We start from the raw sequence: 576,716 nt of genomic DNA, 5'->3' as shown, positions 1-576,716 counted from the left end.
ATTTCTTTGATTTCATGTGATTTAGCGTTGTATACAATGTCAGAGGTGATATGTAGATAAAAATATATATATATATATACAAATATATATTTTTTGCTTTGCAATAAAGCTCAAAGCTATAACACGAATATTCATAAAATGTCATAATCTTTATTGTAATGTTCCCTTCTTAGTTGTAAAATGTCTGGATCCTATTTTCCTGTACACTAGAATCAATATTGTGTTCATGAATGAACGGTTATTATTTCTGATACTTTTCCACTTAAGTGATATTTTTGAGATGTGAGATAGACACCAGACTTGTCAAACATGAATTGGTTTACTTTTTCTTCCCCCCAAATACAGCCTGTTTGTGACTGGAGTCAAACAGTGAAATTGAAAGACAATTATTTGCAGTCCTGTTCTTTTAGGTTTGGTTTGTCTGATCTTAATGTCAAATTTGGTAGGAGATGGAGAGAGAGCAAAAAAAGAGGGGCAAATGGACCAATGAAGGAAAAATATGTTCATCTGTTTTCAATTGGGTGAAGAAGAGATTTGTTCTTTGAAGTAATTGAAATGTGGCATGGGGACCACACTCATCAGAATTAACTCCAGCTATTGAAAAGTAATTATGTCTAATGGCAGTCACTGACCCAGAGACACTAATCCAGGTCCTTTCTATTGGAATGGAGAGAGATAAAAAGTTCCCTAAGACAATTCATGCCATACTAAGACACTTGTCTAAGGCCTGTGGGATGGGTCTCCTTCAGGATGGCTGTCTCTCCCTATCTCTGTGGATGAAGCTGAGAAGATGAGCTCATGTTAGACACTTGAACATCATGGGCTAAAAGCAAGTTCAAGGACTTCCATCATCAGTGCACAAATATCATCCTGGCAAGTGAAAAATTTATCAATTTTTTGTCATGTGCATTTTGCAGAACCACATGGTACCTTGTGCTCTGTCAGTGGAGGAATAAGAAAACTCCTGGGAGAGTGAGCAGGACTTTGCCTACTTCTTCTATGCTTGTGTGGTGGAAAATGTCCTTGTACCCAGTGACCAGCCAGCAACACCATAATGACCAATATTTGGCACAGAAATGCTGGCTGAGTTCCGATGTGTGTGAAGGACTGTCAGTGAGGACTGTTGAGGTGGACAGGTGCTGTCATCTGTTTATTCCCAGTAAAGCCTTTCTGATACCTCAGAGCTTGATCCCTCTGCTAAAAATATGAGAGGACAAGACCTATATCTGCCCAGCGCAAACTTTCTTCAACCCCCATGCTACTCCATAGGCTGGAATTAGAATAAAAGCATCAAGCCCCAAATGCTTGATTGGGAAATCTTTCCATGGATCTCACATGTTGACTTTACTGGGAGCAGAATTAGGTGAATTCTCTCCAATTCCTTTCCACCAGACCACAGGGAAAGTAACATTTTCCCCCGCTGCTTTGTCAAACCAGGCAAGGAAGTATTAACGAGAAAGAATTGGACACAAATGGAATATGACATATTTTTGTAAAGTAAGGAGTGAAAGTACTACTGAACTCAAATCCAGCTATTCCATCAAGAAAAAAAGAAAGATGCAGGAAATGAAACTCAAATATAAGCAACTCTAAGGGGAGAAAATGCTATTGGGTTTCACCTAAAGCACAAGACAGGACTGCAAAACACACACTTAGGGTCAGTTTCATGAGACCCCTTCTGCATAGTCTTCGCTCTAAAATTGGCACAATTGTTCAGTACAAAGAGCATTTTTTTTTCCTCATTCTGATCTGGTGTCTGTACAAATCTGGCTTGGTCTTTGGTTGGTTTTTATTGTTTTTGTTGCCTGTTCCCGGCTATTTCTATTTTTATGGTGTAGTATTTCGTCTATATCGGAATGAAGTACAGATGTGTTCATGAAATTGTATAGCAGATGGAATTACAGGTTGGAGTTGATTTGAAAAAAAAACAAACCTAACAATGCGAAAAATATCTATATGAAAAGTATGCTTCCAAAGTGTGTGTTTGAATTTGAGCATTTTGTCATTCTACTGAGCTTTTTGAAAGGTTTATTTTCAAATAACGAGACTTTATGAAGGTTGAGGGGTTGGAGATACCAAAAAGCACAATTATCGTTAAACTGTTGTAATTTTATTGAGGTTCCATTATGTTATTTCATTCTTTGCCTATCTGAACATTATAATACCAAAATTTTGACGTGAAATATATAACCCTTTAGATGTGTTCATTAATCATCTTGCATTAGGCAAAAGGGAGAGATGCAGCTGGTCCATTCCTGCTCGGAAAATATGCAGAATTCCTGGCCATCTTTGTTCTTTATTTTCTTTAAAAATAGGGTTTAGTTTTTTACTTAGTGGTTATTCTCTCCAAGACCTTTTGTAATGTCGAAGAGGTCACCTTTTAACTAAGTGACAGAGACTATGCAGGAAATGGAAGAGACAGCTTGGTTTTTATCACGTTTGCAGTGAAATGTGGTTTGTGTAGGACTAGGTTGTGCAAATTGCTTGTGGATATGATTTGGTCATGTTAATAAATATTGATGAGGGGGCAGGTTTATTCTTGTTGTACTCCACAGCTGTGGGCATAGATGCTGGATGAAGCAAATGTCTGAAGTAGCATTAACAGTGTGCTCAGATGTTCAGAGAGCTGATGTGTTTTTTGATGAAATAGGAGAGTCTTAAGAGTTTCTTCTTCTTCATCTCTTTGTCTGAAAGGAGCCTAGATTTTCTCCTTTTATTCCCACAAGTATTTCCACTGATGCTAGTGAGATACCTTTGGTTTTGGCCATGGAAGCATTTTCTTGTCACATCTTCTAATTGCTTTGCTACTGTGATCATCTTGTGATGTTTTGCAAATGCTGACTTTGAGGTTTTATGTCCTTCCATAGCATCGGCTCTACTTTACTGAGGAGCTCTGTGTGTGTCTTCTATTGTGCAATAACTCTGTGGAGGAAAGAATGGCTCTTCTAGCTGCATGCTCACTGCTGTGCTATCTGCTCTTTTCAAAGTGATGAGACTGTTCATTTCTATAAAGGTCCCATTTATTTTGGCAGCTGTATCATGAGGAAAATTTTCCTCCTCAATTCTGTAAATGTAGGAGAGCTTTACCAGCTTCTGTGGAACTAACTCAACATTTATCCTGGCATAGAGTGTATTGGTGAGAAGGGTGTGCTATCTGAGTGGGAGTTGCGTCTCTGTTGACTGTTGCATGACAGATGGGTTATAGCAAGCGGATATAATAGCATTGGGAATGTCTTCTGCTGCCTCACTTAATAAAGAGAAGATTTGGGTAAAGGATTGAGACGGTTCTGGCAATGGAGCACTTAAAAAAACCAAGGCTGATTTGATTTGGATCAAGGATCTCCTAAGATTGTTTAGGCAGCAGAGCATTGACAAGACTGTTTTATTTTCTCTCAGTTATCTCCTGAGGTTTGAAGTCACTGTGCCCTGCACAGAGGCAAACTCAACTCATTCACTGCTCAGGTCAAGTCGAGATGGTTGGCAGCAGGTGAGGGAGATGCTTTTAAGGCACAGACTTGTGTCCAAGGTATGAAGGTGGAACCATGGTTTGGGGGCATCTGGGTCCCTCAGTTGCTGTATGGTTGGGCATTAGGACATGCCCAGGTTCATATGCTGAAGAGGACACCAGTGTATGCTGAAGAGGACACCAGTGTACCATCAGAAGACCCTGCAAAAGATATAAGAGCTTAAAATATATAGAAAAAGTGTTTCAATTTTACCCCATTGAAATCCTTCAGTGAAGTACGGACTCACTTGGCAAAGGGGGTTAAGGGCATAATGCCTGAGCTGGCAACTATGAAGCTTTGTTATGGCTATTCCACTGTCAGAAAAAAAGCGCTGGTTCAAACAAGTGATGGATCATCTTAAACCTGAAGAGAATTAGCCTGGAATCACCAAAATGGTGGTGCCATCCAGCCCACAGTCTTACCTGACTGTAACCATGACTAGATGTACAAGGAAGAGGTATAAGGATGGTAGACACTGACAGAATAATCTTTTCCCCTACTCAATGGGCCTGTCCCATCTCTGAGGCTGGTTTGAGTCTAAAACATGTACTTTGAGTTACTTTTCTGAAGTGATAATGGCATTAGTTGTAAGGACACTCAGCTCTTCTTGGTGCCAGTTCCTCTTTGGATCAGTAGCTCAACACCTATGACATCATTTGGCAGTGAATTTCTTACAGATCTGCCTGGGCACCAGGGAAGCATTGCACTGCTCAGCTGATTTCAGCCTTGAAGATGAACAACCGAAATACCTTGCCTTGGGGGTCTCATCTCATGGTCTAGTATGTTCTTTATATACCACTGAGACGCAAGATGAGGGGCTGAAAAACATTTGGATGTGCTCTGAAGATGTAAAAGCAGTAGAACTGATCAGAACGACAGATTATTATCCCATTCCTGTTGGGTTCCTTGTCTAAGTCTACACTAATAAATTAAACAGTACAGGACCTGGGCACAGGCACTGGCACTTGGTTGTCAATATTTTTCAATTATAAGCCAGGTCGTTGGCATGGTTTTGGCTAGGGATAGCTGGCATTGACCCAGACAATCCCCTACGTGAGTATTTAGCAGGTGATCTGGAGACAACAGGCACTTTGGTTGTGAGCACCCTGTCTTGGAGACTAAGGGACACTGTCAGAGGGAGAAAGAATGGGTCCTGGCAGTGTTTTGTTTGTTATAGATATAGTTTAGCATGCACATCACTAGCTGCTAGTTAAGTATCATGACAAACTGTGGTGTGATAGTCAAGAGGAGGTAATATTAGAGTAGACTTGCAGCCAAGTCCTTTCTTAATAAGAGAGACAGGGTTTGAGGGAGAGATCATATCTTTTACCAGAAATATATATTTTATTATTAAAAATACCTTCCCCTTTAAACCGTGCCTCCTTTATTACCTGAGACTATGCCACCCACTAAAATGTGACTAAGAGGTGTTTAGAAATGTCTTACAATGGATTTTGTCTCATCATTGTCATTATAGCATTAACAAACTTTTGGGCCCTTTTAATCCTTATGGCCTACACTGCTGTTTTATTCTAGGATACACACAAGAGCAAGAGATTTCAACTTTGCAAGGTGCCAAAGGTTTCTTATTAAATCCAAAAATACCATCCCTGCGTTCTGTGGGGGCTGAGGGGATCAGTATGTTCCAGGAAGAGCCCAGAATTATTTTGCTCCTTGCCTTCTCTTTGTTATCCTGCCAACAGAGCCTCCAGGACAGCATATGGCCTTGTTACACTTGTTTTTTTTAAGAAAAATTAAAGACTCCACAGTGCCGCATGAGTTTTAATGGTGTAAAATGTGCTGTGCATTTCCCTCCAACAAGCAAGATATTTGAGCAGAATTCAGTGGCGTCAGATCTGGCTACGTTTTCCTGCAATAATTCCTTGATTTTCAGGCTAGGGCAATGATTACTCCCCCCAAGTCCAAGACTGATTGAAAATGTAATTCTTTGCCTTCCTCCCAAAATACTTCCTCAGCTCCAATGTTCACTAGGATCTCAGCCTTGGGTTTTTTCGAAACTCATAGGCAAGAACACTGAAAGAATTTGCATCAAGTGAGCCCCGGGAAGATGTTTGACAAGGCAACCTGAGGTTGGGTTAAGAGTTCACAGGTCGAGTAAAGCCGATGGCTGCACACGTTTCTGTGTTTCTTGTATTCACTTGCTCCATCAGGTTATGTTTTCAGTTCATCAGATGCTTTTGCATTATCACCTTTTTTTTTTCTATAAATATGAAACTTCATTATTGGAGAAAAAATGCATTTCCCTCTTCTTATATAATGACACAAGCCACCCTGATCCCTATCAGCCAAATGAAGGTAATTCAGGCAGCAGAGATCACCCATAACAATTAATTGGAGCAGTGCAGTTACTTCCTAAGGAAAAGAAGTGTCTGGTCTACATGGTATTAAAATCTGGCATTAAAAATGATACCAAATGGCATCCATTAGCATCACCATTTCCAACCTGCTTGCTTTGTGATATAGATGATGTACCAGGTAACTGAAGAAACTATTCTCTGCCCACTTTTCACTTGATATCATCTGAAAAACTGCTTAAGCAATGATTACTGTCTAGATATTTTCGTGTTCCATGGCTACATCTATAGTTTATTTAACTACTTGTGGAGTTGCAGAAGCTGTGTCCTTCAAACTTGCAAGATATAGCAGCCCAGTGTGCGGTCAGATGTTCATTCCCTAACTGTGTTCAGGCTGTGTTATGGTAGGAACTTAGGTTGGTTGCTTTTGAAGGCACTAAGGAGGACACCATGAGAATATCCTGCCATTTCAGTTCTTCCAAAATTTGTCTTAGCAGCAATAACATGAGCATTTAGTACAGGGCTAATTTACTGTCCTTTATTAAGGTATCTTTCATCTCCATTACCATCACAATTGGTCACATTTGTGTACCTTGCATCGATACATGTGAGGCAAGATATTGGTACTCAGTCATTCTCCCAGGGTTATTTTATTTCTTCCCCTTGCTCTCTAGCAAGAATTCAAAAGGTCTCCCATAGATCTCCAGTAGGGATCCCTGAAATTTTAAGATTTTGACAGAGTCCCCAGTAGAAGTAGGATCTCCTCCATGCAAGTGATTCTTAGTCCCTGAACTTTGTTTGCCTCATAATATCCTGGCTGCTTTGAGAGGCAAAAGATGCAAAAATGACTTAACTTTGCAATCTAAAGTGAGGTTCATCTCACTTGACGTTAGGCATGTACAGTGTGGCTACCACATGTGAGTCCATTACTAAGTGGAGGCCCCTTTTAAAGCATTTAGAATGGACTATGTGCTTCTGGAATGCAATTCCTGTCATCAGAAAGCAGTTGCCTGCAATTTGTCAGACGAATCATGTCCTAGAAATATCTATGCCTGTCTTGATTTTAGAAGTCTAAGATACTAAATCAAAGACAAGAACCAGTCTCTGTTTGTTCAGATAATGAGCCATCCTATGTCTCAAGATCAAAATCAGTTTTTAAAGGGTACTCTGCAAGACTGCTTACTTGTCAAGGTGATCTTCTGTTTCTTACAGTCATTCTAGGTGTGGAAGGAAAGGAACTTGTCGTATTGAATGTTATGAGTCAAGTTGGTAACATAACAATTTCTATTTGTGCAAAACATCGAAATGGCCAATTTACACCTCATTTGTGCAGTAGTGCTTTCAAATAATCTAGTTTTTATCTTCTTCCCCCATTCAGGGTTTCAGTAGGGAATTATCGTCTGGTAAAACTCTAGAATCACTTTCAGTCTTTGTCTCCTATCTGGACTTGATCATAGTCAATTTTGCTTAGCTTGTGAATTGATGTAACCTTGCAGCACATGGTAGCACAGCTTTAAACAACTAAGACCAGCCTGCCGACACCCTCTGAAGGGGCACTGTAAGGTACTTCAGCACCTCTTCCTGATTTTTACTGCAACATAAATATGATTCAAAGGCTGCAATGTCTGCTACCTTACAGATGGAGAAGAAATCTTTCAGTGGACCCATCTCTCACACAAAACTGACATCTTTTTCTGGCAGGACGAATGGCATCATTTGCTCTCATCTTCCAGAGGCTTTAGTGGAATAACATCAAGGATCCAGTGCTGAGACATCCCTGAGTTCCATAAAGCACAGATCTTGATGATTTCTTTGTAGATATCTTACTAGAATCTGAATGCTGTGAACTTCTCCAGCAGTCAGCATCCTTGCATGACCCAATCAACAAAACACATTTGGTTCCCAAAGCCACTGGCTAAGACTGCTGTCAAAGGCTGCACAGAGGTCATCTAACTGGGACAACAAACTACAGGTGCATTTACATGGGAGGAACTGTTCTGGTAACTGCTGTGAAAAAGAACCTGTGATCCCTTGGCATGAAATGAAGAAACAAAAAGTTAAGATGGCTGTTGCTCCAAGATAAATTGATAAATTCAAGATGGAATAGAACAGCATCAGAGTGTCTTTACTTTAGAAAATCTAAAGCTCTGCACATTTTTAAGAGACTGCATAGAATAATATAGCTGGTAAAATTCACTTTATCTGTCTTAGATAACTAAAAGTTAACTTTCCAAACTCAAGCTAGTGCTGCTCAACTTTCTCTTTGATTCTTGAGAAATAATACTTCTCCTAGCAGAGATATCTAAAGTAGGAGAGATGAATCAGTCTCTGGAACTGCCTATTTCTTTCCAGCAACTACAAAAGGAGACAAGGGTGATTTTCTAACATGATGTGGAGATTACAGGCTATTTTCGCTAGTCATGTAGCAAATCCTTTTTTGTAAGAATGAGGAAACATTCCTGCTGCCCTTCTTCGATCCACAATTCATCAGAGAAGTTCAGACATTAATGTCCAAGGGGCAAAACCACTGTAGATGGTAGAGATATTTGTTGCTTCCTAGAATAACAAAGCCTACCCCTCTCAACTAGCCTCACAGTCTCGTTTCCCAAAGCTTTACAAGGTCTGGTTTCAAGCAACTTGGCTTGTTAGATTTTGTCCACTTCTTTTCTAGCCTGAGAGCTTGTGCTTTAAGTATCTGAGTGTTTTCTGGGTTGTCAATAAAGAAGATTTCATGGACATCCTGAATTTTTCAGGATAGGCTTATGGTTCACTGTCTAGTTGTTGCTTAGAGTGGAGAGGAGCTGTGCTTTTTCTGTTACAAGGATTTTTGCTGTTCTTGTTGGATTTATCTTTAAGTTGATTTTTGCTTTAGAATAATGACCGCAGCTAAATGTATGCCTCTTGCAGTGTGGCAGCACTCCTAGTGCATGCCTCCATACTCTGCTTTTCCACTGGCTCATCAAGCTTTGAGAGGAATGCCCCATTTAATGAAAGCACAGGGTAAGGAGAACTGTGATAAGAATGTGTCTTATTCTTGAACCTTTCCTTTTTAAAGGGATAAGCATTCTTCCTGATGAGGGATTTCGTAAAAGATCTTTATGAAGATTGATATGAGATCTTTATGATATTGATATGAGCTTCCACAGTGTTAGGTTGACTGCACCAGCAAAGTCAGGGTCTTCTCAAAAATAAGGTAGTTATTAAAAGTAAGGTAACTGGGGTGCAGTGGTGAGTTTGCGACATGGAGGAACTCCTCAGGCCAAGATCAAAGTGTGCTGTGAGAGAGATGTAGGTTCATACATGGAGGGGCTTTGCAATGAGGAGCTGAGGAGCAATGGTGAAGCTGACTGCAGTAGTCAATTCTGATGGGAGGATGTAGTGTCTGACAGAGCTAACGCACAGCCACTGAAGCAACCAAGGGCATCCCACTCTTTCCCTGGACTCAGGATGTTTCTTACAGTCTCACAAGTGTTCCAGAATCTAAAGGGAGGCAGAGATGGAAGACCTTTGAAAAAGCATGTGTCTTTATCTCACTTAAGCTTGTAATATTGATCTAAGATTCTCTAGCCTCTGGCTGGGACTTCTATTAGCTGAGGATTGCAGATGCTGTTTTCAATATGTAAGTTCTTTTCTTTTAGTATAAAATATTCCTTCTAAGTGATTCTGCCGCCTTCCCACTTGAGTATCCTGTTTACTTACCTAACCATTTGGAGTGGGGAAAGAAGTTGAAAGTGGGATTAATCCCACTTATCTTTCACTCTCTAGAGGTTAGAGTACCTGGTCTAATGTCTTTGCATCCACCTTCTCTACCGTCAGTGGAAGGAAGCAGGCACCTTTGGAGAGGAATTCATCCCACGTATCTCACAACACTTTTTTGGGTCTAACTTTCTGGTGAATAACTTGAACTCCGATGAACCTCATCCAATTTACCTGAGTAAAGTCAACTTCAGGAGGCAGAAATTGCAGAATCAAGCACTAAATAAACTCATGAAAATCTCTTGAAAGGACATTTCTCCTGTAAGCCTGTATTTTAGGTGGTTATCAAGTCAGCTGGATACCTCTTCTTGGAGCTGTGATTTAACCTACAGCCTTCCTGCCTATTTTATGATTGCCGTGTTTTCTTGTCTAGTTGGTTATAAAGTAAAATCAATGTGTTTGACTAAATTAGCAAGTTATCATCATGCTTCTACTATTTTAAAGCTTGTTTAGCTCAGAAAGGTCAAAGCTGGTCACAGCAAGCCTGTAACTCTAGCTAAATCTAAGCAGAGTTAAATATATTGAATTTTAATTAAAAAAAATAACTGCTCAGCCATGATCAGAACATACTCGAGTTCTATTTCTTTTTCTCATAAATCACGTGTTCTCCTTTCAGTCAGTGAATTCATAATGAGCCAGGAACTGTCAATTAACAAATAAGAGAGCTTACAGCAATGTTTGTATGTCAATAACTGCTGTCCTGGGTCTGGTGGACAGAAACACCATGTGGGAGGGAAAATTCAAGTTAATGGTTTTTCTGCCCTTCCTTCTTCCCGTGTGATATCAAAGATAAAGAATTGACCTTATCTGTGTCACGTAAAGATACTTCCAGACCCAGAGAGACTGCAGAAACCAAGCTGCACTCCAGAGACACTCCAGAGTTCCTAGCTCTGAAAGCAGCTCATGGATAATGACTTGGAATAGGTGCAGAGTTAATCTTGCAGGAGGCCATGTGTAGCTTTTCACAGCTTTTGGCTTTACTGGTTGTGGGTTAAAGCTTGGGCATTGTCCTTCTTGCTATAATTAATGTGAGTGGCTGGACACTCCAAACTTAAGCTGTCCTAATGCAGATGTCTAGTCTAGCACAACTGTCTAGGTCTCCACTATAGTCAACAGGAAAAGACTAGTACTTCTGGAAAAATGATCCATCTCTATTTGTGGATGCAGTGGCAATGGTAAGACGTTATTATCTACTCTGTGGAATTTCTGATGTGCTTCCTGCTCCTCTCTTGAAATCATTAGTCCTACTGTGGCCACACCTGATACGCGGAGATGAGCTTCTGTGGGCTAGAACATCTTGGCACTTAGATCTAGTACTATTTCACCATATTCTTTTTTGTTGTTCTTTATTTGGTGTACTGGCTTGTTCTCCTGGTAGTCAGGAATGGAGGGGCTTATCTCATTTCATCAGAAGACAATAGAAGAGGCTTCTCCACCTGAACTTGTTGTGTATACCCCTCCTATAGCCAACTGAGAAAAACAGGCGCTGTCAGCTGTGATTCATCACGTTTTGGCCACTTCTGTGATAGGGAGAAGAATCATAGTCTAGAAGTGTCTATTCTGCCTGTTGAATTTAAAGCAGACAGAGTTTACCATCAGTTTGTTGACTGCAAATGTTTGAACAGCATTGATTTGGTAGGATGGGTGTATCTAATCCTTAGACATCTCACATGACAGCCTTTGACTCTGACCTGCTGTGTCTGGTGCTTGGTGACCTCTGCCAGCAGTCCACGCTGGATGGTCCATCCACTCAGCGCTTCCCTGAGGGCTTAGTCTGTCCTGTTAACGCAAACAGAGAGGGGGAGACTGCTGTGTAAATAGTGCAGAGAAAAGCAAACTTTCTAGTAGGAATTCATTTCCAAAGGAGACCAGAGATGAAGGAGCAGTAGGGTCTCATACTATATCAAATTAAGTCATATGTCTGTCTAGGGCATGTGACAGGCTACGTGGAGAGATGTAAAAAGACAGGGAAGATATCTGTTAGCAATGTACCACGAGTAACAGGCAAGTAGCACAGTGATGTCTCCTTTCTGAGCACTGGGATGTTTTGTTGTACTCTCAGAGTAGACACAAATATAAAGTTGTGGGACCTCTGCTGCTCTCATCCAGCCCACAGAGAAAGGGCGGTCAGCTGCACTCATGTAATTCTGAATTGACTCAATTGAATTGTGGGGTCAAATTCAGCTTTGCCCATGGGATTTCCTGAATTGCCTCCTTTGGGGTATGTTCTATGTGCCTGCTTCCTTGGTTGTGAAGCTGGCTTTTTGGAGCAGGAGCTGAGCATCTCCCTTGAGTTAGTTACATGCAGTGTGTTATTGTCAGGGATATTTGCATCTCATCTTGATAATTTCAAAAAAGAAAGCGCCTCTTTGAATACATCTGTGTCTTGGAATCATGGGGCTGGTGTGGATGATCCTTCTTTAAGGAATCCATCTGTGCAAAAAGTAGATAGTTTATAATGTTCAATGCACAAACTCAAATCCAAGCTGTGGGAAGCTGAACACCAGTTTGCCTGACCAGAAAGTAGTGAGTGAGCAAGAAGCAGCAGTCTGATGACACAAAATCACCTTGTAAACTCCTGGAGCTCAGTGTGGTGGCAGAATGCCGTGACTCAAACACACAGTTGCATCCTTCATTGAATGGTTTTTACATTTCTTTAAATGTCGGGGTTTCGACAAAGTTTTCATGCTTTTTATTAAGGCAAAAGTATGTGCTTGTGAACTTGTGAAATTGATGTGTTATTTTGTATCTGTTTAAAGAAAAAAAAAAGTATTTAAAGCTAAAGAGCCGTTATTGTGCGGGGTTTTCTCTCAAACTGGTGCATACACTTTACATCAGGGACCTACTATACATAACAAAAGCAGTGATACAGTTACTGTAAAACCAGATACACAACTTTTACTGTAATAATAACTTTAAAAACCTTGCACTGTAATGGTTACTATTAAAAAAAAAAACAAAAAAAAACAAAAAAAAAGAAAAAAATCTCTTGTCAGAACTGATTTTGTATCTTTGATTATATCTGAAATTTTAGCATTTTTGTATACTTACCATGTCAAAGATAGCATCCTCCATGGTTAATTTCTGCATTCTGTTTCCTTTCTGTCTAAACAAACACATGCATTGCTACATGTTGATGGGCAGAGTATGGCCGTGGGAACCGAGTAGGTCACGCCCTAGCTCTTCCTCAGAGAGGTGTGCCTGAACAAGCCAAGTAGAAGAAAAAGCAAAGACCCCCAAACCATTTGGATGGTTTCAGGTCCCGTTCAGAGTTCCAGCTGCCCCAATTGTGTGACGTTTCTTTATTCTGGCGTTGTTCTGGCCACGTGGGCTATCCAGCTCCATCACACAGCAATGCATTGCGAGTAGGTAGGAAATCCAAACCAACGAGATAACTTTGCAATCACTACGTTTATTGGGTTTTTTCCTTCCCCTTTTTAACTCTTTTTTTTTTTTTTTTTAAATAGGATGTATTTGGAATCAGACAGCATGGTGTTGCAATTCTTCCTATTTTTAAATACTGATACATTCTGTGTGTAAAGTCTTGTTTCTTAGCTAAGAGAATCTTAAATGTGGAGCTGAGTTTGAACCATTTTTTTTCTTGTTGTACTGTGATTTGGGAATTATTTTGATATAATCCTTTAATTTGGTAGAAGATTTCCCACACCTTCTCCCTCCTTCCTACCATCATTTCATGTTTTTTACAAAACTGAAAAAAAATTAAACAAACAAAGGAACGAATAATCTTTTTTTCTCTCTTTAGGCTGTGTAATGTTGTGTTGTCCAGATTCTGTATAAAAATATGTATATGATGTATCTGATATTTGGCAGTGAACGGCTGCAACTTTAACCAATATAATTAACAAAGAAATGCATAATGTTGGTGTTTTAAAAAGTAAAAAAAAAAAACCTAGTTAAGATGTTTGTGTAAACTTGCATGGTTTAAAATGTACTTAGTGCATTGAGAAATGTTGTTAGGGTCCTAAGTGAAAGGCTGGTTTACTTTTTGATTCTAATGGTGATTGGTTTGTTGATCAGAATATCCCCTATACTGTATGTCTTAGTTTATTTAGCATATTGATTTCTTTCTTTCTCAAGATCTAGCATAGTGTATCTATCTATATGTAATACTGTTCCTTAAAACCAGGTTGTGGAAACTGCGTTTCATCCGGCAAAATGATGTTTTGCATCACAGTTGTGATTCAGTTGCGTTCTATTTAATTTGCTGTGAAGTCCACGTTTTACTTCCCTTTGGGATCTTTACTTGCTGTTGGGGAGATGCTAGAGTCCAGGCTGCGAGTTCCACTGGGATGAGGGGGACCCAAGTGTCTTGCTCCAGTTGGACACCAGGACATCAGCGTCAGGCCTGGCAGTCTCTGAGAAAGGAGAGGTATGAGGGCAGGATTTGGTCCCTCCTTAATGAACAAAGGCTGGGATTTTCCTTTTGGCAGCATGTGTTTTATCAGGATCACAGCAGGCATCCCCTGGGTTTCTCCCAGCTCTCTAATGGACAAATTTAGCTTTTAGTGGCAGCCATTGCTGAAATAACGGTGTACTATCAGTGGAGTTTGGATGACCAGCCCCTTGCCACCATGAGAAACACAATGAACTTTCAGCATTTGCAATAAGCTCCATGCTCCTTTCCAGAAGCACAAACCCACCACATTCAAGAGGAGCTCGCTCTGTGCTCTGCAGAGGTGAGTCTGGCCAATGGATGTGATGGGAGCTAGGACCAAACCTTGAAGCAAGAAGCACATGGGCAATGGTCACGATTGATTTTCACGTCTCCTGTCCCCACCAAACCTCTTACCAGTTTATCCGTTTTGCTTTTGCTGAACCAGTGGAATGAGGACGTTTCCAAGCCTCCAGCAGGAACTACACTAACACCATCAAAAGTCTCTGGCTTTAGTGACCATTAATGGCTCTTGGGACTGACCTCCATGCACTGGTTAATGAGGACACTTTCTTGTCTCTTAATGCCTGAAAAATCTCCAGTGGCCTTTCCCCAAAATAAGACAGTGCTAGACTTAGATACATAAAGGTATCCCATTTCTTAGTTTTCTTCATCCTAGAGGGTCTCAAAGGACTTTTCCAGCATAACATGATCTTGCTCGTGCAGCCTATGAAGTGCCAGAGCACAGTTACTAACTTGCAGCCACCTCTGGGGTGAACCTGTCTGACATCTGTCACCTCAACTCTATGCAACAGCCTAGTGCAAGAGGTGTAGATCGTAACTTTGGGGAACTTAGCAAAAGTATAACATGCACAAATCCCAGCTTATGCAACACTAAGACCAGAGAGGACAAGTTGATTCATTTAATCTTCCCTTTCTGGGTGGTTGCCCTCTTTTTTTCTGTCTATACACGATGTTGGGCATTGACATATCCAAGTAACCAAAACTTTTCCAGTTTGCTTTCATCAGCTTTTTCTTTCCTAAAACCTTTTAAAATATTCTTTTTGCACAGGAGAATAGGGAACAAGTCTGCCCCTCCTCTGCCCCCAAAATAAAACAACTCCATCTCTCTCTCTTTCCTTGCCTCTCTTCTTTATACAAAGCTATTGCCAAATGACCTTTCAATCTCCTCTGATCCCCACCACTTCTTTTAAACCACAGTTACACTCTGATTTTGCTGCTTAGTGTTCTAACTGGTTTTAATCTGGACAGAAATAAGCAGCCTGACATTAGGCACTGGCAGGAATCCTTGCTTGGCATGCAGATATATGCACTGTCCCATGGCCAAACATACCGCTTGATGGATGCTGGCTTGTGGCCTTGATGCTGACTACAAATCCTGTGATTTGTTGCAGGATTGGCTGTATCTCTGAAAAGCTGCTCATGGTGGTCGTCTCCCCAGCTTGGTAAGCTTTTTTCTTAGGTTGATCCAGAGTTTCTCCAGTAAAATGCCCAAACATTGGCTTTCTGATGACAGGAGGAGATCACCTGGCTGATGTTTCATAGCAGGATGCTCAGTGGATCTTTCTCTTTAAGAGGTATTCTGTCAATTCTGAGTCCTGAGTCTTTATATAGAAAAGCTCCTCCTGAAATCAAGGTTGGCTTTCAAAGGCTGTGAGACTAATTATTTCAGATCCCTCAAGGTTGCAGATACCAGATGGAGAACATCATATTCAGTCTCTTGCAAGAGCTTGTCCTAATAGTCACCATTTTTCTCCTACAAAGCTGGCCTTCTGTTTCTTCAACATATCTGGAAAAAGGAGCTCTGCCATGTTAGAGAAGGGTTTATTCCTTGATAGATGCAATCTGGAAGTATGATCATGTAGTGTCACCCAGCCTTTGGTCTATCTGCCTCTTAGTGGCCCCATTTACATTGAGGGGAACTGGCTTTTAGAGCAACATCCTGCAGAGAGTCAGCCTCTGATGGTCAATCCTCCTCCCCTATCCCAAGGCCAGCATGAAAATGTTTTAATTTGAGCAATTAACCATATATCTGATTTAAATTGTCAGAGTCCCACAGAAATATCTGGAGCTATTCTAACATGCAGCAGCCAAGGGCATGGCACAGCTCACTACCAGCTGCCAGAAAGTTGTTCATCTTCCACTTGCCTACTAAGCTTTGATTTGCTCAATGGGAGCATTTCTGGGCTTAGATAAAAATCCTCTTGAAAACATTACACCGGTTTACAAGCTGAGCACACTACTTGGCTCACCCTCTAACCTCACTCTCCCAAACAACCCATGAGAAGAGTCTCTCTAGACAGACTTTCCCCTTCCTGCCCTTAAGAAGAACAAGTCTCATGACCAGTTTTAATTTCCATCCTTGAAATCAAATAAAATAATAATAATAATTAAACCCCTCAGGCCCTAAACCCTGAAAATATTCAGCAAAGTCAAGGTGAGGCTGAGATTTTGCAGGCCAGCACTGTGGATTTGTGCAGGACTTTACATGACTGTTTTATTTCCAACGCAATAAAGAATAACCAACTCATTGTAGCAAATGTTGCACAAGGTGCTATCTCCCAAGACCTTCTGCATGGGACAGTCTGCCCTGCATTTTCTCTGCCTAGCAGCGCTTTGCAGAATATTGGAAGGGAAAATACGCCCTTTGACTCTGCCCCAGCAGGGGCAGATCTCAAATGGGGAAGATGGGGAAGACTGCTTGGCTTCATAGGTGTTTTCTTTCTTTTCCTTCCTTCCTTCCTTCCTTCCTTCCTTCCTTCCTTCCTTCCTTCCTTCCTTCCTTCCTTCCTTCCTTCCTTCCTTCCTTCCTTCCCTTTCTCTCTTTTATTCTCTCTCCCTCTTTTCTGTTTTCTGTCTTTCCTTCTTTTTTTCCTTCTCTTCTGTTTTTAATTTCATTTTATTTCTTTCTTTCCCGCTCTTTCAATATCTCATTCTTTATCTTTCTCTCTTTCCTTCTTTCCTTTCCTCTTTCTTCTGAGATGAGGAGGTAGAAGGTTCACTGGAAGCCACTGAATCTGTGAAAGGAAACCCCTTTGGTCTTGCCATTGTAGTTTCAAAGTTCAGTTGAGAGTGTTCCTGTGGAGAGTCCATGGATGTCCCTTTGGGGCTACCTTTTGGTTGTGCTTTTGTTTATGTTTCCCTCCTGACTTGGTTTCTTAACTTTCTTTCGTCGGTGTTATGCCCAGTGTCATTTTTGGACCTTAAAAAGCCAAACCCTGGACTTCAACCAGGAAAATGAATGTTGATACATTGTCCTAGGAGCTCGTTGTTCTGCCGCTCCCACCTTCCAGCAGCCATGTCTTCTTCTTCAGAGAGGAAATGCTTCTCAGAGAAAGAGACTGGCATCAAGGATCTGGGTTCTTTGTCTTAGCTTTTCCTCTCTCTTGCTCTCTACTTTGTCTATCCGTGCCTCAGTTCACCCACCCAGGTACAATAATATCTACCTCACAGGGGTGTTGTGAGGCTCTGTTGCTGACATCCTTATCTGGAAGGTGGGGCAGAAATGCCCTCCATTCATAAATTAGCTCATCAGCGTTCTCTGTACAAACTTAATAGAGACATCAATATTGGCAGGCCAACAGTGTTGAGTTTTATTCATTGTTTTCATCTGTTACCAAGATTTGGGCTATTTACAGCAACTCCCTGCAGGCAAAGCTGGATATGACATGTGGAGGTCAGATATGGGAAGCTCAGCTCTTATTCCTAAGAGAGCTGAAATTGCTGACACAGCCATGGACAAAGGTCTTTTTGCCCCACTGTCCCAAACCTCCAACAACCACCTAATCAATCTCTTTGCCACCATGAGCACTCAGTCATTGCAAGAAGGAGAATCATGGAAGTGCACATTTTGACTGCATATGAGATGCCAATGCTTTCTGTGACACAGTCCAGGCTATCCTACAGAACCACAGGAATATCCTGGGAAATGTTTGCTGGTTACTATTGGAAAGGATGTGTGGAAAAAATTATTAAACCACTTCTCTGCTTTGCTAGGAGTTCAGTGCCTTTATGCAGAGAGATAGACTCTCCTTGACCATACACACTTCAGTCTGAATTTGGGCTCTAGCAGACGGAATTTATGACATGAATCCCATCAGCTGGCACTGGAGGAGAGGTAAACCTTGTCAAATTCCTAGCCTACCCCATAGTCAGTGAAGGATGCTCTTTTATCCCAAGCTTCATCTTAACTATAATGAATGGTTAGCGGAATGAAAACCATTCTGTCCAAGTACAGGAATTTCTGTTGCTTCCTTCACGAAAGCCAGCAGTCTAAGGACGTCCATTGAAGTGTGCTTTTGAAAGTTGCAAGATGATTTTCATCCCTGGAGGTGTTCAAAAAACATGTAGATGTGGCACTCCTGGACATGGCTTAGTAGGCACGGTGGTGTTGGGCTGACAGTTGGGCTTGGTGATCATAGAGGTCTTTTCCAACCATAATGTTTCTATGATTCTATAATTAGATTATGTCACAAAATGGTTAAAAAAAATAGAGGAAAAAAGTGCAAATTATCCCCCCAGAGGTGGAAAGGAACCCAAAATAAACCCTTCTTATGCACCATGTGAATTTGGTTCAGGGAAAAGAGTAGGATGAATCATCTCTTTTCACTCACACTGGTACATGGAAATTCTTGGCGCAGCTTCAAGTGGGTCCCCCTGACTGGAAAACACCACTCAGAGAACTTGATTTGCCTTTGAAAACTTGAATCAGAAACTCAAAAATAAAGAAGGGGAGAGCGTTAGCTAAGGTGAATCAAGTCTTCTGCACAAGGGAGTTGGATAGGAAAGAACCGTTCCGTCCCTTAAGAATTTTTGTGAATTTGTTTTTCCAACCCACATGAAAACCTCAAGGCTAACAGCAAACATGAAACAAAAATATGCAAAACGATGGATATGCCAACAAAAACAGTTTGGATATCTTGGAGGGAGATTGTTTTGATCTTTCCCTGTTTCCATCCTTTTTTTTTTTTTTTTAAATAAATTACCCTGCATTTTGAAATGAAAAGCTGTTCTGAAATGAAAAAAAAAAAATGAAACTGTTAAAGAAGACATCCAAGAGCCTCAACTCAACTCCTTCATTGCCCCATGGCTGTGGTATTTTTCAACAGGAAAAGGCTTGAAGCTGGTGTTTTCCAAGAAGTCTTAATTGTGATGTACTGACCTACCTGGGGGTGGGAGAGAAAACAAATTTTCCAACCAGTACTTTTCACATCCCTTGAAACTCTAGCCCACGCACCCCAAACCTTACAGAGCCCTCTTTGCAATGGGATTGCCTTTGGTGTGGGAGTCCTGCGCCTGCAGCAACTTTCAGACCACTGCAAATAGCTTGTGCGATGAGATCTTCCCTTGCAGGATGGGAACAGCCAGGTACCCAAGAGGAGTTATTCTCCATCAGCCTGCAGAGCACCAAGGACAATAGCATAGGGAGCACCGCTTCAAGTCCTCCCTGCCCTTCAGCTGAGCCAGGATGGGGCTGTACGTCCTTTCCAAGTGATCAAGTCTTCTACCACCTTAAAGACAAACGAAGGAAAATCCACTCTGTTTTATGGAGTTCAATTTGCCAGCAGCAATACAATCTATAGGGCCAGTACCAGGCATTGAGAAATTTTATCTAGAGGTTGGAAGTAAGGTTCTCTGTGACACTATTTTTAATGTAACCATGTTTCTTTTCTCCTTTTGGGTGAAACTTGAAAAGTTCCTGGAATATCGAAATTTGGAAAAAGCCACTGTTATCCAACAGGAAAGTCCATGCTCAACAGCACCCTGTCCATTGCCCCAGAATGATAAGCACATGGTAGAGGTTAGAGGGACCACAACAGCTCATGGCTATGATGATGAAGAAACAAGAGCACTCTTGAGACTAAAGCACATGAACAAACCTGCTCCACGATCCTGATAAAAACTGCTGCCTAGGAGTGAATTCCCCACTGCCTCTTCTCAAAGGTCCCAAACCCACGTTCACACTCCCGCCTTCTCCCTTCCCGCTCTGCAATTTCTCGTCTAGACCTCACCCCTGTCTCCCAGGCCAGGTTTACACCAGTATGTTCTGCTTAGCGCAGCTCTTGCCTTCACCACCAATGAGAAAGAAGTCTCTGCAGAAGATCCCCATGTGCCAAGTGGTGATTTTCCCAGGAGCATGAATACCCCTGGGAGCTGCAGGGGAGCCTGAAATAACCTGTGTGAGCAAACAGGCTGTCTATGTTAGGTGTGTGCTGGCAGATCTTTGCAGGAAAAGCTGACCAGCTGGCTTATCATAGCAAAAGCTGTTTTGTTAGACCTGGCCAAAATGCCCAGAGATTTTGCATCAGATCTGGGCTTGTGTACTTGCCTCTTCCCTGTCCCTTTTGTACGCTTTGACTTCTGAGTTGTTTTTTTTTTTTTTTTTTGCACTGTCAGGAATTTTTTAAACCATGTTAATTGTTGTCAGCTGCATAATGTTTGTTAGGCCTCTCCACCAAGCTCTTTAAATGAACGTCAGTGGCTGTCTTCCCTTGGACAATAATGAATGTATATATCGTAAGTGCAGACTATACAGAAAAGTGGCTAAGTCAAGGATCAGAGGGTTTTGTAAAGCCTGTTTATTTTTTTAAATAAGTTTGAGCATTTATATTTTACCACCATTTACGTGGTTTTGGGGAACCCAGATTGTGTCAAGATCTCATGCCAAAACAAGCCAAAAGTTGTTTGATTTCAACCTTTTCTTCCATGAACCATATTTTAAACGATACTTTGTCATTTTAGATGTTTTATTGAAACATGTACTGATGAAAAAAAAACAAACAAAATGTCATCTTGACAAAAGATTTATACATGAATCAGAAAGTATTTATTTCAATTTTGTACCTTTCCATTTTAATACATTATAATGTATCGACTCAACTGAGATAATATAAACAGTTCATTTTAATAACATGTTTGCAGTGTGCTGTGTCTCTTTATTCTTTCCTTCCTACTCCACACTGGACACAGAGCCTATGAAACCAAAAGAAGACCTATGAAATATCACATCCCAGCAATCCTGAGTTTCTCTTAAACCAGAGTTAGTCTTTAGCAGGATCCAGGAAAAACAAATGAGCACTGGGTCAAACTACAGGATGAGGTAGCCTACGAGAGCAGACCTGGTGGGTAAGGAAGGTCCAGGGTCAGAGTAAACAACCACACAGTTGGAAACCTAATCATGTACTGTGTGTTCTCCCTGTGGAGTTCCTGGATAGGAGATGCCACAACCACACTGTCTCTCCCGTGTGCACCTCTGTAATGGATGCAGTTTGCATCTTTAGGCAATGGTGTGGTCCCTGCATTGAGACTCCTAGGAGAGCCTCCTCACACAGGACTGAGTGCCTGAAGCCTGTCCTGTCCCTGCTCATTCCCACACACTCAATCTGTAAGTGAGGATTGACTGTCTCCTCTACCAAACATCCAAATTCAACTCCTATTCCTGATTTTCTTCCTTCACCTCCTTTGTCACTTCCTGCTCCTCCACGCCCCAGCTCAGGATGGTGCATTAATCCACCATACACATGGAGGATTACCTCTCTGTTGCTGCTGATGGGCTGTGCTTTGGCTTCTCTGCTCCCATTTATTGGCTTCAGTTTTAGCCTCTTGTTGAGTCCCTCTCCCAAACCCCTGAAGAATCTAGTTTAGCCCAGCGAATGGGAACTGACCCTTTGATCCATCCCTTCATAGATAAAGCCCAAGTATGAAGCAGGCTATGAAAGATGTCCTACTTCAGACTGAGGTCTATTATGCAATGCGTAATCTTGCCTATGGGCACCAAGAATGTGCCTCTTGTGGGGAGAGAAACTTGCTTATGAGGTCTCAGTGTTGGAAGGCTGCAAAATCTGCTTGTGACCATGAGGTAGATGTTGACTACGTTTGGCTGTAAGGCACTGTCTGCCTGGGTCCATGATACCAAAGACTCTCAGACTCCAGAGCAGGGTGGTAACATCCAAGCCACCTATTCACAATGGTCTATTCTGATTCCTGAGCCGAATCTGAGGATTATTTGGGACATTTCCAGCTGACTCGGTCCAAAACTGTACTTAGGTATGTGCTCATAAACGTGTCCAGGAGTTCTTTAATTTGCTGCTATAGACATAACTGATGGAGGACATCATGCGCATTTGGTGGACTGCACAGCACACTAAAAATGAGAGAGGGTGGACACTCATTGCAGAGGCCCAGTAGGGTGCTGATCTCTGGTGACAGCTTCAGGGTATTATCAGGAAAAGCAGATCATATTCTCCATGACTGAAATACATAGCTGCTCCCCTCAAGAAACTGCTGTTTTCTTCACTCTGAATGAGGTTTTTAGAGAAATATGGGAATGTGAACCTGCAATTTCTCCACCTTCATATTTCAAAGCAGAATGAACACTAGGTACGGACAGATTCCAGGAAGGTTCCTCCTCAAACTTGCTCAGGCCACTAAAAATAAAAATGTTTTGTGGCACCTGTTCTGTTGTCTGAACCCTGGGAGGTGAAGGGGAAAGTGGACTTCTTGCACAGTGATATCACAAAATCATGACCTTCTCCAGAGGTATCCACTTCATTTAAGAAACAAATCTCATTCTGCCACATCTGACATAGTTGGCAGCAGACAGGAGTCCAGAGCTAGCCCTACACAGCTGTGAAGGTACAACATTTCATTGTATATGTGAGAATATCCAGTGCAAATAGAGGTGTCTCATACATAACAATAGCTGAAACCAAACATCCTTCTTCTTTCTGGATGCTCTGGGCAGGATCTGAATTTCAGGACACTGGCAAAGTTTGATTAGAGGGTAGATATATGAGATAGTGACTGAAGAAGGAAGGGAAAGGGGGTTGAGGTTGTGTGACCTCATTGCTACACCTAAAGGGACATTAGAGAAGACATCCTATGGGTTATCTGGAAGAAAATTAGGTGGGTGTGGGCACTCACTGCAAATAGCTGCCTTTATTCTGACCCAGCTTGTCCACTTTGAACTAAGTAATTCATATGTCTCTGCGAACCAGTTGAGGACATTCACTTTTTAGATTCCATCCACTCCTCCCCAGAGGATGGGGCAACCACCATCTGGAAAGAAGGCATGAGTTGAGGGGAACCCTGGAGTCCACTGTCATCATAACTCTAAGAGAGAAGTCTTCCAGATTGCTCTCCCAAAGCGGGATTGCCAGATGTGCTGGAGTCCTTTAGAGTCAGAGGAAATAGGTCACAGACGGAAAACCTATGTTCCAGGAAAAGCAAACCTCTTCTAAGGAGAGGCATACAGGGACACCATTTCTTCTAGGGTGGATGTAAGTCAGTTCAGCATATGCTGGCTATTGTGAGGCATCTTCCTCTGCTTCCCAGCAGGAAGGAGATGGGATGTTCAGCACAAGATGATTTATGTTGGAGAAGGCATCCATGACAAACTTTCACACCATTTTCCTAAGCTTGTGTGAAGGCCTTTCCCTTTCCAACTGCCATAACCTATACCCGTCTCACTGTGGCCTCATCTCCTTTCAGGGGCAGAAAGATACTTTTAGCTGAACAGAGAGGGACTATTCCTTTCTTACCCCAGGACTAGAGGGATGCTGGCCTGTGTGCTGCAGCATGGGTCTATGGTGAGGTCTGGAGACTATATCTGAAGACCACTCTCTGGGTCTTGGGTAACTGGCCCTGAGATGCAAAGGGGATCTCTCCTTACCCCTCCATGCTCTCAGCTTCTCAGATGTGTAAAAATGATGAGATCCCTGCACTTTTCCACATACAGTGAAAAGTTGGGCTCACAAGCATTGGCCAGATGCTTTAGCACTGTGGGCTTTGAGGCTGGAATGTGGAAGAGAAGGGAGAGAAGAGGAGTAGGGTACAGGGATGAGGCTGCAGAGATTCCGGGACAGTGGCAGAAGCTGGGGGAAGAAAAAAACATCCAGGACACATTCGAGGGTGCGAAGGAATGCAGAAATAAATTCCAAGGGAAGAAAGCCAAGGAGAGCAGAGCAGAGCATAAATCCTGGAAAGAGCGTCTTTCACCTAGCAGAGTGGGGAACATACAAGTGAAAAAATTGCTTTACAGAGATATCTTCCTAATGTGCATCCCATGACATCCTTCTGACAAAATAGGCTACATGTTCCCTTTCATCAATCTGCCAAGTTCCCTTTTAACACTTTCCTTAATACTTTTCCCTGGCTTGCTACTAACAAATAACTTCTGGAAAGGACAACTTCATCTCAGTCTACAACCTGACTGCTTTTCATGCTGTTCCTCATGTGCATGCAGAGTGGACTCCTCCCACGCTATAGCACAAGGTAGGTAGCAGTTGCCTCCACTTAGATCAGGTTTTCAATGTGAATTTCCTGGATGCTTACCCAGTCTTTGGTTCTGTAGGAAGGTTTGGAAGTAAATTCTTTCACAGAAGGCTAAGGCATGTAAGCCCATGGATCTATGGAGAGGGCAAACATGCCCATATCCAAACTGCATGTTAGGATTGGCTTACGACCTGTGCTAAGTCCTTAGTAGCACCCAGGGATGGTTGGGTCCAGTACTAATTCGTCTGTGTTGAAACCATGCAAATAAAAGCAGATTTACAGCAACCAGACTCCAGCATCTTTATCTTCACAGACTGTCAAGCCACAAAATCATTGTTTAATTGACAGTGTATTTACACAACACTTGGAACAACTGTGTCTTAGAGGATCTTAGTATGATAAGATAAACAATTTAGAAAACAAACCAGTAAGGAAAAAGTGAACAAATGAACTTCAGGCTGAAAAGGAGCATGAAGTGAGACATAAGGCACCAGGAAAAACTTCCTCCTGATGGGATAAGTCAACACTGGGTAGGTTATGTGGATGGCAGCTGAGCATTCAGAACTGGAGATGAAGAAAGTGCTAGGCATGCTTTGATAGGGCCTGTCCTGATCTCCAGCAGTGTCCACTTTCTAAGTTTTAGAGGTACACCTCACCAGATTAAAATGCGATTTTTCCAACTTCTTGCCTAAAACTTAACAAAATATCTGATCATGCATGCATGCGAATTTTACTTGTTTGTAGATCTCTCATCATAGAACAAGCTAGGACCTGAGTGTTGAGTTAAAGCACAAATTTTCTTTTCAATGAGTACTTCCTCTAGTGCTTTACAGAAAGCTAAGTAAACAACAGTATTTACAAGCACTATTAGTGCTGCCATTTGTGCAGGATGTGGCTTTGAATTCATCTGTGGAATAACTGTGCCATGATACATTCCCTGGCTCATTGATTCTACAATGAGAAAACAAATGAAAACTCCAGCACAGCTCCTGTTCTACAAGTAGCATGTGGAAATCAAGAAGTTAGCAGCATTATAAATGGAAACATCCTGAACAGCGTGGAGTACTGAGTGTTTCCTGGCTGTCTGGGAAGACTCAAGAATATGAGACCACTCAGTCATTTGTTTTATTGTTCCTGTTGTAGACCAGAGATGCTGTTGTAGCCCAGCTTTTCATCCCATCAAGGTACATAGCAGAGCACCTGTGAGCAGAGTGAGCAGAGTCATGGACCTGAGCAGCCAAATATGCTGTGAACCCCAACAGGTTTGTTGCCTTTGGCCACCACAAAAAGCACCATTAACCTGCACTCAGTGACATTTGTAAAGAAGAATGATCATGATAAATCAAATTGGAGGACAGGCTGAGAGTTGAGTTGGTTCAGCCTGGAGAAGAGAAGGATTCAGGGAGACATTAAAGCAGCCTTCAAGTACTTAAATAGGGCCTGTAGGAAAGATGGGAAGGGGCTCTTTATCAGGGACTGAAGTGATAGGATGAGGGGTAATGGTTTTAAAGTGAAAGAGGAAAGATCTAGAGTAGATATCACGAACAAATGTCTTCCTGTGAGGGTAGAGAGGCACTGGCCCTGGTTGCCCAGAGAAGCCACAGATGCCTCATCCCTGGAGGTGTTCAAGGCCTGGTTGGATGGAGCTTTGAGCAATGTGATCCAGCGGAAGGTGTCCCTTCCCATGGCGGGGGGGGGTGTGGGGGGCGTGGAACCAAATTATGTTTAAAGTCCCTTCCAATCCAAACCATTCTATAATTCTATGATTCTAAATTGCAGGTCTACCTAGCCTAGCACATGGCCTGAGACAGTGGCCGAAAGCTGCTGTATAGGAAAAAGTGAAAGATATAGCAAGTCTGCAGTGATCTTTATGTTTTGCATATCTCTTTGTCTGCTATAATCATGTCTTTAAGGATTTCCTGAACTGGAAGTAGCAGCTGGACCATCGTGTCTAATGGCACCTGGTGTACCTGCCCTACAGCAATGTGTCAGAACCTTTTTAACCCCTGTATCCCTCCACAGCATCCTGTGGCAATGAGTACCACAGTGAAGTATAGAATCTTTTCACAGAATCATTTAGGTTGAAAAAGACCTTTAAGAGCATCAAGTCCAACTGTAAAAGCAGTTGTGATATGTGAATGGTGGCAAATAGTAGGCTGCAAACAGAAAAGCCGGTAGAGATCTTGATTCAGGGAACCACAGTGGTACCTATGTATCATCGTATATCAGAACAGTGAGGCTGGATCTAACTTCCCAATGCAGAGGAGCACTTGGTTTATTCAGACTCACTTTGCCAAGTGTCCCTGGGAATCTGAGCCTGGAGGTGTATTCCTACACTTTCAGGAGAAGGACTCCATCTGGAGAAAAGGCACTGCCACTTCTTTGCTTTGGTTGGTGGGGATAACTCACACATTTCCTTTTCCCTCTGATCTGCCCAACCAGGCTGCATATGTTGGGACCAATCCTTGGGACATCAATAAATAGTGGTATGGAGTTGCCTGTCCCTCTTGCTGCTCCAGGGCCAGCTCATGGCTGCTGTGGTGCTCAGCTTGTCCATGATAAAGCCCAATAGTAGCAGATGCAAGACCAGGAGCAAGATCAGCAGACCTCAGTATTTCATCACTCCTACTGTACACTGGTCCAAAACAACGTGTCTGCATCCACATTGCTCTTTGGAACAATTCCTGACCTTTGCTCATTCCTGGATGCTGGTTGGGAAGATCAGTGCTGATTTTTTTATTTTGAGCCAAAGACAGGCCAAAGATCATGCTGACATTGACCAGCAGGGACAACAGATTAGAGTAGTAGCATTGATGTAGTTAGTAAGTATAAATGATGTAGAAGGAAATATCCTACACACATCCTTTGCTTTGCCCAGTCCAGAAGGTTGCCTTTGTGTAGACAGTCCTGTGGTCCAGGATTATGGACTAGGTTATGGATATTTATCCATACCTTATTTATCCATACCTTCTGAACCAGGTTTAAAATTAGAGTTGTCTCTGGTAACGTGGACACTGCTGTAACCTGAGTTTTATGGATGTCTGTTTAGCTGGACTCTCAGATGCTTCTTTAACACATGACTTCTACTGAAGCTGGATTTCATGTACCAGCACAGGCTCTGAGCACTTCAGAGGCTGTTATTGTCACTTCCCATCCTGTTTTCCCTGCATTTTCCATTCATTGATGAATGTTTTACCATGGGCTTTATGGGGGAATCCCATTTTTCCAGTCTGTGGAAAAAGAAAACATAGAAAGATGGCATGTGAATCAGAGCAGTGTCCACCAGCCCAAGGCAGCTTCTGGCATTCCCCAGTCAATGTCAGTGGTGAGATCACAGGACAAAGTTGCAAGTGTAGATGAGAGAAAGTAAAGCCGATGTGCAATTAAAGAGCTAATGAGCCTGTGTTGGCTATTTTTAGTGCTCTTTTATTTTCCAGTGGTTGCTCAAACAGCCCCGAAATGACAGTACTGGGTCAGCCTTGAAAGTGCAGCTACACTTTGAAAAGCGAGCAATGTCCTTGTGGGTTTTCCTCTTTTATTTCTGTTCAAAAGCCCTAAATCTAATTTGCTGTGTTTACAAAGATGAACCCTGCTGAGACTGTGAGCAATGCTGGTTCTAAAATCTTCAGAAGTAACCTCCATCCTGCCACGAGAACTTCCCAGACAACCAAGGCTAATGAATAAAACGAGCTATAAACTGGATGCATTAAAACAGTTTAAAAATTGTCGCAGATCGATTTGCATTTTTTCACTGCTGACCCCTGTTTGCTGCTGTTGGATTTTGACTTGTCCTCAGCATATAATTCCTTATGAATTATGTATCAAACAGACTCTACTGAGCCTAGCATTTTCTCCTGCTCATGGAAAGTGATGAACTTTCCTTGCAACCATTTGCAAACCCCAAAGTATTTGACATCTGGGGCAGGAATGCTTTTTTTAATTCATAGAATCATAGAATGGTTTGGGTTGGAAAGGATCTTAGAGACTATCCAGTTCCAGCCCACCTGCCACGGGCAGGGACACCTCCCACTGGATCAGGTTGCTCAAAGCCTCATCCAATCTGGCCTTGAATACCTCCAGGGATGGGGCATTCACAGCGTCTCTGGGCAACCTGGGCCAGGGCCTCACCACCCTCACAGGAAAACATTTCTTCCTAATATGTAATCTAAATCTCCTCTCTTTCAGCTTAAATTCCTTACCCCCCATCCTATCACTGCACTCCCTTATGAATACTTTTTTGGGGTCCTGTGCCATTGGTATTGCTTATGTGCTGTTCACCTACTCCTTTTCTTGCTTCCTGACCGCAGAAGTGATCCTCATACCTACAAAAGTATCATTTGCTTCTTATCTCATGTGTATCTTGAACCTGACTGGCAAGAAATGTGTTGTGTAAATAAAATTTGCTCTCTATCTGCTTCTCAGAAAATGAACACAATAATGGCAGAAGGGAATTAATTTTGAGATCCAAATGAGCATTTGCAGGAAATCCTTTCTGTTTCCTATCCCATCTCATTTTGAACAAAGCAAGTGAATGTTTCATAGGATTAAATGGAACACTTTAATTTGCAGAAGAGTAAACTGCACTTTACAGAAGAGTAAATAGCACGGGATTGGTTTTGTGGTTAAGATGTTGCATCGGACCTGAGGAAAGATACGTTCTTATGAATCAAATCCCAAACTGATAAAGTTATAGACTATAAAGTTATAGACTGGAGGAAATCACCTAGCTGCTCTCTCCATCCTGTCACCAGGTCTAACAGTCCATCTGTGACAAGTTTGACCACCAAAAAGGACAATTCCAACTCCCCTTAGTCAGTCCCAGGTGTTCTGGTACTCAGCTTATTCTCCAACATGCTAATGTACGTTGATTTCTCTTTGTCCAGATGGCAGTGGACAAGGAAACCAGTTGCTTGCCCTCATCCCTAGCAGTCTATGCTTGAGTACCTGTGTGCTTTTCACTTCTGGACCAAACATGTCCAGTTCCTCCAAGCTCTTCCTCAGACTCTTTCCTAATCATCTAGTTGTGTCAATTCCTCTTCTCTGTGTTCCATAACTGGCCCTTCCCTGGTTTCCTTAAGTGCAGTGGCCAGATATAGGCATGGCATTACAGCTGTGGCTTTTCCATTTGTAAGACAGGAGCAATTATCCCCTTTCATCACAGACAATGCAGTCCACAAAGAAACTGGTCCTTTTGAACCAGCATTTTACTACAGGTTCTCATCTCATCAGTTAGGTTTTAGCTCTGCTCTCTCCTCCTTTTTTTTTATTTCCCCAACACTATCAGTGCCTTCTAGTAATTTCCAGTTTCCCTACATGGATCTACCTGGAGGCTGGAGCACCTCCCATAGGAGGACAGGCTGAGAGAGTTGGGGTTGCTCTGCCTAATGAAGAGAAGGCTCTGGGAAGACCTTCAAGTACTTAAAGGGGGCCTACAGGAAAGATGGGCAGGGGCTCTTTATCAGGGATTGCAGGGACAGAATGAAGGGGAACAGTTCTAAGCTGAAAGAGGGGAGATTCATACTAGATATTAGGAAGAAATTCTTCACTATGAGGGTGATGAGGCGCTGGCCTAAATTGCCCAGAGAAGTCACATATACCCCATCTCTGGAGGTGTTGAAGGCCAGGTTGGATGGGGCTTTGAACAACCTGATGCAGTGGAAGGTGACCCTGCCCATAGCAGGGGGTTGGAACTGGGTGATCTTCAAGGTCCCTTCCAACTCAAATCATTCTATGATTTCCCTGGTTTAAGTCTTATCCTACTTCTTTCTATCTCATCTTTTTCAGGCTATTCATCCATGCCAGATGGGTTGAGTTTAGATCCTGCCTTCCACACCACTTGCAGTCCTTCTGCAGACAGTACATCAACAGATGGTCTGTCCCATACCAGGTCCTTCACAGAGTACCAATTAAACACATTGTGTACTCATGCTATGGGGAAGCTGTCTGGAACATAAGTCTGCACGTGGGATGGTGCTGAAAGTCTCCTCAAAGACAATTTTTTCCCCTAGGAATGCTCAACGTGGGTCTCTTTGTATTGTGGAAAGGCCAAGAGCAAATCCCATGTGTGAGCTTGGCTTGATCAGCACCAAGCTGGGGCTGCTGTGGAGGCTGCTGGGTTACCCAAGCCCTTGGGCACAGGAGGCTATCAGCCAGCAGGTTCTGACACCTCCATCTCACTCTGGAACCTTGTCACATGTCTGGGGCTTCAGACCAGATTCATCCCATCATGGAGCCAAGGAACCATGAGGCACTCCAGTCCTCTGCCATCTGTGGATGACTCACAAAGTTCCCCATATCCTCAACATCTAGGTGTGCGCCGTTCATCTGTGGCTCTTGGATGCACAGAAAATCTTGCTCCCTTAGTCACCAAAGCCAGCTTTCTGGTCAGAGACAAAAACTAAGTTGGTTTGTTAAGAATTATTCCCAGCAAGTCTTGTAGGTGGTTTTTCATCACTCTGTTGTCCTCCAGTGGCCAAATATTGAACGAATTACATAAGAAATTCTGCAGTGTTTTCCTGGGGACTGGATTCAAGGTAACTGTCACAGTTTAGCACTGGCCTGGACAATTTCAGCAGCTAAAACAGAGCAGTTGGACTCCCAATTCCCTTCCTCCCCACCTCCAGAGAAAGGGGAAATGAAAGGAAAAGACTTGTGAGTTAGAAACTAAAACTAGAAGAGCTTTAATGAAATGATTATAACAATAATGAAGAAAACACTGTTAATAAGAAAATAATAAAATATGTAAATATACAAAATGCATCCCTACCCCTCAGTGACTACACATCAGGACAAATGTTGCAGAGCAAGAACTGTGATAAAGGTGAGTGGCAGTAGGGAGCTCGGCTTAGGAACTGGATTCAGAAATGCATGGATCCGGGGTCATGGGCAAACAGACAGACAAGATTCTCACTGGACATCGGCCATAGATAACAGGGTGAGACCCTTGAGATCTCTCAGTTTTATACCGAGCATGACATATATGGGATGGAATGCTCTGTTGGTCAGTTTGGGGTCACCTGTGCTCTCCATCCGTCTCTGCAGGTGCAACCCTTTTTCTATGGCATTCCACCAGCTTAAGGATGGCTTTAGTTACTATAGGAACAATTATAAGCAATAGCCTTTCTGTATACCAACGCCCCATGCTATCACTTCCAGAGAGAAACACTGTCTGAAACACATGCACTTAACTTTCAGAAAATGAAGTTACTTAAGACAAGACTTCGCTGAAGTTAGGAAACTGATTCTACATCAGCTCAAACCAGAACCGTAACTCATCCATGACTCTCTGACTCCACCATTGTTTTCTTTCTCCCACAATAATGACTAGCGATTCAAAGACTGTTTCACGACATTTCTCAAAATTTCCAGGCTGAGTTCTACCCAAGTCGCAAACCTCCAATTAGACACATCAGCCTCTCTTCCTACCTTTGAACCTGCACTGTTAAATTGCACTGAATATTCACTCAGGATTTGGGGGAATACTGAAACAAGAAACACACAAATCCTTCGGTCTCCTGACACTGTTTCTTATAGGCTTCTTAGCATCCCACCTACGTTACAAGCTAGCCCAGAGTGGCTTGTTCTCCTCTTACCTCTCCAGCACTCTATTTATAAAGCCTCTGTTTGCTGACAGTTGCACCCTTTCCTGCTGATTTTATCTGTAACTGATGGTTTCTGAGGGTGCATCTGTGCAAACTCTCTTGACCAGTTTGTAGATCTTGCAGTCCCCTCATCGATCTCATCTTCTAGGTGAGATCAGGTTAGGTGACCTGAACCCAGCCTGAGACTGCCTCTCTCCCCATCAGCTCAGGTCAGCCTGGCCCTTAATGGTTTCTGAACCTGCCTCCCTTTATCTCTTTTAAATCAACCTGCCCAAGGCCCTTTGCATCCCTCACTTGCTGTCCATGTCCTTGGGATCCTCACCTTCACCCCACCCATGGATTATACCCTGGATTGCCCTTGAGGCCTACTGGCTCTGACTTTTTGCTTTCCTGACCTTCTTTGGACTGGTCCAGTTGGGACCCTCTGGTGCCTGGCCTTACGCTGGCATGACTGCAGCTCAGAGCTATGCTTCCAGCCCATGTTCAGCACTGCCCAGCTAGGAAATTCGACCCCAAAATATCAGTCATGACAATAAAAACCCACCAAAAAAAATCCATCCTGTGCCCATCAACATGAGACTAATTCCTCAATAGCACCCAACTCTTTAGCACTCCTTTATAAAATAAATAAAAATGCACTGTGCTCATGGAATAGAAGGAAAATCATCTGGATTTCTGTCTGCTGCCTCCTTTGTCCACGCTCCCTCCAGCGTCTCCCACCAGGCACTGCACACGGCTGCTGAGCATTTCGCTGGCAGCACTTCTAGGAACATCACCTCCTTGCCTGGAGCCCATTTCTGCTCCTCCCCTGTCCCAGTAGCTGTTCTTTGAACCCCGCATCTCCTGGCTGCAGGCACTCATTGTGACATCTTTTTGCTCCACGGGTCAGACGTTGTTAATCTCTTGCTCTCTGCCTGGCACTTGATGGGCATCTTCTCTCCTCCACTAATACAGCCTTACAACAGAGCTCGCCTCTAATCCGTGTGTTCTCTCAAATCATCATCCTAAATCAAACCTGTCTTTTCATTTTAAGGTCTCCAGGCAGTCCTTGTCCCTAGTGCTTCCATCACACCTCTCCCAGGACTCACTCAATAAGCATTTCCACTCTGCCCTCAGGCCATTATCACACAACAGAGTCTGATTTGCCTCACAAATGACCTGTTGCACAGCCAGGACTCACATCCTATTTCTTTACTTGCTTTACTCTTCCTATTTTCCCACTTCTCTTTTCCTGGCTGCCTCTCCTCTCCTTTGTAACATCTCCATTGTTGATGGGGCATTTGAATGGGATACAGAGAGGGAAAAATGGGTGTGTTGACTAATGCTGCTTCTCCATTTGAACAATGGAGCAATGCATTCAGATCTAAACATCTCCTTCTGGCATCTCGTGTTAGGTAACCTGAACCCCACCTGAGAGCGCTGGTCTCCCCACATCTGCTGCAAGAGGGTTATAACATGCTCATGGATCTGATCCCACAGCGAGCAAGTGACTGGTGTAGAGCTCTCTGTGGTGTTAGCCCCTCACTGGTTCTCTTGGCTGCCCTTCTGCAGCTGCCTGTTAGATGGGAAACCTAATTCTCCCTTCCACAGGTATCCTCTGGTAGAATGGGGCCAGCAAGGTGGGTATCAGGCTTGCAACCCTCCTCCATTCATCTGCTGTTTCAGTTTCTCTGTACTGTTGGCTTTGTTCATCCCAGCTGGATCATTCCCTAAGACCTGGACACTTCAACCTGTGAGTGGCATCAAAGGAATTTCCCAAAGCCTGTGGGAACTCTGGAGCTGAAGCTGACAACACAGTGCAGCAGCAGCCACTACACAATTGATAATGATGTGTCAGGAGGAAAATACCCTGGTCAAATCTCTGAGCCCTAAATGATCTTTGCAGTGCTGGCTGTTGGGAAACACCTCTTTTCAAGTAAGACCCTTGGGAGGAATCACTGAAGAAGTCTGAACGTAATGCCCACCAGGCATCTTTATCATTTTATTTTTTGAAGAAGAGCTACACTTCAACCATTCCAAGCACACTGGAAATAGGATTTTAGGATTTTTTTTTTTTTTGAGGGCTATAATAATCCATATCAGCTGTTCTTTCTCTTGGAAGAAAATATATATAAACACACACATATATATACACATATTTTTTCTTTCCTGTGACACCAGCTTTTACTTAGGTCTCTAACTACTAAATAAAATCATTGCTTCCGGATGGAACCTTCCCCTTTTGTGACTGTTACCTAATTTCACTGCCTCTGTGCATATTCATGTACTTAAATGTTTCTAGGATCAGCACCTTAGACTACTAAACTGCAAGAGTTTTGTCTATATCCATGTAGATTAATTTGGACCTTGATCACAAGCTTACTCTAAAGCGAAGAGTCAGCAGGTATGATCTCATTTGTGTTTTGAGCCACGATTCTTTGCAAGCAGGGAAGTAAGACAGATTTGGAAGTAGAAGTGCTCTGATGCAGTCAAATATCAAGTTTCAAAAACAAACAAGAAAAAAATTTCAACCTCAAAGTATCCTTTAACAGAAATTATTTTCAATCTTCCACCGTCAGTGATGTCTTTATAGCATCTGACAACTGAAATGTGTGCAATGCTGCTACCTATTGGAGTGATTAAATATTACACTCAGTTCTCAGCTGGAAGACATACACCTCTCCAGAAACAAAAATGGAAGCAGAATTTGGCTGGTGTGAAATGGCACATGCAAGTGACCATTCCAACATTTAATGCATGGATGACACTACAATTTAATTGATTGAGAGACCTAGAGACCTCAAAGGGATAATTCATAAAAATGGCTATTACTGCCAGGTGGAGTACTTTGTTCAGGAAACACAGGTAGAAGGATGATGGAGGGGAGGGTACATCAATTTTTATTTCAAATCCAGTTGACGGTAAAGAGTGGCCACTGCTGATAATCCCTGAGTGGGATCCTAGTGTGTGACCTGAGAGCACCAGAAAGTAGATGGGGTGTCAGCTTGGTAAGTCACATCATCACAAAACTTTTGGTGACATGAAATCTCATCTGGCCTCTCTTCCCTTAGGAAGAGAGCAGGGCTGATGGGATTCAACTACAGCTATGCACAGAACCAGTTGGATATGGAAAATCCCTCTGGGTTAAAAGAAAGGTGGGCACCTTGAATTCCAGTTACTGGCCTGCTTTACAGAATCATAGAATCATTAATATTGGAAAAGACCTCTAAGATCATCACGTCCAACCATCAGCCCAACACCATCGTGCCTACTAAACCATCTCCCAAAGTGCCATGCCAACATGTTTTTTGAACACCTCCAGGGATGGTGACTCCACCAATTCCCTGGGCACTTCCAATATTTCACCACTCTTTCAGTAAAGAAAATTTATCCTAATGTCTAAACCAAACCTCCTCCGAGCAACTTGAGGCCATTTCCTCTTGTCCTAGTCACTTGTTACTTGGGAGAAGAGACCAACACACACCCACCTCCCTACAACCCCCTTTCAGAAATGTAGACAGTGTTCTCCAGGCTATCCACATTACAAAAGGTGAGTCGTACCCTGTTAAAGACCATCCCAGGAGGTCTCTGCTGTGTATGGATTTTCATAGAATCATAGAATGGTTTGAGTTGGAAGTGACCTCAAAGATCACCCAGTTCCAGCCCCACTGACAAAGGCAGGGACACCTCCCGCTGGATCGGGTTACTCAAAGCCTCATCCAACCTGGCCTTGAACACCTCCAGGGATGGGGCAGCCATGACTTTTCTGGGAAACCTGTGCCAGTGCCTCACCACCTGCACAGGAAAACATCTCTTCCTAATATCTCATCTAAATCTCCCCTCTTCCAGCTTAAAACCATTCCCCCTCATCCTATTCCTGCACCCCTTGATAATGAGACCCCCCGCCCCAGCTTTCCTGTAGGCAATTTTGTTAGGACAGGAAAAAAAACAGAATGAAGGCTCTTCTAAGGTTGATTCTGATCTCCAGGGACTTACTCTTGGAGAAAAAAGTTAAGTGAAAGCTTGAACGCTGCCATATACCTGGATATTTCCAGGTCCAAATGATAGCGCCTCTTCCTAAGGCAGGACAGCAGGGAAGTGAAAAAAAATAAAAAAAGATAGATTTCAGGAGACCTGAGTAAGCTCAGAGCATGGCCAGGCAGTCTCTTAGATGGATTATCAGTTAACAATAGTCATTCCTTAACCTAACACTAATAAGCACATCAGTGCCTGACACCCAGCTGGAAGACAGGACACAAGAAGTTAAGGCAAGGCCAACTTAGGCAAAGCCCAAACAGACATCAGGGTAAGCATGAGACAAATGAACAAATTCAAGGCACTGAATGAGATACAGCCTGCAGCTGCAAAGCTTTATGCAGCACAGCAGGCATAAAAGAAAGACAAAATGCAAGGCTGATCCGCTATACAGCAGAGGGGTTGGTGTGTGTTGGGAGGGGGTGATTCATCCATTCAGTCTTCACTAAAAGGATTAGATGCAATCAAGTGGCTAACACAATTAACCAGAGAGGCAAAGGGAAAAGATCTCTCCCTAGGTAGCAAAGGATTGGAAAGTATTTACATGTTTTCATGTCAGTCAAGTTAGATGAATGTGACTTGGGAGTACACAGAGAACTGGCAAGAACACACACCATGAGGATTTCTGGTGACTGGATGGGGGATAAGAAGACTGCAAAGGACCAGCTTGGTAACATAGAATCATCACATCACTAAGGTTGGAAAAAACCTCTAAGATGATCAAGTCCAACCGTCAACTCAACACCACTGTGCCTAATAAACCATGTCACAAAGTGCCATGTCTACATGTTTTTTGAACACCTCCACGGGTGGTGACTCCACCAGTTCCCAGGGCAGAGGCTTCCAGCGCTTAACAACACTTTCAGGGAACAATTTTTTTCGTAATATCCAATCTGCACCTGCCCTGGTGCAACTTGAGGCAATTTCCTCTTGTCCTAACGCTTGTTACTTGGGAGAAAAGTACAACACCTGCCTCACTACAGCCTCCTTTCAGGGAGCTATAGAAAGCAATGAGGTCTCCCCTCAGCCTCCTCTTCTCCAGACTGAACAGACTCAGGTCCTTCAGCCGCTCCCATAACCCCTGTGCTCCAGACCCTTCTCCAGCTCTGTTGCCCTTCTCTGGATGCTCTCCCACCCCACAATGTCTTTCTTGTACTGAGGCGAACAGAACTGAACACAGGATTCAACGTGCAGTCTCACCAGTGCCAAGTACAGGGGTATGATTGTTCCCTGTTCCTGCTCGCCACACCTTTTCTGATCCACGCCAGGATGCTGTTGGCCTTCTTGACCACCTGGCCATAATGCTGGCTCACGTTCAGCTGGCATTCAACCAGCACCCCCAGGTTCTTTTCTGACCTTCTTTAAAGGAGGAACTGGGGCAGTCAGAGCAGCCAAATTAATAAGAACTGAATAAAAACCAAGAAAAAAAAAATCAACAAACTATATCTAAGTTCATAGTTTGCCAAGAACAAGCTGTATCATATAAATCTAAATTTGCTGACTGACAGAATGGGCCTTACAAAACAAAACAAATGGTTATAATTTCTGTTTTCTTAGTCTGTAAGTCTTCAGAATCTGTCTTGCACTGCGTTCTCACAAGCAAATAGAGAAATGAAATCTAAATCAAAAAGCCACGAATCAAAGCCATTTGAAAAGGTGAACTGGGAGACCTGTAACCTGTTTGTCACCCAAATGGAAGGGTGGATTGTCAAGAGTTGTGGGCAATCTGTTCTGACCCTGGCAGGACTCAGTGCTCCATTAATACATTGGCTTCTATCAGAAACAGTGTGACCAGCAGGTCCAGGGAGGTTATTTTGTCCCTGTACTCGGCACTGGTGAGACTGCAACCCAAATACTGTGTTCAGTTCCGGGCCCCTCACTACAAGAAGGATGTTGAGGCTCTGGAGTGTGTCCAGAGGAGAGCAACGAAGCTGGTGAGGGGGCTGGAGAACAAGTCTATGAGAAGCGGCTGAAGGAACTCGGGTGAAGAGGAGGAGAAGAGGAGGCTGAGGGGAGACCTTATTGCTCTCTACAACTACCTGAAAGGAGGTTGTAGGGAAGAGGGTGTTGGCCTATTTTCCCAAGTGACAGGGGACAGGACAAGGGGGAATGGCCTCAAGTTCCGCCAGGGGAGGTTCAGGCTGGACATCAGAAAAAAAAATTCTTCACAGAAAGGGTCATCGGGCACTGTTAAGAGGCTGCGCAGGGAGGTGGTTGAGTCACGATCCCTGGAGGTATTTAACAGACGGGTAGATGAGATGCTCAGGAACGTGGCTTAGTGGCAGACCGGAATGGTTGGACTCGATGATCCAAGAGGTCTTTTCCAACCTGGTGATTCTATGATTAATGACCTGACCTAATCCCCTCCCAGGATTCAGACTGCCCATATCCCGTTATTCTCAACCACACCCCCTGAGGCCAACGCAAGTACTGCTCATCCCATTCCCCTGCTCATCCCATGCCCTCACTCCTTCTGCCCCCGCCAGAGCCGCACAACATCAGACTCCTCCTGCGGACTCCACTCCAGCCACCGAGCGCCCCGAGCTCCGCCCGCGGGGACGGGTCAGCGCCCCAAGGCGGAATGGGCCAGCTCAGGCTCTTCGGCTGCTCACGAAACTGCCTGAGAAATATCCGGCGAAAAACGACGGCGAATAGCGACATACAATCCACACTGTACGTTTTGTATATTTAGTAGAATTTTAGCGCGTTTAAGCACTCTGTTTCTACTAGGGTGGCCGCTTCGCTCGCCTAATTTAAATCTTTTTAATCAGGCATCTTCTCGCCCTCCTATTTCTGCGCCCGGAGTGAGCAAAGGCCCCCACGGGGCGGGGGCGCGGCGCTACTTTCGCGCCGCGGGAGGCGGGAGGCCCCCGAGATGGCGATGCTGGCGGAGCGTGAGTGCCATTCCCTGCGAGCGGGGACCGCGCCGGCAGCGCCGCGGTGATCGGGCAGGGGACGTTCCTCTGGGAGGCGGTCGAGCCGCTGCCCTAGCCTCCCCCACTACCCTCGGTGCCCTTCCCGCCGCCCTGGGGCTCGGGTTTGCGGGGCTCCGTCGCTTCCCGGCGCGAGGGGATGAGTGCGAGGTCGGCGGGGAGGTCTCTGTGGCGCTTTTGGGGCCGAAATTTCTCTTTAGCCGCGATGTTGCTCTGTATTGATGTGTTAGAGAGCGGATTCCCCGATCCCTGCAGGACTCGGCGGAGCCGCGCGTGTGGAGGCATCGGGCTTCAGGCCGTGCTCAGGGCGAGCATTTAAGGCCTGCATTTAGGCCTGAGCATGACCCAACAAGATCCTGGCTTGGATCAGCAACGGTGTGGCCAACAGAAGTAGGAAGGGGATCGTCCCCCTGTACACAGTGCTGGTGGGGCCGCAGCTCGAATCCTGTGTTCATTTTTGGGCCTCTCAGCATAACGAAGGCATTGAGGGGCTGAAGTGTGTCCAGAGAAGGGGAACAGAGCTGAGGAGGGGGCTGGAGCTGTTTAGTCTGAAGGAGGCTGAGGGGAGACCTTATCACTCTCTACAACTCCCTGGGAGGAGGTTGTGGTGAGGTGGGTGCTGGTCTCTTTTCCCAAGTAACAGGCATTGCAATGAGAGGAAATGACCTCAAGGTGCAGCAGGGGAGGTTTAGGTTGCATATTATGGAAAAAGACCTTCACCAAAAGAATTGTCAGGCACTGGAACAGGCTGCCCAGAGCCACATTTCAGTCACTGTCCCTGGAAGTATTTAAAAGATGTGTAGATGGGGTGCTTAGGGACATCGTTTAGTGGTATACTTGGCAGTGTCCCGAGCAATTCTGTGATTCTGTGGTTGAGCTTAGCTCAGCCTTTGGTCTGTATAGGGAATTTCAAAGATCAGCTGATTTCTGGTTTGGGAGAAGTGAGAGTGCAGGTGCTTCAGATAAGGTAGATAAATCCACTGAACTCACAGGAGAATGCCAGGCGAGGCCATAGGGACATCTTTTTGCCTTTGTGTGAGGGTGTTGCCAAGTAAATAATATTTGGACGTTTTATGAGATGCAGCTAGATAGTTTTGTTCAACCTTTTCCCAATATTGGCAACTTCTAGTACTTAAAGGGGGCCCACAGGAACGCTGAGGATGGGCTCTTAAACAGGGACTGCAGGGATATGGTAATCTGGAACAGTTTTAAGCTGGAAGAGGGGAGATTTAGGTGAGATCTCAGAAAGAAATGTTTTCCTGTGGGTGTGGTGAGGCACTGGCCCAGGTTGCCTGGAGAAGTGATGGCTGCCCCATCCCTGGAGGTGTTAAGGCCAGTTTGGATGAAGCTTTGAGCAACCTGATCCAGTGTAAGGTGTCCCTGCCCATGACAGGGGAGTTGGAACTGGATGGGCTTTAAGATCCCTTCCAACCCAAATCATTGTGCGACTCTGTAATTCAAACTGAGCTCCTCTCTTACCTCAGAGGTGGTGACTGAGGACTTGGACTCCCCATATTTAAAATAGCTGATTTAAACATTGGGTGAATGTCCTGGCTGACAACTCTTTCTCAGGTAAAGCTCCTCAGGTCTGGAAATAGAACTGTCTCAGAGCTGGCCAAAACAGGAACTAAAACTTTCCTGTCTTGTTTGCAAAGTTAAAGATGTGTTCCTGCCAAGCAGCCTTTTCTAGTAAATGTACAACTCTATTTGAGTAGAGTCATAGAATCATAAAATTATTTGGGTTGGAAGGGACCTTAAAGGTCATCTAGTTCCAACTCCCTGTCATGGGCAGGGACACATCCCACTAGATCAGGCTGCCCAAGCCTGGCCTTGAACACCTCCAGGGATGGGGCATCTACAGCTTCCCTGGGCAACCCCTTCCAAGTGCCTCACCACTCTCCTAGTGAAGAAATTCTGACTTATGTTTAGTTTAAATCTGGCCCTCTCCAGTTTAAACCCATTGCCCTTAGTTCTATCACTGCAAGACTTCATAAACAGTCCCTCCCCAGCTTTCTTGTGGGCTCCCTTCAGGTACTGGAAAGTTGCTATAAGATCTCCTTGGAGCCTTCTCTTTTCCAGGCAGAACAAACCCAACTCTCTCAGGCTAAACTCTCTAACCTGGCTTTGAACACCTCCATGGATGGGGCAGCCACCACTTTTCTGGGCAACCTGTGCCTGTGCCTCCCCACTCTCATTGTGAAGAATTTCCTCCTAACGTCTGATCTAAATCTTCCCCTTTCCAATTTTAAAGCCTGAGTAGAAAGGCCAAACTTTTTAACTGTACCTTTGTATGTAATGGGATTAATACACTTCTGTCTGAGTATGGTTACTGGTTTGGAGAAGCTTTCCAGACATTTTTAACGTGCGAGCGCAAGGTCTAGTGAATTTATTTGCTTGACTGAAGGAAAGATGGACTTAAGTATAATGACAGATTAGGAAATGTGGTTTCCAGTGGAAGATACAGGTGTGAATGGAGGAAAAGAAAATTGCGTTTATATATGTAATTTTCTGATTATTTTAGATATAAGCTTTTGTTGGTACTATGTTTCAGAATTTGTTAACGATCTCAGTTTGACGCTTCATGTTTCAGTATGTGATGCTACGTTAGGTTCCCTTTGGAATGTAGGGAATTCTGAAATCAATTGCCTTAAAAAACAAATATAGTTGCGAAGAGCAACCTTTGCAGAGCTATGTGCCTTTGTTCATTGCCTTCTGCAGTTATAATTGTGAAGCTGTTACAAGCATGCAGTTTTGTTTGCAATTCCAGATCAATTTCTGATGCTTTTATTAATATTCATCCTGAGGAAGAGTTGGGGGAGTTGGTTTTACTGCAGCTGTGAAAGCACACGTGTTTCAAGGACTTAAAATAAGCAGCGAGTGCGAACTGTAACACCAGAAATTCCATCTTTTTTTTTTTGTTTTTCACTGCGAGGGTGGCCAAACACTGGAACAAATTGTTTGGAGAGGTTGTGGAGTATTGGTCTGTGGAGGTATTCAGAGCCAGACTGGACATGGCCCTAGGCGACCTGCATGGATAGGGGGTTGAAGCAGATGATCTGGAGAGATTCTTCCAGCTTTTGTGATGCTGTGGACTGAACTGAGAAAGGACAAACTGAGAAAGGACAAACAATTCTGTGCTTGTTTAGTGTGAATGTAAAAAATGTATCAATTGTAGAAATGACCAAATAGTTGGCTTTTATTTTTCACTTATTTTTAACTCTTTTTAACTTTTAATAAACTTTAACTGTCTTTCTTACTGGTGCATATTAGGAAAAAAACCATATGTTAGTGATCGGTTTCAGAGCTTGTATCAAATATAAAATCTTGTTTGTATTTTTTCGTGTTCATTGGAGAATTTAAACATGTTTATCATTACATGTGTTATCACTGCATGTGGGCACAGGGTAGAGATTTGGGTGGAACCGATAAGGAACTTTTAGAAATGCTGTTGAACTTGTGCTGCAGGCACAGACTTAGTGTGGGTAAAATGGTTCAGCAAGCAATCTTTTACACAGATTGAAGGCTGACTGAGGAAGTATCTGAAGGAATGTTGCTTTTCTCCACTGGATGGTGCTGCTTGCCCACAGTTTCCTTACTATCACTACCATCGGTTTATGAGAGCAGCCCTGAAGATTGCTTTTAACTTCTGAGCTGAATTTTTTAGCTGGATGGTAGAGTATTGTTTCCTTTCTCATTCTTAAGACATTGGTGAGCAAATATTTCTGATGAATAGTTGACTAAACAGTCTTTTCTGTTCTTTGTTTGGAGAGGAGAGATGATTTCATGGTTTGGATGTGGCTTGAAGTTGTTCCCAGCTTTCTAAAACACTTTCCTAAAGGTGTAAGCAAGTTGCTTTATTTTCATGCATCTAGCTTACCATATTTGAAAATAAGAATGCATTAACCTGGCAGAAACCTGAGGATTAATCCCACGGTGGTGGTTAAATACTTTGACTGAAAGAGCTGGGAAAGGGGAGGTCTCTTAAAATTTCAAACTTGAGAAGTTTCTGTATTAGGTGCCCTTGCATTTTGTCACCAGGGGTCTCCTGGGAGTAAAACATCTTGGAGCTTCTCTGCAGAGATATTAAGGAAAATTAATAGAAATGAACTTCTAAAGTGGATTGATTGAACTACATCAAACAACTCCAGTTGGACGTTAATTTAAATTCACATATTCAGTTGGCATGGATTTCCTCTAGTCTGTAGACAAGAGACAAGCCGTGGCTTTACAATTGGAAGAACTATGTTGAATTTAATTTCTTGGTGTTTGCAAAGTCACCAGCTGGGGAACTGGTTACAGAGAGCATCACAGAATAGGGGTGTGCTTAAAATGTTAGGATTGGAGTTAGAAGAAGGCATTGGACAGTTCAGTTGTGGTGGCATGAGGGGAAGTAGGTGTTAATTGAGAGATTTTTAAACAAAAGGACAAATAAAGAAATGCAATTGAAAAGGAGGGGTACCACTCATCTGAGCAGCATGACCTCTATTAAATTACTTGTTTTTATTGGCATTTTTGTTGTTTGTTTCACTGTTGGCTACTGACATAAGTGACAGCCAGGATGTTTCCTGGTTTATAGGACTTAGCTTTTCTTGCCAGCTTGATAGCTTTTTAATTCATTCACCTCACAAGCCACTGGAAATTTGGATTTTTTTGCATCTTGGATGAGGGAAGATGGCAAAGCATATTAATTGTGCCAAACTCCTTGTCAGTGCTTCAAAGATTGCAGTAAATGGGTGAAGTGAGCCATGTCACTGGGGAAGCCTAATATGCTTGGGCATGCATTTAAAATTGTCGTCCACAGTGGTGCTTCCCCACCTTCTGCTAGCGGCACAGGTAGGGCTGGTAGGAGATGCTTCTCTCAAGGCTGCCTGCTGGAAATGAGTTGTTGTTTTCCTAGAGAGAAGCGAGCCAAGTGAGCCCTTGTCAGTTCCTCTCACAGTACTCAGTCATTTAACCTACTGTAAAATCTTTTTTTTTATGGATTGTTTTGGATTTTATGGAATTCTTTATCAAACTATTATTTTTTATGGGGCTGCCACGCAGCACCTATTTTGAGCTTCAAAGCTTTGGAAGTATGCTAAAAAAAGCCACCATCATGCATACTGACAGCATTGGTTCTTCTTTAAGAATAAAACAAAACTGGGCAAAAAATGAATCAAATTTTCCGCCCCTCTGGCCCAAATCCTAAGCGCTGCGTTAGGGAAAGATGACTTCCTGATTATGTTGAAAGTTCCTCAGTGGACTTGGCGTCTCCCTGACTTCGCATGGCCTTGGGTTAAGTGGTTGGTTTTGATCCACAGTTTCCTATCGTGTTTAATGAAGTTTTGTAATCTTCCTGTCTCTCGTTCTTTGTTTGTCTTGTTTATTTAGGTTGTCTTCCTGCATGGTTTAGGTGCACGCTTAAAGCGACTGGTTAACAGTGCTAGCGTTTTTTCCTTGATTTCAATGAAGCTGTTCCTGATGGTAGAGGCCAGCGCACGCATGTGTGCAGGGGGACTGTAGTTTCTGTATTGATGTCCGTAGGACAAAGGAACCTTGATTCTTGTCTGGATCTCCTACCACCTGCAGTAATTTCCGCTGACTACGGTATCTGAATAAACCGTTCTGTGGCAAATCCAAAAGCTGAAATCCCACTGTTTTTTCTCCTGTGATTTAGTTTCTCTGGTGACTTGTTTGAATTTTGGCTGGGCTTTAGTTATGAAGCAAATATGAAAACTTCTCTGTTCTGGTTAAAAGGAAAACTGGCCAGTGAATGTTGTCCAGAACTGGGAAACCCAGGACTGAAGTCTCATCCCCTATAGATTTCACGTTGAAGCCAGATGTAAAACAAAAGTGGAATAAGTATGGAATTTAGGTCTGTACACCTAAGTGATAGTCCTTAAAGCCTTCCCTGAATTGCAGCACATCCTTTGGGAGGACAATTTCTGTAGGAATTTTACTTTGGCGTTCTTCAGATTAATAATAATAATTATTACTGGACTTTTTTTTGCAACATAAGGTTTAGTGAAATTAAACCTGGAGAATGTGTTTGCTCTGGCACAGGTTCTGGGGTATTTTTGCAATGTAGAGCTTTTCTTGAACTGATAAAATACTGAAAACACTGTGGAAATGTAAATAGAACCTGTTTGAATTTTTCCTCCCTGCTGTAGCCCGTAGAAAGCAGAAGTGGTCTGTGGATCCGCGAAATAGTGCTTGGAGTAAAGATGATTCTAAATTTGGCCAGAAGATGCTGGAAAAGATGGGCTGGTCCAAAGGAAAGGTACGATCTAAAGGAGAGTTGTCTAGCTGGAACGTGGAAGACTGCGAGGGGGCTCTTGTTCTCGGTGTTTAAAACAGCCATCTTCTTCAATATGATTTATTCTCTGAAATGCACAAAGAATTTGAGCAATGTTAGATTTCTACATTTTGTTACACAAGTACTTGCTTGCATCTGTCTTGCTTTCCAGCTGTTCTCCTCTCTCTTTGACAAGGTGGTGTTTTCAGTTAAGAGCAGGGATTGGCACTTTAAAGCAGGTAGTGGTTAGACAAATTGCCTTTATAGAATCATAGAATGGTTTGGGTTGGATGGGACCTCTACAGGTCATCCAGCACACCCTGCCTGCAGGAGCAGGGACATCTTTAAACAGATCAGATTGCTCAGAGCCCCATCCAACCTGACCTGAATGTTTCTAGGGATGGGGCCTCCACTACCTTCCTGGACAACCTACGCCAGTGTTTCACCAGTGTTTATGCCTTCAGTTGTCTCTCTGGCTTTTGGTACTGCGTAAAGCAACTCCAAGGCCTGTTTTAATCTTTCACTTGTTTTTAAAGGTTACTTCCGATCTGTTTCCGAAATGGCCAAAATGCAGTGTTTTGTGAGCTGTGTTCCTTCCCAGCCTGTACCTCTCGGGTGAGGTGATCACGAATAATCTCTAGGTCAGTGCAGAGAGCTGCAGACTGCTCAGATGCCTCTTAAAAGCAATGTAACTTTCACAAAGGTGCCTCAGAAAAGCTGAGATTTGGGCCTTCATGTCAGTGTCTTTAATGAATGAAGGCATGCCACTTCCCACAATATCTATGTAATGCTTCTCCTTGATTTCCTCTCCTAGCCTTTTTTCCAAAGAGGAATAAAACTAGGACCATTCTCAAGTGTGGATGCATTAAAACTTAGAAAAATAAGCCTACTCTTGGATTTCTCAATGTAGCCTGCCATTACCTGAGTTGACTGGCAGCACAGATAAATCTGGTTTCTAACTGCCTCTAATTTCATGAACAAGCAGTACTACTTGATTGAAAGACTGCTCAAGTGAAGGAACTGGCATTGGCTTCACTGGGCTTTAGACCAGATTGTTAGAAGTATGGAGCTTTAGTACTGTCTTTTTTTGTGAATTTTATGCATTAATGTTTTATGTGTCCAAGGTTAAAATAGAGGTGTAAACCAGAGTAGAAAAAATGCTGTTAAATGTTCTGATTGAATTTTAGGCAGCCAGTTTCTCTGACCATAGGTAACACCTTTGCCATTATGAACACTCTGTCAGGGTGTGAAAACAGGACCTTATGTAATTTTATATCAGTCATCCCCCTCCTCATCTTTGCAACAATGTTTCCTATTTGAGTTATGGGGTCTTCCTTTGCAAGAGTTATGGCTGTACCAGAAGGATTTATGTCTCCATTCCACTACAAACTCGGACAAATGGAACCTTAGCTTGATGAAATTAATGGGGAAAAGCCCATCTGTGCAGTGAAATTAAGCTGCTTACACTAGTCCTGTTATTAGTTGTGTTGGAATTGGGTCATGGCAGGCTGTGTAGCCAAGTGTCCTGCTGGGTTCCATACTTTTTGGTTAGCAGAAGTTTCAAGGTAAATTTTCCACCCCACTGACCAAATAAACTCTAGTGGATTCACAATAGCAACAGCATTTTTCAAAAGTGCCTAGGATCTATCCACAGGGGTTGTGTCCTCTGCTCCACCACATACATGTTCATTATAGCCATACCCTTCAAGGATCATTTGCTGCTAGTGACAGAGAATGTAAAAAAACCAGATAGATCCAGGAATACAGCTTTAAACCAAATGGTTTGTCTCTTTTCCCCTCCCCGAGTTGTACAGTGAAGGAAGATAATGTTGGGCCTAAAGATTGTTTCCCAGATTTGAATGATTATGGATTTTACATAGACAAACACAATATTTATTCTCTCCAGTATCTTCATCAAGTTGAGTAGAATGAGATGTAAGAAGTCCTTAGTGTCTTGCTAGCTCCAGCCTGATCTCCCCCATCCTCTGCTTCCCTCCCATATAACTTCATTCTTTATAGTACATTCCATGTGGCATCAGTCTTACAGCTGTCACGCAGCTGCCTTCCCAACAACGGAGGTATTTTTGGTGAGAAGCATGTTCTTTTTATGTAGTGTCTTGTTTTAAAACTGTAAACACTTCGGACTTGCCTAGGAATGTGAACTGGCTTCCTGGTTAATCACTCAACTACTTAATTTTGTTGCTGTTTTAGTATTTGTAATACTTTGCTGGAGGGTTAAGTAGTAAATTAAAAAAAATTAATATCTCGTGTGCTAATGCCTGTGAATGAATTCAGTTACAGGCAAGTAAATAAATAGCAAGTTGTGGTTTCTTGCTGTATGTCATTGCAAACTGTCTTAGAGTACAAAAGCTGTAGCTTACTTATTGCTGTAAACCCCTTACATTTTTACTATTAAATCCTTATTAGGGTCTTGGGGCTCAGGAGCAAGGAAACACGGAACATATCAAGGTTCAGGTGAAAAACAACATGCTGGGGTTAGGAGCGACCATCAAGCATGAGGTGAGCTCTAGACCCAGATAAGAAAATGGTTCCCATTTCAGCTAAGGCACGACCCATGTGATGGTTGTTAGTGAAATCCATTGTCCCATCTGGAGGCAATATGCATCTATGTGGACATCTCTGCAGAAACTCTTGACCTGGAGTTTAGTTCTGCTTTGTTGAGTGTTTTAGGAGCAAGCACCTGCTTCAAAAGGTTACAGTGAATTCTAGGAGCAGGCTGTTCACAGATTTTTACCAAAATACTTTTTCTCCCTGTGTGTTCTGCCCAGCTTAGCTCTATACCTTCTGTCCCTCTTCATGATACAGTCACCTTTCTGACTGGAGTTCAAATACATAGGCAAAAAAAAATGTGATCCTAAAGGCACTTGTCTCATATCAACATTTTAAATAACTTTGCCAGAAAAAAAAAATCATACTAGTATTTTCTGTCTGTTTTTGTAAACATCTTGTGCAGACACTTAGAGCCAACAGCAGGTCAGCTGTTTAAGGACTTAGAAACACAACCCGTATCATTCCTACACTTTGTGGTGGTTGTAGTGAGCTGTTGTTAGCATTGCCAGCTGTGGAGCTTCTGAGGGTCTCTCCTGCCAACAAGGATTGAGTATATGTAATTAAGCTACTTCTTAGAGTGCAGAGCCTTAGTATCTGTCTTAGCAAAGCTTCTGTTAGTTCTGAGAACTTTTGCCTTGCACTTATGTGGGTAATATTTACAGGACAACTGGATTGCTCATCAGGATGACTTCAACCAGCTTCTGGCTGAACTGAATGATTGCCATGGACAGGGTGAAACAGGTAGGTTCATGCTTTGCTCAGTCAGATGTTGGAACCTTAGCAGAGTTTCCATTCTTTGTTTTAAAAGGCCAGTTGAGGCCCTGTCCTTTGGACTGCTGATAGCCTCCATGCCGAGGCTGACAACTCCCCCTTCTTCCCCCAAATCAGTAGAAGCTGAAGAAACATGTTGCCATCAATGACCACACTCGAGTTTTTCTGCCTAGATGTGTGGACATTAGTGGGTTGGATTTGCTCTTGGTCAGGCCTCTCGTAAAGGCTTTTGTTAGGGAAAGCAAACATAAAATTTTGAACTTGTTCCTTTTATTCAGGTCCACGATATAGAGGACCTTTGCTGGGATGTTCTGTAGCAGTGCTTGTTTCTTTATAAAGCAACCAGAGCCTGTATGAAGGTTGACAACACAATCACTCACCATTGCAATGCATTTGCCTTGTTTTTGCTAATGAACTGTCACACCTGGCTTCCATACTCTGGTGGTTTCTTAAATACGTACTTTTCCTGTCCTGAGACTGCTGCTACTTGGCTTTTGCCCTCTATCTCGGGAAAGGGATAGAATGTACGGAGCTGTTGTTGAAGAGTAGCCACGAACAGGTTGAAAGCTGGTAGGTAAAAATAAAACATGGAAGAACCAACGGGAACCCTGTGGTTGGTGTACACTACAGGCCACCCATTCAAGGAGAGACAACTGATGAAGACTTCTTCCTCCAGCTACAGGAGGCTTTGCGCACGCAAGCTCTCAGGGACTTCAACCACCCAGATATATGCTGGAGAAGTAGCACGGCAAGCTGTAAGCAATCCAGGAGACTCCTGGAGTGCATCAAAGATAATTTCTTAGTCCGGCTGATAGACACTCCCACCCAAGGAGAAGCAATGCTGGACCTTATGGTCACCAATACAAGTGAACTCAACAGTGACATTAGGATCGGTGGCAGCCTAGGCTGCAGTGATCGTGCACTGGTGGAGTTCAAAGTCCAGAGGGATATGGGACACGTGGGGAGTATAGTCAGGACAATAAATTTCAGGAAAGCAGACTTCCAGCTCTTCAAGGAATTACTAGGTAGGACCCCCTGGGACGTGGTTGTCCGAGACAAGGGAGCGGAACAGAGCTGGAAAATATTTAAGGAAGCTTTCCACAAGGCCCAAGAGCGCTTGGTCCCCGTATGTAGAAAATCAGGCAGGGAAGGGAAGAGACCAGCATGGCTGAGTCAAGACCTGCTGGTTAGACTAAAAAAGTAGAAGGAACTGCACAGGCAGTGCAAGCAGGGATGGGGAACCTGGGATGTGTGTATAGAGATGCTGCCTGGTTCTGTAGGGGTGAAGTCAGGAAGGCCGAGGCGCAGCTGGAGCTGGACTTGGTGAGGGAACTAAAGACCAACAAGAAGGGCTTTTACAGGTATGTCAATCAAAAGAGGAAGATCAAAGAGTGTACCCTCACTGATGACTGGAAATGGGGATCATGTATCAACAGATGCAGAGAAGGCTGAGGTACTTAACAATTTTTTTGCCTCAGTCTTCACTGATAACTGCTCTCTTCATCCCTCCTGGGTCATGGGACAGCAAGGTGGTGACTAGATGCCCATCTACAGTAGAAGAGGATCAGGTTTGCGAACACCTGAGGAACCTGAACATATATAAGTCCATGAGACCTGATGAGATGCATCCCAGAGTCCTGAGGGATTGGCAGATGTGGTTGCCAAGCCATTCTCCATGATATTTGAAAAGTCATGTGAGTCAGGAGAAGTCCCTGTTGGCTGGAAGAAGGGTAAAGTTGTGCCCATTTTTAAAATGGTGGAAAAGATGACTCTGAGAGCTACCGACCTGTCAGCCTCACCTCTGTGCCTGGGAAGATCATGGAACAGATCCTCCTAGAAGCTGTGCTAAAGCACATGGAGGACGGGGGGGTGATTAATGGCAGCCAGCACAGCTTCACCAGGAGCAAGTCCTGTCTGACCAACTTGGTGACTTTCTATTATGGGGTAACCCATCATAACTGCAGCAGTAGATACAGGTAAACCGATGGGTGTGATCTATCTAGACTTCTGTAAAGCCTTTGACACAGTCCCTCACAACATCCTTCTCTCTAAATTGAAGAGATACGGATTTGGTGAGTGGACGGTAAGGTGGATAAGAAACTGGTTGGATGGTCATATTGAAAGAGTAGTGGTCAATGGCTCGAAGTCCAGGTGGAGATCCATGACAAATGGTGTCCCTCAGGGGTCCGTACTGCGACCAGTGCTGTTCAGTATCTTTATCAATGACACTGACAGCGAGATGGGGTGCACCCTTATCAAGTTTGTGAATGACACCAAGCTAGGTGGTGTAGTTGCCACACTGGAAGGGCGGATGTCATCCAGAGGGACCTGGACAGGCTGGAGAAGTGGGCCTCTGAGAACCTCATGAAGTTCAACAAGGCCAAGCGTAAGGTCCTGCACCTGCGTCGGGGCAATCCCCGCTTTCAGTACACGATTGCGGATGATATGCTTGAGAGCAGCCCTGCAGAGAAGGACTTGGGGGTGCTGGTCGATGAGAAGCTCGCCATGAGCCAGCAGTGTGTGCGTGCAGCCCAGAAGGCCAACCGTATCCTGGGCTGCATCAAAAGAAGTGTGGCCAGCAGGTTGAGGGGAGTGATTCTGCCCCTCTATTCCTCTCTTTGTGAGACCTCCTTTGGAATAGTGTGTCCAGTTCTGGATTCCTCAACATAAGAAGGATATGGAACTGTTGGAACAGGTCCAGAGGAGGGCTATAAAGATGATCGGGGGGCTGGAGCACCTTCCCTACGAGGACAGGCTGAGAGAGTTGGGCTTGTTGAGCCTGGAGAAGAGAAGGCTCAGAGGAGATCTTATAGTGACCTTCCAGTACCTGCAGGGGATACAAGAAAGCTGGAGAGGGGCTATTCATAAAGGCTCATGGGGACAGGAGCAGGGGGAATGGGTATAAACTGAAGAGGGGCAGATTTAGACTAGACATTAGGAAGAATTTCTTCACTATGAGAGTGGTGAGACAATGGAACAGGTTGCCCAGGGAGGTTACGGATGCCCCATCCGTGGAGGTGTTCAACAGCAGTTTGGATGGGGCCTTGGGCAGCCTGATCTAGTGGGGCGTGTCCCTGCCCATGGCAGGGGAGTTGTAACTAGATGATCTTTAAGGTCCCTTCCAACCCTAACTATTCTATGATTGTATAGCTAAACAACTCTGTGGAGTGTTGTTCAAGGCTAGTGTTTGAACACGGCAATCTGTCCGCATGGTGCTAGTGGCAGAGTTGCCAGCTTAGTGAACTTAGCAGCTTTCATTCATTCATTTATTCTTAACATCTGAGCACTGAAGGTTTTCTAGGAGAGGAAAAGGAGGAAAATCAAGAAGGATCAAATTTGGTTTATAATCTTAAAAAACTAGGATTAAAATTCTGAGCCTGATGCAGTTTAATTCCTGTGTAAGTTGTCCTTGTGCATTGGAGCCCTAATCATGGTGTGCGCTAGGTGTAGTAGCTGAAGTCCTCAAGAGGTAGAATAGCATATAGTAGGGAAATTCCAAAAGTTCCTTTCTACTTTTGTAACTAAATCCTGCCCAAGTTTCAACTTGAGCCATGGGAAGATCAGCTAGGTGTAACTGGTGGGAAACCTGCAAGCTGATGAGCAGAGAGCTGAAATGACTTGCCCAAGGACAGAGTGAGTCAGCACAGAGGCAGGCTTATTTAGTGAGGCTGTCTTGTTTCCTAAATCTGTGCGGTATTCCCTGGGTCATCTGCACTGATGCAAAGTGGCCCCTGAAAACCGCATTTCTCCTGTTGTACTCATTTTTACTTGATCTTTTTAGGGGCTGGGACAAGAGTTTTCAGTGACTGAGGACAAATTTGGATGCATGTTGAAAACTCTCAGTCAGAATCATATTTGGTGGTTTGCAGACTGCAAGCCTTGCTCCAAAACTTGGTTTTGGCACTTGTATTTTGGCACTTGGTTAAGCTGGCAAAACTCTTCCTGCAGCTGTGCTACAGGATCAAGTGTTGCATTATTTGCCATAATCCAGTTTCAAATTGCATTAGAAGTTGGCAGGAAAACTTCAGTGTTCTTAAACAACTGGTCTAGTTGCCAGAGTTGGAGGAGTGCAGTTAAAGATCCAGAAGGAAGGGTCTTGTAGTGGTTTGTATGCCAACATTCGGCTACTCTTGATCTACATAAGGTTTTTGTTTTCTAGATGAGCACCTAGTGAGGAATTTTGATTCCTGGCTCTTTTGCTGGGATGCTAAGTGACGATGACTGTGTCCCTTTCCCGTTCATAAAACAGGGCAATGGCACGCTGGCTGTCTCTGTAATGCGCTTTGGAATATTCATCTGTATACAAATCTGTGTGGATTTGCTACAGAAATGACACGTGGCTTTATTGTTATGATTAAGTAGCTTTTAAAAAGCACATTAATATTCCTGCAGTGCTTACTCCATTTGTTAGAGGATTACTAGTCACTAGAAGACAGAGATGTACGTACCTGTCCATTGCAAGTGCCTGCATGTTTCAATAGTGAATTTCTCCTTGAAGGCACAAGGTGGTGCTGCTGCCCCTTTTGCTGTAAGAATAAAGTGGAAGAGGAAGCCCTGTGGAAATTCTTTGCTGTGTAATGTTTGCTTCTGTACAAGTGGATTGGCCTCGTCTTTGTTAAGGATATTTAGATGTGGTTCTTAGTTTCCCCATTGACCATTTTTATTGAGGATTTTCAAGTTGACTGCAGACTGTCTAAAACTGGGTTTGTTAGTCCTTCCTCTACTAATTAGGGCTTAGTTGGTAAATGGAAGAGTAGATCTGTGCTTTCTGGTAGCCAGCTCTCCCACTCCAGGCTGTGGACTTCAATTTTAGGTCAATGACTCTATCATCAGCTGTCACTACCTATCAAGAAGAGAAGTGCTGTAATTCCAGTTTCGGAAAAGCTTGGTCTGCAGAGCTTTCAGGGGTGGGATCATCTGAAAAAGGTGACTCAACTTAGCCCTCAGGGTATGCGTTCATTTCCCTACCCATCCCAGTTGCCACTGAGAGGAAAAAAAATCATCTCACCAGAGTAGCCTTTTCTAGGGTTACAGAGTGGAGAATCCTGTGGTGCCTATTTCTTGTCCGAACAGGACTAATAGTTATTAACCAGGCAGCAAGTTGCCTCTCCTGAGAACTTCTTATAATTCACAAGAATTTCTTATACTCTGTGGATGCAAAGAGTACATCTGTACCAGTAAAAGAACCTGCCACAGCACAGGAACTTGATATCTCTGCTGTGGAGCGGTTAGACTAATGTAGTTTTGACCTGTACAAGCTAGCATTCCTCCAAACAGCTACTGAGTGAATTTGGGACTCAGCCAACCCCAGGGCCATTCCCAGTGGACAGTTTGGATGTAGTCCCTCTTCTGGAAGCTAGGAAAATTAAATAGTATGGATGTACCTATTTGTTCTAGCTGGCCTTAGGGACAGAGAAATTCTGCCACTGTTTAATTTCCTTACACAGATTTATCAGGCTGTGTCCAGATAGAGGCACTTTGTGTAGTGTTAGAAGTGAGAAGCCTGTTTGTGGGATTGTTTTTTCCCTGTTTCTTTCTACCCAGTCATGTTTGGTATTTTATTTTATACTATTTATAACATCTTTCTCAGACTTTGGCATCAGACATATTTTGTAACAAACAGCACAATAAACCATAATCTATTATTCTTTTCTTAGCATAGAAATGATGTTAAATTAAACTTTGCCATTGACTTGGAGTACCTGTATCTGTCTTTTCAAATTACATTAGATTGGAAATGGGAAGGGAATGTGGCAAAAAAAATCAAGCAGTAACATGTCTGGCCAAAATTTACCATGCTTCCTTCAGTAATCAGTTGTGATACATTGTTGAGACTTGGTGTTGAGAGAGAAAGTCGAATACACTGACCTTTGAATTTGGTGGTTTGAGTGCCTGTAAAAAAGTTGTAATCTGTTTGGCGTTTTCTTAGAGTCTGCAGTGAATAATCAGAAGGCAACATTCAGTCTTGAAGAAAAATCCAAATTGTCCAAGAAACGTGTCCATTATATGAAGTTTGCAAAAGGTAAGAGGAATTTTGTTGTTTCATAAGCTCTAGCCAAGATTAGAAAAAAAATCCTGTGTGTCAAGGTGATCTCTTGCCTTCTGTGATCTAAATTTGGCAAGTAAAATCTGAGGTTAGAAATACCCCCTGCAGCAACTTACTTAAAGCTATAATACACTGCCTCTCTTTATTTTGGGCAATTTCAGATGGCTTTAGGCTGATGTTGTTGAATAAAATTTGTGTGAAGGAACTGAAGAAGCTGAATAAAGAAACAGTGAATATTCTAAGTGATCTGTGTGTGGGCAGGGAGTGGAAGGGGGAGGCAGAGGCAGAGGTGATAACAGAGTTACTTGGGCATCTGGGCTGCGCTGTCCTCCACAATCTCCAGTAACCCCTGCTCAGAGATCATGTGGATAAGATCAGTGATCAGATTAAACCTGAATGCAGGCGGAGGAAAGCCCTCTTACATCTATCAGGTGCTTTATTGGATAAATCAGGACAGTGGTTGGTGGCCACAAAAACTGTATCAGGAACTCATGGAGTTAGTAATTTGTTCCTTTCTTAGAATGATGACACTATTTCAGCCATCCCTGGGTTTTGGCTCTTGACCCCTTTGATCCCTTCCTCTCTTTCTCTGTTGTTTGCATTCCCCTTTCACACACCCATGTGCATATGCTGTCTGGTTTTGTGTTTCATTGTATGGATGGTATTGGTTTCCACAAATAGCTGATTTATCATACTTAAAGCGCTGTGTAATGTTTTCTGATAACGAATGGCTCCGCTCAAACAGAAGTAATTGATGTCTGATTTGAGACCAATTTCTCGTATTGGGGATTTTTGTTTTTTGATTAAATAATTCAGCCTAGAAAGCAAACGTGTTAACATGACCCTGCCACTTCACGACATTAAACAATTAAATTTGTTCAGGGCTTGCCAAACACAGAGGCCATGGCCTGTTTGAGGTAGTAGCAAAGAGGATTTATTTTTATTTCGATTTAATCTTTTATGAAACACACAGAAAAGAAGAAGTATCTTTTGAACATATGAAATATGGAACAAAGCTTCCATCTTAACAATATCCCTTATTTGTTTGACAGCAGTGTTTCTATAAGGCAGGCCCCTGTTTGTTTGTACCCTCTGTAGTCTAAAACAGAGAAATTGTCCTTTTTCAGGGAAGGAGGAAAAGTTATTTGAGAAAGGCTGATGTTGTGGTGGCCCTTGTTGTTGGAGTCCGATCCTGCTTCCTTTCAGACTAAACAAGACGAGCTCACACAAAAGCAGGAGAAGGGAGCAGCAACGATAGAAAATGCGGCTTCCGTTTCTGGTGCTATTTTGTAGCCTCACTGCTGGAGAAATGTAGGAACCACACATTGCCTTAGCAGCCACACTTGGGTCTGGGAGCCACACAGCAGGCAGATGGGAATAATGGTCCTTCTGGAACTCGAAGAAGTCATTGCTTCACTCTTGAAATTGTTTTAAGTTGGAATAATCCAGTGTGGTGCAGAGGTGGAGGTTTTGCTGTTTAGAAGCAATTTCATGTGTAAAAGAAAAGCCCACACTGAGTAAAGATTGTTTGGGGTTTTTTTTAATTTTATTTTTTTCTATATAGAGGAGCTATAACTCCCTACCACTATCAGAGGTGAACTCTTAATGAGAATCCCAAGATATGCACCTTCTCCTTGAACTTTTCTTGTCTGTAGGGTGTTACAATTCTTCTTTCCCTCTAGCGTAGTACAGACTGCTTTCCTCATCTTGCTACAACAATTGCGGTGTCAGATGGGAGAAAACAAGCTGTTACATTTCCTTGTGGGCATCCTCCAGCAGGCTGTGATTCTCTCCTCCCAGGCCTTTCCCTCTACACACACACATTTCCTCCTCTATGTGGGAGCTATGGTCAGTTGTGATTTAGTCCTTTAGTGTTTTTCTCCTGATTTTCTTTTTTTCACCTCAAAACCCAATTTCTTTACCTCCGTGGGTCAGAATTTGTGCTTCCAAAATATACCTGTTACCAGCAGATGTGAAGATTGTAGCCTTTTTTTTTCCTCCCTTTAATCCTTTCAGGTAAGGATCTCTCTTTGCGCAGTGAAGATGATCTGTCCTGCATCTTTGGGAAGCGACAGAAAAGCATGAAGACAGAGGTAAACATGAGACTTCACCTTTCTCTTGTTTCCTTGCATAATTTCCCCTGTGACCAAACCATACTTAAATGTCTTCTACCGAAATCACCACGTGTACATCAAGAGCAAGGAGTCTTCCGCCTGTGAAATTACTGTTGTTTTTGTGACAAGGTTGCAAGTGGATGATTGTGCTGTGAATCTGTGATGTTACTACTTTGGAATTAGGAAACTTCATTTTTTTAAACTTTTGTACTTGTTAGGTAATGTACATCACAATATAGATACATTTTGCTTGATTTTGGATATTTATGGATCTCTCAAATAGAATTTGACATTCAGTAGCAGCTGGCCAATCTCGGCAAACACCTGTATTTTCACAAGAATTGGGAAAGGCTGAGCAGCTGCAAAGTTGTGCTCATCTTTGAACAAAGGATTCATAGAATTATAGAATGGTTTGAATTGGAAGGGAACTTAAAGCTTATCCAGTGACAACCCCCCTGCCATGGGCAGGGACAACTCCCACTGGATCAGGTTGCCCAAAGCCCCATCCAGCCTGGTCTTGAACACCTCCAGGGATGGAGCAGCCACCACTGCTCTGGACAGCCTGTGCCAGTGCCTCACCACCCTCAAGATGGCTTGGATACTCAGAATTACAATACTTAATGAGAAGACTTTTTCCCAGCTTTGTGTAATGACATCAAGGTTTGTAGTAGCATTTATTTTATTTCATTTTATTTATGTATCCATTAGCATTTTACACTTGCAGTGAGTAGACTTGCTATATTAGTATATGAAATATCAGATGTACACTGCAACATGACTAAGTTATTCAGAAAAATTCTTTGGAAATGATAACATCTGGGAAAGCACAAATGAATAGGTACCAAGAATTGCCCTGTCAGTTCAGAGGTCTCTGAAGTCTCTTGTAGTTAGATGGAAAGATGGAGCCTGAAATTGAGGGGAAGTTTCTGAGATACCCTGTTTGTATTTGATATTTTGCTCCTTGTGCACTACTGTTGAAAATTGATCTGTAATGTCACTGTAGGCTACTGTGAACTGTGGGAGGAGAGCAATAGTGGGAGAAATGTGCTAAGAAATCCTGAGTAGTACTGAAAGTAATGTAAGGTTTCTAGTTAGGTGGAATGACAAGGGAGCTTGTGAGGAACAAATAGCAGTCCACTTGGAATTCATCACTGGAAAAAAATTTACTATAAAATAACGAATACTTCAGTGTGGTGTCTTGAATTGAGCAGTCTGAAGCATTTGGTCTTGCCATTATCTTCTAGTGTTTAGTCTGGAGAAGAGGAGGCGGAGGGGACACCTCATCATGCTCTACAGCTCCCTGGAAGGAGATTGTGACGAGGCAGGTGTTGGTCTCTTCTCCCAAGGAACAAGCAACAGGACGAGAGGAAATAGCTTCAGGTTGTGCCAGAGAAGGTTTAGACTGGATACGAGGAAAAATTTCTTTACTGAAAGAGTGATGAAGCAGTGGAACAGGCTGCTCGGGGAAGCAGTGGAGTCATCATCCCTGGAGGTGTTCAAAGAGTGTGTAGATGTGGCATTTTGTGACATGTTTTAGTAGGCACAGTGGTATTGGGCTGATGGTTGGACTAGATGGTCTTAAAGGTCTTTTCCAACCATAATGATTCTATATATAACCATATGGTGTTATAATTTCAGTAAATGTACTGTAGGTTTTAAAGTTATTGGTAGGACAGAGAAAAAATTGAAGTGTTTTTTTTTAAGTATTGTTCTCTAAACTGCAAAGATACAGTTAATTAAACTAGGAGGTTAGAAGAAATTTGAATAAGTTAAAAACTGTCCTGTCTTGTCTGCCACTGAGAAAAACTGTGAACCTTTGTTACAAGTCACGTGGTTTGGCTTGAAAGGTAAGTTTCGGAGGAGGCCATCAACCATAACAGAACCCATCTGCACTTATTACTGTCCTGAAATAAGAATTTGGGGACTTCTATTACATGAGACCTGTTAGAGGTCTCAAATGCTGTATGTAAGCTTGCACCTTCAGAACCACCTTGTCTGACACTCCTGATCATCTCAATAAGCCATGGATCTACTTTTTAGCTTCCTTGTTGTCAGATCAATTTAAAGCAAGACAAACTGGGATTTAATGCAAATCAGCAGTGCTGTGGTTAAGGGAGTAGAGTGTACCCACCCAGGAATTGTTGGTCTTGTTTTCTCTGCATATCCTGTGTCTTTCAAAACTAAAGTTTCGAAAATGCTGTTACTTTTTCTGGGACTTAGTCCTGCAGAGCATTTATGGCTGCGTGTGAAGGGTATGTAAGTTTCTGGATGCTTTTGATAATTCTCTGTCTGATGTACTGCTTTGCTGATGGCTACACTGCAGATTTACTTTTTTCCGCTCACTGAACACTAAGCTCATGGTTCAAGGTGCTGGCAAAAACTCACTGACTGTTCCCTTTCAAGCACCTAGGTTTCCACATGCAAATTGATGCAGGAGGTAATGTAATTTGGAGCTGCATTGTTGTCTTCTGGCTACTGTCTGCTGTGAAACACCCACAGGGAGAGAAAGTTAGATGCAGCACAACTGCTTTTTTTTTTTTTTTTCCCCTCCTGTTTTTCCATGAATCGGAGATCTGTGGAGTTTGCACAGAACAAAAACGCGTTGCTCAGGCCCTCTAGCTCTGAGCAATTCCATTTCATTGCACCCGTGAACTCTCATGATCCCTTTCTATCATGTTACAGAGCCTGGTCCTTAAGGTGACAAAAATGCAACTGCTCTGTGAGGATTTGCAGGGCTGTTCTCTGTGTGTGTTTGCATTCTGTTCTGAAATCCCTGTGCTCTGTGCATTTCCACGATGTGGCAGAGAGCACACTACAGGAGCAGGAAAGTGCTGTCATTCTCCTGGAAATGAGTTGTTCGTATCTGTCACCCTGTAGAGATAATGTAGAAAGAGCCCTGGTGTCCATCAGGGCCCTGGGGTATGCCTTCAGGCTCCAGTTCCTTTTAATTGCAGCTCCTACAACTGTTAGTTACAGTTGTATGCTACTGCCCCTGTTTGAAGTAGGTGAGAACAGCATCCCTGCTTCTTTAGGTGCCAGAACAGCTACCACCAATTATGATGATTGCAGGTTCCCAGCTGTGGTTGCAGCTGTGACGATATATGAAAGTGGCTGTTATATATTAATCATCTAGCTTGAAATCCTATCTTTCAGGTTATTTCATAGACTCAGGATGGTCTGGGTTGGAAGGGACCTTAGAGCCCATCAAGTTCAGACCCCCTGACATGTGCAGGGACACCTTCCACTGGATCATGTTGCTCGAAGACCCATCTGACTTGGCCATGAACATCTCCAGGCAACTGCAGCTTATCTGGGCAACCTGTACTAGGTTCACCACCCTCACTGGAGAAAATTTCTTCCTACTGTCTCTAATCTAAATCTCACCTCTTCCTGCTTAAAACCATTATCCTTTGCCCTGTCACTACATTCTCTGATAAAGACCCCCTCCGCAGCTTTCTTGTAGGCCCCCTTTGAGTACTGGAAGGCTGCTCTAAGGTCTCCCTGGAGCCTTCTCTTCTGTGTAGGCTGAACTCCCTCAACCTGTCCTCATAGCTCGAATCTCTCAGCCTATCCTCCTGCTTTCAGAGGTACAAGATCCCTCCTCTTTTTTCAGAGGTACAGTTTGAGCAGCATTCGGTACGGATTTGATTTGGACTGAATGCCCCATCCTCACCTTGCAATGGAGTTGCCATTCTACTCTTGATCTTTTGACAAAGATATTCAGCATAATTCTGTTTTCCGTATTTCTAGTTGTTTCCATCCAGGATCAGAACCATCTTGGGTATAACTTGGTGGAAGGATGCTTTCGTGGAATCACAGAATTACTGAGATTGGAGGAGACCTCTGGAAGTCTATAGATCAACCATCCTGCTCAGAGCAAGGTCATTTATGGCAAGTTCCTCAGCACCTTGTCCAACTGAGTTTTGACTGTGTTCTTTCCTTAAAGCCTCCAAGTTAAGCCTGTGACAAAATTCAGTGGATGGATGAAAGAGAGGGAGGAACAGAATGTGGGAACGTTTCAGAACAAAATCCTTATGCTGTGGTTGAACTGAATTGGGTGGTCTTTTGCAGTTCTCTAGGCGTCAGAGACATGGTGTAGGTTGAAGGATTTATGCCATTGATGACATTATGGCCAGGTTTTTCATCTGAGTGAGTTGTGGAGCTTCTCTTATTCCTAAGAGCTGTTGTACTCAAGGCCTCTTAGCTTTTCTGTTTCTGCATATAGCCTAACGTGAAGTAGATACTGGCAGGGGTATTACAGTGATACTACTCGGCCCCCTTGTACTAGGTTTGGCTAGTAATACCAAACTGTTCTTAAAGATTAGGAAAAGTGAGGGGAAAAGCAAAACTCAGGGAACTCCATCTGTGCTTACAGTCAAATGGAATCTAGTGGAAGGGCTTAAGGCTAAGTGAATGGTCTCTGGACCGGCAAGATAATCTGGGCTCTTCTGAAGTGCTTGTCAAAAATGTGTCACCTCTGAACTGCCGCTGTGATAAATGGTGTCTCAACAAATTAGGTATGTCACAGAGACACTGTTCCAATTAGTTGTGTTCAGTCTTCATTTTGTGATCTTGACCTGTGGAGTAGTCTTTCGCGGAAGGTGTTTTTGTGCTAGCTTAGTCTGAGCTGTCTTAACTGTGGATCTCAGACTCCCCTTTTAACTATCTCAGTAGCCTAGGACTGATCTGGCTAATGGATCTTATTTCACATTGACAGTACTCCAGTAAGTGGGGATGTTGAAATTTGGATTATCTCCCTTATCAAAGGAAGAGGGAGTTGGCTAGAGGATTGTAAAGATTGCAAAAGAGTGGAATTGCAAAGGATATGGAAGGAAATGCTGCTTGCCCCTAAGGGTCAAAAGGAGTTTCTTGAGAAGTAAGAAGATGGAGACAGTAGTTTAAGTTGTTGTTTTGATGATTCTGGGATATGTGTTACTAATCACAGGCACTTGCAACCTTTAATTCTCCTGAATGTTAAACATAACGGTCCTTCATAATTATTTTTGATAAATCATGTGTCCAACTAAAACCTCCTTAATAAACTACACGGGGACCTTTGTTTAAAAAAAATACAAATAAAAAAAAAAAACACAGGGGGAAGAAAACAATGGCTGGGCTTCATATTGGACCTAAATTGAAAACGTCTGCAGTTTTTCCCAGGGAGAGTAAGTAATCGAAAATATTGAATTGTAATTATGATGCTCTCTGGAGACCTGCAGTGAAGACCTGTTTTGCAGGGTAAGAGCTGTCACACTTTTTTTTGCCCCCTCTGATTTTCTTACTTAGGAACAGTGGGAGCTGGGGAGACAGAAAAACAAATTCCGTTAGTTCCTATCTGGTTGAACTTCCTGGAACCCCCACTATTTTTTTTTTTGCTTCTCAGAGTTTCCTTCCTCCATCCAGCTGTGTTTCCTGATGAAGCCTTATCACTGGAGAAAATGCTCCTGAGTGAGCCTGAGGATTTGGGAATGAGTTACAGACAATCCGAACTTCATTGCTGAACAACATGATTCTGGCACTGATTTCGCTTTGGGGGTTGGGGAAGCAGTTCTGAGTTCCTGGTGCATTTGTAATAACTGTTTGAGATGCATAGAAAACTGAATATTTTGCGTCCATCTGACTTCCATGTCTCAGGCCATTTGATGAGTAATATGCTTCCTCCAAATTTTTGTAACTTGGATGTAAACCTGTGTAAGTTCCCTTAAAGCACCTAATCCAAGTAGCCTGAAAGTCTCAAGTTTGCAGTGATTTCTTCCGTGTTAGTCATTAGAAATGTAACTATCCACTCTGTTGCTTTTTCGCTGTTATTTTTTTAAATCAGGAAATTGTCTTCTGACACATTTTGCAGAACTTCCTCAACTAACTTACATTTCCCAGCACTTATCAGAAAAGCATGTTGGCTAATCTTAAGGGACATAACTGAAAATCCATTAAAGTCTGTCTCTGCCATGGGCTCACTGAAGCTGTGAGTAAACTGATGTCATTGCCTTCACCTCAACTTTCTCTCTGCAAAATACCAATCATGATATTGATGTTCATGTGTTTCATAATTTACTTTTAAGTAACTTGCATGTTTATTCTGGTCTTTGTATTTTTCAGCTGTGACAGAAGTGTCTGTTGTAGAGGTAATGTGTAAATTAATTTTCTGTTCATTTTTTCAGCATTGTTGGGGAACAAAAACTGCTAAAGAGAAAAATTAGTTAAAAATTAACTTAGGTTTTTCACTGTTGTGCTTTGGAGACTGCAGTTAGCATACTGTTTTTAGGACTGAAAAGCAGAGCAGAAAAAGGACATCAAAAGCCTGGAGAGAGTCCAAAAGGATTTAGTAAAATGGGCGACAGGGTTAGAGGGCATGTCCTAGAAGGAGAGAGTGGAGGAACTGGATATGTTCATCTCAGAAAAGAGGCAGAAAAAGTTGACCTCTCTGCCTATAAATATCTGGGTGTCAGGGGGAGGGAGGAACAGAGGAAGGGAAGGGATAGTAATCAGGGTAGGCAAAAGCCAAGAATGGTACTGGGGGTGAGAACTTCAATTAGAAAAAGGAAGACACAACCTTACTTTTCGGCAGGCTTCCTTGCAGTGATGTCATCAGGGCAGTGGAAGAGTCTCCTAAGGGAAATCCCAGCTCTTTAGTAAATTATGCCAAGAAAAAAATGAATTTAATGCTTTGAGACCCATTGGAATGGGCAAAGGTGAATTATTTAATTAAAGCATCTCCCAATAAGTCGTTTTGTGAGGGGCTTCAGTCGTGAAGCTTGATTTCCTGTGGTTGTGTTATGCTTGGATTTTGTGTGACTAAAGGAGATGAGCTCATGCTAAAATCCCTGTCCATGTGCATACTGATCTGTTGGCCTTCTCTGTTCAGATGCCTGTTTTCATGAATTATTTGAGAGTCTTAATAACTTTGAAGTCTCAGGACTTCTATTAGATTGGGTTAAAAAGTCATTGGAGAGAAAGATGTGCATGATGTACACGAATGCCTGGGCAGAATGATTGTGGAAACTTTGCTTCCATAAGAAATCAGAATAAAAATGTAATTGCTGTCAGTATGTTCCAGAGAAAGACAGTAGGAAAACACTGAGATAGTGTCTTAACATATTTCCTTCTTTTTTTTATTACACACTTACTATTGTCTCTGACAGTTGCATTTTTAGAGACACTGAGTATCTTGTGCCTAGGTATTGTAATTATTCCCAGGCTACAGAGTTTGTCAGATTTGTGATTAAAATGTAGAACTGCGTAGTGCTATGATTTGACCATTTCAGCACAGAAGTACGTAATGTGTTTTGTGTCTTTGGGAGGAGTGAATGTAGTGTTTTACCAAGAATCAAGGAAAGTGAAAACATAGGTAACAGAAGATGGAATCCCACCCAATTTTATTGATGGAAAATCTAGACGTCTTCTTCAGACTCAAAAACCTGGAGAGGGTCCAAAAAGAGGATTTAATATAACAGGTGACAGGGTTAGAGCCTCTAGTTCACTGCTACTTTGACCAGCATGGCTCACTGTGGATTTTTAGATGCATGATCTAGGGAATCGTAGATTGGTTTGGATTGGAAGAGACTTTAAAGATAATCCAGTTCTAAGCACCCTGCCATGGGCAGCGACATCTTCCACCGGATCAGGTTGTTCAAAGCCTCATCCATCCTCCAGGGACGGGGTATCCATGACTTCTCTGGGCAGCCTGTGCTGGTGCCTCACCACACTCAGCTTACAGCAGCTTAATTCTTGACCAAAAGGAGCTCGCTGTGTTCTGCAGCATCAGTATTAGTGGATATCAACAAGTTTGTGTTCATCTATTTTGTTTGGGTTTTTCTCTGATCATTTGAGTTAGATGTAGTAAAGTTAGCATTAGCAGGGGCTATTTACTGTGTCTGTAATACTGCAGTTACTTCTTTGGCCTTCCTGATTTTGCTCTGCTGCATACCATGGAGACCATGGACTCTTAAGAGAGACTGAGAGGTATCATTTCCTTGGGGAAAAAAAAAAAAAAAAAAAAAAAGAAGAGAAGAAAGCCCCCAAACCACATTCCACCAGCAGTTAGCTGTAGAATGCCCTTGCCCATACTTGAGGGATAACCAGAACAGATTGGTGAGACAAACTCACAAGGACAACAGTGTGGCAATAATAGCTGGAGGGCAAAATGCATAATCGGCGTACATGAGTGTTACACATAAAGAAAATCTTCTGGCAGCTGGACTAGCATAGCATCAGGACTAGCATTTAGGACAAGAGGAAATGGCCTCAAGTTGCACCAGGGGAAGTTCAGATTAGATAGCAGGAAAAAATTCATCACTGAAGGGGTTATCAGGCACTGGAACTGGCTGGCCAGGGATGTAGTTGAGTCAGATAGACAAGGTGCTAGGGGTTATAGTTTAGTAGTGGACAGGTACGGTTGGACTTGATGACCTCAAAGGTCTTTTCCAATCAAGTGATTCTATGATTCTATGTGGATCTAAAACTCTGTTGCTCTGAGCTGGTAACTTGTAACACTGTATATAGGAAGTCAAAAAAACAATGAATTGGGCTCAAGGTGTTAATTTGGGCCATGTTTTTAATATTTCTCCATGCAGATCAGATTGTTCAAGGACCACAGGTAAAAATCACTTTACCCAGCATGGTGTCCTACTAGTACTTTTGATAAAAGGAAAAGAGCAAATTATTGATGTTTTGGTACCTGTTCTATAAGCACCTTGTTTATCAATCGAGGATAAATTATTACTGTTGAGTTAGCAGCAGGGAGAAGAAGAGACATCTCTTGATATGGGAGAAATCGTGCTTTTTCTTCTCTCTCCATTGGAGAAGAGCCTTGCTCCATCGTTAGTTCCTTGAGGGGGTTGTTAGGAAAAGAAACATAACTGGGGGCAGCTCTTTTGATTTATCTTCTCTCCTTCCCTTTTGGTCACTTCGGCAGGCTTAAAGAGCCGAGTTGGCTTTAATGTGTTACCATTAGAGACCATGCATTAGCTGGAATAACCCATCATGCCTCACAGTGAAAAATATCCCTTGATTGGCTAATTAATCAGTCAAAGAGGAATGACATGGCCCTCTGCTTGAGGGACTCTGCTGCACAGGTAAACAGGTCATTGATAAATGGTTTACCCGCAAATTCATACATCAAGAAAACTTAGTCATTTTTTAACTGCACTTTGTGTGAAAGCTGCATTGCATTTTTGGTGTGGTTTTGCTGCCTTTGCGTTTTGCATTTTGGGAGTTTTAGGTTGTGAAAGTTTTCAAGAGGAAAAGCCCAAACAGAACTTTGTTACAGTTTTAGTTCTGTTTTCTGAATTGAACAGGAAAACTCTTGGGAGTTTTTTTACACCCAAAGAGGGAGAGAAAGATCATTGTCAGGGCTTTGTCTTGAGATTGTGTGGGTCTCTGATCAGAAAGGCACATAGCTTTTTGCCACTTAAATATACTGAGCCTGTTCAGTGGGTTGTATTCAGTCCTCAGGCACTGTATGAACGAAGCTAGGACAGGCTGAGAGAGTTGGACTTGATCAGCCTGGAGAAAAGAAGACTCTAGGGAGACCTTAGAACAGCCTTCCAGTACTGAAAGGGGGACTACAGGAGAGCTGGGAAGGGGCTTTCTATGAGGGACTGCAAGGATTGGATGGAGGGAGGAACGATTTTAAGCTTAAAGAGGGGAGATTTAGATTAGGTAGTGGTGGAAGAAATTTTTTCTTGTAACTTGTGTAAGTATGATGAGGCACTGGCCCAGGTTGCCCAGAGAAGTCCCGGATACCCCATCCCTGGAGGTGTTCAAGCCTGGGTTAGATGGGTCTTCGAGCAGCCTGATCCAGTGGGAGGTGTCCCTGCCCATGGCAGGGGAGTTGGAACTGGATGGGCTTTAAGGTCCTTTCCAACCCAAAACATTCTGTGATTCTATGGTTCTATCCAAAATGGGTCTGAGAAAATAGCTGGGGAAAATATATGAAGATGCACTGCTGTGTTCATTAAAGAGTTCATCTTGCTTAATTCACTTAATAATGGCTTTTGGCATACTTGGGCTGGATCTTGTCATCTGTATGCTGTGTAACAACTTATACTGAAATGATGGTTTTCCGGTGGGATTCTTCACTGAGAGGAAAAAAAAAAAGGAAAAAAAAAATAGCAATCCGGCTTTACATGAAATTGCATTAAAATGTGATCCAGAACCACTTCTCTATGTGGGGTGTATAAATAGGGTTAAAGCAGTGTAACCATCTAAGGAACTGTAAAACAATGATGTTTGGCATAGCTGGTTGCACAAAACAAATCCTAATTGTGGGTTTTTTCTTTTCTTTTTTTTTTTTTAACTGTGTGGGTGCTGTGAGAAAGTCATATTACAGTACCTAAGAATATGGGCTTTGGTGCTAGAGGATGAAGTTAACCTCGTTTTTGTCATGTGTAGTCCTTTCCTTCCAGAAAGCCCTTGTCATGGGCCTCTGCTTTTATAGGACGGCTTTGTTGTGTTTGTCCTTTTAAAAATATTTGCCTGATCAAAGAGCTTTCTTTAAAAAAAAAAAGAAGAAATTCCACTGCAGTAGTTCAAAACAAGGAAAAGTACATTTTTTGATCCTATCATAACAGGATTTGTATATGGAAGTGTGAACTAAGCAGGTGGCTTCCTGTTGATTTTAAAGCCAGGTGGGCAAGTTCTTGACAACAAGTTGATCTCACAGGCTGCTACCTGCCCTGCTTTCCGTGGTGCCCAAGTATGCTGTGTGCTCCTTCTGTCAGCTGGGGTAGCACAGGACCAGGATGATGGTCCTTTGCACAAAGCACCTCTGTGCGTGAGAAGTAGGGATGATGTGAGCTGGCATTTGGGAATTGGTACCTTGTGGGAATAATACTGCTGTGGGAATGAGTGGAACATAGCAGTGTGTTTTCTCTCTCAGAAATCAGGGAATAGAGTACATTTTATTACCCTCTGAGAAGGCTGCTGGATCGACTCTAACGGCCCGCAGGACTGGATGTTCATAGCACAGTCTTATTTTTGCTGACTTTTAGTTATGAAAGGGTGTGTAACCTTTCTTCAAGGTTGTGTTCTGATTTTGGTTTGTCAAACTGATTATGAAACTGCTGGTTGCTTCAGGTGGTTTAAGCAAACCAGAAGTTGGAAGAAAAGAAATGATTCAGCTTGGAAGTGCTTCAAATCAAAGAAACAAGCTTTTCCACTTCCAGTGCAGTATTTTGAGATCTCTATGGAATTGTTCTTTCTTAAACTTGAGCAGTTGATTTTTTTCCTCTCCTATCAGGAAAATTATCCAGTGCTGGAGTGTAACTTACTGGTACACTTCCCCATCAGGGTAACCCTGAGAGTAGATGAGGTGATTCCTCCTCTCTCTGGCCTCACTTTAGCTACCTGACATGTTTGAGAAGTTTGTCAATTTGAAGTTCATTTGAGCTCATATGAGGTTTTTTTAGTTTAGTAAGACAAGGTGAAGAAATCCATTGTCTGTGTTTTTCCTCTACATCTACAACCTCGCTCTGCCACCTATCACCAATGTCTGTGTTTCCTTTAAACTGCATGTATCCCTCAGTTAAGATACGGACAAGAGTATGGTGGAGAAAATGATCATGCATGGAATAGTAGGTACCTTCCTTTAGCATTGTCTTTAAAATGATATGTCAGTTGCCCGCGTCTTGATGATCATAGAATCATAAAATGGCTTGAGTTGGAAGGGAACTTAAATCCCATCCAGTTCCAACTCCCCTGCCATGGGCAGGGACACCTTCCACTGGATCACGTTGCTCAAAGTCTCATCCAACCTGGCCTTGAACACCTCCAGGGATGGGGCATCCATGACTTCACTGGGCAATCTGGGCCAGTGCCTCTCCACCCTCACAGGAAAAAAAATCTTCCTACTATCTAATCTAAATCTTCCCTCTTTCACCTTAAAACCATTACCCCTTGTCCTGTCTCTGCACTCCCTGCTAAAGAGCTCCTCCCCAGCTTTCCTGTAGCCCCCCTTTCAGTACTGGAAGGCTGCTATAAGGTCTCCATGAAGCCTTCTTTTCTTTAGACTAAACAACCCCAACTCCGACAGCCTGTCCTTGTGTGGGAGGTGCTCCAGCCCTCAGATCATCTTCATGGTCCTCATCTGATGATGGCTTGGGAAAACACTTCAGATGTAATGTTAAGGATCAGTATTGTCCAGTTTTCATTGCTGAACCGCGTCCCACGTTGTTTGTTTTTGACGGAGAGAGCAAGGAGGCAAGGGTCTAACAGCTAAGTAAAAGGGAATGGATGGGAGCTCAAGCAAACCTGAGTTTTGCTGAGTTGGAAAGCCTTTGGTTACTGTACTGAAGAGATTCTGGATTTTCTGTGTGGCGTCTGAACTCTTCCCTGCACTGGATTAAGGGATGTGATGTCTGTTGTGCGTAGATTCTTCTTTCTCTCCTTGGGGAAAATTGGTTGTGTGTTGAAGAGTTCTGATTTGGCATCCTCAGTAATATGAACCCAGTGGGTATTAGTGAAAACAAGTTGAAGTGTGCTCTGGCTGTGGAGGAGAAGGTGGTGCTGTTTATGATAACTAGTTTCTGTGGAAGTTTGTTGCACAGTCTGCAGTGGACCTCCAGAAGGCTTTGCATGGATGAGTTTTAACCATGACTTCTCTGGGTAACCTGTTCCAGTGCCTCAACACCCTCATTTCCCTCAGGATCCAGGTTCACCAAGGCTGTTTCGGTCACCAGCTTTTCACATACCTCGTCTGAGTTTAAACACTAATACTCTTGTTGCATGGTCCTTACACTGAACTTTAAGCTCCTATGAAAAGGACAAGCCCAGGGTTGATTTGTCTAGGGCTAGTAGACTGGAGAGTGAGAAGTGGCTACCCGCAGGATTGGAGATTTCTAATAATATTGTTCATTCTTATTATTTCTGTTTTGCTGGGATTTATTTTAAACCTGCTCTGTTCTCACCATGAGCTGCTTTCTTCTGAGTGCTGGCATATGTTGACAGCAGCAGAATTGAGCCCAGCTCAGGCTAACTAGGTCCTATGTCATCTGTGTTAGAGGCTGTTTTTTAACAAATGAAGAGAAGATCAAAAATATTATCTGCCCTAAAATCCTGTTTTTCAGAATATTGGAGAATTTAAATGTCACTCGGTACTTCAATACTTGAAAGGAAATTGTTTATTCTCAATACTTTTATACAAAGAAATTTCTGTAAGTGTGGAAATAGAAGAAAATTATTGTAGAACAGTGAGTAAGTCAAAGGCTAATGCTAATTAGGAAGTGCTTTCTGGTTCACACAAAACATGATCAATTTTCTTTGAAAAATTCCTAAAAAAAAAATTATTTTCATTTCAAATAGTCAACTCCTATGTTTTGCAATGAATATTTGCTGTTGGAGAAATAGGAATTACTACAAATTTCTTGTTGCAGTCAAGTGCAAGCCTGCAGGTGCGCTTTTTGTTATTATTCCCTAAACCACTGTATCTCATGATGGATTAAAAACCTTAGATGTGGAAAATATCATCCATTTGTAGTTAGTTATTATTTCAGGTAACTCTTTGTGTATATCTAGAATCTTAGAATGGTTTGGGTTGGAAGTGATCTTAAAGATCATCTAGTTCCAACCACCCTACCATCATCAGGGACACCTGCTGGTGAGGTTGCTCAAAGCCTCATCCCGCTTGGCATTTATTTGTTTGATGTATCATTAATGTGAATGTGGTTCTTATATTTTTTTTCAGAAAAAGGAGAACAGTGTTAGTAATTAAGCAGGAGATTTTTTGTCGATCCTCACCACTTCTCATCCACGGCCTTAACTGCATTCAAAATACACCTTGGTCTGTACCAAACACTCCAAGGTATCTGGAACGCTTCTTAGGTTTAGCTGTTCTTCAGTAAAATGGCTATCATGTACACTATAGCAGTACATGTGTAATTTCTCTGCAACTACTGTGTATTAAAACACTGAGAAATTTGGTATGATAAATGTCATAGCAAGCAGCAAAGACAACTTCTTGAATTATGTTTTGATGCAAAACATAACGGGTTACTAACTCTGCATGCCCCTCCTGTCACATTCAAACAGAAAACATTTCCTCCAACAAGTCTCAAATTATTATAGAGCTTGAAATCTTTATTTACTTGCTTGGCACAGCTCATCCCAGTGTCAGGTCCTTGAGCAGTCAGTAACCAACACATCCCAGTGGGTTATTAAGTTTAAATATCTTCCTTCTCTGTGTTCTCAATCTGTCCAGTAGTGGCGTCAGTTCAAAACTCAAATTGTTTCATGAAGACCACCATAATAGTTTGCTTATATAAAGCTTTTGGTGTTACTCAGCTTGAATCTGGGGCAGTGATATAATGAAGCACATGACCATCGGGTTATCCAGTTCTCAAGTTTGCTTCTACCTATAAAAATGTTTCTCCTCAACTGAAGAATGAATGTTTTGTGGGGAGCGCCTGACTGTTGGCCGAAGTGACCTAATTTCAGCATCTTAATATCTGACTATACAAATGCTGAAAGCTTAGGCATTCATTTACATTTCATCTTAAAACCAGTGAGAATGTTGGGCCAAACTTTGAGGTGATGAGAGAAAATTGTGTAATCTTACACGTCAGCAAGGGACTGGAAGAGGAAGATTTTTGTTGTGACTTGCACAGTAAGAAGTTAGAAGGTACAATGTCCCTATTTTAATGTACACCTTGTTAAGTCGTCTTTTGATCGCTGCTTTTAAGCTCCTTTCTCCCGGCCCCTTTGTATTTGAATATGTGCTTTGTCTATAGAGGATATCACCCTCTACAGTGGATCCCAGGAATGTGGTTCAGGTGAGGCACAGCAAGCCTGCAGTCAGGATTCTTCGGTTTGCTTGTCCTGCTCATGTGTTATGTAGCCTTGGGTTGAGTTACTTCTCTGCACCCCAGTTTCACAATCACTAAATCTGGGAGTGATTTGCAGACCCCATGTAGGTGGTATTAGCCTAATTTGTGTTAAATGTCCCATGCAGGGACAGGAGTTGGACTCAATGATCCTTTGGGTCCTTTCCAACTCTGGACTTTGTATGGTTCTAAATGTGTGGTTCTTTACAAAGTGCATTAAAATATTTAGATGATAAGTGAGAATGTTTGAGTGCGAAGTGTGTCGTACATGTTCAGTTTCTCCTGGTGGTTATCTCTGGAGAACTAGAAGAACTGTTTGAAGTGTACTGTATGTGCTTACCTGTTTACCTTTTGAACTTTACAGCCACAGTGCATGTAAAAGCTATATTGTAGGTTTAGGACATTGTAAGTTAATTAAACTTTCAGAGATTCGTGAAGCATGACTGTCCCTGTTTTTTTCTGAAATCCCAGCAAAAGCCAGGCTGTTTACATAAAATCTGAATGGGAGGGGGTTGCATGCTCCAGAGCACCAAGTTACGTACACAACTGAATGTCAGAGTATGTAACCCCACAGACTTGTGAATCTTGGAAAGCTGAGGTCAAGCAAGAAGTGAAGAAACTATCTACCTGCAGGAGTGTTTGTTTAAATGGTTGCTCCTGGTCAAGTGAAGTAGCAGCCTTTGTTTTGACAGCTAGTACTTAATGTATCATTTGGGCTGCTGATTCTCTGACATGCATTCATTACAGCAGACCTCCTCTGACGACTGCTTACCAACTAGAGCACTGCAGGGTTGGAAGGGTTTTTTTCCTCTTTAATAAGCGAAGTGTTTCTCAGTTACCACATGGCAAAGGAATGCTGTGTGTAGCAACTCCAGTGGATCCCGTCCAAAGGCACAAAATATGGCCTGTTCCTTTTTCCTCCATTGTTGTAGGGAAATGGGTGTCTCCAAGAGACACCCATCAGTACAGCCCTTGCTCTTCAGCAGCAAAAGTCTGAGTGTTCTGGTTTTAACGCTTGATACTAGAAAACAGAAATTTGTCACTCCTGGCAACTGACTTTACAAAAACACTGATAACAATAAAGGGCTTCATGCCCAGTCCTGGCTTGTGCTTGCTTTCTGGGAATCTTCCAAGGTAGTGGCGATGCTGCCCCTCTGCTTTAACCCACAGAGCTGTCCCTGGATGACAGAACTCACAGTGTGGTTTGGAGAACCTGTCTGGTCCCAGATGCCTTCTGTACCTTAAAGTCTGGCACCTCTTTGGGCTTGATAATATCTAAAGCCTTGCAGGGCTATTGCAGATTCTGTTCAAATCACAGAATTAAATTTCATTTAGTCTTGAAGCTATTTTCTTTCTTGTAAGATTTAGTGAAATAAACTGTTCTCTGCCTGATCACAGAAGAGCTTGAGTAAATTTATGGGGATGTAAGATGTTTCTATTCCCAGGAACCTGCTCTACTTCAGTCAGCTTTAGCCACTAGTGCAGTGTGGCTTTTTGGCTCTACATCACAGCAAGGTGACTTTGCTCTAGATTGATTTGATTGCACTAGATTGAAGTACAGGCAGATGTTCTTCAGTGCTAGTTTTGTTATATAGGGTTGACTGTAACCCTCAGCAAAGAGATGAGGCAATGAAGCTGCTGAAGGGTCTGGAGAACAAGTCTTATGAGGAGCAGCTGAGAGAACTGGGATTGTTTAGCCTGGAGAAGGCTGAGAGGAGACCTTATCACTCTCTATAACTACCTGAAAAGAGGTTGTAGCGAAGTGGGTGTTTCTTCTTCCAAGTAACAAGGGATAGGGCAGGATGAGATGACCTCAAGTTATGCTAGGGGAGGTTGAGATGGGGTATTGGGAAAAATTTCTTCAATGAAAGAGTCGTCAGCATTGGAACAAGCTGTCCAGGGAAGTGCTGGAGTCTCCTTCCCTGAAGGGACTTTGCACTTTAGGGCATAGGTTAGTAGGCACAGTGGTATTGGCCGGGCTGGATGAGGCTTTGGGCAACCTGATCTAGTGATAGGTGTCCCTGCCTAGAGGTCCTTTCCAACCTTAATGATTCTATGAGATGTGTGGAGCTGAGTTTGCTGGCATCTTCAACAGCAGGATTTGCCAGCATTGTCCCTCTGAAAGCCCTTGAGCTAGCACTGAGCCCAGACCATTGTGGGGCAGAGTCGAAAAATACAGGTGGTGTTCCTGAAAGAGAGAGCATAGGAACATGGCAGGGATGGCTAAAGGGATGGGAACTGATAGTGCCCTCGGAGAAACTTACAAGGTTAACAATGAGGAAAAATTATCTCGAGTTGAAGTCAGGCAAGGTATTATTAGAATTTTGTCATGATATCTGTAAAATTTTTTTGTTCTTGATTTTCCTCTTTAAAAAAATTTTTTTATAATGGTTAAAAGGTTTGAACTGAAAGCTGCAAAACTGTTTTGTCCTAGTTAGCAACCAATTTTTCTGGAACCTGTATTGTCAGGCTGGTAGGAGAGTTCTTTCTTCCTCAGTCTGAAGTCCTTGAAAGAAAACATGAGATTGCTCTCAAGGGAGAATCTCAGGGTTTAATACCACTTAAGGGCCCTGACACACAATCATGTTCAGGGTGTCATGCAAGAGGTACCCGCTTATCTTTCTTGTTTTGTCCTTCAGGATATCTTGTTGCTGTGGAGATTTGCTGATAATGAAGGAGTCAAGACAGTATTCTCCAATTGTTTCAGAGTTAAGTTAGATGCCTAAAGTAGAGGGAGATTGATCCTTGCTGAGAGGTTAAATATAGAGATGTAACATGTAAGAAGCAGGAGAAGAGAAGTGAAGGGCCATTTAATCCACTTAAAGTGTGACCCATGCATTTGAGGGTGACCTCTCTCCATTGAATATGATTTTGTCCTCCAGATTTAACACTTCCACTAAGTATAAATATTTGGAATTGTTTGAGGTTTGGGTACAAAGCTCTTCATTTATATGCATATATTGCAAATGTATAAAAGCTTTATATTATTTTCCTTTCCATATGGGTTCTTAGGGAAGGCATTACATTTGGGACAGTTGCTATCTTGCAGATTTGGTACTACTAAAATGGTTCAATACACAGAATGCTTATAAGACCTTGAAGAACCTTGGAAGGGACCAAGTGTATACAAATTATTCTGTATATGAATGCCACTTCCTAACTTTACCATTGTAAAAATATCTTTGTCGCCCTCTTTCTGAATTACTTTCCTTAATCAAGGACCTGCCTTGGGTCGGGGCAATCCTAAGGACAATTACAAGCTGGGCAGAGAATGGATTGAAAGGAGCTGTGAAGAGAAGGACATGGGGGTCCTGGTGGGTGAGAAGCTCAGCATGAGCTGGCAATGGAAAGCCAACAGTATCCTGGGCTGCATCAAAAGAAGCATAAATAGCAGGACGAGGGAGGTAGTTTTCCCCCTCTGCTCTGCTCTCGTGAGACCTCACCTGAAGTTCTACATTCAGTTCTGGAGTCCTCAGCACAAGTAAGGACATAGATATGTTATAGGAAGTCCAGAGGAGGCCATTAAGATGATCTGAGGGCTGGAGCAGCTCCCGTACAAGGATGGGCTGAGAGAGTTGGGGTTGTTCAGTCTGGAGAAGAGAACGCTTTCAGGAGACCTTCTAGCAGCCTTCCAGTACTTAAAGGGGGCCTACTGGAAAGCTAGGGAGGGGCTCTTTATCAGAAAGTGCATTAGCAGGACGAGGGGAAACGATTTTAAGCTGGAAGATGAGAGATTTAGATTAGATATTAGAAAGAACTGTTTTCCTCTGAGGGCGGTGAGGCACTGGCGCAGGTCACCCAGAGAAGTAGTGGTTACTCCATTCCTGGAGGTGTTCAAGGCCAGTTTGGATGAGGCTTTGAACAATGTGATCCAGTGGGAGGTGTCCCTGCCCATGGCAGGGGGATTAGAACTGTGTGATCTTTAAAGTCCTTTCCAGCCCAAACCATTCTATGATTAATAAACTTTTGCAAATAAAAATGCCTCTATGTAGGAGAAGGAAGCAGAAAGTGTTCTTAAGGCAATAGCTGTATATGTCCAGTAATTTATAGGCACCTTTTCCCCAGTGTAGCTGGCTTTTATTTAGGAGGGCATATTATTCACTTTTCTCTAAGATTTGGGAAAGCAGGACATGCTACTTATTTGAAAATCATACCCAGCTCCTTTATCATTGCCAGTCACAGTCAGCAACGCTACATTCCCTGCTTGACACAAAGCAGGAGGTTTGCCCTGAATAAATATAGTAGATAAATGGTCTTTCTGTTCCTGAGAAGAATTTGGGCCACTGCTCAAAGTTGGTGCCAGAAGTACAGTAGCAGAGTGGCATGGTTAAAGTTAATTGCACTCAGTTTTTAGTTAAGAGTCTAACTAGCTTGTCAGCTTTGAATTTATATTTTCACAGTTCACTAGGGAGTGATAATAGGGAGGCTTTGATGTAGCTTGCTGGTTTTTGCTTTGTACCAAATGCTCCAAAGTTTATTTACCAAACTTTTTATTGGTGGGTGGGCATGAATAACAGCTTAAAGCCAGCCAGAAGAATCATGATCTAACCGCACCAAGGGGCAGTGAGGGCATTGTAGCTACATGGTTGGCATGTTAAGGAATATTTGCATGGAGCACCAATGCTGAGCTCTCTACCAAACAGCTCATCAGAGATTTCTTAATTAGGTGTTACTGGAAACTTGCTGAAACAGTGAAGCTGTGGATGCACTAAGCACTATCTAATTAACTCTTTAATATCTTTGTAATATATTTGCTACTTCTCTAAACTCAGGGAAACTGAGGCATGCTGTTTTAATTGCCCAGGCTTCCCAAGGCTGTCCTGAAAGGCAAGTGTTGGAGAGACTACAGGTATGAGACTGATTCAGAGCTCATAATGTGGAACTGTGGCTTCTAAACCAAGAAAAGCCTCTCTAAAGCAATTGTTTTGAAAGACAGGGGTTCTAGCTTTAACTGCAACCAAAGTATCCTTTAAGTATAATGTTTTAGAATTGCTAGTGAGAAAGGTTTGTGATGTAGAGAGCTGAATACTTTATTCTCCTGCTTTACATGTTTTACCTGGTGGTGTGCGTGTAAACTGCTGAGCTGTGGTTTTCTTGCAACTGTAGCCAGTTGTGTTTTCTCGAAGGGGTGGATTCCATTTCCAGGACCTTCTTGTGATAAAGACCTTTGGCAGAAGTTTCCATCTAACAGCAGCTAGTGTTTCCCTGCTGCAGTAGGTAGTAACTGCCACAAATCTCCCCCGGGAAGGGGTAGATTCCTCTACACTGGACGCTTTTAAGGCTCAGCTTGACAAGGTATCTGGGCCATCTCATTTAAACTATGTATTACCTGAAAGATTGGACCAGATGATCCCTGAGGTTCTTTCCAACCTAGCATTCTGTGATTCTGTGAACACTTTGTATTGGAAATCATCTCTAAAATGCTTGTCTGATACTAAGGAAAACTATGGAGTATCAAGTCAACAACCTTCAACACTCTTTTGTGGGCCACCATTCCTTGGAAATCTGTTAATTGAGCTGCTGTTTTCACTGCAGGTGGTTTTGCAAAGCCAGTTGGCTGCAGTCAGACGTGGAGATAAACTTCTGCCTTTGTACCCGCGGTTACACAAGCATAGATTACCTCGGCCAGAGTCACAGGAATGTGGTCTGATCTTGTTCTGGCTAACCCCAGTGAAAATGGAGATGTGTGTTGCCAAAACTATTGGAGCATCCAGTTGCTCCAAGGAGTCTTAACAGGCTACAGACAGGTTTTAACCATCTGACTGGGAAGTGACTTCCTATTTTGTAAGCCCTGCAACACAGATTTCAGCAGCTGTCTGGATGGTTCGGTAGCAACGTCATTGCCTGCAGGAAGACCTGGCTTCGTTTGAAAGAGAAGTTGAGTTTTGTGAGTTCTGAAGCGGAAACCATAAGACTAAAAGTTTCATTGTCTTCAGAAGATTCTCGAAGGGGCATTTGACAAAAAGAATGCACAACAATAAGGCAGATGATGGAACATTTACTTGTAAAACCATTACTCCTTTAACATAACGTGTAGGATGGCTTCCTAAATTTCATTGCGGACTGAAATATTATGTTGACATTTAACAGAGTGCTCTGACCTTTCTATTTATAGAATCGCTAAGGTTGGAAAAGACATCTAGATTGCCATGTCCAACTGTCAGCCCAGCACCACCGCGCGTACTAAACCATGTCCTGAAATACCATATCTACACGTTTTTTGAACACCTCCAGGCATGGTTACTCCAGCACTTCCCTGGGCAGCCTGTTCTAATGCTTCACCACCCTTTCAGTAATGAAATTTTTCTTGATATCCAATATAAACTTCCACTGGTGCAACTGGAGGCCATTTCCTCTTGTCCTGTCATTTGGGAGAAGGGAACAATACCTGCCTCACTTCAGCCTCCTTTCAGGTAGTTGTAGGGGGTGATAAGGTCAGCCTTCTCTTCGGCAGACTACCCAGCCCCAGGTCCCTCAGCCACTCCCATAACCCCTGTGCCCCAGCCCCTCCCTCAGCTTTGTGGCCCTTCTCTGGACATGCTCCAGCACCTCTTCCATCTTTCTGGGAATGAGGGGCCCAAAACTGAACATAGGATTCAAGGTGTGACCTCACCAGTGCCAAGTCCAGAAGGACTGATCCCTTCCCTACTCCTGCTGGCCAATGTTAAGCCACTGTCGACAAACACTTCTCACTTGAAATAAGTGATCTTCATGGTGGAAAGAGTCAAACAATCTAATGTAAATTAGTTTTTAGTAAAGCAGGTGTTTGAGTTTTGATTGTGCTCAAAACTCAAAATTGCTTCACAATTACTGCCTGGTTTCATAGGCACTGAATATGAAAATTATTTGCTTGAGGGAGAGGGTGTTTCTCTTGGTTTTTCAGAAAGGTTCTGAAAGAAGATCTTCTGATGTCTTTGAAAAGTTTACATGTGCTTCGTTGGACTGTTTTGGCAATACACGAATTAAAAAAACATCACATTTTGGCGGGGGGGTCCCTGTGTAGCATGCATGCGGATGTTTAAGCTGTCAACTGAATTTCATGCTTGTATTTATGTAAGGTTGGGATTGCATGTTCCCACAGAGTCTGGGCTGCTGAGCATGGATGTGAGTTGACTATGTCCATAGTCTCTGTGGGTTGAAGTGGATTGGACTGTGTCTCCTAGAAGACTTTGTAGAATGTCCTTTTACAGTTAGGAGCCTAACGTTTATCTCATTCTTTTTTCTGCTCTATTCAATACAATTTCTCAATGCAGGATACGTAATAGAATCATAGAATGGTTTGAGTCGGAAGGGACCATAAAGGTCATCTAATCCCAACACTTCCAGGGATGGGGCATCTACAGCTTCCCTGGGCAACCTGTTCTAGTGCCTCACCAGCCTCATTGTGAAGATTTTTCTCCTTATGTGTAGTCTGAATCTGCCCCTCTCCAATTTAAAGCCATTCCCCCTAGTCATATCACTACATGTCTTTGTAAAAAGTCCCTCCTCATCTTTCTTGTAGCCCCCTTCAGGTACTGGAAGGCTGCTATAAGGTCTTCTTGGAGCTTTCTCTTCTCCGGGCTGAACATTCCCACTCTTTTCAGCCTGTCCTCATATGGGAGGTGCTCCAGCCCTCTGATCATCCTTGTAGCCCTTCTCTGCACCTGTTCCAACAGTTCTATATCGTTCTTACATTGTGGATTCCAGAACTGGACAGAGTACTCCAGGTGAGGTCCCACAAGAGCAGAATAGAGGGGCAGAATCACCTCTCTCAACCTGCTGGCCACGCTTCTTTTGATGCATCTCAGTATACGGTTGACCTTCTGGGCCATGAGCACGCATTGCTGGCTCATGTCAAGCTTCTCATCAATCAGCACCCCTAAGTCCTTCTTCGCAGGGCTGCTCTCAATCATGTCGTCCCCCATCCTGTATTGAACCCGGGGATTGCCCTGATCCAGATGTCGGACCTTGCACTTGGCCTTTCTGAACCTCATGACATTCACATAGACGCATTTCTCCCGCTGGTCTGGGTCCCTCTGGATGACATCCCAGCCTTCTGGTGTGACAAATGCACCACTCAGCAAACTTGAGCGTGCACTCAATCTTGCTATCTATATTGTTGATGAAGGTATTAAACAGCACTGGTCCCAGTATGGACCCCTAGAGGATATCATAGTGAACTGAGTTCAATCACTGACTTGCATAAGTACTGATAAACTGGAGATGCTGAATCTGATATTGATTCGATAACTCGGCTCACTCCAGTTCTACAGTAAGACTATTTAGACAATCATAATTATTAATTATATAATTATGTACTGTTTATTTCCCTGGTAATAGCATTCACTTCATGAAGAACTATTCAGTATTTTGTTTTCATCTCAGGTGTGGTGTTGGTCTTTACCTACTATATACAATTCAAATGCTGCTCACAAGACAGAATTATGAATATTCTTGCTGGTTTTCTACATTGTTTGTACAGAAATATTTACATCCTTTCTTTTTAACTTCTCCTCTATGGTCTGGGGAAGAGTTCAGGTACTTGTAGAGGACAGTTAGTTGTATCCTGGAGAAGGATTAGTCAAAATCTGGAGGAGTCTGCTAATTAAGAAGTATTCCCCCTCACATGTTCCAGTCCTCATAGTGTTGCTGTGAGATGCAGAAGATACAATCCCAACCTTTTGATGGGCCACGGAGCTCAAAAACTGTTTTTTATTAGTAAACTTAAAAGACTGGGATACCAGCTTACATACTACCCTCTAATTCTCCATGCTGTTAAACTGGAAGCACAGTCCCTTGCCAAACGATGGTTGCATAAAATGCCCTGGCCTGATTTAGGGAACCAGCATGTATCAGGATCTCTTCAGAAGAAGTAATTTGGATAAGTTTGTAAGGTGCAGTAGGGGTGTCAGACATTTGCATTTGATGCTTGCAGCTTGAGATACCTGTGACCTTAGCTTTATTTTGTTTTCAGATTACTTCACGTAAGAGAGTTGCATGTATCCACAGTACTGCTAGTGTTGACTTAAAGTCATGGAACGGCTTGGGTTGGAAGGGACTCTCCAGTTCCAACCCGCTGCCATGGGGCACAGACACCTCCCACTGGATCAGGTTGCTCAAAGCCCTATCCAGCCTGGCCTTGAACACCTCTATGGGTGGGGCTTCTACAACTTCTCTGGGCCAATGCCTCACCGACCTCACAGTAAAGAATTTCTTCCTAATATCTAATCCAGGTTTCCCCTTTTTCAGCTTAAAATTGTTCCTACATCTAAAGCTGAAAGGTGTTAGAGTTTCACTATTAGTTTCTGGCAAGAATAACTGAAGTATTAAAGAAGAGAGAGTTTTTGATCTGAGCCTTGCTGCTTTGTTCTTCATTTGTTATACATAGAAATGTTTTTTCATCTGTCCATATATTCCTGGATTAAAGAAATACACATTATTTCAGGTGATACTCTTCATGACTGCACAGTGGGAAGTTATTGTTTTATTAGAGAGGCAATTATGCCTCAGGGAAATATGCTGGTCGAATCACCTTTCATTTAGGAGTCTATTCCACATCCAACATGTCTGATATCAAACAGACAAATCTGGATTTTTTTTCCTCTTTGATTTAATTTTTGATACATTGACACTTCTGCCTTTTTTGGGTTACAGCTTCTTATATGGGTACAGTCAGCTCGCTCACAATGGAAGGTGATATAAATACCTGGGTGGAAACTCATCCTCTGAAGTTGCTCTATTAATCCATGCCATCAGGGATGCTTCTTATATATGTCACCTTGTGAACGGTGCAAGTGAGAAAATGGAGCATGAGAGCAGTCACTTCAAATAGTGTTTTCTGTAAAAGTACTGGGTGATATTTTTGGATGCCTTTGGCTATTAATTCTTCATATGTGTTGTCCTTGTGTATAAATGTACACGCCTGGTGCTTGCCCACCACCACATCTCTTACTGTATTTGCCTGGAAGTTATAGTGAACACAAATATACAGACAGTCAATGTCTTGCTAACATGGTTTATTAATTAGGTCTAATTCATTGCACTCATTGGGAATTCCCTCTGAACACTTCAAAGCGCTCAATGCAGATATTTGCTTGCTAGCATGTGCTTCCCAGTGTGATAGTTACTGTCATGTGGCTAGAAGACTTCTTGAATCTGCAAAGTACCTCATTTGTGATGAATAAAGCTACACAGATACCGGAGTGTTTAGACACCGATAGCTGGTTGAGAACTGTGTTAATTGCTGTGTTACACAGGGGAAGGCAGTGCTTCTCAAGCTCTTAATCAAAGAACCATGGCCCCTCTGAGAGAAACATCCTGCAGATTCTCTTACCTCCAAGTGTTTGGCAGCTAGGGGGGAGAGAGGTACCAAAGTAGTTTATATTGAAGTAAGCAAAACCATATTATCTTACAAAACCCTCATTTTACTGTTTCAGTTAGCTTTTTAATTAGGTACTGACTGCTGTGGGGAATTGGTTCTTGCTTGTGTCTGCCGGCATGCAGCAACTCGTCCCTGTCAGCTGAGTTGAACGGATTGCAGTGAGAGGGGTTACAGTCAGCCAATGGCCCACCTTCTAGCATCTCACAAGCCAGCATGCTAACAGTTTGGTTACAGAGCAAGTAAGGAGTCAAGCTTTTATTTTTATTCTGTTTTCATGAAAGATCTTTTAGAAGACTAAAAAGGATTATTGTATGAAAGGCAAGACTGGTTGGGAAGGCAGCAGCTTCTTTGGTACAGCTGGATTGCAGAGGGGAAGTGTGTGTGTGTATGTACGTGCACAGAGTTAGGAGTCTCTTTATACTCCAATTTACATGGTTGCAACTAAAACCTTTTTCCAGTTTCCTACCTTCCTCACAAGTCAAATGTTCCAATGGTTTCTGACTTTTCCATTTGATGTAAGATGTGTCATATTTGTAGTGTAGCAATAAAATATAGTTTAGGCCTCTCTGAAATACCTTGAAGTGTCCGTGCTTGTGTATGCAGAAACCGCTTACGCTTTGTTACTGTGGATTATTTTAAGAGTAACAGAAGAAGGAGTATTTACAGGTTACATAAAAAAGTTTTGTCCTAAGATGCAAAAGCATCAGTAGCATGTTAATGCTTTTGTATTATGAGGCACTTCTCCATCATGTCACATTCCTGTGACTTACATTATACTTTCATCCTCAGCATTTCAGACTCTACAGTATGAACTCTGTTTTGGGGGTGGGTTAAGGCAGAGAAGGAAAGCTTTGTGTTTCTTGGAGAGCTGTTATAGTTAATTCTGAAGAGCCAGAAGCTGCTCAGGTTTTCTTCCCTTCAGAGCTCTTCAGATACGTGTTATCACACATTAACTTATCTTGATTAATTCTGCCAAAGATATGGAAGCCCTTCCCTTGAGTTCTTGTGAAAATGAGAGGGACGTACTATCTTGCCATCATCCTCTCTTGGCGTCTGAGTGTCTGTCTACTGGCATTACTTTAAGCCAGGGGAAATTGCTTGACATCACTTAAATTTCTGAATATCTAGACAGCAGGAGTTTGGCACTCTGAGGGCAAATTGTGAAGCCAATTTTATCCATTCGATGGTATAGATCATGTTGACACACATTCTTTATTGCTTTTATATAATTCTCAAGGTAGACTTCCCTAGGTGAAGCAGCAGCAATTTCAAGGCATGCTGCTAACAGGACCTGCTTTCTGCTCCCTCCACCCCTTCTTTTTATTTCACAGAGATGGGCAGATGCCACACTCTATCTCAATGCACACTGTTTCTGAGCATAACTTAGTGATTATGGCTACTGTAAGAGAAGAGATCTGGATGTTTTTCAGAGTCCAAGGTAAATCCTCCATAATGTAGGCAAATTAACCTGCACTGTATAGAAAGTCATACAATTTCAACCATGATTTCAGTACACTGGTATCACATCTAGGTAGTAGGTCTCGAACTATATAAACTGTATGTCTTTAAGACAGGTAATTAAAATGTGTGTGTCACTTCGGGCTCATTTTATTTGATGGAAACCTCTGTTTTAAAATAATAAAAATGAAATAGCCTAGTTTCTGCTAGGGAAACTTTCTTTTGAATTCAGCATAATTTTTATTTCAATTTTTTCAGAAAATCTTTCTCAGATGTGTTTCAGATGTGACTTTTCCTTTGATCAAGAAAGAAGTTGCCAGTTAGACTATTGAAATCTGCAAAAGGCCCTCTACTGCTTTTCCAAAGGAGACCAAGAAAAAATTGGGTTTAGGAAGTTCATTCCAAGTTTTGTTTCTTCAGACACCAGCTCAAAGCCCAGCTTTGCCAAACAGTTTCACCCTGCAGTGGCTCTTGTCTGTCCAGGTTTTTTTTATTTGCTTTTCATTTTTGTTGTTCTTTGACAAGACTATCTTAGCAGTGTCAAAAAGAACCTCACTTAACCAAAACAGCAGCAGTTAACAGTATCCAGTCTGTGGTCAGTCTTTTCCTCCTGAGACCTGCATAAGTTTATTTTGCCATTCTTGAGAGGTGGCTGCTTTTACAGTCAGCTCTGCCTTTGATATTACAGCTAAGTAAAGCTGCTAAATTTGTCCTGACTGTGTTTGCTTTTTGAGGATTTTCTGAACAAGTAGTTCAGTTCTTCCTTTCCTGTTCTGTCTGATATCTAGGGATAAACACACCCGGACACATGCATATACACACAGAGGCTGTTTTATCCAGAATGCTGTGCATAATGCAGTTTCATATCATTAAGAGTTTTAAAACATGTTTGATGCCATCGCCATCGTTCTTCTCTTGCCCAAGGATCATTTCAACCTCTGAACTTGTGAGTGCGCGGGCAAAATCTGTATGTGAAATGTTTTTGCCTCATGAAGGCTTTGAGATTTGATTGAGGGGACAAGTTCCTCTGCTAAACATCTCCTTACTGTATTCCTGAAGTGAGCTAAAATAGTTAGGATGCATAGAATGTATTAAAAAAAGTCTAGCAATGTTTTGTCTCTGGTAAACATTTTAACCAAATAATTATTTTCATTTTATGTACAACCCTTTTCCGTATTTTCACATTGCAGGGAATTCAGGCAAGTAAATTTTTCTTTACTGTAGTAGAACTTTTAAGAGTAATGGCAGAGTGATTTAGAGAAATGCTAATATATCAATATCTTCTTTTGAAAACTTCACTGAATAGCAGTAAGTGTAACAAACTAAGTTTTGGTGTTCTGTGGGTGTAGGGAAGTATTTTTATCACTTTAATGAAGATACTGAGTCAGGTTGAAGGGTAAACACATTCATTTTAAAAGCAAAATTTCAGAAGCTTCTTTGTTTAACTGACGTGAAAGTCCTGCTTAGACTAAAGAACCAACACATAGATGATGACTTCAATGGTTTGTGTTCATTCTGGATCTCCAGATGTTCTTCTGTATAGATATGTAGGTAGGTCACCTGGGAAGTTAGGTGCTTTTTAGAAAGAAATTGGACCATTCTTCTAAACTTTATCCAAAATGCTTTGTCTTAGAAGAAATTATTAGCAGAAGTTAGTCTAGAAGTCGGGAGTCTTGAACTCCCAACAGCTTCCTTGTGGCTCCTTTCAGTGATACCTTGCACATCAATGAACTTCCCCCACTTGAATTTAAGGGGAGTTTGGGAAGCACTACGGTGTCTTCCACGAGACTAAAAAGAAACCTTTAACTTTTTAAAATTCCTTTACTGGAACAACATGCTACTGTGATGTTGAATCCCTCTTACGTGTGGATGAGAATGTCTTAACAAGAAGTAACACCAGTTTTATACAGGGTAGAAACTGAAGTACCCATAAATTAAATCGTATGTGGGCAGGTGATGGAAAGATGGGAGGAGATAAACCAAGGTCCTTGAGGAGGTTCTGTCTAGCCTGTCCTCTGCACACTAAGAAGCTGAGATGGGAGGATAGAAATAAAGTAAAGAGAAGGAGGGAGCGGCAGAAAGAGATTAAAAAGCAAAGGAAAGTATGGAAGAGAAATGTTATTATAGCAGCATAATTTCTGCATGCAAGATATGTCCTTTTGCCAGCTAATTGGTTTTATTTGCAAGGGGAATATTTCTGGTTTTATGTAGTAAAACTGCTATTTACCTAATGAGATATCTTTTAAAAGTTATTGTGGGCATGTCAGAGGAGATCAGTTAATACCGAGGATACAGAAGATTTTAGGTAGTTTTCAGTGCTCCTGAAAATCCTAACATGGATTTTTTTCTCAAACTTCAACCTTTTGTATTACAGTTATGAGAAATACTTTAGTCTTTTTTTTTTCTGTTGTCTTTTTTTTTTTACCTTTTGCTTAAGCAAGTTTAGTTTTTACTGCCAGTCTTGGTGGTGTCTGCGCTGGAGAGTAGCAGGAAAAGCTGATAAGGGCATAGGACAGAAATCTTTGTGCTTATCTCACTGCAACACATGGAGCTGAGAGTGCATCCTTTTCCTGTCCTAGGACAGGAGACGTAAACTGACCATCTCCTGACAGCAGTGACTTCAAACAGAGCCTCTAACGTCTAAAGGGTATGAATCTTCTCTCAACTTCAGAGGCCAGCTAGGTGAAAGTGGGTCACTGGCTGTTTAGAAAGCTGGTTTTGTTCCAGCAAAAAAAAAATAAAACAGCCACATTTCTGATAACTGCTGGGTCAATAGACATCTCTGTAGACATCGCAGTGTTTTGTGTGGTGGGTTTTTTTGCAAAGGGCATAATTCAGCATGACTCTTAATTATGTGTTTAGACTTCTACTAGAAGATTAATTACATTTAAAAAAAAAAAGATTTAACTGTATTTTCTTAGAGAGTTTTATAAAAATCAGCGTTGTGCTATCAGATTTGGAACAAAGGTCAGACCAAAATTGTCCTCAAAGAAGGGGTTATTTAGACAGTGAGTGTTTTTATAGATGGTCATCAGAGGTTTTCTTTTATGTATTGTCTTTATGTGACCTAGAAATGAAGGGTCTAAGTCAAAGGGAATGTGAATTGGAGCAAAGAGAACCTTCCACCAGGACTACCTGAGCCTTGGTGTGACTGGACCTCAGGATCTTAGGCAAGATCTTTGCTGTGACTTTAGGTTAGCAACCAATTCTTGGAAAAATACAAACACAGTTATGAATTGTTGACACCAGCTCATTTCAGGTACACTGAATAGTTAGATTTCATTTCTAATTTTCACCTTTAAGATAGACACAAGAAGTCCGAACTTGCAGCTGTCCTTCTGGCCACATGTGGAAATGTATCTCAGTGGCAGAACCCGAGGAATAGAAATCCAGGAACAAAACCAGGAATCCCACATCAAACTTTGGTGGTATACAGTTTGGGGCAAACTGCCTCACTGCTTTCTGTCCCTAGTGGTAGAACAGCACAAGAACTGCATGGTAAATGCCAAGTTCAACACAGAAGAGCACAGTGGGAAAGAGACTTTGGAAGTGCACAGTATTTCTCTTCTAATTAACTGCCTGCCTGGCAACTTAGTATTTTATATAGTGACTGTGATCTGAAGTCTACCTTCAGGAAAGTGTGGCGCCAGGTCTTTAATTACCCAAAAGTCCTGGGACTAAAGCAGTTTGCCTAGGTTTGACAGCAGTGCAGAAGGGTGCCACATCAGCTGAGGGTGCAGCCTTATTATTATTTGAACATTTATTTATTGCTGTGAATTGGCATGCCATGCTAACATGAGTCTCCTCATATGTTTCATACGTTAACTTTGAGGCCTCACCAAGGCTGAAGAAATAGGTATGATCTCATCCTTTCCCTTTGTTTCAGGATGCAGAACGGCTCCTCTGGATTGATTGATTTTTTTAGCAGTCACTCTTGGTAAATGTGAGAGCTGTATGACTTATTAGCATTAAATCTCAAAGCTTTTCAGCTCTAGTCTGGAATTTGAGGTTTGCTCCAGTCCTTAATCTCAGCTTGTGGCCATGTAACTTTTATAAGGGCTGGCTTAACTAGAAAACCAGCAAACTTTTCTCTCTTCTCTCCTTACAGTCAGGTATGTTTCTGCCCCAGCAAACCTCAAATAACTTCCTAAATGCAGCCCAGGTAGTACAGAGCAGCTCTAGGACCCTTCAGCAGAAGGATGAATGGGATCCCTAGAGTCATATGATTAATCTCATTATAATCTCGACTTTCTAGTTCTCTTCCAGTCCCTATGAATCAGACGCAAATTGCACCCTGCAGAGTTGGCTAATCTGTCATCTCTAGCAACTGTCAGCTACCTATCCAGACCATCTCTTCTAGAATTTGAAAAAATCATCTTGGAACTTCACGTTATCTTTCTCACATGATTATCAGCTCTCCAGGATTAGTGTTACTTTCGGCTTTACTTTAAAGATAAAAACACAACTGCTAGTGAAAGCTGCAAAATATTTTCCTGAAGTTCTGTGAAGCTTGAGACTAGATTAAATTCCTCGAGACTAAGGTTTTTTCTTCTGCTTTCACACTAGTGATGGACTAGAGGCATAAATTTTGACAGTTTTGGATGCAACCTCCGAATATAGGGATGCCGGGGCTGGCCATCTGAGAAGCAGAACAGCTTGAGCTGGGAGTTCAGCTCCAGGCTTATACCCACATCCCCTTTCCTTTTAAGACAGGAAAACTGGAAAGTAGTCTGAGCACTGGGTGTGGAGATGGCAGTCTGCAAGGGAATGTACCGCACCTTGTGCACAGCTCACCCTTCCCCTAGACTTTGCAAAATTAGATCAGCTTCCTCTTTCTGAAGCAGTTCTACCTTTTGCAGTAGCACAGAGAGACATTGTGTCTGGCTCGATGGTGTTCTATGAACTGGGGCATAAAATGCAGAGCCAGAAATTTGGATGGTGATTCTACCCACCCTTTGTTACTTGTACCTTTATTACTTGTATTTCTTTACAAATTTCCCTTATTCGCAATAGTTTGGTCCTGTTTAGATCTAACACTGATAAAGCATTTTAATGCTTTTCCCTAGGAGGGATATTGCTTTGAGTTTTGAACTGGTCAATAACTCTTGTGTAAAGAAACTTTGCCATTTGCTTTCAAGTCTAAAGAAAAATTCAAGTAGCTGTTGGTTCAGCAATAGTAGCTGTCCTCTCATGAGGAGCCTGACCTGCAACTGTAATTTATCACCCATCTTTCACCTCATTTGGCCACTGTCTGGAAGGACACGTTACCAATTTTCAGTAAGTCCTGTTGCATATTGCACAGCTCTGGAAGTCTGTCACTCATCTTACAAACTACCCAGGCTTCAGCAATGTGGTAGGAACCATTCTTACGTGAGTCTCATCAGCTTTTCCGTGCCCCAGGACATTTGGGAAGCTAACCCCACCACCTTCCACCCGCCTGCCAGAGATTTCATGAGTGTCGGTAAATTCCTTAGTTACTTGAGAAGCCGTTGCTATAGAAAATGTCCTTTTATGCATGTTTGTACTGGCTTGTCTAAATGAGTGTCAATACCAGCATATGAGTGGGCAAAAAAAACCTGTCAGTATCTGCCTTCCAGTGTTAACATTGGCAGCAGCTTCTTGTAACTGTGGCAGGGAAGTAGCTCTGGTGGCCAAATTCTTTCAAAATTCAGATATTACCTGTCTGAATATTTAACTCTTTCATGATGTCTCTAAACCTCACCCTTTTCTGATATCAAGTTGCTGTCCACCAGAACTTCTCTGGACAAGATGGAAAGAGATCTGGAACCATTTTTGAGTCGCAGGATGCAGTTATTAATTCCTCTCGTCTGTGTTTCTATGCATTAGGTTTCTTTTTGTAGGAGGTAATTTAGGAAAGGAGCTTGAGGGCCCATCAAATCCGTCACCTTTTCTCTTAAGAGGGATCAACTCTGCTTGCATGAATCTTGACAGATGTGTTTTAGAAAACCACTAAGTGGGTGCCTCTCTTACATGAATTCCACAAACTCTGCAGTCTGCTATGTGCTTAACTAAACGTGGGAAGGCTTTTTCAACTCTTAAAACTCCATCTCTCTTGCTACTGTTTAAGGTTATTATTTATTTACCATGGAGAACAGAACACGGAGATAGTACTACTGTTCTTTTCTGACCTTTGACATTGAGGTTGCTCTAGGAATTGTAAACCCCAAATCATAGATTTCTGCTTGTATCCTTGGGTAGAGTTTTAATCGCTTCTGATGTGCCAGACAGAGATGTGGCTGGCATATTTTCATTTTTTTTCAATCATGAGTCTAAATCACTATCTTTCTACTTATGGCAAGTACAACCTGGCCAGACCTTTGTCTGAATCAGGGGAACGTTCAGATTTTCATTCTGTAGTATGGCATCTTAACCATTACTGTGATCTTAAACCAACTGATTTTTGCAGTGTCTGGCCTTCCTTGTGAACATATTTTAGGGAGTTGAACAATATTAAATAGCTTTTCCAGTCTAGAAACTGTGTTTGGGAAGTTGGAATGCTGTATTCAGTAGGGCAGGTTGAAAGGGGAGCTTGTTGGGGCTTTAGGTTTAAGTTCTGTCTTGAGTTACTGCATATACCTTTGCAAATATGGTTTGGTACTCTCTCCCTCCTGGGTCCTGGTGACCAGTTATCCATTGAGAGAGTTGGGGTTTTTCAGCGTAGAGAAGGATCTGGGGAAGCCTTAGAGCAGTCTTCCAGTACTTAAAGGAGGCCTACAAGAAAGTTTGGATGGGCTCCTCTTCGGGGAGTGCGGAGATAGGACAAGGGGGAAGGGTTTTAGACTGAAATAGGGGACATGTAGATCAAATGTTAGGAAGGAATGTTTTCCTCTGAGGGTGGTGAAGAAATCTGTGAACCACTGGCACAGGTTGCCCAGGGAAGTGGTGGCTGCCCCATCCCTGGAGATGTTCAAGGCCAGATTGGATGCGGCTTTGAGCAACCTGGTTGAGTTCTCTCTGCCCATGGCAGGGGTGTTGGAACTGCATGACCTTTAAGGTCTGTTCTGACCCAAACCATTCTGTGATTCTGTGTTTAAGAGGGTCCTGGGTAAGCATTGCAGCTTGCAGAGGACTCCCCTGCTGTTAATACTGTTATTAATTTAAAGATAGCTTGAGTGAATGTACAGGAAAAGTGTAACAAGAAATCCCAGAGCGGCATACTATGGTGAACTCCTCCTGAACCAAAGCAGAGAGATAAATCAAAGTTTGTGCTTTTTAACTACTACATCCATGCAGCATTCATGGGCAAGACTATTAGAGAAAAGAGAGTATGGTGTCTCTCCAGAGAGTTGAATCTGGCCTAGTGACTCCAGGCATAGCAGGGTATACAAATCATTCTATTTCATTGCTTTGTTTTAATGTTGATTTGTTTGTAGTCTGCCCAAGATACTAATTGCTGTTTTACAAGTATAAAGACAAAGGTGTCTGCCCTGAAGAACTCACTAACGAAAAACACTACTGTACAGTGTTAATGCACAGTCAAATTTTCTTCCTAATGAACCAATCGCTTTGATAAAATCTCTACCTCCTGGTGAATTCTCTGCTTTGATTTTCCCCTCGACTCCCATCTTCTTTTACACCTCACTTTGTATTCTTTTTTGCTCTGCTTTAAATTTCGGGGGTAGTTTGTGCTTTAATCAAGATTTTACCGAGTAGCTCCTTGAAAGGAAGTGAATCACCTCTTTCATTAGGAGGAAACAAAAGTTGGTTTGATGTTGCAACTATATTTAAGCTGAGAAATTGGAAGACCCCAGCCTGACACAGGGTTTTAAGAGGAATGGTGGTGGGACATTAGCTTTTAATCCCTTCAACACAGTGCAGTTGATAACAGGTTGTAACATGGATGTTAGTGCCTCCATTTGCAATGCTCATATCCAGAATAATAATTGAACAATTCCTCCTCCTTAGTGATGTATTGGCTTCTTACCACCTATGACTTAGCATGGATTCTTGTTTTCTTCAAGAGGTGTTGATTGCTGCAAAAATAGTCATGTTAATGGTTTGTGTCTGCACCTTACCCTCACCGCTTCACCAATTTGTATGTTATTGCCCCTTTTCCAGTGGTGATTTCCACTGCAGCAGAGGTAGTGGAACAGACTCCGTGACTGCTTTTCATCTGCTTCAACACAAAGTCAGCTGGTTACTCTAAAATGTCTATAGTGGTGTATTATGCTGTCATTACTGCTTTCCTATTTCTTATTGAGCCTCACTTCCATCTTAAATCGACACCTACCTTTTAGCATGTTCTCGTGAAGGAGATATGTCAGAGAAACTGGTTTAAAGGTAGTACGAATGTGCATTAATGGTAAGCACTGCTGGCACACTTTATTGTTAGGGACTTTGTGCTTCCTTAATTAGCGTTACATGGATTTTCTTCTTAACCTGTATCTGTGTGCTGCTTTTAAAGTTGTCCAACTACTAATGTACACCACATTGTAGACATGTAGAGCTGTCACTAGCAGGCTGGATGGACTGCTGAAATATGTCCTAATTCTTATATTATATAGTATTTGGTTATCTTTCACCTAAGTGGATCACTTTATCAACACTGAATTTCTTCTGCTGTCATTTAACTACGTAGAGCACTACCTCATGTTAGCCTGATTTCCAGGTCAATTAATCATAGAATCATAGAATGGTTTGGGTTGGAAAGGATTTTAAAGCTCACCTAGTTCCAACCCCCCTGCCATGGGCAGGGGCACCTTCTTCTAGAAGCAAATATGATTATTCCATTTGTCTATTCCATCCTGTCTCACTGATTTCAACCACTTTACATAGGCAGACAGCAACCTCACAAATAATAAGTTCCTACTCTTTTTGAAAATAAATGGTCGCATAAAGAGGAAAGACAAATTGTTTTCTGAGCTAGGCTCAACTGTATTATTAGACATCAGAGAATCCACAGAGGAAAGTCGTTATGAATACCATAACCACAGGAACAGCTTCTATCAGAACTTGCACTTCATTAGATATGTGGTCATCCAGCCACAAGATGCAAAGCCACAGGAAGCCAAGTTGCTTTGCTTAGAGTTACTACAATCATCCTTTTTTAAATGAAAACTGTAGCTCAGATCTTGGAGTAGCCATGACCTTCATCTGGGCTTGGAATGACTTTAACATCTCTGCAGCTCCACTCCCCTGCTTTTCTTATGGCGTGAAGTGTGGGGTAGTGAAGGGAAGAAATAAAACTGAGCTGGCATTGCTGAGTCACTGCCACGTTTTGGTTGATTTGGTGGTGAAGCTCTGCTCAGGATCAGGGGAACACCCAGCTTTTGCAGGGAGCAGACAGGGTTAGCAGACAGCTCACCTGGAGTAGCAATATTGACTGAAAGGAGGTAAAGCAAAAGTAGAAAGCAGCTTTTAAGGGTGTGTTGTTAGAGTTTGAATTGGGGGTAAACAAAATCTTTTAAAACTCCTGTGCTCTTGCTAAATGCTAGGCCACTCAGGACTGCCGGGCAAGGGTCTTTTTTCCTTTTCTCTCTACACCCTTTTCATGCTCAACATAAAGCAAGGGTTTCCATGCTGCCTGGCATTTGGTTTCTCTCTGTTTCAGTATACTTAGGTCATCCAGGTGAACTGCTCCAAGCCTTCCACTAAGGATTTGAGACTCCGACCAACACTACTTCCCTCTCAACAGAACAGCTTCCCATTATGCAGCTGAGGGACTAGAGAGAGGAGTGGTGGCTTACTCTGCTTGCCTCTGCTTACCTGTAGACAGCAGAGTTTTAAGAGCAAATGAGACATTGGGAACAAATTAGTCTTTTCTTTAATCTGACATTTCCTCCCAAGTCTTCTCTTCATTTTTCTGCTTATTCTTGGAGCAGTTTGCTGTTAATCTGTGATAAGCATCCCATTCCCACTCCTTTTTTGAAGCTCCTGTGCCAGGAGACATTCTGGCTTGGAACATGCACGCTGCCTGTGGGATTGCCTGCCTGGCAATTATTTGTATTATTTTATACCCACTCATAGCTTTAAGCTGCAAGTCCCTTGAGGCACAGGTTATGTGTTTTGTGTGGTTCACTGGGCAACCACAGAGCACTTCACTCCCCTTAGGGCATTACTTAAAGTGTTAATAATAAAATCCTAGGAAATTTATTTGGGATTACAGACAAGGGGATTTTCTCATTGTCATTTTTTTACATTACTGCTAAATCTTTATGGAGTACAATAAAGCTGGTACTTCGCATAACGAAAGACATGTGTGTCTTTAAAACTCACCCAGGTCAAAATTACAGAAGCAAAAATAAATAAATCACAAAAATAAATAAATAAATGGAAGATAAGGAGGGAGGGAAGCAGCCAAGAAGGGTGTGAAATGAATGCTATGGTTTGCAAGGTGCAGAAGTCGAAGGGAAGCAAGAAAAGCAGAGCAGAAACACAAAGGTCAGCTATGGAAAACAAGCCAAAGGAAATGAAGTCTGAGGAGGGCGTTGAAGGTGGAGAGTGAGGCTTTTTACTCCCAGGGAAGGAAAGCAATGTAAATGCAAGAGCTGTCTGGATCGATATAGATGTGAAACACAAATAAACGAAGTGTTTTCATCTTTAGTGCTGGATTGCCTCTGAGCAAAAAGCTAAAATAAAAGCTGGACTGTGAGGGTACAAACTGTCTCAACATCATATAGTTCTCTATCAGGTTTAAAGCATGAGACCTATCTTCTTTACTTGGATAGTTAAGATTTTCTTTGACATTGAAGGAGGCCTTGGTAATGTAGGTACTGTGCATGCTGGTCTCAGCTATTCTCACCTCAAATGGCTTGCTTGCATAGGTTAAAACAGATTAGTTGTTTTGCAGGTTGATAGAGCCAAAGTTCTGATGAAGATTGCAGATTTCACAAACTGACCATGAGAAGCCAGCCTTTTTGTTACAGGTCACAAGCATAATGCTCTGTCTTGCTGAGGCTACGAGGCTGCATAGGTTATGCTGGCACTTGAAGTCTCCAGGGGGTACTCATGAAGAAGTGCTAACTGCTTAATGACTAGTTTTCCACCAGCCTTGTGGCTGAAGTAGTTTACTCACTGTCATGTTCTCAGTAGGGACCACCTTAATTTGGTGTTTCTAGACAAGATCGGCTATTGCTGGATCTAAATTCAGTGCAGTGTTTCATAGAATTATAGAATCATGGAATGCTTTGGGTTGAAAGGGACATTTACATGTCATCCATTCCATTGCCCCTGCAGTAGCTGGGTCATCTTTAACTAGATCAGGTTGCTCAGAGCCCTATCTGACTGGACCTTGAATGTTTCCAGGGATGGGTCCTCTACTACTGCCCTGGGCAACCTGTGCCAGAGGGTTTCAGAGTACAATCACCATTACTAATATACTCAAGGATGAGAAATATGGACATGTAATCACATACTTTCTCCCTCATCTTTCCTAAACATTATTCCTCCTCTGTGCATCCCAAGTGTCATCTTTCTTCATCCCAATAACCACTGCAAGCGGATCCTTTCTCTTTTTCTTCCCTTCTTTCATCCTTCTTTATGCTTTGTTAGCTCCCCCAGGGCCCCATGAATTGGGAAATCTATTTCAGGCTTATTAGAAACCTTTGTCTAATTGCTATGGCACCTAATAGCCAGAGTTAGTTTTCGGTACCAGGGGGATAGAGACAGCATTGAAGGGATGCCCAGGAATCTTTACAGTTTCTAGCAAGTGTGCAAGAGGCTGAAATACCTGTCGTACAGTAGGAAGCGTCAGGAATGGGAAATACTTTTGTTTTCTGCTGAAATAAGAGGGAGTTTTTAGGCTTTCACTGTTAGGACAGCATTAATTGCTGCCATTCTGCACTAGCTGTAGTGGAGTGTGGGGATGAATACCCAAGAACAGAGGTTCTGTTTTTGTCTCCTCCTCAAGCAGTTTTTCGGTACTAAATGATGTCACTTAGAAAGTTTGTGTTGCATCTTGCTCACAGATACAGTCATCTTGTCTTCCCTTCCTTTGATACTCTTGTTGCCAAAGTTAATTTAGAACCAAATAATAAGCCTTTCACCTCAAATTCTGAGATTTATTAACTGTAGTATTCTGTGTAAATACTTTCTACTGGTAATATTAAAGAACGTGGAAAAATATCGAAACCTGCAAATGCAAATAAAGTCAGAACGTCTTATGTCTCCTTTAAAGCATAGCATTTACCTCTGCTTCTGTGCTGCTTGGACTATAATACGTGCCTCCAGGAACTTGGAAGCTAACACTGCAAGTGAGTACAGAACAATACAAGTCTCTGCAGAAATGTTGCTCTGATAACTTTGCCTTTTTGGCCTACATTTCTCAGTGGTTATTATTTGTTAATTATGTTATATAGTGCTCACATGTGGGCTAATTGCTTCCCCAGAGAGCTTACAATAAAATGATGGACAGAACAAGGGCAGGATGTTGCACATATCACATAGAAAAAGGGTAAGGTAGGACATGGGCAATATTAACCATAGTTAAACACTTAACGCCTGTGTTTGAGTAGCATTGTGAAGCATACTGTAGAAGAGTTGCATTGGGTTTTGAGGGGAGAGAATGGGTGCTAATTTTAATTGATCTGCTGAGTTGATTTATTAAAATAGATGTGCCAGGAAGCTCCAAAACTAAAGGCAGAAATGAAGAAAGAAATGTATAAAAGAAGGCTGCAGGGAAATTGTACCTGGCTCGGTTATAGTTGCAGGGCTGGACTGTGTGAATTCTTGAAAACAAGAGTGAGATCCCTATGAACTGTGTGTACACTGCATGAGTGATATTCCTTGAAAAATAAAAACCTTTCCTCAACCAAACTCTTTTCTTCAGACCCTTCTAGATGGGAGAGAAGAAAAAAATGTACATACACATCCACTCAGTTGTATTTCAGATTTCTCATTCTTACTGTTTGTCTTGTTTTTCTACATCTATCTTTTACTCTGCACGCTTTCAGGCAGGAGGGCTCTGCTGATGTTTGTGCTGCTCTAAATTGTAGTGTTCTGATTCATTTTCCTGTGCTGCAAATACTTCTTCACACCTGCTTGGAGAAAAGGAACCAAGTCATGATGAAAGCACACTTAAATAAGTGAATAAAAAGTGACACGAGGTATTTCTCAGCAGCTCCTCGGCTACTGCTTGTGCTGAAAAACAGGAAATGTCTGTACGCTTGCAGAGAGATCTGACTTGATTTTCATACACGGATCAGCTCTCTAGCATGTTACCCTTTCAGAGCAAAGAAACGGAAAAGTTTCAATATGTATTTTCCTTTTGAGAAGCATTTTCTAAGGGGAAGAGGAAAGGAGTGAAGGTTTGGCCATTTCAATTACCTGCTTCAAATGCTTCTAGAAGCACTTTATTTATACACAGATGTGCTTTTCTACATTTATTATTAGGAAAGAAATAGAAGTGAAGCTTTACATAGGCAGGTGTTATTTTCAGATTTCAGTGTACATGTAGTTTCCTCTGCCAGAAGCCAAGCTGTGCTGCTGACTGCACTTGCTCTTAGAATTGCTACTAGAACTGCTTTCTGTCTTTTGTGTACTTCCACTGATTTATTGCATCTTTTTTCTCAGTGTTTTATCTCAGCATGTTAAATCTTCAGAGCTCTTGCTGCTCCTTGAATCCTGCATTCGGTTTTGGGACCCTCACTTTACAAAAAAGACATTGACATGCTGGAGTGCATCCAGAGAAGGGCAACAGAGCTGGTGAAGGATCTGGAGCACGAGTCATAAGAGCTCTTGAGTAGCTGAGAGACCTGATGTTGTTTAGTCTAGAGAAGAGGAGGCTGGAAGTGAGACCTCATTGCTCTCTACAACTACCTGAAAGAAGGTTGTGGTGAGGTAGTTGTTGGCTTATTCTCCCACGTCACAAGTGATAGGATGAGGAAACAGCCTCAATTTTCACCAGGGAAGGTTTAGACTGGATATTAGGAAATATTACTTCACCAAAGGGTTGTTAAGCACTGGAAGAGGCTGTGCAGGGCACTGATGGAGTCACCATCCCTGGAGATTTGTAAAAGTTGTGTGGATGTGGTGCTTAGGGACATGATTTAGTGGTGGACCTGGCAGTGTTAGGGATTGAGCTCAATGATAAAGGTAATTTCCAATCCAAACTATTCTGTGCTGTTACCTTTGCTTGTATTCATAATTTGGCTGGCCGAGCCCACTTGTTACTTCTCAAATAGTCCACTCGGTTTCTTCTTTATCTGTGAGGTATAGGAAGAAATCCTGAACTCAAGATTCAAGGAGGGTTTGGTCTTCTGAATCCTAATTTGAAAAGAATAACAGCAGCTGCCTATTCCACACGCATTACAAAGAGATAATGAAAAATGCCCAGGGAATGACATGACAGTAGTATAACACTATGTGAAGAAGACTTGGAGTGCTTCTGAATGTGCCTTACTGTACTACTGTCATGTGAAGAATACCTACGCTACTGGGATGGCTGTCCTGGGCATTTGAAGGCGTTGATGTTTAGAGTGTGGATACAAGACACAAAGACCATTCTGCAGTGATTTAATTATAGTCCTGCCCGTTCCTTTAAAATAGTATCTTTGAGAGTCCCTTGATGATTCATTTCATGTAAGTATATCACAAAACAGACAAAAATTGTGATGCGTCTGTTACGTGTCACAGCCATATAGCATTGTCGGGTGGGTGGAACACCAAGTTTATTTCAGTACTTGCATAGTGCCTTGTACACCTGTGGTTCCTCTTTGAAGGATCTCAAAGCACTTTACAAACACTTAATGAAACTCTTAGCTCTGCTGGGAGTTTCATACAGTTGATAAGGCATTTTTTTGCACTTTGATAGCCTGTGCCAGAGCTGGAGGGGGTAACTTCTTCTCCAGGGTTTCCCACCAGCTCTGTTTTGTAGCTGGGAAGAGAACTTGGGAAACGTGACCTTCCCAGTCCTGTGCTTGCTTTGCCGGACCATACTTCCTCTGTTATTCAAGGTAAGAACAGAATGGTTAGAATTGATTTAGGTGCTTCTGGGAAGATGAAGTCACTATGTTTGGATCTCTGTATCATGCCAGTAGAGAGATCCTAGGGGAAATCTCTTCCTTTAGTTTTCTTTACATTCAGTCTAACACACAGATGTAATTTGCAAGGAAATGCGAAGGAAGAGACGTTTTGCTGGCCTCAGCAGTGTAGCTAGAGTGAAATGAGATGTCACAAGGATATCTCAATGTCTGTCTTTCAAGATATGAAAAGGATATTTGTTCTCTCCAGAGCTCTGAGATTTTTAACTCTTTCCCTATATGCCTTCAATCTTCTGCAACTCCTGTATGTTATCTCACTGCGTGTATTCTCCCTTAGGCTTTCACAGGCTGCCTTTTGCTCATGGATTTAACTGGCTGCTTTTGTTGGCTAAAACTTTAATAAATGCTTTTTTTTTTTCCTCAACAGTGTAAGAACAGTAGGAGGAAGTTTATGTGCTCTGTGCAATGCAGTATCAGGGTTCCCAAGCTGACTTTAGAAATACAGGTGTTGTCACTGCTAGCATTGTAACTTCTAGTGCTGTAGGACTGACCAGGATCTGATAATGACAGCTGGAATGAATCCCCATGACTATCGTTGTAATCAAGTCTCTGGCCAAAATTTAATCCCTTGCACTTTTGCAACCCTGTTGCTTCCTGCTCCGCTGTTGTTTTCAGGCTGAAGACAAAACCCGGCTAAGTATTACAGCTTGTTGTACAGCTCCCGTTTCACTAATGGAAATAGGCTGGGATCCAGTATATTGTACAACACTAAAAATGTATTGTTTATATGAGAAGCAAATGGCATTTTGGATACCTAGAGATTCCATTCAGCAAGTGAGATGCTGGCTTTCTATTTTAGCAGTGTGAATTACAAGAATAAATGAAAATGCTAAAATAGGCCACTTGTTGAGGGATGAGCTTTTGGCAAAAACATAAAATAGAATTACTAGACAGCCTGGGAGAATTTGAATGCAGTTTTATATTAACACATCACCATGGAATTTAAAACTAAAATAAAAGCAAAGTCAGCAGATGTAGTACAGTAAATGTACTTGAAAACCAAGTACCTCTAGATTTACAGAATAGAATAAAACAGGTTCTGTTATGTGGTAATCACAGGATAGAATCATAGAATAGAGTCATAGAATCATTAAAGTTAGAAAAGAGCTCGAAGATCATCAAGTACAACCATCAGCCCAACACCAGCCTGCTTACCAAACCATGTCCCAAAGTGCTATGTCCACCTGGTTTTTGAACGCTTCCAGGGATGGAGACTCCACCACTGCCCTGGGCAGCCTGTTTCAATGCTTCACCACTCTTTTGGGAAAGGAATTTTTCCTAATATCCAGTTTAACTTGAGACCATTTCCTCTCGTCCTATCACTTGTTATTTGGGAAAAAAAGACCAACACCCACCTCACTGCAACCTCCTTTCAGGTAATAAAACCTCCTCAACAGTGTATAGTGCCACATCAGAACAGGTATCCAGAAAGATTGTGGGCCTTCCATTCTTGGAGCTTTCCATGACTCTACTACAAGAAGCTGACCTGGTCTAGTATTGGCAGTAGTCCTGCTCCAGGCCAGAGGCTCGCCTAAAGACCTTCAGAGGTCACTTCCATTAAAGGATTCTGTGCATAACCCCAGAATTATTCTGGAGTCTACTAATTATTCAGAGGTCTACTACAATAAAATTCCTTGGCATTTCTAATTGCAAGAAGAGCAGTCTGACTGCTCTTTCCTTTGTAGTTGCATTAGTTAGTATACTTCCTCACCTCTCTCCTTGTCCTTGCTGATCAAGAGATAGAGCTGATAGTTCATGTGGAGTATAGTAGTAAATATCCAACTACAAGAGAGCAGCTGATTTTTCTGTGCATTCTAGCACAGAATTTATTTTAATGGAGATAAACAGGAAAGTGCTTCTCTATAGTGTTTGGAATTTGTGCTTTTAAAAAGTGCTATCATGTCATACAGCCTGGGCAGGTATTAGACATTCAGGATTTTCATTCCATTTCCCAGAATGGGATTCTTTGCTATATTGGCTCTCAGAATAAATAGTAGTACAATTAAAACTTGCCATGGTTGTGTGAGGTATCCTGGTGATTAGAACACCACGGTTAACAAAAGACGGAAATTGCGGGTGACCTGAATTTTTAGCATTTCTTCTTTCCAAATTTTGTGTTTCTGCCTTTCAACTCTTTCATTAGAACCCTTTCTTATTGCCCAAAGGTCAAATTATAGCTCTGTGTAAGTTTTTAAAACATTATGGGGCTGGAAGATGTTTCTAGCGTCCACATCTTCTATTTTCCATTCCAAGCAAGGATTAACTCTACCTAAGTACTACTAGTACTTAAAGGAGGCCTCCATGAAAGCTGGGGAGGGGTTCTTTATCAGGGAGCGCAGGGGTAGGATGCGAGGGAACACTTTTAAGCTGAAAGAGGGGAGATTTAGATTAGATAGTAGGAAGAAATGTTTTCCTGTGAGGGTGGTGAGGCACTGGCCCAGGTTGCCCAGAGGAGTTATGGCTGCCCCATCCCTGGAGGTGTTCAAGGCCAGGCTAGATGGGCTTTGAGCAACTGATCCAGTGGGAGGTGTCCCTGCCCATGGCAAAGGAGGTTGGAACTGGATGAGTTTTAAGGTCCCATCCAACCCAAATACTTCTATGATTCTAATGCTTTCCTGGTAGTTGTCTGAGTTGCCTTCAGCAGTTGAGACTCCCAGTGGTTGTGGAGGCTTCACATATATACTGATAGATTTGTCCTGCTAGCGAAGTTTCATGTTGTAGTTTACATCTGCTTGTCCTCTGCCTGGAAAGCACAGGAAAAATTGTTCCCTTTCCACTTTGCAGCCCTTTCTGTACTAGAAGTCTGTTATCATTAGCTCTTCTTATGAAGAAGAGCTTCTTCACAGCTTCACAGCTTCTTCTTCTTCACAGCTCCCAGGTCTGCAGTGTACCAATCATAATCAGGTAAATTGAAAACTTAAGAGCCTTCTGGGTAACTGTTCTGATGCCAGGATTGACTTCAGAACTGATGGCCTTATTTATGCATGTATTTATTTTAATCCTGCTTAAACTCATCATACTGCAAGTCTTTGTTCACTCTTGCCTGTTTTATCCCAATCCAAATGTTTATGCTCATATTTAACTTTAAGTTGTCAGCTCCTTAGAGCAAGACTCTGTCATCCTTAATGTGTACAAAGCCCCAGAGTGACTTTTCGTGAATAATCTGCTGTGCTTCTCTCCATCACAGCTAGACCTGGGTAAGAAAGATAGAGGGATGCCCTCACTTCTTGCCGGGCAAGTTTTGTGCACTGCATGGGGGTCAGACCAACACACCTCTGTGTAAGGATCTGAAGTAGCAGAGTCAGAACTGGATTATATTAATCTTATTGTAATAGTTTCTCAACAAGAAAGTAGCTAATCGCTCTGCTTCAGTCAGGCTGCAGAAAAGGGGTTGTTGCATTTTAAAGCTATGAATGATCGTGTGATTGCCTTGTAACACAGGCTAGAGGTTTAGCCTCTACTTACTTTTTCTAGCATATTTTCTGTAATTTAAGTGGGAATCTAGTGAAAATACAGTTTATTCTTCCTTGATGCTCATACCTTTTGTGTTTCCTTTTGTGCAATTTTTGTGAATTTAAGCTAACAAAGTTGCTTGTGAATTTGTCCTCCCTCATTTGCAAATGAGGAAGTAAAGGCATGTGAAATTACTTAGGTAACTGTAGTTCGCATGTGGCAGATATGTGACTGTACAGTAGATATTTTATTCCTCTATTCTAAACTTTAAGTGCTAAGAAAGAAACACTTGTAGTCTGAACAGGAGGGAGAAATCACTGCATTAATCCAGCCTGCTTCAGCTGCTTGTGTACTGGCACCCTTCATCCTTGTTGATGCATTGAATATCACTTTTCATCCCAGAGTAACATGCAGATGCAGTTTTTCTTTTGGGATTTTAACGCTAAAACCTAAGGTCTTAAATCTCCAAAGATGGGTTTCAAACACATTGGCTTTCATGAAGTATCTAAATACTTTCCACTCTGGGCTTCTACTGTTGTCCAACTGTTCTCATAATGCGATGTAAATTGTTTGTATAGTTGACCATAATCCTTTATTTTTTTTCTTCACTAAACTGTGGCTGAAAGGTACTCTGAGAGTATGATGCCTTAGAGACGCAATCCCGATCCTTCAAGGAATCAAGGGAACCGGGATTTCATTCTGTAAGTTTAGTGTGCTAACGTAATGATTAAATCAGCATTGTGTGTCTCCAGTGAAGAAAGCAAGCAGAAGCAAACCTGCTAGTACTTAGAGTACTTTCTGTGCTTCAAATTATTTTCCATACATTTAACTAATTACATAAACAGATGATATTTACAGGAGATTTCTGGCTATAATTGACCTTCATCCTTTCCTGTGCATTTCCCAGCCTCTCCTTGAAATTTCTATTGTTTCCTCTTACTCATTCCACGTTTAACACCTTGTTTCAAGCAGTCCTTTTCTCTTGCTTGGGACCATCCTACCAATTCCCTGGAGGCCAGTATTCCCATGTCCTTTTAACTTCATCTTCTCAGACTGATTTTGTTGGCAATTTTGGAACTCATGGTGTGGACGAACATATATATGCTTCAAAGCCCAGTCTTCAGGCCTCCCACCAGTTAGGGCATGATTGCTCTTTTCCTTTTCCATCATTTCTTTGGAGAAGGAGTGTTTCTTTCTGTCTTTTATATTGTGTAATAAATTGCTTTTCAGAAGTTGCAGCAGCACAGTACACATTGAAGTATATATATCTTATTTGTCTTGGCAACTTTTATATCTGTGTGTTGGGGCAAGCAGGGGAGGAATTGCATAAACTGTGAGACTCCTGTTGAGAGGTTAGAGAGAACCCATGTTTAGAGTTCAGCAGTGTTCCCATGGCTACTAGGACAGGTACATCACAGGAAGGGGAACACTTCTGGCATTTAACAGCCCTTCCAGGTGATTTATGGTTTTGCATAAACTTTCGCTAAACTGAGAGGTTTTCTAGGATTGGCACCTCTTTGCTTGTCACCATGCCCTGTTAGTTCTGTGTTCAGTGGTCCGTGGTTATTAAAATTCTTATCGATAAAGGAGTTTCGGAGCAAGGTTCTTATTTTCTGGGATCATGCATACCTTGTGAACTCCTCAGCTTAACCAAAGAAACATTTTTTTTATGCCTAATGTATTTTATAAAAGAAATGTATGGAGTTCAAGTAATATTTGCCTTCAATTACAGTAATTAAGTTGTCAGGACTCGAAGTCACCAAGGGAATGACAGAATCCTTTCCTGGTTGGCCAAGGGGTAATTGGTGTTCTGGTCACAAGTACATTTTACATATTGGGGTGGGGAGGGAAACTGTTCTGGTTGGCATCTGTGGCAGAAAGCCTGGGAGACTAATTTTGCAATACAAGGTGTCAAAATCCTGCTGTGAAGAGAAGGAAAAAGGAAAAGAAAGGGACCTGCTTAACTCTGCTTTAGCAGGGCATCTCTTTTTTGTTTGAACTAACACTGTTTCCTTGGCTTGGGAGGTGTATCTTATTAAAACAACAGCGACCACAAACATTGCTCAGTCCATTTATTTTGTGGATTCTGTCTTGTGAACCTTCTGAACCTTCTGCTGCAGCTTCCCTTTCAGATGCAACCTATGTATATAGATGTGTGTAGATAGATGCTTTTTTTCCCTCATGTTTGACATAGAATCATTTAACCATAGAATCATTAAGGTTGGAAAAGACCTCCAAGATCATCAAGTCTGGCACTACCATGCCTACTAAACCATGTCCTGAAAGTGCCTTATCTACATATTTTTTGAACACCTCCAAGGATGATGACTCCACCACTACCCTGGGCAGCCTCTTTCAGTGCTTCACCACTCTTTCAGTAAAGAAATTTTTCTTAATATCCAGTCTAAACCTTTCCTGGTGCAACTTGAGACCGTTTCCTCTTCTCATATCACTTGTTATTTGGGAGAAGAGAGCAATACCCACCTTGCTACAACCTCCTTTTAGGTAGTTGTAGAGAGCAATGAGATCTCCCCTCAGCCTCCTCTTCTCTAGGATAAACATCCCAGTTCCCTCAGACATCAATTTACAGACTTCTTTGCCAGAAGTCAAATAGGTTCAGTGACTTTGTAAACTAGTCTGAAGGTACACTACAAGGTATTCCTACAAGAAAAGTACCTAATTTTTCTAAGTGCCCACACAAACATTTTGGAATCTCAAGTGTAGTGTTACTTTCGTTCCACTGGAATAGCTCTCCTGAAAGTTGATGTATGAGGAAATCAGTACTGGTAATGCATCACTAATGACACAGATTTTTGCATTCCTGCTCATGTGGGTAAAGGTTATGGATGCATGAGGACTCAGACCTGCAAAATCTTACTCACAAACCCTAATAAACCCCATTTCAGCTAGCTGGTTTAATGATGCCCTGAAGAAAGCCAGATCGCTTATCAACACGATCATGCAATAACTGTAAAGTTGAGATAATTGGTTTTGTATCTCCCAGTTTGCTACTGGCCTTCACCCTGTGTATGTCTGGGCAGTGGAAGTGGGTGTGAAATATTGCTGCTCTGATTTGGTTGTGGTTTAGAGTCACTCCAGTTCACATATAAGATGTGCAGGTAGAGGGGATGCTCTGATCTGTGCATTTATGAATGGAAAAACAGTGAAGTATCTCTGTCATATTCACCCCATTTGACTGTAATAGATGTGGGTTACTTCCCATTCAGTGTTGGTAAGGATGCTATCCAGTTCTTACCTGCTCAGCTTGCAAAGTGGTGCATGTGCTTGAGGGGATTGGGGGTGTGCTTGGTTGTGTGTGGTTCCTACAAGGATTTAAAAAGGACAACAATTTTACATTTGGGAAATTTCCAAGAGTGATTCTTCCCCTCTGCTCTGCTCTTGTGAGACTCCACCTGGAGTACTGTGTCCAGTTCTGGAATCCCCAACTTAAGAACAATGTGGAACTGTTTGAATGGGTCCAGAGGAAGACACAAAGATGATCAGAGGGCTAAAAGCACCTCTGCTATAAGGACAGGCTGAGAGAGTTGGGCTTGTTCGGGAGAAGAGACGGCACCAGGGAGACCTTATAGCGGTCTTCCGTTACCTGAAGGGAGCTACAAGAAAGCTGAGGAGGGGCTTTTTACAAAGGCCTGCCACTATAGGACAAGGGGGAATGGCTTTAAATTGGAAGGGGGAAGATTTAGATTAGACATTAGGAAGAAATTCTTCATGATGAGGGTGGTGAGGCCCTGGCCCACAGGGAAGTCATAGATGCCCCATCCCTGGAAGTCTTCAAGGCCAGCTTGGATGGGGCCTTGAGCAGCCTGGTCTAGTCAGATGTCCCTGCCCATGGCAAGGAGGCTGGAACTGAGTGATATTTAAGGTCCCTTCCAACCCAAACCATTCTATGATTTGTGACTTTTGCCAAGCAAAACGGTGTGCCACAAAAGGGTTATTTTTGAGTGTTTCAGTATCCATGTAAGCAAGTCTGAATTTCAGCTGCTTTTTCAGCTTGTTTTGTAAGTCACAGATAATTTAACAAGTTATGTATTTTCATCTTCCTGCATTTGTTGCTTTTTCAGAGTCAATTCTCTTCATACCATACATAACATCCATCTCCAGAGCCATCCTTTGCTTTTTGTTTTATATTTACTTTCCAAGTACTAGACTCTTTTTATAGATATTCACCTGTATCTGGAGTTCAGCAGCTATTCATTTTGTGTATGCAGAAGCCTTGTAAGATCTAACCTGTGATGTTGTTTTTGCTGTCTGACAACATATGATCAAATGGAGCATGTTTAAATAACAACATCTAGGACACAATGACAGTAAACCAGCTATGAAACAAACATTTCTAAAGATCAGATAAGATGGAAGAGTTGCATCGATGCTGGATTGCTCTGTATATCATAGGTTCTTGCAGTTGGCTGTAGAGGTATTCCGGGCATGGGATTTCCTTTATGCCACAGGCTAATAGATCATACTGCATTATTTTTCATGTTGGTTTATATCTTGTAGAGACATGCGCCTTTGCAAATTAAGTGTAATACACCTGGTATGATGGTATTATACATAATCTGTGTGAGTTGCATGGGAGTAGATAAACAGTAAGAAATTCAAAGCCACAGAGAATTGTCTTGTTCTGTATTTTCTTGCTGCTTTCTATACTGTCACCTCTTCTCCCTGAACCTACACTGCCTTTTGCTTTAAGGAAGCTGCCTCTCACTTCTGCCTAAGTCTCTACTTTTACCATTAATTTTCAAAACACCATATTTTTTTTAAATATTTTTCTTATTAGTGTGCAGAAAAAAAAGAATGTTATATTTAAGGCTATTATTTCTAACTCTCACTTTTACTTCTCTTTGTTCCCCTGCAGGAGGATATTGCTGATCCCAGGACTCAGGAAGAGAAGAAAAGGAACCACTGTCTATCTGAGCCCGCAGACGGTTACAATACAGTGAAGAGTGTTCTCACAGTACACGAATATTTTGCCAAGCGCATGGCAAAGCTGAAGGGATCCCAGAATGAAATGGAAACAAAGGTAGGCAATTCCTGCCCAACAGCTGATGAAGTTTTGGAGCCTCCAGAAGAACTGAAAACCAAAGTCAAAAAGAAAAAGAAGAAGCAGAAGAGAGGTGAGGCAGAGACAGAGCATTCTAAGAAACCAAAAGCGAAACAATCTAAGATAGGTAGCCTGAACGGAGAGGAATTGGATGCTCCATTAAGTAAATGTCACTCGGAAAAAAAGAAAAGGAAACAAAAAGAGCAAAACAAAGGAGAAAGCATTATTTGTGATGAAAATATGGGAAATGGAGAAATTTATATGGGAACATCTGATGAGGAAGATCTCAGCATAAAGGACTCTGAAGCAAAGCAAAAGAAAAAACATAAGAAGAAACAGAAAATGAAAAAATGGGAGACAGATGAGTGCATTGAAGAAGTACAGAGAAAGAAAAAGAAGCATTGCAAGCACATTTAACCATTTAAGAGTCAAGCTGGGACTTCAAAGTGCCTTGAACTTGAGTGTGTTAGAGGAGAAGTCTGGGTAAACATACAAGCCAGACATCATGTTGTAGTCTAGTCTTGAGCACACTGCTCTACCTCCAACTGCAACCACAGACTGTGTTTTAATATAGCTCTTTCAAAGGAGAATGTGGTGACAAGGCAGCTTCAGGGCCCTGCTGAAAAGGTCTCCATGTGTAGGAACAAGGCTTGTATATCTGCAAAACAAGACATGATACAAACCAATTTGCCTCTTCCAATATGGCAGGCAGTTTACCTTTGTACCTTTGCAAGAGCTGTGTTTTAACACAGCAGACCCTGTGCTGCCTCCACCTCAAATTCACTCTGGTGCAACTCCATTCAAGTCAGATAACAGCAAGTGAAATCAGGCCTGGCTTTAACTGCTGTAGTTCAGACTGTGAAAGTCAGTGAGTTACTGTCTGCTACCACACTGCTTGTTTTTTTTCTAAATCCAGGAAGAAAAAAAGTCACCCTACCAGTGCCTTTATTATTAAAGCCACTGTGGTTTTCACTTCTGATATCCCAGCTCTGCTTCTGCAAACAGAAGGGGGTTTGCAAAGCTGTATGTATTTTTCCATTGGCTTTTGCAGTTGTGTCTAATGTGTTCATTGATCTCCTTTTATATATACTGTGATTGTTGTATCTTCGCAAAATACTTAGTGTAATTAAAAGTTTACAACGGAGTGTCAGTACTAAAGAATGAAATAAAAACAACTCCCTTTGTTTCCTAGGCAGTAGTTGACTACTGTCAAGTGATTGTAGCTTTGCAACAAAGCTAAAGGAGTTGTGCGTTTATTAACTATATTTAAATCTTTGGTTCCTAGGCAACACTCAACGGTACCTTCAATGATGCATCTGGAATTCAAAAAGTTGTCCCAGCTTAGAGCTTGTTTCTATTTGTAAACCTGGAAATAAGTAGTGCTGAAACTCAGTACTACCACTAGCAGTTTTGTATGAAAGCCTAAACATTCAGGATTAATTTTGGCAATGTGCTCTGCTAAGTGCTGTCAGAATAGATGGATAAACTTGGAAGTAAAGTGGTGGAATGGGAAGAAGCGTTCACCGTGCTTGAATCTGGTTCCAATACTGCTTTGCCCACAGCAGATGGATGTCACAACCCTGAAAGCCAGACAGTTATCATGTCATAATCTAGAGTAGCTGACCAGAATTCTAATCCATTAGCTGTTCATTTGACTTTGGGCCTGGCTGCCTTTCATCAGTGTACATCTAAAAGATCCCATTGGCCTGCTGTACTGAATAAAATGGGTACTTTGTTTTTCATCGTCTTAGCTCAGTTGAGTGGCTTAACGTGGTTTGAAAAACACTACCAAGATGCAAATGTTAATATGAAAAAATTTCCTTAAGCAGCCTCGTCCAGCAGAAAAAATTCAGTCTGCAGCGCACAGTCCATATGGCTTTGGATGTTTTAGTTGCAGCTGAACTCTTCATTTTTAAGATATTGTAGTTTGCAATGCACCTTTCTTGCCCTCAGAACATGCTCATTCATTGCAGCAAAATTACTGTAGTTTTACTTATTGTAAGGGAGAACAAGATGCCTTTCTTTGTGTTTCATGCTGGCATGCAAGTGGTTTTTAACCCTTGTAGCATTTGCATTTCTGTGCTATACAATTCTTAGCCATTACAATGCTGCTATGGCTGGGCTTGTTGCCTGGCTTCCTTAAGTGAAATACCACCTAATCCCATGAGGTTGCTATAGAGTTGCGAATAAGCTTCTTGCTTGGGGTGAAAAAAATCATCTTTTCAATGGAAGCAAAATATTTTTTCGTGTTATATTTGAAGCATCCTAAGTTTTGTGGGTGCCTTCCAAAGCAGCCTTTGTAATTTACCAAAGTCTGGATTTTTGTTTGTTGGCAGACCCCAAAAGTCTGACTATTTCCAGTGATTTTTCTTTTTAAGTCTTAAGCTGCTAAACTTTACAGTCTCTCTGGGATTTTAGTTTAAAAAGGTGGAAGTCAAGGAATAAGGTTTCCTTCTCCAAATACTGCTGGGCTTGTTTGTTTGTTCTCTGTATTAACCTTCCATGAGTTTCTATGTGCTAATTCTTACGAGTGTTTGGCCAGATTCCAGTTGTAGTTATAGAAAGAAGAAAACCAGGAATAAATCTTATTTATGGTGTTACTACACTTAAGTACAATAAACCTAAGATTTAAATCTGAATCAAATTGAAATATTGGCTACAAATAGAAGATTCTCAAATTCATGCAAGAAGTGGGAATTTCACTTTATACCAGGAAGTGTGGGATTTTAATGTGCCTTAAGCTCAAAGAGAAACAGCAGGTGCAGAATAGGGGTTCTAGAAAAAAAAAAAATTCACAACAGACTGATAGTTGAAACAAGCAATTCCCTTCGCTGCTCTACTCTATGTGTGTCCATGTTTGGCCAACTTTGCATTACTTAACAAAAAGATTTTCTACTACTTTAGCAAAAAAGATGATTAAAACAACAGGAACATGTCTCAAAGTAATAACTTATATTTGTTGTTTATAGTGGGTTGTGAGTCCAGTTTTAACCAAAGTCTGGTTTGGCAAGAAGGTCTTCTTTCGAAAGCATAAAATAAAGAATTACATCATTAACCAAACAGTGAAATTAGCAGAATATAATCACAAAGAAATTGCTTGGTTTCATTTATGTGGAAATAAGACTTTCAAACTGCAGGATCTTTTGTTATCATAGAATTATTGAATGGTTTGAGTTGGAAGGGGTCTTAAACATCATTGAGTTCCAACCCCCTGGAACGCCAGGGGACGCCTTCCACTGGATCAAGCTGCTCAAAGCCTCATCCAGCCTGGCTTGAACATCCCCAGGGATGGCTTATCCACAACTTCTCTGGGCAACCTGGGCCAGGGCCTCACCACTCTCACAGGAAAACATTTCTTCCTCATGTCTAAGCTAAATCTCCCTTTCAGCTAAAAACCATTACCCCTTGTCCTGTCCCTACACACCATGATAAAAAAGCCCCTTCCCAGTTTTCCTGTAGCCCCACTTTAAGTACTGGAAAGCTGCTGTAAGGTCTCCCTAGAGACATCTTCTGTAGACTGAACAAGCCCAACTCTCAGCCTGTCACCCACAACATAGATATTAAAATGTTTTCAGTTTTGGTAGTCCCAGGTCACCAGTGACAGAAGAGAATTTTCCTGTTCGCACTGGGAGCCCGATGCTGGTGATGGTTTCTTGTTACTTCCATTCTTTGTGGGTATAGTGGTGTTATTTGCTTTGAACCTTGAAATTAATTTGCTGGTGCAAAAGCCGCTACATGCCAAGCTATGTGATTTGCAATTGCAATTGGTGAACAGCAATATACATGCTTGACTTTTGTGCTTGTAATTACCTGCAAGCTCAAATCTGAAATTAGAGACCATGTAATAGTGGTCTGTTACCAGCAATGGACCAAAATCTGCATGAGCTTTGTGGGCTTCAGCTGTTTTCATCTTGCTGTGTCCAGCTGTAGAGCCTTTCTTGGAGCCAAGGAGGGGAGATCGCACTGGTGCATGCTTTGTAACAGCCTGAATTTGCAGAACCAGCATGGTTCCTTCAATTTCTGTCCGAGACCTACTAGCTCTACTACTATACACACAACTGGTGTAAAGCAGGAGGAGTAACAACCATGGTTAATTTAAAGATGGGGGTTTCTGGTCAATGGTAAGTTGAACATGAGACAATATTGTGTCCTGGCAGCTAAGAGGGCCAGCTGTGTCCTGGGGTGCATCAAGCACAGTGTTGCCTGCTGGTCAAGGGAGGGGATTGTCCCACTGTACTCCACACTGGTGTGGCCGCTCTTTGAGTACTGGGTGCAGTTTTGAGCACCACAGTATAAAAAGGATATAAAGCTACTGGAGAGTGTCTAGAGGAGGGGCACAAAGTTGATGAAGAGTTTAGAGTGGAAGTTGTATGAGAAGCGGCTGAGGTCACTTGGTCTGTTCAGCCTGGAGAAGCAGAGACTGAGGGGAGAATTTGTCACAGTCTACAGCTTCCTCATGAGGGGAGGGGCAGGCACTGATTTCTTCTCTCTGGTGACCAGTGATAGGACCTGAGGGGATGGCAGGAAGATGTGCCAGAGGAGGGTTAGGTTGGATGTTAAAAAAAGGCTTTTCACCCAGAGCATGGTGGAGCACCTGGAACAGCTCCCCAGGGAAGTAGTCATGGCCCCGAGCCTGACAACATTCCAGAAGCATTTGGCGAACACCCTCAGACACATGTTGTGGATTTGGGGGTTGTCCTATGCAGGGATACGAGTTGGACTCTTATGATCCTTGTGGGTCCTTTCCAACTCAAGTCATTCTATGGTTCTATGAATGCATAGATCATAGAATGGAACAGAATCATAGAACGGTTTGGGTTGGAAGGGACCTCAAAGCCCATCCAAATGCCCCTGTCGTGGGCTGGGACACCTTCCAATGGATCAGGTTGCTCGAAGCATCATCCAACCTGTCCTTGAACACCTCCAGGAAAAGGGCATGTGTGACTTCTCTGGGCAACCTGTGCCAGTGCCTCACCACCCTCACAGGAAAAACTTTCTTCCCAACATCTAATCTAAGTCTACCCTCATGATAGATGCATAATACTCTTTTAAGTAGAGGTTTCAAGACAAATCCGTTAAGATTTCCGTACTACCTGTGCTTACGTCTATGTGAATGTCAGTCCCTTAATATCTGAGTTGCAGCTGCTTTGTGAAATTGAAGAAATGCATCTGGGTACAGTTCAGCATTGTATTCAATTAATGCAGTTTTCCTTTAAGTGAAAGGTAGTTCTGGTGCTGACTTTCAGATAATCAGGTCTTGGCAAAGAAAATTAGCTGAATGCACCAGTGTAATTAACAGATTTTCTCCTGTTTAAACATACAAGAGTGAAGTTCTTGAAGCATCCATCTTCAAAAGGCAGAATTTACGTCATGAAACCTCCAACCATGCCAGCGCTGAGTGGAGGAAGGAAGCTCCAAGAAGAGAGGAAAACCACACAAAGTCTATTGGAAACATTGCCTAGCATTGCGCCTATCTTAAAACAAGATCTTATAATAGTGTGTCGTCAAATAGTGTGAGGATTGCAAGCAACCAAAGCAGCCCTTTGCTGAATTCCTGCTTGTTCCTGGGCACTATGAGTCTTATGGTGCGAAGGGTTATAAATCTCATCCATGTAGCGTAAGTGAGCGAGGATCTGAGCTCAATGAGTGCTTGGACAATAACCAAGGCTCCATACCTAACCCATGCAGGGCTAAGCAAACTTCCTTGGATAAGCAAACTTTTAGTGATGTGGGACTGGTCAATATAGTAAATGTAAAAAACTTTAGTGGTGACAGAAGTGAGACAATTGTTGCAATTGAAACTCAATTTCTCAGCAAGTCAGAACTAAAATTCTGGTTTGGAGTGACTGAAAGATTTTTATTTTCTTATCTTAATCCATTTTAGGGAATTTCAATGTGCAGAGGGACTGGGATTAGTGTAGACTGTATTGGGACAATTCCGCTTGTCCCTCTTAACCTAAAGGGACAGAAATGTTGGGGTTTTTTTGTAACTGCTAAAGCTGCATTTTAAAAATAGTAAGAGCAGAAATACTCAGCATGGTGACTGTGCATGCTGAAAAATTGAGCATCTTTTCTTTTTGTCTGCATTTTTCCCTACCTGGTGTATAAAGTGAAGACTCTGGTTTCTCCCCTTAGCAAATAAATGGTCCCAGTAGTGGTCCCTGGGGAAAAGCTAGTGCAGCCAGGAAGGACGGGTGGTGGGCAGGGTTCTTTCTGCTGTCCTGTTGGCAAAGCAGCTGGGAACTGCAGCGCTGGGAGCCAGCGCTTCTGCTGGGAGCCCCCAGCTGTCTCTGCAAAAGCTGCCCTTGGGAGACGAGTTCCATCAATAATTAAGGAACATGTGAATATTGAGCTAATTTAGGATTTGCACTTTCTCACACATTTTAATGTCTCCAAAGGGGTGGAGTGGGGATGTTACTTGGTGAAAATAGACCAAGTAAAATGCCAGATGTCGGATCCACGCCAAAAGGGGATGTTTTTAAAGAGTGAGGATGGTCTTGCCTATATGGGATTCAATTATGGATTTTCTGTGTGACCCATGGGAGTTGCTGCCACTGTTCCCCATCCGTGAAAACGGGGAGAACAAAGCTTTCTTCCACCCTTTGTCTGCTTGGTCTATTTTAGCTTGTAGCTTTTAGCTGTAATTTCCCTGCTCTCCAAGCCCTGTGAGAGCTCTGCTTCTTCCTGTGCCCCAGATACAGGTAAGCATTGCACCAAAATCGGGAAGGTAAGCATAAAAAGTAAAGATGAGCTTTTCCAGACTGCTGCTAATTGCCCCGATATGGTCACAATTAAATGGTGGCATTTTCACATGGCCCCAGCTGCCTTTATGTAATGCAGAGCTTCCTACAGGACAGGTTTAACCAGCATTTTAGGTAGGGTGCAGAATGAAACCCATCTTACTAATGCAATCAGAATGCTAAAGGAAAGGGGGAGGAAAGAAAGTGTTTATTATTGTTTGCACTCCAAATGCGGGGTGGGGGCCCTAGGAAGGTGCTGTCTTCCAGCGTGGGAGAAAATCCAAATGGGAAATATCTTGGAGTACTTTTGGGCTGCAACCGCACGGGAGTCTCATGGGGGTTTCTGAAAAGCCACTTGTGTTTGCCCCTGCAAAACCTGTGGGAGAGCAGGTGGTGTTACCCCCACGATCCGGAGGGAACAGTGAAGACCAGGAAAAGCCAGCGAGTTGCTCCAAGAGCCTTCAGGCAGAAGGTGGGTGCAGGTCCCGTTCCTGCTCAGCGCTTTATCCTTACCCAGGCTTTTCCTTCTGTCCTGCAAACCACACCTTGGAAACACAGTGCAGGATGGAGGCACAGCCCCGTGTCACATAAAAGGGCTGGAGTGGAATTCAGCAGCTGCTTTTCCCTTGAGGGGATATATTGTGCTGCTACTAAAAACTTCTGGTTTCTGGGGCCTCGGGTATAAGAGCTGGTATTTTAATAATAACGATAATATCCAGGCCCTGCGCATCCTGAGGGCTGAAAAATAGCAGAGTGGTGTAACATCACGTTCAAAATAAAACCTTTTAACTTAGGGCAGTCTCTTCATCAGTGCACTTCAACCCCTATGAAAAGGAAATAAAAAAGGATGTTACTTTAAATTCCCAACCTCTACATAGACTGCTGCCTGCAAAATGCACCCAGGAGGCCCGTTCAGAGCAGGATGGAGGGACTGGCATCCTCTTGTCCTGCCCCATCCCGGCACTTCAAGGCATGAGACGGAACTTGCGGAGAGAGACGGACCCCACTGTGTAAAGCCTGGGACAGCATGGGCCATCCCCGGGAGCGTGCACAGCTCCAAAACACAGATGAAAGGCAGTTGCTATGTGCTCGCCTGCGCGTCTGTGCATCTAAAGGGTTTATAAATCTGTCCTGAGACCAGGAAATCTCCTGCGCCTTTTAGATTTAAGAGAAGTTGCCTTCCTGTCGTATTCCCAGATAACACAGCTCTGATCAAGCCCACTTGTAAATAGCTTAATAGATTTAATCAGTTCCTTTGGAAAATGTTGTTGCTTCCGCAGGGTTTTAATTTGGTCCCAGGGAAAAGCTCAGAAAGCGCAGTTGCTGCTCCTGCTGCAAGCAAAGTTGGCAGCTTCCACCTATCTGGACCCCTAAATCGCTGTAAGTGATGAGAAACCAGAACTACACCAGTGCAAAGCAGGGGGAGAGACCAGGAAACCCAGGCGGATCCTGAACCCGCATAGCTTACATTTACATACCACGCTCTACATCACTTGTAATCTGACAAGAGTCAATAGGAACACCCAAGCACGTGGTAAATCACTGCCTACCTGCACAAACACCCCAACTTGGGATCTGCGCTGGGTTTTTCCCCTCTGTGCTTGGATTAGACGGGATAGCAGTGGCCGACCCGAGGAAATGCCTTTCCATCTTGCGCTCCAGCTCCACGGCTTTCTGGTAGGGCAGAGAGGAAATCCACAATCAGTCAAAGCCAAGCTGCTGCAGCCCTGCAGCCCATGTCAGGGGGTCAGAATCATAAAGGAATCGAGCAACTAAATATATTCCTCTGGTCAAGTTAAGGAGATGAGATGGGCAATGGGGTTCGAATAGGGACTTTTGATCACGTCGTCTTCCTGGAGATCCTCTATCCAAGCTGGGAGAATGCTTCTCGGGACTTTCCTGCCCCCATGAACACCAGTCTGGGTTTGGTGGGAAATATTATTGTGTGACAATGGTGCTTCCATAACAGCCAGCCTGGCGTAGCTTTGCAGGATGGGGCAGCACTCCACAAAATGCAGCAGCAAGCAAAAGGCATCAGACCAGTCCTTTGCCTCCTGGTGTTCCAGGGATGGGCAGTGGGGACCAAGTGGGGATGTTGCAGCCTCTCTGGGCTGTGTCCAACCTCATCCCTGTCCCTCGCGGCCCCTGCAAAGCTCCTTTAGAAGCCTAGACAGGCTGGACAAGCACCCACCAGCAGGTTCATTGCATCCCAGTTTCCCTCCCATACAAGGTGACCTGAAAATTTGGGGTAATTGGGTGAAAACACACATGGGGTGGCAAAGCACAGAGGTTAACGCAAGGGGGTTGGAGGAAGGGGTACTTGCCTGAAGGATACGTGCCTTGATTTCCCCTTAGGAACAGGCACACCGCAGCTTGCCAAAACCTGGGGCTAGGGGGGACCATACCTTGTGTTACACTTGATGATCTTGGAGGTCTTTTGTCTTTTCCAGACTTAATGATTCTATGATTTTCATAGAATCATAGAATCACTAGGTTGGAAAAGACCTCCTAGATCATTTTGCACCCTGATACGGACTTTCTTTCTGGAGCTATTTTCCTTTTCTTTCCAGACCATCCCAAAAAATACCAGTGCCCTCCTCCTTTCTCCCTGCCTTGAACTTAGGGGGCTGTGAGGAGTGCAGGGCAGCCAGAGACTGTGCAGGGGTGTCAGGGTCATTTGCAGCTCCCTCCTCGCTCCCTTTCAGCGGGCAGAATAATAAATAAATAATAATAATAAAATGGGAAAGGGGCGGGAAGCAGAAGGGAGGGGTTGAGGGGTGCTGCCCCCCTTCTTCTCCTCCCCAGGGGGTGCCGGGCAGAGGGTGGGGAGAAGTTTTCTCCGCGCACCATCCTGGCCGGGGCTCAGGAGTTTGCAAACAAGGAGGAGCAGCGAGTACCTTCGGTGTCATTGGAGGAGGCTTTTTCCAAGGAGCTGATAAATACAGGGGAGGCCGGGCAGGAGGCTGGGACTGCGCGGGGACCCCGAGGGCAGCGCAGAGGCTGGAGGGGGGCGGGCTGGGGGGGCGATGGCTGCGATGCTGAGCACCTACCCCTGGCCGGAGAGGTTGGAGGGGGACACGGCCGAGGGGCTGCAGCCGGGGCCACCCCCGCGTTGTCCTCCGGGGGAGAAAAGCTCCGAGAGCCGCATCCGCCGGCCCATGAACGCGTTCATGGTGTGGGCGAAGGATGAGAGGAAGCGTCTGGCCGTGCAAAACCCCGACCTGCACAACGCGGAGCTCAGCAAGATGCTAGGTGAGGAGCGGAGGGGTACGGGGGGTTTGGGGGTGCGACTCGGGGAGAGGCGGCTGAGCATCCACCCGGGCGTCTCTAGGGGTGCAAACTGTGCGGTGTGTGCACCCACCCGGGCATCCCATGGGATGCAAACCCCGTCCAGATTCAGCGATTCAGCATCCCAGGGTGGGCACCCATGCACCTGCCCGGCCATCCCTAGGGGTGCAAAACCTGTCTGGAACCAATAACCCAGGGTGGGCACCCATGCACTACCCAGGCATCCCCTGGGGAGCAAACACTGTACAGACGTAGTATCCCAGGGTGGGCACCCATGTACCAACCCAGGCATCCCATAGGGTGCAGACTCTGTCCGCATTCAGTATCCCAGGGTAGGTGCACATGCACCAACCCAGGAATCCCATGAGGTGCAAACCCTGCCTGAATGGGGACCAATGCACCCTCCTTGCCCCCCGCAGTTTGCAAGCCCTGCCTGGGTCTGGCACAGGCACCCTGGCATGTGTGCACTCTCCCAGCCACCACAGGCAGGTCCATCAGGCAGGGGGTGGGCACTCATGCACCCCCATGGCCATGCTGCAGACTGCAAAGCCTTCCTGGGTCCAACACCCTGGGGCAACATCCACTGGGCTGCCTTGTGGGGTGGAGAGACTGAGGGGGTCCCGCATCCCAGAGAGCAGGCACCCATGCACCCACCCCAGGACCCCACGGGGTGCAAACCCGAGCAGTGACCCACAGTCTGGGTGCACGCACCCACCCAGCCACCCTTCAGCATGCAAAGTCTGATGGTATCCCATACCCCAGTGCACAGGCATCCAAGTGTGCAGCCTGCCAAGGTGCAAACTCCCAGGCTGCTAGTGCCAGGGATCCCCACATGCAACGCAAGGAGGGGCCATGAAATTTCCATGCCCTCTCTTTGCTGTTTCACTTTGTCCCAAAACTTGCTAGCCTACCCCAACACTGTATGGCCAAGTGGTGGAGAGGGTGGTGGTTGTGCTTCTACTTTTGCTTTTGGGGATTCACAACCCATTTTGAATACAAGTTTGTTTCCCACTCCCCATCCACTATTTCCCCTGTCTCCCAATCCCTATTTTTTTTGTGTGAAACCAAAAAGGCAAACAGAAGTAACCCAAACAGCCTGAGAAAGAGCTGCCCAAATTGCAACACAGATTTGGTGTCCAGCCTCTTACCCAAAGTTAGTGTTTCTCTGGACAGTTTTGTGGTGTTTTCTTTGGTGGTTTGGGTTTTCTCCTTGCTGTTTGCCATGCAGCATCTCAGGGTCATTTCTACTGTCTCTTTGGCAATGGGAAGGCATCAAACACTTTGATCCCTGTTCTTATTTCTCCCTCTACCCTGAGGAACAACCTGGGGTAACCTTACCGTGGAATACAATCCCCCAGGCTCGGGCATTTCTTCTTTGTCCTCTGTCCTGGGGTCATTTTGTCTACCTCACACAGGGAGCCACAAGGTCCTGGTGCGCTGGTTTCTCTACACTTCGGTGCAAGTCCCAGCAGGGCAGAGGCTGGGACATGTCCAGGGGTGCCATGTCCTGACCCTCTGCTCAGCCAGGCATGGCCTTGGGCACCCTTGCTCAGCAGCGAGGTTCTTCATCCCAAGGAGGCATTGCAAGATCAGGCCACGGAGCTAGAGGAGTTTATTTGTCCCAATTTGTTTCCAATGGGGCTCAGCTAACCCTCTACGGGGACTTGTGATGGGGGCAGAGTTGATGGACCTACAGTGGCTTCAATTCTCCCCTTCCTCACTCTCTCACTGCCATCTCATTCTCCTGCAGGGTCTGCAGGCTGCACCTTCCGTGTGTGCCAGCTTGGATATTGGGAGCACCTTGGGTTTTGTGCTTGCAGACTTTGGGTTGCAGCTCCCTGTACCCCCTGATGCAGTTGCTGCAGGTGCTAAAGGCAGTGTCGTTCTCCATTTCAGGCAAGTCCTGGAAGGCTCTGAGCCTCTCACAGAAGCGACCCTATGTGGAGGAGGCTGAGCGGCTACGGGTGAAGCACATGCAAGATTATCCCAACTACAAATACCGGCCCCGGAGGAAGAAGCAGGTCAAGAGGATCTGCAAGCGGGTAGATCCTGGTTTTTTGCTGGGCAGCCTGACACGGGACCAAAACACGGTGCCAGAGAAGCGGACCTGTAGCCGGGCCCGTGGAGAGAAAGAGGGGCCAGGTGAGTACCCATCTCACCCAGGCCTGCCATCCATCCGGGGATACCGGGAGGGCCCGGGCAGTGGCACCAGCAGCAGCACCAGCGTGGACACTTACCCCTATGGGCTGCCCACTCCCCCGGAGATGTCTCCACTGGATGCCATAGACGCTGAGCAGAGCTTCTTCTCCTCGCCCTGCCCTGATGAGCACCACTGCTCCCACCTCACTGGAGCCACCTACTCCCCGGAGTATGCGGGCAGCTCCCTCTCATGCAGCCACCACCCTCTCAGCCCCATGCCGCAGTCGGCCACCTGCATGATTCCCCCAGCCTCCAGCTGCCCTCCCCTTCCTCCTCCTCCCAGCTACTACGCGCCTGCCTTCCCCTCCCTGCACCCCTCCAACCTCCATGCCCATCTGGGCCAACTCTCCCCACCACCCGACCACCATAGCTTTGATACCTTGGACCAGCTAAGCCAAGCTGAGCTCCTGGAGGAGATGGACCGCAATGAGTTCGACCAGTATCTCAACAACCCCAACCACAGCGACCACCACAGCAGGGTCTTGGTCAATGGACATGCCCCAGCAGCTGGCAGCTCCCACGCCTCTGAGACCAGCCTCATCTCCGTCCTTGCTGATGCCACGGCCACCTACTACAATAACTACAGCGTCTCCTAGACCCCCAGCCAGGGCCACCTGTACTGGCTGAGGAAGGACCTGGCACAGTATTACGAGGCGTTGCTCCCTGGGGACATCGCTCACCACCCTTCAGGGTGACCGATTCCGAACCATGAGGGACATGGAGTCTCCTCCGTGGTATAGGTAAAGGATTTCGGTCGTCACTTTGCTACTGGTGCAGAGCCTCGGGTGCCCTGTTCTGAACGAGGTCATGGGGGATATTTCCCAATGCCAAAGCCCTTTGGCCAAGTCCCTCTCCCAAAGCAGAGATGCTCCTGGGAGCATGGGAAGACTGCCCCCTGAATTTGGGGCACCCCCAGCTCTACTTTGGAGTCAAGAGGGCAGCAGCATCCCGCAAATGGCAGGTCTGAAGTCCTGGCAGGGGCAAAACCCCTGCAAGGGGAAAAGGCAAGGGTTGGAAAGAAAGGGAAGGTTTTGGTAAAAGGTCACACAGTCTGCAGGCGTGCTTTTCTCTGCTCTCAGTTCCTGGTGTCCGCATTGCCGTAGCTGCCCTGACCTGCCTAACTGCTCCAGTATGGTTTAAACTCCCTCATTCTCCTGCCTCTAAACCGTGAGTTATGGGCTTCATCCCTCAGGAGACTCTAAAGAAGAGGACAGGACACCAGGGATGCTGCTGGGATGGCCCTGGGGATGCACAGGATGGGGGTGGGTGCAGGGGGGGCAAGCCAGCCCGGAAGGCACTCAGCCTAGGCATGTCAGAGAAGGGTAAGATTAGGGCTTGGGAAGGCAGGATCCGGCCAGTATCCACCCCCTCCCATAGCTTCCCCTTGGCCTCCTAGCAAAAGCATTCCCGAAGGGAGGCTTTGGGAGAGAGAGCTGCCCTCTCTGCCAGGCTGGGAACCATCCTGGGAGGAGCACTCGGGCAAAGAGGTGATAATGTAGCAGACGTTTTTTATCAAACATCCTTTGAAGGCAAAGACATCACTTTTTGAGCCACAGTGCCCAATGCCTCTTCTAACTCTGGCGTATTATTGCTTGTAATAAAGCTGTACATTGATTTATTCTTTCCATTATTTCTCCCCTTGGATTTTGTATTGCTCGAGTTCTCTTCCTTTTCATAAAGATGAAGCTTTATTTTAAATCAGTTATATGACATGATTAATCTTAGTGTTTACTGTATGGCACTTGGTAATGATTAGTTAGTATTGTGGCTATGATTTTCTGGTTTCAGTTCCAAACATGTATTAATAATAATTGCAAATAATACTTAACAACTCCCCCCTCCTCCAGCTTCACAGGTTTTTAAGCTAATACATTCCATCTTTTTTTGTGTGTGACTCTATGCATTTTGAATGAGTGTAGATATGAGTTTGCATAAAATATTTAATTTAAATAAATATGTTTTTATACAATGATTGTTTTATGGTTTAAATTGCTGTAGCTATTGACAAAGTTTTCAAAACAGAAACATTTCCTGTGCGAGCGCTATTTTTTTAAATTTTTGTTGGGGTTTTTTGGTATTTTCAGGCAAACTTTTCTATTTCCATTTTTTAAAAAATAAAAAAAGATCTGTGTTTATCTTTACAGATTGTAGACTGCTTTCTAACAAACCAACTCAAGGCATGATGTGTGCATACCTTCACTTTTCATGGTGTATCTTAGAGGCAGCAAATCACTGTGATGGCCTTGATCCCTCTTCCACCATCTCATGAATGTGACCTTTTAATGCCAGGTTCCCTGTAGGTTAAACAGCGAAGACAAAGTTTTGCTGTTGGTGTGTTAATAAGCACAATTGATATTGAATCATAGAATGTTCTGAGTTGGAAGGGACCCACAAATATCATTATGTCCAGCTCCTGTCCCTGCAAAGGACAATCCCAAAATTCACACCATGTGTCTGAGGACGTTGTTCAAATGCTTCTTGAATATTGTCAGGATTGGGGCCATGACTGCTTCCCCAGGGAGAGCATTCCAGTGCTCCACCATGCTCTGGGTGAAGAGCCTTTACTTAATATCTGACCAACCCCCACCCCCGGCACATCTTCCTGCCATTTCTTTGTGTTACCTATTTATGGAATTAGTGCCAGTGTCTGAAGCATGGGTTTCATTCACATTAAGGCCGTCTTTCACAGTTCATGCTGATGCACCATTTAAGATGCTCCACGGTGTGATGACCACCTCAAGGGTCCTTGGTGCAAATGCAGATTGAGCCAATGAAGCTTCAGAAATGTCACGTGCGTCAAATTTGAGAAGCTACATGATGGATGATCTTGTTGGTGGATGCTGAGTGGTGGCCTTTAGGTATTGCTAGCAGCAAGCAAAGATTAGTCCTTCTTGCAGTCTGTGGACTAACACCACAGCCTACTCCTGTCAGACATTAAAACTGGCTGTGTCCCTGTGGTTCTTGAGGTTGAGCCATGCACATCTCTCAGAGCAATGTCCTCTCAGCGAGTGTCGTCTTGCTTGGCCCCAAAAAGAGGAGGAGCGAGTTTCCTAATGCACTTCAGTGGCTCATCTGTGTGTGTTTGCTGGAAAGGGTCTCCAGAGGTCGTGCAACAAAACGCAACTCAGCCGAGCTGGGTTGGCTTGTCTCCCATAAATGATTTATATCTGACTCAGGGAGTCATGGACGCAGAAGGTGAGAGACAGTGTGAGTATTTGAGGAGGCACAAATATGCCCTTCCTTCGTGCTCCACTTGTGGCTCCCCTGGAGACAGCCCTCCCATCACATGTACCAATCTCTTCCTGTGCCCATTTCTTAGGCATCCAAACCCACTCCTGACCATGTGCAAATGGTTTCCCCGTTATGGGAAGTGAAACAGATACCTCTTGGTGTTCTGCTGGCACCATGGACTGTGGTGGCTGTTGCACTAGCACAGCACAAAGGCAGGACCTTTGAGGCAGTGCTGAGATGGCCAGTGCAGTAGCCCAGCTGGGGCAGCGTTGCTCTTCCAAGAGGATTTGTCAACCAATGCAAGGTGGCTGGAGGGAGGGAGATGCCAGGAGCCTATTTGGCCTCTCTGCCCAGCAACGCTGACTCCTGTGAGACCATGCCAGGAGCAGGACTAGGGCTGAAGAAGCCCTGCTCCTTCTGTCTCTTGCTCTGCCCATGTCTCTTGCTCTTGGTGCCCCAGGCTCAAGGCATGCTCATAGCGGGTGACAGCTCCCTTCCAAACAGGCTCTCATTAGAGGGGCACCCACCACAGGGCGGTCTGCAAATGTCACTTTCTGCCAAGTCTGCTGCAGAAAGGCACAACAAATTTTTAACTGCCTTAGTAAGGAAGCAGAGAACTCAGCTGTCCTGGCCCCACAACAGGACCAGCTCTGGTTATTGCCACCAGCATGACTGATTTGTGCTGTTGCATCCATCCCCCCCCAGTAGGACACGCTCGCTGGGACACTGGCTGCTCTCAACAATGATGGGATCACCTGCAACACCCTATGAGCCTTTTCATTCCTTCCCTTCTCACAGACACAGTCACGTTTGGGATTGTTGGAGACAGACCACACCAAGACCTCCTGGCAGTACGTGTGATGGTGACCAGAGGCTGGTTTCCCCAGGAAAAGGAGTTTCTCCCTATATCCCAGTCCCTAGCAGCCCACCAGGCTAGGATGCATGGAGACTCCCATGAGACAAACCTGTCCCCACTTGCTCAACCTGGAGCCGCGTGAGGAGAGGTGGGAGCATGTCCCCATGCTCTTTGCACGTCAGGAACAGCTACAGGCCCCAACCGGGAGCTGGGCCCCCCCGAGGGCGTTGGGAGCTGCAGCCAAGTCGAGGTGCGGCTCCCTGGGAGCCAGGACTCGCCAGCCGGATCTGGGCACACGCCCAGTGCCGGGAGCAGCCAACTTCCACCTCCAAGGACACTGGCAGCTGAGAAGAAATTTGGGAGCGCAGCCATCCTACACCTTCTCTAGTGGGATGGAAAATGCAATGCTATAGGTTGCCCCCCACCTATAGCAGCAGCATGGTTATGGGATGCAGGGCATTACTGCACAATCAGCCAGAAAACAAGTGGCATACAGAGGTGGGAAGGAGAATTTTTTGCTGGGCAAGTGGACATCCCTACAGAGGACGGATGGCCTGGTGTGGTTTATGGATGCTGGGAACCCTAAGGAAGATCAGATCAGGGTTGCAGGAAGGGATAAAATGACCTTACACCACATTTGGGCTCCCCCTCAGGGGTGTCAGCTTCAGCCAGGGCAAGAGCCTCTCCTTGCCAGGAGGTGACGAGAGTCTGAGTCCTCTGCCCTGGTGTCCGGTGGCCCCAGCCAGCCCTTGTCCCCCATGGCTGTGTGGGTCATCGTGCTAAGTATCAGGAACAGGGATGAGGTCACCTTCCCGGATAGGGCTGCGATTCAGGCTGGCCAGGAGCTGCAACGTGTGTCATGCCATGGCCCTTCCACGATGGGTGATTTCCTTTGCCTCCCTTGAGCAGGTGGTGGCTCTTCTCCATCCTTGCAACACTGGCCATGTCTACCTGTCCCAGTGCCCCCAGGCAGGAGTGGACCCTGATGACAGACAGCCTGGTGGCTGCTCCATGCCTCAGTTTCCCTGTTTGTAAAACAGAGGTAATACTTCCTTCTTCCCATCATTTTTCAGTCCACCAGACTTAGAAGGGGATCTTATTAATGATCTCAGTAAGACTGTGAACAGGAGCGAGTGCTTGTGCTGCCCTTATTGCAAGGGGTCTCTACCCCATGCAAGTGCTCTGATTGCTGAAAATAGCTGTGAGATGATTATTTTCCCACCATCATTCTCAAAGCAGAAGGCATGGGAGGGAAGTAGAGGCAGAAAAGGAGGTGAGGCAACTTAAACTGAGACCACCCTACTAATCAGAGGCAGAGCCTAGGGGAGACCCTCAACACTACCAGCTGCCACAAACCCTCTTTTGCTTCCATCAACCTCTTTCTGCTCATGAGCAAGCACCTTCCAGTTCCATCTTTCTTTGCTGCCATCTCACCCTGACTCCAAACCCCTCAAATGCCATGGGAAGCCATGGCTTCTCCTGCAGGCAGGAGGACAGGATCAGTCCCTCTCTCCTGTCCCTCCAGAGGAGGGAATGAGACAAGCTGCTGAGTGGTTTCCTGCCCAGCACTGCCAATGGGAGCTGCTTGGGGTGCCTGGAGCAGGGGAGGATGTATCCGGAGCTGAGTGTTTCCTGGCAGATAAGGCCAGCCCCTCCTTCCGGATGTTATGAGTCCAGGTCCTACCTCCACGTTTCAAGCAAAGGGGCCGAGGAAAGGCTTGGATGTTTATGTCAAAGAAAAATAACTTCTCCCTCTGTGTATAATCCTCCAGCTCCCTCAGGGCTACGTGCCGGAGAGTAAATGCTGGGAATAGGAAAACAGGCGTGAGGGCATTGAGATGGGTGATAGAGGAGAAGTGTTTGGACCCAGGGCAGGAGGGCTGTGGGTAGTCTGGGCAGGCTGGGGTGTCTCCCTCCCTGCTGGGGCTGGGATTGTAGGGTGCCAGGGCAAAGGCAGAGGGAGCTGGGGAGAAGAGCCCCGGGCTGGATAGTGGAGGCTTGACCCTGTGTGCTTAGGCTCAGCATCAAGCCAGAAGCACCTTCCTGGCAACCCTCTTGGCTGAATCCAGTATGCCACCTCTGGTGCCCACCTGGAGGAGATCCAGCCCCCAGTCAAGACCTGCTCAGAAGAGCCACTTCAAGGCAGGAGCTAAGACCACTCACATCAGCCTCTGTGGGTGAAGATCCAGGGCTGGCTCCAACCCATTCTGCATCCAGGGATTTAGAGATCTTGAAAGAGGGAGGAGGGTGGAAGAATTGGGTCTAACAGCCCAGCAGCATACAGCTGGCCAGGCAGGAGAGAAAGTTGTGCAGTGGTGTGGAAGGAATAAGGTAAATGTTGGTCTTCTCCCATGGACAGATTTCTATCTTCTTGCAATAAATCAGAAAAACCCAGTTCTGGACGCTCCTCTTTTATACGCAGCTTGGGTGCTCCTGCAGCTTTCCTGGGACCATCCACAGTCTCAAGCCGGAACCTCCACAATCTCTGAAGGCAACTACATCTTCAGGGATATCTCAGGACATGGGAAGGGACAGGGAAAGACCTGCACTAGGCTCACACTAGCTAAGAGACCAGGATCCCCAGCCCTCAACAGCAACTGTCCATACTGTGAAATTATCACAGAATAGAATTGTTTGGGTTAGAATAAAACTCTTAAGATCATAAAGTCCAGCTGTAAACCATTATCCCTGTGCCCAGCATAGCGGTGCCCTGGCCAACAAGTCTTCCTCCAGCTCTGTAGCAGGGGTAGTGAGGGACATCCCCAGGGTGTGGCCACCTGATTTGAATGTGGCCAGACCAACCCGGGGACTTCAGGTCAGGGCCAAACAGGTGAGTCTGGGCACTACTAGAGAGTCTACAGACATTTTTGTTCTGCCAGCATTGAGCAACTTCTGACTGAGAGCTTTGTCTTTGGCACCAACAGGGAAAAGTCTGATAACAGACAAAATCTGGCAATCTCCTGTCCAGGTTGGTTAAGGAGAGTTGAGCTGCTTCCTCACCCTTTTTTACTCCCATGTCAATGCAATAGGGACTGCTGAGAAACAGAGAGAAGACTGGAAGACATCCTGAGAAGAAGGGAAAGAGGGGGAAGCCTCGTACCTTCCTTCTCCTCAGAGCTTGAGGAGCCCGTGAGGGTCCCAAACTGCAGCTGAAGTGCATCTAAGGAGCTTAGCTGCATGGAGGGAGAGTTTGGGGTTAAAAAGGCTCATGCTTGAGATCTGACCCTTGTCCTCCTTCCAGATCTCCCAGTTCTCTCAGCACCCTGCGCGCCCCCCCACTAACACTGCCAGCCAGCCGGGACGCACCCCGCCTCAGCAAGCCCAAGATGTTGTGCTTTCCCTTTGATTTCCAGGAGCTCCTGCTTGGCCCCCAGAGCTTCATGGCAAACAAAACATCAGAAACACAGGCTGGCTGTGCAGGAAGGAAACTTGCTCACGTGGAGGCTGAGTCATGATCCCACTGCTCCCTCCCAGCATCCTAAGGTGTGGGCAGCATCAGATACCAAGGAATAGCAGGTCACACTCCCCTCTGACCAGCTAGGGCACCAAAAATCCTTCTCCACCACCACCACACTGCCTCTCCTACCCATTTTCTTTTTTTAAGAAGCAAAACACTAGGTGTTTCTTTTTTTTGTGCGTGTATGTTTGGGGTTTTTTTTGGTTGGTTGCTTTTTTTTTGGTTTTTGGGTTTTTTTGGGTTTTTTTGTGGTTTTTTTGGGGGGTGTTTTTTGGGCTTTTTTGGTTTGTTTGTTTTTTTTTTTCCCTGCATTTACTTGTCTGGCAAGTGAAGAGTCTCTATTCTGCCCTTTTGGGCCTACTCCAAAATCCAGGGAAGATGCTGAAAACTCCAGTTTAATACAAGCTTCTCGATGCTCCTGACCTCAGACCTACTATTTGGTTTCTATTGTCAGGACCAGACTTCTTATCTTGAGCATAAATATTATCACCACTCAAATCCATCTGGAGTAGCAAAGGCCTGAGGTCTAATTTGTCTCTGAACCTAGAAGGACAATAAGTTCTGATCTGGAGGGACTGGTAAGTCCAGCTCCACTCCTCTGATCTACAGGAGAAATAAGATGTATGTATATGTAAGCGTATGTGTATGTATAAATGTCTATGAACATGTACATGTACATGTACATATATATACGTACACAAATAAGAGATATGACACAGATGTATACCGTAGAATCATAGAATGATTTGAGTTGGAAAGGACCATCCAGTTCTGGATTACCAGAATCATCCAGTTCCAACCCCCTGCCATGGGCAGGGACACCTCCCACTGGATCAGGTCGATCAAAGACCCATCCAAACCGGCCTTGAACACCTCCAGGTATGGGACATCCACCACTTCTCCAGGCAACCAGTACCAGTGCCTCACCACCCTAATAAAAAAAAATTTCTTCGTGAACCTGACCTAAATGTCCCCTTTTTCAGCTTAAAATGGTTCCCCCTCATCTTATCCCTGCTCTCTCTGACAAAGACCCTCTCCCCAGCTTTCCTGTAGCCCCTTTCAGTAGTGGAAGGCTGCTTTAAGGTCTCCCCAGATCCTTCTCTTGTTTAGGTTAAACCAGCCAAACTCTCTCAGCCTGTCCCCATATGGGAGGTGCTCCAATCCTTGGATCATCTTTGTGGCCTCCTCCAGATTCACTCCAACAGATCCATGTTCTTCCTGTACTTGGGGGTTTCAGAGCTGGATGCAGGACTCCAGGTTAGATTTCACCAGAGCACAGCAGAGGGCCAGAATCCCCCCCCTTGCCCTGCTGGTGGCATTTCTTTTGATGCAGCCAAGGATATGGATGGCGTTCTGGGCTGCAAGCACACATTGACAGCTCATGTCAAGCTTCTCATCCAACAGGACCCCCGAGTCCTTCTCTTATGGGCTATTCTCAATCCATCCTCCACATGTATGTACATACAGGCTACTTCTGGCCAGACCTAAGGCTGATGCAGCCCATGATGGATATTGTTTCTCACCAAGTAAGGAAAACATGCTGGAAGATGAGCATAATGATGAGGGAAATGGAGCAATCCACCCTAGCACCTCTCCCTCTTCAGACGATCTGCAGCTCAGAACTTTGCAAGCTTTCGATCTTGAGTTGCCTTCAGTGTGATTTTCTTCCATACATTTGCTCGGTTGTGAGTTTAAAATTTTATTACCCTTCACAACCCCACTCAATGTGAAGAACCACCTCCTGCAATTGCTTTGAACCCGTCAGGGGTTTTTTACATCATATTTCTCCAGTTGTGTTATTCCATATTTACTCTCTCTGGGCCACGTGTGATTTTGTAACCATATACCATATCCCACCCCTGGTAGCCATTTCTTCCCTGGTGTGGAGACCTCTAGTGTTCCTCTCTGAGTATCAGTCTACCTTGGGAGTGCTGAGACTTGATTTGCTTATTATTCACACCAGGAATATTTGTTAAGCATTCAGGGCAAGTGCTGGAGATGGACGCTTATGTGTTGTAGAGTTTCAACAGCTTTAAACTATCATTATGTGGGGGGAGACTGGGTGGAGGAGACACCAAGGGATGCTAGGTGGGTGTGGGAGTGGTGGCATGCACTGTGAGCAGTGAGTGGGAGGCTGGGATTGGGACCCAATTTAGGAGAGATGGGAGACAAAGGAGTTGGGGTGCTGGGGACAAGATTGGACAGTGAAAGAGGCTGGATAAGGCAGCCAAGGAAGGAGGAGGGTGTGTGTTCCCGGTCTGGCAAGGAAGGGTAGGGCTGGGAAGAACATAACATGATCGAAAGGACAAAAGTTGGAGGAGGAACCAGAAATTGAAGGAGAAAAGGACCAGACTGGTGGAAGGAATCTTCTGGAGTGGAGACTTGACTGGAAAAGAGAGAGGAGTGGCATTAGGACCAGAGAATGGCCTAATTCCCATCATCGGGTGGGGATGACAGACCTTAGAGTAGGGACAAGGGCTGTTAATAGAAAACTGACAAGACAGGGACCAATAGCCCAAGATGGAGAAGAAATTATTTGGCTGCCTGTGAGTGGCGGAGCATAGAGGTCAGAATAGACATGTCTTAGAGAAAGCAGTGTCCCTTGGTCTCCTTTTCCATAGCTATCAGCACAGATAAGTGAAAGCCTCAGCTGAGTGCACATCCCACATGTCCTCTTCAGAGCAGGCCTGGGAGTGGTGACAGCCTCCTACTATGTCCTGGTGACTCATGTGGATGCATCTATGCAGGAAAATAAACAGGTCAGCTCTGAGCCCAACTGGTCCATCCTTCCTACTAAATCCTTTTTTAAGCCTACAAAAAACTGGGGGGAGTTGGATTTTTTTAATATTTTTTTAAGTGTTTTTCCACATTTAAGCCTACTGTGAATGGATTGTGGTCTTCACTCACCTTGAATTTTACCTGGGCATTTGTTGCACCAGTGCCACCTGACCCAGGTCAAAATCACACTAGGGAGTATGCTGCAAATAATTTGAGGGTCATTGCAGAAGCATGTGTGCCCCTGGTCCTGGTGCTATTCAATTAAGGAGAATAAACGCAGACCAAGACCTTTGGGTAATGCTGGACTGTGGGATTTTGATGAACTTGTATGTTGAGCTCTTACAACCTTGAAAGACATTCCCACTTCTCTCCCAGTGCACAGGAAGATGAAAGAAGTCTTGCAGTTGCAGAGTTAAGTGCTCCTGGATTAGGAAATGCCAGGCTGGAGCACGTTTGTGCAATCTCTGTGCTCCTTCCAGGTGCCAGACATTGCAGAAGCTCTGGAGTTGCAGGAGATGCCTTGATGTGATCGTGCAGCGAAAGGTACCCGTTGCATGATCCTTTGGCAGAATTGTACGTGAACTTCCCCCTCCTCCCGCCTTGGACTTCTGCCTCTTTGAGCTCACAGGCAGATTTGGATGCGTCTATTCAACTTTTAACATTTAACTGAGCCTGCCAAGTCCCTCCGCAGTGATTGCACAGATCTGGACAAGTCTGATCAGTGATTTAAGGTGGGATTTACTTCCCAAACATGCCCAGCTGCCTCCATTGAGATCCTAGGGTATAAGGGCTCCTGACTGGAACACCACAGCAGAGGCATCATTGAAATGGCTGAAACTACATCACAGTCTTTTGGTAATGAGAAGGTGCTGGATTCACGTTATCCAGCTTTGGGCCTTATTTTCTACTTTGTCTATATGCACTGCTGCAAAAGCAGAGGATTTGAGTAGGGACGCACAAACTAAGCCATTTCCTTAGACCCCAGTGAAGCAAGGTGTTAGAGAGACGGAGGAGTATCCTGTCAATCTGAGTTCAGCAACTCAGATCTTAAGACTCTGGTGTGTGGTAGCCTGGAGAAAAGGAGGATCAGAGGAGATCTTACCCCTCTTCACAACTACCTGAAAGGAGGCTGTATTGAAGTGGGTGTTGGTCTCTTCTCCCAGGTAACAAGCAACAGGACAAGAAGAAATGGCCTCAAGTTGTGCCAGGTGAGATTTAGATTGGATATTAGGAAAAATTTCTTCACCAAAAGGGTTGTCAAACACTGGACCAAGGTGTCTAGGGAAACAGTGGAGTTGTTGTGCCTGGAGGGATTTAAAAAAACTGTGAATGTGGTGCTTAGGAATATGGTTTAGTGATGGGCTTGGCAGTGTTAATGGTCGGACTTAAAGGTCTTAAAGGTCTTTTCCAAACTAAATGATTCTATATTTTTATGACAGAGTTCCACACAGCCTTAACTGCCCACAGAGTGCAGAATTTGTATTGTCTGCTGAAAAGAGAAGCAGGAATGAATGAGCCTTGCTGAAAAAAAAAAAAATTAAGAACAAAAACCCCAAAACCCATTTGTTGCTTCCAGTCACATGGTATTGATGCATTGACAGCTTGGTTTTGTAAAACTAGGTGAATGGTGTTACAAAGTGCCAAGAAATAATGCTACTATCTCAGTGGCCTCCAGATTTTCAACGGCACATTACATGATCGTTTGACACATGCAAATATAGCTTTCTGTTTTGTCCTCGTTGCAGCTAAATTTCAAGAGCTCATGCCATGCTTTGCATTAACATTTGCATTCCTTAGACACTTTCCCAGCACAGCTCCAGTTCTCTTACATGGAGGAGGTAAAGAATCTTGCCTTGAGGGTTGATCTACAATAGAGTCTACAGTAATGTGCACAGAAGGACCTCGTGGGGCTTCAGAGCAGCAACACATTTCATTACAGTTTGGCCCTCTTGAGACGTGTCAAAATGCCCACGTCCTGGTCATAGCTGAGAGTCAAGAGGAGACAAAGCTCACTCAATTCTGACTTTTCCATGTCCGGTGCAACACCAGACCCTGACTAGATTATGCCCAGAGCCTTCTGATGGAGCAAGGATTAAGAAGTCCTTTGTGAACCCTTAACACTCAAACCTTCAAATATGCACAGTTGTATTTCCAGGAGCCTGTCTTGATCATGAATGATACAGGTGAGCCCCAGAACTGACCATGACTGTCCCTTTCACACCTCTGAAGGAGACACTGCCTGGTCCTCCTCCTATATCTGTTGATTATAACCCTGACATGATTGAGTACACAGCAAGACTCTATTTCTAAACTAGGATCTCTAGGGTTGCCTTGAAATAGATGGCTTCAAGTCTAATGTTTTCTTCTGGAGTCTCAACTCTGGAATCACAAAGGCAGTCTGGATCTCAGCCTGGACAATCTTATGTATGGATTCTACTTTGCCACTGAACTCATCTTTCATGAATCCTCCAATCTCTAAATGAGCAAACAGAAATGCAGGGAGGTTGGATTTTCTCTTTTTGGGGTTCCTTCTAGCTGACAAACTGACATAGGCCCAAGAAAGTCTTTTCTGGTAACTGTCTTTAAATTTATATGTGGGGAGAGCCTGAGATCTGGGTGTGCTCAGATTGCTTTCAGCTATCTAATGAGGGGGCTGTAGATAAGACAGAAGTCTGCTGTGAGAGATGTGCAGAAAAAGGATAAAATGCAATAAACACAAATTGCAGTAAGTGAAATTCTGGAAGTAGTTAAGCCTGGAAACAAGGTCTCAGAGTGAGAATGAGATCTGGACATACTGAAAGTTCAACTCATCAAGTTACCTCTTCTACCTATAATTCTCCTTTGTAACCCTTGTAACTCTGTTCACTCCCAGCATGTGGGACTTACTTTCCTAGATGCCTACAGAGGAGCATTCCTTTCAAAAAGGGATCCTTTCCATAAGGGATCTTGTGTGGTAACATACTCTGGTGAATGCACAGTGTCCCAGTCCCTTTGGGACCCTGTTCAGCAAGTGTGGTTGATACTTGAATCCAGTGTGGTGCAGCAGCTTCTCACAGAAATATTGAGGTTATAAGAGATGTCCTATATGGGGTCTACAACAGATCTTATCTGAGACAGAAGCTTAGCTTTGAGGCAGAAGGAGGTGGGACTGTCCTGAGGTTGAATGGCCCTCTCCAAACCAGAATTACATTATGAAACAGCCTTTCCCTAGTGGCAGAGGAGGGCTTGAGCAGGCTTTTCCCTTGAAACAGAAGCCACATCTTCACTATCAATAAAATAGTGCCTTGCTCTGGTTGGTGGGTACCTGTGCACCAAGGTCCAGTGGAGGATCCATGGAGGTTCCCGCTCAACACCAAACTCTCCCAGGACCTGCCATGCCAGAGCTCCCTCCAATCCTGGCTCCTGCCAGGAAAACCACAACTCAGACCACCACCATCACCTGGCCTACCTTCCATTCCGCAACCTCTTGATAAGTCCCAGAAGTGACTTAGAGGGAGTTTCTTCAATGTACAGGACTCATGTAAAAGACTTGCTGTAGGTAAATGACCCATTAGAGCTTCCTGGTTGTTTTTCCCTGCTATTTTCCTGAGTTCAAAAGGTGATTTAGGATGACATGCTCTGCTCTACATGAACTTGCCAGCTATTGCCAGAAGCATGATGAGACGCCCCTTCATTGTACATTAATTCCACTAGGCATACAGCCCAACAATCAAAGTGCCTCATTAAAGTTTAATTAAATTTCCAAGTGATTTGCTCCTGGGCTGAGAACCTGTAATGCAAGCCGAGGCAGGTCTGCATGTGTATGTATGTGTGTGTGTGTATGTCCGGGCTTTCTTTTTTTTTATTATTTGAACATGTGTGGGTTTTTTTTTTTTTTTTGTCTTGTCCCCCTAAGCATTATCAACACTTCATGGCTGGGGTATAAAATAAAACCATAAGTGGCCATCCAGTCTGGACTTTCTGCACCCTCCACTCCTGCTGAGGGTGCTGTTCTCCCGGAAAATTAGCAGGATTTTGGACTGAAGTTCCCTTGAGGGGTATGGAGAGGCAGTGCAGTGATCAGGAATTAGAAGTCACCCTCAAATAGATTAGTTGTCACTACCAAACCTTGGCAAAAAAAAACAGGGACAAAGGAATTCCAAACTCAGCATCTTTGGATGGCAAAAAAACCCAGATATTTTTACATTAAATATAGGCCCCATATCCCATTCTCACCCTTAGTCTTACAGGTAAAAAATGAAGAAATAGAAAGGTCATAGAGTGAATTGGTGGCAGAGGGCTTGAGCCATCTCCAACTCCTTTAGTCTTCCCCAAGTCCTGCATCAGTAGCATCTCTCAGTGCAGGGCAATTTTACTGCTATATCCAGCTTCTTCTCTGAGTCTTCTAGTGCTGTGTATATTTTCTCCAGATGGTGTCATCTACCCTCACTGTCTTTTCCAGAAGTAGCTCATAGCTGTAGGTTTGTGTCTTGGTGTCCAGCAGCGTAGCAATGTTCTAATGGTGTTTTTCAACCTCTACATCTATGCCATCGTACAGTGGGAGGTACACAGACCTCCAGGCTGGTGCAGCTCTGTCACCACAGCTCTCTTGTGCCATAGCAAGAATTGTTAGAGTTGGAAATGTTTGAACTACGTGCTGAGAAAGTCATCACACAAGACACTCATCTTGAGTAGTCTCAGCTTCAGCTCACAGGCTGAGACTTCTTCCTAGAAGACTTGGAGGGTTTGGGAAATGGTTAAACTTGGAAAGCTATTCTGACGGCTCCTGAGGATTGGATTCAGCTCAGTGAAGATAAAAGAGTCCTTCCAAGTTTGATCCTCCTGCTTTGAATTCTTCCCAGCTTTCCAGAGGGGGTCATCTCTTTCCATGAAGTCCATTCAGACACTAGTCAGCTACAATCCTTTAGAAACCTTAGCTATGTGACCAAAATTGTGTGAAAGCAGGCCTATATGAGCCTGCAACAGTCCTGCAGTTATCAACACACACTATTATGGTATACTGTTTCTGAATAAAGTAAAATATGCAGCTATTAACATCAACTGATGTTCATGAAACTGGAAAATGTAACTTAACCCCCTCTTCCCCATTGTTGTTATTATTATTATTGTTCTTATTATTACGACTGGCTGAGAGAGTTGGGCTTGTTTAGCCTAGAGAAGAGAAGGCTCCAGGGAGACCCTCCAGCAGCCTTCCAGTATTTAAAGGGGGAGCTACAGGAAAGCTGGGAGGGGCTTTTTATTAGGGAGTGCAGGAATGGGATGAGGGGGAAGAGTTTTAAGCTGAAAGGGGGGAGATTTAGATGAGGTATTAGAAAGAAATTTTATTCAGTGAGAGTGGTGAGGCACTGGCACAGGTTGCCCAGAGAAGCCATGGATGCCCCATCCCTGAAGATGTTTAAGGCCAGGATGAATGAGGCTTTGAGGAACTTGATCCAGTGGAATGTGTCCCTACCCATGGCAGGGGGTTTGGAACTGGATGGGCTTTAAGATCCCTTCCAACACAAATTCTATTCTATGATTCTATTATTATGATTCCATGATTTTATGATTCTTATTCTACAATTCTTTAATTATTATTATTTCCTGCAATTCCTACATGACATAGAGTGAGATGGGAGGCTGCTGTTTCCAAAGAACTATAAAACCAGTCCTCATCTGAGTATTTTCCAGCATAACCTAGTACCCTCCACCTAGAGGATTTTGATAAGTAAAGCAGATGGACAAAGATTTTGGTAGGACAACATTCACCGAAGAACCCTTCTGCTCCTTTATTCTGTGGTACGAAGACGCACTTGAGTCACTAATCTCAGAGAAAGAAAAACAGTCTGTGATGAACCTGAATAGTTGCCTATAACAAAACTCACCAGGACCAGTGCCCTTGCTCTGCCTTGGTGGTGTGGTTTAGTGAAGTCCATCCACCTAAACTCTCTCTAGAGCAAGGTGGCTGCATCGAAACAACCTGTCAATAATCGTTCTTGGACTATGCTAACTTCTGATTTACAGCTGGGGATCATCTTGTAGAATCATAGAATCATAGAATCATAAAATGACCGGAGTTGGAAGAGACCCACAAGGATCATTGGGTCCAACTCCTGTCCCTTGGGCCCTATCAGTGGTCAGCAGAGAGAAGAGATCAGCACCTGCTCCTTCTCCCTCCCTTGTGCAGAAGCAGTAAATTGCAATGCGATCTCCCCTCAGTCTCCACTTCTCCAGGCTGAACAGACCAGGTGACTTTAGCTGCTTCTCATAAGGCTTCCCCTCCAAAACCTTCACCAACTTTATGGCTCTCTGGGTCTGAGACAGCAGACTCAGGCCAAAACCAAGCCAAGGACTATGTTAGCAGCAGAGCAAATGACTGAGCTCTGATGGCCAGTCCATATCGAGATATATCCAGGTCGTCTCTGTTATTTCCTGCAAGTGGGAAGTTAATCTCCAGATTAAAATTCCCTGAAGACAAAAGAAGGAGCCAAGACAGAGGCCTTGTTCAAGGGACTGCAAAAACATCAACAGACATGGACTTCGCAGATCCCTGCACAGTGATCATACACTATAGCTGCAAAAGGGGAAATTTTCCTGTATTTTTCCTTGGACTGGGGTGGATGGATAGCAAACAAAAGCAAATAATGGAACACTTACTCATACAGAAAGAAGCATGAGCAAAAAATCCAGTCAGCTCCTTGAAACTTCAAGTGAGGTGGGGATTTCCACGTATTGCATTTCCAGATCTAAAGATATGAGTACAGCTGGTCAAACATTTTCCATTGATGATTTCCTTGCAGAAAACATCCTTCTAAGGAGAAAAAAGAAGAAACTTAAAGAAAATGGTAGGTTTAGCTTAGTTTCCCTTAAACACACTTCAAAAGAAAATGGATTTTATGCTACTTTTTCATTCTTTAATGACCCTCAGGCATAAAGGAAAAACAAAAGTGATGACTGACCAGTCACAATGAGATTGTTTAATTTTTTTAAAGGCACGGCACAGATATTTTAAAAAATACTATTTTTCATAGCAGCACCCAAGCTCCCTGAACATCATCTATAGAAAATTAACTCATTGTTTTTTTTCAGGCACCCTACTTATTTCTTTCCATTAGCTGCAATTAACAGTTTCTTGGTCAAGTTAGGCTCTATTAGCATCATCAACTCTAACAGTTTGAAGGCCTATTTAATTTTGCTAGATTAAAGTGGGTATAATGAAAATATAAAATGCCCAAACCTGAGCCTTTCTAGTTTAGAAAAAACCTCAGCATTTAAAAAAATAGAAGAAGTCTGAAGTGCTATGGAAATGTGACCTCTGCAATCAGACTATTTATCTGCGTTTATTGCCCCTTTCTCCTTTATTTGTAAGTCTTTTGGCCGGTCTCAATCTAATCTGAGGGCATGGAAGAAGTCTCAGATATGTGAAACTCAGAAAATTTTCATAGAATCGTGGAATCATTAAGATTTGAAAAGACTTCTAACAACATCATGATTCTATGATTCTACCTATGTTTGAAGGGTGAAGGGAAAGAGGGATCTGCTTCCTAACCCTACAGTTTGCGTTATATTAATGGCAGACAGTAATTATGAATGAAGTGAGTCAAGACTCTGCAATTCCAGTCTTGCTCCTGCCACTAAATCACTGATTGCCCTTTGCCAAGTCTCCTAATCTCAGTGAGCTCTGGCTAACCTGTCTGCAATACTGGAATGGTAATTCCTCTCTTAAGGGAACTGGGAATATCCGTTATTATCTGCAGAATCCTAAAAAGCTGGTGAACACGTGCTGTTATTTGTTTCCTCCAAGATGACATTAATGAATTGGAGAGAGATTGGTGTCTTTTGGGAGAAATGCCTGTAGTAGTGGGCTGAGTGTTGAGAAGTAAAATTGTAAGCATGAAAATATTTGGCTAGGAAGGAAGATCCACAGTAACACATGGCAAAAGCACAGCCAAGCCTATTGGGGAACTGAGGTGAAGTAGTGTTGAATAAACTGATGTGGTTATTAAGTACAGCGTTCCCTTGATGCTTTTTGATGGGAAATATTCGACAGAGCTCAATTACTTAAGAATGTAGGAGCCTGATGCCCATTGATTTTACCTGGAGGCACATCTCCTGATCTCCTCAGCTTTCTTCAGGCTGAATGTCCAAAACCTAGTCATGTTATGGAACTGTTGTTGGAGGGGTGAGACCAGGAATTAACTGTGTACGCCTTATCCTGCCTAGGCATGAAAATCTTTCAGGGATCCTGTGGGATGAACAAAAATACATTACTATATGCAAAGTTCCTGATTACCACACCAACCTTTTGCAAATATAGGTTCATATTTAAAAATGGAGTCTACATCCTCTGTGCAATTATACAGGAAAAACCATGAAATATTTAAGTCCTCCAATCCCACAGCTTTCAACATATTTCTCAATAGGACAAGAAGAAGATGAAATGATGTTATCAACAGCCCAGTGGCACACAAGTGCCAGCTGGTCTTGGGAACAGTAGCTATTTGAGATGCACAGTGCAATACAATCCTGTGCAACACCAGGGCTGCAGGGCTTAGCACTGAAATACACACAACACCTGGGGAAACAAGACGAGAAAGAATTCATCACCACTGCCTATTATCATCATTACTATTAATATTATTTCTGCAGAACATGAGCTGGCAAGGTGTGCTTGCAGCCCAGAAAGCCACCCATATCCTGCGCTGTATCTTAAGCGTGGCCAGCAGGAGGAGAGAGGGTATTCTCCCCCTCTGCTCTGCTCTTGTGAGACCTCACCTGGAGCCTGGCATTCAGCCCTGCATTCTCGATCCCTCAGCACAGAAAGGACATGTATCTGTTAGAGCAAGTCCAGAGGAGGCCACAAAGATGATCAGAAGGCTGGAGCACCTCCCCTAGGAGGATGGGCTGAGATGGGCTTGATCAGCCTGGAGAAGAGAAGGCTCCAGGGAGATCTTATAATAGCTTTCCAGTACTTAAAGAGGGCCTAACAGAAAGTTGGGGAGGGCCTCTTTATCAAGGAGTGCAGGAATAGGATGAGGCATAATGGTTTTAAGATGAAAGAGGGGAAATTTAGATTAGATATTAGAAAGATTTATTTTTTCCTGTGAGGGGAGGTCCCGGCCCAGGTTGTCCAGAGGAGTGGTGGCTGCCCCATCCCTGTAGGTGTTCAAGGCCAGGTTGGATGAGGTTTCGAGGAACCTGATCCTGTGGAAGGTATCCATACCCATGGTAGGAGGTTTGGAACTGGATGGACTTTAGTGTCCCTTCCAACCTAAACCTTTCTATGATCTGTTGCTCCCCAGGTTAGGGTAGGGCGAGAGGGAGAGCACAGTTTGCTCCTGACTCCACACCTCCACATCTTCCTTTAAACCTTCAGTTAAAATGTGCTTCATCTCAGAGACATATAACCCTAACTTTTCGTTTCAGAAAGACGAGAAAGAAATAAGCAAAGGTCAGGGAATGAACCGGAAAGCGTATGTATCCACTAATTCAGCAGTTGCTTTTCCATGTCCTTTCAGCAAGACCTTGGCCGCTGTCAAGCTTAGACCTTTATGTGCTTTAGCTGGCTTTGCTTTTCTAGTCCGTCCCGCTGGAAATGTCTTGCAACAGGGCAAGGCAGGATGAGCCTTTCTCAATACTAAGTAATTTAGGGTGGCTTAAAATTACAATTTAATCAAAGCCACACACTGTGGTTACAGCCATTATTCTCAGAGTTACTCTTAAAAAAACCCTTCTAGTCAGGGATAATTCTTAGGCTCACAGAGGCGATATGAGTGAAAGTCTTCTTCATCTTGCACCTCCCAGTGTCTCATAGTTCCTTATGTTCCATATCTTCCCCTCTCTGTCTCGGCAACTCACATCTCAGATTTCCTTGTTCTTTGGGCTTGTGGGGACTATGTAAGACCGCAAGCTGTCTCGGGACTTACTTTCAAGTCTTAGTACTTCTGCTGTGGAGAGAGTTGGGAGAAAATATAGTAATAGAGTGAGCCTAGAAGGCAGTTTATGAAATACCAAAACCCAATGTAACTCCAAATATTTGTCAGTAATTCACAAAGTCCTCAAAGCTGTGTTTTCCATCCTTGCTTCTTCAACTGAACTGAGATTTGTTTTTATTTCCTTCTCCACTCTTCCTCTTGAAGAAAAAAGATAGTTGTAGAAGTACAGTCTGGCTCCTCCTGACTACTTTGGACTGTCATTAACATTCCCTGCATTATTTATTGGGCCGATTATGAATGATCATGAGCATAGATCCCTCCCCTCTGAAAGCCGAGAAAAGCTGCAACTTCATCAGAATCCTCTATGGCCCTTCCTGACCCTGCTGACTGCAAAGTGAAGTTTAATTTCTTAGTAATGTTTGATTAAAATTTAATGTATTTGTTAAGAAGCAGTAGTGTTCTGAAAAGATTTTTATTTAAAAGACAATGCTTGAAAATTGGTCTTCTAATCTCGTGTAGCACTGGGAAAATAATGAATGGAATAATTTTTATAAGGAAAGTAGACATTGTAAGATCTGTGGGGCAAGAAGTACAGGAAGTTTGGTGGTGGATGTTTGTTTCATGATCAAAGTTGTATTGTTTACAAAACAAATAAGGAGTTAACCATTATTAAACAATCCTTAATCATAAAGGTCAGCAAGGAACAAAGACCCCGTTCGAATTATAAAGCCTTTCCTAAATTCTGCCTAAATCTAGCAGTCTGGGTGCAATCATACAGTAAAGTCCAGCTACCTTTCTGGCTGTGCTTCTGTGGCGGGTTGGCCCTGTCTGGACACCAGGTGCACTGGTCTATCACTCCCCTTCTCAGCAAGACAGGGGAGAGAAAATATAATGAAGTGCTCATAGATTGAGATAAGGACAAGGAAAGATCATTCACCCATTACTGCCATGAGCAAAGCAGACTCAACTTGGGGAAATAATTTTGACTTTATTACAAACCAAATCAGAGTAATAAATGAGAAATAAACCCAAATCTTAAAACATCTTCCCATCTCTCCCTCCTTCTCAGGCTAAAATTTACTCCTGATTTTCTTTACCTCCTCCTCAGTGGAACTGGGTAATGGGGCATGGGGGTTGTGGTCAGTTCATCACACATTTCCTCTGCTGCTCCTTCCTCGTCAGGGGGAGGAATCCTCACTCTCTTCACCTGCTCCAGTATGGGGTCCCTCCCATGTGAGACAGTCTCCACAAAATTCTCCAATGTGGATCCTTCCCATGGGCTGCAGTTCTTCATGAACTGCTCCAGCATGGATTCCTTCTAGAAGGTGCAGCCCTTCAGGAGCACAATGCAGGTCCCTCCTGGGGTAACAGGTCCCACCAGATAACCTGCTTTAGTGTGGGCATCTCTCCATGTGTCCACAGGTCCTGCCAGAATCTTGCTCCAGCACAGGCTTCTCATGGTGTCACAGTCACCTTTGGGCATCCACTTGCTCTGGTGTGAGGTCCTTCATAGGCTGCAGGTAGATACCTGCTCCACTATTAACTTCCATGGGCTACAGGGACAGCCTGCCTCACCATGGGCCCCGGGGGAATCCATGTTTCAGTGCCCAGAGCACATCCACTCCCTCCTTTTTCACTGACCTTGGTGTCTGCAGAGTTGCTTCTCTTATTTATCCTCACTCCTTTCTCCTGCCTGCGGTTGCACAGTTTTTTATTCCAAAGGCTCTACCACCATCACTGGTGGGCTCAGCCTTGGCCAGCAGTGGGTGCATCTTGGAGCCAGCTGGCATTGGCTGTATCAGACATGGAGGAAACTTCTAGCAGCTTCTCACAGAAGTCCCCCAGCTACCAAAACCCTGCCGTGAAAACCCAATACAACATCTCTTTTCCTCCTTCCTTCCTCTCAAATTCCACTCTTCAACAATTTCATCAGACTGAGATCTGATCCCATATCGAATGTGCTGAATGGATAAAACCTGCAGTAGAAACAAGCTGTCTGTGAGATTAACGCACCTCTGAAATCAACATTATGCAAATGGGACCCACCCTAATTTGTGTGAACAGGCTCTGCATTATCTTATGATTAAAGTGCTCTGGAAGCACCAAAATACCTAATCTCTCAGGCTTCCCTGTGCAGGGTCTAATCCAGGATGGACTGGAACATTTGCTTCAGCTCTACTGTGAACCTTCAGTATGATGCTTAGGGCCCAGCAGGGAAGAGGGTCCAAGTGCTATTCAGGCACAGGCACTGTGTCTGTGTGGAGTTATGCATTAGTGGCATCTTAATTTTGTTTCACAGGTACCCTCAAAGTCCCAGTGGGCAAACAGGTTTATTCCAGCATCAATACCAAAGCTTGTTATCTCTCTTTAGCCATGGACCATCTCCAAAACATGAGTGAGATGGGAAGCCAACCAGCATATCATGCAAAACAACAGGCTGCTATAGTACCATTCCCTTTTCTCTTCCATCCAGTGCAAGAGATAGGCAGATAACTGTTTTTTTCGTGCAACTGATAATGAATATTTCCTGCTGAACTGTGTCAATGTGGCTTTGCTGCTGTTTTCTGTCATTACTTGCTCCATTCTTCTCTTTTCCAATGGAGTAATGGAGGAGAAAGGGATCATTCTTACCTCTCTCCTACCTTAAATCTTTTTCTTGCCTTATATGCATTAATTCAGGTAAGAAAGAATCTCAAAATACCAAGGAGATGTATGTAAAAACACCCCAAGAGGAGAATAATACTTATTACACCTTCAGGAGTGTAAGAGAGTGTAATAGAACAGCATAATAGTATAACAGGACACCTCTTCTCCTTTGTATGGAAGTATCTGTTATGCATCAGACACATCCAGAATACTATGTCTGGTTTTGGGCTTCCTAGTTTTGTGGTTTTCCACAAGGAGGAGATTGACAAACAGCAGAGAGTCAGGCAGAAGTTCCCCAACATGGTTAGGGAGGCTGAAGGAACTGGGTTTGTTCAGCCATAAGCAGAGATATGTAAGGGGGATCTTATTGCTGTCTTCAACTGCTTAATGGGTTAGAGAAGGTAGTGTCAGGTTCTCCTCAGATGTTCACAGTGGAAAAGAGACAATGGGCTTTGATTGCAAGAATGGAAATCCTAGTTAGACATTAGAGGGTGGAGGGTGGGGGGGTGAATCCACCATGAAGACAATAAAAATTGGAGGAGGTGCCCAGACATGTTGGGAGACCTCCATCCTTGGAGATACTTGAAACATTGATGAGTACGACCATGAGCAACGTGTTGTAACTTTGAAATTGAATCTAACTTCAGACTCACCCTACTTTGAAGGGGGGGTTGGTTGGACCTCCTGAGGTCCCTTAAAAACTGTGTCACTCTGTGTTTCTGTGAAGAGCCCAGAACAAGGCCCCAGCTGCAGATATTCTTCCCAACACTGGATGTAAGGTAAACTTTAAGGAAGTTCACACCAAGTTCCACAGCCAAAGGTGACTGCCCATCACTGCTCGGAGCTGTGCTGAGTACACATTGGTCACACCCAGCGGTGTGAAGTGACTCTGTTATCTCATACACGAACAAGGAAAGTATTAATTCTAATTTATTTCTTGCCAGCAAGTGGATGCGAGAAAGAAACAGACTGTCTGATGATGTTTATAAATGGCCATAACAATGCAAATACTTCAAAGCACTAAAGTACTGAAGTGGTTTTGCCCTCTGAAACTACTAAGACAAAGCAAACTCAGGTTCTTGCAGGGTAAAGCCCTCAAGATACCAATATTTATATCAAACAAAACCACAAGCAACAGAGAGAACACAAAGAAGCTTATTGAAACATCTGTAAATCAAACAGTGCCTTGTCCATTTTCTGGGCCTTGGCTCACCTGAATCCATTTGGCCATGTCCATACCACCAAAGTCAGCCTTCAAAACAGAGCGGTCCTGTGCTAACTCCTGAACTGTGCCTGGGAAATATTTGTGAAAGCAGTGCAAGTTTATGCTAAGACCCTGCCAGGTAGCTGGCATTAATTTTAATAGCAGACAAAGTTGCCAGTGACTTCAGTCTGAAAATCCATCTGCATAGAGTCATAAAATCTTAGAATCACAGAATGGTTTGTGTTGGAAAGGACCATCCAGTTCCAACCCTGCAGACTTGGGCAGGGACATCTCCCAGTGGATCCAGTGTCTCAAGGCCCCATCCAACCTGGCCTTGAATATCTCCAGGGATGGGGCATCTGTGACTTCTCTGGGCAACCTGTGCCAGTGCCTCACCACTCTCACTGTAAACAATTTCTCTCTAATATCTCATCTGAATCTCCTCTCTTTCACCTTAAAACTTATCCCTCTCAAGCTGTTCCTGCACTCCCTGGTAAAGAGCCTCTCCCTGGCTTTCCTGTGGGCTCCCTTCACGTATTGGAAGGCTGCCATAAGGTCTCCACAGAACTGTCTCTTCTCTAGGCTACACAAGACTGACACGCTCAGTCACTCTTCATTGCTGATTCACTCCTTTTACTTACCAGTGCATTCCTGGTGCATAGAAAATGTCCCATTAAGAATCTTCACACCTGTCATTAAAGAGTTGATGGGGCCACGTCAGAGAGGAGTCAGAGCTGGGCAAGGCAATAATATGCCTACAGCAGAAGGGGTAGAGGATTAACAAATTGAGGTAGTGATTTGGGAAAAAGAGAAGTCAAAAGCCTGTGCTTGTTCACTGGAAAAAAAAAACCACCTGCACTGGGGTTTGCAGCACTGGCATAGACAGGTTTCTGCACAACTCCCTCCAGCAGAGCCAGTTTTTCATTCCTGGCCTGACTGTCATATCCAACATGACTGTAATACTCAGCAGCAAGTAAGGAGCCTAATTCTGGATTCATTTAAATCATGTAAAGCCATAGTATCTCATTCAAATATAATCTGATTACTCTAGATTAATACTACTGTGATAAAAAATCTGTATCTAGACCTAATGCCCAAGTACATATGTAAGACCAAAGCAGTGTGAGATACAAGTAAAATCAGTAACAATCTTTTTCTACCATGCAAAGAACAGAAGTATTTTTTATTTGACTTTTCACTCCTGCCGTGGTGTAAGTATACTTTGAAAAGCTTGGGACAAAGACAGCACAAGAAAAATGTCCTGAGACCAGGGCCCACAGTCACAATGCCTGAGCTAAACAGCAGTCCCTTACAGCAGTCTTACAGAGGAGAAAATTCTCCCTTGCTACCTCCCCCCCCATATTTTGAGCAACTAAATTATTATGATGAAGAAAGTTATTTGCTGCAGCGAACTACAGGTACACATGGACATGAGCACCATATAGCCCTTTCCTGGCAAGGGCAGTGGCCAGGACCCCTTCCTACCTCCTGGCCTCTGCAGAGCATAGGGATGTTTACTCGCTGCATTTAGATCGCTGATTGGCAGGGGATGGATGGATGGATGTTGTCATCTTCATTACAAAACAGGGAAGCTCTTCAACAGCTCACTGGGAGGTAGGGTGAGGGCATGATTTCATACCAATCACAACGGTATGAATACGCCAGCAACCCTACTAGACTTGTTCAGCCAGGCTATGCTCCTAAACATTTTGCCCAAAGCATATCATAGCATGACTGCTCCTGGTGACCCCGGCAACCACAGCTCTAACAAACCCTTCCCTCCTGGGCTTTTCCAGCGTGGGTCACCCCTCAGTCCACCATGGACTTTCCTGCCTGCATTTATACACAATGCAAATTCTACTCCATCTCTGAAACAACATCAACCTGCTATGGCTTGGATTTTTAACTAATCATCTCACGCTCTTTATGTAAACCCTCTGTAGAAGCATCTTTTCCTTCCCATTGGCAGAGAAGACCCAAAAATTGCGACATGCCTTAATTATACAACCTGGGAAAGCCTTAAGTGTATATGGGATGAACCTGGAGATGACCAGGCTGCAGAGTTTCCAAGGGAAAAGAAAGTGAGTCAAACTTGTCATTGAAGGTGGAAAACAAAATGAGATGGAGGAAAAAAGAGAAAGGATCTGGGAAGAGCAGAGCAGAAGTTTGGTGAAGTAGCTAACAGGGTAGATTTTGTATCCCAAAAGGACATATGGTGTCTTGAAGTGTTGCTTTGTTGGGGAATTTTAAGACATTTCCACCTCCAAAGCAGTCAGGACATTCTCCATCATGAAAAGGTTCATTTGCCCAAGGGCTGCCTGGTGTATTCAAGTCCTATGTTCTCTGGTTAACCACAACTGCTGAGCAGATGAGCCAAAGCAAGAGTTCATGTGCCAGTTTCAGAACATGTGGTAGAGCATTCAGATTTTGTGGCACAGTCAGTGAAGCACTGGAGATTTTGGGTTCCTACTCAGCAACCATCATCAGTTTTTGGAGCTCAAAGTGTACAAAGTGGCTCCTGGCTAGAGTGAAAGAGATCTTCCCATGTGCTGATATGACTGGGGCCAAATCTTCAGTTTCAGATTGAGAGAACGATGCACCATTCCTCAGAGTGGAACCTGCAGAAGCTTTCCATATACATCCTCCCACTATCTCCACCTCTTCTGTGAGGCCTGAATTCTTCCCAGCAAAGATCTTCCTTAAGGAATATCTCCATTTACTCTGTAAATGCCCATGGATCAGCTGGATGATTGGCTAATGCAGCTGAAATTGTGGAAAAAAACTAGCCATGAAAGGTGTGCTTTACAGAAAATACTTTTGGACTGAAGGCAAGACCTCACAGTGGAAGTGTCATGGTATGACTATAGGAATCAGTCAAAACTGCTCTCAAAACAGCTGATTCCTGCTGGAAGTTTACATCATCTAAGGAGAAAAGATATCAAGCTTGTTGCTGACATATGGCTGCATTTTAGTGTAGCTGCAGAAGATGAATAGTTGTGGAAAGGAACAAAGACCAGGCAAAAATGGACCAGGTGTTTAAAGTGTGGTCATGTGGTGGGTGGGAGATTGCAGTACTAATCAAGTCTCTAATGCTCTTAGAGCTAATACACTAATGCCTTAGCATATGAGGCAGTTCTCTCTTATACAGATTTTTAGCACAAGTAGATTAGTAGAAAACGCCTATCATCTCTTGCCCTTGTGTTCTGCATTGCGCTCATCATTCTCTGTATCGTACAGTCTGTTACAAGAGACAGCACCTTGGAGGGTGAAAAAAACCAGTCCTGAAAACCATTGCCATTACTCACTGCAGGTGAAACTGCTGTAAGGCCAGAGACCCATCACCTCAGCCCAACAAGGTTTGTGGTACTTCAGCTGCCTCCTAACAGCAACCTTAGATCCTAATCTCAGACTCCATTGTACAGAGAGAGCTTGGTATGGGCATCGGTGTTTGGCCGAGGCAACGATATCACCCTGTGCATCTGCAAGTAGGCTCTGCCCAGTTGTGTCACAGAACGAAGATTTGAACCTGTGAAGATATGTCAGAGGCTGCCCTCCAACTGAGATAAGATAAGATAAGCACAGCAAAGTCTGGCAAATCTCCAGCTCTCCTTTTGGTTCACCCAGAAGAGCTGCTGCTGATGCAGGGTCCTGCTCAGACCTCCCTCTGTGGTTACAGACCCATGGGAAGCCTTGGGTTGGTCACAGCCATCTCTTATCTCTGCAACGGACCAAAGCAAGACAATCTCACCGTTCTGTCAGTCAAATGCCTCCAAAATGATCAGCATTTTGAGATTTGTGGTTTTAGCCTTCCCGCTATGGACTTTTACAGGTCTAGTCTTTATGGTGCTGCTGAGCAGTGGAAGACAGTATGGCCATTCTCTGTGGCCTGCCTCAGAAAAGCCAGCTAGCTGGGCTCAGGAAGGTGCTTCCCACCTTAGGACTATCAACACTTTTGTAATGAACTTCATAGAATCACAGAATCATAGAATGGTTTGGGTTGGAAGGGACCTTAAGGCCCATCCAGTTCCACCCTTCTGCCATAGCCAGGGACAACTTTCAATGGATCAGCTTGCTTGAAGCCCCATCCAACCTGGCCTTGAACGCCTCCAGGGATGGGGCATTTACTGCTTCTCTGGGTAACCTGTGCCAGTGCCTCACCACCCTTACAGGAAAACATTTCTTCCTAATATCTAATTTAAATCTCCCCTCTTTCAGCTTAAAACTGTCCCCCCTTGTCCTATCCTGGCATTCCTTGATAAAGGGCCCCTCTCCAGCTTTCCTACGGACCCTTTTAATCAATGTGCTTCCCTTTACTTGTGTCCTTTCAACAATTTAATTTCTTCTTTCTCTATCCTGAATTAATAACATTAAACCCTTCAGATGCTGAAGGCTAAATTCCTCCATCACCCCCAACAGTGCAAATCCAGAGCCATTTTATGAAAGTATGCAGAGGGGAAAGAGGGATCTGTGGCATCTAGGACAGAGGTCTGCCTTCAGTTATATTTCTTAAGTTTCTAGACTCTTTTCATACAGTCTTGATAACACCTCAACTTCGTAGTCCTCCTTAAAGTTGGTCACTTATAGTTGGGATCATCTGAGCAAGCCTATCCTTCGGTACAGCCTGCTAAAATTATGCAATGTTGATGTATTGCTGTACACACGTGGACTGCAATGAGCATTATTAGTTCTCGGAATTATTTTGGTAAAGAACAGTAAATGATACTGAGACAAACAGGGAGGTCTATGCTCATTCTCTTCTGCTCTGCAGGCTGGGCAGCACAATTACCTCTTGATGAATACCTCTGGGAGGCTGGGACCAAGATCTGTTCACTGTATGTAAAATAATGCTATATACAGAAAGTGAGGCCCTTTTAGCAGAAGACAACCTAGGAGGAAGCTAAACACTTCCTGGAAACAAGGTACTGGCTTACATTCCTTTTTGAACAGGGAATAAGTGATTTGCCCAAACTAAGCCCAATTGTACTATACGCAATTTTTCTGAGTGAGACCTAACACCCCTGGTAATTTCAGCTGCTAAACATAAAATCTTTAAATAATGGATTAGAAACAGGTGCTAAGAATATCCAAACACAAGGAGGGTTTTACAGGATCCAAAGTGCTTGGATTCTCCCTGTCTTTCAGCCAGAAAATTTCTTCTGTCTTCTGCTAAGTGTCTGATTGTGGGGCAAGTGGTGTTTGTTAATGGAGGAGTGGGACTAGAAAAGGGGACCCCTGGATTTTCTGCAGGACTTGCTGCTGTGTCATGTTCAGTACACTATTTCATCTGCCTTTCTCTGACTTTCAGCACCTGCTTCATCACAAGAGAGGGAGGAGAGGCAGATGCTGATCTCTACTCTCTGGTGACCAAATGATAGGACCCGAGGGAACAGCAGGAAGATGTGCCAGGGGAGGTTTAGGTTGGATATGGAGTAAAAGTTCTTCACCCAGAGTATGGTGGAGCACTGGAATAGCTCCCCAGGGAAGAAGACATGGCACCAAGCCTGACAATATTCAAGAAGAGTTTGGACAGCACTCTCAGACACAGTGTGAATGCTGGGGTTGTCTTGTGCAGGGACAGCAGCTGAACTCAATGATCCTTGTGGATCCCTTCCAACATGGGACATTCTATGATTCTATGAATCTCTATAAAGATGAGCATCACTGTTTTTTCTTGGGCTCAAGAACTTATAGGACTTATTACTTAGGAGGAGATAGGGTCAGGACAGGCCCTGTGGTGTGAGCATGATACCTAGAGCATGATTCTAATTTATTATAAAGGCTTGAGTCTGGATGAATAGCTATCCACCCTGGGTGCTTTCTCTGCCCTGTAGACTTGACTGCAGCTCAGCCCTGAATCAGACAAATGTTTCCAGCAGGAGTTTTCTCAAACCTAACATTTTTACTAAAATGTCTCCTCCCCAACCTCCGTATTCTCCTTTAACACTTAATAGCAAAAATTCTCAGCCATTTCTAGAGATGATTTTCATTAATGCCTTGAAGTTGCATGGAGATTAATAGATAAAACAGACCAGGGAGGCTGCCCAAATGCAATTAATGATAATAAACAATTAATTATTAAGACAATATTGAGGAGAGAAGTGCTGGGAATCTCACTCTGACCAACTCAATGTGTAATCTTCTTTTGGAAAAAAACTCAGTCAACAACTGCAGCATAAGGTCAAGCTGATCATGTGCAGCTTTAACTGATGAAACCATTGCACAGGGTAAAGCTGGAGAGATTCTCCTCGTTCCCATATTAACAGCAATCAATCCCTTGAGAGATTTAACATGACACCTGCCTGCAGTTACAGCCTGCAACATGTGGAGTCCTCACACATGTCTGAAGTGAGCCCTGTTTTCAGCTACAGTTTGAACATCACTTCAGGTGTGATTTAAATTTCAGATGGGACAGGATGAGGAAGGAGGAGGGAGCACAATACACAAAAAGAAAATCATTTTACACCACTGTTCTTGTGTCCTTAAGAGTATTGTTTTGGGCAAATCATGCAGAATTAGATTCTGCTCTAGTTACAACTGTTGAATAATACATCGCAAATAGCCTCTGGTCTGTCATCAGTGTGGCAATAGTCATTTGCAAGGGTAATTCAGAGCTGGCTGAGGTCTCTCCCTGTCTCCCTTTGTGCAGAGGGAACAGAAGCACCCGAAGGTAGGTAGCAATTGCTAGGACTACTTATTTACAGCCACAGCTCATCTAGGGTGAGAATGAGATGCATTGTATAATCTCAGATGTTAAACTGTTTATGCTTATACTATGTTTTGTGTATGATGATGTTTCTCCTAGATGAGATATAGTCAACAGAGCCTGGAAAATAATTCAGCTTATTTTGAAGTGGAGGGCTCAGAGATGTCTGTCTTCCCCTGGGTGAAATTCCAAAATTTGCAGGTGTATTCCCTAATGTTTTCCTCCACAAAAGAAAAAAAGTGCACCAACATCCAAGGGGGACAACATAATTTCTCGCCTGAGAACAAATCTAACTTATTTCGCAGCACAGAGTATCTTTTGGCTATCTTGTAAGAGAACATTGAACCCCTCTTTGAGATGAGTGAGTCCAGAGGAGAGCCACAAAGATAATCAGAGAGCTAGAACACCTCCCATACAAGGACAGGCTGAGAGAGTTGGGGTTGTACAGCCTAGAGAAAAGAAGGCTCTGGGGAGGACTTACAGCAGACTTCCAGTACTTAAAAGGGGCTACAGGAAAGCTGGGGAGGGGTTCTTGATCAGGGAAGTGCAGGATAGGACGAGGAGGAATGGTTTTAAGCTGAAAGAAGGGAAAGGTAAGTTAGCTATTAGGAAGAAATATTATCCTGTGAGGATGGTGAAGCACTGGCACAGGTTGCCCAGAGAAGTCATAGATGCCCCATCCCTGGAGATGTTTAAAACCATGTTGGATGGGACTTCGAGCAACCTGATCCAGTGAAAGGTGTCCCTGCACGTAGCATAGGGGGTGGAATTGGATGGGCTTTAAGGACTCTTCTATGATTCTGTGTCTATGATTTGCTGGCTACCACACTGCTGGGCTGAAGCTGGTCAGCATTGAAGGTGAGGTGGGAAGGCACCTGACCTTGCTGAAAGAGTACTTCATGCTCAAAAGGCAGACATGGGCATCACCAAAGCTTTTATTGGTGAAAGATAATGGAAACCATATTTGTAAATAGGATTCCCAGCCTCAATATATGCTGGGATGATCATTAACAGGGACTGCTGAGCACACCAGCTTTGCTGACTAGGCAATGTTTTTTCTATTAGAAAACATGAGTTTTTGGCCAGAAACATGGTCTGCAGTGAAGGTATTGCACTAGGCATTAGGATGTTTGCCCAGAGAGGTTGTGGATGCCCTATCTCTGGAGGTGTTCAAGACGAGGTTGGATGAGGCTTTGAGAAACTTGATCCAGTCAAAGGTGTCCCTGCCCATGCCAGGAGGGTTGGAACTGGATGATCTTTGAGGTCCTTTCCAACCCAAAGCATTCAATGATCTGCATCTGGCCTGTGCGTGGAATAAATACCAGAATTTGAAGATGCCTCTTTTCCCACTGGAGGAATATTATTTCCCCTTGTCTCTCCAGGCCTGTAATTTTTGTCATTCCTTTAGCATTTATAGATGCCGATTCTCATGGTGGAGCAGATGAAACTGTGTCCTGGATTCTAGGTTTTCCTTTTTGCCATTCATGAGGGTTCTTTTCAGGATGAGTGGGATCTTTTCAATCATTTAATCTAATTTATTTGCTGCGCATCACAGTCTGGAGACTTTAAACATGATCTTTGTGATCAGAAAAGGCAAGAGAGCCTTTGCCAGCAGGAGCCAGCTTACCCCCTGCATTCAAGCTCATGAAGCAAATACATGTGTACGGAGGAGAAGGAGGCATGGGGTCAGGGCTATCAAGCAGCAGAGACCACGATGCACAGTGATGCAAATTTCTCAGGCATCAGATCTGTATGACGAACAAGAAAAAAACATCTTTAAAACCTCATTACTTAATTATCATCACCACAGATGGTGCCCAGACGTAAGCTCCTTTCTGCTGTTCTTAATCCCATTCTAACCGACAACCCTAGGCAGAAGAGTCCATTTGTTTTTTTACCAGGAGAAGTGGTTGAGCACAGGAGTACGTGGTGGAAAAGAAAGCTGCAAGAAGGGGAGAGATGTAAAGCTTTAGGAAGTGACCTGGGGGCCTGTGCCCCTGTGTAGTCAGTAAGTGAGTATAAGTGTTCTACCTTTCATTTTTAGGGCTGAGAAACGTCAGCTAGAGAGATTTCTCTGCCTGGGTTTTGATCTCCACTGTGAGTGCTCAGGGGAGGTCTGGCCTGGAATGGATTATTGATTTGAGCAAAGCTATGTACCTGGATTACCTTCACTGTGGTGAGTTGAATCTGCCTCTTTCTATACGTGTGTGAATTAATACAGGGAAAAGGAGCAATAAAGGAGATACTGGAGCGATGAAGAGCAGGCAGCAGCAGAACATCTAATGTTAGTATTGACTGCCTTTTCTCAGTAGCTCTGTTGTCCTTCTTTCATGCATCTTAGTTTCTTACTAGGAAAGTGAGATGTGATTGATGTTCACATAGGAGAAATAGGTGCTCATGATAAGTACGTGTTATACTTCAGGGAGAAGGATGCTGATGTGATCAAGCCATAGCTGGTGGCTGTATTTTGCTCTCTTAAGCAATGCAGATGTTATTCCTCGAAGATTTCCAAAGACTGTTCTTGTGTTTTCCTGGGAGGCTTAGCAGTGGGCTCAGGGTCCATCCTTATTGAGGCATTTCCCAAGAAAGTAGGTCTCTTTCCTGACTAGAGCTGGATTCCACCTGTCCTGATATGATTCTCCGCAGCCTCTTAAAGTCTCTGGCGCTATTCAGGGACAGCAGGAGATTGCATGGATCAAGCCCATTAGAAGATACACACTTCTGTGCATGCAAAGGGTACTGCTGCCTGATTTAAGTAGTGCTGCCCAGGCACGGAGCCAGGCTGGTCACAAGCTTGTTCCAACATGAGTCCCTGATGGGAGAGATTGTGACTTTCACCACAAACCCAATTGGAATCTAAACCAGAATTTCCACTCTGATTTTCTCTGTACGTTCTTAATAGCTCACAAGGCCGCCTTTTTTTTTCTTTTTTCCTATCTTTTTTTTTTCTTTTCCAGTTGTTGGTAACCCTTCAGTCTCCCTAAGTACAAGTTAAAAGGGAGCCTTGTGTTTTCTGGCTAATACAAACCTCAGATCATTAACAGTTGACAGTTCTTCAGTGAATTGCTATTTAAAAAATTAATTAATTTCTTGGGCTGAAGAGAGGTTCATAGAGTTGAAATCTTAAGGGTCATTTAGATCATCACATTGGACCCTTTGAATAGTATGGGGCACGGCACTTCATCTTGTAGCTCCTGGCCTTTCATTTATGGTCTTTATATATTGCATTAGGAAACTTATAATGTTAGGACTGCATCTCTGTAGGGGCTGAATTAGCACAGAAGGGAAGAAGAATACTGATAGAAATTTACCAGAGGTCATAGATCAGCAGGCCAACCTACATGGTTTCAACTGTCTGTTATGGAAAAATATTACCTGGTGGCTATACTACTGATCTGGGAATTTCTGCATCTCTATGACTCTTCTTGTAGGCTGAGGACCAAGATTTATATTTGCTTTTGAACATCTGAAACTACAGTAGATTCTTGGCCTGTCTGTTCTCACTGTGAATTACTTGTTATGATGGTGATTGATTGGTATTTATCTTCTACGTTTTCTACTCCCCCAGATTACTCCCTACAGCAATTGAGGGGACAAGATGATGTTTCCCTCTCTTGCTTTTTTGTTCAGTTGGTTGGGTTTTTTTTTTTACCTGCTTCACTGGATCTCCCTTCGCTCTCTTTTGGAGGTTTAATATTTTTTTCCTCATATCTTTAATTGGTTTCTTGTAATCATGGCTGTCTTCTTATTTTGCCTTGGAGAAACATGAATCATTGGCCATTAGGTGAGTTTTATTGCTATCAATTATATTTACTACTAATTTGTGCCCATTAATGTAAAAGAGCAACAAACTAGAGTCAAGTGTAATATGTCTCTTATACAGCTGAGGTGGTTTAAATATAATTGAAAATCAGGTTTGAGAGATAAAGGACAGATGTCTTCATGTCTTCCCTTTACAATGCAATTTCCCCTCCCCCCCCAAAGTCTACTGTCTCTTAAAAAAAGAAAACAACGGGGTTTCTTTGAAGTTTAGTTTTAAATAACCTTTGAGAAGGGGCTTCCCTTCTCATTTGAGATTATTCCAATCTAAAGAACCTCACTTGCCCTTTTCTCAGTTTTATCCCATCTCACCTATTTATACCCTCTTGCTCTACATTAAGCGGTTCTGCTGTGCACGTGGAGAAAATTAACGCCTTAATATTTTAACCACGTACAGAATGAAAAACACAAGAGAAAATCAAGACCAAGGTGCAGCTAGTGCCAAAAATGTTGTTTCAGAAAGCACTTGATACATCTATTTGTGTAGTGCCTCCACTCATCAGCTGTCCCTCAGCCTAACTTATGTTCTGGCCTGCAGCATGAAGTTATTTCTCATTGTTCACTTACAAGGGTGAGAGTTCTTAACAAAGGGGATCCTACTTCTCCCTTGGCTCTCAGCTCCCTCTTGCCTGCCAGCCCTTTTATTTTCCCTTGGGCATTAGTTGGCTAAGCAATGTATACTCAGTGATTTCAATATTTTTATTCTCCTTCTGTCATCCAACCAACCCTCAATCATTTTGTTGCTTTTTTCCAAAACCTCTCAGAATTGTTGGCATTCTGTAGGCTTGTGGCAATCCAACATTACCCTCAGTCTTCCTCCTCCTGCAGAGTGTGGAAGTTAAGTTTGTTGCCTGAATTTCTTAGGTGTTACCACTGGTGCGGGTGCCCTGGATTGTGTGAAAGGAGTCCTGTGTGTACTTAAAGGCTTAGTGGGAGAAGCGGGCTACTGAGATGACAATTTACATCCTTCCATGATTATTTTGGAGCAGCTTACTCAGAAACAATGCACTTTTGTCAGAAATTGGCTTTATCTCTTTCTCTTCACTTTAATGAAGTAGTGTAAATCACTGAATTGGGTCCAAGGAGACAAAAGTTGCGCTTCTAGCATTGTCCTAGTGGAACTGGGTGAGTCACTTGATCTGTTAGTACCTGAATTTCCCCTTTTAGCATCTGCCTCTTCTCTCTGCTGCTCTGGGAACTGTGACTGTCACATAGGTTTGTTTCTATTCAACTATGAGATGGAGGGAGAGCCTAAGCACTGCAGGCTTCCCGAGCTGCCTCCTTTCTACCCACCGTCTGTGCTGTCTGCTGGGCTTCAGCTGTAGCTTGGCATACACAACATGCTTGGAAAAAGCCAGGCTTGGATATCTGGTGATGGCATACACAGGACCACCTGAATGTTTCCCAGCAAAGAGAGGTTGGCTCGTGTTACAGCATCCAGAGAGCAGAGGTGACCTTCTTGTGCATGCATGCCTGATGACAGTATGGTGACGGGCAAGTCTGTCCCTGACAGCAAGCCTGGGCCTGTGATGTCTGACAGTGTGGATGTTCTAACACGTGCGTTTCCCATCAGCCATCTCAGCAGTAGCCTCGGAGCACTGCTGGAATCCAAAGGAGCAATGAATCTGTAGAAATGATAGCTGCTTACTCAACAGACACAATGCTCATGCCAGAGCCACATTGTGTCAGCCTTACTCCTTAAACAAACGTGTTTTTCAACTTACTTAGCCTAGCGTTTCATCTCTACTCCTTAAACAAATGTGTTTTTAGACTTAGTTAGCCTTGTGTAGTCAGTAAAGCTGTGAGAGTGAGAAGTGGATTCTTTGCTACCTTATGGAGACATACATACAGGTGCCGGTTAACCTCCAGTGTCGTACTGGGTTGCACTGAGAGTGATAAAAGAGAAGAGAAGAGCATTCCTCTTGAAGCCCAGAAAGCAATAAGGCTATGACAGGTAATAAAAATAACCTGCAGAGTTGTAAATTCAGAATATTTCAACTAGAGTTACTAGGAATAAGCTAATTTACAGTAACTTCTGGTACTAGAAGTGCACATAAGAATAATGAGATATATCCTAAACATGAGGCAACTGACAGCCACTACAGTTGGTTCCATAAATTACAAGTGTGCTTGAAATTTTTTTGTGCTACTTGAGGGAACATTCACTTTTGCATCAAAGTTTATTTGGAATTATCCCACACAAACTGCTCAGAGGTTTCTTTTGCTCAGTGGCTTGGTTTCTTCATATTTGCATTCTTTTAGCATTAGCTGACCAGGCTTAGTCACCTGATGTCATCCTTGTTGCTTAACCGCACAAGCCAATCTCATGTCACTGAGATTTGGCCATGAGGTCTTGCAGGGAGGTAGTTCTGACTTGCCCTCCGTGAACACCTCAGCAAGCCCATACGCATGTTTGGCAGATGCCCTTGCCATTAAAGTTCAGGTAAAGTGAACAGTGAAGTCAGAAAAACGTGGCACTTGACCAACACATGGGAAAAAAACCAGCCTAAATAATCCTAGGTGTTTCTTGCAGTACTTTTCCAGACCTATTCCTGTTTTGTTGGGGATTCATTTCCCCATTTCGACATGCTATCACTTTAAGCTTCCTCAAAGGCACGCAAAGCCTCTTAATAAATAATCTTGCTATTTCTTATCGCATCTGCCTTTGAGTGAGAGACAGGACAAATGGGACAGTATTCACATCTGAATCCAGGTCAGGATCAGATGCAGGCTGGGAACTGGTGGTGATGAAGAGCTAAGTGATGACTGTGATGTTATATAAGCTTTGCATTAACTCCTACATGTTTTAGAAGATCTGTCTTTTTAGGATGGGTATCAAGCCAGGGAACAGAGGTGCACAGCAGCAAGGGGCATTCCATCTCTCCCCACACTTTCACATGTCACAGTTTACCATAGTATCTGAACGCTTTCTGCTCCATGAATTGTGAAGTGTCAGCTGAATTGGCCAACTCCGGTAATCTTCAGGAGAGGCAGGAGCAAGAAAAGAGAAGGTGAAGATGCTCAGAGCTGCTGAGGGTGGTAAAGGTAAATGTGAAAATATGGGAAAACAGGGAAAACACTAGATTGCAGAAGTGAAGAATTTTACAGGCAGGATTATCAGTAGACCTTGCATAGTGTTGTGAAAGCTGTTGAAGTTTATAAAGGTTGAGATAGCTAACTCAGAGACATATAGGTCTTTTAGCACGAAGGGATGGCAGGAGATTTTTTGAGAGATTACAGTCAAGAATCTAGGATTTGGCAACAACCCAGACACAAGTGTTTGGTGTGAAGGAGATGTAGGCGTTGAACACGACATGGAGATTGTGAGTTTGAGTGTTATATGAGCACAGGTTGTTTGCAGCAAGGAGGGCTGGGGAAGCGAAGTGTTTGTGGTGAAAGATAAGGAGGTGTTCTTTTAACCGTGATAAAAGTGTTGTCAGACCCACATCTAGAAGAGTTCAGAGGAAGGATAGGAGAAACTTACCAGTGGAACCTTTGGCCTGCTACCATGAATGTGGAGAATGATGTTGCAGGCTGACATCACAGAGAGCATCATGTCAACAGGAGAGAGAATTTGTATGAGAAAGAAGTACCAGGGAATTTGGGGAAGGTGTGGAGGGAAGGCAGCAGAAAATGGCCAGTCTCTTGCAAAGCAGACTGAGGCTAATGAAGGTGGTGTCCATTACTGTGGAAGAGAAGTGGATCTCAACTGCAGCTAAAGTAGAGGAGGGGCGGTAGTTGACTTTTTTATCTGTTTAATGTCAGGTTCAAGTGTTGAGTCTTTAAAAGGACCAAAACCATTCTGTTCATGAGGTTTCAAATGTTTCAATGTGAAATTTCTATTTCTTTTTTAACATTCAACTACTTTGAAAGAGTAAAAAGAAAATTAAGGTGAAACAAAATTTTTCATTGGATTTAAAATAGCTTTTTTACCTTATCATATCTCAAAAACATCAAAGGAATGCTATTTGAAGGGTCAGTCTACAAGGAAACGTGACACACTCTTTTAGCTCCCTCTGCCCAATATTTCAGGTTTCCATTGTGGTAATTATTTTCTATCCAATTAAAAATAAAAAGTACTTTTAAAAAATGTTCTTTGAAGGGTCATCCAGGGAGATTCCCCTACTTCCCCCTTCTTTGTTAGCAGTTAAAGTATTAATTTCTGTTAATTTAGAGCCAGGGCACAAGGAGTGGTATGCATGTGATGAAACAACCTTATTGTCACCATCTGTGTCCATCACCTTGATCTGTATTTCAAGACGTTGGAAAGAAAGAAAGAATAGTTCCAAGATAGAGTTAGCTGTAGCCTAAAAGATGCTATATCTCTCTGGTGAGTCTGAAGAAAGACTAGAGTAACAGTCTCAAGTAGAGACAGTACAGACATTCACATTGAGCCTGAAATATTCTGCCCAACTGTCATACGTTTGTCCCACGGTGCCCAGGCGTTGGCTGATCCTTGTCCCTGCTCCCTGGTTGCACGTGATCTCTCCAACCTTGTTTGGAGTCGAACGCATGCGGAGTCCCCTGACTATGGTACACTGCCACACCACTCTGTTCTTCCAGAAAGGGCCCAAAACATCTAGGAAAGACCGTATGTGTAGGAAATACCCACTACTGTTATGCAGTCGATCAGGGAAAACATTGTTGCTTGTGCTCCTGCACAGTGCCCCAAAGGAGCAGGTGTTCAGCAAACACTAATCCCAAGAGATCTTGTGAGCTCCAGTGAGTCCTGAGGTTCAATGGATGGGGAAAAGAAAGAACAGTTCATTGTGTTCAAAGTAACAAGCAAAAACCACAAGTTTAAACTTCAGAAATCACCAAATTTGGACTTTGGCCAGCATACCAGTATTACTAATCCTACTCTTGATGAGAGGTCAAAGTTCTGCTGACATGAATTAAAATCAAGAATAAGGAAAACTGGAAAGGATGTAAATCTTGGGGGTAGAGCAAATGTAGCAGAAAAAGCAGGACATTAATAAATTAAAAAGGAGGGCAATTCTTCAAAACTGGCCAAGTTATTGAATACCTTAAAAAAAAATCTTCTGAAGAAGAAAACTAGAGAAAAGCAGTTTGGATAGGATTTAAAGTGAGGGAAGAAGTCACTATAAAAAAAAGGTAAAGAATTAGTAGAGGAATCCTTGAAAATATTGCAAAGCTCACAGATTGACTTTGCTGATCACTTTCACACGTTTTACATTAAGAATGAATAGAGAAATCCACTGCATGACTCTCTAAAGGCAACTGTTGCTAAATGAGATGAATAAAGGAGAAAGTCAGAGATTATATATGCCTGATTTTTTTTTCCCCCTACTACTCAAAGCCAAAAAGAGATAGTCATTGCAGGTGAGACATTGTGTCTTCCAATATAGCGGAAGAAATGTTAAGGCAGAAATAAATAAACAGCTATACAGCGTAGAATTGTAGAGGGAAGGCCAAATAGACACATGATGACAGAAAATCTTCACTGCTTCTGACTTTATATTGTGTGTACTTGGCTTGAAAAAATATTTCAAATGGTTTTAGAAGACACAATGTTGGGTGATTAAAAGCTGTCCACAGATTCAGTAATCAACATATTGATAAAGTGAGAAAGAAGAGTATAGCTGTTGAAATATAGGAGTATCTATATTTAATATATTTTAATATTAATTAATATTAATATTTTATAGACTTTAAAATAGTTTTAAGAGTGCAAAATCTACTTTAATGGAACTCACAAATGATAATAATTTGGATGGAACTGCAGGCATCAGAAATGGACCTAGGATTGTTAGAAAAATGAAATCCATACTGGAAAAAAGTATATGTCACATACCAAAGATTTAATAATCTCAAGAACATATTTTGTTGGAAATGTGAAACTGGAAAATGATGGTGATATATTGGAAATTAACTTGTGCCTTACGGTGGATGAAAATACTAGGATGCAAGTCATTGTTTTGTTGCACATGTGGATAGCCCAACATTGAATTCAGGAAGCGTGTGCAGTGTCTGTATATTTGCAGAGTTAGGTGCTGTCTTTAGGAAGAAGGGTTGGAGTAGGTTAGAATGGAAATTGGAAAAGCAAGCTTCCAACACCTGCAGTTGCAGGAAACTACAGTGAGTTTCTTCTACTGACACACTGCCTTTAGCTGCCGTGTCCAGATTTAGTTGTGGACTGAAACATCTTCAAAGCTCATAGTGGCTTTCTTGGTTAATTTCTCAGTAGTTGGCTCCTGGGTGTCACGGTTTTTGGCTTGCGTTGCCTCAGGTCCTGTTTTTCGGGCATATTCCTAGTTCTTCAGCTGCTTGCTCCAGTCAGCTGTTTTGCTTTTCTGGATGCTCACACAATCAGTTTTGTTCAGCCTCTTTCTTCATAGAATTATAGAATCATTAAGGTTGGAAAAGACACCTAAGATCATCAAGCCCAACTGTCAGCCCAACACCACCATGCCTACTAAACCATGTCCCAAATTACCACATCTAGACTGTTTTTGAACCCCTCCAGGGATGGGGACTCCACTACTGCCTGGGGCAGCCTTTGCCAGGGTTTCACCACTCTTTCAGTAAAGAAATTTTTCCCAATATCCAATCTAAATCTCCTCTGGCAAAACTTGACTCCATTTCCTTTCATCCTATCACTAGTTTCTCGGGAGAAGATACCAACACCCACCTTGCTACAACCTCCTTTCAGGTAGTTGTAGAGGACAATAAGGTCAAAAGGCTCATCCCCCTTTACAGACAGGAAAATGAAGAAGTAAAACTTGGGTCCTTTAAAAGAATGTGTGCATACAAGTTAACTGGCCTAGGAAATCTCAACTGCTCCTCTATAAAGCCTCTTCTGTACCTGAGCTTCTACATCCTTCTTGGAGATGAAAACAGACCTGGAGTGAGAGACGGGAGGTGGAGGAGCCACTTTGTGTGACTGTGATCACATAATCAAGAGACATGCATACCAGACAGTCTTTATGAGAAGACAAAAGGACTGTTAACACCCTGCTCAACCCACGCTTAATTCTTGCAATACATATATGTGTTTGTGATCTTGTTCCTTTCATGTAATTAGTTGTGTCAGTTCTAGGTTTGAGTTTGGCAATCTGCTCCAATCTTGTCATGTTGTCTCCTCCATCTGGTGTGATAAATAGCACATCTGTTTATCAGTTTCCTGGCATAAACATGCAGATCAACTTGAACAAAAAACTTTGAGCTCACCTCAAAAGAAAATGCAAAGTTGTTTTCCCCAGTATAGCCATAAATGTCAGCAAAGGTCAGTGAGGGTTACCTAAAACCCTGGATCTTTAGAACAGCAATATTCTTAGGAAATGCCTGGTTTTGGCACTAGAAATACCCTTTAAAACAAAGCATTACCCTCATCTTCTGGGGATATTTCTGAGCTGTTGCTGGAGTTGAACTGAATGCAGTCTGAAACATCCAGATACAACAAGCTCCAACAGCAACAGTCACAGAGAGGTGTAATCGGAGTTGTTACGTTGATTGATCACAGCCAAGTGTGAATATGTGAACTGGCCTCTGGTTTCTTAAGACCTTGGTTTCACTCTAGGGAAGACAAATCCTACATTTCTTTAGCAAAAGAAAACCAATCCTCTGTGTTAAGGCTTCTCTGCTACCTTCAGTGGAAGAATGCTTTAATTTCACAGTGGGTTGTGACTAATGGCATCCCAGGGGAGCTGTCGCAGTACAACTGTATGAAGAATCTCGGAGAACTTATTGATGTGAGACAACAGGATATGTAGGCGAAAGAATAACCAATGGGCACCATCATGTCCCTGTCTCTTTCTATTCACCAGGACAACCTAGCAGATGCTCCATGTGTCATCCATCATCTTGTTTTATTATGTTGTACTCATGTACGACTATCCTTATGTCTGCTCCAAAGCAGAAAGCAAATCTCATAACTCAGAAGTTTGAACAAAATGTTAGTATAGAGCTGAGGATCCAGCCTTGATAAATTCTGTCTGGTCTGTGGTCACGATCTTGTCACCAGATCTTTATGGCTCAGTCCCTACACTCTAAACTGCTACTGATCCCGTGATCTTTGGTCTTCAGCTTCATAAATGCTCCTGTTATTTGCATGGTGAGGATGACTCTTGGCAAGGTAATAACGTTTGTCAACTGTATTTTATCTCATATTGAAGGGATTGAAGTTCATATTTAAAGTCCATGAAGAAGATGGGTGTAGCAGGTGTGTAGACATTGTCTATAGAATAAATGTTTTTAAAAGTAAGGAACTTTGAAAGAAACCTATTATTTAGCAATTCCATAGGATTTTATTTCTTTGCATCTGTGCTTGATTGCTGAAAACTAATTAGATAATGCATCTAGAATAGGAGGGAAATTTGCTGTAAGTGAATCTGATCACTGAGACTAATTCTTATGCTCCAGAAAGCTGGGCTTCTTGCTTACCTAGGTTAAGTGCAATGTAATCCTTTGCATGGAAGGCTATAGCTGGAAATACAACTTGAACTGCTGTGCTTTAAAGATTGACTTGTTTCAAACTGATATGCACTGAAATAAAGAAAAAAGAGTACATTCTTTCAAAAAAAAAAAAAAACAAACCAAATCAAGGCCAAACAACTCACCAAAGCCCTCCCAAAACCCCAGACCAACAATAAAAAACCTCTACTAAGATCTACCTCGCATTTATAAATGAATTCTTCATTTTCTTAGAGAAAAATCCAGTAATCACAAAAGGAATAGCTACTAATATTAAAGTAATTGGAAGTGGAGTATTCTGTCACATCATGGAAAAAACCTCTAATGATGAAACAGTTTAGGTTGTTACAAAGGATGGATCACGTTAAACTGGCACTTAGGTGGATCTTAATTAGCACATGAGCCTGAGCCAAGGCAAGTGCAGACAACCTTTGGAGAAGCTGCCTTAACTTTGTTAAATCACAGAATAAATGAGGCTGGATGGGACTTCGGAGAGTCTCTAGTCCAATCACACACTTACAGCCAGGCCAAATAGATCAGGGTGCCCAGCTGAGTTGTTAACATCTCCAGGGGTGTTTTTTTCTCCACATCTTAGGTTCCAGTCTTTGATCACCATCATGAAGAATTTTTTCTTATGCATATATGGCATTTTTCATGCTGCCAGTTCCATCCGCCACATCTTAGTGCTTTACTTTCACCTCTGGGAAGCATTTGGCTCTCTATATACTATACCTGTTCCATGTCCTAGGTACTTATTGTCCTAGACAATTATATGCACGCCTCCAAGTCTCTTATCCAGGTTCAATAGTTCTAGCATTGTCATCCTCCCCCTGCACATAGTGTGCTCCTGTTTTGTCCTGTCATCTTGGTGGCCTTTGCTGGACTCGCTCCAGTACGTCAGTATCTTTCTGGTACTATGGAGTGCAACCCTGGACACAATGTATAGATGTGCTCTCAAAAGAGCCAAGCAGAAGGGATTTATGACTTCTCTTGGCCTACTTAGGGCACTTTTGCTAATACATTGCAGTATGTGAATGGCATTCTTTGCCATGAGGGTTCACTGTAGATTCCTGTTCAACTTCTTGTCCACAAGGACCCCTACATCTATTTCTGCAAAGCTGCTGACTGTCAGACTGTATTGCTGCGTGGAGACTTACTGTCCCTTACACATGGTTGGTGTTTTCTTCTCTTGGAGATATTTTCAGCTAATTTCTCCAGACTTTCAAGGTGCTTCCAAATGATTGTCCTGCCCTGCAGCTTCTGAACTGCTCACAGCAGTTTGGTGTTCTCTCTGGTTATCTCTTCCCATAAAAGTAATTGTAGCTTCCATTTTTACCAAGTCATTTCTTCCACACAGAAATAGGCCAACATTAACATTTGGTATGGAACTGGTTAAAAAAATCATGAACAAGATTTTCATTTGAATTTTTTTCCCAGAAAAGGTGGGAGTTTCTGGCAAGAAAGATAAATCAATGTTTGGTAAGATCTAACTATGTTTCTAGGAAAAGGCTCATTACAAATTGCTCTGTGCCCTTAAATGTTAAAGTGATCTTATTAACAAGGAGTGTTTCTGGTCTAACTGAGCCAAAATATTGAATGGAAAATGACATTAGTCATTAGTCTCAAAAGTTGAGATTTTTGATTCATAAAAAGAGAAAAGCATTGAATTTGAAGGCAACAAATCTATTTTCCTGCTCTTTGTCACCCAAGATTTTGTCAGAGTTGGTATTAAACTCAAGCAAAACCACCTCTTGGTAGGGACTTCTCTGGGCAACCTGCGCCAGCTCCTCACCACCCTCCCTCTAATCTAAATCTCTCTGCTTTCAGCTAAAATCAGTTCCCCCTTGTCCTATCTCTGCATTCCCTGATAAAGAGCTCCTTCTCAGCTTTCCTGTAGTCCCTTTTTAAGTACTAGAAGGTTGCTCTAAGGTCTCCCTGGAGCCTTTTCTCTAGGCTGAACAAGCCCTATTCTCTCAGCATGTCCTTGTATGGGAAATGTTCCCGCCCTCTTTTATTTGCAAAAAGGAATTATGAGAGAAAGCATGAAGGCTCACATAGCTGAATTACAATAAACAAGCTATTTCCCATTATTTGTCATTCACAGGTTCCTTGCCTGTTCAAATTTCATGTCCAAATCTCAGTGATCCAATTGTTAAGCATTTTGATATCTGTCATGAGTTTGAAAATACTTGGGTTAGGACTCACCAGACTTTCCTGTTAAGATAGTGTTTCACTGAAAAATTGTTATGAATTTCACTCATCTATGCCCTGACTAAGTGACCATCAGCCAGCTGAGAACTAACAACTTCTACATATATTCTTAGGAGCTACCATAATCTTTACTGTAGTTCCATTGATTTCCTTGCAGTTACCCAAAAGTCAAATCTGATTCCAAAGTATTGTTGATGAGAGGGTAGATTGATGAAATGATGGGTGGGGTGGCTTAGGAAAGTTTTCCAGATCCCTGAATGCCTTTATGCAAGAGCAAAATATTACCTTTTTGGCCTTAAATGCATTTTCACTTATACAGGTGTGATTTGAGAGAAGTATGACTGAGCCAGATTTATACCTGAGTTACATGGGCGCAAGCAAGAGAAGGATTGGGCAAACTAAAACCCTTTTCCAGCAGCTTAGGAAGCTTTTCTTTCTATCTTTAGCAACACAGTCCTGATTAACCCTCCAAGCTGTGGTCAGTCATTTTGAGGACAGTTTGATTGACAGCATGTAACCTGCTAACGCTCTCCATGCGTTGTCTAATACATTAGATCCTGGAGGTGGTTGACGGACTGTGTTGGGTTTTTTAAATTATTTTGTTGATTTATTTATAATCTCTTGGATATTCTATAAGAAAAAGTCATCTTGGCAAGATGCATGAAGTATTTCAATGTAAGTACAAAAATATGCATTGAGACTCCTCTCTTATGGATCTATAAAAAGATGTATTTGGGCAAGATGACCATTTTTGTTGCCTTGCCAGATGTGTAGTAGAATCCTTTAGGGATTTTCAAATGGATAGTACAAAACTTCTCCCTGTGAGAAGTGTTTATATTTCAAGCAAAGCTTTTGTGGAAGGCTCTTCCTTCATGTTATATACTGCTTCATAAGAGCAGATATGACAGTCTGCCTAGGCTTGGGTGGAAAACTGACTCTATCACCCTTAAATTAAGGGACAAATTTCCTTTATATTCGTGGTCCCTTAACAGTCTTGTGAAACTATTCCCTAAAAAAAAATTAGTATTGGGAGAATGTGTTATGATTTGTCTCTTATTTTAATATTTTGTACTTCTTTCAATATGATTTAACAGCTTGAGAAAAAAGTAGAAAAAAGTGCTTCGGAAGCAATTAGGCTTCTGTGAGTGCAACCAGTATACTGTGGACCACCATCGGTACAGGGATTACAGTTTGGATAATGGGTTTGTTTAGAAATCATGCTGCTAGTGTTTGAAAGTTCTAAGGTGGGATTCATAGAGAACATGTTAAAAATGCCTTTCTTAAAGCTGTTGAAAAATAGAGAAATGAGATATTTTTCTCCTGGAATATAGTGTGAGGGATTGACCTTAAGTGGGAAATGAATAAGTCAATAATTGTTTGGTGAAATATGTACATGGAAATAATAAATCATCCTGAAATCTTTGTCAGTGTGCATGGATATAAAAAAGCAGAGATCTGTCAAAATAATAATCTTTCAAATTGTGCCTAATGTTTTTTCTCACCTAGCCAACATTGAACTTCCATTTATTGCAGGAGTGAATGTGCTGTAGTAAAATGTGCATAAATATTTCGCTTGAGAGTAGAGTAGTAAGAAAACAATGGGTTTGTTCTGAAAGGTGGAGAAAATCAGCATTTATGGAATTTTGAATGCAATCAATGTCAAAATTACTACTAATTACAGTGGTCACCAAACTGCTCATCCAAAGAATAATTTGTCAGTTGCGTGAATATTTTCTTGAAATTAGAACTTTATTCAGCTGTTGCAAGAAGTGTAACCAGGAGCAAACTGAAGGAAACATGTCATTAGAAATGCTTTTTTTTTGTTTTTTTTTAACTCATTTGTTGAACAATAAAAAATGTTTCTTGTCGGGTATTTTTTAAAGTTGCCATAGAAAACTGTCAACTAAGAGCATCCTTTGGAAAGTAATTTTGATGTAGTTGCTTGTAGCCAAACCACCTTCTGCAAGCCACAAGCCAAGCCACTGCATTTCTTTCTAAAATTCAAATGGTTTGCTGCCTATCTGTGTGCAGTGACTTCTGATCAGAAGATGACATCTCTAAATGCTGTTTTGAGGGTCTCCATTTAAGTTTGAGCGATTAATTCAAAGTGAACTGTGGAATCACTCTTCCTATTCATGAAACAGATATTTGTTGTACTCATTGCAGCCAGTATTTCAGCGGTAGTAATTAGTGTAACTTAAATTTTTTTTAATGTCAAAACCAAAATACCTTCTTTTTTTTGGAGTAGCAATTTCATTCCATATGGGATCTGAAGGAGATGGATCTGTTAGAGCAAGTCCAGAGGAGGCCACGAAAATGATCTGAGGGTTGGAGCATGTCCTTTAAGGGGACAGGCTAAGAGAGTCAGAGTTCTTCAGCCTAGAGAAGAGAAGGCTCCAGGGAGACTTTATAGGATGAGGGGGAACTGATTATAAGCTGGAAGAGGGGAGATTCAGATTAGATATTAGGAAGAAAAATTTTCCTGTGAGGGTGGTGAGTCACTGGCAGAGGTTGCCCAAAGAATTCGTGGATGCCCCACCCTTGAAGGTGTTCAAGACGAGGTTGGATGAGGTTTTGAGCAACCTTATCCAGTGGAAGGTGTCTTTGCCTATAGCAGGGGCATTGGAACTGAATGATCTTTAAGGTCCCTTCTGACCCAAAGCATTCTATGATTCTCTGAATTTTTTAGTGATTGACTTCTAAGACAATACATTTGATAATGGCAAACAAAAATGTAGAGTCTAGACTTTTTTCCGCTTGTCTTCACCATGGGAAGGACATTACAAAAACTTGTTTTCCAGAAGATGGTGTTGTACAGCCAGACTTAAACACCAAAGTCATCTTAGCATTAAAAGTGAAGTACATCAGCTGCTCTGACACAAACTGGGTGGATCATTCTCTCTGTGTTTTTAGCAGTCTCTTTAGCAGAACCAGATTTTGTAGTTCTGTTTCACGTCCTGAGATATTTCTTACCGTTTTCCGTTTAAATGACTGCCACTGATTTTCATCCGGACCTTACCTTAGCACACTATGGCATGACAATCTGCAGCTGTTCTGAAACCAGGCTACTCTGCTCCTCAGTACACTCAGGACTTGTTGCATACTGCAATGTGCCATTGCTACATGAACAAATTCAGTTTTGCTTTGTTTTTATTATATGCCAGTTCATGGGGTTGCAGGGTTACATGAGAATCTCAGTGTTTTGCTTGTAAACACATAACCAAAATAATCACTGGCTCTGATAGTTTCACAGAAAACCTCAAAAATATAAGCAAGGAAGACGCAAAACTCAAAAGGGAAACAATACACAAATATCAGTTTTTGTGGGTTTTGCTTGGGGTCTGACTCATAATTTTTGAGCTTTAGAGGCGACCAACACTGACTGAATTATCATTGGCCTCTGCAGGACTAGGATGATTTAACTGTGAGGAGCAGGGTTATGGCTACTCTTCCTGTTGCGTTTCCTTGTAACTTCTTGAGCCAGTGAGTTCACAACTCCATGTTGCATTTAATCAAGCACAGATGGCAAAACTCTTCAAAGGAACACAAACTTTGCTCCCATGCTGGTCAGGCACTGATTCTCCATGACTCTAACAAACCCTACTCTTTTTTTACTTTTCCTGTAGTTACCTTTAAGCAAGAGGGATGACTCAGGTGCCTGCAGACTACCTGTCAACCACCAGCTCCTTCAACTATGAGCAGCCCTTTCCCTCCGTGGCTCGGACAAGCACTGTCACCAAGGTACCCCCAGCCAAAAAAATAACCTTCTTCAAGAGTGGAGATCCTCAATTTGCAGGAGTCAAGATGGCCATCAACCACCGAAGCTTCAAGAGCTTCAATGCACTCATGGATGACCTTTCTCATCGGGTCCCACTGCCATTTGGGGTACGGACCATCACCACCCCACGAGGAATACATTGCATCAGTGAGCTGGACCAGCTGGAGGATGGGGGATGCTACCTTTGCTCTGACAAGAAATACGTCAAGCCTATTAGCATTACTTCTGCAGGACACAGACCAGGCCCTCCACAGAATGGCCGTCCCTCAAGTACCTTGAGAAGAGCAGCTCAGGAGGGCAAGCTTGGAGATTATTCCTCACCTTTCACCCATCACGGCCCCAGAATACCGAAGAAAATCACTCTAGTTAAGAATGGAGAAATTGGGTTTCGACGCTCAATTATCTTGAACCGCAGAAATGCCAGGAGTTTCAAAACACTCCTGGATGAGATTTCAGAGATCCTGCAATTCCCAGTGAAGAAGCTCTACACTGTTGATGGGAAGAAGGCAAGTATCTCTGGTACCTGTTGCTGGTCAGCTATTTTAACAAGTGTTATCACATCAGTGTTTGCCTTCCCTGTGGAAAGAAATAGACACTTTAAGCAGCTGCTTTCCAAATTTCTGTCTAAATGACTATGGATACCTGAGCTGGATTCGTTTCAGATTCAGCTACCTGAATGGCAGTGTCTAAATGTTTCTTTAAGAGAGATAAGCCGCTAAGCTCCCATATAGCTCTTGAGAAAAAGCTGAAAGACCGTTGTATTTGGGGCTGGCCCAAGATAGGCTTCTAGAAGTCTCCAGAATCAGTTAGGTTCCTTTTTCTCCAGGTTCCATCAATTTATTTGCAAGGTGACATTTGCTGTGTACCACAGCTGCAACAATACGACTAAATTAAAAAGTTTTAGAGTGGTATCTCATCCCTCCCTTCTCCATTCTGCTAAACTCCTAACACCTTCCCTGGTTTGGTCTTGAACCAGAGTGACAGCATCCCAACAGTTTAGATTTAGGGTCTAGGACCACTCACCACAGGTTGTTTTGATGTGGTCAGCTTGCGTTTGAGGCTGCTTCAGTTGACCTTCATTCTGAAGAATAGGATCCAGCACTGCTTGCTTTACTGCTACTAATGTAGCCAACATGAATGATGAAAAAGCCCCAACTAATCTAACCCTGCTACCAAGATATGTTATAATTTATGGATAAGTATTTTATTTTGTCACTAATTTCTCCAGCTTTCAAGACTTGGCTCCAGTTCAGTCCCCATGGAGTAAATAATCTCAAGTTGTGGTAGAAACTCATTCTTCACTTCTTCCATTCTTGAGATTTTTTGCCTATTTCTCTAAAGAGATGGTTTTCCTCCTACTTAGTGCAGTGATTACTTGTGATTCTTAAATGAGTTTCCCACAACTTTTGTTCCAGTCATTATAAAGCCTTACCTCTACTGTTGTTATGAACACCAATATTTTAGCTGGGATATACAATAAATACACTCTCAGCAAACACAATATCTTCACTATTACTCAACCTTCATCTTTCTTTCCATGGAAAGATATGCAGCTGTTGTTCACATTTGCAGCTCTGCAGCGGTGATCATCCTGCCTAAGGATCTCTACTCTCCCAGAGACTGAACTCATCCCAATGTGACAAGACCGAGCAAGACACAGCTAGAATGACATGGATACTAACTGACCAGAAGTGATCACTGTGGAATATTTGTAGCTGATGGGACCTACTAAGTTTTGCATGCTAATATCTTTGCTGACAGTTTAAGTGATAAGCTACGTCGCTTGTTTTGCATCTCCACTCCCAATTCAGCCTTTCTTTCAGGAAATGGTTCAACCCAAGCTGCACACAAACATCACTTGAAAAGATATTGATGAGCTTTATCACAGCTAGTTTCTCTTTTCTGGCATGCCACAGAGTTCAAGATTATCCTTTATGTAGCAATAATGATATCTTCCAGAATAAAAAACAGGGTTCTTTTTTTGGATATGAAAACTTTCATTACCTTCTTGTCAACAGACAGTCCATCTTCCCAACCTTATTCATTTAAGGTATTCATTTAATTTGCACTCCTTTTATTCTTGTGTAGAATATCACAGTGATAAGTGTGGGAATCTGGGGGTCTAACCTGATCAATGTTATCAGCTTACGCAAATCTAGGAAACATGATTATTAATAATTTTCTGGGAAATATTTTGAAGTCATTTTTGGGGCATTCTTAATTTCAATCACTTACCTCTTCCTTTTTAACTAGTCATTACTGCTCATTCAATGGTCATTCCTATCACGATTTCCTGGAACTGTTACCCTAATCTTTGGTGCAAAGCACTTAAACCACAAAAAAGTCAGTCTGTCTAAGTTTTCCCAATCTTTTCCTTTTATAAGGATTCTCTAAATAATTTCTGCTCTTCTAAAACCAGAAAAAACTTCTAAGCTCTAATTTTTCTTACTGTACATCTTCAGGAACTCTGTTCCCTGTACACAACTGGTTGTGTCCCGGAGTTTTCACTAGATGTTTATGGTTTCCTTGAGGACTGAAAATAGTGAATTTGTAGCACAGTTTGGGGTATTTCCTAAAAAAAACCCCTTCCACTAGTGTCTAAGTTTAATTTTGAATGTACCTCTTGCCTTTATATTTAGATTTGCATTTTTTTTGCTAGGGACAATGAAATCAAGCCTTCATTTTTCCATGACTATTCAAGGGTGTCTGGATGATTCATATTTCTTGGTTTCCTTGTTTCTTTATTATTTTCATTGAATAATAATTCTCTTTTAATAATTTTGATAATTTCTTTTATCACATGTCTATGTCAAGCCTTATTAGAGGCCATTCTTTCCTGGAAAGAAGGCTGGTTGGTGGGTGTGGGGGAAGCGGAGATAGTAACTTTTGTCATTTATTCCCAAGATTTGACAGATTAGCTGAATAACAGTAAGATTCATTCCCAAATAATACATCTGGACTACTAAGGTTTTACCTGAAAGGAAGGAATACAAGTGATTTTGTTAAGTCAACTGAATATTTTACCCATTTTTCTTGTTCATGGAACAAAGTCAGAAGGTGGTCATGTGCAGCTATGCAGGACCCTAATACAGATGAAGTTCATTGTGAGGCGGTGTTGTAACATCATGATCCATTGGAGGCCAGCAGAGCTCTTGTTTTTGTGGTCACCCTTTGCCGTTGTTTTACCTTCTCTTGCTCCCAGTTGTCTGCTTATTTTTGTCTCACATATTTTAAAAATTGTACTTCATGAATTTCCAACAGAAGGTCAGTCTATTCCCAGGTAGTTTCGTCTGTATCCCACATTATGGGGCATTCACTGCTCTTGGACCAGAGAGCCTTTCTGTGTTATGAATGCAGAATTAGCCTATAACAATTATACAAAACTCAGGTCAGTGGAAACACTGATTGAAAGATCTCGATACCAATGTTTAGCATAAACCCTGAGTGATTTGACTGTTATTTACAAGTTTGAGTTTTCATCCTCACACCTGAAGCCCTGAATGAGGTTAAATCAGTAGTTCTACTCTTAAGCTTCAAGCAGACTGTCTACTAGGAAGGAGGAGTTATTCCTGTTGAAGTGACTTGGTATTTCAGTACTCAGGCAGGCTTAAGTACCGATTTCAGCAGTACCACAAGTCTCTCTTGCCAAACTAACCATGATTTTCTGTTGTCAGTTTCTGAAACAGAACAATGATTTGAAGATTATGGAACTGGAGAGAAATTTAACTTGATTTTAGCATAGAAAAATCAGTTAAATATTCAGCAAGTAAAAAGTGTTACTTTCCAGGCAGCTAACTGAAAGTAGCGACCAAGTAGAGAAATTCATTATTTAGGTTAACATTAACTTGTCATTAACTTGCCAGTGAAATTCTTTGTGCAAATTTATGCAATAAGAGATAGACCAGCCTGGATTTAATTTGTCTAAATCTGATCAGCTTATTAGGCATTTATGATGGGCTGTCATTTTGCCTGTTGGAGGTGATCGTCCCTCTTTATTGACTACAGAAGACTGAAAGACCAAGACTAGTCATCCGAAATTAGGCCAAGGTGTTCATACGCTTGTTTTAAAGTACTAGAGATATTTAAACACTAGCAAATATAAGACATGGAACTCTACATCTGAAGATCACTTAACTGATGAGAAAATGACAGCTTACCTGGTTTTAACTAGGGACATCGGTTCTACACTGAAAAATAACCAGGTATACTACTAAGAGCAGATATCTCAATAAAAATGTCCCATCTTTGGAGGTGTTGGATGAGGCTATGAGCGACCTGATCCAGTGGGAGGTGTCCCTGCCCATGGCAGGGTGGCTGGAACTGGATGATCTTTTAGATCACTTCCAACACAAACCATTCTATGATTCTGTTAAAAAAAGGTAGAGTAAAAATTTGTAGGTATTCTCCATCAGACTGACTTTCATCTTTGTCCTACGAAGATCTTATACAACACAGTGGATTTTTCTTTCTCCAGAATCTAACCCAGGATAAAGTACACCTATTGCACCTGCCTCTGGAGAGGGAAGAATGCCTTTAGGGGTAAAGAGGTAGATGAAGATCCTAGAAAGGCCAGAAATCCTCACAGACAACCTGTAAGAAATGACATGTAGGATTATGTGACAGCAACTACACAGCAACAGAGGATTTCCCTTACAAATGGCAATTATCCAGAGTCCACCAGCTGAACAGTCATTAAGACTTTAAGTCACAGGAACCCAACAAAATGACTGCTGTCCTGATTTCTGCACTTACTCTTGAATCATTAAGCCTTCTTTTTACTGACTGTCTTAAATTAAAACAAAACCCCCCAAATTCTTCCTTAAAGTCCAATCCTCCTCCTTGTATGGCATTTGAAACCACACTGTGTTATGGCAAATAGTCTACATAGTTTATGGCTACTGCTGGTAATTACTATGAGCTTCTGAAATGGGATTTATCAACCATCAGAAGAGTTTTCCAAGGGATGTGGCTAGTTTTATGTTTGTTGGAGTCAGGCCAAGACTTAGATGGGATTTTTTGCCTAGGCACACTCAAGGGTAACCGTAAGTTGTTATATTTAATGAGTGAATCTGATCCAGTCTATCATGTACAAAAGCAGAGTAGATGACCAGAAAGACTCTCTTTTGCCTTAGACTCTACTAGTGAGAATGTTGTAGAACGAGCACTGTATGCAACCAGATTTCCTTGAGGGATCAGGAAATTTCTGTGCAAGTTAATCAGGGGAGCAATCGTGAGTTAAGGAATGCCTCTTCAGGAATGCCTCCTGCAGAGTGCAAAGGATTAGTTATTAGAAACTCCTTGGGGTGAGCACCTTCATTTTTCTTCTATATTTGTGTACACTTCGGAATGAGACACAGTAGATGCTGTGGCAAGACTAACCATTGTGGGTCAAATCAAGACGTCTTTGGCAGTGGCCAGTTCTAACAGTTGTGAAGAAACATAGAAAGGCACATATGAAGAGATTCATTTTCCAGTGTATCTTGCTAGTCTCCAGCAACCTGTAGACTAAGATCTTCCTCAGCCAGAAGCAGTACCATGGGCTACAGTTATTCTAGTAGACTGAATAGAATCAAGGCACATTCATAGTATCACAGAATCACAGAATTGTTTGGGTTGGAAGGGATGTTAAAGCCTGTCCAGTTCCAACCCACTGTGATGGGCAGGGACACCTCCCACTTACTCAAAGCCTCATCCAGCCTGGCCTTAAACACCTCCATAGATGGAGCATTCACAACTTCTCTGGGCAAGCTGTGCCAGTACCTCATCACTCTCACAGGAAAACATTTGTTCCTAATATCTAATCTAAAGCTCCCCTCATTCAGCCTAAAACCATCCTGTCCTGGTAAGGCTCCTGCTTTCCTGTCAGCCCACTTTAAGTACTGGAAGGCTGCTGTAAGATCTCCCCTCAGTCTTCTCTTCTTCAGGGTGAAAATCCCAACTCAGCCTGTCATCGTATGGGAAGTGCTCCAGCGCTCGGATCATCTTTGTGGCCCACCTCTGGACTTGCTCAGACAGATCCAAGTCCTTCCTCTGCTGGGGGTTCCAGAAGTGAATGTAGTACCCCAGGGGAGGTCTCACAAGAGTGGAGTGGAGTGAATCACCTCCCTTGACCCGTTGGTCATGACTTTTTTTAACGCTGCTCAGTATGCAGATTTCTTTCTGGACTGCAAGTGCACATAAAATCATAGAATCATAGAACGGTTTGAGCTGGAAGGGACCTTAAAGAGCATCTAATTCCCACCCCCTGCCATGGGCAGGGACACCTCCCACTAGAATGGTGGCTCATGTTGAGATTCTCATCCACCAGCACCCACCATTCTCTGGCCCCAGTACCCAATGGCACTATCATACATACCTATAATATGTAGCCTCCAAAATAGGGTCCAGTTCCCACAGTCTCCAAAATCACATGGCCGCATTGAAGGCTACCTTTTAGTAAAGATCCCTGGGATGTGCTGGCTCACACATCTCCCCAGGATTTTTTTTGGAGAGCGTCAGATGATCCTGGCTTTAAATACACCAAAGATGATCCTAACAATTTAACAGTGCAGGCAACTCTGTTGTAGTTTTCTGCATCCAGAGTTGTTTAATTTAGTAGTAAAGGCAGAACTTTTATTTTTAGTTGTTATCAGTAAAGGTATAGTCCCAACCATCATCACTAAACCGTCCTTGATAATAATGAGTGCATTTACTGTGACCTTAGGGTACAAGGCCAGGAAACAGGCTTGTCTGACATATTTCCTGACTCAGATTTATAAATCCATATAACCATTTCTAGGACATCTGTAGCCTGCCTGCAGGCATCCTTTAGGCCACTCATGTTTGGGCTGTCCACCAAGATCATCTGTCTTAATGACAGGTGTCATCAAGACTCTAATGGAACCATAAGCTGGAAATGGCATGCATAGAAGCAAATTAGCTGATTTAAAATATGGTGTATACAATAAGAGGAAAAAAGTGATAATTTCCCTCCTTGGGATGCCTAATTTTTCTGGTTCCATGTTGACATAGTCACTGTGACACTTGGTTTTCTGCTGTGTTCAGGTATGAATAATTGCAAGCAATTTAAGTCTCTTGTGTGGTGCAAACTGTTGTTACCAGGTGAGCTGCAACACTTTCCACCCACCATGTGTGTGACTCATAGGCTAAAAACAAACCACAGATTCCAGGTTCAATATTCTCTGATTCCATGCCAAAACCACAATGACTCCAATGAGATTTACACAAATGAAGAAAAACTTCTGTAAACCTCAGCAAAACTTTCCATGAACCTGATCCATAAGAAGACTCATATCCAGGTGTGTTTTATGAACTTTTGAAATGCCCTGAGATCATTTGGCACAGCGCCTTACAAATGTAGTTAAATGGACCCTGTATGCTAGCCACTTTCTTATCTAACATACACCAAATCTAATACTTTCTTATCTAACATACACCAAATGCAAACGATTCCCTTAGCCTGAGGAGGTTTTGTTCTTTCAATAATAATGTAGCAAAATGTAATTGCTTTCTAATTTTTTTGAATTTAATTCAGGGCAAAGACATTTCCAATATTTTATTGAGTATATACAATAACATTTGTGAACATGATGCTTCTATTTATCCGTTTATCTAGAATAAAAAGAATAGCAGACTTCCACCCTCTCCTGGAAAAAATGTGAATTTTCTTTAACAGAAATTATGGTTTCTGCAAAGAATTTTTGCAGGAAAAACTGGTTTATTTCATAGGGAAATCTGGTTTTCCAAATGCAAATTTTGGAGATTTTACCAATAACAGGAGAGGAAAAGATAGCATGTTTTGCATTTTTGTCAGTTTGCTTCTTCCTTTTGGGTTTTGAAGAGAGATTTCAAAGGATTCCACTGCAACTCTTAGCAAGGTGTTCAGGAGAGGTGCTTTTACCATGTAGAAATAAGCAACTCTCCAGCTTTCATGTTTGTACTACAGACTTTGCAAATTGAGAGTGAAATCCTAAACACAATAACAAGAAAACTCTTCAATTAAACCAGGTTTTACAGAAAAATGTATTTCTCTTTATGTCCTGAGCCACAATGCACAAATGTTTAGGCCAAGAGACACGTGGGATAGTAAAACTATGGAACAATGCCACAAGGATCTTTGAACTTGATCAGGAAGCAACAGGGTTTGCATACTCAGTACAGCTAGTTGGAGCACATCTATGTCATGCTTCCCTCTTTCCCCTGCAGTTTCCAGCTAGAGTAACTTTTCACCCATGATGTAGATATTTAGCATGGGAAGGACATGGACCTGTTGGAACGAGTCTAAAGGAGGCCACAAAGATGATCCAGGGGCTGGAGCACCGACCATCCAAGGACAACCTGGGAGAGTTGGGTTTGTTCTGCTTGAAGAAGAGAAGGTTGCGGGGAGTCCATAAATCAGCCTTCCAGTACTGGAAAGGGGCCTCCAGGAAAGATGGAGAGGGGCTCTTTGTCAGGGAGTGCAGGGATAGGACGAGGGGGAATGTTTTCAAGCTGAAAGAGGGGAGCTTTAGATTAGATCTTAGGAACAAATATTTTCCTGAGAGAATGGTGAGACACTGATACAGGTTGTCCAGAGAAATAGTGGATGCCCTATCCATGGAGGTTCATGGCCAAGCTGGATGAGGCTTGAGCAACCTGATTCATTGGAAGGTGTCCCTGGCCATGGCAAGGGTGTTGGAACTGGATGATCTTTACAGTCTCTTTCAAACCCAACCATTCTGTAATTCTATGATTCCCCATATAAAGAGAATAACTTTCAAGAACTTCTGATCACAAGGAATAGCTTGAACTTGTGAACTGCATCCTTCCCACTGACTCAGTCACCACAAACTAATCACAAGAACCAAATGCTTACTATTTTTCAAGGCTTGTCAGTTTTTAAGCTAATCCTGCCCTCAGAGAGGATAAGGGCAGGCTCTTGTTGTGGGGGGGATGTTAGCCAGACTCGTAATTTTCAAATGCCGATGTTGGACGGACCAGGTTTAATGAGCGAGGTGCCAAAGGAGCAGGTGATGGACTTTGATTTCAGTGAGGAACTGGTGAGTGTTAAAAGGTGCAAAATACCCGCAGCAAAAAACTTCCTAAGAAATGCCTTCCTCTCTTCTATGTCAAAATTTGCACTCTTAATGGCAGTTTTCTGTTTTCTCTGGCTAATTCAGAACTAGAAGAGTGTCAGACCTCATTTTGAGCTGACAGGGGGAGTTGGTAGGGAAAAGGCCATCGAAAGCTTACATATGAAGTCAGTGTGATGTGAGCACCTCCCCAACTCAATACAGCTCTCAGTGGAAGTCCTCAGGAAGCCTCCCATAGTCTTCATCAGGAACCAGCTCATATTCCAGAAAGGCATTAACTATGGCACCCTTCATATGATCCTAGCAGCCTGTTTTCCAATCTGAAGGAGGCTGTAAGCCAGTTTTCCTCCCCCTTTTGTACACTTCATCTGTTTCTCAAAACCTTTTCTGCTTTCTTCATGCTTTTTTCCCCCCAGTCTTTCCTCTTCCTTCCCCTTTTTCCTTGGAGTGTTTCTCTTCTCTTGCTACCCAGTTGATTTCCAGTGACCACTGAACTTCATCCAGACTGTTTCTAGGGCTACATTCAGAACGTTCTCTTCATGCTGGTGCAAAGTGTCACACATGGGGAACAGGCATCTGCGAATACTCTAGGAAAGTATTACTAGGATATACTCTAGGAAAGTATTACTAGGAAAGTATTATTAGTATTACTGCGAATACTCTAGGAAAGTAGCAGTGCAATAGCTAAACATCATCTTTGCCTGTGGTTGACTGAGACAGTAGTGCAGTAAGCTATTCCTCTTATCTTTCACATATTTTGCTTGGCTGTTTGGATGCTTCATAGCTTGGTTTCCAGATTACAACTCCCAAAGCTATTATTTTTCATGCAGCTCTACACAGTGGCCACATCAGAAAACTAGGCGGCTCATGTCTGTAGACATCTAGAAGATGATGATGTTTTTAGAAGTGTTGGTATGACAAATCATCTTTTATTGATGCATTTCAGCATCTGAAGCAATGAACTGTCCAATATTCCCATGGCATAAGCATTACAAAAACATAGCGGTATGTAATTTATATTTAGTGGGTTACCTGCTACTGCGGGAGCCTAGGACACTGGCATCTGTCCTGCTTTCTGTGTGTGGGTTTGGGGACCTGAAGTTTGATGTGATGTGTAAGAGACTGTGTGAGTTGTGTATTTTGGGACAGGGAGGAAAGTTGTATACTCTTTTCTGGACTGGTCATTTGGGTGCTACAATGCAGAGGGTTAGATCCACTTCCATGCAATAGTTCCCTACTTTAAGCCCAATATTAACTCTTGCTCTGCATTCCTTCTAATGTGACGGGAGAACCTTCTGGTTTCTCGTCAAATACACACCCATGCCATGTCCACGAGCCTCTCCACAGTTGAAAATATGGGTGTTCCACTGTGGTAGGGCGTAGGCAAATTTGCCCATGCTGATGTTAGAGAAAGTGAGATCAAGTAACTCATTTTCTTACACCTGCCACCTTCTTTTTTTCTACTAATTTGCTAATATGTATGTGAGCAGGTAGTGGCAACACCCCGTGATTCAACTCCTGACCAACAGATTAGCATAGCTTTAAAAACAACACTCCCCAGAATAACCACTCTCTAATTCCTCTGGTGCAAATTTGGGGAAGGGCAAATGGGTTCTTTACATGAATAAGATACAAAATTTTTTGTTGGTAAACTGAGATTCCCCCAATTCAGAGCCTGGATCCCCCTGGACTGAATGTAGTACGACTACAAAACAAAAGGGCTGTTTGTGCTCCAAAGAGTTGTAAATATGATTGAAAGATAAAAGGGAATAGATGAAAGAGCAATGAGTCAGCATGACAGGCAGTCAGTTAGCCTTTTCTTGAACACATCTGTTACAAGCTTTTCCTGCTTCTCTCTTGCACCTCTGCACTTCTTTAGGAGGTGGATTAGCTTATGGACTAGTGATCTCAACCATGTCTTCCTTTCTCTCCCTGACTCTCAAATGTCTTTCGTTGGCTGGTAGCCAGCAGAGGAAAAACAAAGGGTATCTCCTGATATTTTACCTTCATCAGAAACTGGGATCTATATTTAGCATCTGAGGTGAGTAAGATTTAGGAAGGTTCATTCTTCTCTGGGAAAACCCAGAGGAGTGTTCTACATAACAAGCAACAGTATTCCTTATTTTAGAGGCAGGATCTTTGTCTTCTGTTTAGGTGTGGATGACAGTTGATTATTAATTGTGTTACAGTAGCACCTAGAGGTCCCTGGTGAGACCACACTTTGTGCTAGGTATTGAAAAGCAACAATCTACGCTTCAATGGATAGCACCCAAACTGACAAAAAAGACATAGGTCAGAAGAGAGGGTGTCCTTTCATTTCCACCCCACACCTGGTGAGCCTTACAGTAATCTCTATGAAACATTTTTATTAGAAAGAACATTAAGCATTTTTTGAACCACTCCATACATGATGTGTCCTATTGTGACTGGGAGCCACCGAAGCAGGCAAGTAAACAAAAGTTTTACTGCTTTAAAAAAATCACAATTTCTTCATCAAAATTACAAAGACCTCAGTGAAACATAAAGGCATAGCTGACGTTTCCTTGGAAAAGTCGGTGCATAAAGGTTTAAAGCACAGTAAACTGTCATTTTTTTCACAAGGCGGCACCCGATCTTGAAAACACCACTGTTCTTTGTGGGCCAGAAGATGGTTGATACAGACAAAAATAATTCAACAGAGGCAAGTATTGGCAAGGTGTTTCCTGCTTTATGGTCCAGAATTTCACTCAAGCTTCCATAATTCTTTTGGCTCCTGACCCTGGGTATGAAGAGGTCAGTAAGTTTCTCTCCATTGACTACAGTGGGATTTGGATCAGGTCTAACAGTAAGATTGAGAATTTATTTTTCAGGGATTGTGCAATAAAGCATTAATGGCAGTCTACCTCAGCACACTGAGTGCAAACTAATGATTACTCCCTGTATATTTTGGTTGGTGGATTTTGTCTCTGAATTTCTAGTGCTTTAACTGTGAGAAACCCTTCCCATGAGTTCATATAACAGGGTAATTACATTGAGAAAGCTCAAAGGAGCACTTGAATGGGGCCAGAGCAATCCAAATGAACTGTTTCCTAACCCACCAAAGATCCTTATTGTATGCTGCTCATTTTATTCCATTTTATTATTGACTGCTCACTTATCATAGGTTATAATGCTTTTGAAGTTACCAGGTTTTGGGATTCAGATTGCAAATGAAGATAGTTTTCTGTCTCTATGTGAACATGGTAGCTGTTTCAGGTGATAGTCAGGTGAGACACAGTCTTGTACACTGTTGACTATCCTTATACACATCTTAGATACCCTAGAACACCTCAAATTGCTCTAGGTATATACATATAGACAACTACAATGAAATAATTTACTTTCTCTCTATTAAGTGAAAGAGGCAAGTATGTCTGATGGGAGATTTACCACCTGTAACAGGTGGCTTTCCTGAGGTAGAATGACTTGTCCCCCAGAAATATTGACTGTCCTCTACCAATATGCAAGAAGCCTAGATTGTGAAAAACTTGATTTACAATCAAGTGTGATGAGTTAGTGGAGAAACAATAGGGCAGAGCATTCCCTTTACTGTTCGGTCACAAGTTCTTCAGGTGATCACTGGTTTCTAAGTGTTCATGGTCAGTTGCCTTTGGGGTTTGTGGCTACATTGGACTAGGATGTGATACTGTTTTGTAATACAGTATACTGGCATTAGTACTCAAGAATCTTGCTGTGGCAGCCTGAGGGAAGTTGGGAATCTGTTTACCAGAAGGATTTCCTCGCAGACTACTGCTCAGAAGAGATAATGATGACTCTCAGCAATCAAAGAAAAAAATCTGAGCTGACCAACCAGTAACCATCATTTTATTTCACTGGGGCATTTTCAGATCTAACACCCACCTTAAAAGAAAGCACCAAATATCTAAGCTATTGTTGCTGCTTTAGAATGAAATACATCCCATCCTACTGGCATTTATTTTTCTTCACTGATTGTGACAGCTAAGGCAGATAACATCACCTGCATTGGCAGTCAGGCAAAGTCCCTGCTGACTGGAAAAATGGTAATATTGCACCCATTTTTAAGAAGAGTAGAAAGGAGGACCCTGGGAATTGCTGACCTGTCAGCCACACCTTTGTGCTGGGGAAGATAAGGAACAGATCCTCCTAGAAGCCATACTAAGGTACTTGGAAGACAGGGAGCTGATTCACGACAGCCAGCACAGCTTCACCAAGGGCAAGTCCAGCCAAATGAACCTAGTGGCCTTGTATGGTTGAGTGACTACAGCAGTGGACAAGGAAAGAGCTATAGATATCATCTATCTGGACTTCTGTAAGGCCTTTGACGTGGTTCCCCACAACATCCTTCTCTCTAAATTGGCACGTATGGTTTTGATGGTTAGACTGTTCAGTGGATCAGGAACTGGTTGGATGGTTGCATTCAGAAAATAGTGGTCAACAGCTCCGTGTCCCAGTAGACATCCATGAGAAGTCCTGTCCCTCAGGGATTTGTATAGGGACCAATACTGTTTAACATCTTCATCAATGACATAGACAGTAGGATCAAGTGCATCCTCAGAAAGTTTTCAGATGATGCCAAGCTAAGTGGTGCAGTTGATGTTCCCGAGAAACAAGATGCCATCCAGAGGAATCTGGACAATGCATGAACCGCATGAGGTTCAACAAGGCCGAGTACAAAGTTCTGCACCTAGTCAGGTCAACCTCTGGTATCAATACGGACTGGAGGATGAAGGGATGGAGAGCAGACCTACTGAGGACTTGGGGGTACTGGATGAAAACCTGGGTGTGAGCCAACAATGTGCTCTTGCAGCCCAGAAAACCAGCTGTATCCTGGACTGCATCAAAAGAATTGTGACCAAGAGGTTGAAGAACACAACTCAGTCTCTCTACTCTACTCTGGTGAAACCTCAGCTGGAGCCCTGCATCCAGTTCTGAAGTCCTCAGCACAGGAAGGACATGGACCTGTTGGAGTGGGTCCAGAGGAGGCCATGAAAATGAGGGGTGGAACACCTCTGCTATGAGGACAAGCTGAGAGAATTGTGGTTGTTCAGCCTGGAAAAGAGAAGGCTCCAGGCAGACCTTACAGCAGCCTTTCAGTACTTAAAGGACAATTATAAGAAAGATGGTGGGGGTACTTTCTAGCAGGATCTGTAGCAATAGGACAAGAGATTTAAAGAGATTAAGCTTGCAGGATATTAGGAAGAAAACTGTCATAGAATCATAGAATTATTTGGAAGGGATATTTAAAGCCCATCCAGTTCCACCCCCACCCCCCCCCCGCCATAGGCAAGGGCGCCTTCCACTGGATCAGGTTGTTCAAAGCTTCATCCAACCTGGTCTTGAACACCTCCAGCAATGGGGCATTCACAACTATGTTATGTATAAACACTTCTAAACAGTTGATGATGTCAGAAATACTACATAACAAACCCTTTAGTTTAAGTCACATAACACAGGTGTATTCCATAAGAAAGGATTTGGTTTGTACAGTATATATAAATTCAATAACTCAGCTAGCTCCACTCTCTCGATTCCTGAAGCTGTCATTGACACTACCTATTTTCTGAATACACAACACGGCTGTGATGAGTGTGAATGAAGTATCTATATACAGACACAGTACCATGTGAGGAAATGTCCTGGGCAAAAAACAGCTTTCACTACAAAAAATGTCCTTTGCAAGACAGATTTTTTCCTAAACTGCATTTTACATTAAGATCAGGAAGGATTTCATATCTATTTTTCTTTCTTCTTTCCCACTTTCTTTTTTTCTTTTTCTCCTTTTATACTGCTACTTTTTTTCTACCTGTATGAGGACACAGTGAACGATATCACTAAAGGAATGAAAAAAAAAAAGGAAAAAAGAACAGGAAAATAAAGAAGGAAAAGAAACATACAGGTGGAAAAAACCCTACTTAAAATATTGTTATTTATTAAATTATAGGTTTTCTATAAGCTTTTCGAGTGAGCTTGAAAGATGTTTCCTTTAGAAATACATGGACTAAATGTGGATTTATTGACAAATGACAAGGAGTTGACGCAGATAGACAGAGATTTGTGGGTTATTTTCTGTTTCTATTTCATGGTGCTCGTCACATAGGCTCAGAAGTTTCGTTGTTTCACACGCAGTGGTGCTTGATGTGAGCTTTAGACAGCAGAGCCTCACTTACTGGGGGGGTTGGGAAGATACAGCACCAAACCCGATGGGCCTCATGTTCCAGATGTTGTCATAGTGCGAACAATAAATAAAATACAATGGGAAGATGAATGGATTTTAGTGCCTTCCCACTAAGAAGTCGATAGTCTATGCTTTACTCTGAGAAAAATTATCACAGGTGTTTAACTGGATCTTGAGTATGATTTTGTCTGTCTCTCTTATTCTTTCACCCTCCACATTTTTGCCCTCCTCTTATTTGCACAACATTCAGCACCATTATCTTAGTACCTCTCAAAGTCCTATTGGTACAAACTAATCTCAGAAAAGCCCAGAGGCATTTCACAGACTAAGGGCTTGGGCTCTGAAGGGGGCCTGATTCTTCATTCCTTTGCTGTAGCAATACTCAGAGAATGAGGTCCTCTCTTCATGCTCAGTTATGCCAGGCACGTGTGACAACTGCAGAACTGTCATCACAGCTCCTGTGAGATTTGTTCTCTTCCATACAAATTGCTAGATAAAGGGCTGATGATTAAGTGGCACAGTGAGGTCATGATGCACCTTATGGGTGAGACAGTGCTCAGCCCACCACAAGCAATAGCTAATATCTTGGTAGCCCATTTTATGGTAACTTCTCATTGGTAAGTACTTACATGCTCTAAAGATATCCTTCTGATATAGCAGCCTGAGGAAGGAGAAACCTCCTAGCTGGATTGTGGAGAGCTCCGACAGCGCAAAGCTGCCAGATGTTGGCCTCTCTAAAGACGTCTTAGACAGCAAGAAAGCCCTTCCATTCCTTTAGAAGACAGCAAGCACTAACATCAGTGTCACAAATAAGGGACTGCAGAAGCAAGATGTAAGAGGGATCAAGGCTTTGTCTAGCCAGTGCTCATCACAAGACTCATTCCTGCTCCTTTAATTCCTAGGTAAATGATGCATTTGAGTAAAATCATAGAATCATAGAATCATTAAGGTTGGAAAAGACCTCTAAGATCATCCAGTCCACCTGTCAGCCCAACACCACTATGCCTATTAAACCACATCATGAAGAGCCGTGGCTGCATGTTTTCTGAACCCTTCCAGGGATGGGGACTCCACCTCTGCCCTGGGCAGCCTCTGCCAGTGCTTCACCACTCTTTTGGGAAAGAAGTATTTCCTAATGCCCTATCTAAACCTCCCGTGTCACAACTTGAGGCTGTTTGCCTCATGTTACTTGGGAGAAAAGACCATCACCCACCTCACTACAACTTCCTTTCAGGTAGTTGGAGAGGGTGATAAGGTCTCCCCTCAGCTTCCTTTTCTCTATACTAAACAGCCCCAGTTTCCCAGAAGAAGTTACATTCTTCCACGTCTAACTCTGCTCTGTGTTACTTGCTGCAGCTGACGTAAAGGACTAGGTATGTAATCCAGAAACACACCATGTGATGAAGATGAAGAAGCAGTGTGCAAGCCTCGGTTCTTGTGGATGAACAGCGTCCTTCACAGACACTTCCTATACGGAGGGACAATGTCGCACATTGTCTAGCATTGAGGCAATACTTGAGGCAATATTTGAGACAGCATATCAAGTGATATTAGGGGAAAAACAGTTCTTGACCCTGCCTGAGCAGAAAAAAGAAGAGAACAAATGATCAGTCTGGAATGAAGCATTTAACAGCTAATAATTGCTGTCCCATACAGGAATTAGAAGAATTAGAGTATAATTATCTGTAAGAGAAACTGAAAAGCCTTCAATTGCTTCTCCTTCCTCACTACCACGTTGATTATGCTTAAATCTTTCCCAGAGAATGTAAGAACTTGTAATAAATGACATATCTCCCCCCTTAGGCAATCTCTCCCACCCCTTCCCTATCATCGGAGATCTGATTAAAACATAGCAGGGCTTCTCTTTCGATAGTAGAATACTACAACAGATCTTGCCAACAGGCTCTGGTACGTTTGCTGGAATGATGTTTATGTTATTTTAGGTGACAACTAAATGTCAGTGGATTCTGGGCCTGAAAAGGTCTAGCTCTGCTCTATCAGCTTATGGTGATTCACTTGCTTGTCTCTTTCTAGATCGACAGTATGCAGGCTCTGCTTCACTGTCCCAGCATGCTGGTGTGTGTTGGCCGGGAGCCATTTAAACCTGTATTGATGGAGAATTCGAGGAAACACTCAGTGGAGAAGTTGCCTGACCTGGCTCCCCGTTCCAACGGCAACAATGTCAATGGAAACAATGAAAGTAAGAAAAACTTATAGGCATATTGCACAGTCATCTCCAGGCCTGTGTCCCAAAACATGGAGATTACAGGCATCTATTGTGCAGCCTCAATGTGTAGATTTCATGTGGAAAATGTACTTCCCTCTTTCTGCCTCCCAGGCCTTTCCATCCTCCCCTTCTTTTTCCCTGGTTTCCTTCTAGGATTTCCTCCCTTCACCCTCCAGTCTTTCTTTTACATGTTCCTTGTGTCTGGCTGACTTCCCTTCCACTTTTATATCTCTGTATCTCCTTTTCCTTCCAGGACTCCCTCCTTTCCTGTGTCTGCTTCTGAGACTCCCTAAACCCTTGAGATTTCCCACGAATTCTCTATTCCTTTCTCTGTCTGTCATATAATGCCCGCACTTCTGCATTTGCCTACATCAGAGGATGGCCTGCTTTTGTCCTGCAGGTTACAGCTGCAGCGTAGCCTGCTGGGAACAAAGCACCTTTTTATGGAGGGGTTATGTTCAGGAAGGAGTATAGTATGGGTTATTCAGGATGATATTTCTTAGGCATTTTATCAGGAGTTATTTAAGGTCACAGGTAATTAAACCAGACATTTTTGGTAGACTGTGAAGAGAAACTTACCATTTTCAGAGGGCAATTCATATCACTTATAGCAGGGATTTGTTTTAGGATGAAATCATGTATGCTTTGGCAGTGCACCTCCTTCTCTCCACTGTCAATACCAAGACCCAGGAAAGATTCACTCGTGTGTAGACAACTAGTTGTAGAAATATAAGGACACTCGTTGCCTGACACACCAAAAAGGGGAGGGAGCAGTGGGAATAAACTGAAGCTTTTTGTCCATTGAAAGAAACTGAGCAAACGTGTCCATTCAGCTACATAGGGATGATTACATAGAAGCTTTTTCATGTGTTATTGATCTTGGTTCATGTGCTCTGTGTTCAATACTTCTTCCTAAAATGCCCTCCATTCAGCTGCATGTGCATTTGCTTACAGAGGCATGTGGTTTTCTACATATATCAAAGTAAACTTTGAACTAACGTATGTAGTGTGAACAAGATAGATTCATATCTTGCAAGACAGCATGATAGCAATGTACTCCATTTGAAATGAAGGGTCTAGGACATCAAGAAATCTATGCAGATCACTCCATTGGGCCACAGATATGCACTTTGGATTACAATTCATATAATTTCCTTTCTGTCACTGATTTCCTGTATAACTGCCAACATTGCTCTCTGTAACAATCACCAGCTTAGAATTCATTTTGTGTCTATCGTTTAACAAGCTTTATAATTCTTCATGGTGGTACATCCCTGCAGCGACTGAATGCTGCTGTGCTCTACATGGCCACATGTGTGTTTCCTGGCATGCAAGTCCAGAAGTAGATGATGCACACTAAATGTGTGACCCTTGACCTCTGCCTGAGGAAGAAGGTTACTTTTCCATGTGTATTCCCTTGACTGAATAAGAAGAATGAAAACATGTACAGTTAAATAAAACTATGTATTTGCAATGTGATAAAATACTGAAAAGTTAAGAGAAAGTTGCTTTGTGTATATGTATTTATTGTTCTTCCTCCCTTGCACATAATACAACAGAAAAAGTGTGTTACAATTTCAATTAAAAAAGTAACAAAGTTAAGGTATAGGAGATTTTAACATGGACTATTCATACAAAACAACATTTATGGCCCTAAGTTGAAGCTAAATTTTCAAATTATGCCAACTGACACAGGCTAAGCTTTAAAGTAATACTATCAGTACTCATTAGTTTGAGGGCTTGATCTATATATATTGTGTCAACTTTATATGAGTTAACATTTCTTTCCATCTTTCTTTTCTTTTTTAATTTCAAACTCCAGTGGACTTTGGACTGAAAGCCAGAAAAAGTGTTATCCATCCACGGTCAGCATCAAGCAATAGGTCAATGAGATTTTCTTTATCGTCAGAAAAGTCTTATCCTAATGGTCTTGCTGCCTCTCCAGACAACGGTGCACCTTTCTCAAACAGTTGTTCACATCCAAAACCTGGGGACCTGGTCCATTCCTTGGTCAATGATGACATAGAAAAACGAGTACACGTGAACAAGGATGGTAGCTTGTCTGTTGAGATGAAGGTCCGCTTCCGCCTGCTAAATGATGAGACTTTGCAGTGGTCCACCCAGATAAAAAAGTCCAATCTGATGAACCAGATGCCTTGTGAAGAGTTAGGCATAGAGGAGGACAGTGGAGTAGACCCCATACAGAAAATGAACCCAGAAGCCAGCTCAGAGGCAGATGAGTCATTATATCCTGGTGACATTGATTCTTACATGTCAAAACTTGAGGAATCAGAATGTGATGAGGCTCATTGCCATAGCTGTGGCAAGAAACATCAGGACTATGACATCTGGAAGAATCCCATGCACACCTCCCAGAGGGAAGAGCCCAGTGTACGAAGCACCTGGCACGCACGGTCATCATGCTCCAGCACATCTTCCCGGAGGAGAGTAGTCCACAAAAAAATCGCTTCTGTGGATAGCCTCCACACCACATCCAGTGAAGAATATTCTGAGCACATTGTGCAAGAGTCCTCATCCTACTCAGAAACTGTAGAGAACAGAGTGTCATATAGATCTGTTAAAAAGTGTAGGTGTCGAAGTGATTTATCTACAGGTGCTTCCAATGGAGAAGACCAGCAAGAATACACTCGGACAAGCACGAGCCACAGTAAGAGACCTTCATCCTTGGGTTTAATGTCACATTCAAGCTGTGAAAACAACCTGGATACTCAAGATGTCCCTGAAGACCATGAGGCCAGCAAAACCAATTCACAAAATGAACAAGAAAATTGTTTTGAAGTTTCCTCTGTGAAGTGCTTAAAGGATGATGTGGAAGAGCAGGAAAGCAGCAGAGTTGGGAGTGTCATGTCAAGGTCCTCTCTGCAGTCCAGAGAGAGCAAGAAGAATCGATGTGAGGAAACAAGTAGTGGGGGTAGAAGCATGTCCTCCTGCAGCCTCCAGAAGGCAAATCAAGAAGATGACACTAGGTGCCTCACTCCTGCCGACAGTGTGCACAGTAAGTCTAGTAACTGTACCACACCAAAAGCAAGGAGTGAACAGGATGACCACTCTGATGACAATGCAGTTGTCTCCTCCTTCTCCAGTGAGTCATGCCCTAAAAAAGAGGTTGAAGAGGTTGAAGGAGAACAAGAAGAAAATGAAATAAATGAAGTCAGCTCAGTGTCAGCAAAAACAAAGCCCAGCCAATCAATTAGAGGTGAGAGCAGTGAAGGTGAACGATGCTCTACACAAGGAACTTCCCATTCCAGAGCTAGTGGCAGGAATAGCAAGAGAAGTGACAGTGATGAGATCATTCTGTGCAATGCCTCTTGCTCTTCCAGAGGATCCAAAAAGAGCAAGCACAGCCATGTTCATTTGGATGCAAAGTCTGAAATGTCTGTGTCTTCACTTGAATCCACTCCAAATAAAAAGAAGAATTCCCTACATGCAGATGATCTGAGGTCGTGCAGCAGGGCATCTAATTACTCCAAAAGCTCATGTGAAATCAAGAAAAAATCTGTTGGAGACCCCATGTCTCATAATTCAGGATCTTTTCAATCAAACATTTCATCTACTAGTGAAGCAGAGGCAATTGCAGGTTTTACTGAGGAGAAAAGCTTGAAAAGTACCACCAATGGCTACAGTGAATCTTCAAAAGGCTCAAAGAAGAGAAGTCACAGAGAAGAAAATAGCAAGCCATCATCTCTCTGCTCAAGTGTTTCAAGCCCTAATGGAAAAGCTGGAGAAGGTCATTCCAAGATTAATTCAGAGACCCCTTCTTCAAGACAAGGAAGTGTGAGTGAAAGCATATGTTCAAAAGCTGAGACTGGGATTAGGAATGGAAAGCCTTCAAGCGTCTCTTCAAGAGTCTCTTCAAAGTCTGAAATAAAAGATAAACACTTGTTGACCCAGATATCTCAGGAAAGCAATGATCAGTGTTCACAATCAAATATATCTCAGTCTTCAAAATCAAGGCGGATTAAAGCTAGAAATCTTCATGTGAAGACATCAAACTCTAGCCAAGCATCATTGCCTGACACTTTGTCAGTACCCAGCATGCATTGCCCTGCCCCTCCAAAAGGGAAGCCAAAGAGCAGAAAAATACATACAACCATGTTGAAAAATTCCTCCATTAGCAGCATGGGTTCTGAATCAGTGTTGACCACAGGAAAAGAGGCAAAAGAAATCATAGATTCCTCCAAAGCAACTTCTTATGGGTCTAAATCAGCTGCAACCGAAGTAAATGATAAGAAGAATAAAGAGATTTGTGACGTTTGCAATACAAATGTGGAGGAAGAGTTAGAAGGCACAGGCACACAGGAAGAAGGGAGTGATTTGATGCCATCTACTCTACCAAATACATCTCCAGAAGAAGTTGTGCAAGAATGGCTAAGTAAAATCCCTTCAGAAACATTGCTTATGAAATACGAAATGGAGGATGATGCAGAAGAGGAATGTGCAGAGGCCACCACAGAGGTATCACACTGTACAAATGCTGAGGAAATCTCAGAGGATGAAAAAGCTGAGCAAAAGAATGTGGAGGAGGTTGAAAATGAGGCAAAGGACGAAGTAGGAAAAGAAACAGCAGAAGACGCTTCTGTCAATGAAGAGATTGAAGAATGTATGAATCAGGAACAAACTTGTGAGACTGTGTCTGAAGCTGGCAAGGCTGACCAGGCAAAATGCAGCCAGTCAGTTACATCCAGCCAAAACAACAACAGAAGAGACCTGCCGACCTCTGTCCAGACTTCTGTCCAGATCATGAAGGCCTTGCTTAGTTCGAAACATGAAACAAAATTTGACCGATCAAACAGTTTGCCTGAAGTATCCCCTACTATGGGGAGAAAATTAAGTAACTCTGCCAACATTTTGATAACTTGTCTTGCCAGTCTCCAGCTCCTTGATGAAGCGTCAGAAGATCCCTCAGATAAATCAAACCGTTTGAATAAGCCAAGGTATATGGAGCTGCTAAATATTTTTCAAGCCCTGTGGTTTGGCTGCACAGCTGAAAAAAGTGGTCCAATTTTAGGTCAAGAGACAAGTGAGAAGGTAAATCCAGCCTCTGGGTTTAAAGCCCCAAAGTCTATAGATTACGACTTCACTCCCATGTCCTCCTCTGGGGTTGATGTTAGCAGTGGTTCTGGTGGCTCAGGAGAAGAGAGTGCAGCTGGTGCCAGGGACTGCACTTTAGCGGCACAGAAAACTGCTGAATTCAAATCAGCTGGACAAGTGCGAAATGTAGACGCTGGCACTGAACTGACTGAAGATCAGGAGAAAATTAAAGAGGAAGAGCAGTCATCCCGACCTTCGACAGCCTGCTCAAAATCAAAAGGTGAAGAAAATGTGCAGCCTACTAGGGAGGAATCTCTAATTCAGGAGGCAGAAGGGGATGAGAAGGAACAGTGCAGTAACTGTGAAAATGGTCAGGAGGAAGGGGAAAAAAATGAAAATGAAGAAGACAGCAAACTAACTGAAAATGGAGATCAAGAAGAAGCTGAAGCTGTAAACAATGAACTCACAAAAGAAGATATTAATGAGAAAGCTGATCAGAGAGCCACTACCGATGCTACAAGTGTCAATGATGCCGATTGTGGGACAGAACTGAAAGGTGATTTGGAAGAGCAACTTGAAAAACAGTCATCAAATGACCCAAAGCCCAGCGCCAATGTGGCCACTAGTGTGGGTACATCCCTTGTCCAGACAAACTCAGTGGATCCAGATCCAGTCTGGGTCCTGAGACTCCTCAAGAAAATCGAGAAAGAGTTCATGACTCACTATGTCAGTGCCATGAATGAGTTCAAAGTGAGATGGAACCTGCAGAATAATCAGCAGATGGATGAAATGATACTGGAGCTGAAGGAGGAAGTGAGCAAAAGGATACAAAGAAGCATAGAGAAGGAGCTTAGGAAGATCAAAACTAGAGCAGGGAAGAAGATTCCAAGACCTCCAGATGAACCATTGAAGCGTGAGTCAACCCTCCAAACCGAGCAGAGGAGACGGCGATTGCAGACTATGCGTAAAAAGTCACTCTTCAGTGACAAGAATGGAACTCAGAGCAGGCTAGAGGACACAACAGACTTATCGTTTGACATGGAGGAAGATACGGCATTTAGTGCAGCTTTTGAGGCCAGTATCAGTAAACAAACAAGTGAGGAGGAATACTGCCCATGTGACTCTTGTGTGAGGAAAAAAATAGCTTCCAAGCCCACAAGAAACCCAGTGGTGGCCACAAATGCCCCAGTCATGAAAGCATTTGATTTACAGCAAATCCTGAGGTTGAAGAAAAATGATGAAGAAGCCTGTGTCTCAGAAGCAGCCCAGGACATCGAAACAATTGCCAGCAGTTCTGTGAAAGAAGCAGGAGAAAATGGCAATTCAAATGAGAATGATGAGGGTGAACTCCAGCCAAGTGAAACAGAAATGGAAGGCAATGAAGAAAAGGAGCCAGAAGTAAATGAAGTGGGCAGCTCAGTGTTGAATGAAGATGGAGAAGGATGTGAACTATCAGAGAGTCAAAATCATGACATGGAGGATGAAGTTAAAGACGAAGAAGCTGAAGAAGTGGGGGAAGATACGCAAGAGAGACAAGAGGAAGAAGAAGCAAAAGAGGAGGAAGAAGAGAAAGAGGAAGAAGAAATTATGAAGGCAGGAGAAGAGGAGGAAACAAAAGAGGAATCAGAGGGAGAAACAGAAGAGAAAAATGATGAGGAAGTAGAAGAAGAAACAAAGGAGGAAGAGGAAGAAGAGAAAGAGGAAGAAGAAATTATGAAGGCAGGAGAAGAGGAGGAAACAAAAGAGGAATCAGAGGGAGAAACAGAAGAGAAAGATGATGAGGAAGTAAAACAGGAAGCAGAAGAAGAAACAAAGGAGGAAGAGGAAGTAAAAGAGGAGGAAGAGAAGGAGGAGGAGGAAGAAACAAATGAGGGGGAGGAGGGAGAAACAAAAGAGGAGGAGGAAGAAGCTGATGAGAAGGAGGAAGATGCAAAAGAGGAGGAAGAGGAAGAAACAAAAGAGGAAGAGGAAGAGGAAGAGGAAGAGGAAGAAGTAACAAAGGAGGGTGAAGAAGCTAAAGAAGATGAGGAAGAAACAAAAGAGGAGGAGCAGGAAATAGAAGAAAAGGAAGAAAATCCAGAAGAGGAGGAGAAAGAAGTGGAGGAAGGGGAGGAGGAAGCAAACAAGGAAGAGGAAGAACAAGAAGAAGAAAGTCAAAATGAAGAGCAGGAAGCTGAAGAGAAATCTGTAGCTGCAGATGAAGCTGACAATGAAGCTGAAGAAGCAGAGGAGCCAGACGATGAGGACGTTGAGGCTGATGACGAAGAAGAGACATCTGAATGCAGAGGAGATGCTGATGGCTGTGAAACTGACAACAATCCTGAAGGAGATGCTGCAGAAGGAAGTGGAGAAGCTGAGCAGGATGAAGATGATGCAGTGGAAGATGCAAATCCAGAGTCAGAACAGGAGGCATGTTCAGCTGAGGAGGAAAACAACGGTGAAGGAGATGAAAAAAATGCTGAGAAAAATGAGGAATCTATCTGTGACAACCCTGACAAAGCACATGAAAAACATGAAACTCTGAACAAAGCAGCCGCCTTTTCTTGTTACTCTTCTGTGGGAAACTTCTCACAGGAATCCCAGAAGGGATCTGAAGATGAAGATGATGAGGAATGCAAAGATGACAATAACCCCACAAGTAACCACATCGATGAAGAGGGTCAAAATGATGAGAGTAGCAAACCCTCACAGATGTATCCTGACAGTGAGGAAGAAGATGACAAAGGTTCTTCATTCACTGATCCTTTGGGAGATGAGGACCAGGCAGATGCTGCAGATGCAAATGCAGATCCAAAGGAGGCTGAACACACTGATGAAGTCCAGGCTTCTAAAAAGAAAGAAAACTCTGATGAGATTGACCAGGATGACCTGGACTTCTAGAACTGCTTATGAAAAACTGCTTTTTCTTTTCTTTCTTCTTTTCTTTTTTTTTTTTTTAAAGTATATTTTCATTACATATTACAGTTTCTTCAGTGAGTCGAGCCATCATAATTGGCTTTTCTTCTGAGTTAAGTGTGGTAAACTTGATCTTGAATGCTGTGAGTAACATTGCAATTACCTGCCCTCATTTCTAGAGGGCCAGTAAACCCGTTAAAATTTAGTGGTTTCTATAGAAAAGTGGTACAAGGAAAGGGGAGGCTGTTGTAATTGTGATATTTTCTTGTTCTCACTCTTTAAGCTATTCTATTTGCTGCTTGAGTGATCTGTGGCTCTGCTGGGCATCGTCTCTGAATGACTTCAGGATGCCTTTTGTCTGTTGCATGCCATTTTCCTGGAAAGATTGCCAATCCATAGAAACATGAAAAAATCTGGATTCATTGCCAAAGTCTGGTCAGAGCCCACAGAGATGTATATTCATTTTCCCCATACCCTACCCTACGCCACACTCTTTGTACTCAGAAAAGGGGTCTGAAATATCAGTCTTTTCCCAAATGTGATGGGTTGAACTTGGCTGCAAGTCAGGTGCCCACCAAGGTGGTCTATCATTCCTCTCCTCAGCAGAACAGGGAGGGGAGAATATAAGATGGAATAAACCTTGTTGGACAAGATAAATGCAGTTTAATAAAGCAAAACATAGGAAAACAAAAGCTTTCTTCTCTATTTGCCATCAGCAGCTGATGTCCATCCGTTTCTGTGGAAGTACGGCGTCAATACATGTAGAGGTAGCTTCAGTAGGCAAAAATTGTAATAACAAATACCCACCCCTTCTTTCTCCTAGCTTTTATTGCTGAGCAGACACTGTATGATGCTATCAACACCTTTCTAGTTATCAGTACAAAGGACAACGCCATGAGGGTACTACGGGGAAAATTAACACTATCTCAGCCAGACCCAATGCAATCTCCACTCATTATTCCGTAGCATTTGCATACTCAGGTCCTACATAATTTAATACATATATATCTCTATATCTAACAACAATGTTGTATTTCATTCTCATTATTGTTTGGGGTTTTTTTAACAACACTTACAACTTAAAGCAACTTTAGACCCAACATACAGATTTATACGTTCTCATTAACTACTATCCCCTGTCCTTTAACAGATAGATATTACTCTCTCAGTCCATGGGCTTCCTCCACTCCTCCACATGTTTGTAAGAACAGGCTATGACTTGGACCCCATCTGTCAGGGTGGATGTTCAGGACAGGATTTTTGATTTTTGATTGTTGCGCACCAGCACCAGCTTGGTTCGGGTCATCCATTCTTGCACTCCATCTGATTGCTTGTGAAACTCACTCTTGAACGGTTCAGGTCTTTCCTGTTATATTACTTCCTACAACATACAAATCACATCACATATTATTTTTTCTGCTGAAGTTTGAATTTCCTTGAGGCACACATTGGGTCTCCCGATCCTTCTGCATTACCCACAGGGTACCTCCCAGTGCTTCAGAGAAGACAAACTCACAAATATGTTTGCCTTTTCCCATGGAAGAAGGAATCCACACTGCCTTCCCTAGCCCCCTGTGTGCACAATGGGGCCCTTCTCTCTTCCCACAGTATGTAGGGAGTTTGTTTGTGTAGGACCAGGACAGTTAGCAGATCCTCTGGTGCTAGCCAGCCAAATGGTTTCTATTAAATTTGTACCTCAATGCTACCATGCCCCATTGCTCAAAGCTCTTGACATGGTCTTTAACAGTCCATTATATTTCTTAGTCTTTCAGGGGCTTGTGAATGATAGGAGGTGTGAAATATCCACCCAATTCCATGTTCCTTTGCCCAGGAGCTTACGAGGTTATTTTGGAAATAGGTTCCATTTTTTGATTCAGTTCCTCCCGGGGCACCACGTCACCACAAAATCTGCCTTTCGAGGCCTAAGTTGGTGTTTCGGGTACTGATATGGTTTACAGGATGTCTCTAGTGAAGCAGTTCATGCTTTCACCATGGTGAGTACACAGCACTTGCCTTGGCGTGTTTGTGGCAGTGGTCCGCTACAGTCAATTTGCCAGGCCTCACCATATCAAAAATTCAGCCACCACATTCTATTCCAGGTAGCATTTACTAATGTTGCTTACTTGATTGCAGCACATTTCAAATTTGTGAGTGACCTGATAGCATCCATGGTCAGGCCCACCACTTGATCATGAGCCCACAATCGTTTAGGTTATTGTCACCATTATCATTTAGTTTGGAGAAGACCTTTAAGATCATTGAGTCCAACTGCAAACCTTACGCCATCAAGTCCACCACTAAGCCATGTGCCTAAGCACCACATCTACACGTCTTTTAAATACCTCCAGGGATGGAGACTCCACCACTTCCCTGGTTGACTGGGGAAGTTCCACTAGACTGGAGGCTGGCTAATGTTGGGCCCATCTACAAGAAGGGTTGCAGGGAGGATCCAGGGAACTACAGGCCTGTCAGTCTGAGCTCAGTGCCAGGGAAAGTCATGGAACAGGTAATCTTGAGTGCTATCATGAAGCACATGCAAGAGAACCGGGTGATCAGGCCCAGTCAACATGGGTTTACAAAAGGCATATCTTGCCAAACTAACCTGATCGCCTTCTGTGACAAAATGACTCGACTACTGGATGGGGGAAAGGCTGTGAATGTAGTCTTCTTGGACTTCGGTAAAGCCTTTGGCACAGTTTCTCACACCATCCTGCTTCAGAAACTGTCAGCCTCTGGCCTGGATGGGCGCACACACTCCTGGGTTGAAAACTGGTTGATGGCCGGGCCCGGAGAGTGGTGGTAAATGGAGTTAACTCCAGCTGGAGGCCAGTCACAAGTGGGGTTCCCCAGGGCTCAGTACTGGGTCCAGCCCTGTTCAATGTCTTTATCAATGACCTGGATGAAGGCATTGAGTGCACCCTCAGCAAGTTTGCGGATGACACTAAGCTGGGTGGAAGTGTGGATCTGATGGAGGGTAGGGGGCTCTGCAAAGAGATCTTAACAGGCTGGACTGCTGGGCTGAGGCCAATGGCATGGGGTTCAGCAAGGCCAAATGCCGGGTCCTGCACTTGGGGCACAACAACCCTATGCAGTGCTACAGACTGGGGGAAGAGTGGCTGGAGAGCTGTACAGAGGAGAAGGACCTGGGGGTAATGGTTGACAGCTGGTGAATATGAGCCAGCAGTGTGCCCAGGTGGCCAAGAAGGCCAATGGCATCTTGGCTTGTATCAGAAATGGTGTGACCAGCAGGTCCAGGGAGGTGATTCTCCCTCTGTACTCGGCACTGGTGAGACCGCACCTTGAGTACTGTGTTCAGTTCTGGGCCCCTCACCACAAGAAGGATGTTGAGGCTCTGGAGCATGTCCAGAGAAGAGCAACGAAGCTGTGAGGGAGCTGGAGAACAAGTCTTACTCTCTACAACTACCTGAAAGGAGGTTGTGGAGAGGAGGGAGCTGGACTCTTCTCCCAAGTGACTGAGGACAGGACAAGAAGGAATGGCCTGAAGCTCCGCCAGGGGAGGTTCAGGCTGGATATCAGAAAAATAGTCTTCACAAAAAGAGTCATTGGGCACTGGAACAGGCTGCCCAGGGAGGTGGTCAAGTCATCTTCCCTGGAGGTGTTTAAGGAACGGATTGATGAAGTGCTTAGGGACATGGTTTAAGGGAGTGTTAGGAATGGTTGGACTCGATGATCCAGTGGGTCCTTTCCAACCTGGTGATTCTATGATTCTATGATTCCCTGGGCAGCTTCTTCCAATGCTTGACAACCCTTTCAGTGAAGTAATTTTTCCTAATATCCAGTCTAAACCTACCCTGATGCAACTTGCAACCATTTCTTCTTGTCCTATTTCTTGCTACTTGGGAGAAGAGATCAGCATCAAACTCACCACAAGTTCCTTTCAGGGAGCTCCCCTCAGCCTCCTCTTCTCCAGACTTGCACAGCCCAAATTACTTTAGCTGCTCCTCATAATCCCTTGTGCTCCAGACCTTCTACAGCTTTGTTGCCCTTCTCTGGACACACTCTAGCACCTCAACACCCTTCTTGTACTGAGGGACACAAAACTGAACACAGGATTCAAGGCACAGCCTCACCAGCACCCAGTACATGATCCCTCTCCTGCTCCTGCTGGCCACACCATGTATGATCCAAGTCAGGATGCTGTTGGCCTTCTTGGCCACCTGCACACACTGCTGGCTCATATTCAGCTGGCTATCAACTAGCACCCCCAGGTCCTTTTGTGCCAGGCAGCTTACCAGCCACATTTCCCCAAGCCTGGAGCATTGCATGGGGTTGTTGTGACCCAATGCTGAGCCTTGTTGCACCCCATCCAATTGGCCTTGGCCCATCAATCCAGCCTGTCCAAATCCCTCTGCAGGGCCTTCCTTCCCTCAAGCAGATCAACACTCCCACACAACTTGGCATCATCTGCAAACTTACTGAAGTAGCACTCAATCCCCTTCCCCAGATCATTGATGAAAATATTAAATAAGACTGTTCCTAACACTGAGTCCTAGGGAACGCCACTTGTGATGGCTGCCAACTGGATTTAACTCCGTTCACCACAACTTTTTGGGCCTGATCCTCCAGTCAGTGTCAAGAAGACGGGGACAAACTCTTTTCAGTGGTTCCCAACAACAGGAAAAGGGGCAATGGATACAAACGAGTACAAGGTCCACCTTCCTGTTCAAAAAATCTTCTTTGCTGCAAGGGAGACAGAGGACTGGAACAGGCTGCTCAGGGAGGTTGTGGAGTCTCGTTCTCTGGGGACAATCAGACCTCACCTGGAAACATTCCTGTGCAACCTTCTCCAGGTGAATCTGCTTCAGCAGGAGAGTTGGACTACATGATCTTGGAGGTCCCTTCCAATATAAAACTCCCTCGACGCAACTTAAGGCCATTTCCTCTCACCTTATCACTTCTTATTAGGGAGACGTTCCTAAACTCTCAGTCAACTTGTCGATTTCCAGAGATAAAATTTATTTCACTCCAATTAAGAATTGGGTTGAACTTCAGATGTTCATATTTACTTTTAGGTGCTGAGAAATGGGAACCTATGTGGAGTAGTCAGTGGAGAGCAAGATCTCAGCTGAGCTGCCCTCACAAAGGCTTACAGTGTTATTTGAGGTCCTCTAGGGAGTCCAAGACAATGACACCATCCTCAAGACACAGAAGAAAGATATGGGCCTTCCTGAAAAAAAGGGCAACCTCATCTGTTAGCCTCATGTGGACATCTTGGGTTTCCTAGACATCTCAGGTGGGACTAGGTCTCTTTCTAGATGCAACCCAGTTGAACCCTGAACCTACCTCAAAGTTTGATATCTTGTCTCATCTGCCAGTCTCAGTTCCATGTTTTCTTTATAGACATCTCCAAACCTGAGATTACTAGCTTTCAAACAGGTTTGGATCTATGTAGTTGTTTAAACATGAAAGTTTAGTGCCAGCTGAGAGAGCCTAAGAACTACACTATCACACCCCAGTGTTGCTCTGAAGTGGTCACGCCAGTGTATATCTCAGATCTCTTGTAGGTCCAGAGTCATATCACAAGTTCCTTGTAAATGCCAGGGCTGCGACAGGCCATTTTAAACTGCATTAGTCATGTCTGTGAAAAACCCAATTCATAGAATCCACACCTAAAATTGTGTAAATGAATCCTGTCTCAAAAAAATGAAGTACGAAGTTAAAATTAAATGTGAAAAGTAAATGTCAATACTCACTTTGTTTAGATGTATGGGAAAAAAATTATTCTCCTCTGACACTCCTCTGACTTATCTTTTTTTTCTGTGGTCTCAGTGTTGCACTAAAAGTCTAATTCCCATATCTAGAGTACATGATGAACATTAACCCTGCTCCAAGTCCTATAGTATCTGTACCATTAAAACTCTTTAAGGTGTTATTTGAAGGTTCAAGCAGAAACTGTTGTGTTCAGCTCTGGACTTTGCACATAGGTGAACGTTGCTTGTACAAGCTAGATTTTATTGCAAATGCATTCAAGCACCCACAATTCACAACAGACTTGATATTCCTACCGAATCCTTCTTGTTTAGACTTTTGCTTGTGGGTTAAAATAGCACCCACACAGCAATCCCTCTAGCATTCACTGTCTGGGTCAGAAAGAAACAATGCTTCTGCAGGGCAGATTAGTGATGTTCCATGACATCAGTATTCTGACTCTGTATTGAATCTTTCCAAACTTTCCACAGGCAGTCCAAAAACACTTTATAAGGTGTCCAGAGTCAGAAATATGAAAAATACAGTTATATCCATTGATTTATAATTCAGGGAAAGTCATCAAGGAGAAAGTTGCTGCTGAACTGAACTTGTACCTCTAACTCTAGGCATATGCATCAGATGTTAGGTCCTGGGTTCTCCAGGTAACGTGAAGAGACAAGGTCTCATTGCAATTATTCAAAATGTGACACAGGACTGTGGTCTGGAGGAGTGAAGCCCATGTAGTATCCTAATCCAAGCACTTTGAGCAAATGTTTGAATTCTACCAGTGAACTACCCCTGCAACTCGGAAGTTGGACAGGTACCACCAGGCTGCCCAACCCAGCCTAGGGACATTCAGTGAAGGTTGATGCACCTTGGTTCACTGAAGCCTGCAAGGGAGGTATTCCAGATGCCAAGGTAATGATGTTTGCTGCTCATAAAACCCTGTTATTCAGTGCCTGTTAGTCCCTGCAGGAGAACAGCTGGCTCAGCATGGCTGCTCAGTGGCCCTGCAGTGTGTTTCTCGCCATGTTGGCAGTGACTGACAGGTACGGAGTCATGCGTAGAATCATTTTCATTTCACAGGGAGCAGAGTGAAATGTCTTCTTTCTGAAGCATTGATTCTTGCAGGATTCAGAAATGCATGGAGCTGGGTAGTCATAGCCCTGATCTTGGCGTCACGGCAAGATCACACCAATGTATATCTCAGATATACACTGGAAGTGAAAAGCATTGACTTTAAATATTTCTGGTGAAGATGTCACCTTCTGAGCCCACCATCCAGACTCCCATTATAACCAGCAGGGAGAGAGAGGCAAAGAAGTGCTGTAGCCAACTATTTTAGGAGGAGATGAATTACATTCTCAGCAGGTCTGTTTCTGCTGAGTGCACAGGGAATCTAGACAAGTTGCTCAGATGGAGATGCCTCATACGGGAATGTTTGATCCCAGCATAACTATCCAAAAAGCATCTTACAATGCTTTCAGTGGTGATCTCCAGACTCTGCCAAGCAACAACTCAAGTCAGTCATCTCATGGAATTTTTTATAAGTGTTTGTTGGCTCTAAGATCATCCTTCACTGCTATTGCTAAAAAAATGCTGCTGCAACTTCATAGGTTGGTGGAAGGGCAAACATTTCCCAGAATTTCTCCTCCAGTTGTCGACTTTGCTTATTTTAAAGCTGCTTTTGCATAGTCAACATCACGCACCATGCGTGTTTAGTCAGTAAGTTGCACTTGCACTACTTGGACTACCAGTAAGGAGAAATCAAATAAAACAAAAAAAAAAAAAAGCAATCATCAAACCATGAAAACCATGACACCTATCTCACTCATGTCTCTATTCGTCACCTTCTGTGTTTGGACAGTGACTCAGGTGTGCGCACATCCTTGTCAAGGCACTGGGGCCTCTGCAGCCATACAGACTGCTCACAAAAAGTCTGATTCAGAGGGGCTCAGAGAAGTCACAGTGTCGATCCAGGAGACAGATGTTGCTGTTGCCTCTACTCTACTATCATCAGCCATTTCTGAGAAATACAACCAGAGAAAATATTGTATTTTCCGTATTTTAAAAGAAGTCTGAGACCAGCAGGGTGAGGGAGACAATTTTACCCCTCCATTCCACTCTTGCAAGACCTCACCTGGAGTGCTGCTTTCTGTTCTAGAGTCCTCAGCACAGGAAGGACTTGAATATTTTAGAGTAAGTCCAGAGAGGATCATGAAGATAATCAGAGGGCTTGAGCACCTCCCATGTGAGGACAGGCTGAGGGAGTTGGGGTTGTTCAGTCTGGAGAAGAGAAGGGTCTGGGGAGACCTTAGAGCAGCCTTCCAGTAATGAAAGGGGCTCCAGGAAAGCTGGGGAGGGGCTCTGTGTCAGGGAGTGCAGAGACAGTATGAGGGTGAACAGTTTTAAGGTGAAAAAAAGGAAGATCTAGAGGATATATTAGGAAGAAATGTTTTCCTGAGAAGGTGGGGAGGCACTGGCACAGGTTGCCCAGAGAAGCTTCAGATGCCCCATCCCTGGAGGTGTTCAAGGCCAGGTTGGATGGGGCTCTGAGCAACCTGATCCGGTAGGAAGTGTCCTTGCCCTAGCAGGGAGGTTGGAACTGGATGATCTTTAAGGTCCCTTCCAACCCACACCATTCTATGATTCTATGAAGAAGGTATGTCTTTCCTCCATCAGTCTCCCCCAGGATCACCCAGAGCATCCGTGAACAAAGCATGCAGCTGTAAAGAATCGCTCACAATTACTTCTCCCGCACTTGCACTGCTTCCAAAGTTTACATTTCCCCTTGGTTGGAATGACTCACATGCGTGTTTGGTCTTGCAGCTTCCCTCTCCCCCTTACAGCGCGGGAACACGTTACCAGCCAGCTCCAGAGCTGTCACATTTTTACTGGCTGGAAAGATAATGCTTGTCACCACTTGGAGGGGATTACAGCTGCTGTCTTTCAGCAGAACTGAGGAGGGTGAAGAGGCAAAGTGAGACCTGCACAGCTGTACAGCGTGTTTGAGTGTACATAGCTGTATGGCATGTTTGGCTGTGCATCTCTCTCTTTTGGGTGGTTTTTTTTTTTACAAGTCAGAGAAATTGATCCTGATGTATGTTGGTTTTGGTTTTTTGTTTGTTCATTAAATAGGAAATGTTCAGCGGAAGATGATGAAGAGCATAGTGAAAACAAAAGGGTAAAACACTGAAATAAAAGAAATGAGCTTTCTAAAGCTGAAGTCTTTGAATACGAAGCAGACACTCCTCCCACTTCTGAAGAGCAAAACCCCTCCTTTTCTGGTGGGTCCTTGCTGACCAAGCACCATATTTACCTCCACTTGAATCCCAGCTACCTTACAGAAAGGCATCATTAGTTGTTATTTCTGGACTTCAGACTCCTTCAGTAGGCTTTGTTCTGGAGGGCAGGGAGATTTTCCAAGCAGGCTGTGCATATGCCCTACAATGTCCCCGTTTTCTTTAATTAGAAGGTGGAGAACTTACACTGCAGGGCTTAGTGGTTCCTTGATAAGTGGCAGGGATAAGTGCTTCTCCTAACACAGGGTTAGGAATGAGATGGGAAAACTCAAACCCATGCACACATCAGGCTCCTAAATCAGACATTCAGGAGCTGCATTATTTTGCTCCAGAAGTGTAACATTACTTTCCTGCAGCAAGATTGACCTTGGTGGTATGTCCATCAGTCCCATTAATCCTCTAGAGAGGTACGTCCTCTTGGATGCAGAAGGAGTGAACTGTGGTTAGGACATGAGACAAGGACTACACAATAATGATTTAAACCATTGCAATGAGTATTTCATAAGACCATACATTCCATCTTTTGCAGTAGTTAGTCTCTACAATTTCTCCTCCTCCAAGGTGGATACCTTGAGTACATGAAGCATTAACCACTGGGGAAAGGTAGCTAAGGTCTGCAACAAACACAGGCTATCTGGGGCTGTGGGGTCGGTCTCTGCCTCTTCTGTTGAAGCTGTCACACTCAGAAAGACATGCAGGATGTACTCAGCAGAGAAAGGGGTTCAGGTTCTGGGCTTCTGAATAGTGAATTATCCAGTCTTTTATATCCCAGGAAACTTCCAGACACAAAAACATCTTCTGAGCTGTGACCACCCAACATAGCCTTGGGAAGCAACTCAACTAGGGATTCCCTAATTGTTTCAGTCCCTGTTATTTTGGTACAGACTGCTAAGTGTAAACACACCCTCCATATGCCAGGGAAAGGGAGGGATTATTTAGGGAGGAGTTCCTGATATCCATACCTTGTGTCTGAGACGGAAGGAGTGGTATTTTCTGTGATCCTCTAGAACATGTGCGGGCTGGAGATGTTTATTTTCTCTTGCCCCTAAGCCATAGACCCCATCACTGTGTCAGGCCGAAGGAGTGATCCATGTAACCCTGCAGTCACTTCTAATTTTAACTCCATGATTTCTAAGCTGAGTATCAGGGTTCCTGCAGCTCCAACAGGAAGCAACCCTGGTGACCTTTCTAATTTCAGAAGCATGATGCCTGCTTATCCCTGCAATCCACAGGAAAACACGTACCTAAGAACAACCTGCACAACCTCCTCCAGTTTGTATTGCATTGAATGGCATTTTGCATTTGCTGCAACTGAGATGAAACAGCCCTATTCAGAGAAGGGTATATTTATTCTAAGCCTTGTAGTGTGAAAGTGGGGTTGAACCATGAAGGCTGAAAGGGCAGGCTGTGGCAGGCTCGTGTTTCTTTTTCCTCAGTGAAAAGGCTGGCTCCTCCTTGACCTATTGCAGAGTCCCAGCCAGCAAATGTAACATGTATTAACCTCTCAGCTCTTGCATAAAGGATGATGCTTGGGGTTCTTTTACAGTCTTAAAAGAGCTGAGCAAGGCTTTTTCAGTCCGATGACAGAGAGGGAGTAGGCGTAGGAGCAAGGTCATGACAGTGCTTCCTAAGGAGATGGAAAAGCTTCACCGTGGTGGATAATTAGTCTGTTACAATGCAGAAATTCTCTCCCTTCACAGATCCCCAGTCTGGAATTTCTCCATAGTCTCAGGTGGCAGAACTGCCCCAGGACAATGACTAGTTTGTCTCCTGTTTCGGTATTCCTTATCCCTTTTACCAAGATACAGAACAGACTCACTCTAGGGTTCTTGCTATAGAACCTAGAGGAGTAACAGTTTTAAGCAGAAAAATGGAGATTTAGATTAGGTATTAGGAAAAAAATTCTTTACTGTAAGGTTGATGAGACACTAGGCCAGGTTGCACAGCGAAGTCATGGCTGCCCCATCCCTGAAGGTGTTCAAGACCAGGCTGGATGGGCTTTGAGCAACCTGATCCAGAGGGAGGTGTCCCTGCCCATGGCAGGGGATTATAACTGGATGGGCTGCAAGGTCTCTTCCAACTCAAATGATGCTATGATTCTATAGTTATTCACACTGCAAATGCTATCTTGAATCAGTGGTTCTCCTGTCCATGACAGCAACATCAACCGCACAAGGTTATTCTGATGTTTAGCTTCAACAATTACATGGGTATTTTCCTGGAATATGCAAAAAACTCTTTTTTTGTAAACTAGAAAGTTTTAAGAATAGTTTGCTGGTTGCTAAACCTTCAAATTTCTGTATTTATCTTTTAAGCAACATCCTTTTCTCAGGTCTTTCAGAGCAGAAACTTTACTGAAGTGCAAGGGACTGGTCCTGATATCAAGGGCGTTGCTGGTCAGGAGAACTCACTCTTATTGAAGAGTTGCCTTCAGGAATAGGCAAGGGGTGCAGCCAGGTCTGGGTCTCACTTGTTTGTTTGTCCTGTGCTGCAGTCAATTCCTTGCACTCCTGTGCGTCAGACACAAGATTCACCAAACTTCTATGTCAGCACAACAGAGGGCAGTCACTGCCCAGCGCTGCAATCCTTACACGGTTTCATGAACCCAGCTGTACTGAAGAAGGGCACCCAATCTGGCTGCTGTCTCACCCTTTGGTCTCCACAATGCTCACTGACCCCATGCACCAACCATGGTGTGGACTGAAGAGTGTCTTCTCTCTTCCCTCTTCTCTATGGTGTCATTAGGCATACAAGGTTGATATGGGTTGCTAAATCTCAAAGCCAGTGAGATGATGGAGCAGACAAAAGAACAGAGATTCCACAATAACTTCTATAATGGTTTGAAGAAAAAGAACTTTCCTGTTAGTACAAGCATCCCTGTGCTTCTGAAAAACCCAGCTTATACTATATGGCAGAAGCCTTGATCTCTTCCCTTGTCTCCCACCTTGTCTCAAACTTAACTTTGAAAGCAACCCTAACATGCTGTATTTTGCTTGGCCTCCTAAGAAACCTGAAGAGTAAAAGCAGGACCCTAAGGAGTTCTCTGGGGACGGAGCCACAAAGCTTTCCCCCTAAAGTGATGAAAGGTTCATTTAGATTTGGCACCATATTGCACACCTGAGAATCCCATCCCAAGAAGACAGCTCTACAGCAGAGAAGTAATATATTGGAAGTTACTCATGAAGCATCTTAATTTTCTGAGCCACAGCCCTGACAATGCATTTAATAAATATGGGAACTACAGGGATGAGATCAAGTCAGCAAGGACAGCAATTCCTCACGATATCAGTCCACAACAGCAACATAGGCAAGGAGGTAAGGAGACTGCAGGGAAGAAAATGACCTGCTGTGTGAGATCTTTATTATCTCCCACGGCTGCTGCCTACGCTGAACAAGTATTTAGTTACATCAGATGTCTTCTGGAGCTGTCAGCCAGTCACAGCCAGGTACCTCATCTAATCTCATCAAGTTTCACCTTCCTGTGACATCCCTTGAGCAAGGAAAGAGGATTGTGCATCTCTGGCCGCACCCTGGATTCACATCACGTGTGGGAGTGCTGTTACCGGAGAGGAAGGGCAGAAGATGGGAAAAAGCTGAGCTTCCCTAACGCCCCCTTTCACTCACTTTCCTGTTGCTCCTCCCTATCTCTTCCTTTCTGGTGATCCTGGCAGACACTGTCCCTTTTCCAACAAGATGACAGGAATCCAAAGTCACACTTGGGTTAGTACTGGTCCCTGCCAGGGAGTCAGGGAGGGCATCAAGGGAAGCTGTGAGATCCCATGTCTCTCACCCACTTAGGAAAAGAGGAGGAACAAAACACCCTTCCTCATACAGGGTATTGGATACACGAGCATGTACAGATGTCTTAGGGTTTCTTTACTTAACCAGAGTGGTTCAAACTCTTGTGCTGTTTGTTTTTGCTGGAACAGACCAATTTGCAGAAAATGAAAGGGATGGGTTTGGATTAGTGTCACTAATAATCAAGAGTTAGAATTGAAGCCTATACTAATTACATCTGCAGTTGATAAAACGGTAACACATTTTACAGTGTCTTGACCCTCAGGATCTTAAGAGACAAATCCATAACACAGGTCTCATAGAATGATAGAACGTTTTGGGTTGGAAGGGACCTTTACAGGTCATCCAGCCCAACCTCCCCGTAGAAGAAGGGATGTTTTTAACCAGATCAGGTTGCTCAGAACCCCGTCCAGCCTAACCTTGAATATTTCTTGGGTCAGTGTTTCACCACCCTCATTGTAAAACCTTCCTTCTTTATCTCCAGTCTAGTAGTTTGTTATTGTTCTATGTGGATCAGCTGTAGAGAGACAAAGACCCACTTCCCTCTAGTATGGATTTTACAGACCTGCAGAGGAACTTTGAAACAACTATACTGACTTTCCAGGCAAAGACATGTAGGAGTGCTTAAACCACAGCTCTTCCCTTAAAATTCACAGCTGTCTAGCTAACTCTGCAGTACCTTTCTGTCTATTGATCATGCACAGTCATCCATACCCTAGTCACACTGAGAAACACAGTGTCAACAAGTTGGTATTTCTCCAGTTGTCATGCTCATTGATCTCAATCTGCTCAGTTTTCTCAGAACAGGCTATGCCACACACAGTCAGCAAAAATAGACATAGAAATTCTTTTTCATGTTCCACTAAATTTTTTCAGTCAGGAGCATCAGTAGGGAACTAAAATCTTGAGTGGTCTCAAGATCTCCCGTGTGGAAGCTTCTTCAATTTGCATAACATATCAATGGGGAGAACAGGGATTTTCAGGGCAATGCACTTACTGCTAAGCTGTGCAATCATTGCTATGTACTGGTTGGGTAACTGTAGTGGAAGTGAAACAGAGAACTGTATCAGAGTACATCTGAATTAGTGTCCTTTCCTATAACATGGGAAACACGAGTTTAAGCTTGATGTGGAGTTTTTTGAACAAGGGTCTCCTGAAAGTTAGGGGAGAGGTTCTAACCACTAAACAGGCAAGAGGTTACTTCTGCCTGCTGCTGCAATATGGGCAAGGAACAGGTTGGCATCTTCTGAATACACCCACTGGATCAATCCCCAGATCTAAGCAGGTAAGTACATGCTCAGCTGGTGAATCCCAACGAGGTTTAGAGGTGAGTAAGCACCTCACTGATCATCACTGTTGAGACTAAGGCAGCTCCAAACATGTCCAGTAACAGAGAAATTCATATGCTGTGAGGACTGGACTGATGAGAACAAAGAGCATCTAGTGCATCCCGGGATAGGAGGCTGCAAACTGGGTGTTTGGAGGATCACAAATGAAATGCATAAAAAGTAAGTCCAAAGGCAGAAGGTGGATTCATAAATGGCAATATATTAAAAAAAAGTGATTCATAAATGGCAGTATACTGAAACAAGTAAATACGGTAAAAAAAAAAAGGATAATACTTAGGTATGAACTGCACAGATTTAAATTTACTCAAAATTTTTATGTAAGTAATGATTTCAGCCATGTATGTGCTTTCAACCATTGTGAGGCCAAAACTTCCCTAGATTTCATACTGATGAATCAACATGAGAAATATTGATTGAGGCACCCAAATCTTTAGCCTTCCTTATCCCTGATGACTACTACTTTCTCCTTTGACTTACACTATGGTGAGTTCAGGAGTGGGTGGGCTAGCGCTGCATCAGCAATGTAGCTTGAATAATGGAGTGAAAATTGTCTTATGGAAACTGGCGAGGTTTGAAAAGTGTTTCCAGAGAGGATACTTTCATTTGGGCATGAAAAATTCACCACCCAAGACCTGGGCTTGTTAAATGCTGTTAGAAGCAAGTGGAACAGGCAACGGATGTGATCTCTGCTTGAAGCTTTTTGATATCATAGAAGCATAGAATCATAGAATGGCTTGAGTTGAAAGAGACCTTAAAGCCCATTCCAACACCTTGCCATGGGCAGGGACACCTTCCACTGAAGAAGGTTGTTTGTAGCTGCATCCAACCCGGCCTTGAACACCTCCAGCCATGACTTCCCTGGGCAACCTGTGCCAGTGTCTCACCATCCTCACAGTAAAAAATTTCTTCCTAATGTCTAATCTAAAGCTCCCTTCTTTCAGCTTAAAACCATTACCACTTGTCCTAACCCTGCACTCTCTGAACCCTCATAAACTCCCTGTACTTTCCCATTCAAACACGGAAGAAAGTTACTCCACAACAGTAAGATGAGGCATATGGAGGCTTAGGGAAACATTTTGGTGGTACTATTCTTGGCACTCCCAAAGATATCCCTATATGATTTTTTTATGATCTCCAGTACAAGGTCTTCCTAGCACATAGCTCTGTCTTTTGGAAATTAACTGTTCTACAGATTTGCAAGACTATAAAACCCTAAGAAAGATGGATAGCACAGAGCCCTTGTTAAGCTCAGGGAATCCAGAATGCCTGTTTTTTTGAAAAGTCAGACCACTAATTCTCTTCATCTTGCTTAGTAGAACTAAGCAGAACTCAAAGTTTTGCAGTGGAAGTGCTAGCTTTTCTTCCTGCACATTTTCCTTGTTACTGTGAATAGACATCAAGTAGAATATGCTAGATGTTAGCTCAGTGGAATCTATAGTTGTAAGCTCATTACGTACCTTGAGACAAGTGTCATGCTGAGTATCACTGGTGGCTTTCCACAGAAAATAAAGGGAGTATCTTAAATAACAAGCCTTTCCCTGGCTTGGTAGTTGTACAGCCACATTCAGAAACATGTAGGAACCTAAGACCCACAGAAGGACTTCGGACCCTACACATTTTTCTGAACATAGGAATTGCAATATTTCATAGGATCATTTCAGTGGGAAAAGATCTTTGAGATCATAAAGCCCAACAGTAAAACTAAATCTGCCAACTCCACCACTAAACCATGTCCCTAAATGCCACATGTACATGTCTTTCAAAGGCCTCCAAGGATGGGAACTCCTCTGTCTCCCTGGGAAACCTGTTCCAAAATTTTTATTACTTTCTCAGATGGCCACAGAAAGTACTACATCAAATTCTCAAGAGTCCCATGGTGTTGAATGGACTGGACTTTCCTGTGGCAATGAAAGACTGAAGAGGTAGATATAAGGGCCACTATAAAGGCAACTGAATTCTTATATGAAACCTGAGAATGCCTCCCAGTTTGGGGAGTACTACATGCAAGGTTGGTTGCTGCTGAACTCAAACTTAATCATACCTTATTGGAGACATACACAGTCACACTGCTGGAATCAACCATCTGCATGTGCACACAGTAAGGAAAGAACAAAACAATCCTCCTCCTTACCAGCTGGAAGGATATGTGTCACCTCGGTACTATACAAATCCCTGCAGTTTAGATCCTTTGAGACTGCAGCAACATTTAATCATTGCTTTGCACCCACAAATGTGTGCACCCCATCCATATCACTTACATCCTGGGCTCTTGCTTAATGCCAAAAGCTGTAATAGCATGTATCAGAGCTTAATTTGTTTGACTTAACTTGGTGCTACATATACAAATCACAACTGTCATTACGGACATGATGCAGAACAGACTTTCTCCTGATACAGAATGGGTTTTGATTTCAGAAGTGTCTGAGAAGTCCACACATGATTGATAGATAGGATGCAAGACCTATATCTATAGTCAAAGGAGATTTAGTCAGTGTGTACAGCAGTCAGTGTGTAGAGCTCGATCTAAAGCAAACAATGACAATTCCTTTCCTGAATATTTGTCCAAATTCCATTGACTGGATCACATTTGATGATTTCAGTTGGGTAGGTCAGATACCAAAGAACATCTCGAGCTCCAGTAGACACTTATGCATGGGCAACAGATTGAGCCACCACTTCTCACTGTCTGTATCAGGTGTTTAAGTAGCCAGTTCATATGGGGGACACCTGCAGATGCCATAAATTCAGGTACCCATGAGCTGAAGATATCTGTAAAACAAGATGAGGTGAATCCTGCCCTAAGCACTGAGGAGTCAGTTACTCACATGATGAGAAGTTTTACCTTTACTGTGCCAGTGTATCCTAGAGCACTGGCAGAGAACTGTATTATGCCATGAACAGAGTAATAGTTGCAGTGACTCCCAGATCTATGAAGAAAAAAAAATATCCAAACACAGAAAATGAACGTTGGCCTTTGGGTTGAGTTCCCCACAGTTTTTCCCTTTTTCAGAAAAAAAAATTATTCATTTTGATCTGGCACCTAGAGGTGCACCTCTCAGGTGGAGGAATCCAGTACAAGACCACCTTGCCTCCACGTCTGCAGTTCCTTCCTCCTCTGTGAGATCTATGTCACCATTCTCCCCTCGGTGCCCCCAAGGAGGTAAGATATAACCCCATATGGTAAGATAGAAGATCAATTAGGAAGCTGGACTATGGTGTCACTGAAGAAATCCCTGTTATCCAATCCATTGCATTTATTAATGGCAATATGCAGATATACTAGTTATGATAACCTGAAGAGTTCACCTACACTAAGCACCAACAGGATCTTATGGCAGCCTTCAAGTATTTAGAGGGGGCCTACAGGAAAGCTGGGGAAGGGGTCTTTATCAGGGAGTGCAGGAACAGGACAAGGAGGGACAGTTTTAAGCTGAAATAGGGGAGATTTGGATGAGATATTAGGAAGAACTTTTTTTTGTGTGAGGATGGTGAGACGCTGGCGCAAGTTGCCAAGGGAAGTCGTGGATGCCCCATCCCTAGAGGTGATCAAGACCAGGTTGGATGGGGCTTTGAGCAACCTGATATAGTGGAAGGTGTCCCTGTCTATGGCAGGGGGGTTGGAACTGGATGATCTTTAAGGTCTTTCCCAAGCCAACCCGATCTATAATACTATGAAGTAAAGTATAATGATAAGTTGTATCCCAACCCTTCAGAAACGGACTCACTGAGAGACAGACTGAGATAGTGATACAGGCTAAGTGGATTAAACCAAAAGCAAAAAAAGAGACTGTGACAAGACAGAAAAAAAATTGCATAAAACAAAATGTTCACTGTTGCAGACAGCAGCATAAATAAATCATATGTGCCAGAAATAACTGTTACTACCATATGATTATCCAGTTCCGCTCCCTGCCTTGAAAGGCATTTTCTGCCAGTCTTCTTGTCTGTGCAAGTTTTAAATCTCCTGAGCAACTGGGTTTAAACAGTGGCATATGTGTTTTCTTGTGTTATTCATACCTGTGTTCAGTGAACTGCAGAAACAAATGCAGATGGACAAAGCACAGAAATATGATAGCAGGGAAGATGGGAAGAAAGAGCAGTGCAAAGGGAGGGAGAAATGTACACAGAAATGAAAAAAGGCAGCTGGGAATAGCTGGGGATCAGCTGTAAGAGGAAGGTTTCAGTTTGATATATGGTACCAGAGACATTATTAATGATTTGCTAGTTTTTACCTTTAAAAACTTTGGGTGGATTATTTATTATGTCACCACAGTGCTCATATGATCTATGAAAGGGGCAATAATATGTATCTGTTCCTGGCCTCTCAGTTTCACTGTGGTTTTACAGCCTTTAATTAAGATTTAATTCTGCACTCCCAAACCAGAGAAAGAGTATGTTATAATTGAAGCAAAAGGCAAAGAAGAAAAATACTTTCTCCTTACTTAAGATATCTGATATGCCTTTCTAATACGAATGATCAGCTCTGCTGATAGTCAACACAGCATTTTCACATGCTGAAGGATTTCTTTTCTTTGAAAATAATGAATAATCCAAGAAAACCCAATTGGATAAGAAAACCTGTGGACCCCTAACTTTAGCGTCCTTTAGCGTTGAAGTCAACTAGTAAAGCAATGTTTAGATGGTTGCTGAGCAGGGATCTCTGCAATAGGTGATTTTTCTGCATTTGGGGGAAATTGTCTGTGATTTGGACATGGACTCATTGTTTGGGGCTGGGAAAAAACAGGAGGAGGTATCATAGAATCATACGATACTTTGGGTTGGAATGTACCCTCAGATAAGAACACCTCCCACTGCATCAGGTTCCTCAAAATCTCATCCAACCTGGCCTTGAACACCTCCAGGGAGGGGGCATCCATGACTTCTCTAGGCAACCCTGGCCAATGCCTCACAGGAAAAATTGTCTTCCTAGTATCCATTTCAATTGTCCCCTCTCTCAGTTTAAAACTGTTCCCACTTGTCCTATCCCTGCACTTCCTGATAAAGCGACTTTCCCAAACATCCCCTTTCCATACTCCAGAGAGTCAATATCCATTGACTCCTGACAGTCAATACTGGAAGGATCTGTGCTTGGTTTTGGCCATGAGTCAGTCCCCACTGGGTAAACAATGGTCTTTGAGATGCCTAAATTCCTTTTGAGTCCCAGACTTCTGTCCCCTGATAGAAAGACTCTGTACTCACACTGGGGACCACACACATCTTCTCTTGAGAAAGCCAAAGGGATTGTGCTGCCCATGGCATAACCTGAGAGTCAACACAAAAATAGAGGAAAGACAGGAAAGGTTATGGATAGCAAAAGATGGTGAGTTGTCAGAGAAGGACAACTCGGCACTGGCACACCTAAGGGAGAGCTGCTGTTGACGAAGGCCAGTGCAGAGCAGGTAAGCATGGAATGCTTCTCCAAAAGCTTTGGGATGGAGTGTGGCTGGATCACAGCAGCTCTGGCTAGCACTGGATCTGAGGCGATTTTTTGAAGCTGTCTGATTGAGAAACACAGATTTTCTGTCTCCCTTGTAAGCTGGGAGAAAGAAAATACCCCATGGTTCTCATCATCCACTGAGAAATCCTGTAAATACTGCAGTAGGAGAAACTTACCCTTTGGGCAGGAGAAGGTTTAGAATTTGCAGGTCAAATGTAACCACAGTGCTGAGGAAATTGAGACCTCAGCTGTTGTATTATTTTGTTACTTTTCTCCTCCATGAGCAGAGCATCTATTCCTGGTGTTTTGGCATCAAACAATAATAAAACAATCAGAATAAATATTCTGAATAGTGGGAAAATGCACTTTTAACCTGTTCTGTAAGCACACCTTCTGGTCTGATTCTTCCTCCCTTCAATGCTTTGCTGTGTGCCTTTCTTTGTCAATAGTTTTAATGCACGAGTGCGGATGTGAACGTTCATTCAATACCTAGTGCAGCTGCAAGGGGCCTGTTTCTGCCTAGGAGAATCCAGGCCCCTTAATTCTAGCTGCTTTGCATTTGGATGGGCTAAGAGATAGGTGCTGGTGGTGTTAGGAGGTGCATTATCTGGAGATTGCTTCGTGGTGATGATGGCAAGATTCTAATAGAGGTAGAAGATCACTGTTCTCTGATCTGAGTTTCTACATCTACTTCTCAGAACATGGGTTGTGCTAATTTTTCCTGCACCTGTGGATGAGATCGGCAGATCCTCGCCCTGTACAAACACAGCATGAGGCTATGAAGAAAGAGGAAAAGAGACAGCCCATAGCAAGTGTCCAGAACTCATCCAAGTTGATCGTTTAGCAGAAGAGTGGAGCTGCAGACAACAAATGGTGAGGAATAAAGCCCAGGACAGAGCTGACATGAGCTGTGGCATGAATAGACCCACTGGGAGATGGTGACAGACAAAGGGAAAAATCAGCACATGATATTATTATTTATATTTTCATATGTTGTCTTTACATATTATATTATTATTTCACATGGAAGGGGCGTTGGAACTGGGTGATTTTTAAGGTCTCTTTCAACCCAAACCATTCTATGATTCCATGATTCTATGATTCTGTGATTATGTATTAATGATGCACACAGCAAACTTCATCTTGGGGGAAAACAGAAAGCAACCAGCACTGCAAAACAGGAATGGTCATGTTTTACCAAAGAGTAACAACAACTGGATGAGGGATCATTTATTACAGGGTCTGACTAGAGGTCCTTCTAGCCCTTGTTATGTGTCTGCAATGTTTTGCCATTTTTTAGGAAGAGCATATAAGAAGTGTGCATCATACAGGACACTTAGCGGTAAACCCATCTGGAACCAAGCTAGAACTCATGGTCTTGCTGAGCTATTGCTGTAACTTTGTATTTAACCCCTAGCAGCTATAAGTATCTTTCAACAATAATGCAAGATGTTTGATATTCCTTCCATTAGACTGCAAGGAGGCACTAAGGAATCATGGATGCAATTTCTTTCCCAAACCAACCCCAGACAGAACTCAATACCTGTCCTCCAAGTTGAACAGCCACCATTTTCCATCCCATCTATAAGCTAAGCCTGATATCAACACAAACCCCAGCATCTTCCAGGAAAACAAAACAAAACAAAAAAAAGGGATATTTAGAAAATCTAGCTGACCTCAAGCAAAGCAAAATCTCACCAGGTACCCTGGTGGAAAGACTTTAACATCAACCTCAGCTGATGTTAAAACAAATGGACAAATAAGGCCTTGTCCCAGTTTGCTTTAAAACAAATGTTTGCCATTTAATCATGTATCAGTTATTAAAACTCCTCAGAGAAAATAAACCAGGAGCTGCCTGAATTCAGTTCAGTTGCTCTCTTTGGACCATTTACCCAAGTCAAGAGACTGTGAGGCTCATTTTTCAGTTTCAATCAGTGTTGTCTTGCTGGGGATGATATAATGCTCTCCATAACCTCTCTGTCCTGGAAGAAGCCATGATCAGTCAATACTCCGTCAGGGTGACAGCTCCCAAATCCCATTGCAAGCTGTGATGGATTGTTTTGGTGTGAGATTTCATATATCTGCTGCTTTCAGAGGAGAGCTGACACAAATAATTGGTGTCACTTTTGCTGGGTCAGTGCCAAATGCTGACAAAACAATTCCTAATCAGAAGTGCCAGTGATCTGCACTGGGTTTTACACCCTGGATAACAGGAAGATGTCATCATGCAGTGAGCTTGAGGGGCCTCATCTTTCTGGGACACAGTGGCCTTCTGGGCAGTACAGGAGCTTGGCGTCCTGAGGAGGGTTGGTGGCACAGCCAGCTTGGCAAGACCTGTGTCTGGACCTGGAAACCTATCTTAAGGGTCACCCTGAGCCCTGGAGAGCTCAGAAGCCCAGAAGAAAGGTTCTCAGATCCTTATCCTTCTGTAAAACAACCTTAATACTCTGCTGAAACACCTGTAGGATGCTGCCATATAACAACATCCAGAGTGGTGACAAGTTCCTTGCATGCATGGATGGGTGCTAGATGGTGCTATATCACCATATACAGTTTCAAGTCTAAAAATCCGACTATTTCTGAAGTCATTCAGGAGTGAAGAGGGTCTAGTGACTTTCTCAATATCATAAAGTGAATCTGAAACCAGGGCATGACCCTGTATCTCCTACATCCCAGGATTCCTTTTCCCACAAAATTCCTCCTTCACCAAACTTCCCACTGCTTTGTTGCAGTTACCTTACCCCATTAGCCTTTCACTGAGAGCCATTAGGGGCAGCAGGATGGAACCCCAACCTTAGCTCTGCCCCCAGTGTTACCAAAACATAACAGGGGTATGTAGCAACAACCGGTGAAGATGATCCATCCTGACATAGAATCGTAGAATGGTTTGGGTTGGAAGGGACTATTAAGATCATCCAGTTCCAAACTCCTGCCATGAATAAGGACACCTTCCACTGGATCAAGTTGCTCACAGCCTCATCCACCCTGGTCTTGAACACCTCCAGGAATGGGGCATCCATGACTCTCTGGGCAACCTGTGCCAGTGCCTTCCCACCACCACAGGAAAATATTTCTTCCTCAGATCTCATCTAAATCTCCTCTCTTTCAGCTCAAAACTCTTCCACCTTGTCCTATCCCTGCACTCCTCCATAAAGAGCCCCTCCTCAGCTTTCCTGTAGGTCTCCTATTAGTACTGGAAGGCTGGTAGAAAATCTCCCTGGAGAGACTGTCTGTTCTCCAAGCTGACCAAGCCAAATTCTCTCAGCCCATCCACAGGTGGGAGGCGCTCCATCCCTTGGATCTTCTTCATGTTCCTCCTCTGGACTCATTTCAACAGATCCATGTCCTACCTGTGCTGAGAACTCCAGCAATGAACGCAGTACTTCAGGTGAGGTCTCAAAAGAGCAGAGCGAAAGGGGAGGACCACTTCCCTCAATCCGCTGGGTCAACATAAACATCTGGGATAAATCAAATATAACTCAACTAAGCCAGTGGGAGGAATGATACTGCAATACAGAACGGGTTTCACTGAAAGATTTCAGGCTATAAGAGAGATTTACCTACAAATGACACCCATGTTTCTATACTTAAGAAACTGGACTTGGTGACACATGAATAGAGGGAGGGTATTTTACATGTCTCCAGGGCTTTCAAAGGCTGGTTAATTGTCCTTCTCCTCTCCCACTTTTCCTTTGCTGCATTGTTAGTGTTATCAACAATTCCCATGCGTTATCCCACCATGCAGGAAAATAATTCAACACCTGGCACTGGACTTGTATCCTGTCTGCAGGGGCGGCAAGACGAACAATTAAGTCTGCATCTACCGTATGGCACGGCACACGGCGTGCAGGGAAGGAAACCTGGGGCAACTGCACAATTGACGGGGAAGCATCATCTGTGCTTGAAGGAATAGTTGGAGCAAGAGTTGTCTGTTCGCAGATTTGCTGTTCCAACTCTGTACTGGGGGTAGGAGACGTGTGTGCATTGAACGCCCTCTGCTGACTACATGACAAATTCATCATATTTCTTTTTAATGCTATAATTCAAGGCCAGACCCAATGTCTCAGAGTCTTAACAGGTCTGTTCTTACACAAGCATGAAATAATAAAATTGAGACTATCGCCTTCTTAAAACTTCTTTTCAGTGACAGTTTTTTCCCTGCTCCATTCTAGCATTTGTTCTTCCTCCCACAGTTTAACACCATGTTCAGTTGACTTCAAGTACCTGCATCCCAGCAGTACAGATACAGCCATCAGCTCTGTACTTCTCAGGAGAAGGAAAGTGGAAGTGTGAGGTCCTGACCACTGTTGGCGTGATGTGTCACAGAGTTTCATAGAATCATGGAAGAGGTGGAGTTGGGAGGGACTTTAAAGATCATCCACTTCCAACCTCCCTGCCATGGGCAGGGACACCGTCCACTGTATCAAGTTGCTCAAAGCCTCATTCAACCTGGCCTGGAACACCTCCAGGGATGGGACAGCCACCACTTCTCTGGGCAACCTGGGCCAGGGCCTCACCACCCTCACAATAAAATATTTCTTTCTAATGTCTAATCTAAATCTCTCTTCTTTCAGGTTAAACCTGTTCCCTCTCATCCTATCGCTGCACTCCCTGTTAAAGGATCCCTTCCCAGCTTTCCTGTAGACATTTTAAATACTGGGAGGCTACTCTAAGGTCTCCCTGGAGCCTTCTCTTCTCCAGGCTGAACAATCCAAACTCACTCAGCCAGTCCTCATATGGGAGGTACTCCAGGTTTCTGATCATCTTCGTGTCCCTCCTCTGGACTCACTCCAACAGGTCCATGTCCTTACTGTGCTGGGGGCTCTAGAACTGGACACAGGGTTCCAGGTGAGGTTTCTGAACCTCTGAAGAGTCTGGTCCAGCTTTGGCTCCTGCGACCATTAGTTCCCCCATCAGTGGACAGCACAGCTAAAGTTGAGGAAGTAGAGCTGACCTCTCAGACTGAATCTTCTTCCAAAAATTCTCAAAATCCAAACAAATCTATTCTTTCCAAGTACAGATATGGCAATTTCCTCCTTCAAGAATTGCCATTTTCTGCTCCAAGGCAGAATATATCTTTCTTCCTGCAGAAGAGCAGTGAGAAGGAAGCAGCATCACAGGCTGATGCTCTGTAAGGGAGTGACCAGCTGGTTTCTCACATAATTTTGAATTAGAAAGCAAGTGTAGTGACTTGCGCAACTTTTCTGCCAACATCTCCTGCACAGGGCTGGCAGCCTCATAAGGTCACCTGGTCACTGGAGAGAGGGCAAATTCTCTCTACAAGGTATTGTGCTTTGTGCAAAGGCTCAGAATTACTTGTCTTAATAATGTCACTTATGCTACAGAGAAGAAGGAGGTTTTATCCACGCTGAAATATAAGTATTTTGATCCCAAGTGATATATGCAGATACAGAAAGCACACTGCATTGCTAGCAAGATTCTTTAATTTGCAGAGACTTTTAAGAAATCCCTTTGCTAGTTCCATATCTTCTGCTCTCTGGCTGTGCCATGGTCCAGGCAGCAATCTGAGGGAGCATGTGTTCATAAAAGACAGCCTTGAAGGTGTTATGAGAAGTCACATGTCTTGGGGACTGAATTCTGAAGACCTGGAGTGAGAAACTGTGGCCAGACTGTGCTCTGACCAACTTTCAGAAGAAGATTTACCCTGTTTCAACACCATGATATCTGGCGTCTGAAAAGAAGACGCTTGGGAAACACACTCCATGTCCAAAGTTTAGATGCCTAGTTTGTGTCCCTCTGAGCTTTTCTCTCTTGTAAAAAGCCTTTATTGTCACCTCTGACCATCAATTAAAGCAGACAGAGGGATTATGGAAGGCTCAGGTTCAAGCACCTCGTCCTAGAGGTGCTTCAGACCAACATCTCTTAACTGTGCTAAGATATAGTATACCTTAGAGCGAGTCAGGCTGTGGGCAGAGGTATGTTAGTTCACACACAGTGCTTGCATGGTTTTTGGACCATTCAGAGTGACTATCTCTCGGAGGGTACTTGTGTACGAGCTTCATTACTGTGTTACTCCAAATAACAGTTTAGACACCTATGAGGGACAATGGTTTTAAGCTGAAAGTAAGGAGATTTAGATTAGATATTAGGAAGAAATAATTTCCTGTGAGTGTGGTGAGGCACTGAGAAGTCATGGATGCTCCATCCCTGGAGATGTTCAAGGGCAGGTTGGATGAGGCTTTGAGCAACCTGATTTAGTGTAAGGTGTCTCTGCCCATGGCAGGGGATTGGAACTGGATGATCTTTAAGGACCTTTCCAACTCAAACCACTCTATGATGTTTCTATGGTTGTGGACAAAGATGCTTAGGACTTCCTCTCACTCAAATTTCAATATCTTGTGCCCAAACTGACCAACAGAAATATGTCTGCCCTTGCAAAGGATATCCCCTGGATTGTATCTTGAAGAAGCTCACATGGGTTACTCATACCTCCCAGACTCAATCCTTCTGATTTTGATGTTCAGGAAAGTCAGGAGATATTTGAGTCATTTGTTTTCCAGGTAAGGAGAGGCAGACACAGTTTTCCAGTATGAAGTCAGAATCAGCCATCCTCTCCCTGCAGTAGTCAGGAGAAGCCGGACACCTGACTTCAACTCACAGGGATGAAGGCATTTAAAAACTGGGTCCCACAAGGCTTGGTGTTGCAATGACTGACCAGCTCTTGTGCTGCTCTCTCCCATGTCTCACCTGCACTTTAACATGGCACCTCTCCAGGCTCCCAAGCACTGATGAAAGTATCAAGATTTAGTTTTAGCATTGGGAAATATTTTCATCTTGACAAAACAACGGCCATATTTCCTGTATCTTTGCACAAAAGAAATAACAGGCATATGTGTATCAAGTGTATTTATCTATACAGGATTTTGCCTTACAAGGAACAATAGAAACTTGAATCCGTGCAGGCACCCAACCACAGCAGGGTGTTTAGTTGGGTTTTTTTTTTCAAGTTGTTTTGGAAAATATTGTGCATGCGGGAGTTCCTTAACACAGCAAGACAGCAGGCAACTTCCTGTTATGAAAACAGCCAACAATCTGACATTCAGCAATCTGACATTCCCCGCACCCAACGTGATAAACAGGGCCGATAAAGATCTGCCACAATAGGTACAATAGCACCCCCCCCCCCCCATAAAGGAATAGGACGTGGAAAGGGACTCAGTACACAAATATCCCAAGCGATCTCTTCCAGCTTCTTTTATACAGTAGATAATCTCATCCTGCTTTCCATATTTTCCCAACATTGATTCACTTCCCCTCAGGCAGGGGTCAAAGTAGGAGCGGGTGTTTGATACCACTTTCTCGCAGGTCTTTGTACTTCAGAGGCAACGCTCAGTTGAGTTCTGAAAACTGTTTACTGGGTTTCCCTTCCTCCTGCCATTTATGATCCATACATTTAAATGCCACAGCTGCTGAACTCATCTAACTTGTCCCCAAATTCACCTCCTTGATCTGAATTAAATTCCAGAAGCAAAGCAGAAAATAGTGGGAACCTCTTCCCCCTTCCTTGACCTTGTAATGGATGCTGGTGCTGCCTCCTTTCCTCCCTGACTCCACACAGCACCCACCACAGTGGGACTTTCAGCCTCTCTGTTGAGGCTGCAAGAGGAATATCACATAATATTATTTATTTCCCACCATCACCCTTCCAACAAATAAGCGCAGGATGCAGGCTTCTTTCTCATTTGCAAAGTGACTGCAAAATAAAAGAGGGTCATCTCCTTCAATGGTGCTCAGCTCTTCCATTTTATAAGGTCTCCAGACTTTTCCAGCCCATCCACAAATGCTGACGAGCTTCAGCGGAGTGTCTCCCAGCTTTTCTCCTTGGGCTGCGCTTCCTTTTCTGCATCCTATATGAAAGTAGCACAGACTCAGCTACTGTGTACTAAGAGCCTTTTGGGTAGCTCCCAGACAGCAGAGGCAGGAGGGAGAGAGCCTAATCTTCATCTTTTAGCTCTCAAAGAAATTACAAGCTCTCCCTATCTGACAGAAGTCTTTGTGGAGATGAGGATATTCTCGGTAGCATGGAAAATTTTGAAGCGCTCCTTGGAGTCATGACTCAGTCCCTTTAGCCCTTGCCTCTGCAGCTTGCTCACAAAGAAGCTTCCTTTGAAGCTTCCTTTGAAACTAGCATCCCTATCTCAGCAGCACAGCTCAAAACACTCTCTAGGAGGAGATGTGGAGGATGGACTTTTTTCCATGCAAACTGGGCACAGGAAGTTTGCCTCCCACATGCAATGCTCAACCAGAAGTAGCGTTTACAATACCAGAGGTAGCATTTACTATTTGTTATAACATAACATTTATTGCTTTTGAAAGGATTTGAGTTCTTTCAGACATTGTTTGGTAGAACAACATATCTCAGGCTGGACTTTATGGTGGCTGGGACATGCAAGGCAAACAGTTTTGATCAAGGCCATCAACAGCATCAAGGGAAGAGCTTGTCTAGAGCCCCCAGACAGCTGAGGAGTGCCAATGAGATAGGAATGTGCAGCCTGCAACTCCCATGAGCTGCAGTGCCTGTGCCCTGTCTCCTAAGGGAAGCAAGACCCATTGTTTTATGTGGAAGTGCACACCCTACCCTCCAAATAATAGCTTTGCAACCACACACTTGTTCCGCAGGTAGCTTTTGTGCCATGAGGGCATTGAAGCACCTTTGGCACTTTGTTTCTAGGCCACAGTCTCAGGAGCTGTGCTCTGTTATTAGGGCACCTTTCCCCGACGCTCATACCATGCTGCTTTGCCTGGGCTGAAAATAAAACCCTGTTGCAGGAGGGATGCTGGGCATGTGGTCAGGCTAAGACATGAATGAAAAGATATGTGTGTCTCAGCAACTTTTGGCAGAAAGTTGTACAAAGCTCTGTGCTTCTCGGTGCCATCTGTTTCACTCTTTACCCTTTCTGGTTTAGAAATAATATTATATTGCAGTAAGCCTGTCTGGTGGCAAAATTAATATTTCCCTTCTTTTAGTTTCCCCATACCCAGAGTCCCAACGTCATTGATATATAAGGGATGTAAAAATGGACCAGAAACAGAGGAACCACTTAGAAAGTTGCACAGCAGATCCGCATGGTCACATTTTTACTTTTTGATTAGTATGAAGGTGGGATGGAGGGGAGCTGTGTCGGTGGGTGGGATTCAGCTCCAGATTAGAGGAAAGACTCAGTTACTTTAACATAATATTTTAAATCTTACTTGGGTCTGATATCTAAACTGGAGGTCCCACTACCGCTGTTCCAGAGATGTGTACCTCTCCTTTAAGCATCTGTTCTATGCACATCCCTGGAGTACCTCTGACAGATCTCAGGGCCTGTCATTAGGCAACTGAAGTCATATCAATTTAGGTGTCTGCATGTGACATGAAAATTAGGATTCAGTTATTTACACAGAAGTGCTTAGAGCCATATGACATCTCTCAGGGTGTCCAAACCATCTCCAAGGGTCTAGCAGTCATCACAAGTGGCAGTAGACATCGACATGTGGAGAACTGAATCAGGTCCCATGTATGATAATCCTGAGACAAAGAGCTGAAGAAGCAAAGTACGAGATATGCATTTACTCACTACAAAATGAATCACATACTGGCTATTACATCTTCCTGACCAAGAGCTCAAGCCATCAAACAGATGTAAAGCAGGAGAATGTGTGTGAAGCAACTATGCTTCACAGAGGACTTTTTTTGCAGGATGTGTTTTGAGCCCACTATTTCAGGCTCCTCGCCAGGTGGGATAGGTGGGGATTGCCTCACTGTCAAGGCTAGCCAGGATGGTGGTGACTCTGGACATATCCAGAAAGAGAAAACAAGCAGCAGAGGAATCATCTTGGATAAATTTTGAGTGCCTCAAGCACTAAGTGAGGGGAGACTGCTTCTTTTGACTGGTGCATCTAGGGAAGGAAATGGAGTCAGACTGGACTGAAAAACTATTGGAGTATCTTTCCTCTTGGAGCAGAATTATTCCTAGCCACAACTCTCCTAGTTTTTACTTCTCCCACTCTGGCAGATGTGACTGCTAGCTTGGTTCTAGCTCAATGGGCAGGTACTAGGTTTTTCACTTGCACGCATGGCCCTAGTTCTTGTCTGCACCATTCCATCTGAGGAACAAAGACAGGTGCTGGTTAAACACAGGTGCAGGATCTGCTGGCTCCAGCAACATCCTACATCAACACTGATGTTTCTGGACAACAAGTTCAGAGATGGAGAAAACCCAAAAGGGCTGAAGTAGATATCCTTTCTGACAGTGTTGTGTGGCAAGAAGACAAGACGTTTAGAGGGTAAGCCATGAAGGACCCTGACCTCCTATGCTGCAAAGAGAAATGGGATTTATCAGCTGCCCAAGTTCAGGTTGCCCACAAATAGAAATATTAATGCAAGGCACCAGGTCAGAAACAACCCACACTTCAACCTCTTCCTCAGCCTCTCAGCCTGGCCAGCAAAGATACAAGTTACACACTGGCTTTAGTTCTTACCTTTCGTCTTGCTTTGTAAAAAAGTGTAGCTATCTTGTGGTAGAAGTAATACAGCTTGTCAATATAGAAAATGAGCTGTATATTCAACAATGTTAACTATTTATGTTGCAAAATATTAGGTGACATATGGAAGTAGTCTTACCACCTAATAAGATCAAACAAGAACACTCAGAAAACCATTCTAAAAGCCAAAGAAAGAAAAAGAGAAAGAGAAAAATCAACCCCATCTGAACAGAGAAGTTCCTGTTGTGCCAGCATCTTGCAGAAAGGACTCTCAGGGCTTTGTGTGTTGCACCTTCCAACTAGCTGAATCTGCTGTCAGCGAGGGCAGAAGCCACGTCGTACCTCATGTCAGAGTGACTCAGTGTCTGACACCACTTGGAAATCAGAAGGACCAACAGCTGGACCCTGGGGCAGCACCTTCAAAAATCCTTAGCTAACACCCTGTGAGGGAAGAAATATAAAGAGCATCAAGGGCACTGTAAAAAAGCAATGGCAATCTGGGAACCAGAGTGTGTTCTCTTTGCATAGAAATGTTATCTCTGTGGTAACACATTCATTAAAAACAGGCTGATGCTCATTAAAAATGGGCTGCGTCTCTACTAACTAGTGCCAGGACTTGCTGCTTGGCCATTCCTCTGCAGCGGATGCCATCTAATCTTTTAGACAAGGGTCTCACACAAGATGCCCAGCAGATCGCTGGCCTGTGCTCATTCCCGAGCCATTCCTGGGGTCAGTGTCACTGGTCTGGGCCAAAACGATGTCAAGAAATGCTCAAACAATTTAGTAGTGTGATTGAAGGAATTCCTGTCTGGGGTAATTTACTGGTATGATGCAGCCTTTGAGTCCTCTGTGACCTCATCTGGTCACGGTTTCTGATTTATGCCACCGTTAATTGCTGCAATTTGCTATTTCCGCTGCAGTGGCAACAAGGATCTTCAGGCTGAAGAAGAAATAGTCACGCTGGTTACTGCTTAAAAGCAGAGCAGGCTCTGTCCTCTCTTAAAAAGGGCTCCCAATTAAAATATAATCTGTGAGAAGGAGAACCAGCACCCAGAGGGGCAAGGGAAGGTGGCAGCAATGACAAGCTATGGTCAGGGCTGTGACCTCCTGATGGTGTGGAGGCAGAGGGATGGACAAGGGCATTTAAAACCAAGAAGGAGATTTTTAAGGACAGATCAGAAGGAGAATGAGAAAAGGCTTTGTTTGCATTCACTGAAAGCTCCTTGCACTTACGCAGTACAAGATATTTGTTACACAGAGGGCCCAGTGCTGCCTCTTAGGTACCCACCCCAGTGCAGAAGGGTGGAAAACCTTCCCAGGCTACAGAGAAATCAGGTCACATCCCTTTTGCACAGGTGCAAAATGACCTGCTAAAGCAAATGTGTTAGTTCACAAGTGGCTCATGCGTTGAACTTGGATTGTTTGCAAACCCTTTAGCTTTTATGTACTTTGTACCTGCAAGATGTTAAGCTGAGCAGCTGTGTTTGGTAAGCAAACTCTTCACGGTCTCCTGGGTACCTCATCACTGGCTCAAACAGTCCCAGGATCAAACCCAAAAGGAGATCTTTACACAGCCTTTAGCAGTTGAATGGAGTTTTATCCTTCCTCGTGCTGTGCAGCTACAGCACATAAGCAATGGGACAACTGTCATTGGCTTCTGCATGCATCAGCGTGGTTAATGCATCATTAATAGAAGTCCTTCTAACACTTTGCTGGTTTAGGAGGACTTGCATTAATATCTTCCATTCGTTCCCTGTAGCCGAGCTCCACCAAGAACCTCACTTACCTCCTTTTGCTCCTTGTTCCTTGAGAGGCACTTTTTGTTAACACAGTACAGGCAGGATCTGCCTTTGTGCCCTGTCCAAGAAAATGAGGGAAAAATAACCCTAAACAATTGCAAAGCTTTCATTTGAAAAATTAATCCACAAGGGAGTAAGGTTAAAAATAAAGTTTTTTGGCCAGTGCCTTTATAAGCTCCAGCTATATTCTCTGGAATATAATTCATAAGCACAATATGTTTTTTTGTTGTGAATGAGTGTGAAGTACCAGAAAAGGAAAGAGGAAACCCCTAATGTAGTCCTGAATAGACCTGTGAAAAAGGATAATAAAACTTGTCCTGGATTTCCTTTAGCAGCAGGTGCTTCCTTTAGAGTTTCTATTCATTCAGACTTTGGACAGGCACAGCCTGCCAATTTTTTTTTTTTAATTATTATTTTTTTTTGTAAACGAGGAGTTCAGTTGATCTGAGCAAAGGTGAATTCGTCTCCTTGACCACTGTCAAGCTCATGGTCCCACAGGGTGAACAGTAAAGCTTCTCAAAGTTTTTATGGTGGACCCACTTCTGGGTCTTACATGTAGAACGATGCTACCTCACCACTCAGACTGGAAAGCTTCCCTGAGCATCCAAGACTTTAAGGCCTTTAATTTTTATTTTAAATAGACCACCCTTCCTTCTTGGTTAACCACTGCTGAGACACCCACTCTTGCCCATCCACAAATTTCCAGCAAGATGCTACCTGCAGCTGGGGAAATGCAGCTACTCAACTTCACAAGGCAGAGTTCATCTTCATAGAAAGAGTGAGCAATATTAAGTGTTAATTGATGTCTACTGATTAGCCAGAGAGTTGAATTGCTGTGTGTCCCTTCAGGATGTGGTTTGGTAGGCATGGTAGTGTTGGGCTGACGGTTGGACCTGATGATCTTAGAGGTCTTTACCAACCTTAATGATTCTATGATTCTATAACTCTGTGCTGTCGAGGGGGTCAAAGACACCCTTCAACTCTTGAGAGGTCTCCAGATGACAGCAGAAGCAGCCAGCTTCTCCTGGTAAAACATGGCCTGCCTTCCCTCACAAGCCCTTTACTCATCCAAAGACAGTGTTGCCAAACCCCACCAACCCTCTCTACCCCCATTCCGAGATTTTATTGAACAACACAACTGCAATGTATTATATTCCTTCTGGCCAGCCATTAACATCTTCCGCCTCCTATGCTGACTCCTGTAAACCTTTGTTATTCCAATCTCTGCCATGCACTACACACATCTCCCACACTTCTTGCTCAGACTGCATCAGCCTTTCTTAGAAGTCCTCTCTGTTATCCACCACTTCAAGTTCAAATTCATCATCCTTGCCTTCAGAGCCCTGCAAGACGGTGCCCCTTTCCTGCTCATTCTTCCTTCTTCCTTCCTTACATACAAGTGGTAAATGCCCTCTCTGAGCACAAAGCCGCTGACAATGTCATTTTTGAGGGAAGAAGGCGACAAGTCTAGGAAACAACCACCAGCCTCTGCAGGCCTCTCATGTACAATTTGGACAGTGGTGTTGGCTTCAGTAAGAGCTAAGCAAAAAATATGTTTATTTGTCCCATTGTTTTGTGGGAATATTAAACACATAGCATGGAACGAAGCGAATCCCTGGGCAAATGCAGTCACCAACAGGTGTTCAATGCCATTGTTACCACTGCTGGTATAAATCTGTGCCAGGTTTGGAGTGTTAAATATAGACAACTGGATAAGCAGTTAATGTTGTCTTCAGTAGAACTGAGTTGAAACAGGCAATAATAATGTATTTGTTAAAGCTACCTAATAATCAGCACTTCAGGTGTTTTTTTGTATTCTCCCACCCATTAAGAGTTGTGATCTATTTGGTACCTCACATATGTATCAACTGTTTTTGTAATTTAGAATCATAGAATCTTAGAATGGTCTGCGTTGGAAGCGACATTAAAGCCTATCCAGATCAAATCCCCTTCCATTGGACTAAGGATTCTCAAATCTTCATTCAGCCTTGCCTTGAACACCTCCAGGGATGGGGCATTCACACCTTCCCTGGGCAACCTGTGCCAGTGCCTCACCACCCTCACAGGAAAATATTTGTTTCTAATATCTCATCTAAATCTCCTCTCTTTCAGCTTAAAACTGTTGTATCTCATCCTATCCCCACAATTCCTGATAAAGAGCCTCTTCCCAGGTTTCTTGTAGGTTCTCTATAAGCACCTCAAGGCTACTCCCAGAGCCTTCTCTTTTCCAGGCTGAACAAGTCCAACTCTCAGCCAGTCCTCATATAGGAGGTGCTCCAGCCTTTGGATCATCTTCACGGCCTCCTTTGGACTCAGTTGAACAGATCCATTTTTTTCCTGTGCTGGAGACTCCAGAACCAAACCCTGGACTCAGGTAAGGTCTCGTGAGAGCAGTGTAGAGAGACAGAATCCCCTCCCTGAAACTGCTGGTCACAATTCTGATACAGCCCAGGATTTAATCTCCTTGAAGACTGCTTTCTTACTGTGTTTATACGTTGTCCCTCACAGTCTTGATAGAAATGAGAAGGAAATTATAGTAGAAACAGTAGTACAGAGCAAGATACATCATGGAAATTATGTTTGGAATCAACCCTTGCTCACCTCTAAGCAAGACTTGTGATCCAGGTCCTAAATGAGTTCACAGATACTTTTCCTCCAAGACACATTGCGTCATGTCCCAGTCCAGCCTTCTCACCCCAGCTCAACACTCACTTCCCCAGACCATAAGCCTCCCTCCATCCTTTCCTATCCCTGTGCCAGCCACTATCTCCAGAGAAGGACTCCAAACCTACCTGCTGCCCTTACCCTCCCTTTGTCTCCTGTCCATCTCTGCCCATCCATCTCCCAAACAGTGTCAAGTCTCTGTTCACGGCTGCTTTGAACCTCAGCAAACACCACACATCAGCCACAACATGATGATGTGCCATACACAGGTCTTATCACCACAAGGGTCATCATTTGAGGTGGCTTCAATCCTTGCTAAATAGCAGAAAAGCCATCCTACAACTTTACTGAAACACCTCATACAGCACAGTTGGTCATGGATAAGGTTGTAGAATGATCTAGTCAGGTTGGACCTCCCAAACCCAGCATCCTTCACTTAACATGGATTGCTAAAGGCCATTCCTGCATGAAAAAAAACATGTCTTTTTAGGTCATTTATTCCCAGGGTTCAACAAAGGTTTGTTTCCTACAGCCCAACCTTGTTATAGATATGATTCACACGATGATATTTCAATCACTTCCTTTGGGAGACGCTTTCCAACAATGAGGATTTCTTGGCTGTAGATGAATTCCCAGGGACTCAGCTGAAGTTTTCCTTCACCCTTGCAATGCATCCCCTCAAACAGCTTCAAACTGGGAGCTACCCTACCTTCTTGTTACCCTGTTGAGGGGCCATAGATTACCCCAAGGGCAGGTGCCAAGCACATGGAAAATCTGTGCTGCAAATCTAAAAAAAAATCAGACCTAGAATGACCTTATTATGGTTCAAGGGAAACATGTAGCATGTTTTGTCCTTTTTATTATTTTCTAGCTCAGGGGTATTTTTTTGGTACTGATATAACCAGAGTGAGACCAGGAAAGTCCTGGTGACAAGACAGGATTGTCCCATTGCCTAACTTTTCTGTATATGCACCAAAGTCTGTACAGGAAGACTTCTGCTTTTCAGTCCTCTGCTGTTTGATAGGATGAAACTTTGACATGTTGAAGTTCAAGACAGTGGTGCTGGCTGCAGCTGAACTACGCTGTAGTACAGCATGAACTTAGAAATGATACCCTGCTAAATGTCTCCCTTTTTTTCCCTTCCTGCCAAGGAGCTATGCAGACCATACACGGAGGCCTCAAAACTCTTCCTTTGCTTCTGAAAATGAGCAGTTTCATCAAAACATTAATCTTTTGGTCCTGGACCGACAGGTCTCCATTCCATCAGAGCAGAGCTGAACACACAGACAGATCTGCTCCTGGAAAGAAGAGACAAAGCTGCTACAGGCAGCTTGGTGACCTAAATTGGATGTCTTTATGGAGGGGATCTCTCAACACTGATTGCAATGAACCTGCCAACGTTTTAGCAGGTGAAATCAGAAGTTTCTATAGTGTGTGCAAGCAGATGTGTGAGAGAGAGAGGAAGGGAGGCATTTGCCTGAAAGACATATTTATGTTATGCAGGTTATGATTGAAGCAGAAAAATTTATTGTAGCTGTCTGGGTTTTCTTGCAGTACATTTACCCAATGGTTTGGCCCACAGTTTTCCACCCTCTCACAGTTCAGTCTTTCACAGTTTGTATTCTCTTTGACAGATAATTTTCTGTCCCAGGAAATGGTCAAACATTAGAACAGGCTGCCCTGGAGGTGTTAAAAAAAATGCGTAGCAGTGGCACTTCAGGACATGGTTTAGTACGCACGAAGGGTTTGGACTGACAGTTGAACTGGATGGTCTTAGAGGTCTTTTACAAATTTAATGATTCTATGATTTTAAGAAATATGGGAGAAGAAACTGCTTCTCCCAGCAAGAAATTGTGGAAGGGACCCAGCAGACAAACAGAACTTAAAATAAAGCCACATTGGTGGTGTTGTGACTGCTGAACGGCAAAAAACCAAGCTTTGTATTCCAATTATTTGTTATTACATATTGCTTGAGCATCTCTGAAAATAGCCTTCTTCCCCTGAGAGAGAGCAACTCATTCCTTTTTATTATTTTTATTATTATCACCGAGCTCAAGACACCATTGTGAAAGCCTTGTGGCATTAAATAAATTGTAAAAGATAAGTTGTCTTCTATTGTACTAAGTGATGAAGAAATATCATGAGACAACCCCCGATGTTGCAAATCTACAATTTCAGTGAAGTGAGTAGTTGAATACTGAGAACAAACAAATAGGAAACTGAGGCACAGGAAATGAAGGTGCATTGCCCTTGTGTTTTTTCAGTGGTTTTGTGTAGGAAAACAAGGTTCTTCCAATATTTTGGATGGCTTGAGGTCATATAGAGGAATTTTATGGTGGATTGAAGAGAGCAAAAGCTGAGCCAGCGTTCCCAGTGCTTAAATCCAGCTATGCATCCAAGTTGTTGAGACACGGAGAACAAAAATGCATGTGTTAGGAGAGTTACTGCTAATTTCTCTCTGTTTAGACCAAAGCATGAAATGAAGTCTTCTATGTGCCTTGTGCACACTGCGATCTACCTTCCTGCATCCCACCACCCCATGTAGACCTGAAGACATTGCAAGGCACTGGAGGGAACCCCAAGGGTAGGGGCAGCTTCTGGTGAACAGCTGTGATGCAAGGTATTTCCACATTTGGGGCAGAAACCCACAGACAGGACCCATAAGTGTCAACCCAGCATGTGTAGGTGGCATGGGAGACTAGTAGGATGGATATGCCAGATGGGGACACATCCCCAGGCAGGTGGATGGTTGGCTCAGCACCTATTTAATGCCATCTGCCTTCAGAGAGCTCAGTTTTTCCAAAAGGATCCTTACTTTATGTCTCATCCCACACATGCTACAAACCTATCATCACCCACAACACACAACCATCCATTCTCCAGGAATAAACATATAACAATATATAGAAAACCCCTATAACTCTGGTAGTTTCTCCCAGTGCAGGTAGAGGCTTATGGAGCCCCTGGACCCCATCCCAGGCTTGATCCTTCTACACAGATCCTTGCACAATCTGTAGCCTTCCTGTTGTGCACACATACTGAGCTATTTCTCCATTGGCTGTACCAAGAACAGCAAAGCCTGTGAAAAGAGGAAGCTGACCACAGGCTTTTGGGATCTGCTCCCCATGGACCAAGAAAGGGGATGCAAATCCATTATTGTTGGATCAGGTTTGGTTTATTCTCTCTCTCTCTGAATCAAGAGCCCATGATGAGGCAGTGTTGCTGCAGGCATGAGAAAGCGGGGCCATCCGTGCAGATGTTGCCTGGAGAAGACGAGGTTCCCACACCAAGTAGGAAGTGGGGCCTCACGGAGCAGGGACGTGGACATCGGAAGTGGCAGAAGGGCTGGACACCCGTGGCTGCCGATCCGGGGATGATGAGAGAGGAGAAGCGAAGGGGGGGGGGGACCCAGCTTGCAGGGAGGGCATCTATTCTTAGAGAATAAGAGGGGCCCTGGCGGGAGGCATTTATTGTAAGACTTTGTTTACACCCCAAGCAGAATGAATCAAATGACCTTGTTTATTGTCGGTCTCCTGAATGGACGACAGAAGGAGAGGGAGGAGGGAGGAGGGGGGTATATTATTGTTAATTCTGCCATTCACAACTTCTTCTTTTTTTTTTTTTTTCCCACCATGTATTGTTGCCAAGATAAAAGAATAAAAGGTGAAAATCTATTCCTTCCTTTCTCCATCTCCGCAGTATTCTCCAAATCCCCAGACAGGCATCTGTTGGGATGAAAGTGCCAAACCAAGGAGCCGTATACGAGATGCAAGGCCTGATCCTGGTTATGCTGATCCCTCACCTTGCCAGATTTGTTTTCCATGGTGGGGTGAGGGAGCTGAAGTCTGCCTTCCCAGGGCTCAGAGTGCACCTCCCCAGGGAGGACACAAGGACACCAACCAGTCTTTTACTACCACCACTGGATGGATCCCCCTTTGCCCTGGATCAAGGTAGCAGCTTGGCCGCACACCTCGCATGCAGGGTCATTATCCACAGGAAATAAAAACATCCAGGCAAAGATCACTTATGTGCCTGCAGTTCTTGGGAGCTGAACTGAAGCCCTCTTTGAAGGACCTGGCTTTTTAGTTAAGCTCCTGCTCTTGATGCCAGCTGCATGGAGGTATTTCAGTGCAAGTCCCAGTTATGGTTTGGTTTGACTTTTAATTGGCCCCTGATGATCCCCATTGCTGCCCGATAACTTCATAGCCAAGCATCAAGCAGTTTTATGGGCATTTTACTTTACAGAGCTATGAAGGTCCCTGCTTGAGGGGACCTGCATGAAGTGGTCTTTTTGGTTAGAGCTACAACTCTAACAGATAATGACATAGGTTTATGTTGGTTTCAAAATGAGTTTCTCCTCCTTGTCACCCCTAATAAAGTCCAGAATGGAGGAAAAGATTGCAATGCTTCCTAAGCTCTGCAGCCCCTCCAGGGGCACTGCTCTCTGTCCCTTGGGGTGTCCTTGGCTCCACAGGGAATCCACCTCTTCTGCTGGTACTGGCGTGGGTGATGCCCTCTATCCCTTTACCACACTTCTCTTTACCTTCAGTTCAAGGCACTTTGATTGCTTAAGGATCATATTTTCATTTATTAATGGGTTTTGAATTTCATTAACACAATGTCAGAGACTCTTATCTGAGACAAGTCAAAACCTTATTCAGGCTTCTTCTCCTCTCCCTCTCTCAGGTTAGATACTAAAATTTTAGCTAAGAATCAATTTTTACCCCAAAACCAGTCTGTTTTCTGATAGATAAATCAGCCAGACTGTGCAAACAATTCCATAATGACCCCATCACCTCTCTGTCTCATGCTGTACCATGGAATCACAGAACCATATAATGGTTTGAGTTGGAAGGGACCTTAAAGATCATACAGTTCCAAACCCCCTGCCATGGGCAGGAGCACCTTCCACTGGATCAGGTTGCTTGTAGCTTTGTCCAACCTGGCCTGGCCTTGAACACCTCCAGTGATGGGGCAGCCATGACTTCTCTGGGCAACCTGTGCCAGTGCCTCAACTACCTCACAGGAAAACATTTCTTCCCAAAATCTCAGTCTCCTCTCTTTCAGCTTAAAACCATTCCCCCTTGTCCTAACCGTCTACTCCCTGATAAAGAGCCCCTCCCCAGCTTTACTGTAGGACTCCTTTAAGTACTGGAAGGACTTATGCAACTTATCAACTATGCATCCAAATAATCCAGAAATATTTAGACACTGCAGCTCATTCTTATTTCACTCAGGCTTATACTAAATGACTGGTCACCAAAAAGCACTTGAACCTGTCTAGCTAAGAGGACAGACAGTTGCAGTATGGCATAAGGTTTGCAGTACAGCTTTGAGCTGGGTAATGCCACACCATGCTATAAGATCTGCAGGTTTGGATAAGGCTGAATATTTATCAATTGATCTATGTGTAGGAAACAAAACCAAAACCAAAAGAGGGAATTTCTGCCATCTAGAGGTCATACTTTTAAATTACAATCAAGACTGAAAAAGCTAAACCGTAATTTCAAGGCTTTATTATATGCCTGTAAATGTATATGTGTATATATATGTGTATATACTATATATATACAAACACTTTTTTTTTCAAATAGAAAGCTTTAGAAGGTAAAAAGATAAACAACCCCATTTTCTCAATGAATTTGCAGAAAGACAATAAATTTAATTTTATTTACTGCAATATCTCAGTATTTTATGTGTTAGAAAGGTTCTGGATAAAGCACATACCAGAACTAAGTTTTCCTTACAGGGAGAAAAGTTTTTAGGCAAAGCTATAGAAAAAAAAAAAAAGGGAGGGGCAAAGGAGGGCTGCAACAGAGTTTTTCTTCTAAACTGCAGTTTAGTCAGCAGCATCATTAGCATCAAAGTTGGGTTTTTTTTATTCTTAACAATCACAGCTAAGCCCAGTCTTTAAAATAATTCAACTTCTGTTTAAATAGCAAAGCAGTAGCTGGATATTTCAAGTGTGCCACACTCATCATTGCTCAGGCATTATGGTGCCGTTTTAAAAATCTTAATAAACTAATAACAGAATAATGGTTTATTTGTTTATTATTTTTTGCACTGTGCTACACAGACAGACAATTTATATGATAAGCAGAGTTTCTATGACCTGAAATTCCCTTAAAGTGTAGGTTTAAAATCCCCAGGGGAATTTAGCCTGAGATCACCTCTTGCCTGAGAGGCCATGCAGAAGGGTGTCTGCATGCTTTTTGTGGCCACTTGCAGAGGAGAAACTGCCCCATCTGCCAGATAAGCCAAGAATTGAGCCCTGTCTCATGGAAAATGCACACGGATCCAGGCAGGGTTGGTTTGGTTGTGATCCAAGGGGAAGGCAAGGCAAGGCAAGGCAAAGATTGTATGCAGTAATTTCTCATGGTACAATGCAAGTCTGGGCTTCCTACAACTCTCTTTGGGGTCCGGTTTGGTTTCATGAGCAGATGTCTTTGCTCCCCCTTCACTGCTGCAGCTATCTTAGGATTTTCCAAATATCTTTTGAAATTGTATTAGGAATATGTCAATCTCTTGCCATTTTATCCTTGCAAATAGTCATTTATATGAAGCAGAACAGCTCCCACAGAGACTCCCACTACCAAACAGCCTACACAATAGTGTTCCAGATTATAACTGGGGTGGAAGGTGATGTTCTTCTCACCAGACTGTAGTAGGTGAAAAAAAAGGGCTAGGGCTTTGCAGCATTGTCCTTGGCTAATTGACAGTGGGTTTTTACCTGTAAAAGCCCTAGTCTAACTACCAAGCACAACAGAAAAAAATTCTCAGGCTTTCTGACATGCTCCCTTTTCCACCTGTTTCTAATCGGGATTTCTCCTGCTGGTATCATCACAGGCTCATTATGCAGCAAGGTGAAAACCTATTTACCTTTATTAAAGAATAGTTCTGTGGTTCTCCACAACATCACAGTGGGATGGTATCCTTCCCTTTTCTTTATCGTATAGTTAGCCTATAATTTTGCAGTGATTGCTTTGAAATCCTGGCAGCCAAGCAGGAATGTAGGTGGTATTGAAAAGTTTGTGATGGAATCCCTTCCCATAACGGCAGGCAGCGGGTTGGTCAAGGCCCTCTTCAGCAGTGACTCAATGTGCCTCTAAACACGGTGGGAAAAACAAAACACCAAACTATATTTTCTAAGCCCATTTGAGGGTTTGAATAATGGCTTCATGATGCAAGTAAGCCTGCCAGGCTGGTAGGAGGATGTTTGGGATGGCTGTAGAGCAGGAATCATTGGCAGAAGAGCTGGGAAAGAAGCAGGGGTTGGAGGAGGGAGCGATGTACAAGCTATAGAGCTGCACAAGTAAATCAAAAAGGATTCAGTGTGTACAGGAATCCTGGACCTGCTGGCCATGCTTTTGATGCAGCCCAGGATGTTGTTGGCTTTCTGGGCTGCAAGAACACATTGCTGGCCCATGTTGAGCTTCTCATCAATCAGCATTCCCAAGTCCTCCTCCGCATGGCTGCTTACATCATGCCCCAACCTCTATTAAAACCAAGGATTGCTCTAATCTAGGTGTACGACCTTGCACTTGGCCTTGTTGAACCTCATGAGGTTCACACAGACCCACTTCTCCAGCTTGTCCGGGTTCCTCTGGATAACATCCCATGCTTCTGGTGTGACAACTGCTCCACTCAGCTTGGTGTCATCTGTAAACTTGCTAAGGGTGTACTATATCTCGCTGTCTATACCATCAATGAAAATATTAAACAGCACTGGTCCCAGTATGGACCCCCGAGGGACACCACTTGTCACAGATCTCCATCTGGACATGGAGCTGATAAACACTGTTCTCTGGATGCAACCATTCAACCAATTCCTTATTCACCAAACAGTCCACTCATCAAATGCATAACTTTCCAATTCAGAAAGAAGGATGTTGTGGGGGACCATGTCAAATGGTTCGCAGAAGTCCATATAGATTACACACACTGCTTTTGCCATGTCCACTGATGTAGTCACCCCATCACAGGAAGCCACTACGTTGGTCAGGTAGGACTTGCCCTTGGTGAAGCCATGCTGGCTGTCTCAAAACACCTCCCTTTTGTCCATGTACTTTAGCATAACTTCTAGGAGGATCTGTTCTGATCTTTTACTGTTCTTTGTTGGCTGTTAATCCAGTATCAGAAGGAAGCAGATCTTGGCCAGGACCTTCACACACTGAGTATGAGTGAAGGACCTTCACACACTGAGGGATGAAGTTAGCTTTCTTCGTACTAGCCCATATGGCGTTACGTCTTAGATTTGTGACCAGAACAGTATCAATAACACAGCGGTATTTAGTCGTTGCTGAGCAGTGTTTGCACAAGACTTTCTCTGTTTCTCATGCTGCCCCACCAGCGAGTAGGCTTGGGATGCACAAGTAGGTGGGGAGGAACACAGGTAGAACAGCTGCCCCCAGCTGACCATGGGTATATTCCATGCCATGTGTCATTAAGCTCAGCAATAAAATCTTGGGGAAAGAAGGAAGGATAATTGGAGTTATGAAATTTGTCTTCCCAAATATCTTTAAGCATCACTTTTATCTTGAGTCTCTAGCCAATAAGTTGAAAAACATGGCAAATTACTAGTGCATCTTGAAGTAAAGGAATATGTAGACCCATGATTCTGTTAAGACCAAGGTTGCTCCCAAAATTTTTGCTTGAGGTGACCTTCTTCAGTGGAAACTCTCACTTTCCTATCTTTTACCCAAATTCTTATGCATTCCAGACTAAACCAATGCTTTTCACTTCAGTGGTGAGAAAATTCCTTCCTATGTATGTCCAAGGCAGAAGCCCATTCAAATTACCTGCCATTGTATTCAAAGGAAAAAGGACAACGAGCAAAGCTTTCTTCTCCCAATAGCTCTCCAAAGGATTTTCAGGTGGCTCACAACCTATTGTCTCAGTTTTCAAGAGTTACTGCTCTTCATATACAGCCCTACACAGCTCTTCTAGGGTCTCAAAGGGTTGCTGCAGAATTTATGCTCCTCTGTCTGCATTCAGTGCCTAAGCCATTGTATCATCCTTTCCCCTCCAATTTCCCTAATGTGGAAGTACATGGGTTAGCTCTGGAGTTGCTGACAGTGTGATTAATGTCTGCAGAATTAGTGTTAAGACATAAATTCAAAAGCCTTGAGGAAGAGGAACTTTTTACTTTCCAGTGATGTCCTGAAGCCCATCCTTCATAACAGAGGATCCAAATGCAGTGCTCTTCTCTGCAATGACACCCTAAATCATTTAGTGATCTGAGCTGTGGGAACAAAGTGAATTGTGTATTAAAGAGCTCTTGAAGCAGTGAGTCATGATGAGACATGGAGAAAGCAACCAGTTGTGAATACAAAAAATATTAACAAGCACAAGGCACGTCTCAGAAAAGGATATGGAAGGCAGATACTTTGAACATAGATAATTGAAAATATGCAGTCAGAGGATGTTTCATGATGCTGCAGGATGTTGTAAGCTCAGTTGCTGCCAGCTGGTTGATTTTGCAAGCCCTAATAACCAGCAGGAGTGGTGCACACCAATGTCAGAACAGCAAAGAAGTATGGTCTGCCCAGAGGTGGCCAGGCTGCTGCTCTTAAAATACATGGGCAGTACAAGCATGACTCAGAAAAGCTGCTCATGATCAGCAGTGTGGGCTGTCACAGGACTGCCAGAGAAGCCAAAACCATAAGGGTTTCTCTGGTAATGAAAAGCTCGAAGAGTAAAAATGGCATCAGTGAGAAATCCTTTGAGCAGAATATGCATTTCTTCGAGGTCAGCAAGCACAACCACTATGCAAAGGGTGGGCACTGCTCAACACAGATCCATCATGCTTGAGATTTTCCCCACTGCAGGGAAAGGTGTGGTTGTACTTCTGTGGTGCGTTAGGGGTGTCAGCAGTTTGGCTAGGCATGTCAAGGGCTGCCAGCCTCCATTCTGTATTCATCCTGAAGCCAGGTTCTCCTCCATAACACAATCCACCTACTTAAAGCATTTCTTCAGCCTAACACAAGAAGCGGTCAGTAGTTATTCAACAAATCAAGTAGTTCAATACTGTCAGTAGTGTTTTCTGTTCCAGAGCTACACTCACTTCAGTTAACAACAGTGATTAATCACTACTGCCATTGGTGCATCCTAAGAAATGTCCCTGGCTTTTAATTGTTCTTACAGAAGGATAAACTGAGCCCTTAGCGTGAAAAACAGCTTGTCCAGCAAGCCACTCGGAAAGTCAAAGGGAAATGTGGGAATGGGTGCTGGTCCTCTGCAGCATTCCATCTCCAGCTCTAATCTGCTTTACTATCAACAAAAGACACAATTAAAGAGCTGACTAATGTTTTTTACCACATCCACGGGTGCTTTTTCACTCATTACCTGCTAGGCACCAAAAAATATGAGAGAGAAATAAACCCTCTGACATCTTGATTGCATTGAAGTCAGGCAGCTAAAGACACATACAAAAAGTCAGAACACTCTATGCATTGCATATGAAATAACAAATGGATGCCAATGGTCATGGTCACAGCCACATGTACCATCTGCCTTCTCCTCAGAGGGACAGAGAAGTGACCAGGATACTAAATGGAGAAAGAGAAGGCAACTCTATGCTTTTCATAATGCTTACCCCTGAAAGTAAGCACAGGCTGGAAACAGAGAAAATGGGAAATCTCAGTCCCTCTAAAATGATACCACTAGGAACTGCTTTGTCCTCAGATCCTCCATGTCACATCCTTGAAGGAGGAGCTTGGGGAGAGAGGTCTGGGATCATCATGCTGAATAAAGTTTCTATAACACTAATTATCCGTGACTTTGGGTCTATGGTCTTTCAATCTTTCTTCTCTGAGGTGGAGCCACATAACTCTCCTACTAACCTGGAGCCCTCTCAACTTCTCAACTGCATCCAGTTCTTGCTGCCAAAGTTGCACAAACGCCATCATCTTCAAACTTTCTATCTCTTTGCACAAGCTTGCATGCAAAAACTCTTGCTGTGACAGGAGAAGGAGTCATGGTTTTAAAATAAGAGAGAGTAGATTTAGATTGAATATAAGGAAGAATTTTTTTACAGGTTGTCTGGTACAGGTTGCCCAGGGAAGTAGTGGAGGCTCCATCTATGGTAATAGTCAAGGTCAGTTGAATGGGGCTCTGAGCAACAAGATCTGGTTAAAAATGTCCCTGCTTCTGCAGGGGGTGAGGGGGTGGATTGGATGACCTTTAAAGGTCCTTTCTGACCCAAAGCATTCTATCCAGCTGGGATGGGGCAGGCAGAGAAACAGACACATATATACAGAGCCCTTAATTTCTGCAGAACTAAGCCAAAATTATTTTGGTATATTAGCTTTTAAATTGCTGCCTTCATTGCTCATGAGAGGTGCTTTTGTTCCTATCTCCTTAGCAAAACATGTGAGAGAGGCCTGACTACCCTACCTCTTCTATGCCTCCTTGAGTACACTTATTTTCATATTTTTATATTTTTGTCCTCTGAATCTCCTTATGGAACCCATTGGTTCCTAAGCATTTACATAGCCTAATTGTCTTCTCGTATTTGCTGCAACAGCTGCAATGCTGAGAACAAAATCTGTATTTTGGTGCACTGCTTTACATCACCATGCTCCCAAGTCTCTTGTTTTATGCTGGCCAGCTTTGCTCACCGAGCAAAGGATATTCCAAGAGACACATTTCTTTTGTCAAGATTGCTTAATACTCTCTGTTGGGATGACTGGATATGAAGAAGAGGTATCTGGAAAGAGAGAAGGAAGTGAGCTACAAATTAAGATAAAAATTCAACATCCCAAGCTATAGCCTGAAGCACAAAAGTTGAAGTAGTTCCATTTGGAAACTTTTCACTTAGATGATCTAGCCCCACAAATACAGAATACAATACATAAGAAGAGTAGAACACCAGTGTTATAAAGAAAATTGATTGAAAGCATAATGACAAAGCTGATAAATTCATGTGACTCCAATACATTCCCATCAAATCCATAATTGAGAGTGATGGGCTGTCTCAAAACATAAATACCTTCGCAACAAAATACAACATCAGCAGGTTTTCGTAGAATCACAGAATGGTTAAGGTTGGAAGGGACGTTAAAGCCCACCCAGTTCCAACCCCCTGCCATGGGCAGGGACACCATCCACTGGATCAGGTTGCTCATAGCCTTATCCAGCCTGGCCTTGGACACCTCCAGGGATGGGACAGCCATGACTTCTCTGGACAACCTGGGCCAGGGCCTCACCACCTCACAGGTGAACTTTTCTTCCTATGATCTAACCTAAACCTCCCCTCTTTCAGCTTAAAACCATTCCCCCTCATCCTACCCCTGAGCTCCCTGATAAAGAGCCGCTCCCCAGCTTGCCTTCAGACCCCCTTGAAGTACAGGACGGCTGCTAGAAGGTCTCCCCAGAGCCTTTTCTGGGCTAAACAAGCCCTACTTTCTTAGCCTGGCCTCATATGGGAGGAGCTCCAGCCCCTAAATTATCTTTGTGGCCTTCTCTGGACTCGCTCCAACAGATCCATGTCCTTTCTTTTATCAGACACACAGTATTGAAATATTAAACATCTTATTTCTCACCCGAATTGCAGAACAGTGTGGCAAAACCAAAATCACTTTGATGAATTCTCTTTGCCCTTTTTGTTACTCTGCAGCTACATAGCTGGGCTCAATTTCCAGAACTGATGTTTCCATATAGCGCTTTCATTATCTCAGTTTACAAGTAGGGAAACTGAGGCACAAGGCACAAACTTTCTTTCCCCAAGGCCATTGAGTAAATGAGCAACAGAATGGATTAAAACCCATAGCAGCAGTGCTCTGCTGTAACCACTTTGTAGCATCACTTTCATTCAACACAGACCATTATCACTTTGCAAATGCTACTGATGGAAAAGACCTACTGGGTTCGTTTTCAGTTCCCTGTAAGTGCAGACTTTTTCCATGCCATGTGCTGTAGACCAGAGTACTTTATACAATCCCTACATTAAAATAATTCAAGCAGGAGGACACCTCTCATTTCCTTTGGGGGAAAAAATTCTGTAGCTGAATAAATAGTAGCATTAGGAAATATTTCCTGATGTCCAGCCCCTGCCACAGCTTCTAGAATCTGTTGATATATTATTAATAGAAAGGAAAATAAATATAGCTATTAATGCCAGCAGACACTCTCTACTACTAATAGCTCCTAAAGTAATATATTCCCCTTGTTTTTAGCTTTTATTAGTCTTTTTTCAAAGGGTTACAAGACCCTTATGCATCCATTAGCCAGTCAGCCATGTGAAATTAATGTGGAGCAATTTTCACGAGCATTACTCAGAACTAATAATAATTAAGCATTATTTTCTGCTCAGATAACACAGAAAATAAAGTCTGACTTTTATGCCAAGATGGGTTTACATTAGCTTAAGGTAGATGAATAAATTTTCATTTACAAGGCTTCTCCACCAGCTAGCCAGAAAATACCAAGGTAATTAAAACCAATTTGTGAGGTTCTGTCCCATTGTACATTCGCTGAGTTTTGACATTGCTGCAAATTACAGGTGCTTTTATGCTGTTCCAAAGGTGGAACATGAAGGAGATCTTGCTATTTGCTTCCTTCCACATCACTTCCAAGGAAAACAACCTTCTTGTGAAGACAAGAAAGCATTTTGCAATGCACTTTGATGCTGGAGAAGCAAAGAAGGACCATGCATTGCATGAAAAAAACAGATCAGTCCCGGCTCAGGCTGGGATATGGATCTCTGAGCAAGGCACAGAGCAGGCCTTAAAGGCAGAGGAAAAAAAGTACGATTTGCTTTTGATTTACCATTTACTTGCAAGGGCTTTGTTTTGGCTAATTACCAAGCCAAGAGATTTCTATAGAGAGCATATTATGGATAGCTTAGAAACAGTTCTCTTCAGCTAGCCAGATTTTTCTCTATTGCCTTTAACAACAAAACCCCAGCATTTGCAACCCAGGATAATAGTTACATGATGCCACACCTTCTGACACCGGCCAAAAGATTTCTTGCCCATTTTCTAGCTTAAGGAGATAGTGACTTTAACATGTATTCATGTCTCAGCAGCTTGACATATCACCTGGGCAGCCGCTGTTGTACCTATGAATGCTCTTAGCTTGGGCCAGCTGCAAGGTAGAAGATACATTAGTCCAGCTAATAATTAGCTAATAATTAGCTGTGAGATACCTTAACCCAAGGGTATCCTAACAACAGCTAAGGTAATATGCAACTAAACAAGCTAGACCTTTCTTAGAGTTTCAGCTTTTCAAGGAAAGCAACTGCTTCAGATGCCACTTCTTGACTTTGCATCTTCGCTTACCAAATAACTGGGTCTGTTGTGACCCACCAGTGTGGAAAATCTGTGATTTTCAGAGTATTATGGCCTCTCTTTTCTCTGTCCTGAATCTCTCATTTCATCTCTTTGTCCTCTCCATCATTGCCCTGTCATCTCACAGTGGCATCTCATTTTGGCATCCATGTCCACACCAGTGAGATGGAGTAGGTTGACCTGAGACATGACTATATGGGTCAGCAGCAGAAAAGAAATGAGACAGTAGTTCTGACTTTATGTTGTCTTGAAAAATATTCTCTAGAGTAATCTAATTACTATTAAAGAGATAAATAAAATAAGACAATAGTAAAAAAACCACCGGCTGTGTCTCAGCCCTAGAAGAAACCCAATTGGCTTTTGAAACATTATCCACACCTTCAAAGAAGAAAGGTTTCCCCTTAATTTCTGTCTCATTTTCAATCCAGTCACAGTAGCTCTAAACAGACATCGTGATCCCATGGTCTGGCTTTTCTGCACAATCTTGTCCCCAGATGATGAAGCCAACCTGAAACTACTTCATGGTATTCCACTAGCTGCAAACCAGAGGTCCCCCATTGTCCGCCTACAGGATAAAGAAAATGTTGTAGCAGGATCAAATCTCAGTTCTCTCAAAGCATCTGCATCCCACAGGATGACTGGGAAATCCAAACTCCATCCCAAATCTGTGAGCATTTGAGGAAGTAAGGAAATTTTGGACTCAAAATTTCACAGTTCAGCCCTCAGATCCTCGTGGGATGAACAGATAGAGAAGGTCAGAGGAGGAGATCAGTTACAAGCACAATGCCCTGTCCTTCTCAGCCTTTTTACCACATGTTCCTGTGTCCCAAGGAGGATACCTGAATCCTGTCACTGACAGACAACATCCAAGACTGAAAAGGGACATCTGCTATGACTGTTCATTCAGTCCTTGACTACCGTGCAAAACCGGGGCACATAGTTGCTGGATAACTGCCACTGTTAATTTTAGGAGCAGTAACTGGACAAAAGATGAACATTAATCCTGACAAATCCTTCTTGTAATCACACTAATTGCACTGAAAACTTCCCTCCTGCTGCAAGGACAGCCTTCACTCACCCAGTGCACGCAAGCCTTCAAATGCCCATTGCAGCCACCCTGCAAAGAGAAGTATCCCTCTTTTAAAGTTGGCTGCTGTAGCTTTAACACTGAGAGCATGTACAGTTGTCTCTACAACCTCTGTGTACAATTTCTGAACACAGCCTGAGGGAGAAATCAGTATAAAATCCAGATACAACACTTTTCTGATGTTTATGAACAGCTTAAGTGCTGTGCAGCCTCATCTCTAAATAAAAGTTTCCTTCCAGAGTGGGTTTGGATCTTTTTTCTATCCTATCTCCAGCATGTCATGTGGCAAATAAGAAATTCAATACAAACCCATTTCCTGAGACAGCCAGCTTTCCTGGGAAATGCTGTCCTTCCCTTTTTGTATGTTACTTTGGGAAATGTCTCTGTCATTAATGCATGAACCCCCTTCCGCCAGCAGCTACCCTGAGCTAACGCACATTAATTAATGAGTAAGGAAGTGGCTTTAGTCCCCTGTGCAAATCATCAGCACTCACTAAAGTTTATGGCAGAATTCCCACTCACTTTATTAGATGGAGGGGCCAGATCCATAAAATGTTTATCTTTTATCTATTTTTCTTCTTGATTCAACATGCATAGAGGAGGGAATAATTAAGATAAATACAGAGTAAATGTTGCTTCAGCGTTCATAGAATCATAGAGTCACTTAGGTTGGAAAAGATCTTTAAGATCATCAAGTCCTACTGTAAATTCAATACTGTTTGCACTGCCACAGTGTTACTGTAGCCTCGCGTCTGCATCTCAGTCAGTGCTGCTGGACTCTCTTCAGACTCAGGATCTGAAGACATTTCCCAACCGTTTTTCAACCAAGGATTCAAGTGAATCACACAAGTGACCTTCCAGTGACCTTGGATCCATGTGTTATCAGTGTCCTTGGCGATGGCATCCTGTTTGAATGAATGAACATCTCAGCTGTAGGCACAATTAAATTACTGGGACTTTTACTGCTAATTCCCTCAGGGCAGGAAGAGGCCAAACATATTATCCTGGTAGCGAAAGGCGCTTCAAGCCTCCTACACAAAGAAAATAAATGAAGTTGAGAGAGTGGGAGCTGTTCGCAAGGCAGTGACGCAGTCATAGCTGACGATCGATCCCTCATCGGTGATATGTCGGGATGCATCATGCTGGCATTTCCCAGTAACAGGAGTTTTTTCACACTAGCCGAGCCCCTGCACACCATCAAGGCAGATTGGTTTCAGAGTGTCCGGTTTGGAGGCTCTTCGCACTTACAAACAACCTTTCACCCGCTGCACTTAAATACCAGTTAATTCCTAATAGCTTGTGACTGTCCTTGAGGGAAAAAGTCTTATTGTATTTGATAGCTGAGAAAATCACAGCAGAAAACGGATGTGATTTGCACAAGGCAATGGCAGAACCAGGAATCCCTTTTAAAACTATGCATCACGTGATTTTCCTTTCAAACCATATCTGCTTTTCCCTGTTTGCCTTTAACCATGGTTCATTTTGTTCTCTGCCCAGTTGGTGAGGAAAGGGAGAGCTGTCTGCAGGGCTTGGGGGACTGTAAGCTGCAAAAAGTGATTTAAAACCTAGGCAGAGAGTGAGTTAGTGCTGTGGAAACCTGGGCAGCAGCTGCAAATCCATTTCTCTAATCACAAACCCCGAGACCTAAATCCTGCTTCAGATCACTTTCCACAGGGACTGAATTTGTCTGCTTCATGGATGCGACTTCTAACATGCTGTTTCTCCTAACTTCAGCTATTTAACTTGATAATTTTATCACAAAGTGGGCTAAATCATGCTCTCCATGTGATAATCTCACTCACATAATTATATCAGTAGCCCAGATGAATCAGTAGCCTGTTTTTTACAGGGCTAAAGATACGAAAAAATAACTCAGTTCTTGAACACTTTTAAATATCCCTGTATCCACCTTAAGCTCTCAAAAACATTAGCCCAAGGATTTCCATCCTTGTGTAGGAGAGGGTGGGGGAGGAGTGAGGTTTTGAGAGCTGGTACAATTATCTCAGCTCTGTGATGTTTCCAGTAGCAATAATTTAATGAATGTGCGGGTTAATGACTCTGAAGATCCAAGAATTTATTAAATGCTACTTTCAGCTTCCTATGTCCTGGTGGTGAAATACTCCTGGTCAGAAACACACACAAGACAGCTGTTCCTGATTTTCTGTCTCACTGTCAAGTTTTTGGACAGAAAAAACTCTAAAAATAGCATCTTGGCTTCTGCCGTGTGTTTCTTTGCAGCTGGAGGGCAAGTGAAAAGCAACTACATCAAATGAGATCTGGTGCTGAACTCACGCCCAGAGTTAACAACTGTATGTTAATCCTCCCATTAGGAGAGGTGAGAGCAATGATATATTTACTGGTATATAGTTTTGTGTTATATAAAAACTAACAAGGGGCTTTGTTCACTGAAGCTGATCAAAAGCTTCATCCTTTTCAGCATAGCCAAATCCTTTTGTTGAACGCGAGGAGCCTTTCTGCTGACCTTATTGGACTTTGAATAAAGGGTGTAACTGTCTTCGTTTTGTATTTGTATTTGTATCTGTAACATGGTAATTGATCAGAACAAACATGTTCAGCTACATAAATCTTCTTGGGTGGGAGAAGCTCTAGGGAAGGGAGAACAATCCATCTGACACTCATTAGGTGGATATACAACCCTGGCAAGTTACTGCAGATTTCATTTTAATGTTGGTAAGGTCTGTGTAAATTGGAGACGATCAGCACATGAATAACAACACTTGCCATTAGAGCTGCTCTGGCTGCAGGAAGGAAGGCCTTTGCAAAGAGATTATTTCTTCAGTTATTTCACTGTGAACCAGCTGTCTTTAGAGAAAGGTGGAAGAAAGGGCGCTACGGCCATTTTTAGCATGCAACTATCAAAAATGAATGAGGTAACATAGGGTACTTGGACTCCTTTCACTGGACCACTTTAAGATCTCAGGTGAGAGCTTTCAGCTACTTTGTCACTCAATCCCCTTGCTGACAAACAGGAGAATAAAATCAGCCTTCTCCATCCGCATAGGTGTCAGCAGGGTCCATTTAGTAACTATGGTTGCATAGACTTAAAGGTGGCTATAACGCATTCGGCCAAAGACCCATGTGGCCCAGACCCATGTCTCTGACAGTCATCTGTAGCAAGTACTCAGGGAAGCAGAATGAGAAACAGGGCAAGTACTTACAGAGTTTATTTACATCACAGTGGTTAATAGCCTTAGAGAGATCTTCATCCAGGAAGTTATCTAATTGCTTTTTGAATCCATTTATCCCTTAGGATAAATACCCACAACATCCTGATCAGAGACTTCCATAGCTTAATCATCCATTGAAGAAAAAAATCGTCCTTCTCTTTAAGTCTGCTGCCCGATATGGCCATCTGACACCCCCTCTTTCATAATGTTTTGAACAGTGAGGACAACAAGCCAGCTCTTGACTGTCCTCTCCTTGCTGTTCCTTACTTTAGGAGTCTATGTCTAATTCCCACCAGACATCTCTTTTACAATATTCAGAGTCCTGCTCTGTTATTTCCCTTCCTGCCAGAAGCCATTCCATGTCCCTGTTCATCCTTCCTACTTTGCTCTTCACCTTCTCTAGAACTACTACCTTCTTTCTCATGTGGGGTGGATGGGAATAGCACAAGTACACAAGATGTAGGTTCCCAAGAATGGTGTCCTGGCATAATACACATTTGCTCTGCTACCTGTTCCTTTCCTAATAATTCATAATGCTTTTGTTACCTTTTTGACCTCCACAGATCCTTGTGCTGATGTTTATGAAGGAGTATCCACAGTTATTCCAAGTTCTTCTTACATGGTAATAGTTAATATAGAGCCTATTATCACACGCGCACAGCTGAAGTAGGTTCTTCCTGTATTCATTACTTTTTCTTTATCAACGATGAATTGCATTTGCTGTTTAACTTTCAGTCACTCAAAATAATGAGATCCTACTGCACCTCTGCACAGCTAGTTTTAATTCTGACCACTCTGAATAATGCTGGGCATTGGCCAACTCGGTCATTTCAGCATTCATTCTCCTTGAGCATCACAATTCCTTGCACAGATGCCAACACAACTCCCTTTGTGAGCCCTTTCTCTGCTCAAATTCTTCCTCTATGTTGCCTCCCTTTCAAACCAAAGCCCTTCTACTTCATGCCAGTTCGGTTTCTTCATGAGCCTCTGGTAGAAATCCTATTAGAATAGTTTTAGAAATCTCAGCACACTGTATCAGCTGGATCATCCTCTGCTAGTCAACTCCTTCAAAGAATTTAAATTTGCTCGTGAGTCATGACTTTCCCTTAAAGCTGTGTTGACTCACTGTAATTGAATGAGAAGCTGCTCCTCTGAGTCATCACACCCATTCCCACACTCCAAGTGCAAGCACACAGTAGTCTTTTGCGTTCAGCTGGATCCAGAGATGTGCTGCTCCCCACAGCTCCACTCACCAGGCACAGGTAGTAATGCTGGACCCACTTGCCGCAAACCAAATCACTTCTGTTTGAGGCACCAAGAGCTACGACCCAGAGGAAGAAAGCAGGAGACATGCAACATCATCAGCATTCCAGGTCCTTGCAATAGGAGGAATGTTTTTGACAGATTAAAGAATTAAGCCACCACAGCCTGAATGTATTCACTTGTCTGCCCATATCATAAAATGACAAAATGATGAAAGCCCTATTAAACCATGGGACACAGGAAAGATGTTATGATTCTTATGAGCTGCACATCAAAGTACTCCTCAGAAGTCAATTTAAGAGACTGTAAATGCAGAAATGCCTTTCTACTGCTTTGTTCTGGGGCATCCCAGGATACCTTCCTATTTAAACCAATAAGATCCCTTAGGGAAAAAACCCATTTACCGCGTTAGCAATAGTTCAGCGATGGAGAATCCATCACAAGGATGAAGAGTGGATCACTTACTTAGGTATTATGATAAGGTAAAATAGTAATTTTGTATAGTTGGTAAGAACGCTGAACTGAAATGTATTTAGCTTCCACTTCTGGCCACCAGGAGACCTTTGTCTGATAGGCAGAAGGGCCTATAACCTCAGCCGCTACAGATTGCAATCACATCATCTACCCACCTCTGTTCAGATATTTTGAACAGTCTGAGGACTTGCTCAGACTTCGCTGGTTTGTGACCTTTTCCTTGATAAATTTTACTTCACAGATCTTCCTTCACAGTTTGGAAGCCACATTAGCACAAGTAAAAGGATGCAAGAACTTGTAAAAGGATGCAAGAGCTTTTGTCATTTCTGCACATTTTTAGCACTCATATACAGATGAAGTGAGAGTGCGAGGTGTGGGTTTATCTCCAGACTGATCACTTCTCCTAGGTGTTTCCAGCGCAAGTGGCAGGCCCCCACTGCAGTCACATTACTGGCACTGGGGCATGGTTTGAGGTGGGGGTGGTGGGATGCCAGGGGGATATTCTGGGGTATCTAAAATGGCACTGGAGACTTGGATCATAGAATCCTAGAATGGCTTGGGTTAGAAGACACCTTAAAGATCACTTTGTTCCAAACTCCTGCCATGGGCAGGGACACTTCCCGCTGGATCAGGTTGCTCAAAGCCCCATCCAACCTGGCCTTGAACACCTCCAAGAATAGGGCAGCCACCACTTCTCTGGGCAGCCTGGGCCAGGGCCTCCCCATCCTCATAGGAAAAAAATTCTTCCTAATATCTCATCCAAATCTCCTCTCTTTCAGCTTAAAACCATCTTCCTTGTCTTTTCCCTGCACTCCTTGATAAAGGCCCCTCTCCAGCTTTCCTATAAGCTCTCTTTAAGTCCTAGAAGGCTGCTCTAAGGTCTCCCTGGAGCCTTCTCTTTTCTAGGCTGAACAACCCCAACTCGGTCAGCCTGTCCTTGTGTGGAAGGTGCTTAGCTCTCTTTGTGGCCTCCTCTGGACTCACTCTAACAAGTTATGTTAGATGTAGGCAACTATTGGATCTCAGAGCCATGTATCTCCCTGTGACCCAAACACCTTGGACTTGCTATTAGTTAATGGGGAGCAATTAGCATTCATGCATGGATTTATCTAAATTTAAAATATATGGTTAAAACGTTCTCAATGAATCACACGTCAGAATTACTTTTCTCCATTGATAGAAAGATTACTCAGTAGATGTAGATGGCTACAGGAGAGACATTTGTATCTGACCAGATAAGTCCTATCCAGGGCTGTACAACTACTGTTATCACTACAGCTATGAGAGGTGAGAGCCCTGAGCATCCCAGATGCTGTAAAGGGCATTTGCCCTTTCCAAACCACTGACAGTATATGTGGGCAGGACATATTACAGGTGAAGGAAAGAGGTCCTTCACAAAACTAAAGAAATTAAACCCCAGAGCCCTAGGTGCCTCCTAGCATAATTTCAGACATTTATAAGAGATGGCCAATGTCACCTCCTGCTACAAGCAAGAGAAGGGGATAAACTGTTCAGCCTGTGACTCAGATCAGCCTTGAAGTGGGGGACGGTGTAAGGCACAGTGAAGCTGAGCTAGAATCATCGCACTCCTTGTTTATGGCCATGCAATGATTCCTTGCCCTGAAAGTCAGGCCAGGAACTGGGCCCCCCTTCATCTGCTGCTGACCTGAACTGTACATGAACTGTGACTTCCAGCTGAACACACTCTGTCCTAATCACCACAGCACTGAGCTACCCCCACAGACCTCCTTTGCAGAAACTCTCCGAAATATAATTGGACCATTTACTGAATATTGTCTGGACAGGCAAGACACTGAAGAGGCATTAGCTTTGTGAGTCCCTTATACTCTAATTATCGTTCAAGTTACCATTGCATCAGAGCCTAACAAAAGATGCTTAAGAAAGCAAGGAATTAGACATCAATTGTGGTTCATGGGGTCATGGAAGAAATGTAGCACAGAAAAAAATAACAAGTAGGCCATCTCTAGTGTCTGTTCTTTAGCACTTGTACCCCATGAACATCCATTAATGCTAATGTTTATGACTAAATAGAACTATAAGTCAATTACAGATCCTGTTAGTGTTAATTCACAGTTAATCTATATATTTGTCTGCAGAACCTCTAGGGAATTGGTACACAATAGATTTTTCTTTTTAAACGAATGGATTTTTTCTTTTAAAGGACAAATACTCGGGAGCTCTGCTGTTCAATTGAGTTATTGTAGGAATATGGTCAGTGATCCACAAATTAGGCATCTGGTATGTGTAAAACAGTAGCTGGTAAAAAGTCTGAGCCTTTCTCCTCATGTCCACATGAGTGGGCATACACATGGTGGTATTAAGGCAGAGGTCAGCAGAATAAAACACGTATATGATGCACTTGTTCTAGTTACTCATAGGAAACAGCTTGCTGCAACAAGGAAAACAGCACACAAAAAGTACACAGTGCAAAGACCTAGGATGCAATTCTTTGGAACCAGATAAGTATCACAAGGACTTACATCCTTAGGTCTAGAAGAAACTTGCCCAACTTAGCCTGGCTTTGGACATGAACAAATGTATTCTGATTGTCAGCAGAGCTCAGTAAAAGCTAATGTAAGGATTTTATCTACTTCAAGTCCAGAGAGATCATGCATTTGGGCAATGCATGGCTTCCAGGTTTACTGTGACCACATCTACACCAGGAAGTTCAGCATCTTCAGGGCTTGCTCACTGACCGGTGGTCTCTGCCTTGCCTGGGCTGCTATTTTCATCTGGCCTCCAAATTGGGGTGCCAGGATCCAAAATAATCCTGCCCCATCCCTGGAAATGTTCAAGGCCAGGTTACGTGGGACTCTGAGTGACCTGTTGTGGCTGAAGATGTCCCTGCTCACTGCAAGGAGGCTGGATTAGATGAACTTTGAAGGTCCCTTCCAGCCCCAACAATTCTATGATTCTATTGTGATGGCTCCTGACCCATGCAAAAGTTTGAGCTGTGTCTGAAAGTCATTCAGGAGACAGCTGGCTGGCATAGACAAAAACTGTGCCCAGGGCTGCTCTACCTTCTTGACAATGCTGACTTTGTAGAGGATTTAGGTATTTGGAGAGGATTTAGGTATTTTGAAATCTGGCCTCACACTCATTTGACACAAACCTCATAATCTTTATAGACAAGCATAGCTCTACAGATTGCACTGTCTATAGTTTTCCTTGTGATTTGCCCATGGAAAGTCAATTAGGTGGTCCATGCTGCAGAGCCAACATCAGATTCAGACCTGGCCTCCTCGTTCATTGCCAAGCAGCCTACTATGGGCAAGCAACCAGATTTCTGAACCAGCTTAGCAAGGCCAAAATGTGCCCTACCCAGATTCAATCTAGGCTTCCCAAAAAGCCATCCATCGGCAAAATGCTTTCCCTGCAGTAAATTAGCAGTTTCTGATGAAAAGTCATGTCACCTTTTTCTCTTCTGAAGAACTAGAAGAACCTAGGGTATGGTTTTGTCATGGTTTACTCTCACTATGGTTTACTCTCATTTAGTTTGCAAGACACTTCTGCCTGGTCAAGCTTCCACTAAAAGTGGGCAGTTGCTGGGTTATGAGTATTATTACACATGCAATTGATCTGTACTTCCACTGCTTGGAAAGCTCACATTTCTAGTTCATTTCTCAGATGACTCTCACATTATTGTATATCAAAACAGCACCCTCATCAGCTTTCTGAATACAGGAGATTCATTTTTGCTGGGTACAAGTGCTCTTGCTGTTTCACCAACATAATTCAGCTGCAGAATTTAAGGCTGAGCTGGGAAGTGCATTCTTTAATCATGTTAATGTTATCCTGTGGCAGTTTTCTTCTTAAAAATTTTGATTGAATTTAATGGGGGTGAAAGTCACTAGACGAATGGTTTCAGAAGCAGATGTTTTCTGGCTAATCAAGAAACGATTTTGCAAAGCAAGCTTCTCCTCTGCTGCCCAGCTACAGGCCCAGCTTTCAACAGCTTTGCAGTTCATGAGCCCTGTCCCCACTCTCTTTGCCTAGAGGGCATCTTTCTCTGTCCTGGTGTTGGTTTAGCACTCTCAATGAATGATTCTTATGAGATGAAGCTGTGCATGCATGTGTCTGTTCATCCGTCCCCTACAAACATATGCACATGTGTAATAAAATCCTCGCTCAGTAGAGGACAGAGACCTTAGTCCTGAAGTGGAGACTACAGGGAAAGTTCAGCCCCTACCAGGCACTCAGGGCAGAGGTTGGAGGTTGGGTGCTATGAAAACAAATGTGGATTTTGGCTTCCAGATGTTGTTTGATGTCAGGACAGTGGTCCTGCAGGTGGAGTATGTTCTGAGGGCACAAGTTCTCATAGAATCATAGAATCATTAAGGTTGGAAAAGACCTATAAGATCATCCAGTCCAACTGTCAGCCCAATACCACCGTGCCTACTAAATCATGTCCCAATGTGTCATGGCTACACATTTTTTAATGCCTTCGGGGATGGGGACCTCACCACTTCCCTGGTCAGCCTGTACCATGATTCACCACTATTCCAGTAAAGAATTTTTTTCTAATACCCAATCTAAACTGCCCCTGGTGCAACTTGAGGCAATTTCCTCTCATCCTTGCGAGGTCTTCCAATATCTGAGTGAGATTTTCCAGTCTCTGAGTATCTGTCAACTCTCACCCTTAGCAGTTCTTGATTTCAACTGCTGCTTGCACTGTGTTATTTAGCTTTAAAAGTCATCATCCTACCTCACTATCTCATTGTAATAAGATGCGTTTTAGTGCAGGCACACAGAGACCACCCTGCTGTATTATCCAAGGACATTTAGACTGAGCCAAGAACTCACCAAGAAAGGCTTCTAAATTAAAGATCCCTGGACTCTATTTCTCACCCAGTTCTTTTGCTTTGACTCTCCTGGACAAACCTTCCTGTCTCCCTTCAGTATTTAACCTGGCAATAGAGGAGCATGGCCCACCCCAGGGCTGAGGGGACACCAGGCAGGAGAATGATGCTGTCCATGCCATGACGAGCCCTTTCCACAGGGATGTGAGACTGCTCCATCACCTCCACCACTGCACAGCTTGGCCACAGCAGACACAGGGGGGTTAAATTGCTATGAGATAACAGTCCAAATTCCTCTCCCCAGCACCACCCAAAACTGTCTCCTATCCAAGGGGACTTGTTGGGAACTGCCCTTCCCCTTACACTTCTTTTAGCTAGCAGTTTCCCTTGCAGAGCACCTGCCTGTAGAGGGAGGGAGTCAGTGTGGGGAGAGCATGTGGAGAAGCTCATTCACTCAGCGAGGTGTTTTTTTTCCAGTACCATCACTGCTTTCTGACCCCAAGAGTCCTGCATCCCTGCTGCCTGGATCGACAGGCCTTTGCAGGCAGCTATTTGGCCCCTAGCATCCTGCCTTGACCCTGGAGAGAAGCTCTAGCAACCCCAGGAAGCCATTGGAAGGACTGATATTCATCCCTGAAGCAAAGAAACGTCTCCTCCAATGCCTTTTTGCCCCATAGACAGCATGGCCATCCAGTAGTTTGTTCACTTTACCTGGCAGGGCCCTTTTTGTCCTCTCTCCAGCTCAGCACACAGCACGTTCTCATCCTTGTCTAGCTGTGGCATCTGCACCAAGCACTGTTGTCTGCTGATGAGCTTCATCTGTGCTTTCTGCAGTACATGGGATGCTGGCACTGCAACTGTCAATCAGCAAGTCAGAAGAGAACAATTAACAAACCCACAGTGCAAACTTGTAGGGGTGAAACTACAGCCCTTGAGACTGCTTTCAGCTGAATTTTTAAAGCATCTCAGGGCAAGATGGTCTCAAGGCACAACCATATGATCTTGGGGACATGGAGGCTTACCAGTGCTCTCCAAACACTAGCAAAGGTTTATGCTTTTGATTTTATGTCAGCCTAGAAGGTAGGCAGGTAGGTAAAGAGGGGTGAGGTATCAAGAGGCAAAGCTGAAATCCTGGGGAATGGAGGCTTGCTAAACAGAATTTTTAAAAAATCACTTATTTATATTTTTTTTTTGTACATCTGGAAGACTCCCAAAGGAACAATTTATCCTGTTGGTCTTGGTGATGACCCGAGACAAGCTTCACTGCACTTGTTTGTTTCTCACTCATGTTTCTGCAGAACTCAGTTTCAGGAACTCTTCATGGGGTCCTGTGAGAGCCCTACAGAGGAAAGTCTACTGAGCTTTCTGCAGAACAGATGCTCTTGTTATCCTCATGCACTCTTTTGGGTCTATGAGGCCATGCCTCACCCAGAGGACCAGCAGCATCTTCCACAAAGTGCCTCTCAGGGTGACATTACTGCTTTATTCTTCCCTTGAGATAGAAAAACAGCAAGCAACAAAAAGACTGAAAATATTCAGGGCTACTTGGAACACACTCTAATTTCACCCACAGTTCTCTCTAAAGTGAACCTGAATCTGAAGGATAAAGCTGACTTTTGGAAGATGTTGCTGCTGGAGAGGAGATCTACAGATTTCCAGAAACTCACTCTACCCATATCTCATTGAGTTAAATCCCCCCTGCACCTTCAGGAAAGCTGAACTTCAACGTAAGATCTAAAAGATAGAAAGTTATCAGGTTCTCTTTCCCAGCTGAAATGGGGCCACTTTGCGGAAGTGCCCACAGACTGAAAGGCTTTAATGGCAGCATCTCCGAGGAGGTGGCTTCAATGGAGGTCTAACTGACTATAGTTGAAAGTAAGTCAGACCAGTGCTGCCTGAAGTGCCAGTTGAGAGGTGTCCACCAAAGGCTGACAGAGAAGAGAAATGACCTATTTTCCCCCGCTGAGGAACGCTGCCTTATTCTTTTTGGTATGGCCCACATCACACCATTGCACATCCCTCTCACCAAACTCAACATTTCCTTCTGAAAAGACCCCTAGAGGTGTTCAGTGTTGAATGAGGCTTTGAGCAACTTGATTGAGTGGGAGGTGTCCCACTTGGAACTCGGTGGGCTTTGAGGTCCCTTCCAACCCAAACAATTCCATGATTCTATGATTCTATAATTCTATGAAACATCTGCCAGACCGAAGGAGTGTGTTGTGACTGAGTGCATTCGCCTCCCAGTGTGGTGCAATTTGGAGAGCAGAGGCAATGCCAACTGAGCCCACAGCAGCATGAGACTGATCCCTGGAGCCACAACATGTTTTTTTGCAAAGACACTAGCTAAAGAGAAATCCTGCCAAGCTGCAGAGTGACTCTGCAGCAGCTCCCTGGTTTTGTTTCTATGAGTACGTTACCTTGGTGAAATGGGAGAGTTTCACAACTATAACAGTGTTGTGTTGTGTATTACTGTTACATGAAGCTACTGAAGCCTAAGAAGGAAAATGCATACTTTCAGAGAGGAAACAGTAACCCTACAGAGGAGAATAGCAAGGATTAAGTGAGACACTTGCTTACTACATCCTAGGAAGGATTGTTAAAGCCTCAAGGCACTGCCCTGTCCATGTCATCCTGATTACCTCCTTCCAATAATGAAAACACTCATTAGCCATTTAGTGACATTTATTCAGGATAGACTCTTTGGGTCACAATCATTGCTAGAACTACTTTCATTAGGGCTTAAATGAAAGCAATTAGCAATAGCAGTCTGCTGGTCTACATGAGTGAAGAAGAGGGGTAGTCAGTACCATTGAATCAACCTGGGTCAGGGAGGCAATAAGGGAAAGACTACCCTAGACTACTGTTTCCGTTATTCCAAACCACTTTAGACTTCACCTAACTTGCCCATCAGAGTGGAGCTTGTCTTACACCATGTGCCAAAAAAGGAAAGTGAAATGTGGGCCCTAAGATTCCAGCTTGAACATACATGCTCAGAGTACCAGGGACCTTTCTCTGGGGGTCAGTAGGTAATGTGCAGGGCAAGGTTGGTCTTGCACTGAACAGAGAACTGGTGGATGTGCAGAGACTGTGAGGGCCTGGATGTGTTCATCAGGCTAGTGGGGAGTGGAAGTCAGTGTGGGTAAGCCCTCCTGGGAAAGAACATCTACTTTAAATGGTTAAAGCCAGCCTCCATTAGAAAATACATCTCCCAACAGCATCTCACCTGTACGTGTAGTTCCCCAACCAGCAACCCAGCAGTTTTGCCATGTATCAATGTCATATATGAAGGGCAAGCAGATGGGGATTTTCTCATTGCTGAACTTGATGGGAGAACTGAGCAGGACCAGAGTGATATCATTTTGTATGCTCATTCTGTCAAAGTTTTTGTGAAGGATCAAGCTGTCCAGCTTATATTCTTCCATCGGGAGGCTGAGGTCAGTTTCCCCCCACTACAACAGTTAGATCTGGTGGCCTTACAAACAAAACAGAAGCAGTATAGACATAAACAAACATGGAGGCTTTGTGTTACAAAGGTTGGTGCCTCATCTCACTGAGTAGGGTACGGCTCAGCAAATTGTAGAGATAGGTTAGCTATAAAGATTGCAGAAATCTACCCTCACCTCTAGGTAACGTTAATTTTGCAGAGGTAGAACTGAATGCAATCAAGTTATAAATAGCTCAGTTGCTAACAAAGAGAGTGGGCTGGGTCTTCAAGACTGCTGTGCCCTGGACTGGCTGCTCTGGACCATGCTGCCCCCAGCCAGCTGCTGCACGTTATGATGCTGCAGCACGTTATGATGCTGCAGCTTATTTCTCACTGAGTAGTCTCAGCTCTTGGACTTACTGAATTTTGGTGGGGGCTTACAGAGGGCTGGGCTATGCCCCTGGGCATTGCCTGGGGTTGATTTATCCAGAAACTGCTGTTTTATAATCAGACTCTCCTTGAGGTAAACGTGTCTGTTATATGAAACTAAAGGTAATTTGGGGGTTGAAGTAAGCTGGAATGGACTACATCTCTTTTTACAAGATACTGCAACATATGTAGACATACAAGAAATGCTTGGGGCCACCAAAACAGAATCATGACCATTCACACAAGGCTGCTTAGACCATCCTTCAAAACACTCCCCTCTTAATCTCCTGGTTATGCAGATTTCTACACATTCCTATTGCCATAATAAACCTCTAATAAAAAATGGGCCTCACTTCCCTTAATGAGACAATTCCTTTTTTTCAGGGCTTGCTTTCTGGCTCTGTCACATATGTGTTGCGCTTGAGTCCAAGGACACACATCTCCTACACCCACAAGAAGCAATGTTATGAACATTGTGTCCTTGCTTCTCGCAAAAACTCACGCTTCTTCAAAGCAATGGGCTGCAGTTAAAATCCACAATGCACTGATTATGGTGCCTCCGCAGATATGGTTCCCGTTGCTCTGGATGCTCACATGCCATGGGAACTCCCCAGTCTTGGCATACCTCCCCGCAGTGATCCTTTAGCTATGATAGGGATACGGCAGCAGTGAAATTCCTGTCCATATCTTGGTCTGACTTTCACAGGGTATTGTAATATTGGACTTCATGAGTAGACTGCCATCAAGCCTATCAAACTTGGAGTTAATTTTCTCTTCTTCGTTTAGACTATGTCTATTTTCTCAGAAGAAAGAGGTAGCTCTCTGTCAGGGTAGGTATCAAACAGTGTCAAATGAAAGTATAGTATCAAAGATGTTGAGTCAGCCAATCCCTTCTTCCCTGTGGGTAAGTGTGGCTTAGAAAACCAAATCCAGCCTGAAAAAACCTAATCCACGACACAGAATCGTTATCATTTCACCTCTACAGTCTCACTCTGATACTCTTTGTACTTTCAGCAGCAGCAGCGAGACCACCCTACAGTAACTCCATAATTAATTTTGTGGGAGCATAATATTTTGGTGAGGGTCAATTTTAGCATCAGCAGACCCATCTATGCTGATTTCTAAACCGACACATTATTTCCATCAGGACAAGACTTAAAAAAGCCTTGGCCAGCTTCAGACCTGAGGTTGACTATATTAAGGACAGAATAGTGCTTTCTCCAAAGGCTTTCCAGTAGGTGTTGAAACAATAAACATGGAGTAGGAGGGGAGGGAGGGGAAAGGACAGAAAGGAACCAAGCAACTTTCCATGAGCACCTAAATGATTCAGCATATGAAATATTTTGCCTTGTACATTGGAGCAAATCAGGAGTTACCTGACTGAAATCCGAATTACACAAAAGTTAAAACCGCATAGGAAGAAAGTCAGATAATATTTTCCTCTTTTCTTTGCTTTTCTGTCACCTCATGGAAAAGAGATGAAAGTGCTGGTTTCTTTGGCAGTGAACACTGGAACAATTCAGCAGCATAACACTTTAATTACAGGTGATCAGTTACCACAGCAACTGGAAACCTTGAGGCTGATGTGGGCACATTTTTGGGCATCTCCAGAAAGAGCCTAGCATGGCAATCCTGCCAAGAAGATCCTCTCAAGTTTGCCCTAGGTATAAATCTGCTAAAGTAACAAGTTTCCTCTGGCTTTTAACAGTGGAATGAACCTACCATCAGCTAAAGAGCGAGGGAAGACAGGGAGGTAATTTCTCTGGTATAGTCTGTCTTTGGATAAAGACCTCAGCATGGATTTACAAGCCAGAAGACTCACTTTCTTTTGCACATTTTCAGTTCCTCCAAGATTAAATAGGATCTGGTCTGCAAAGTAGCTACAGGAGATGTTCATGGAACTGTTTTGGGCCTTTCTGAGCCTGAAACTTGATCTGCTGAGACGGAAATCACACCAAGTGAAGATATGGAGAGAAGCAGCATGGAGAACTATTCAAAAGGAAACGCTGTGCATGTGTGTCTCTGGGTGCCAACCATCCCGCGTTCAGAAATGGCTTTAATGTTCTGCTGCCCAAAACCCTCACATCAAGGCAGGCTCCTACAAGCTTTCCCTGAAGAACAGCAAACTTGCTTGTTTACGCATCTGAAAGAAGACACATCAATGACACATGTTTTTCAAACTTAGTAGTTAAGACAGCTTCCAAAATAAGAAACACATGAGATGCTCAAGCTCACATCTCCCACTGCTTTGGGAACTGCAAGGAGCAAGTCGAATGAATGGGACAAACCCATCCCCATCTCTTCTACTGAAGCTCTTTGTCCTAGTAGGATAACACATAGCATATACATAAACCATAGGATCCTGTATCCATATAGCGTAATTCCTACACCCCCTATGCTCTTTGGGTGTAGCTTTTAGTCTTTACTCTGAGATCCCCATATTAAAATTACAGATTATTTTACATCTTGCTGGCTGTTCTGCTGTTTTGATTGCGCACGCACTGGGGCAGGGACTGCCCGACACTACATTTGCACAGCACCTGCCATAATGAGCTCTGGTCTTGATGGGGGCTCTACAAGCTATTGAAGTAGAATCATAGAATCACTACGGTTGGAAAAGACCTTTAAGATCATAAAGTCCAACCGTCAGCCCAACACCACTGTGCCTACTAAGCCATGAGCCAGAGAAGTGCCACATCTACGTGTTTTTTGAACACCTCTGAGGAAGGAGACTCCATCACTGCCCTGGGCAGTCTCTTCCAATGCTTGACAACCTTTTTGGTAAGGAAGTTTTTCCTAATATCCAACCTAAACCTGCCCTGGCACAACTTTAGGCCATTTCCTCTCATGCTATCACTTCTCACTTTGGAGACCAGCACCTATTTGCCAGTCACAAGTGGGGTTCCTCAGGGCTTGGTACTGGGTCCGGCCCTGTTCAATGTCTTTATCAATGACCTGGATGAAGGCATTGAGTGCACCCTTAGCAAGTTTGCGGATGACACTAAGCTGGGTGGAAGTGTGGATCTGCTGGAGGGTAGGGAGGCTCTGCAAAGGGATCTGAACAGGCTGGACCGCTGGGCCGAGACCAATGGCATGAGGTTCAACAAGGCCAAGTGCCGAGTCCTGCACTTGGGGCACAACAACCCTATGCAGTGCTACAGACTGGGGGAAGAGTGGCTGGAGAGCTGCATGGAAGAGAAGGACCTGGGGGTAATGGTTGACAGCCAACTGAACATGAGCCAGCAGTGTGCCCAGGTGGCCAAGAAGGCCAATAGCATCTTGGCTTGTATCAGAAACGGTGTGACCAGCAGGTTCAGGGAGGTTATTCTCCCTCTGTACTTGGCACTGGTGAAACCGCACCTTGAGTCCTGTGTTCAGTTCTGGGCCCCTCACCACAAGAAGGATGTTGAGGCTCTGGAGCGTATCCAGAGAAGAGCAACGAAGCTGGTGAGGGGGCTGGAGAACAAGTCTTACGAGGAGCGGCTGAGAGAGCTGGGGTTGTTTAGCCTGGAGAAGAGGAGGCTGAGGGGAGACCTTATTACTCTCTACAACTACCTGAAAGGAGGTTGTGGAGAGGAGGGAGCTGGCCTCTTCTCCCAAGTGACTGAGGACAGGACAAGGGGGAATGGCCTGAAGCTCCACCAGGGGAGGTTCAGGCTGGATATCAGAAAAAAATTCTTCACAGAAAGAGTCATCGGGCACTGGAACAGGCTGCCCAGGGAGGTGGTCGAGTCACCTTCCCTGGAGGTGTTTAAGGAACGGGTTGATGAAGTGCTTAGGGACATGGTTTAAGGGGGTGTTAGGAATGGTTGGACTCGATGATCCAGTGGGTCCTTTCCAACCTGGTGATTCTATGATTCTATCTCACTACAACCTCCTTTCACGGAGCTGTAGATGATGATGAGGTTTCCACTCAGCCTCCTCTTCTCCATACTAAACAGCCGCTACTTACACAACTTGTTCTCCAGATCCTCCACCAGCATGGTTCCCCTTCTCTGGACATGCTCCAGACCCTCAATGTCTTTTCTTGTGGTGAGGGGCCCAAAATTGAACACAGGATTCAAGGTGTGATCTCACCAGAGCCGAGCAGAGGGGCATAATCACTTCACTGGAGCCACGCCATAGAGATAATAAATCATAGGAATAATTGCGTTACAGTGAGGCCAATATGAACTCTAATCCTCTGTACTGTTATGCAGGACAATGCAGATTTAAAAGCCTTGGTGTTTAATTAACAGGTTGCAGCTTTTTATAATATTTGATACTTTCTTTAAATCTACCTGGATATATACTTAGAGGCATAGAACACATCACAGACAACAATTTTCTTTTCTGTGTTTTTTTTTTTTGTAATTTATTTTTACTGCAGGAAACAAGATTGATTTCTTTTTGTGCTTATACACATTTTGGAACTGTCAAAAAAGAAGTATCACATCACAATTTATACTTTTTGGTACTAAAAGTGTTTCAGAAAATAGGCACTATAGGTGATATTACATGCTGCTGTGGAAGTGGAATTGTAAGAGAATTACTGATTTTAGAAATTCACCATTCTCAAAGACGTCAAATTACAGGGTTGTGATAGTTCAGATGAACCCAACCACGGCTCCAGCTCATAACACAAGCAAATTCAATAACCCAAGAAAATAAACACGTCTGTAGGCATTAGCTATGCAAAGCAGCAGGTGCAACAACCTCCTAATTCTTCTCTTTAATAGAATTTCAAGCCCAACTTTTCAAAGTTACTTTTTTCAGATTACAAGATTGCAAGGAAACTCAGCAAGCTGCACAGAGCAAGAAGCTGCATTGGCCAACAGGTGCAATTTCCGCCTTTACTTTGGCTTCTAACGTAGGTGGATGGGAAACTGCTCAGATTATGGAAAACTATCCCAAAAGACTTTGAAATCTTTATGCACCGATGCTGGGGGCATTCTTTAACACTTATTGGGGTTGTTGGCCTTTTTATCAAACCACTCTCTAAAACAAAGTGGAGGAGGTCGAGTAAGCGCAGGCTATTTCTTGATCCCAATAGGGCAGGAAAGCCCTGTTCCTCCGAGGCCACAGTATCCACCAGGGTTCTTACTGAGGTACTGCTGATGATAATCTTCGGCGTAATAAAACTCTGGAGCCTCTCGGATTTCTGTTGTGATGGGACCAAAACCGCCCTCTGTCAATACCTGTCAAGAAACACAATGGAAAGCCATTAGTGGTTTGCTAGTCTCTTCATTGATGAATGAGATTAGGTTTTCTCTCAGCAGGAGACACAGACTTCTCTCAGTGCTTGGACCATAGCTACTGCATATCCCTGAAAGTCCTTTATCCTTGCTCTCCATTATTTTGTTAGGAGACCCTGTGGGCATCAAATTAGGCAGTGAGGAGAAGAGGTAGGGCACCCTAATGTTTTAATGGTTTGTTTGTTTAATTTGCTATAACCACAGATTTCTTCTCTTCTCTTCTCTTCTCTTCTCTTCTCTTCTCTTCTCTTCTCTTCTCTTCTCTTCTCTTCTCTTCTCTTCTCTTCTCTTCTCTTCTCTTCTCTTCTCTTCTCTTCGTTAACCACACCAGACATGGATGTGGTGCCATCAATGAAAGTGAAAAAAAAACCTGAAAGGAGCAGAGCACACTTTGATCAAGCCTGGACAGCTGCCTTGCAGTGTCCAAGAACTTACCCTGGCAGATGCCTCAGCTTTGAATTGTGATAACCACCCCAAAGTCCTTATGCCAAGAACAAATTCTGGGTGAAGTTTTAGCCCCACTGATGTCATTGAGAAATAAGAGCATTAGGGATTTTTCAGAGTTGCTGTGATTCCATTTTTCAAAAAGATCAGTTCTATCATGACCAGAAATGTATTTTTAAGGCGAATTATAGCTCATTTCTGAAAGATTTGCCAGTAAGTGGACCATGAACAATAATCACTTGGCAGGAAAAGAAGAAGGAATGTGGGTGGGGATTTTAAATTAGACTTTAATTTCTTTCTGATATCCCCTAACTGAGTTTGAAACTCCTGAAAGGTTTCTGGCAGAGGGTATTTCTTTATAACGTGAATTGCCATAGCATTTTTCTTACTCAGTTTTTCTTTTCTAAGGAAACTGGTAAGCACCAACATTTTGCAGTCAATTCTCATCTCAGTGGGTACACAACTTGTGCTCATTGAAGTCTGTGATAACCTAATAAGCACTTTAATTGGTGTCAGACTGCTATTGCAAAGTGTACTTGCAAAGTAGTGGACATAGAATTATACTTCTATCAGCCAGACCTGACAATAGGATCAGCTGTAAGAACAAAGGGTCAGAATGTTCTCTCATCATACTAATAAGTAAAGCAAATGAAAGGAAATCATTGCACAGAACCACAAAAACAGAGCTGGTAGACCTGTTGTAAGTCATGAAGTCCAGTTCCTCTCAGGGTGATACAACAAACGATAGCTGCCTTACTCCCAGCAAATACTTGTTTAATCGTTCCTGAAAGATCATAGAATTATAGAATGGTTTGGGTTGGAAGGGACCTTAAAGCTCATCCAGTTCCAACCCCCTGCCATAGCCAGGGACACCTTCCACTGGATCAGGGTACTCAGTCTTATCCAACCTGGTCTTGATCATCTTCAGGGATGATCTTTGGAGATGGAGATCCTCCAGTTTCCTCAAGGAACTTATGACATATTTACCATCCTGCTAGAGTGTTTCTCCTAAAACCTAACCCAGTTCAGCCTGATACTTTTATTTAAAGCCAATGTTGTGGTTGTACTCATCATGGATGTGGAAAGGAAATCATTCTCATCCTAGGAAATAGTCTTCCACATACTTGATGGCTGGGCAGAGAGAAAGGACACATAATGGAAATAATGCTTCCTACAGCATTAGCTAACACTTAAATAATGGGTGACTATTTTAGATCAAAAAGTCTCAAAATACCCAACAATAGGTTTTCCTAGATTGTGCCTCAGCAGAGCTACATACTGACCCCAGCCTGACATCAGTTGTTGGACTTTGCAGAGCATTAGTCTGATATATTCTGGTAATTTCAGAATAGATTTTGCTGTACTCAGTTTTCTGTCAGGAATGAAGTAATAATATTGATACAAAATCCGTGACTAACATGTTTGGGGAGCCCCTGGGTTCCCAATCCTATATCAAAATTCTCAGAGCAGGTTAAGAAGAAGTTGACTAGTTAATTCATTGTATTTGAACACGGCAGGGTAACAAACCCAAGTTCACAGGAATCTGGCCTTGCTTCCCTGTGTAAAATCACCAGCGTTTTTCATCTTTGGGGCAGGCTTTGTCCCAAAGGAATTGGATTATTTACCCATCAAATGTGTGAGCAAAGAAGATAAATGTGAAGGTATTTATCACAACACACTGGCAACAACTACCACAGAGGTATCAACAGACCTGCTTTTAGAAAGCAGTATTCTACTAACTTCCTAACCATCCTAGCAAAGAAAATCACTTTTAAAATTATCTCTACTCCAGAAAGGTGGCACAAACTCTGTCATCATGGGCATTAGTCATTTACTTGCTGCTGTAAATGCATGTAAAATTGGCTTCCCCCTCCTTAACTGAGTCATGAGGATGCAGCTGGAGGGATAGATATTTTTCTACTGTGCAAACTAGTATTTGTTACAGACTTTTACCTGGGACTTTTCCATCATTGGCCTAATTTAGTCAGTTAGAAAATCCATTCTGTTCAATAACATACCACAAGAGGGCATAAACATCATTTATCCCTTTTGGAATTACTAACGGTCTATTAAAACACTGCATGCTGAATAAAGCAGAAGCCCAAGACAACTCATTATATTGCACTTTGGTCATTAGCAAAAGATACCAGCACTGTTGTCAGAAGCAGCAGGAACCCCAGGCTCCAACACTCTGCCAAACACTACCTTGAATGTTTTGATTTTAAAGAGGAAAATATTTGCCTCGCACTGACTGTGTTGATGCAGAGATAAAAACATCACTGGGAAAGATGATGAAGATCATGATGTGCTGGCTCCAGCAGGTGTAAATCAGCCCACTCTTGATTGATTTCCTGCCGCCGAGGCAGATATAACTTGTTGATAATCCTGTTCTAGCAGACTTCTTACTCCGGGCTGTCTCAAAATTCCTGACCCATCCAATGTGACCTTCTGTAACAGGACACCGCATTTTCATTCCTTCAGTAGCAGGGTCAATTTAAATCACAGCTTACCTGTGATGCCAGTAATTTCCAATTTAAGTTCTTTCCTTCCAGCCAGAAAGCCAACCATATCCTGGGCTGTATCCAAGGAAGTGTGACCAGCAGGGCAAAGGAGGAGATTCTGCGCCTCTGCTCTGCTCTCATGAGACCTCACCTGGAGCCCTGCATCTAGCTCCAGAGTACTTAGCACTGGAAGGACATGGACCTGTTAGAAAGAGTCCAGAGGAGGCCACAAAGATGATCCAAGGCCTGAAGCTCCACCAGGGGAGGTTCAGGCTGGATATCAGAAAAAAATTTTTCACGGAACGAGTCATCAGGCACTGGAACAGGCTGCCCAGAGAGATGGGTGAGTCACCTTCCCTGGAGGTGTTTGAGGAACAGGTGGATGAAGTGCTTAGGGGCATGGTTTAGGGAGTGTTAGGAATGGTTGGTCTCGATGACCTGGAAAAAAAGGTCTTTTCCAACCTGGTGATTCTATGATTCAAGGGCTGGAGCACTTCCCGTAGGAAGACAGGCTGAAAGAGTTGGGCTTGTTCAGTCTGGAGAAGAGAAGGCTCTGGGGAGACCTTATAGCGACCTTCCTGTACATACAGGGGGCCTACAGAAAAGCTGGTGAGGGGCTTTTTTATCAGGAAGGGTAGGGATAGGATGAGGCAGAATAGTTTTAAGCTTAAAGACTAGATATTTAGATCATATCTAGGAAGCAATTTTTTCCTGTGATGGTGGTGAGGCACTGGCGCAGATTGCCCATAGAAGTTGTGGATGCCTCATTACTGGGGAAGTGTTCAAGACCAGGTTGGATGGGGCTTTGAGCAACCTGATCGAGTGCAATGTGTCTCTGCCTATGGCAGGGGGTTGGATGATCTTTAAGGTCCATTCCAACCCAAACCATCCTATGATTCAATGATTCTACGACCACCATTCGGTTGCACTCTTCATTTCAGTGATTTGCTCTGAACCTCTTCTGCTGTGGCTGTTCAAGTTGAGACAGAGCCTCAAAATCCTAAACATGACTTAGTGTGTGACTCAGCTGTGAAGAGAGACATGAGGAGTCATGCAGTTTCTGCTATGGTATTACCCGAGTCAAGTCCTTCACGAACAGCTCATGCTTTGCAGATTCTTTATATCTGGAACTGATTCCTTAAATGCTCGGCTATCTCAGGGAAAATATATTAGTGAATTGGTGAACTGGAGCAAGTATTTTGGATGCAGATTTTCTTTTATATTTGGACTTGTGCAGCGTATACAAGCAAGAAGCAATATTCCTCCCAGTGGCACCAAATCCGGAGGTGGGCTGTAAGGCACTGTCTAGAGAACCCACTTGCACTGTGGCTATCTGGCCATAAAACAGACAGTGCCATACACATGAACACTGCATGTGTTAGGACCAGCAACTGGCATAAACATCACTGTCAGAAAAGATGTGATTTTGGATACGCAGGCTTGGAATTAGAATGGATTGCAACAAATCAAATCCTATTTTTTTTTCCACCATACTGGTTGGATATCCAGCTGCTACTAAACCAAATGCTACCAGTCCCATCTCTGGTGTAATAAGGGGATCCCACGGCATGCAGATGCAGTTAGAAAGATTGTAAGGGATGTCCTAGTCATTTAGAGAGACTTATATCTTGCAGATGTTCTCACTTTTTAACTTGAAGGCCACGAACTGGGTTACTGGGAAACAGCAGAACCTACGTTTTGGACACAACAACCTCATGCTCCAGGGTTGGGGAAGTATGTCTAGAAAGCTGCCCAACAGAAAAAGAACTGGGGGTGCTGGTTGACAGCAGTGCGCCCAGTTGGTCAAGATGACCAAAAGCATATTGGCCTGTATCAAAAATGGTATGGCAAGCAGGAGTAGGGAAGGGATCGTACCTCTGGATTCATTGCCGGTGAGGCTGTACATCGAAACCTGGGTTCAGTTTTGGGTCCCTCAGTACATGAAAAACATTGAGGTTCTGGAGCACATTCAAAGGAGGGCAATGGAGCTGGGGAAGGGGCTGGAGAACAATTCTTATAAGGAGCAACTGAGGGAACTGGAGCTGGTTAGCCTGGAGAAGAGAAAGCTGAAGGGAGATCTTATTGCTCTCTACAATTACCTGAAAGGAGGTTGTAGTGAGGTGGGTGTTGGTCTTTTCTCACAAGTAGCAAGTGATAGGATGAGGGGAAATGGCCTCAAGCTACAGCAGGGGAGGTTTAGGCTGGGTATTAGGAGAAAATTATCTACTAAAAGGGTGGTGAAGCATTGGAAGAGGCTGCCCAGGGCAGTGGTGGAATCACCATCCCTGGAGGTATTAAAAAAAAGTGTAGTTGTGGCCCTTTGGGACATGGTTTTGTAGGCATGGTGGTGATGGGCTGATGGTTGGATTGGATGATCTTAGAGGTCTTTTCCAATGTGAATTATTCTACGATTTTGTTATTCTATGATTCCATGAAATTGGTTTGTTCCACTGATAGCAACTCAGTTTGGTTATGCTAGGTGATATGAAATGCTGTCCTCGACAGGGGAGATTATACAGTAGACTACCAAGGAATAAACCTAACCAGTGTGACCACAGAAGGCTGCTCTTCACTTACTTCCAAGCAACCATATTTAGCACACTCTACTTCTGTGCTTTAGTTTGCCACCACCCTCCCAATTGACAGGAATTGCTGCTTCAGCTTTTTGTAGCTGGCTCATTATATTGAGCCAAAGTATGTCAAAATATTTAATCATTTGACATTACAGCACGGCAGTAACACATTCAAGGTGTTTGGCTTCTTTTTAATATTCAGATGGAAGTAGCTAATACTTGTAAAGTGCTTTTAGAATTTGGAATGAACTTTGCCAGAAAAGCACAATTCCCCTGTACCTCCAAATGCTTGAAGGAACAGACTGGAAGCCACTAACACTTTGATACGTTGTGCTGAAAATGCACGGTTCATGGAAGTTTATAAATTTGACCAAACAAAAAAGCTTTAAAATTGATGAAACTGATTAATTTTCTGAGCAGAGGCATTAGTAAAGCAGTGGAATATTAATTAATTTCAAACATTTTGTGGCTTTTAATAAAAATAGCATCATCCTATGCTTGATTCAACATGTACTTTAAAAGCCAGCTTACAGCTCATACTCTGGCTGCTGGAATGTCCAGTTTGCCTTGTGTCTCAGCAAGTTACATGAGGCTACTTTATTTCTAACAGCCTCTTTAAAATCACTGATGTTATTGCAGAGAATCTTGATGCCTGTGACAGCTACAGCTTGTGCTTCTGTATCATCATTCATCCTCAATATAAAACTGTAAGGCAAGTAATCTCACAATGCTGAGTGCCTATTTAAAACCTCTAGGGCTACTCCTTTATTATACTGACTATTCAAAATTTAATAGCATTGGCAGCAACACTGAAACTCAGCTCTGTTTCCAAAAGCATTAAGAGTTCAAGGAGCTGCACTGTTTCAGGAGAGGGCCTGACTGCATGGACTTGATCCTCTGTAGGATGGGAGTATGTGTACCTCCTAGATGCATGATTACTGGGACATTTTCAACTGGAAAACAGATTAACTGACTCTGTCAAGTTTGTGGATTAGTTGCTGGTAGGTTTGGGAGCAGAAATTCAGCAATACATGCTCACTTGTATTGAGGACAAGCTATTCCCTACTTCGGTCCAGAAGAACTAACATAATGAGTAGCATGAGCCCTCAATAATGTGCAATTAATCATAGAATGGTTTCAATTGTTAGCAATCTTAAAGCCCATTCAGTTCCCTCCTGCCATGGGCAGGGACACCTTCCTCTGGATAAGGGTGCTCAAAGCCTCATCCAGCCTGGCCTTGAACACTTCCCAGAGAATGGGACAGCCACGATTTCTCTGGGCAACCTGTGCCAGTGCCTTACCACCCTCACAGGAAAACATTTCTCACTAAGGTCTAATCTAATTCTCCCCTCTTTCAGCTTAAAACCATTACCCCTCATCCTATCACTACACTCTCTGACAAAAAAATATTTTAACTTCTCTTTCATTGGCTAGGTCTCTTTTTCCTGCAAGACAGCCTGCTCCACAGCATATCATCTCAATGATATGTTATTTTAAATTGTTTCAGTTGTGCTGCCTTCAGTTACCTGGAAGAATCTCACTGGTAAACACTCAACTGTTATTCTAGAGAATATTGAAACTCAATTTGCTGTGCTAAGTCCAGTCTTTCTATTACACTTACTGATGCCTGCTTTTCCAATCTAGTTGATGCCTGTGGCATCTACAGAGCCCTGGAAATGGCTCAAGTCATGTCTAGCTGATAAAATCTGGATTCACATCAATGCAGGTGACATCCTTTTGGAAATCACGTGTTTATCCACAGCGAACCAGATGGGAAGAAGGATCCTGCCAAAGAAAATGTGGGAGCAGTGGCTGGCAAGTGCTGAAGTCTACCACACAGGGCAGTGGCATGGACTGGGACCAGCTATCCATTCCTCTTTCCATTTATTATTATGGATTGAATGGTATTGATATATTTGATAGTTGCTGCAAGAATTGATTAACTAATGTTTTGCACAGGACTTTGGAGTTCTACACAATTAGCTAATGCTTGCACAGGATCTTGAAGCAGAGTGCTGTATAATTTCTAAGTATTATTAATAATCTTGGAGGGAAGCTGTCTAGTCTCAGAACTCACTTTGCAGTGTCTCTTGCAAATTGGGCAAGATCGAAACCAGAAATGATTGAATTATGTTGGTATAAACTCTGCATCCTGCAGAACTTTAGTGTGAGCATATGAACCTAAGAGAAGGAATGGTGAAACCCATTGACTGTACAGCTTTCTTTGGTCTTTACTGTTCCACAAAAAAAAGCTACTATGTGACTACATTATAAATCTGAAGACATAAACATCCTATTGGGACTACACAGAATGTGGTCAAAGAGGAGAAATGCTGTTACATGAGCCTGCTGGAATTGTTCCTACAAGTGTATTCTTTCAGTGCAGCACAGGGACAATGCAGATAAGAAGGAAATACAATAGAAACTTAAATGATCTCGATGCCAAGTCTAAGCTGGAGAATCGTGATTCTCATCTGTAAAACTGCAAAACCGATTTTGTCAGAGCTTTTGCCCATTGACAAAACTCCCCCACACAACAGAATACATCATCTGAACTCTGTAAACTGAACCTTGCCAGAGATACAGCTTCATGAGCCTTAGGGGAAAGCTGTGTGTATATATAGAGTCTGTTACGCTGGTTTGAAGATGTGCTTTCTCTGAAATGCTTTTCTCTTAAATAGTTAGCTTGAAGGAGGCTGTTTGGTCACTCATTCCTGCCAGAAGGGGAAGAATTGCTGGGCTCAGATATAAATCAGACCTGCCAAGGTAAATCACAGTTGGCCGATAGCCTGGCTATTAACATATCTGAGGCCCCAAGTGACTGTGCTCAGAGGGTCTAGGAAGGATCAGGAGTGCAGTTAGTCTGTTATTTCCTACTGTTTTACATCTGAGCGTGCTTCCTCGTTGCCCACAACAATGAACTATGCCAGCTGAAATGGCAGATTTATACAGACAGACTCCATTGCACCTTCTAGCAATGGGGAAAAATGAACATTGTATTAAATTGTATTAAATGAAACTGACAGTGGAATAAAATCTGCAAATCTATTTTTTTCCTGACGGATAGTGATCCTATGAACATGCATAGAAAGGAAGTTGTATGCTGCTCTTCATCATATCAATCTAATTCCAGATTCAAAACTTTTGCTCCAGATACTGACTGGTATAACAGGATCAACTTGACCCACAGTCTTTACAATCTTGACCTTCAGAACAGAGCTTCCTGAACACCTATCCTGTCTTCTCCTGAGGGAAGAAAGATGAAAGTGGAGAATGACACCAGGGGGCATTTAGGAGGTATAGGAAGATAACATTAGCAAAGATAAAAGACATCTCGCTCAACTAGCATCTGGGAACTAATTAGGTGTTGAAGGAGCCATTGAGAGAGATGGAAATTCTGTTTGTCTAGCCAATTTTAACGTAGCCAAACAGCCTTTTACTGCACATCCTGCATGGATAATTTATGATGGCTAAGAAAATATATGCCCTGTTCTGACTTCCAGTGATCTAAAGCTAAAATCTATTCTGTGGTTTGAGACAGCAGACTTTTCTTTGATAATCACTCATGCATTACTCTCATATTCCTGAAATGAAGAATGGCCAGGTCCAAACTGAGGTGAGGCCGCTGATAACACCCCATGCAGAATCCCCCAAGCCACTGAAGACCAGAACTGCTGTCTCCACATGGTGCAGTCCTGAATGATGCTGAGAAGCTAATTCAGGTCCAAAACCAGTGTAATGGTAAGATCAGGCAAATCCATGCTGCCTGTGAGCAGAAGAAAACACTTCATCCGTAAATACTGTATTGACAAGACTTTAACACTCCCATTAGGTCAGTTATCTCTGAATGACACTTCGTTGCAAAGTACAGGCTAACATATTTTTCACGTATTTAAGGTATAGAGCTCAGTTCAGCTCTAGTATTACACTGCCATCATTTTACTTTTCTAACTGGAGTCAACATACCAAGTATTTCTTCCACGATATATAAGCACGACAGTTTCTCAGGAAAACATATGAATTTTTAAGAGGAATAAAAAATTTATCTTTTGTTAAACTCATCCTGAAAAATCCAGAAATTACTTCTGTTGCGAATGGAGGGTAACACTTTCAGGCAGAGATCAAGCACTAATATTTGCTTCTGAAATCATAAGATTTCAGGCATACAGGCATATCTGAAAGAAGATCCTTACAATGGAAATTGTTGGGCAAAGTGTCATCTCTGCCACTTATTTTGCCTCTAACAAAAAGCTCTGTTTTTCTTTTCAACCTCTCGTGACCATTAGTGTGTAATTCTAAGCCACCTCACACTCAAAAAGCTGAGAAATTATTTGCATTGTGCTGTCCACCCTCTTTAGAAGATAGAGTTGTTTATGGTGAAAGCCCAGAGACTACTTTTTAGAGCAGCAGGACTATCAACTGGCTTGCCTCAAACTGTCCTGGTGACTTCTAGCAAAGCAAGCGTTCCCAATCTCTCTTTCTGCTTCTGTTTCTCATTCTTTAAAAAGGCAATAATGCTACTCATCTTTTTTTTTTTTTTTTTTCATTCCAGCTCTGCAGGGCACAAGCCATTTCTTACAATGAGCGTATCTGCACCACTTAGTGCAATGAGGATCGTCACCAAAGTTTCAGGCTCCAGTTGCTATAGTTATCACAAATATTAAATAAGTTATTATACTGCATGCCTCACAGCTCCTAGGTCAGCTGACACCACAGGGGAAACTCAAGCTGTAATGAGATCAAGGGGATTTTGTTGATACTCTTCATTCAAATAAGTTTCACACAGCCACAGGATATTCTAGAGTGGAGAATGACTTACCTTGAATGGCTACCACTAGACTCACCTACTAAACTAGCTGCTGTTATCACTAAAGTATTTGCAGTCTATATTGCTGGATTCTTACATAATGAAAGATCTCAGAGGGATCTAACATGGGCCTAACACTCCTAGTAATTTGCAGCAAAACTATTTGTCATGCTATACATTAAATGTTCTACCCAAACAGAATCACTGAATCATGGAATAGTTTAGGTTGGAAAAGACCTCTACGATTATCGGGTCCAACTGTAAACCTGACACTGCCAAGTCCACCAGTAAACCATGCCCCTAAGCCCCACATCTACATGTGCTTTAAATATTTTCAAGGATGGTGACTCCACCACTTCCCTGGGCAGCCTGTTACAATGTTTGATAACCCTCTTGGTAAGGAATTTTTTCCTAACATCCAATCTAAACCTCCCCTGCCACAACTTGAGGCTATTTCTTCTCATCCTATCTCTTGTTACTAGGGAAAAGAGACCAACACTCACCTTACTACAACTTCCTTTCAGGTAGTTGTAGAGAGCAATGACATGGCCTCTCAGCCTCCTCTTCTCCAGAGTAAACAGTCTCAGTTCTCTCAGCTGCTCCCCAGAACTCCTGCACTCCAGCCCCTTCACCGGTTCTGTTCCCCTTCTCTGGATGTGCTCCAGCCTCTCAAGGTCTTTCTTGGAGTGAGGGGCCCAAAACGGAACAAAGTATTTGATGGATAGGCTCATGAGATATATCTTGTGCTCAAACACAGCTAAAGGCAATGGGATGACAAAGGATTTAACTTCTCCCTGGGAAAGGAAAGAATCAACAATGTGCTTCTCTGGTTTTCCTGAAAAGCAGGATTTCAGCTAGGACAAGACTGTGTGCAACACAGCATGGTAAAATGTCTAAAGCTTCCTGGGTAGTCTGTCCTCATCTTTCCTGTGGAGACAAGCACAGAATGGGACAAGAAGAGCAAAGAGCCTTGGCCAGCTTCCCCGGGCATCAGCAAATAGAGAGGGGATGGATCCAGCGTGAGATTGATGTAGACACCATTAATGCTCTGAAAAAGTCAGGAGGGACTTCTCAGTGGTAGATCTCAAGGATCAGTGCAGTTAAAATTCGGTGGCATTTCCAGTGAAAATCTCCACTCTGGTTTGAAATGGAAACTTTACCCTATGGCGCTAAAACATGTGTTGTCAGGCAACTGCTGTATTTCCAGCCTGGCTCTTTCTTACGTTTGTTTCTGGCCATCGGAGTTCAGTGGAATATTTTCTGAATTCTTATCCATGTAATAGGATTACAGATAGGTCGACGACTTTAAAGCAATTTGGATCCTTCAGGATGACAAATTGTTTCTGTTATTGAATATATGCATAATTACTACTAAAATTATATTTGAAATAGTTACTGGGGAATACAATTTTAGCCAATACCAAGGACTGAAAAGTCAAGAGAAAATGAACAAAGCACATTTTAATCAGATGATAAGTAGTATTCCAGCTACTATAAATAGAAAAGCCTGGAAGAATGCATTCGACAAGCAGAAGAAAGTGTGAGGAGGGTAAAATTCCACAGTGTTTTGGCTTTGGACTTCAGAAGGTAGTGAGTATGTGATAGTGTGAAATACAAAGAAGCCTTTGTTGTTTACATCTGAAGTTTAGAAGTGGCACAGTGTGAATAAACAAAGGATGTTCCATGAAATACTGCAGCAGTGATGTACTCACTTCATTTGAGTTCCAGAAACAGCATGTAAATAGAGGCATTGCCTTCTTGTTTAAAAAGAGAAGGAGGTAAACTTTAAAGCTTGCCTTCCAGAAAATCTCATTCACCCAGATCTTTAGGTTTTTGACAGGTTTTTAAGTGGTAGAAAACTCTTAAGTTTAATAAGAATAAGATCTGCATCATTTAGCATTTGCTTTCAGGTTGGTTTTCTTCCTGCTAACAATAATAGTACATATGCTTTAGGAAAGCTGAATTAGCTATTTATTACCTTTTCTGGAAAAAAAAGGTTTGTTCTGAAGTACTGGGATAATATCAAGCAATTTATTTGTTGTGCAGACATGAATAAACCCTACTGCTATGATAGTTCCATGATTTTTTGCAGGAGGATGCATTATGATGCAATGGATAAAGATAGAATCTACAGATACATAAGCCACAGATTGCTACATATTCAGAATTATATTTCATGTTGAGTAGTTGCATCAAACAGGATTCCAGTTAGTTACCAGCATCTGTACATACCTTTCAATGGAAAGATCCCCTATACTTGACAAATCATTGATCAAATTTAATCTTAATTCAAAATATTCCACCCTATTCTTATAGTACAGATAGAGAGCAACTTCTTATGAAATTAAAAAATAAAAACCTTTATGAATTTGTTGTGTGTAAGATCTACACTGGTACCAGCAGATGAAATCACCATTTGAATAAGCATGGACAATCCTGAGAATTTCCATACAGATGAGTTTGGGTTTGCTTATTTGACGCAGACACCAAAAGATCTCATAGCAGAAGGCAGGGTAATGCTGTCAGCTATATACTTCATTTGTATTACAGTGCACTCTCTGTAAGCAAGACAGCTTGAGGTACTAGAGATATGCTCAGGAGGTTGGCAGTTCTGATAAAAGACTGATGGGAACCCCCATCCCACTGGAATGGCATCTAAAGGCCAGAAGATGCCTCTCCAGAACATCACAAATGTCACCGTGAGACTTGTGCACCAGGGAACAGCGTTAAGCTCCAAGGAGTCAACCCACATCCCATGAGAGATAAAATTGATATAGACTAAAGGGAAATGGACACAGCCAGGGTCAACCACGAGCTGGGGATCTAAATCCAGTGCCACTCATTGCATCACCCTGCTAGGACCACAGCTAAACAAACGTTCTTCCGAAATCAACTCCACAAAAACTACCTAAGAAGATTAAACTGCTTGTGAGTTACTAGCACAGTTACATATTACAAAGTAAAATACAATTAATCCATCTTCTCTAATAGTTATCAATCTACAGACAGGCAAGATGCCTGAGAGAGATGGGCTTGTTTAGCCTAGAGAAGAGAAGGCTCTGGGGAGACTTTAGAGCAGCTTTCCAGTACTTAAAGGGGGCCTACAAGTAAGATGGGGAGGGGCTCTTGGTCAGGGAGTGCAGGGATAGGCTGAGCGGGAATGGTTTTAAGCTGAAAGAGGGGAGATTGAGATGAGATCTTAGGAAGAAATTTTTTCCTGTGAGAGTGGTGAGGCCCTGGCACAGGTTGGCCAGAGAAGTTGTGGCTGCCCCATTCCTGGAGGTGTTCAAGGCCAGGTTGGATGGGGCTTTTGAGCAACCTGATCCAGTGGATGGTGTCCCTGCCCATGATAGGTGTTTGGAACTGGATGATCTTTAAGGTGCCTTCCAGCCCAAACCATCCCACGATTCTGGGATTCTAACATCTACAAAACCATCAATAGTTGCCTCTACAGAATCACAGAATGTCCTGATTTGGAAGGGACCTAGAAGGACCATAGAGTCTATGTCCTGTTCATGCACAGGGCAACCCCAACATTCACACCATGATTCTACAGTACAGACACTTTGCTGAGGCTTTTGATATAGACCGTGGAAATCAGAATTTGTTTTCATAACAAGCTGGTTCACCAAAGACAACTTAAAAACATTCGAGTTATTCTTCAAGCTTTAATATCCACTTGTGTGTGAGCGCCCTCGAAAGCGGATGGCTTCTGCTTAAAAGCCCAGAGACTGAAAGCACAACGATACTACTGAAATCTGCAAATACGTGGTGAAGAAGTCAAACTTTGGATGCTAACCAGAAAACTAGAAATGTGGCTTGTGCCCTTTGCAAAGCAGGTTCACTTCAGCAGCCCAAGCTCTGTGCATATTTATCCAACACAATTACTTTCCTCCTATGATTTTGAAAGCCAGTCACTTTTGCCTGCAGCAAAACTGTTTTACCAGAAGAGGGGGAAAAGTACATTTGGCCAGAACATCAGCTGCAAACCCAGCACAGTTATTTCTTTCATGCCCTCTGGCAGCTGCCAAAAACGCTGAGAGTACAGCAGAATGCAGGGAGGGGTGAAAATAAAAAATCCTTCGTAAGGAAACAGGGCGAATCCTGCAGTTCCAGTTCACATGCTACCCCTGAATGAGCTTCTCCTGTGTAGCTCTGATTGAACTGCTTCTAAGCACAACAGAGAGTAATGTATTACAAGGGATGTAGCAGGCTACCTTTTAACTCCACTTACCTTTAATTGGCGATAGATTTCTTTCACAAGCTACAGTGCTTTTTTCACAAGCTACAGTGATTTCTTATTAAAGTGATGCACTTCAGATTCACAGAAAATGACTAGTGAAGGAGACCTCCAGAGCTTCTTTAGCTTATCCACCTGCCCCAAGCTTTACTTACTCCTTCCTGGAAGAGTTTAGATATAAACTGCTCTCAATTTTGTGATTAGCAATCCCTACTGCAAACCATTCCCACTGGACAGGCTTGGATGTTTGAATGAGATTCACAAATTAACAAGTTAATTTGTCAGTAAGCTTAGAGAATGCAAGACCATCTTGGACTTCAGGGTCAAATTCCACTTGTTGTATAAGCCTTCCAGCATCGATGAAATGGATTTATGTGGCTGGAAAGCAGATTTGAATTTGGCCATTAGTAAAACAAAATACCTAACTGATTGTGGCTGGAGGGGAAGCAAAGAAAATGCAAGGAATGCACTTTACATTTCAGAGAGAACCTGGCATTTGCAGCACGTCATCTTCCTGCCAGCTACAGAACAGCAGTGATTTGGCAGAGGTTTGATAGCCAGATGTCATCCTCATCTGGCTGTCTTGGCTCAGGCTGTTTGTTTGAAATGAACAGCAAAACAGAGTGAGTTGGGGTCTTCCTGGTGCTACTTGAATGACAAGAAATAGAAGGAGAAAGGTCTTTTGGGCAATGCATTTAGTCCTCTGAATCTGACGTTACTTTGCATAATTTTGTCAAATTTACAGCCCTCACCAGGCAAAATATGGGAGGTGGAATTGGAGTTAACAGGCCAAGAACAAAACGGGTTATAAGGATTTGTTTGACAGCTGTCTCTCTTGTGGTGAGGAATACAGAACAAATGATCTCCCTGCTTACTTCCCCAAGGCAGCTTTGAACGCATTTCAGTACTCGGAGTCCTGGGTACCTTTCCTGGTGATAAAATGCTGCAGTTATATTTCTTTGTTCAAATGTATTGCTAAGTCTCTCCTCCACTGTAAATTTTCAGGTGGTTGTTTTATTTAAGGAGAGAGATTCTGTAATTCTATTATATTACCCTAAACGCTGGCAAGGAGAATAACATCAGGGCCATCCCCATCTAAAATCTGCTGGCCTTCTAGTTCATTGTTTTTTAAGCTAGTACAAGCTATTAAAGATGCACTGACAAATATGGAGGTATGCAGTCTAACATTACATATCCCTTTCTACTACATGGTCCTTTAGATGCAGCAGAAGAGTTGAACTAATGGGCAAATGTTTGCCAGGGTTTTGATGTGGCAGCTAAGTCACAAATGCCTTTAGACTCAGGATAGAGAAGAGAGAAATACATCCCATTCTCTCTAAGACTCCACATGCCTGACCTTATATCAGAGGAGAATTACATTTTAAACTGAAAGCCTGATAGCACGCCTGTATGTTTGTATACACATCAATATGTGTGATAAGAAGGCTGCTTTGTGGCAAAACCTGCCAACAAATCCATTTTTTCGTCGCCATCTGCTAGGAAGAGAGCAAGCACCTGTTAGGAGCAGCTGCTTGAATGCAGAATGTAGGTAAGAGAAAAATCAGTTTCATTTTGGAGTTGGCCTGCTGCAGGTAGCACATGGCTCTCACCAACAAGGATGCCAAGCGGTCCTTTTTAAGCTTGTCCTAATTAGGAGGTGGCTAGCATTATGAACGCTCAAAACTGTTCATTTAGGTTATTACAGTAAGTAGAGAGAAACAATGGGGGTCCCCTCGCTACGCCTCAAAACACCTCTCCAGCCTCCTTTGGGGTCTCTGACCTTTCCTCTGCCTCTTCCACTTTTTTGAAGCAAGAGCATAGGAAAGCTAACAGACCATTTGGAGATGTCACACATGGCTCTGTGCCTCTCTTGGCATGGCAGGTTGCAGTAGGACATGTTGCTCTGAGGAATCACAGTGTTAGCAACATCCCTCTACTCCTTCCTTTGGAGAACAACTGCTTCCTTTTTGCTGCCTTTTTACATCCACCTCAGTGTGGGTCCTTTGAGGGTGTTACACAAAGCAAAAGAAGGGGCTCGGTCCAAGCGATTGCTGTGATAAAGTCTACAGGCACCGGCAGATGCCAACCCTGCCAGGCTGTCATTTCTCCAGGGGTCCTACTATCTAGGCACTTGAAGTGGGCAGGAGAAATGTATTAAAGGATTTCCCATACTTTTCTGAGTGATATATCCAAGATCAGAAGTCAGTGTGGCTTTTCCCACTATGCCTAACACCACAGATAGTCTCAAATCTGCTGCCCTTAATCCATTTTTATGGTATCTATGTTTCCACTGAAAGAATAAGGTCATCCAGTTAATTCTCTCCAATCTTTCAAGCGTAGACTGTTTCTGTCTCATTTGCTCCAGCTGGTGAATATAGGACCACGAAGATAATCCAAAGGCTGGATCACCTTTCCTATGAGGACAGGCTGAGAGAGTCAGGGCTGCTCAGCCTGAAGAAGAGAAGGCTCCAGGGAGACCTTATAGCAGCCTTCCAGTACTTAAAGCAGGCCTATAGGAAAGCTGGGGAGGGGCTCTATATCAGGGAACACACAGACAAGACGAGGGGGAAGTGTTTTGTCCCTGCATAAGTCAACCCCAACATTCACACTCTGTGTCTGATGGTGTTGTCCAAATGCTTAAGGAATGTTGTCAGGCTTGGTGCCCTGATTGCTTCCCTTGGAAACTGTTCCAGGGCTCCACCACCCCCTGGGTTTAGAACTTATCCCTAATATTCAACCTAAACTTCCTCTGGCACATCTTCCTGTTATACCCTTGGGTCCTATCACTGGTCGACAGAGAGAAGAGATCGATGCTTGTTCCTTCTCCTCCCTTGTGAGGAAGCTGTGGGTTGTAATGAGGTCTCCCCGCATTTTCCTCTTCACCAGGCTGAACAGACACTGTCTTGAGAAACAAGGAATATTCCCAAAGTGGTTTTGAGGCTCCAGGCTCTGCAGTCTGCATTACAGTTCAGCTGGATCAAATTCTGGTCAAAAAACTCCTGATTCTATATGGAAAGACACCTATCCAGCTTGGGCTACAGAAACCAGAGCAAGCACGTGAGGCTGACAGAGAAATAACATTTCTTCTCCTTATAAAGGAGTAAATTTGATCTTGATGTAATGAAACACATAAAATCACACAGAGCCATCCCACAGAGTCACTTCTCAGTGCAAAGCCACACTTTAAATTGTGTGTTTTAGAACAAATACATTCGGTCAAGCAGGATTTTTTGCTTAATGCAGATTTATATCTGTAAGCACGAGTGTAAACATATAGTTTCATGCCTCCTGGGATATGCCTAATAGGCTCTGAATTCACTCTGGCTCATTTCTTTGTAAAGCGTTGGCTGTACAGTGGGAGAATTGAATAGCGTCTTTCACTGATGGATGTTTTTTCATTTTGAATTTAAATGTACAAACTGAGATCGCGGGTTATTATTGCCATGAGAAACAACAGAAAATGCAAGAGTCATAGATTAAGGAGCCGGTGACACAAAAACATTCAAGGACAGAATGAGCTAATTAACTTTACCCTCTGGCCTCTAAATTAGTCATATATTTACTTAAGTGCTTCTGCTCACCACTAGCTGAAGGGCAGCAATGCAGGAGCATGCAGAGTGGGTAGTTCCCGCTGTCCTAGCTCCTTCCAGCCAACAAAGCCCATGTGGCAGTGAAGTACACCTCCTTATGCTTTATATGCTGTGATTCATTGCTGGGTCTGGGCTGTCAGAGAGGAGACAGTGATGTTGAAAAGCTTGGTGCTAGCTTAGCTATAGATGTAGAAGAGAGTGGGAAGAAGCCATTAGAAAGATGGGTGCTGAGCTCAGCGATACGGTTTGTGAAAGCAGAAATCAAAGGTGTCTGTGCCCAGTCATGAGAGTAACACACCAGACTAAGCTGTCCTCTAGCTAGAGCTAAAGAAATAACTAAATCCATCCTTGAGAGCAGCCCAGGTGCCAGTGGAGCTCTACTACACAGCAAACCTGCTTGGGGCACCCCGAAATATTAAAATATTAACTTTCTCCACATTTTTACCACTCACATGCACCCAGATGAAGAACCATCAAGTCAAGGAACAGCTCAGTCTTCGAAACAATCTGGTGTAAAGCCTTAACTTCCCTCCCTTTTCAAAAAAATTCCAGTGACTGAAAGGGGAAAAAAGAGAAAAAAAAATAAAAAAAAAAAGCCTTGTTCATGCTGTTACAGTTTAGGAACTGCTGGCATCCCTGTCTCCAAAAGGAAAGGGAGCAGAGAGCTGACTGCTCAGCAGCTGAGAACGTGTGTTCTGGAAGCAGCACGTCTGAGCAGATGGTGAAATGATTACTGCCAGTAAATGTTAAAGTCCTTTCCCCGCTTCCCCCCTCCTTATTTTAAAAAAAATACTTGAATTCTGAACAACAGAGAAAAATAATTACAAAGAATACATGAAAGCAGCTTGATTTCTTTTTCCTCTTTCAAAGCCTGTGTGTCTTGTTCCTTTCTAATACCTAACATTGCAAAAGTGGATGTTGACTGGGCTTGCTGGATTAAAATCTAGCAACAAGCACTTTGTTCTGCTGAGTTTAACACTGCCGTTGTTTTTAAAGCCATGTGTTCACCATGAAATAAGGAAGTGCAGGATCATGAGCTGTGTATGAGACCTTAAACATGACATACAGGTAACACGGGAAACACTGTAGCTGTGTATTTTGTAGCCTATATGTCAGCCTTTAGCTTCTGTGCTGGTTTGTGGTGTCATAGCATCTGGGCTAAGCAACAAGAATTATGCTTGGGCTGTGCCTCCCTCTCATATCATCAGGTGGGTTTGATTTCCCCCTGAACTCTTTCTCACCCCCGTATCCCTCACCAGCCCCTATCCAATCTCTGCAGGCTGCAGATTCAGGTACCAAGGATTCCTCCTGTCACACTCTTGATCCCAGCTCCCTCTCCAAGGTGTCCGAGCCATCTCAAACAATAGAATCATAGAATGGTTTGGGTCATAAAGGACCTTAAAGCTCACTCAGTTCCAATCTACCCCCCGCCCCCCACTGGATCAGGTTAATCAAAGCCTCACCGAACCCGGCCTTGAATACCTCCAGGGAAGAGGCATTCATGACTTCTCTGGGCAACGATAAGCTAATCTCATTAGCTCTCTTGTTTCCCTCTCTCTGACCCAACTTATTTTTCTCTTTTCCCCCTTAAAATTGGATTTATTTCACTTTTACCTTCTATTTGCATTTCATTGCACTGGCTGCCACTGTTTTAAAACCCCAGGAGAACTCACCTCCCAAGTTCTGAAGAGCAATCATCAGCTGTGAAGGTAAGGAGAGTCCCTGTCACTCAGGTGGCGGTGGAAGTCAAGCTGCGACAACAAGGCTTGCACAGTCAGAGCAGTACGGCATTTAACCTGCAGTGTTTTTTGAAGGCTTCAGCTGTTAAATGCTGTGACATCTTTCCCAAATGTGTGGGATTTTTTAAAACAATGCCTGTAAATTACGAAAGCCTAGGGAAATTTCCACTGGAAGATGGAAAAATAAGCAGAACATGCACAAAAGACACTCCCTTACCAAATTTCAGAGCTCAGCTCTGCAGCAGGAAGATACCAGGGCTCTTCATAGATGAGCTGGGAGAAATATTTTAGTATTGAAAACAACATGTTTTTCTCCAGCTTCCTTCTCTGAACATTTTTGGCTGGATGTTTAAAAATATCAGTCTGAGGAGGCATAAAACTGGCATGGAAACTTTCACCCCCCAAATTAATGTTTGCTAAAGTATCAATCAATGAAGGAAAAGACTTCTGAGAGGAACTGTCAAACATCTCTAAAACAGGGAGCATCCAGCTTCACCAGCAAGAATGAGGTTGGAATGATCTACTTCTCTTTTATCCATTCACTAGTTTAGCAGTCAACTTCTGTTAGCATGTAAATGTTTTTTTAATGTCTCTCTGAGGAGTGAGTAAAAGGTGACTGGTGGAGGGATGGCTCCATGCAACTCCGCCACAAGAGATGTAGAAGCAGCTATATACTCAGGACCACTGCATAACCTGAACTTAGGAACATGATCCACTGCACAGTCAAAGTCAACAGATAATTACCTCCAGACAGTAATTCAGTTTTTCCAATATTTGCCTTGCCATACAGAGGTGCCAATACTACTCAGCTGACTATAGAAGATCCCATCATTTTGATATGGCACTGGAACAGGTTGTCCAGAAAAGTTGTGGATGCTCCATCCCTGGAGGTGTTCAAGGCCAGGTTGGATGGGGATTTGAGCAACCCGATCTAGTGGGAGGTGTTCCTGTCCACAGCAGAGGGGTTGGAACTGGATGATATTTCAGGTCCCTTGTGACCAAAACCATTCTATGATATTCTATGATATGTTAGGTTCCTCAGTTAAGTGCCAAAAATTCTGATGGTGATTCCAGATCAAAGCAAATCAAATTTGAAATTAGAAGGCTGAGAAGTTCATTGGTTACTTATTTGTGACTGTATAGGAAAATGAATGGCGAAAATCTGCTAAATTCTCAAAGATCAAACAAATGGATTAAGAGTAACCCTGAAGAGAAAGACTTGGGGGTTCTGGTGGATGAAAAGCTCAACACGAGCCAGCAATGTGTGCTTGCAGCTCAGAAAGCCAATTGTATCCTGGGCTGCATCCAAAGAAGTATGACCAGCAGGGCAAGGGAGGGGGTTCTCCCCCTCTACTCTGTTCTCGTGAGACCTCACCTGAAGTACCACATTCAGTTCTGGAGTCCTCAGCACAGGAAGGACATAGATCTGTTAGAGTGAGTCCAGAGGAGACCACAAAGATGATTAGAGGGCTGGAGCACCACCCATATGATGATGGGCTGAGAGAGTTGGGCTTTTTCAGCCTGAAGAAGAGAAAGGTTTGGGGAAACCTTAAAGCAGCATTCCAGTATGTAAAGGAGGTCTACAAGAAAGCTGAAGAGTGGGTCTTTATTAGGGAGTGCAGGGATAGGATGTGGGGGAATGATTTTAAGCTGAAAGAGGGCAGATTTAGATTAGATCCTATGAAGAACTATTTTCCTGTGAGGGTGGTGAGACATGGGAACAGGTTTCCCAGGGAATTCATAGATCCCCCATCCCTGGAGGTGTTCAAGGTCAGGTTGGATGGGACTTTGAGCAACCTGATCTAGTGGAAGGTGTCTGCCCATGACAGGGGTGTTGGAACGGGATGATCTTTAAGGTCCCTTCCAACCCAAACCATTCTACAGCTACTATTATTATTATTATTATCCATGAAACTCTCACCTTTCAAAGTCAGGCATGATTTTTCACGGTGAAACCTAATAGTAGTTAAACAATAAGATTTTAATTTCACTTATAATAATTTTGAGGCTTTGCAGGGATATTTTCAATTAAAATCACACCTCTTATCCCTTGACAGTTTCCAGGAAAGTAGAGAGAGAAGTAATTGAAATGTTGCATCTTCATTCAAAGACTGCACCACTTACCAAACAAAACCAAAATGAAGGATGCCAAGAAAGTCAGCAGTAGATGACTGCATGAATACTTCTCTCCTTGAGAAGCACTTGTATCAAGGACATGCACCACCACTAATGACAACAGCGGTATTTGTCTTTGCATTTTAACTGTATTCAGAGCCCACTACTTCAAATGCTTGCTTAAATAGTAATAGCATAAATGGAGTCAGACAGACACTGGTCCTTGTAGTTAGGCGATACGAGCTTCTGAGTTCAAAGGCTAAGCATTTTAGCTGTTTTTTAATAAGGGATAGTATTACAAAGTATTACATTGAAAAGCAAATACTCCTATACAAAAGAATACCCTGTTCCCACAGACCATGAATCTGCCTTTCTCTTTCTTCTGTAGTGTACCACTGTGGTTTGAAGAAAAACACTTGTGACACTTGTAGGATAACACTTTGTGCTAAGTTATTAGGGAACAGGATAGGTTGGGGTTGTTTTGGGCTTTTTTTTTTTTTGTTATTTCAGCTAACTGAGGATATTTAGATTTAGAATTGACAATGCAAAACCAGATAACATGGGAATACTTTAAATGCATATCTGAAATACCCGAGCATTTGTTGGTTGATCAATAAAATAGAAATCAATAGCATCTGAGGAAAGTCTGTCGAGCAACCTGATCCAGCGGAAGATGTCCCTGCCCATGGCAGGCGGTTGGAACTGGATGGGCTTTAAGGTCCCTTCTGAGCCAAACCCTTCTACAATTATATAATCCTAAGTGTGCAAGGGATTTAATTCTATTTGAAAACTACACACTTTCAAGGTGATTTCCACATTCACCAGGAGCAGCAAAGAATTTGCCAGGCCCAGAAGCAGCTCTGAATATCTGTTTTGTTATCCTGTCTTAAAGCACACCTGCTGTAAGCCTGTCTATTAAATGCATTTGCCTTCAACTACTGAAGGTTTCTCAGTATATTCTCCTGACTTGGTGAAAGGCAAATACCCCACAGTTCTTTCTTTATAGGGTTTATAAAGTGATATCGTGTTCATCAAAAACAAGGCCTAGCTGTACTCTATAACCTCTGTATAACCCCAAAGGTTTTATATTGTTTTCATGATTCCCCCAAGTGCATTCAGAAGCCATGTAAAGTAAATGAGCCTGCCATGGCTCTTTACAAGCACATGCTGTCTCATGCCTGTTTCATAGGATTACAAAGCAAGGATTACAGATCTTATAAAAAAAAAATCACCCCCAAAATGTTCCTGTCAAACCCTTCATGGTAAAAATTAATCCAACAAAGTCAACACAGATTTATGAGTCTGCACATGAGAAGCTGGGGCAGGCACCTTCTATGCCTGCACCTCCATTTGTCCACTGGTAAAGCAGATGTCACAATATCTCTACCTACTGAAGAGATGCTAAATTGTGTAATGTGAGAACTCTTGGATTGACCCTGGCTGGATGTCAGGTGCCCACCAAAACCACTCTATGACTCCCCTTCTCAGCAGGACAGAGGAAAGAATATATAATGAAAGGCTCATGGGTTGAGATAAAGACAGGGAGATCACTCACCAATTACTGTCATAGGCAAAGCAGATTCAACTTGGGGAAATTAGTTTGATTTATTACCAATCAAATCAAACTAGGTAATAAGAAATAAACCCAAATCTTAAAAACACCCCGACTCTCTCCTCTTCCCCGACTCAGCTTCACTCCTAATTTCTCTACATCCTCCCTGACGGTCGTGCAGGGGGCGGGGAATGGTGGTTGCAGTCAGTTCATCTCATGTTGTATCTGTCACTCTTTCCTCCTCATGGGAAGAACTCCTAACACTTCCCCTGTTCCAGTGTGGGGTCCCTCCCATGGGAGACAGTCCTCCACAAACTTATCCAAGTCCTTCCTACAGGCTGCGGTTATACATTCCACAGGGTGCAGCCCTACAGGAATAGACTGCTCTAGCATGGGTCCCCCTTGGGGTCATGAGTAGTGCCAGCAAACCTGCTCCAGCACGGGCTCCTCTCTCTCCACATCTCCACAGCTGTTGCCAGGAGCCTTCTTCAGCATGGGCTTCCCATGGGGTAAGGGCCTCCTTCAGGCATCCATCTACTCCTACATGAGTAGCCTAACTGCTGCAGGTAACTGCTGCTCCTTCTTCACTGACCTTGATGTCTGCAGAGCTGTTTCCTCCTCATATATTCTCAGTCATCTCTCCTGGCTGCTGTTTCAGCTTTTCCTCCCCTCCCCTATCCCCTTCCTAAATGTGTTATCCCAGAGGTGCTACCACCATCAGTGATGGGCTCAGACTTGGCTAGCTTCCAGTCCATCTTGGAGGCAGCTGGGATTGGCTGTACTGGACATGGGGGAAGCTTCTAGCAGCTTCTTACAGAAGCCACCCTGCAGCACCCCTGATACCAAAACATTGCCATGCAAACCAATCACGAGTACACTGCTTGACCTCACAAGTGCCTCAGCATCATGTGATCTGGTGAAGAGTTTCAGGTGATGACCCTTTTTTATGGGAAAAAGTGATGATTCTCATGCCAACTTTCCACTTCCCTTCCCTTTAGTTAGAATGCATCTCATCTCCCATCATGACAGAAAACCCAGAAAGGCTGAAGCTGAGAGAGCTGTGCATTACAGAAAGGATAATCCTGTTACCTCTGCAGCTACAACTCCTAAGCAGCAGCTCCTGGGAACTTAAGGAGATATTTTAACTTCCAGTAGAGCTTTGCTCTTCACCTTTATCTAGTTTAGTGTTTCTGAAGTGCTTTGACAACCTAGGGCAAAAAGAACAAGATGAAGCATAGACTAATTTCGCATTGGCCTATTGTATCCGGCCTTTTAATGAGTATAATTTATAGAATTCCACTAACATAAATGCATTCCAATCATCCCTGCCCCCCAAAAAAGGAATCAATTGAGGGAAAATGGTCCATGACAGGAAAGAAAGAGAGATCGATTAAATATTTAAAGTGTTACTGTAAATGAACAAGATGCACAAGCCAGGTCAGTAATGAGTTTCCCTGTAAGCCACTGGGAACTTACATTAATGCTGCACTTGACTCCTGCAGGTCTCTCCCATGTGCCAGCAAAACTCTCGCAAGTTGCCAAGCAGACGTCCTATAAAGTGGTGTGTTAGGTGACGTGTGTGTATGTATGTGTGCAAGATGGAAATAGACTTAACTGCTTCTGCACTTCCAGTGCAGTAAAATAGAAGAACACAAAATCAGAAATTAGTTTCCTTTTGATCTGGGACTGACTTCTAGCAACAAGGTGACTGAGTTCCCATAAAAGGTTAAAGAAATCCCACAAAACATAGAATCATATGGTTTTGGTTGAAAGAGACCTTAAAGATTGCAACCCCCCTGCGATGGGCGGGGACACTTGCTCAAAGCCCCATCCAACCTGTCCTTCAACATGTCCAGGATGGTGCATCCACAGTTTCCCTGGGAAACCTCTTCCAGTGCCTCACCACCCTCTCAGCAAAACATTTCTTCCTAATCCCTCATCTCAATCTCCCCTCTTCAGCTTAAAACTCCCTTTCAGTACTGGAAGTCTGCTCTAAGGACTCCCCAGATCCTTCTCTTGTCCAGGACGAACAAGCCCAACATAGAATAAATGAGTTATGTAGGTTAAGACTCCTTACTATTTGGAAAGAAGAGATGCTGGAATTAACATTCATTTCACTATATTTTTCCAAACAAATTCATTATATCGTGTGTGTAAACTGTGTCCAGCCACAGAGGAAAGGTCACAATAAACACAAAATGCCCACCTTGTTACAGGTGACTAACATAGTGGCCTTGGCTACTGTGATGTTTATGCCTAATTCAGGCTACCAAGCTGAAGAAACTAACAAATATAGGAGAGGTGGTCCTTGAGACCTTAAATATTCAGCATACATAAGCAGACTAACATATTTGATACATTGTTAAAATACATCACTTTAAGCAATATTAGCATCCACGGGAATTTCCAAGAATGGACAGAGTTAATAGCAGTTCTTAATTCTCTGGAACATTTCAGCTGAACAGCCCTGTTGTGACTTCTAATACTAGAAATTCTTAAGTATTTCATCTCATGCCAGATGGGAAACTATTTGTGATAAAAGTAAAGATGCTAATTAGTACAAAGACTCTGGCTAAAAGACAGATGACAGAAAAGCACTGGAGGAAGATTAAAACTAGAGTTCCTCAAGGAATATTCTTAGTGCTAATCCTGTCTCATATGTTCATTCACTGCTTTGACACAGAACAATAGAAATGAGTTGACAAAATCATAGAATCATAGAACGGTTTGGGTTGGAAGGGACAGTAAAGATCACCCAGTTCAAAGCTGGATCCCTTGTTCAATGCCCCATCCAACCTGGCCTTGAATACCTCCAAGGATGGGGCAGCCACCACTTCTCTGGGCAAAATATGCATATGCCAAGAGCCACCATGGTATCACATGTTTTGCACAGGCTTTTGCAGATCATCCTACTGTTCTACAACACAAGCAGTCACATCTCCAGCTTCCTGATGGAAATTTGCCAAATCTGTTCTCATCTCTGACCACTCTTATAGCTCCACTCTACATCCCACCAGCTGATCTTTGTTTTTGTTGCAGGATGTCACCCAGAACTATGTGCAACAAAACAGCTACAGCTTTGTTAGAGCTGAATAAAGAAGGTTTACCACGTACAGCATGTAGGCTAGCTTCATAAGTATACATCCTGGGATGTTTTTGCATATTTTTCCAAGAACACAGCATTGTTGGATCCCATTCTCATACCTACACTAAATCTATTCCTATAAAATAGTTTCTTCGCCTTGCCGTTTTCCACTTCAAATACATCCAGTTAAATTCGCTTGCCTAATCCAGAGCCCTGTGCCACTCCATGCCACGCACCTTTCTAGTTTAACACAGAATAAATGTCAAAACTATTGTTAACTTCTCTGACTGCAGGTTTTCAGCATATTTCATATAGATGCTGCAGTAGTTTTATGTAGACCTGTTGGCTTAGCTTGCTTACAGAAATGTCATGAGGGGCAGTCAGTCTTAGAGCTTTCTAGCACAAGGATATATCACACCTACTACTTCTTTTCTGTCCAGAAGGCTTTTTTATCCTGTCACGGAAGGAAATTAGATTAGTTTGATGTCATTTATTCTTGACAAGTCATGTTCCCTGTGACTTTGCTCCTTGTTATATTCTGGGTGCTTCCAAGGGCTTTGTTTATTTGTGCCAGTATATTTCTAGGAACTAACTTAGAGTGGTTGGTCTCCTCATTGTCACGTCCTCCTTTTCCATTTAGTACTAAGACCAAATCTACCTTTTTCCAGTCTCCCAGTACCTCACCTGTGTCCTGCAAGTTCCAGCTACTTGTAACTGCTAACAGCTCTGAGATCAATACAGAGAACTGGAATATCATAGAAAAACAACCAACTGATCTTGAAGGGTGGAGCACTTGGAAATGGATTAAAATGAAAGTCTTCAAATTCAGACATGAAAAGCAAGATCTTTGGCTATTAAGAAAAACACCAAGATTTTTGGCTATTTTAAAAAAAGAAAGCTAAGGAGAGAACCCCCTTTTTCTGTACCATTTGATATGATGACCATGAAATTATTACTGCCCCATTTGCTATCAGCCACATCTTCTCTAAGGAAACTAAGCACCTTTCCTTTCTAATTTTCTAATTAGTTAACATTAAAAGTTACACTAAAAGACTATTGTTCTCAACCTATACTTACCCTGAAGCATACTGTGTCTACCCAAAAAAATCCCATTAGCTCCTGAAAGACTGTTTTATCCAATTATATCCACACAGCTAATAAAACATAACATGGCTACAGCCATACTAGTAAATTAAACCATGCCAGGGCATGGGCAGAGGAACTCAATCATCAGTACTGTTAAGCTTTTATAGCAGCCCATGGCATGCGTTTAGCCCAGACTGACTAATACTCTTTCCTACGCTTTCCAAGCACAGTTTCAGAGAGTGTGGGCCAGGGATCATTCGCAAAGGCAGTTTGCAAGTGGCCATCCTGTTTCCAAGAGTAAAGGACTTTAATAGTATAAATGCAGACCTATGGCAGGGCAGTTGGAACTGGATGATCTTTAAGGTCCCTTCTGACTCAAACCATTCTATGATTGCATGAATGAAGCCAGACTGCCCTTCAAGCTTTGCTCAGCTGACACAATGCACCTACTAATAAGACAAGCGCAATCCAAGGGTGCAACATTTCAATCTCTAGGAGAGTGAGGCAGGTTAATAATTTTCTCCCATGACAAGGTATACCACAGCAGTCTGCTAGTGTGATGGTCTAGAGCATTTCCTACATGGGTTACTCACATTACGCAACTTTTACAAAGCATAATTTCAAAAGCTATCTTAATCCATTCCACATTAGCACTGTTGTGTTTTGTTTTTTTCTTTCCATTCGTACATTAACAAGCAGCTTAAAACATTATTCCATTAATTTATCAGTGCTGACGACATGAGCTTGGGTAAGCATTCTAAAGTAATTTTTCATTTTGATAACACTTTGGCTTTGGTATTTACATCCATCTTCTACCATTAAATGATATTTGCAGCTAAGCCCTTCAAAATTATGTGATTTCTACCTCCATGGTAACTATAAGTCTTATGAGCTGATGATCTTCACTGTTAATGGGTGCTGATGAACCACAATCTGCATGGCACGTTGCTGACTTGCCAAGACTTTGGAATAAAACTGGCTAACAAATTGGCTTTTTTTGGCAATCCAGTTGGACCTATTGAAGGATTTCATGGACATGGATCTGTTACAGTGAGTCCAGAAGAGGGCTACAAAGATGCTCAGAGGGCTGGAGCACTTCCCATACAAAGACAGGCTGAGAGAGTTGGGCTTGTTCAGCCTGGACAAGAGAAGGCTCTGGGGAGACCTTCTAACAGCCTTCCAGTACTGAAAGGGGGCTACAGGAAAGATGAGGAGGGGCTCTTTATCAGGGAGTGCAGGGACAGGATGAGGGGGAACAGTTTTAAGCTGAAAGAAAGGAGATTTAGATTAGATATTAGGAAAAAATGTGTTCCTGTGAGGCTGGTGAGGCACTGCCACAGGCTGACTGGAGAAGTGGCTGCCTTATGCCTGGAAGTGTTGAAGGTCAGGTTGGATGGGGCTTTGAGCAAGCTGATCCAGTCGGACATGTCCCTGCCCATGGCAGGAGAGTTGGAACTAGATGATCTTTAAAGTCCCTTCCAACCCAAACCATTCTACGACTCTACGACCTCTTATCCACAGTGTTCTGACACTGACCCTCTCCTCCTGCTCTTTGGCAGCGGAATGGTTACTCCATGCTAGGTCACTTTGTCCTATCTTGTTGCCTACTCATTGCTCCATTCAAATATTTGTGCTGTCTCAGGAAATCTGCAGCCTTACTTTTGCTTCAGCTATCAACATGACATAGAGCACCCCACCATATATTTGGACATGTTAGTTGAAGTGCCAACACTGATGAAAAGCTTACTCAAACTCCTCATGTAAGTACATCTTTAACCCTCTGCGGTTTCAGCTTCCCAAATTGTCTATGATAGGCTTTATTGTGTTGTGATTTTGTAGTCATTGGCATAAAGAATTAACCCAACAGGCATTGACTGACAGCTTTCTTCTAGAAAAATTGTACCATCTGGCAAAGAGAAATTGCCATACCGTGTTATCCTAGTCCTCTAAAGTGCTGTTGTACTCCATCCAAGGCCAATGAGCACCAGCAGATGTGGACATAGTTTGTGAGAGAATCTGAACACAGATGTGTCTAAACTGATCATGAAGAAATGTAGACTGTAAATCTAAAAAAAACCCAAAGCAATAAAATCTTTAACTCTCAGATAAATTAAGTAAGGAAATAGCCTCCCAATGGGAATAACTGAGAGAAAAACCTCTCTAGACGTTAAATGGGACTCAATTAATTTATGAGAAGGATTTGTTGAGATAGTTGTCCAGAATAACAAGGCACCAGATTAGAAGACCTACAAAATCCTTTCCAGGCCCAAGTTTCTATTGTCTTTTAACTATGTGCTCAGAAAATGCACATTTCTGTGAGGAAACTGTGTTTTCCTGTGGCTTTGACATGCATACAGGACTCTTTTTTCCCCCATCTGCAGCAGTTCAGAGAGTTATTTAATGTGTTAAATGCTGCTAAACTATGTCACCTATGGCATTTTTCTGCTTTCCAGTAGATGAAAAGGCTTCTGTTCAATAAGAAAACTGCAATATGTGCTGCATGAAATGCCAGTTGGGGGTGAAAGAAGAGAATGTAGTGATGGCAGATACTTGATTTAGCTCTGCATCAATAAAACATCTAGATTTATAAGAGAGAATGTGATGGAAAACGTCTTAATGGAACTACATTTGTAAGAACACCTTGCTCCACTCACCTGTAATTACTTCAACGATGCTCTGCTCTATTCCTTATGACACCAGCAAATTTAATGTGGCAGTCTCAGTAATTCTTATTTAGCCACTAGCAAGTTCCTGTATCAGATACATGCACAAGCCCATCAACATAATACTGTTTCCTTGAGCATAAACTTCATGAAATATCACAGTATTCTGTGAATGCATAAGATGTTTCTGAATTTATGTGTTAAAAAAATGGCATTTAACATCTATAAGTGATGTTTATGGTGCCGGATAGTGTGCATTCTTACAAAGAATTAAGAGCTAAATCTTGAATTCAGACTTTGGTCTCACCCATTCACAGCTGTCACTGAAATCAGTGTGGCCAATAATGTTTTCAGGCAAACTTCCATTAGATTCATTTTGAAAATAAGACCTGTAAGGTTTGGCCCAGCAACCATTTTGGTACAATAAAAGCTTGTCAAGATCTGAGTGAGGTCTTCCATATCTGTCCCTATTAATTAGGTCAAATTTTCAAAATCTGTACTCATACTTCTGTATTTTTTTCTCATTCACACAGTCATACTGAAGCAAAATGGGTTACATTCAGCTGGGTTTTTTTTTTACTGTTCATATGTGTGCTTTTAATCAATAGCAACTATTATCAGGTCAACTGAATTGACTCTGAACCCTGTCAGTCAATGTGGATCAAATGACAGATAATAAATTGTTGCCTTTTGATAAACCCTTCCTTTGCCTGTACCCAGGGAAAGAATGTTTCTCTTAACCATAGTGTATTACCAAAAGTGCTTTTTAAACTTACAGCTTATAAAACCTAATTCAGCCTTGATATCATAAAACCATAAAATCATAGAGTGGTTTGAGCTGGAAGAGAACTTAAAGATCATTCAGTTCCAATGCCCTGCCATGGACACCTCCCACTGGATCAGGTTGCTCAAAGCCCCATCCAGCCTGGTCTTGAACACCTCCAGGGATGGGGCAACCACCACTTCTCTGGGTGACCTGGGCCAGGGCCTCACCGTATTTCATTTAAATCTCCCCTTCTTCAGCTTAAAACTCTTCCCCCTTGTCCTATCTCTGCACTCCCTGAGAAAAACCCCCTCCTCAGCTTTCCTGGAGCCCCTTTCAGTACTGGAAAGCTGCTCTGAAGTCTCCTCAGAGCCTTCTCTTGTCCAGGCTGAACAAGTCCAATTGTCTCAGCTTTAATCTCATATGAGAGGGGCTCCATCCCTGGGATCATCTTCGAGGGCTCCTCTGAACTTGCCCCAGCAGATTCATATCCTTCCTGTGCTGAGGACTCCACAACTGAATGCAGGGCTCCAGGTGACGTCTCACAAGAGCAGAGTAGAGGGAATCACCTCCCTCAGCCTGGAGGGTATCCTTAGAGATTAGTGATGCATCATATGAGACACCAGGTTACTTTAAAATAAACGTCCTTAAAGCAAGCTGAGGTGCTAACATTAGCTGAACAAAGTTGCATATGCTGCTGTAACGTACAGTCCGGCTCAGACCTGTCCCCATCACTCTTGTTCACATATTCCTAATTTCCTCAGGTCAGTGCTTTTTCTCCTCTTACCTTTTGGTCAACTCAAAAAGGGAATTTTTGTATCAGTGGAAAACTAACCCACAAAAGAGTACTAAATATACCACCAGTTTAGTTCTCTGAAGTGGCTCAGCACAATCTCACATGAGTGCTGGTGAAAAAGAAGGGGTGGAAGGGGAGAGCAGAAGACTGGAGAAGTCAGCATTGCTGCTTCTAATAGCTGACGGTTGTGCGAGTTTCTGAACTGAGATGTGCAACTGCACCTGAAGTATCTGTTCCTCCTCCTCTCTTCGCTGCAGCTCAGACGTGGGGCCTTTGATGTTAGCGGAGTTATTTTGGTGCTAACTAGGCACGAATGGAAAACAAGCTGTGGTGTCCTACATAGCAGTCTTGTGACAGAGGCAGTGATAGTACTGAAGAGTCCTGACTCAGAGCCTCAACATTTCACATTCACAGAGATTTCTTCTCCAAGGTTTACATCATATGACAGCTTCTTGGCCTTATTCCTTTGATACCTGGCAATCAGTTTTTCCAGCTGCTGCAGCTACCCTTTTTATTGAAATTATAAATATAGCAGAAGACAATATCCAGGATTCTACCACTTACCAGAAAATAAACATGGCTTTATATAAGAATCTGTCAGTCTGACCTCAGTGCCGGGGAAAGTCATGGAACAGGTAATCTTGAGTGCTATCATGAAGCACATAGAAGAGAACGAGGTCATCAGGCCCAGTCAACATGGGTTTACAAAAGGCAGATCTTGCCAAACTAACCTGATCACTTTCTATGACAAAATGACTCGACTACTAGATGGGGGAAAGGCTGTGAATGTAGTCTTCTTGGACGTCAGTAAAGCCTTTGACACAGTTTCTCACAGCACTCTGCATCAGAAACTGTCAGCCTCTGGCCTGGACAGGCGCACACTCTCCTGGGTTGAAAACTGGTTGGATGGCCGGGCCCAGAGAGTGGTGGTAAATGGAGTTAACTCCAGCTGGAGGCCAGTCACAAGTGCAGTTCCTCAGGGCTCGGTACTGGGTCCATCTCTGTTCAATGTCTTTATCAATGACCTGGATGAAGGCATTGAGTGCACCCTCAGCAAGTTTGCGGATGACACTAAGCTGGGTGGAAGTGTGGATCTGCTGGAGGGTAGGGAGGCTCTGCAAAGGGATCTGAACAGGCTGGACCGCTGGGCCGAGACCAATGGCATGAGGTTCAACAAGGCCAAACGCCAGGTCCTGCACTTGGGGCACAACAACCCTATGCAGTGCTACAGACTGGGGGAAGAGTGGCTGGAGAGTTGTACAGAGGAGAAGGACCTGGGGGTAATGGTTGACAGCTGATGAATATGAGCCAGCAGCGTGCCCAGGTGGCCAAGAAGGCCAATGGCATCTTGGCTTGTATCAGAAACGATGTGACCAGCAGGTCCAGGGAAGTGATTCTCCCTCTGTACTCAGCACTGGTGAGACCGCACCTTGAGTACTGTGTTCAGTTCTGGGACCCTCACCACAAGAAGGATGTTGAGGCTCTGGAGCATGTCCAGAGAAGAGCAATGAAGCTGGTGAGGGGGCTGGAGAACAAGTCTTATGAGGAGCAGCTGAGAGAGCTGGGGTTGTTTAGCCTGGAGAAGAGGAGGCTGAGGGGAGACCTTATTACTCTCTACAACATTCTATGATTCTATGAATTATTACTTTGTTCTTACTGTATTTTAACAAAATGAAGTTACTGACAGTAGGGTGTTTTACTTTGTTCTCACTGTAGGGGTTTTGAATGTTCGTGGTGCAAAGTAAGCCTAAAGTCTTCCTTTCTCCTCTACTGGCCACAGTCACACCCAAGCAGGGCTCAGGGTAAATGTTCCTCCTCCACTTTGGCCAAGCTTCCCTATGGCATCTAAATCTCTCCTTATTCCATGTTGTCAGCCACCATGGGCTCTTGTAAATCCTGCTGCGGAGTGGTACCAGGCTCCAGGTCCTCAGAGTGTGGACGTTAGCCATCTTTAGCAGAAGCCTTGGACCTTGCATGTCCCAGAATATGCAGTAAGAAACCATAGCATGGCCCTGAACGGCTGCAATTTGCTAACGGGCACTTATGCTGAGGGCTTATGAGTTGAGTACTTGGCCTGGGCAAGAGCCCTCCAACTCAACCTGGTCAACTAGGTGAGTCCTCAACACCTGTTCCACTGTGCCTGAAAAGTGCTTAGGTGAATAGGATCTATGCAGAAGAGTCCTTATGCCTTCTTAACACTGCTCCAAATCTCCAAGAGAAGACCTCTTTTCTGCCAGAAAGCAGGTGCTCCATTTCTCAGAGCTTCCCTTCCTCTCCAAGATGTGGCAAAAGGATGTGTACTGAAGGAGTAGGATATGCAACTCAATTTAAATAGAATGGTGATAACCCAAATATCACAATCTTCCAGGGCCTGGAGCTCATTCTTTTCCTCCTAATGCCTTTGGGAAATGATGGACTGGCAGCTTGGGCATCCAGGCTCCCTTCCTAATGTGAAGATATCATCTCATAGGCTGCACCTTTAATCCTTTGTTTAGTTTTGGGTCCTTCACTACAAGAAAGAGATTGAGTTGCTGGAGAATGTGCAAAGAAGGACACCGGAGCTGAGGAAGGGCCTGGAGCACAAATCTTATGAGAAGCAGCAGAGGGAACTGGGGTTGTTTAGTCTGGAGAAGATGAGGCTGAGGGGAGACTTTATTGTTCTCTACAACTACCTAAAAGGAGGTTGCAGCAAGGCAGGTGTTGCTTTTTTCTCCCAGGTAACAACTGATAGGATGAGAGGAAATGGCCTCAAGATGTGCCAGGGCAGGTTTAGTTTGGACATTAGGAAAAATTGCTTTACCAAAAGGATTTTCAAGCATTGGAAGAGACTGTCCAGGGAAGTGGTGGAGTCATCATCTCTGGAAGTATTTAAGAGCCATGCAGATCTGGTGCTCAGGTTAGGTTTAATGGTGAACTTGGCAGGGTTAGATTAACTGTTAGACTCAGTGATCTTATAGGTCTTTTCCAACTTAAATGATTTTATGATTTTATGATCTCTTGCTCCAGTCACTTTATATCCAAACTTGCCTATTGCCTGGCTTTCTCCGATCACACCAAAGGAGGCTGACCCAAGCTTTTTCCCACCCAGTCATGTTCAGGCTGAGGGAAGGACACATCTTTCCTCCTGCCACATGAACCAGAACTCTAGAAAAGTTGCAAAAAAAATCCATATCCTCTAAAAGAGTTATCAAAATGTCAGTAAATGAGATGTGGCCACCAAAGTGACAGTGATGGACATTAGGTGAGGATGCGGCCTAGAGGGGTGCCATCAGGGCAATGGGCTGGGTGACCCTTTGGTCAGACGCAATACATCTGGTCCTGTGTTTCTAGGCACTTTGTACAATTCACAGCCTTCCACAACAACAGATTGGGTGAATTAAAATTTGCCACACGATGATGGAAAGCCATTTGCAATTCGTTGCCTACAGGACAGACCTGATTCTAATCTGATTCTTGCTTTTTTAGGTCTGCATCTATAAACACAATTATTGCAGGTTTGCATAGGTAGAAAGTATCAGGGCCCATGAAAATGCCTTGTATATCCATTAAAACCTATTTGTGCACATTCCAGTCTTCTCTCCACACCTATCCAGACATTTTATTGATCTGATAAGAATACTTATTATGGAGAGTGGTCTAAGGAGACAGATGTAAATACATTTTGCGGGTATGTGGCTTTGTACAAACTTCAATACAATAAATGCAGTAGCCTTATGTCTCCTAAGGGTCCCCCAAAATCATATAATCATAGAATGGTTGGCATTGGAGAAGGAACTTAAAGACCATCCAGTTCCAATCCACCTGCCATGGGCAGGAACACCTTCTTCTGCATCAGTTTGCTCAAAGCCTCATTCAACCTGGCCTTGAACACCTCCAGGGACTGAGTATCTGTGACTTCTCTGGGCAACATGTTCCAGTGCATCATCTCATATTTTGCCTACTGTCAAGAACTTCCGTCTCTTGGTCAGTCCTGCTTGGTAACAAAGGGTTGGTACTCTGATAGGATCTTCATGGTTGCCTGGTACACAAAAAGAGGTCTGGTGGTGACTGGAGGTGAAGAAAAAGCCCCGATGCTCTGAGAGCACGAGGATGAGGGCATGCTTTACTCATTAAATAAAAGGAACAGAGCTTCCAACATAGCTCATGGTACCCAACTCTCCCATGTTTCAGCAGAGAGTTGCTCACGCAGCTCTCCCCACAGCACAGAAAATAACTCACACCCTCAAACGCAACTTTACAAGTCTGCCAGCAAGCACAGGGTAACGGCCACCACGAGCGACAGCCCTGCCATTATGTGGAGCAACACCTCAGTACTCCACCTCTGCCAAGTGCTGTGCATTGATTTCAGATTTTATTATTTAATGCGGATCTTCCATCTGCAAGGCTGTGCACACTTGTGACTTTTACACCTGAGGTGCTGGAGATGGAAGATGGTAGCACAGCCGGCAAGGCAGATTAAAGAGCAAGCTGGAGACACTCCACTTAGGATGTCTGCTGTGAATTCACTTTTTTCTTTTATAAAGTTATAAGAGGAAACATTTGCAGTGTGTCTCAGTGACAATTCTGGGAATAATCCCCAATGAGCCTCTTCCCACTGCTTCTTAAAAAGCCACTACCTACCCTTATGTTTAGAAATCTGTTTCTAAGAAGCTTTTGTAAGATAAGTTTTATATTAATGGAGCTCCAGCATCCCCAGCAGCAAAGTTATTAGTACATTCCAGGTTGCTTCCCCAGGCTATGTTTGCCTTCCCAGTCCTAACCAGTTGCTCCATGCAATCGCATGTTGCAAAGCAGCAAAACAGCCTTGGCCTCTTTTTGTTTCCAAACAGAACTCTTTCATATTTAGTTCATGTCTGCCAAAAAGCAGCATGTACTCTGATACTGGATAGAATAACGCACGGCCCAATTTACTAATGCGATATTATAAATCCGAATTATAAATGTCGACCACAGTTGATGTCACTTCAATTCAAATCATGCAGATATCATCAAAACAATCATACTCCGTGAAATAATTCAATATCCTCAAGTAGCAGGAAAGGGACTATTTGCTTATAAGATGCACCTCTCTTTTATTTTAATATAAGATTCAATATGCACAGTTAAGCACTCAAAAGTCAGGAAATGAGGAATGCAAGGCTCATAGAGCTTTAACTCTGCCTCCTTGAGGGTATTAATTATGTTGTCATCTTTTATCAGATCATTGCATACTGTTTCTTAAATAATCTTTTTCCACAACCTTTCACACATCTACACATTCCTGAACAGCCTGGGATGGCTTTGCTGGAGACCACAGCAAACTGTAATGTTGAGAGGACAGGCTGAGGGCTCACAGAATCATAGAATGCTTTGGATTGGAAGGGATCTTTACAGGTCATCTGGTCCAACGTCCCTGCAGGAACAGGGACATCTTCAACCAGACCAGACTGCTCAGAGCCCCGTTCAACCTGATGTTGAATGTTTCCAGGGATAGGACACCCACTACCTCCCTTGGCAACCTGTGCCAGTGTTTCACAACTCTCACTGTAAAAAAAAAAAAATCTTCCTTATATCCAATTTAAATCTACCCTCCCTTAGTTTAAAACCACTGCTCCCTCCCTGTCCTGTCACAAAAGGCCTTGCTAAAAAGTCTGTCCCCATATTTCTTGTAGCCCCCTTTAAGTACTGGAAGGCTGCTATTAAGTTTTCCCAGAGTCTCCTCCAGGATCAACAACCCCAACTGTCTCAGCCTGTCGTCATAGGTGGGGCTCTCCAGCCCTTAGATCATTTTCATGGCCTTCTCTGAACACACTCCAACAGCTCCACGTCCTTCCTTTCAATTCTGTCTTTGACTTCCATGGCTTCTCAGAGTTAAAACAAAAATATGTAACTTAAAATATCACTTGCATGTCACTTTTGTTTATCCCGAGATCAAAGTAGCACTCCTTGTGCTGCAATCTGTTAATGTTTGATCTTAACATTTCAGATGTTGTGTGATTCTGAGAGCTGCAGTCCCTCTGCTCACACCCTGAGAAGGATGCACTCAGAAACCGGACAGCAATTTGAGTAGCATTCCTGGATAGAATCATAGAAACATTAAGGTTGGAAAAGATCCCTAAGATCATCAAGTCCAATTGTAAGTCAAACACCAGTGCTGCTATTGTAGAGCAGAAAGCTTCGAAGGTATTACTCCCTTTTTGTTCATGAATCTCCCTGTGTGTTGGGGAATGGATTGAATGTAGGATTATTTATTATTTAGGCATATTTAAAGAAAAGTAATTTTCAGGTTTCTCTCAAAACATTCAAAGTAGTCATCAGTTATCTCAGCATCACACACATGTAAAAACATATTTATGACCTTCGGCTGATCTTCCACTGTTATATCAGTAGGACAACATAGTAAATATAGTTCATTTAAGTTACTGGACCCTTTAAAATCTCTTCTCTGCAATATTTTAGGGATTGCTCTGCAATTTCTTTTTACTGCTGTGCTGTACAACTCCCAGTGAGAGGCAAAACGACTTATTTAGGTTGACCTTTTTCTTTTAGAATTAATATGACTGAAGACAGGCCTCCAAGTATATTCAGGCTGCATCTAAATTGCCCTGCGATAACATCCTCAGTAACATCTGTGCAACCACACTCCGCAGACATCCGCCCAGAGACAATTTTAGGGTGCCTGTAAGAGTGCAGTAGAAACTTAGTCATCCCCTGCCCTGGGGACAAGGGCTCCAGTGCCTAAAGGCATCCCACAGATAATTCACCTAGACCAAACTCTTACGCGGACCCTGCCTAAAACGTCCAGGTTATACCTAGACTAGCCAACCATAGTTGGCTATGGAAAATCCCAGGAATTCCTCTAGCGCCTTTAGCTGCTCGTAACTGAGTCCATAGATTATAGATGTGATAGTCTGCACAACCAGGACACTTAAGTCTTTAAAAGCTACCTCCAGAGAAAATGAAAATGTCACACAGGGTAGCTCAGTCTTGGGGAGGCCTTACTTGCTGCTGGCAGTACACTGATCTGATGAGACTTCCATCGGCTAACAGATCACAAACACAGTCAGGTTCATCACAATAAGCTGTCTCTCTTCCCCGGGAGAGACATCCATAAATAAACAGACCCTCAATCACCCTCACAGACTGTCTATTAACCGGATCTTCACCAGTTCTCCACTTCTCTGTGGCTCTGCTCCAAAACTGATCCTGTACTCAATCAAGGAGCTTTCCAGTTCCCCAAGTATCGCTAGCAAAGCAGAATGTCAAGAATAAATAGCCCACTAGGGACCATTCTACATGTTATCCTATATATCCTACGCATCCTACCCACGACACCCAAATATGATGTTCTCAGTAAGCACGTCCAGCAGAATCACTTGCAGCATGAAGCTAGGCTGGAAGCACCCTTGCTGATCCATCTCAGCAGGATAACAAAGCTTCCTCCTGCTATGGTAAGTCTGCTTACTTTTGACCTCTGTTGAGACTCCTGTTGCCTTTTTTCACTTTCTCACTCTTCACATGAAGCAATTTGGCAAAGCATGCAGAGACAAGGTCAGGGTGGATGTGAAGGAGTCACAGCTGATGTCCCTGATTCTCTAGGACAATACCTGGAGTTGAGGGTTACACCTAAGCATACAGAAAACCCAGGTGTGGAAATAGCGTACAACAGAGCTGTTGAGTTCTGCTGCAGGATTTTGTAGTGATATATCACATCAGCATATGGGCTTTATCTGTGGCGCAACATGGACAAGACTGAGGACTTCTGAATTCAGTCTTCAGGTCATTCAGTACAAATGCAGAGGTTTCCCTAACACCATCCCACTGGCAATCCATGGGGATACTTGAAAAAAGCAGTGTAGATCTTGCCTTAAAGTCACTGCTCACTGCTGCTTGGTCAAATAAGAGCCAGCTCTCATACAGGAGAAACAGATTTTCACTTTCTGGAACAAAGATGATGAAGAATCTGAACCCACAGATAAGGCAACCTTTAGAGAACAGCAATTATAAGTAAGCACTTTGCTGTTTGCTAATAGCACATACTCATAATGAACCTCACTCTACGAGATTAATAAGCCAGAGGCATGTGTCTGTCAGACTCAGTACTAAGTAACAGAGAAAGCACTTAGCTAGTCAAGAAAGAAAGGTAGGGCACGAAAGCTTTACAGTTTGGTAATAGTGTATATATAGTAAGAAGGGTTAGCAAGCAATAAGCAAAGAACAAAGGCGAGGAAGGTGAAGGCAGAGAAAGATATGCCAGCCAACAACAACAACAACAACAACAAAAAAGTGTTTTAAAGTGTGGAGAAGAAGGAAAGGAAAATATAGTCCAGTCCTTGTACCACATTACTTTAAATAAATGGTCCAGATTTCTACCAGTAAACAAAATCATCCTGGAGGCCAGCTAGTCCAGCTAAAAGACATAAACATCCAGACCTAGCTTTAGGCCAAAACCACAACAAGGAAATCCGAAAACAATTTCACAGCATGGAAGATCTTCGGACACTGTGCAAGCTCAGGTATAGAGTAAGCCACAAAGTCCATCAGGGTAAGGCACATCAGATGAAGGAGGAACAGCACAGAGGGAAATGGTATCTGTACGCTGTGTGCCTCACTACATGGCAGAGTTCTTTTCTCTTAGCTAATCATAGAATCATAGAATGGTTTGGGTGGGAAGGGACCTTAAAGATCATCCAGTTCCAACACCATGGTCAGGGACACCTTCCACTGGATCAGGTTACTCAAGGCCCCATCCAACCTAGCCTTGACAACTTCCAGGGAGAGGGCATCCACAACTTCCCTGAGCAACCTGTTCCAGTGCCTCGCCACCCTCATTGTGAAGAATTTCTTCCTAATGTCTAATCTTTATCTTCCTCCTTCCACTCTAAAGCCATTCCTCCTCATCCTGTCACTACAGGCTCTTGTGAAAAGCCCCCCTCCAGCTTTCCTGTAGCCCCTTCAGGTACTGGAAGCTGCTCTGAGTTCTCCCTGGAGCCTTCTCTTCTCCAGGCAGAACAACCTCAACTCACAGCCTGAGCTTATAGCACACTACTGTAAAGTTACTTTTAGGATGAAGTAATATTTCATTTTATGCTGGTACAAATTCCTTCAGACTGTGAAATATTACTTGGGAACATTTCATCCTTATCTACAGTTTCCATACAGATGTGGAAAGAATTGTATATTTTGCACATAAGGATGGGTACAGAAAGGACTCTCTTCAGGAAGGGCACATAACTTACAGTCCTGGAAAATTAAATATTAATAATTCTACCTCCTTTTTGTTTCACAGCGACTTCTGAAGACCTGATCCCATCCCACTGACTTCCATAGGAGCTGAACTGCTCCCTGCAGAGCATCTCTATGGGAGTGGCAAAATTAATCCCTCTCTTATTTTTTTTCTCTTCTGGTTGTCTCATCATCGAATATTTAAAGAATGTACCACACAGAGAAAACAGTAGCTTCCCACCCTCATGCTGAACTTTGAGGTGTCATTAAGAATTATACACAGTCTTTTCTTCCATGTGGGCCCCAAACCCCAACATAAAGCTACAATTTATATTTTGTAAAATATAAATGAGGAGGACTGTTTGCACAGTTGTAGGAATAGCTGACAGCATCTGGCAACCAGGTGAGGTCAGAAGCAGTTAGATGCTCAAAATATCACTCCCCACAAAAGACAGCTGCACAGCCTATGCAGATTTTTTGCTCCCTAAGGGGTGGGTAGGATGCCATTACATATAAGGTGACTTGTCATATGGCTGATTTTAAATAAGTGTAGATATGTGCATAAGATTAACTGCATTACAGCAAGCTTTCAGGGAGTTTCAAGTCACCATGACAACCCTGTTTTTATATGCAAGAGGATTTTATATATATAGCAGCATGGATGTGCAAGGCTCGTGTCAGGATAATGAGGGCTGATGGATCTCTGCCCCGAGGAACTTGCAAACTGAACCAGGCATCACAGAGCACAGTGTGTACATAAGGGGCAGTTAGGAGGGTGCAAAACAAGGGTGCAAACCAAAATATTTTCTCCAACGATTTAAAAACCTTAGCCAGATGAAACAACAACAGGCAGATGTGATTTCTTAGCTTTTACCAGGAAAAAAAACCCCTCTCTTCCTCCAAATAATGCTGATCAATGACATTTGTGTCTCACAAACCCCAAATAAGCAGCTGAGTCTTGCACTGTGTTCTGGAGATTGTTTATTCCCCTTGAGAGCAAGATTTGGGTGGAGTGCATTGCCTGTAGCTTTCTTCCAAGGAACACACAGATGGGAAGCACCACTGGCCTCCGCTCTAGGTATGCAGCACAGATAAAAAGAGGTTATCTTCCAGGCAGGGAAATCCCAGGCCATTTCAATAATTTATATAGGAGCTCAGCTGAATGCATCTGATACGAAATTGTCACCGTCTGTTGAACAAACTGTGTTGAACTGTTGAACAAAGGGATATTTTCGCATCTGGCATTACACGGCAGAGGCTCCACACGAGCATCTGTGCAAAGCTGGAATTTGTAATTGTGTTTCATAGCAAGCATTTCTCCTGCTATTTCACTGCTCAAAGTATGTCTATTACCCAGCCGAATGCTATTCTTGTTAATACCAAGTGTAAAGGTAATCTAATTTTTTTTTTCCTGCAAAGATTATTACAGGAAAGCTTCTTTTGTCAGCGAAATCAAAGTCCCTGTGCTCACCAGTTCCTGTAGTTCATAAAATGCACCTGAGACTGCTCTGTGGCCCAGAGGCTAAATGTTATGACACAGATCGCATCCATCCTATTAACCACTCTTAAGCTCTAAAGATGGGTTTCCATGTGCATATTGCAACCTGGGAATGGTTCTTGGCCTGTGTTAAGTTTGCATACTGTGGCTAGGAATTGCCCAGGCTCCTGCCAGCTGGGGTGAGCTCCATGTATGCCATAGATGTGCAAACTAGTGACCAGCATGAACAAAGGAGTTTCTGCACCTGCAAACGTTGTACAGTATGACTGAATACAAAAGAAGAGGATCAGGCTGTACTTTTTGCACTAATTTACACTGGTCTTATTTTACATTTCTCATGCACAACCAATTTCTGAATATTATAATTAATAATATCTTTATTCCTCTGATGTCTTTTCTGGGTGCTGTTTTTTCCACTGATGTGTTAAACTGCTGAAACATTGTTTTTGCAGTAGGAAAACTGGGAGCAAAACTAGTTTAAAACTTAGCTATTTCTTTTATTTGCAATCATGGATCTGTTTTACTTCTCATTTCTATGTACATCTCAGTATCCGGCAGTTTGCCTACTCATCTGCCATGTGAGGAGCTGCAATTCAGAGAACAACTCCAGTTTAAGATGGCTGCTTGCATAGGAAGGAAACACATACTATGTCCTACCCTCACACTTGACCTTTCTGTGTCCCTTTCCTTTCACATGAAAGCAAAGTCCTTTGCCCTCAAAGGATGCAGTTGCTCTTTATTTGTGCACAGATGAAGGATCTATGAAAGGAATGTGCTCTAGCTTTGCAAGAAGTCATTTTTTCGGCTGAAAGGAAAAAGAGGAAAATCTAAGACTTCTTTTATTTACAGACTTACTCGTCTTAACATCTTGGGAACATTTGTGCATTTTTTCCCCTCAGAATACCCTGACCACAAATATGGAGACAACATCTGCATTAAAAAAAGTGTGACCAACGGGTTGAGGGAAGTGATCCTCCCCCTCTACTCTGCCCTCATGAGATTTTACCTTGATTACTGTGTTCAGTTCTGGCTCAGAAAAGCCATGGATACTCCACCCCTGGAGGTGTTCAAGGCCAGGCTGGAGGGGTTTCAAGGCCAGGCTGGAGGTGTTCAAGGCCAGGCTGGAGTGACCTGATCCAGTAGAAGGTGTCCCTGATCCAGTGGAATTTGTCCAGGTTGGACGTGGATGAGCTTTAAAGTTCTTTTCAACCCAAAATATCCTATTATTCTGATCAGAGTCTGCCTTGACTTTCTGTGGCTGCTGTAAAACCCGAGACTACAAAACGTTCTATATTTGCGGTCAGGTCTGCCCAACCCTTGGACATGATAGCACACAAAGTACTAAACTTAATATATTTTACTGCACGGCAGGCGCAGGTTGAAAAGGCAGAGCGATTCAAACTGCATATCCAATGTTGCAACATGGAAATGGCTCCTGAGAGACAGAGAAACTCTTCAAAATAGCTTCTTGATTCATTAGGAACAACAGCAAGGTTGACACATCCCCCACATTTCATCCCACCCATGGATTCATTACAGACGCAAGAGAGATGCAGTCTCTGAAGAACCAAATTCCTTCCCCCACCTTTCTTCCCCACAAAGCTTCTTGCTGTATTTTATCTGTAACTTCAGCAACAGCTTGAATTACTGTGTAACTTGACAAGGTGATTTATCATAGCTTGTTGCATTTTTCTCAGAACGTCCCAAGCAGATGATATTATGATAAAAAGAGGGAAAAGAATAAGATGTAGGTATTGTACATGACAAAAGCTCATTATTAGGGCATCACAAAAATGAAAAAGATGGTTTGGGGCAGATAATGACATCCAGTGCTGAAGTTACATTAAAAAAAAAAAAAAAAAAAAAAAAGAGAGAGAGAGAGAGAGAAAACCAGGCAACTGAATAAGCAGAATATTAAAATAGAACTGGGAAAGACCTCTATCCCATCCTTCCACCTGAAGGCAGGCTCAGCTCTACCTATGTCAGTCCCGATAGATATTTGTAAGTGATCGTCCACAGTAATAATAACGCACGGCGCTAAGTAATCATTTGCAGAAACATCAGTAGAATTATGAAAAGCCACACACTGTGCCATAACTGCTGATTAAACTAAATTTAAGAAGGAAGAAATGGCTTGCCATATTGCAAAGGAATAAAACCCCCCTGGTGATACAGAAAGAGCTGACTACATGCATTCAGGGGGCTTGGGGAGGGGGACTAGGAAAGAAGGTATTTGCTTTCTCTCCAAAAGTATCTCTGCGTTGAAATATTATTCTCTTCTGAGCTTGCTTGGAGACAGCACATGCTCATTACATCAGTTTGCAGCAGTACTTAGAGATAACAATACTGAAGATGAAAATGTTTTTTTCTGTTTTACACATCCATCTAGAAGAGCCTCAGAATACCAGAGAGAAAGACAAGAATTCTGAAAATGTCTTTAGAATCCCAGAAGTGAGGAGGGCAAGGTGGATTTGAGCTTAAATTTCAATGGGTTGGCTTATTTATTTCAGGCATTAGCGTGAAAGCAAGTTTCAGCTTCATCTGTTAGATCAGACACAGAATACAATGGTCTTCACTTTATGACCCTGACAGATAGCTTGAATCCATCTTTTATGAAAGGCTAGGAAATTATAGAGCTACAAGTGAAGAAGCACTTTAAAATCTGTGAAGCAGAAGAGTGGGTAGGTGACCTACAGGCTTCTTCTAGTGTTTATTGCAGTGATCAGTAGGAAGAGAAAAATAACTCTTTTCTTGAGCCAGTGGTGAGTCACAATAAAAGAAAACAAACCCACCACCCTATAGCCTATCTAAAACCCACAATGCTTGAAGATTAAGGTAGTCCTGTGTCAGGGTAAACATATCACCTGAATTCAGCTTCAACCCTCAATGGTGTCCACATAGCACCACAGCAAGATGATCGCAGAGCTACTGGTATGACATATTTGAGACTGCTTCATAAGCCACATCCTCCATTTCATCATACCAATTCCACGTTGGCATCATCCATTGATGCCAACGCAGCTCTGCAAAATGAAGAAAGAGGGCAGAGAAACATCTAATCCATGGCTAGTAGTATCTCCTGTAGGTTAGGGTTGGCCTGCCCTGGTATGCCAGAGTGGAGCTAGCAAATACAAGGGAAGACAAATGTGACATCTCTTTCTTATTGAAAGCATCTAGAACATATTTTTCTAAATGAGCAGGACATGATAGGAGATCAATTAAAGCAAAAGCAACCTCTTTGATATTTGCACTGGGTACTCAGTATTAATCAGCTCTATCATTCATTTTCAGTTATGTATCTTGCTTTCTGTTTTTATCACTTGACTAGACCCACATTCCAATGTTATCTCTGACCTGCCAGTTCTTGTTTGGCAATAATCCAAAGGTTGGCTGACCTATTTCTGCACCTGCAGGCAGCTGTTTGACAACATCAATGTTTCTTTTCCATCCCTTGCTGCAGGTATTAAGTCACAAACACTTCCTCAGAGTTGTCAGTGGTTCTTCAGGCAGTTCTACTGCAAAGAAACCACACTTGTGTGATTCAAGTTAGCAATGAGCTGCAGTATGCTCATCTGGTGAATGCCTCCCATCCTAGCCACTACAAAAAGACATGTTAATACTCTGTAATAGGTACTTAGGAACACAGAAGTGTAGATAGGAGATGGGTTTTGCCCTACATTGAGCAAATACTTTCATTCAAGAGTTGGGCTATTACAAAATATGTTTTTTTTCCCCTCTTGCATTTTATATACCTGTCCCTAAGCTCTCCTGGAGGGTTGCTATAAGGAATAAAGGTCGGGTCTGTGGCCTAAAGATCAACTCTAATGGTCCGGTTTAAGTAAATACAACTAAATATGCCAAAATGGGTGCCCACATCCAATCTTCAATTTGGTACCTGGCATGTGCTACTCTCAGACCACACTGGGAATGGCATAGCTAATGTGGCCAAAACTGTGTCAAAGGCTTTACTAGAAAACTTGAGCCAGGATCTGAGGCCACATCTGAGCCTATGCCTGTCTGTACATAGTTTACTAATACAGATGTAGCTTATTAGGCTACATCTAAAGCATATTAAAATGCCATAGGCATAATATATAACATAATTACAGCCTCCTTCTTCAATTAAACCCTTTGTCTTTGTCTAGTAAGGCAGAATCCAGTCAAATCTCAGTATAATGCAGAGAAATGCATCTGAAAACAGGTAATAGAATTCTTGCGCAAATGTAGGCCTTGTGAATTTGATTTCTTTCCCCTACACTTTTCTATTTGTATAGTATTCACCTCCAAGCTATGCCAGTCAAGATTGCTTAGTCGAGCCAAGGCAATGTGCTAGGTGTTAGACACAGGCTGCACTCCCTGGCTGAGATGCTCTACTTTTGTCTTTCTCCGTTCTTATTTTCTTTTGGATCCTCATTACAACAAAGACATTGAGGGGCTGGAGCATGTTCAGGGGAGGGCAATGAAGCTGCAGAAGGGTTGGGAGCATGAGTCTTAGGAGGAGTGGCTCAGGGAACTGGGATTGTCTAGCCTGGAGAAGAGGAGACTAAGGGGCAATCATAAAGTACTCTGCAACTACCTTAAAGGAGGTTGTAGTGAGGTGGGCGCTGGTCTGTTCAACCAAGTCACAGGTGACAGGGTGGGAAGAAATGGCCTCAAGTTGTGGCAGGGGAGGTTTAGATTGGACATTAGAAAAAAATTCTTTACTGAAAGAGTGGTGAAGCATTGGAACAGGCTGCCCAGGGAAGTGGTGGAGTCACCGTCCCTGGAGGTGTTCAAAAAACATGTAGATGTGGTGGTTCAGGACATGGTCTATTAGGCATGTTTATATTGTGTTGATGGTTGGACTTGATGACTTTAGAGGTATTTTTCAACCTTAACGATTCTATGATGCTAGGATTCTTTAACTCTAAAGGAGATGTGCAACTAAAATAATCCTATACCTTTCATATAGAAAACATCATGTTGTTGACTGCAGGATACTGGGCACTCTCTGAGGCTTATGTCCTCAGGCCTTTCTTCACTTTCATTTGATTTTTTTATGATTTGGTACCTTATCACTGTTAATAGAAATGGAATCAAAATCTCTTAATTATGGAATGTGCCTGAATTAAAATACCGTGAACAAAACCAGTTTAGGAAAAGCCAGAGGGAACTGTGTCCTTTAATCAGCTGGTTTATTAATAATGTAATAAATTCTCTCCAAGTACTCTCAGAGCTCGTGACTCTCTGATGGAACATTTTGCTAGAGTGGTGCGAAAGGAGCTTGTGCTCAGTCAGCCAAATTATGCTTGGGGCACTAGTGGGACTGCTTCGGAAAAACATTTAAAACTAGTATTTGTGTTACCTTTGTGTTGGAGATATTTAAGCCAAACATAAATAAATTATTGCAAAACTTATGTGAAATGAAACCATAAAATAAATCCACCATGCGAGCTAGATTTTTCTTTTGGTCCACTTTCAGATGCAGCACACTTTCAGAGATGTTCACGAAGCACTTCTGAGTTGCCCTAATTAAAGATTAGGATGTGGCCATCTGTAAAGCTATTTTGTCAAGACCACAAAATGGGGAATGGAAAAGAAAAGAAAAAGCTTGAAGGAAGCACTTGCCTGAAAGTGCTACATATACACCTGTTAAAGAAAGGTTTTCTATAGCAATCATCCACAAACGGGTTTAGAGCAATATCATCCCTGCACATAAATGCTAGAATTCATTATATTTTCTTGGGGAAAATGGACTTCGTCTGAAAATAAAAATTTCAGTGTCAAAGCTGCATTTTATGGAAATATTCTAGCTTTCCTAAGAAATCACTAATTTTAAACCCCACTTTAGGGTTCTTCTAGTCTCCTGCATGTATCAGAATAATGTTCATCTTTGTCTAGCTCTTTTGCCCCTCCTTTTTCCTCCGATATCATCAAAAGTAAAACAAAGGAAATAAAAGATGGCAATGAAATAATGGAAAAATATCAAAGAGCTACATCCTTTTTTATTGTCTTATAGGGCAAAATGAGAAAAAAAAAAGGTAAAGACATGGTGAAATCTAATTTCTCAAAGAGATTTTAATGAATATTTTAATGGAAAGATTAGAAATTCCATTTTATTTCTGGAAAAACATGACTTTAAAACACCAACATTTTCATAACTTCTTCCTTTCCACCTCCCTCCCCCAGAATAGATCAACTAAGAACACACAGATCAAAAAGGTTTGGTTTTTTTTTTACAGAATATACTATATATATGCAAAACATACATATGTCTGTATTTGTGTGTGTTTATACATAAACACATACTGAACATTTCTGACCACCTCTGATTATTTATGATCTTCTTGCTATGAATTTTTTCTTTCTGTTGTTAAATTAATTTATTTTAATTCAAGAATTTAATGGTCTTGAGGAAAGCGTGGAAGATAGCAGGTGCCCCAGTTTTTCAAGGAAAGCATGGTGCAAACCATCTCTAGGAAGCAAGGGTTGAAGCAGAGTTTCCTGAACAACACCACATAATTAATTCAAATTAAAAAGAAACACAGCAATTGCCTGTCAAAAAATCTTTCTTTACAACAAGTGGAGTCTTCTGATCGGGTTTCTGATATGCCCTAATCAGTATCTTTGTACTGTAAACCCAAGACTTAGCCATGGCATACAACTTATCTTGACAAACTACTTAAAAATAGGGGAAACTGAGACAAGATCTTAGGAATAAATGTTTTCCTGTGCAGGTGGTGAGGCCTTGGCCCAGGTTTCCTAGAGTACTCGTGGCTGCCTCATCCCTAGTGGTGTTCAAGGCCAGGTTGGATGGGGCTTTGGGCAGCCTGATCCAGTGAGATGAGGCCAAGACAAACTGCTCTATGATTCTAGGAAACATCCCTTAAATAAGACCTTTTTCATGTTTAAAAATTTAAGATTAATGGTAAAATTACCACTCCTTTCATCTGTCCTTTTCTGTAAGCTGGAAACAATGAGTTTCAAACCCCTTGGTTTACATCCACTGTATGTGTCTCGATAGTTGAACTAGATGATCATTGTAGGTCCCTTCCAACTGAGAAGATTCTGCTCTATTCTATTCTATTCTATTCTATTCTAAATAATTTCCATTCTTTTAATTTCCAAATGTCTTAAAATCACATGCAAATACAATATCCTTTATCTGTTTCTACTCAATACATGACTCATGCCATGTCTGTTAACTCTGTGTCAGATATAACATAGCAGCTCGTTATAGCAAACCATTTTTTTTTAGATTCTGACCATTTTCCAAGAGTTTGTCCCTGTAACCTGTAACCTTCTTCATAGAATCATAGAGTGGTTTGAGTTGGAAGAGAGTCCATCCAGTTTCAACCCCCCTGCCATGGGTAGGGACATCTTCCACCGGATGAGGTAGCTCAAAGCCCCATCCAATCTGGCCTTGAATAAAGCCTTTTCTTTAATATAGCATCATCCAATACCTGTACAATCTTTGCCTCAGCAAACTTTACATGACATCAACTCTATTTTTGTAGAGGTCAAGCTCTGTCAGGTACAAACAGCACAAAACCTCTCGGAACCACGGTGGCTGAAAGCCAAAGTGGAATTTAGTCCACAGCCCTTGTTTTCCATACAACAGCCAAAAATTTACTGAACTCCACCCTTCCCACAGACAGCATCTTAATGTGGGATGCAGACTCTGGGAGCATGCATTTCTCAGAGACAGATAAGGTAATGGCTTTTCTTCGTCTTCAAAACATTCCTTCCTGCACATAGCAGAAACGCTGTCCACAGTGAAAAAGTCAAGCAAGTTTGCATCAGGCATGAATGAATATTCTAAATATTATAAATAATTCCCATTCTTTTAATTTTAATTTAATAACGTAGGGAAAATTCTACCATTGGCTCCCAGGAAACATTTGCTTTGGAAAAATGAATTTTGTCTGAAAATGAAAAGTTCAGTGGCAAAGCTGCATTTTACTGAGATAGTCTAGCTTTCCTAAGAAATTACTGATTTTAAACTCTACTTTGGAGCTCTTCTAGTCTCCTGTATGCATCAGAATAATGTTTCCCTCTGTCTAGCTCTTTTTATCATAGAATCATAAAATGATTTGGGTTGGAAGGGACCTTAAAAATCATGTTGTTCTAACCTCCCTGCCATAGGCAGGGACACCTCCCACTAGACCAGGCTGCTCAAGACCCCATCCAACCTGGCCTCGAACACTTTCAGGAAGGGGGCATTTTTTCCTTATTTCTTTCCTCCCCTACCACCAAAACTATTATCAAAGAAATAAAAGATGGCAAAACAGAAATAACAGTACAGACAGGTAAAGATGCTTTCACTGCGAAATAGTGAGGAGTGGAAAAAGAATTGCACTGAACTGTTCAGAAAGCAATATGTATCCCCACCTGCCTCATTCCTTTTTACAGACCCCTCTCTGCCTGGTTTCCTCCTGTACTCAGGAGGCACAAGGAGCAGAAGACCTCCCAGGGCTCCCTATCCATACCACCTTCCTCCTAATCACATACACCACTCTCCTGCTCCAGGAGCTGCTTTGCAGCAGGGAGGTTTCAAGCACTCCCAACTGATGGATGGTTACAGCTCTGTGGACAAGGCATGGATTCAGCCCAGGTGCAAAGGGTTTGCTCAAGTTATTGACTCATGCCAAAGACAGATGCAGTAGCACACATCATCTCTTCTGTGCCTATTTCAGGTTTGTCTTCTGCTTTTGTCCTTCAATGATCCTTTCTCAATCATTTTAATGAATGTTTCTACTGACTGCTTCTCAGTAACATCACTGCTCCCATGCCTAAATCCAGCCTTAGTAGCTTGCTTTGTCGAAGTGTTATCTATTTTAGTCTTACAAATTGCCAATATCAAGATCTCACGGATCTTGACACGCTTTTCTTTTTTTTCTTTTTCAGAAAATGGAAGAATCCATTTATATCAGGATAAACTGATCTTCCTAACAATTACATCCTTTGCAGCACTTTCTTAAAAAATGACATAATTCAGATGATAACACAGTCTGAAAGTCTTCCATGCATTAAGTTGGGAACAACATCAAGCACAGTACATGGTTGCTCATTATGCCTTTTTCATAGAATCACAGAATGGTTTGAGCTCGAAGGGATCTTAAAGCCCACCCAGTTTTGACCCTCCTGCCATGGGCAAGGACACCTCCCACCGGATCAGGTTGCTCAAAGCCCCATCCAACCTGGCCTTGAATAAAGCCTTTTCTTTACTAAAGCATATTGTTTCAATTCATCCCCCTACCATTCCTGTGTTTCTTTGGTTTCCTATAAATAAATAGTACAGGGATTATGGACAATAATATTTATAACTCGAATATTTTTGTTTGTAAATTTTTTTGAGCTTTAAAAGCTCGAAGTTATTTTCAGAACTGGAAAAAAAAAAAGATGTCTGCTCTTCTGTTGGCGTTCCCACCCCTAAAGGCGAAAAATACTGTGAAAATACACTCAAGTTCACATTTTTTTCCCTAGAAATGGTTCCTTAAAAGAGAGACTTTAAGGATATTAGGAGTCAAAAAAGGATTTATAAAATTTTCCACAAACCTTAAATAGTTGCATTTCCACAGTCTGAGCCCACCCAGAAAGTCCAGAGCAAGTGACTCACCCCAAGAAGAGTAACTTTTGCCAGCTGCTAATTCTTATAGCATCTTTTTCCTTTTCTGTAAGGCTGCGTGGTGTCTAAAAATTCCTATGGTATCCTACAAACAACACTTTGAGGTGGCTAAACTTCATATGAGGCACAAAGGTGAAACTACATGATTTTCCAGTAAAAGCATTTGCTGATAAATGCAAATCGCAGAGCATGATCTAGTTCTTCATCCTTGATTTTCTAACAGGTGACTGTTTCAAATGTTTCTGTGAGAGCTTAAGAGCATTGAATAGTTGGAATTCAATTCTGAAGAAATGCCTCAGTAACCTTGGACAAGTGGAAACAGTTTCTTGCTTCTACTCAAACACAGTTGTCAGGTGAAAGGATTAGCAAAGGACTGAGCTTCTCTGTACGAATGAGGAAAGATGTGAAACTTTAACAACTAGAAAAATGAAAAGTGTGTGTTAAGGCACCTCAGATAGCTCTAAACTCTCTAGTTTGCCTATGAGTAGCACGCTGAATGGGCAGGCATGAAGCTCAACCTGGGTAATTTTCCCTGTTCAGAACCATTCAGGTATTGATATGTTCCACTAGTTTTTCTGGCCTGCAGCAGTGACGTATCTACCAGCTCGAACCTTAACACCCTCAAGTCCTTACTGAAGGTATTTTCTTGAGTTTTGTTAGTAGTTTTATCATAAACTATCTTTTGTGAGACCTTTTGGAGAAAAGGCAATGAAGGAAATTCACTGAATACCTCTAGTAATGGATCTCTTTGTTACGCTGTGTTCCCACCATCTGTTTCTTGATAATACTTCTTACATCTCATCCTATAAGTGGGTTTGGAGACAGGATGATCTTGCTCTTGCATGTCAGTGTAACACTTTGCATAAGTGAGTTTTTGGCTTGTAGTGGCTAGTAAAAAGCAAGTATATAAATAAGGCAGAAAGAAAGCTCCCAAAACAGCATCTGGGTCCTTGCCCAGTACTGAGCAAACCAAGGCACATGCAGTGAGATTCAAGCTGCTTCAGGTCCCTACTTAGATTTTATAACACCTAAAATGCAGGTGCCTGGCATTACTTCAGAGTACTTCAATTAAGCACTCTGCAGATAATGCAGAGACTCAAGCTGCCATCCATACTGGCAAATAAAATGTGCCAGATCCCGTTTTCTGCCCCTGAGGCCCAACTAACACAGCACAGCTACATTTTATTACTTCCCAAACACACTGGTTGCATCCAAAGTGCCAACTGGGAATATCTCTTTGTCTCTCCAAGCTTTCTAACCATGCCTAGTTACTATCCAGGACAGTTTCTTTTGCACCAGAAGTGGCCAACAGCACCAGGAACCCTTATAACATTTAATAGTATGAAGACTCTTTCCCATGCATGTGCCCATGCCATGGCTCTGCTTGCCTCTTCAATAAAATGAACTAACTTAGCCCCGAGCACTCTGAAAGACTTATTTATAGTTAGCACATTTGAAATTCCAGGCACAAAGATGGGTCAATCCACTTGATTTGAAGCTTAAACATCTGAATGAAGGGTTCACGCTACTGGTGTCCAACCCAGCTTCAGAATATGAAGTGGTCTCCTGAGGCCAAACGTTTAACTGAGAAGAGCTCAGCCTTTCAAAAATCAATGAAAAATAAAGGATTTTCTAGAGCAGCTGTTGGGTTCTGGCAGAAGAAAGACCTAGTGTGCATTTTCTGTAAAATAAAAAACAAACAGGATACCAAAATAGTAGGTGGAATCTATTTTAGTAGAAATAATCTAAAACATAGACATGTAGTTTTAGCTAAGTCTTACGGCTCAAGAGAAAGGTGGGAAAAATTGTCATTGAGATATGCTGACTCACGATCTATACCGGAACTATAGAATCATAGATTTGTTAAGAGGTTGGAAAAGACCTCTAAGATCACCCACTCAAACCATCAACAAAACATCATCATCGTGTCTACCAAATGATGTCCCAAAACATCATCACTACATGTTTTTTGAACACCTCCAAGGACAGTGACTCCACCACTTCCCTGGGCAGCCTGTTCCAATGCTTCACCACTCTTTTAGTATAGAAACTTTTCCTAATATCCAGTCTAAAACTTCTCCCAGCACAACTTGAGACTTCTCTCATCCTATCATTTGTGACTTAGGAGAATGCATTGAATTGTTCCCTGGAAGCACTCTTTCACCTGATAATGGAGTCAGACTACATGACAAGTTTAGGTTAAGGCCATTACAGCTAAAGCAAGGTAAGAACAATCTCCCTCTGAGTGCTTAAGTAATCAAACTTATATGCTTCTGGCCCTAAACATACACTGCATCTGAGTTTACAGATCCTGGAGAAGATGCTGCTGGAAAGAAGCATGGCTGGATATTTAGCATGGTTTAAGCTAAAAGATAACCAGCCTGATTTTTACTCAGTGCCTTGGGCCTAAGTGCAGACTCATGATGATTACATTTTAAAGAATTAAATTAGTATATTATTATTACTAAAATATATTGCTTAAAATACAACTTCCCACAGTCCTGGAAGATCACAGAATCATAGAATGGTTTGGGTTGGAAGGGACCTTAAAGATCATCTAGTTCCAAGCCCCCTGCCATGGGCAGGGACTTCTATTAAACTGAATGCTGGAATATGCACTTATTTTTCCCTTAACTAGGAATCAAATGGGTTGGAAATTCATCTTGTGGGTAGATATTTAAACACATTTGTCTGTAGTCTGTGTCCCACACCTTCCATTACTAAAGGCAACTAACCTAATTGGGCTTGTCACTTTAAGTGCATCCACACCATCCAATACTTCTTCAGCAACAGAGCTATTTGCAGCATGTTGCCTAAAAGAAACCATCATACTAAAACATTTTTTAGGGCTTGAGAGATTTTAGAAGCATTTGGAAGGTTCGCAGGAGGAGAAAGTAAACTTAAAGTCTGTTGGTCTGTTTACTGCTTTTCATAACAGGTCACAGGTTGGACATGTTGAAGGACTATTCTAAGTAGAAATACACCGGCCGCTATTACGTTTTAGATCACAGGAACAGAGGGACTGCGATCAGTCAATCAGATTCTTCTTTTACTCACTGTTAGAAGCCAATACCACCTCTGAGACCTTCATCACAGGTATACAGTGGTGGGTGTTGCTTGAGTTCAGAACACCCATCAACTGCCTGACAAAATCACTAAAACCATAGAATTCTAGAATCATGGAATGGTTTGGGTTGGAAGCGACTTTAGAGCCCACCCAGTTCCAACCTCCCTGCCATGGACAGGGACGCCTCCCACTGGATCCAGTTGCTCAAAGCCCCATCTAATCTGGCCTTGAACACCTTCAGGGATGGGGCAGCCACAACTTCTCTGGGCACCCTGGGCCAGGGCCTCACCACCCTCAGAGGAAAACATTTCTTCCTAATACCTCATCTAAATCTCTCCTCTTTGAGCTTAAAATCATTGCCCTCATCCTATACCTGCACTTTGTGATAAAAAGCCTTTCCTTTGTATCCTAAAATCTTGTGATTAGAAGTGTTTAATATCAAACAGCAGAATGTTCTTCTCATTTTTAGTAAATGTATTATTTTTCGTCTTAGTGACTGGGAATAAGGAGTAAGGCAAATTAGATCTCCACAAAGTTAATAATCCACTACAATTGACTCATTGATCTACAAATCTCAAAAACCAAACACCCCAAAAGAAGACCTAAGACCAGAGTACTCCAAGAACTTGTTAATACTTAGTGTAAAGTGTTTGAAAACAGAGAAACTGAGCACCAAGGAGTATTTGACTCAAGAAAATGTCAGAGAGTACCATGTTCTGGATAGATTTAGATGAGATATGAGGAAGAAATTGTTTACTGTGAGTGTGGTGAGGTACTGGCATAGGTTGCACAGCAAAGTTGTGGCTGCCCCATCCCTGGAGGTACTCAAGGCCAGGTTGGATGGGCTTTGAGCAACCTGATCCAGTGCGAGGTGTCCCTGCTTACAGCACAGGGCATTGGAACTGGATGGGCTTTAAGGTCCCTTCCAGCCCAAAACATTCTACAATTCTATAACTCTATGCGTAGAAATCAGTCCCCATTCTTCCTACTCCACCCCACCAGCTACCCCAAAAACTGCTTCCATGCATTTGTAAGGTTAAAATGATTGCATTTGTAAGGTTAAAATTATCAGCCTTATCATCTCACCCAAATCAGGTAAACAGAAAATTTGCAACTTTACCTTTCCAACTTTCCCCTCCTTCCCCACACCACTCCTTTTGGAGGCACATTTGGTACTTGTTTTTAATCCTGGCTGATTTTCAGTTTGCAAAACCTGATGCACAGAGTTACTTGATATTCTGAAGGCGTTATTTTAAGATGAAACAATGTAAATTCTGATTCGGATGGCAGATGGCTGGCAGTTCACTGTTTGGCAAACCAACTGGTATGGTATGTTAGAAAGTCGGAGCAGCAGGTAGTACAGCTCAATTTGAAACGACCACAGATGCTCGGAGAGGCGCGGGGGAAGGGCGCAAGCTGGTCAGGAAATTAAGAACAGTAGTCAGAGCTTGCAGGGGAAAAAAATGGAAAAAAAAATAAAAAATGACAGTAATTAGCTGAAAGTTTTCTTCTCCCAATCAGCACTTTTTGGACACAAGTTATCAGAGATGAGAGCAGGTCCACTGCGATTCATGAGAATGCATTGCTTGGCCATTGAGGGCTCATTTCTGAACCATGCCCATACGGCATGAAAGCCTTTGAACCACTCACATCACATGTGAGCAGACTGCATTTATACAAGTCTTGTGCTGCTCTTTACAGAGGGATGAACTTCATTCGTGTTGTCCAGGCTGGCCTGGTGCTTGCACTCTTGTTGCATCCTGGTAGTGCATCCATCTCCATTCCCATCAGCTTCCTGCACAGGTATCTGCTCTCCCATAGACATCGACATCTGCTCCACTGCTAGAGGGGAGTGTTCATCACCCACTGTCAGTCTTTCCCAAACTGGTAAATACGTGGGATGAACTGCCCTTTGGAGGAGCCCAGATTTCTGCACTCCTGCAGATGTCTGGTTTGGGAGCTTACATGAGATGTCTCACTTTGTGGTGGCTAAAAGTAGCTATGCTGGATCCCACCCCAAAGGATGGGAGCTCTAAAACAGAACTTTATTCAAACTGTGGACCCTAAGTTTACAACTCCACAACTCGCTATCCCGGCGCTGAAGGACAGCTGGCACTCTGGCTGTGTCCATATTCTCCTATGCTCCAGAACTGGGTAGAAGCATCCAAACTGCCTTTTGGGAATGGTCTCTGGCAGGTGCCAGCTCCCAAACTGTGCTTGAGAAGTGTCTGAAAAGTTCATCAGGGCCAAAACTGTGCCAGGACTACCCAAACAAGAAGAATGGCAGCAGTGTGGTGCCTGGGCCTGTGCCCTGGCAAAGTTTATCAGCACAAATATAGCCACAGGCTGCATCCCCATAAGCCCCTCCAGATACCTGCAAATGCATATCCATAGCACCATGTTTCAAGCCTGAGAGGTGGATGACTACAAATTCTATCCTTGCAGCAAAAACACCAAAGCCCTCCAAAGAAGGATGTGGCTCCTCTCATTGCAAGACCAGTTGGGTAGATTGAGGCTACACACACTGCATAGAGCAGATGATAATCAAGCTGTAACACAGAGCTACCCTCTCCTGCCAAAACACCTGCAGGGTCAGTTTGCTGTCCACCATTAGTCTTGACCTAACTTCAATCTTCCCACAAACAAACAATACAAACTGGTTTTGAACACACACTTAGATTCTTGCCATCCTGCATTATGATGGAAGAACAGTTCATTGCAGTGTACTACATGAATTAGCTGATCAAATAGTGGAATAAGAACCAGGTTTTCATATGCGATCAGTTCCAGTTCTGATGCTTTCTCCAGGTATTTTTTTACCATGATAATCTTTTTACCACAGAATGGTTTGGATTGTAAGGGACCTTTAAGATGATTCAGTTCCACCAGCCCTGCTATGTGCAGGGACATCTCCCACTGGATCAGGTTGCTCAAAGCCCCATCCAATCTGGCCTTGAACACCCTCAGGGATGGGGCAGCCACCACTTCTCTGGGCAACCTTGGCCACTGTCTCACCACCCTCACAGGAAAACATTTCTTACTAACATCTAACCTCCAGCTCCCCTCTTTTAGCTTAAAACCATTCCCCCTTGTCCTACTCTTGCACTCCCTGATAAAGAGCCCCTTTTCAGTTTTCCTGTTGGTCCCCTCTAAGTACTGGAAGGCTAATGCTGGCTCCTGCATATCTGTGGGTGCTAATGAGCTCCGAGTGGTGTTCATTTAAGAAATTCCACTTTGAAACAAGTGTATCGAGAACATTACAATTAAGCAATCAACAAAATCAGGAAATGCCACAACTAGAGCTGCACCTGCACATTTCCTCCTGCCTCCTTAGAGAGTGCATGAAGACAAGACCTTCCTTTGATCTTGCATAGATTTGATTCTGGTTTGATCCTCCTGAATTTAGCAAAGTTATTTGTAGTAGGAGAGTTTAGTTTATAAGGCAGTTCTGCTGTCTTCTGCTCACTCTCACTTATATCAGATGCCCCATCCCTGGAGGTGTTCAAGACCAGGTTGGATGAGGCTTTGAGCAACCTGATCCAGTGGGAGGTGTCCCTGCCCATGGCAGGGAGTTGGAACTGAATGGGCTTTAAGGTCCCTTTCAACCCAAACTGTTCTATGATTCTATGATTCTGTGATCCTATGTCTCATTTCACAGACCTCCCTACATTCCTTCATGGTATACTTACTCTGCTTAACAAGACATTAATCAACTTTAAAGGATCTTTCTTCTCTCTGAGCTAGGCATTTCATTATTTTAGCAAGCAGCATTATGCTATACAGAGCTCTACAACCCCTTTATGCATACAATACATGGAAATGAAGCAGTTAAACACAAAACCAATATACCTGCAAACACATGCAAATTGCAGACTGGCAGATGAGGCAATTAGATACATAGTTAATTTATATGACAAAATGCTGGAGAGCTAGATATTTCTTCAGATGTGCATCGTTACTCTACAACACTATACAAGTAGATTGCATAGCAATATTCTATTGCTTTGCTTATACCATGCTATAGAGCTTCTAAGCATTGTAGAAAATGTGCATACAGCACATTGCGTTATTTGGAAACCAGTGTGCAATCAGGAAACGAAAGATGACTGTAAAACAAATGCAGGCAGGGGAAGCATTAGGGCTGCTTGTGAAATGTTAGCACTGTCACTACTCTAATGCCTAAAATGGCTTCTGACTGTTAAGATGTTAATGCAAGTTCTTTATGTTATTTATCGAGGGAATTTCATGGGGGCTTGGCACCTCAAAGTAGAGAGCCATAAAAAGTGATGATTATTATTTAACAGCTGGGGGAAAGGAGTAATTCACATCCCCCAGCCTCAGGCATGACATCTTTCAACGATCCACAGAGAAAGGAGGCAATTCCGTGTGCCCAAGTCATAGCTTGCGCTGACTGCAGAGTAGCCCTTCTCTCTCCATTAACTACATTGGGAACACGGGCAGACCAGCTGGCTAGATCAGCTACCAATATTTGCCACCTTTTTACCCTTAAGATGCTGCTTTTCTTTTTTTTTTTTTTTTTTCCCCTGAGCTGGAGTCAAAGCAGGGGTTTATTGAACCATATTGACCATTAATAAATACCACAAGCCCTGCTACTCACCAATCATCTGCACCACTGAGAATTACTCCCGACCATGGCTTGTTTCCCATTGGCTGTAAAGTAAACCATTTGAGCTATCTCCTTAGTGTTGCATTATCTTTTAAAGGCTCTATCGTAGGTCTAACACTATTAAATACGTTTTTTTTTTTATGGGATCTGGAAACAAATATAAAATTCTTGCTGATAACATTCGTGAGTGACACAAAGTTTGACATCATAATGAGTATTTAGGAAAGCGAGGTAGTCATAAAATCAGCTAGGATTCCATAGTACATTAGGCTCAATCAGCAAAGCCATATTTTAATACAGACATATTGCTCTGTGTTCAGCTAGGAAGAAGGAAAGCAGGAACAGAGAGAACAAAGGATTACATAATGGAAAAAAAACATCTGAAAGTAATTTAGGGGTCACAGTAGCCAAACAGCTTAGTCCTAGCTCCCATTAGGAAGCTGTGATGAAAAGCACTAATGCAATCCATGGACATGTGCATAGCAGAGCAGGAGTAGACACTGACTTGGTTTTCACTTACAGCAGCATTGAGACTAATGTTGGAATATTAAATCTGCTTCTGCCAACCACATTTTTAGAGGACATTGAAAAATTGGGTAAGGTGTGAAAAGGATGTACAGTCGTAATTTCAAGACTGGAGAGTATGTCTGTGGTTTCCAAGTGATTGGCTTCAATCTCTGCACATCCAGGAAACACTAACGCTTCTTAAGTGAAAATCATCATGTAGTAGTTCAAGAGCGACAGAGGCCTATGGATTTTTCTCAAGAGCTTCTTCTTGATAAGAATAAAAACTATGGATTTCTTAAAAATGCCTAAAATATGGTATGTTACTTTGGAAGGTAATTATACTAGCTCACATGAGATCTGATTGTTTGATTTAACAGCCATCAGTAATTTTCAATGTCTGAGTTAAACAAACAATCTTGAGTATCTGCTGGTGGATAAGAAGCTCACTGTGAGCCAGCAATATGTGCTTACAGCCGAAAAAAACCAACCGTATCCTGGGCTGCATCCAAAGAAGTGTGACCAGAAGGGCGAGGGAGGAGATTCTGCCTCTCTGCTCTCACGAGGCCTTACCTGGAGGCCTGTGTTCAGTTCTAGTATCCAGCACAGGAAGGACATGAATCAGAGTGAGTCCAGGAGAGGCCACAGAGATGATCAGATGGCTGGCGCATCTCCCATCTGAGATCAGGGCTGAGAGCATTGGGCTTGTTCAGCCTGGAGAAGAGAAAGCTCCAGGGAGACCTTAAAGCAACCTTCTAATATTTAAACGGGGCCTATGGGAAAGCTAGAGAGTGGCTCTTTATCAGGGAGTGCAGGGACAGGACGAGAGGGAATGGTTTTAAGCTGAAAGAGGGGAGATTTAGATTAGATATAGAAAGAAATATTTCACTGTGAGGGTGGTGAGGCCCTGGCCCAGGTGCCTAGAGAAGTCATGGATGCTCCATCCCTGGGGGTGTTCAAGGCCAGATTGGATGGGGCTTTGAGCAACCGGGTCCAGTGGGAGGTGTCCTTGCCCATGGCAGGGAGGTTGGAACTGGGTGGGCTTTAAGGTCCCTTCCAACACAAACCATTCTATGATTCTATGATTCTTGAATCTCAAGACATTCACCTTATGAAGTAAGAAAGCAGATCTTTGCACTGGTGGCCCGATTGTCCCATGACCCACCTCCAGAAATATGAAAGCTGTTCTGGTTTTGTGATCTTCTGGGAATTTTATTCCTTTTGAACTGATTTGTGCAAATGGAAACACATATGAGACAAACCTTTCAACCAGGTATAACCTACAGAACGGATTTTAGCATGCAATGATTTTCAACATCATTATCCTAATCACTGAAAGTACTGAAAATCACTGAAATTGACTTAGAATTTGCTTTATCCCATTACATCACGTTCATTTTTGAATGGGTATTAAAACCTAAATCTTCCATTTACTCAGCAACAGTAAAACTGTATAAGGAGTTCACAACTGACTGGGGGTTTTCCTTCTTAAATAACAAAGAATACATTGCCCATACAGAGCTCTCACCCATAACTGAGTTTTTATAAGCCTATCTAGAAGCATCACAGGTCTTCTGAGACAGTTTAGATAATGAAATAAAAAACCTTTCATATAATTTTCTTCATTAGCAATGAACAAATTCTCCAACTAAGATTTATTTAAAGAAAAACACATCATAGGTCAGCAACATCTTTAAGTCTCTAGGAGAGTGGCATTTTCAAGCCAGCAAGAAAAGGAGTCCCAGATTGACTAAAACACATCTTGCTTGCAGCCCTGACCATCTGTGAAATGAGTTCTCAATAAAATACATCAACCAATGTATATACTTGCTCAGTAAAAGGCCAAAGAACACAGAGCAGCTGTTTGCCAGCATTTTAACTAGAATTGACACAGGTTGCCCAGAGAAGTCATGGACACATCCATGGAGGCGTTTAAGGGCAGGCTGGATAGGGCTTTCAACAACCTGATCCAGTGGAAGGGTTGTTCCCCACGGCAGGGGGCTGGAACTGGATGGTCTTAAGGTTCCTTCCAATACAGACTATTCTATGATTCTGTGATGACATTTTCATGGAAAACACAGCAACTAAGTGGTCCTGTTAGGCCACATAACATTCTTATTTGTATTTAAGACACATTTTTAAAAAAATTTGAGAAACATTCAGTTTCTTTTCAACTTATTTTGCTCTAATTCTTTAGCTGAAAGGACAACATCCAGAAGCATGACTCTGGTTTACTAAGAGTTACATAGAATCATAGAAATATAGAATCACTAGGTTGGAAGGGACCCACTGGGTCATAGAGTCCAACCATTCCTAACACTCCCTTAAACCATGTCCCTAAGCACTTCATCAACCCGTTCCTTAAACACCTCCAGGGAAGGTGACTCAACCACCTCCCTGGGCAGCCTGTTCCAGTGCCCAATGACCCTTTCCATGAAAATTTTTTTCTTGATGTCAAGCCTGACTCTCCCCTGGCAGAGCTTGAGGCCATTCCCCTTTGTCCTGTCCCCTGTCACTTGGGAGAAAAGGCCAGCTCCGTCCTCTCCACAACCTCCTTTCAGGTAGCTGTGGAGAGCAATAAGGTCTCCCCTCAGCCTCCTCTTCTCAAGGCTAAACAATACCAGTTCTCTCAGCTGCTCCTCATAAGACTTGTTCTCCAGCCCCCTCATCAGCTTCGTTGCTCGTCTCTGGACACCCTCCAGAGCCTCAACATCCTTCTTGTGGTGAGGGACCCAGAACTGAACACAGTAGTCGAGGTGTGGTCTCACCAGTGCCGAGTACAGAGGGAGAATAACCTCCCTGGACCTGCTGGTCATGCCGTTTCTGATACAAGCCAAGATGCCATTGGCCTTCTTGGCCACCTGGGCACACTGCTGGCTCATGTTCAGTCGGCTGTCAACCAACACCCCCAGGTCCTCCTCCTCTAGGCAGCCTTCTAGCCAGACTTCTCCTAGTCTGTAGCACTGCGTAGGGTTGTTGTGCCCCAAGTGCAGGACTCGGCATTTGGCCTTATTGAACCTCATGCCACTGGCCTCAGCCCAGCGGTCCAGCCTGTTCAGATCCCTTTGCAGAGCCTCCAAACCCTCCAGCAGATCCACACTTCCACCCAGCTTAGTGTCATCTGCAAAGTTGCTGAGGGTGAACTCAATGCCTTCGTCCAGGTCATTGATAAAGACATTGAACAGAGCTGGACTCAGTACCCAGCCCTGAGGAACCCCATTTGTAACTGGCCTCCAGCTGGAGTTAACTCCATTTACATGTTACAAGTTATTCCATTTACATGTTACATTTACATGTCACAAGTTAACTCCATTTACAAGTTACATTTACATGTAACTTCTCCATGGACCATAACTGGAACCACCAACATAGACACTAAATATTTTGTTCCCAAATGCCTCAGAGGGAAAACTTCCATTGGCAGGCAGAGAGTTTGCCCAGTGTACGATTCTGTCACCTGAACACAGGCATCTAATGCTATCTGAGATGCCCCTACAACATCCAAGACATCAGCAGAGGACAGAGAGAGGGCACAGTATCTAGAAGACACACCTCTTCTGGAACAGTAGTGTGGGGTACTTTGGAACATTTGTTTTCAGCTATTACAAATTTCCCTCTGGCAAAAGGAAAAGTGATTGATCTGTGCATATAAAGAAACTGATAATTTATAAGATGAAAAATCCCCACAACACTGTTGAATGTGGTGAATGAAGATATGATCTGTCCCAGAGCTTCGTACTTCATCAATATCTGACCATCCAAATTCTAACGCAACAGTTAATGAGGCAAATGCAAAACTTAATGTTACGTGTATAAAGATGATTAGAATCAAATTATGTTCATGAAAAGAAACTGCCTCTGAAATGAGTTCTTTAAGTGCCCTGAGGAAACCAGGGAGTGTCAGAATGTTGTCGTCTACTACACTGACATATGCTTTATATTTGTAGACTGCCTTCCTTTACACTCCATAGCTCTCAGGACTCCATGGACTGTACTGAGTATGCAGGTAGCCCTTACCCACAGGCACTTAATGCAGAAGCTGTGTCTCACCATAGATATCCTTTCAATTCAGAAGGAAAACATTTAAAACGTGATGCATAATCAGATTTTATAAATCTGGACAGCGATTCAAAACAAAACAAAACAAAACCCCCGCCCATTGCATCTAAAGAGAATCAAAGGTAGTCTGAGGAGAAGCACATACCAAAGGAAGTTTGAGATGACAAAAAACATTCAGGTCAAGGATTCTGAAGGCCCCTGGTTAGAAGATGTGAAGGAAATACACGCTAAAGAACTGGTGCCTGATTTGCTCTGTTCTGTTAGGTCAAGTCTTCTCCAGTAGTACATTCATACTGATAGCTTCCTGTAGCAGCTGGAGAAATCTGACTATATCCACTTGTTTTGGTAAATAATGTCAGTCATTCCTGGTTCAGCATTCTCAGATGCCACCCAAAAATACTTTGACCTGCTTATAATTTTGTGATGAGCAGGTATTTTCTCTGAGGATATGAGTCTGATGAACCTTCACTGCAAAGTCTGTCTGAGGTTTCCTCCTCAAAATTGCTGAGAATCACTGCAGCAGACCTGTGACAAAATGTTGGGCATCTGTACAGGAAATCAATGCTGCAAAAGGACTCCATGAGGAGCTCCCAAAATGAGATTTTTGGGCTTTAGAGCCTGTACAAACTCTTCACTCTAGCAGTCCTGTGCTGTTCAGAAACTCTGATGGAAGAGTAAATTTATCTTCACCATATATTTTCATAATCAGCTACTTTGGAAGCAACATTCTGATTTCCTCTTCTCTTAGAAAACATAAGATTATAGAATCATAGAATCACTCAGGCTGAAAAAAGATCTGTAAGATCATCCAATCAAAGCATCAGTCCAACACCACCGTCCCTAATAAACCATGTCCCCAGGTGCCACGTCTACACATTTTTTGAACTCCTCCAGGGATGGGGAGTCCACCACTGCCCTGGGCAGCCTCTGCAAGGGCTTCACCTCTTTGTCAGTAAAGAAATCTTTCCTAATATCCAATCTAATCTTAAAGAGCTGTCTGTCAAGAGACTTAAATGTGGAAGAGAAATTGGGGAAAGGATGCACTGCTAAATAAAGTCTGGTCATCTATAGAAAAAGGACTAGATGACATGAGATATCCCTTCCAATTCTACAGTCATTGTATTTTTTATTGTCCCATTGATAAAATAATTCATAATAACCTAAGAAATACAGGTAATCTGAATAACATGCCCAGCTTGGTACTTCATCAGTATCTGACTGTCCAAATTCTAATGCAACAGTTAATGAGGCAAATGCAAAACTTAATGTTACATGTAGAAAGATGCCCAGAAAACAGTGTGTTGTGCCATGAACATCTACCTATTTTAAGTCTTATTTGAGGGTTCTATGAGATGAGAAAACATTTTATAAGAATAAGAGTATTTGCTTATCTTTCCAGGACTTGCACAGTTTCAAAACTGTCTTAAAAGATCTAAATTAAAATTGTTTGTCAGAACTGAGGATCCCCCTGTTCATACTGCCACCTCTAGCATAGAAAACACATCCATTTAGTTTCTCCCTTCCCATCTTCTCTCTAATGCCATGAGCAAGTGAGCACCACAGGACAGGAACTCGTGTCAAAGAGAGGCAGCACTACTATTTCGAGCACCATTTCATACTGTCCTTAGCATAAATAGAAGGAAAAACTCCTTTTTCTTTTTTTTTTTTTTTCTTTTTTTTCAGATGTACTCACTCAAAAGTAAGGAGAGGCTGAAAACACAAAGCACTGGATTTGTTTTCCCCAGTTATATAAAAAGCACCGCTTCTGGGCTTTGCAGAGTGCAACTACCCTGAATGGATGACACTCTGTGACATATGTAGTTGGCAAAGTCGTTTCCTAAGGGGCAAAGAGTGAGGAAGGGGATGAAGAAAAAAGGCAGTGGAAAGGATTATGTAAAAAGGATTAAGGCAACAATTTTGTATGGGAAAGAAGCCCATAATTTTTCTGGTGAGACAGGATGAGCAATTTGTTCTCCCATAACCTCTCTACTCACTTTTGCTTTGATATATATATAAATGAAAGGTCTGATCATCACCAGAATATTACTGTTTTATCATAGAATCATAGAATGGTTTGGGTTGGAAGGGACATTAAAACCCATCCATTTCCAACCCCCTGCCATGGGCAGGAACACTTCCCACTGGATCAGGTTGCTCAAAGCCCCATCGAAGCTGGCCTTGAACACCTCCAGGAATGGGGCAGCCACCACTTCTCTGGGAAACCTGGGCTTGTGCTTATGACCCTTACAGACAGCACACACCTACCTCCTTTAAAGAGACCCAGCACAACTCTCTGCACCCTGCGTGTTTCAAGTCTCCTTTCTGTGCCCAAAATGCAGAGTACAACTCTGCTGCAGCCCCCAGTCAGGGCACAGGTTTAGTTCAAGCAGTAAAGGCTCAAAATCCAGTAGTGACACAGGTGAGAACTGTTTAACTAACATATGGGCAGGTAATACAGAAGAGACATTACTAGGACATAGAAGTAAGCTTCCATTTCTATTTTCAGCTCCTCGGTAACCCCAGGGAATGTATAAACTACCTACCCTGCTGCTAGCCACACTAGGCACTTGCAAGAGATTTTTCTCTTGATTTAGCCTATTAGTGATACACAGGGTTTAGAAGTCCAGAGTCAGCAGCTGGCTTTTGCAATTGGGCATTTATAACACAGAGGCAATGGCCAGAAGGTAAGACTTAACAGTTAAAAGTAGAGCTAATAAAAAAAAATTTTCCTTTCACAAAAATCCCAAATTAACTAAAACAGGCACTTTGCATTTTAATCTGTTCTTACTGCACTAGGGTTTTTTTTTAACTTCTATGAAAAAAAACAAAAATGCAGATAATGGCTGTTTATATAGCACATACACACATACATACGTCAAAATATATACACAAAATCAACAGCCTAAAGCGGATTTCTTTAGATGCTTCACTATCCAAAAATAAAAAACTCATCTTCATGTGAAAATTTCGCTTAGTTAAAAACACATTTTTGGTAAAGAAATATTTCTGTGCAAAATTTTCAGGGAAGTCTAATTTAGGTCTCTCATTTGCTGGCTGTTCAAATCCCTTCCAATCTCATTTCCCTGGAAATCAAGGCTCCATATGTAAAAGGGATAATAAGCCTTTTCTTTTAAAGAATATGCGTGGAGCTGAAAGGTTTAAATTTACATCTCAGTAGCTGTAGCACTACTCCATCCAAGAGATGCTCACAGTGCATGTAGCAATACGCAGTTTGCATTTATCTGAGTAGGATTCAGTGTTGACACTGGTTCAGCATTTCAGAGGTACAGAAAGGAAAAGCATAGAGGAAATGTGACATTTTCAGTGCAAATCTTCCCCAGCATTCTATGACTGTACTATACGATTTTAACAAAACAAAATAGCTGCAAACTGCTTCTCAAAGGTGATGGTCAACTCCTACAAGTGCTGTGAGGCTATAGCACAACTGTTCTGGAATCCTCAACACAGGAAAGACATAGATGTGTTGCAGTTAGTCTGGAGGAGACCACGAAGATGATCAGAGGGTTGGAGCAACTCCCATAGGAGGACAGGCTGAGCGAGTTGGGGTTGTTCAGTCTGGAGAAGTGAAGGCTGAAGTGGAGGTGTTCAAGGCCAGGCCAAATGGGGCTCTGAGCAGCCTGATGCAGCAGAAGGTGTCCCTGCCCATGGCAGGTGGGTTGGAACTCGATGGGCTTTAAGGTCCCTTCCGGCCTAAACCATTCTATGATTCTGTGATTCTATGATCTGCCACCAAGCTGCAAAAGCAATCCATTAAGAACACAACACAAAAGGAGACCTTTTTTTTTTCTTTTCTTTTTTTTTTTTTTTTTTTTTAATGCTTTTGCAGCTTTTATTTTTAACTTTAGAAAATGAACACAGTTTATATCTATGCCTGTAAGGATTGTCCAAGCACAAGAGTATGTACTCTCTTAGAGAAAAAGTCTGTAGGCTTTTTTTTTTTTTTGTCTGCAGAGACTTCTGTGTTATTGATAATGTGAAGTAAGGTAAGAAAATAAAAGGTATTGATGCACCTCTTTGTATCTGGAAAGACACAATGCATACCATGTTCTCTCTCTACACAAAAAATACCCCTAGAAAGTTCTGGTTATATATTTCTACATATACTCTTGAGAAATAAATTAGACACAAATGCATTTTCAAAGACTTTTGGACTTGATGTCACAAAATCAAAGTGAAAATTAGTTCAATAAGATAGCCCATAGCCTTTTCATTATGGTGGTAGGGAACCATCCCTTGCTAAAAGACTTACACAGAGATGAGTACCTATTTAGACACCACTGTAAATGAAGACAATGCATTTATTTCATTGCTATGGTTACTAAATCAAGTATCAAGTATAAAAATACGATTCACGAAGAGAAAAGAATGAAGAAAAATAAACGATACACTGCTTTAGAAATGCTGAAGAAGGATCAAACAAATAGGCTGCACAGTTTAAGAAACAATTAATTATTGGAACTTTCACAACACATTTGATATAATCTCATTGTAACCTGATTGCAGCTATTCTTATACCAGTGCTATCTCACTTTCTTTATTTTTTACCCATCATGCCTTTTAGATTGCTGCAGCGGCAGGGGAAAAGCTTGTACCTTTTATCTGTGATATGGGGGAAAAATAATGTATCACTGCAAGTCTAAAGGCTCCTTGCAGTGGCTTCTGCTATACATAGTGCTTGGTTTGGATAGACCCACCCCTCTTCTCCATCTTCTCAGGAACCTGTTTGACACAAACAGGCTAGTAGCTGTGCTAAATGGTTGCTCATATCCAGCAAACTGAATAGCAAATGATCACTTCAAATCTCCGGGCACAGAATCATAGAATGTCCTGAGTTGGAAGGGACCCACAAGGATCGTCGAGTCCAACTCCTGTCCCTGCATAGGACAACAACATTCACAGTGTGTCTGAGGGCACTGTCCAAATGCTTCTGGAATATTGTCAGGTTTGGTGCTGTGACTGCTTCCCTGGGGAGCTGTTCCAGTGCTCCAACGCCCTCTGAGTGAAGAACCTTTTCCTAATACACAACCTAACCCTTCCTGGCACATCTTCCTGCCATTTCCTCGGGTCCTACCATTGATCACCAGAGAGAAGAGATCAGTGTCTGCTCTTCTTCCCCTTGTGAGGAAGCTGTAGATTGCAAGGAGGTCTCCCCTCAGTTCCCTCAGTATACACACAGCTGACAACTGACTTCTGCCTAGCGGGTTTGGTTTGGACTGTTCCCCACCGAAAGAGCACATTTGGAGTGTTCCCCACTGAAGGAGCAGATTTAGACTAGTGAGGTGATCCAAAAGTACCAAGATCAGGAGAACAGCCAACAGAAATAGTAAACAGCACATTTTATTGCTTGGAAATGCTGTAAAGCTGCAGTCTATGTATGGTCCAATCAGGCTGTTTAAAAGGCTTTGTGAACCAAAATGAAGAAAACTAATGGCTCAGACTATAAATCCCTCTCTCCTTTCTTTAATGACACATGGTCAACAATTTAATTCTACTCACTTACTGACACATCACTTGCTGCAGAGGCGCCAGTCAAATTGAATTTGGTTCATGTGAGCCTCATCAGAACTATTCAAAATCCAAGGCTAAAAATTCTGCAATCAAACTCCTGGGCAAAGTGAATGGGAGGCAAAAACAAGACACCCCGGGACAGGATGTACAAAAGCCAACATTAATCTACCTGACATCTGCTGCCATCTCCTCAAAGCAAATCCAAACAAATTCAGTACAATAGGTTCAGAAACAGTCTCTATCATATTTAGGCAAAGCCAGCTATTCAGCCACTTTATGCACTTGGCACACTTGGAAATCACTTTGCCATAGCCAATTAGGAAGAGATCTGATTAATTAGGACTTCATCATCCTTCTTTTCTGACAAACACATAGCAATGGATTATTTAACTGTACTAACTGGAATTCTTCAGATACACTGTCTCAAAGAAAGACCTCTTCTAGAGTCACAGAATAGAGCCAAGAAGTTCCAGATGGAATTAAAGCATTTAAATTAATACTGTTCCCACACATGCAAGTACAAGTGCACAGCTGTACTGCAGTCATATTTATAAAGGGAGACGGGCTGGCTCTGCCCTGTCAGTTAATATTGTGCCACAGCTTCATGACACAGTGCATTGGCATCGCTCTAGATGCAGTAGGTTGGCATCGTATATGACAGTCATTGCCCCTGTTAGCTTTCAGAGTAACATGTTTGAAAGCCCCAAAGTGACTGAGGAGCCTGAACTTTGCTGAGTTTATTGGGACTGTGCCTATTAAATTGCCAAGGGACTGTAGTAAAGGCTATCTCCTACTCTATATGCACATAGCTAAACAAGACAGCCAAGGGAAGAAAAGAGGAAAGCACAGAATAAGAGTAATTAATAAGGAGACTAGTACTGAATAAAATTCCTTTTTTCTTTATTCTCTGACATGAGATGCAATTTCTGAAAGGAAATTTGAACAGAAAAAAACAAAAGGTCTATGAAAATAACTTTGTTTTATCTGCTATGGCCTCCCGAGATCGCTGCTCTAAGAGATTAGGTAAGTCTCCCTCAGAAAATACAAGTAAACCTAACAAAAAACAAATTGAAAACTGCTTTGCTGTGGTGCTTCTATCTGACTGAGAACTGCATCTGACCACACAATTTCCACGAAACAGCAAATAACTGTCTGGCAGATCACAAAGAGGGAAAGTACTTGTTGAACTTCATGAGGTTCGCACAGGCCCACTTCCCAAGACTTTCAGGGCCCCACTGGATGGCATTCCTTTCCTTCAGTGTGTCAACTGCACCACACTGCTTGCTGTCATTGACAAACTTGCTGAGGGTGCTCTCAATCTTATGTTCCATGGCTAAGATATTAAACAACACCAGTCCCAATACTGACTTCTGAGTAATGCCACTTGTCACCAGAGTGATGAGTAGCTTAATAACAGGCACGTAATGCAAAATATTTCAGAAACCAGAACCTTATTAACATCCAAGTTCCAAAGACTCAAACTCAAACATCATAAAACTGAAGGGGGGGAAGCAATTCTATAGAAAAAGAAATCAGCGCCACTTTGAAACATCCTTTAATTGAAGATGACAAAGAATCACCTTGTCCTATGGAAAAAGTTACTCGAAAAATGAGCTATTAGTCTGAAAGTCACCCGCTTTCTTGTACAAATGTGAATGAAAGTGTATTTCTCTTCCTCGAGGTGGCACAAAGGAAGGGCCAACAAGCCTACTGAGAATTTTGCAAAGGCTCCAGTACAAAGTACTGAAAAAAAAGACTTTGCAAGGTAAACTTCATTTCCCAAAGGGGATGAGTAAGCAGTCATTTCCCTCACAGGCAAATGAAAGCAATGACGAGCTTTCAAAGATGTCATTCACAAAACTGCCCTTAATGGGAGAACAGAGTGACTGAATCCAGGCAGGAAATTCAGAGACAGAGTGGGGATGGTCATTTTGATGAGAAGACTCAAAGATGACAGAGAAAGGAAACAATGGGGCTGTGCAGGGCTGTTAGCTCCTTTGACTTGGTCCCATTAACAAAACAAATCATTCAATAGAATCATGAAAAGAGTGGAATCTTTAAAAAAAACCCAACATTTTCAAAGGCCTAATCTTATTTGAGTTTAAGAATTTTTCTTTCCAAAACTGCCAAAATATATCCCAGCAGGACAGACAAGCTGATTCTATATGGATTAGCTGGTGATAGGGGTATTGTCATGGAAACATGATCTTTCATGATCTTTGCTCAGAAGTGATTATTTTCTCCTGCTCCCATTCCCTTCATATATTAATAATAGATTATTTTTCTTTTACTTTTTTTTAACTAAGTTAGTGACAGACTGTAGACCCAAATCTTCTCCTGTCTCATGTATTGATTTCATCCTGTTTTTTAGCTGCGTCATTTCCCATTTACAGGCAGACTGCAGCGGTGGCCTACAAGCAGTGACAAATCTCAGGAAACACTAGCACAAGTCCCCAACCAGGGACTGCACATAGGTTAGTGAGAAGACACTGTACTCTGTCTTTTACATTACAGATACGGAGAATACGACTCCATACCTGTCACCCCAGGACATTTAACAAAATAGGTGAAATGGAATTCTCCTCCAGAAACTTTGACTTGTGCATTTAAAAGAAGGTTTCTAAGCTCCCTTTAAAGAAAATAAAGTCTTACTGCAGGATATAGTTGCCTAAACATAGACATACATAGGCATTATTGAAGATGCCACAAGGAATCTTGTCCAGTCTCTGACTAGGGTTCCCACAGCTCAAATATCCTGTGGGTACCAAGTCATGTCTGCCAGCTTTATGTGGACATCTCAGATATCTGAGATCATCTTTAACAGCACTTGACGTGTGTGGGCAACTTAACTCAGCCTAGTGGAGTCCAGAGAGCAATCCAATTCCTCCCAAAGTAAACATCTATCTTCAGTCAGCAGAATTGCTCTAAAGTGGGTTGCTGAGGGTTCAATTCAGTTGCCTACACACAGACATCCAGCACCCAGGAGATGCTTGGGGAAGTGACTGCTGTGCTGGACACAGCTACTTGTGAGGTACCACTGAAGCCTACAGGAAAGCAGGGAAGGGGCTCTATCAGGGAGTGCAGGGGTAGAATGAGGTGGGGGAAATGGTTTTAAGCTGAAAGAGATTTAGATGAGATAGTAGAAAGAAATACTTTACTGTGAGGGTGATGAGGCACTTGCCCAGGTTGCCCAGAGAAGTGGTGGCTACCCTATCCCTGGGGGTGACCAAGACCAGGTTGGATGGGGCTTTGAGGAACCTGCTCTAGTGGGAGGTGTCCCTGCACATGGCAGGAGGGTTGGAACTGGATGGTCTTTAAGGTCCCTTCCAACCCAAACCTTTCTGTGATTCTATGAAACAACTCAAACAATACGGACAGCGGCTGTGGCACTGCCTGTTTTATGGCTGTAGATATACAGCTCTTTCAGCAAGCTCACAATAATTTCAGCTCCCTCTTGGAGATTTTCTCCCTCTTGATGTTAGGAAAAGAAAAACTTATTGAAGTTAGGAATAAGCAGATGTTTGCAGTGACACAGATGGCCTGTTCAAAACAAGACAACCTTATATCAAAACTGTGTAATATGTTACTATAAGGATTGGGGCTGGAAAAAAATAAACAAAGTTTATATGTACATCTATTTTGACTGTGCAGAGTATCCTTTAGACCCAAAGGTTATGTTTATATAAGTAAGCCAAGCAGTGACAGGACACAGTCTCAGGCACTGGTGCAGCTGGGTAGCCTGTGGCATCTTGCAGTCCTCAGTGTCTGACCAAGCACTGTCTGTACCATGAGACACAACGGACCCAGTATTTACCTCAGAGTACTATATGGACAAAGCCACCAGTTTCTTTTCACTTGAGCAACTATAAGAATGTGACAACTTGGCCTCAGCTTCAGAAAATGTGCCTGTTCTTTTTTTTTTTAACCACATGTGGCCAAAGTATCCTGAATTCAATCCTTCACTTTCTCCTAGGCAACCGGCTTCCTATAATTTAATAACAGCTCTTTTTCCGCTACTGTTTTATGTTCCAACTTTTCTGGGTTTATGTGTCCCTGGAATTCCCATGGACTGCAGCTGCAATGCCCATGCATAATCACCAGTGTGTCATCATGCTCCCCCAGTAACACCATCCATACTCGTTGTGTTCAGCCCAGTCACACCTGCCTGGCCTGTACCTATCACTTACTCATCATTTGTAGGGAAGAAAATCACCCCTCCAGATTGCAGATCCCAGTGGAAAGGAGCAATATATACACATAGATTCCTTGAGAAAAGAAAAAGTGTTCTGTATCAGGAACCATGTTCCCAGAATTTAAAGGAAGTATTGCCATGCTTCCCACAGCTCCAATCTATGTCATTCTCAAGCTTATACAACAGTTAATAGATGAAAAATGATGAAAACATGACACAATGCAGATGGGTGGAGCCAAAGTAAGGTGACAATGAACTCATAGGTTATACAGGTGGAGCTTGAAGACTTTCGCTCAAGTCCAAAATATGTGCAGCCTTAAAACTGGCTCTTCCCACCTGTAGGACCACCCAGCTATCCAACAGATGTGAGGTTGGAGGATATGAAGGTAGAGCCCAGCAATAGCATGTACAGGAGAGGCAGGAAGAAGAAATTCTAGTTGAGAAACATACAGAATCATAGAATCTTAGAACAGTTTGGGCTGGAAGTGACCTTAAAGCCCATCCAGTTCCAACCCCCCTGCGACGGGCAGGGACACCTCCCACTGGATCAGGTTGCTCAAAGCCCCATCCAACCTGGCCTTGAACACCTCCAGGGATGGGGCAACCACCACTTCTCTGGGTGACCTGGGCCAGGGCCTCACCACCCTCATAGGGAAAAATGTCTTCCTAATATCTAACCTAAAATCTACCCTCTTTTAGCTTAAAACTGCTATGCCTCAAATAAAGGCTGCCAGGTTGGTAATCAGAGTGAATTTAAGATGGAATCAAGGCCTCTAATTACAGCTTCTTTTTCAAAGTTTTCTATGAAACACAACAAAATCTGATCCAGTCATGTTGAAACAAGTGAAAATGCCACTGAATGGCATCATTGCAAACCCAGAAAAAACAAGAAAGGCTGCTTAGAATTATTTCCTATACACACCTGTGTAGCTGCACCCTCAAGATGCATTATTTAAAATTTCAGAAAAACACCGTACTATTTAGTCATTTGGTACACAAAGTGGTTGGGATGACAAGTACAATTACTTCAATGGCAGGCAAGCACCCTGAAAGTTACTCACATGGTCACTGATGAGCCTGGAACAGAGTTTTACAATATCCTAATATTAAACTCTAGAATATATTGTAAAGCAGAGTTAATGTTTAAAAGGACTTAAACCTATAGTTAACTCCTCTCTTCCTCCTCCCTCTACCCCCAAGCCCCTCAAACACTGGGTCTGGCGGTTATTCTGATCCCTGGAGTTTGATGCATGTTTGATTCACAGACTGCAACATGTCTGCACCAGATGGCCCTGAGTTAATGAACACAAACTCATCACTTTTACTCACGAGGGAAATGCGCAGCTCAATCTGATTTGTACTCGACAACTAAAAATATTCTAGTATTTTTAGTGAGCATTTTACTGTTGCAAAACGCATTTGAGGAAAGCATTAAAAGAACACAGCCTACCCAACAAATGTACTTCCACAGATGAAGACCAGTGCTGCTGCCTTTTCCCTTTCTCATTAGAGCTAAGTTAGCATATTCCCAAACCTTAAAACTGCAAGCAGCACATAAAGAAAGCTATAAGATCTGGGGTCTTCTCAGGCACCGTTTAGCTGTTTGCAAAAAGTCTCCTGAGTTTGCTGAAAGCAGGATTGGGCTCTGAGTTTGTTATCACAGCAGGTATGAAAGGATATGGGTCATATTCTCAGCTAGCATAAAACAAAGTGGATGCTAGGAAACCCCCAGAGCTGTGATTATTTATATCGGCTAATGATGGGTCTGCATGGGGTCACTGTGATTGTCACGTGTAGCGCACAAGATGTAACTGCATGAGAAGATAAAATGCATATAAAAACCAGCATTACACTGCCATGATATATTTAAGACTTTTCCTCAAGGACCAAGACACATTTGTTACAAGATGAAAACCAGATCTCCCAGTCTACAACCCAAAATGGGATTAATTGCTTCCTTTGGAGTCAGCAGGCACAAAGTCATGATGGCAAATGCATGGCAGGAGCCACATTCCCAGAATTAAAAGGACTCTTGATTTCACCTTTTACTCAAAAAGCTGCTGGGCATCCCAAAATTATAATGCCTGGAATGTGACTTCCTTCCTACTCTCAATGATGTTATATGCTTAAGTGTGTTACACACCACAAGATCGTGAGATGCAATTATTAAAGAAATAATATAGTTAACTGAGAATTTGTTACAGGCATTGCATGTTGGTGTAAATATACAATATAGTTGAGGTTTTTGCTCACTCTATACAGTTTTTGTGTTACTCTTCGGCTACAGTGAAACATTCTCCACCCAGGAGATTAAGTAAAGACTGCAAAGAATAAATCAGGTTTAAAAAAAAAACAACAACTGAGAAGAAAATAATGTGCTAACCATAACTTGACGCAGCATTCTTCAAGAAGCAGCCCTGGTCACAAACGAACTGACTCCCAGCTGCCATAGATAAAACAGTCAGAGATGGGCATCTGGGTCTCACAGCTGCCAAAGTCATACCAGTGGTAGCACCTGGCAAACTGGAACAAACAAAAATCTACTGGAGGCAGAACATATTTCCCATCCCCTCTGAAAGAAAGAGGCAGTGCCAGGAGGGAGTATTACTGTATAATGGCTTATTTCATACACAAGTAGAAGGCAAACACATAATGTGTGCAGTACAAGCTCCACAGCAGTATTTCCACAGAGTATGTGGACTGTTTGATGGCCTATTTACCTCTTTAACTACAAATTTTCACAACTCCACCCATCTCCATCACACAGTTACAATAAAGTTATTCATTACAAAATACAATAGAACACCACCTCATACAAAGATCAGTGTCAAGCAGGATATTCTCAATGGTTAAGTTGATAAAAAAGAGAGAGGAAAACCAAAGGATGCCTAGATGTCATTGTGGCCACCTAAACCATGGAAGAATTAGCTGAGGGAAACACCCAGCAATCATAGAATCATTAAGGCTGGAAAAGATCTCTTAGATCATTCAGTCCAATCATCAGCCCAACACCACCATGCCTACTAAACCATGTCCCAGAGTGCCAAAGCTACACATTTTCTGAACATCTCCAGGGATGCTGACTCCACCACTTCCCTGGACAGCCTGTTCCATGCTTCACCACTATTTCAGTAAAGAATTTTTTTCTAATACCAAATCTAAACCTCCCTTAGTGCAACTTGAGGCCATTTTCTCATGTCCCATTACTTATTACTTGGGAGAAGAGGCCAACACCCTCCTCACTATAACCTCCTTCCAGGTAATTGTAGAGAACAATAAGATCTTTCCTTAGCTTTCTCTTCCCCAGACTAAATAATACCATTTCCCTCAGCTGCTCCACATAAGACTTGATGCAGCTTTATTGCCCTCCTCTGGACACGCTCCAGCACCTCAATGTCTTTCTTGGAGTGTGGGGCCTAAAACTGAACACAGGATTTGAGGCGTGGTCTCGCCAGCACTGAGTCCAGAGAGATGATCCCTTCCCTACTCCTGCTGGCCACACTATGGCTGATCCAAGCCAGGGTGCTCTTGGCCTTCTTGGCCACCTGGGCTCACTGCTAGCTTATGTTCATCCACTGTTGATCACTACCTCCACCAAGGTTGCATTCATCACTAGACGTTGGGAAGAAATCCCTGACCAAGCTTTGCTTCCTACTCTTTGTGATGCCTTCTCCTTTTCCCCAGCTCTCCACTAAAGTACAATTAGATTAGAACTGAAATACTTGATGTTTGCCACAAAATCTTCTCAAGGTAGGGATCACCTCCCATCAGATGATAACAGCGTGTCCCTGCAATATGGCAGAAATCTCAGCTCACCTGAATGATCAAGGAAGTAGTGAACAGGTGATGGCAATCTCATAGCCATCATGAACTGGGCAGCATGCACAAAAACCCCTTGCTCCCAGGATATCTTTGTTCTTTCACACACAGAAACCAAATCATTTTTTGATTTGTTTAAATGTGAAACAAAAGCAACCACATAAACCTTGAAACTGTTAATGTTTCCTAAGAAAGAACTTGTTTTCTGACCTTCCCTACATAGTCTAGAAATGGAAAGAAATCTGTTTTAATTATTAATTTTTATTTATAAGCAGTCAAAATTCAATTGAGATTGAAATATTAACTGCAACTCTACCTTTGCAATCATTCTTGTTTATATGTGTTACTATGTACTGAAGCTACAACCTGAACACATCCTCTGCTTGGAAATCTTTCATTCAGACTCCTCTAAGGATAGAAATAGCTCTAGCAAGTGCGTCTTCAAGTCATTAATCTCCTCTCCAATGCAAACTTTCTGATGTGCAAGCTGTTCACTCTCCCCATCCTTTACAACTGAATATAAACAAGGGATGCGCAAGGTCTTTGATGGGGGAGCACAGGCCATCTATCACCTGCGACAAGCCAGCACAGTGGGAAAGTCATTGCTTCTTTCCACCTGATGTTCCAAATTGTGACTTTCAAACCAACAAGAAGAAACACATGCTCTTCTTCCCTGCTGCAAGGGAAAATGCTGCCCTGATAGGATTCCTTCTGGTTTGCTTCTGTAGGAGTAATTAATACATAAAGCATTTAAGTACATAATCATAGAATACTTTGGTTGGAAGGGACCTTTAAAACCCATCCAGTTCCAACCCCTCTGCAGGAGCAGGGACATCTTTAACCAGATCAGGTTGCTCAGAGCCCTATCCAACCAGACCTTGAATGTTTCCAGGGATGGGGCACCGACTACCTCCCTGGGAAACTTGTGCCAACGTTTCACCACTCTCACCATAAAAAATTTCTTCCTGACATCCAGTCTAAATCTATCCTCTCTTAGTTTAAATCTATTACTCCTTGTCCTGTCACAAGGCTTTGCTAAAAAGTCTGTCCCTATCTTTCCTGCAGGCCCCCTTTAATTACTGAAATGCTGCTCTAAGGTCTCCCTGGAGCCTTCTCTTCTCCAGGCTGAACAAGCCCAACTTCCTCAGCTTGTCCTCATATGGGAGGTACTCTAGCCCTCGGATCATATTTGTGGCCTCCTCTGGACTCACTGTAGCAGATTCATGTCCTTCCTGTGCAGAGGACTCCAGAAATGAACGCAGTACTCCAGGTGAGGTCTCACAAGAGCTGAGTAGAATGGCAGAATCACTGTCCTCAATCTGCTGGCCTTGTACGAATTAGGAATTAGGAAGGCTACTGTTAACGATGCCTTGCCCTGCAGCAGTAATGCCATACAATTAGTGATGGTGACAAAGGTGCCGTGCAGTTACTAACATTGTATGTGCACCAGCTTTAGTTCCTCACAGAGCAGTACTGCTCTGCAGTGCTGGACTGATGCAATCAGGAAATCTCAGCACATGATTCTAAGGCAGATTTCCCTGTTCACCTTGTCATTCTTTCTTACTTACACCCCTCCTAAACACAAGCCAAGGTAACAAATAATATTTCAGACTATGTCTGTGAACCATTAAAAATAGGCATGCAGTACTTTCCATGCATAATTCATTCTTCCTGTATTTCCAGTCAAGATATCTTCACTTTGCAAGTGTAAAGTGACAATTCTTGCAGATTTGGGAAATAATCTTTTACATCTGTTACAAGCTAGCAGACACCATTTGGCAAGTGTTAAAAAATACCATATAGGACTGGGAATATGGCGTTCTGTTTGGTTAGAAGCATTCTTCAACTAGAAGTCTGCAAGGAAAAAACAAGACGACTTAAATGCTCTTTTCCACTAACAGAAATATTCTAGTTTTTTAGCCATTTATCCCTCTATTTCCTTTGTGGTTTATGCCCTCCTTCTTCCCTAATCTTTTCCTTTTCACATGCATCCTTTCAGTGGATCATCTTGGTTTGCAAATATTGTGGGTTTTTTGTTGATTTTTTTTTTTTCTGTTAAATGCTGATGTTTCAGCCATCTTCATCATGAACAAGCTTCAATTCCCTTCCTGCTCAGGTCTCTTGTGCCCTGGCTCACATAGCCTGGGGCCTCTCCTCGTCTACGTTCACTCTTTCCCAGCCTTTCCCACCACACCACTCTTTTCCATCAGCCCAGCTCAGCCTCTACCCCTGCCTTCATCTCCTATTCACCTAATCTAGCTCTCTACTTTTAAGACTTATTAGTCTTGCATCAGAAGCGCGAGGAGTAACGCTGTCATAACAAAGAGAGGGAGATCTTGTAGGCCCACTTTACAGAGTGATTTAGCAGGGCGAGAAGCACCTTGCTGCATACTAATGTTGTTTTAATAATGCTGCCCAAACACCCCGATGACTGTGCTAACAGTATGCAGGCTCCAAATAAGCTGGGAATGTAATTTGTGTGCACACAAGGAGTTAAGATAATGGGTGAATGCACATTTCAACCAAGTTTGCCATAAGCAGTTATATCCCCAAGACTCAATTCTTTCCTCTGTGTTTCATTTAGATGTTTTCTCATACTATAATACCATCCTTTGCTCTCTCCACTTAAATACACTCCATTTGCATCCCTGCCCTTCATTTAAAGAAAAAATACAACTGATGCTACCCGTATAGCTAAAGAAAGCAATATATATTTTATTAAAATTATGCTGACAAGGCAGCTATGTTCACAATTCACCACCACTTTCGCACCCCCTTGCAAAGACGGTCAGCAAAAACATCTGCAATGCTGCAGGGACCCAATCCTGCCACCTCCTCTGAAATTGCAAATCTCCTTGAGTTATCCCTGGTGCATCTTCTGAGGCTCACCCTCACAAAGAGCTCTGGCATGCACCGGGACTTGCAAGTGCTGCCTCGGGCATGGCTGGAGGGCATCCTCCAGAGCATGCACAGCCACATGTGCTCGAGTGTATTTGACACATTCCCAGCACCGCTGCCCAAGGAAGAATTTGCTTTTACTGGGCTCATGCTGGCAAAAGAGCTAGCGGAAATACACACACAGAGTAATTACCAAGTGTTTATTTTATGTCTGAAGGAGAAGAAATCAAGTTTCTAAGTTTGTTTCAAGATGCAGAGGCGAGAACCTAAAATATCAGATTTTTAACATTATAAACAAAACAATGAGAGGAAAACCCACTGTCAGTGTGTCTTTTTTTCAGGCAGCATTTGAGCAACTTTAGAAATGCTAGATGAACTGTATTGATTTTTCTATTTGTGGCTTTGATGGCAATTTAATTGAAAAGCTCGGTAAGTTGGGTTTTGATGCTTGTTTCCACAGACTGTTCCACAACAAAATTTTGAAAATAGGTAAAAAAAAACCCACAACACCACAGGGCTGGTTTTTTTTTTCTGGTCAGCCAGAAGAGGCAATGACAGGAGACCTGCTACAGATTTTAAACCCTTATCTCCAGGAGTTTGAAATCACATGCACTTTATTCATTGCCAATAGACAGACATCACATGTTGTCAGTACAGCTCATCATGAAAGCCAGGCTGCTGGCAATTCATTTTTATTCTTTTCTTTTCCTTCTTTTTATGCGATTAGAAATGGTCATAAGGATTTCCATCAGGATCACGTCAATAAACTGGAAAAGGAGGTGACACCCTGGCCCTCTCCTTTATGGTCTAATAGCTTCATATTGAAAAAATTCTATAATTCTGAAGTTGCTCCACGTGCATTTAGGTTCAAATATCTTTTATTGTTTCTATATCAAAAAAAGCCTGATGGAGCAAGAAGTAAGTGACTGGATGAAATGGCATGCAAAGACATAGAGGCTTAATAAGTAAGAGTGACACATCCCACAGTTTTCCTCTACGTATTTCTCAGGGAAAAATACCTGCAAGGGGCTTTGGTAGTGTCACTATATTAACTTGCCAATGTGTAAAATGATCCTTTAATTCAGTTCTTTACACAGCAAGGATCTTGAAACTTCTCCCACTGGCTGCAGCCCTTGTCATAACTGAGGTGGTTACAGTAATGTATTTTCCCAGAATTAGAGCCCAAGCTCAATTAAGGCTCAAGCTATTGCTCGTTGATCAAGTGAGGTGATTGTCCTGCTCCACACCATGCTAGTGCAGCCACACCTTGAGTACTGGGTACAGTTTTGGGGGCCACAGTATAAAAAGGTTATCAAGTTAAAGGGAAGCGTCCAGAAGAGGCCACAAAGCTGGTGAAGGGTTTAGAGGGGAAGCCGTAGGAGGAGCAGCTAAAGTCACTTGCTCTGTTCAGCCTGAAGAAGAGGAAACTGAGGGGAGAGCTCATTGCAGTTTACTGCTTCCTCACAAAGGCAGCAGGAGGAGCAGGCGCCGATCTCTTCTCTCTGGTGACCAATGATAGGACCCGAGGGAATGGCAGGAAGATGTGCCAGAGAAGGGTTAGGTTGGATATTAGGAAAAGTTTCTTCACCCAGAGGGTGGTGGAGCACTGGAACAGCTCTCCAGGGAAGTAGTCATGGCACCAAGCCTGACAATATTCCAGAAGCATTTGGACAACACCCTCAGACACAGTGTGTGAATGTTGAGGTTGTCCTGTGCAGAGACAGGAGTTGTACTTGATGAATCTTGTGGGTCCCTTCCAACTCAGGTTATTCTACGATTCTATGATACATCTGAAGTTTATTTAGTGGCATTTCCACAGATTTGTGTTTTCTCACTTGGAAGTATTTTCAGTTTATGATGACAGTTAAACATTCACCGTTATCTTTGAGGTGTTCAAGGCCAGGTTGGATGGGGCTTTCAGTAACCTAATGCAGCAGAAGGTGTCCCTGCCCATGGCAGGGTGGTTGGAACTGGATTAAGGTCCCTTCCAACCCAGACCATTCTATGATCTGCAAAGCTGCATTTATGCCATTTACCTTGTAATACAGCAACAGCAGTCAGCACCAGGAGATTTGATGTTACAGCTTCCCGATGCAAAGGAGAAGAGTTGTTTTGTGGTACATCTGAGGAGGATCCCTAACAAAATGAGAGTATTTTAATCTGACGGTAACATCCTATTTTCCCAAGTGCTCTTGACTTTCAGAAAAGCTACTGGCTAACTGCTAGACACTCATTACATGGAAATAATATTCATTAAATAGATGAGATATGTCAGTCAGATGCACCATTTTTGTCTATTTGTGTCACAACTCTAAGCTATGCACAAGATAATATCATGTAGCTCACAGCCTAATAGAGTGGCACATGAAAATGTAATTGCATTACAGTGCAGTACAATGGTATGAGTAAAGTCATCATATGACAAGTTGTCCCAGGATGATAGTATCTGTCCCACATTATATTATTTTGGGAATAATAAACATTACGTGTAGGAAAACAGTAAATGAAAATAAGCTTGGTCATCCCACAGCGCTTGTGACAGATGGCAATTCTAGCTCCATAATCAAAGCAATAATTAACCTAGTATTTTAAAAAAAAAAATAAAATCAAACCACATTTGCCATCCAGTTCTCCACATCAGGGATATGCTGCAATATTCAGTAGTACTTTCAGATACACTGATTGCTCGAACTAAATATGGTTACTGACAGGAAACCTCTGGTACTACGGGAGACACTATGAATCAACACAGAATCATAGAATCATAGAACAGTTTGAGTTCGAAGGTACCTCAAAGACTATCCAGTTCCAACTCGTGCCATGGGCGGGGACACCTTCCACTGGATCAAAGCCTCACCGAACCTGGCCTTGATCAAGCCCAGGGATAGGGCAGCCACCACTTCTCTGGGCAACCTGTGCCAGTCCCTCACCGCACACAAAGGAAAACATTGCTCCCTAATATCTAATCAAAATCTTCCCTCTTTCAGTTTAATATCGCTCCCCTTTGTCCTATACCTGCACTTCCTGATAAAAAGCCCCTCCCCAGCTTTCCTATAAGCTCCCTTCAAGTACTGGAATGGTGGCACAAAGTCTCCCCAGAGCCTTCTCTTCCCTAGCCTGAACAAACCCAACTCTCTCAGTCTGTCCTTGGACGGCAGGTTCTCTGTCCCTCAGATCATCTCCATGGCCTTCTCTGGACTTGCTCTAACAGATCCACATCCTTCCTGTGGCGAGGGCTCTAGAACTGAACTCAGGGCTCCAGGTGAGGTCTAACCAGAGCAAAGTAGAGGGGCAGAATCACCTTCCTGCTCATCATAGTTCTTCTGATGCAGCCCAGGATATGATTGGCTTTCCGGACTGCAAGTGCACATTTTTGGCTCATGTTGAGCTTCTCTTTCACCAGCACCCCCAAGTCCTTCTCCTCAGGGCTGTTCTCAAACCATTCACTGCCAGGTCTGTGTTAATGCTTGAGTGACCAGAGTTGTACAGAGTATTGCAGAGGGGTCTGAACTAATGCTTTCCACGTTATAGTTCCAATTCCCCAGTTCTACAGAAAATCACTTGGCCAATAGATCCGAGATCTAACCCCCTGTACCCTGCTGGTGCCCACTAGTGTCACTCAGAAGTGTCCCTAGGTTCTACCTTCTCAGTGCTTTGAATGTCTGAAAGTCTCCAACCATCAGGAAAAGTTATAGCACTGGTTTTGCTAATAAATTCCATCAGTTTTCTCAACAGGCACAATGACACCCGTGTAAGTGAAGAGCATAATTTGAAACTGAGAGAGGGGAGATTTAGGTGAGATATTAGGTAGAAATTTTGTTTTCCTGTGAGATTGGTGAAGCACTGGTATAGGTTGCCCTGAGAAGTCATGGAAGCCTCACCCCTGGAGGTGTTCAAGGCCAGGCTAGATGGGGCTTTGAGCAACCTGATTCATGGGAGTTGGGAGATGTCCCTGCTCATGACAAGGGGGTTGGAACTGAATAATCTTCGAGGACCCTTCCAACCCAAACCATTCTATGAAAACCTTTCTGTGGAACAGAGTATGCCTTGTTTGACCCATGATCAAAGGCATTGGTCTAAGTCTTTCTCATTCACAGAAGTAATTCTCAAACTGGAATGGCTTCATTCATGCTGAAAAACAAAGTGTGCTAAATCATTCATTATTCATGCGGTCCACAGGCCAGGCAATGCAGCCAGGCTCACATCCAAGCACCCAGACTCTTCTATTCCCAATGGTCTGGTCACACTGAAACTGCCTCTTGGGAACTGTCTTTCATCATGTCACCCTCTGATTTCTCACAGACATTGCTTTGGAGATTATTAGCGAGACAAGGCTAAAACCAGACCAGCAACCACGCTAACAATTGAAAGCACGCCCAGTTGCAGGGCAGTACTTGGACCTAGGCTATAAAAATGTTTACTACATCAGTATCATCATCGCTTTCACATGTGCCTGTAATAGAGAACAAAAGAGTCCAAGGAGAGAGCCCACGCAGGTGCTAAGTTCAAGATACCAGATTACTACCCTAGCATCTACTACAGAGTTACCAAGCAATCAGACCCTTGCATTCAATTTTGAGGAACTGTGTAGGTCATGCCAACATGTGCTTGCAGCCCAGAAAGCCAATCATATCCTGGTCTGCATCCAAAGAAGTCTAACTTGCAGGGTGAGGTGTGTAGGCCCCTCTACTCCACTCTCATGAGACCTCACCTGGAGCCCCCGGTTCATTTCTGGAGTCCTCAGCATAGTAAGGACACAGATCTGTTGGAGCGAGTCCAGAGGAGGATACAAAGATGATACGAGGGCTGAAGCACCTCCTATCCGATGACAGGCTGAGAGAGTTGGGCTTGTTCAGCCTGGAGAAGAAAAAGCTCTGGGGAGACCCTATACCAGTATTCCAGTACTTGAAGGCACCTACAAGAAAGCTGGGCAGGGGCTCTTTATCAGAGAGTGCAGGGACGGGATGAGGGGGAATAGTTTTAAGCTGAAAGAGGGGAAATGTATCTAATTTAGATTAGATATCAGGAAGAAATATTTTACTGTGAGGGTGGTGAGGCACTGGAACAGGTTGTCCACAAAGTCATGGATATCTCATTCCTGGAGGTGTTCAAGGCCAGGTTGCATAAGGCTTTGAGCAACCTGATCCAGTGGAAGGTGTCTCTGCCCATGGGGAGCATGGGGGTGAAGGGTGGAACTGGGTCTTTAGGGTCCCTTCCAACAAAAACCATTCTATGGCTCAAGATGGCTCAGCCACCCCAAGCACAGGCATTTACTATATTTCTGTACAGAAAAAAAGGTTTTTGGGGTTTCACTTGGAGACAGCACGAACTAAGCCCAAAGAGGGAATATAGCAGGAGAAGGCAGAACAAGACCACCCTTGCAGAAGCGAAGCTGGTAGCAAGGTTAGGGCTATGGTGTTAACAACAAAGACAATTTCATCAAAGGGGTAAGACTGGACTTTCTCCACTCCGTGCACAATATCTCAAACTATGGTGGAAATGAAACCTGCTTACCACTATAGATATATTTTGTGCTTTTCTGATCAGAGATGGAGTTATTTCATTTTTGTGTCTTGCTTTGTGAGCAAATTCCAGAAGTACAAGTTGAAATAGGAAAAAAAGAGGTTTATTGCAGGCTGCAATTTTATATTGAACCAGCAGCATTAATAAACACTGTAGAGCCTTGTAAGGGGAAGATTTCACAGGCCCTCCATGCTCTACCTCATTACCTTTTCATTTTGTTTTGTTTGCTTCTTCTGTCAGTATAAACATGACGCATTGTCAGGCACACAGCAGGTCAGGTGATGACATTTTTTAATGTTCACATAACAGCCTGACCTCCTGCTCACAGTCACTAAAAAGAAAATAAGGAACCCCTCTGTTTTAAGTTTTAAATGCTAACTAGGTTCTGTATTTGATTTGTTTTTTCCTTCCCAGCAACCCTAATTTCAATTTGAACTGCTGACTCAATTAGCAAAATGTTGAAGTTGGTAAAACCTTGTATAATATTATGTTCCATTAACAAAAATGAAGCCAGTGGTGTTTTTATGCCAGTAACTAAATTCAGCACCAGCATTTTAATGGGCTATTTTAATTAAACAAATTAAATTAATGATGACCTCTGCAGTATGATGAATTACACTATTTAATATACCACTGCTAATCCCATTTTTAATATTATCCTTAAACGTTCATCAATACATATAACATAAGTCATAAACTGACTGATCTAAAGACAAAAACCCGAACAACTGCTGCAAAAAAAAACCCCATAAAAACTATAATTAAAAGAACACCCCACCTACAGCCAAGATGTCATGGGCTCTAGCAATGATAAGAAACAACCTTTCAGTATATATTGTTCTATTAGCAGTCGTATGAACTATATATATTGAAGCAGTAGCCAAAAAAGCAGTGTAAAATGTGTGTAAAATGAAACCCATGCTAGGCCCAAGCAACTTATCATAGAATCATAGAATCACAGAATTATAAAATGGTTCGTGTTGGAAGGGACCTCAAAGACCATTCAGTTCCACTCCTCCCTCCCACTGGATCAGGTTGCTCAAAGCCTCATCCAACCTGGCCTTGAACACCTCCAGGAATGGGTTGTTCACAACTTCTCTAGATAACCTTCATCAGTGCCTCACCACACTCACAGGAAAACATTTCTTCCTAATATCTAATCTAAATCTCCCCTTTTTTATCTTTATCCCGTGCTCCAGCCCTCAGATCATCTTGGTGGCCCGCCTCTGGACTCGCTCCAACAGATCCATGCCCTTCCCAGGCAGAGGACTCCAGAACTTGACACAGAACTCCAGCGGAGGTCTCATCAGAGCAGAGCAGATTGGCAGAATACCTTGCCTTACCTTACCAGTCACACTTCTTTGGATACAGACAGCTTTGGACAAGCTTGGCTTTCTTGTCTGCAAGCACATGTTGGTGCCTCATGTTGAGCTTCTCATCCACAAGTATCCCCAAGTCCTTCTCTTCAGCGCTACTCTCAGTCCATTCTCCTGACATGAACATGGTGCCATGGATGTAAAATGAAAGCCACGCTTTGCCCGAGGAACTTACAACAGCATATAATTCATAATTTGAATAAATCAGATGTGTGCACAATTTCAAGTAGCCCTCAGCCTTTGGATAGTTGTCACTTGTCTTATACCCTTACTAGTCACAATCAGTTTTGTTCCAGCTCTGAGTTAAGAAAAGATCTTAACTTTCTCCAAGTAACTGCTCAGGCCATCCCCCCCTCTCCTGATGTGGCTCTTCTACAAGCAGAATTCATGTTCCATCTTTCCCAAGTGGGCTACAGGATCTGTGACCATTCCGGGCCAAATACTGTAAAACGTGGGATGATCTCAGCTCCCTAAAAAATCAGTTACAGTTGAAGTTAGAGCAGTGAACAACATCTGTTACGGAATTCTTGGCCATTTGAGAGACACCAGGTGCTGTCTAAAGCGGCGCCCTCTGCAAGTGAGGGAGAGGAATCAGATAACTTTACCATCTTTTGAGAAATTGAACCTTTTTTTAATAGTTTTAGGGAGGATTTAGTTTATAAGGAGGACTAATAACAATTAAATAGAAATGAAATGTCCTTAAAGATGGGAGACTACACTGCACACTACATTTGATTTTAGACAAAAGACTGAGGAGCAATTAGTATTGTTTAGCTTGGAGAAGAGGAGGCTGAGGGGAGGCCTTATTACTTTTTTCAGCTCTCTGAAAGCAGGTTGGAGCCAGGTGGGTGCTTGTCTCTTCTCCCAAGTGACAAGTGATAGCATGAGAGGAAACGGCCTCCAGTTGCACCAGGGGAGGTTTGGATTCGATATTAGGAAAAACTTCTTTACTGAAAGAGCACTGAAGCACTGGAACAGGGCACTGCTCAGGGCAGTGGTGGATTCACTGTCCCTGGAGGGGTTAAAAAAAATATGTAGATGTGGCACTTTGGGACATGGTTTAGCACGCACAATGGTGTTGGGCTGACAGTTGGACCAGATGATCTTAGAGATCTTTTCCAACCTTAATGATTCTATGGGAGACTAGAATGGATTTCCATGCGACTGAAAGAGGCTCCATACAACAAATGGGAACAGAAGCAAGACGAAGGGTAGAACAGGCAACCAAGCAGCATTTTAAAATGGGGAGATAACCAGAGATCCTAAGGAGCCTGGTAAAATGCCCTCCCCTGCTTTTAGCATACTTTGCCTTGATTTTTTTTTCTAATAAAGCCTAACTTGTGTTATTTTGAAGCAGCACCAGAGCTACACACAACAGACTACAACTGAGTTTTAGAGATGTATCATGCCACTGACAGCCACTTAAAACAGACCAAGTGGGATCTGAGATATGGCAAACTGATCAGGACTCAAGGAAATATTATATAGGATTAAATGAGAATAACTGACAAAGTGGAAAAGATTCAAGGTACATGACAATGGCACAAGATACAACCAGAGAAAGTATAGCAGGCATGCCTGAAAATGTAAAACATTCACGTAAGACTAAACACCTGGCCTCACCTTCCTGAAATTCCGAGTATTAAAGAAAATGGAACAAATGGAAAAAGAAAAGAGTTTTCAAAGAAGAGAAGTAAAAGCAGCAGAAACATGAAAAGGACTCATTCATCTGCTATAAAAAAACACTGCTCAGAGTTCTCTAAAGCACATCCAACACTAACTTCAACCCACCAAGCTTGTAGCTGTCTCTCTGAAGACATGCCAAAGCCTGGTGTCATCCATGAACTCACACACCACACGCTGGCACATGACACATGCCCTTCGTTATACCAGATACAGGAAACAGGAGTGATATTAATCCCTGTCAATCTTTCCTCTCACATTTGCCAAGTTAATATTAATTTTACTAGAGAATCCTAGCTCCTGCAGGCTTGGTCTCCCATGTATAAATTGCACTAAAATAAATACATCTTTATAACAGTATAACATGAGAACATGGATTCCGAATATAGGATGCTTCATAGCAGCAATGCCTCACAGTAAACAGTGCCACATGAGCCATGACATTGCAACCTGAAGAACAATCCTCGTGGATTTTTCAATTGAGAAACACAAATCATATTCTGATTCCATTATGTAATGAATTTTCTAAAATGAAGAAGTGGGCTCTGTATTTTATTCAACCTCACTGTAGATGAAGTAAGCCAGCTCAGAATGCCAGTGTTTATACCTAGGGGGACAGAGAAGCAAAGAAGTCACAGACAATATAGCAGGATGCTAATTCAGGCTTCCTAATGAAATCAGAGCCAGAACAAATCAAAGAATCCTGCTAAAATAATAACAAAATAGCTACAGGTATAGATTGTGAACAGGCACTATCCTCTCTTGTTTAAAAAATCGCATGGTAATTCTTATGACAAACTATGTTAAAAATAGACACTTAATTATAATATCTTAGGACTGGCATCTGCGTTTTCACCATCTGAAAGGCAGAAGCTGAGGACCGCTTGCTGCAAAATTGGAGACCTTAATCAAGACAAAAGGAAATAAGAAGTTCAACCAAACCCCGCGATCTGCTGTTCTTCACATTCTCCACTTGACTATTGTCCTTCAGCCACTTCATACTGGAGGAGAAAGCAAATGCCCCTGGCCCTGGATGCCCCAGTTGCGGACCATTGGAGTGACCTGCTCTTGGAACATCCTTTCTGAATGAATGCATCCCAGCCTACCAACCAAGGGCTAACAGCTGTCATGCACCCAAATCCAGCCACTTTGCACTTTTTCTTCCTCCTTTTCCCATCCTGGTCTGCAGGTCCGCTGGCTACAGCAGCTACCATAGAAACCAAAGTGCTGCTTTGCAGCACACAGAGCAGATGTCACGCGAAGCAAGATGAATGAGATGTGGTGAGGGGGGTGGATGTAAGAGGAGGAGGGAAAGCAGCATCAAACGTTCAGAATTAAATGTTCCCACCAGAGGGAGTGAGTCATTTCTGAAGTAAGTGCAAAGCTGCAGTATTTTTTTCCTATGCTGTCAATGCGCATCCGCAAACACAGACGTACAAAAAAATGCACTTTCATCTCTTTTGCACAGGTGCTCAAGTTGCCTGTGCTCTGCTCTCTAATGAAAGCTGTGATTTTCTTGTGATACAAAATTAATGCCCAACCTAAACCAACTATCTGAGCCAGTGCTGTCATTTCAAAAGTGCACTGTAAAGCTTTTTCCATTCCTGTCCTTCCAGGATAACATAGAAATAAAACATTGTATAAAGTCAATATATATCAGACAGGCATTTTTCGGCAAGAAGTCGCTCCATTTTTGAGCCTAATGAGTCATAATTCAGAAGTGCATTAACACAAAGTAAAAAACAGTAACAACTGGTACGAAGCAATGATTGATTTCCTCTGATCACAGTGTTCAAAATTAATATCTTTGCCTCAAGTCCTGTTGGTGGTTTGTTTTTTTTTTTCACAAAAAGTCATTCTTATTAACAAGAATTTTTTCCCAAAATAATCATTATTCCCCCTTCTTCCTTCACTCGGTATGTCTTGTACATATCTAATTCACCTAATGCACCTCACTAATATTTTTGTTGAAACATCATCTCACAGTGAAACTGAGGGAAGGGGAAGTCACATTCTTTCTATTTGCAAAATGAGAATTAGATCCCATCAACTTCTGTGCTTTTTGTCCAGTGTCAGGCAATGAGTGTGACTACTGTGAAGAGATCTCTGAAATCTCTGAAAGATGCTGAGTGCTCATGATTTCTCTGGCTATCAATGCGGTTGAAGATGCTCAGCAAGCTCAAGGCACGAAACAATGAAATGTCATGGACCTTCAACATCTCTGCACCTGCAAGTGGACCTGTACATACCCAGTGATCAGCTCCTGTGGATGCCAATGAAGATTTCCACTCCAAGATGGAAGGATAATTTTCATATAAATGGGATTAAATATTTGCCAAGCCCTCCCTAAGCTGGACTGGATGATAAATTCACAATTATAGTCAGCAATCGCAGCAGAAAATGATGTCTAAAAATGATGTCTACTTCTGTAGACTGTCTATATTTAAATCATAGGCCAGGATAAACGAGTGTGTCTCCCAAAACTCACTTGGTAAATAATGCTCATACATCCTCTTCCTCTTTTCCATTGCAAAATATAAAAACCACAGAATCCTTCAGTTGTCATCATTTACCAACACCAATAAGATAATTCTGCCTTATCAGATATATAAAACAGTGCTTTGTCGTTTACATAAGTGTGGACAAATAACTTTGGGATGCTCAAGTGACAAGAAACCTGATGGTTTGCGTTGCACACAAAGAGAATGGAAAACGAGCTCCTGCATTTTATCCCATTGCAGGCGTATTGCGAGGCCACTAGAGGGCAATGAAATAAATCAGGTTTTCCTCCAGCCCTGATAAAACCCCTAATTTCCCACCGAAGATTTTTTCCAATAATAATATATCATGGGATAACGGGGAAATTTATTTCCTATGATTGTTGGCAGGTAAAATAGCAACAACATGTATATACTAGCAAGAAGTGCTGGATGAAAAATACTCATCCACAACATAAATAGCTGATTGAGATAAAAATAAAAAATATTACTGAAAGTAAAATGAGACTATATTGAAAGCTCACATTTGTGTGGGTATGTGGGGATGCCACAGTCATAGCATCACAGAATCATAGAATGGTTTGGGTTAGAAAGGACCTTAAAGCTCATCCAGTTCCAGTCCCCGGCCACGTCAGGGACACCTTCCACTGGATCAGGTTGCTCAAAGACCCTCCAACTCGGTCTTGAACACCTCCAGGGATGAGGCAGCCACAAGTTTCCTGGGCAATCCGTGCCAGTGCCTCACCAGCCTCACAGGAAAACATTTCTTCCTAATATTTCATCTCAATCTCCCCTCTTTCAGCTCAAAACCATTCCCCCTGCAGGGAGAACTTAGAGCAGCCTTCCAGTAATTAAAGAGGCCTACAGGAAAGCTGTGGAGAGGTTCTTGATCAGGGAGTGCAGGGATAGGATGAGGGGAATGGTTTTAAGCTGGAAGAGTGACAGATTTAGATTAGATATTAGGAAGAAATATTTTACGGTGAGGGTGGTGAGGCAATGGAACAGGTTGTCCACAGAAGTCATGGATACCTCATTCCTGGAGGTGTTCAAGGCCAGGTTGGATGAGTCTTCAAGCAACCTGATCCAGTGGAAAGTGTCCCTGCCCATGGCAGGGGATTGGAACTTTAAAGAGCTCTAAAGTCCCTTCCAACCCAAACCATTCTCTGATTCGAGGATTCTATGATTCTATGATATGTTTTCTTTAAGGAATGCAAATCCCAAGCCTTGAAGTTTACTGCTGGGGAGTTCTAATTAACACAAAGCTGTCTAATATTCCAACTTTCTAGAAGAACGTAGTTTTCACAATCAGTGGATGTTATTGCATATTTGTAAAAGAGGGAATCAGAACTGATTTCCTGCACCACTTCAAAAGGAACAAGTAAGACAACACATGCAACACTGTGCAAATTTGTACTTGGTTAAAAACAAAATCAAATGGAAAAAACAAAGCGACATTCAAATGGTAAGGAATCTAATTAGTGCCTATCAAAATGATTTGGTAGAAAACAGGTCAAATGCAGACATAACATCTTTCCTTGATAAGATTACTAGTTCAGCTGAGAAAGGAAACTTTGTAGATATAATACAGATAAAATGTCATGTTTGATTTAGTACCTTCTAACTATTTTAAAAAAAATGTGCTACATGTTTTCAATACAGTAAATGATAACTGGATTTAAATGGACTTTCACCAGAATTCTGATAAAGCGCATTGATCATTGATTCTGTCTAGAGTAGGGCAACAAAGCTGGTGAAGGGGCTGGAGAAGAAGTCTTATGAGGTGCAGCTGAGAAACTGGGGCTGTTTAGCCTAGGAAAAAGAAGACAGAGGGGAGACCTTATCGCTATCTACAACTACCTGAAAGGAAGTTGTAGAGAGGTGGGTGTTGGTTTCTTCTTCCAAGAATAACAAGTGATAGGAGGAGAGAAAATGGCTTCAAGTTGCTTGCACCAGGAGAGGTTCAGATTGGATATTAGGAAAAATTTCCTCACTAAAATGGTTATCAGGCACTGTAATCCTGGGAAGTGGTTGAGTCATCATCCTTGAAGGTATTTAAAAGATGGGTAGACAAGGTTTAGTAGTAGACAGGTACAGTTGAACTTGATGATCTCAAAGGTCTTTTCCAACCAAATGATTCTATGATTCTAAGCATGAAGGCCACATCTACAGAAACACATGCATATAAACAGCAATGTGTCCAGGGAGGTAATTTGAACCTCATTTACGCCATTGATTAAAAGCATTCTGGGTTATTGTATCCAGTCTTGGTATCCATGTTTTCAGAGAAAAAAAAAAGAAAGCTGATTTCAAAAGAAAAAAACTTCAAGAAAGTTCAAGACTATACTAAAAAAATCTTTTAGGTGAAAGTCACTGACACAAGAACATCGGTGTGTGAAGCTACGATTTTGACATTCCCTGATGAAAAATAATAATAATTATAATTATTATTATAATAGAATTATACTGACTATTCTCCTGAAGAGGTGGTGGATCCGTGGCTTTTACCATCAGTCAGCTGCTGTTACAAATATATACCTTTAACTAGTTGAGGCTCCTGGTTATGAGTCTTCATTATGCCTTTTCCTGCCAGCTTAGAAAGTGCCTTTATGTGTAAAAGAGGTTTTTCTTTTATGAACACCTTAAATACAGTCCTTTTAAAAATCAAAAAAGACATGTTTTAACTGAGTCACCTAAAAATATCCAAAGGAAAGGAGAAAGGACCAGCCAGAATGGAAATATATTAACCTCAATAATCCATAGGAAGCTGGTTGCTTGGGGAAAGGTCAGGACCAAAAATTACAGAGCAAGAAGTACAGGTGACTGGGAGCATGGTGTTATGAGATAATTTCTCAGTTCTGGAGGACACTTCCTTACAGTAAAAAAGATGTAGTCCTAATATCTAATCTAATTCTCTGTTCTTCCCGCAATCTAGCTCTTACTGAAATCAGTAGACGTCCTGGATCTAAAAGAAAAAGGGATTAGTCTACAAGCAATCAGTTGAAGACAATAAAGGGGGAAAAGATCTCAATGCAAAAAGATCACAAGATCAAGATAGACATGATAATATTGCTTGCTAAACCATGCTCTGGTTTTTCTTTCCAGGAAGTATTGACTTGTTTTCCCAAAAGCTATGATTGACTGAGTAGCATACTTCAAACAGCAAATATTACACAGAATTCTCCAACAACTTGTTTGGAAAGATGGGAACAAAAATGTTGAATTTAAAGAAACTCCTGGGCCAGATTTTTAACCCAATTGTATTACTAGAAATCCAAAGTAATTCCATTGATTCTAATGGTGTTGTTGTGGATTTGCAGCCTTGCAGCTGATCTTCATTGGGTCCTGCAGGAAAATCTTCAGAGTTACCTAAACAAGCCGGGCTGCATCAAAAGAAGTGTGACCAGCAGGATGAGGGAGGGGAATCTCCTCTTATAACTCTGCCTCCGCAAGATTTCACCTGGAGTCCTGTGTTCAGTTCTGGAGCCCTCAGCACAAAAAGGACATGGAGCTGTTGTCCTCTCCTCCTGAGAGTCTAGAGGAGGCCACGAAGATGATCCAAGGTTTGGAGCACCTCCTATCCAAGGACAGGCTGAAAGAGTTTGGCTTGTTCAGTCTGGAGAAGAGAAGGTTCCAAGGAACCCTTCAAGCAGCCTTCCAGTACTTAAAGGGGGCCTACAGGAAAGACAGGGAGAGGCAGGGAAACCTTCCACTGGATCAGGTTGCTCAAAGCCTCATCCAACCTAGCCTTGAATACCTCCAGGGATGAGGCATCCACAACTCCTCTGGACAACCTGGGCCGGTGCCACATAACCCTCACAGGAAACAATTTCTTCCTAATATCTAGTCTAAGTGTCTCTTCTTTCAACTTAAAACAATTCACCCCTCGTCCTGTCCCTGCACTCCCTTACAAAGGCCTCCTCACCAGCTTCCCTGTAGCAACTATTAATGGCACGCAACTTCATGCTGTTAAAACTTTGATCTTGTTGCCAGTGTCATTAAGAAATATGGTCAAAACTGTGTCTTAATTTTGAACTATCTTTCTGCTGCGAGGTGACCAAATTTTCCCGAAGTGATGAAGAAGTTTTCTGCAGTTTAAAGTAAAATGAAAAGAGGTAGCAACCGTTCACACAAAACCTCCTCATCCATGGCTGAATGCAGCTTTCTCAGAGAGGGATGAACATAAAAAGACTATCTCTGTAGTGCAGATGAGTGATTACAAAGTAAATAATGGCTTAGCCTACCAGATCAAGTTTGCTTATTTTCATAAGAACTACCACCATCAATCAGGAATCAAGTAGCTACTATTCATATCAGAGTGAAGCAAAGATAATTTGATACATAAAGCTCTGAAACAGGCATAATTTGAAAAGGAGTAAGCAGGTGTTATTTTTTTATCAACTCTATTGTACTGCTTTTGTAACAACAACCTACTTTTTAAAAGAGCTATTTAACTGTCCCCTGTCAAAAAACATATGAAAAACCATCTCCCAGCCAAAGCATGTTCTAAACTCACACAGCACATTGCATAAAACCACAGATAAATGTTGTAAATTCAGTCCACAAGGCATTCCTTCATGCAATTAAAACCTCAGAACTGTCGATCCTGTAGGTCTGCAAACAGCCTTTCCTCCTGTCTTGACAAATACAATCCCAATCACTTCATTTCCTTGCAAATTGCTGCCCCCAAACTCATTGCACTGGCCATGAAATTCCAACTCTTAAATCTCTTTTCATAGAATCATAGAACAGTTTGGGTTAGAAGGGACCTTTGAGCCCATCCAGTTCCAAACCCCCTGCCATGGGCAGGGACACCTTCCATTGGATCTAGTTATTCAAAGCTACATCCAGCCTGGCCTTGAGCACCTCAAAGGATGGGGCATCCACAAATTCTCTTGGTCAGGGTCTCACCACCCTCACAGGAAACCATTTCTTCCTAAAATCTGATGTAAATCTCCACTCTTTCAGCTTAAAATTGTTCCCCCACCTCCTATCCCTGCACTCCATGATAAAGGCCTCCTTCCCAGCTTTCAGTGATATTAAATGTAAAGCTCCAGCTTTTCCAGCTGAGGATTTTGCTGTTTTGTTCCCACATCATCCCACAGCAAGCTTATGAAAGTTTCACAGCATCTCTTAGGGTGCTGAGCTGCAGAGACTCTTGTACTTTCTCCTGGCCAGCACTAATTCACTGTTTCCCTTATCCTGCAGATTGCATCCATCCATCCATCCATCCATCCGTCCATCCATCCATCCATCCATCCATCCATCACAACCTGTTTTATATATGGTGCAGGACACATGTGAATTAAGTACCTGAACTTCCTTCCGTTATAATTACAAGAGATCAAGGTGTGCCTAAACTCAGCTACTCCAACACAGGCATTTAGAACTATTTGTGGTGCTCAGGGTATTTCAGAGTAGTGGTGTATATGACACAGACCATAAGGGACATTTGTGTGCTGTGGAATGGCAGGTGGAAGTTGATTGAGATAAAGTAGAGCTTCCCCAACAGTACTACGTTTGAGCAACTGAAATCAAGCCCTGCGAGTATGTCTCATGGCTGAGCACATGCTTCATTTTAGGTAATGTGAACTCCCCGGTCAGTGGTTAGTTGAGTCCTTCCAGTGGAGTGTAGTACTGCTCATACAAGCACTTCTGCTTCACAAGGAAGCAAAGGAGATTCTACTGCTGGCTACCAGCTGGCTTTCATCTCTTGGCTAAGACATGGTATCTGAATATCCCACCAAGGAGAAGCTTCATGCACACTACCAAAGCCAATCCTGGTTTTAATTCAGGGTATTCTCAGGTATCCTGTGAGCAAATTCAGGATCAGGAGTGCTATCATGTAACTGTAGCCACACTGAAAGTTGGCCATTACAAACTAATGACAGCACTGTAAATCCCACAAAATAATATTTCTCCACATTCTTCCCATGTTCATCCATAATTTATCATGTAACTGTTTAGGGCTTTAAAAGTTAAAAAAAATAACAAACAAACAAAAAAAAAACCCCAAACCACACCACCCTCCCCATCCCCCCTGCAAAAATCTATCACTGTAAAACACATGCAGAACAAACAAACAGAAGCACAGAGAAAAAACGATGGTGTTCCAGGCTCAAATGCTCCAGCTCCTACTTCTGGGAAACCAAACGGTACATTTGAAGCTACTAGTTCAAAGATTCCCTTCTCAGTTGCATGTGAATGCAGACGCAATAAATGATTCTATGATTCCATAATCTTCTTCAGCTATTCCCAGAAGCACACTTGGTATGAATTGCAGTGTCGTCTCTCCTCTGAGTATCATATGCTGTTCCCTTCAAGATCTCCAGAAAGTCTACCCACCTATGGTTTTATAGGTCCTGACATTTACATTTCTCCAGACTAACAGATTGGGCAATGGGTTAGTTGCAACTGCTTGATGTTTTTTATATTTATACTGAATTTTAATTTTTAAATTCAATCACTTCACCACTACTTACAATACTTTCTGAACTTCCTAAAACATATTTCCAGGCCCCAAAGCAAACAGTTGCCATTGCTTATTTCTTGGGTTTTTTTTTTCCTTTGTAATTCTGTCTTTACTGTTTTATTTCATTTATTTTCTCAATCAGTTGACCAGCTAGTTTAAATTTCAAAGAATATTTCCAGCAGCATCACAATCTGCTCCTGTAGAGAAATTTTCCAAGATTATAGCCTTAGAGTCAAAATAAATTTAAAAAATGTTACTATGTTACTTATAGCAAAGTTCCATCCATTTCTAAGCAAAAAAAGTTACTTCTGTGCTTCATCTACATTTCCTATATTTCAGTAAAAACAACTCTCCCTTCCAGTTCTCTGGACTTTAGGAAAGGTACATTTTTAATGTCTTCATAAAATCTCAACATTTCTATAGAATCATAGAATAGTTTGTGTTGGAAGTGACCTTAAAGCCCACCCAGTTCCATCGCCCCTGCCATGGGCAGGGACACGTCGCACTGGATCAGGTTGCTCAAAGCCCATCCAACCTTGCCTTGAACACCCCCAGGGATGGGGCAGCCATCACTTCTCTGGGCAATCTGGGCTAAGGCCTCATCACCCTCACAAGAAAAGAATTCTTCCTAATGTCTAATCTAAATCTCCCTTCTTTCATCTTAAAACCATTCCCCCTCGTCCCTTCACTCCTGTCTCCTTTATCTCTTGCTGCTCTCTCTGGATTACAGCTATGAGAGCAAATGACAGCAACACTTGCCACCAACTTCTCTTGGCTATAACAAATCAAGACCTGCTCACATCACCCAACATCTCAGTCAAGAGCTCAAGACTCAATTCATCCATAATTATTCACAGGGGCCTTTTAGTGGAAGAATTGTTTCTTGCCAAATATTTGCCTTTGTAACCAAGTAATAGACCCGTGTTTTTCTCTCTGGGCACAATATTCTTTGTTATTGCTATCCTACCAGGGGCTGCAGAGATATTGGAATTTTTGGGGTACTTTAATATAAGCCAAACATGGGGTGAAGAACTCTATATTCTTGGAGCCTGAAAGCTCAGTGTTGGTTCTTGACAAAACAAATGCAGGCTTCTGATTCAGAAAAAATAAACACAAACTTCCTCTCACTCTGATTTCACTATTTGGATTATTGCCTAGATAATTCATTTGAAAACCAAATCCAGCCCAGCAATTGTCTTGAAAATTGAGTAACCTCAGGTTCAACTGTATTAAAAAACTTCAGCTTCAGGCAAAACTGATGGAACAGCTCATTCACAGTACTTTCACCAAGCCCTGGCCCTCATTTTATGTTTTTCTGATTACACTTACATTGTGTTACAATTTACCGCCAGCACTATTGTATTATAATATATATTACCACTAGCTGACTCTGACTGTACGCATTCAGCTTCATCAACAGCTAAAGACGCATGGCACAATGCATATTCATTGCTGTATTGCCGCCACTCAGCTGCTAAAACAGCTGCATAAATCAGCAACAAGTTTCACAACTTAAAATATATATAACCCTGCAAGAGACTTGGGCTCTATGCACATTACAATTCTCACTCACTGGCTGGCAGGAGTTAGGGATGTGGTGCACTTAACTACAGTACTCCTCCACTGAAGCACAGCACTACCCTAAAGGTTTAAGCTAAGTTAGCATTTCGATTTGGAGCAGAAGTGTGCTTTTGTAATAAATCTCCTGATCATTGTCACTTATCAAGCTTTGGTCCACTTCTCTGCATGGTCTTGGGATGAATGAACCCAATTCCTTTTGATGGAGCTAAACCAGAAATGCACCACTGACTTCCATCTGCTGGTGGCACGTGGTTCAGAGGACCAACCTACTGCTGATGAAAAGCAAACCCTCTTAAAATGCACACAGTGTGTTCTGGGTCCTCAACACAAACTGGTTTGTTCTACAGATCTGCTCCTCTCAGTCCATGCTGCTAGCTGAAACTAGACAGAGCTGAGCACAGCTATCTGGCTCCTAGAGAAGAGCTGGTACTTCCGGCTAGGCTGTTACGGAGGCAGGAATTCATTATATATCCTTGGGGCTTCATGGCATCTATCTTTTTTTTAGGATGAGAGGAAATGGCCTCAAGTTGCACCATAAGAGGTTCAAATTAGATATCAGGAAAAAATTCTTCACTGAAAGGGTTATCATCCATTGGAAAAGGCTGCTCAGGGATGTGGTTGAGTCCCCATCACTGGAGGTATTTAAAAGATGGATAGATGAAGTGTGTAGGGATATGGTTTAGTAGTGGACAAGTATGGTTGGACTTCATGACCTAAAATGTCTTTTCCAGTCAAACAATTCGATGATTCTATGACCCTCAGTGAACAAACATGTTTCCTTTGAATTAAGAATCATATCTGGCTTTATGAAATAAAACCCAACATCTAGCAAACACGTAATTCTCTGTTTGGAGGACCTTCTTCAGTATCTTGTAGGGCCTCAGCTCAAAAAGAAATCTAAGAGCATATTCAGACAACAAGTAAATAAAATACCTTTGCTTTTATTCATTTGCTGTGCCAAAAACCTGTAGAGTCACTCATACGTGTTGCAGTTATTGTACTTTTAACATTTTTTACTCCTTCCTCTGTTTATGCAATCCCCACAAGCTTTTATTTGTCATTACTGGGTGCATAGATATGGATGTGTCACTGCCAAAAGAAAATCACAAAAACACAGAATGCCCTGAGTTGGAAGGGACCCACAAGGATCATTAAGTCCAACTCTTGTTCCTGCATAGGACAACCCCAACATACACACCATGTGTCTGAGGGCGCTGTCCAAATGTTTCTGGAATATCATCAGGCTTGGTGCCATGACTGCTTCCCTGGGGAGCTGTTAGAGTGCTCCACCACCCTCTGGGTGAAGAAACTTTTCCTAATGTCCAACCTAACCCTCTCCAGGCACATCTTCCTGCCATTCCCTCGGGTCCTACCATTGGTCGCCAGAGAGAAGAGCTTGGTATATTTCAAATTCCTGCAATAATAAGGAAAATGGTTGCACTACATTGACATTAAAATAATATTGTACAAAACATTTAATATGAAAAGGGATTCCTGAACATGTTGTTTGCTCAGCATGTTTCCCTTACAACCATTCTACTGCCACTGCAATACCACAACAGATAATATTGCAGATTTGTTGTTAATAACACACAGAAACCACATATCCTCTAGGAATTTTAGTACATATTTGCTTTATCTCCTTAGTTGGCATCATTCTCTTCTTTCCCCCTTGCTTCACTGCAAAAACAAACTCTACATGTGATTGCTTACAGAGTTTTGCCTAATTATATAAATGTACTAATTATATCCACTTTTTAAATGGTGACAGACTTCAAAGTAGGTAAATTTTAAATTGTGCCATTAAAAAAACTATTTGATGATGGAAACGTCTGTAATATCATATTGTAATCTCCTACATCATAATTTTGCTTTCAAGTCAGTAACGACAAATAACAGCAGAGAATAATAGAGTTGAGAAAGCAAACCGAAAGCTGTAAGTCTTACAGAGTGATATTGGTCAGCAGATGCTAACAAAAAGGATCAAAAACAGTTGGGAAAAGCAACGGATCTAGGGTAAACAATGAGTAGAAAGAAGTTCTGCATGATAGATGTTAATACTGAACATTCAGAAACTACTCTGTCAACAGATAAACACCTGTAAGACTGACTTATCCCCATGTGTTCAGCTATTCATGACAAAATATATACATATGTCATTGAACACTTAATTTACATGCACAGTTATCACACTGCTAAGAACGAATTGCAAATTAGTTACTTTCAGTTCAGAGCATCTCTTTGCATGCAAAATAATGCCAACTGCATGTTCAAACCAGCCCTACAAATGCACACATAGCTCAGCCCACCAATGTCACACACGCACTCATGAAAACTAAACTGCCACACAAGACTTCAGCATGTACACCTTTTGGTGTATTTTCAGACTTTGGTAAAGTCTCTGACAGATACACCCTCCTTCTTCAAAATGCAGGTCTTTAACATCAGATATTCAGCAAAACCACTGTTTCTTCAACATAACACTTTGGTGAAGCCATAGTATAAGTCAATGCATGAAAGCTGATATTCTTTTAGCACTACTTAACAGTTAGTCTATTGCCTTGATATCCTAGGTAAGTGGTTTATTTCATGTTAGTTATAGGAATTTATATATCTCTGCTGTAGAATCTGGATCTTGCATTTACAAGACCACTAGGCAGATCAGACAGCAATTACAATGCAGCAACACTACAGGACACTAATCCCTCTGCCTTTAAATAATGGCTTATGTGGCAGGGAAGAGACAGAATGCATCTCACTGAAAAACAGGACTGTGTATAGAAAGGGAAAGCATCAATCTTCTCTCGCACAAATCCCAGTGTCAAAACAGTCTTACTAAGCCACAGGCTGTGACATCTAATGAAAGACATTCATGGAAGAGGAATGGTTTGACAGAAGCATCTTAGAAGCAGCAGGTGGATGATCCTGAGTTATCAAGCTCAAATATTAATCAGGATTCTCCTCCAGTGGTCAGGAACTCCTAGGTCTCAGATTTTGGCTACACCCTTCAGAGTACGGGGTCCACATATGCTTGAATAGCGTTAAGATCACAGACTTCTGCTCTGGTGCACCCACATAAACATATTTTTAGAAAAGCTTAAAACTATCTCTGCACAAGTAACTTTTTCTTTCTGCATAGTTATAAAATGACTCACATACAAAAAGAACATTTCACAAAAGCTGGAATTTAAAGGAAATATGATGCAAGTTCAGTATTGGAACGCAGAGCTTCAACAGCAATGCAGAGACAATGCACAGCACAAGAAGTGACTTTGTACTAATTGGTGTTGTCTTTGACCTCCACTCACACGTGAAGCAATTCCATGCCCTGCCCAACAATACCTTTTGATATTCTTCCTTAGATCTCAAGGCAGCTTCCATCTGTTCCTGAGAATATGTGTAGATGGCTGAGCGATACTGTGTGCCAACGTCATTACCTTGTCGCATTCCTGGGGAGAGAAAAAACACAGCGCACGATGAGTATCATACTCCCTACCTGACTGGGCTGCAAACTCAAGTTCAACAGACCCGATTTTAGGACATTCCATACACCTGGATTACCGTGATGGTTTATGTGCATACCCAGTAGGTATTTTTAGGAAGTCCAAGTCTTTCTTTTGTTAAATAGCCCTTTTGTTTAAATAAGAGATTCAACTCTGATATCTCCTTTTAAATAGCATGTAAATGAAATGTGAGCATTCTACATCTTGGTAAATCACACAGTAGTAAAATACAGATGTAGAACCTTAAATAATCAAGCAACAGTTACTGTAATCAAGGTACTCTTAAAATATTTATTTTGAACCATGCAAATGGCTAAAAAAAAAAAAAGTTGATTTTTACCAAGCGCTTAAAGATTTTCCTGTGCTGGAAGGGTATATCTTAATGTGAGAAAGGTTCAAAGTCTCCCTGGAGATAACTAGCTCTTCTCTCTTCACAAAACAATGAACTCACTAAAAGACTAGTACGCATGTTGTGCTGAATTAACTCTGAAGTTATGAATTCCTACCACCACCACTATTTGCTGAGGTGCTGGAGCCGGTCCAGAGAAGGGCAACAAAGCTGGTGAAGGATCTGGAGAACAAGTGTTACTACAAGCAGCTGAGGAGACTAGGATTGTTTAGTCTGGAGGAGACTGAAGGGCAAGCTTATAACTTTCTACAGCTCTCTGAAAGGAGGTTGTAGTGAGGAGGGTGTTGGTTTCTTCTCCCAGGTAACAACTGATAGGAAAAGAGGAAATAGCCTCAAGTTGTACCAGGTGATGTTTAGATTAGATGGACAACAGGAAAAATTTCTTTATTGAAAGAGTGGTGAAGCATTGGAACAGGCTGCCCAGGGAAGTGGTAGAGTCACCATCCCTGGTGTTCAAAAACTGTGTAGATGTGGCACTTCGGGAAATGGTTTAGTAAGCATGGTGTTGCTGGACTGACAGTTGGACTTGATGATCTTAGAGGTCTTTTCCGACTTTAATGATTCCATGATTCTATGATTCCACGATTCTAGTTATGGAGCGAAGAAATGACTCTTGTGAAGCTCTTAAATCTGAACTCCAAAGAGGACTCTGATAGATAAATAGGTTGAGGAGAAGGTTTGGAGGAAGTCTGGCTGCATTAGTACTGTTATTGTGTGAGCAGGCTTAGGAACAACAACCATTTCACAATGTTCTTGAATTTGGGAGAAGTAGAAAACAAAGATATGTATGTAATACTGCATAAAAGCAAAACCCAAGTTATACATACCCAGCAACTCCTCAAAATTATGCCATAAATGAGCAATTTTTGTACAAGGATTAGCCCTTTAACTGCTGATATACGTAATCCCTTCAAAAAGGTAATGGAAAGCTTAATTAATTTATTTAAGAGAAGGTTAAGAGAAGAACTAACTGATTTACAGAAATGTATATAGTGAAATAACCTGAAAATAAGGCTCTTCAGTCCTTGCAAAGTCTTGTAACTAGATATGGTAATTGAAAATAAAAAGTATACAAAATCCAGATGGGAAATATGGCAATATTCAAATAGAAAAGAGCAATTTGCGCTGAACAACGCACCTAAAGCCACATTCCTTTCCTGAGGGCTTCATATAGTAGAATCATAGAATATTATGGGTTGGAAGAGACATTAAAGCCCATCCAGTTCCAGTCCCCTGCCATTACCCAGAGGCACCTTCCACTGGCTCAGGTTGCTCAAAGCCTCAAAGCCTCATCTAACCTGGCCTTGAACACCTCCACAGATGGGGTATCCACAACTTCTCTGGGCAACCTGTGCCAGTGCTTCACCATCCTCACAGGAAAATATTTCTTCCTCATATCTAATCTAAATCTTCCCTCTTTCTGTTTCCCCTCATCCTGTCCCTGCACTTCCTGAGAAACAGCCTCTCCCCTGCTTTTCTGCAGACCCCCTTCATGAACTGGAAGGATGTTATATACGGTCTGAAGGGTACACATTTTCTGCCAAGATATATCAAAGTTTGAAGAGCTGTACAAGATCAGTGATGAAATTACATAGTTAAGGGGGAGTCCAATTGTGTGATCATAACAGCCTCTCCTAGCACTCAAGTGTTGGCTTGCAGTGTTAAACCCACTTGCTGTAAGAAGACTCAATAAGTATTGTAAGCATTAGCCCAAAGTGTAGCTTTAACACCATCAAGCACTGAAACTAATACATCGTTTATTTTTACTTGTTACTTATATCAGTTTGCACGTAAATCTCCCACAATAAGTAGCTAATACATTGCCTAAGCCACAAGGACTACAACATAATAAAATAAAATAAATTACATGTGTATATACATAATCAACTGCCACTGTTGCTGTTGTTATTAGTAAGGTACTTCACATGTACAAACCTACCTCTCAAGGATCCATCACTGATTTTTTAAAACCCTCTGGCAAGTCTTACTTGTTGAGATTCACTAACTCAATGAGAAGCAAACAAGGCAAGAAATTCAATTTACTGTAACAAAGGTGGTAGGATGACTGAGCTTAACAATTCTGTCTTTGTCTGAAAAAAAATGTCTGCTAAATAAAAAATGATCTCTGCTTGGCTATCTAAAAATTCCACAATGTCATCTGTATTTAACTTTCCTTCCTTCTCTAACACGTCTTTCTTATCTTGTCTCTCATGACACTCTACCTCTCTCTGTTAATATGACACCATCATTATACACATTAGGCTTCAGATAAGAAAGAGAAAATATACATAATGCAATGAAGATGCTAGAGATATTATACAGAGCTAAATCAAAAGCCATTCTTACAAGGGATTGTCAACATTGCTGCTGTTGATTCTAGCTACACTGGATGCACATTAGACTGAAAAAAAGCCGTCTGCTGAGACAACAAGCCAACCTCTGATCTTCAGCGCACCAAAATGTTTCCACTACATTCAAGGAATTTGTTCTAAGTATATAATACAAATAAAACTACAAATAATCTCTACAGGCTTCATGCCATTCACCCTACAAGTTCCCAGGTAATTAAATAGGACTTGCACACATTTGTTAAACACCCTTCAGCAGCTATTGCAAATTGTAATCAGACATTATAAAAACACTGAGATTTGGAAGTACTTTGAATGACCATTGTCTTTGTTACAATTACGCAAAAAAGTGAAAAAGCTCTTGGCATTACAGACTGGATGGATTAAAGCAATATTTCTTACCACTAATGGACAGAGTTCAGGTTCAGGTGTCCAGTAAAAATTCTACACAACAAGAATTTTATCAGTACAAGACTATTTTTTTCACCTGTACTAAACTCCATTTTTAAGAGGTGCATATGATTTTGCTCTAATTCCAAATCAAACCAGTGAATCAAGCTTGTCTAAAACATAACTACTGGAAGAAGAAAGAATACCTACAGAACGTCAGCTGCAAATCTTTAGAGCAGCTGGATCTTCTAGGCAGGGAAGTTCTGATTGCCTACAACTGTTCTTCTCCAAGATATCTTAAAGCCACTCTCTGTGCAAAACCTGCCAAGTTAGGGATAGAATTTAGGGTAGGTCCAGGAGATAACTTTTCTTCAGGCTATAGTACATGGGGAAGTCTGTCCGTAGGGCCTGATTCATACAATCATAGAATCTTAGAATCATAGAATCATTAAGACTGTCAAAGACCTCTAAGATCAACAAGTCCAACTGTCAGCCTAACAACACCATGCCTACCAAGTGCCACATCTATGTGTTTTTTTAACAACTCTAGGGATGGGGCCTCCACCACTTCCCTCGGCAGCCTGCTCCAATGCTTCACCACTCCTTTAGTAAAAAATTTTTCCTAATATCCAATCTAAATGTCCCCTGGCACTACTTGAGGCCATGGAACCTCCTTTTCATTCTTGGCTGAGATGATAACCAGAATCCCTCTTAAAGCTGTTAACAAAGTATATTAACACTGAGGAATGAGCTCTCTGACAGGAAGAAAGACTTTCACCAACACCTTCAGGAACTTTTCACAGAATGAAACAACACAGAAAAAGCCTCCTGTACAGCTGCAATGCCCAGCAGACACACTTTGACTGATCTCACGCCCATTACTCTCCAACAGGTAGTTTGAGGAAAAGCTTCCAGAGGCCTAAAAGCAGAACGCCATCTTGCATGGCCCATCAGCCCTGCTCCACTTTGTCGCAACAGCACACCCACAGGACGCGATTCCAGCGTTGAACAAAATCTCTGTAACTAGAGACAATCAGGCAGAGTTTCAAGTGCTGCCCAATGTCTCTGCCACAACACAGAGGAAACCAAACCTTAAGTGATTTACATGATTTCTATCATGTATAAGAAAGGTCAGAGCAGAAGCAGTTCTTTGAGCTTCATGTCAGGTCCTCCAGGATTCTGACACCAGAAGCCCCTTGGGCAGCCCAGGGTTCACAAAACTACCCCCTTTCATCTGGTCGTACTTCACTAACATTAATGGTGTAAGACAGTAACAGTCAAAAAGGCAAATAACTGCCTTCCTGACGAGGTGATCAGGAACACATCTAACAATTACAGGAACAAATATGACCTGGAGTCAAAAGCATGGCAGTTGGTGTTGATGCTTGAGACAAAGAAAATCGGCTGCAACATTGATAACAACCATAACATCTCTTGTCAAAGAATACTTAGATGGAGAGGCTGACTTTAGAACTGATAGAAAAGCATAGAATTTGCACCTGCCTGGCAAGAGACAAAAATATGTGGTTTTGAAAACACTGCATAGGGCCAGAGAGTATAAGCCCAAAGCCTGCGTGAACACTAGCCAGTCTTTGTAATCTCTTGTTTCTCAAGAACCAGTGAGAATTAAGGCATCTGGAGCACTAAATCTTTGGGCATGGATCATATTTAGGAATTTCACTTTGGCTGACTAAAGCACTTCAGGGGTTCTCAGCCTGGATCACTCTGGACAACAAAATTTCCTCGCTATTCCAGCAGAGATCAGAACACTAATCAATCAAAAAATGCCCTCAAGAGCTGAGCACTTGGTCTGACTTACACGAAACAGATATTTGTGGCCACAGGATGATTGATGGAAAGAACAAGGAGCTGTGATGTTTTCGCGGATCCTGCAAGAGGTACAATTCCCAAGTGGAGCTTGCGATGCAACACAAACAGTGCCAACAGAAAAACTTATTTGCCAAAACGTAGATAACAATCAAAGAAATGAATCTACAAAATCCTCTAACCAACGTTTTCATATATTCTAATGCACCTCGGTAGGAATTACTTAATTTTGGCCTCCCCCATATCTTTAGCATCAAAATAGTAAATACTAGCTCTGCTTTGACTGGACTTGGTGGATGAGAAGCTCAACGTGAGCCAGCAATGTGCACTTGCAGCCCAGAAAGCCAGTTGTATCCTGGGATGAATCTAAAAAAGAAGTGTGACCAGAAGCCCTAGGGAGTGGATTCTGCCACTCCACTCTTGTGAAACCTCACCTGGAGCCCTGCATTCAGTTCTGGAGTCCTCAGCACAGGAAGGACATGGATCTGTTGAATCAAGTCCAGAGGAGGGACATGAAGATGATCAGAGGGCTGGAGCACCTCCCATCCGAGGATAGGCTGAGAGAGTTGGGCTTGTTCATCCTGGAGAAGAGAAGGCTCTAGGAAGACCTTAGAGCAGCTTCCCAGTACTGAAAGGTGCCTAGAGGAAAGCTGAGAAGGGGCTCTTTATTGGGAAGTGCAAGGATAGGACAAGGGGAAATGATTACAAGCTGAAAGAGGGGAGATTTACATTAGATATTAGGAAGAACTTCCTGTGAGGGTGGTGAGGCACTGGCACAAGTTTCCCAGAGAAGTCATGGATGTCTCATCCCTGGAGGTGTTCATGGCTAGGTTGGATGATACTTTGAGCAAACTGATCAAGCGGAAGGTGTCTCTGCCCATGGTAGGGGAGTTGGCACTGGATGACCTTTAACTTCCCTTGCAGTCCAAAACATTACATGATTCTATGATTCTACAAATGAGTAGAATACATTAGATCATCCCTGCTTTGATTCAGCTGGGCACTACTTTTCCCTTCATAGCTTCCATAACTTGTCAAAACTACAATGTCTTCTTGATCAGGGCAAAGAGTTGCCTCTTTAAAGCAGTTATAAAGCTATTATGCTACAGTTCAAGTTTCTGTTGAGAGGCATCTTAGATAGGTCACTGTTCTGCCTGTCTAACTCCAGAGTATCTAGAGGTCAATAAGAAGCCAGAATATCCACAGTATAAATAAAACCACATTTTCCCAAGTACTGTACTTTCTTCTTCCTTTAGAAATTGCAAACAAGCAGATTTATTTCAAAATGGTGATTGTTTAATATATGACCTACAGAAGGCTAAAATAAAATGTATTTTATTTATTTTATTGGCTAAATCAAGGATTTATTTTGAAGACTCGACCATCTAATGACTTGAAAGTCGTACTTGAACAACACTCCTTACCTTCTCTCCATTTAAAAATAGTAAAAAAAAAAAAAAGTAATGGCATCATTTGTCAACCTTGCTATTCCCAGAGGACCCTAAGCTTAATGGAGATAAATGGCTAAGATCTGTTAGACTCTTCTGTGCCACCCAGTGATATTTTAAAGGGCAGTTCATAGCTCTTATTTTTATCATAATTTTTTTCTGTGATTTATAGACTTTTCTTCAGCTGTCACTTATTTTCTTATACCCGCAGAAATCTGATATACTGATTGGTCATTAGCTTTTCCCCAATCAATCCTTGCTGAGTTAAGACTAATAAAACTCCTTTTTTCCAGCTCATCATATAATTATTTAGTAAAAATCAATTGCACCATGTTACCCTGGCTTGATGTCATCACTCACTGTAATGATTACATCTATACTGCTTAAAAGTTGCCAAGGGAAAGTAAAACTCTTTATGGCATATGATCAAAGGAGAAAAATGTTAATAGAAAAGTTACAGTGCTGTGGATTGAGAGTTTTTGATGATTTTCAAGGTGCTGGTGTGGAGGGGGGATAAATGAAATATAAAAGAGTTTCTTCAGAAGGTTGCAATACATTAATCGTCTTCTACATATTAAAGAAAACTTTTATATTGTCAATAGAACAAAAGGTTTGCAAAGCTTTCAATATACTTGGTTTTCAGTGTCAAGGAGGAAACTACACTTTTCCTCTTCCCCTTGGGATCAAGGCAGCAAACACCAGCTTTCCCTAGAAATTCTGACTTGCACATATACTCAGAACATCACAGCTACAGCAATGTAGCAGCTGAAGGAACTGGGGTTGTTTAGTCGGGAGAAGAGGAGGCTGAGAGGAGATGTCATCACTCACTGCAGCTCCCAGAAAGGTCATTGTAGTGAGTTGAGTGTTGGTCTCTTCTCCCAGGTAACAAGCCATAGGATGAGAGGAAACGGCTTCAAAATACTCCTGGGGAGGTCTGAATTGGATATCAGGAAAAAAATTCTTTACTGAAAGTGGTCAAACATCAGAAAAGGCTGCCCAGGGAAGTGGTGAAGTCTTCGTCCCTGGAGTTGTTCAAAAAACATGTAGATATGGCACGTCATGAGATGGTTCAGTAGGCACGGTGGTGGTGGGTTGACAGTTGGACTTGATGATCTTAGAGGTCTTTTTCAACCTTAATGATTCTATGATTCAATATTTTTAATAATTTGCTTCAGAAAAAATGTCTGGTGAAAAGTACTTCTGCTTTAACTTGCTTTATCTTCATTCATCCAACTACCAAATTATAGGTTTTCTCATGTGGCTTTGAAACTAAAACAGAATCACAGGCTGGCTGAGATTGGAAGGTGTTCGTGAAGGTCTCTAGTTCAACCCCACTGCTCAAAGTAGTGTCAGCTACAGCAGGTTGTCCTGGGCCTCATCTCGTCCCATTTTTATATCTCCAAGGACAAAGACAACACAAAATACTTCCTTAAGATTTCTAGTGCTGGTGTAAATGAGCTTGTTGACAGTCATAGGAGCTGAGACACTCTACGCCTATGGAAATACCTAAATTTCAGTGGCTTTATTTCAGTCTTTATCCCACCTGACATGACTATGCTAGTGAGACAAATCTGGCTGAAGATTTTGACAGTTTTCAAAACCAAATAAATGAGTAGAGCAAAGATGCCTGGAAGACACTGGAGGACATGACACAGGGTATAAGGGAGCCCCACATTTTCTAAAGCAAAAGTGGAAGACTGGCAAAATGTGCCAGAGAATCTGACATGGCGGAAGATGTTTCTGTTTAGGCATCTGAACTGAGCTTTCATTGCCTCTTTTCTTCATGGACTACCTGTGTTATGATGCTTACAAAAAGCTGGACAACTACTGATCATGTGAGAAAATGTACTTAAGAAATACAGCAATTCAGATCAGCTACTGCATAAATCTCAGCTATGGAATCACACAGATTTGCTGTTCTTTTCTTCGTGTACATTCTCCTTTCTCATTTCTCTGTTGTTCACTAGTGTCTTGCCTACATTTAGGTATGTGTTAGCACTATGTATCTAAACCTAGTATGATCCACCAGGTGTTATTGCAATAGTAATAAAAATCATTAGTGATAATAAAAATAACAGTGTTGTCATTTGTTTTTATCAGCAAATAAACTCAGGGGATACTGCTTTCTCAAAACACAGACAAGTATGTCCTTATAAATATGCAAGAGAAAATTGCAGGCAGAGGAACACAGTCATTCACTGAAAATATTGTTGTTTAGAAGAGAGTTGGCTTTGACCTCTTGTACCTAATTATACACGAAAACAAAGATTAAAAGCCTACTAATAATCACCATAAACTATGATTAATGATGCCATGCTTCAGCACCTCAGATTTCACTAGTGGGTTGTTTGAAGAAGAAAAGAATATTTGGTATTACTTTGTTTTGACTTTGCTTATTGCTATCCTTGTGAAAAGATCAGTAACAGTCCATCAAAAAAATCTGCAGAAAAAGACCTTCTAAGATTGCTCTTCTCTAATTCTATAAACACACATGAACATCTAGATGCTGTTATTAACACCACATATTCATTGACTTCATGGATATTTGAAAGCTACTGAAGACAGTCCTAAGCACTGAAGTCCAGATTTTCCTTTTCTTTCACCCACAAGCCTGAAACAAAATGAAGACTCTTCTCCTCATCCCTTCCTCTTCCTCTCCTCAATTACAAACACAACTATGCTATAGGTACAAAATAACCCAGAAATGATCCTGAGGAAGACTGTAAGAGAGTAAAAACAATTTCCAATGTTGTTCTTAGCAGATACAGGCATTATGAACAAAAAGAATCACGGAATGGTTTGGGTTGGAAGGGACCTTGAAGCCCATCCAGTTCGAATACTCCTGCCACAGGCAGGGACACCTTCCCGTGGATCACATTGCTCAGAGCCCTGTCCAGCCTCGCCTTGAATGTTTCCAGTGATGGGGCATCAACCACCTCGCTGGGAAAACTGTGCAAGTCCTCACCACCCTCATCACAAATAATTTCTTTCTTATACCTCATCTAAATCTACCCTCCCTTCAGGTGAGTGGTGGGTTCATGTTTCCCACAGCATAAGAGCCACAGCGTCATCTTCAATGGCACAAAAGATTGATACCGTGGTTTTGTGTTTTTTCCCGTCTTCAAGGAACCATTTTATTATTGACTATAGCCATACTGAAAGATAAAGTTAATTTTTTCGTAGTTCTGGAGAAGTGGTTAGCACATCATTGTCAGATATAAAATAAATAAGCTAGCAGTAGCTTAAAAGTAAGAAGAAATCAGAGCTCAGAAGGGCTTTTGCCCTTGAGCCAGAATTGATTCAGCACCACTCACTTCATAACGCAAACTATACAGCCATCTCAGCAACCACTGCACTGGCTAATAATCCCCTTCATTAAAAAAGATGCAGAGTCAAATCTCTGTGATATGGAAAAACAACATCTCCTAAATGGGAAATACAGGTCAGAAAAAGTCTATTCTAATTTATATGGATAAAAAGAGTCTAATATGCAAATTGGGTCATGACAGCTAAAATTCCTGGGGATGCAAATCAGTCTAATAATATGTATTTATTTTTAATGCATATTTCATTCCCAAGAAAGGACAAAGAATGAGAACAACATAACATGAGGCATTTCAGCTCATGAAAGAAATGAAGTTGCACTCTCAAAGTGCAGGATTAGTTAAGCATCACTGGCAAAGACTATCTTTGCTACTTTGCAAGAAGTATAGACTGCAGGTATTTATAAGGTGATTATGGGCAAGGGACCACTAAATTGATTGCTGGTGGGATGAGTAGACATCAGTCAACTATGTCCCACCATTGGTATTTCATTGGAAAGAGCAGGACTTAGAAGAACCTGAAGGCAACAGAAGATGCTGTTTCCTATCAAACTACTCACGTAGTGCATATTCCTATTGTTGAGCAAGCAGTCCTGCATGAACCAATACACATTTATCTTTATTATGTCTCAACATATAGATTTCTATATTTTTTTTTAATTTATCAACACAGAGCTGTGTTTTATTCATTTCTTTTAAGAGCCTCACAGCAATGTTTTTACCACAGATTTAATTAGCATCCCCTCCACTGTATCCTCCAAGTCATTAATGAAAATATTGAAGAGCATTGGATCAAGGATGGCTCCCTAAGGGGTCAGTAATTGTATTTTGAATATATTTAATATGTCTGGTGACAATAGATTTTGTATTTCTACTGTTCTTTTGTTACACCTTGTAATAATGCTGAAAACATCAGGACTCTTAATAATCTTTGAAACAGAAGACAAAGGTGCTCTAAGCTTTAATCTGAGACTTGCAAATTTCATTCAAATTAAAAAGGGAAGAGAGTTACAGAAATGCAAAGAAAAATCAAAAATGATTATATTTTCCATGCAGAGATTACTTTTTCCCTTTAATCTCTAAATGAAGTCAGAGGCCTGTAGCAGAATACATAATGCTGGTTTAGGGTCGCTGTAGCGTTTTTTATGTGTACAGCTGTTCTTCCACTGGTATAAGTAGTCACATCTGCTCATTAGCAATACAATGTCATTTCTAGTGTCTAATTTTAATTATTTGCAGATGATAGATTCCTTATGCAATGTCTAAAAAAAGTACAGTCCTTCAAAACTGATGAGAAATAAATATACCCTCTGCCACTAAAATGGGTCAGCACAATGGAAAACAGATATTAATCTGGAGAATTCATATATCAGCACTAAAGCCAAATGCCAAAATGTTTGGAAGGTCACAGGGAGGAGAAACAGCTCATACATCTCTTCTTTATTGTGGATACACAAGACATATGGACTAAGAGATGTTCTGAATGAATCTGGCAGGTGATGAGTTTGTTGTGGTACAGACAGTCTTCAACTGCTGGAAAAATATCAGTTCTGCTTACATTTCCTGTGCAAATACAGGCAAGATAAGGCCTTCTTCATGACAGAAAGGAGGAATGAGATTGCTTACCAGTGACTTTGGTTCTCTGTATGCTCCTACTCAAAGAATCCCTAAGGCTAGAAGCAGATTTACAGAAGCTCCTAGGCAGCTATGACCATGGTTGCCTTTGCCCTTCACCTCACTGTCAGAGTGCAACCAAACGTATGGAGCCTTAGCTTCCTGTCAGCTCCTTCCACTAATTAAAAAATCCAAACAGAAAGCCAGAAGAACCAAAGAAAAGGACGGGATTTGTGTACAACAGGGCCTCACAACAGAGATTGGTGGTCATAGCTAAGTTATATCTTGTGCGCTGGAAAGGTTTAGGTACTCTTGACAAACATAGGTAGAAGAATTACCAGAGAAAGCATCATTGTGGATCATTTTCAAGAGAGAAAAGAACTAAAGGGGGTGAGTGGATTTTTTCATTGCCCCAAACATGTTTTAAGGAGAAATAAATAGTATTGCTGTTGCCTTCTGCTTATCTTCTGTACCAACCAACAAGGTGCCTTGGGCTAGGCTGAAATCTCTGACACATAGAATCATAGAATGGTTTGGGTTGGAAGGGATGTTAAAAGCCCATCTAGTTCCAACCCCCCTGCCAGGGCAGGGACACCTTCCAGTGGAACAGGTTGCTCAAAGCCTCATCCAGCCTGGCCTCGAATATATCCAGGGACAGGGCAGCCACCACTTCTCTGGGCAACCTGGGCCAGAGCCTCATCACCTTCACAAGGAAACATTTCTCCTTAAGATCTAATTTAAAACTCCCCTCTTTCACCTTAAACCCATTCCCCAACATCCTATCCCTGCACTCCCCAATAAAGAGCTTTCCTGAAGGACCCTTGAAATACCAGAAATCTGCTAGAAGGTCTCCTTCTGTAAGAAGCCTTCTCTTCTCCAGGCTAAACGAGTCCAACTCTCTCAGCCTGTCCTGATACGGGAGGTGCTCCAGCCTTCTGATCATCTTCTTGGCCTCCTCTGGACTCACTCTAACCAATTCATGACCTTTCTGGGCTGAGGACTCCAGAACTGAATACAGGACTCCAGGTGACTTCTTGTATAACTTCAGAGGGTCAGGAGCATTATGAGCAGTAATATGCTCTACAGAAATTGCATTTGCACAGTGACAGACTCCTCTGGTAACAGACAGATTTTTCCAAAGGTTCTGAGAAATACTTTCTGACACCACACAAAGAGTGGCCAAAATTTCTGACTAGATAAAATATGACATTTTCGTCCCTGAACATAAGCACAGTTGGGTTTTGCAATTGGCTCACACATGTTAGGACAATGCTAATGCCAGAAGGGTGGTCCCACTAGCAGTCATGCTCCTGGCAATTTAAGTCCTGGCCGAAAATTACATTTCACTTTGATTCATGCAAGGTTAATTTTCAGCTTGATCAGAGAATATTGTGATTGTCAACGTCAACACAAAGAAAGAGCTTTTGCCCTGCAAAGATGTCAGAAGAAAGAAGAAAATTACCCTTTTCCCTAATAGTTAAGTCAAAGATTAGCTCTCAGCACTCGTGAAACTACATTTTGAGGCATAACACAGACAAACCAATGGTCTGGAAGTCCACATCATTCTAGATAGACATCAGAGGCACTGGCAGAACCATCATCAGAGTTCAATTTTAAGGAGAGAGTCAGGCTTATATCTTAAAAATCTCAAAGGCTCTGACGATGGCCCCTTTAGTGTAAAAACAAGGTGATGTAGAATCTGGCCTAAACCCCCATACACTTTAGAAAAATAAAATCATGTATAAAGTGAATAGCTATAATATTCTTTTGCAGTATTTTCAGCATACTGCATTTATTCTCTTTTTCTGTGTCATTGATAAGGAAGCAACCACCTCGAGCACTCATAGAGCTATACAGAGCAATCCTCTTATAGATAAGATCATTCCTAGGAGAGAAGGAATGCTGATCTGTGCGTTAGAGGCAGAACAGAGATGACAACCATATGTCACTCAGCAGAAGTCAGGGGTTTGTTTGTTGCTTTTTCAGTATCCCGAATTTAATGAATTATAAAATAGAGCCAAAATTAACAGTCATGGAGGACTTTATCAGGGCCTCACATTTTGGAGATGCTCATCTGGGAGAATCTCTTTCAATTCATAGACTGGTTGACTTGATCAAAGGTTCTTGCTTTTCAGTAGACTTCTGTATAATACTCAGACTCAAGAGCTTCAGAATACAAGACCTAGGCTGCCTCCCAGAGAAAATTTGAATCCCAGTGATATGTCAGTCTCATCTTGAAGACAGGAGGTCCAACTGCTTGGAAAGCAGGAACTTTTGAATATTAATATGCTCAAATAATAACAAATGATAGGATTGTCAGTCTATACTCTTTAGCAACTTGGTACCATCTGTATCAATATTTCAAAGGTCTTTACTACAACAGAATGTACATCTTTGATGTTTAATGACAGAACAATTAGACAAGTCCATTATCTCTGCTGCAGGTGGGAGGGCTAGGTGTTAGTGCAGCTTCTGGAGAGAAGGTAAGACAGTGTCACAGACAAGGCTCTTCTACTTTCGAATGACAGCTATACATAAGAAGTCCAGGAAATGCTGATTTCATCCAAAGAGTGTGTCAAATTTAATGAATAAGAAATATTCCTAATTTATCTGCTAAAAAAAAACTTTCACAGACTGAATCCTGCATGCTTATAATCCTGGCTAAATAAGACTTACTATGCACACATAATTGAACCTCAGCAAAGCAGAAAAATATCATAGGTTGGAGAGATAATTCCCACTTTCAGTATCTTTACATAGAATCATAAAATGGTTTGGGCTGGAAAGGACACTAATGATCATCCACGGGCAGGGACATTAATGATCACCCCATGGGCAGGGACATCTTCCACTGGATCAGGTTGCCCCTAGCCTCATTCAACCTGGTCTTGAATACCTCCAGGGATGGGGCATCCATGACTTCTCTGGGCAACCTGGGCCAATGCCTCACTACCCTCACAGGCAAAAGCCCATGAAACCATATAAAAAAAATAACAATACCATAAAAACATAAAACCATATTTCCCATAGCAAGCTAAAAGTAGGGAGTAGATGCAAATCAAGGGAAATAAACTATTCCATCTTTGAAATCTTCTATGGCTAACTGTACAAACTTGAAAAGGTATACAAGCATACCATCCCTATGCTACAAAACACAGAGACTTGAAACTAGGACCTTGTGGTTTAGGCTTTCCTCAAATCAAGAAAGGTGGTAAAGATGTGATGAACTTTCCAAAGTTCTTGACAGAGATTAGCGTGAAGCAACCATAAAAATACATAGGTAAAGCATCCTATCCAAGTCTAGGTATGCAGAGTCTTCATCTTCTCTGTGCATGAAATCATGCTCTCATTTTTGGCAAATTGTTCCAGAAGAACCATTTGGAAATTCCACTGAGCCAAGCTTAAATAAAGGCTTAGGTATGTTTGTGCCAAGCACTGCAATGCCACATAGAAGACCAAGATAGCTGTGAATGACTTGGGTATCTACATAGCCCAGTGTCATGAAGAGATATTAACTCAAATCCAGAAGGAATACAGGCACATTAGCATGGCTCTGTGCCCGGGCTAATTAGGTGATGGTTTCCCACTTGCCAGAAATCAGAGTGAATCATACATCTGCCAGCATCCAACCTTCTTCTGAAAGCACAGACTAGAACTATTTTGAACCTCAGTTAAGTGAGAATGGAAGGTAAATATTAAGACATAATTTCATCATTTTACTTTGTATTAAAGGCAAGAGGAATCATAAATTCATCTGAACTGACCTGTTATCACAACTAGTACACTTTACCCACATAACATTGTGTCCAGCATATGAACTTCAATCAGCCTAAAGCAGAGACTGACTTACTGTATATTTGTCATACACAGAGTCCAACCGTACGCTGTCACAGCCAGAACTACAGACATGGCAGACAACTGATTAAGTGGTAGTTGCCCAGATTATTTCAGCAGAAATCCACTCCTCATACTGCTTTGGAAGGTAAAGAATCCTTTCCTATCCTGTCCTGCCCATTAGTTGCCAGATCTGGCAATCAGGAGGAACCTCAACATGGAAGTAAGACACGCGGACCAACTATCCAGAAAGAGGATTCTCTGCTATACCAAAACAACCAGCACATTGGAAAGAAGCCTTTGGTCATGGCCAATCTCTCAGAATCCAAAGGAAAAAGAACAAAAAAAAAAAAGACCTAAAACTACCCACTGGTAGGGCAGGGGGAAAACCCTCCTTCCTGATGCCTAAAAGCAAACCACAAAGCTCCTGAAGCAAGATTTGAAGATGGCCATTGTCTTAATATAGAGCTGGAAGTTCTTCTAGAATGGTGCCATCAAATTGCTCTGAACACAACTATAAAGGAAGGAGCTGAAAAGGGAGACTTATAAATCAACAGATCCCAGTATAGGCCACTATGTCTGACATGCAGACACAGAATTTCTTCTCATGACTCGAATCAAGTGCCTCTTTTAAAATGATAAATGATCTCATCTTAAAGACTCAAAAGGATGGTGATGGAAAAAGACTCCAATATTTAATTACACTGAGAGCTGTGAAACTATTTTATTCCAAGGTAGAACTTTTCAAACTTTAGCTTCCATTTACTGGAACTTGTTATAGCTTATCTAGGGCGGTGTTGTCAACCTCACTGTGAGGCAACTGCTCCTCATGTTAAGTACCTGGAAAGATTACTTCTTCATAGTGACACCTCCCACTGGATCAGGTTGCTCAAAGCCTCATCCACCCTGGCTTTGAACACCTCCAGGGATGGGGCAGCCACGACTTTTCTGGGTAACCTGTGCCAGTGCATCACCACCCTCACAGGAAAACATTTCTCCCTAATACCTCGTCTAAACTTCCCCTCTTTCAGCTTAAAACCATTCTCCTTTGTCCTATCCCTGCATTCCCTAATAAACAACTCATCCTCAGTATTCCTGCAGCCCCTTTCAGTGCCAGAGGCTGCTCTAAGGTCTCCCTAGGGCCTTCTCCTCTCCAGGCTTAAGAAGCTCAACTCTCTCAGCCTGTCCTCAGATGGGAGATGCTCCAGCCCTCAGATCATCTTCACGACCTCCTCTGGACATGCTTTAACAGATTTATGTTCTGAGATTTTACTGACTGTGCTTACAGAAAAGAGCTTTCATGCTCCTGACTAAGGCAGGAGTGCAATAGTCATTTTTGTCTTTGTGTCATGCTCTGGGCTCACTGGAAGACACTTATCCACAATAACCTCTGGATCTTTCTCAGAATTACTGTTTCTCTGGTATCATATTTTGAAGGTATCATCTGCATTTTTTGTTCCCAGATGTAGTAATAAGTGGCATAATTATGATAGCTGTTAAAATATTGAAATTAGTTAGTTCCTGTCATATTTCTGGGAAACGGTAGAAAGGGTGATGTTTATTGAAACTATATAAACACATAAACTCTTTTCTCAACACAGTTTCCCATTTATGTTTGCACAGTTGTGTATAATGTCATCATGAAGCATCTTCGAAGAAAGATAAATTAAATAAAAACTTTGGATGTGGCACGTAGCTTGAATGCTGTGCTGGTGACACTACATGCCATCTCTTACCCCTTTATGTTTTTTCTAATCATAAAAGATATTTGCTGCCATTGAAAAACATAAAAAACAAACAAAAAATTATATGAAGGGTAAAGGTCTTTAGCACAAATAAAATGACCAGCTCTGAAGCTGAGAAGAAATATGCTTTAATTTAAGAGACAAAAGATAGCATTACAGAAGAAATTGTCATAATCAAAGTTGAAAAAAAATGCTCTATTGTCTACCGTGCCACTCTGTGGGAATTTTCCCAGCACAGACAGCTGTAAAGGAGGAGGGGGACTATGAGTTTCTGTACACTCATTCTCTCTCTCCCTCTCTTTCTCTGTCAATAAATGTCTGCAATCATATTCTCAAGCTCCAGTGTGATTTCAAGGTTCATCTCTTCCATGCAGCTCCAACACTAATTATCCCAGCTGTAATTAGTAAGATAATTAAATACTGGCTCACTCATCACTCTACCTTGTGTCGGGTCATGGTTCTCCCAGAAGACTCTGAGTAGTTTCTCATAGCTGATGTTTTCTGGCTGATATACTACTCGAACAGCCTCTGTGTGGCCAGTTTTACCTTAAAAGACAAAATAAAATCAGGTGTTATTAGTGAGAATTAGCTAATGCATATCTCATTTTTTATATCTGAGATTCAAAGGACAATCCTTTGTTTTCCTTTTCTTTCCCTAAAAGTGTTTTGATTTACTATCATTTATACTTAACACTTTTTCCACAATATTTTATATACATACCAGCTCTACAATGTTTGCTACTTTGGACAAGGCCATGATGAAATAAACTGTCCCAAGAGGCAACAAGGTAAGATACTGATGTTATTTCTGTAGTTTATCTTCTTACAGAGAAAAAAAATAAACACTTCTTAAAAATTCGTAACTGAAAACTAGTAAAATAGTTTAAAATATTCTAAATATAACATTTAAATATGAAAACTTGCATGTCTAAGTTCTCTTGACAGTGTAAAAATGGGCTTCATTTCCATGAGGTCAGATATGGATAAAATAATTGATATAAAAACAAATTTCAAGGATCACAAGAATAATTTCAAACTATCCCACACAATCCAAACCACTGATGTCAATGGGCTTCAAAAAGAGCCACAGAGAGCCTAACTGAACTTTGCGACAGGAGGCAAAGTTCAAGGAGGATTAGCAGGTGATAGAGCCCATTAAAACATATTATTCCTATGTTTTATTTACATTATGGGCAGGATTTTTTCATAGAATTCTTTGTGTTGGAAGGGACCTTTACAGGTCATCCAGTACAACCCCCCTGCAGGAGCAGGGACATCTTTATCTAAATCAGGTTGCTCAGAGCCCCATCTAACCTGACCTTGATCGTTTCGAGGGATGGGGCCTCCTTTTCCTTCCTTATGTGTCTAATCACTCACAATATTATTGAAAGATCCAGATTCACAAAATATAAAGGGTCTGGGCATGTAATTCACTTTGATTGTAATAGTTAGACATCTTGTATGAGGGCAGGCTGAGACAGTTGGTCTTGTTCAGCATAGAGAAGGCTCTGGGGAGATCTTGGAGCAGACTTCCAGTACTCTTATCAGGGAGTGCAGGGATAAGACAAAGCTACCGCTAAGCTAAAGAGGGGAGATTTAGACAAGATCTTAGGAAGAAATGTTTTCCTGTGAGGATGGGGAGGCATTGGCACAGGTTGCCCAGAAAAGTCATTGATGTCCCATCCCTGGAGGTGTTCAAGATCAGGTAGTATGAGGCTTTGAGCAACCTGATCCAGTGGGACGTGTCCCTGCCCATGGCAGGGGATTTGGAACTGGATGATCTCTAAGTTCCCTTCCAAACCATTATATGATTTTATGACTATATGACATAAGTGCTCAGACATCCCACGGTGGAAGTCCATTGCACTGAGTGCCACACAAGCATTTTATATTTTATATATATTAAATATTTTACAATTTATAAATGTAGGCATATTTATTATCATCATATATATATATAAATGGGGGGAAAAGAACTTCTATTTTTTAGTTAAACAAAAACTGAAACTAAACAAAAAATAATAAGCTCCTTGATCACACTAGACAAGGTTTTTATTTCATCTATAACAGCATAAAGTTCAGATTTACTCAACTGACTCCAACAAAACTGTTGAATTTCATGCTATGCTGCAACCATCTGAATCTGGCACAGTGATGGGTTCTGAATTAGCTGTCACCAAGCAAGAAAATTCAGAGTCTGTGAGTAACTGAGGAGTGTTGAGTAGAAACACCATACAGTTGTAAGAGAAGTTTTAACTAGGAAAAGTACAAAGAAACAAAAAGATGTTAGGATATATTAAAGAAAATAACAGGGAAAACTATGGCAGCATTATCTCAGATTATGAGGTGCCTGAAATGAAGAAAACCTAAATGAGGCACAGAGGGGTGGGGTAGCTATTGAAAGGGATTTAAAAGCCTGGGATTAAATTTAGTTTAGAATGCAGGGAAGTAAAAAGGGACACATCTGGGATATCAGTAATGAAAATTTTGATACAATCAGTTTGATTCCTATCTTGTATGCTTCACAGAATTGTTCACAATACAACAAAGATAAGCTAACTGAGATTAAAAGACAAAAATGTACAAGTTTCATATAACCTATAGCTAAAGCCATGCCATCCTGTCCACCAGGATATTGCCCAGGCAAAGGATGGCCCAATTCCTCTTTCACCTACATCCACAGAAGCAACTCATTATCTGAAGACAAATTCTCATGGTAGGTTAACAGAAAGGGTTCATACACTCAGTGAAATAAAAATACAAGTCACAGATAATTGCTTTAATAATGAAGTGAAATGATCTTTCTGTCCTATGGCATGAACTGATGTCCAGCTTAGATCGGGGTGGAATTTATTCCAGATTTCATAGAATCACAGAAAGTCCTGAGTTGGAAGGGACCCACAAGATCATCGAGTCCAATTCCTGTCTCTGCATAGGACAACCCCAAAATTCAAACTAATATGGACTAACAGTTAAAATAATGGGGTTTGCTCTAGCTGAAGCCCAGATCGGGCATTTTATTGTTGCTTGAGATAAGGAAAAAGAGTAAATGCACAGCGGTCTGCCCAGCTCTTGCAAGCCTATATCATATAACTAAACAGAGTTTAAGGACTAGCTTCTGACTTCTATTCTTTATTTTAAGCCAATGTGAACCTTATGAAATGTCCTTATCACTCAGCAGCAAATTGCTTGTCTAAGATGACTGTCTTTAGATCACAAGAGAGTTTCTTAAAGAACTTCAAAACAACAGAGGCATTACCTTTCGTCTCTATTGAAGCAGCAATTACATCTTGTCAACACTGTCTGCACTGACTAATCCAGAAGTTCAAAGAATCAGCTTTCTTATTTCCCTCTGAATAAGGAAATAATGGGGCTACTCTGAAAACTATAGCCTGATCTCAAGAAAAAAATCCTCAGATGTGTGGCTAACAGACTGGTAGAAGTGAGAGCAGATTTAAAATCAATATTCATCCTTTGAGGAAAAGCAAGGAGGTAACGCTGCTGGTCCTATCAGATTCACCTCTAATTTTCCTCAAAGCCTTCCCACAATCTAGTGGATTTTCTTTCAGAATATGGTTTGGGTATTTCTGCAAAGAACAATCTTAGTAATTTCCGGTGAGCGCTCCCATGTTCCAACAATTTTAGTGGAAATGATACCAATCAACTGGGTACATATAAGCAAACAGGCAGGTAAAGGGCTCTGTGTGGGACAGATTAAACACAAGATTTCCTAGAAGAGGAACAGAGAGAAAATATCATCAGGGGACAGGAAAAGAACCACAGCAATCTCTCCGCAGGTGCAGTATGCCTCACAACAAGGAATCCAAAACCACCAAGAGGTTACCCTATGGAAACTACCAGCTCATCGATGACAAATATGACTCAGCTGCAGCCAAAGTAGCAAAAGGGAACTTAGATTGGCCTCTCATAGAATGATTTGGATTGGGAAGAACTTTGGGAAGGACCATCCAGTTGAAACCCCCCAATCAAATCACTGCACTCCCTGATAAAAAATACCCTCCCCTGCTTTCCTGTAGGCCCACTTGAAGTACTGTGAGGCTACTCTAACGCCTTCTCTTCTCCATGCTAAACAACCCCAACTCTCTCCCCTTGTCCTTGCATGGGATGTGCTCCAACTGAGTCTCAGATCATCTTCATGACCATCTCTGGACTCGCCCCAACAGATCCATATTCTTCTTGTGCTGAGGACTCCAGAACTGAACTCAGTGCTTCAGGTGGGATTGCACGAGAGCTGAGTAGAGGCCTGCTGCTCACACTTCTTTGGATGCAGCTCAGGATATGACTTGCTTTCTGGGCTGCAAGTGCTCATGTTGAACTTCTCACCTACCAACACTCAAAGTTCTTCTCTACAGAGCAACTCCTAATCCATCTTATTTCACTTTTATAGTAGTCTTAAGTTCAACTTTGAAAACATAATAATCACATTTCACTGTAGGTTTCACACATTTGCTATAATGCCACATCAAGAGAACAAACAGAACAGACACAGAACCAGCTGACCACTCCTTTGTATTGTAAAAAAATCATTGAAATATTTCTAATCAAATCTTTTCTGTAAGATTTCTTAAAATGGAGAGGCAGTAATCAAAGAGAAACAATAAACTCACTTGTTCTTAAGAAAGCTGTATGCCTTTTAAGGAGAAATTTAACAGGCTACCACTTAACAACTGAAACAATTTAAAATGATCAGTGATAGACGCTATTCTTTCAGTGATATTCAGCTCCACACCTTAGTGCCTCTTTCAGAATGTCTCATGAAAGATCCATCTATATTAAGTCAGAGAACACTGCTGTCCTCAGTTCACCTATTGCTTTTAATTAGCTGATTTTTAATATTCCACAGCAAAAGCTCGCTTCACTTTGAGTTCCAAAAGTTTTAACAAGCATGAACATTTCTAGAAGCTTTCTCCCCAGAAAAGCTCAAAGTCTGAATCACTTTTTTTAAATAATTTATTGAATCACTAAATATAATTTCATTTGCTGTTAACTGTGCAAATAGAAATCCTTTATTTATAGGTGCCATTATCGGATTTCCAGTTATGGTGCTCAGTTCTCCTTCAGCTTTAGAAGGAGCTTAGCCATTGAAGAACCTCACTGCAGATGATAAGACTTTATTACACCCTGGCAGAGAGGGCTGTGTGCCAACAGCAGATTTTCTGTTTATCCTATATCCATTTCCCACTTAGAAAACATAGACACTCGCAGAGGATTAGCTACAGCGAGCTCTTTCATTGGGGATTCAAACTCTGGCAAAAATGTTCCTGTAAAGAGCAATAGAAAAAGACATCTGAGTGACACCTCAGCTCTCCTTTTCAGTTTTTTTTTCTTCCTAGTGTTTAGATTTTCTCCTTCTTAATCACCTCCCAGGTGAGTGCCTAAGCCAGCAGATTAGAGAAGCGAACTCATTCTTTTTAACTTACTGTATCCAGTAATCATTTAATTATTTCCGGCAAAGTGGAACAACTTCAAAGGGTTGACTTGAGAGCACCTCACCTGTGAACATCCAGCCACTCAGCAGTTCCTACATGATATGTGGGCTCCATCTATAGCTAGTCCAGCCTTGGGAGAATCTAACTATAAAATCCAAGCAGCGCCATAACTACTCCCTCATGCTCCACTTTGATAAAAAGGGATTTGCCTCTCTTTACCCAAGGAAATAAATAGCCTAAAGAACTTCCTGAAGAGAAGGACTTGAGGGTGTTGCTGAATGAGAAGCTCAACGTGAGCCAGCAACCAGCACTTGCCGTCCACTCTGTTAGAGTGAGTCCAGAGCAGGCCATGAAGGTGATCTGAGGAACTGGAACACCTCCCATATGAAGACAGGCTGAGAGAGCTGGGCTTGTTCAGCCTGGAGAAGGTTCCAGGGAGACCTTCTAGAAGTCTTAGAGAACTTCAAAGGGGCCTACAGAAAAGCTGGGAGGGGCTCTTTATCAGGGAGTGCAGGGATAGGAAGAAGGGGAATGGTTTTAAGCTAAAGGGGAGATTTAGATTAGATTTCAGGAACAATTTTTTTCCTATGAGAGTGGTGAGGCACATGTCGCCAAGAGAAGTCGTGGCTGCCCCATCCCTGGAGGTTTTCAAGGCAAAGTTGGATGAGGCTTTGAGCAAGCTGATCCAGCGGAAGTTGTCCCTGCCCATGGCAGGAGAGTTGGAACTGGATGACCTTTAAGTCCCCTTGCAGCTTAAGTGGTTCTACGATTCTATATATCCACTACACCGTACGTGAAGAACCAACTGCTTTTCCATGAGCTTGCCTCCCACTGACTTCTTCTGAGAGCCCTCTGTACTTGTGCTTGCAGAGACAGTGAGTAGCCCATCTTTATGCACTTGCCTCCTGCAACTCATGGTTTCCTGACTACTTTTCAGTTTTTCAGGGTGATTTTCCCAATGTTCAGAAGAGGCAGTAAAATATTTCATGTATACAAGGGCATGAACACGTGGCTACTCTTTTTTTTTCACATTCTTCTTTATATTTTCAATAACTTTAATGACTTTGTTAGCATTGAACTAGAAGATAATGTGTGTTTTATTATCCATTGTGAATTTCCACTTTATAAAATATAATGCTTTACCTTCTCAGTGTGATTCACATTCTTTTATAGAGTTATATTAAAACATGTCAATCTTATACAGCAAGAAGCCAATTTATCCCTATGGGCCAGTGAATCCTGCAGTTGTTAATCAAAATAAAATTTTCCATAAATTCTAGAAATTTCTGCTTGGAAGGCAGAAAATTCTGCTTGGACCACAGCAAGTCATGCCTCTTCTAGTGCCTACAAAAGGTAGCACATGCAGCAGCTACAATGTGGTGCACAGACTTAAAGAATTTTCTTCAATTGTATTTATTTGTTTTACTAAAGACAGATTAATTACACAGTAAATGAAAATTTTAAAAGATGAGAAAATTTGCTTATCGAACCATGAACTGCTGTAAAGTGCATTTCTGCTGACTGTTAGAATCACTTAGGGTTTTACCCCATCAAATCGAAAGTAAAAGAACAAAGGCGACAGTGATAAATGGGGTACAAAATGCTGTTAGTTACATTGTTTCCACAGAAGTTCAGTCATATATTTCAGCAAAATTAGCTGGGTGAATATAAAATAAAGCAGATTGTCAGTTTGAACAAAGAATATTGTGCTTTTTTCTAAAAATCTCCAAAATAAAACTACTAGATTAACTTGTTTCTTATTTGCAAGTATTTAAAATTTCTATGGTACAGATACAAAAAATTCTTACTTTTGTTCGCTAAAATCCTACGTATTCTTCTTAAGCTGAAAGAGAGAAGACTTAGATTCGATATGAGAAGAAATTGTTTATTATGAGGGTGTTGAGGTATTGGTCTAGGTTGCCCAGAGAAGCTGTGGCTGTCCCATCCCTGGAGATGTTCCAGGCCAGGTTGGATGGAGCTTAGAGCAACCTGATCCAGTGGGACATGTCCCTGCCCACGGCAGGCATTTGGAATTGGATGAACTTTTAAGTTTCCTTCCAACCCAAACCATTCTGTGATTCTACAATTCTTCAGCAGTAAATTGGTTTTGATAATCAGATGCTGAACAGGATATCTGAAAGTAAGACCACTATTACTGACACTTTTTCTCTTCTTAATTTTGAAATAGGTATACACTGAAGAACTCATAAAAGGAAAAGAAACCACAACTACATAGTCTATAGGACTAAAGGAGATAGCAAAGCTTCACTATTTTGTTCACTAGTTCTGGCCTCATTAGGGTGAATGTCCACATCGCAAGCACTTTGGGAGAGATTACTTTGGGCTCACACTGGAATGAGTGCTTTTCACAGTTGCGGGCCACGAAGTGTGCTCCTGAAGAGTATATTCTGATTTAACTTAATTCAAAAGGATTCTCAGCTTCAAAAAATATCTCAGTGACTTCTTGCAGATGTCAGTAAGCTGCTTCAGCATTCATTTGGGGAGAAACGTCTGCATCCTAGGAAAACTGGTTTGGTGGTGATACGTGATACCCGATATCTCTGTGTTGAGTTGTGTCACTTTGCCAGTCAGGGTACAGAGATCACAAAATTGGATGAAGCACATACTCCAAAGGATTAGTCTGACATTGCTCTCGGACAATACAACAGAACATCTCATGCAGCATTCAACTGAAGAAAAACTGTTGAAGATAGGCATATAATTAATGCCAGTCAGCATGGTTGTATGGAATATAGGTCTTGTCAGCCAAACTAGATTTCATTTTCTCATGAAATTACAAGTCTAGTTGTAATAAATGTAGGATGTAATAGCATGGATGTAATAGACTTAGAGTTTATTAATGCATTTGACTCTTACTTCATGACAGTCTGATTAAAAAATTAGCACTATACAATATCAATACTGCACATGTTAAATGGATTAAGAATTATCTAAATGACAGTTCTAAAAAAATTGTCTACAGGGAACAAGCATTGAATGGCAGCATTTTTATCTGTCCTCTGCAGGAACTAGTACAAAGCCTGTTCCTGTTAAAGTCTTCCATAACTAATTTTAGAGAAGTAAAAAGTCTCAACTTATAAAATCTGTGGATAACTCCGATGAGAAGGCTGATAGAATGATCTGTAAAGCGATTACTTGCTGCGCTGGGCTCAATCACAAATGTATTAAAAACAGTCATACATAAAATCTCTAATTATGGGAAAAAGTGACATACACCATACCCACAAACAGGGAACAATCTCTGAGGAAAGGGCAAAAGTGATACTACCCAAGTAATTAAATCCATTGCAGTAAAATGGAAAAGTGACTGAATTGGGATGCCTAAGTAAAAAAGAGGTTGTTAGGAAGAGCACTGGAGAGATCAATCCTGACATGGATTCATGCATGCCTCATCCCTGGAGGTGTTCGAGAGCAAACTTTGAGCAACCTGATAGAGTAGAAGATGTCCCTATCCATGGCAGAGGGGTTGGAACTGGATGATCTTTAAGGTCTCTTCCAACTCAAACCATTCCATGATTCTATGATTAAGCATTTCCTCCGAAATAGTTTCAGTGACAGCTACAAAGAGCATGATATGTTTAGCATTTCAGAACAAAAGACCTAGAGTTTTTTAATTAAAGGATATAAACATCTTCTCAGGAAGACTGACTGAATGCAAAAGAGGCCTTTTAACAAGCAATGAAATGGCGTATTGAGGGGTTGGAACTGCATGATCTTTAAGGTCCCTTCCAACCCAACCTATTCTATGATTCTATATCAAGGGCAAGTGGTAGAAATGGAAAGCAGGGACATTCAAATGGAAAAGCAGTCACTCTTCAGTTATTTGCTACAAATCACTACACTGCTCAGTTACACCACTGGATCATTCCATACTCCTATAAACCTACGTCCTATAAACCAAGGGAAGTGCTTGATTCTTCATCTCCCAATGTTTTCAAATCAAGTCACATTTCCTTCTGGGAGAGACACTTCAGACAAACATCAGTTAAACTTATAAGAAAAATTTATAGTGCTTAATAAAATAGCAAAAGGATGAAACTTAATGACCTATGTCAAATTAAATAATGCATTGAGCCTTTAACATCCTTAAACGCTGTGAATATATAAGTGAATTCCCCCTTTTTCCTTTGTTCACTTGTTTTTAACAAAGCCTTGCTATCCTAAACACTGTCCTCTGCAAAGGAGTTGAGACTTCTGCATTATCTTCTTTTAATCATGATTAATGAGGTAGACTAACCCAACTACAGTTTCTATACTTTGTGAGTTACAATCTTTCAGCTACAGTGTTGGGGACGGAAAGACACAGTATTGCCACATCTACAAAGTTCTCATTTAAAGCTGAAATTTAACCCTAAATCATACATAAGATGGACAGTCTTTACTTGTGAACAAATTGTGTTTACCGACAAACCAGTTATGCTTGGCACCATGGAATCACATGATCTTAGAATGGTTTGGGTCAGAAGGGACCTTAAAGCCCACCCAGTTCCAACTCCCTGCCATGGGCAGGGACACCTTCCACTCGATCAGGTTGTTCAAAGCCTTATCCAACCTGGCCTTGAACATCTCCAGGGATGGAGCAGCCATAACTTTTCTGGGCAACTTGGGCCCATGCCTCACCATGCTCACAATTGAAGATTTCTTCCTAAAATCTAACCAAAAACTCTCCTCTTTCAGCTTAAACCCGTTCCCCACCATCCTATCCCTGCACTCCCTGATGAAGAGCCCTCAATTGCCTTGGAAATGCAATGCCAGGCTTGTAACATCTGGCCTCTGTGAATGTCAACACTAGAAAAGGGCAATATAGTACAGAACAAGTGGTCATGCAAGTGAGAAATGGTAGCTTGAGGCTAGGACACATTAATTATGAAGTTAATTAATAAAATGAAGGATTAAATATGGAAGAACTATCGAGAATCACAGAACCTTAGCCTCATCACTAACTGCAATCTTGTATTATTGACAGCATCATTGCCATGGATCCATGAATTTGGGTGTAACTGGTTTATAATGTATGCTTTCTGTAAAACTGGCACGCTAAAATGACCATTGGTCTTAGAAAAACCTTAAGCTTGGCTCTTGAAAACAAAAATATATTTTGTAGAATTTAAAATACAGAAAATCACCATGTGTCTCATGAAAGGCGTTTTGGAGAGTGACCCGAAATGAAAGAAGATCAAAACTATAGTCATATGAACAGACTATGGTGCAATGAAGATATTTCACTGAAGACAAGTGGTTTTGAAAAATGTCAAAAATTTCTCACTTTCCTGGCTGGGTCTGACACACTTAATAGCAAAAGCAGTACAAATCATTCCATTTTCTTCCCTAGACTAGCATCCAGGCTTTGGAAGAGTACAACAAAATACAGAGTCCATCTTTTTTTTTTTTTTATTCCAAGTGTAATTATTTCTATATCCTGAAAGAAAGCACATGGAAATCTACTGCTTGTTCCAAAGCCTTCCTAACAGCACAGTAACAGCACAATCTCAGAATCACAGAATGGTTTGGGTCAGAAGGAACCTCAAAGCCCATCCAATTCCAACCCCCTGCCATGGGCAGGGACACCTTCCAGTCAAGTTGCAGCCACAAATTTTCTGGGCAACGTGGGCCAATGCCTCACCACACCCACAGGAAAACATTTCTCCCTAATATCTCATCTAAATCTTCCCTCTTTCAGCTTAAAACCTATCTCTGCACTTCCTGATGAAAGGTCCCTCCTCAGCTTTCCTGTAGGCCCCTTTTCAGTACTGGAAGGCTGCTATAAGGTCTTCCCTGAGCCTTCTCTTCTCTAGGCTAAACAACCCTAACTCTCTCAGCCTGTCCTCCTACGGGAGGTGTTCCAGCCCTCTGATAATCTTCGTGGTCCTACTATGGAGTCACTCTAATACAATACACAGTTTTAATCTAACTGTATATTTAAACTAATACCTTTTGTTTATATTTTAGAGGAGCTGAAGTCCACAATAGATTTATTATATTTTGCCCACTCATTTTATGTGGAAGATAATACCAGAATTTTCATTTATTTCATCGCCCTCTAGTATGACACTCCTCAAAGTTGCTGCATTTCATTTATCTACTTCTCTATCCTGTTTTTGATAATAATCCTATCAGTAATATATGAAAGAAAAAAACTTCAAAACAAGGGAAGAAAGACTTCTATTTTTTATACAGAGCTTCCTTAGCAAAAAAAGTATGTCCAAACACATGATGTACTTGCCATCAATAGAGTAAAATCACTAAGATAAATCAAAATTTCTGGGAAATTTTATTTATTTATAGTAGAAATTATAACCCTGACTCTGGAAACACATCATGAATGCAAACATAATCCCTTGATTCAAACTATTCATATTACAGGAAAGATTTAGTCGTCCACAACTTTAGATCTCAAATTACTCAGCTTAGGTTTCTATTGGATACTTTGGATTGAGTGAATTTAGTTTCCTTACAAGAAGAAAATGTTGTCATTCAGAACTTAAGTCCTTGTATTCTGCAGTCCTACCCATTCACTTCCCTCCAAATTAATTCTTTATCTGATATTTTTTTCCTGTTAGGTTAGTGATGAAAATGTCTATCAGGAAATGTAACAAGGCTACTTTAACAAAGCTGTGACAAACAAAAATAACATAAAAGGCTGCCTTTTATTGATATATATGCTTTTTTATACATTAGAAACACATTGATTCATTGATTAATATTAGGTATATAGGTCACTCTTGGACAACATAAAAAAGGAGTATGGCAACAGAAGAGAACCAGGGACAGATCCCACAGTGTAAGAACTTGGAGTGTATAACTTAAATTTATTGCCCTTTGCTTAGGGCATAAGACCCATATGGAACTGCAACACAAACTTTGGCCACTAACTAAAGCAGAGAAATCATTATCCCACTGCATTACATTCCACACAGCTTTAGTCTACTTCTTGTATCATTGATTTCTGCTGTTGTACAGCTATGAATTTAGTAGCTCAGAAGTTTGTTTCAATGTAATCTCCTTTGGAAAATTAAATTGATGAAATTACGTTTATATTTTTTATCAAAACAGATAAACATTGTGAATAAAGATCTGCTCAGAAAATATATCCTGTTATCCATGGGAACAAAAAACACGGAGGATAGAAGATTAATACTATGTCACAGTTGCACCATGCCTTTGTCCTAAAGATTTCAAAGTACTTTCTAAATTTGGATTCCGTTATCCTCATTTTGCAGAGCATAACCCACTATTACATTGTGTTTGTCATAATCGATTTGCCACATATACAACATGATTTCTCTAAATACTACAAGATAATAAAAAAAAATCAGTTTTGTCATGATATGTGTAATTTATATGGTGATGCAATTTTGACTTCAGGTAAGAATTTCATATGTTAAAAAAACTTGGCTGTACTACTTACCTTTTCCAGGCAAAAAGTCATTTCTGACAAGCTCAATAAATAGGGCACTATTTTCAGCAGCATGAAATAAAGAAACTAATTCAGTTGTGCCATGAAAGCATGTCATGTATTTGAGATGGCTTAGGACAAATCATCTGGACTTCAGTTACACTCCAGAAGGTAACTAAGGTAACTAAGGTAACTAAGAAGATCTCCTTCATACCTTGTGAGAATGTCAGCCCCATATGGACATCTCAGATACAGCATCTAAACGTTTGTCCCTTTAAGAAACTAAATCATTCCTTTCATCTCTGTTTACTTAACTGCGAAATCCACAGGCACAACAGGTTGCCCAGAGAAATCATGGATGCCTCAGCCCTGGAGGTTGTCAAGGCCAGGCAGGATGCGGCTTTGAGCAACCTGATCCAGTGGAAGGTGTACCTGCCCATGGCAAGGATTGGAACTGGATGATCTTTAAGGTCCCTTCCAACCCAAACTAATCTACAATTCTATGACTTCGCAGCCCTCTGGCTCTTTTGGACCAGACACTAAGACATGTGAAGTCGTCTCCAGATACAATCCATTGCCAGGGATGAGGTGGCAGACTGATCATTTCAGAAATGGAATTGTCTATAACGATTTAATCCAGACAATGCTTTAGGACTTGTATTATGTCCTTCTCTTGCCAAAGACAACACGAAGTCATAATACAAATCACTTGCAAAGTGAAGTGCCCCAGGACAAGATGACCGCAAAATGCGAGAAGGTGGCTGAAACATTGATGTTGTCCATACAAAGCAGTGAATAAACAAAATGTTAACACAATCCCCCCAAATCTCTGAGAGACGTGGCAACAAAATACAAGCCTTTGAAGAGTAGGAACCTTCTGATCACTGCACCTGCCAGAGTTGGAGGTAGCTGATTGCAGAGAGCAAAGAGTGACTTGAGAGAGAATGTCCAGAACCCGTTCTAGGAGCATGGACCATTTGAGTGGGGAAAAGAACCTAAAAATCCACTAAATCACAACCTCACAAATTATTAGGAAGCTGAGACTAGATTGCATTTTAGTTTGCCTGAATATTTACACTTTTGTAGCTCCCAAAGCAAAATAAAGAAAAAAAAAAGACCAAAAAAAAAAAAAACCCAACCCACTTGTGTTTAACAAAGTCAAAGAGTAAAACCAATGACATTAGCATGAATATTGCTGTCTTATATATAAGGCTCCAGGGACACCTTATAGCAACCTTCCAGGACTAAAACGGGCTCCAGGAAAGCTGGGGAGGAGCTCGTTGTCAGGGAGTGCAGGGATAGGATGAAGAAGAATGGTTTTAAGCTGAAAGCAGGGAGGTTTAGATGAGATCTTGGGAAGAAATTTTTTCCTGTGAGGGCGGTGAGGCACTGAACAGGTTGCCCAGAGAAGTAATGGATACTCCATCCCTGGAATGGTTCAAAACCAGGTTGGATGAGGCTTTGAACAACCTGATCAAGTGGAAGGTGTCCCTGCCTATGACAGGGGTTTTGAAAGTGGATGATCTTTAAGGTCCCTTCCAACCCAAATCATTCTATGATTCTCTGATATAAAACTTTACTTGTTCACTTCAGCTGTGATGTGTTCCTGAGAAGGCAAATGGAAACTTCCCTTTCAGCTGTTAGGGGAGTGATGTTCCAGGACAAATGTGAGTAGGTTCAAGAATAAGGATCTATAAAGGCCTTTTATAGAGGCCTTTTATATAAAGGCCTTGCTCATAAAAATGGCTGTAATATTCCAAACCAAAGCAGTACCAGGGCTCTGCTCTAATACTCAAACAACATAGATGGCAAAGGGAAGAATATATATATAAAAACACATAGTGGAATATCTTCTAGTGGGAGGTGTCACCTGCCCATGGGAGAAGGGTGGAATTAGAAGATCTTTAAGGTCCTTTCCAACTTAAACCATTCAATGATTCTACGATTCCATGACATAAAGTGCCTGGACTCAGTATTGAAATCCAGCTTCAATCTGTTTTACAGAGGCTATTTTTCATGTCAATATAGCAGAATACATGACCAATCTTTTACTTAAAAGTTTACAGCTTTTAGTTGTAAAGTCTCTGTACTGCAGTTATGCAACACAAAAATTTCCTTAAATAAATGAGCATAATGAAAGACAAAGAATAAAAGAAACGAGAAGAATGTGCCATGAATTGAGAATAACTCTGAAAAGGGATAAACGGAGGTAAACATGATACCTAGGGACATCTACTTATAGCAAGATCAATGTAAGGAGCTGGAAAATGTTGAATGATCTGGAATATTAAAAAAGAAATAAAAGTAAGATATTCTAACATCTAACCTTTTGCACTAGAATAGCTAAAACTGTAGTTTTCTTCTTTCCCCTCTAAAGTGATTTCAGTAAGAGGTTACCACTCTGAGGAGATCTCTGAATGCAAGGCTAGATTTTTGAAATATGCCAATTCTTGCCCTTTGTGAATCTGAACACCAATGCAGGGTTTGAAAGAAATCTGTACCTACTGTAATACCTGAAAATTGTAGCCTAGAATGCAAAAAAAAAAAAAAAAAAAAAAAAAAAAGATAATACATTCCTATATTTGTACTCTGGAAGCTTCTCTTTCCTATTTAACTTTTATAAAACTAACCTGACAGCTATATGACATATATACATATAAAAATATGATCTGGATCATTATTTCCATCATGATTTCCCAAAACCAAACATACAAAAAGCAATACACGTAGCCTGATTTTACCAGAGACCTCTCAAACATCAAACTGAAAAGAGACAGCACCAAAGCAGAGAACTGCACAATGACAGAGATATTCATGAGCTCCCAGGAAAAAGAGGACCAGGATAAAAATTCAGAATTAATTTATTTGTACTAGACAAAATGTTTGAAGTCCACCAAAACTAATAAAAGAATTCCAGAAAGTTCTAAAAATGCCCAAGCAACCTTTTTATCTGCAAAAGTCTTTAACAGAAACAACTCTGTGAGTATAAGCTTAAAACGATAAAAATTTGATCATTAAATACATTCAAAACACGGCTATGAGAAAGATAGAGAAAACTGAGTAAGCAGACATTGCATGGAGCGTGATGAAAGACCAATGGCTGGGCACAGACACAAAAGGAGACATCTTACAAAAAGAAAGCAGACTATAGACATGAGAGAGGAGCTCCAGAGATGTAACTTTCAGCCCAGAGAAAAGAAGGCTCCGGGAAGACTTTATACCAGCCTTCCAGTACTGAAACGGACTACAGGAAAGCTGGGGAGGGGCCCTTTATCAGGGTGTGCAGGAAAAGGAAGAGGGGAAATGGTTTTAAGCTGAAAGAGACGATATTTAAAGGAGATCTTAGGAAGAAATGCTCTCCTGTGAGTGTGGTGAGGCACTGGCCCAGGTTGCCCAGAGAAGTTGTAGAAGCCCCATCCCTGGAGGTGTTCAAGGCCAGGCTAAATAAAGCTTTGAACATCCTGATCCAGTGGGAGGTATCCCTGCCCATGGCAGGGGTTTGGAACTGGATGGGCTTTAAGGTCCCTTCCAATCCAAAGAATCCTATGAGTTTATAATTCCGTGATATTGTGAAGACTAAATCAGTAGCTGTTCTGGCATTAAGCTGGCTCAAGGCAACTCTTTGTCCACCATGAGGGACCATAAATTGTTCTTCATTATCATAGATGGTATTGAGACACGCTTAGGAAAAGCTTTTATTTTCTTTAATTTATATTTTTTATTTATAATTCATAATAAATTCTTTTCTTTAATCATCAACTAAATTTAGGCGCACACTCTGCTGGGTTGAAAACTGGTTGGATGGCCGGGCCCAGAGAGTGGTGGTAAATGGAGTTAACTCCAGCTGGAGGCCAGTTACAAGTGGGGTTCCTCAGGGCTCAGTACTGGGTCCAGCCCTGTTCAATGACCTGGATAAAGGCATTGAGTGCACCCTTAGCAAGTTTGCAGATGACACTAAGCTGGGTGGAAGCGTGGATCTGCTGGAGGGTAGGGAGGCTCTGCAAAGGGACCTGAACAGGCTGGACTGCTGGGCTGAGACCAGTGGCATGAGGTTTAACAAGGCCAAATGCCGGGTCCTGCACTTGGGGCACAACAACCCTATGCAGTGGTACAGACTAGGAGAAGTCTGGCTAGAAAGCTGCCTGGAGGAGAAGGACCTGGGGGTGTTGGTTGACAGCCGACTGAACATGAGCCAGCAGTGTGCCCAGGTGGCCAAGAAGGCCAATGGCATCTTGGCTTGTATCAGAAACGGTGTGACCAGCAGGTCCAGGGAGGTGATTCTCCCTCTGTACTCAGCACTGGTGAGACCACACCTTGAGTCCTGTGTTCAGTTCTGGGCCCCTCACAACAAGAAGGATGTTGAGGCTCTGGAGTGTGTCCAGAGAAGAGCAACGAAGCTGGTGAGGGGTCTGGAGAAAAAGTCTTATGAGGAGCGGCTGAGAGAGCTGGGGTTGTTTAGCCTGGAGAAGAGGAGGCTGAGGGGAGACCTTATTGCTCTCTACAGCTACCTGAAAGGAGGTTGTGGAGAGGAGGGAGCTGGCCTCTTCTCCCAAGTGACAGGGGACAGGACAAGGGGGAATGGCCTCAAGCTCTGCCAGGGGAGAGTCAGGCTTGACATCAGGAAAAATTTTTCACGGAAAGGGTCATTGGGCACTGGAACAGGCTGCCCAGGGTGGTGGTTGAGTCACCTTCCCTGGAGGGGTTTAAGGAACGGATGTACGAGGTGTTGAGGGGCATGGTTTAGGGAGTGTTAGGAATGGTTGGACTCGATGACCCAGTGGGTCCCTTCCAACCTAGTGATTCTATGATTCTATGGTTCTAAATGATCTCTAAGGTCCCTTCCAACCCAAACCATTCTATGAAGATAAACCAGTGACATTGGCAATGGGTTCCTTGCAGTCCCAGCTCCCCTGGGGTACTCTACCACATGTGCAACAGAGTAATAGGTTGTCTTCAAGCTATAAAATAAACTCTACTCCCTTTCCTGCTTTATTTCACTATTATAATACAATGTAATGGATATTACATTGCAAATTGTAGCTGCCATCTCACTGTGCACAGTGCTGTGCAAATAACAGAATAAGAAACAGCCCTGTCACCTGCTAAAACCGCTGGAAAGAATTAACATTTCTCGATTCCAAGGTTTTTTTTCCCCAGTTATCCTCATGAAGGTCCCCACATTGAGAAGAGGCGGCTTGTTCCATGGCCAGCATTACCTGAGACAACATTAATATTTTAGAATATCTCATTTTTGATGACGGTGCGTCAAATTCTTCATTCCTAGAATCTCAAGGTTAGCCTAAAACCCCACACAGTGATGACAAGAGTTTCTTAAGGACACTGAGAAATATGCTACATAGTGTCATAGGTTTCCCAAAGACCATTAACCACTGGGAACGGATCAAACACCAGCTATTACATTTCTACAGCTGGACGACCTGTATCTGAGATCAGGTTTAAAAAATAAAGGCAAGTAGACCAATCATCACTTTTTGTAGCAAACCTTTTAGTTGTTATTAATTCTCACTCCAATTTTAATGAATGGCTGTGCCAATGCTTAACCTCAAGAAGTCACATAAAATGAATTATTACTCATGATTAATTACGCTGTAATAGGCCAATAAGAGCAATCTTTATTTCAGGCAGTGATGAAATTAATTAAAACTGACTCTAGTAAGCAGTTTACTGTTTATACTGCTACAGGGACAACACAAAAAAATATTCTTTTGCTGAAATGTAAGCTATACATCACATTAGACTACTGAAAACCTTTACCTGCTGCTTAAACTTACTGAACATTCATTGTATCTGTCTATCCATTATTTCCATTCAACCAATCACAAATGAAGAGTTTTAAATTACAAGTTCAATAATTCAAGTGAAATGAGTGTTCCTTTACATTAATTCATCCTAAAAGAAATGCCCAGTTTGGGAGCCCAGAAGTATTTAGAAGACAATGAGAAAAAAACTAATTCTTAATTTATTTTAAAAAAATAAGAAAAACCCCAAAACAAAACTGAAGGAAATAATACTTCTTTCAAAATAACCCCAAAACTGAAGGAAGAAATGTATTCAAATAAAGTGAATCAGCGTGCTCGCATTTATGCTTGCTGTACAGTACCACTGTGAGATATTTTTGCATTTAATAACATCAAGTCTGGCAAAATGAGGGGAACAAATTTCTTTCTAACAGATATCATTCCTTGGAGATACTGTTTTCTCATATTGAGAGGAGCTGCAATCTTGGTTAGAGAAAGAGGCACAGCAAGATGCTGTGGTTAAAAGCTGAGGTTACATAAATTCAACCTGTAATAAAACACAGTTTCTTGACATAGAATCAGAGAATGATAGAATGGTTTGGATTGGAAGGAACCTTAATGAGCACCCAGTTCCAACTTCCCTGCCATAGACAGGGATAACTTCCACTTGATCAGGTTGCTCAAAGCCTCATCCAACCTGGCCTTGAACACCTCCAGGGATGGGGCAGCCACCACTTCTCTGGGCAGTCTGGGCCAGGGCCTAATCACCCTCACAGGAAAACATTTCTTCCTAAGATCACATCTTAATCTCCCTTCTTTCAGCTTAAAACCATTACCCCTTGTCCTGTCCAAGCACTCCCCAATAAAGAGCCCCTTCCCAGCTTTCCTGTAGCCCCTTTAAATACTGGGAGGCTGCTCTAAGGTCTCCCCGGAGCCTTCTCTCCTCCAGAGTGAATAACCCCAACTCACTCATCCTGTCCAGCCCTGGGATCATCTCCATGGCCTCCTCTGGACTCACTCCAATAGATACATGTCCTTCCTGTGCTGAGAACTCCAGAACTGGATGCAAGGCTCTAGGTGATGTCTAACCAGAGTGCAGTAGAGGGGCAGAATCCCTTCCCTCAACCTGCTAGTCACATCTCTGATGCAGCCCAGGATACGGTTGGCTTTTTGGGCTGCAAGTCCACCTTGCCGGCTCATGAGGAATAAAAACGTAATACGATTTATCTTCTTGAAGTATTATCAATCCAAGCTTCTGTGCTGAATTCTATGGTGTGCAGATGTAGGAGGCCAACGGGGATGGTCATGGTGATCATTCACAGCACCAGTATCCACGAATCTATGGCTTTGTCCATTGTTCCTTTCCTTCACAAGCTTTACTGAGAATATCGCTTTTGTAAAGCCCAACATCCATAATGATTTTCCAGCTCTCACTAAAACAATTATTATAGTCAACTCTAACACTACGAAGGTTCCACTGCTCAGAAAACAATATCTCCCATGTTCCTCTCTGTAACCATACAGAGGTGTTTCCCATCCCATTTCCTCCCATTTTTGCCTTCCACTGAAGCACACATTCCTTTACAGTGAGGACATGATGGCTGGGCGTGCATCTGGCTTAGATGGTCCACACTGCAGATGAAGGAAAAGGAGGAGATATTTTCCCATGACAGATGGATGACTAATGATTTTTGCTCTTTGCCTTCATCTCTCACTTTATCTGCAGAAGAGGTGAATAGCTTTTATCTGTGATCATCTAAGAATATTTAGTGAATTCTTCTGTCACTACTGAGACCTTTTACATCAACTGCACTTTTCCATTGCCTTCTTGTTCATGGCATGCAGTACTACAGTTATTTGAGCTTCAGTGTGGAAATATGAGTGAATTTTAGAAGCGTGTCATAGCCTGAAGATTAGATTATTTGGCAGCCCCTTTACCCATTAACTGTGAGGAACTGTAACTACACATAAGATGACACTGACATTTCCATTGTGCTCTTTTTCTGCATGAAGAAGGCCAGATTGTTGGGCAGTTGAAGGAAGCTGAGAAACTAAATGGGTCCACAGAAATTTACTACAATGGCAATGGGCCCAGACACACGATCTGCAGGAAGCTGAGTCCATCAAAGAGGACACTAAAGGGAGAGCCAATTCCAATCTAAAATATTTGATGGGAAGTTACAGTGATGATGTATCTAAAGTCTTCTTTTTTTTCAGCAGCGATAGACAATATAGCGAATGTCAATCACAATAAGCTGCAACTTGGAAGGTTCAGACTGGGCATTAGGACAGCTTTTGTCACCAAGACTGTGCTGCAGTGGTGCATGCTACCCCGTGCACTCCTGTAACCTTCATCCTTGTAGCTTTTTCTGACTTAGCTAGATAAAGTCACAAATGACCTGACTGAGTGTTGAAGATGGTCCTGCTTCAGATGAGAGTTTGGAGTAAGGACTTCTGCATGCTCCTTCCAACCGGCATTTCTATGATTCTACACCTTGACAATCATCATGGTAAAAAATTACAGCTATTTCTCTTCATAGAGACATTCTGGACGAGACAGCACAGTTTGAAGATACAAAACAACTTCAGTATTTTAGTTACCTTTACCAGAATTTAAGACTGTGTCTACACTAGCAAATTAAACAGTACAAGGGAACATTTCCAGGGACTGAGATGATATCTCTTCTATGGTAAATAGTTGGAATGGTCACCTCCATGGTACTGGGTGATACTGTAAATGTCTCTCTCCTCTCCCTACACGTGTATGTATGTATACATTTTCACATATATAACTACTGAGTCTGGAAATAAATAAGGACAACCTGAACTGCCCCCAAGAATGAAGTTTTAAGTGTGCAAGTGACAGATTCTGTTTTATAGGTGACACGTGCTAGCACACACTCTTTTATACCTATAATGATTACAGGATCAGCAATATGTGTCATTGGAGGATGCACGGATATATATACCCACATAAAATTAAGTTCTGTCACATTTTATCTTTTCCTAAGCCTGACAGAAGTCTTGACTCCACTATGTGCTGGACCAGCTGTTATTATTCACATGAGAGACTCTCCTTTATAAACCCACTGATCTTGTATATCAAATGCAGACTTAAAGACAGGATTAAAAATAATAAAAAAAATTACTTTCATTTAGCAAGCTTATATTAAAAATTAAAAGATGTTAATAAATACTGTGTCTATAAGCTGGTCTAAATCTATCTAAAATGCCCCACAGTGAAGTCTTACATCAGTTATTATTGAAACATTAAATGCTTTTCTTATAGGCTTATAGCAATCAATTTAACTTTCAGTCATCTTGTACCCATATGTGCTGCTCCTGTTGATGAAATGGCTATTAATAAAGGAATAGATGGCTATGAATTAAAGCAAGCTCTACTTAATCACATTAATCCAGAGTATGTTAAAGGCTTCAATTTTCTAAATAATTTTGGGCTTAATGCCTCTGAGATGGGCAGACTGTTCTATTGATGCAGCATCTGGTCCAATTTAAGCTGCATTGTGAAGGAGGAATTGTTAGGCCCTTGCAAAAATAAGGAAGACTGACAGTTTTAAGGATGCAACCAAAACTGCTACAGCTGAGACAAAAGATACTGCAAGATATTGAAAAAGACCTACAACAATTAAAAGGCAGCCCACTGCTCTGCAAATGCAACTCTACTGTTCAGTGAATTGTATATGATTAACTTACTCTTACTGACGGGATGAGTACTCCATACACTTAACCATCACTGTATTTTCCAGTCATTGAACATCCAACAGCTGCTGCTGTGAAATATGTTCACTTACCCATTACATTGGGTTACCAATTAGAGAGGAATTATTTAAAAGGAAATGGCACAACCACTAACACTGCCCTTGCATAAGCTGTAATTTCTGGCTTTGAGGGTTTTTTTCCCCCAAGGGTTTTTTTTTTATTATTATTTTGGTTACGTCAAGGTAGTAGTTTTACAATGAAAAGATTTACCTTGGCTTGTAGCAATGAAATACTACTGCATGCAATTAAAGAGATACAGAAAAAGTCATTTAAATGCTTATGGGGGAATAAAAATCTTCATAGGAAAATTAGGTTTTTTTAGAACATTGCTGTAGGAGATTTTTTTTTAAAACCCAGTCTTCATAGGAGACTTAATGAAGGAGACAATATGGTACAGTCCATCCACCAGAAACAAACTAATATTACATTTGCTATTGCAGTTCTGCTACATATAATATCTCAAAATTACAAAAGTTTAAGATCTTTTTGTCAGTAACTTCATTACGAATTAATTAACTCCAATCAATTTAATGTGTTTGCACAATACAAAATAAAGCCATCAGGTCACATTCTGCAGAACTGTAAAATCTCTATCTGAAAGCTTATTTCAATTAAAAGTTATGTTTTCATGAAATATACAGACCAGGTCTCGGGGAGTGATACTGTGTATAGTATTTATTCTCACATATTGTAAAACTTGGGCAATTATAAAGTATCCAAGGAAGATTTTATATGATACACTACAGTATCTACTTCTGCATCTTACAGGGCTAGAAAGGAATCAGAATTTTAAAATGGAAATTAAAAATCATGTTTAATGTAAGATGTTCAGATACATAGTTCCTTTGCAGCTGAATAAAACAATTTATATATAAATACCTAACTACATCAGCTAAAATTCTCTAGGACTACAGGAGATAAAAGAAAACTTTAGATTTCTCCTTGTTACCTATGCTTTTCTCCAACACTCAGTATCAGAAAAGTTCGCAGAGCTGTAGATTTCAAAATGCTGTATAAGATAAGATAAAGCATCTCCTTCTTTATAAATGAGGACAAGAGGCATGCAGAGCTGAAAGTCATCCAAGTCAGCCTCGGAGCCAGGAACAGAAGGAAACCAGCTGAATCTCAAGGTAACAGCCCAGCTGAGGTGTTTCTCCTTTCTGCAAACATTCTGCTCCAAAGATTTGCCAGACAAAGTCCAGCATTAAAACCACTGCTGAGGAATATGAAAGGCGAGAGCAAAAAAAGGGAAGAAAGGACCCCAAAGCCAAGACCGTGAGGCTGCATAATAGAAGATTCTGCTACCTATTTTGAGTACAAGTGTAATTAAAGGGGAAGGGTCTTCCCCTACTGCATTCTGGTAGTTTAAAGATTCTTGGAAATGGTGAGAAAAGACAGAGTTATTTTCTCCTGACTTCCTGAAAAAAAATGCTATCTGAAGAAGTTTTAACTTTGCTGGAGCACCCCTCCTTTGAGGACAAGCTGAAAGAGTTGGGCTTGTTCAGCCTAAAGAAGAGAAAGCTCTGCAAAGACCTTAGAGCAGCTTCCCAGTACTCTGGGGGGGGGGGGGGGGGGGCTACAGGAAAGACGGAGAGGGGTTCTTTATCAGGGCGTGCAGGGATAGGAAGAGGGGAATGGTTTAAAGCTGAAAGAGGTGAGATTTAGATTAGATTTTAGGAAGAAATGTTTTCCTGTTACGGTGGTGAGGCACTGACAGAAGCTGTCTAGAGAAGTCGTGGAAGTCCCATCCCTGGAGGTGTTCAAGGCCAGGATGGATGATGCTTTGCGCAACCTGATCAAGTGGAAGTTGTCCCTGTTCATGGCACAGAGGTTGGAACTGGATGATCTTTAAGGTCCCTTCTGACTCAATCCATTCTATGATTCTATGATCTTTATCAAACACAATGGGAGCAGTAGTTCTAACAGTTAAGTTGTTCCTCAAACTCTGGGTCATTCTTCTAACGATGAGCTATTAAATAGACCTAAGTACAAATAAATAACCACTTATCTTGACAGTGATATAAAAAGAATTCATATCTAGGCGTAACACTATGGCAACAGCTTTTGTAAGAGACTCTGACACTGCAGCAGAGCTCCTGTTTAACAATTCAAATGCAGAAAGATGAGAATAAAGGAGGCAAAAAGCAACTAAGTGATATCCCTGCTCATAGCTCAATTGTTTTGATTAATTCTGCCCTCACACGTTATATGAACATATCATGTGTAGACAAATTCTATTTCATGGTAACAATGAGTCTGCATGGAGAAAAGTCTATTATGATATTGAAAATAAAGGAATTAGAAAAGAATTGAGGATGGTAAATAGATGAATATGCAGTAAGGCACTAGGCTCTTTACTCAATTGGTCTGCAGAATTTGCCTTCCATATCTGCGCTGACACTATTTCTGCACCTTTAGTCGAACATCAAAACTCCATATTTCAAGAGCAGTAGCAACAGATGCAGTCATGCCGCAAAATTTTTCCTTTTTTTAAAGTAATTATTTTCTATTCCATGGCTGCCTGAAACAGTCATCCTTCAAGTAGGCTTTAGAAATAATTCTCTTTATTACGCAAAGTTCCTTAAATTCCCACTGCTGTATAAAAGATCCTGTTAATTATTTGAGATTTTGGAGAAGTTCAGCGCGTGAATCTCTGGGAAAGACCAGGAAGAATATTTTCCTCTTCGTAGTTAATTAGATCTGAAGCAGTGGGAGGTGGTACCAACGTATTGCACACCTTTGGTGTGACAGCCCTCGGTTAAAACACCTGCTCAGGAAGTTTGATGCTTGGATTTCAAATGACTTTCAGAATAAGAGACATGCATCCCTAGACAGCATCCTGACTATCAGGAGAGAGGATACACTCAGGAAGCACATTCCTATCTCGTTCTGATGAAGTATGGCCACTGCATAGCCACAAATGCAAGATTCACAAAGCCAGACTACAATCTTGTTTCCTTCTACTGGGGCAAGGAGGAGGAGAGAAAGAAGGGCAAGGTCCTTGAACATATTCTTAAGGTTATCATCTTTTTATATAATTTGTAACAGTTTAATCGCAGAATCATAGAATGCTTGGGGGTGGAAGGCACCTTAAAGACCACCCAGTTCCAACCCCCTGTCATGGGCAGGGACACCTTCCACTGGATCAGGTTGCTCAAAGCACCATCCAACCTGGCCTTGAACATCTCAATATAGTTTAGTAGTGGACAGGTATGGATCATCATCTCAAAGGCCTTTTCCAACCAAACAATTCTATGATTCTATGATCTCCATGACTTCCCTGGGCAACCTGTGCTAGTTGCCTCACCACCCTCACAGGAAAACATTTCTTCCTAATGCCAAAACCATTCCCCCTACTACTACCTCTGCACACCCTGACAAAGAGCCCTTCCCCACCTTTCCTGGAGACCCTTTCAGTACTGGAAAACTACTCTAAGGTCTTCCCAGAGCCTTCTCTTCTCTAGGCTAAACAATCCCAACTTTCTCAGTTTCATGTCAAATACACTACGGGAAGGCAATCTGGCACCTCTGTTTTTTTCCTGTGCAAGAGTCTCATCTTGTTTGCTGCTGTACCCACTACATTTCCTTTTCGGATTGCATGTGGCTGCGCATTCAGAAGGAGAAAGAAGAAGAGGTTACCCCCCCATCCCAAATCTGACCTACTTAATTCATTAAAATTGGATTCTACTTTCTCTGCACTTTATAGCTAGGTGCCAAAGTTCAGCTCACAGACTAAGGACACCAGATCCCAGTCTATATTTTCTCATTTAATTTTAGTTTCACTCAAAGTCTTCTGAATGGATCACAAAGGCAGGCTGGGAGTTTGCACTGTGAGTAGAGAACTCATTACAGATTACTCCTGTCTTTGAACACCTGCAGAAGGGCTAAACTGTCCCTGAACAGAGAGGAATGAGGCAAGAAATAAAATGAAGCCATTTGTTAAACCAAAATAAATGAGGCAGTGAAAAATAATGGTCCCATCTGCACGTAATGCTGGTTCGGGGTCAGTTCTGCTGAAGACAAGTGCACTGCCAAAAACTGAAAGTAGAAGGAAATAGAATCCTGACTACTTTCCTCACCATATACAATCCATTCAGAAAATCATAATAATAACAACAATATTTAGCACTCTTGCAACATTTTTTAGATTCAAAACACTGCACAATTAGGGGCTAATCAATGAGAGTGGAACTTCTTTTTCCAAAGACCTGTTTACTACTTCGTAGTCATTTTTCTCTTCTATCTTATCATTGTATGAACTGACCAAGAAAAATTTCTTCCTGATGTAACACCATTGTTACAGAATTATGTCTCGAATCAATTTGGCCCAATTTCTTACTTTCTTAATACATGAGAAGAGTATTATAATGGTGTACCACTTGAGCTGGAACAAAGAATTTTCACAGCATTCATAACACATAATGACATGATTAAACCTTGTATCCTTTCCAGGAAACCTAAAACACTATAATTATAACACAAAAATTAAAAAAAAAAAAGTAAACAATGTGTAATCACAGTAGTTGATGGTGATACAAACTTTCAGTTGAGAACATAGTACCTGTCACCCTTCCAGGATGAATAAAGGAAAGTTATGGCCAGAATAAATTATAACCTCCTTAATAACAGAGGTCAGCGAGCCCCTTTTAAACTAGAGCTTCCTTTTGAAGAGGAAAGTGTTCTTTCAAATCAATGCGGCAAAAAACTCATCGCTAAACTGAACATATTTTAGCAAGTTAACCAAACCCTAATGCAAATCTTCACAGTGATGGTAAATTTTCACCTTGTTTTGGAATCTTTTCGAACCTTCATAATTAAGGAGATGCATCTCATTCAACGCTGCCACCTCTAATGCATGTTTTAGCCTCAATGCATATTTCTGATGTTTAGCTGAACAGAATGATTGCTCTGCTTGCAGAGAAGCAAAATAAAACAATTGCTACAGCTCCCTGCAGCAGTTAGATGCACAAGTACCTCTAAGTGCTTGGAAGGATCTCCATTTCCTTCACCTCTAGAAAGACTGAACCTGAAAGGAGGCACAACAGGGGAGGTAGAAGTGTCAGGACAGGGACAAGAAGAGCTCAACAATGCCCATGGGCCATGAAACCTTTCTTCCCAAACAACTCTCCAGAGAGTAACATAATTTGCCTAATATACATAACTACTTGCTGCTCCCAGTAGCCTCTCACTTACAACGCAAGATTCCTGCCATCTCTATCTAGTTGATCCTGACAACTTTCTAAACTAAACCATGGCATAGATCGCCATCCTATTCACAGAAATCTGTCAAGTCTCACCCATTAAGGTTGATCTTGTTCCTTTGACTCCTTCAAACTGAAACACTGCTACCTAATAACAACCAAAGTCACCCCTTCACAGGGACAGCAAGTTGTCCTTGTGCTTTTGCTGACAAGTCCTCTTCTCACTACCTCTCTTAGAGGTGCTATGATGGATGTTACCAAATGTCTTAGTACTAGGTAACAGGAGTGGCACCCTATTATTCATGGCTGATGAGATTCCTGAGAAGGACCACCACAGCCTGCATCACACTCCTGTTTAAAACACAATAACAGCCTGGGAACCCATGGAGAGTATAGAATCATAGAATGGGTTGGATTGGAAGGACCTTAAAGATCATCCAATTCCAAACCCTATGGGCAGAGACATCTTCCACCAGATCAGGTTGCTCAAAGCCCCATCCAACCTGGCCTTGAACACCTCCAGGGACGGAGCAGTCACGACTTCTCTGGGCAACCTGGGCCAGTGCCTCACCACCCTCACAGGAAAATATTTCTTCCTACATATCACCTCAATCTCCCCTCTTGCAGCTTAAAGCTGTTCCCTGTCTTGTCCTATTCCTGCATTCTGTGATAAAATGCCCCTCCCCAGATTTCTTCTAGCCTCCTTTAAGTACTGGAAGGCTGCTACAAAGTCTCCCTGGAGCCTTCTCTTCTCCAGGCTGAACCCCAACTCCCTCAGCCTGTCCTCCTATGGGAGGTGCTCCAGCCCTCAGGTCATCTTCATGTCCTCCTCTGGACTTGCTCTAACAGATCCATTTCTTTCCCATGCTGAGTAACCACTTTCTGTTCACTTACTTTCTACTTAAAAACAGGCATGTACGTACTGGTATGCTATGATGATGGCATATCATATTAATTAAAATTCACTCACAGTTTCTTTTGATTCCTCCAACTGTTTGCAGCAATCTGTTGTCTTTTCTCTTAATCTTATACGGAATGTTTTACAAGGAAAGGACTTGATTTTTTGAGCTTTACCCAGGAAGGTCACAGTCCATGCCAAGTGTAAAATTCAAAACATTAATGACATTCTTTTAGTATTTTTGTTCTACTGCTGTACTGTATTAGCAGAAAGCAAACTGTATAGACTTTATGGAAATGTGACATTAGAACAGAATCACTTGAAGGCATTTCAGCTACAATTAACATTTTTCACTCCTCAGAAAGAAAACAGAAATAGTTTCTAATTGAATCACTTCACTGAACAAACACTGGATAAAACCAAGTGGGGAACTAGTAGACAAAAAATAAGGTTAGCCACATGTCGAGGTTGGGGTTTTTTCCAGGCAGATTTGATCTGTGTGTTAGCACTGTGGGCGCATGTGTATGTAAGCACTACCACGATGTATTTTTCCACTCAGTAATAGTTATAGAAGTAACTCCAGGCATGCACCATATGCAGACTTGAGGAGGCAAAGCTGGCAATTCCTCCTTGCTTCTTCTCAGCCTGAGAAATCCTAGCATCCATGAGTTTAAAGGGTGATTGTGAGTGCTAATATGGACAATACACCTAAAAAAAAAGTCAAAACAAGGACAGGGTAGTCCAAAGAGTCCACTGAGTTTCTCAGTGCAAAATATTGGTTAGTAAATACAACAGGCTTAGGATTACTCTCCAGTTGTTCAGCCAACAGCATAACAGAACTGACCTAGCAACTAAACTAAACAGGGTTTGTGCACCCACACCGCTTACTGAGTTTGGATATCTGTCCCATATTAACCATCAATTGTGTCTACTGGCCTAGCTACAACCAAATCAGCTTACATCATCTAACTGGACTTGTGCAAAGCATTTGACACTGTCCCGCATGATATCCTTGTCTCTAACTTGGAGAGATATAGATTTGATGGATGGACAACTCGGTGGAATGGTTGTGCTCAAAGAGTTATGGTCAAAATAGGAATGATAGGAATAGTTGGACTCGATGATCCTAGAGGTCTTTTACAGCCTAGTGATTCTGTCATTCTGTGAAAACCTTGATGCCCAAGAGGAGACGAGTGATGAGTGGTGCTCCTCAAAGGTCAGTACTGGGACCAGCACTCTTTAACATTGTTGTTGGTGACACAGACAGTGGGATTGAGGGCACCCTCAGCAAGTCTGCTGAAGACACCAAGCTGTGTAGCACAATCAACACATTGGAGGGAAGGGATGCATCCAGAGGGACCTTGACAGGTTTGAGAGGTGGGCCTGTGTGAACCTCATGAAGTTCAACAAGGCTAAGTGCAAGATCCTGCACCTGAGTTGGGGAAATCCCAAGCACAAATACAGGCTGGGCGGAGAATGGGTTGAGAGCAGCCCTCAGGAGAAGGACTTGGTTAGTGGATGAGAAGCCCAACATGAGCTGGAAATGTGCACTCGTAGCCCAGAAAGCCAACCATATCCTGGGCTGCATCAAAAGAAGTGTGGCCAGCAAGGCAAAGGAGAGGATTCCTCATCTCTACTCTGCTCTGGTGAGACCTCATCTGGAATACTGTGTCCAGCTCTTGGGCCTTCAACACAAGAAAGACACGGACCTGCTACAGCAGGTCCAAAGGAATTTGAAATCCAATACAATTTGAATCCAGATGAATGAAGATGAATGACAGCAACTATTTTACCTGTGGGGTAAGAAAAAACCCTCCTGCCAGCAGGACTGTGCATGAAGCACGCCAGGGAGGCTGATGCCATATGATGTGCAACCATGAAGAAAAATATCCTTCCTGTTGCAAAGTTAAAGCCTCCAAAGATGTATTACAGAAGTGTTTCAAAGCAGGAACTGTTCAGAAGAGAAAAAAAGAATCTTATATTTTCAAATCTCCTACGAGGGATCTGCTGTTTGCTTTTTCCACATTATCTTGTGTTTTCTCAAATTCCCAGCTTACCTGTTTCTTTGAGCTCTATTGAAGCTACAGCACATCACTACGGAATACACATTAATAAGGCAAACTGTCAGTAAATCAAATGAACCTCTTTTTACTTACTCCTCAGACTACTTCACTCCCAGACAAACTGATATCTACCTGCCATGAAATAACCTCTAGCAAAACATTGTTTAACTATAGCAAGTCTTGAAACGTCCCACACAGGCTCAGCGCTAGACTTAATGAAATCATGGTTTTCTCCTCATATTTGTGAATGCCAGAAATAAAATAATATTAAAAAATAGACAGACAAATTAATACAGAAAAGATCATCTGTGATTATTAAACACTAAATCACAAATACCTGGAAGCTGTAAGGTACATGAAGACAGAATTGACACTCACTTTCACAGAAGTAGATTGTTAGGCTAAATGCAACCTCAGTGAGAAACAACTCAGCAACTATGTTTGAACTAGCCAAATACTTTCCCTTTATTCATACATTTTTGGCGGATTGTGTATCTCAGAACTTTTGTGGAAGATAGCTTAAATAAAAAGGGGATTTATTTCCTGAGTGGGGACACAAATAAACCTTTGTCTGACCCTGTTAGTCAGCAATGGCTAACATTTCTCATTAAACAAATCCTAGATCTTGGGGTCAAGAAAACAGCGATCCACTCTCTCTCCTACCAAAGCTGTAGGAGCAGACAGGCCCCACACAAGAAAACACTTTATTTTTCAAGGATCTTGAATCATAGAGTCACAGAATCATAGAACACTTTGAGCTGGAAGCAACCTTAAAGATTACCCAATTCCAACCCCCCTGCCATGAGCAGGGACACTTCCCACTGGATCAGGTTGCTCAAAGCCTCATTCAACCTGGCCTTAAACACCTCAGGATGGGGCAGCCACGAATTCTCTATACACCCTGGGCCAGGGCCTCACCACCCTCACAGGAAAACATTTCTTCCTAAGATCTCATCTCAATCTCCCCTCACTCAACTTAAAACCATTGCCTATTGTCCCATCTCTGCACTCCCTGATCAAGAGTCCCTCTCCAGCTTTCCTGGAGCCCCTTTCAGTACTGGGAGGCTGCTATAAAGTCTTCCCAGAGCCTTCTCTTCTGCAGGCTGAACAAGCCCAACTCTCTCAGCCTGTCTTCAGACGGGAGGTGCTCCAGCCCTCAGATCATCTTCATGGCCTACTCTGGACTTGCTCCAACAGATCCATGTCCTTCCTGTGCTGAGGATTCCAGAGCCAAATACAGGTGAGGTCTCATGAGAGTGGAGTAGAGAGGCAGACTCCCCTCCACCACCCTGCTGTCACACTTCTTTTGACGCAGCCCAGGATATGGCTGTCTTTCTGGACTATTCATAATGAAGTCTTTTTATTTTTCTTATATTTCAAGCCAAAATGCCATTTTTTAATATGGTTCAATTACCTTAATCCCTCCTAAAAATTTAGGAACATTTGAAACAAACTCAGCGTTCTGCTTGGTCCCAATCTCTTAGTTCTTTTTGGTTTTCTACCAGCCAAAACTCATCAGGAAAAAAATAATTTAATTGACCCAAGCATTATTTCTATTTAGTTTTTTCAGTGTATCCAGCTAACTGAAAGAAAAAAAAAAGCATTTTGTTAGCAACTGTCTTCCCTTTGTAATCAGTAATACAGTGCAATTGCCTCTTTCTATGTATCATACTCCCAAAGGGATTTGTATGATCTTTCTCAATTCTTGTAAGCAATTCCATGAACTCCACTGAGCTCTGGCTTTCCCCAAATCCCCAAGTCAGAGCATCCTTTATCCTGTTGTTACTTCGCATCAAATGCAGAAGCTCTTGCTATACTGCACTACAGCTATGAGGACCTCAAAGGTTCTGCTTCTCCTATCACTGGACCAAATTCTCGTCTCACTCCTGGAGCAAATTTTCCTCACCTGGAGAAACTCATAAAAGAGTGCGTGAGTCTGCAAATGTAAAAGCAGAACTTGGCTATCATAATTTTGCTTATTATAAACTGAGATAAAATACTCTCCTTGGGCACAGCTGAGCAAGAAGAGGGAAGTCAAACTCTTGTAATTAGAATTTTCATCATTCATCCAAGGCACAGAAATCATGCCGGTCACTTGTAAAATTATTAAAAATCTTAATTATCTTGGTGAGACAGTATTCAATTTAGAAACTTTTATATGCTGGCATTGGAACATGTTCCATAAAGGGACTAAATCAAAATGGGTTGTGCTAATGCAACATAATTTCAGGAAAAATATATTCCTAGAAATATCCATATTACCCTGACAGTATTTCAGTCATGTGCCACTGAAGGAATGAAGATTTCAGCTTGGGAAATATCCAGCAGGAGAAGCAAAGTAACACAAATACACCATAATAAACAAGAAATACAAGGAAAATGCAAACATGTTCTATCATCTGCTTTATTTCCAGAGTGATGTTCTCCCAGCAGCCATAGCCTCTCCCTAGTTTCTTCCATCTCCGTTCCCTAGCCCTCATGACATACTTTTTGTTTGATGTTTTTCCTCTTTCTTTTGACTTGTAGTATCAGTTTACGCATACTTCAAAGATTACATACCAAGAATAACAGAATCATAGAATGTCCTCAGTTGGAAGGGACCCACAAGGATTATTAAGTCCAACTCCCGTCCCTGCATAGAACAACACCAACGGGCACCCCATGTGTCTGAAGGCATTGTCCAAATGCTTCTTGAATATTGTCAGGTTTGCACTGTGCCTGCTTCCCTGGGGAGCCTGAGTGAAGAATCTTTTCCTAATATCCAATCTAACCCCTCTCCCAGTACATTTTCCTGCCAACTCCTTGGGTCCTATCAGTGGTTGCCAGAGAGAAGAGATCAGCACCTGCTCCTCCTCCTTCCCTTGTGAGGAAACAGTAAACTGTGATGAGGTCTCCTCTCTGTCCTCTCTGTCTCCTCCAGGCTGAACAGACCAAATGACTTCATCCGCTCCTCATATGGCTTCCCCTCTAAACCCTTCACCAACTTCATGGCCTCCTCTGGACACTCTCCAGTAGCTTTATATCCTTTTTATACTGTGGTACCCAAAACTGCACACAGTACTCGAGGTGTACCTTCATGGAGTTACCACCTGCAGTAATCACTGCTTCCGGGAGGACAGTTTAGCAGAATGAGTAAACTGGCCTTGTTTTTTTTTTTTTTTTTTCTTTTCAAGTGTCTCCATAGTAAAAAGAAAATGTAAGAAAACCCCACTAGCCATAATAACAACAGTGAGACCCTTGGTAATATCATCTTCGTCACAAATACACCATGTTCCCCTGCCTACAATGAGAAGCAGCTTCCTGCTTCATCTTCTGTTTTTCAGACACAGTGACAGGATGAACAACACAGCCTAGTCCTGCATGGAGTCTCTTCTGAAAATTAAGGTCCTTTGGGAACTTAGTGTAGGCTCCAGGTCAGAAGATTTTGCCTTTGACTTGTTCTGTAATGGTTCTTTCAACCTCCAGGGCTATCACATTTTCATCTTATATATATGTCTAATAAAAGCAGGAGATGAGAAAGACGGAAAGAACACATCTCAGTGGAATACAATTCAAATAAAGTTGTTAATAATAAATAATACATTTAGTATTTATACTGCTACTAACACCTAAGCCTGTGATTACAGGCAATGCTGAGATAAATAGATAAGAAGAACAGAGGACAGCAGTGAGGCTATTAGGATTTCAAATTTGCCAGAAGGCACAATCGGGTATCTAAATAATAAATACCAGTTTAATTTCTCCAAGCCTGAATTGGCCAAGATACTAACCCTGAGAAATCAAATTCTAGAATGGAAACATAAACATAACCTTGATTAAAGATGTAGCAGAACTCTCTAAGCAGAGCAGCTACCATTCCTTGTGGACAGAGAGCTTTCTGTTTTTCAGACAGCGGTTGGTAAAAATATTTGTTCTGTCTTTTATTTTCTAAAAGATGAATCTACAGAACATATTCCTGTATCCTAGTGTTCTAATGTATAATGAAATTTTCTTGGTCAATGAGAAGCTCATCTGTTGAAAAAGAACATGTCAGTAATGTCAATGTAGACAATCTTTTAGGTAGAACTGCAATATAGCAGGCAACTGAAATTCGATGTGTCTGTTATATTTCTTGTTGCCAAGGTTTTAGCGTTGCAGCAGCATCTGCTATCACCTTTCCAAATAATTTTTTTGAAGATAAATTGGTACATTCATTTTATTTCATGACTTAGCCATTGCATCAAGGACAAATTATAGTTTATAGGGTTACATCAAGGTTTTGCCTGTGCATCTAGGAGGATTCTAGAACTATTGTCTCACCATTACAGAGACACAACTTATTCTAACTAACACTGGTGTAGTTAATAAAAACTATCTATTTCCTACAAAATCAAATTCAGTTGCTACAAAAACAAAAACCCCTAATATCCGCAGTGCATGACACGAATTGAGATCAGTACACTATTTTGTATTTAGACTGGCTGACCTTTCCTTTCTTCCTTATGGGTCAACTAGGCAAAAAAAAAGGGGAGAGGTGGGGCAATTGGCCAATTGTATCATGGCATATTGTATAGATCAAGGGCACAGTGAACAGCGATATTCTTCACAGAATCTATAAGTCATTAAAATTCCTGTATCCTGTTCTTAACAGAAAAAAAAAAAAAAGAACAGACAAAGGCACAACAGGAATCTATTCTCTTTACAGTGATTTAATAACAAAAGAAAATGTTCTGAGACACTCTCACTACAGCTTGGAAACTTTAATCTTGTGGACTCAGTTTTTGTTCATGAAAACCTTCAGATCCCTTTATAAGCTACAGAAAATGAAGAGATATCTGAAGTTTAATTATACATTTAAACATTTTGCAGAGTCAGACACAGTTTGGAATAGTGTTGTGATGTCTAAATGATGAACTTTCATAGAAGCATAGAATCATTAAGGTTGGAAAAGACTCTAAGACTATCAAGTCCAACCGTCAGCTGAACACCACCGTGCCTACTAAACCATGTCCCGAAGTGCCACATCTACACGTTTTTTTAACACCTAGAGGGAAGGAGAATCCCCTGGGCAGCCTCTTCCTATGCTTCACCACTCTTTTCGTAAAGAAATTTTTCCTAATATCCAATATAAACCTCTCCTGGTGCAACTTGAGGCCATTTCCTCTTGTCCTATCATTTTGTTATTTGGGAGAAGAAGCCAGCACCTACCTCACTACAACCTCCTTTCAGGTAGTTGTAGAGAGCAATTTCCAAGAAATGTAAGGCACAGTCTCAACATACTGAGAGTTTGCTGTCTCTATTTTACAGAGAATGGGAAATCTGATAAGGAAATAAATATCTTTCCATATTACACTTCTCTATATTGCTATTAACTCATGAAAAATACTAGTCAGATTTTCTGCTAGCTTTTATGATCATGCTGTTTACGCGTAAGGATGCCAAATAAGTCCCACATCATAGAGTCAAACCCTCTGCATGTATTGCCGTTCTTAAAGCCAAAACATGCTAATCAACAACCTGTCGGGGTTGTCCTACCCTCTCTTTCATAACTAAGCTGAATTAATGATGGAATTAACTTTGTAAATCACCAATTGACCAAAGGATATGAGGTCATAGAGCAGGAAATTAAATGTGCCTTTCGCTACTCTGTTCTACCAGCTACTCAGAGCAATCCTAAGCAAAATTACAGGGTGGGTGGAGAACAGATTGAGGGCTGCAGCACCCCCCATATGAGGACAGGCTGAGAGAGTTGGGGTTGTTCAGCCTGGAGAAGAGAAGGCTCTGAGGAGACCATAGAGCAGCCCTCTGGTACTGATAAGGGCTCCAGCAAAGATGGAGATGGGCTCTTGATCAGGGAGTGCCGGAATAGGAGGAGGAATGGTTTTAAACTGAGAGAGGGGAGGTTTAGATGAGATATGAGGAAGAATTTTTTGCTGTGAAAGTGGTGAGGCGCTGGCACAGGCTGACCACAGAAGTCATGGTTGCCCCATCCCTGGAGGTGTTCACGGCCAGGCTGGATTAAGCTTTGAGCAACCTGACTGAGTGGAAAGTGTCCCTGTCCATGGCAGGAGGGTTGGAACTGGGTGGGCTTTAAGATCCCTTCCAACTGAAACCACCCTATGAGTCTATGATTCTATGATTCTGTTCAGAAGTCTTCTGGATGGCCTTTGGAATCCTAGACATTTTAGAGAGAACTGTAATTCCTACATTTAAGAATGTAGGTATGAAAAAGGCAATACTATCCCTCAGTAAAACATGGGTTTGTTGAGCAGGAAATGTGAAACAACTTCACAATCAAGTATTTTATGTAACTCAATGCAGAAAGTAAGTCCACATGGCATAGTTTTATATTGCATTAATTATTAAGAAATGAGACTCGTTTACAAGACAATAATCTTCAGAATGGTGCTGAGAATTGACTAGATTATAAACTGATTTAAGTAACTAAATATACTCCTACCTTCACTGAGCCTTCTAATTAATATTGGACAATAAACAGGCTTTTTCATCTATTTTTCTTACATTACAGGCACTGAAGAAAAACAAAGAAAACAAAACCCAAACAGAATAAAATGACCTGCTTAGATGTTAACAGCTTGAACCATAAGCCTATAAACTATCCTGTTTTTAAGAATATCATCGTTAGCTCCATATTTAATATTGTACATAACCAGCTTATGAATAACAACAGCAGAGTTTTTCCCTTCTGATTTCATTGCCACTTGAGCTACGCAGATTTCAAAAAGCTTGTGAATATACAGATAAACAGAATTGTTCTGAACATCTGTAAGCAATATATGAAAAGATGTTTCATACTGAATGAACGTCCTGGGTTGTCTAATGCTGGCCAAAACCGGTGTATTTATGTATTAAGTTAATCCACCCAAAATAGCTCCAAATCCTTCATGTACTCCAGAACACCTTTTCAGATTTTTATCTGTATGGCTGTCACCACAAAATGTAAAAATTATTTTGCAGCACTGTATTCCTGAGCTTCAAAGTGACTCAAGTGTCTCTTAAATGTCAATCAATAGGAGAATCTTCAAATGACCTGTCCCACATCTAAACAGGATTACAGTAATAGGACCGTTTCAAGCAGAATCATGACCTCCTCCACAGAGAGATGAATCGTGCTGCTCTTCAAGGTTTATGAGGTTGGAAGTTTGTTGTTAGAAGGTTACATTTCCGTGGGGTACCAACAGTGTTTTGTGACAGTACAGCCATTACCTGGGTACTCTAAAAGAAAGTGTTCCCTTACATAGCTTGGTATTATGTCTGTAGATGACTTTTGCTTCCCAGTGAAGTTCATCAAATGGAGATCACGGCAAAGACTGAAACACCGCAACTATGGAAAACAGACCGGTATTCATTTGAAGCAATAAAGCACCTTCTTTCTAGAAAATATATTAAAAGTATGAAGAAAAGAAATATCATTTTCTTGTTTTCTATAGAAGATATTCAGGACTAACAGATTCAGTGTGAAGAGTGAAGTAGGATATCAAATTCCAATAAATATGCTCCAAGCCTTCATCTCAGTAACTCCTCAGTTTACAGGTGTTTAAATACGTCTGTTAGTGCCATGTTACTGCAGACTTTAAGATCAATTGTATTTAAGGCAGTATTGTCCTCAAAGGTCTCCAAGCAAGATATTATCTTAAATCATTATAGAATATCCTAAATAGACAAGAAGACAATAACCTTTGTGGCCTTTATGACACAGTGCACATGGAACACATTCCTGTCCCCTTTGACTACTGGTAAATCAGCGAGCGGGAACTTCTTGCAGTATATGAAAGACCAGCTTTCCAAGCAGAACACTTGACAATTAGTCACCTGACCAGTCTGGTGGTCTTCTACCATGTAGTGACTGCCGAAGTGGATAAGGGACAAGCATCTGATGTAATCTGTCTTGACTTCTGTAAGGCCTTTGGCATGGTTCCACACAACATCCTTGTCTCTAAATTGCAGAGATATTGTTCTGACTGGTGGATTATTCAATGGATAAGGAATTGGCTGCACGGTCGCATCATAAATGTTGCAGTCAACAGCTCAATGACTAAACAGAGATCAGAAACACATGGGGTCTCTCAGGGGTCTGTAGTGGGATCGGCACTGTTCAATAGACAGTTGGATTGAGAGCATCCTCAGCAAGTTGCAGATGACACCAAGGTGAGTGGTGCAGATGGTGCCTGAAGGACAGGATGCCATCCACAGGGACCTTGATAGGCTTGAGAGGTGGGCCTGTGCAAACCTCATGAAGTTCAACAAGGCCAAGTGCAAGGTTCTGCATATGGGTCAGGACAATCACCAGTATCAGTGCATACTGAGTGATGAATAGATTGAGAGCAGCCCTGCAGAGAAAGATCTGGGGATACTGACAGATGAAAAATTAGACATGAGCAAGCAATGTATGCTTGCAGTCCAGATAGACACCAAACTGTATCCTGGACTGCATAAAAGGAAGCATGGCCAGCAGGTCAAGGGAGGAGATTCTGCCCCTCTACTTTGCTCTTGCTAGGTCCCGCCTGGAATACTGTGTCCAGCTCTGAAGTCCTCAGCACAAGAAACACACGGACCTGTTGGAGCGAGTCCAGAGAAGGGCCACAAAAATGGTTAGAAGGGTGGAACACCTCTGCTATGAAGAAAGGCTGAGAAAGTCACTTTCAGCCTGGAGAAGAGAAGATAAATAGATTTAGCACTGTGGACACTGTTTAGGTGATTTTGATGTCCTTTCTAGACCTGGATTTAGAGGACATGACTGTTAAGTGTTTACCATAGATATGATCTTGCCAGAACATGTGAAAACTGAAGTGACAATCACGAGGTGCATAACTGAAGTCTACTATTTCATAAGAACTGTTCTTCCCAATGAAAACTATGGCAACTAGAAGCAGTCACATGGCAACACCTTTTGGGAGCATTCAAGAGCTCTCTTTAAAGAGACTTCCCAAAAGTATGTTAAAAGATTAAAAAAAAAAAAACAAAAAAAAAAAAACTGCCAAAGAAAAGGTAGAACAAAATCAGAATAAAATAGGGCTAGAAGAAGCAAAATCTGAAAAAAAAAAAAAAAAAGCATGCAGAAACGAGGAAATTCTCCAGCTCAGCTGAGCTGCACAGGAACAGCAATGTGTAGTACATAAACATTCCATTTATGTTCTTATAGACAAGGCTATCAAATATGTGCTTATGCTTCTGGATATCTCAGAGCAAAAAAATCCTCCTGTGTCCAGCATCTAGAAGTGTATAAACATCCATAATGCAAATGTGTAAAAAAACAAGCACTAGAAAAATAATCTCAGCTGTGGTTTTGCACTACAAATCTAACTAAAAAACTATCAGAAAAAGAGACTTCAGAAATGTTTCCCATTTCATTATTCCAGGGTTCTTATTATGCAATTACCTTTTTTTTTTTTCTTTTTTTTTGTTCACTGTAGTTCACAGCTACTGCTACAAAAAGCTTTGAAACTATCTTGATCGAATGCAAAGCTCACAATAGTAGGGAGGTATTCTGAAATATAAAACCACCCTGTATTGCACAGAACTGGAAGAGATGGCACCTTTTTTCTACTCCCATGGCTACATCATCTTGTCCGGTGCTCACATATCCCCTTGGCCAACAGAATCATAGAATGGTTTGGGTTGGAAGGGACCATAAAGCCCACCCAGTTCCAACCCCCTGCCATGGGCAGGGACACCTCCCACTGCATCAAGCTACTCAAAGCTCCATCCAACCTGGCCTTGAACACTTCCAGTGAGGGCGCAGCTCTCTCCCCACCCTCGTTGTGAAGAATTTCTTCCTAATGTCTAATCTAAATCTTCCCCCTTGCAGTTTAAAGCCATTCCCTCACATTCTATTACTCTCTGCCCTTGTAAGAAGCCCCTCCCCAGCTTTTCTGTAGCCCCTACAGGTACTGGAAGGCCACTATAAGGTCTCTCAAGAGTCTTCTCTTCTCCAGGAGGAACAATGTCAGCTCTCAACCTGTTCTCAGAACAGAAGTACTCCAGCCCTCAGATCTCCTTTGTGGCCTCCTCTGGACCCGTTCCAATATTTCCACATCCTTATGTTGGGGATTCCAGAACTGGACACAGTATCTCAGGAAAGGTCTCACAGAAGCAGAGTAGAGTATGTACAAAACAACCTGTATGTCTGAAGAGACACTTAAATGTCCATCACAACTTCCCTCAGTGCACCACGACTGTGTTGGGAAAGAGAACTTGTGCTGCACATTGCTATTCTATATAAGTAATCTAATTGTTTAATAGCCAGACCATTAAACAGAGTGGACAATAAATACCAGATAGAACCACATATGCCTGTAAAAATTGCAGATAATGCAGGCAAGTGATGAAAGTACAAAATACAAGACTGTATAAGCAATAGGAAGTAATGGATCATTTCGATAAATAAGACAGGCATCACTGACCCTTCCACAGATGACGCTTCTGATCGATATGTTGCAGGAGTTCTGGGTATCTATGCATCAGCTAATGCTAAAGGCCTGGTACCCTTTTCTTCGTTCTAGATATTTTAAAATCCCTATACACTAACCATTTGCAGCCAGGAGTATGCCTACTGCTATATGTTCTCATCAGAAATTCTCACCAATTTATGTTTTCTTTACCATTTATAAGGCAATTTATAATTGGTACAGTATTGTCTGTAAAACAGAGGCATTTGGACAATGCCTGTCACACCATGTTTTAACTTTTTGTCAGCCCTGAATTGGTCAGACAGTTTGATAAACGAAGGGCAATGAAGCTGGTGAAAGGTCTGGAGCACAAGTCTTACAAGGACAGGCTGAAGGAAATGGGGTTGTTTAGACTAGAGAAAAGAAGACTGAGGGGAGACCTGATCATTGTCTAGAATTACCTGAAAGGAGGTTGTAGCAGGGTGGGTGTTGGTCTCTCCTGCCACATAACATATGATAGGACATGAGGAAATGGGCTCAGGTTGTGCCAGGGGAAGTTTAGACTGCATAAAGACCATTTCTTTACCAAAAGAGTAGTCAAGAATTCGAATAGGTTGTCCAGGGAGGTGGGTTGAGTCACCATCCTTGAAGGTACTTAAAAGACAGGTAGACAAGGTGCTAAGGGATATCGTTCAGTAGTGGACGTATACAGTTGGACTCAATAAGCTCAAAAGTCTTTCCAACAAAACGATTCTATAACTCTAAGAGATGACCACTGTAGGTCCTTTCCAACTGAAATAGTCTGGTCTAGTCTATACGACCTTAAAACACTTTTTCACATTTTTAACTATTTCCTGAAACTTTCTGCTTTTTTTTTTTTTTGGTGATGCCTTGCAGCACTTCTGCACAGTTGAAATCTCCCATTATTTGACTATGCCACTGACCTTTTCAGACTTTTCAGATGTGACAGACTGACAGCAAGAAGAGCTCATCAGCTTCAGTATTTGGCAATGAAAAAGTTAACAAGAAAATAAAGCAAACCAAAACATCCAAGCTGTTCTCCACCAGGGAGGAGAGGAAAGCAAGAATTTGCCTTAGCAGCAACATTAGTCAGTTGGTGTCAGTGTTTTTATGTTTTAGATCACAGAAAGAAACTGTATTGGGTTGTTAGCACTGACGAAGGATCAGTATGAGGGCAATGAAAAATAAATGCAAGGGTTTGACACGGAAATGATAGGTTGCTTTGCACTGAAGTGTATAAAAATTTAACAAGTTATTTGTAATAACGCAAATGTGAAACTTAGACTTCTGCATGTAATCTTTTCATTATATGAAAAGAAAAAGCAAGAATGTGTTTCCTGATTTTTGTTCATACTTAGATACTGACAAAAATAAAATCAAAACTCATGCTTTTCCTACGGAACACATTTGCATACTTGGAAACATAATTCACTTCCTGAAGAAATTATTTTTTCTTTTCTTCTCAGAATATTTGCACACACATTAACTCATTAATCATTAGGAGATGACAATGGGATAAATTGGGGGATAAATTGAAAACTATAGTTTTTATCACAGTTTAGGATGCACGGCTGGTATTATGGTTGACAAAATACATGATCTCCTTAGTTGCTATAGTCGCTGATTTTATGCGTCATTGTCACCCATAATCTCACAGGGTTCTACTCACAATCCTTAAAAACCAAAGAGAAAGACTTACCTGAACAGACCTCTTTGTAGGTAGGATTTGGAGTATGACCTCCTGCATAACCCACTTGAGTGGAGTAGACTCCCTTCTGTCTCCAAAACTTCCTCTCGGCTCCCCAGAAACAGCCCATACCTGAATATTGCATAAAGCACGTAGCACGATGTCAAAATTTGCTCAATACAAAATCACTTCCACATTAATTGACAGAGTCCATAGTGGAAGTTACACTTACAGCCAGCACATGATAGTCAAATCTTTCCCATGATTATACACAGAGAAACTTGCACCTAGAAATCTATTCTGCATCACAGCACAACTCAAACAAATCTTTATTTATGCTTCTAAATAGTAACATATCACAGAGGACAAATCCTACAAAGGTTCAAAGGCCCAAACAAGAACACATGTACATCAAAAAAAGTTACTTAAGGAGTCATTGTGCTGTTTGTACAGCACTATTTTCACTTTAATAGATTAGCAAGCTGTCAAAACACAATAATTTGTATTAATGGCAAAGAGTTATTTAATTCTCTGCTTTCAGGCGTATGCAGTCTTTAAAGGTGGCAGTAATAATGGATTAAATTATATGCTATGCAGAAGGAAAAATGCTTTGGTTTAACAGTTTGTGCCTGCAGATATTTGATGTTCGGACAAAATTTTGGCAGTCATTACGCCATGCGGCCCTTTATCAAAGGGCAGCAGCCTGTTTACAGGTGTAAATTAGCAAAATTCTCCTGGTAACTGGAATCTAGCACATTGTATGAAACCCTGAGGGAAGGAACAAACGAGAATAACATTCACAATTCTCTAATGGCTTAAAGAGTTAAGATGTTAGCGGCAATTTGGAGGACTTCTGAAACTGGAACATACCATGTATGATCTAGTATTATTTAGCTTATCCCTGATTTTCTCTTTCAGTGATAACATACTTGCTTTTACTATTCACTTACTAAAACATTTTATGTAAAAAGCAGTAAAAAATAATCTAAATATTAAATACACTTAGAAATCAGTGATCCACGGTGGGGTTTCCATTGATAACACTATAGATATGATGAGTTTAAAAGTTGTAGAAATGTTCCTTCAAAGTGCAACTAGAAAAACAAAGCAGTCCCTTTCATCAACTATGATATCACAAAGGCGTATTCTCTCTTTGAAACTTAGCAGATTAACATAAAGTTCAAGTTGTAATGCACCAAAAATTACAGAAATAATGACCCAGATTTCTCCTTCTAATCAGTGCACAAGCAAGCTGCATAAACTAGGACCCCAATCTGCTCCTGGAGACCATAGAAAGAAGCAGACATCTCCTGAGGACAATTCAGCCCTCAGAAGATATAAATTCTTGATCAAATTGCAGCCATTCTCCCTTAATTACAAAGACATCTATGATTATTAGATTTAGGTTCCTCAGCTGATTTAGGCTGATGGCAAACTACTGTAGGATCTCTCTTGAAATTACCTCTCAGTTTTGCAGAAATATATCAAGTATATCAAGTCTATCAGAGGTTCCAAAAAACAGTTCCATTGCAACATAATGAAAAGTTGGGAACACAGCTTTTCCGTGGCCATCTGATCTGCTCTAAAAGACATTGTTCCTTCTAATAATCATAGAATCATACAATCGTAGAATCATAGAATCATTGAGGTTGGAAAAGACCTCTAAGATCAAGTCCAATCATTAGCATAACACCAACATGTCTACTAAACCATATCCTGAAGTTCACATAGAGTCCTAACTTCAAATGCAATGTAGAAATGCTCACACTTTTTCTATTTATTTCAAGAATTTCAATGCTCAATAAATCCCTAACCGCACTGTCTGAAAGTACTGGTCATCAGGGTAGCTGTTTCTTATCAAATACAGAAGTCCTCGAGTATGCTGATTTAAATGCAATAGTTCATCTGCAAAATACAGAAAAGAACGGCAAAATAGAACATTTTCTTTTTATTAGTGGCTGAAGATTTATTTTTGGGAGGAAGAGAATTCAAAGAAGTTCAGTAACTTATTTAGCATTTGGATGATGCTCTTAGTCATATGGTTTAGTTTTAAGTAGTCTTGTATGGAGCAGGGAGGTGGACTCAATGATCCCATGGGGTCCCTTCCAACTTGAAATATTCTCTGATTCTATGAGGAAAAGGCCTCAAGTTGTACCAGGAGAGGTTCAGATTAGGTATTAGGAAAAATTTCTTCACTGAAAGGGTTCTTAGGCACTGGCAGAGGCTGCCCAGAGAAGTGGTTGAGGCACTGTCCCTGGAGGTATTTAAAAGACATGTAGACAAGGTGCTCAGGGATATAGTTTAGTGGTGGACAGGTATGGTTGGACTCAATGACCTCAGAGGTCTTTTCCAACCAAACAATTCTATAACCGTTATTTAGGACTCTCTCATTGATAGCCCTCCTGACCTGTTGATTTGACCCAGTGATCTATAACCCTGTCACAGTTTCTTTTACTTTTTCTTCTCCCAGTTTTTGTCTGAATTCATTCTGCTCTCCTCCCTCCAAGAGACAGATTTTATTCTCTCAGTGAGCTATTCTCATCAGTTCTCAAGTACACTGGCACCTTGCACAAACAATAAATCCTCACATCCACAAGAACAGCTAGAATTGAAATCTTTGTCATTATAAAACAACCTACTAGTAAAGGGACATAATTTACAACAATACAATACTAAATTGCTTTCCATAGTATTAATACATTCAGTTGTTGATGGCTGTTATTCTGCTAAAGTGGTGCCATGTTCTAGAGAGAAATCGTTACAAGGAGAGAAATATTAACAATAAAACCCCACATAATATTCCAGAGTTAAGAAACATCAGCTCATGAAATACCTGTTTTTTCAGAGCACTGGCTGCCTTAAGTCATGTTTAACGTGAACAACAGCTGCTAAAATAGGGAAATAATCACAGTTCAAGACCTCATATGTTTTTGTAGTGCAAAAAAGTTTACTTTCTCTAAGTATTAATACTCTGCCTAATTATTACTACTCTCCACAATTATTTTTATTCTGGTGAGAAATAAATAAAGAAAAAAAAGCATAAAATAAGTTAAATAATTAAATAAAACTCTGAGGGAAAAACATTAGGAAAAGAAACATAAAAGCAAAATAAGCCACCCGTATTATAACTTGAAACTTGAAAACAAGAACATGATTTTAAACTATTCATGAAATAATTTGCATAATCCCCAGTACTGGTGAAGTGAGTGCAGCTTTGCAGTCAGATAGAGAGCTTCCAGAGTCATTCCTAAGAGAAACAGAAAAGAGAGGAAATACTTGGGAACACACTCATGCTCCCCAAAAAAGTATTATTTGAACATAATGGGTATTACAGAAGAGTGTTTAAGCATTGAAGATATTTGTCACTTTTTAACTGCTAATTTGTAAAACAAAAGCTATTCTTTCAGCAATGGGTTTTGACTGATTCCTAATTGGAATTTCAAAAGGTATTTAAAGATTCTTTTGCTTTTAAACTTCAAAACCAAACAGATTCAAATGGCAATCTTTAAAGGGTTGCTCATCACTATAAATAATATTAATCATACAATTTGGGAATAAATGCTACTATCGCTATTCCTTTCTAGCATCCACATCTATTTTCTCAAACTATTCTCTTTACATATTCATACATTTAGATATCTTCTGAACAACTCTTTTGTACACAGCCTTGTGCTCAACCAAGGAACATGTGTTTCCATAGGCAACTCAGATCATTTGCATATTTGTAAAAAATAGTACCAGTAGAAGTATTTTTCTAAAATAATGAAAGCGAAGTGTTGCTCTCATACGAGAGATAATCATCACATTGTTAAAGATAATCTGTAATATTTCTGAAATATACACAGGGCAGAATGGAACTCCAGGTTTTTCCTTTCCAGCAAGATGAATTCCTTCACAGATTACGATAACTGTATTGACTAAGTCTCCTTTGACTGCAACAGGAGCTCAGGGAATAATTTGTTTGCCTAAATAAAGACAGCCGAGGTCATCTGAGATGCCTTGGGATATCCAAGGTAAAAATGATGCAGGATCCAGGAGAGGCACGTCCTTCTTGAACGGCATCGCGTAGCCAGGATGTTCCTCAACATCTTGAATATAACTGTTCGCATGTTTTAAGGCAAGGGAAACAATCCCATACCACATATGCAGACATTAGAAGGACAAGGAAGTAATGGTTTTATACAAAGAAAGGGTACATTTAGACTGCATATAAGAAGAAATTCTCTACAATGAGGATGGTGAAATGCTAGTACAGGTTGCCCAGAGAGGCTATGTGAGCCCCGTTCCTGAAAAAATTCAAGATGAGGTTGGATGGGGCTCTGAGCGCCCTGATCTGGTTAAAGATGTCCCTGCTTCTGTGGGTGGGGTGGACTGGTGACCTGTAAAGGTCCTTTCCAACCCAAAACATTTTATGATTGTAAAGTTCATTACGGAAACCTGGAAGTTTTTGAATCTGTAGTTGAATCAAATCGCAAAAAATACAGTGATGTGTGTCTGAAACTTGCCTGTTTCTCTTTCACAACTACAAAATGAGCCTAGCATCACTAGCTCACTTGTAGAAGTCTATGCTGCAGCATAAGCTAGATGAACCCTAAGCCAAATTACTAATTACAAACTTCTCTATCCCCATAATAATGTCTGTAGCTTGTATTATGCTTAGATTCTTTGTGTACTGCATGAAATAGCCATCACACAGAAACAAAACAAACAAACAAACAAACAAAAAAATAGATTGGAAACTTTGTTTGAAAGTTCTGCAATGATCAAGACGTTCTCCACTCCTACAATGATGTCCTCCTCCTGCATGATCCTGCTAAGGTAACATTTACTCACCTTCATTCTGATCCTCTTCTCCAACACCTGTTCTTATTACATCTTTGAAGAATCTCAGAATCACAGAATGGTTTGGTTTGGAAGAGATCTTAAGCACCATCCAGTTCCAACTGCCCTGCCATGGGCAGGAACACCTTCTCCTGGATCAGACTGATCAAAGCCCCATCCAACCTGGCCTTGATCAACTCCAGGGAAGGGGCAGCCACAGCTTCTCTGGGCAACCTGAGCCAGTGCCTCACCACCCTCACAGGTAAAAATGACTGTGTTGAGGACTCCAGTTTCTCAGTTTCCACACAGGTTCCCTAATGTAAATTCCTATTTATGACTCTGTTATGTAAATTGGCACAAGCAGTAAATTTGCATCAGAAGGACATTCCTGATTCTAACGAAAACCTCACAAGATGCACCCATTCTGTACTAATTAGTTACTAAAGGAGATTAATGCTTCAGGGACTCTCAGCTTTCCATTTAAAGATCACAGCAGGTATATCAGTTTTATATATTGGCTAATTTCATTGTTTTCTCTAAAACATGTACACATACATGTATTTTCATTTGTGGAACATTTTTTTTTTTTGATGCCTTTGTCCTTTACCTTTGTGTCATACCCTTCTCCACTGGGCACCAGGTGTGCACACAACCTGACTTCTGCCTGACAACCCAATGACCTTTCACTCCTGCCAGCTTTATTTACAAACCCTCTCTCTACCCTTCCCTCCCAGCAGCCCAACAGGACATTCAGAAGACTCTTTTTGTCATATTCTGAAGAACGAATGCATTATTTCATTGGCATGCCAAGCGTTTTCTGGCCAAACGCCTGCAATCGCTACACCCACAGTTCAAGGCACTTTTCCATGCAGCAGATTAAGAAGCTGCTTCAATGCCAGGTCAATAGCAATGCTTCACTGCAGAAGATGAACTGCAAAGGATATGGATCCTGCTCCTCCTTCTGTTAACAGGATTTTAGAATGTATGTTTCCACTAAGGAGGGGAAAATGTCAGGTTTAAATATATACTCAGAAAAATAAAATGTGCTGGTATGCTGTGAGAACAAAGACCAGCGCGCCCTGGAAACCTCTTCACTAACCTCAGATCAGAGCAAGTAGCAGGATAGGATCTATCCAAAGCTCAGGAGCACACTAGACAGAGAAGACTAGCTCTTGTGCCAGCTTATGTTCTGAAAATCTAGAAGTAATGATTCTGCCAGCTGCTCAAATGCGACAGTACCCAGCCAAAAGTAGCTGGGGGCACAGGCTGCTCCTATACATTCAAGCAGTAAAGGACAGCCAATAGTACATCCCATCGGCCTACCCCAACGCATCTTGCTCTAGCCAGCATCTCTCTGGGAGCTGAGGACACAGCTGCCAGCATTCCCGCTTCTCTTGGCCAGTATAGGACTTGGCCCAGATTTTGAATACGATTGATTTAGTTACCTCTATAAAATCTGGAGAAGGAAACGTTCAGCTGCTTTGAACTGAAATGATTTTTTTTTTCCCTAACTGGAAGGAATTAATTGAACCTCAGCAAGTTATATACCTATATAATAATGCACATTTCATACATATCCACCAAATCCTGACTGTGACTGGTGCTTTCCTCTTTGAAAAACTTTGTAGAGCAGTTGGTACAGCTGATTGATTGAAGTCAGTCCAAGTACTCCTATTCCTAAGAACTGAGCCAAAGAGAGATTTATTTAAGCTGTGTGCTCCAAAAATGTGGAGACCGTTAATTTTTAGTACTTCACAGGTTAGACTAGGTACTCTGGCTTCACCGCAAAAGGTCAGGATGAGACAATGGTAGGCATCATTGTGTTCCCTCCCCTAAAGAGACAGTCAAGCAGGCAACAAGGAAGCTGTGATGGAACCCAGCAGATATCCCAGTTTGGACAATCAGATCACAATGTCCTGGCAACCCAGCAGAATATCCAGCCTATACACAGTAGCTGTATGCCTGGTTACAATAATGTTTCTTGACTTCATGTAACTCAGTAGCACTAGACTTCCAGAAAGTTAAATTTTGTTCTCTACAGGGAAATATGCCATTGCCTTTGTCTTCATTGTGATTTTGGACACAAACCCAGAAGTAGGAGTGGATTTTACAACCACATGTAAAGTGAGTGAATACAGCTTTGTGGCACACTTTCACACTGCCTGTGCACTTCCACAACAGTTAATAAGCACCTGAAAACCTAAAATGATCAAAGCCTTGTCCTCATAGGGGCCAAAATAAAAATACAGCATGAATTACCGAAGAAGCTTTGTTCTGATTTTTTTCAAATTCTTGTGGGGAATCTGGAAAGAATTCCAGATTAGGATTGAAATGCAGTATCACCTTTCACAGAACACTGCAATATGTAGGGCGCGCTTTGGTGAGCCATCTGGATGCATATAGGATTATCGTTATCAATCAGGATTTAAAGTAAAATTGTATTATTGATGTCTTCAGAGGTTTAACGCACAGCAACCATTGAATATTTGAGCAATCACAGAATATTTGAGATCACTGGAAAGCAATCAACTAAGAAATGGTTGGGAGGAATATAAAAAAAACTGAAATGGAGAACAAGCTCAGCTGAAAGAAATAAAACTCCTGATGACAGATGGCATTAAGCGGATGATCTTCCTAGATAAGCGTTGGCTCTAATGCTACAACAGGGTTGATAAATATGTTGAACAGCTTGCCTGGGGCAAGTCAAACAAAGCCCTCGGCAAGAAATTTAAAATGCAGTTTGCCTAACAGAGCAACTAAAGAGGAATTTCTTGGCTCGCCATTTTGCCAAGATGTGTTCTGTTCACACTGCATGAATTCCCAGAGAAACTGTTGGGTTTGCTTCTTTTTCCATAGGAGAAGCAGAAGCCTCATGTTCATTCAAATTAACAAATGCCCAGGCAATTCATTTATGCCTGTATGGAAGCTGCTGACATCCAAAGTGCATGTGGGCGCATGTTTGTGTATGAATGTATGTTTGTATAAAATCTGCACAACAGATTAGAATTATTGTAAAAGGAAAAGCAGACTATCATAATAGAAAAGGAATATTTTACTGTAAAGAGAAAAACTGCCATGTTTTCAGCATGAAAAGTATGCATAACATATCATAAGTATGACTTTTGAAAAAACCTATAACGCAACAGCAGTCAAACTGGGAAAAGCAACAGAGATAGAGAGAGAGAAAATTATTCTTAAAATGTGTTTATCCAATACATCATTAAAGCATGTTACTAGGTATAAATAAAACAAAATCAACTGGATTTAAATAAATCTGAAGCCACTATCAAGGATATTAATAAAGCATAAACTACAGTTGCTCTAAACTTCACAGTTACAGTATGAGAGGGTGCAGATATTCCTATTTAAATGCAATTTTGATCTTAACCAGCAGAGAACAGGGATATAGATGAGTCAATATATCAAAATATTTTCAAAGATGGCCTTACTGCCTCAGTATACTTTCCCCACCCAATAAGCAGGAATACATCATGAAGATCAACAAAACTGTGACTGGCAAGTCCACATAACAAAATTCTATCATCAAAATCCTCTGTTAGAAAACTTAGAATCATAGAGTCATGGAATGGTTTGGGTAGGAAGGGATCTTAAAGCTCATCCAGCCGTGGGCAGGGACATCTTCCAATGGATCAGGTTGCTCAAAGCCCCATCCAACCTGGTGTCAAATGCCTCCAGTGATGGAGCATCCATGACTTCTGTGAACAACCTAGGCCAGGGCAGGGGCAGGGAAGCTGAGACAGGATGGGGTTTAAGGTTTCTTCCAACTCAAACCATTCTATGAGGTGTTCACCTGGGATGAGAAGAAGACTTCAGAAATTAAAAAATTAAAAAAGTCTTTCTGGGACTTGTTTCTGTCATTAGTGGTATTACTATTTTCAAAACCACAGCAAACGCTTGTAGTGATAGGACTAGGGGCAATGGGTATAAACTGGAGAGGGGCAGATTTAGACTAAACATAAGGAAGAATTTCTTCACTATGAGAGTGGTGAGGCACTGGAACAGGTTGCCCAGGAAAGTTGTGGCTGCCCCATCCCTGGAGGTGTTCAAGGCCAGGTTGGATGGGGCCTTGGGCAGCCTAATCTAGTGGGATGTCCCTGCCCATCGCAGGGGGTTGGAACTGGATGATCTTTAATGTCCCTACCAACCCAACTATTCTATGATTCTATGATTCTATGATTCTATGATTCTATGATTCTATGATTCTATGATTCAAATAAAGCCTTCATAACAGATTTGAATTCCATTGTGCTGGGTTCTGGGTACAAACACAAAACAGCAACTTCGCCAAAAGTTCAGTTTTCCATTTACAGGGCCATTCATATCAGTACATTCCATAAACATGAAAAAGAACCGTCATAAATAGAACAATTCAGGAACTGGAAACAAGTAAGCACATGTTTAGGGAATGCAACTGAATGAATGCTCATAGCTGAGAACAAACAACTGAATCATATACAGAAGAATACTGTAACAAAAATGGATTTGACCTGAAGAAAAGAAGCACTATTAACAAAGTAAGAAGAATTAGTCCTTAAGTGCAAAATATTTGGATTGAAACTGCAAGTCCTTCATGTCTAATCAATCAAAGCACACTCTTAAGAAGTAGTGTAGGGGCCTGATTTTTCAGTGCCACAAAGATGATGACTGAAGTGCCCCAAGGGCACACAAAAAAAATGTCAGGGTTTACGGTCAAAATTCTGATTCCTTTAAATATTTACTCTTTATAATTTCTCTTAGAAAATAAGCTATTGGAACATGAGAATGAATAAAAGCATCAGAAGCTCTTTGCACACCTCTGAAGCATCCAAAAAAAGGAACCAAATCTTAATCTGAATTAACACAGCAGAATGTTCAAGGATACAGTTGATAAAGAATAAATTATGCCAACTTGTGTACAGATAAATTCAGTTCAGCCACTTTTCTATCTATCTCCTTTGAAGAAGGGAGTAGTTTGTTAATATATTACCTTTCAGAAGCCTGTTAAGGATAAAAAGAACCTCTGGTACAACAATATGTGAAAGAGATTGAGATAGAGCTACATGGTCCTACCATCAGCCTGATTATTTGCTTCATTGCAAAGCATCACATCTTTAGTGCAGTCATTGATTTGAGGCTTTCAAATAATTTTGTGATCTTCCTTTGCTCTAAGCATTCCAACACTTTACAGAAATTCATTTTAGATCATCCTCGGTCATTTGACACACTTTAGTGCTCTGCTACTCAAGTAGAACTTGATGTACACATAAAATAAGAGATGTCATCAGGGCTGTGTAATCCATTTGATTCTCTGTATCTTTCATATAAATTCATCTCTGCAATAACAGTGAAGCCTCCCCCTTGTCTTCTGAAAATCTCTGTAATCTCTTGGCAACCTTAGGGAGCGTGAAATACAGAGAAGCAAAACAAAATCTATTCTACTGTTATAAAAGCAAGGCACCACAAACATTTTGTTATCGACAAAGTAAGAATCACTTTTAGGGCTATGCTGCAGAAAATAATCACTTGTTTACAAAGTTTGTTTACTGCAAGGAATAGACATCTTGCCTTTTCTTTCCTTTTTTTTTTTTTGATAACTATTGCTAAGTTAAATTAACTGCCAGACAAAGTACTTTTATTATTTAACACATTCAGAAAAAGTAATCTCATATTACTTATTTTATTTATAACCTTAGATTTTAGACAACAATAGAAAGCTGTAGGCACCCTGGCAATTATTTAAACTTACAATCTATAATTGCTCAGGAGGAAAAATAATTACATTCAAATAATAAACCAATTCAACAATCAGCCTTTTCGTCCTCCTTTCCCCAGCTCCACAGAAACATACCCTTAACCCTTTTCCATTAAAAGCCCAAACTAATAAATGCCTTCTAAGTGTACTTAGAAGATCATTAAAATTTACCTATTTTGGACCACAGTTGTCCTTAATGGAAATACAGAATTTCTAATAGTTATTTTCTCATCTCGTAGTAGCCAATGAAATTATAGCATGTTGTGACTTGCAAAAGAGGATACCTCTTTCCTATCCACCCCCAAAAAGATAATTACTCACAAAAATACCGCAGGAGATTGTCATAGGAAAACTATTTTCTATCCAGAGGAACAGACAGAGGCCAAATAGCTACGCGGTTACTCGTGTACCATTCATGCAGTACTTGACATGCACTCACTCCAAAAACATGGTTTGTCACTGTTGAAAATAAAGTAACTATAATAAGTGCAGAGGCAGAAAGTCTGCACTGCGCTGACAGCTTGACAAAGGCAATGCCATTATGCACAACAAAGCTCATGATCAGCTCACTCTCCAACCCTGTGGTTTTCTTAGACCTCCTCTAAATGTCCTGTGCACTCTGTCTGTGGTTGGCAGAACATCCAGCCAGAGGGCATCAAGAGGCACACAGCCTCTGGCTCTTCTAAGGGCTGTAGTAGCATGCTCCTGCTCATACAAATCACCTCTCTAACCTTGAAGCTGGGTTTTGGAAGAGCCTAGTAATATGCTATAGACATCCACAATGCTATTCATTAAAGTAGCACCATGAGAGCTGTACAGCAGCCATCTCAGGTGGAAATTCCCATCTTTACTAAGAAGCTGGATGCGGCCATTGTACATCAATTTTTGAACAAGCAAAGATGCACTTATTTTTGTGTGCAGCATCACTTTTCTCTTTCTTCACAGGTTTTGAATCAGCAATTATAAAAAAATTTTAAAAGCAATACAACACGTATTACTTTTATCCATCACATTTCCGAATAATGCAATAGTCTAAGGGATACCTGACAGGCAAGCCTGAGATGTAACAGCATGAACACTGAACTGGATAATAAATCAGCTTATACAAACCACTGTCAGAGGTCTTTGTACAAATGTATTTTGAATAATTGTAGCCAGCCAACCAGGCTTGGATAACTCAGGTACTGCAGCCACAGAGATGGAGCCGTGCTGCCACAGGGCCAAAGCAGTAAGAGGTCCCTCCATGCTATGCCTTCAGCCCACCAGCTTCCCAGGCACAGACGAATAGACATCTCTTATTTCCATGCAAAGCTAGACATGCATCCAGAAAGAGCTGTTGTCTATTCCACAGCATTCACTGTGCAACCAATCATTTTGCCTCCTTTAGGGGTTGGGGGCAGGAGGGAGGAATGGATGGACTGACATAGAGCTTTAGAACCACAGAATGATTTTTGATCGGAAGGGATCAAAGCTCATCCAGTCCCAACCCCCCTGCCGTGGCACAGACACCTTCCACTGGATCAGGTTGATCAAAACCCATCCAGCCTGGCCTTGAACACCTCCAGGGATGGGGCAATCACCACTTCTCTGGGCAACCTGTGCCAGTGCCTCACCACCCTCACACGAAAATATTTCTTCCTAAGATCTAATCTAAATCTCTGCTCTTGCAGCTTCAAACCATTCTCCCTCATCCCATCCCTGCCCTCCCTGATAAAGAGCCCGTCCCCAGCTTTTCTGTAGGTCCCCTTAACTTCAGAGCAGGTTAGGTGCAATTACTAGAATGCATATCAAGTTTGCAAAACCTGCTGAACTTTGTTGTCCAGCAGAAAGATTCACATGCATCTTTAAATTTATTATTTCTCATTACAAATCTTTCTCAACATGGAGCTAACCACAGCTGCCACTTGCATTTGCATTGTTTTCGACGCCATTTTCAATAATGATTCCTTTATTTTCAAATCAGCACACAGGTTCCAGCTATGTGACTCCCCCAGCTTTAATTAATGAGAGAAGCAGTTGATGTGAATTGATAGGTGACACACATGTGATGTATGTGACCTATGACATACGGTAGATGGCATAATAGGGATCCATTTCATAGTAGACAAAAACAGGCACTCGGGGAAGAAGTATAATAGAATCACAGAAAGTCCTGAGTTGGAACATACCCGCAAGGATCATGGAGTCCAACTCCTGTCCCTGCATAAGACAACCCCAACATACATACCACGTGTTTGAGGGCATTGCCCAAATGCTTCTTGAATGTTCAGACTTGGCACCATGACTGCTTCCCTGGGGAGCTGTTCCAGTGCTCCACCACCCTCTGAGCAAAGAACATTTTCCTAATATCCAAACCAAACCTCCCCTAGAACATCTTCTTCCTACTCCCTTGGGGGAAAAGGCAGATAAACACGATACTTGTCAGTACTATGGTCCTAGTCTCTAACTTGCAGGATTTTCTGAGGCTGCTACGATTGAAATTACTCTCAGTGGATCCCTCTTCCAGCTATTTCTCCTGGCCTGATTTCAAGCTGAGAAATCTTCTGTTTGCAGAAAATCCTTTGGCAAGGAGATGAACGGTCTTTTACTTTATTCCAGCTCTTCTGATTTATTCTGAAACCAGCTCCCACTTGCATCCTTTTTTTCTGGTCCCTCTTTCTTACATGGGGAAATATTCTGCAAAATCAATTCCCTTTTACATTTCCCATGCCTATCATCATTCTGTAGATCTCTTTCATGTGCCCTTCAGTTATCTCTTTTTTGCACTGAGTAGTCTTAGTGTATCCTGTTGTTCCTTCTATAGAAAATGCTTCATACTTTATACCCCCCCCCCCAATGTTTTTTAATTCTGCTAGATCTTCTTTGACCCCAGTGGCACAGAAATGCATATAGTACTCACCACATGGGAAAATCATGAGTTTATATGCTGGCATAATGATGATTCATTTCTGGTTTTGTTCTCTTTTCTGTTATTATTCCACTTTGCAACAATGAGCATTGACAAGGAAAGGAATTGCATGCTTAGGCATCAGTTAAAATCCATATATTTCCCTCTTCCTAGAACTATGTATAAGAAGGGAGTCTGGGGGCAAAATATGACTGATGGAGTTATCAGTAAAGTGCCTTAGACTCGCAGCAAGCTGCAGCCAGGGAGAACGCAACTGGCTGAGATACGATATACGCTTATAGCCCCAGGTTCCAAACAACATAGCACTTCTGCAAGCTCCAGCACATGCTTCAAAACATTTTGGATCCACACAGTACCTTGAGTTCTTGGGAAATTATTTGTATTGAGTCAATAAGTCTGTTAAAGCAACAAAACTATGACCAGGCTATAAACATCTCCGTTTTTCTGGTTTGGTTGTTCTACAGCATTGTAAAGCATAAATAATTATAATCTGGAACAAATAACTGGATGAGACTCAGATTAGTTTTAAAAGGAGGCCAGGCACAATATGGATCTGTTAGAGTGAGTTCAGAGGAGGCCATGAAGATGATCGGAGGGCCGAAGCACGCTAAGACACGTGTCCCACGCTAAGACAGGCTGAGAGAGTTGGTCTTGTTTAGCCTAGAGAAGAGAAGGCCATGGGGAGACCTTTAAGCAGCCTTCCAGTACTTTCAGCACATGAAAAAATATCTTCCTAATATCTAATCTAAATCTCCCTTCTTCCAACTTAAAACCATTCTCCCTCATCCTGTCCCTGCACTCTCCCAGCTTTCCTGTAGGTCCCTTTTAAGCATTGGAAGGCTGCTAAAAGGGCTCCCTGGAGTCTTCTCTTCTCTAGACTAAACAAACCCAACACACTCAGCCTGTCCTCATATAGGAGGTGCTCCAGCCCCTCTGATCATCTTTGCGGTCTCCTCTGGACTCCAGAAGAAGAATCCAGGTGTGAATTTCTATAGTAGACTAGAAATAATGACTGCAGCCAGGCAGCACACTACACAGTGTTTTGAAGAGGGACCATTGTAGCTACCAAAAGCCCTTCAGCACTCAAAAAACATGTCCAGATCCTTAATGTAGCAGCACAGGAAAATGATCTTGGGTTTACTTGTCTCCAGAAAGCAAAGCAGTTGATAATCTCCTTATCTGCCACAGGGATAAACACCATAACACTTGATGAGTCTGAGTATAGCCATTTTGATACTTAAACCCATACGTTTGCCCTCTCTTGGCTTGTTAGGTACATTCCACTGAATAACAGAGTTTCTCCCATCCTGCTGTGCAGCTAGACTCTATATTATTGTCAAAAGCTTTGGGTCCCATTGAGCTCGTATAAATTAAGAGACAAAAGATGGTGCTAATAGGATACAAGAGAGCAATATAGATGACAACAACATTCAATCACATCAGACTTTCTATCCCAGAAGAACGAGTCAATAAAGAGCTGGATGACCACTAGCTGGAGTGTGCAGCGAGGCTCCACGTTATAGTTTTGGATACACAGAAAGACAACTTGTCCTTTCTGCAACTGTGTGTCTTTAGATAGTGTACCTAATTGCAAATACATTTCAGCATTTCACTCAAGTTATATCCTTTGGACTTGAATGCGTGACTGCTACTACATTATTCATAACATGAGTCTCAATAATTTTCAGTCAAGGTTCAAGCAGAAATGTGTCACACTAGGATTATATTATTTATGAGCATAATGTTGGATTTAAGCCAATGACACACCAATAAATTTTATCTCAAAGCCTGACATATTGCATGCTGTTTTCCCTGGCTCACAAACAAATAAGTACGGCTGTTTCAGAATTACTTACAGTTCAACTCAAATCAGATTCTTTTTGTGATTAGTTCTTATCTGATTTGAAAAATTGATCATATTATTTCTTCTTTGTAGATGTTGAAGTGTATTTTTTCCTTCATTTCTAAAGCATATCCTGCACAGAGAGCAAAGCCAGGTGGTATTCCAGAAGAAAAATCTCTAACGAAATGCTGTCTGACTGTCTTAAAGGGTGGAGTTTTCACTCTCTTCTAAAGACAAAAGACTTGTCTGTGTATCTCCCAGAATGGGCAGAGAGCCTGTACTAGATAGCATAATTCGCCAGTAAAAGTAATCTTAATAATGTGGGCATTACCCGAACCACAAGGGTAAATAACGTGCCTACTGGAATATAAGGGAAGAAAATATAGAAGTTATTCTTCTCAACTAACCTCAGACACTTGAACTAGAAACCTCTATAGTGTTCATGTGTGGCAAACGGTGCTCAGCCTCCCACAACAGTCAGCGGACATCCAGGGTTCAGTACTAATGAATAAATAAAGTTATTTGGTGTTATCTGACATGCCTTATGCAGCAATTCTGCACAAGAGGGGCACATTGACAGACGGTAGACCCTTCTCCTTGGAAGCTAGAGATCAAGGACAATGTCACATACATGTTACTTTTAGATGTCTTTATATGTGCATTGAATCCCTAAAGAAAGGCATCTAATATCATATGGGATGTCCTAGATAAACCTATCTGGCTTTTATCTCCTAGATCATAAGAGCATACATCTCCTGTGAGACCTGTATCATCCCTCCCAGACCCCTGTGGTTGTCGCAAATGACCTAGGACACCTCAAATGGCATAAAGCATTTGCAACATATTTATGCAAATGAATTGATTCCCCTTAGTCTAAGCTGGTTGTTCAGCTAGTGTTTGACAGAAGAAGGCACCTACAGAGGGTGATTCATTCCTTTCTAAGACAGCTGTAATGAACTGACCGCCAAATGTGTTTTCTCTGACTAGGGAGAAACTCTTGAAGACCCTTTCAGATTCCGTGCCTAAACCCTCTTGAGATTAATTCCAGCCCAATGAGTTGAAAACACCAATGAGATCAATATAAAGATTCCAGTTGAATCCCCCAAGCTTAAGGAGCATTTCTGAGGAAGTACTTCGAAAAAAAGATGAAGATTTTTGTATATTTGATTTTAAGAAAGATATCTAATGATGCATTTTCTGAGATCACCAATAACTTCATCAAGTGAAAAAAAACTCCAGAAAATCAGGAAAAACACTCTACATTATCTCATACAGAATAACCTGACAGTAAGTAATCCATATTTTTCAATATGGGACCCTATTCACTCTGTCTCACATCCCCAGTTCTAATGTTGTCGGTCTATGACCACACTGCTGTTAAGGTAAATCCATTAGGATGTGCGAGACACAGTGACAATACTTTCTGAATGTCACAGTATGTCTAAAATTATCAAAACAACACAATTTTATCCCTCAGAAAACCTCCTTATGTGTTTTTTTTCTCTGTTGTTGTAACTACTGACAATTAGCAGTGCACTTTTCATGGCTGAATAAAATAAATCATAACCATTTTATATGTTTTATGATGACATATCATGCTCTGTGCTTTCTTAACAGGAATCAAAGGATGAAGGCTGATGGTAAATGTGTATGTGTGTATATCATATATCCCAGCACATAAATACATACACATCTATGTCCCACAAAGCAGCATAAATCTGAGGAGGGCAGCCTCTAGTCATTAACAGGATAATTTACTTCTATTTCAAACTTAAACTACCTCAGAATGACACCAAGCATATGTTCATTCTAGTCACTGATACATCCCTATTTATCACTGGCAAGAAATTACTTCTCTGCAAGGCTTTTGCATTGCTAAAGTAAACCAGTTGCTCTCACGGCTCTTTGCAGAGAAAATAAAATGTATGTTAGAGACATTTCCAGCCACTGGAAATCACTGAGCCTTATTCCAAAACCCACAAAAACGAACTATGTCCCTTCTACTCTTTTCAGGGGGCAAGTCCCCAAATCATAATTAATAGCTATTCTAAGGTGAATGATGTTGATTGAAAAGCTGCAATCCAATTTAATTTTGAAAACCTCGGGATCTTCACTAATGTCACTAATGTGCAATGTACAGTCTAAGTGGAAAGCCACACAAAAGTAAATTCTTCATTACCTCAAGAAAGCTAAATTAACACTAAGTCCTTGATGGAGAAGGAGAGATATTGTGTTTGAAGGCCACACTACTTTTGTTTTCAGAAGCAAAAAAGAAAGAGAAATGTGAATTCTTTGAAATAAAAGAATGTTACTAAGGGTTGTGCTGATCAAGGACAGCTTTCACTTTGCATTAGGGATATTTGATTGTCCCTTATTAGTGTTTATAAATATCAGGAAATGTCCTTGGCAAAGACCAAGCAGACTGCAGCATTCTGTGTTTATCTGAGTCTGCCTTGTATAGTGCTCTGCAATTGGGCCACTTACCCACAACGCCAATGCACAACTCTATCAAATCATATCACCAGCATTTAATGCATGATGCCTATGAGATGCTATAGGAAATAGATATTGAATATTAAGAAATTTTACTTTCAAAAGGTCCTGGAATTAGATTTATTTCTGTATTTATCACCATATTTTACAACAGCCTTAGGGGAAACTTTTCAGTTCAGGGCTTCCTTGGTTACTCTTAAATCCTAAACAGAAAATGTTCCCTGGTAATAGCTTAGAGCTGACATAAGCCCTGAAGTTTGGACCAGCAAACCAGAGTATCAAACTTCAGGCAAGAAGAGAAGGTTTAGGCACTGGTGCTAAGTAACAAGTCATAGGATGAGAGGAAATGGTCTCAAGTTGTGCGTGGGGAGGTTTAGATTTGATGTTGGGAAATATTACTGAAAGAATGGTGAAGCATTGGAACAGGCTGCCTGGGGTAGACTCACCATCCCTGGAGGTATTCAAAAAGCATGTAGATGTGGTGCTTCAGGACATGGTTTGGTAGGCACAGTTGATGCGTTGATGGTTAGACTTGATGATCTTAGAGGTCTTATAAAACCTTAATTATTCTATGATTGTGTGGTGGCAATAAGGATGAAACAGGACCAGAAAGTAAGGGCAGGGAACCAAGTTGTGTTTCAGTTCTCTGGAAAAGATACCAAAACGACACTGGCAATAAGTCAGTATCTGGAAGATAAAAAGATAAAATGGGAAACATGGATGCATTTCTTTGATAAACATATTGCAAAGGTAAGAATAGGAACATAATGTGTTTTAGGGATGGAGTAGCACCCTTCAGGCAATCCCTTTTTGCTTTGCAGTGTCCTCAGAGATTTATTTATTTTCTCATTCCAGAATGGCAGAAAGTTCTCTGTCCATTTCTACATCACCTTGGGAACATAGGACAGCATTACCACTTCAGTGCTTCACAAACCTGGGCAGTTAGTATACTTCCTTTCCGAGATGCTGAGAGAGAATTAGCATGAGAAACATGAAACCCTTCTGGAAGACTTTCCTTCTGGCTCTCAATGCTTCCACAACGTGATCCTTGTAGCATCTGGTAATATTGCTTTAGATGTTTCTCCTACAATTTGGGTCATAGCACTCACACCTATTTCAACAAGTCTTATATTCTCTTCTGATAGAAATATAATATCTTCTGACATATAGCATGGTTTAAAAATTTCTTCCTTTTCATTGAGCAAGAGGTAAAAATTGTTTGGATTTATTTTACTGTTTACAAAAATAAGTATTTGTCTTGGGGCCTAAACTTTGTTTCCTGTAGTTTCCTTTTCCTGGTGGAAAAAAAACAGAGCTCATTATAAAAATGTAATTGAGTCAGACTGAAATGTTTTCCAACACATTCATAGAACACAGAATCATTATGGTTGGAAAAAACTTCTGAGATCATCCAGTCCACCTTGCAGCCCAACACCACCGTGCCTACTAAGTCATGTCAGAAAGTGCCACATCTACACTTTTTTTAACACCTCCAGGGATGGGGACTGCACCACTTTCCTGGACAGCCTGTTCCAGTGCCTCACCACTCTTTCAGTAAAGACGTTTTTTCCTAATATACAATATGAACCTCCTCTGACACACCTTGAGACCATTTCCTTTTGTCCTATCTCTTGGGAGAAGTGACCAATACCCCCCGCAGTACAGCCTCCTTTCTGGGAGCAGCAGGGAGCAGTGAGATCTCCCTTCAGTCTCCTTTCCTCCAACCTATGCAAACCCAGTTCCCTCAGCTGCTCCTCATAAGAATTGTTCTCCAGACACTTCACCAGCTCCATTTCCCTTCTCTGGACGCACTCTACCACCTCAATGTCCTTCTTGTATTGAGAGTCCCAAAACTGAAGACAGCACTCAAGGTGCAGCCTCAAATTTTCTTATCTGATGTGGCTACCAGTAGCTGTTTCAGTAAAATTGAAAAGAAACTCTTTGAGTACATAGAGTGATCCATTCTTAAATAACATCATCCCACTTTCAAGTAAAATTATTTTCCCTTGGTTGAAAAGTTGTCCTGATAAAGTCTACAAAAGGTCGAAGCACTCAAGAGCAGGTCTTGTTTGAGGAGCTCAGCTTTTCACCAGCATAAGCCGTGTATAAAGGTACGGTGTGATGCTGCACTGTAGAGGCAGATGAATAGGCCACGTTCAAAGGCAGAGAAACCCCTGGCTCTGCTGGGGCCAATTGGACAATCTTGGTGTAATACTATTTATGTTTTTAAATAACCTTTGGAAGCAGTGGGAATCGTAGGAATGCATAAAGTACACCTGAATCTCAATAGGACATAATAACTCTGGCAAAGCGCAACACTAATATGGCTCTATAGAGTTACTGGAACATGTCACCGTCTAATAAGTGCAGAGCAGAAGGTGAACAAGCTTGGGTCTGTCTGTCAACTCAGAAATGTCTGTAACTAGATCTTATTAGTTACTTAACGTCCTGCTTCTGTCTATATATTGTTTACATCAAGAAACCAATTACTGCATTACTAGCCAGTACGTCAAGCAAATGTAACACAACTAAGTCATAAAAAAACCTAAGTCCACTTTAAAAAGTGTTGTAATTACAAATCTGAACTACCTCCAGACTGTACTCAAGGTAAGTAAGAGCCCTTCTGTGAAGTCACCACATGCACAATGCTTCCTCTTACAGAAATAAGGTAGCATTTAAAGCATGGTGCATACTTAGCCACTCTGGGATAAACTGGAGTCTTGCAATAGCAGCAGTCATTTAAGAAAAAAACATACACTTAACATTCAGAAACACCAGAAATATTTCTGAGCGTAATACAGCAGTCTATTTAAATGTGTTTAAAATATGCAAAGAAGTACATTGACAGTCATGGAAATACTAATTTATTGAAAATTGCCTATATTCTGCAGCTTTGAACCATTTCTTTTCATTTTCTAAATCTTTATCCCAAAGCCAATTTTAGACCCTAAATTGATTCATTTCAAAACATTATTTTGACCTTACTGTTCTCTGCAGCTCCTTGAAAGGAGGCTGTAGCGAGATGGGTGTTGGTCTCTTCTCCCAAGTTACAAGTGAAAGGACGACAGGAAATTACCTCAGGTTGTGCCAGCAGAGGTTTAGATTGGACATTAGAAAAAATTTCTTTACTGAAAGAGTGGTGAAGCATCGGAACAGGCTGCTCAGGGAAGTGGTGGAGTCACCTTCCCTGGAGGTGTTCAAAAAACGTGTAGATGTGGCACTTCCTGACATGATTTAATAGGCACAGTGATGTTGGGCTGACAGTTGGACTGGATGATCTTGGAAGTCTTTTCCAACCTTAATGATTCTATGATTCTATGGTTATAAACCCCGTAATACATGTTCAGGTTTTGTCTTTTGTTTAGGTTTTTGGTTGAAATCAGTCACTACAGGAAAATTTCTTTTAAGTGAAAATATCTACAGCTACAAAAAAATACAAGAAATCTTTCATTTATTGAATGACTTCGCTCTCCATAACCCAAAGGCATAACATCTGGAGTTTCATCTGTTTCAGTTGCTGGACCTGGGAATACACTCCCTTCTTTAGTTCAAGGGACACAATGATTTTTGATCCAGCATTCTAGTGTCTCCAGCAAGACCATAAGCAGTGCCTATGCATCTCCTGGGCTCTTAGTGCTTCAATATTAGCTGGACTAAGAGGTCACTGGATGGTTAGCATTAAACATTTCCATTAAAGAATCACCCTCACCCTTGAAATCTAGGTTTTTCACCACTGTAGAAACAAGAATAAATGTTTGTTTATTCTGATAAACAATAGGTGTATTTTAGGCAGCTGGATAATGCTAAACAGACAACCAGAGAATCTTAAGATCATTTATATAGTCATTTGAAAACTGTGAGGTTCTGTTATAAATGGGAAAGCAGCAGGAACAATGACCCGTGTACATTCACCCCATACCTTGATGAAAACAAGAAGTCATATCATAAAGTAAATAACGGAGCATTGGTAAGAGCATCTCAAAAAAGGTTTTGCAGAAGATGGAACTATGTCACGCAAGCTAACTGCATTGTGAAAGCAGGTAAAAGGACTAGTGTTTACAATCCAGAATTATATTTTATACTGTTATTTCTAGTGGTGAATTTAAAACTACCCAAGCAGTGGGAAAATTCACTGCAAGCAGGCTGCATCTACAAAATCACAAGGTTATTCACCATCTTTTAGCTGTTGTAGATATTTCTAAGGAAGAGGGATTACTTCTTCATAGCCACTGCTCTTTGAGACGTCCTCATGCAATCCCAATTAAAGGACTAAAAGATGTTTCTAGACTAGAGGTTTAAGGAGCAGTCTCTTGCTAAGGTACAGTCAGTGAGTCTACTTATACAAATGACTAGCTCAGTTTCTTACTCCTAGTTTACAGTCCAAAAATACAAAGGACTTGCTGTTAACGGGAGTATACATGGATAGGATGAGTAATTGTCTGAGGAGAAGAATGACTAACAGATAATCTTTTTCTTCTTTGAGTGCTTCCTTTCACTCTCATTCAAACTGGGCCAGCAAAACCGCCCTGTTGGAGGCAGCAAAGCTGAACTGTCGCTCCATTTTTCCATACAACATATCAGAATGGGATGCCAATGCCAACAAATGCCAACAATTGTCATCAGAGTCATGTTTGTATACTATTATCTTTCAGGTCTAATAGTAAACCTAAGAGGATGTAGGTTTTCCATTTATTCACAGCACAGATGGCAGCAGCAGGAGTTTTCACCACGTATCCCAACATTTGCAATCACAATCTTGTGGAAAATCTAGGGCAATTTAAAAATTATGGAAGTTACCAAGCTTGACAGGAATAAAACTGAGTTCCTCAGAAATGATTCAAAGTAGGATGTTTAATAAGATTTTGTGCTCTCCCAATTAAATTATTTATGCAGAATATTAGTTTCTGTGAAACATTACAAATCACATAGAATCGTCACTGATAGAATCAATAGAGGCACTCGCACAACACCCACCTCAACCACTGGAAAACTGATTCAACCATCACAATAAAGGAAATAAAGGAGAGGCTTTAACAAAATTTAAACAGTGAAGACCACATCAATATCAGATTGCACCAGAACTTCCTGAGCCTGCTTGCTCGAAGAAATTCAAAGAAGAATCTCAACACCCATTGTAACCTTGAAACTCAAAAGAAAGCATGCAAACATTTTCCATTAGAATAATAGAATCTGTTGGAAAAGACCTTTGAGATCAAATCCAGACATACCTGTCCACTACTAAACATATTCCTGAGCACATCATCTACCTGTCTTTAAAACACTTCCAGGGACGGGGACTCAAACACTTCCCTGGGCAGCCTCCACCAGTGCCTGACAATCCTTTAAGTGAAGATTTTTTTCCTTAATATCCAATCTAAACCTTCTTGGTGCAACTTGAGGCCATTTCTTCTCATCCTAGCACTTGTTACTGAGAGAAGAGACCAAAAGCTCCCTGGCTTCAACCTCCTTTCAGGGAGCTGCAGAGAGCAATGAGATCCCCCCTCAGCCTCCTCCAGACTAAACAACTGCAGTTTCCTCAGCCGCTCCCCATAGCCCTGTGCTCCACATCCTTCCTCACCTTCGCTGGCCTTCTCCAGACATGCCCCAGCCCCTCAATGCCCATTTTGTAGCGAGGGGCCTAAAACTGAAGACAGGTTTCAAGGTGTAACCTCACCAATGCTGAGCACAGGGGAAGGATGACTTCAAAATTAGCTCAAAAGAAAAAATATCAAACTATCGCCCATTCCACCACTTCAAGAATTATTCTATATTCCCAAAATCCACAGACAAGGGAATACTGGCAGAAAGACAATACTGGATTAGAGGAACTCTAAAGGGAACTTGAAGATATCGTAACAATACTGGGATAGTCACCCACCTTAAGAGAGTGACACTCACAAACCATATCTCCTTTTCAGCCGTGGTAACTACAGAAACATCAGCTCCACCAGAAACTTAACACTTACTAGGACTTTTCATGATAATCAGTTGAAAAGATAATTGTTGGAGCAACAAATGAGTGCCCATGGACAATTTAGCCCTTTCTACTCTACACAGGATTGCAAAATAGTTTAGACGCAAAAACAGCTCTGCTTGGAAACAGATTAAGATCAACAATTCATTCCAGACAGATATGTGAACTGTTACTACAAAAGAAATTTCAGACACTGCTCAGGTTTTTGAAATATTTATGCTATGTCTTTTGTTTTTAAATATGAAACCAGATCCCCATTGCTAAGCTCAGTGATGGAGAAAATGCTGTATTGACATAGGCTATTGACATAGCTGTGAAATACAGATCCTTAATCTTTAACCTCAGAAGGGATGATTAGGGAAGGGAAGCTGTGGATGCTTCCTCCCTGAAGCATTCAAGGACAGGTTGGATGGGGCCTTGAGCAGACTGATCCAGTGGAAGGTGTCCCTGTCCATCTAACCTCACCTTGAACACCTCCAGGGATGGGGCATCCTGCATTTATTATTTTTGTTACATCATGCTGGGCATTTATACACCATTGCTTCTCAGAATCACTGCTTTCCAGCCAACATCCTGTTTTTACATATTTGTTGTTACTCACATTGCCTTGCGATTGCCAAAATTCACATACATCTTATTAGAGCGGGCCCTGGTCAAAAATACTGATGGTAACTTTATATACCTGACCTACACATACTATGATTTACAAGTCCATCAAGCTAGATGATATAGCAGGTGTATCAAGAGCAATTTATTTCAACATCCCAGACAGATAAACATTTAACAAGATATAATAAATTTCCTAAGACACTTCCGTATCATCCTGTAGAAATTCATAGACAATTATATCCTTTTTAAACAATTCAGTCTTATGTTTCAAAACAGGATTATGAAATTTTTCATTCTCTGTAACAATAAGTTTTAAGAATAATTGTCATAGAAATCAACTTTTTTCTTCCCTAGTAAATTCCATAGGCTTGGCCCTAAGGATTAACATTAGCACATTCTGAAATGACAGCTCTAATGATTCCCAGATATGGGTAAAGTCCCTATCTTGGTAAAAAGCTCATGATTCTGATTTACTTTAGGATGTTTGTTTCTTCCAGAAGTGATTCATTTCTTTAGAGAAACAACACCTAGCATGAAGTTTTCAGGACCACTCATAAAGGGAAGTACAAACCAGCAGGCTTGGTTTGGGGCATAGAAATGGCAAAAGCTCTGTGAGAACAGCAGATAAAGCCTTCCACCCAACAGTTTTGAGATTTTTGCCTGATTTCAGGTCTGGGCAATCATGGATCATCTCGGATTTCCTTTAAATTAATTAATGATTTTACAGGAATTTTCATACATAAAAAGCTACTGGTTTTGGAATTATTATGGAACAAAATAAGGGTGTAAATTCTCTGTTTGCATAAGTCAGAAAATTACTTTTAATATATTTTTGGGGTGTGGACATCTCTCAAAACAATCAGTGGCTTTTGCTGATTGCAGTGATTAGAAAATAACAAGAGGAGCTCAGATTCTAAAACTACAAGGACTCAGGCTGAAACAAGAAATTTGGCATGCAGTAACACTATATAGCTTAGAGCTATTACTTTAGAAGTGACGTCTTACCAAATACAGCCATCCGTGTTCCCTCTGGGAAAGGTTCTACCATTCTATTTCCATTGACATGATGTTTATCTAGAAGGGGGAAAAAAAAGTCAAAATGTGTTAGAATATATGTTTTGCATAAAATCAACTGTTTTTTTCTTACAATTCATAGAATCATAGAATCATCAAATGGTTTGGGTTGGAAATGACCTTAAACCCCATCCAGTTTCAAACCCCCTGCCATGGGCAGGGACACCTCCCACTGGATCAGGTTGCTCAAAAGCCCCATCCAGCCTGGCCTTGAACACCTCCAGAGCTGAGGTGGATTGGACAACCTGGGCCAGTGCCTCACCACCCTCACAGGAAGATATTTCTTCCTAAGATCTCATCTCAATCTCCCCTCTTTCATCTTAAAACCATTCCCCTTGTCCTATCCCTGCACTCCCTGACCAAGAGCCCTTCCCCAGCTTTCCTGGAGCCCATTTCAGTACTGGGAGGTCGCTATAAGGTCTCCCTGGAGCCTTCTCTTCTCAAGGCTGAACAGCCCCAACTCTCTCAGCCTGTCCTAATGGGAAGTGCTACAGCCCTCAGATCATCACTCCTTACTGCTGTGGCATGTTTTGCCTTTTCTTATATATATTTTGCCCAAGGCACCACCAGCACTGCTGAGGGGCTCAGCTGTGTTTTGTGGTGGGACCATTGCAGAGCCACCTGGAAGCTGCCGTGTCTGCCTGGAGGGGCAGCCCCTGCCTCTGCTCAGAGAGGCTCCTGCACCCTCCTTCAACCAAAACCTCAACATTTACACCCAATACAACCATCAAATCATAGCATCTTTAAGGTTGGAAAAGACCTCTAAAATGATAAAGTCCAACCATCCAGCCCAACACCACCGTGCCTACTGAACCATTTCCCAGCAGTGTTGGCTAAAATGAATATTTATCCAACACAGGGATGCCACATCCATTCACAACAGACCACACAGAGTCTTTCCTTCACAGCCATCACACCTGGCACTGTTTTAGCGCCACTGAATTACTGCTGCCACTGGAAGCCACTGTAGCAGATCAAATGGTTTATTTATGGTTGGACTTGATGACCCAGTGGGTTCCCTCCAACCTAGTGATTCTGTGAAATATAATTGCTCTTCCATTGACCAACACTGAATCAAGAAGGGGAAAGGAGCATGAAATGCAAACCAAAACCCATTATGCAGTTTTCCTCAGAGACTTGGAGTTGGCAGTGCCAGTACCTTCGAACTCCCCTCAGGTCTCCATAATAGAAATGTTTTTCTTACAGGACACTTCTTCTATGCTATGGCCAAATTTCCCCTCTTTTTCTTAGAAAACTTGATGGATGACACAAAATTAGCAAGTCTACATCCGCTGTTCTCATGAAAATTGAAAAGCTGGTCCATTTTTACAGTGATAGGACAAGAGGAAATGGACTCAAGTTACACCGGGGGAGGTTTAGATTGGATATTACAAAAAATTTCTTTACTGAAAGAGTGGTGAAGCACTGGAACAGGCCATCAAGGGAAGTGGCGCAGTCACCATCCCTGGAGGTGTTCAAAAAACATGTATCTGTGGCACTTTGGGACATGGTTTAGTCGGCACGGTTAGAGTTGATGAACTTGGAGGTCTTTTCCAAATTTAATGATTCTATGATTCTGTGATTTGAGGCTTACTTTCACTAAACAGTCCTTTTTGTTTTACTATGGCTACCCGCTCTCAGCTGAGAGACCATTTTCTCTAGAGAGGTGCTGAGGAAGCAGGCAGATCAGCCACATCTATCACAAACTGCAGTTGATGACTAAGTTATACATCCTTGCACAAGTATACAGGAGGACATAAGAGAGAACACATATGCAAAGCCTTTGCATGAAAGCCAAATCAACACTGGTGCTTTAGATCTCAAGGAACACAAACAGGAAAGTGCAATATTAAGGCATCGCTGGTGCTCACCGGGATTATTTCCACACAATAAATACTAGAAGCCTGGTTTTACTCCCTCCATGACGAGATGGCTCCCAAGGGCTAGAAGCTGCTCGGTTTCCAAACTAAACAATATATTCTTCATATCGTAATGTATTTCTCTTTCATCCCAGTGTATTTTCCTGGGCATAAAGAAAAATCTACTCATTGTGATAATATAGGCTTATCACTGGTGTGTAATCAGAGTTATATGTATAACCTGGAAGAGTTGCACGTATAACCTGGAAATGAGCTCTACGAACTCAAATAAAATAAAATATAAAGATCCACAACAGAATATTTCCAGTCCTCTTCACTTGCATCCCCACATTCAATTCTTGATCTACTAAGACTCGTTGTCAACAATGGTGAAAAGAAATAAAATTGCCTGAACACAAAATACAGGTTTCTGTTCACAAAATACTTTTCAGGGAGAAAGTGCATTATTTTACTTCCTGGTGTACAGAACCTGGTGAGGAATAAACCATATCATATTAAGAACGTGGGATTGCCTCTCTGAAAGCCATATTTTTGATTAGCAGGGAGGCACAGCACAGTACTAATCCCAGCCAGCAACAAACATTTATCAACAGTCAATGAGAAGGTAAAACCAGGGTTATCTGCAATCGGAGTGAGAGGTGCCATGAAGTGAATTGTTTGCATTTGTGAAGATTGAATGCCCTGTGCCACAAAAGTGAAGACTGGAGTGTTAGGAAGGAAATTGTTGGGAGGTTCCAGAGTGAGAGCAATATGACCGCTGTGGTACAAGGTTTGAACCTCGTTAGCTACAGCTTGTGTGACTAACATGATCTACAGCCACTAGAGATGAGCCAACAGGCAGAAAAGTTAGGAAACATCCTGCAAGATCAAATAAACCAGCCATGCTCTAGTTCTGATATCTGTCTTTATTTAACGAGTGAATGACACATATGATGTATGAAGTGGTTATCATTTCAAATGGTGAGGCTTTCAATATATTAAAATTAAAATTAAACTTTTAGAGGTGAGATGGGCTTGAAGGAAAGCAATATTTCCACAGTTCTCAAGTTGTCTTCCAATGCCTTCCTACTTTTGTTTCAAAGATCTTAGTCAGATAAAACAATTCATTTTCTTGTCATTCATGCTTTGTCTTATTCCCTGACCCCACCTAAATGAACTAAATAGTAAAAAATAAACAAAATTTACATGGACTTCAAAAAAACATGTATTCAACTTTAGGAAGAAAGTAACAATGCATAGTAAGTACAAAGAGCCTCTCCACATGTACGTTATTCAAAGAACATTGCAGTTTGGGGCTCTTTACTGAACATTTTTTCTTGTGAAAACAGAAGCTTTAATTCTCAGCTACAAATTGGACTGAGTAGCTCCAGAAATTCAGAAATACTTTGTCCCCACGGAATTAGAAAAGAAAAAATTAGAAGGACTTTGCCTGTAACCTGCCAACTGAAAGAATACATGACTGTTTCAAGCTTTCAAAACATGTTTCACTGATACTGTCAGTCATGGAATCACAGAATCATTGAATGTTTTGAGTTGGAAGTGACCCACTAGGTTCATCAAGTCCAACTCCTCTCCCTGCATGGGACAACCTCAACATTCACATCAATGGTCTGAAAGCATTGTCCAATTGCTTCTGGAACATTGTCAGGCTTGGTGCCATGACTGCTTCTGTGGGAAGCCTTTTCCAGCACTCCACCACCCTCTGGGTAAAGAAACTTTTCCTAATAGTCTACCTAAACAACCCCTGGCACATCTTACTGCCATTCCGTCAGGTCCTATCATTGGTCACCAGAGAGAAGAATCCTTCAGTGGACTACAACAGCATTCAGATACTTGGAAAAGTAGAATTGGAGGACATGGATGTCTTTATGTCACCTTCTTGATCTTCCTGATCTTCAGGATTTCAACAGAAAGCCAGCTGGTAAGGATTTTTTTTTGATATTCAAGCTGTTTTATTGATATTCAAGCTGTTGGCATTTTCATAGACATAACTTCACAAGCAAACAACAGGGGACTTTCTCTCAAAACTGACAAATCCTGCTCCATCCTCAACTGCAAAAACTCTCAGTCATTTTTCAAACTAAGCGGGACAGAGATCTGAAGAATACTTGGCTCCCTGCTGAACAGAACTAGTATGCACTGAAAGCAACACCTATCCTGGAGGTCTTGACATTCAACTTCAGCTTCAGGCAAAGTCTACTTAGACAGGTGCCATGCCTGGCCTGTTATCCTTTGACTCCCAGGATTTTTATAGAAATAATCCTTCACAGATCCTCCGTGAAAAAGTGAAATACATGGAAGTATAATCAAAAACTGCTAAAGAGGCCCTTAATATTTCTTTGGTATTAATCGATCTATCACTCAATAGCTTCTAAAGTGGTCCTACAATTGCCCTTTGCTGAAGATGCACTAACTTCAATTAAAGTTCAATCCACACATGGATTAGGCTTGATTGGTGCTGGTAAACCATTGAAATAAACAAGTCCTATACAGAAACTTCTTAGAGAGCGTTAATGAGCCTAGCTGAAATCATGCTAGATCCTATCCTAGCAATCTACCAGCGTGGACAACTGTGTTCCAGTGCCTGGACCTGTTCTCTGGCACATTTTAATTTATTAGTATACACTTAATTTATGTTCACAGTTCCATCTATGTCGATCGTATCACACTTGTAATAGATAAATTTAATAACGAAAGATGTTCAGATGAGAAAAATATTTCCTTTGAAACCAGTCTGACTTGGTTCTAAACAGATCTACTGCTCTGCTATAAGCCCCGAGGAAACTGAAAGCTCAGTTAAATTAAAACTGTCTGCCATTAACTTAGATTCTTAATAAAGTCATAAAAACATACAATCACTAAATTTGGAAAAGAACTCCAAAGTCCAGGGGGGCGATAACTTCCCACTCCTGCTGGCCACACCATAGCTGATCCAAGGCAGGTGCTGTTGGCCTTTTTGGCCATGTGGGCCACTGCTGGCTCACGTTTAGCCAGCTGTTGATCGACTCTGCCAGGTCCTTTTCCTTCAGGCAGCTTTCCAGCCACTCTTCCCTAAGTCGTTGCCACAAAACTTATAGTACTGATCAGACCTTTAACGGTATTGAACTTGCTATTTTTAGAGGCTGAAGTCTGTGCTTCTTTCTTAAACATGCAAAACTGAAGCACTGGTCTAACACAGAGCAGCCAGTCACTCAAAAGCAAAATCCTCTCTCACAGTAGAACAGATGAAATGAAAGTTATAGCAAGAATGAAATCAGCAGTGCACAAAGTCCATAAAAGGCATTATGCATAACTGAAGATATTCAAAAGGTACTCTAGGTTAAGATACCCACAGTCATTAATGAACATGAGCTCTTTATTTGTGGACCCAAATGAAGCTGCTTAAAAAGATCTCCCTTTCAGAAAAGGCTGACCCAGCACTGAGTGAAAATCAGAAATTTTTTGGTCTCAAAATACTCAATCTCAAGCAATCATGGCAAAGATTTGAGAACATTTATTTTTTGTTAGTAAGATATTCGTATGTTCTTCATATTTATCTTTTGATTTTGAAACCATTAGACCATATTTAGACTACATAGCCAAACTTGTTTTATCAGAGCAGCCAGAAAGTTATTATTTTTAAATGAAAACTGAGATTCTCACATAATTAAATTAATCCAGTAGTAGGGGTCATATTTATACACAAGGACTGTTAATTTGCCAGGGTAAGCACAGCCAGGAATTGAATTGAAAATAGCTGATTAGCCAATTACCATGAGCCTCCTCCATCTCCTACTAGCACAAATATCATGGGTACATGGGGAGAGGAGGAAGAAAAGGGATAAGGAGTGAAGAGGTGGGGGAGGAACTCCCTAAAGCTAATCAGCTACTGTTGAAACGACTCTTTTCCCGTTTCTGTTTTGCTTGAGACACCTTTTCCTACACCTTGCATCATACCCGCATGGTGGAGGTTTCTCCACCAAACACTCACTGAGCTGTTGAAGCCATCACAAGATCACAAAGGGGCTAGGAATTTCAGACAGATAGAAGAGAAAGCAGGTCAGGGGATACAAGAAGTTAGTAAAACAGATATAAACTTCACTCAGAGGTTATTATTTCCCAAACTGGCATACAATGGCACGTACTTTCAGTGTGTGATACTCACATAATGGTATGTGGCTTTGTCTCCTTGAAAGCAATAAGTCTGTTATTGTAGTTTCATAGAATCATGGAATAGTTTGGGTTGGGAGGGACCTGAAAGCCCTATGCAGTTCCACTCCTCCCATGGGCAGGGACACTTCCCACTGGATCAGGTTGCTCCAAGCCCCATCCAACCTGGCCTGAACACTTCCAGGGATGGGGCAGCCACAACCTCCCTGGACAACCTGTTCCAGTGCCTCACCACCCTCACTGTGAAGAATTTCTTCCTGATGTCTAATCTAAATCTTCTCCCTTACAATTTAAAGCCATTCTCCCTCATCCTGTCACTGCATGCCCTCATAAAAAGTCCCTCCCCAACTTTCCTGTAGGCCCCTTCAGGCACTGGAAGGCTGCTATAAGGTCTCCAGGCACTCTTTCTCTTCTCCAGGCTGAACAAACCCAAATTTCTCATAATATAGATCAGAAGAGTTGTAAGATGGGCCCTGAAGAATCATAAAAGCACTCCTCCCTTTGTAGAGTGGTGGTTGTGCATGGCGTGTACATGTAATATTTAGTGTAGTTGCCATATTCATTTTAAACTGAATTTTGGAGGCCATAAAAGGACAAAAAACTTAAAGCCAGGCTCTAAGTGACAAAGACTGCTTTCATCAAAATAAAGAGCAGTGAAGACAAATGTTCAGCATTGATAAAGATATTTAAATGCCTCCTATATTTTGGATGTGAGAGGAGTATGTCAACCAGTCACAATTCCACCTCTCTAATGCAAAGTAATGAAAAAGTAGGATGACAGACACCATTTGAAAACTCATAACACAGAGACAGCCTGATGGCATTTCACTGTTACCTACAGCTGCTATGTCCTTTTGTTTAAAAATCCATTGAATGCCCAAATTTAACATTGGTGTCGGAGTTTATGTATTCCATAAAGACCACAATAAAATGAATGTTACAATGAAAAGACATCAGATTCATGTTCAGTGACGGCTGAGAAAGTCTTACTGCTTTAGGAGAAGACAGAATTAACAGCAGTCTGAAAACTGATGTAACAACAAATCTAACCCGTAGCACAAGACAAGTGAAGTGCTTTGTGAGAAGCAGGGCATTCAGAGAAAGCTCCTTGGGACATGATTGGTAACCCACTGCGAGATGCACGGGCTATCAGGCCTGATCATCCCCTACTGCTTTTTCATATAACACTTTTTACTGCTGGGCCCCATCAATATCCAGTACATAATTGAAGGCCAGTGGGTTTCTTTTCTGTCTTGTAAACAAGAAATTATCTAATTTTTGTTTCTAGTAAAAGACTGCAATATTTAGAAAAATAATCGTCAAAGTTTGGCAGTGCAGTTTTACCATTTAACATACAATGAGTAAAAGGTCTGTGAGTGTCACCAAAGAGAAGAAATCCTAAGCTAACGATGGCTAAGTAGTGAAAATAAGGAATTCATTCCCCTTGGGTAAAATTTCAGAACAGGGGTCACATGAAACGTCAGTTCAAAGTAAGTAAAATTAGCCTTACTTGCCAGTACTTTCCAAACAAATATTTTCCTTTTAATTTAACCATTTAACCATTTAATTTAACCAGTAGCTGTCAACAGACAATGAACTAGATACCTGCTCATTTTTTTCAAATAGTCATATCCTTTACAGTAACTCTATTGAAGTCTACAGGCAACACTTAATTTAGAATCATAGAATAGTTAGGGCTGGAAGGGACCTTAAAGATCATCTAGTTCCAACCCCACTGCCATAGGCAGGGACATCCTACTAAAGCAGGCTGCCCAAGGCCCCATCCAACCTGGCCTTGAACACCTCCAGGGATGGGGCAGCCACAACCTCCCTGGGCAACCTGTTCCACGGTGAAGAAATTCTTCCCAATGTCCAGTCTAAATCTGCCCCTCTCCAGTTTATACCCATTTCCCTCGGTCCTATTCCCACAAGCCTTTATGAATAGCCATTCTCCAGCTTTCCTGTAGGCTCCCTTTCAGCTACTGGAAGGTCGCTATAAGATCTCCTCTGAGCCTTGTCTGAACAAGCCCAACTATCTCAGCCAGTCCTCGTAGGGAAGGTGCTCCAGTCCTCCAATCACCTTTGTAGCTCTCCTCTGCACCCATTCCAACAGTTCCATATCCTTCTTACGTTGAGGAATCCAGAACTGGACACGGTATTCCAGATGAGGTCTCACAAGAGCAGAATAGAGGAGCAGAATCACTTCCCCCGACCTGCTGGCCACACTTCTTCTGATGCAGCCCAGGATTGCCAGCTCATGTCAAGCTTCTCATCAACCAGCACCCCCAAGTCCTTCTCTACAGGGCTGCCCTCAAGCACGTCATCCCCCATTGCGTACTGGAAATGAGGATTGCCCCGACCCCAGTGCAGGATGCTACACTTGGCCACATTGAACCTCATGAGGTTCTCAGAGGCCCACTTCTCCAGCCTGTCCAGGTCCCTCTGGATGACATCCTGTCCTGGTGTGGCGACTACACCACTCAGCTTGGTGTCACCCACAAACTTGCTGTGGGTGCACTCAATCTCACTGTCAATATCATTGATAAAGATATTGATCAGTAGCGATCCCACTATGGATACGGACCCCTGAGGGACACCACTTGTCACAGATCTCCATCTGGACTTTGAGCCATTGACCACTACTCTTTGAATATGACCATCCATTTATTAACAGTGCACTAACTCTACCAAAATCACAGAATCACAGAATCATAGAATGGTTTGGGTGGGAAGTGACACGAAAGCCCATGCAGTTCCAACCCCCTGCCATAGGCAGGGACACCTCCCACTAGATCAGGTTGCTCAAAGCCCCATTCATCCCGGCCCTTTAACACCTCCATGGATTGGGGCAGCCACAAATTCTCTGGGCAACCTGGGCCAGTACTTCACCATCCTCACAGGAAAACATTTCTTCCCAAGATCTCATCTCAATTTCCCCTCTTTCAGCTTAAAACCATCCCCTCTCATCCTATCCCTGCACTCCCTCATAAAGAGCCCCTCCCCAGCTTTTTTGTAGGCCCCCTTTAAGCACTATTCAATTAGGCTACATGGCCTGCGGAATTAAAAGACAGTAACAAAAGTGTTATTCACATTTTAAGGGTAAAACTTACTCAGTATCTTTAACACAGAACTCCATTCTGCTATATTTACACGGTATCTGATAAGAGCTACATTGCACTTCACTCACCTGGCTTAGAAAACAGGGAGATGACCTTTATTGTACTTGTGCCTAAAATGAGGTATCTGAGTAAATTACCCAGTTCTAAAAGCTTCTGACCCTCCAGAATTCCTATTAACTTCATTGAAAGCCACAACTGGCCAGTACTTTTGAAAAACAGGTCATTCATTTATATCCCTGAGTACAAATATTGACGCATGACTTTTTAAACCAAAAAATGTAGGTTTTTTTCCACTGTACCTTACTTCTAACAGTAATTCTTATTTTTTTTTATTTTTTAAAAAATTACCAACTCTGTGATAAATCTTTTAACTATTGATTCATCCAATTAAAAATGAATCTGATGAAATTCTGGTTTGAAAGCCTAATTGCCACAGAGCCATAATCTTTCTTTTTTTTATCCTCTCATTCTCCGTAGGCATGGACTATAGTTTGATCAAAACAGTTATTTGGATTACTGTGTCAGTTACTCTAGGAGGAAGCTGGACAGTTCTTTCAGACAAAAGCATAATTGGAAAACTTTTCACCATTTACCTATCTCATAACCTCAAATAAAGGGTTTAGTTCTCTAATGTGGTATCTGATGTGCATGTCAAGAGTTATGCCTGTACTACGTACCAAATCACATTAGATATGAGCATTTTATGAATTGTACGAGGATAGGATTGTTTCAGTCATTAATATTTAACCAGATCCTTACTTCTTCAGACAATGAGAGGGGAAATCCTTCACCTTATTTATAACTGTCCTTTCTCCCAAGACCTCCTAGATATCAGAAAATGCTTTTGAGATGGTTTCACAATGATCTGGAAGGATCAGAGGAGAAGACTGACTGTTGAATAGACAGCTTGTAGGTAGTGCTGCTGAAGGAATATAAATAATGTACCAAACACCCCCATTTCCAACCTAAACTGCCTAAACCCACCCATTCATCCTCATCCTTGAAGGTGGAACCTCTCTACATAATTTGGAGGATTTCAAAAAATGACTCAATAGAAACATCCATGAAAGCAATAGCTTCACCAGGGGCACGCTCCTAAGGGACGGCTACAGAGAGGCACAAGAGGGAGAAGGTTGCCCTCCTTCAGCCTCTGCAGAGCTAATACTGGGATTAGATGTGTAATTTATGGCAGAATTTTATCCATAAATTCTTTATAGCTGGTGATATAATAGCAGCTCTTCTTTATTTTCAGGTCTATGAGCAGAACTGTCAGTTCTGCAAGCTCCTGTGTAATAATAAAATCTAATGTCATATCAGATGAAACCTGAAGTGTTATCTTTCAAATCACTTTGTCTCCCTAAGGATATTTTCAGCATGGGGACGTTGCTGTCCAATCCCACCCATTTACGTTTCCAACTCTGACAAGGCAGTTTGGTTCTCAGCACCGGCAGAGAGGTGGCGTACACGATCTACTGGGTTTCTTTCACCTCTCAGTTCTCTAATTCCATCCTCTGTCAGTCCGTAAAGATCAGCTGTCAACTCATTACCAATTAAAAAGAGAGGTCAGCTATGTAACAGTAATTCACTACCTACAGGTAGTGGTAGTATTGTCTTATTGTTCTCACGTAGTGGTTTGCAATTGTTACTAAAAGAAAACCATAATATCACTCAACGGAAGTTACAGATTTCGTGGAAAAATATTATTAAAATAGGTCAGGAAAGGAAGAGCAGCGTCTGAAAACAGTTTTGAAATGTATTCTGGAGGTGATGTCTCCCAATGTGACACACTGTGTTCTGCTGCATCCATTCTATCAAACGGATTACAACACAGAAACTGATTGATGCTACCAAATGTGATGCGTCCTAGCACAGCATGTCAGTTCAGACCCCAAAACCCACAGACTCCTCAAAAAACATGGGCTCTGTTTAATGAACAAAGGCGGGATTACTGCACAATGATTTTGTTCTGCAGTTCTAACTGTGAAATGCACCAACAGGAAGGACAGAAGAATAAGTTTTGAAAACAAAAATGAATTTATTTCTTAGAAGAGGGTAGTGGAAATTCAAAGGAGGAGAAATAGCTGTTTTGAAATCTCCAACCTACTGGGTTTGCAGATCTGTGGCTGAACAGCTGTGCCCGTGGCTGTGTGACTGTGCTAATAGGAAGCCATACGTCATCCAGCTCAGGACCACGAGGGATGCAGGCTGCGCAGCAGAAAGGGAAGACAGGCTGCAAGGTCAGAGGAGACTGCATGGATGAGGGGGAAGATAGGCTACAGGAGTATGTGTAGGTCAAGGGGAAAAGCTGGCTGCAGGGCTCTGCACAAGACCAGAGAGAGAGCAGATGTACATAATGAGTGTGAGATAGTTGGTTCCTGGCAGCTGGAACAGAGGATGATGAGGGATGGGGGTAAAATATGACGATTGGGGATATACTGGGGGTATGGACAGAGGAAAGTATCCGAGAAACTTGGAAAACTTGGAACATATCCTTCCAATACTTAAATAGGGCCTACAGGAATGGGGAGGGACTCTTTATCAGGGAGTACAGGGATAGAACAAGAAGGAATGTTTTTAATCTGAAAGAGGGGAGATTAAGATTAAATACCAGGAAGAAATTTTTTACTGTCAGGGTAGTGAGGCACTGGCCCAGCCTGCCCAGAGAAGTAGTGGATTCCCCATCCCTGGAGATGTCCAAGACCAGGTTGGACGAGCTTTGAACAACCTGATCCATTGGGAAGTGTCCCTGCCCACGGCAGGGGGTTGGAACTGGATGGGCTTTAATATCCCTTCCAACCCAAACCATTCTATGATTCTATGAAACTACAATAACAGACTTACTGCTTTCAAGGAGACAAAGCCATGTACCGCTAGGTGACTTTCACACACAGAGGGTACATGATACCTAGACGATACCTCTCACATCCTCAATGTTCTCACAAGTGCCGCTTGATGTGTTAGGCCAGGAATTTAACTTTTGAATTTTGGGGTAGATACACTAAGGTTAAATTAAATATACCTAAATTCGATTCATTAATACTTGGCTTTAGTCATCCACGATGGATATCTACATCTGAGTACTCAGCCTTGGATCTTTCTGTACTCTGGAAAGAACGAGACACTTTCATCTGACATATTTGGGATGTTTTCTTCAGGATAAAAAAAATCATATTTTAAAATGTCAGTTTCTGAGCACTGATTATAAAGAAATGAGTGACAAACTTGGATGAATTCCACGTATATCACTCACAGTAATAACACTGAGATTTATGATCTGTTCACTGGGAGGATTATATGCACCTGTGTGTACATACAGATTTATTAAAATATGGCCTTGATACCAACAGAGATTCTGGATTACGAACCAGGACAAATGTTAACAGTAAAACATACAACCAAAATAGCAAAGGAAACAATAGGAGAGGAAAATACTAACCCTGTCTACAAGGGCTGCTAGAAGGTTGTCTGTTTCAGTAGCAGTTTTGCTGCTGTACTGCAGTAACAGAGCTCTAATCAATACAGTGTTTACCTCACTCAGATAGGTAACACAGACAGAAACACAGTAGATATAGAGGGTAGTCAAGTCCTGTGGCACTTTTGGTATCATCCCATCATTTCACTTCCAAAAATCCTAACTCATGGAGTTATGACATAGCATGAAGATCTCAGTTTTCAGTTTTAAAACCTATGCTTTTTAACCTGCATGTTGAGATTAAAAAAAAAAAAAAAAAAAAAAAAAGAAACTACCTACACTCAAAAATTAAGATTTAAACAAGAAATACCAATACAATTTCTCCTTCTACAAAGATATGCAGTGTTCAAATGTTCAAGACTGTATCTTCCTAATGCCTATACACTATGGCTTCACTACCCACACGTACATAAAAATTCTTTGATTAGGTTCTCATTATCTCCCATCTTGACTGCTAAAACACACTTTGCTTGAAACATGAAAAAGCCTCTCTGGAACACTAGAATCCCCCAAAATATTGCTGCAAAGAACTTTGTTATAGTCCATCAGTTTGACAACTGATGGACTCTCCTCTTCAAATTCCTTCTCTACTGCACCAAGTAGAAGTTGATCATCTACTTTCAAGGCCCTCCTGATCAAGATTACACTGCCACGCATCTTCCATGCGCCCATGCACATGTTATGTCCCACCTCTGACCACTGGCAGCCAACACTCTTCACACTTTCTAGCAAGTTTCCTCACTATTTGTGTGGCACTCTCCCTTACAGAAGGGAGGAGACTCCCATAAGCAAAACCAGAGATACCTCATCTCCTCTCCTTTATGGAAGTATAGATTAAACACCTGATGCTACCGAATCTGCTTGTATGTGATGTATAGTCAGTTTGACAGTATAAGGTCCAACATGAAAAAAATAAGATTGCCTCTGTAGCTCAGGAACCAAGAGTGGGAAGAGAGAGATGAAGAGACGGTTATAGAACATGTTCTAGCCTGTCATAATGAGACAAGGTTCAACTTGATTGCTTCACTCAGTATGAGTGGATGTGCGTTCAAATGTATGAAGTCCAACACACAAAAAACAAGACTGGTGCCTGTAAAACTTTTCATTTAAGAAATTGAGAAAATCAACTACCATCATGTTCAAAACAGTTTTCTTCTGCGCTGACACACAGCTGCATACGATGCTGCCAACGTTCAAAGCAATTCCACCAACCATTTTCTGAATGGCTGTTGAAGATCTCTGTCGTTTTTGCTTTCATATCTTCTACCGACAAAAAAAAAAGGTTCTTTTGAGCACTGACTGGATGTTTGGGATCTCTTCACCGTAAGTCTCATACAATAATTGAAAAGTTTCCATTGCAGATTTCTTCGGTTTCACAAGAAACTCGATGTTAGCTAGCTGTTCACTCTTGCACTCCAACATTTTCCAGCTGAGGGTAGGAAAATGTCTACGAGTATAGCAGCTCACGACCTTATTTTGACTCCCAATAATAATCATCAATGCATAGAATGCATAGAAGATCTCAGTATTCATTTTTAAAATGAAATGCATAGAAAAAGCCCTAAATACCAAACAAAGTTTGGTATTGAGTTATCCATGTAACATGAACAATCTACACCATCTCTTCCGTCATTGCTTCTCAGGCAGTGCCAGTAGCATCTGGTTGTTAGTGTAAGAATTGAATTAAGGTAATAAAATACAACTAGACTTCATTTCAGAATTAGAGACAGTGCCTTTCGAAACCCATTTGACATCCTTATTTGAACCATCTTGGGTAAGAATACTATCAGACAGGCTGGAAAACCAAGAGATTCAAACAAAGGAGGATGATAAACACAGTGTGACTGAGCTGGGAGATGTCCAGTGGGGTGTGGCAAGGAGGATTGTTAAACCTGGGTTTATTTAGCAGCTTTATTAATGATCTCAAAGAAGGTGTGAAAAGCACATGAATAAAACATGCACTGGATACTCAATTGGGACACGATGTGTACACCATGAAAAAATGGAAACTAGCACAAAGCTCTAGGCAGAAATTCTGCGATGAAGCATGGAGAGATGCAAAGTAGCTCCAGGAACACTACTGTTCTCTTATTATGTTAACAAGAGCTTGTGGCCTCATTTTCTTCAGGGGAAAAGAGGAAAAAAAACTACCTAAAAGGACAGGAACCATGGCCTCAGGAAAGGACAGGAGAAATAAACCCTTACAATGGCCAGACTCTGGAAACTCATATGCCATCAGCTTCTGCTACAAAGCCTGCTGCTGGGGGTATAATCTCTGTTGGTATGCTTCCTGGCACTGCTTGGCTCAGCATCTCCTTGCTTGTGAATCAGCAGTGTAATCCAAATGCCAAATTCTAGGCTTGCCTATGCAAAGAAAAGCAAGGTACCAAAACCAGTGCAGGCCTCATGGTAAAACCCCCAAATTTCATTTAAGTTCATTGCTTTTTAATAATTTCCTTTTACACATTGATATTTACATAATCTTCTAAAAGTGACTTTTGATTTAGGATGCTCATTTCTGAGGGTTCAGCCTGAGACCATTTAGGTTTTGAGTCAATTGATACTGGCTATCTTAACACCAGTGAGTTATTACTGATTTTTTAATATTCACAGCTTCTCTTTGGGTATTAGGAAAAATCTCTTTACTGAAAGACTGGTGAAGCATTGGAAGAGGCTGCCGAGGGAAGTGGTGGAGTCTCCGTCCCTGGAGGTGTTCAAAAAGCATGCAGACGTGGCACTTCAGGACATGGTTTAGTAGGCACTGTGGTGTTGGAATGACAATTGGACTTGATGATCATAGAGGTCTTTTTCAACCTCAATGATTCTATGACTCTATGATTCTATGATTCAAAATCAGACTGAAGATAATGTTTGCTGGATGTCCACATACACATTCAAAGTGGAAGATTCCCATTTTAAACTCATGGCTGGCTATAAATTTGTAGAGAAAGATGAGAGCAGTGCTTTTTCATCTTTAAACACATACATAGAGGAATAACTCAAACATTTTTTTCCTGAGGAAGGATTCCTAAAGAAACACCACCTCACCAATGTAGATTTCTTTGTGTAATATTACAGTATTCATATACTGCACTAAAATATGCCAGTCAGGCTGATGATATCACCCTAAACGTAAGTTCCTTTATTTTTCTGAAATACATTATGGAAGAGCTTAACCCAGGAAAAGTTCCTCTCAACTAAAGCACACGGACTAATGGGTGGAAATAAAGAGTATTGAGTGATTCAACCACTTTCAGGCATCTGCATACAGAAGAGATGAATCTGATCCTAAAGATAATTATTCTTCCCCAATTACCATGAAGTATCCTACAGTGGTTCACTCAGACAAAGATATGGATACTGGATTAATTCCAACCAGACTGTCCCTTTTCATTCATTTACAGAGCAAAGAAAAAACACTTTCATACTTTTTCCTGTATACTTGTTGATACTCTGCACCTTTAGGGCGCTTAATTCTTCCCTGCACAAATGTCCTGTTTTATACCAACTTTGTATTTGTTCTCCATGAAAATGGACAAAAATAATTTTAAAGATCCAAGACAGCACATAACGAGGCCTAATGTGATTTTTTTACAAAAAGAAGTCTAACCAACGTGTGATATTAAAATTTTACAACATCCCATAAAAAGTGGTAAGGCACTGGCCCAGGCTGCCCAGAGAAGTGGTGGCTGCCCATCCCTGGAGGTGTTCAAGGCCAGGCTGGATGAGGCTTTGAGCAATCTGATGAAGTGTGAGGTGTCCCTGCCCATGACAGGGGGATTGGAATCAGATGGGCTTTAAGGTCCTATCCAATTCAAAACATTATAGGATTCTATGATTTCATGATAACACAATGACAGGTTAAAGAACTTCACAATATCACTGGTAAAACTTGTCTTGATTCCCAGTCTCTTTGCACCAAAGAGTTTGTCCCACTCCTTCTCCATCTACTAGGAAAAGGGTGTTTATTGGTCTAATAAAACCCCACAAAGGGAATTCAGCAGTCACTCTCTATTAATGCGATAACATCACTCAGTAACCTACAATTTAATTTTTCTAAGGCCCTGAGATTTTAATTTGAGTAATGCTTCTATTAATTACAATGTCTAATAACAATGTCTAATTCAGACATCTGTTAAAAGTATGTAATGTTAATTTATTGGAAAATCTCCAGCAGTGCTCAATTAAAATGTTCCTCAGTTAAGTTAATGCATATGATTTGTAAGGAACAGCAAACTTAGAGACTGTTAATAAAAATATCAGCAAATTAAAAACAATAAAACCTTGAGTTTAAGATGGATAGAATTAAAGATGCAAAATTTCTCATTAGGGGCTATAGGAAGAATTTTTGAAAACAGAAGATTCTCACATAGGTTTGGGAGCCTCTGTTGCTCTGATTTAGAATCATAGAATCATAGAATCATTTGGTTGGGAAACACCTTTGAGATCATCGAATCCAACCACACCTGCCCACTACTAAACCATACCTCTGAGCACTTCATCTATCTGCCTTTTAAATATCTCCAAGGATGCTGACTCAGCCACCTCCTCTGCCAGTGTCTGAGAACCCTTTCAGGGAAGAAATTTTTCCTAATGTCTAATCTGAACCTCTCCTGGTGCAACTTGAGGCCATTTCCTCTCATCCTATCAGCTGTCACTTGGGAGAAGAGACCAACAGCCACCTCGTTACAAACTTTTTTCAGGTAGTTGTAGACAGTGATAGGGTCTGTCCTCAGCCTCCCTTTCTCCAGGCTAAACAACCCCTGTTCCCGCAGCCGTCTCTCATAAGGTTTGTTCTCCAGCCCCTTCACCAATTTCATTGCCCTTCTCTGGACATGCTCCAGCATCTCAGTGTCCCTCTTTTAGTGATGGGCTCAAAACTGAACACAGGATTCAAAGTGCAGCCTCAAACTAGCACCTACAGGAAGCATTTGTTGCATAAAACACTGCAGGAAATCATATTAAACCTTACTTATTCGATTTTTCTTGCTTTAATTCCAGTTTTCCCTCACAAAATATTTTTCCCATCCCCCAAATATGGAGCCTTACTCAGAGGCCTACATTGAGCAGGGTGGATTTTGCTATTTTTAAATCATTACACTGATATGCAGCATATCTGCAGTCCTGTGAATTAAATTGAGAGGTGAAACAAACAGCGCATTTTCTCATCTGAACATTGTCATCACATTATCATTTCTGTGCCTGACTGCATGTCTTCACCACGACGTTAATCTGTTTTTAAAAATGGATCTACATGAAACCATGGAAATGAGGTACAGCAGAGCTTTAGCGGAGCATCACAATACACCCCAGTCCCTTAAAGCCCAACTGACATTTCTTTTTTGCCTTGTGAAGATGTCAGTCGCTTTGAGCAAGAAGCTGCGTGCAGCCTGTGATAGAGTATCTCTCGCACACACATTCCCCCTTGATGGCAGATTATCTGCCTGGAGGTTGCATTAGGCTGCAGTCAGCTGTCAGTCAGCAGATGAGCAGGAACGGTCCAGCGCTTCTTCCCCCCCCTTGCCCATCTGACAGTGATAAATGACCAGACCTAATGCTCAGCTAAGCTTGACAGGCCCAGGCCTCCCCTCGCAATCTGTTTCACACGAACATCAGCCTTTTCCTGGTAATATCTCCTGTCGGCACAGCAAAGGCAGGATCGGAGAGCGCCAAGGTGAGGCCAACTGGCTTTGCTCTTTCAAAAAAACAGGAATTGTGATTTTACTGCTCGAAGAAGTTCATAACCTGATGGCAAAAATAAAGATCAGAACAGTGTTCTAAACCACCACAATGAGCACAGTCATCAATTAACATCAGTTGTGTCTCACTCAAAGCTTCAGAAAGGCACCTTAAACATAGTTTATCCAAAGCGCTTGCCCTCTCTGTGAAACACAGTCATGACACGGCTTCTTTCACTGTATTTGGAGTGGATGGGGAAGATTCAAAAAAGACAACTTTTAAAGTAAAATGGGAAGTAGAAACTCCAGTCTTAAAAATCTGACATAAATTCACCTTGAGCAGCTCCTGCAGTTTAAGGCTGATATTCCATTTCTTAGCATGTGCTGGTTTTGCCTGGGGTAAAATTCTTTTTTTCTATAGTAGCTTGTATGGGGTTGTGTTTTGGATTTGTGCTGGAAATAATGCTGATAACAGAGATGCTTTGATTATCGCTGAGCATGCTTGCACATCATCAAGACCCTTCATGCTTCCCACTCCACCAGCAATGAGGCTGGGGCACACAAGAATTTGGGAGGGGACATGGCTGGGATATTTGACCACAACTAATCACACAGATATTCCATACTGTAAGACATCATGCTCAGTCTATAAGGCTGAGTAAAGAAGGAGAAAGAGGATGACATTTGGAGTGATGGCGTTTGTCTTGCCAATTAACCATAACACTTGCTGGAGCCCTGTTTTCCTGCAGACGGCTGAACACTCACCTGCCAATGGGAAATGGTGAAGGAATTCCTTGTTTTACTTTGCTTGCACGCACAGTTTTTGCTTCTCCTGTTAAACTATCTTTATCCCAACCCATGAGCTTCCTCACATTTACCTTTCCAATCGTCTCCCCCAGCCTACCAGGGGAAGCGAGCAGCTATGTGAGGCTTAGTGGCCGTCTGGTTTTAAACCATGACAAGTAACCAGAAATGCTTCAAAAAATATTTGATACTTCACAAAACTTTTTTTTCCACTTTTGTCCTAAGTCAAGTAAATTACAACAGGATTCTAGGGTCATGCTGTGTTTCTTTACTGAAGCTAGCAGCCATCAAACACCAAGCTACACCAGACCGCCAAAAAACATGTCCATGGTTAAAAGATAAATCATGAATAGATGCTCAACAGCAGACTTCCAGTTCACATTTTGCAGCTTCCAAAGTGCATAAGTTATTCAGGATGAGACGCAAGAGGATTTGAACTTAATAAGGATGCATTTGGCTGTTCAGAAAACCTAAGCAGTTCCCATACAATAACAGGGTTAGGCATGGAACTGCTTGTATCTTTGTTGCAGCCTTGCTTGCTGTCTACATGGCATCTCAGTGTTAGTTTCACTGCATCTTTAAGCATCTCTGCTTTGAAACCTGCCCTCTAGGAGACCAAATTTTCCTTTTTAAGATGCCTTCAACCATCTCCAGAGAAGCGTCATTGCAAAGGCTAAGAAGTGGACTTAATCCCTCAAGAAGCATTAGATAAGAGCATTTGATATGAAGTCATATGGTAGATAGCTGCACAAAGAAACTTGTTTGTCTAGTGATTGACGTTGGAGAGATCTGCTAGCAGAACTGTAGTCAAAGCAGAGAAAGTGGATCAGCTGCAAGGCAAGGAAGCAAAATGGATTAGATTCTGCCTTGCTGACCAGGCTTTATTCACTTCTGAAATCAACCCCAGGAGGCTAAGAATAATTATCCTACATCTAGGCTGTCCAACACTAGCTTGTGAAGGAGATGAAGCCGCAGTGAAGGCAGGTGAATGGAACAAAAAAGACCACCTCTGAGCGGTGAGATCATCTTCAATACACCAGATACTTTATTCACTGTATAAGACTTTCATTGACTACTTATGCCTAGTTAAGATTTTATTTACTGCGAAAAAAATGTGCATTCTGGTAGTTATTTGTACAGCTTTGCATCAAGATTATCTACATTTATAGCACTGAATCTCTTGACAGAGATGATGAGGCTTCCTTGCAGGAAATGGGAAAAGCAAGGTAACTCATTTTGGGGTCCTCAATCAGCCTTTCTGGTCCAAGGCATCTCCTTTAAAGAGATCATATTTCCTAATTCAGGAACCTAAAGTAGACAGACTGACCATGGCCTTTAGGTGTTCTCAAAAAACATTCTAATAATCAGATCATACATAGAACTTTACTAAAACACTATTTGTAGAGTGAAGACAGCAGTTTTGAAGAGTTAAGCCATGTTTAGTGGCCTTTACTGGGCTTTGATAGCTCTGTACACACCATTAAACAACTATCATATCTAGATATCACTGGTACCAAACGGAAAATCCAGAGACAGAGTAGCAGGGGTCATGATGCAGGTGCTCTAGCAGAACTGTGAAGGCAGGAGGCAGAGTGGATGAGGAAAGATGCAGACTGACAAAGCTAACATGGATTGTTCAAATATATTTAATTATTGGTAACCTATGTTTATACTAAGATTAAAGACAATTGCTAACTGAGAAGGGTGTTCATACCACTTCTAGCAGCAGCACAGCTAGGGGTCTGTTTCTAAGATGCACTGAAATCACTATCAATCCTTTCCTGGCATTACTATATAATGCTTTAGGCCTGGGAAAATTCATGCCTCCAGGACAACTGGAAGTGTAATCAACATGGCTGACTGTTTAGAATATGAGTTATCTGCCATGGATGAGAGTGCTCCACATCCCTCAACACCAGGTGGAACAGGCTGCTCATTGAAATACTCAAAGAACGAGATGAGCCAGAGATGAGAAGACACTGTCTCTTTCTGGGATGACATGGCTGCACAGAGCACCCTGTCAGCAAGGGAAGAGAGACCACACTGGTCTGCTCCTGCAGACCTGAGACAGGCATGAGAAGTTCCACCTCGCATTTGAAGCACGCCAAGAAAGGATTTATACCTTTGAAAAGAAAGAAACTGAATCTGGCAGTTATTTTGGCAGATGTAAGCAATATATTTCCCAAGGTTAAATGCCTGAAATTCTTCTGTATGATCAACTGGGAGACAGGGAATTGCATAGGGCAATTTGGGCAACCTAAAATTAGTTTTCAGCATTGAACTGCCTTCTGGCTGAGGTTGTCATCCAGAGACACTCCCTGGCTCTCCACTGACTGTGGAAGAAGAATCATAGAATTGCAGAATTACAGAATGGTTTGGGTTGGAAAGGACCATAAAGATCATCCAGTTCCAACCACCCTGCTATGGGCAAGAACATCTCCGACAGATTAGGTTGCTCAAACTCTCAGCCAGTCTGGCCTTCAGCACCTCTAGGGATGGGGCACCCATGACTCCTCTGGGCAGCATGGGAGATTTCAGTACCCTTATTGCTAAATTCATCTTTATGCTGAAGTTAGCTTCTATACGCTAAAGCTTGTTTCTATGAATAGCCCTGCAAATCACAACAAATTTCAGCTGCAAGCTAAAATTTAGTTTGAAAATCATCAAAATGAACATTTTAACCCATTACAGCAAGAGATATAAACAAATAAAGCATGGACTGTTGTTATAGGCTGGTAATTTGAATATGATTCATCTCATCATAAAGCCACTATCTCAAATATTTGAATAATACCTTGAGGACCTTTACCTCTTCTGTGCCCGTTACACAGTCAATGGTGACTACCTCAGATAGCAACCCCTACACTGTGAGCACCTGAATTTTGGCCAAAGGAATCTAGCATATTTTACTATTTGCCAAGAAATTATTTGTTATCTCCACTGTAAAACTTAATTTCAATATAATTTTTCAGGGATTGCTGTATTCCTAAAGAATGTCACTCTTGTGAGGAAAAAATAAATACATCAAGCTCAGTGGAAGGGCAAACTGTGTTATTACAGGTATTAGTTGTACCCTGATATTTATTCTGCTAGCAGACGCAATTTCATAATTAACAGTGAAATCCACTTTCCTTATACAGAAGGAATTTGCCTTTCTTCCAACTAAGAAAAATATACGTAATATAGATACACAAAACATTCCTTTGAACACAACGAGGGTGGTGAGCCACTGGCCAAGGTTGCCCAGAGAAGTTGTACATGACCCACCCCTGGAGGTGTTCAAGGCCAGGATGGATGGGGCCTTGGGCAGCCTGATCCAGTGGAAGTGGGGGTTGGAACTGGATGGGCTTTAAGGTCCCTTCCAGTCCAAACAATTCTATGATTCTATGATTCCAATACAGAAATTTTCTAAAAAAATCCTCCTCTTTCTACTAATAGAGCTCTAATTAATAAACTGCATCTTTTTAGAAGTTTAACATTCTTTCCAGTCCTTGTTTGCTTTGAACAATCTTAATAATGGAATTTGAATCTTCAGATCTATTATGCACTGAAATTAACTGACATATTGAGCTTACATTGTAATTGAATAAATTAGGGTGTAATGAATTTATCCATTATTGTTTTAACTGTTACATATAAACTACCTTGAGCTCTCATCCACAGCTCAGGGTATGGTTGCGCTACGTGGTTATATTACGACACACAACTAGGTGAACCACTAACATTCCCTTACAACTCGCTTACATGTAACAATTTTACAAGTTTTAATGAATGAGGGATACGTGAATATTGCCTGTGTTGCATCCTTTCCTTCCTGGATGAGTTTGCTTGGCTCTCATTGCTTCTGAAACGTCCCATTTCTGTGTATCTTCTACTTCAGTGAAATAAAAGGCAACTGCTGGGAAATCCTGCTTTAGAATTTTGCCAGTCACTCCTCACACAATCTTATGAGTAATGCATGCAAATGTTTGTCATTTCATGGTAGATAAAGCAGATTTTTGGTAGATAAAATGGATGTGGATTTTTGTAACATTTTTTCCCTTCATAAAATGACAAAACATAATCATGGTTTTAGTACTTTAATGTATCTTGATTTACCAGAAGTAAATATAACATCAAGTATCCTGAGTTTATAATGCCTCGTTTGCAGAAAACTACAACACTCCAACAGTATTTTTATCTTTATTTGCTGAAATAGTGTTGCAAATGTGACTCCAATTTTGCACTGTTTTTTTCTTGCCACGTGGCTTACAAGCAGCTGCAGTTTATGGTGCTACATAATCAAGGACAGCTCTTCAAAATTATTCAATAGCTCCCATCGAACTGATGCAGATTTTCATAACAGCTCAGCACTTAATACTGTAAGATCTTCTAAAGCTCTGACTCCTGTATATTATTTCAACTAGTATTCAACAAAAATAATTAGGTTTTAGAAGAGCTGGTGTGTATTTAATCGCACAGCCTGAGGAACCTGTCTCATTGCCTCTTTGTCACCTACAAATCTGTGCCTGTTATTCATCCTATGTGAATGATGCACTGGCTTTGGGCTTTTTTCCAGAGTGTCAACTCAAATACCAGCTGATTCCTCTGTTCGATGCATTTGATTAATGTACCAGAAGAGTAAGAACCAACTTAAGATTGTTGACTTCTAAGGCTCTGATCGTGATAAAAAAATAAACTGTGGCAGAGTGGCATGGACTGGACCACAAAGCCCTACCTGATCTTCAGCAGGGTTTCATGGTAGTTCTCTAGCACCCTCCCAGGAAATTCTCAGCAAGGTTCAGGAGTTAGAGCAGGTCAAGGTTGTAGTGAGGTGGGTGTTGGTCTCTTCTCCCAAGAAACAAGCAATAGGACACCAGGGTAGGTTTGGATTGTATATTAGGAAAAAATCTTTTACCCAAAGAGTGGTGAAGCACTAGAAAAGGCTGCCCAGGGAAGTGATTGAGTCACCACCCCTGGAGGCATTCAAAAACTGTGTGGATGTGGCACTCTGGGACACGGTTTAGTAGGCACGGTGGTGTTGGGCTTATGGTTCAACTTGATGATCTTAGAGGCCTTTACACCCTGGAGGATTCTATGATTCCTGTCAGGCAGACTGGATGTGTCTGTGATGCTTTGGAATACAAGACAGTTTATTAGCGTGAAGGTGGCCAGACCATCCCAGGGACCTCAAAACCAAAGAACAGGCCTTGACTCTGCTCAGTCTACTGGTACAGATGTTGCCTGAAGGCTTAAAAGGTTGTGGAGGTTTTTCAGATGTCATGTGCTGGAGGAATCTGGGCACTGCTCTTCAGAATCGCCACAGTAAATAGATCTGATGAGGTTCAAGCAGCTTTCTAAGAAGCTACAACCTGTCATAAATATGTAAATTTTTACATCAAGCAAATCACAGGAAGAACCGAGCCTGGAAGGTACAGTTCCTATTTATTTTTTAAAAGTTACACCTGGAAACAAATGCAGTCTTTGTATTTATGTAGATGGCATAGGGTTGAGATGTTGCTAAAATTTTGGTGGTAACTTTTGCCTGCTACTGTCTATCGAAAATTCATTGGTAACACCCACAAATGAAAGGCTCCATAGGACACGATCAGAACTCAAAGATCATAGAGTCATAGAATTGTGGAATAGTTTAGGTTGGAAGGGACCTTAAAAGATTGAAGGCACTGAAGAAGCAGGATTTAAAACACACCCTTCCAGCTCGTCTGAGGTGCTTTGAAAGCCTCCATAGCATCTCATACTTCATAGCTTTTAATGAAATTATTCTCACCACTCTCAGAAGGGCGCAATTACCTGACATACTCCTGGCTACAAAAGAAGCCAGCAACAGTGAAGGAAATGAACATGCATGTTCAAGGGTCTAAGCTACCTGTCCTAATCACAGAATCACAGAATCACTAGGTTGGAAAAGACCTCCAGGATCCTAATGGTACCACCAACTTCAGCACAGTAATAGAATCATAGAATCATAGCATCATAGAATGGTTTCAGCTGAAGAAGACCTTTAAGACCCATTGAGTCTAGACCATGTCCCCAGGTACGACATCTACTATATCTGCTACAGTGAACAGTAAAGAAACCTGAAAGAGGAAATGATCGCAGCTAAGCACTACAATTTGTATTTGAAATTATTGTAAACAGCACATAAACTAAGGGAAAGGGGGTCAACAACTACTATCCTACAAGGACAAAAGTATTTGGTAATGCAAGTACAAACAAGACAACCTTGCAAATTCAAATTAACTACCCTGCAGATATCCATATATCTACATTCATGTTAGACTGTATAATTAAACTTCAGTAATTAATCTCAGTTGCAATTTCCACTCAAAAATATGATTACCTCTGTAACTTTGAAAATAAGGCATTGATTTACAGTGTATTGTTTAGATCTTATTGTATAGTCTCTATCTACAGATACTTATCTACCCAGAGGCAGCTCAGATTTCTTGGCTTGAAGGAAGTTACGGTAGGAGTTAATCTAAACTGAAACGCTTGCCTAAAAAACCTTCCCAAAGCTAAAAAAAAAAAAAAAAAAGGAAAAAAAAAAAAAGCAGGAAATATTTCTTAATACAATAAGCAATAACCACCCACCACAGTAGGCAATGAACTGCCTTCACATATCAAATATGGCCTGATACGACAACTCAATAGGGAGAGAAGAAATCAGTTCCAGGCTAGGATTATCAGAAGTGTTATAAAAACAAAGGAAGAAGAGAATTATAGAATCATAGAATCGCTCAGTTGGAAAAGACCTTTGAGACCATTGAGTCCAACCACACCTGTCCACTACTAAACCATATTGCTGAGCACTTCATCTACTGATCTTCTAAATAGCTCCAAGATGGTGATTCAACCACCTCCCTGAGCAGCCTCTGCCAGTGCCTGAGAAACCTTTCAGTGAAGGAATTTTTCCTGATGTCTAATTTGAACCTGCCCTTGTGCAACTTGAAGCCATTTCTTCTTGTTCTATTGCCTGTCACTTGGGAGAAGAGATCAACACTTCTCTGCACTAAATAGCCCAGGTACCACAGCCGCCTCTCCTAAGGCCTGTTCTCCAGCCCCTTCACCAGCTTCATTGCCCTTCTGTGGACATGCTCCAGCCCCTCAATGTCTTTCTTGTAGTGAGGGGCCAAAACCAAACACGGGATTCAAGGTGCGGCCTCACCAATGCTGAGTATAGGGTCACAACCACTTCCCTGGTCCCGCTGGCTACGCTGTTTCTGATACAGGCCAAGACAACAAAATAATGTGGTAATGGCAGACAGTTCTTCAAATACAAACTATGAAAGACCATAACACCATATATTTAGTTAGCTAAAATATACTTGCTCTTAACCTATTCCAGTCAGAAAGCACTCAATGTAGCCTTGATGTGAAAATGTTTTTTAAATTAACATGATATTTGATCAAGACCTCTGTTACAGCTCAATCAACATTTCCACATAGATGTTGTACAATATCTGATATTGCCTTGCAGATCCCAGCAACACAGCAGACTTGAATCTTGATATTAATTCATATCTACTGCATAACCATCATTGAAGGATTAGTCTGTTTGCAAGATGAGAAAGGAGTAAGGTAAAGAATCCCAGAATCAGTTGAGATTCCCTGGGTTTTATTTGACATTAAAAAATACTCATGCTCATAACAGTGGAAAGGATCTTCTGAATACTGGCACTGTTAGGCAAGTCCAGCCAGGAATATACCATGTTTTCCCAGCATCAGGGTGAATTTTAAACAGGGTGAAGAGCAAATCTTAAAGGATCGAGTAACACAACAGAAATCTGCTCTTGGCTTATTTGAAGGCAAGTTTTCTCTTACAAATAGAAAAACTAGTCAAGATTCTTTCAGACTTGATCTAAGAAAATGACATTTCAAATATTTTTTACTGAAAACATGAGATTCAAAAAAGCATTTATTGTTAACTGCTAGAATAGCTCGACAGCATCATCAAAATGAGAAGGTAGAGAAAACAACAGGCTCTTTGTTTCAGGAAGTATTATGTTGAGCTTTTTGCAACACTGGTGCTCAAAACATTATTTCATATTTCAGGTAAAGATCACTGAAACAGAGTCTCCAAACCATGCTCTGTGGTAAAACACAGCCACAGCTAACTGCTTCCCCAGTCACTGAGAGTCCCCATTGGGCTGGGTATTTATAAGCTGTCTCATTTGTTTAAAATAACAGCACGGAAGAATCTAGTGGAGTTTCTCATTTCAGTTATAGAATCATAGAATCACTGCGGCTGACAAACAGCTAAGATCACCAAGTCCAACCATAAGCCCAACACCGCTGTGCCTACTAAACCATGTCCTAAAGTGCCACAGCCACACATTTTTTGAACCTCTCCAAGGACGCGGACTCCACCACTGCCCTGGGCAGCCTCTGACAGGGCTTCATCACTCTTTCAGGAAATAAATTGTTCCTAATATCCAATCTAAATCTCTCCTGACACAACTTGAAGCCATTTCCTGTCATCCTATCCCTTCTCACCTGGGAAAAGAGACCAACACCCACCTCACTACAGCTTCCTTTCAGGGAACTGTAGAGGGCAATAAGGTCTCCCCTCAGCATTCTCTTCTATAGACTAAACAGCCCCAAGTCCCTCAGCCACTCTCAATAACCCCTGTGCTCTCAACCCTTCCCCAGCTCCGTTCCCCTTCTCCAGATGTGCTCCAGCACCTCAATGTCTTTCCTGGAGTGAGGGGCCCAAAACTGAACCCAGGATTCAATGAGTGGCCTCACCAGTGCTGAGTGCAGGGGAACGATCCCTTCCCCACTCCTGCTGGCCAAACTGTGGCTGACCCAAGCCAGGTGCTGTTGGCCTTCTTGGCCACCGGGGCCACTGCTGGCTCATGTTCACCCAGCTGTCAACCAATACCCTCAGGTACTTTTCTGCCAGGCAGCTTTCCAGCCACTCTTCTTATGTAGCATCATTACACTTCCCCTTTCGATGGTTTTGTCACCAAACCTTTTTTCTTTTACTAAAGAAAAACATATTGCATACAAATGTATGCTTTCATATTTGTAGTGATCATGTAAGTTTTACTTCATTTGCTCTTGGTTCTCATGCTCTGTTTGCTCTGATATCTTATTTATGACTGCATTTATACAACTGGTTCACTAGGAAAATGAATATTGTAGCAGATCTGGTAAAAGTTCAGGGCAAACTTGAGGCTGTGAGCATCTGCAGATGACAGATATTATTGCAATTATTTTCATCCTTCCAGTCTTCCTTCCTTTTTTTGCTATACACAGTTGTTGTACCTACTCTTAAAGCAGTTTGCAATACTTCTGAGCACAGAGTCATGTCTCCTTAGATGTTTTACGTTATCCTGTACAATGGAGCACCACTTCCCTGATTGGGCTTGTCAGGTAACACAAGTTATTGTTGTTACTGTTATTTTATTCAGCAACACAGCTGCAGGCCTTTTAATAAAGGACTTTTCATGATGATTAATTAGAAAATTACTTCAATGGCTCATGAAAGAAAGCCAAGTCTTCACCTGCAACAATACACTCAAATTTAAAGATTGGAAGAGAAAATGCAATGTCCTATCGATGCGAACAGAAAAAGAATAGAAAAGCACAAAATACCAGTGGCCACTTCATACAAGTTATGTTCCCTTACACCTTTCCATCCAAGAACTCAGCCACCTGAACTATGGGAGGTAAAAAGATTTAACAGGATTCCAAACCAGAACGCCTGCAATTCTGAAATGAAACTGGGCCTGGGCTCTGATCATCTCAGTGTGGATGAGGGAGTGTTTCTGAGGATGCTTTCAGACAATTTAGGGGTACCGCTTGTCTGGAAGACATAAACAGGTCACATACATTTCTTGCTAGGGAACTGAATATCTTCTTTCAGATTTCATCATATAAAAAAGCCAGTTTCCAAACCATTTTCCTCTTACTGTTTTGTTGGGAAAGACCAGAATCAGTGCATTTTCACTGTTTACCTCTTCAGATGTCTTCCTTTGACAACATGATTCATATAATTCATTTTAAACCTTTCTATAACAATATTTTATCTTCCTGCATGAAAAAAAAAATGATACATTCAGACACATTTCTTTTAGACTCTAAAATTTCTGCATTAAACACAGATTTCCATTATTACTGATCTAATAAGTCCTATTCTCATCTGGGCTATCAGAAACTCAATAAGTAATTACCATTCACCTTAGGCTGTTCCAGTCCATTAGACCAATACTGATGACTCAGGGGAGGCAATAAATGAAGAGCACAAAGCTGATGAAAGAACAGAAAGTGATGTGAGAAAATGCTGCAGCTGTAACTCATGCCCCATTGCTGTGTTTACTGAGAAATGTTCAGATAATACAAAATTGATGCGATCGAATGTAGAATAAGTTTGTAAGTTCAATGGTTTATTTCCTTGCATGGCTAAACATAAAAGCTGTTCACTCTGATGTTACAGAGGAACATATCCTGAATTTATTACCAATCTAAGCATAATAGGGACTACTGGAAGCAAATAGCACAGTTTCATCTGTACAAATCACAGGCTCTTCTCTCTCTCTGAAGACCAAGACCTGCTTTGTAAGTTAAGTTGACTCTGATTCTTTCTCACCTAGTCCAATATAAAATAAAATCACAGAACCATAGAATTATTAAGGTTGGAAAAGAACTCTAAGATCATCAAGTCAAAACATCAGCCCACCACCACTGTGCCTGCTAAACCATGTCCCAAAGTGCCACCAACACACAGTTTTTGAACACCTCTGGTGATGGGAATTCCTCTGCTGGGGCTTCACCACTATTCTGGTGAAGAATTTTTTCCTCATACCTAATCTAAACCTCCCTTGGTGCAACTTGAGGCGATTTCCTCTCACCTTATCACTTGTTACTTGGGAGAAAAGACCAACATCCATCTCACTACAACCTCCTTTCAGGCAGTTGCAGAGCACAATAAGGTGTCCCCTCAGCATCCACCTCTCCAGACTAATCAGCCGAAATTTCCTAATATCCAATCTAAACCTCTCCTCGCAGAGTTTTTAAGTAGCTACATAATATATAACTAATAGAGAAGAACACACTTTATAATGCAAGGATTTTACACATTAGATCTACTAAGAATCATAAAAGCTTGGACTCGCAAATGTTGTCATACATACTGTCTCATCCTTTAAACATGTTCAAGCAACAAGTGCAGCTTCCCAAAATCAGTGAACTTAGCTAGATGTCTTTGCCACTATACACTCACCCCAGTTTCAAGACTTTATTAGGCCATATAAGAACTCCCAAGTAAAGCAAATATTGTATCTCGATTTTGCAGACAAAAATCCATGGAAGTTTACAGGATCAGTCAAAACTACTTTACAGCCTTGCCGGTGACATGCACTAGAAAAATTTTAATGAGCTGATCTGTAAGGAAAAGTGTCTTTATTAAGATGTGTTGTTCTTCTCTCAGTGGCTAAATGACTGTTTCCAGAAGCAATAATCAGCTACTGATATAAAAGCACCCAGTTAATTAGCTGAGGGTTGTACTATTCGAAGAAGCTACATTATTCAGTCAACCATGGGAAATAGTTTTATTTTACAATATTATTAAATGCAGCTTTTGTAATTGTTTCGCTGGTAATGCGGTTCTTGAAAAATGCCTTTCACTAGAAAAATATCTTTGTTGGGTAATAACTGCAAAAGAAAACATGCAAAATCTAGCAGCTATGCTGTTGTGCAGAAGGATTGCTTTTTCTTATTGCTTTTCAACTTTTAATTATCATAGTAGAGACTACAATAATCTCTAATAAACAACTATATAAAATTATTGGACACGGAACTGAAAATCAAAATGCAATTAAAGTATTTGCCTTGTTCTATTTCTTGCAGAAAGTGGTGTACAAAGTGTTTTTTAACATGCAGACTTTGGAAACTACAACAAATCACTAAGATCTTGTGCCAAAGATCAGTAATAAAACTTGGTTTAATTACCCACAGAGAAAGTGCACACCTGCTAAGACATCACTGCCATAAGTATGGGGGAGTGTTTTTTTCATTTACTCAAAAAAAAAAAATCTAGATCATCAACTGATTGAAAAGCAGGAAAACAAGATCTGTAAATTTTAACTATGAGATTTATCTAATCTAATGTACCAAAACGTCTCTAATGAACACATTAAGTACTTTCTGTGGGCAATGGACAGAAAGTAGCATACGAACAGAAGAACTCTCCTTCTCTACTTGAAACTGTTTAATGATGGAATCTAGAGATGCCTTTTGGCAGCCAACTATATTGACTTTACAGCCAGCCTGGACTCTAAGTTTAGCTTGAACGCCTTTTGTCCTAAAGCTAGGGAGGAACTTCAGAGTGGAAATTTGTCTGTATAGCCTCTATTTCAAAAGTAAAGATGGATCTCACCCACTGCGAGGAGTACATTTTGAAGTGAAAATGATTTTATCAGCTGTAGTTTAAAATACTGGCAAAAGAGTTGGTAGACAGTCTGAACATTGAAAATTGTTTGAATCACAGAATCATTAAGGTTGGAAAAGACGTCAAAGATCATCCAGTCCAACTGTCAGCCCGACAACACCATGCCTACTAAATCATGTCCCAAAATGCCAAGGATACATGTTTTTGAACACCTCCAGGGATGGGGACTCCACCACTGTCCTGGGCAGCCTCTGCCTCACCACTCTTTCAGTAAAGAAATTTTTCCTCTTGTCCAATTTAAACCTCCCCTGACACAACTTGAGGCTATTTCCTCTCAACCTATCGCTTGTTACTTGGGAGAAGAGATCAACATCTGTCTCGCTACAACATCATTCAAAGAGCTGCAGAGAGCAATGAGGTCTCTCCTCAGACTCCTTTTCTCCAGACTAAACAGCCTCAGGTCCCTCCTAATACTTGTTCTTCAGACCCTTCACCAGTTTCATTGCCCTAGTTGAGACGTCTGGCTCAAGGTTCTTTCTAAGTGACAATCCCGTGGAAAACACATCCTGCAAACAAACCTCTTACAAACTGCTCTCTGTAAACACAGATTTCTCGGAAATGAACAGGGAACTGCTGAAAAGGATAGAGAACCTGTTCCAACAAACTAGCAAAGACATTTGCATAACAGATGTTACAATTTGGGCCCAGGCTGGAGAAAATTATCAAAAGCAGAAAAAAAACCCAAAAAGTGTGAAAAGGGGATCTTGGTTCTTTGATCAGCATGAGACAATTTTGCATTTAACTTCACTCAGGCCAGGACCATTTACACAAGGTGTCCTGTCATCAAGCACAACAGAAGTCTCATCTCTTGTGGAGATATTCTGGAATTGCCTAAGGAAAATTAAAACTAATGGAAGTTTCTGCTCAGGAGCTCACCAAGAGAATGCCTAACGTAGGGTGTGAATTCTGCAAGGAGATATCTGAAGGTACAAAGGTAAGTCAGTGATGACACAAACAGACAAGTTATTTCCCCACTGCAGTGGCATGACAGCAAAGAGAAAAAGGAGCATTAAAAAGGCAGAAGTGAAAAAATATAATCTCACATCATGCACAAAAGGGAGCTGGCAGTTTGACTGACAGCTTCTGAGATCCCACAGTTCAACAAGTTACTGGGAGTAAAAGAGGAATGAAAATACGGAAGATGAGCACGAATAGAGGTTATGTGAGTTCCATCTTCTTTCATCCTCCCTCATCCACACCAGACATTTTTCATTAATTTCACTAAATGTGATACAGGAAAAAATAAGGGAAATGTAAGAAAAGATGCTCATGGAGATGCGAGGATGAGGAAACTTTTGCATACTGACTCTAAATTTGGATGAAGGAAGCAGCACTTTCAAATACAACATTTCCAGACCCCAATAAGAAAGGATCAATAGTGACAAAATGACATCTTGATTACAGTTAACCGAGAGGAAAAAAGATCTCGACACAGTTCATGGTAGCAGGAAAAAGTAGGCATTGGAAAAATGCCAAGCCATTTAATTTTGAGCTAGATTATGCCACCTTCCCCTTATGCTACTCCACAAACAGCAGAGCTAAGATAAGGGGCAAAGTACTATTTAAACTGTGAAGGGTGACGATTTATTTTAAAATTCTGGGAGGTTTCCAAATCTGAAACAGGCTGTCAGCTTGTTGATGAATTACAGAACATGATGGGCAATGTTTGGTTTGGGACCTGTTCTCAAAAATACCTCCTCCTCTAATCTCTCTCCTTCCTTTTCACTAATCCTGCATCACCATTACCAAAGGCATACAGAGGTTGTAAGAAGCTTTCTTTAGGGCCTTCACTTCATCTATCAGTCAGAAGAGTAGCTCAAAAGCAACTCAAGGTGTTCTCAGAAGCCTCCAAGTGTTTTAGATACCCTTCCAGTTTAGTTTCTTTTCAGAAACAAGTCAATGGATTGTTTGCTTATCACCTCTAGCACGTTCAGATGAGTGCTGAGTAAGCTCTCCTCATGCAAAAGAAAACCGAGATCAACTGGGGAACTCGCATGCATCCTGTTCAGAAACAGCAGTCACATCCAAGAGGTGCTGGGCACGGGCACCTAACCTTGGAAGATACAATGCCAGAAGGACGACGGAGAATTGCCAGAATCATGAAGTTAAATTATTTGCTGCAAGCAATTGTTTTTCAGTGTTAATTCAGAATTTGAGTGAGATGCTCGATGCTGCTGTGCCAAACTAAAGCACCAGCAAAGACCCCACCCTGCTGTTTGCATCATTCAAAAGAGCCAAGAGACTCATGTACATATTTAATATAGTAAACCAAATCATAATGCAAAGGAGTCACCATGCTCTTGTGACACATTTGGAAATATTCAAGTAGTTTAATACAGCTAATGCTATTGTAGATGCCTAAGGCATCTGAGATATCCTGCACTAAACAGTAGAAGGAGAGTGACATCTTTGTAGTGATGTTGTGGTTATTATGGTTCACTGCACACATACAAATTTTATATTCCCAGTACCAAAAAGCCACTAGAAAGAGGGCAGGCTTACTGAAGAAAAGTAGAGTATAAGGAGACACTATTAAAAGCACCAATTTAGTGATATTCAAGCTCAAGAAGAAAGACCACAAAGTCCTGTTTAAAGAGAAAAGATTCATAAATTTGTAACCATGAGAGTATCTAGACTGATTAATTAGCAGACCATTACATTATATTCATTTATTCACGCAGTCTTCCCTCCATTAAACCCAGCAGCATAATTTTTACTACCATCCAAATGGTATCCATCCACCTTCCCAAGGAGAAGTCCATGGGTAGCGTTAGGACTGATGAAATAGGAGGGAAAAGTGTGGACAGATCTTGTAACTGGGAAGAGACAGGGCGCACATTATCATAAATAAATCACTTTACCACCAGCGAGGAATGATTTGAGGAACAAAAGAAGGAAGGCAAAAAAAATCCCTCCACCCTTTCCTCATGCAAAATTGCTGTACTAGGAATAGGTTGTGCCCTGAGAACACGTAGTCCATACCAGATCCATAACAGTTGGACTCGATGATCCTTGTGGGTCCCTTCCAACTCAGGATGTTCTATGATTCTGTGATGCACAATGCTCACAATCTCAGTCAGAGGAAAAGCTACAAAACAGAGCCATTAATATTTGTGCTTGATTAGTGGGTTTGATGTTCAAATCAGCATTAACTGTTAATGACATAATCACCAACGGAAAGAGATATAATTTGAATTAGTGCTAGTTCTTGACAAGGCAAAAAAAATTAATACAGGGGAATTAAGTGCCTTAAGAAGTCACAGTAGGTACAGTCATGGATCTAAACTGTGTGAACCCTAAATTGGATGAAGTCAGATTCATAAGATTTGGATTCAGCCGTTAAATTTGCCACAAGCTTCCTGAAACGGGAAAGGCAAATTATTCTCAGTTTAACACTTTAATATGGGGATAATATTTCAGAATTGTGAGAGACAAAAGCCCTGGAAAGCAGAGGGCAAGACTTCCAAGACACCTTTGACTCAGAAATGGAAATCAGTGGGCTGCACACTCCAGGCCTGTACACGTGAACCGAACCAAACCATTTCTCCAGCCTAACTGAATTTCATTATAAAGCACACATAATTCATAACAGGCTCAAGCCAAACTCATTTATCTCATTATAAATCTCAAGACAGTAATTAGGGATGGAGAAATATGGTCACAATAGGTATTACTCCTGCATTATTTTATTGTGTGTAACACATGTTAATGTGCAGGTTCTCAGCTGGGTGAAGGACACCGAAGAACAAACAGGCTCCTGGGGGTCAGAGTCACCCTCATTAGCGCTGCTGGGCAGCCTGCATTAGACAGAGCTGATCGCAAAACAAATTCCTGCAAAAAGCTAGGCTGAGATTTGAGAAAGATGAAAACCCAGGAACCTGCTATATTTATGCCTAAGCAGCACTTATTCTGCAGAAACGTGCTCATGAACTGTGCTCGCACAGTACTGCAAATTAATCACCCAAGATCTTATTCAGCTGTACAATCTACCAGGAAAAGGTGCATCACATGAGTAATAGTTTGCAATATTTGCTGACCAAACTTCAAACTACAATCAAGTAGCAAAATATTAGAAATCACTCGGAGAAATCAGAATCATTCATTAGCAGGGAAATATGAAAACAATGACCAGGATGTTTTCAATTAGAAACTCAGCATGTGAGCTGCCCTGTTAATATACTTATAATTAAACTTGCCCATTGCTCACAGCAGATGTGTTTCACATCGACTATGATACTTCCAGACTTACATTGCTGGAAGAAAATTTTCCCAAACCAACCTCTATATCAATTCAATCTTTATATATTCCAGATAACTTTAACTCAGCCACTTATTTTTCATTTGTTTCAAATAAATTTGCATTTGTTTAAAATAAAAATCTTTGCAATCACTTAATTAAAGACTTCCAATTGCCGCTCTGTTGTGAAAAATGAATCTGAATGTAGATCTTGGCTTCCTCAGCATAACGTCTCATCCTTCAGAACCCTCAATCTGGATTTTAAAGAAGCAGCCTCAAACAGTTGGACTTGATGATCTCAAAAGTCTTTTCCAACCAAATGATTCTATGAAAACTCCCTGCTTTCCTAAGTCAAACAAAACACTGTGAAAATCCACCAACAGTCATAGAATCATAGCATCACCAGGTTGGAAAGGACCCACTGGATCATCGAGTCCAACCATTCCTAACACTCCCTTAAACCATGTCCCTAAGCACTTCATCAACCTCTTCCTTAAACACCTCCAGGAAAGGTGACTGGACCACCTCCCTGGGCACCCTGTTCCAGTGCCTGATGACTCTTTCTGTGAAGAATTTTTTTCTGATATCCAGACTGAACCTTCCCTGGCGGAGCTTGAGGCCATTCCCCCTTGTCCTGTCCTCAGTCACTTGGGAGAAGAGGCCAGCTCCCTCCTCTCCACAATCTCCTTTCAGGTAGTTGTAGAGAGTAATAAGGTCTCCCCTCAGCCTCCTCTTCTCCAGGCTAAACAACCCCAGCTCTCTCAGCTGCTCCTCATAAGACTTGTTCTCCAGCTCCCTCACCAGCTTCGTTGCTCTTCTCTGGACACGCTCCAGAGCCTCAACATCCTTCTTGTGGCGAGGGGCCCAGAACTGAACACAGTACTGTTCTAGCTGGACAGTCTGTTCTAGCTGAATGAAGTGGTGGACGCTCATAGTACACAGCAATCTAATACCTATACCAGCTATTTCAGTTGGCCTGCAAAGCACACGTAGCATTTCCTGAACCTGTACTCCTTCTTCCTCACTTCCATCACCATCAGGTGTAATTTTTAGGTATTGTCTGAGATATCAAAATTGGCACATTAGGAAGCAAAAGTTTGTCTAAGAATTTTTCAAATCATAGAATAGTAGAATCGTAGAATCGTAGAATCATAGAATGGTTTTCATTGGAAGGGACCTTAAAGCCCACCCAGTACCAACACCCTGCTATGGGCAGGGTCACCTCCCCCTAGACCAGTCTGCTCAAGACCCCATCCAACCTGACCTTGAACACCTCCAGCGAGGGGCCATCCACAAGTTCCCTGGGTAACCTGTGCCAGTGCCTTACCACCCACATCCTGAAGACTTTCTTCCTAATGTCTAATCCAAATCTTCCCTTGTCCAACTTAAAGCCATTTCCCCTTGTCCTATCACTACATGCCCTTGTAAAAAGTCCCTTCCCAGCTTTCTTGGAGCCCCTTCAGGTACTGGAAAACCACTATAAGGTCTTCCTGGAGCCTTCTCATCTCCAGGCTGAACAAGACTAACTCTCTAGGCAATTCACATTGTTTTAACCTATGTAATGAAATGAAAGGGGATCAGCTGAAATTAAATGGTAAGGGGCAACTAGGATACGGCTTGGCAAATTCACATCACAGCTCAAGCGGTGGAATCTATTAGTGTTCAATGGCAAACATAATTTGCACTTACTCACGTGTCAGTATCTTAACTCCCAGAAAACACCCATCTCAACAATCTGACTTGGGAGACTAAAACACATAATACATAATAAGTTTCAGGTTTAAGCTGATGGAAATTCTTGTCTTAGTCAGGGCTATGTAATTGAGTACACACAAATAGCTTTAAAATTAATTTTTATACAATCATAGAATGGTTTCGGTTGGAAGGGACTTTAAAGGTCATCCAGTTCCAAACTCCCTGCCATGGAGAGGAGCACCTTCCACTTGATCAGCTTGCTCAAAGCCCCATCCAACTTTGCCTTGAACACCTCCAGGGATGGGGCAGCCATGACTTCTCTGGGAAACCTGGGCCAGGGCCTCACCACTCTCACATGAAAATATTTCTTCCTAAAATCTCATCTCAATCTTCCCTCCTGCAGCTTAAAACTGTTCCCTTTTGTCCTATCCTTGCACTCTCTGAGAAAGAGTCCCTCCCCAGCTTTCCTTTAGGCCCCCTTTGAGCACTGGAAGGGATGATAATAGTTTGCTATGACAGCTTTGCAGTTTCTCTATATTATTTTTCAAAAGGAAAAAATAAAATAACAGTAGCACTTCCCAGCGCTTCCCTGAAGGTTGTTCTGTTATGGTTTGTTTTATTTTTGTTTTAATTTGTAAAAAGGCTCCATTCTTTGTACACTGTAAATCAAATTAAGGCCTGCCTAGGGACTCATCATCCCAAGCATCTAATGAAGAAAATATATCAGGGCTGATGCGAGTTTATTGGACGACTTCTACACAAAGGAAACAACAAAATAGCCAAGAAGAACCACATATTAATGAGGAAACATGATATTTAATTAAATATATATTCTCGGCAATGCTCTAAGGATCAAAATTATATGGGTGTGGGACAGCCAAATTTTGAAGCAGGTTACTGAGATTTAAATTACATTGCTCATTGTTTTTCTTTCTACATAGAGAGCAAACATACCTCAGAGACAAACATTTCTTAGAAATCAGGCATCTAAAAGCACAGTACTATCACACATTTGCTACTGATTTTTAATTAAGAATTTCCTTGAAAAAACGTCTATTTTTTAACTCTATATTTACACTTATTACAAGGATTTTCATTCCTTCCATTAAAATAATTAATCAAGTTAAGTATTACAATATTAATGTAATCTTAAATACTACACTGAAAATAGGGTAGAGAATTTTAAGAATTACTTATTTGGAAGGCAAATTGAGGAGGGGAGGCTTTGATTAAAAGACACCCTTTTTATTTTATTTAGGAATATTTTAGGAATAGCACAGCAAGGTAACACTCTAGCAAAGAACCTGGGTTGTGAAGTAGGCAAGATAGAAGAGTAATTTTCTGTTTCACCCGACTATGGCTGAGTCTTGCAACCAAGAGGTTACAGATACAGACCCATGCAAAGTTCACTGAAGTGAACTTGCACAATAGCAGCTGCAATTCCGTGGGTCCTCATTTGTATCTGATTTGGTCTTGGATTCCCAAGAGGAAGAGGTTGTAGCACAATCAGGTTGTCCACAAAAACCCCAAAATGATTAGTATAATTATTATAAATGGATCTTTGTTATGTTTAGTGGGTTTTTGTAGATATTGCTTTATTTTAATTAGTGAGATGGAGAAAGAAGAAACCTTTAGTCAATGACTAAAATGACTGACCTCATTGAAGATAGTAGGGTTTTAGTCATGGACTTCAATTTAATCATAGAATCATAGAATCATAGAATAGTTAGGGTTGGAAAGGACCTTAAAGATCATCTAGTTCCAACCCCACTGCCAGGGGCAGGGACATCCCACTAGATTAGGCTGCCCAAAGCCCCATCCAACCTGGCCTTGAACACCTCCAGGGATGGGGCAGCCACAACCTCCCTGGGCAATCTGTTCCAGTGTCTCACCACTCTCAAAGTGAAGAAATTCTTCCTAATGTCCAGTCTAAATCTGCCCCTTTCCAGTTTACACCCATTTCACCCAGTCCTATTCCCAGAAGCCTTTATGAATAGCCCCTCTTCAGCTTTCTTGTAGGCCCCCTTCCGGTACTGGAAGGTCGCTATAAGATCTCCTCTGAGCCTTGTCTTCTCCAGGCTGAACAAGCCCAACTCTCTCAGCCTGTCCTTGTAGGGAAGGTTCTCCAGCCCTCCAAACATCTTTGTAGCGTCCCCTGGACCCGTTCCAACAGCTCCACATCCTTCTTACGTTGACAATTCCAGAACTGGACACAGTATTCCAGATGAGGTCTCACAAGAGCAGAATAGAGGGGCAGAATCACTTCCCCTTGACTTGCTGGTCACGCTTCTTCTGATGCAGCCCAGGATATGGTTGGCCTTCTGGGCTGCGAGCACACATTGCCGGCTCATGTCGAGATTCTCATCGACCAGCACCCCCAAGTCCTTCTCTGCAGGGCTGCTCTCAAGCACGTCATCCCCCATCCTGTACTGAAAACGGGGACTGCCCCAACCCAGGTGCAGGAATCCTACTTTATTCTTAAAGCAAAACCAATAAAAGCACGATACTGACTTTTCACTGTATGCCTATACCATTAGGTTTCTCAAATCACTTCCGAATTGTGAATAGCATTAACCATCACAGAATCACAGAATCATAGAACCATTAAGAACTCGGAAAAGACCTCTAAGATCATCCAGTCAAACCATCAACAGAACACCACCCTCCCTACTAAACCGTGTCCCAAAGTGCCACATCTACACACTTTCTGAACACCTCTGGGATAGAGACTCCACCACTTCCTTTGGCAGCCTCTTACAATTATTGACCACTCTTTCGGTAACGAATTTTTTTCTAATATCCAATGTAAACCTCCCCTGGTGCAACTTGAGGCCATTTCCTCTTGTCCTATCAGTAACAGCTGAACAGCTGAAGAACCAGTTGTGCCCATTTTGGCCGCCAGTCATATAAGTAAGGTGACATCTTTAGTGCAATTAACATCTCAGGGAAATCTCCAAAATGCCTGTTTCACTTCATTGCTAAAACATGCCTTTTACAGAAATCAGTAATATCTTCCATTTTCTTTTAATTGAGTTTGTGGTTGGGAATAAAACTGAACTCAAGTCACCCAAGATCATTATTGAATATTTTTTATTACATACTTCCAGTCAATAGCACTCACGTGGTACCTAGATACTGTTAAACCTCTACCTCCTAAGACTTATAACTTGATGTGCAAACGGTGGCCTCAAGCAACAAAGGCCACAAAAACAGAATATGATTTTTTGCATCCCTAAACCTGGTAGTAATGTTTACAAAAGCAAGTAATTTAGTTCCACCAAAATAAACCAGTAAACAAGCAGCGGTGGCTGAAGTCCCTATCTGTACATAATATGCAGCACAAGATGTTAATTGGACTGGGCTTCCTCTGGTGTCCTGACTGCATACGTGTAAGAACTTGCCTGAAGGTCAGTCACGAGTTCAGACTTTATTTTCCAATATGATGAGTAGGTTTAGTTTCCTTCAAGAGGAGTCTTAGCACATACATGCAATCTAACTGATCCACCAAAGTGAGGGACAACTGGAGGATTCAGTTGAAAATGAAGCTAATGCTGCAAACAAATTTTAGCCATTCTTTTCTCTCCTCATTCATCTGACATCCATTTAGCAAGAGACAAAAATCCTTTTTTTATGTAGATGAGCAAATTTTTACTACTAATTCCATCCTAAGTTGCATACATGTTCATTAGCAGATACAAACACAGAAAAACATTAACAACTTGATAGTCTGTGGTTCAATTCCACAAGGTAGTTCATTACCCTCAACAAATGGGAGTTGTTAAAAAGCAGATAGATCACACAAGAATAATATTTGCAGATAAACACTATAAAGGTTTTCTATCACTTCCATTAACTTACATAATGCCTATTCTTCACCATTACTCCACCCACATCCCTTTTTCCTGAGACTGTTATTGAGCTCTAAAAATCATAGAATCGCTTGGTTGGAAAAGACCTTTGAGATCATCGAGTCCAACTACACCGGTCCATTACTAAACCATATCTCTGAGAACCTCATCCACCCATCTTTTAAACACCTTCAGGGTAGTGACTCAACCACCTCCCTGGGCAGTCCCTGACAGTGCCTGACGACCTCTTTGGTGAAGAAATTTTTCCTGATATCTAATCTGAATCTCCCTTTGTGCAACTTGAGGCCATTCCCTCTCATCCTGTCTCCTGTCACTTGGAAGAACAGACTAACACTCACCTCGCTACAACCTCCTTTCAGGTAGTTGTAGACTCCCCTCAGGGAGGTCTCCCCTCAACCTCCTTTTCTCAAGGCTAAACCACTCCAGTTCTCTCAGCCACCTCTCATAAGGCTTGTTCTCCAGCCCCTTCACCAGCTTCACTGCCTGCCTCTGGATGCTCTCCAGCACCACAATGTCCTTCTTGTAGTGAGGGGCCCAAAACTGAACACAGGATTCAAGGTGTGGTCTCACCATCGCTGAGATTTATATGACAGGATAATCAGCAAATCAGCAATGCTTCAAATCTTCTCAAAACGAACTACATTTCCCCACTTTGATCTAAAATATCAGATTATCCCTCCTTCTGCAAGATTTGTGTTTATGAGTTCTGTCAAATAAAAGAAAGCAAACTGCAGTCCATCATGCATCATGAAAATTCGTTACAGTAACTCACTGAAGAAACAGACTGTGTGTTCATTGTAGATAAAAGGAATATTCACCTTGGAAAGTTATCATAAACTATCTAAGAAAATGCAAATTCTAGTTTTCATCAGTATTAACCACCGATGTTCGGCATGCTCTTCCTCAGAGCTGAGCAATCTGGCTCAGTCAGTAAAGCATTTAAGCATTTTCTGATCTCTGTGCATTGAAGTCAGTATTACAATTCACACAGAATCATAGAATCACAGACTCATAGAATCATAGAATGGTTTGGGTTGGAAGGGACCTTAAAACCCAACTCCCTTCCACTGGATCAGGTTGATCCAAACCACATCCAACCTGGCTGTCAACACTTCCAGGGAGGCGACATCCACGACTTCCCTGGAAAACCTGTGCCAGTGCCACACCACCCTGATCATGAAGAACATCTTCCTAATGTCTAATCTAAATCTTTCCACTTCCAATTTTTAAAGTTGACCATGTGCAAAAGAGCAGGATGTTCAGCCTCACTCCAGACTGGACCCACCAGAAAAGCACAGTTAAAGGAATACAGAAATATAAGAATAAAATCCTAGGGCAGAATGTTCTACAGATTGAAATAATCTTATTTTTAAATAGTTCTGTTACTCTGAGATCTGCTTCATTTCATCAGGTTGACAGTATGACAGCATGTGCATGTCCAAGACAGGAGAAAGATCAGAGAATTACAATTCAAATATTATCTTATAATATTTACCCCTATATCGTATGAAACTATTAAATGCTAGGGACTCACTTCATGTCTGATGTAACTCTGGCTGAAATCAAAGAGTTGTAGCAGAGATGAAATTGGCCTCACGTCTGTGAGAGAGTGTGCTTTTTCCATAGATGTTGCCAGACTTCAGGATGTTAAGCTTTTGTAAACCTCCATTAAAGAGCTTTTATGAACTACTGTTGCAGTTTCCATAGAAACAAGTGATCATAATTTCTGTGAGAATATAAAACCTTTTTCAACACATTTGATAGTAGTTTTCTACAAATGACCTCCAGGTAATTAATGTGAAAGCTTGACCCCTGCCTTAATGTTATTTTCTAAGAAACAAGCTGTATTGCTCCTTTACAAATCTGAATGCATTGTTCATTGTTCATACCAAGCCAAAAAGACCTTGAAAGTTTGGGATCTACTCAAGTAGATATAGAGTACGTGGCCAGTTCATGTTTCTGCTGCTTTTAACGCATTCCTCAGACCTTGTGGAAGATTACGTCTATGTGTATGACCTCTGTGCCTTTCAAAATAAGCAATGAAACCAAATAAAAACTGGGTTGTCCACCTGTCTGACTCACACCAAGAAACCCTGCTAGAATACTGTTAGGCTTGGTGTCATGACAACTTCCATTCACTATTTTGGAAAAATGTTATCAAACTTTGGAATTTAACCTTAGAAATCTGTTGCTGAAAGCCTTCTCTGGTTGTAGTTATCCTAAATCTTTATTTATTCTGATCTACTCCTTTAAACTGTAGGAGTGGATCATGTTTCTTTCTCTCTGGAAAAAGCTGTTTGGAGAAGTCATAGATGACCCATACCTGGAGGTGTTCAAGGACAGGTTGGATGGGGCTTTTGACCAACCTGTTCCAGTGGATATGTCCTTGCCCATGGCGGGGGGTGGGGGGGTGGGGGTACTGCATGGGCTTTTAAGGTCCCTTCCAGCCCAAATCATTCTATGATTCTATGATGGTTTTCAATATCACAGTTTTGTTCTCCTTTCCCAGCTGAACCACTTTACCTGACGATACTCCCCCTGTTTGCTCACAGCTCTGTATTTGTATTTTTTCATCTTTTTGTTTCCATGAGAAGACTGCATCGATCATCTGCCAGTTTTCAGAGATCCATATCCTAGTTACGCACTTCCACTTTTTCAGTTTTACACAGAGTGACACTTTTGTGCAAACATGAGTCAATGTAAAATAATTGAATGAAAGGACATTGCTTTCTATGAAAAAAATATAAAATTCTTCTCCAAATGGGACTATTTGCATATGCTCAGCAATATCTGGGCTTTCCCAGCTGATTAAAAGTATCAGAGAAAACATATCAATCAGAATATCTCTTCAAACAAGATGGACTACTTTGTATATTTATTTAGACATATATATTGAAGTACAAAATAGACATCATTGCTTCTGAGAGGATTAAACTTTGCAGAGAAGCAGACTCCAGAATCAGACCCGCTAACTGTTCAGCTCACATGAAAGTTTATTTTTCGTTAGGTTCTGTTACTATTGGAAATGGTGCTGTTTTCAAGGCCAGCATTTTAAAATGTAGGTATAAGTATTTGCCACAGATCTCTGATAATTTCTGTCTAGTAAAGAAGGAATTTTCTTCATATGGAATAGAAACCATTGGACTGCTCTGGATTGTTCGTAGCTTGCACCAAGAACTGGCTATTTTTTGCATAAACTCCTGACCACCTTCCTCTTTCACTGAGAAGACTTTCCTTTATGTATGACTGTATTTAAAAGGAATAAAAAGACATTTGTATAGAAAAGCTACTTCTGTTCACTCCTGGGCAGATACAATGTTTCTCTTTTACAAATATTTCAGTGTTTTTTCAATGGTTCTCAGGATTTGACCAAAGTTTCCAAGTATTCGGATAGGTTCTTCAGCCTCGGGGAGTAAACCAAAGGTACAACGTGAAATTGGCAGTGTGAGCCTAGTGTGATGCTTGTAGGAAATCAGCAGCAGCATCAGTGAACAACTCCAGACTTGCCTCTCTCACACAACAGGGTTCAGTGCTGTATTTCCATGGAGAAGGCAAAAAAAAACCCAACCCCAGCCTTTTCTTGTATTCTCCATGACCTTGTCACTCTGCATTTAACTTCATCCCTTAGCTGAAAGGACTAACATAATTCCAGTTTTTCAAAGAGGCCTTCACCATTGTCTTCACTCTGCTTTTATCTCATCTGAAATATCCACTCTTTTATTTACTTCTTTTTCCCCACTATTTTTTAAAAAAATGGTCTTTCCTGGAACTTCATATATGAGAAAAATCATTGCCTCAAGTTTGATACTCCCGGATTTATTGCTAAAGGATACAGTATGGTTGGACTCAATGATCACAAAAGTCTTCACCAACCAAGCGATTCTACAATTCTATGATACTGGATTGGGGGATTGGCTGTCAAAAGCTGCTATTGTCCTCTCCTACGCTGAAGGTTTGCCCTCTTACCCTTGAAGAACTGCAATGGGCAGAGAAGTCCTGTAGAACCATGAAATCATAGAATGGGTTCAGTGGGAGGGGACTGTTAAAGGTTTTCCAGTCCAAGCTCCATGCAGTGAGCAGGGATATCATTTTATTTCTAATTCAGGAGTATGAAGCAAAACATGCTGTACACACATGGACACAACATTTTGGTTAAATATCATTCAGAAGTTCTATGCCAAATCTGATAAAATTATAGAATCAACAGTCAGAAATAAGAAAAAAAAACCTAGGTTTGCATAGCTGGATTACTGCCAGTGAGCAATTTATATTTAAGGACTAGCAGTTGCGATGCAGAGTATACTCGCAGCTCTGACAAATTTAAGCCTTCTGGCTAATTCACCTCATTGCATGGCTAAAATTTAAATTCAACAGGCTGAAAGTTTATCCTGAATAGCAAATTTTCAAGTCCACAAAATAAGAATACAATTTTGCGATAAAATTTCTTTATCTATTTTCTATTCACTCGTGTACTCCAGCTGTCATTTTACCTTGCCGTGTATCTTTTAAGATCCACACCCTTTTTCCTGCTTGCTTTCACATTCCTGACAATTGGCCAGCAAATTCTCGTAAGTACAGTCACTAAAAAATGTATTTTAGATCATCTATTAATAACCTCTTCTAGCATCAAACTGTAGAGCATTGGATTAACAATAACACCAAGGCACAGCTTAGACTGATTTTAGGACACTTGGAGTACTCCTGTGGAAATGGGACACTTGGGTTTGTTTCTCTGCTACAGTGAATGTTTCTTTATAAAATAGACAAAGGGTCAAAGACCTGAAAATCACCTAAAAAAAATGTGTTTCTTTCACTGCTTGGGGATGAAGGGGATCTCTTAGAAAGCAGTGGAAGACTACTGAAAATCCTGTTAAGCAAAAGGAGGAGCTGAAAGATGGATTTCATACATCCAGTGAGAGCATCCACATTCCTAAACTCTTGGGTAAAGTTCAGCTTCTTCTTGCTTTGTATCTTCCTAGGGGTGTCCCAAATGGAAACATTTGGTTTTAAACCAAAGGACATGTTTTACCGAGTTTGCTTGGTTTTCAACAGGAAAATTCTAAATTACATCATCAAAAACTTTTCCGTATCAAATTTGTCAGAGCGCCCAAAGAACTGACAGTTCTGCACCCATGTCTTTGTTCCTACCTACAACATCCCCTAGCACAAGGCAGGGAAAGTCATCTCCTGCCCCGTGGGCCACACGCGATAAAGCAGACGTGGATGTTCTTAGTAGGGCATCAGTCTGGGTTCCATCAACAGTGACTGCATAGTACAGAATCATGGAATGGTCTGGGTTGGAAGGGACCTTCACAGATCATCAAGTACAAATCCCTGCAGTGAGCAGGGACATCTTCAAACAGATCAAGTTGCTCAGAGCCCCATCCAAGCCGATCTTGAATGCTTCCAGCGATGACGTATCTACCACCTCTCTGGGCAAAAGGAAGCATAGGCTTTCAGGAACCTGATCCAGCGGAAGGTGTCCATGCTCATGGCAGCGGGACTGGAACTGGATGGGATTTGAAGTCCCTCCCAACCCACACTATTCTATAATTCTGTGGTTTAATAGTGCACAGGTACCATTGGACTTGATGATCTCAAAGGTCTTTTCCAACCAAATGATTTTATGATTCTATGATTCTATCTCTAAGGTCCCTTCCAACCCAAACCATTCTGATTCTGTGATTCTATGACAAAATATTCAGTCACACCCTCAAAGAGGAGATGATAGCAACAACATTACAGAAAAGAGATGGATTTTGCAATTTCATCTTGAGGGCACCCTAGAACCAGGATACAGTAAGCCAAGAATTAGATAGATATATCTAATAATAATTATATATATATATATATATACACACATACGCATACACATACACATACATACACATGCACATAAACACAGAGAAAGAGATGAGGTCCATATTCTTAATAAGAAAATGTCGGAAAATGGCAGAAAATTACCACTGTTTCTTGATAGCCTCTTTCCAAGATCGTTTGATATGATCATGATGAACATGATTACTTCAAGTTTTTTTTTACCTGCTTGAATATGATGTAATGTATCAACACATTAATTGAAATTTTGGTCACAATTAGCATGTATTAAACTCCTGATTAGTTGTATGCATTTAAAGCACTTTAATTGGTTTGTTTCCATTGATATAATGCAATGTATTTCCAACTATGTAATTTAGAGGTGTGTATTTAGTTATCATTGATTAGCTAATCAATAGTATTGTCACAAGTGTATGAATGCTGGGTTAATTATGTCTGAAACTCACATTTCTCAGGAAACAAGTGATATAACAATTTTCCCTCTGGCTGTGTTAGCACATCATCTGCTCCTTTTATTAAGTCATGTGGATACTCACATGAGTTTGCACCCTCTCAATTCTTTTGTAAAGCACTCGAAACGTCTAACAAATCTACTCCTCTGATTAACTTCTTTTAAGCTTGTAACTCAGTAGATTATAAGGTACTCAGACAAATATTTACACCAGTGAAATTTATAATTCTGAACACCACAAAGAGGAAAACTTAGCATCCTCTCTAATTACAAATTCAGGTTTGCTTCTTTAGTACCAATTTGTGAGATCTTTATTCAAATGGAGGAATGTTTGGTACCTACTGTCATCGACAGCAAGACTGCCAACAGCCTCAGCATGCCTGATGTGGCTGCAATGTTATTATTGAGAGGGACTTCAGCTTCAAACAGGTCAGTAGAACTAATCCATGTAAAATATGGTTCAGCAGGTCATGTCGCATAGCTGTCACATAAATATTTTTAGATTTTTAGAATTTGGAAATGCGAAGTTAAATTTTTAAGATTCATTATTCATTGGATTAGGATTCTCTAAATGACACATAAGTGTATTAAAAAATATATATTTTTTTAAAGACCTACCACATGTTTTTCTCTCTCCTTATCTGAGCTCATCTCACCATTTAAAATCTAAAACTGTTTTCCTCTGTCAACTTGTCCTTTTCCGTTTAGTATGCTTGCTTTTTCTTCTGGTTTCAATGGAACTTAAATGTTGTTTGTTTAACAATAACTTCAATTGTTTGAGCTCTATGTTATTTCAAGATGTTCTTAAGCATCAATTTCAAAAGCGATATTCACCTAACTGTGAGAGATGTATTTCTCAGACAATTGATACAGTGACAGTACAATAAGCTTCTCGAGGTTGTACCAAAATATCAGCAAGAATTCACTACAATGGACATAAAAGGTGTATTTCAGAACTACCAAGTTCACTTTGCAGACCTCAGGCATAATGGAGAACGAAACCATGCTGCGTTATTTTCCCTTTCCCTAAGGCTCCCATGTCATAGCCAGTACAGAAGTGATTACAACTGTGAGTTATAACCCAAGAACATATTAAATGTTCCTCAAAACCACCACAGTAAATTTTCAGGCATTAGGTTTAATGTTTTGGCCTCACAGTCATATCATAAGCAAAGACAGCTTAGAAATTGCAAAACAAATGTTACTCAATACCAGATATGTTTCCAGTGGGAGACACAAGGTTGTATCAATTCATCTGACCACCAAGAGCTTTTTCTGAGTACATAGCAAGGCACGGGCTTTATCATAGAATCACTGAGGTTAGAAAAGACCTCTAAGGTCATCCAGACCAACCGTCAGCCCAACATCACTGTGCCTACTAAAACATGTCCCCAAGTGCCACATCTACATGTTTTTTGAACACCTCTATGGATGTAGACTCCACCACAGCCCTGGGCGGCCTCTTTCAACACTTCATCACTCTTTCAGTAAGGAAAATTTTCCTAATATCCAATATAAACCTTCCTTGGCACAACTTGTGGCCATTTTCTCTCATCCTATCACTTGTCACTTGGGAGAAAAGACCATCACCTACCTCACTACAACCTCTTTTCAGGTAGTTGCAGAGAGTGATGAGGTCTCCCCTCAGCCTCCTCCAGACTAAACATCCCCAAGGCCCTCAGGCACTCCCCATAATCCCTGCACTCCAGATCCTTCCCCAGCTCCGTTCCCCTTCTCCAGACGCACTACAGTCTGTCCATGTCTTTCTTGTCATGATTGGCCTCACTAGAGCCAAGTACAGCAGAACAATCCCTACCCTACTCCTGCTAGCCATGCTCCAGCTGATCCAAGCCAGGTGCTGTTGGATTCTTGGCCACCTGGGCACACTGTTAGCTCACGTTCAGCCACTATCGACCAGCACCCCCAGGTCCCTTCCTGCTAGGGGAAAAAAAAAAAAAAAAAGTGGGAGTTGGTTTATTCCAGACCATCAGGAGACTCACATTACAGCTCACATCTCCTTCCATGACCCGGTGTAGCACAGCCAAGCCCCTCGCTCAGGCTAAGATTTGGAAGAGAGTTAGCTGGTTGATCATGGATGGAGCATCTCACCATTTTACTAGAAAGATTTAGCGAGGTGTTCATGCTCATATTTAGTACTGGGCACAAATAGATATATCAGGTTTGATCTACAAAACCCTTTGGTTCCACACTTCCTGAGACTCCTCCCTCTTTCTCTCTTTATCTCCTTTAATCTCTGCATTGAGTACTGAAGCACTGAAACAACTCAAACCAAGGAAATGGATAATATCTATTTTAGTAAGAGCTATCTTTCAAACTGTCTTTTCATCGCTACATGGAACTGTTCAGGAAAGTTCAATCAAATAGTTCACGACAAACTTTAGAACTTCATTTCAACCTCCTGGAGTAGACAAAGAGACAAACTCTAGGTAAATGGTGGAGTCACCATCCCTGGAGGTGTTAAAAAAAATTGCAGACGTGCCACTTTGGGACTTGGTTTAGCAGGCACGGTGGGCTTCGGCTGATGGTTGGACTTGATGATCTTAGAGGTCTTTTCCAACCTTGATGATTCTAGGATTCTAGGATTATACTAACTAAAATACAGGATGGCCAACATTCCATATAAACCTAAGAATATCTACACTGGATCTGACCAAAAGTATATGTGGGTCCCATTCTTTGGTCATGCTTTAAGTGTCACCCAGTGTAACAGTGTAAGCACACAGCAGTATTTCCTCATACATTCCCTCACTTCCTGTTATCTGCAATAAAAACTGCTCACGGGAGTTATATTTATTTTTTAAGCCCTCTTCATGGATTTATCTTCTCTGAATTTCTCTAAGCACCTTCTGAGCTCTGGTAAACTCCTGATAACAGCCTTTGCCAACATGCTCCACACAGGCTGTGTCAGCCACTGAACCAAGGGACCAACTTTTCAACAAAATAAAGAGAGTTTTTTTCAAGTATCAAGAGGTCTCTGAAACATCAGATGTTATAACTGACTTTTTAATAAATAAGCAAGATATTTTGTTTCATTCTAGGCGCATTTCACATTAAATTAGTTGTACTTACCATGTCCTTCTGCGGCTGATGCAGTTATATTAATTTAAGTTATAATAAAGTGCTCAGCATTTCAAATTAGAAACATAAAATGTGTAACACTTCAGTAAGAACTTTCTGCATGGCATGTGTCAGCTACCAAATTCATGATGTTATGGCAGAAATCCTTTCTAAATGCTTGATTTGGACGTCCTGTGCATCTCACTCACTACTGTGCCACTCAGAAAGAACATGGCCAACTCGAGCTCACGCAAGTAGAATTGTTATGTATCATCACGCACAGCTCATACTCTCTTCCTGCTGCTCTCAGTTGTCCCAGCAAACTCAAATGAATCTTGATCCTTTCCAAACTCCAGGTCGATTGTTTCAAGAATCAGTCAAAACAATTTGTATTTATTTCCACCCCACCGAAACAGAGGCAGTTAAAACAATGCATCTGTGACTAATAAAACTCCCATCTTAGGAGTCACAGATACTGAAACATTTAGAGGTTCAGACGCTCAAAGAATACAAAATGAAAGATTTTCGAACTAAGCAAGCAATGTGTGCACATCATCAGAAATTGCAAACAACAAAAACACAACAAGGGCACTTGCCCTAGACATTATCTGATAATAAGCATGCATCATCAGAGGATGCACAGTAGCCGAAACTGGCAATGTGCTATGAATTATGCAAACAACTAATAAAAAACTAGTACATTTTCAACTCTAAAACACGAATGTACTGAGTGAACTGGATGCTGCATGAGGATGGATTAAGTACACGGCAATTTGCTTTTGAGATGCGTTTATTAAGTTCACAAAGAATGACATCTAACCTGAGTGTTTTGTTCAGTAACACGCTGGCTTTGCCTTACCTCCCAACTAATAATACAGTTTGGCAGAAGATATTTATTCATTTCATTGTTTGTTTTTAACCACTGATAACTGAAACGGGCTAAAGAACGGTTGCAGAGAATTACATCATTCACTTCTTGTAGATGATATCCCTTCCCCCTCCAGTGTCACTTGATTCTTGACTGAGCTAAAGCACTGAAAAATTAGACTTCATTTCAGTATGCTAATAGCGATCTATCCAAAACAATGTAATCAAGGCCTCATGTGCTCCTATAATTTCATTCCTGACAGAAGTCTGACAGCTATTTATTGTTGGAGGGAACTGTGGGGAGGGTAAAAATTCCTGTAATTTCCCCTCCCCCAACAAACACAACAGCTTTGCAGTTTAAAGCAGTATCTTTGTGAAATGCACAAAATGGTAATAATCATGGGGTTTACATATGTCTTGTCTTAAGCAATCAAGGCAGGGAGTTAACGGAGAGGCACATTCAGATGTGCCAATTCCCAAACTGGCCACCTCTGATGAGCCAGCTGTGAGCTTCAATTGTCACATTATAATTTAGGCAAGGAGGAGGAGGGGGGGAGAGAAAGGCATCCAGCTCCACACTGGATGAACATAATTATTCACAGCAGGATGCTGCAGAATTAATTTAGCCAATCAGAATTATAGTGGGGGTTGGGTATCAGCAGCAGCAAATGTGAACAAGGAGAAAGAACGGAGAAAGAAAATCAGGAAAGGGATAAAAAAAAAATGTGACTAGCACCTTGCTAATATTTTGATATTGCATCCCTCAGTGTATTTGGAACACAATGAAGTGAAAACAAAACTGTTACATAGATGTTCCTGTCTCAACAGGGAAGCTGTGAATTTGGTACATCAGGAAAAACCCAACAGTCGAAGGAGGTTTGTCAAATATCACATAAAATGCTACCTGGCTGTATCATATGGAATAATATACTACCAGATAAACATAAATCTGGGGAAATGCTCTCGTAAGACCCCACCTGGAATACTGTGTCCAGTTCTGGAATCTCCAGCATAAGAAAGATATGGAACTGTTGGAACGAGTCCAGAGGACGAGGCCACAAAGATGATCTGAGGGCTGGAGCACCTCTGTTATGAGGACAGGCTGAGAGAGTAGCAGTTGCTCAGCCTGGAGAAGAGAAGGCTCTTGAGAGACCCTAAAGCAGCTTTCCCGTACCTGAAGGGACCTGAAAGAAAGCTGGGAGGGATTTTTTACAAGGGCATGTCATGATAGGACAAGGTGGCTTTTAATTGGAAGGAGGAAGATTTAGATTGGACACTAGGAAGAATTTCTTTACAGTGAGGGTGGCGAGGCACTGGCACAGGTTGCCCAGGGAAGCTGTAGCTGCCCCATCCTTGGAGGTGTTCAAGGACAGGATGGATGCAGCCTTGAGCAGCCTGGTCTAGCAGAAGGTGTCCCTGCCCATGGCAGGGGGGCTGGAATTAGATGATCTTTAAGGTCCCTTCCGATCCAACCATTCTATGATTCCAATTCTGCATTGTTCTGGCATGGCCTCAAGCTGCATCAGGGGAAGTTTAGATTGGACATTAGGAAAAACTTCTTCACAGAAAGGGTTCTCAAGCACTGGCAGAGGCTGCTCAGGGAGGTAGTACAGTCACTGTCCCTGGAGGCATTTAAAAGGTGGGCATATGAGATGCTTGGAGACATGATTTAGTAGTAGACAGGTACGGTTTGAGCTGATAATCTCTAAGGTCTTTTCCAACTTAATGATTCTAAGATTCTATGGTTCGGCACTTCAGAAATTCTGCCAAAACTCCACTTAAGAAATAGAGGAAGCACGAAAACAACCTCCAGACCAGTCTGTACTCAAATGATGTAATCCACAGAATTTTGTGTTGACAGCTTTTCACTGTGCAAGCTAAAGGAGGTGATCTGGGGAGTCGAGAACTGGAGCTCTGCCATTACAGGTCAGAGTTTGAGACAAGCATTTTGTTTAATGATTTAAACATCCATCTCAATGGATGCTTTTCAAGTTTTCTTTGAATTTTGAGTGCAGCATTTTATCTGTTTACAATTCACCAACAGCGTTTTTCAGAACCTGAATGATATTTTTTGTTAGCAATAAAACTATTAAAAAAAAAAAAACCCAAGCAGAAATGTGTATTTTGGTTACTTCAAGCTGTACAAATACTTCAGCCTAGCTCTTCAGGGCTCCAAAAGAGTAAACTTGGAGAGAAGGAAATTCTTCTTCCCATTCTATTCACCTTACAGAGAACAGAGCAGGACTAGGACCACAGAAATCAAGCTTCTTGAGCCTAGTATCCTCCATTAACTGAGGCAAAGGATAACACAACCTACACAGCATCAGCCCCATCGTCCCTATTCCTGCCACCAGTCCCTTTGCAGTAACAGCTGTAAGACTAGGGAAGATTGAAAACTCTGCTGAGAGACCTAAACTTCCAAGTGCTGAATCCTCCCTCCATACTCGTGGCAGTCCAGTGAGGTTCCCACTGACTGGAAAAGGAGGAAACATCACTCCCATCTTCAAAAGGAGAAAAAATGAAGACACAGGGAGCTGCAGGCCGGTCAGTCTCACCTCTGTGTCCAGCACGATCACAGAGCAAATCCTCCTGGAAACTGTGCCAAAGCACACAGAAAATAAGGATGCTATTGGTGACAACCAGTGTTGTCACCAATATTGTGCCTGACAAATTTGGTGGCCTTCTACAATAGGGTCACAACATTGGTGGATAACAGAAGAGCATCCAAAGCAGTGGGACCAGCAGGGCAAGGGAGGGGATTCTGCCCCTCTGCTCTGCTCTAATGAGACTCCACCTGGAGTCCTGAGTTCAGCTCTGGAATCCTCAGCACAGGAAGGACACAGACCTGTTGGAGCAGGTCCAGAGGAAGCTACCTCCAGAGGAGGTCCAAGATGATCAGAGGACTGATCCACCTGATCCAGTGGAAGGTGTCCCTGCCCATGGCAGTGGCTTGGAACTGATCTTTGAGGTCCCTTCCAACGCAAACCATTTCATGATTCTATGATTTTACATTTCTATAATGCTACGAAACCTAAATCTCTCTGTCTTTTCATAATACAGGGAGAAAAGTTCTTAAGTTTAGATGATCATAAGCTCTAATTCTACCTTAAGAGGTGGCTAAAGAAGCAACATGCAGAAAATGTATCTCCACAGTACTCGATTCATTTCCATGTAAATGAAAATATAAAATGATTATAATGTAAGGCAGAAGCTTCCTTTTTTTTTTTTTTTTTTTTTTAATCTTTTCCTGGAATTGAATAAGCATGACAAATGCAACTGGAGCAGAATCCTCGAGTTCCTGTAAAAGTTAACTTTGGCTTCTGCTCTCTGACTGTGGTAACAGTGAGAAAAATGACAGGAAGGTTGGTCAGGTTTTATTTCTGGCAATAATGTTTGATGTACACCACTGTCAGTGAGAACCATGATTTAATCTGTAACGATGTAAGGCCTTGTGGTAAAAATGGTACAACTACAAATCCTGGCTAACAATCACTGCAACAGTAAAACTGGTTCCCATAGCAACAAGACTGAAATTATACAACAAATGGCAATGCCATATCAGATAAATCACTCTATGACATGTCCCTTTCTGGAAACCATTTGGCTTTCTGCTACCTTCATCTTTAAGGACTTGCAAATATTACTTTCAGTCTCTTGATCCTCACTGCTCATCCTCTAAATTCCATCATCATTTGTTCTTCTAATAACCAAGGTAAAATTATTAAAGGAGTAAGAGGACAATATGGTATTTAACACCTGAAAGCTCAGTCCAGATCCTAGCAGTTTAAAAAAATACATATTCCTATGTATTTTTTTTCTCTCTTTTCATTTATTCTCTGTTTATTTTAACTTATTTCCATAACTTCAGTTTCCAAAAGCAAATATTCATTTTAGATCTTTTTGCATTTGCAAAACAAAGGACTCTGGTCATCCTCTTCGTGTGCATTGCTTACGGAGACAAACTGTAACCAAGGAAGACGTGCTATTAAAGGAGAAAACAGCACTTGGATAAGGAAGAAGAAATTAGGTATTAATCACTTACGAACTACATAAAATCTCTTTCAAACTGCATAAAGAATGACTCTTTGATTTTAAAATGATGTGATTCCACCTACATAGTCCATGTACAGTTTGACTTGGTGAAGGTGTCATTACAAAACTGCTTAAAGAAGTTGCATATTACCCACTGCTTTAGGGAAGCACTTGCTATAATGATCAAATATATTTACAGAGTTACCAAAATATAGCTAGATAGGCAGGTAGGTAGTAGTAGGTAGACTAAGTCATATATAGTGTATCAAAATGATTAGGGGTCTGGAACACAGGACATATAAGGGGAAGCTGGAAGAATTGGGTTTGCGTGACGTTAAGAGGAGAAGTCTAAACGTCAGTCTTGCTGCTGTGTATCTAACTGAAGACTGTATGGAAGATAAAACCAGACTCTTCTTGCAGGTGCAAACTCAAATGACAAAAGGCAACAGACTGAAGTTGAAATATGGGGAATTCTACTCCAAATAAGAATGAATAATGAATTGATCTTAGACCTGGTCAAATGCTGGGGAAAGGCTCAGAAAGACAGTGGGACCTATCTAGCCCTTTAATTGTCAAAGCCCTGAATAATTTGTTCTAAGTGCAGGACGCTGAACTAAAGATACAGTGGGGTCCTAGGATTCTGTCTCCACTGGGCCAGGGACAGCACTCATCCCTAAATTTTCAGGATGCTTCATTCAAATAAAAACATCTAGAGTAATTCTTTGAAAAGAGCTGGAAGAAATCAGTCCATAAAAAAGTGAAAAGGCTCTTGAGCCTCTTACAGTCAGAAAACAAAGCAAGACTATTACAATACAGCTGACAAAGGGGTTTCTTTTCTAACTGAGGGGCCAGCCAAGACTTGATATGGCTGTACCAAGGCAAAGAAGAAACAGCATCTTTCAGATAACAAAACCAAAAGCTGCAGAAGGAGGACCCTGAAAACTTAACCTAACCTCAATGACAATGAAGAAAGTAAGATATGAGAGGGTGACCAGAATTCACTGGCTTCTTCTGGACTTTTCTACCTTTCAGGCATGTAAACACTATCTGTTTGCTTAGTCTATCACAAGTCTCTGAACCAGAAATGTACAGCATTGACATGATGGAAGTGCTTGAAGATGGAGAGTTTACACGAGTGAATTTCAAATAACTGAAGATTTAAATCACCATGTCTCGGCTCTTCAAAGAGAGAGAGAAAGAGCATACCTGCTTCCCTCAGACTATGCATCAGCTTCCAGAAGCAGTTCCTGGGATCGGTTTAAATCCCAAGCTTCAAGATGTATAAAGGGGTCTCACGTAGACCCATGCAGGTATGACAAGAATCAAAGAACTCAGCAGAAAAGAATGCTGTTGAAAAGTAAAAATAGAAGTCTCACAGAGTGTTAACTAGGAGCTGACATCAAATAAATAAACTTAAATGGCAGCCAAACAACTTCTAGCCTCCTAAGATAAGACTTCACAGTTTACTTTGTCCAGCTATTATTATAGGTGAAGAGATATGAATAAAAGAGAGACAAAAGTTTTTGAAAGAGATATTTATTGTAACCTGTTATGAAAACCAGCACCACCATCTAAGCTTGAAATGCTCTTAACATTTCTGTGCAGTACTACTAGCGCAGAACAAATGTCACCAAAACTTGGAACGTATATATTCAGGTAATCCCTTCTCTGGGGCTTGTTTGGGAACTAGAATTTGATGAACATAGACTACAGTTTATAGACTGAAGTTTAGCACAAAGACTAAAGTTGAGCACAAAAATATCTTCTGTTTATTCCTCCTGATACCGTAACTTGAGTCAAGAAAGGGGGCTGATAAGAAAGATGGGGGAAAACTTCTAGTGGGGCCTGTAGCAATAGGAGAACGGGCAATGGACTTAAATTAAAAAAGAAATTTAGACAAGGTATCAGGAAGAATTTTTTTATGCTGAGGGTGGTGAAACACTGGCACAGGTTGCCAAGAGAGGTGGTGGATGCCCCGTCCCTGGAAACATTCAAGGTCAGGTTGGATGGGTCTCTAAGCAGCCCGGTCTGGTGGAAGATGTCCCTGCAGGGAGGTTGAACTAGATGATTTTCATGGTCCCTTCCAACCCAAAGCATTCTAGGGTTCTATGAACTCAGGAAATAATTCAGATAAATATGAGCAGAGAAGTGACCAAAATAATTTATGTTGGTTAAAGTAATCTGTGAGAATTATAAAATATAAAAGGTACTTTATTTTGATGAGTTATGTGAAAATGCCACCAGAGTTTTCTGTCCACGATGAAAACTGGACTTCTCAAGGAATCGTAATTATGTGCCAGTTTTTTTTTTCAATAACTAAGATCCTCATATGAAAAAGAAAATGGCAGGGACATTTAATTTCGTAACTCTGGTGACCACAAATTAGTTCATCCAAGATGTCTGTCACAAGAAACAGAATTTACGAGCATCATTGTCTACACAGGGGACTTTTTTTGAACATATACTTTCCTTGTCAGAGCACTGGTGATAAGATGATATCCCCACGACATGTCTCATGTCCATCATCTCCACTCCTCAACAGAGATAAAATTAGAGGAGATGATCTTATGTGTTAATCATTGTTATTAACCAAAAAAAATCTTTGAGAAGTAAACATGCTACAGAGCTTGCTCAAGAATTGACCTGTTTGGGACTTCAGCAGTTGGCATCAGGATAATCGGACAAGCTTCTAAGCTAGGAATCAGTTGATGTAAATCAGTGTAGCTCCATAAAGTTAAATATGGCTATGCTACAGTATACAGAGCATGAGTTTCAGCTCTCGGCAATTTAATTTACTAGCATAAGCACTGCCTGCTTATTATTTTTTATCTCTTTCCATTCTCACACTTCTGCTTGCCTTAGTATATCCGATTTGCAACAGCAACCATTTCTCCTCATATAGATATATATGCAGCACACAGCATATCAGGATATTGCACCTACACTGATGTATCATTTCTAAAATCATATTTTCAGAAGTGATGCTTGTTTTTCACAGAAAAAAATAACTCAAGCAGGGATGCAAAGTGGTACAAAACTTTTACCCAGCTAAGCAGAATAAATATATCGACAAAGTTCTGCCTCTTTTCCCACAGTTTTAATGCCATTTTCCCTGCTCAAACTGACTATCCTAACTCCTTTAAGAACATTTTGTACTCTAGTTTGGAATTTGGTAGTTGTTGCAGACATTGACACAGAAAGGCACATGACAGAATGTTCCTTATTGACTTCTGCTGCGGAAAAAGAGTCTTGCAAATAGCATTTTAAGGCTTTACTCCAACATAAATCTAATTAAAGTTATACAGAAGATTACATTAAAGCACTGAAAAGTGAAAATAAAAATTGCAGAGAGCAATGAAGTGATACCAATTTATATCCCAAATATTTTTTTTCTAAATCATTACCTTGAATATATTTCCAAGTTATTTATTTAGGTTTATAAAAATAATATTGCTGCATATTAATTTGCTCCCCTTGTCCGGGACAGAACTCAAAATAAGTATGCTAAAAGATCCCCTCATCAACTTTACATGTGTTCTTTCTTTAAAATTCATCGAATTAGGGAATCCTGCATTCATGAGTTTACCTATTGCAATTAATTGCAGTCCTAAGACTCACTTTTTTAAAACATCCAACTGGTTTAAAATGTCCACCCCCAAATTAAAAGGAATCTCAGATGCACTGGCCCAGTCCTGTTCCCATTAGAATTAAAATGAAAATTTGCCTTATTTTATTGAAGTGAGATTCAATTCTAAAGCATTCTCCAGAAAAATAAACATTCATAGGCACAACAGAGCATATAAGAATAAATGTGAAACACTACAAAAGAAGACGATTTCTTTTCCTAAAAGGAATTTTAACATAAACAACATATAAATAATTTCATTGATACAACAGAGTGAATAATTACCACCCTATATGGAATAATAATGTCTTTCACATCTTTGAAATGTAATATTTTTTCTCCCAGTAATTACTTAGGCAAACTAAACAGAACATGCCAATGAAACAGAAAAGTAATACACATCATATTTCACCATGAAATACAGTATTTCCCCAGAATTACACTGGGTCAAATTTAGAGGATGATGTGCTCCGTAACACACAGATGCACTGTAAAAGCACTTGTAATAGAAAGTAAATATATATCTAAGACACTGAAATGCAAATTTCAGTCTGTTTTTAGCAGAAGGCACAAGCTATTCTTCATTCTTCTAACATTAAATCTTCTAATATGACTTTGTATCTTGCCAGTACACCTATCTGCAGCTTTAAGCCTGCAAGCTGTCAAAAACTCACAACTGATAAAACAAAGAGTTAGATCAGATTCATGGTCCTGGAATTTACACTCAGAATTTTTTTTAAGTCATAGCTTGTACTAAAGACAGGATTATTTATTATATCATCTTGACACAGACCTTTCTACAAGCTAAAACCACTGAAGTCAATGAAGTCACACTGGGCTTGCCATCTTCTAAACTTTCTGGTTATCTGGTATTTCTGTTCATGTTACAGTAGGTACCAAAGTTCACACACTTTTGCCGTCACATCTCTATATCAGCAGATATAGACGGTGTACACTCACAGTTTTTATTACAAAAGAAACCTAGTACTTTCTCTGTTGTTTAAAAAAAAAACATGGTCTTCCCCTTGTAATTGGAAGGGAAGGTGTGTATTTTTATTGATTATATTTAACTGGAGGGGGGACTTTTTAACATACAGGGACAGGCTCTTTAGCAGAGCCTGTAGAGAGAGAATTGTTGAATCATCGAATCATAGAATCATAGAATCATGGAATGGTTTGAGTTGGAAGAGACCTTAAAGTTCATCCAGTTCCACCCCCTGCCATGGTCAGGGGCACCTCCCACTAGACCAGGATGATTTTAATCTAAGAGAGGGGAGATTCAGACAAGATATAAGGCAAGAATTGTTTATGCTGAGGGTGGTGAAACACTGGAACAGGTTGTCTAGAGAGGTGGTGGATGTCCCATCCCTCAAAATGTGCAAGGTCATGTTTGATGGGGCTTGGAGCAACCGAATCGGGTTGAAGATGTCCCAGCTCACTGCAGGTGGCTTGGACTGGATGGGCTTCAAAGGCCCCTTCCCAACCCAACCATTCTGTGAATCCATGAACTGTGTTATTCTTTTGCTCTTTTTGATACTAACTGCTTTGCTGATCCGCTGCTTCCTTTTTGCCTCCTGTAGGAATCCTAACCCTAGTGCAGCTTGTACTGCCCTGTGACTCCAGCTTTAGCGAACACACCATCCACCGAGCCACCAGTGTCCAAAAATATGCAGCTGAGCAGAAGCTCAACCCATTTGCTAAAGCCTCATGGTAGACATTTTATATACAGAAATGAAAATATTTTTATACTGCTGTATCATTTCCTAGGGCTAGCGCACCTGCAGGGCAGTTTATTTTGCATAGTCAATATGACTTTTATGTATGACTTAAAACAATGCTATTGTCATGTTGATACTTGGGACACCAGGAGCAATGAGAACAAACCTTAGGCAGGGGTTCTGCACATCCACAATAAATCCTCATCTTGCTATAGAGACTTTGGATGGCTTTTTTGCTACTGCAGAAAGAATCTGACAGTGTTGATAACGACACAATCCTATATCTTGTGGTGCCTTTGAAAGCTCAAAAAGAACCTGTCAGTTCAAAAAGTAACAGAGAAAATCATCTTCTGACTTTAAATCATTGAAAGAAATCAGTGCATCCACTAAAATAGAGGAAAACACCTCGAAAAGCCTTTGAAGGAACAAAGAACTAGCAATAACAACAAAAAAGAAACAAAACTCTTGCTGCTTTTTAGGTGACATACACAAAATCCAGCAGTGCAGAAGTCAAAATGTTAAAATTTGTGCTAATGCCACAGAGAACCCTGAGGGAGCTCACATTAGCACAACAAAAGTTTGCATATATAAGCTTTGATGAAATGAGTGCGCGCTGCTCTACACTGAATATGAAGTTACAAAAGGTGTCAAAACTGCTGTGAAGACTCTCCTGATGATGCCTTTAATGGAACAGAGAAAAAAATTATTTGCTAACATTTTATAGCCTCGTCATGTTAGAGGGAGCTGCATGGTAGAAAGAACAATAGCGAATCTTCCTACTGGATAGAAGAAAATCTTCTCCAGGTCTTTAAACTAAGTACCAGTCACTAATGAGGTACTCCCAAAATCAGCATGGAGATACAAAAAAGCTCATTAAAAGGAATGCTTAGGAATAATTCACATATACCTGTACTATTTTGGGCTTGGCTAAAGTTTGGCTTGTTTAGCCAGAGAAGAGAAGGCTCCACAGAGACCTTAGACCAGCCTTCCAGTATTTAAAGTGAGCCTACAGGAAAGCTGGGGAAGGGCTTTACATTAGAGTGCAGGGATAAGATATGGGGGAACAATTTTAAGCTGAAAGACAGTAGATTTAGATAAGACATTAGGAAGAAATTCTGTACTGTAAGTACCCCCTGTTCCTGCTGGCCACACTATTGCTGATTCAAGCCAGGATGCTGCTGGCCTTTTTGGCCACCTGGGACTGGTAGGGACTAGCTCACAACAGTCAGCTTGATCCATCCAGTGGAAACTGAACTCTGCATCAGTTAATGGTCAACAATCAGAAAAAAAAAACAACCCTATTCCAGCAGCTTTATTAAAAGTAATAGCTTTGTGAAAATAAATAAATAAATGTATTGTATTTATTATTCAAGCTGTTTGATTAAAAAGCTTGTTCCCACAGACTACCAAGATCAAAGTCACTTGCAAAACTTTTCTAAGCATGGGATGTAAGCCAAGCTCCAGAACCTACTAATTGGGCCACGTTGCAGATATTCAATAGCTGAAATGCAAGCAACATTACATTTTACTTTACTAACTTCTTGACAAATACTTGCCAACATCCAGCAGCCTAAGGACTGAGTTCAACAGAGAATGTGAAAATACCTGTGCCTCTTTTCCTACAGAAACCTTGCCAATTGAACTTAAAGAAATCAAACTGGGTTTCTTTCTTATTTGCTGCTTACATGGTTATTAATTGAGTTGAAAAAGTGCCGTTCATTTTGATTCAATGAATAAATAGACATTCAGGATTCAGCAAAAGTAGGGTTTAGGGCAGGACAGAAGTTCAGAGAACTTACACAGCACAGTTCCATGCTCCGTGTTTGAGAAAGGAAGATGTCAGTGAGAGAAAAGAAGACTCAAGACTGTCAGATAGTTTCCTTTGAGAAGAGGTAGGTTAGGAATGGTATGATGGTATTTAGGCAGCTGCCAGTCCCAAACGCAGGACAACAGTAGTTTGAAGCACATGACATGACTGCATTCAACCACCCCTTACCTTCTTCAAAGTTGTCTACAGGTCTGGAGGCAATTAATAAGAACTGTCATCATGTTTTCAGAAAATTATAGGTATATTATGAAATGGCCTCAAGCTGCATGAGGGGAGGTTTACATTGGATATTAGAAAAAAATTGTTAACCAAGACGGGTAAAGAATTTGAACAGGCTGCCCAGCAAAGCGGTGGAGTCTCCATCCCTGGAGGTGTTCAAAGAGCATGTAGATGTGGCACTTTTTAATATGGTTTAGTAGGGAGAGTGTTGTTGGGCTGACAGTTGGACTGGATGATCTTGGAGGTCTTTTCCAACCTTAATGATTCTATGAATAAAATAGAAAAAAAAAAAAAACACCAAAAACCAACATAAAAAAACATCATGAGTTCAAGTCTACTGTTAAATCACATTTTCAATGCACTCACTTTATAGCAAACGCATAAATATACTAAGTAATCCGTTTTATCAGGTAGGTGGCAAAGTACAAGTTTGCATCTTAGAAATGGTTTTCAAATTAACTTGTCATTTTTTTCAAATTACAAACACTTGTTTATGCCATAATTTAGTATACTATGAAGAAGACCAAAAGCATCCTGTATCAGAAACAGTGTGGCCAGCAGGAGCGGGGAAGTGATTCTGTCCCTGTACTCAGCATTGGTGAGGCCACACCTTGAATCCTATGTTCAGTTTTGGGCCCCTCACTATAGGAAGGATGTTGAGGGGCTGGAGTGTGTCTGGAGAAGGGAAACCAAGCTGGTGAAGGGGTTGGAGAACAAGACTTATGAGAGGTGGCTGACGGAACTGGGGCTGTTTAGCCTGGAGGAAAGGAGGCTGAGGGGAGACCTTATCACTGTCTACAACTGCCTGAAAGGAGGTTGGAGCAAGGTGGGTGTTGGTGTCTTCTCCCAAGAGACAGACAACAGAACAAGAGGAAATGGCTTCAAGGTGCACCAGGGGAAGTCCAGATTAGACATCAGGATACATTTCTTCACCAAAAGGGTTATCAGGCACTGGTAGAGGATGCCCAGGGAGGTGGTGGAGTCACCATCACGGAAGGTTTTTAAAAGGCAGGTGGACTAAGTGCTTAGGGATATGGTTTACCAGTGGACAGGTACAGTTGGACTCAATGATCTAAAAGGTCTTCTTCAACCAAGGGATTCTATGATTCTATGATTCTATGAATGGGGTATCCAAATAAACGCTCAGTTCCTATCTAAATATGAAAATAATACTTTTCCTATCACATAAAACTAATTATTGTGGGTTTACATGGCCATTTTTTTCAAAATTGCATGATGAATTATTCATTATATTGAGTTTAATACAACCATTTTAATGATAATATCAACAAAGTTTTTTTTAAGAAGAATTAAACATATCTTTAAACAAAAGAAACAAAGACTTCCTAGTTAAAATATTACTCTCAGTGGGTGTAGAGAGATTAAAGCTACAAGCAAATAGAAACTTAGTATCTTCAAACACAGGCAGTTATTTGGATTCAGGGTGACACTTCCAGCCACAATAAATTAACATGTAAAATCCATGCTATAACAAATGCAGACAGTATTTGAGTAGAAAAGGTTTCCTTGGAAGTACAATGTCAAACGGGCTGGGTGTCAACTATTTTTACCTCCACTTTCCCAGACATTTTTACTATTTTGTTTTACAATGTACGATAATTAGGGGGAAATGTGCGTTTGAGAGATGGATGGTGAAAGGAGGCAAAGAGAGGAGAATGTCCCTATATGACAGTGAATTTTCACAGTTGTATGTAGGAAAATACTAACAGGGAAAGCATGGCTTGATTTCACACACGTGGAATGAAGCAAACCCTCACACCTAAGGAAACGACAACTTGTCCATGCTACAATTGGATCATGTGCAGATTAACATGTTAAGTCAGGATCTTTTGTGGAGAAATGAAGCCAGCAAAGTCTGGTTTCTTATAAATTTGTAAACTTTGCTCCCTCCACTTTCTCACTGATGACAGCTCCTCTCCAAATGTCATTTGACTGTTTTTACTGCTGAAGCAGCACATCGAGGTTAGTTTGAGGCCATGCTTCTGCTGATTAGACAGTTACAAGGACATATTGACGGGCTTGCCAACTACCCCTAAAGCAGAAGATCTGAATTTCCTTGCCTCTCCATCACTGCGAGTACTCACTGATCTCTCTCCTTCAAGTTATGCCGTTCTTCCTTCAAACTGCCAACTGATTCAGAAGTTACCGGGAACAATGAGAGACAGACGTGCAGTACAATCACAGAAGCTTTGTTCAGTTACAGGGATACTGGCTGGAAGTCTTTTTCCCTCCTTGGGCAGAAGGAGATGCAGAAGAAATAAGAGAAAAACATATGTCCATAAAGCTCTGGATAGCTAATGTCTTCTCCAAAGTCTTCTCTGTCTTCAACCAGCAAAAAAACTACAGGATAAATTAACAGTTTTCAGAACATCTTAGCAGAATGAATCTTCCATTAGGCTCCAGTGATCACTGAGAAAACGTTACCATTTCCCCGCTGAGAGGAAAAGAGGGTCAGATGGTCACACGTATTCTCTCCTCCTCTGCAGCAGTGACTCAAGAAAGCTTTCTGTAATCAAACTGTCTAGTGTTTTTTTTTCTTTTAATAAAAAGCTTTTTTCCTCTATTATTCCTGCAGTTGAATATATATAAAAGATCAAGATACAAGGATAGCAGATTGTATATTATCTTCTGTGTCATTATACCAGATCTGTCTATCAAAGTTCTTCTTCACCTCTCCCTTGTCACAGTTCATTATAAGGACCTGTTCTTTTATGACTAAACGATAGAGTAATATTAATCCTTACCAAATGTAAAAAAAAAAAGGAAGATACGATAGCATGAATTTAATAAAAAAGCTTTTATCCACCAAGGCATTTTTCTGAGAACATAAGATGGAATAGCACATCTCAGGCTCTGTATGAATGGAAGCATATTTTCCTGAATGAGTTCAAATTTTATCTTCAGCCCACAGTTGTAGGATTCGTAAAGGCTGGATAGTCAAACCATTTCAAAAAAAAAAAGGCAGATATTAAGATAAACACAATTCACACTGGAAGCCATTTAGTATTGTCAGTTATAGTCTAATTGTTATTCTGTTAGGGGGAACCATCTGGTTCGCTGAGCTCAACCCCAAGCTCTCAGAGAGACACCGGTCATTTAATTCGTATAGCACTTAAGTGATTTGCCTTATTACTGCCATTAGAAGGCCAGTCCAGGACTTCGTGTTTCTAATTTTTAGAAATGGTCTTCTGATTTTCAGGTAATTTTACCCTTGGTCACATTACGCCATGAACAGTGCCTGGGTCCCTAGATCAAGCTACAGATATCCAATATCACAGAATCATAGAATACTTTGGGTTGGAAAGGACCTTAACTCCAGTTTCAACATCTCTGTCATGGGTAGGGCCATCTTCCACTGAATTATGTTGGTCCAAGTCCCACCCAACCTGGCCTGGAACACCTCCAGGGATGGGGCAGCCATGACTCCTCTGGGCAACCTGGGCCAGGGCCTCACCATCCTCACAGGAAACAATTTCTTCCTAATATCTAATCTAAGTCTCCCCTCTTTCAGCTTATAACCATCCTCCCTCATCCTATTTCTGCACTCCCTAGGCTTCCTGTAGGCCTCCTTTAAGTACCAGAAGGCTGCTTTAAGGTCTCCCCAGAGCCTTCTTTTCTGTAGGCTGAATAAGCCCAATCCTCTCAGTCTGTCCTTGTATGGGAGGTGCTCCAGCTCTCAGATCACTATTGTGACCTTCTTCTGGACTCATTATACTTGTTACAGTATATATAATATTCCTTATAATGTCTTCTCTCAAAAAATTCTTTGCTTCTCTTCTTGGATGATTACTGAGTAATTAATGTGGACCTACAATGGCATCATCCCAAGGCTTTACTTATACCCAAGAGAGCAAGATTTCAGCTTAGCCTGTTCCTCTTCAGACTATATAAACAGTTACCTTAGTGAATCACCTCTTCATGTCGTGCATGTGACATTTCCATGAAGCAGCAAAAACAATGATGGCACAGGTTTTGTTGGTTAAATTTTCTTGTGTGCTTTTAACAGCATTAAAACTGATGTAAAGCAACTTTGTAGAAAGAACCTCCTGGAGTCTAGAATTCATTAGTATGCCAAAGGAACTTGTTCCAGCGAAGATGATTACACACATACTCCCATGAGAAGGGGAAAGATCTTTGAAATGTCTCTCATGGTTCAAGACAGCATCTTATAAAGTGTAGATAGATTTCTGAACTGCCCAGATATGCAGAACGAATGGATTCTCATATAGCTTGTGCCAGTTTTAACAGCATAACTTGGTATCCTCACCTAAAACATCTTTAGAAACTGCAGTTTTTTACTAGTAGAGAGAAAATCAATGTATGAAGTGAAATTCCGTTAAATTAAAAAATTTTCTCTCTGAGTAGTCAGTGTGTCTTTATGTAAAAGACACACAAATGCAAACCAAGACCAACAAGCCCCTCCAACCAAGTCCGACATGAAATGGTAGGAAGCTGAGATCAAGACGATGTTGCTAACAACGAAGCTTATCAGTAACCAAGTTACAGTAACTTTTTAATTATCCTCATATACCAAAAGCTTGCAGTAACTACAGCTAACAAATGAAAAGGTTATGTCATTTTAGGTGTTTCTTCTGCTTAGCTTAAAATAGTATTTACTTTTAAATGCAAGTTTTAATATTAATGCTTACAAGCATCGATGATGCAGGGATCATGTACGACTTCGGAGGCAAGAGTGAAAACAAATGAGGCAGATTAGGCCAAACCTAAAATCCTAACGGAGTAATGGAGTAGTAGAAATAAATCAAATAAAGGAAAAGTTCCATAGCAACAGTGAGTCAGAAATCAAATAGACAGGGACATTATAAGTCGCAGGCTTTCCAATACTTAAAGTGGGCCTACAGGAAAGCTGGAGAAGGGCTCTTTATCAGGAAGTGCAGAGATAGGACAAGGGGGAGCGGTTTTAAGCTGAAAGAGGAGAGATTTAGATGAGATACTACGAAGAAACATTTTGCTGTGAGGGTGGTGAGGCACTGTCCCAGGTAACCCAGAGAAGTGGTGGCTGCCCCATGCTGGAGATGTTCAAGGCCAGGTTGGATGGGACTTGAAGCAAACTGATCCAGTGGGATGTGTCCTTGCCCATGGCAGGGGGGCTGGGACTGGATGGGCTTTAAGGGCCCTTCCAACCCAAACCATTCTATGAGTCCATGATTCTATGACACCTAGAAGCTTTCTTCTAAAAAGTGATACTGGAAAAGAGTCTCTTTATAGCCATGCAGTGGTGTGGGAAAAAGCATTCTGGAGCTATGCACAGGTTCATTTTTTTAAATGCATTTTGTATTTTAAACACAATTTTTTGTCTCTCTAAGAGTTGTGCCATTATTACAGAGACAAACAATGCACTGGTAGCCATGCATCATCAAAAGCAAAATGTAGTTTAACAGTAAACAGCCTTGAATTTTTGCAGACCCATGGGCTACAGATGCTGGCAATGTAATGTGCCATGGGCAACATCACCCCTCACTCCTTTTGTCCACTTAATCATGCTGGCACAAACTCCAATCATTGCTGCAAGCAGTATCAGAGTCTCAAAGGCAAGATGTTCTTTATCAGCTATAGATTAAGGACTTCACATCTGGTGGAAGGGGCACCTGGACAGAGGCATGGAGACCTGAATGCTGTTTCCTGCTGTGTGGGTGATCTCTTACATAGCCTTGGGGAAGGAGCTTTTTGTCAATACAGAGTGTGAACTCATCCATCACTGACCCAAGTTACAACCACCACCAAGGGAAAACACGGTGAGGGATGAGCTGAAATACAGTCACCACTGACCGCTGAAGATGGATTCTCCCCAGCGCAGAGGAAGTGTTTATTCTTGGAGTTTGTTTTCACCCTTTACAATATTAGGATGACCTGACAGCATGGATGACTTGGTATTACGTTGTTAAAAAACTGTGCCTAAGCTCAACCTTGTTAGCAAAATTCACCATGTCTTCCTACACATTGACTGTAGGGATCATAAAACACAAACTTTGATCATTTCTCCACCAAAAAAGTATTGAGAAAATACATAAAGTAACAAGGAGGAAAGACTCTTTCAAAAATTTGGCTGCACTTTTCTTCAGTTACTAAGAGCTTGAAATTAGCAAGTAAGTAGGGAAAAGCAGATTTTTCTATACTTAACCATTTTTTTTTTCAAATTGTCCTCTCTTCTGTTGCTAGGAGACTACAATCCCAAAGTATTAATAATGAAGAAGGACATTATATTAAATTCATCTTATTTTACAAAAGAGTGGTCAAAACAACTTGCACCTTAAAAACAACACAAACCAATCTTTTAACTCAGAAAAATTCTAACACAGTAACTCAATGTCTTCAAGGCTTGGTAACCACTTAAATGCTGTGCGATGTATAGCTGAGCAGTATTTCAAAACAGGTCCGGCATATTTATCATACAAAAATATAATAAAAGAGATAATAAAAATGGATGAAAGGTTTATATCACCCTTAATCAAATAAAGCTCCTGCTTCTGCCCATTAGAGATGGACTGAGTCAGAGGATCTTTCTGTTAAACTGTCATCCAACCAGGAACTGATCCAACAAGATTATAGGATCATGAAAATGAGACGTAAGGGCACTTAGAAACAGGAAGCATTGAAAATTGTCACTCTGCATCCCTAAGGACACAAGAAACCAAACTGCTGAATAATCTCAACAAATCCAACATCAAGCTGTGCCAGGGCAGGTTCAGATTAGACATCAGGAAAATTTTCTTCACCGAAAGGGTTCTCAGGTGCAGGAAACTGGTTGAGTCCCCGTTCCTGGAGTTATTTGAAAGATGGGTAGACAAAGCGCTCAGGGATAAGGTTTAGCAGTGGACAGGAATGGTTGGAGTTGATATGTCCAAGGTCTTTTCCAACCAAGTGATGCTATGATTCTAAGAAGGATGCAACAGAAGCTTTGGTAAAAAAAAATGCAGTGTTATAGATCATAAAGCAGAAACACATAAAATGCTTTTCTGAATATGATACAGTACTGGTATTATTCTTGCAACCAACATACCTCACAGGATTCTTTATTTCTTGGGTGGATTAATGTTGTAGTAAAGTTTCATTTTTAATAACAATACATAATCCCAGACTTCTGCATTTTCAACCTAAATGCACAGAAAAACCAAAAGCTATTAAATTGTGCATAGCTATATTAAAATTATATATGCAGCTACAGCATTAAAACTAAAATATTTTTAACATCCTGAAAAAGCCACCATTTCTGAAAAGTCAGTTTCTGCAGCTAAACATCAAAATGAATGCATAGATATATTAAAAAAAAAAGGCACATAGAAGCATTAGAAGAATTACAGGTATTGGGAAAACAGAAAGTGAAAATGAGAAAAGTAATGTTTCTTTGGGGTTTGATGATAAGTCTGTGAAGATTTTTTTTTAATTCAGACTAGAAGTTTCTTACATTACAGTCAGGAGTCTTTGATCCAACTGAAAGCAATTAAGGCAAAAAGAAAGGATGGGTTGATGTTTAAATTTCATCCTGCTTTTTTCTAGCAGCAAAAACTAGTGTGGATGTGTGGCAGCATCACACTATACAAATACAAATCTCAGCTCTACAAATAAAATCTGAGAAACAACACCACGAGAGTTTGATGTGCTTGCCAGTGAGTGAAAACCAGAGGGAGTAATGCAAAGTACAAGCCCAAGCCCAAAAGAAATCGGGTGATTTTAACTTATTCTTTTCTCAGTCCCTGCATGAAGCTAATAGGCATATTTGCCACACAGAACCATTAAGTCATCCTCCAGAAATACCTACTGTCAAGAAGGAGAGACAGACATTTCAGTTAAATTTGATGCCATGGTCCCTAAAGATCTTCAGAGGTGACTGGTTCCAGTGACAATGCGACACTTGGCTGGGGCACCCCAAATCACAGTGGCATGGCCACCTACTTTCTTTAAAGTGAAGCCACATAAAATTCTCAGAGCAAGGAGTTTGCTTACCATCAATGCCTCATACCTGTTTGATTCGTGACTCTTGAAAGGCAGGGTTCCCAGAAACTGGGGGACTGGATGTACTCAGCTACCAATATCACTCTAGACTGCATCAACTTTTTGCCAAGGATTCATAGAATCATAGAACAGTTCTGGTCAGAAGGGACCTTAAAGATTCCAATCCCCCTGCCATGGTCAGGGACACCCTCCACTGGATCAGGTTGCTCAAAGCCCCTTCCAACCTGTCCTGGAACACTTCTAGGGATGGAGCATCCATGACTTCTCTGGGAAACCTAGGATTCTAAGATTCTAGTTAGATAGTCTGGGAATCCTTAATAAGCTCAAATGCCAACAGCTTCCTATTATCATCTTACACTTTGACTATTTTCATCTTTAACTTTGCCTGAATTGGTAACACATGACAAGAGGGAACTGAACATAGTTTTTGCTGTGTTCAAGCCTGGACAAATTACGTGGGTGCCAGCAAAAGTAACTACTACACCATCACTGTGTAAATGTCAGCATAACATTATGTTATGGCACCTGTACTTTTTCTCCCAAAAGTAAATCTGGCAGAAGGAAAAGTTCCAAAGCTCATTTCAATACAAACAGAGCCTCTACATGGTTGTGGTTTTCACTCTAGCAGCTTTTGAACACAACTTACCATAGAATCATTAAGGTTGGAAAAGACTCTAAGCTCATCCAGTCCAACCGTCAGCCCAACACCACCGTGCCTGCTAAACTTGTGCCCCAGAGCGCCACAACTGCATGCTTTTTGAACACCTCCAGGGATGGGGACTCCACCACTGCTGTGGGTAGCCTCCTCCAACACTCAACGACTCTTTCAGTAAAGAACTTTTTCCTAATATCCAATCTAAACCTCCCCTGGCACAACTTGAGGCCATTTCCTCTCATCCTATCAATTGTTACCTGGGAGAAGAAACCAACACCCACCCCACTCCAACCTCCTTTCAGGTAGCTGTAGACAGCAATAAGGTCTGCCCTTAGCCTCCTCTCCTCCAGACTAAACAACCCCAGCCAGACTTGTGTACGCTTATGTCTGTCTGATGATCCTAAGGTATTTTGAAGATACTTAGAAATATCATGGGCTTTTACTGACAATTGTAGCAGAGAGACAGGCCTGAGCCGTGGTTGTGGGTTCCTGAATAGTCCCATCATAGAGAGGCTGTGTAGTGAGTTTCCTCTGAGGTACTGCTAACACCCTTCTGGAGAATGAACAGTAAGTTCAGGAAGAACATTCCTCTGACCAATGAATCATAAGCTTCTCTGGTGAAAGACTGAACTAGAACCACGAGCATCTCAGCATAAGCAAGAATAGAATTAGATCTGGCAGATATCCACCAGTGAAAATTTTTAAGTAACACAGCGTATCTTTTGCTGTCCTGGTGAATATTATCCTGATAGATACCAAGAGGACAATGGTCATTTTAAATACAAATTATAGCAAGGTGATGAAAGAATGGTTTAGCCATTTATGGATAAGATGAGGCCACTTCAAGGCTGTAGGCAAGGAACTGTGTGCATTTCACAACAGAAGGAATAAGGTGGGCTAGCTTGCCAACAAGGATAAATCAAGGTGTATATACAGTTAATGAAGAAATAGACCTCGTAATGCCAGAGGCTTCACTAGAGAAAAAGCTATAGGGGATGCCATTCGTGCTGTGCATGACTGTTCTTGGGCTGAATAATGAACCTCCTTGGTGCATTGGAGCTGGTTTAGGGTTCATGGAAGCAGTTGCTTAGTATTCAAATGCAGTATTTTATGCAAGCTTTAAAAGAGTATTTTCACCTTTACTGAAACTTCTTGATATTAAAAATGTAGGCATATAATGTCCTGATTTGGTGAAGCTCTGTAATAATGTAAGCTATAAAATAAAACCTTGCTGCTCATAATGATTACACAACCTGTTAGTGTATTCACTCTCTTCCCAGCATGCTGGGTGCAATGCACTAGGAATCTTGGGATATTGCTAACAAGAAGACACACAGGGGGTTAACAGCCTCCCCTGGGAATCACTCTGCTTGTTTGGCAGTCAATGGTAATGAAGCAGTTCACTGGTCATCTTCTTTTGGGAGGTCTCCTCTGTGACTCATGCGACTCATGACCTTAAAATTAGTCCCCACGAAATTCTATGTCTCTATCCCTCTTTACATAGCCATGTCATAGTCACTCCAAGAGCCACACTTCCTCATTCCTTACTTCAGTTCTCCTCTGCAAGTCATCCTCCTTATATCCTTTCTCTGACTTATACATTCCAATCGCGCTGGGATTCATTTTTAACCCTCCATTTCCCAGCATTCTTACTCCTTTTTCACTTCACTTCACTTCCAATCTGTCTGCAATCACTGTCCAACTGGATTCCTGATGGTCAGCTGGTCCTTTGGACAGTATAATAGTGTTGCTGAACCTTTGGAAAGTATAATAGTGTTGCTTTTGTTCTTGAAAAAGGAAGAATAATTAGCACAGCTTTTAAATAATTAGCCATAGTCTGCACAGCCACACAGAAAGTGCACTTACTTTTAGTGTACTGAAAAATACTTTTTCATCGCTTTTTCATTTTATCATCAAACTTCTGGCCACCAAAACCTCTTTTAAGAGTGACAGCTCAGAAAAAATGAGTGGCAATCTGTTTTTACTTTTCAATCAGTAAAGCATTTCTGATACATAAGACATCTGTATTTTGATAGGCAAACAACCTCACCTACCTGGTCTAATGGGAAGTGTCCCTGCCCATTGCACAGGGGCTGGAACTAGATGATCTTTAGACTCTCTTCCAACCCAAACTATTCTATGATTCTACCTAAGCTGGCCCTGCTCAGAGTGGGAAACTGGACTACACACATCCAGAGGACTCTTCTAAGCTACATTATTCTACAATTATACAACACAATGCAAACCTTTGCATTTTAGTTTTAATTTCAAAAACTACAGTACCTTTCTGCCACACTGACATTAAATCATAAAATTACAGTTGGACAGGAATCAACGATCTTCTTCAATTTTTAATCTCCTGTATGCCTTACATTAAAAGTGTGCTGGAAATAATTAATAGATCAGTTTTTGTTTTGAAAAAGAACTGCAAATATTTCAGAAGTATTGAAACATTTAGTTGTGTATTTTTGAACCAAAAACATCAGCAGCAAGCAGAAGTCCAGCTCCATGCAAAGAAAAGAATTTTCACAACAGAAGCAGTTAAGCAGAGGAACAAGGTGCCTAAAACTGGTGAAAGCATAATAGAATGCTTTGAGTTGGAAGGGATCTTAAAAGACTATTCAGTTCCAAATTCCCTGCCATGGGGAAAGAAAACTTCTACTGCACCAAGTTGCTCAAAGCCTCATCCAGCCTGGCCTTGAACACCTCCAGGAATGGGGCAGCCACACCTTCTCTGGGCAACCTGGGCCTGGGCCTCACCACCCTCACATGAAAACATTTCTTCCTAATCTCTCACCTAAATCTCCACTCTTTCAGCTTAAAACCATTCACCCTCGTCCTATCCCTGCATTCTCTGACAAAGAGCCCCTTCACAGCTCTCCTGGAGCCCCTTTCAATACTGGAACACTGGTATAAGGTGCCCCCAGAGCCTCCTCTTCTCCAGGGTGAACAACCCCAACTCTTTCAGCCTGGTCTCAGATGGGAGGTGCTCCAGCCCTTGGATCATCTTTCCAGCCCTCCTCTGGACTCACTCCAACAGATCCATGTCCTTCCTGTGCTGAGGACCCCAGAACTGAATGCAGGGCTCCAGGTGAGGTCTCATGAGAACAGAGCAAACGGGTGGAATCCCCTTCCTTGCCCTTCTGGTCCCACTGCTTTGGATGCAGCCCAGGACATGTTTTGGCTTTCAGGGCTGCGAGCCTCCATTGCCAGCTCATGTTGAGCTTCTCATCCCCCAGTCCTTCTCCTCAGGGCTGCTATCATTCCATTCTCTGCCAAGCCTGTATTTATGCTTGGGATTGCCCTGACCCAGGTGCAGGACCTTGCATTTGGCCTTGTTGAATTTCATGAGGCTGAAGTTCAAGCAATGAAGTCTACACCCTCGGAGGTTTAGAGTACTCAGCTGGGCAAAGCTCCAACTTTGCAAGCAGCTATGCTTAGAGCAAGGAATTGAACTAGATGACATCCAAAAGTCCCACTTATTCTAGCTTCTTCTGTAAGAGTATGAAATAACAGCATTTCAGCTCTTCAGTGTTTGCTTCCAAATTTAAGCATGATAACAACAATAATAAACAGATAAAAATATAACATTTCAAAACTTAAAGCATTTCTGAATCTGGAGACATACAAGGTCCAACACAAAAAAAGCCCACAAGACTATGCCTGTACTTATTCTATTTAACAAATCAAGAATGGCTTCTGAAAGGTTGTTGAGGATCGCCATCGGTTTTGCTTTCGTTATCTTTTACCAACAAAAGAACTGGTTCCTTTAAGCACTGACTTAAACTTTGGGATCTCTTCATTGTAAGTCTCAGTCAGTAAATGAAGTTTCCATTGCAGATTTCTTCAGTTTCACAACAAACATGCTGTTAACTCGCTGTTCACTCTTACACTCCAACATTTACTGATGGTGGGTAAGAAAATTTATGTATTTGAACATGTGTCCACTCATACTGATGGATGTGATCTATCTAGACTTCTGTAAAGCCTTTGACATGGTCCCCCACAACATCCTTCTCTCTAAATTGGAGAGACATAGATTTTATGGGTGGACAGTAAGGTGGATAAGAAACTGGTTGGATGGTTGTATTCAAGGAGTAGCAGTCAATGGCTCAAAGTCCAAATGGAGATCTGTGACAAGTGGTGTCCCTCAGGGGTCTGTACTGGGACCGGTGCTGTTCAATATCTTTATCAATGGTATTGACAGCAAGATTGAGTGCACTCTCAGCAAGTCTGTGGATGACACCAAGCTGAGTGGTGTAGTTGCCACACCAGAAGGACAGGATGTCATCCAGAGAGACCTGGACAGACTGGAGAAGTGGGCCTCTGAGAACCTCATGAGGTTCAACGAGGCCAAGTGTAAGGTCCTGCACCCGGGTCAGGGCAATCCCCATTTTCAGTACAGGATGGGGGATGACGTGCTTGAGAGCAGCCCTGCAGAGAAGGACTTGGGGGTGCTGGTTGATGAGAAGCTCTACATGAGCCAGCAATGTGCGCTTGCCGCCCAGAAGGCCATCCGTATCCTGGGCCGCATTAAAAGAAGCGTGACCAGCAGGTCGAGGGAAGTGATCCTGCCCCTCTATTCTGCTCTTGTGAGACCTCAGCTGGAATACCATGTCCAGTTCTGGAATCCTCAAAGGATATGGAACTGTTGGAATGAGTCCAGAGGAGGGCTACAAAGACGACTGGAGGGCTGAAGCACCTTCTGTACGAGGACAAGCTGGGAGAGTTGGGCCCGTTCAGCCTGGAGAAGATAAGGCTCCAAGAAGACCTTATAGTGACCTTCCAGTACCTGAAGGGGGCCTACAGGAAAGCTGGAGAGGGGCTATTCATAAAGCCTTGAGGGAACAGGATCAGGGAGAATGGGTATAAACTGGAGAGGGGCAGATTTAGACTGCACATCAGGAAGATTTCTTCACTATGAGAGCGGTGAGACACTGGAACAGGTTGCCCAGGGAGGTTGCGGCTGCCCCATCCCTGGAGGTGTTCAAGGACAGGTTGAATGGGGCCCTGGGCTGCCTGATTTAGTGGGATGTCCCCACCCATGGCAGGGGGGTTGGAACTAGATGATCTTTAAGGTCCCTTCCAACCCTAACTATACTATGATACTATGATACTGAGTGAAGCGATCAGGCTGAGCCTTGTCTCACTGTGACAGGCTAGAACATGCTCTACAACCATCTCTTAGTCTCTCCCCTCCTGCTCTTGGTTCCTAATGCATAGGGTTAGTCTCATTTTTTTTTTTTTGTGTCAGACCTTGTATAAAGCAAAACAACTACTACAGGCTGAACTAAAGGTCAATTCAAAGCCTTGATCTCCCTCCAGCAGAAGAGCACAGAAGCAGTGCAACACATACTGGCAACCGTTTAGAATATTTGCCCAGCTTCCAGGGACTCCCTGGCCCAAAGGTGGGGCCTGTATTCAGTATCCCTCAGTGGGATTTTCTTCCATGATTTTGTCCAGTCACTTTTAGGAACTTTTACATTTCTAGTACATGTACACTGAGATTCACATCCTCTGTCCTTCACAACTTCAAAGAAAATATGTACTAGGTTGATTTTTAAAAATAATAAATAATAAATAATAAAAAATAAAAGCTTTAAAAGATTTTTTTTCCTTAATACTAATTTAGTGGGTGGCTTAATATAAAGAGGTGTAAGATCATTTTCCCTCCAGCAGTGATGTCATTTACACTCTTCAAAAACCTATTCTAGAAACCTGCTGTTGGAATTTCTCTCATTAATCGAGCTAAATAAGTCCCTGAAAGCCTTTGGTAAAACAGACACTAGATTACATTAATTAATCATTTAAATTTTCTTCTGATTTTTCCTCGACTGCCACAGGCAACCCTGCCTCTTCAAAGATAACTGCAATGCAAGAACAATAACTACAGTTCATAAGGGCAGCAAGAGATTTGAAGCAGGGGTACACAAGGTGAAAATTTAAGCCAATTTATTTGCATCATATATCCTACCAATTAAGTTGCTCAAAGTGAAGCTAAAACACACTTGTGTTCTGACTTCATTTGCACAAAACAATAAGAAACTAGGGGTGGGGGTGCAGAAATATATTTCATTTTTAAGGAATAACTCTCTTGAGTATATGTAGAGGGAAGACATTTATTAACCTGAATGTTCCAAATGCAGGTGATAGCCCATGAGGACTCCTCTTTTCTAAAATTAAATTGGCTCTTCATTGTAAATCTTTTCAACCAAACCCAGCCTTTCAGCTCTCTCAGTACACAGTGACTTCCTTCTGCTTCCCAAAAATCACCCTCCTACAGTCTATGCTTTTCCCTTTTAATTATATTCATAAGTAAATAATCTGTCTGATAGTTAAATGTTTGTCCATTATATTCTAAATTTAGTAAAAATTAAAATGCATATTACAAATTATTACATAATTATTACCCATGCAACATCTTAATACAACACTGTTCATCAGTATGCACTGATAATAAAAATTCTTCTGATGTTATAGGTGAAAGAAGGGAGATCTAGGTTAGATACTAGGAAGAATTCTTTTACGGTGTGGCTGGTGAGGCACTGGCACAGGCTGTCCAGAGAGGTAGGTGGTGGCTGCCCCATCCCTGGAGGTGTTCAAGGCCCAGTTGGATGAGGCTCTGAGCAACCTGATACAGTGGAAGGTGTCCCTGCCCATGACAGAGGGGTTGGAACTGGATAGCTGTTAAGGTCCCTTCCAAAACAAACCATTCTATATTCTATTATGCATAGGTAAAGTGAGAAAGAGTTACCTTTATATTATGCACTTTCGTTCATGATATTCAAGAATCAAAGACCAACAGCCAGCAGCACTGATCACTTAAATTCAAGAAGTGAAAAAATCTAATTTCTCCGTTGAGCACAACTGTTACCATTCCATACAAAGAACTACAGACTCTGGTAAACTGTGAGCATCCAAAGATTTAAGAACTTCAAGAAGTATCATGGTTTCCCTCAAAAATTAGATTGACCATCAGGCAACCACAATTCACTGTCACCATCAGGTGGTGAATTATCTACATGCCCAATCTCAAACAAAAGGCACCAGGGGGCTGCAGTGATTTGTCTCATTTATTTGCCTGTAGCACATATTTGTTACTGCATGCATTTATAAAAACTATACAATGCAGTTCATAGAATTTCACGTTGAAGCCTGCAGACTGCCTTACTGGGTGAGAAAGAGTAGCCCACCCCACCTGCATATGGCATGTCAAAAAAAAAAACAGCATCTCTTAGCATGTAAGGTCACTTAGCTGTCATGAACAGAAGCAGAAACTGTTTCCTAGACAAAAAAAAAAAAAAAAAACCACTAGAAATAGTGAAGCTGAGCACGAAAGGAAAGTGAGGAACATCCTATTTTAAGCAGACTTAAACAGGATGCAGGGTATGCACTGAGCCAGCAGTGGCCCAGGTGGCCAAGAAGGCCACCAGCATCCTGGTTTGGATCAGCCATGGTGTGGCCAGAAGGAATCATCCTCCTGCACTCAGCACTGGTGAGACCACACCTCGAATCCTGGGTTCAGTTTTGGGACCCTCACTCCTCAGAAAGACACTTAAGGGGCTGGAGTGCATCGAGAAAAGGGTAACAGAGCTGGGGAAGAGTCTGGAGCACAAGGGTTACGGGGAGTGGCTGAGGGACCTGGTGCATAATTTTTAAGAATATGATCCAGAATTTTCTTCAGCAGAGAAATTACAAATTCTGCTGTAAATCCTATATTGGACAGTGTCTATCAATCCGTATGCCTATTTGGCAATAATTACACACTGATTGTCCGTGTTGATTACCTGCCTTTCAGAAAATGTCATGCCAGCAACCACACATTCATGGCTGTGTCTAGCTTCTTGCTATTTCGGGTATTTCTGGGCTATTCCTCACTATTCCCAGAAAGTCTCAGGAAGTAGAAAAAGACTTATCAATTCTCTGGAAGAGCCCAACAAGGTCAATTAACAACAGGCAGAGCGATCAGTATATGGTGGAGTGCTGATAAGGACAATATCTTGATGGTGGAACTATGAGGCAGCAGCTCACATCCACAGTTCAAGCCTAAGGAGATCCCAACCTCCTTAAAATTCATTTGGGTGGTACTACTTAACTCACTTGCTAACATCTACTTACTGCTGACTTACATATTCCAGTATTGAAAATAAGCCAATATGTGCCCTAAAGTTGAGCAGACTGCCGTGGGGAGGCAGGGGATGCTCACCAGCACTTAAAAAGCTCTACTCCCCATTATCTCAGACTGAATTAATTCAGTGAAATTTAGGCACGCTGAAACTTCACTCAGAAGCTGTTCCCATGGAGGGCACTGCGATTCACATTCACTTAAAGAAAATAAATGTATAACATGCTTATACAGAAACTCCCAGAACAGAGATGAATGTTAGAGCACCACAAATCAGACAGAACTGAGCTTTTATTTGTGAATTCTCTGAACTCAAGGCAAAGCCATGAAGTAAAGGAAGAGGAATGCTGTAAAACAGAAAATACTCCGTGACTCATGATAGGCAAAGATTTATAATTAATCAACAACAGGAATGCAGCACTGTTTTACAAGGCAATAATCCAGCTCAATTCCCTAAGGTAAAGCCTAGGAGAATGAAGGCCGAGTAGTTTATTCAAACAAGGCAACTGGATTATTGCCCCATAAAACAGCATGGCACTGTGATTATTACCTTTGTGTTATATGCCCTTTTAAAATGGTTCTTTCCCATAAATGTTTAAAACCTAACAAGCAAAAAGATCAGGAGAGAAGAAGGGGACATGGCATAGGAAGTAACACTTTTAATATTTTCTTCTATTTTCCTGAAAATGTACCAAGTAAGAAATGTAAAAGAAATGGTTTCTATCAGGGTTAATATAAATAGCAGCAATAAATCCTATTAATAAGCAGCATACTAAGACTTTTCTGTCTCTCTTATTCTTCATATGTATGTTGCTTCCCTCCTCTGCTAGTGTCCTCCCTTTTTACTCTCCCAAATGCACAAGCAGCTTTCCTTCACCCAGAATTTTTCCTAACCCATTTAAATTTCCCATTCCACTTGGTAAAACACATTTCACCAAACCCAAAACAAGGCAAAGACTCAGATGTCTTGGAGGATCTTATTAGTAATAGCTCATCAAACCACATCCAGCCTTCATCACCTCCAAAGGAAGGGGACAAAGTATTTGCTTCGTTCATAGTAGCATAAATACATACTATTCAGTGAATAAGAACATGATCAAAACAAGAAAATTCAGCAGACTCCTAAATCATTTGTTTCTGATGTAATCCTTAGATGCACCACAGCTGCCCCACAAGTGCGACATCTACTCAAAGCACGGAATTCAAAAGAAAATAGCAAGAGGAACTTCTATAAATATTTCATCTCTAAAACCTCTTCTTTCTTCCCTTCTAAAAACTTTGTGATTCCTCTAGAAAAATTTCTTTATAAAGGCAAACAACCAAAATAAATATGATTTCAAACGATGTTGTTTTGAAAACATTAAATCGAATCCCACTGGGAAATTAAATGGAAATGTCATCTCTAATAATGGGAGAGAATGATTCATAGATAGAATATAACATTTTAAAATATGTTACCTATGTAATTAGAGGAGCCTGATTTTCCAAAGGATCAGTCTCCTACACCTTCCAATAAAATCAAAGGCTAAATACAGACATTGAAAGCCAGTTTCAACATACGCACTTAAAATATTTGGCCACGCTGCAGAAATTAGATCTGCAAAGCCCTGAAAACATGTGCCTGCTACCTAAGGCATGGAACTCGCTGGGTTCCAACTGCTTCATTGATGTCTTTTCAGAATAACTGCTGTCAGCAATGGCAAAATTACAGCTTGATTTCAAAATATTTGAACAACAAAATTTCTGTAATCAACTTTATAACCTTAAACATAAGCTGTCCATTTAAAAATATTGGGACTTAAGAATCTGCAATAGGTTGGCCAAAAAATCTTCAGATAAAGAATTACAGGAAAGGTGATGCTTCTGAGTCTGTGAAGGGGAGGAAAAGGTTTTAATTTCACTTATTGTCAAAAAGTAGAGTCCAGGTTTTGTGTAATACAGGCAGAAGGAAGCAAGAAGCTTCAAGTCCCAGGATGACTTGTGATGTGGCAAATTTATATTCAGCCAAAACAAGGATGTTACTCCAAGTCTTCCCAAACTGTGGCCCCCTCACAATCACAGGTTGTCACAGGTGATCTGCAGGGGATCCACAAAGCAAAACTCACTATTTCAAGGGTGGTGAGATCCTGGCCCAGGTTGCCCAGAGAAGTAGTGGGCTGCCCCATCCCTGGAGGTGTGCAAGGCCAGGTTTGAGGAGGCTTTGAGCAACCTGATCCAGTGAGAGGCGTCCCTGCCCATGGCAGGGGGTTGGAATTGGATGATTTTTAAGGTCTCTTCCAACCCAAACCACTCTACAATTCTACTATTCTATTTTCAAGTGTATCATCACCTCTGCAACTTGAACAAAGATGGTGTTTGTCCCAAGCACTCACAGAAATGAGGAAAAAATGTCTTTTGCATGATTTAACTGCTCAGAAAGGAACCAGGGGCTAAAATTTTTAAAATGCAACAAGTGCTCTTTCTCAGTGGACCCTGTCCTGCACAAGAAGCTGGCAAGAGCTTCTCCAACAAGGTTAAATTTCTGAGTTTCCTTTTCAGTGGATTGTAAGATCTGTGCAGGTTCTTGCTGGGGTGAAGCAAACTTGGACTGTACTAAGAAAACTAATGAGTGCATGAGTGCCGAGGATTATTTGGTATCACATTCACAGGAACGCTTTGCACCTGATCGCAGGAATAGAAGCTGCAAAACTATCTGCAGTGTATTAAGAACAGAATGTTTAATGACAAAAATTCTCAGTAAAAAGGAAAGCAAGAGAAATAATAACACAGATATTGAGGCTGCTAAATGAAGGTCTACTGACTTCAGTTGCAGGCTCAGTCTCAAAAAATGGCCTCAAATTGTGCCAGAGAGGTTTAGATTGAGTACTAGGAAAAATTTCTTTACTTGAAAGAGTGGTGAACCACTGGAACAGGCTGCACAGGGCAGTGGTGGTGTCTCCTTACCTGGAGATGTTCAAAAACATTTCCATCATTTTCCTTGGGTTTTTTTTCACTAGCTGATTATGTTAAAAATATTTTTTCATTTTAAAACTACATTTGGCTGCTGAATACCCAGAAGATTTGTTTCAATTAGCTCCTCATAAAGGAATCCACAAAGCAAACACAAGCCTGGCCACTCCAGGGCACAGTGCCACGACCCTTCATTACAAGACATGGTCAGCTGTAATGTTTTTTGGTTAATAACACATATTAATTCCTGCCAGTGGGAACGTGCCCAATCCCAGAGGATGAAACAACTGAGGGAAAATACCACATGAAAATTCACCGCTTCTAACATTCAACTCAGAAGCAGATGACATATGCAGTCAAGACCAGAGACTGTGATAATAATAAGCGAGCCATGCACAGAACATGCAGGTTTCACAGACAAAAAGAGACAACAGAAGAAGCACTTTCCTTTTCCTAAGCAAAAATTATTCATTATTGCTAGTAATTTCCAAAGAACATTTACCTGCTCAAGACTAGGAGAGCTAAAGAAAGCCCTGAGCCAGCAGTGTGCCTAGGTAGCCAAGAAGGCTAGCAACATCTTGGTTGGTATCAGCAGTAGTGTGGCCCGCAGGAGTAGGGAAGGCATTGCCCCCCTGTACTCGGTGCTGGTGAGGTTGCACCTCAAATCCTGCAATCAGTCTTGGGTCTCTGAGTACAAGAAAGACAATGAGGGGATGGAGTGTTTCCAGAGAATGGCAATGAAGCTAGGAAAGGGTCTGGAGCCCAGGGGTTATGGGAATGGCTGAGGGACCTGGGGTGAAAACAGTTGTAGCAAGGTGGGTGTTGATCTCCCAAGGAACAAACAATAGGATGAGAGGAAATGGCCTCAAGTTGTGCCAGGGGAAGTTCAATTGAATATAAGGAAAAAAATTTCTTTACTGAAAGACTGATGGAGCACTGGAAGAGGCTGCCCAGGAAAGTGGTGGAGTCATCATCCCTGGAGGTGTTCAAAAAGCATGTAGATGTGGCACTTAGGGACATGGTTTAGTAGGCACAGTGGTGCTGGCCTAACTGTTGGACTTAATGATCTAAGAGGTCTTTTCCAAACTTAATAATTCTATGATTCTATGATGTTATGATTGATAAACTCACTGTTGATTAGCACCTCAGTCATAATTCAACAATGCTGCAAGCAAATTTATTAGAAGACACTGCATTTCACTAGAAACTATTCCACCTGAGGCCCCAATTGCACTGTTTTATATAATAAAGAAATTTGCGTTAAAGTCCCTACCTCTGTCTGCTGACTATGAAGGAAAATGGGAGTAATGAGTCCTACATATCCACACTGCAGATATTGATCTTGGCCCAGTTCTCTCATGAGAGTCTAAATAGATTAATTCAAGTTAAAATCTAACTGTATAACAGCCAAGACTCCATGGAAATGAATTCTAGAAGTTGTTAACTGATTGTCCATAAAAATATTCTCCCTTTTCATCAAAACGCATTGGGCAGACAAACTGCGTCACTCTCAAAATTGCTGTCTGAGAAGTTATAAAGGCTGAAGAGAACTGACAAGATAGTTGGGCATTTACATTAGCATAAACACATCAAATATTCATTACAGCAGAGCACTCATTATGTCAGCATCTGTACTAAATAACAAGAAAAATGTTTCCCAACTATAAAAGTAAGCACCACAATAGCTTCCGCAACACAACAATTATAAAGAAGAGATAGCGAGACAACATTTCAGGGAATCACACTGCTCTCTCTGCTAAAACCGGTTCATTCAGTAGAAATAATTCAGCTTTTACCATCTCCCTTTCAGATGAATTTACACAGAAAAAGTGTTAAAACAGAAAAAAAAAGTAATTATATTGTACAGCGTGAATCCATATGAAAGGAAAAATATTACACTGGGGCAATGTGTCATATTTCAGTAGCACAATGTATCCTAAATGGAAGACTACACCAACACTATGGGTTTATGAGTTTATTGTAGAAAAAAAGAAAAAAAACAAATAAGAAATACAACAGACATCAGATAATTCCATTTATAAAAGGTTACTACACCAGGTGCACAAAAACAGAAAACAAGAACCATAAGTGTAACAGCATCAGAACGAAACATCACAAGTACTTAAAAAGCATCACAACTATGTATAACTAATAGAAAGGCAGACGCATTACACACATGGAGTTTCATGTCTTCTGAGGATCATAAACCTCTTATCTATCAATTATAAAGGTGGGTTCCCAACTTGCTACCAAGTGCCCATGCATTAGATCCTTGGATAGTGCCACAAATGGATACATAGGTCAGACCTATGGGATTACTTTTACAACGTTCTCGCTCACTAGAAAAAGCTATGGACAAAGCAATAAAAGTGCTGCCCTCTTTGTAACTGCAGATATGAGCCAGCATTGGTTTTATTTGCAACAGTGTCAGTTTTCTTTTAAAACAGCAAAGCACTTGCAGTAATGCACTGCCGCTGGCAGCACTTTGATAATGGCACTTGCCTATACCTCACTAACAAACTCGTCTCTGCTTTCTTATTCTGAAGCATCACAAATGTCCAGCTTCTAGACACCCTCTAAAGACAGATCCACTATCATCACTGGCTCTCTTCTGGAATTTCAGCTGGCTGGAGCCAAGAAGTGTGGCTTGCTGTGACTTTCACAACCAAAGATTAAGAGGCTGTTTCAGTCTCAGAACCACACACATCAGAGCACAGGGTACTGGGGAGACTCATGCAAAATAACATTATCTTGTATGACAGCAAATACAATACACAAGCAAATAAAACAAAAACAAATCAATAAATTAACATCATCCAGCTACCACCCTCACTATTCCACTCCCCAAACTGCAGATACCTGACATCATCTAGAACTCCAACTAAGGACAGAACAGTGCAACACGCTTCAACTAGGAACAGGATAAATATAAACTGATGGGCAAACACCATGCTGTGCTTTACAAATGGGAAAACCACCTAAACCACGCCTCCGATGTGACCGTAAACTTCTTGGGGAAGATTTTATCAGTGGATACTGCCTACTTCAGTGCGAAGCTTTCCATCCTATAATGTTCAATTCCAAGTATCTCTATCAATATAGTACAAACTATTAAGATTTTTCTGAACATGCTTCTCCTGAACATACACTTTTTGTGTCAGTCTGTCCTCTCCTCAAAGGCACTGCAGATATGTTAATCTGGGCTGGAATCCATATTACCAACATCACTCTCTGTGGAAAACAAAAAATCAAAACATCATATCACTGTTCTAACTATGTAGAAGTAAGGACTCCAGAGACTTCTTTGATTTTGCTTGTCTGTGTATTAGATTAACAAGCAAACTAGACTGTATTCCTATTCCTGTTCATAGGACTGGAAAAAAACCACAGCTATGGGGCATCCAAAACAAAACCCAGACAGAAGCCTTTCATCTCACATACACACTCTGACACTGTACATTCAGGGCTGTGCTGAGATGTAAAAGAGATGATGGCGTGCTCTGTAAAACCAACACAAAACCTATCCGTACTGAAACCCAAAGTTAGTGTTTTGCAGACAGGGAACTGAGACTAAACCCTTGCTATGTTTCAGGAATAAAGCAAGAACTGTTCAGTGCATTATCTAAGAAGATGGTCAAAGAAATAATCCAGTTTGATGTAATCTCAAAGACAACATTTTCTGTATGCTTCTTCTCTTATTCTTCTAATACGAATTTATACAGAAGATTAGATCAGTCATAGAACAATATATTATTAGCCCAAATAACAGCTTGCAAGTATGGAATCCCCACCTTTTGCAGCTGTCTAGACAGGCAACATGTGTACTACCCACATATCAGCAGAAATATGTGATTCTATATCCTTAGATGGAGGCAATCCATGGTATAGAACAGAGGAAACCTACTGACTAAAGATAAATCAGATCTGCCTTCAGATACGCCATGCCACCCACGTTGCTCTTCAGGAGGAACTACATCCTGAAGCATTTAAAACATCAGGGAACCCAGTTCACTTTTTTAACTGCTTGTGACAGGCCCGCTCTGTCTTATATAAGGGTAACATAATCCTAAAAAGCTTCTGTGTATTAAGTCAAGAGTTCACTACCAGCTTCTTTAAGGACCTGCATGGTATCTATATATCATCTCACTGCATTTTAGTGAAGTTAAAAAAAACCTTTCTTCAGATCTTCTGATTTCCTTTCAAATTTCATAAATGTATTACTAGAGAGAAAGTCCTAGAATCATAGAATGGTTTGGGCTGCAAGGAACCTTAAATATCATCAATTTCCAACCCCCCCTGCCATGGGCAGGGACGCCTTCTGCTGGATTAGGTTGCTCAAAGCCCCATCTAACCTGGCCTTGAACAACCCCAGGCATCCACAACTTGTCTGAGCATTCCTCCTGGGAATCTGATTGCCTCCTAAGTTGTGGAACTTTTTATAAGCATCATATAATTGGTGAAACACTGGCACAGGTTGCCCAGGGAGGCAATGGAGACCCCATCCCTGCAAATGATCAAAGGTATGTTGGATGGGGGTCTGAGCAACCTGATCTGGTTAAAGATGTCCCTGCTCCTGCAGAGGAGTTGGACTGGATGACCTGTAAAGGTCCCTTCCAACTCAAAGCATTCTATGATTTTATGATTCTGTGATCTTCCTGAAGTGTCTGAAATATTTATCTGTCACAACTGACTATGTTACAACAATATACATCTGTGGAAAGAGTGAACTCTAAAGTCTCCACAAGTGTTCCATCCAGTCTCATCATAAATAAAGAATAAGGTGACATCCATTTTGTGACTATGTTCTAATTTCTCTCTAATCAATATGTTTCATTAGCAAGTTGTTAGAACACACAGGGCAGACAGTGTTGTACAAACACTGTCTACTTCACCTTGGAGAAGAAGAGAATGAGGGGAGACCTCATGGCAGTCTACAGCTTCCTCACAAGAAGGAGGAGCCGGCACTGATCTGTCGACCAATGATAAGACCCAAGGGAATGGAAGGAAAATGTGCCAGGGGAAGTTTAGGTTGAATACTAGGAAAAGGTTTTTCACTCAGAGGGTGCTGGAGCAATGGAACAAGCTCTCCAGGGAAGTAGTCACAGTGCAAGCCTGACAATATTCAAGCAACATTTGGACAATGCCCTCGGACACAGGGTTTGAATGTTGGGGTTGTCCTCTGCAGAGACAGGAGTTAGGGTTAATGATCCCAGGGCTACAAAGATGATCGGAGGGCTGGAGCACCTTTCCTACAAGGACAGGCTGAGAGAGTTGGGCTTGTTCAGCCTGGAGAAGACAAGGCTCCAAGAAGATCTTATAGCAACCTTCCAGTACCTGAAGGGGGCCTACAGGAAAGCTGGAGAGAGGCTATTCATAAAGCCTTGTGGGGATAGAACCAGGGGGAACGGGTATAAACTGGAGAGGGGCAGATTTAGACTGCACATCAGGAAGAATTTCTTCAGTATGAGAGTGGTGAGGCACTGGCACAGGTTGCCCAGGGAGGTTGTGGCTGCCCCACCCCTGGAGGTGTTCAAGGCCAGGTTGGATGGGGCCTTCGGCAGCCTGATTTAGTGGGATGTCCCTGCCCATGGCAGGGGGGTTGGAACTAGATGATCTTTAAGGTCCCTTTCAACCCAAAGTATTCTATGATTCTATGATTCTATCCTTGTGAGTCCCTTCCAACTGAGAACATTCTATGACTCTACTTTCTGTTTTTAAAAACCTAACAGTTTATACTACAAAGGTTGCAGCTTCAGACAAACCAAGAGTTTTATACAGGCTGAAGAGGTCAGCAGCAATAAGAACTTAGGAGAAAAGATGACACCAAGACAGTCATCAGTTCCAGCCAGATAATTTCCCTAAGCAAATCAGCAGTCACACTGATAAGAAATGGTCAGATCTTGCTGTTCAGAATCCAGCTTACCAAAGCAGAGAGAAAAATAATACCTCCTGGTATCTAACTAATGCCAAAAATTGTACAAAATATGTTTCCTACCACATCCAGAAAGCACACCCTTCACCCAGTTAGAACCTTTGTTCTAGGAAGCAGTCACAGCCCTGGTTGAACCAAAACAGTTGGGGGAATCAGAGTCCACGATTCTTCTGCAACACTGTGCTATTCTGTAAAGTCTTTAACACAGTTCCCCAGAACATGCTTCTCTCTAAATGGGAGAGAGATGGATTTGATGGGTGGACTGTTTGGTGGATATGGAATTGGGTGGCTGGCTGCATTCAGAGAGTAGTGGTCAATGGCTGGATGTCCAGATGGAGATCCACGACAAGTGGTGTCCCTCAGGGGTCCGTACTGAGATTAGTGCTGTTTAATATTTTCCAGCTCTGGAATCCCCAACATATGGTATATGGATATGGTACTGTTGGAATGAGTTCAGAGGACCAGAGGTGTTCAAGGCCAGGTTGGATGGGGCCTTGAGCAGCCTGGTCTAGTGGGAGGTGTCCCTGCTCATGGCAGATGGTTGGAAATGGATAGGCTTTCAGGACCCTTCCAACCCAAACCGTTTTATGATTCTATGATTCTGTAATATTTCTTCATTTTCCCGTGCCACAAGGATCCTAATCTATGCACATGTACGTTTCAAGCCCTATTTTATTTTTGTGTTCTCACACACTACACCATGAAGTGCCCTGGAACCACAAATATCTCTGGCGGGTTGCAAAGAACAGCTTCAGAATACAAAGGTCCTAAAATAAGCCCAGTGAACTCAAACGCCCTTTATCTACCTTTTGAGATTCCTGAAAGACAAGAGCAAACTTAAACCTTAACTCTTCATGTGGAATAGGCAGTAGCAGGGTACCTCAGTAACCCTGCATCCCTCACTCAGAAAGAAATTGCTTTCTGAAAAAGGACTTGTTCAGTGTTGACTCTCCAAGAAACAGGGAAGAATGGAGACATAGCAGAATAAGGTAAAGCAATTAAAATAAACTAAATCTGTCATCTTGGAAATGAACATTTTAGGGATTAGAGAAAATGAGACAGGTTCATGAGAGAAAGAAAAAAGACCTGGAGATATGCAAGTGAATGTACCGCTCCGAACAATAAATCTTAGCACGCTAGTGTTAAGATGCCAAGATTTAATACTACAAGGACATGTCACAAGGCATCCAGATCCTGCACTCACAAGTTTCTTTGTCATTACTCAGGAGACAGATTATTCGTAGGGCCTCTGTCCTTTGCATGACATAATCTGACTTTGGGAATCAAATACTTGATAGAAAAAACATCTCTGCAGAATGTCTCTAGTCTTCATCAGTTAAATGATAAAAAAGAATGCATTTCCAAATGTCCAGTATCTTTTCTGATGCCCCCACCTGGCTGCAGCTGTAACTCCAAAAGACTCCAGTTCTCCTGTATACCCTGTCTCCTGCCAGCATCATGAAGATACCTCAGACAACTTCAAATCGCTGAAATGGTACTTATATACTGCATTTCAGCACCTAAACTCCCCATGTGTTCCCAGAGAATATATTCTACGTCCTTAAAAAGCTGTTTTCCTATCCACCACTGTCAGAAGAAAAATGAAGATGGCATCAATATGAACCTCTAGTGAGCAGCTGTTTTATGGTTCATGAAAAGAAAACTCATAAGCTCTTCAAACAACTACTGGGCATAGATTACCCTCTCATATAGACCTGGGAAAACTACTTTGTATATGAATAACTAGAGAAAAAAATCAAATTAATTTATTCCAAGATAGTTAGGAATATGGAAAACATAAGCGTCACCAAGCACCTTCAAGGATATAGAATAATAGAACGGTTTGTGTTGGAAGGGATCTTAAAGATCATCCAGTTCCAACACCCCTGTGTGGGCAGGGACATCTTCCAGTGAATCAGGTTGCTCAAAGCCCCATCCAATCTGGAGACCTTTTACTTTCACTGAAAAAATACAGAAGGGAACTGAATTTTTATTAGGAGGTGGCAAAGGCAGAAGTCACTCTCCAATTTAAAACACTAAACAAGATTCAAGTGTCTTTGTCCTCACAATGTTTAAAACCAGAGCAGACAAAGAAGAGAAGTTAACCTTTGTTTATTATGACAACAAAACAAAGCCAGCTAAAGGATATTACAGCCTTGTCCTGCTTGATCCTGGTAAACTTACAAAAAAAAAAAAAATTGGTGATTTAACAAATGTAAAGAAGGGACAATAATGGGAATTTCTTGCAAGACCTATAATTCATCCACTTGTAATGAAAACAACATTCAAATCTGGTCATATTTCAATCCCACCTTCTCCATGACTTAGATGAGAAACTGCACAGTGGCCAATTCATTTGTGTTACTTTTTCTACATAAACACCATCTTTATAAACATGAGAGGATGTGGCATACTCAAGACCAGGTGAAGACGGCTAGAGCTTTCAATTACAGTAAGTGGGTGGTCCCTGTCTGTCCCAGGGAAGAAACACACAGTTTAAACTTCCCTAGCATCAGCCAAATATGGAAAAAATGCTATAGTGACTCAGGGACACAGATGTCTACTGGCTCTAACTTACAGGAAAACAACTGGAAAAACACAGATGTCCATAATCTACATGAACTTCCAGAAGGTTATCATAATCTATCTGTCGTAATCCACCATGGATTATTCCTTACCTATAAAATAAATGTGAATATAGAATCATATTATCATAGAATCATTTGGTTGGAAAAGACCTTTGAGATTATCAAGTCCAACTGCACCTGTCCACTAAAAAAACATATCCCTGAGCACTTCATCTAGCCATCTTTTAAATATCTCCAGGGATGGTGACTCTATCACTTCCCTGGGTAGCCTCTGCCAGTGCCCAATAACCTTTTCAGTGAAGAAATTTTTCCTATTTAATCTGAACCTGCCCTGGCACAACATGAGGCCATTTCCTATCATCCTGTCACTTGTCACTTGGGAGAAAACACCCACACCCACCTCTCTACAACCTCTTTTCAGGCAGTTGTAGACAGTGATAAGGTCTCCCTTCAGCCTCTGTTTCTCCAGGTTAAACAACTCCAGTACTCTCTGCTACTCTTCATAAGACTTGTTCAACTCCTTCACCAGCTTCATTACTCTTCTCTGGATGCACTCCAGGACCTCAATGTTTATCTTGTAGTGAGGGGCCCAAAACTGAACACAGGAGTCAATGTGTGGCCTTACCAATGCTGAGTGCAGGGGTAGAATCACTTCCCTGGACCTGCCAGCCACACTGTTTCTGATACAGGCCAAGATGCCATTGGCCTTCTTGGCCACGTGGGCCACTGCTGGCTCATAGCAAACAATACGGTTATCTTAAGACAACTAAAAATACTACAAATTAATATTCTTATCTCCTTATCATTTGTTGTCCTATTTTCTCAATCTTGAAATTGAATAAAGCAAATACTGCACTGTAACAGAGTACAACCCCATATAAGTAATCACTTCCATTTTGCATTTTAAAACTTTCTTTTTGTAAATCATCTCATTAAGAATTTGATTGATGTTCCTCAAATTTAAACAACTAAATGTCAGGTATCCTGCCCTAATCCAGCCGCCCTGGATTACCTTCATGGTCAATAAAGAGAGTGAGTCACAGGATCCAATGCGACAGCCATCTAAATCACCTTCTAAAGGTGTTTATTTCTCCACAATGATCACAAAAGTTACTTAGCTGACTTGCATGCAGTTTTAACAGTTATGCTGGACAAATACTAACAATCTTGCTTAAAATTTCTATTGCAGAGATAAAGATTGTGGCCTGTACCTGCAGTTGGAATAAAAGAGTGAAATTCCACCAAAGTCAATCCCGCTATGCCAACCTGCAGCGTTAACCATCATGTGCACAAATAGAACCAGACAAATTATTTTAACCAAAACGAAGAAAAGGTCTGTGTCAGTTTTCATGAACAAGAGGAGAAGAAATTTATGATAAACAATGATGTTATAGCTGATAAGAAAGAATGGAATACTACTTCTTCCTTTAATTTTTCACCTTTGACTAGTTTGGACTTACAAATAAAAATATTAGGAATGCACTTATGGTTTTATACACCTCGTTGTGCACTGGAGCAAGATCTGAAGAAACGTGCTACAGTTACATACAATAACGAAAATGATGACACCCGTGCCAAGAAAAAGTTGCTAATCAGAGAGAAAACATCTCACCACGTAGTGGTAAATGGTAAATGGCTGGTAAATGGTAAACAGAAAGACCCCTAACACAGTTTTTCAAAAACAACACTGGATACAGAAGATGAGGTTACCTCATCAGTGGCAGAATCCAGAGTTCTACCATGTATAGCATACCAAGGTAATCTTCAGCATTTTCCCTGGATATTGGCATGCAAAATCTGCCTAGACTGTATTTTAATGTTCACAGTATTGTCCTACAGCCATATTTAGGAAAAATCCATAGTCACACTGAGAACTGCTTATCTCTTCCTTGTCCAATGAACTTATTGCTTCACAATAAGCGCTCATTCAACCTTTGTACATATCTGTTAAAAATGGTTTACACATATAAATATAAAAGGCACAAACTAAGCCATTACAGCCCAATTTTCATCTCAATCTACATTGATACTGCCAAAAACAGAAGAGTAAACCTCAGTTTATGTATTATTAATACATACAAGTGAGATCAGACACAGGCCCATTACAGTATCAAACGCAACACTCTTATGTGAAATAACATTATGTCTCTGTAGTTTAATAAGAAAAATCAATTTAAACCGTAAAAACTAATCCTCACCTGCACATTGAAATACACCACTTTAAGGAATGGTACAATCCAACAGAAAATATGTATTAATGATTCATGAAGAATTAAACACAAATTGCCCATTTATGAAGTTATTGAACATCACCAATAACTCAGAATCATAAAGGAATGGTGATAATGAATAATCTGATTAAAGTATGCAGAAATCTCCAAATTATTATGCAGGTTGTAACTAAAATACATAAATACGACAAACCACACCAAATAACACTTACAATTTGCATTTTCACACAATCCAATCAACATTCGGGAACCAAACATTTGAGCCACACAATTCAAATTTTGATTTTAACTTGCCAAGTTGGGATATTTTCCAAAAATAAGCACTTAGGTGAACTCTTAAAAGCGATGCATTTAGCAAAATGAAAAAAAAAAAAACTTTTTCTGTGAAGGCCAGAAGAAATATGAAAATCTACTGACTTGAAATTTCAAAGATAAATAATATTTGCAAAATTATAGTAACTGCTTTGAAGATAACTTCAGTGTCAATATATGTTAAAATATTTGCATAAATATTTCTATCTGTAAATGTACTGCAAGGAGCCACATGTTGATCATGTTTAAAACCTGAGAAACCATTTACGAAACTATATAGGCACTCAGGAGAGAAATATGGTTATTCTGACATTCAGAGCTTGTTTTCACCTAGAGGCACCATGATAAATGTTTTCCATTGTTTTCTGATATTTAACAGGGACACCCATGAAAAGTTTGTTTTGAAATGCCGTGGTTAAAGAAAATAGCCTGTGCTGTGAGACTGTACGGCATTTCTAACGAATACAGGGCGTTCATTCAGAAGATGCACAGAGACAGACAAACTTACTACACTGTTGTGACTGCAAACTTACACCCATCACCTCCCTCTGTCTCCGGTCACACCACATGTTAATGCCTGTACAGTACTGAACAACATACCAGCTAACTACACAGAACACAACTGAACTCTTTCCTTCAAATGTCTCCTTTCCACTGGGTATCAATTTGTAATCTGTTGCAGGATTCCTATTTTAACACATAGCTGGTGAATGTAATTTTTAATGATTTAGAAAGGTAGAGTTGCTATTTTTGTAATATCATCTTCAAAAATCACTAACAAACCATACTAAAATCTTAGCACATCAATGGGAATCACAACAGCATCATACCCACTACGTAACTACAGCATCTTTCGAAAGGTTCACTGATATAGTAAAAATCTGACCTATTTTGCTACAAAACCAATTTAATATTAAGTAACCCAAGTTCTTTTACAGAATAAAAAAGGCCAGTTATTTCTCAGTCTAGCAATCAAAATGCCATGATGTACAGTTAAAATAAAAACACACCTCTGTTTAAGTGCTTTTCATTAATATTGTTTGTTACTTTCCTTCAGCATGGAAGGATTAGGGATATTTATTTCTACAGCATGCCAGAAATTACATGTCTTACAGGCTGAACAATCTGTTCTTTAAGGATAGTATAATACTTACTATAAGTGAAGGCGATCCATAAAAATCTATGCTTTACAGTTACTCTCTGAAATAATGATGCTGATACTGTCACAGCAGAAGCATAATCCAACCACATCCAGGCCTAATAGGCAGCATGATCGTATTTGTTCCTATGAAAGCAGAAATAAGGTACCTGTCTCACTGAAAATCCAGACACCCTTGGAGAAAACAAACAATGGATTTTTAGGTCCTTAATTTTATTGAAATCATAAGACATCCACGCTTCAGTCGGTACAGGTTTTTTTAATCCACATCTGAGAAAAGAGCAGGTTTTTTTCACAATTTACAGCAAACAGGTACTGTAACTACAAATAGAAGTTTCTAAATCCAGTGTCATCAGTTCAAATCCAGCTCTGTCATCTTCAAACCTTCCTCGTTTGGCAGAATTCCGTATTTTCCCATGCCTTATTTTCTCCAAAAGTAGAAAATTTAGCAATTTCATATGCTTTCTAGTGAGATGCAATGGAAGAAATGTTTTAGAGCAGAAGCAAGATAATCATGTCTCATTTCTTGTTTTGCCCTTCAGGCGTAGTCGGGGTGTCTTCGGCTTGCCCTGCTGGTCTTCAGTGTTGTCACTAATAGCTGAGAGATAGAGCTAGGACAGCATGAAGCAGCAAAAATAAAGATTGTTGCTTTAAGAACATACTTACTTTTATGGTAAGATGCCACAACTTTCTACTATTACTCCATTGCTGGGTCAGATGAAATCTTTAAGCAGGTTCCATTAAAAGTTCATATCTGTATCACATATGAGCGAAACGCTGAAATTCCCATTTAGAACATACTTCGAAGGAGGTCAGGTTTGGTTTTAAAGCATATTCATGTCGATGAAAACTTTTTCGTTGTTGCAAAAAATGAAAATTCTCCTTTTTATTTAGGTATTCCCTCTGTAATCTTCCAAGTTACTCGGCTCCCTTACAGTTTAATTAGACATACCAAAAAAAAAAGCAAATATCGTATTTCCCACATGTATAAACTGACATTGTGGAGGCTTCATTAAAAAGTCTTTTATTTCTCTTATCACTGGTAACTGAACGCCATTTAATGTACCACCACTTTCAAACAACCCAAGAGACTTAAAAAGCTATCTAAGTTTGAAAACCAAGAAAGTTGTGAGTTTTTCTGTACCCCAGGACGGTTTTCTTTCCTGAAGCTCAAGCCGAGAAAGCAGACAAAAGAAGCTGATTTGACTGAGCCGTGCCAAGTCTTGCCTTTTTTTCTTTCCTCGTCTCTCTCGCTCGCTCTCTCTCTCGCTCGCTCGCTCCCAGCATGGCAACCTTCCCGAGCAGTCTTGGCGGAGCTCCAGCCTGTGCCAGTCTGTCTGAGTTCTTGTTTTCCAAAAGATGCTCTTTGCGAATCAATTAATATATTTAAAAACAGGAAGCTGTGGGTCAGTAACCAAATCTTGGCACCAACAACCACTTCTTCTGCCAAATCGGCTTATAGATTTCATGGTTTCCTACCTTTTACAATGGATATAACGTTTTTGCTCACCGATCGTGGAGCACTGGAAGCCACTCACTGTTCACAGTGATAAGAAATCTGTTCTCTAAAAATGTCCGCATGCGACACATGAACAACCTGCAGTAAATCAAGATTCTTTTGAAGGCGGGCGTATGTGCAATTTTAATAAGCACCAAATACTCCTTAAAATAATATGTTTTCCTTCTCTCCTCCCAAGAATCGCGGGAAGATGCCAGGAGCAGGAGACGTATAGATTTGAATTAAGATCATATTTGAATATCGTGCACATTTTAAATTTCTAAATTCCAGCTTGAAAATCACTAGCTCTTATCAATTCCACCATTATTAAAAATAAGCTGAAAATTAATACTAACTCTGACCCCAGCTCATATACAAAAAATGTTCAGCGATCTCCACACATCCATAGATACCAATGATGTCATCCATTAATTCAAAAGCACAAGTCCTGGTTGTGGCATTCACAGGAAAAACAGCTCAGCATTAACAGTTAACTTTAGTGAAAATGTTTTTGATATGCTGCAAGACTTTAAGGACAGAAAATTATACGTGGGACTTCATTCAGGAGATTCTAAATGACAGGAATTCATATGAGGAGAATTAGAGGAATAAACTTTCTTTCATCTTCAAGCTATTTGCCAAGGCAAAATGCCAAATTTTTAAAACATATGCATTACCTTAATGAGCGAAATAGATTATCCAGGGGAAGAAAACTTCCCTAAGTGTATAATTTTATAAGCTTATAGTTACTGCTGGTTTTTTTGATAAGAGATCTAAAATAGAGTCCCACATGTTTTCAGGCTAAGTTTTGTGGGCCTTAGTGACACAACCTTCCCAAAGGCTTGATTGAGGGATAAAGTTGGCTGAATAAGGAGACAAAACATTTTTGCTCACTCTAGCATGCTTTGTTTCTCAGGCTAAGCAAGCCGTGGAGTTTTTAAAGTGTTACTTTAAGGTCCATGTTTGTCAAAGGTCTCTGGAGAGCAGACTAATGCCCAACAAGACAGCCAGGTGCGACTGTCCAGCAAACTGCAAGTCATACAATCATAGAGTCATGGAACGGTGTGAGTTAGAAAGGACCTTAAAGCACATCCAGTTCCAACCCCCTGCCATGGGCAGGGACACCTCCCACTGGATCAGGTTGCTCAAAGCCCCATTCAACCTGGCCTTGAACACCTCCAAGGACGGGGCAGCCACCACTTCTCTGGGCAACCTGGGCCAGGGCCTCACCACCTTCACAGCAAAACATTTCTTCCTAAGATCACATCTAAATCTCCCCTCTTTCAGATTAACACGATTACCCTTCAGTCATTCCATTCCTTTCTGTCCTGCCCCATCTTTCCATAAGATACACATCTGGGAAATCCCGAGCATTCTGTTCCTGAATCAATATTTCTTCCTAGTATATACATCCACAAATTTTGTCTCCCTTGCTCTCTCCACCCATTTGTTTAGCCTACAACAGGAGCTCTCCAGACTTCACACCAGGGTTATGACTCCATGTAATATAGTGGGAGCTCATGCACTCAGGGCGCACTGGCACACCTGTATGCAGATTATCTAAGTTTCAGGTCTGAAACCAGTACTAAATCCCACAGCACAGCTATTTAGCCAAGCAGAAAACACCCATCAGCCTTCAAATACCTAAAAAGCTGGTACTAAAAGGGAGAATATAAATTATTCTATGCAACTACATTGAACAGGACAAGAAATCAAGCAAGTTAAACCAAAACAATAAAGACCTATCCTAAGTCTTAACAAAAAACTTTCTAAAGATAACAACTGCTTTGTCCTGCAAGAGATTGTGTAAACTTAACTACTACATTTTTTAAAAAAATACATTAATTATCTGACCTTCAGACAAGTGGATAAACTCAACATCCTCCCAAGGTTCCTCTTGCCCTGTTCCCAGTGACCGTAACAGACCTACCCATGTTTCTCCCAATAGTCTCCCAACTCCAGAAGAAACATCATTAACTTTAAAATCACATTTTTGCCTCAAAATTATCACACATCCTATCATTTCAATTAGCACCCAGCATCATCATGACAGGCCAGCCTGGGAAAAAAAAATGCACCTCTGTATAATTTTTCTATTTCATTTCTTTGTGCACTTGACAGGAAACTCTAATGTCAGTTTTCCTTTCCAGAAAGACCATCAGACATCAACATGGGAACAAAAAGATGCCCTAGAAATTGCTGTCAGTGGAATTACCTCTGAAAGGCTACATGACTTCAGCAGCTGCTTTTAGAAACTCATCTTTTAATTAATTTTCCTCCCAAAACTGTATGCATTGACAACAGAGTATTTCAGCTATATTCCAAAACTATATATGATTCCAACAGAGAAGAGCAATTTTTAACTATTCCTTCATTACCCTTACTGAAAGTAAGGCAGGAAAAACAAATATACTCCCTAGCAGCCAAACACTTTCCTGAAAGACAAGCCTTGCTAATAGGATGGAGATCCTTATTTTACCTCTCAGCATACACGGCACCAAATACAGTGGATCTCATTTGTAGAAATGAGTACCCTCTTCTCATCTTAAAGCATTTTTTTTTCCAAATGTGCAGTTTACTGTAGCTCTCCTAATTCCCTCTCTCTTCTCTTAAATACCCGGTAATTGCAGTTCTCCTTCACTCCACTGAAATCGCTTACACCACCCTCAGCGACACCTTCCAAGACGCCTCTTCCTCCAATTTGAGCTGTCAAAATCTTTCCATGCAACCAATTTCTCCTCCTTTCCATAAATAAGTTTCCAGCCCAGATCAATCTAGCATTTCACTTAACCCAATATCCTCCAGATTGGAAGGAAATACAAAACTTTCTTCACATATTGTGTTTAAGGATGTTTTTCCATGTTCTGTTTTTCACCTTCCTCCCCCACTAGCTTCTCCAATTTGCTTTTCTCCTTGTCATCATCTGGATCTCCCACAGTTCTGATGTCAGTCCTTTTGTCTTTCCTTCTTGCACCAAGACTGTGGCCTTTTCCATGGGAGGCTGCAATAGCCCAGTACTCAAATCCCCAGTAACCTGACCCTCTCTCACGACATTAGGCTCTATATCTGTAACTCGAGAAAGCACTTTTTGACTCTTTCACATTTTCCTATTGAACACTCTCTCCAGCCACCCTCCTGGTGTTTCTTTGCTGTTATTCTCTGCCACTGCATAAAATACAGCAAGTTGAATTCCTCATCTTTCTCTCCAGGTATTCTCCTATCCATCTTCAGTCCAAATGAGACCATCCTCCTCGCTGGCCCGTTTGCCATCACAGAACACCACAGAAGTCTCTCCTTCAACACTGTCTACACTCTATGCTCAAAGAAAAATCCACAAATTTCTTCTTTCTCAATATCTTTGACATCACTTTGATCTTCCTTTTATGAATTAGGAAAAAAAAATATTTAGCTGTGCCTTGGTCATCACTCAATTCAAATTCTTTTTTCCATCTTTTACGTATTTCACCTTGATGCCCCTACAATTTGTTCATTTAAAATTCTCCAGACAAAAGCCTCCTGATGTCTTCTTATTCTGCCTTTTCTCAAAATCTTTTCACCTCACTCAAATGCACCTGTATCTCACAAGAATAGTAGACCTGGATACCTGTCAATAACCATGATTTCCCACTTCACAAGCGGAAAACATAGGAACAGAAGAAGTAACTCATTCATTTAAGCCATTATATTTGGAATCGAACACAGACAATCGAACACAAGACTGAAGACTGGCTCCCCTTCCACGCATAACTGCAGCTTATTTTCTTCACTTGCAGGGAAGGAAAATCTACAATGCAAGTTTTGCAAGAAGAATTAACATGAGAGAATGATGTAGAAAACACACGTACAGGCCTACAGTTGCTCATGAAAAACAGTAAATGCATGCCTAAATACAGATCATATAAACTACAAATGTTACAAAGTTTGCACACCTAAAGGGCCTTTATTCATTGGAAAACTCATCAAGATGCTTTAACCCCAAATAGCTACTTCTAAAACTTTAATGTCAAGTATACTTCCCATTTCCCTTCTTGTTTTCCTTGACAGAACACAAAAATGCTACAGATCAATGAAAGATGTGTAACACTTCATCCTGACTACCTGATATTTGTTCAATATCAGAATATTGTTCAATAGCACCGTGCACATGATCGTCCCCAAAGCATCTAATTCTTAAGAATAAACACATTCTTGACACAGCACATGTGTCATCTCAGGGCTAACTCTATGAGCTTTTCTACTATCACACTCCTGTTACTATGTTTGGGCATTTCCATTAGAAACAGGTGAAGCCAATCCTACTGAGAACAAGCCAGAGGTTTTTTTAGGAGTCAAATTTTCAGCCAGATGCTTTATTGATTTATTATTTAAGAGTGAAAGTATATTACATGACACCAAAAAAAAAAAAAAAAAAAAAAAAAAGTCTACATTTACCTGGGCTGTTCTTATAGAAAGATGATGACAATGTATTCCTAGAATTGTAGAATCAGAATGGTTTGGGTTGGAAGGGACCTTAAAGATCATCCAAAGACACACTCCACTATATCTGACTGCTGCCTAATGACGCTCCACTTTTCTGTTTTTCATTTATTATTAAACAGCCACGAGTCTGGTGAAGCTCTAAGAATCCGTGAGTGAGTGAACGTAGCTCTGACATAGAGATCAATATAAAATCAGAATGAATACTGAGAGAAATACACATTGAAAAGTAAAAAAATGGAATATTCTGTCACACAGATGAAGTAGAGGAACAGCTGGCATGGACACTCCAAGATTCAACCAAAAAAAACTAAAAAAAATATACAATAAAACAAGAATAAAGACCTAAAAATGCATGCTCAATCTGAACACAAAGGACTCAAGGACCTCCAGTGCACACCTCAGGTGCCCCAGAGCTCAAGAGTAAGCAATCAATAGACTGATGAGACATCCCTAGCAGGGACCACCTACTACAGCTCGGTTTGTGTAGTTGTGTACTTAGCCAATTAATTTTCCTACAGGATGGACTGTCTTTTCCTTGGCAGCTGACCACTCACCAACTTCATTTATCATTTATCATTCTGACAATATAATGTATGCATGACTGTGGCCTTTTCCGTGAGAGGCTGCAATAGTCAAGCAATGCTGTGGAAAAGGATTAGCACCAGAAATGGATTGTTCCATTGAATCCTGTTGAAAATCAAATCTGCATGCCTGAGCTATGCCGCAGTGCAGTGGGCTTAGGGCTACCGCACTAACACATTGTAGAGTGGAGTCCTCAGCTTTGCAAGGCAAACAAATTAGAAGCCCAAACTCTATGGGGAGCTATCAACAACTTCCTAAATATTCCACATTCAAGATCAGGTTAGACTGGGCTCTGAGCAAACTGATCTGGTTGAAGATGTCCCTGCTCCCTGCAGGGAGGTTGGACCAGTTGACCTTCAAAGGTCCTTTGCAATTCAAACCATTCTATGATTCTATGACAAGACAATCAAATTTGAAATTTCAAAATACGTGGGTGAGTCCCCCTTAAATGTGTTCTTCTTCAGTTTTTTGAGAACCAGGTATTTTTCTGAGTATATCAAACAGAATTTGCATTCATAGGCTAAAATGTTTTTCCGTTCTCTTTGTCCAGCACCACTCCGAACACTTTAGATACATGCTTTATATCTATGAAGTGCCACATGGAAGTTTAAACACTAGTTTGTACCCTTAACTGTTTCTAATTCCCTTTTAGATCTCAGGAGAAAAACAGATGTTTAGAAAAATCAAAATGTTAGGAACCCGGCATTTGCGACTGTCATTTAGAAAAGCGATTACAGCGTGCAACATGAAAAATATATGCAAAGCACTTTAGGTAGAAGTAGTTACTCATAATGGGATCCACTTACAGTTAACTTGGATAGCATGAAAACAGACTTGTGATGAAGTGGATAGAAACTCTCAAATATCTCCAGTGATTATGAAAAAGGATGCTCTGAAAAATTAAATAACTAAGAAAGAGATTTTATCCAAAATACGGTCAGGTTACCCTCTCATATTTGTCAGTCCATGTGTGATGAATAAGAACGTATTCTTTATTATACCCCTAGCAAGGACTTTATCATAAAAGTCAGGTATGCAGTGCTTTATTTTGTGTTCGACATCCTTCTCAACAATTACATTTTCACAAATAAAATATTTTAAATGATTCTACGGAGATTAACATCTCAGAAGTCATCATCTGTATCCAGTCATCAGCCCAGAGAGCATAATTTTTTTACTCATTTTCCACTACCATTATACTTAATAACATTTTTACAACAGTAGTACCCAGGAATGTCTGTGCACAGATATCACCATGTACAAGATACATATTTGTTGATGGCTTTTTTTTTTCTCTCTCTCTCATTCAAAAAGCTTGCTTTTAATTGTTGTAAATCAAATCAAACACTGAGTAGGTCCCAACTGGTATGCGAAATGCTCAGGACAAGGATGGCTCCTTAATGAGGACTACAGGTGAAATTTAGTCGTTTAAATGCAAGAGGGCATGTCTGGAAGTCTGTGCTTCTGCAGCACCACGGACTGCAGAGACACCCGAGTCCTGCTGATGGCTAATTCATGATCACAGGTCCCATCCTCTGCTCCCATCCTCTGGACCTGTGTCAACAGCTCAGCCGCAGCCACATCCAAAAAAGGATGGCTGCATCAAATCATAGACCAGGAGCAGTTCCCAATTTGTGCAATATTCTGAAGCATGTCACAGAATTTCAGAGTACTGGTTGACCAGGGCAAAGGCAGACTCAGGATCTCTATAACAGTTAAACAGGGATGACCTGAGTCACCCACATTTACAGAGCTTGTTCTTTGATACATCTCAGGTTACTGGCACAGAAACCACCTACTATGCTCATTCTAGGTACTGAGTACTAGAGTCTGAATCCAGCTTTTCCTGAGTGGGACTGCATCCTACTCCAGTAAAAGAGAACATCCCCAAGGTACTTTGAAAAGCAATCTGATGACAGATGATGGCACAGGGGACCAAATTAAATCAAATAACAAGAAATGTAGACAACTTGGTAAGAAAACAAGTGCATTTACCCACTCAACACTAAGATACAAGGGATAAGTTCTAACCCCGCATCCCCTCACTGCTCAACACAGTGTTTGAAATAGGAACCATTTTCAGCTGCCAACAACATCAGAACACATTTTTCAGAAGCAGAATGTTCCACTTCTGAAGATGCAAATGTGCCAAACAAGTACTTTGTTGACCTACTGCTTAATTTCAGAAGGTGCTGCTGTGGTCTAGAGCAATTATACCTAAATCACTGGATTTATGAGAAAAATGATTAAAAAATGGAGGAGGGTCAGAACGTCCCAGAATCACACACACAAAAAAGAGAAGGATCATTACAGAATCCACATAATTACAGAACCACAGAATTACTTAAGTAGTAAAAAGCCTTTAAGAACATCAAGTTCAACCATAAACCTAACACTGCCAACTCCACCACTAAACCATGTCCAAAACAACTGTAAATATATCTCTGGATCAGCTTATTGATATTTCTCTTCTTTATATAAAAAATATTAGTACATTGTGATTGAGAATCCACCCTCTACGTTTGGTTTGCCTGCTAGTATCTTCTCTTTCCTGCTCCCTTTCTGAGCAGAAACTTTGAAAATTGTCACTAGAGATACTACTAATATTAAGTATTATTATTCTGTGAGCAGTTTATTTTATTAAAAGTTGTCTGAGTGCAAGGCCCTGCACGTGGGTCAGGGCAAACCCAAGCACAAATATAGGCTTCGTGGAGAATGGACTGAGAGCAGCCCTGAGAAGGACTTGGGGGTGTCAGTGGATGAGAAGCTCAACATAGGCCGGCAATGCCCAGGAAGCCAACCATATCCTGGGCTGCATCAGAAGAGTGACCAGGAGGACGAGGGAGGGGAGAAGGCTCTGCTCTCATGAGACCTTATATAGAGTCTTGCATTCAGTTCTGGAGTCCTCAGCACAGGAAAGACATTGATCTGTTGGAATGAGTGCAGAGGAGACCAAGGAGATGAAGTGATGGGTGGAGCACCCCCCATACAACAACAAGCTGAAAGAGTTGAGCTGACAGAAGAACAGAGTGAAAGAAAAGTCAGCTTTTGATTCAGTGCACCCAGAAAAAACTCTTTGGGCAAGAAGAAATCTTCAAGGCTTTTTACACTGAATACCAACTACAGGGATAGGTCATTATATTACATTACTGAAAAAAACAGAGAAGATACAAATCATTCACAGAAACAAAATTCTGCACAAAGAGCAGAAAAGAGCATCTCTTTGTGGTAATTGCACTTTTTTACCCTGTAACATAGCTTATTCTTCAATGAAACCGAGACTGATTACTTTGCATTCACTGTACAACAAAGGCATCCACATAGGCAGTTACCTGGAGCAGTTACGATGTTGTAAATCCACACCTGGCTTACACTGAGCTAATCTGTGTATGCATCCATACTGTAAATCATGATCATGTCTAGTTTGGATGAGTCTGCCTAGCAGTTACCCTTCTCTTTAAGAATACCATATGTAACAGAGCTCTGCCATGCTGAAAAGTAGGGTTATGATATATATTTTTGAAAGTAATCTGTTTTATGAGGAGAGATTAAAACAGCTTTACTCTTAACAGAGCACAGAAGAAGGCAGCATGGCAGCATAGGACCACTCTCTGTCTACTCTCCTCAAGGAAATAAAAGAAAACGGAGAGATACTATATGACTATGTAGACACGAAAAGGAATAAGAAGAGCAATAACTTACAGGGTCAAAATTAAAAGAGCATTCTAAGTAGTCAAAGTAGTTCAACACTGGAAAAGCATTCCAAATGGAAGACTGGGACAGGTGTGTCAACCAACATCAAACAGCTACATAATTGAAGTACAAGTCAGTGGGCCTGAGGAAGATTGTGGAAAACCTGCTTAGGTCCACAAAAATAACCAGAGGGCTGGAACACCCCTCCTATGAGGAAGGGCTGAGAATGTTGGGTTTGTTCAGACTGGAGAAGAGAAGGCTCTGGGAAGACCTTATTGCAGCCTTCCAGTACAGAAAGGGGACTGATAAGAAAGATGGAGATAGACTTTTTAGCAAGGCCTCTTGAAATAGGCCAAGGTTTCAAACTAAAAGAGGGGAGATTTAACCAGATATAAGGAAGCGTTTGTTTACACTGGTGGTGGAGACACTGGCACAGGTTGCCCAGAGAGGTGATTGATGCCCCCATCCCTGGAAACATACAAAGCCAGGTTGTACGGGCATCCAAGCAACCCGATCTGGTTGAAGATGTCCCTGTTCACTGCAGGGGGCTGGACTATGATTCTCTGCTTGCCTAAGACAGCAAAGACAGGCCTCCTGTCATAACCCTTTAACTGGCTATAACACCGATGTCTTCATCTGAGCTGCTCACTGGACACTCCCCTTAAAGCCAGTGGAAGAAAAAGGCATTTTGGGGCTCCAGTCACCTATTTAAAATGTCTTTTGACATTTACCACATAATGAATTAATCATGCAAGTGCCTGTTTTATCTGTAAAAGCATAACTCTGTGTATTGCTGTAGCAGTCCTCACAGCAGCAATTCAACAGCACGCATTCCTTTCCAACACTCTATCACAGCTCTGCACCTGGTAAAACGTAAAGCCAGTACAAGGATTTTCCCCTATTCTTTTCTCTCTGGTGTGGAAAGAGAAGGAGCAATGAGCAACCATATCCCTTGTCTCTACCTGTAACAGACTTTCATCAAAGGAGTGTTACAGAGGCACCGGTGCAAGATGGGTCTCAACCTGATCTGCACCTGGGCTGGGACAATCCTAAGCAAAATTACAGGCTGGGCAGAAAATAGATTGGGAGCAGCCCTGAAGAGAAGGATTTGGGGCTGCTGACAGATGAGAAGTTCAACATGAGCCAGCAATGTGCGCTTGCAGGCCAGAAAGCCAAGTTGTGTCCTGAGCTGCACCCAAAGCAGTGGGACCAGCAGGGCGTGGATTCTGCCCCTCTGCTCCGTTCTGGTGAGATCCCACCTGGAATCCTGCATTCAGTTGTGGAGTCCTCAGCACAGGAGAGATGTGGATCTGTTGGAGTAAGTCCAGAGGAGGCCACAAAGGTGATCCGAAGGCTGAAGCACCCCCCATACGAGAACAGGCTGAGAGAATTGGGCTTGTTCAGCCTGGAGAAGAGAAGGCTTTGGGGCAACCTTATACCAGCGTTCCAGTACTTGAAGGTGCCTACAGGAAAGCTGGGGAGGGGCTCCTGATCAGGGAGTGCAAGGATAAGACGAGGGGGAATGGTTTTAAGCTGAAAGAAGGGAAAATAGAGATTAGGAATAAATGTTTTCCTGTGAGGGGGGTGAGGCACTGGCACAGGTTTCATTCCTGGAGGTGTTCAAGATGAGGCTGGATGGATCTTTGAGCAATTTCATCTAGTGAGAGGTGTCCCCACCCATGGCAGGGAGCTGGAACTGAATGGGCTTTTAAGGTCCCTTCCAACCCAAACAATTCTATGACTCTATGATCTCCTACACAGTGTTTTAGTGATGCCTGCTTGTATGTGAATACCTGCAACAGCCCATCATTTAAAACTAACTTAAGTCTTCACATATAAGCTGTGTTCTACTGCGACTATGACAAAGTCAGGCAAATATACTGAAAAAGAAGAACATTTGCTCATCCAGCTTACACACACACAACTGAAGACACAGCTGGCACCACAGATCTTCAGCATCCAAGCACCGAAGGCTTCTACATAGTAACATGGACACCAAGTAAAGAAACTGAAATGTTTCTTTCAGCCTTCTTATTTTCTGAGTCAAAATCACAACATTACCTAAACGTTAGGTCAATGGCATTCATGCAAGAATTGCATGAAACATAAATGGACACCACTAGGCAAAGAAGTCCAATGTATCCCAGGATTCACACAAAATAATGTAAAATATTCTCTAGCAGAAAAAAAAAAAAACTGTGTAAATATAACCCTTGTGTTTAATTCTCATAACTGACAGGTTTATTTAACAACACAAATTTGGCAAATTCAGATATTACATCCCTTTTCAACAACCAGAAGCTATTGAATCCCGTGTACCATGCCGCTACCTTTTATTAGAAATAATTATCCTCTTTTATTACACAACTTTGAATGATTCCTCAGAGCAGCATCCACACATAATCCTCTGAATAAAGAGCCTCTGGATTCATTTTTCATTTCAGAGAGGGAAATTACGGTATCAGCAAGAGGAGTCTCCTTCAAGCCTTATTTGCATTCAAGAGGCTGCCAGTTGGGTAAAGTTTCTCCCCATTTAGTAATTCTGTTTCCCAGCAACCCGCGCTGTTGCCAGGAGAAACCCCGGGGAGAGCTTCCTCTGCACCCGCCCCGTCGCAGTCCTGGGGGTACAGCTTTGTGCAGCGCTGCTTCATGCCAGTGCACACACCCGACTGTGAGCGGCATGCTAAGTAGTCTGCCAGGAACTCCAGGGACTCAAACAAGAAATTTTTTATTTTGGAGAGGGCTTAGTGATGAATGACATAGTCCCTTCTGTCGCAAGGTAGTCAGAGGTGATAAGGCAGTGCAGGGTTTTTCAGCAGGGTGGTGTTACCTTGGGAGCAGCGTTTGACAGCTGGATGTGCAGCTCTGTAAACATATTTCCTGCAACCTTTTAATCTATGGAGCATCATGTGTGCATGCTAACTTCCTTTTTGTTGTTGTTTTCCAGCTGCCACCAGCAAAAAAGCATGTGCAAACAACAAAGAAAAAAAATCCCTGTAGATTGACTTAACCTTTGCTTCTCCTTGCAACACCTTTGAAAATGTAAATTTAATGGGTGGTTAAAAAGTAATTCCTGTTTTTTCCAATGACAGTACAATATTTATAGTTGTGCACTTGGCTTGAAAATCTAAGCTCCTTAGAGTTGAGATATAAATACCTGACAAGATGCAAATAAAAGAGAGAGAGAGAGAGAGAGAGAAAGCCATGGCATGTTAGTTCAGATGGGATTTCCAAGGAAATTAATCTCACACCTATTTGTAAAGATGTTGTAAACACAAATTTCAGAATTTGTCTTTTAGATAATACACTACTGTGGATGAAGTGCTTCTGCAAAGAAACATACTCTGCTTTACATCCTTTCTGGTTTGAATCTTGCAATATGCAATGAAATTGTAATGAAATTTAATAATGTAAGGAAATCGATGGCATGAGGGTATTTGATGCAAATATCGCCTCTTAGAATGAAGACATAAGTAATTAACTCTTGCAAATTAGAAAGGTAAATTGACATTTGAGAAACGCTGGACTACATATGACATTGCTGCTTAACATGTTTCTGAACTGTACTTCAGTGGAAGGCAGATCTGACTTTTTTTGGCACATATTCCATATAAATGTCAGTAAAAAATGGGTAATTTTTATACACTTTATGTAAAACACTGTATCAGGCAAATAAAGTGATGGAAAACTTTAACAAATTAATCCTTCTAAACCTTAAGAGAAACTGTACTTTCTTCATAGGCTTTGTTCTGAGTCATGATCTCAATAATCTGTTTTAAACAGATAATACAGTGATATTAAATTCATGCCTGAAAAAAAAGTTTTATATTTGTTTGTGATTAATGTATTTTTTATCATTAAAGGAAAGATATCTAATATTTTTAATTTTATTCGTTATACTCTATTGAAAAAAAATATGCTAGAAAATATTAAGCTTACATTTTAGTTGGCAATTCTATTGCAAAATCTTGTGGCGTGCACAATTCGGAAAACTGTCAGAATATTGGAGAAAACCTGTTTAAAACTTTTCAACCTAATACTGAGTACATATTTTGGCATAGCATAAGCATAAGGTACTAGATTTCTTCCCTAATTCTGCACAGCACAAAGTGGCTACAAACCCACAGAGATTCCCATAACATACTAATTCTCCAGTATCCAGGAACAGATTGATCAACTGTTGAGAAAATTACTGGATGATGCCCATGCCCACAAGGATCAGTTTCCACTAGGAAGTCTCTATATCAGGCCAAGAACATGCTTAAGAAAAGTTACAGTCCTATAGCCTCACTTTTCCATGTGTTCAAGGCAGCCTATGCAGTCCAGGCAGATGAGAAAAATGAATGTACTAGACCACAGGCCATTAGCTTGATCACGATTTTTGTTTGTTGCTGTAAGAATGGTAAAAAAGACTAGCATGAACAGAAACTCCACTAAAATGGTTAAAGAACAACAATTTAAAGAGTTACTTCTGCTTCCAAATGTTCACAGGACAAGGGGGAATGGCCTGAAGCTCCGCCAGGGGAGGTTCAAGCTGGATATTCTTCACAGAAAGAGTCATCAGGCATTGGAACAGGCTGCCCAGGGAGGTGGTCGAGTCACCTTCGCTGGAGGTGTTTAAGGAACGGGTTGATGAAGTGCTTAGGGACATGGTTTAAGGGAGTGTTAGGAATGGCTGGACTCGATGATCCAGTGGGTCCTTTCCAACCTGGTGATTCTATGATTCTATGATATGATTCTATTATTGGGGGAAGGGCCACGAAGATGATCTGGGCCTGGAGCAGTTCCCATATGAGCACAGGCTGAGAGAGTTGGGCTTGCTCAGCCTGGAGAAGAGAAGGCTCTGGGAAGACCTTATAATAGCCTTCCAGTTCTTTTTCTGCAGGAAAGATGGGGAGGGGCTCTTTATCACGGAGTGGAAGGTTAGGACAAGGGGAAATGGTTTTAAGCTGAAAGAAGGGAGATTGAGATAAGATCTTAGGAAGAAATGTTTTTCTTTGAGGGTGGTGAGGTACTGGCACGGGTTGCCCAGAGAAGTTGTGGCTGCCCCATTCCTGAAGGTGTTCAAGACCAGGCTGGATGGGGCTTTGAGCAACGTGATCCAGTGGAAGGTGTCCCTGTCTGTGCCAGGCAGATTGGACATGCATAGGCTTTTAAGGTCCCTTCCAACCCAAATCATTCTATGATTTTATGAGATAAGCAGAAATGCAAAAGCAGCATGGCCAAAAAGAGAGCAGACAGGAGGGTCTGACTCCAGCCTCCTGCAGTCACTTAAAGAAGTACCAGCATCCCAGGAATGCTTTGGCTGGTCCTTTTGATAGATCTGTTTAGGATGCTAATTCAGCCAACAGAGGAAGATCATTAAGATCCTGAGGGAAATTTATAACTGCTGAAGCATCCTAGTAAACACGGACATGCTGATATCCCCACAGCTACAGCAACGAGAATTTACAGTGCCACAGCACAGCTGAAGTCAGAAGGAACCTCCAGAGGCCAGCTGCGTCGCTCAGAGCCAGATCAGCTGGAGCAGGGTGCTCAGTACTGCATCCTGTCAGATTTTGTCTCCAAGGATGAAGAAGCTACAACTTCTCTGGCCAAGTTCAACCACCGTTCAACCAACCACAGTTCAACCAACCTCTTGTCTTAAATGGAATTCCCTGCGTTTCAGTTTGTGCCTGTCACCTCTTGTCCATCCACAGGGCACCAACAAGATGAATCTGTCTCCATCTCCTTCACTCCTTCACATCAGTTATCTATACACACCGATATGATCTCCCTGAGCACCATGTCCCAGCTTCACTGAATTCAGGGAGAGCCATCTTTTCACTCAAAGATAGCATATTTGTTCTAACAATACCAAGGCAACTGAAGCCAAAATATTCCTGCTACATCTAAAGACAATACTAATAATAAAACAATGAGGGTGAGACCTATCAAAATCTCAATTTCCTATGCTCACTAGCCACATTCTTCTCTAGATGTCTCAGCAAAAATACGCAGTGCAACTTTTTATTTCAGAATGCCAAGTTGAAGTATTATACTAATTCCACACAGAACTGAAATGTACTGTTGTATGAATTTAATGTAAAATATACAGTCTTGGAATTAAATCAAATAGCAGAAGCAAATGCAGATCAATTCCTAAAGTTAAAAATCTACTTTTAACAGACACTATTTTTAATCTATTTTTAATCAGACACTGTACCAATGACCTGCAAAGCTCTTGGGTATGCAGGAGATGATCACTTAAAGCTCCCAGTGCAACACTTCAACCCAGAATGTTATTTATGCTTTAGTACACAAAGAGAAAAATCCTGGGTAGGAAGAAGACTGCAGTTGACACTAACACTGTCACTAGTAAAATCCTGTGTCTACTTCTGATACCCAGAATTCAAGGGAAACCTTAATTAATTAATAACTGTCTAAGGAAAAGAAACAAAAATTAATAAGTGACTAATAATTGATTGAAAATTTGCCTTTTGCTGACAGAATAAAGATTCACTTTGCTTGGGTTTTGTCTGGTTAAAGTCTTTATGTTTAAAAAAAAAAGCAGGCAAACAATCAATTTAATTATGATTTAAACGTATTTCATGAAAACTAGAAAACACACACACCCGTGGTTTGCCTCTTCATAGTTGAAAGTTGAAACATAACAAAGTGATTCAAAATATGTACCTTTTAATGGAGAGAGTTGGGAAACATCGGAACAATTTGTGAAATTTTGCAGTGGATCCTCTGTCAGATGACAATTTTAATCAATGTTTTCTTTAAAGAGCATGATCTGATTCAAGCAAGAATTAATTCATGGAAATGCTGTGTTCTTTTTTATATGGAAGGTCAGACTTAAGTTCAGCATGACCTCCTTCACATTTGTAATTATTTCCCCATTAATCTCTAAATATAAAGCTAAGAGGCTTAATAGGTTTAAACAATTGTTAAGACTGTCTACCCATGAGCTGTATCTTTACTGCCTAAAAAAAAGTCAACTCACTACAGATGCATATGTCACAATATAAGTACCTCTGCTAGGAACATAGCTGAGATCACAGAGAGATTTCCCCACAATACTCAGTGGAACAAAATACCCTTTTAATTTACTACACACTGCTATCTCAGGCTATCTAGCAGAAAAAAATTTTATGTGCATATATGTGTTATTATACAATGTCTTGCACAGGAGGTTCCCTCTACATTATTAGGGCTCCTTGACTAGTGCTCCTACCACTACCATAAAATAAAATAGTCAATTAAATGTAAGCAATATATACTCACAATCTCATAAAACACAGCCGTGTTTCAGCAGTAATGTAACTAAAATTAATTCTGAAAACTAGAGTTATAGTAGAAAGGCAGAAGCAATAAACGTGATTTTACTATAAAGCATGCGTTGCATCATTATACAGAAATCATATGAGGGAAATTATTTTCCAAAATTAATACAGTTCTACTACAAGGAAGAAAACAGCACCACAAACTCTAGTTCTCGGATTGCGAAATTTGTTGAAGATTAGATAAATCCAACTTGATTATAAAAAGAGCAAGTGAAGCTTACTGATGTTTGTGTTGTGTTCAGCTCACACTGTTATTTTATCCCCATTTAACTCACTTCTACAAACTGAACCCTTTGTAGGACAAAACAAGTACTTCCAGTCACTTCACAGAAATCCACATAATATACAATGTTTAACTGCATCATTTTCTTAGATTCATATCCTAAACTAGTAATAACTGTACAGTAAAACAAAAAAGAGCTACACAGACAAGGTCAAGTCCGACATAATTCCATGGTCAGCAAGTTAGAAAGGAACAGAAATGCAATTTAGCTTTTCACATGCCTAGGTTAAATGTAGCTTTCAAGCTGAAGTTGTCACTCAGCTGTCTTTTCCTCTCATTTGGACTGCAGCAAAGGAGGAAGCAGTCTGAGCTGGTCTCTGTACTCACAAGGTTTGTGAATGACAATCAAGAACCGTCAGTATGAGAGGTTCTCTGCCAAACAACAAATGTCACTGAGGAGCAGAGCACATTCATGCCCATCTCACACCCAGAAAGCATCAGGAACCTGGAGGGTTGAGACCAGGATGCACAAGCAGGTGCAATGCAATTAACACAATTAGCAGGAGGCACAAAGAGAGCCCAGAAGCGCCACTCACCAAAGGAAACCTTCAGCTGATGAAAACACCTTCCAGGACACAAAGCCCCGACCCAGACAGCAATGCCATCTCTGGTACTTCAACCTCCCCCCAGACTAAACTCCTGAAAGTGGTCTTAGGCTGTGGGGAGAGCCAGGTGCTCCTCCACAGGGATGGCAGCAAGGGCAGCAGCTTCACCTTTGAGAGCTGCCCTCTGGAAGACATAGTCATGGCAGTGCAAGGGAAGGAGCTGCAAAAAGAAGTGAGCACATTATATTGCATCAGAGATGAGGAGCAGGAGATCAACAGGATCTTCAGAGAGATCGCACAGACAAGAAGCTAAACACTCTGCAGTTCAGTTAGAGGCCCTCAATACCATTGAAGATGGATGGGGTGACACCTCAGGTCACTGGATTAGGATCAGTGCTAGTTACCACATAAAAGAAAGGTCTAGGTTATGTTTTCTTCAAGTGTCTGCACGCTCAAGCAGAGTTTGGTTCACAAAAAAGACAACTCAGATGTCCAAGTGTGGTCACAGACCTATAACGTGATGAGAGTCAGAGACCTGGCACAGCACACGCAACTCAAGCAGTGTCATGAATAAAAACAAGGTATGTAGGAAGGATTACCAGAGAAGAATAAGATAGGGAGCTGCACTCTGTGGAAACAAACTCCTTGACAGCACAGAGCTCCAGTGTGAAAATGAAGTCACTTATGCTAAAAGTCTCAGAGTCAAGATCAGAGGGGAAACACGAGATGGTGTGGTTTGGGGTCTGTCACAGAGCAGATGAACAAGAGAAGGTAAGTGGAAGAGGCCTTCCACAGAGCTGGCAGAAGTCTCCAGACCACAGGCTCTGGTCCCTTGGGAGATTTCAGCTCCAAGACATCTCTAGGAGGGTAACGTCAAATTGTCCAAGCTATTCAGGAGGTGCAGTAGTGACAGTTTAAATGGAAAGCACCAGAGGGACCAACCAGGGGTACCGGCTGTTTGGTGACTGGCTGTTCAGAAGCAGGGAAGAACTGGTGGCACTGCAGCAGCAGATGGCAGGGAGCTGCAGTAGCTACAAGATGACAGAGTTCAGTATCCAAAGGAAGGCTAGAAAGGTAAACAGCCAATTCATCATGGATTCTATAGCACAGACTCTGGCTTACTTAGGGAATTGCTATGTGGAGGCCCCTGAGAGGCTGTCAAAGGGAGAAAGTGGTGGTAGAAATTCAGGGTGGTCTGAATTTTGGCAAAAACTTTCCAAGAGAACTAAGGAACAAAATATCATGCAGAAAAGCTGGGAACTTCACTAGAGACACAGAGCTGCTTAATGAACTAAAATGCAGAGAGCATACAAGAAGCAGAAACAATAACAAGCAACAGAGTAAGTATATCAAAGCATTGCCTAGGCATTAAGGGGCACAATCAGAAAGACCAAAGCTGGAGTTAAAAGTAGCTAGGGACATAAATGGTAATAAGAAATGATTCCATAAAAAATAACAGCAATATAAAGAAGCTCAGAGAAAATCTAGGTGCATTGAAGAATACAGAAGACATCTAAGAAGAAGTACAGAAAAGAATAAAGTACTCAAAACCTCTTTTGCCTAAGTTTTCACAAAACCTCTGCAGGCACAGACACAGTCAGAAAGAAAAGCAACAAACAATGTGAGTAAAAATGGGTTACAATTACTTAAAAGAAGCTAAGCTGCATGGAGTTTTTCCAGGACTGTGAAGCAAGCTTGCTGGTGTGACCATCAGAACACTGTGACAGAGCTAGTTACAATGATATCTAGAAAAATCACAGTGATCGTGTAGATCTCTGATGATGGGATATGGGCTAAAGTAACAGACATTTTGAAGGAAGGTAAAAGGAGGACTGAGGAACTACAGGCAGCTCAGCCTTGGCTCAATCCCAGGAAAGATTATGAAGCACATCCTCTTAGAAACCATTTCCAAACACAAAGAGAACAGGAATACTTAACACATTAACCAAAGGCAAATCATGACCAGACGCATTGCCACTTATGATGGAACTTGGCCATGCAGATGAGGGCAAAGCAGTTAATATATGTTGACTTTACCAGGGCTCCTCACACCATCTCTTACAACATTTGCCTTCAGAACCTGAGAAAGTACTGTCTGGAAGAACAGGCTGCTAGACACTAGACACATCAAAAATTGGCAGGACCACCAGACTCAAAAGGCAGTGATCAATAACTTGATGTCTGCTGTGTAGCAGGTTACCCCAGGGGCTGATGCTGGGGCCAGTATCATTCAATATCTTAAACAATAACATGAATGATGTGACAGAAAACATGATCAGCAAATTTGAGGGCAATGCTAAACAGAGACTGAGAGCAGACATGTCAAACAACAAAGCTTCAGTCCAAGAAGACCCAGAAAAATTTCAGCTCTGTGCCACCAGAAATCTCAGGAAGGTCAACAAGGAGAAGTGCAAAGTCTGCATGAAGATAATCAGAAAATAGTTTGGGTTGGAAGGGACCTTAAAGATAATGTAATTCCAACCCTGCCATGGCCAGGGACACCGCCCACTAGATCAGGCTGCCCAAGACGCCATCCACTCTGGACTTCCAGGGAGGGGGCAATCTCAGCCCTGCTGGAAAGGACTTGTGATTATCACAGAGTCCCAAAGTGGTCAGCATTGGAACAGACCTCTGGAGCTCCTCTAGTTCAACCCACTGCTAAAGCAGGGTCACCTCCAGCAGGTTGAACAGGAACATGTCCAGGTGAGTTATGAATATCTCCAGAGAAGGAGAAGTCTCTTCCAGTGCTCCCTCACAGTAAAGAAGTCTTTTCCTCACATGCAGGTGGAACTTCCTGTGTTCCAGTTTGTGCCCATTGCCCCTTGTCTTGTTGCTGGGCACCACTAAAAAGTCTTGCCCCATCCTCCTGACCCTCACCCTTCAGATCTTTATAAGCATTGATAAGGTCTCGTCTCAGTCTTCTCTTTTGCAGGCTGAACAGACCAAGTTCACTCAGCCTCTCCTCACAAGAGAGATGCTGCAGTCCTTTCATCATCTTCATATCCCTATCATGCTGGATGCTAGGTTAAATACAAGCTAGCAATATGTTCTCATCACAAATAAAGCAAACTGTATGGACTGCATTAGAAGGAATGTGGACAGCAGAGTAAGGACAAAATCCCCTCCTCCATGCTTTACTGGTAAGAAGTCAGGTGGAATATCATTTCCAGTTTGGGATCCTCAGTTCAAGAGGGACATTAGTAAAACAGCAAAGGTCTGCATGGGCAGTCGTCGAGTTGGTCAGCGGCCTACAGCACACAAACAGACAGAGCCTGCCAAAGCTGGGTATTTTAGCTGGTGAAGGGTAAACACTAAAGGGCAATATTACAGCAGCTTAACAAGGACTGAGAACAACAACTCAGCCAAACCCTTCTCAACAGCACCAGACAGCATGGGAAAGGGCAGCAGCCACTGATTGTGACATGAGAGGTTCACATTGGACATGAGGGAAAACTCTCTGACAAGAAGACAGCAGAATATTGGCACAGGGGCCGAACTCAAGCACCTTTCCTGCCAACGCTCCTCTGATTCCACAACCTAAGAGCAATTTAAACAAAAGAATTGGTACTGAGTAAATGTTACATAATGTTAAAACTGAAATTGCCATTCTTTTTCAAAAGCTGTTTACATCTTAACTTCTGCAAATCACTGGAGGTCCATGCTGTTATTAAGTATATAATAACATGTTCAGTCATAGAATAAAAATGTCCAAAAAAAAATCCTTATTTGGCCTTATAAGAACGCTTTTTGTACAGCAGCACAAAATTATTCCATCTATGGAGTTACAGATCATAAAATGGGCCTGGCATATCTTCTGTTCAGGCTTTTATCAACAAGCAACGTGAAGGTGCCACTTTAATCTAGGCCATGTGCTACTCTTAGTATCATCTCTCAAGTTCATTGCCATAGCGACACCACCCCATCTCTGCACTCTCCTTCAAGTCCACCTTCTCCATATCAGACAGAATACTCTTCCTGCTACCTTTAATCTCACCTCTACCTTCTGGTAAAATGCTAAAGGTAGCAAAATATCTACAAAATGTAAGATTTTCCTACTCTCTCAAACACTTCTTTCATTGGGCTTATGCAATCACTTATTCATTATTCTCCCATCAGCATTTTTGTACCTTATGTGTTTAAATATTTTAAGTTCACAGAATTTGTCAAGGACTTCATGTGTCAGGAGCAAAGATACATATAAAGAAACACCTGTACAACAGGAGAACAATCATATAGGTGCAACTATAGTTTCTGATACAATTTGCATCAGCAACAGTGTGGCCAGCAGGGGTAGGGAAGTCATCATCCCCCTTGTAACTGGTGCTGATGAGACCACACCTCAAATCCTGGCTTCAGTTTTGGCCCTCTCACTACACCAAAGACATCGAGGAGCTGGAGTTCAACGGATCTGGGGAAGGGTCTGGAGCACAGGGTTTCTGGGAGTGGCTGAGGGACCTGGGGCTGTTTAGTCTGGAGAAGAGGAGGCTGAGGGGAGACCTTATTGCTCTCTGAAGCTCCTGGAAAGCAGGCTGGAGTGCAGTGGGAGTCAGGCTCTTCTCCCAAGCAACAAGTGATAGGACAAGATAAAATAGCCTCAAGTTGCACCAGGAAAAGTTTGGACTGGATATTAGGAAACATTTTACTGAGAGTGGTGAAGTAGTGGCAGAGGATCAACAGAGAAGTGGTGGAGTCACCAGTTCTGGAGGTATTTAAAAGATGTGTGGATGTGGTACTTAGGGACCTGGTTTGGTGGTGGAGTTGGCAGTGCGAAGTTTACCGTTGGACTCACTCTTAAGGGTTTTTTTCAAACCTAAAGGCTTCGGTGATAATTCCTTCCTAACAGTGATGGCAGTCATCCTGCAATGTTTTCAGGTTCTAGGAGGGCTGACAGAAGACAAAATTGCTTGCTTAATTCTAGGTTGCTACTTTTCTTACCTGATGGTACGCTTTTATTCAAAATGAATGTAAGGGTACTAGAGAATCACTTCAAAGAATTAAGGCCTTAAAAACACTAAGGGTAGAACTTCCACACCTCCAGCGATGGAGCAGCCACAACTTCCCTAGGCAACCTGTTCCAGTGCCTCACCACCGTCACGGTGAAGAAATTTTTCCTTATGTCAAGCCTAAATCTTCCCCTCTCCAGTTTATACCTATTGCCCCTAGTTGTATCACTACAGCCTTTGTCAACAGCCCTTCTCCAGCTTTCCTGGAGCCCCTTTCCACACTGGAAGGTCACTATAAGGCCTCACCGCAGCGTTCTCTTCTCCAGACTGAACAACCCAACTTCCTCAGCCTGCCCTCGGACGGAAGGTGTTCCACCCCCAAAACCGGGACACGCAAACCCCGCTCCACGTGTGGACCCCCACTCTGCGCATGCGCACACCGCGCCCCCCGCGCCTGCGCACGTGGCCGCCCGAGGCACCGGCTTCTCCGCTTCGCCCCACCCCCCCCCCCGCCCCACCTCCTTGCGCCGCCACCGGGGGCGAAGGGGGCTATAGCGGGAGCCGGGTGGACCCCCGCCCCGTTACCTGCCACCAGGATGCGCTGGGGCCTGCCGGGCAGCGCTTCTTCCTTCTGCGGCAGCCGGGAAGCCGAGTCGCCCATCCTGCAGGTGGAGCTGCGGAGCGCCAGGAGGAGGCGGCGCGCGGGGACTGGCATCGCGCGGGGGCGGGGGAGCGGGGGGGGGGAGGGGGGGAATGGCCCGGCGCGAGCCCGCCGGGGGGGGAGAGCTGGGGGGAGCGGGATGGGCAGGGGCACGCGCTGCCATGGGAGGGGCTTGGGCGGGAGCACCCGCTTCCCGGAGGTGGATGGCGGGGATGGGACACCCGCTTCGCAGGTGTAGGTGCTATGGAAGGCGCACCCACTTCCCGGGGGTGAGTGCTATGGAAAAGGCACTTACTTACCAGGTGTGGATGCGGTGGAAAGGGTACTTGTTTCCCTGGGGGTGGGTGCTGTGGAAGGGTCACTCAGTTTCCTGGAGATGGATGCTGTGAAGGGAAGCACCCACTTCCCGATATGAGTCCCTTGCCAGTGTGCCCAGGGTTGGGTGCTGTGGAAAGGGCACCACCTTCCTGGAGTGTTTTTCCCATGATGCGACTGGCCATGCGTGCCGTGGACGGGGTACCTGCTTGCTGGTGTGTTCCCCCCACTGGTGTGCCCAGAGGTGGGCGCTGTAGAGAGGGCAATCACTTCCCAGTGTGTTTCTTCCACCAATATCCCTGGGTGTGGATGCTGTGAAAGGGGCACTCACCTCCCTGTGCCCCAAAACGGACTGCCCTTGGGCCTATTTGCTCCCAGCGGTGCAACCACCTCCTGGTCACACTGCTATCCCTCACTCAGGGTTTGGCTGCTGTGGTTTGCATGTGCCTACCCAACCATAACTGGTCCCTGGAGCTCTGCCTGCAAATCTTTGTCCTGGGCACTTGCTCTTTGAACTGTGACGTCTGTCCTGTGCTCCTTGCCCTGAGTTCCTCTGCACCCAGTATGTTTTTCTATGGGCTTTGCTTCAGGAGGGGTGTTTGTATGCAAGAACCCATTTTATGCATGTCACTTCCACCCTGGTTTGTTGTCTGTGCTCCCAGTTGTGATGGGAAAGGGTTGTCGCTCAGCAAAACATGCTATGCAGACTTCTCACTCAGTAATGTGTTTCATTGTACAATAATCTCTTTTTCTTCTTTTTCCCACAGAGTTTTTTTGTTGATACATGCAGCACTCCCCAGTGTTATGTTTATCCAATATACTGCATCATGCCAACCTTCTGGAGTACTTTTTGTTGGAAGGCACTCTAAGTAGCATACATCTCCAGAGATCAGTGTCTGCTCGTTAGGTTTATGGTTGGACTTGATCTTAAAGGCATTTTCCAACCTAAATGATTCTGTGTGTTTGCAATAAAAATATAGAAACAAAAAGTGAAGAGAATGTAAGTACTTCTGGAAAATACCCACCCACTTTGGAGGTAAAGCAGTGCATATTGAACATACAACAGTACCAGGTTTCTAATGGGAGAGAAGTACAGAAGCTAGAACAGTGGTGATTTGTTTTTCAAAGAAATGAAGCTCATTCTGGGAATAGAGTCATGGTCGACAGACACAACAGAAATATGTACAAAGATGTCACAGTTTAGTTCTGACCTGACCTGAATTGGCAGCTAAATGCAAGCAGTTGTGGTGGTCCCAACTCCTTTCCACAGGGAAAGGTGAAAGTGAAATGAGAGAAAAAGACTTGTGGGTTGGTAACTAAAGCAACTTTAATGAAACAATAATAATAAAGAATATACTATCAATAAGAAAATTATAAAACATATGCAAAATTTCCCCTCCACCCCGTGATGACTGTGTCACCATAGATGCTGCAGAGCAGGCATGGAGGAAAGGTTCTGGGCTGGACTCAGGAAATGGGTTCAGGAATGCACAGATCCAGGGCAAACAGACAGACAAGGTCCTTAGTGGACATCAGCCATCCAATAAGAGAGCTTGACTCTTGTGATCCCTACGTTTTATACTGAGTATGACATATACTCTGTTGGTCAGTTTGGGGTCACCTGTCCTGTCCGCCCCTCCCTGCAGGTACAACCCTCTTTCATCTCTTTCCCTTACCTGCTCCACCAGTTTGAGGATGGCCTTGGTTTCTATAGGAATAAGTATAAGCAGTGGTCTTTCTGCATACCAGTGCCCCATGTTATCATTCTAGAGAGAAACACTGTCTGAAAAACATGCAGTTAACTTTCAGAAAATAAAACTACTTAGATGAGACTTAGCTGAAGTTAGAAAACTGATTCTACTTTACCTCAAACCAGAACAAAGAGGGTTTGTGAACAAGGCATGGGTCTTGCACTGAGAATTTCGGAGTATGGGGAGAGATTATGCACAAGAAGAAGCCAAGAAGTTACAGAAAGGATCTGATAGGTGTTCAATGTAAAATTGTGGAGGATTTGAAAAAGTTGGATTGTTGGCTGAATAGGTGAGAAGGTGATAAAATGACAGACTAGTGCTTGTTCTGTGAGAGGGAGGCCAGATGATTGTCTCAGAACTGGTCTATGACAAAGTAATGCCATTCAAGCTGATTTCACACGGGAATGATATTCCTAAGACATAAAATTCACATTTATAAAGGAGTTGGATATTTACAGCAATATTGAGAATTCTCAGATGGTCCTAAAGAATTTGAAGAAGCAGGAATTTCATGTTATAAGTCATGCTTTCTTTAAGAATTCAGATGGGTACCTGAGGGGCAAGCTGTCCCATCTCTCTTTTCAGATTCACTGTTCCTGTGTTTGAAAGGTGAACAGCACCTCTTTGAGCACAAGTTGTCCCAAGATTGCAGTCAGTTTCTCAAGTTTTGTTGAATTTTGATACAGTAAGAATCACCAAGATCAGGTGGCCTCAAAAAAAAATCTAGCAAGAACCTGAAGAAAATCTGTTAAATAAAGAATAAGTGAATATAGAGATGCATATGATAAATAGCTGTGATATTTTGACAGTACAAGTTAGTAAGAATCAGAAATGCTCGATAACAAAGTGTAAATTTCATTTAACACGTTCACCTAATTAGTTGTTCTCTCGTTTACAGTCAGGCTGACATTTCCCAGTTCTTTCTTACTCCATAAGAAGCCACTGAAGATGGTGACATCCACTGGTTTGATACTGACTGGTAGTGAATAACTGCTTTCCCTTTTTTCTGTTTCGCTGTGTGTATCTGCACTCACTCTGCTGTCTGCCCAGAATGTGTTTCTAAGAAACGCACTGGTTAATGTCGCAATGGATGGCAATGCAGTTTTCTCATAAGTGTTAATGCATCTACCTGTGAGCCTGAATGCCCAGCCCGAGTCTTTTACTGCAAGCATCCTTGCTGCCTCTTTGTGAATGGTTACATTTTCATTGCCATTTCCTTTGCGTGAATTGAGGTCAGGCGGAGGTGAAGGGCAGAAAACCAGTCTCCTGTTTGGCTATTCAGCCTCACGGATGAAGTGGCCAAGATCTTGCAGAGCCCTGATGTTTTCTGAAATGCCAGCTGCTGAAAAGCCAGCATTGTCCCCACTCAGATGATCCCAGTGAACCTCCATGCCATCCACGCTATCCTTGTGTATTTATATTGTAACGCTTAAATCATAGATGTCCTTGCTGGTACATCAATTCTTGCGGGAAAAATTGCTTTGTCACCTATTGCATTCAGCTGCTTCATTTGTGAGGCTGGTAACAACAGAGCAGGGCACTGCAAGGTTGGCGGTGGGACTCCAAAGCAGTGGTTGGAGCGAGGCTGTTTGATGCATTTCAATTACAGCTATTACAGGCAGGAAAGAGCCTTTCATTCTGTGTCCGTATGGCACTTCACACACTGTGTTCCTGCTTCGTAACTGGATACGAAGTATTAAACAGTAATAAGCCATCATGACACTTAAATAAAACCTGTTGATTTTCAGAAGTGCTTTTGCTTCTTGGCTCCATGGAAACAGAATACTTTTACAATTAGATAAATCCCACTTACATTTCAGGAACGTGTTGGACTGTCCCCTTTTCTCGATCCACGGGTTGCGGTCTGGGTGGGAGAGTCTGAAAATTACATTCCAACTTTTAAAAGTTTTCTTGGTACGGACTTACCTGTGCAAGCAAGCAGCAGGACATGATTGTCTTTTTATTTATAAAGTACCGCTTCGTCCTTAAACATGGACTTTATATGTACTAGCTCATAGATTGAATTAAGAAGTATAACAGGAAAAAAGCCTAAAATAAGGCACCTACACCGTGTTTGTGTTCCCATATAATATTCACAATATTCCAGGAAAGCAATTTCACAGCATATGCTAAAAGTCTTCAGGGCCCCAGCATGAAGAAAGAAAAAAGGCAGGCACAAGGAAGGTGGAGCAGGCAGAGAAGGGATGTGGCTTACCTGTGTCCTATCAGCCAGGGCTTTACACAAATTCTTGGTCATTCAGTCCTAGGAACTCACTCAGAATGTACACATCTTTTTTCCAGGTCTTGACATTTGCTGTACATAAGCCTTTCCTAAATTTCCTGGTCTTTGTGGTTTAGTATAGATATGGTTTTCCCATGTAGCAAAATTTGCTGTATATCTTGAAAGCCGTGAAGCCTTAGGTAACCATCTCGGTGGTGACAGACTGATGATGAAGCCAAGTTTGGGCTGCAGCATATATCTCCTGGAAAAGAAATCCCTGTTTTTATTTGAAAGTATACAGTGAAAGAAGATCCTCCACGGGCATCAGTGGATTGTTTAGTGCTTGATTACTGTTAAAAATATGCACCTGATTTTCAGGTTAGCTTCTTCTCCCACCCATTAACCCTTAGCTTATCTTTCCTAGAACGACAAGATTTAGAATCATTAAGGTTGGAAAATACTTCTAAGACCATCCAGTCCAACCGTCAGCCCAACACCACCATCCCTACTAAAACATGCCCCGAAGTGCCATGGCTACACGTTCTTTGAACACCTCTGGGGGTGGTACCTCCACCATTTCCCTGGGCAGTGTTTTCCAGTGCTTCAGCACTCCTTCAGTAAAGAATTTTTTTATAATAGCCAACTTAAACCTCCCCTGGTGAAACCTGAGGCCATTTCCTCTCCTCCTGTCACTCATTACCTGGGAGAAGAGACTGACCCCTGTCTGGCTCCACCCTCCTTTCCAGGAGCTGCAGAGAGCAATGAGGTCTCCCCTCAACCCCCTTTTCTCCAGCCTAAACAGTCCCAGGTCTCTCAGTCACTTCCTGAACCTCTGTGCTGCAGACCCTTCCCCAGCTCTATTCCCCGTTGTACGTACTCTAGCCCCTAAACCTCTTTCTTGTATTAAGGGGCCCAAAACTGAACGCAGGATTTGAAGTGTGGCCTCACCAGCACCAAGTACAGGGGGACAATCCCTTAGCTGCTTCCACTGGCCACACCATTTCTGGTACAAACCAGGGTGCTGTTGGCATTTCTTTCATCCAGTTTTTGTTATCTGCTGTTATTGCTGTAGAGTGTGGTCATTTCTCAGGCAAGATAAACAAGTCTCCATCAGTTCATCACCAGGAAGTATGTCTTCTAATTCTGCGTACCCTCTCCAGGCTTTCAACTGATGTATTTTCTCTTTTTTTTTCACTTCATGAAGATGTGGTGATGAATTGCTGCATCCTCACGCTGTTCACACCAAAGCAAGTGCCAATGTAACATGGTTTCTTCATTCCTGCTTGGTTTTGCATTCATCTGTTCAAGGGCAGCCTCAGAGGTACACTGTTGTGATTCCCAAGGGCTTTTGTATTTATTGCAAAGGTACTGAAATATGTAGATGATTATGGCAGATAGATAGAAAATTGTGTTCCATGCCCAGCCCTCAACACCATTTAAACCTCTAGTATAGATTTGTACCAATACCCCATCATTGTCTCTTGGGGTCAGCTATTAGCAGCTGGAAATCATTTTCCATGTTCTTCTCCAGAATTGATAAAACTATCAAATAATGAAGCTTAGGACTGATGCCAATGTGACATCACTGTAAACACTCCGACCCTATGATGATTGCCTCATTGCAATCACATTTTGTGACTGGTCAGGTAACGACATTGCTGAAAGAGCCATTATTTTCATCAGAACAAACCCACTGCTTCCCCAGTTTTAGCAAAAAGGCATGAACTGGTTCTAAGCATTTTCAATCAAGGGAACCAGAGACTTAAAGTGCCACAATTCTTTTTGGAAACAAAGAGACCTGAATTCTTGTATCAACAACAATATCTGTTTCCCCAGGAGGACAGCAAAGACCATAATACAGTAAAGCAATCTACACAAGATGGTTTCTAGAGAGAGGCAGGAAGATCAGTCACTCATTCATCCGCTTTCCATTTGGGCTCTAGATCAGCATTTAGGTACAGATTAAGCTACATAAATTACACTAAAAATGGAACTGACGTAGAAGAGCCATCAGCACTGTACCTCAGAGTAATGCAGTGGTTTGGGATTTTCAAAGGGATGTGTAAAACAATGGACAATTAAATGGAACAGTGCCAGGGAGGAAGCTGAAATGCAGGATTCGAGCAGCCTGTTAACACACATTCTTTATTTTTCTGTTGCACTGCAACAATTACAGGGAAAAAAAAGGTGCTAGTGCAATGAGCTAGCTACCTGCAAATTTTCTAACTGGTAGGTGTAACCCTTGGTTCTCTCTTTCCTTTTCTGTAGCTTCAAGCTACATCTTTATAACCCTTCCTCACGTGTTGACACAAGTCAAGGGGATGCAGACACCTGCATTCCCATCCATCTGTGTGAATCAGGTTCTGAGCTCTCACAATAGTCACTGAAGAGCTAGTCATTGTGGAACTCGGTTTTCCTGCCTGCACAAAAGTGTGTAGCACCATTTGTGGTGTCCAGAGGTGCATCATCTGCACTTTAGGTATTCCTCCAGGTTGACATTGGTCTCACAAACATCTTGTCTCATGTCTACAAGCTCCACATAGATACCTCTGATGCTGTAGAATATTCAAAGAGCGTTCGGCACCCACATGGGCACAGCTGAAAGAAGTCCTACCAACAATGTGAG

The 576,716-nt window shown here is 42.0% G+C and overlaps 5 protein-coding genes across 12 annotated transcripts; 3 read left to right on the top strand and 2 right to left on the bottom strand.

The window, feature by feature from the left end:
• Nucleotides 1-38,733: 38,733 nt before the first annotated feature.
• PINX1 (PIN2 (TERF1) interacting telomerase inhibitor 1) lies at nt 38,734-109,617 on the top strand. Of its 3 annotated transcripts, XM_009563778.2 has the most exons (7): nt 38,734-38,772; nt 44,961-45,070; nt 47,513-47,605; nt 48,319-48,397; nt 54,357-54,449; nt 56,490-56,566; nt 106,550-109,605. In XM_009563778.2, the coding sequence occupies exons 1-7, from the start codon at nt 38,754-38,756 to the stop codon at nt 107,150-107,152; spliced, it is 1,074 nt and encodes a 357-aa protein (XP_009562073.2). In that variant the 5' UTR covers nt 38,734-38,753; the 3' UTR covers nt 107,153-109,605. The 3 variants fall into 3 exon arrangements, with proteins under 3 accessions (XP_009562073.2, XP_053920022.1, XP_053920023.1); XM_054064047.1 differs by lacking the exon at nt 47,513-47,605 and having other exon boundaries at nt 106,550-109,617; XM_054064048.1 differs by lacking the exons at nt 38,734-38,772; nt 44,961-45,070 and adding an exon at nt 45,645-45,726 and having other exon boundaries at nt 106,550-109,584.
• A 6,846-nt stretch (nt 109,618-116,463) lies between these two features.
• On the top strand, nt 116,464-121,025 carry SOX7 (SRY-box transcription factor 7). Its single transcript, XM_009563777.2, has 2 exons — nt 116,464-116,727; nt 118,660-121,025. Exons 1-2 carry the CDS (start codon nt 116,502-116,504, stop codon nt 119,556-119,558), a joined length of 1,125 nt encoding a protein of 374 aa, XP_009562072.2. The 5' UTR covers nt 116,464-116,501; the 3' UTR covers nt 119,559-121,025.
• Nucleotides 121,026-151,631: 30,606 nt separating this feature from the next.
• RP1L1 (RP1 like 1) lies at nt 151,632-194,663 on the top strand. 4 transcript variants are annotated; one of them, XM_054064044.1, is made up of 4 exons: nt 151,632-151,763; nt 167,841-168,498; nt 185,273-185,438; nt 187,288-194,663. In XM_054064044.1, exons 2-4 carry the CDS (start codon nt 167,860-167,862, stop codon nt 193,395-193,397), a joined length of 6,915 nt encoding a protein of 2,304 aa, XP_053920019.1. In that variant the 5' UTR covers nt 151,632-151,763; nt 167,841-167,859; the 3' UTR covers nt 193,398-194,663. The 4 variants fall into 4 exon arrangements, with proteins under 4 accessions (XP_053920019.1, XP_053920017.1, XP_053920020.1 ...); XM_054064042.1 differs by having other exon boundaries at nt 151,658-151,927; XM_054064045.1 differs by having other exon boundaries at nt 151,659-151,759.
• LOC104061825 (serine protease 55) lies at nt 193,284-260,914 on the bottom strand. Its single transcript, XM_054062337.1, is given in 10 exon segments — nt 193,284-193,344; nt 194,695-194,793; nt 223,838-223,936; nt 225,282-225,352; nt 253,790-253,935; nt 256,308-256,518; nt 256,520-256,550; nt 257,434-257,571; nt 258,308-258,311; nt 260,884-260,914. Coding segments are annotated over 8 exon segments (654 nt in total). The 3' UTR covers nt 193,284-193,344; nt 194,695-194,793; nt 223,838-223,914.
• Nucleotides 260,915-261,278: 364 nt separating this feature from the next.
• MSRA (methionine sulfoxide reductase A) lies at nt 261,279-569,869 on the bottom strand. Of its 3 annotated transcripts, XM_054062227.1 has the most exons (7): nt 546,455-547,398; nt 545,784-546,386; nt 450,764-450,832; nt 425,371-425,490; nt 383,136-383,240; nt 365,596-365,702; nt 261,279-262,108 (listed from the first exon to the last, which is right to left on the bottom strand). In XM_054062227.1, exons 2-7 carry the CDS (start codon nt 545,878-545,880, stop codon nt 261,944-261,946), a joined length of 663 nt encoding a protein of 220 aa, XP_053918202.1. In that variant the 5' UTR covers nt 545,881-546,386; nt 546,455-547,398; the 3' UTR covers nt 261,279-261,943. The 3 variants fall into 3 exon arrangements, with proteins under 3 accessions (XP_053918202.1, XP_053918201.1, XP_053918203.1); XM_054062226.1 differs by lacking the exons at nt 545,784-546,386; nt 546,455-547,398 and adding an exon at nt 569,728-569,869; XM_054062228.1 differs by lacking the exons at nt 425,371-425,490; nt 545,784-546,386; nt 546,455-547,398 and adding an exon at nt 569,728-569,869.
• Between the last annotated feature and the right edge of the window lie 6,847 nt (nt 569,870-576,716).

This window comes from Cuculus canorus, chromosome 3 (assembly GCF_017976375.1).
Source record: "Cuculus canorus isolate bCucCan1 chromosome 3, bCucCan1.pri, whole genome shotgun sequence".
Lineage (NCBI taxonomy): Eukaryota > Metazoa > Chordata > Aves > Cuculiformes > Cuculidae > Cuculus > Cuculus canorus.
The sequence above is the reverse complement of the archived record's forward strand: the minus strand, read 5'-3'. Positions and strand labels throughout refer to the sequence as shown.

What these genes read in the sequence shown, in the direction of transcription:
- MSRA (XM_054062226.1), bottom strand. Translation starts at nt 569,857, where the DNA reads ATGCCAGTCCCCGCGCGCCGCCTCCTCCTGGCGCTCCGCAGCTCCACC. An exon ending in AACACGGATGGCTGTATTTG is followed by an intron (nt 425,491 to 450,763) that starts GTAAGACGTCAC and finishes TGCAATATTCAG; the next exon opens with GTATGGGCTGTTTCTGGGGA. An exon ending in CTAAGGAAGAATATCAAAAG is followed by an intron (nt 262,109 to 365,595) that starts GTATTGTTGGGC and finishes GTTTCTTGACAG; the next exon opens with GTATTGACAGAGGGCGGTTT.
- SOX7 (XM_009563777.2), top strand. Translation starts at nt 116,502, where the DNA reads ATGGCTGCGATGCTGAGCACCTACCCCTGGCCGGAGAGGTTGGAGGGG. An exon ending in GGAGCTCAGCAAGATGCTAG is followed by an intron (nt 116,728 to 118,659) that starts GTGAGGAGCGGA and finishes TCTCCATTTCAG; the next exon opens with GCAAGTCCTGGAAGGCTCTG.
- RP1L1 (XM_054064044.1), top strand. Translation starts at nt 167,860, where the DNA reads ATGACTCAGGTGCCTGCAGACTACCTGTCAACCACCAGCTCCTTCAAC. An exon ending in ACACTGTTGATGGGAAGAAG is followed by an intron (nt 168,499 to 185,272) that starts GCAAGTATCTCT and finishes GTCTCTTTCTAG; the next exon opens with ATCGACAGTATGCAGGCTCT. An exon ending in TGTCAATGGAAACAATGAAA is followed by an intron (nt 185,439 to 187,287) that starts GTAAGAAAAACT and finishes TTCAAACTCCAG; the next exon opens with TGGACTTTGGACTGAAAGCC.
- PINX1 (XM_009563778.2), top strand. An exon ending in GAGCGACCATCAAGCATGAG is followed by an intron (nt 47,606 to 48,318) that starts GTGAGCTCTAGA and finishes TAATATTTACAG; the next exon opens with GACAACTGGATTGCTCATCA. An exon ending in TTATATGAAGTTTGCAAAAG is followed by an intron (nt 54,450 to 56,489) that starts GTAAGAGGAATT and finishes TAATCCTTTCAG; the next exon opens with GTAAGGATCTCTCTTTGCGC.